The sequence below is a fragment of the Pinus tabuliformis genome, chromosome 4_2 (genome assembly GCF_031772625.1).
Source record: "Pinus tabuliformis cultivar Carrire ecotype Pingquan chromosome 4_2, CPIR1, whole genome shotgun sequence".
Classification (NCBI taxonomy): domain Eukaryota; kingdom Viridiplantae; phylum Streptophyta; class Pinopsida; order Pinales; family Pinaceae; genus Pinus; species Pinus tabuliformis.
Window position 1 is genome coordinate 626087851 of NC_142304.1, and position 576716 is coordinate 626664566.

At 37.7% G+C, this 576716-nt stretch overlaps 1 protein-coding gene across 1 annotated transcript; it reads right to left on the minus strand.

Annotated features, from left to right (window-relative positions):
- Positions 1-207959: 207959 nt before the first annotated feature.
- On the minus strand, positions 207960-211328 carry LOC149170902 (uncharacterized). The gene is made up of 2 exons (XM_089425769.1): positions 209991-211328; positions 207960-209282 (listed from the first exon to the last, which is right to left on the minus strand). The coding sequence occupies exons 1-2, from the start codon at positions 211326-211328 to the stop codon at positions 207960-207962; spliced, it is 2661 nt and encodes an 886-aa protein (XP_089281895.1).
- Between the last annotated feature and the right edge of the window lie 365388 nt (positions 211329-576716).

A 576716-nucleotide genomic window follows, 5' to 3' on the forward strand; every position in this document is an offset into this window, starting at 1 on the left:
GATGAGCCTTGACTGTGATCACACACTTGCAATACTTTGAAAACACGACAACATAGATCATCTAAACACATGAACAAATAATCTCCCTATGTGTGATAACTTTGCGACAAGGTATGGCAAGTGTGACACTTGTACAACAATGCTCAGGAGTTTGTGCATGAGTGTGAAAAATGTTTACATAGTTAGAACAACTCATATACAGAAAGACAAACCTTTGAAACTATCAGAATAGGATTGAAAACATTGCACAACATCCAAACATGTCGAAATACTATAGTTAACCCAACATGCAAAAGGGAATAAAAACTACATGAAAGCTCGCAAAATAATCTCTAATGTTAGTGACAAAAATGTACAATACCAAGGAAGGCTCCGAAATTTAGTGTAAACCAAAATTTTAGAGGGTGTTGTAGCAGCTAGACTAGAATGCCCTAAAAGAAAAGGATAATCTCATAGAATAAATAAATTAGGTTAAAATTTGTTTAGAAGAAGCTAAATTAGTAGAAGAAGCTCTAAAGAAACAAATCCTAGAAAAGGAGAGGCATAATGAAAAGTTAGAACTAGAGGATGTAAGTCTAAGGAAGGAACTTAACAAAGAAAAAAGTATAAACCTTATATTTTCTAAACGATTTGAGACCTTAGAAGAAATCATCGAAGTAAAAATCTCTCCTTTTATAAAAACAAGTCTCAGATACAATGGAGAATCATCAAAGACTGTAAAATCTTCTGAAATAGGTATAGGAAGCTATCCCATTGCAGTAAAAGGAAGCAGCCAACAAAATTCTAGCTCTCAGCAAAAGAATAAGAGATTAATTTTTCCTTAGGTGAATCACCCTTATCAAAATCAAAGGGAAATGTACACATGAAGGTACTACACTCCCCATAACTTTTACTTTAATGGTCATTGCTTCACTTGTCATAATTTTGGTCATAAGGCTGCTCAGTGTGTTTCTTATAAAACTATCGTGACTAGAGAAGAAATAAAACAAAAGAATGACACCAGGTTAAATAAATACTCTTACAATACCTTCTCACCTCTTCAAGATGAATCTGAATGTTCCTTTTGAAATAAATTTGGGCATAGAGAAACTAAATGCAGAAGCAAAATACGATCTACTCTTCAGAATGAACAAAAATAAACAGCATCTAAGGTAAGGAAAAATCAAACCATAGAATCTGAGAATTGTGCTTTAGCTTTATATGCAGGAGATCAAGAAAATATGTGGTACATTAACAATGGATGTTCAAAACATATGACAGGTGATAATGATAAGTTTATGTCCTTTAATGAAATAAAGAAAAAGAATAATGTAACATTTGGAAATAATTCACCTGCTGCTATCAAAGGAAAAGGAACTATTTTGTTGAAAGAAAAGGTTAAAGATGGAAATGTTTTGTTTGTTGATGGATTAAAACATAACTTATTGAGTGTTAGTCAAATGTGTGATCAAGGGCATGAGGTGGTTTTTAGATCAAATAATTGTGTGGTATGAAATCTCGCTATATGTGTAGGTTTTAACCCCATACATAAATTACCTGCATACAAATTCTAAAAAAATGAAAATAAACAATGGCGAGAGCATAAAACATAAAACAAATAGACACAGATATTTTCCCCTAAATCCCTAAACTGGGACTACCATATTGATTTTCATTATATTCCTTTCAATGTTACAATACATATATATACACGTCAAAGCATCCATAAACCCCAATTTGTTAATCCTGGATTAGAACATAACCATAGTTCCATTGACCAGATCTAGAAAATACCATGGACAAAAAACAATCATTCCCAAAACCATGTACGAAATCCATGCACAAAACCATAGGTAGGTCTACCCACCTAATATAGGGTCCAAAATCATTTTCTCGGGGCATTGCCCTAGACCCCATGCAGAGGGGCTACCGCCCACCCTGCTGCACCCAATGCAACATACAACAGGGGATTCCTCCCCCTGTGTGTGGGGTAGTGATGGAAAGAATATAAAACACACCCAACATTCTCCCACTTGTTGTTTTCTTTCCACAAGGGAACACAGGAGAGCTTGGTGATTGGTCTAGCCCAATAATGCCCATTATTTCTCTACACCAAGAGAACTTCTCAGTGCTCACATACTTTTCCATTGCATCTGCAATATTCTTCAAAGTGTCCACCTTTACTAGCAACAACTTTTGGTCCTCAACCATATCCCTCACAAAGTGAAACTGAGCATCAATCTGCTTTGTCTTTGAATGATAAGCAGGGTTCTTTGCTAAGAAAATTTAACTTTGGCTGTCACAGTCTATCCTTATAGTTCATTTTACTAACCCCATACTTGAACACACTCTCTAGGACCAAACTGCTTCCTTGCTTGCATGAGTGGCTGCCATGTATTATGCTTCTTTAGTTGAAAGGGCCACTACAAGCTATCTCTTACTCATCTAATTGACTGCACCTCCAAATAGGTTAAAAACATACCCACTTGTAGATATTCTCTCATCTAAATCTCCAATCTAGTCTGCATCAACAAAGCCATGAATGTCTAAAAATATGTCCAATCCTAGTCTTCCTTGGTAGCACAAACCATAATCACTAGTGCCACACAAATACCTAAAAACTTGCTTCACTACTGTCCAATGCTCCTTCCCTGGTTTTGACATAAACTTGCTCAATAATCCCATTGCATGTGAAATGTCTAGTCTATTACAGACCATTGTATACATCAGGCTACTGACTGCACTTGCATATGGAACACGAGACATGTCCTCTTCCTTTTCTTGTGTCTTGGGACACTGTTCAGCAGAAAAAATTTACACCTAGAGGACTAGGAACCTTCGACAGTTTACTATTTTTCATATTAAAACTCTGCAGTATTGTCTCGACATACTTCCTCTGGTTTAACTAGAGCTTCCTCTTTGTCTAATCTCATTTAATTTCCATGCCCAAAATATGGTTTGTAGCACCAAGATCTTTCATGTCAAATTTGGAGGAAAATTGGGTGTTCAATTCCTAGATAATTTTCTTTTCATTTCCAAACAGCAACATATCATCCACATACAAGACTAGATAAATAAAATGGCCACCAATTAATTTAAAATACACATAGTGATATGCTTTGTTTCTGGTGAAGCCAAGTCCCCTTATAAATGTATCAAATTTTTGATACCACATCCTTGGTGACTCTTTTAACCCATACAAAGACTTTTTTTTAACTTTCATAACAATTCTTTCTTACCATTCACCGCAAAGACTTTAGGTTGCTTCATGTAGATCTCTTCTTCCAGGTCCCTGGGAAGAAATGTTGTCTTCACATCCATCTGTCCTACCTCAAAATCAAAAGCAACAACAACAGACAAAAGTAATATAATAGAAGCTACCTTAGCAACATGAGAAAAAATATCACCGAAATCAATTCCCAACACCTGGGGATAACCTTTTTCTTCCAACCAAGATTTGTATCTATTCACCTTGCCTTCTACATTCATATTCTTCTTAAACACCCATTTTCTTCCAATGGGTTTCCTTCCAACCGACAATGCCACTAGATCCCAGGCCTCATTTTTGTGCAAAGATTCCATTTCATCCACCATGGCCTCTTTCCAGAGTTTTCCATCCTTTGAATCTACTTCCTCCCTCACAGTTCTGGGATCATCATCAGTAATAGACAAAGAAAAATTTGAACATAAAGTAGATGGACTATACCTTTTTGGTTTCCTTCTTTCTTGAACTAATCTTCTCACAACTGGAGTTTGTGAGCACTCATCTTCTAATTTCTCTTCTAATGTAGAGTCTGATTCTTCCTCCTTTAGCTCAAACTCTCTCTTCTTAGGTTCCTTTGGTAGGACTTCATGTATAATAACATCTTTCACCTCTCTAAACACCACATCATGGCTATACAAAACCTTCATTGTTTCTCAGTTCCAAAGCTTATAACCTTTTAAACCATCCTTATATCTAATAAAATGCACCTTTCAAATTTACTATCCAACTTGGTTATTTTCTCCTTTGGAACATGCACATATAAATGACATCCAAATAGCCTGATATGTGAAAGAGAGGGTTTCTTACCAGTCCATACCTGTTGTGAAGTCTTATCCTCCAACACTGATGAAGGTGATCCGTTGACCAGGTAATGTAGTCTCCACAACCTCTGCCCAGAATTCCCGTCTTAACTCGACACCACTGAGCATAGCTCTTGCCTTTTCCATCAACGTCCTCTTCATTCTTTCTACAACTCCATTTTATTGAGCAGTGTGTGGAGTAGTCTTCTATCGTTCTATACCAAACTTCTTATAGAACTCTTCAAGTTTTGTCTTGCAAAACTCTCCATCATTATCTACCCTCATCAAATTTATCTTCTTCTCTATTTGGTTTTCGACCAAAGCCTTAAATTCTTTAAACATGTCAAAGACTTCATATTTCTTCATGAGGAAATATATCCATGTTCTCCTTGAGATACAATCTATAAATGATATGTAGTACACATACTTACCTAGTCATGAAATAGACACAGGTCCAAACACATCACTGTGCACAAGCTCTAATATATGTTTTGCCCTCTTAGCACCATAGGGGAAACTCACCCCATTATGCTTCCCATATACACAATTTTCACAGAAATCAAAATCCAGAGAGAAATTAGACATACCTTCTACCATACCATTACCATGAAGTATTCAAAGGCCCTTCTCTCTAATATGTCCAAGACTTTTATGTCATAGCATGGTATTTTCTCCAGAGACCACTATATTTTCTGCTCCATTTTCAGGAACAACAGAACTATTGCACCCATCAATAATATTCCTACCATTAATATTGTATATGGTTCCAATTGAAACTCCCTGCATCAATACCAGTCCTCCCCAAATCATCTTGCATGTATCTTTCTCGAACACTATTTTTACACCTAGATCAACCAACATTCTTACATAAATCATATTTCTAGCCAATTCAATAATGCAGAACACCCAGAAGTGTTCTAATCCTTCCACCTTTCAACTTCAACTTGACTTTTCTATGATCAAAGATTCTAGCCTTCCTTTCATCCCCTAAGAAGACATCAACACCATCATATTTATCATACTCGCAAAACCACTTTCTATGGGGAGTCAAGTGAAAGGATGCACTTGAGTCAATCAACCATGCCTCATGATCTACATGTGTACTTGAAGAAGAATCCAAGTACACATGCCCACCTTCATCTAAGGTGGTTTTCACCTCTGTAGAATGAGCATCATCAGATCCCTTTCCTTTCTCAGGAGATTTAGATTTACAATCCCTTTTGAGGTGCCCTTCCTTTTAGTATTTCCAACACACCTTTACAGGTTTTCATGGAGATTTAGATCTCCCACTCGAGGAATTTTTTTTTTTTGTATTCTCAAGAATGTCCTTGTATAGAGTAGGCATCACCATTCTAGCCCTCCATATGTTTATGTCTCATCTCCTCCAAAAACAAGGATGAAACTATTTCATCAAAACACATGGTAGTTGCATTGCTACCTATTGCAATAATCAAACTACCCCATGAATCTCGTAGAGAACATAAGAAATTGATGCACTTATCTTCATCTGAAATTTTAATATCAACAGATAATAATTGGCTTACCATAATATTTGATCCAGCTAGCTCCAGAGACATACACAGGACAAAGAGGACTTAGGAAAGCTCAAAAATCAAAGTGTTTGGATTATCATCGAACTAGGACTAGAGCGTAAATCTCTTCGTCTTGATCGTGGTGGTGCAAACACTTTGTCAAACCAAGTCCGTATGCGGAAGTTAGAAGCAGTCAAAGTTGGGTTGACTTTTGTTGACTCGACAGGCTTAAGGAGGCCACAATTTGGATAGAACCCGACCACCGGATTTTGGGCGAAATTATGGCCTTGTTAGAATGACTCCTACAGTCAAAAATCCAAATTTAAAAAAAAATCTGGTTTGATTTTTTTTAGTAAAAGGGAATATAAAAAAATGGTGGTGGTGGGCCACCACCCCCACCACCCACGCCTATCCTTTCACATCATAACCACTATGTTAATGCGAGGCCAGTGGGGATCGAACCCACCCAACCCACGTGGGCTGGCCCCCACTAGGTGCCCCCATGAATGAACCAACCACTAAACATTAAAACCATTAATGCGCGACCCCCATTTAGTTTATGGTTATGGAGGGTATAGGTGGGCCGCCCAATGTGGACCTGACCCTAGCCAAATACCAAAATGCAGTTCTTTTTTTTAAAACATAATGTATAAAAAGATAGGGGCAAGGTTTGACCACTCGACCCCTCCTCAACAAACCGCTTAACTTTACGATTGTGCCCAAAGGCCTCCTTGTTTAATCTGCCCACAAAATTTTTATAAGAACCCAGTTTTTTTTTTCAGCGTGTGAGGGCAGATGGAGGAACCAAGAGCAGGCATGCATTTCAAGGCAGAGGAGGTAGTGCATGCAGTTCGAGGCAACATTTTGCAGGTGGGGCTGAATTTTCACTTTGTACGAATTTTATATGGTTTCAGCACTTCTCAATGCCACAAATGCATTGGCACTATCTGTTTCTCCATCAGAGTTCTACATTTTTCAGTCATTTTTCAATATGCAGGTGGAACCATCACTACTGCAAAAATAAGGAGCGAAACCATGATCCTTGATATTTTCCCAATGAGGTTATTTTTCTCCATGTCAGAATATAGTCAAGTTTACAGTCATTTTTCATGGTTTTCCACAGGGATCGCAATGGCGAGGTCAGATTCACCTTTCGTGTTGTAGATTTCTGGTCCACCCATGGAGTAGAATCTTTGAAGAATCTAGGGGGACTATAAAATATTCCTTGAGCCCCAGATTCTCAATTTCTCAGAATTCAGAAATTTGACAGTCTATTTTGCACTATTCGACACCACAAACCTAATGGTTCATTCAAATTTTTCATTCATTCATTTAATTTTTCAGCCACTTTTCTAAGTGCAATGTAGGTGTCAACATTCATGTACGAGCAGCCATTTCCATGTGATTGATGCCGTGATATTGATGGCACGAATAGCTTTAGAGGTTTGACATCCACTTCTTCAGATGGCCCTTGGTTGTGAGGTACATGCAGTGTGTTCATGTACTTCTTTTGCTATGCATTGTGTTGCACAGATCCCTGTTTGATGCTTGATGTGGGATCTTGTTTCTTATTCATTTTCCTAATTCCTGCTTGATGTGACGCAGAATCATCTATGTGATGTACTTGTTGTCATGATTCATCATGTTATGTTTTGAGATCCCTTTGTTGTATGTTGTTGGGATACTCATATTTTCATCATGTATGTTTGCATTGAGATCCCTTTTACGCCATGTTGGCAGGATGCTCATCATGGATGACTTTTTGTCATACTGATAGGAGTCTTTTGACTGGGAGTTCCTGTAGTGGAACATCTCTTGGCACCACTCCTGCATGAGGGCATTTTCCTTGTATGATAGTGACATCACCTCTATGTACATCATCACTATTTAAAACACTTAATGTAGCGGCCTACACCATCTTGACACCAGGGCCCGAAGACATAGTCCCTCCTGGATGAACTCCGTTATCAACATCTTATGTTTTCATGTGTTGATGATTGACATGTTCCTCTTCTTTACAACATGCAGATGTATTCATTGATGTTCTTTTAAAAATACAATTTAACACATAATGAAAGTAAAAGGTCTTGGAAGGGTCCTTTGTCACACCTGGACCTGGATCAAGTGGTATTAGAGCAGTCTTTGCATTGATGTGAATTGCAGCATGAACAATGGAATGTGCAGTGACAGAGGATGAAAAAGCGATGTATGAGACCATGCTCAAAATTTCCAAAAGAGTGGAAATAATGTATGAAACTCTACAGAAAGAGACAGGGGAAAAGGAGCGATTGCAGCTTTAGTTGCAAGCCACAGAAGAGGCCCTGGAAGAACTGAAGCACAATAACCAGAATCTTCAAATCAAGAACGTTGAATTGAAGACGCATCTACATGAAGAGAACGAGGAGAAACATAGTCTACTACGATAGCTGCAAGCTAAGGATGAGGCCTTGGAAAAGCTACAGCGTGACCCATGTGAGGTAAAAAGTAGTTCTCTAAATTCATGTATGTGTCCTAATGATGATTTTACTATTTTTGAAAATCATACCACAGGAATTGGCTCCAAACTATTGAAGAGAATGGGATATGAAGGAAAAGGCTTGGGTGTTAATGGCCAAGGCATTGTCAAGCCCATCAAAGTAGAAGAATTACTCCATCAGGCGGGACTTCAGCATGTCAGAATGGAAGTTGGGGAATATGCCTTGATAGCTAGCGAACCACCAACAATAGATGATGAGCAACCCTCATCAGATCTTTCCAAATTGACAGAGGAGGTAAAAGACGTTGATTTCCTTTCAGTTTTGTCGTCACATAGTATGATTTCTATTGGAGATTTGGAGATCCCAATTACAAGGACAAACATGATGCTCCCTACTAGGATGAGGCATGAGGAGGAAAAAGAACTTGGTGTTAATAACCAAGACATGACTCAACCATTGGAGGTTGTGCAGAGACCTCAATTTGCAAATTTGAGATACATCAAAGGAGAATTCTCGAAGGTGTTAGATTCTTCCGAGACATTGTTGAAATCATCAAAGAAAGAGAATGATGCAAACACATCCCCATCATCCCATGGAAGAACCCATTGCAAGGAAAGAGCTAAGGCAAGCTTTCATTGCCATACTTACACCGAAAACAACAAGGAAAGGTATAACTAGTTTCAACATTCGAATGTTCATTTCGATTATAATCATGTTGATAAATATGAACATAAATCAAGACATCGAAAAACATGTACCTTTTGTGGATTACATAACCATACATTTTCTAAGTGTTGGAAAAGAATGGCAGCACACAAAAGGATGAGGCATGAAAGACCCTCTCAACAACAGGTAAAGAAACATGTTAAGCAGATCTGGAGGAAGAAAACCTATAGAAGTCATTGAGACATAAGTGGTCATCAAAGAGCCACTTGTTGGAGGCTCCATCCTGAGCAGCGCCTTAAAGAAAAAGCATCGATGCATGAACTAGGTGAAACAATTGTTCGACAAGAAAAACCCCCACAAGGAGGCGACCCATTCAAATTGATAAGTGAAAAATGGTTTCTAGATATGTTAGCTTGTCACAATTATGCTTCTGTAAATCATTTGTTGCATTTTAAGATGTAAAAGTGATGATGTGGTTTCCATCACTTGTTCAACAACAATGATGTCTGGTCTTATTTTCTGTCACATGTTGAACTGTGAAAGTGTTGTCGTGTTTCCATCACTTGTCAAAGAGACAATAGTGTTTGGCCTTATAGTTGTAAATCATATGTTGCAGTGATGAAGTGTTTTGCATCACTTGTTGAAGCAACAATGATATGTTTGCCTTGTTTTCATAGTTGGGGTATTGCGTCCATCTCGATCTAAACTTGACCACCGAGTATGTGTTATGAACTCGTGGCAAGTATGGGACACTTGGGTCATTAGTTGGTCATGAAAGTCAAGCATGTAATTTGCAAAATAATGTATGACAGGTTGCAAAGGTTGTAGGTGTCATCTCATTGCTTAAGGCTTCGAACAAAGGTGAAGGAGATGGAGGTGAGGCCTTTCAGGACATTTGTGATGCAGACAAGGTACAGAGAAGTTGCAGATTAATTTTCATGCTTTTGGAGGACCAAAAGCTACTCAGTGGGAAGGATTGATCCAAGTGGCTCTAGAGACAAACACAAGACAAAGAGGACCCAGGAAATATCAAAAAGAAAAGTGTTTGGATTATGCTCAAATTAGGACCAGAGCATAGATCTTGTCGTCATGATCACAACAGTGCAAATGGTTCGTCAAACTGAGTCTGTATGCGGAAGTTAGAAGTAGTAAAAGTTGGGTTGACTTTTGTTGAGTGGGTAGGCTTAAGGAGGCCACAATTTGGATAGAACCCAGCCATCAGATTTTTGCCAACTCCAGGCCAGATTTCGAGTAAAATTGTGGCCTTGTTAGAATGACTCCTGTGGTCAAAAATCTAAATTTTCAAAAAGTTATGGCTTGATATTTTTTTAATAAAAAAAATATAAAAAAAGGGTGGTGGTGGGCCACCACCCCCACCACCCATACCTCTCCTTTAACATCATAACCACTATGTTAATGTGGCACTGGCAGGGATCGAACCCGCCCGGCCTGCGTTGGCCGGCCCCCATCGGGTGGCCCCATGAATGAACCAACCACCAAACATTAAAACCATTAATGCGCCACCACCCATATAGTGTATGGTTACGGAGGGTATGGATGGGTTTCCCAATGTAGACCCGACCCTAGCAAAATACCAAAACACAATTCCTTTTTTATAAACATAATGTATAAAAAGGGAGGTGCGGGGTTTGACCACCCGACCCGTCCTCAACAAACTGCTTAACTTTACCATTTTGCGCAATGGCCTCCTTGTTTAGTCTGCCCACGAAATTTTTATAACAACCCAGTTTTTTTAGTGCATGAGGGAAAATGGAGGAACCAGGAGTGGGCACACATTTCGAGGTAGAGGAGGCAGTGCATGCAATTCGAGGCAACATTTTGCAGGAGGGGCCGAATTTTCACTTTGTCAGATTTTGACAAATTTTATATTGTTTCAGCACTTCTCGACGAGACGAACACATTAGTGCTATCCATTTCTCCATCAGAGTTATGAATTTTTCGGCCATTTTTTAGTATGCAGGTGGAACCATCATTGTTGCAAAAATAGGGAGCGAAACCATGATCCTTGAAATTTTCTCGAGGTAATTTTTCTCCATGTCGGAATATAGTCAAGTTCACAGTCGTTTTTCATGGTTTTTTGCAGGGATTGCAATGGCGAGGTTAGATTCGCCATTCGAGTTACAAATTTCCAGTCAACCCATGGAATAGAATCTTTGAGGAATCTAGGAGGAATCTAAAAGATTCCTTGAGCCTAAGATTCTCAATTTCTCAAAATTCAGAAATTCGATAGTCGATTTTGTTGTATTCAACACCACAAATCTGATGGTGTGTTTAGTTTTTCATTCGCTCATTTCATTTTTTAGCCACTTTTCTAAGTGGAATGCAGGTGTTAGCATTCATGTACGAGTAATGATTTCCATGCGATTGATGTCGTGATATCGATGGCATGAACAACTTCAGCAGTTTGACGTCCAGTTCTTCAAATGGCCCTTGGTTGTGAGGTACATGTAGTGTGTTCCTATAATTCTTTTGTTATGCATTGTGCTGCACAGATCCCTGTTTGATGCTTGATGTGGGATCTTGTTTCTTATTCGTTTTCCTAATTCCTGGTTGATGTGATGCGGAATCGTCTATGTGATGTACTTGTTGTCATTATTCGTCATGTTATGTGTTGAGATCCCTTTTTTGTATGTTGCTGGGATACTCATATTTTCGTCATGTATGTTTGCATTGAGATCCCTTTTACGCCATGTTGGTGGGATGCTCATCATGCATGAGTTTGTGTCATACTGATAGGAGTCTTTTGGCTGAGAGTTCCTGTACTGGAACACCTCTTAGCGCCACTCTGGCGTGAGGTAATTTTCCTTGTATGATAGTGACATCACCTCTATGTACATTATCACTATTAACAACACTTAATGCAGCAGCCTACACCATCTTGACATTGGGGCCTGGAGACGTAGCCCCTCTTGGACGAACTTCGTTATCAATGTCTTATGTTTTCATGTGTTGAATATTGACATGTTCCTCTTCTTTACAACATGTAGATGTACTCATTGATGTTCTTTTAAAAATGAAATTTAACACATAATGAAAGTAAAAGGTCTTGGAAGGGTCCTTTGTCACACCCAGACCTAGATCAATATTAAAGGCATTCAGATGCTCTTCCACCAAGTCTCCATCTTTCATCCTTATGTTATACAACTTTTTCCATAGGAACGGTTTATTCACCAGAGACTTAGATTCATACAAAGTCCTTAACTTATCCCACAAACCCTTTGCCAAAGCTTCCCCTGATACATTCAACAATACCGAATCTTAGACACACAATCGTATTCTGCTCTTTACCTTCTGATCCAACTTTGCCCTATCTTCAACTAACATTTATGTTGGTTTTGTACTCGGATCTACCACGATACACTGATATTTATCCACTAGAAGATCCTCCATCTTGAGTTTCCACAACTCAAAACTCAGACCATTAATTTTCTCGATCTATATCTTTCCACTACTCGCCATCTTCTTTCACCACAAGAATCGATCTCGTAGATCTCCCACTGAACAGGGTCTACCATAGGCCCGAGAAAAACCCCTCAGTTGCAAAGGCGTCCCCTTGAAGCCAAAACAAATATAATACCAAATGTAGGTTTTAACCCCATACATAAATTACCTGCATATGAATTCTAAAAGACCGAAAATAAAAAATAGCAAGAGCATAAAACATAAAACATATATACACAGATATTTTCCCCTAGATCCCTAAACCGGGACTACCAAATTGATTTTTCATTATATTTCTTTCAATGTTACAATACATATATATACATGCTGAACAATCCATAACACCCATCCATAAACCTTGGATTAGTACATAATCGTAGTTCCCGTGACTGGATCTACAAAATACCATGGACGAAAAACCATCATGCCCAAAGCCATGTGTGAAATCCATGCACAAAACCATAGGTAGGTCCACCCACCTAATACAGGATCCAAAAGCATTTTTCTAAGGCATTGTCCCAGACCTCATGCAAGGGGGCTACTGACCCCTTGTATAGCCCCCGATGGGGGGCTAGTCACCCACCCTACTGCATCCAACACAATGTACAAGGGGGACTACCAACACCCCTATGAGCCCCCCATGCGTGGGGTAGCCTTGGAAAGAATATAACACACACACAACAACATATAAGATCATAATAAAGCGAACGATAACTCCAGGTAATATCTATGTCTTGAAAGGTGGTTTAGAACATCATTACTTAACAAAATCCGAAGAAAGATAACATTGACATAAAATATTATGACACCTAAGCTTTAGTCAACTACATATGTCAAGCAGAATTGGAGTAGTTCATGACTTTCCTAACATCTCTCCATCAGAAAGTACCATATGCAAATCATGTCAATTCGGTAAGAAAACCAGGGTGCAGTTTAATGCAAAAGAAGGTACTTCAAGTAAGCCACTTGAACTTATTCATATTGATTTGTGTGATCCTATGAGAAAGAAGTCTCCTCGGGGGGGACAATACTTCATATTATTCATTGATGATTTTACTCGTATGTGTTGGATTGGCTTATTAAAACATAAATATGAAGCATTTGATAAATTTAAAGTCTTCAAAGCTCTAGTAGAAAATGCGTTAGATTTGAAAATCAAATGTCTTAGATCTAATAAAGGAGGAGAATTTATAAAAGAATGAGTTTTCGACTTTTGTGAACAGCATGGTATCAAGAGGAAATTTTCTATAGCTAAAACTCGTCAACAAAACATAGTGCTAAAAATGATGAATAGAACAATCCAACATATGCCATGTGCCATGCTTGATGAGTCTAAAGCACCTCATACCTTCTGGGGGGACGAAACACATACAAGAGTAAAAATCCTCAAAAAAGCTTATATTCGAGTAAACAGTGACAAAACTCCTCATGATCTATGGTTTGGTAAACATCCAACTTTCAAGCATTTTAGAGTCTTTGGAAGAAAATGTTACATAAATAATGATGATGATAAACTTGGAAAGTTTGAAGATAAAGATGATGAAAAAATTCGCCTTGGATAATCCTCTAGAAGCAAAGGATATATATGCTACAATAAAAGACTTCAAAATATTTTTGAATGCATTTATTTTGTGATTGATGAAGCATCCAAGGGTACAAAAAAGGAAGCACAAGCATACGACAAAGATACTCCTACAACAAGCCAGAAGGATCTTGGAGAAGCATCTGAATAAGGAATTGACAATACAAAAGCATTAGAAAAATACTCCATGAAGGTATGTTCAGAAAAATCATCCAAAATTTCAAATTTTAGGTGATAAGGAAGTTGGAGTACAAACTAGAACAAATATTGTTGGAACTTCTAATTATCTAGCCTTATTATCCATAATTGAACCACAAAATGTAAATCAAGCTAGCAAAGATGAATGTTGGGTTAAGGCTACGAATGAAGAACTTGACCAAATAGAAAAAACCATACATGGGAATTAGTATCAAGACCTCATGATAAAATTGTTATTGGGACAAAATGGGTATTCAAAAACAAACTAAATGAAAATGGAGAGGTAATTAGAAACAAATCAAGACTTGTACACAAAGGATACGCCCAACGAGAAGGAATAGACTTTGAAGAAACATTTGCACCTGTAGCCAGACTTGAAGCCATAAGAATGTTCCTTTCTTTTTCAAGCTTTCATAACTTTAAAGAATATCAAATGGATGTTAAATATGCATTTCTGAGTGGGGACATAAAAGAAGAATTTTGTATTTAGCAACCTCCAGGGTTCATTCTAGAAAATGATAAAAAGCTCGTTTGCAAACTAACGAAAGCATTATATGGGATAAAACAAGCTCCTCGTGCATGGTATTATCACCTTGCCAAATATATTCAACAACAAGGATTCACTAAGGGATTTGTAGATAACAATGTATATATAAATATGGATTATGGTAAAATTTTAATAGTTATTGTTTAAATAGATGACATCGTATTTGGAAGCAATGAAGATTCTATGAGTCAGTTTTTCCTCAGTCATGCAACAAGAATTTTAAATGCCATTACTTGGTGAACTAACATACTTTCTTTGTATTCAAGTTCAAAAAGCAAAGAATGGAATATTTCTCTTATAGACTAAGTACCTCAAGAATATTTTAAAGAACTATGGAATGGAAGACTACAAACTTATATGCACAAAAATGGTAATAGGTTGTAAGCTCAGTTGACATGATGATTCTCCCTTTGTAAATCAACCAGAATACAAATATATCATTAGGAGCTTTATCTACCTTACAAGCCAAGACCAGACATCATGCATGCAGTTGGGATTGTTGGACGATTTCAAGAAAATCCTAAAGAAAATCATCTCCATGAAGTCAAGAGAATATTCAAATACCTACAAGGAACTCAAGATTATGGCCTATGGTATCCCAAAAATGCAATTTTTTTATCTTCATGCTTACACAAATGCAGATTGGGTAGGTAATGGTTAAGATTAGAAAAGTACTAATGGAGGAGCATTCTATTTGGGACCCCACTTGGTATCATCGTTCAACAAAAAATTAAACTTCATTGCTTTATCTACTGCTGAGGTAGAATATGTTGTTGTTGCATCTTGTTGTACTCAAATTCTATGGATGATGAAAATATTGCAAGATATTCAAATCACTTGTCCTCAACCTATACCTATTTTGTGTGATAATACTAGTGCCATAAGTATTTCTAAAAATCCTTTCATGCACTCAAAAACCAAGCATATTCCAATCAAATATCACTTTCTGAGAGAACAGGTACATGAACAAAAGGTCAAACTGGAGTATGTTCCCTCAAAGGAACAAGTTGTAGATATATTTACAAAGCCTCTTCCATATGATTCCTTTGAATATCTCAGATAAAAACTAGGAGTGGTCTCTGCTTCATCACTTCATTAATTATTCTGACAGATATTTCATATTCAGGGGGAGAAATACATATGTTGTTTTGATGATGACTCCCATGGTTGTTTTGATATTCATGTTTCTTATATTACTGACAATACATATGATGTAGTAATAGTGAATAGGTACAAACAGTACAGGCTTAGGGGGAGTTGTGGTTATGAAAAGTTCAACATTATTTTTCTTTATGCATGTGGATATTATGAAGGGCAGTCACATATATATGTGAGCTATGATCTAGAAAGTCGTGTATGTTTCTCTATGATGAAGAAACAGTGGAATAGACTCAAGGAAAGGCTTTGATATGATTCAGAAAGTTATTATTTGGCATTTTGGTCCTGATGTTGATTGGCTATAGTCTGTTATTGCTCAGATGCTACTTAGAAGTGGTATTTTCTTATGATTGTTTATGAGTTGATGCAATATGGCCTTGATGCTTTGATGAACTTACTGAATGATGAAGATACTTTGATGGCCTAACTAATGGATGAGTTAATGTGATCAGATCTGACAGTGAACAGTTGGCACTAGTTCAGGGGGAGAATTTTCTAAGCTTCTAATAGTGCATTATTGGCATTTTGATTTCTTTAGCATTCTAGTATGATGATGTTCATGATAGGTATATATCATGGATGATGCTGCTAAGGACACATATGTTGTTGAAATGTTTATTGTCACACTCAATGCTTATGGCATAGATCCTATATAGTGTATGATAGTTGCTGATGACTATCATGGTCTTATTGAGGTCTTTTGTTTTGGTTCTAAATGTCATATTTGTATCTTGAGTTAAAGGTCATATAAAGACCCATGATGTAAATTTTTATATTCAGTCATGATTGAACTATTGGAGTCAAGTTCGTCATGTATCTAATTCCATTATTTTGGGTATTTGATGTAATGTTGAGTCAAATATGTAACCCTACTATGTTGGGTAATTGATGTAAGCATGAGTCTTTGGTGATAGGAAAGGTCATATTTGGTTGAGTCATAACATCATGTACTTCTTTTCATATCTTCTATAAGTTTCAGCATACGCTTAGGGGGAGCATGGTTAGTTCTCATATTCATCAACAATAGACTACAAAAGAGGCCCTCGTTCAACATTCGTCAGCCCTTTTCCCTTGATGTCAAAGGGGGAGAGACGCTTGGTGTTTGGGAATGATTGGTGACTTAAGAGAGAAGCTTGGTATAACTACAGATGTGTTTACAGGTATATATTGGTGGTGGTGACCAAACACCAAAGTGGTTGCTATCAAGTCCCAAAGAGGAGATTGTTGGCATTATGTCTAATGTGTTGTCCTTGATGGAAACCTACTTGATAAAGATTTCAACATGATGGTAGAAGAATGAGTATATAAGCCAGTATAAATGTAATAGAGAGATTGGACAAAGGAATATCAGTTCATAGACAAAGGAAGGCTAAAGGTGATGTTTTAAGAAGTATATGCGAGTCATGTGAACAAAGGTCACATCCATACATAGTTATGTTGAAGCAAAGTCGAGTATAGTTTCCGCACCATAATATTCTCAATACCAGGGGTATTTACCATGGTATTGACCCATAATAATGAGCATGCCAATGAATATTTTATCCCATCAAATAATAGCATTGACATAGCTACGGAATCAACCTAAGGTATTGGCTAAGGCCTAAGCTATATAAGGAGATAGAGATCAAAGTGCTAAGGGCACATGTATTGCGTTATTAATGATTGGTTTGATATGAAATAAGTGTGCACCAACGAGTATGATAATGGATCAAATATATTAGATCTAAAATTGCTATATATTAAATAATCTGCTTATGGTTTGATAGATTTGTGATGATGAATTTATGATGTGTAGTTGTTATGGTGTATGCTGAGATTTGGGTTTGACAGGTGTTCTAAAGTGTAGTGAAGATTTGACTAAGTAATTATAGATCTGTATGTAGGTGTGGTTCAAAAAAATCACGTATACATTCTACAGAATAGACAGATATGTACGTAGGTTTCAAGTATAAAAGGCATGTACGTACGTGAAAGTTCTTTATAAGAGTCATGTACATCTTCTATATTTTTGTAGTATGAGCTGATGATAATGGTTGATCTATTCTATTATGTTTGCTATTGTCTATCGATAAAGTCTCTTATAATTATCTATGTTTAACAGTATTGTTTGGCCTGAATTGATTATCAAGTAAAGTATTGACTTGTGATGACGCTGCTATAATATGTATTTGGTTCAGTCATTTATGTCGTCTTCAATATCTGTTTAGGTGATTGATTTAGTGGTACAGGGATACAGATTCAACTATCAATATTTTGAGATTTGTATGTGAGTATGATTCTGTGGAAACACGTACATATGCAGATATGAGTAAGAGAAATAGTGTATATATTCTGACATGTGTTTAGATAGTTTTTGAAATGATAGAAATTGGTTTTAGTGGTGAACAATATTTTTTTTGGTATTCTGATGAAAGGGTATATAGAGATATAAGTTGGTCTGGTTGTTTGAACAGTTTTTCCTATGTTTGACTTGATGATACAGTTGGTTTAGTGATTAAATGACTTGGTAAAGTGTTGGTTTCAGTATTGTTGTTTGATATTGGGAATGTATCTAGTTTGAAACATTCTAAAAAGTGATCCACAAAGAACAAAGGATAAGGGGGTTGTAGCCCCCTTCTGGTAGAAGCTGGAAAATGAGAGAAAGTTGTAGCCTTCTCCAAGTGGGTGTCTGTGTATTAGTATGAGTCTGCACTAGTACAAGATTGTAAGAAATTTCTCTTTATGATAAAATAAGAAGACAAAGACGATAACAATGGTGGTTTTTTCCCACATTGGGTTTCCACCTAAAAATCCTAGTGTTCATGTGTTGCTTGTGTGTGATGGCTTATTATGTTCTTACTTCACATGGTTACTATTTAATTAATGTCTAATGAAGTACTCATATAATTGTTCATGTTAAATAGATGATGAATTAGCTGAAAAAGTCAATGAACTGGATATATGCTACTTGTCTCCGTCATAGTCGCATATATATGCAGGTTTAATTCATAATAGTTGCATACAAAAATTAGAATAAGAAAATAAAAGTTTAAGTAGTTTAAAATATTGATTCACCCCCACCCCCCTTAGTATTTTTCCTAAAAGAAAGCATTGGGATTGAGGGCTACAGGCTAAGCATTGGTAGGAGGCTACATGAAATATATGAAGAACAACGACATGTAGGTTTATAAAGGGATATAAGCCCATGAAGGCTTAAAAATAAGAGTATCTCCTGAAGGACTAATTAGTGGTCACAATACCTAGTCCTATGGCGGAAAAATAGAAAAAGCACTAATAAAAGGAGTTAAAGGAAAATATGGTGGAATTGGTAGCATTTGTAACAAATTTAAAAGAGTCAGAGGGTTTTTATTTGGCATGTTGGGTATCGAAAGCCTATTAAAAAGGATTTTCAGCTATGGTAATGAGCCTTGGGCACATATGTGGATGCGATGTGTCAGAAACTACTTTGGCATCATTTTATTAGAGACTTCAGCCTTTGGTGGAATGAGTGATATCTTTTATAGGTGACAATCTACTGGTTGTTTTGGTTGGTAAGCCAAAGTTAAAATCCTGCTAATTATAGAAAAGCCGAACTAAAGCTTGTTAAAATGCCAAAATAGCCCAAATAAGTAGAAAAACTCAATTTAACTTGCAGAAATAGGTGTTCAAGGTCTAATGACTTGGGGAGAAGATCCAGAAGACATAAATAAACAAGGAAAATGAAAAAGTTAAGGATTCATGCAAGAATACAAGAAAAGCAAAGAGGCCAAAAATATTAAGCCAAAATTCACTATAAGGATGCTTGAACAAGCAGGTTGTACAAGTAATTTTTTTGGATAATTTTGTGTGAGGTGAAGTGTCTAGTATTTTAATTACTGAAGGTATTGGTGATTAAGGAAGAAATTGTTTTATTTTGAAATAAAAGGAGGCATTCATGGTTCTAGTATGAAAATGGATGAAGGATGAATCAATGAGTGTCAAGCAAGTTGTGGCTTGAAGATCAGGGGTAGGTGCTCCTTCCGGTGCCTGCTAGTAAATATTTGGGGTTGTAGCTCCATTAAGTTATAGTTGATAAATCATGGAGTTGTCACTTCCTACTGGTTGTAGCTAGAGAATTGTAACAATAAGCTGTAGTTTGCCTTGCAAAGTAATTAGAGAACACTTTGAAGAATTTGTATGTTCAATTGTGATTGCTAATATTATTTATTACCATGCTTATTTGAAATAATTATTGAAATATTTTATGGTGTCCTAGTGTTCTTGCACAAGTGAAAGAAAAATTTTAAATTTGTAAAATTCTTAGAAGACATATTCACCCCCCCTTAGTATTGTCCTGGTTTCTAACAAAAACATCGTCTTGAAATAATGGGATTTACAAGTTGCGAGAAATATGCGATGTGCATTAGTTATTTTCTTCTTCTCTATGTGTGACATCACTACCTTGTACATGATCATTAGTTGACCTAACATATTGTGAATCAAGAGTATTTGAGAAAACTGTTGGCACAACGGACAGATTAGGAAGACTGAGGTATAAGGGGTCATGAGGTGTGAGTGAAAGAGGATGACATGAATCCCTTGAGGAGACATTACTGATAGTATAATCTGATTGGAGATTTATATTATGCTCATTGATGTCATCTAGAGGTATCAATGGATCATCTGCACATTATCCCCCATTAGATTATTCAAACATTCAGAGTCAATATTGATAAAACCTTCGGCACTGAAAGTAGGTTCATGAATGGGTTTATAGATATATTCAACATGATGATGTTCACTACCATCAACAAATAAAAGATGGTCACCAATTTGGATTTCAAATTTCCCAATTTCAACATCGTCACCAAAGAGAAATGTGACAGGTTGTATCGTAGGGTGAGCTTATTCTCTTTGATCTGAGATATCCTCATCTCGTAAATTATTAATAACAAGAATTTAAATGTCATAATGATGGATGACTTCATTTGGTAATGAAAAAGGAGGAGTGAAGGAGATATTAGGGGTAGTAGATTCTTCCTCCAAGGGTTGAGGTACCTCATGATTGAGAAAGGTAGGAAAAACAAAATTTGGGATCAGATTTGTTTGATTTGTGATTTGAATATTATCGTAAGCATCGGAAGGCTCATTATCAACTTGAAATTTAGATTCAAATTATTCAAAAGCGATTTGAACCAAATTCTTAAAATTTTCATCCAAGAAGTCCTAATTCACATCACCTTCAGAAAATTCTTAACAAAGATGAAGAAATCTATCAGCAAATTCTTCTAATTATTCATCTAGTTTCATCCTAATCTTATTAATCCTTTTATATACATATCGATAATCAAATTTGTCAAAAGTTTCATGAAGCTCCTTAATAAGTTTCTCAAATGAGTGGATAAAAGCATTTGGTAAGGTATTTCACCATTCATTAACATGACCTTCAAGTGTGAGGGTGAATTGTCTACAAAAAACATATTCACAATACACTTCATTAGACTGAAAAAATTTAAGAAAATAAAGCATACATTCTACTATAGATATTCCACCCTCGCGATCAAACTTAAATTGTGACAAGTGATGAATTATTTTCGCAAGGATCTAAATATCAAGTCTTTTGGAAAAACATATAACGATTAACACTTGGGGAGAAGAAATTACAAAAGAAAGATTTAAAAATAGACTTCACAGGCTCAGTTTGGCGTTTGGCCCTCCTTCCAGCACCAAAATTGTGATGAAGTTTCAACTAGACCTCACACTATCTAGGGTAGGATCCCCATCTAGGATACCATCACAACTTCCACTGTGCGTATGTTCTTCTCTTAGATATCGAATGTAAAGACCAAGTGTAATATGTTATAAGAATGAGGATGAGATTAACTATCCATTGTGATCCGGATTTAAATAGGAACGTAATAAAATACAGAGATAATCATAAATATAGATATGCAATGGAAATAATACTTCATTTCATTACTATAAAATACTGAAATATGCTTACAAACAGAAATGGAAATAAACCAGCTAGGGCGATGGTAGCTTATCTTTGAGAAGAGATGTGGTGGCTACATGCCTTTCAATTGTGTTACAATGAGGCTTGAAGGCCTATTTATTGTTGAGAAACAATGGAAAACCCTTCACATTCCAAAACCTAACCCTAGAAGATGAAACGCCAAATTGTGGGCCCCGTTTCAGGGTAAGTTGGTACATCAACTTCCCGGGGTCGCGAATTAGTCATATTATCTCCGTTTGACATGCATGATAGCCCATTGGAAAGATATCTCCAAGGAATACGACAAAAAAGACGATTTTTTGGCAGAAAAATCGTTGGCGGTAGATTTCCCAAAAAAACGTCGTTTAGGGCCTCAAAACGACTCCGGAAGTTTAGGACCCGAAAAACTACTAAAATAGTAAACTGTGCTACAATTTAGGAAACTGAAAATACTGAAAGAGAAAGTTGTGGTGGTCCAAATGGGATAGGTGGGTGGCCACCAACATCCGCCTGGATCATTCCTCCCCCGTTAGGAAGTAATGGTCCCCATTGCGTTGAGTTCCTCCCTGAGATGAGGAAGCTTCTTCTGAGCTGGATCTCTAGTGAGTTGTTCTGCAATCTCTGATGTGTCCAGAAATGGTGGGAAGCATGGTCGACGACAGTCCACATTGATCACTTGGTGCAAGCGAAGGGATGGAGGAATGCTGTGCTTCAAAGCATTGTTGCCCATAGCCTTAGTACTAGTGTAAGGACCATGTTGGAGTGGTCTGAGCTTCTGATGGGTCTTGGTGGGGCATTCTTTCTGTCGATGCAACCAAACTTTGTTGCCCACCTGAGACTTGTGTGGTACCCCTGTGGGTGAGGAGAAGTTGTTCCTATGTTTTGTCATGACCGTATCCCTTTGCTGCTGTTGCATGGAGGAACCCTTCGCAGGGGTCATGGATGTAGCAACGATCTTCCCCTTACTTTGGGAGTGAATCGGTCAGAAAATGAATTTCCTAGTCTGGGAGATGAGCTTGCTGCCTTTCTTGGCAGTGATCAAAGAGGTGGCGGTAGGTGGGGCTATCTTCGGTGTCCTGTATAATGAATTATCCAAAGAAATAATGACAGCGCGAGGCCTTGACTCATACACAGCATATCGCCTCCACAAGTATGGCTGGCCTAATAGTACATCGCAAACATCCAGGGGTGTAACATCACATAATACCTCATCTATGAAGGGATTGATGTTGTAGAGAAGGCGACACTGTTGGCGAACTTTGAGATCTCGTCCTTCGTGAAGTCACCCGATACTACACGGCTGCGAGTGTGGTGTAGTCGGTAGGCCCAACCGCTTCACGACCTCTACTGAAATGAGGTTCTTTTGGCTGCCACTATCGACAATGAACTGCAGCGGTGAACCCTTCACCCACATCTGTGAGTGGAACAGACGTTCCCCCTCCTCTGGATCTTCGGGCTCATTTTTCTGTATCTTGGCGATGGCAACAGTGGTGCTGGGCTCCGCATCATTGATCTGCTTCCCTTTGACATTCCCCCTTTCAGGTTCTGGCTCAGGGTCAGAACATGCATCTGATTCGAAAGCCTTCAACTTGGCCACCAGCGACTGCTTGGTCCGACACTCACTTGTGTTATGAGTGGGACTCTTGTGGAACTCACACCACTTTCCTGTGTCCTTCATCGGCTTCGTGGTGTTTTTCTTTTCTTGTGGCTTCGAGGGGTTGTATTGGGTCACCCCGCCTTGGCTTTGTCCTTTGGGCTTCAGATTTGCAGATCCAAAGTCTCGCTTCTTCTATTTGAACTTTTTCTCGATTTTGACAGCGTATCGGTATGCTGTGCCGAGTGAGGAGATGTTAAAGAACTCCATCTCTTATTGGATGTATCTGTGTAGGCAACCACGGTATTTGCGTACTAGATGCAACTCAGAATCTTTGATACCCAATTGTGTGCGAAGGGTATGAAAAATGTTTGTGAACTCCGGCACATCTTGGTCTCGTCCCTGCCGTAGTGTGGTCCATTTGATGTATTTGTCCTCATATCTTTTGACAGGGTAGTACTGCTCCTTGATGGCATCCCGGAAGTCATTCCAAGTGGGTGCAGCTGAAAAGAGTGAGCCTGTACTTTCATCGTTCTGCTCGCAGTAGGTTTCCCACCAGTCCTTGACATGGGGGGCTGCTTTGAGAAGAGTGAAAACAATCTTTTCCCGACTTGAAATTTCATGAACAGAAAAATACCCATCTAGCAGATTTAACCATTTATCTATGGCATCTGCGTCTATTTGACCCTCGAAGATGCGGATTTCAAAATTAACTTGTACCTTAAAGGGTGTGGAATTTCCAGAGTAGCTGTTGGAAGCCAATGCGTCACCTCTGGGTAGCCGCTGAAGGATCTGGGCAAAGCTGTCCATCATCGCGTTCCTTTGTCGCTCGAGGGCTTCTTCGAGCAAGATTTTGATAGGATCTCCTGCCCCCTCGTTTTTCTTCTCATCCGCCATGGGAGGTCGTCGAGATTTGCGAGGCTGGTCTTGCAAAGTTTCGACTAGTTCAAGCCCTAACTCCTTATATCCTGACCTCGTTGGGGACATGCAAAGAAAAAATAGAGAAAAATCAAACTGCTCTGATACCACTGATCTGGATTTAAACAAGAACCCAATAAAATATAGAGATAATCATAAAGACATATATGCAGCAGAAATAATACTTCATTTCATTACTGTAAAATACTGAAATATGCTTACAAACAGAAATGGAAATAAACCAGCTAGAGCGATGGTAGCTTATCTCTGAGAAGAGATGTGGTGGCTACATGCCTTTCAACTATGTTACAATGAGGCTTGAAGGTCTATTTATTGTTGAGAAACAATGGAAAACCCTTCACATTCCAAAACCTAACCCTAGAAAATGAAACGCCAAATTGTGGGCCCCGTTTCTGGGTAAGTTGGTACATCAACTTCCCAGAGTCGCGAATTGGTCATATTATCTTCGTTTGACGCGCATGATAGCCCGTTGGAAAGATGTCTCCGAGGACTACGATAAAAAACATGATGTTTTGGCAGACAAATCATTGGAGGTAGATTTCCCAAAAAACGTCGTTTAGGGCCTCAAAATGGCTCCGGAAGTTTAGGACCCGAAAAACTGCTAAAAATAGTAAACTGTGCTACAATTTAGGAAACTGAAAAGACTGAAAGAGACAGTTGTGGGGGTCCAAATGGGATAGGTGGGTGGCCACCAACATCCACCTGGATCACATTGACTTCTTGCATAACATGATATAAGAATACAACAACAAAATAATTGGAAAGAGCATCCCTTAAAGAAGAATCAAATATCTAAGACCAACTAAGACATGCACAATGGAAAATTTATAGAAGTCAACAACAAATTAATTCACAATCAATTTCTAACATTAACATTGAGTGAAGAGAAAAGATTCAAATCCAACACACAATATGCATGAAACAAATTAGTTCATAAACATGTAACCAATGTAAACCACATGCATACATTATTGGAATACCAGATAGCTAATATAACAATAGAGGAATGCACACGAATCAAAGCATGAACTGAAAAATTCTCATTAATATTATCGTTGATTCATATACATATACAACAAACTTGTCAAAACCCAATAGTGGGACAAGAGCAGTTTATATCATGTTCAAAACATAACACTAGCCTGACAATCCCTTCACCTACTAGATACCTAGGGCAAATGCCTTCAGCTCCTTAAGCACAAAATGAAAATCTAGTTACTAGCCTAGATTAAGTGCTAAAAGTTCTCTTGAATGAAGAATGAGGTTACATTTATAGAAATGAGGAGCGTGACGTTTCACCTTCTCCATGACTTTTGGACTCCCTGATGACCTTTCAACTTCCAATTGACTCTCTATCTCCCCTAAGTCTTTTAGACTTCCACATTGACTTTTGAGATTCTACAGTGACCTTGATATTCCCGGTTGGTCCTTTCCAAAGCTCTAGTATTTGTCAATAATGACAAAACACTATATTTACAATATTATAATTGAAATTCAACGACATACTATCTCATAGGAAGATATTGGACTTTAACAATCATGATGTTGTCTTCGTAAAATATTAAGGTCATTTTGGTGGTGAGTTGAATATTCGATGATTTCCATAGAGTCTCTAGACATAAATAACCAACAACGATTCTATCATCCGAATCCTACAAACACATAACCACTCATTAGAAAGAAAGATAAAAGAAAATTCGTTATAACAAGAAATAATTATTATAAAATTGATTTACACAACTAGTACTAAGAGGTAAGTAATAGCCCACAACCTTGCAGGGATTTTCTCATTTTGATGTGGGAGCTAACCCATCAACCGTATTCTTATGGCTCTAGTCTTAGACACAACTTTTATAATTCGGCCAATATCATTCCTTTCCAATATCTTTAGTTCAATGTGTGTTGTTCTCGCAACTTAATGTTTGTATCACCATTCAAACACATTTCATACATATATTGAAGCAGAATCATATTTATCGTATCTTCCAGTATATCCTCCTTGCAACGCGTGTCATCGCATTTATGCTCTCTTGTATTTTCTTTCACTGCGGACTTTGCAATGCTGAGTTATACTTTTTTCAACGCAACATGCTAATTAGTATCCCACCGCATAATTTGTGGCACATTGTATGTGATCATTCCTGACGATACGTTGGTTTCTCACGCCGCATTCAATGATTCTCTAACATTTCCTTTTATTTTTATCGCAATATCATATGCATGAATATAACCTTTTTTTAGCACATTTATCATGTGATTTTAATTGACCTTGTAACATGTAATCTTGATATGAGATACATGAACAATTTTTGGAGCATTTAGTGACCATTTCTGTGCAGGCATGTCATCGTGTGGCGAGGTTTTAAATTTATTTAATTCATGCTTCTTATAGAATGCGCATGGAGGGTTTTAATGTCCTGTCGCACCTTTTAAACCATTTTCTAGTGCATTAGTTAACCGCTTGTCATGGTCCTTTATTGGTGCACTGGCCTACCTTCATTACATTGTTTTTATATAGCCATGAGGTCGTCACACAAGATTTCTTACAAGTGTATTTTCACCCTAGTGTCGCAATTGTTTGTGCATTATCCATGCGTTGCTATGTATTACTAACGCATTCCTTTCATGTCAGGTCCAAAACATCCAATGTCTCAGTATTCCTTGCCCACTTTATATTATCCATTCAGAGTGCATTGTATTACTAAACGTACGGTTACGGTGTATACATCACTACATTTTTTTTTATGGTTATTCCCCTTGAAATTGATTTTATATATATATATGATATAAAACAAAAACAATACCTTTGTTTTATCAAACAAAACGAAGGTTTTATATCTATATATATATATATATATCCGACGTTTGCATTGTATGGTATGCTTTTGCCAACATTATACTGCATTACAACCTCCAAAGATTGTGTTATTATAAGGTTATCACATCCACTATTATGGTTTCATTATTGGAGTTTTTAATATAGTTTTACGCATTGTAGCATTTTTGCAATGACCCTTTCAACGTGCATTCATATAGCCTTTGACACTGTATGTATTATTCCTTCATGTTAGCGTGTAACAATCACATAATTCATGTCCATGTTATGCACATTTGTATACACCTTCCACAGTGTGTTGGCCTTAGCACAATGGTTCAATACTAGGATATGGAAATGTGTAATTTGCACTTACATATGAGCAGCTTTCAATGCATTCTTTTGCACATTTCTTTTACCCTTCGTTCTCAGCGCATGTATTATTGCCTCTCATCGTAGTATGTGTCATTGTAACTTTGTATATATAACCACTCCTTGCGTAGCATTGATATAACTGGGAATGCATTATTGGTGTATGGATTTTCAACGCAACAATTGTTGGATTTGTAATGCGATTGTCATATCCTTGGCATGATTTCTCACTCTTTTCTTGCATTTCCTTTAATACTTTCAACGTGATGCATGCCTTTTGAAATACCATTCTAGGTCATAGAATGGTCAACTTGCAGCATAATCGCCGCGTTATGGCATTCTCATATATCATTATTATCACTTGCGCGCCACGTTTTAATATATATATATACCTTCAGCTGTATATACCCTAAACCATTTACATTCAAGGTAAATCTTCTACATCATCCCTCAATTTATAGCACAGCCTTTATCGCAATGTTATCGCGCCATTTCTCATGACATATTTACATTACCTTATTTAGTGCACAACTTGTGATAATATATTATTCCCAAATAAACTCTCCAAAACACCATTAAAATATAAGCTTTATAACTCCCATTATTGTTGCCTTTGTGCATAAACTTTGGTACATTCAGGGACGATTTGACTTTTCAAAGAAAAAAATATCAGAAATTATATAATGATCTTTAATCATACTTGGTAAGTGTGTTTTTTTAATTCACACATCATTTTGACACAGCATTGCAGTTCTTTAAGTCTTGATTTATGTTGATGGTGCTGCATCTGCCAACATTTAGGGGATCTCCGTGATATGAAGTCTCAATTAGACCTCACAATGTTTGGTGTAGGAATCGAGACCTCTCATTGTTTGGTGTAAGAGTCTTATCCGGTATAAAGGCCTAGTATACCTTAAATATTTTCCTTGGCTCTAACTATGAGAACAAGAGAGTGATACAATGATATCTTCGAAATGAAGGGGAGTGTGTCTGGTGAATGTGGAGTGCAACTATATCGAGGTTCTTCTATTGCAAAGGGTAGGAGAAAAAAGAGCCTCTAAGTTAGAGGTAATAGTACCACCCAGGAAGAGACACACATGAACTAGAAGGACTTGTCTAACATCTAGTCGAATTGTCCATAGCGAATTCTACAGTCGCTAAAACCAACAAACAAAGGAAGATCCTCTAACATCCAGCGGAATATTCCACAATGAATGTGAAGATCACTACAACCAATAAACAAGGAAAGATCTGTCTAGTATCCTGCGGAATAGTCCACAAGGATGGGACAATGATAACAACCATTACAACACATTCTCAATAAGATAAGCACTAAAATAACTGAAATAGTTCAACTATCTTAGTACATGTAAAAGCAAACATGAAAAACAAATGTACATAGAATAGTCTTACAAACATACCTAGTTCATCCATGAAGAACGTGCTCACCTTAAAAGGCTTCTTTGATTAAGAAAAAGTTCCAAGAAAAATATTTACATTGTACATCACTAGCCCCAATAGTGGGACATTGGAGCCACTCCTTTCTCTTCAAAGAACTAGCTGATCTCTTTAATGCATTTCGAGATGAACCAAGTTACAAAGTATTTTGCTCATACAATGAGGGGGTGTATATAAACAAGGGGTGATGCTTCCCCCTTGTGACTCTTTGACTACCCTCATGACTTTTCAACCTACATAACTCTTCATATTCATGTGTCTCCTTTGGACTTCCACTTTACAATACATTTTTTTACAATATACATGGTCCACACTAGTGATGTGGCATATGACAACTCATGACATGACTTGACATGACACTGCTGACGTGGAATGGCTTGATGATGTGGTAATGTCAAGCCATTATTGCTTTTGAGTGCTAGATGTGTTCCTAGATAGGCTTTCTCTTCTCCTCCGCATAGCTTGATGATGCAGGCTCTTTAATGATCTTCAGTTTTGGAAGGTCGTTGCAAACTTGTGTCCCTTTTCTTGCTCTTCATAGGTCCACTCTTAAGTTTAGCTACACATGAGCCTTTAGGCATGCTTCCCTACTTCTTCTCCTTCTTCATCATCTCACGATGACTTGATAGTGTACCTGTTTCTACAATTCACTCATGACAAGATGACATCAATTTGAAAACTCCATAGCCTAAGATGATGCATTATTATACATGAACAAAGCCTAAGACAAGCCACAGATTGGGAGGAAGGGCTCAGTGACTGTGCACTGTGAAATTCCAACTAACAAGGAGAGAGCTTGATCATTGAGACTAGGCAGGGTGCAACTCAGGCTTGACTGAGGAACTTTTCTGTAGATTCCTCACTATGGAGAAAATTTATACAGTTCCCACTCAGGGAAAAAATTGTGTAGTTCAAGCAAGAAGTGGCTACTGTGGTATGAGGCCCTAGGAGGACAAAGTGCGTAGTTTCAAGAGAAAAGGGGAACTGGGTAACAGAGAGGCCTAAACGGAAAATCTGTGCAATTTCTAGAGGCATTGAGTTCCAGCTGAGGGAATGGCACTATAGAAAGCATCTATGCAGTTTTGGTGGCCAAGGGAGGGTAGTCCCTCTGTCCATTGCGTAGTTCCAGCAAGAAAGGGAAAATCTTGAAGGTTGAAGGTGAAAAGTACATAGTTCAAGGCAGACTGGGAGGCACAAATGTGAAATTATGGGGTCAAGGAAGGCTTCTAGACTCTGTAATTGCACATAACAACAACTATGGAGGATAATGACTCTGCACTGTGTACTTCCAAGCAACAAGGTCACATCAATGAGGTCTGAAACTGTGAAGTGCACAACTCAATAAAGGCCAGGTGAAGCTAAGTTGGCTGGTCGGTAACATTTCCCAAAAATGGCTAAGTGTTGGAAGAGAGATTGACTCGTGATGAAATTGACATTTGATCACACACTTAGCATACTTTGATGACGTGACAACATATACCATCGAAATAAACAAACAAAACATTCCCCTCTGTGTGATTTCCTTATAACAAGATATGACAAGTGCGGCACTTAAGATAAAATTTAGGACGACCATGATGACACTTGTGCGACAACACTCTAGACTTTGTGTATGAGTGTGACAAATGTTTGCATGGTTAGGAATACTCATATACACAACTATTGACCTTTGAAACCACTAGAAAAGGCTCACAAACATTACATAATAGTCAAACATGCCAAAAGTCGATAGTTAATCCAACTAGAAAAAGGGGCCAAAGAACATCAAGAAAGCTCGTGGAATGAGCTTGTGTGTGTGCAAAAATCAAGGAAAACACTAAGGAAGGGTTTGAAATTTGAGTGCAAGCCAAAATTTGGAGGGTGTTGCAATATCTACAACACTTGGCGACACATTGGTTGAATTCCAACTTCTCTGTCTTGGTCACCTTCTTCTGTGCATGGCCTTGGTTCCTCAAGGAGTATTGATTCATCATGTTGATCACTTTGGCCTTTCCACTTTCTCCATAGGTAAACATGGTTCCCTCTATACCTTCTGAGTAGAACACAACATAAAATTCAACATAATCACAATGTTTCGAGTCAGGAAAGGTAGTTTAGCATATGAGCTTAAGAGTTTTAGAGTATAACTTTTCATCTCTATTGTTCCTCGACTACCAGAAGGCCTGGCAGTACCTCAATAAAGTCACACAGGAACACAAACATTGCTATGCTTCCAGCGAGCATGGACAATACCCCGTTGGAGTTGCTTGTTTCTCCTCTCTATGAATGAATCCTTTCTCTTCTTCGCCTTTATTTATTTATTTATTTATTTAAAGAGAACTATGCATCGAAATTTAATTAGTTTTAGGCAGAAGAGAGATCCTTATTTATTGAGAGTAGAAGAGGTTGTTCCTTTAGAGAAGCATATAGAGACCTCTGATTTTGGTTTGCTCATTTAGATTTTCTCCTTCACCATTTCTACTAATTGGATAAGCTTGAGAACACCAGAAGAAAGACTGAGAATAGGCACGACGTTTCTAGACTAGCCATGGGTTCATGTGAAGACCAAAAAACTCTTAATGAACAGATCATATTTTCCATTGGAACTTCATGGGCCAAAAGATGTAACCAACACAAGGAAGACAGAAAGAGGGCTAGCCAAGTGCTACAGTGTCACAAGACTCTTTATATTTTAGCCACACACACACTTAGAATATGCAATCTAATCAAGAACAAAACTTATTCACATGAAAATACCAACATAAAATTGAAGCAAAGAATCAAAGAGAAAACAACAAAAAAATATGCACATACTGCGAGGCACAACCCCAGATATTCACTGAAAATATTGTTTTACATCTTGGCTATTAACAAGGAGAGAGTCAATCTTCCCATCAAGTGATTGAACATGATACATGTGCTAGCCAAGCTTTCCATGTACTATGTATGAGCCAATCCACAAGGACTGAAACTTAGTGTGTTTCCCTTTTTCCTCATGGGATTTATCCTACTTTAAGACTAAGTCACCCATACTAAAGTTATTTTTCCGCATAGACTTTCTATCAGACCACCTCTTTATACGAACCTTGTGAAGTATTTTTTTTTTTATTAACTTTTAACCTTTCTTCCTATAGCTTGTGAAAAGTGTCCATCCTATGTTGAAAAAAAATACATTGCTTGCCTTGGGACTCATGGGACAATTGGAGAGTGGGAAAGTAGATGTTCGGTGGGAGGATGTCTTCTTTTTCATACACCATGAAGTAAGGGGAGGTGTTCAGAGAAGGTTTAGGCATGAATTGGTCAACCCATAAGGCATTTACCAAAGCAGAGTGCTAGCTTCATTGTTTAGAAAGTATGGTATTTTTTATGATACATATAAGGTTCTTGTTTGTGGATTCAACAAGACCATTCCCCTGCAGATAATAATTAGCATAGTGATTCAATATAGTACCATTTTCCAATGCAAAATCATAAAGTCTCAACAATGAATAATATTTTGCATTGTAAAAAAAATTGACGTAGGAGCACCAAATCTCGAGATAATGTTCTGCTACATAAAGTTGATGACCTCATTATCGTTCACCTGTTTTAGTTGAACTGCCTCTATCCACCATGTGAAATAGCCTATAGTAGTTAGAATATAACAATGTTGCTTCTATGAGTGCAGGAAAATTTCACAATGATATACAAGCAGCACTATTGAAAAGGCTCTTCCACTACAATGGGCTGTAGTGGGGTCGCTGACATCTGATTTCTGTTGGCACACCTTTAACATACCAGGCACTTTTGGGCATAGGCATGAGCATCTTTGAATAATGTAGGCTAGTAAAAGCATGCCCGCATAACCTTATGTGTTGTAGTGTTTCTTGCAAAGTGTCCCTCGACTAGTCCATCGTGGAGATCATGTAATACCTTTTTTCAGTCGTGTGCCCCGAAACTACTCAGCAGTACTCCATTGTGGTACTTTTGGAACAACACCCCATGCACCAAATAATATGATAGTGCTTTCAGTCGGGGTGCCCTCTTTTTCCATATAGAGAAGTGAGAGAGAATTGTGCCACACTCGAGGTGTTGTTGCACATCCGTGTACCAAGAGTTTATGTCTGTAGTGGGGGAGGCTTGCTCAACATTGTACCTTTCAATCTCTTTCTCCCATCCCATGAGCTCTTCTTCTTCCACTTTTGTGTGTTCTGCCTCTACTGCTAATTGGAAAATACCATGACCCTTGATTGTGTGAACTGGCTTGATCTCTAGATCCAATTCACCCTCATTTCAGCCAGCCTTTGCTAAACAAGCAGTGATCTCAGTACTGGGTGTGGAACAAAGATAACACAATGGTTCTTCCTATTTTTTGTTTATTGCCTCTGTTGCTAATTGGAAAAGACTATGGCCCTTCATTTTGTGAACTAGCTTGATGTCTAGATCATATTCTTGTAATCGAGTCATCTAGTTTTCCCTCCTTTCACCTAACTCTTGTTGAACAAGTAATGATCTGATTGTTGGGTGTGGAACAAATATAAAAAAATGGTTCTTTAACAGATAGGGTCTCCGTGATTTACTGCCTTGTACACTGCATAATCGTGTATGTCTTTGTTGCAGTAATTAAGCTCTGGTCCTTGAATACTTGTGCTCATGAAGGAGATAGTTCATTCATTGTTCATCTCATCCTTTTGGGTAAGTACAACAACTAGAGAGGTGTCAGAAAGAATAATATAGAGCAAGAAATCTTTACCAAAGTTTTGGTTGTATAACACGAGTACTTCTATTATAGATTGTTTGATATAGGAAAACACATCCTTTTCCCATTTTATCCCATTTATAAACTGTGTCCTTATTGATCATCTCCTATATTGTTTTAACGATCTTGGCATAGTCAGAGATGAGCTTGCGGAGGAAGTTGATCTTCGCCAATAAGGACTACATGGATTTGTTGATCACTGGGTGGGGGATCTGTGTGATAGTCCTGAACCTATCAGGGTTTACCTTGATCCCACTTTGATCTGGGAATGTTCGGCTTGTATGTTGGGCTGTGTTTATGCTCATTCAGTGGAGCTATGTTGGCTATGTGGGATGCCCCCAAGATCTAAAAAATGTAAATGGATCTTGGGGCAGAGGCCCCCAAGATCTAAAAAATTGAAATAGTAATAGAAAATAGGAGAACACACATTAAATAGAGTCACCAAGAAACTTTTTATTAAAGGAGAGAATAATTGTAAAAGCTACATTATGGTGGAAAATTTGTCCTTCTACAAAATGCGACTTGTTACTTATAGTCTTTTTTGGTTACAATACCATGGGTGAATGTATACCATGGGTGGATGCCACTTACAATACCATTGGTTAATTCCATGGGTGGATAAATACCATGGGTTGATGAATACCATGGGTTGATGTCACTTACAATACCATGGGTGAATGAATACCATGGATGGATTCCACTTACAATACCATTGGTTAATTCCATGGGTAGATAAATACCATGGGTTGATGAATACCATGGGTGGATTCCACTTATAATACAATGGGTAAATTCCATGGGTGGATGAATACCATGGGTGAATTCCATTTTCTATTCAGATCATTCCTCCCTCCATAAGAAGCAATGGTCCCCATTGCATGAAGTTCCATCCTGAGAAGCTTTTGTTGAATATGAAGAGTCACTAAAAAGAAGGGTTTTGTGTGCTTAACACATAACCATGACGATTGAATATCCAAGGATAGAGATATCCTGTAATGCTTATGACCAACTGGGATAGTAATAGTGTGTGGCCTAACAAAGGGAGTTCGATAAAGTGTGGGTTTGTGGATGAGCCATAACCATGACAAATGAAGATATGAGGATAGAGATACCCTTTAATGTTTGTGACCAACTGTGATACTGACAGTGTGCGGCCTAGTAAATGGACTTCGACGACAAGGATTTTGTGTGGTTGACCCATAACTATGATGTTGATTGTTAATGAAGTAGAAAGTGCCTACATAGCCTTGAATGGGAGGGGACATCTCCAAATAACCCAAGTCAGATGATGCCATGCTGAAATTGATGAATGTGAAGTAAGTGTCTACTAAAGCAGGGTGAGAGGGCACGTCTCGAAAGGGAACCCACTTTGAATGTTGATCCAGATTTAAAATGGACATAAATCAGTTAATATAACTCATAATATTTATTATAATAGATTTTAGAAACCGAATGACCATTTTTCATCTTCCCATGTGTTTGAAATCCCTATCTGGACATTCTCGAAACTCATATTCATGCTGCAACTGTTCCGTCGTCACAAACATTCTGAAAAAGTAGCTGATTTTAAATCAACGATATCTTCCTCATTCAAACTCTGTTTCGACCAATTTTTTTTTTTAATTGGGTAATTTTTTGAGAGGAGATCAGATCTAGAATAGCTTTTTTGAAAGTGTAAACAAAAACTGCAAAAAATGATAGGAAAGTCTTTGTCCATGATTTACCATCAGAACAATTTATACGACATAGCTGATTTTAAATCAACGATATCTCCCTCATCTAGACTACAATTCAGTTGATCTTGTTTTTGAATTTGAGTGTTTTTTCACAAGGAATCCACATCTATTATTTAATTTTGTAAATTTTTCAATAAAATTTTCAGACTCGATCTGCAAACTCTCCGCCCAAAAAAAATTCCGCCAAAAAGACGAAAAAAGAAAAATTCTTCCGACTTAGCCCAAGAAAGTGCTCTGTGGAGGTCATAACACATTCCTGAAGTTTGTTGAATTGTTGCCAAAATTTGAAACTAAAATATTCATCAAACTCTCATTCCCATGGAATCGTAACCTAAATCTAATACCACTGATCCAGATCTTGTGGGGAGGCCCCCAAGATCTAAAAAATGTACATGGATCTTGGTGGGGAGGCCCCCAAGATCTAAAAAATTGAAATGCCAGTAGAAAATAGGAGAACACACATTAGATAAAGTCACCAAGAAATTTTTCATTAAAAGAGAGAATGACTGTAAAAACTGCATTGTGGTGGACAATCTGTCTTTTTACAAAATGCAACTTGTTACTTATAGCCTTTTTTGGTTATAATACCACAGGTAAATTCCATGCGTGGGTAAATATGATGGGTGAATGAATACTGTGGGTTGATGTCACTTACAATACCATGGGTGGATGCCACTTACAATACCATTGGTTAATTCCATGGGTGGATACATACCATGGGTTGATGAATACCATGGGTGGATTCCATTTAAAATAACATGGGTAAATTCCATGGGTGGATAAATACCATGGGTGAATGAATACCATGGGTGAATGCCATTCTCCATTCAGATCACACTTTTAGCAATGATGTGCCCCAGGAAGTTACCTTCGAATACTGTAAAGATACTCTTCTTGGGATTCAAGGATATCCTGTATTTACGATTGCTCTCAAGAATATTCTTCAAATGGTGTAGGTGGTATAACCTCTGTTTGGAGAATATTGTGACATCATCAAGATAGACCACTGCGCTTTGTCTAACATGCCTGCAAAAGGTAATCTCCATCATACGTTGGAATGTTGCACCAGCATTGACTAACCCAAATGACATTTGTCAAAATACGAATGTGCCCTACATCATTATGAAAGTAGTTTTTAGTACATCAAACTCTTCCACTAGAACCTGGTTCTATCCTGTGAATCTCTCAATCAAAGAAAACATTTAGGCCCCCGATATGATTTGTAATATTTTCTCCATGGATGGCACGGGTTAGTTATATTTGTCAAAGGCACAGTTGAGATTCTAGAAGTCTACACACACGTGAATCTCTCTAGAATTCTTTCTCATAGGAACCAAGTTTGATACCCACATTGAATTTCACACCAGGTATATTATCTGAGCATCTAATAGTTTTCTCAACTCCTTTTGTATGAGGGGCTCAAGCATTAGATGACTTTCCTCAGTTTTTGATGGATGATTGGTATTACATGCTAGATGATTCGCATGTCATATGTCTTGATTTCATCATACGTCCACTCAAAGACATCACAATATTGCTTGAATAAGTGGATAAAAACTTTTCTCTCTGTTGTGTGCAGCAAGTACTGAGATTAACATATTTCGAATCCTTCACAGTTCCCAACTTGACTTGTTCATGCGAGAGAGTGGAACTATGGGTCTTGGCATTAACAAGCCCCCAGAATAAGTTTTGCATATCATATATCTTCTCTAATGATACCACACCCTTGGAGATGAGGTTCCCTTTTACATGCATTAGCTGTATCTTGCACTATATTTTCGCGTTCGTCCTCGTCAATCATTGTGGCTTTGAACATGTTAGCGTTTGCCATAAAATACAATATATGTTGGTCGTCATAAAAAAATGCGTAATTTAGTGATATTATCTAGGATGGAAGGTTTATACAAAATTTCAATAGAAAAGTTGTCCCTCAAAGGTCACATATTAGCAGCAGTGTTTTCCAAGGAAGTCGTAGCTACATTACACATTCTTGGAACTAAAATAATATAAAAATCTTAGAAGTGTGAGATGAGTCGACATACCTCTTTTTGATACATTTTAAGATGAGACGACACAAAATGTATGGTGTTACATACCTGACACACCATTAGTTTTTAGTCACCTACCACTTTCAAAATGGCAATGTTGAGTTTGATGACATTTTGTACGCCCAAGATGAGTGCTTCGTACTCTACAATGTTATTTGTGCACTCAAATTACAAGTGACTAGAGATCAAATGTTCTCTCTATAGTGGGTCTATTAAAACTTAACCAGCTCTAGCGCCCTCCTGTGTCTTCAATCTGTCGAAATACATAGCCCACATATCATATGTACAGGGATTCCTAAGTACAATACTACTACTACTAATAATTGTACATAGTTCATTATCGCTAGTTGGACATGGAAGGAGATCTAACTGTGTGTCTAGTGGGACTAAGGATGACTCTACAGGATAACACCCCAATTCTGTCTCCACAAAATAATTGCCAAATAATAGTTCTATGAAATCAATTGGCTAGTTATGTCCATTCAATGGAGTTACAATATGCTTCATGTATCTCTCTGATTCTACCCATATCTAGTTGTTCCTACACCTTTAGGGAATCCATATGTTTGACTAGTATATGGAAAAGTATCCTTGAAGTTTTCTTGACCAATATCTACTCAGTAACACTGTATGCTTCCAGAATGTCCACAATCACTATGTTGATACATTGGTGAACTTGTCCGTTAGACGATAAGTGGATGATAACGTCTCTAAGTTCATCAATTTCATGGACATGAGTTCTATCTAGCTGAATAATTTGTGCATCTATCCTTTCCCATTTAGAATTGATATTCTTGGAAACAGATAGTGGCATGCCATTCACCGATGCACCTGAATCAACCAAGTAATTGTGTACATTGAAATTGAATATTTCGAATGTTAATAAGAATGACGAGAAAATTGTGTTTATATCCATCATGAGTGCATTAAGTACAGATATGGTAGTCTCAAGAGACCTAATAGATCCCTTGTCCGAAGAGGTGGCATTACCTGAAGAGGTTTACCCAAGTTCCCGTAAAAGAATGTCCTATTGGCTCGTGATATTTGTGAGTTCGAACATGGATATGTTTGAACGAACCTTCTTCATATCATCTACAATGTTATAATCCACATCATGAACACTGACTGAGGTGTTCAGGGATGGAAATTAGTTCATGGTTTCTAGAGGAATGGTTCTCTCCTTACGGTTGTTGGTAATATTTTTTGTGGATACATCTCTCTAGGACTTGTTCAGAGTGTTATGCTCTGAGTTAGCTAGAGGATTGAGTTTCTGTAATAGGTTTTCTTTGAACTTTTGTTTCACAACGTCAATCATAATGGTTGGTCCTTGGATTCTTAAGTTGTATCGGTTTCTCGTCTTCTAGGCTAGACCATCACTCAGAGGTTGCTTATCGAAAATACTCTTTTGGGCCGTGAGAATGCAATGATACATGTTCAATGCATGCCAAATGCTTGTAGCTTCATCATCTGCATCAACTTCTTCCTTCTCTTCATCGAGCTCAACCATGACTGAGTCAAAAAATTATGCAACCATTCTGCTCATGAGCTAGTTCCACTATGGGAACATGTTCTCTGAATGATGCTCATTATGAAATGTGCAATACAAATCCGTGACAATTTTTTCAATATCGAGGACAACATTGGAACCATGCGTAAACATTTTTGGCTATTTTCTGCCCCTGTGGGAAGCTGAATTCCTTCTGAACAGGAACTTGGGGGGCTTGCTTCTCATGGTAGTCTATCTTGTCCTTTGTTTGAGTTTAGCCATCTCAGTGTTCAAGGACTTAATGAGATGAGTTAGGCTTTCAAGATCATTCAATTCTTTCTCCTTGTCCTTGCTCCCAGAGACCTAAGACCTCTTACCCATGTCCTTGGAGTCTTTTGTTGATTCATCATCTGAGATGAATCCAATAGCACGCAAGTCCTTCTCAACGGAGATACCCTCTTCGTAGTTTTCTGTCAATGTCTATCTCATAGTTCGCTTTACAAAGTGTGCAATATTTGCTGGCAAGGAAGAAGTGTAGTAATATATCGTGATGGATTCATGAGGTTTTGTGTCATTTGAAAATTTGTTGAAGATGTGATTGAACCTCTGATTGAAATCTTTAAATTTTTCCTTTTGCTCCATATTAATATTACCTAGATCCTTCAATAACATGGCAGGGGTCTTATCTTCAACAAATTTTTCAAGAAACATTTTTTTTCAATCCCTTTCAATTCTAGATGGAGTTTGCAGGAAGTTTGTGATAACATATTGTTGCTCTACCATCCAAGGTACATGGAAAACATCTGCAAGAAACATCATCATAATGTACCTCAAGTGTTTGCATATGTAGGTAAAAGTTGTCCAACTGATATTCAACCTTCACTATCTTACCAGGGTCATACTTCATCGAGATCTTCTCTGCATGCCTTGGCATATTGTGTAGGACACCTGAATGTACTAGTGGCCTGTGGGTCATCCAATCTAGATTTCTCTCTACCATGTCTTCCTCTTCATTTTCCTCCTATTCCTTTTTTGAATATGATGGTTCCTCTTCCTCTTGTTGTTCTTCTTCTTCTCCAACTCTCCTGACAAATTTTAAACCCGAGAGTAGGGGGTTGCCTCTATTACCTCCGTGAAAGAGTGGAGGCTCTTCTTCCCTTTCCACAACGTACGCTAATTCTTCAAGAGTGGCAAGGAACACTTCTTCAATGGACGAGACTACTATCCCTATGGGGATGGTATTATTCTTCTTTTGAGAATATGGAAGATTGATTACTCCCAAAATAAATCCAACAACTTTTGCAAACTAATGGCTGATGAGGCAGATGACCCGAAGCTGATCATACAGGATTTCACATTCAAGGCTAGGATGGGAAGAGTCACCAACTTGTTGATGCCTCTAAAATTGTAGCACCAACATTGGGGGATAACCACCCAGTCCAGACCTTAGAATAGCCCCTTTTCCATTTGGTATTGTGGCTCCCACTGGATATTATGGGACCAATTTCATAATAATGTATGCTTAGATGAATGAGTGTTTTATATGTATAACAAAAATGATAGATGATTTAATCTATAACTTCTAAAATATACAAATATATCTATATAACCTGGGTAATCTCATAACAATGCAGTTTTTTATGATTCCTAGTAGACAAATAATCATATAGATGATTTATTTATCCATAGAAAAATGCATTTAAATAATGATTAGTTTGTTTAAGAAATTAAACAAATTAATTATGAAAACATATCACATATCATACTAATATTTATTGCTGACATATAACTCTTAATATAACAATTCTAAATCATTTACAAGTGACTCAATATAGAATTGTTTCAAGCATGTGAATACATCAACAATAGCAAATTAAATGGAACGCTTGATTACATAAAGAACAAGACAAAAAGAACAATGATAGAAATACCACATGCATTTGAGTCTCGTTATGTAAGTAACATTTTGGTTCCACCTTCTTATTCCATAAACTTCTAGGAGATACAAAAATGCACATCTTGAAAAAGTTCTTTCATAAAAATCTGAAACCTTGATCCACTACTTATAAAAATAAATTTAGAAGTGCAGAAGTGCAACTTCTCAAGTCTAGTTTTTGTACAAATTGAGGATCTCTGAAAGCTCGGGCATCATGCGATCAACAACATTGGCAAGGCATTTGATGGTCATCTGTTGGATGTGCGGCTTGACTAAAAAGGACCAATATGCATCCCAAGTAAGGCTTTGTACTCTGTTGAGTTTTTCATCTTTGGTGGCCAAATCCTGTTTCCATTGATTTTCTAACACTTTTGCCTTTGGAAGATTTCCTAGGGAACAATCAGAAATTAAATTGGCTCCATATAAATTATCATTTACTAGCTCAACCACATTATTCATTATAGTCTTGGCCCTGGAGGTAGCCCTTTTTTCCTTTATCAAATGTGTTTCCCGTTCTGAAAATAATATTTCTTTATGCGACTCTTGAATTTTCAATAGTTTAGTAGCTCTTCCTTCCTCTGTGCTTTGCCAGGAGAGGTAATTTGTGACCTTATCATCTGCATCCTCAAATTCTAATCTGGTATTAACTGCTTGATCAATCAATGATGTAGTTATGATGCATAATGGGTCGATAAGAAATATTTTATGGAAAAGTATATTCAGCTGTTGAGATAAGGCTTTATTCACTTCTAGGGATTCGTTCTTAAATTCCTCAACCTTGGGATAATCTCTAAACTATTCTATGTGGAGTTGTTGTTGTGTCAATTGCTCCTCTTTAGCCCTAATTTCTTGTAGATGTGTCAATTGAAGCTGTTCGAGCTCTTGAGTCAACTGTTGATGTTTTTGGATGGCATGCTGGTCAATCTTCTATTTCTCCAGGTTTAATTGTACTTCAAGCTACTTGTTCTTTTGTTTTTCTTCTGCCAACTGTTTCTCAACTCGATTAATCTTCTTTTGTTCTACTGCTCTTTTTTCTTCGAGCTTATTAATCCTTTGATCCTTTTCTTTGATCAATTGGCTAACTTCGGTTGCCTTATCAATTGTAGCAGTTGTGTATGCCCCTAAAAATTGAGATAACTTAGTCAAATCTTCAGAAGGATTGACCTCTGAATCCTTCCATATGACATTCATAAATTTAGATTAAGGAGTTGTGGATGATGTTTGGTCTATTTTCCTATTTTTCCTCTGTTTCTTGACTATAGCTCTATGTTTTGGGCTATAAAATACATCCAAGGGTGGTATTTCCTCAATATTCACTGTAATTTCTCCTGAAGTATTTTCATGGATTATTTCAATCTCTTTCTCAGCTATGTCTTTACTGGGTGTCCCTTCAATCACAATATCAGGAACGATGGGCCATTTTGTTGTGGGCGATGCTGATGTGACAATGTTTTGTGGGTCACTCTGGCTTTTGATCTACTGATCAAATTGCTCCCATTCTTTAATCAAGATGGGGTTAATATGAACATCTACGCTAAAGGGTTCACTGGTCTTTCCACTTGTTTCCCCTTCCCTAGAAATCTCTTCAATAGTTTGCTCGCTGTTGTCCTCTGCTTGCTGAACAATAAGGGTAGTATTTAATAAATCTAGAGGTATTATCAGTAACCTCCATGTCCTATATTCCATGAATTTGTCCATCTTCTCGACTCCCAATTTAAATATTTCCAGATGACTTACTTGTGAGAATAACTCTGTTGAAGCGAATAAGTCATCAAATTCATCATTCTCATGTATAAATTTACTAATTTTCACCTAACTGGTGAAATTTAAAGCAACCTTGTTTGGATCATATTGTCTTTTATGAATAACCGCTAGACTCAGATCCTATGTTTTCTCTGCTACTTTCTCAGTGTGTTTAAAATCATGCAATGTGTAAGTGCTATATCAAAGGGGAAATGGAGGCCACACTTGCTTCTTAGAATCTTTAAGGTTTCTAGACATCCCTTTTTCCACTATCTGGTAGGCTATTTCCCTAGCTAATAGGTTATCTGGAATGTAGAGTGGAAGGAAATGAGGATCTGTAATACTGCCAAAAACCCTAATATAGGTGAACTTCTCTTCCCTGAACCAACTACCAATTGAAGTTAAGTCAATGCTAGCCTTGTCAGATAGCTAAGGAGCAGGTTTATTAAAGATGGCTTGACGGACAGGTAAAATGAAACCATGGAGAATTCTATATAAATGACTCTTGTAGTCAGACTTCCATAAATACTTATGATAAATATGAATGGGGGCCAGATCTTGAACATTCCATTTCCAACCTAGGATGGGAAAGTCGGAATTAAAATAGATTATGTCCATTATTTAAGCACTCATATAGAATGGGGGCACAACTCGGGTGGTGACAAATCTGTTCCTTCTATAATCTAGTATTTGACTGGCCATTTTATCTGATAGAATGGTTTCCTAATCCATAATAAAGGAGTTGATTGCTGATTCTATCAATGGAACCATTTCTATAGAAAATATAGCAGAATCGGGGCTTCCAAAGAGCCTACATACCATAGCAACAACATAACAATATGGAGATGCTAAGGAGTCCACAGAGTACATACCAAAAGATTCATGTTTATGCTTGTTAGGAAAATGTCTCCACTGTTTGATAGGGTCTGACTCTATCTCATTCTCCTTAGCGAAAGCTTCCAGGAATGATTTGTTGTAGTGTCGTTGGGGATCCGACAAGTGATACATTCTCTTGACATCTTCAGGTTTGAATGTCCCAAACACTCTTCCATTGGTCGTGAAGAAAGATCTTTCTGTTATATTAATACTTTCAATTACCCATCTCACTAGATCATTATATGGTAAAACTTTTGCTCAGGGTGATATTCTTTGAAGGAAGGAGCTAGCCAAATCGCTAGGCATGCTTTCTATTTGATCAGCTCCATCAGTTATTGCTTCCTCTTCTATCTCTGTTGGATTTTCTGCTTCAAGTAAAGCATATATGCCTTCCCACGAGATTTTATCAAGGCCTTGACAGATAGTATTAGCAATTAATACCAATTTTGCTTGTCCTTATTCCACTATAATAGGGGCCTTTACCTTTTCAGATTTCTTGGACATCTTGATGAACTGTGTGATTCTAGATCAACACTGCAAAATGAGAAAGAGGAGCGTAATAGGTGAAAAACTTGAGAGGAGATAATACACAAATTACAGACTAAAAGCAGTTATGCACATTAGATGCAAAAGATATTATATTGTACATAGCTACCACAGATGAAATCCTTAAAGGACTTAACCATAACTGCTCCTTAATGTTTTACCATAACTTCCAACATGAAAACTCAATGCTAAAGCAATATATGTCGCATCACAGGTTTTGTAACAGCCCTTTTTTAAATAGGTGTCGTGACTCTGCGATTTGCGATTAGCGATTGTATTATTTTAATATTTGTGTAATAATCGCGTATTGCAAATCGGGAGTTACAAGCACCATGCTCAAAAGGTTTGTTTGCATTGTTGCGATTGCGATGAGTGCTGAGCTGGCATGGGGAGACGGCAGGTTCCAAACTTGGAAAATCACATTATTTCTTTACAATTGATTTATCCCTATACCGCATGTATTCATAGTATTTATTACTTGCTTTTATTGAGAGCGCGATATGTGATAATTAAATCACATCACAATTTTTCAATGGATTGTTTTGGATGCTTCCCTTTGAATTGGCGATATGCGATTGCGATAGCCTTATCACATTGCAAGGTTTCAACGAAACACTCTAAGTCATTCCTTGGGATTAATGATGTGTGAGACGCGATAGTTACATCACATGGAATTTTATAAATTTCTTATTTTGATTAAAACTTTGCGATGAGGGCTTTGATATGACTTTGATCGCATTGCAACTCTCCAACTAGATGTTCATGGGTTCTAAGGAATTGCGATTTGCGATGAGCGGTCCTAAATACTCATAAAGCAACTTTTATATGACTTTTATGGAAAATCTATTTTACTCAAAACTTTTATTGCTTTTATTTATATTCTAAAAGGGACACATTTCTTATTTAGCATTTTAAGACTAAAATTAAAAATTGAAATGGGGGACGTTGTTGTATAGTACAACAATTGGCGATTCACTGGCAGAACCAGTTATCTCTGAAAAATAATGAAATTTCTAAAACTTTCTTAAGTAGAATCAATTGAGGAAAAAGACAACTATCTAAGAATTAGTTAGATAAAAAAATTTACTCTGAATAAAGAAAATATCAATTTTGTAATTTCTTTTACAAACCCTTATGATAAAATAAAAACATTTTTTGGTTTCTTCAAGCTTTGATTGGTTGTTGAATATAAAGAAGGGGACTCTTCCAACTTAGCTTTTAAATTTACTCTTTTGTCACAGGTAGTGCCTCTGCTAACTGCAAACATCTATAGTCTCAACAAGGTTACCTTTTAACCATCAATCATTCATTGTCCCATCCATCTAAGAGTATAACTTTTGAAAGATAAATCTAGAAAGATATATCTACATGCATTTTTAGTTTTTACTTTTTTATTTTTTGGATAAAAAGCCATTGTCCTAGTTTGGAGCCAGATGGTGACAATGCCATTCATCGGTTGTAATTGAACTGAACAAGTTGGCTCATAATCAGACCCCTTGTCTTATGATTATAAGCCATTACCCTGTTTTGATATGCAGTGTTGGTAATGTCAGTTTAATTAGTTCCCTATGATCATGGTAAGAAAGCTTTTCATGATACCTCTTATCTTTTAAATGAGATATATTTTAGAATTGCACTCAGAAAAATCATAAACCTAGTGGATGGGGTAAATGACTTACTGCTTAAGAGTTTATGGATGACAATTCTAGAGTTGTGGATGCTTAGCTGGAGAAAGTCTTTACCTTTTTGTAAATAACCTTTATCAACTTGATAAAACTCAAAATGACTTACTGTATTTTCAAGGTTTGGAAGATTTCACAAATTTTAAGAGGATCTCAGAGTTTCATGTTTTATATAATTTCCAAAACTGTAATCATTTCCTTGAAAGTTTTTACTTTTTGAAAGCAAGTATTCACAATATTCTTTTAAAGAGCTTTTCAATAGTGAAAAGTCAATGGGAGACTATTTACAACATTATTTCCTAAAAGAAACTAGCTTGCATAAAGAATATGTACAGGTAAGAAGGGGTTACCTCCTTAGGAAAATAATTTCTTTAAGATAAGCCCATTCACAGGAAGAGAATCTCTCTTTCCTGATATGTCTGGCAGTAGAAACGTTGATGAGCCTATCTTTTCAACGATCTGAAATGGTTCAAGCCACATCTTCTGAAATTTGTTATGCTTACCTTTGTCTTCATATTCTTTGTCCCATTTCAAAACAAGATCACCAATCTATAATGTTTTTTAGCCGACAAAACTTGCATCAAAAGAAAATTTAATGACTTGCTGATGTTTAGCATGAGTAATTTTGGCCTTTTCTCTTTCCTCATCCAATTTAAGGATTTGATCAAACCTCAATTGAATAGAGGAAGAAGGAATTTCTTCAATGAATTGTACCAGGGCTAGAGATGGGAGTGCTAAATTTGGCGGTATTACAGCTTGTTTCCCATACACCAAGTTAAAAGGAGAAGTGCCTATTGAGGCTTTTTGAGTTATGTGATCTGCCCATAATGCAAATATTGAAGATTTATGCCAATTCTTTTGATTTTGATCAATAATTCTTTTAATAATCTTGATGAGATTCTTGTTAGTTGACACTACTAAGCCATTTCCTTGAAGATTGTAATTTGCAAAGTATTTTAAATGAAAACCTCTCTTAAGATAAAATTCAACTATACTATTCCCAGAAAAATAAGATGCATTATCAAAAATAAGCGCATTAGGTAAACCAAACCTTGTAATGATGAGCTGATCAATAAATTCAATAATTGCATCAGAATTGGCTACCTTTAGTGGAATTGCTTCTACCCACTTTGTGAAGTAGTCCATGGCCATGAGGATGTATCTGTGTTGCTTGGAAGAATGTGGAACAATCTCTCTTATAATGTCAATCGCCCACTGTTCAAATGTTTGCTCAATGTTTACTGGTTGTAGAGGAAAGGTTGGTTTCCTTTGTCTCCCACTAGCAATTTGGCATATCTTACATTTCCTAACATAGTCATTGGCGTCTTTAAACAAAGTTGGCCAACAATATCTAACACGTAGTATTTTGTGAGCTATAGTGTCTCCTCCAAAATGTCCACCTGCTGGGCCATCATGCAATTCCTGCAAAACCATTTGTGCTTTAGTTTTTTCAAGGCATATTAATAAAATTGAATCATAATTTCTCCTAAATAACACGTTATCAATGATTTCAAAGTTTTTGGCTTTTAATATTAAGGCATGTTTGTTTTTGTAACTAAAATCAGGGGGATCATATCCATTTTTCAAGTAAAAGATCAGATCAACATATTGAGATTCAAAATTTATGATACTTATCTCGTTTACTTGCACAGTATTATCTAAATCTTCAGGGTCTGGAATATTGGAAGCTTCTACCAATAACCTCCAAAAACCTCTCCCTTTAACAATTTTCACTGGTTTAATATCAATATCATACTCTTGTAAAGTTGTTACCCAGTTAGCTCTCTTCTCTCCTACTTCCCTTTGAACTAGCAATTGTCTCACTGTAGAGAATGGGACTATTACTTTAGTGTGTGTTTTTAGGAGAAATGGTCTAAAGTGTTTGATAGACTTAAATACAGCGAAAGCTTCATTTTCAACTTCAAAATAGTTGAGTTCAGCACCTTGCAAATTAGAACTAAAGAAAGATATGGGTGCTTCTACTTGCTGGTCATTGATCTGTGTTAAAACAACATGTAATATGTTTCAATGGCCAAAATATACAAAATAAAATGATTAGAAAAATTCGGAGTATTCAATGTAGGAGCACTAATGATTGCTTGTTTGATCGAGTCAAAAGCCTCTTTTTCTTTACGTCCCCATTTGAAAACTGAATTTTTCTTAATCATGGATTGCAAGGGCAAAACTATATGAGAAAAATTAGGAACAAATCTCTTCACGAAATTTATCTATCCCACAAATGATTGCAGAGATTTCTTATTATGTGGCAAAGGGATATCATAAATCTCTTTTATTCTGTTAGGATTGATGTATATGCCATCTTTGGATACAATAAACCCTAGGAGTTTACCTTCATTAAGAGCGGAGAATGATTTCTTGGATTTAAAGAAATCCCATATCTTTTGAAACATTCAAAGATCTATTTTAAATCATGCAGATGATTGCTCCTTTTCTTAGAATAGACAGTTATGTCATCTAAGTAAACAACGACTATCCTATTGATCAAACCTTTGAAGGCTATATCCATGGCTCGTTGGAAAGTAGCTCTAGCATTTATCAAACCAAAAGGCATTTTCTGATAAGCATATGTTCCCCATTTAGTTCTGAATGTAGTCTTTAATCTATCATCTAAATGTACCAGTATCTGATTGTATCCTAAAAAACCATCAAGAAAAGATATTAACTCTGAGCCAGCTATTGATTGAAGAATCTATTCCATCATTGGTAATGGGAAATTATCTTTCTAGCATGCCTTGTTGAGATTTCTAAAATCTATGCAAATCCTAATATCACCATTATTTTTCCTTATGGGTGCTAAGTTTGAGATCCATTTAGAATGTCTGACAAGAAATATTATTTTGCCTTTAAAGAGTTTATTCAACTCTACTTTGATATGACTTTCAAGATTTGGGTGGATTTTCCTTAGCTTCTGTTGTACAGGTTTCTCATAAAAAATCATTGGAATTGTGTGCTGTATGATAGAGGTATCATAAGTTTTTAGCTCTTTGTAATTCCAAGAGAAAACATTTTTGAATTTCTTTAGTAATCTGATAAAAGAAAATCTTTCATCTGATGAAATTCCAAGTCCTAGATTGAAATTTTGTGGTTTGGCCTCAGTGCCGAGATTTACTATTTCAAACCTTAAAGCAGAACTTTGAATTTTTGCATTAGTGATTTTTTTGAATCTATCCTTAATAGCATAAAGATGTTATAGCTTGACCACAGATTTAGGAATAGGATTTTCATTGAGTCTTTGTTTTAACTAAAGATCAAGATCGCTTTCATCAATAATCTAATCGTCATAAGATCCTTCAGAATTCAAGAAATTTAAAGTATCCTCATCATGATTAAACACACGCCAATTGGTGACATTATCTGGGACAGATGGCCGAAAAATTAATTCAATAGAAAATCTATCTGGACTATAATCCTTGGATGGAAGGAGTTTAGAAGCAACATTAGCCAAAAGATCAGTTGTTGCATTCTGTGATCTAGGAATAGGAGAAATGTCAAATGCCAGAAAATGAGTTATGAGATCTTGAACAAGTGATTGATAATTCTTGAGATGACCTGAGAGACAATGGATAGTATTTCTTACTTGTTTAATGAAAATTTCAGAATCACCAAATACTTTTAGATATTCGATATTCAGGCCTATTTCTTTATAGAGCCCTTGAATCAATGCCTCATATTCTTCACTGTTATTGGTACACTCAAATTCTAATATACATGATAACATCATTTTTTCTCTTTTTGGACTAACTAAAATGCATCCTGCTCCTGCACCATCATTAGATTTTAATCCATCAAAATACAAAGACCAAAACAAAGGCTTATTTACAAGTTCATCTACAACACTAACACACTTTGAGGTATCAGATGGGAGAAATTTTCGATTTGTGATATGAAACTATTAATAGGAAAGGGAGACTGTTGAACATTAAAATTCCCAAAAAATGACTCAGCCGAATAGTTTCCGAGAATGTTATTATTGAAGGCTACAGGTTGATTTTCTTGTTCAAACTCAGTTACTGTATGAGTCAAATGTTTTTCGCGATCTATTCTAATTTGATTTGGTTTCCCATTATAAGGAAGCCACATGTGAGACCAATCAATTGAAATATAACTGTGAAGTTTTTTGGACCAATCTCTGCTAAGGATCAAACCATAAAACTCAGGGTTGTCAACAATTAATATATCATTTCTTTGGACAACCCTAGGATCAACTGATAATCTGATAGTAACTGAATTTATCTCTCCTAAAACTTGTACCTTAGTTCGATCTAATTGAACAATATGGACTGCAGAGTTCTGGGGCTCAATATTTAACTTGGAGCAAATTGAGGCTGACATTATATTTGATGAAGCCTCCGAATCTATCAAGCAGTTATGGAAATTTTTATTGTAGATCTCATAAGTGAAGAAAAAAGGAGGAGTATGAGAATTCGACCTATCCCTAATTAAAACAGCATCAGTAGCATCTACCTTATCAAATGGTGGCTTACCTGATCCTCTAGCTGCTTTGGATAATACACTAGTTGGAAGAGGAGAAGAAGGTACTTCATTTAATTCTTTAAGCAACAACTTTTGTTGATGTTTGAGCTTTCTAAGTTCATGCAAAGAAATATTTGCTCAAGTATTCTTCATGTCTTCCACAATCTTATAATCCATGGGATCTGTAACTACTAGTGTTTTAGATGATGAGGGAGGATTGGAGGATGATGGTTGATTGTGGGGAGACACAATTGGAGTTTTCTTTCTTGGAGCTTTGTCTTTAGTAATAGGACTTGAGTTTTTTTCTTTTTAGAATTTACTTGATTAGACTCTGCTATACTTTTGATTTTGGTATTTACTAGGAGAGCTTCCTGTTCACTTTCATTATCCGAGTTGGGTAAGATAAAGTTCCACATTCCATGACATTCAACTGTTTCATCTTCTTCTGTGTCTTCAGCTAATGAAACTGTATCTTCATCTTCATCATCATCCAGATCAGATTCTGCATTAGGTATAGCATTATGTGGTTTAGGATCGGTTGGCTGATTCCTTTTAAATTTCCTAAATGGTCTTTTCATAGAAGTTTTAGCTACCTACTTTTTTATTTCAACCATTTCATTAGACATAGTTTTAAGAACTTTTTGTAAACCTTCTATGTCATATGGATCCTTGATTGCTTTCTTCTTTGAATCATCTCTAAAGGTAAATTTTTAGGATTTCCTTTCTTCTAGAACATTTTTCTTTTCCAAAGCACGGATACGTTTTTTAATAGCGATTGCTTCCTTCATATTTTCTTCTAATGTTGGTTTAGCAACCTTATCAAAAAATATGGCTATGTTTGAAGGAAAAGAAGAAATATACCATTCATTTCAGACTTCCTAACTAGGCTTGGATGTCAAATAAATTTATTCAACAGCTTATTAAAGCATGAGTTGAAGTCTTTGATGGGTTCCTCTGATTTGGATTTCAAAATGGAGAGATCATTAATCAAAGTGGCTGTAGACCTATCATCTCCAAACTTAGTTAGAAATTGCTCCTGAAAAGCATCCCAGCTATTGATAGACCCTAGTGGTAATGAAAAGTACCACGATCCTATTGCTCCTTGTAGAGTGTATGGAAATAGTCTAAAAACAACATCCTCTTCTGCTACTCCATTCAAGTTCATTAATAACATGAAATTGTTTATATGTTCTTTCGCTAACATGCCAGTGTCAAGATTAAATTTTGGTAACCATTTTTCAAGATGTGTTGGAAATTAGCTCAAAGGTGCAGGCATTGTGACTGCTCCTGGGTTGGTCCATGACCTTGGTTGAGGTTGATTATGTACCATGGTTGAGCTAACAGTAAAGGAGGGTGATGAAGTACTTGAAAGTGATTAGGTATAGGATGTTAAAGTTCTTGTACCTTTTTGGACTATGATCTGAAGTTGGGAAACAGATGGATGACCTTGCAATGGTATAGATGGAATGGATGATGAGGAGGAGAAAGTCTCACTGTTAGATTCTAATGGTGTCTTCCTAGCCCTCTTTCAACTTGGTATAGGGAATTCAACTGGTGGAATACCAAGTTTTTCACTCTGTGCCCTAGTAAGCGATTGCGATGGGATATATTGTGAAGTCACACTGCCTTGGGATAACTCAAACTCTTCTTGGGATATTGAAAACCCTTGGAGTTTATGAATCAAAGACTGTACTTCAGAGGGTTCAAGGGAAGAATTGTCTAGTGTGTTTAGGGTTTTAGCAATGGGTGTTGTATTTTTCTTTTCAACTTCTCGCTTAGGAATAGGAGATTTAGAATGCGAAGGAGAAGTTGGAGGAGATGGTGACAGAGATTTACTCTTAGAATGGCCTATGGATTTAGATTTACTCGCCATTCATAGTTAGGCCCTCCTTCTAGTGCCAAAAATGTTGATGCCTCTAAAATCGTAGCACCAACATTGGGGGATAACCACCTAGTCCGGACCTTAGTAGAGCTCCTTTCCCGTTTGGTATGGTGGCTCTCACTGGATATTATGGGACTAGTTTCCTAATAATGTATGGTTTAACGAATGAGTGTTTTATATGTATAACAAAGATGACAGACTATTTAACCTATAACTTCTAAAATATACAAATATATCTATATAACCTGGGCAATCTCATAACAATGTGAATTTTGATGATTCCTAGCAGAAAAATAATCATATAGATGGTTTACTTATCCATAGAAAAATGCATTTAAATAATGATTACTTTCTTTAAGAAATTAAACAAAGTAATTATGAAAACATATCGCATATCATATTAATATTTATTGCTAACATATAACTCTTAATATAACAATTCTAAATCATTCAGAAGTGACTCAATATAGAATTGTTTGAAGCATGTGAATACATCAACAATAACAAATTAAATGGAATGCTTGATTACATAAAGAACAAGACAAAAATAACAGTGATAGAAATATTGTGTGCATTTGAGTCTCTTTATGTAAATAACATTCTGGTTCCACCTTCTTATTCCAGAAATTTCCAGGAGATACAAAAATGCACGTCTCGAAAAATTTCTTTCACAAAAATCTGAAACCTTGATCCATTGCATATCAAAATAAATTTAGAAGTGCAGAAGTGAAACTTCTCAAGTCTAGTTTTTGTACAAATTGAGAACCTCTGAAAGCTGGGGATCATGCAATCAACAACATCGTCAAGGCATTTGATGGTCATCTGTTGGCTATGCGGCTTGACTAAAAAGGACCAATATGCATCCCAAGTAAGGCTTTGTACTATGTTCAGCTTCTCATCTTTGGTGGCCAAATCCTGCTTCCAGTGATTTTCTAACACTTTTGCCTTTGGAACATTTCCTGGGGAACAATCAGAAATTAAATTGGCTCCATATAAATTATCATTTACCAGCTCAATCACATTATTCATTATAGCCCTAGCCCTGGAGATAGCCCTTTCTGCCTTTATCAACTGTGTTTGCCATTCTGAAAATAATATTTCTTTATGCGACTCTTGAATTTTCAGTAGTTTAGTAGCTCTTCCTTCCTCTATGCTTTGCTAGGAGAGGTAATTTGTGACCTTATCATCTGCATCCTCAAATTCTAATCTGGTATTAAATGCTTGTTCGATTAGTGATGTAGTTATGATGCATAATGGGTCGACAAGAGATATTTTATGGCAAAGTATATTCAGCTGTTGAGATAAGGCTTTATTCGCTTCTAGGGATTCCTTCTTAAATTCCTCAACCTTGGGATAATCTCTGAACTATTCTATATGGAGTTGTTGTTGTGTGATTTGCTCCTCTTAAGCCTTAATTTCTTGTAGATGTGTGAATTCAAGTTGTTCGAGATCTTGAGTGAATTGTTGCTGGTTTTGGATGGCATGCTGGTCAATCTTCTGTTTCTCTGGGTCTAATTGTACTTCAAGCTACTTGTTCTTTTGTTTTTCTTCTGCCAACTGTTCCTCAAGCTGATTAATATTCTTATGTTCTACTGCTGTTTGTTCTTCAAGTTGACTAATCCTTTGGTCCCTTTCTTTGATCAATTGGTTAACTTCAGTTGCCTTATCAATTGTAGCAACTGTGTATGCCGCTAAAAATTGAGATAACTTAGTGAAATCCTCAGATGGATTGACCTCTAAATCCTTCTATATAACATTCATATATTTAGATTGAGGAGCCGTGGATGATGTCTGGTCTATTTTCCTCTTTTTTCCTCTACCTCTTGACTACAACTCTATGTTTTGGGCTTAAAATACATCCAAGGGTGGTATTTCCTCAATATTCAATGTAATTTCTCCTAAAGGATTTTCAGGGATTATTTCAATCTCTTTTTGAGCTATGTGTTTACTGGGTGTCCCTTCAATCACAATATCAAGAACGATGGGCTGTTGTGTTGGGGGTGATGTTGATGTGACAATGTTTTGGGGGTCGCCCTAGCTTTTGATATGTTGATCAAATTTCTCCCATTCTTTAATCAAGATGTGGTCAATATGAACATTTGTGCTAAGGGGTTCACGAATCTTTCCACTTTTTCCCCTTCCCCGGAAATATCTTCAATAGTTTGCTCCCCGTTGTGCTCTACTTGCTGAACAATAGGGGTAGTATTTAATAAATCTAGAGGTACTGTCAGTAACCTCTGTGTCCTGTATTCCATGAATTTGTCCATCTTCTCGGCTCCCAATTTGAATCTTTCCAGATGAATTACTTGTGAGAATAACTCTGTTGAAGCGAATAAGTCATCAAATTCATCATTCTCATGTATAAATTTACTAACTTTCACCTGACTGGTGAAATTGAAAGCGACCTTGTTTGGATCATATTGTCTTTTAGGAATAACTGCTAGACTCAGATCCTTTGTTTTCTCTGCTTCTTTCTCAGCATGTTTAAAATCATGCAATGTGTAAGTGCCACAGTGGAGGGAAAATGGAGGCCACACTTGTTTCTTAGAATCTTTAAGGTTTATGGACATCCGTTTTTCCACTATCTGGTAGGCTATTTCCCTTGCGAATAGCTTATTTGGAATGTAGATTGGAAGGACATGAGGATTTGTAATACTGCAAAAACCCTAATATAGATGAACTTCTCCTCCCCGAACCAACTATCAATTGAAGTTAAGTCAATGCTAGCCTCGTTAGATAGTCGAGGAGCGGGTTTATTAAATATGGCTTGATGGACAGGTGAAATGAAACCATGGAAAATTCTGTATAAATGATTCTTGTAGACCACTTATGATAAATATGAATGGGGGTCAGATCTTGAATAGTCCATTTCCAACCTAGGATGGGAAAGTCGGAATTAAAACAGATTGTGTCCATTATTTAAGCACTCATATAGAATGGGGGCACAACTCAGGTGGTGATAAATCTATTCCTTCTATAATCTAGTATTTGACTAGCCATTTTATCTGATAGAATGGTTTCCCAATCCTGAAGGAGTTGATTGCTACTTCTATCAATGGAACCATTTCTATAGAAAATCTAGCAGAATCGGGGCTTCCAAAGAACCTACATATCATGGCCACAACATAACAATATGGAGATGCTAAGGAGTCCACAGAGTACATACCAGAAGATTCATGTTTATGCTTGTTAGGAAAATGTCTCCACTATTTGATAGGGTCTAACTCTATCTCATTCTCCTTAACAAAAGCTTCCAGGAATGAGTTGTTGTAGTGTCACTCGAGATCCAGCAAGTGGTACATTCTCTTGACATCTTCAGGTTTGAATGTCCCAAACTCCTTTCCATCGGCCATGAAGAAAGTTTTTTCTGTTATATTAATACTTTAAATTACCCATCTCACTATATCATTATATGGTAAAAAAATTTCACGGGCTGCTATTCTATGAAGGAAGGAGTGTTGTGGGGAAAAATGCCTATGCAGGACGATCCTATCCACCTAAGGTGTGACAGTGCCTTAGCAACAAACAGAGACAGCTATTCTAGTATTCTTCCTTTATGAATTAAGAATGAAGAGAGATGGATGGACTAACCGGTGTCTTCCGTTTGTCCCTCGATCCAGTTTCTCTTCTCTTTGGGAGTTCACAGCTACTTGTCTTCTTGCTCGCCCAGCTTCAACAGGTCTCTGCAAGATCACAAGAGAAGAACACTACACAAAGACATAGATTCATAATCATAACTAGTTCAGGATTAGAAGTAAACTAAACATACTAATGCAATCATACATCAAAGATACATCAGTATATAGGAGAAACCAAGATAGCTTTATTGATGAATAACAAGGTTCAGGAAGAGATACAACCCAGAGGGCTCCAATCCAGCATCTCCTTCCCAGCAAAATGGAATTCCTATCTTCACCTCCCTTCAAAGCATTAAGCACCCAATGGTTCCAATCTCCAACCAACAGCAATTCTTTGCAATAACAAAATTCTAGCCCACAACCTCTTGGAGGAGAGATCCATATATAGATGTTTGGAGAGAGGATGAGTCAGCTTGAGATCTGACTAGTGTCCTCTCCCTCTGTCAGTTCTTGATTCGACTTGGAGGTTCTTGCTTCCACTTGGAGATTTGGAACCTCTTACTCATCACCAGTCGAATTCCCTGAGGCAAGTGTCATTGAGGAAGATTTTGGAAGCTTCCTGGGTTTTGACACCTTGTGAAATGAACTTGCCACATGTCAACTCAAGCTCAGCATAGGTAGCCAGTGTTAGCTTTGACATTCAGCGCAGGTAGCCAGTGTTGGCTTTGACATTCAACGCAGACAGCTAGTGGAGCCACTGAATTGATCCTGAATTGACTTGTTTTTGAGCAGTTTCTGGTGGAGAACTTCTGTGAATTGCTGTGGTTTGTTAGCCTTGTTCCTCTAGGGGTAGGAACAACATGTTTAGGGACTTTGGATCCCTTAGATTATGGACATTTCATGCTCAATGCTGCAAGGCACAAAAATTTCTATAACAAGGAGCTAGCCAAATCACTGAGCGTGCTTTCTGTTTGATCAGTTCCATCATTTATTGCTTCCTCTTCTATCTTCGTTGGATTTTCTACTTCAAGTAAAGCATATATGCCTTCACACGAGATTTTACCAAGGCCTTGACAGGTAGTATCAACAATTAACACCAATTTTGCTTGTCCTTCTTCCACTATAATGGGGGCCTTTGCCTTTCGAGATTTCTTGGACATCTTGACCAACTGTGTGATTCTGGATCAGCACTGCAAAATGAGAAAGAGGAGTGTAATAGGTGAAAAACTTGAGAAGAGATAATACACAAATTATAGACTAAAAGCAGTTATGTGCATTAGATGGAAAAGATCTTATATTGTACATAGCTACCACGGATGAAATCCTTAAAGGTATTAACCATAACTGCTCCTTAATGTTTTACCGTAACTTCCAATGTGAAACTTTAAAGCTGAGGCAATATATGTCACATTGTAGGTTTTGTAACAGTCCTTTTTTAAACAGGTGCCATGACTCTGCGATTTGAGATTAGCGATTGTATCATTTTAATATTTTTGTAATAATCATGTATCGCAAATCGAGAGTTACAAGCACCATGCTCAAAAGGTTTGTTAGCATTATTGCGATTGCGATGAGTGCTGAGCTGGCATGGGGAGACGGGGGGTTTCAAACTTGGAAAATCACGTTATTTCTTTATAATCGGTTTATCCCTATACCACATGTATTCGTAGTATTAATTACTTGCTTTTAACGAGAGCTCGATATGCAATAATTAAATCGCATCACAATTTTACAATGGAGTGTTTTGGATGATTCCCTTTGAATTGGCGATATGTGATTACGATAGTCTTATCGCATCGCAAGGTTTCAATGAAACACTATAAGTCATTCTTTGGGATTAATGATGTGCAAGACGCAATAGTTACATCACATCGTATTTTTATAAATGGCTTATTTTGATTAAAACTTTGCGATGAGGGATTTGATATGACTTTGATCACATCACAACTCTCCAACTGGATGTTCATGGGTTCTAAGGAATTGTGACTTGCGATGAGTAGTCCTAAATACTCATAAAGAAACTTTTATATGCCTTTTGTGGAAAATATATTTTACTCAAAAGTTTTATTGCTTTTATTTATATTCTAAAGGGGACCCATTTCTTATTTAGCATTTTAAGACTAACATTAAAAATTGAAATGGGGGATGTTGTTGTATAGTACAACACAACTATAGAAATATGAGTAGGGGAGATGGAGCTAACATTGCTTCCTTAACTAGAATATGGATTAGTGGGGTCAATGGGTCTATCAACCATAAAATATTCGTTACACTCCTTCTAGCGCCAGAAATGTTGACTGTGTTGGATCCGCGAACATTCAGGGGATCTCCTCGATATGAAGTCCTAATCAGACCTCACACTATTTGGTGTAGGAGTCCCTTCTAATATAAAGGCCTGGTTGCTAAATCCTTAAATAATTTTTCTAGCTCTAACTATCAACAAAAGAGAGTGATGCAATTGTATCTTCGAAAAGAAAGGGGAGTGTGCCTGGTCAATGTGGAGTGCAATTGTGTCGAGGTTGTTCTACTGCAAAGGGGGAGAGAAGAGTGAGCCTCTAAGTGAGACGTAATAGTACCACCCAAGAAGAGATGTAGATGAACCAAAAAGACCTATCTAACATCCATTGGAATAGTCCACAGCGAGTGTGATAGTCGTTACAACCAACGAACAAGGGAATATCTATCTAACATCCCATGGAATAGTCCAGAATGGATGTGATGATAGTTATAACCAATAAACAAGGAAATATTTGTCTAGTATCCTACGCAATATCCCAAAAGTATGGGACAATGTTAAAAACCATTACAACACATTTCCAATAAGATAAGCACAGAAATAACCGCAATAGTTCAACTATCTTAGTACATGTGAAAGAAAGCATGAAATGCAAATGTCTACAAAATAGTCTTACACACATTGATAGTTCATGCATGAAGAACATGCTACCATTAAAAGGCATCTATTATTAAGAAAAAGTTCCAAGAAACATATTTTCATTATACATCATTAGCCCCAGTAGTGGGACATTGGAGCCACTCCTTACTCCTCAAAAGAACTAGTTGATCTCTCTAATTCCCTGTGGGAGGAGCCAACATGAAAAGTCTTTTCTCATACAATGAGGGGGTATATGTAAACAAGGGATGATGCTTCCCCCTTGTAACTCTTTGACTACCCTCATGAATATTCAACTTCCTATGATTCCTAATATTCAAGTGTGTCCTCTGGACTTCCACTTTATAATACATTTGATTACAATATACATGGTACACACTAGTGATGTGGCATATGACAACTCATGACATGACCTGACACAAAACTGATGACATGGACTAGTTTGATGATGTGGAAATGTCAAGTCACTATTGTTGGTGAGTGCTAGATGTGTTCTTGGATATGTTTTCTCTTCTCCTCTGCATAGCTTGGTGATGCAGGGTCTTCAATGATCTTCGGTCTTAGAAGGTGGTTGCAAACTTTTGTTCCTTTGCTTGCTCTTGATAGGTGCACTCGCAAGTTCAGCTACAAGTGAGTCTTTAGGAATGCTTTCCTCCTTCTTCATCATCTCACCATGACTCGATAGTGTACTTGTTCCTACAGTTCACTCATGACGGGACGACATCGATCCAAAATATCCCTAGTCTAAGATGATGCATTATTATCCATGAACTGAGTCAAGGACAGGTCACATATTGGGAGGAAAGGCTCAATGACTATGCATTGTGTAGTTCCAACTGATAGGGAGATAGATAGATCACTGATACTGCGTAGAGTGTAGCCCAAGCTTGACTAAGGAACTTTCTTGTAGATTTCTCACAAAGGATAAAAATTGTGCAGTGCCTACTAAGGGAAAGAATTGTGCATTTTTAGCAATTACTGGGTGTTGCGAGATAAGGCCTTGGGATGACAGACTATGCAGTTTCAATAGTGAAGGGGGACTAGGCAACATAGAGGCCCGAAGGGAAAATCTACCTAGTTTCTGGAGGTAGTGAGCTCTGACTAAGAAAAGGGCACTAGAGGAAGCATCTGCATAGTTTTGGAGGTCAAGGGGGTTGGGATCTCTATGCATCACACAATTCTAGTAGGAAAGGGAAAATTTTGAGGGTTGAAGGTGCAAAGTGCAGAGTTCAAGGAAGAACGGGAGGCACAACTCTACAATTCTTGGGTCAAGGAAGGTTGTTGTACTCTGGAATTGCACAAAACAACTTTTCTGGAGGATAGTGATTGTGCACTACATAGTTCCAGGAAGCAAGGTCACATTAATGAGGATTGAGACTGTGAAGTGTGCAACTCAGTCAGGGCTCGGTGAAGCTAAGCCTCCTGGTCGATGAAAATGGCTAAGTGCAGGAAGAGAGATGGACTCGTCATGAACTTGAACTATGACCACACACTTAGCATAATTTGATGACAGAACAACATATATCATTGGAACAAACAAACAAAGAATTCCCCTTTGTGTGACTGCGTTATGACAAGTTGCGACAAGTGCGACACTTAAGATAGACTTTTGGATGACCATGATGACACTTGTACGACAATGATTTAGACCTCATGTATCATTGTGAAAAATGTTTACATGGTTAGGACTACTCATATACATAAAGATCGACCTTTGAAACCACTAGAAAAGGCTCGCAAATGTTACATAACAGTCAAACATGCCAAAATAAGACAGTTAATCCAAAAAGAAAAAGGGGTGAAAGAACTTGAAGAAAGCTCATGGAATGAGCTTGAGTGTTTGCAACAATCAAGGAAAATACCAAGGAATGCTCTAAAATCTGAGTGCCAGCCAAAATTGTGGAGGGTGTTGCAACAGCTACAACACTTGGTGACAAACTAGTTGAATTCTAGCTTCTATGTCTTGGTTAGTTTCTTCTATGAAGGGCCTTGGTTCCTCGAGAGTATTGATTCACTGTGCAGATCACTTTGGCACTCATCGAAAAGGTTCTTCAACTGTAACAAGCTACAACGGGGTTGTTGACTTCTGATTTCTACTGGAACACCTTTGACAGACTCGACACTTGGAAGCATAAGCATGATCATAATTGAATAATGTAGGCCAGTAAACGTGGATCCACATAATCTTACATGTTGTAGTGTTTCCTGCAAAGTGTCCCTCAACTGGTCTGTTGTGGAGATCATGTAATACCTTTTTTGAATCATTTCCCTCTAAACATTTGAGTAGTACTCCATTGGGGTTCTTTTTGAAGAGAACTGCATGCACCAACTGATATGATAATGCTTTAAGTTGGAGTGCCCTATTCTACTATGTAGATAAGTGAGAGGGAATTGTGTGATGCTCAAGGTGTTGCCGCAAATCCGTGTACCAAGATTTTATGTCTGTAGTGGGGGAGGATTACTCAAAGTTGTCATTTAAATCTCTTTCTTCCATCCTACAAGCTCTTCTTCCTCTTCTGCGTGTACTTCCTTTGTTTCTAATTGGAAAATACCATGACCCTAGATTGTGTGAACTAGCTTGATCCCTAGATCATATTCTTGTAACCCGGTCATCCATTTCACCCTCCTTTCACCCAACCCTTGCTAAACAAGCAATGATCTGACTGTTGGGTGTGGAAAAAAGATAACGCAAATGGTTCTTTAATAGATAGGGTCTAAAGTTATTTACCACCTTGTACACTGCATAATCCTATTTGTCCATGGTGGGGTAATTAAGATTTGGTCCTTTCATACTTGTGCTCATGAAGGAGATAGGCCTTTCATTATTAAATTCATCCTTTTGGGTAAGTAAAATAGCTAGAGATGTGTCAAAAGAAAAATTATAAAGCAAGTAATATTTACCAAAGTTTGGGAAGTATAATGCAACTTATTCTGCTATAGCTTGTTTTATATTGGAAAATGCATCCTTTTCCCTTTTATCCCATTTATAAACTTCCTTCTTCTTGATCACATCATGTATTTGTTTAATGATCTGGGCATAGTCGGAGATGAGCTTATGGACGAAGTTGATCCTCCCCAAGAAGGACCACATGGCTTTCTTGTTCACATGGTAGCGAATTCGTGTGATAGTCTTGACCTTGTCTGGGTATACCTTGATCCCAATTTTAGCAATGATGTGTCCCAAGAGGTTACCTTTGGACACTACCAAGATACTCTTCTTGGGATTCAAGGATATCCTATATTTATGGCATCGCTCAAGAATCTTCTTCAAATGGCACAAGTGGTATGACCTCTATTTGGAGAATACTATCACATCATCAAGATAAACCACTACACTTTTTCCAATAAGCACGTGAAAAGCGATGTCCATCGCGAATTGGAATATTGCACCAACATTGACCAGCCCAAACAAAATTCGTCGAAATGTGAACATGCCCCACTTCATTCTGAAAGTAGTTTTTAGTCTGTCATGCTCTCACACTAGAACCTGGTTGTATCCTGAGAATCCATTAAGCAAAGAAAACATTTCGTCACCCAATACTATTTGTAGTATTTTCTCCATCGATGGCACGAGGTAGTTATCCTTGTCTGAGGTGCGATTGAGATTCAGGAAGTCTACACATAGGCAGATCTCTCCGAATTATTGGTCACAGGAAGCAAGTTTAATACAAACGTTGAATGTCACACCTTGTATATGATCTAAGAATCTAGAAGTTTTCTTAACTCCTTTTTTGTGAGGGGCACAAGCGTTGCATGAACTTTCCTCAGTTTTCATTGAAATAGCTTGGGTCCTTCCTTGATTGGTATTATATATTAGATGATTCATGTGTCATATGTCTTCATTTCATCGTACGTCCATGTGAAGAAATCACAATACTACTTGAACAAATGAATGAAGGCTTTCTGCTCTTATGGTGTGCAACAAGTACTGAGATTAACATATTTCGAATCCTTCTCAGTTCCCAAAATGATTTGTTCATGTGAGAGAGAGGAACTATGGGCTTGGCATTAACATGCCCAAAAAATCAGTTTTGCAGATCATGCAACTTCTCTATTGAGACCACACCCTTGAGGATGAGGTTCCCTTTACTTGCATTGGTTGTATCCTACAGTTCCTTTTCATGCTCATCCTTGTGAATTGCTGCATCTTTGAACACATCAGCATTCACCATAAAATACAGTATCTATTGGTCATCATAAAAAATGCATAAGTTAGTGATATTATTTGGGACAGGAGGCTAATACAAAATTTCAATAGAAAAATCATCCCTTAAAGGTGACATCCTAGCAAAAATGTTTGCAAAGGCATTTGTAGCTACATTATGCATTCTTGGAACTAAAATAATATTAAAAGCTTAGAACTGTGAGATGCGTCGCCATACCTCTTGTTGATAACTTTTAAAATGACGTGACAAATAATGTATGGTGTTATGTACCTAATGCACCATGATTTTTGAGTCACTTGCCACTTTCAGAATGGAAACGTTGAGGTCGATGGCCTTATGTAAGCCCAGGACAATTGCTTCATATTCTGAAGTGTTATTTGTGCACTCAAATTCGAAGCAGATAGAGATCAAATGTTTTCTTTGCACCGAGTCTATTAAAACGCAACTAGATTCAGATCCCTACTACTTATTGGATCTGTCAAAATACATTTTCCACATATCATATGTATAGGGATTCATGACTACACTAGTAATACTACTACTACTACTAACTATAGAGAGTTCATTATGGCCAGTTGGACATGGAAGGAGATCCAACTATGTGCTTGGTGTGACTGAGGATGGATCTACAAGATAATATCCCAACTGTGTGTCAAGAAATTAACTAATAAATTATAGTTCTGTGAACTCCATTGTCTTGTTATGTCTGTTCTAGGAAGTCACCATATGCTTCATGTATCTCTCTGATTCTACTCGGATCTGGTTGTTCCTACTTCTGTATAGAATCCATAACTATGACCAGGCTGTGGCAAAGTATCCTTAAAGCTTTCTTAACCAAACTCTCCTCAGTAACACTCAGTATTCTTTTCAAATGTCCACAATCACTATGTTGATACATTGGTGAACTCGTTTGTCATATGATAAATGAATGATAATGTCTCTGAGTTTGGCAATTTCCTGGACATGAGTTATGTCCAGCTGAATAATTTGTGCATGCCCTTTCCCATTTAGCATTGATCTTCTTCGCAATATATTATGGCATGACATTCATCGATGCACCCAAATCAACCAAGCAATTGTGTACATTGAAATTGATGATTTCAAATGTTAAAAAGAATGGCGGGCATAGTGTGTTTCATCCATAGTGAGTGAATTAAGTACATAAGAAAGAGTGTCAAGAGACTTAGTAAATCCGTTGTCCGAAGAGGTGACATTACCTGAACATATTTTTCCAAGTTCCCATAGAAAGATGTTTTGCTGGCTCGTGATATTTGTGAGTTCGAACATGGAGATGTTTGCGCGGACCTTCTTCATATCATCTACAATGTTATAATCCATAATGGGAAGACTGACTAAGGTGTCTGGGGATGGAACTTGGTTCATGGTTTTCAGAATGATGGTTTTGTCCTTACTTTTGTCAGAAACATTTTTCATCGATACTTATTTCCCGAACTTGCTCTGAGTGTTCTTCCCTGAATTAGTCGGAGGATTGAGTTTCCTTAACAAATTTACCTTCAAATTTTTTTTTGACACCTCAATCACAGTGGTCAGTCCTTGGCTTCTTAAGTTATATCAGTTTCTTTGCCTTTGGTCCCAACCATCACACAAAGGCTTTTTATCGGTAGTACGCTTTTGAGCTCTAAGGATGTAATGATACATGCTTAATACATTCCCAATGCTTGGAGCTTCATAAGATGAAACAAATTCTTCCTTCTCTTCATCGAGCTTAGCCTGCTCCCCAACCATGACTAAGTCAATAAACTACACAACCATTCTAGTCATGAGTTGGTTCCACTATGGGCACGTATTCTCTGAATTATGCTCATTATGAAACGTGCAATATGAATTTGTGCCAAATTTTTCAATATTGAGGACAACATTAGAACTCTGTGTAGACTTTTCTAGATGATTGCTACTATTTCCAAAATATGAATTTCTTCTGATCATGAACTTGTGCGGCTTGCTTCTCATGGTAGTATTGCTTGTCCTTTGTTTGAGTTCAACAATCTCAGTGGTCAGGGACTTAACGAGATGAGTAAGGCTTTCAAGATAATTTGGTTCTTTCTCCTTAGTCTTTCTCCCAGAGGCCTCAGACCCCTTACCAATGCCCTTGGAGTGTTTGGTTGATTCACTGTCTAAGATGACTCCAATAGCATGTAATTCCTTATCAATGGCGACAAACTCTTCGTAATTTTTCGTCAACTTTTGTCTCAGAGATTGCTTTACAAACTGCACAATATTTGCTGGCAAGGTAGAAGTGTAGTAATCTATGGTGATGGAATCATGAGGTTTTGTGTTGCCTGAAAATTTGTTCAAGATGCAATTGAACCTCTAAATGAAATCTTTAAATTTTTCCTTTTGCTCCATCTTAAGGTTACCTAACTCCTTCAATAACATGGGAGGGGTCTTACCTTAAAAAAAATTTCAAGATAGATCTTTCTTAATCTTGTCCAATTCTGGATGGAGTTTGGAGGAAGGTTGTCTTACACAACATTTTGTCATTGTCTCTATACTCCCCATCTATGATCCTAGAGGAGCTCTACAATGTACCCGATATGATTTCCCATCATGAAGAAACTCCCAATATGTCCCTCTTCTTGAGTAGAATAATCCCCCTTTGCATCATTTCCCAAGAATCTTACTTTTATCCCAGTTTCCTCCTCATGACAATTTGTAGAGATTAAAACTAGCCCTCACACCATACGAAGCAACTAAGCCCTTTTCCATTCGTGCTGATCCTCTTTTGGAAGGTTTTTCAAATAAGGAGTCGAAGCTCCCATGTCTATGATCTTCATAACGAAAGTATAGTAGATGATTGGGCTGGATAGAGCCGAGGAAGTCAGTGCTCTTTTCCCCTATTAGAATTAAACAACCTCAAGAGATAAGACCTTCTCCCATGATGAGAGGAACCATATCCCCTCCATCCAAGCTATATAAACCTCTCTTTTTCCCAAGCAAAAGGTAGTTGAATTTTCTAAGTTTGAGTAATCATCAAGTCATCTATAGCTTGTAGATTTCTAGTGTATGTTTGAGGGAGAATAGTGTGGTTCTGGTTTGGTTTGAGACTAGAGGGAAAGAGGCCTCAAAACATTCATTGTTGAGGCTATCCATGAAGTGCTAGAAGAAGTGTGGGAACCCGGATATGTCAGAGGAGACCAACAACATCAAAGCACTGTTGTAATCTCTTTCTGATTTATATAAATGAAACTGTTGATTGATTTCCTACATGAAGTGTCATTTTATATATTTATGGCTTAATGATCCTTGACCTATTAAGTAAGCTGAATACAATATTGTATTCTAGCATGTTTGTTGTTGTTTTTGTTTTCTTGTTTCAGGTATTTGAAGAAAGGAAATGGAAGGTAGCTGGAGTGAGGAAGTAGGATCATCACCAAGCGGAATAGCGTTCTAAGAGGTAGGCCCTCTTAATTGATTCTAGATTAAGGAGATTTTCCATTGATTGTTTATTTGTGGCTCGACTCGCTCTCTTGGGCTAGAGGAATTGTTTTTGTCCACACTGATAATTTACCTGCTCCACAAATTGGTGACTCCGTTGGGGAGCCAATCCTTTTGTTTGATTGATTGTCATTTTATGGTTTTGTGTGAACTTTTCTGGTATCACCATTTCCCTTTAGTGTTCTCTGCTTTTCCTGGTTTACTGCTCTGAGCCTGAAATTTACAGTGGCAAGTCTGGTCTTAGCCTTTGAAATTTTTTATTCTTTTCCTTGAATCCTCGATCAGTGCGTTTATTTTTCTGACAGTCATGCTAATCAGTGCAAGTTTCTCAAAAACAGTCATGCGGACCCCCTTTTGGTGCATGTTTTTAGTTAGGCAATCACATTGATTTCTGTAGGTGAAGATCAAGGTTTACCCTAGATCATAGCCAGCATGTCTTTCCCTTTTGATTTCTCTCTCTTAGCTTGTTTTGACTAAGTTTTCCCTAACCAAAAATCTCTTTTAGCTTGGTTTGTACACTTGATTGATTTGCATCTTCTTCACTTTGTTTCTTGAGTTCTTGGATGGTGTATAACCCTAGGGCATCTAGATTGCCACACATTCACTTGTTTGCATGTTGAGAAAGTCAAGTTGATAGTCAAATTTGCTCCTTGCATTTCGTTTGATTAGTCCTTTTGCTGCTTTGATTTCCATTTAACAAGTTCGAAAAGTTTCGTTTGGTGTATAAGCGTCTCTTTTTTGGCATAGATCACATTGCCCATCTTGTTTTTAGTTCAGTCTTTGCTTCATTAGTTTGAAAGGAATGCTCTTCCATGCTTTGTGTTTGGTTGTGATTGATTGTATTGGAAATATTTCATTGAAGTGTTTGTGAAAGATTCATTTCATCATTTCATTGAAAAATACATAATTCTAGTTTGTTGAATCAATATGTTACATTAGTTAGCATCATTGAAGGCTAGATTTTCACCGTCACTTGTATTGGAAAAGAAATGAATTCTGTTTATTGGTGAAAGGGCTACCTGAAGTGAATTTGATAGGAAAGTTAGGAATTGGAAAGAGATTTTTCATCATTTTTCTTTCGAAAAGTGAAATAGTGAAAAAGTCATTTTTCTTTCAATTGCTTGTTTTGTTGCATTTGAGTGTGTTTTCTACTCTCATTAGTGCAAACAATTCATTGAGTTGAAAGGGTCTTGTCTCATTTAACTGCATATAGGTGTTTTTCGAGTCACGTCGATAAGGCCTGGAAATCGAGACATAATTTCAAGATAAAGTCTAAAATGTACTCAATTAACCTAAGGCGCATTTGAAATCTAACGATCAAATATTAGAAGGTCTAGGCTAGAGACATGTTCTGGCATCTTAAAATCTAGCAGTTGTTGTTCGCTTCAGCACTAGACAACACTAGTACAGACTTGTGCTCCTTGTACCATCGAGTATATAAATGGATACTCCACTAGGTTGAAATTGCTTATCCATAGGAAGCTCAATTTGCCACTGTGTAAACATGATACACTAAACATAGCATTCGAGTAGATTGCTTGCCCGTACTTCTCAGTTCACTGGGAGGTATTCTAGAGTTCACGATTACCTGGTAATCCTTTTTACCTAGATCATCTTGAGTAGTCATTTTGATATTTTTGACTCCCTAAATATAAATTATCACCCAAGTGCTTGTCCTTTCGAGCTTGTTTCAAACCAAAAGTGATAGAGTCACCTTTTCTTCTTTCTCAACTCTTAAAACATGAAAGAGCACCAGTTTGTTTTTGTGTCTTAAAAAATTGTTGCCCGTGATCTTATAACATCCCTGTTAGTATTTTAGACCACATCATGAGTATAAATTTAAATACATTTTAAAGCCCTTGAAATCAATCTATTTTCGTGATATTTGAGACAAAATGATCGTGGTTAAACTAGCTGGTTCACCTAGTTCCTCTTCCTCTCCTCCGTCTGAAAGATTTTCTAAGGAGCCTTTTCCTGAATTGCCACAGTCACTTGAGGACCAAGGTGTTGAGCTTGGAATTGTTTTGAGTATTCAACCTTTTTCATCTCATCCTCCCCCTTCAGATACTGGGTCACTTTTTTGACATTGGCCCAGAATCTCCAAATAATCCTATCTAGACTCTTGAGAGTCTGTCGACTTCTGAAGGTCAGTTTAGAATAGTTTTCTATCCTCTGAATCCTTTGTTTGATCCTATTATGATAGCACCGTAGCATCCATACAGTCCGTATGAACAGCCAGGTATTCCTTTGGAATTATCTCCTCGAACATCTTCGATACTCCGTCATCGTTTGTTTTCCCCCATGGAATCAGAAGGCGAAATCCTAGTCTCCTCTCTGGGTCACTCGGAGGTTTCCACTCCACGCATGGTCGAGGAGCAGGAAGATCCTTTCCCTCCTAAAGGTTTCCCTTACACAGGAAGGGTTCCAACCAGTGTTCATCCTGAGTTACCACGTAATTATGTGATTTTAGCTCAGTTGGTTTCAAGCACGCCTACTGGCATTATGCCTACCATAGGTCCCTTCATTCAGAACCTGACCTCCCAACAGATGGTGATTTCTACAGTTACTTCAGTCCTGGTGCAACCCTCCATTTCAAATTCTCTTGTTTCGTCAGTTCAAGTAATCGTTCCGGTTCAACCGATGATCTCGAGTCATGTCACTGTCAGTTCTTCAACCCCTCTAGTAAGTGGGTAGGCTATCCCACTACCTGGGGGACAGAGTCTGAATTTTTTTATGATTTCTAGCACAACCAATGTGAGTGGCTCACAACCTCACATGGTTGGGATGGACCAACCATCTTCGGGTGCCATTTAAAATCCTGTTGGTCTTGCTAGATCAAGTAATGTCGAGTACCAATAGCCCAATGTTGGTCTGTCTGGGTCAAGTCACGTCCAGTACCAGCAGCCCAATATGGCTCAAGGTCAGTACAAACCTCCTTATGTTCCATATGGTTTACAAGTGATGGCTAATCCACCATACATGCCTCAGCCTGGACCATATGTCTAGCATGGTCCATTCACCACGCCCAGTGGGTATGGCCAAATACAGTTTGGGAACTTTCAACCTGTCATTTTGGAAACTGTTCAAGTACCTTTGCAGTAGCAAGTACAACTCAGGTAGTAGCAAGGGCAACCTTCATTGCAGCAAGGTCCATCCATGCAGTAGCAAGGCCAGATTATGCTGCAGCAATGACCACTACAACAACTGCAGGGGAAAACCTCACAACAATCGCAGGAAACCATGCAGCCGCAAATGTAGTATGCTCTGTAATCCTCCCAGTCTATGCCTTCACAAGGTCAACCTTTGCAGCCACAGGGACAACCATTACAGCTGCAAGGTCAGCCCTTGCAGCAACAAGGTCAACCCTTGCAGCAACAAGGTCAACCCTTGCAGTAACAAGGTCAGCCCGGGTAGTAACAACCCTTATACTCATATCAAGAGGGTGAATCCTTGCAAGGGAAAGGCCAGGGTCAAGTCCTGCAGCAGCAAGGGAAGAATCCTTATGTCCAACGACAATAGGTTCATCCTCCTTTTGTCCAAAGACAACATGTCCAAAATCCTTATGTCCAAGGACAACAAGTGCAGAATCCTTACGTCCAAGGGTAGCAGGTTCAAAACCCTTGTCCAGGGGTAGTAGGTCCAAAACCATTATGCTCAGGGACATCAGGTGAAAAATTCATATGTCCAAAGGCAACAGCCTCAACAACCTTTTAACTTGTATGTTGCTTATCAATAGCCTCTCGCCGGACAGTTTCAAGACTTTCAAGGTCAGAATCCTCCCTATGGGCAAGGTGACCTATGGTGGGGGAAAAATAAAATTCCATATGGGCAAAATCCTCCACTTTGGGAACATCATCCTTATTAGCAGGGATGGGTCCCGCTAGTAGGGCCCCCTTATCGACCTCAAATTCCTTTCCATACCTAATTGCCATTCTTGGCTACACTGGAATTGCCAGATGTGTCTAGACTCATGAATGACTCAATTCTTCATTCGTCATACTGGCCTCTAGTTCCCTCCAATATTCCAATCGATTGTCCAAAGTTTGAAGGAAAAGTGAAAGAGGATCCTTAAGCCAACGTGATGACATATCACTTCCGGTGCTCCTCGAATTCCCATGTTGATGATTCCATTTGTCTTCGTCTTTTCCAATGAACTATTACAGGGGCTACAGCTAAATGGTATATCGAGCTCCCTCGAAATACCTATCATGACTTTATCACTCTCGCCATGGAATTTCTCACACATTTCTAGTTGTCAATTCTCTACAAAAATGGCACCCATCTGTTAATGTCACTCAATAAAGACACTGTGACTCGCATCTCCGATCACATCCATGAATGGATATGTAGGCACCATCTAATTAAGTTTGAAATTGTTGATTAGTTGTTGACCAAATGGTTCACCAAATCATTCGTCAATAAGATTTTTGAGGACATTTCTATGGGTGGATGTGTCACTGAGGAACAAGCCATCACACAAACCCAGTATCTAAACCTTGTTCATTCACAATCCGGAATGTTATATGATGTGTTACCCAATGCACCCAGACCATCATCTGATCTGATGACATCTAAGTCTCTAGGCTACCCCTCCTGTTGATGGAGAAATGGGTTCAGTGACTTAGACCCCTGCAAAATGTTCTTCCTAAATGGTCTAAAGTTAGTCACTTTCTCAAGGGGACCCCAGCTGTCCTGAAAGAGCCCTTTTTGTCCCAGTAGACTCAAATGGTAGACGAGCCTCAGTCATCCACTTCCTCAGGTTCACAAGTGTTCATGATGAGTACCCTGATCAACGTGGCTACTAGGTCAAAATATTATCAAACTCCTACCCCGTCAACAGGGAAAGAGAATGAAGGTACCACTTCTTCTTCCACCCCGTCCAGTTCTGGTCCTCTCCATATATAGTAACCTAGTCCTAATTCCACCATTTGACCACCTTCTTGAGGCATGCTTTGAAAGTCCTCGTACAATCCTAACGCTCGAGCGACTCAACATTATAACATTGTTTAAGATTTGGCTCAAGCGCCATCTGCTATGTATCCTCTCAAGGTCCTTGAGAGATGTCCTTCTCAGAGGAAATTGTTACTGTCAGCTATTGGGGGTATTCATCCAGCTGACTCTAATCTCATATATTTTGACCTGGAAAACCACGTTTTGCGTTTACCTCATCAATTGCATTTCTGATTCAGGTGATCATAAATGAGAAAACCATTCATAGGAGCATCATCGATGAAGGTGCTTCTACTTGCATCATGTATGTCGCTTGTTGGAAGGCAATTGGTTCTCCTACTTTGAACTAGTCCCTAACACTTTGGAAACTTTTGATTGGCGCGATTCATGACCATTGAGTGTCCTTCCCAACCTTCTCATTACTTTGGAGGGCAAGACAGTACACGTCGAAGTAGATATCGTTGATGCTAATCTTAACTACAATATTGTACTCAGATAAAGTTGGACCTATGCCATGCATGTTGTAGCCTCCTCCCTTTTTCATGTGATTCATTTTCCGCATTAAGGGAAGATAGTCATAGTCGACCAACTATCCTTCTTAGCCTCTTCCTCCTCGGATGGCAATGTTTCGTATGTCAAGAACACCTATGCTCCTTACGAGAGTGTGGGGGCATTACTCTTCAAATATCCTGACTTGATGGGCATCTTTTTGCTCCCACCTCCTCATGTTCCCTCTGTAAACATGATTTCGGTCAGATCTGATCTTTGGGTCATTCCTTCGCCAGATCTTGTTGATACATGGGGTGAGGTTATGTCATTAAGTTCCATCGAAATTGATTACATCGAAATTTTTTCAGCTTCGCCTTCAGTATCATCTGATCATCCTATTTTAAGAACATCTCTCGATGCATATTGTCAATCCCCGTGGCTTGGTTCTTCGGAATATACCGATCCCTTAGCCAAGATTGTTCTCATGGAAATAATGTCTCTGGAGGAATTACCTTGGAACGATAATCATCATCGTCCCTCATTCTTTCCTGGCTCGATGGTCATGTCTATGTGTCTTGAGAAGTTCTCTTCTCCGTTGTCTATTGACCTTTTAGTTTCTCCTGACATTGTCAATAACTTTCAACGCAGGGCACCTTTATCTCTTCATAGATTCATGTTTTTTCTCCCTCCCTGAGTTTTTCCCGATTGTTCATTCTTGCAATGGGGTTTCCATATTATGACTCATAACCCTCCCTCGCCCAGGGGGCATGGCTGTATAACCTTATATGAGCTCTACTCTATTATTTGGCTGAGTCGATGCTTACTCATCATGACAACGGTAAAACTTTGGTTTTCATCATGTTGATTGATTACCCAAGTCTGAGCATGGACTCTCTCAAAATGTACTATGCTTAGGTCATCTTGCATGGTTACTTCTGTACAATAGTGTGTTATTCAATTTTTTACAATATGGTTTGGTGTGTTGTTTTGTAAGCATATTTCCTGCTTATTATGTTTCTGCCTGCTTTGCAGATGTTGGTGTCTCCTCACATCAGTTTCGCTGGTGGTGCTTGCCATAGTACCCAGAATCTATCATTTGCGGCATGGGCCATTTATGACTGCCATGGTGGGTTGATTAATCTTCAAGGTATATGTCTAGGTCAAACAACGAATAACATTGCTAAGTATAGCACAGTTATCAAATTGTTGTCAGAAGCTATCGCTGTTCACATCCTAGAATTAGTTGCGAACCTTGATTCACAGCTTGTCATCCTTCAACTCAATGGGAAATATTCCATCAGAAACCCTCAGATATTGAGAATTTATCTACATATTCATCTACTAGAGAGAAATTTTGATTATATTTCATATCATCATATTCCTAGACACATGAATATATTGACAGATGCATTGGCCAATTATGTGTTGGATAGACATTTGCGAAACATGTAAAGCTCAAAAAACAAAAACATTTGTACCATAGTAAGCAAGGAATGACAACATATATATATGTGTGCTGGTAATGTTTGTCATACATCAAAACCTCAAAAAATAATATGTGTGTTCAAAATACATCGATAGCTCGCAAGCCTTATACATCTATGGCTCACAGGCCTAAAAAATGTGGAATGCTAGACCTATGCACTAAACAGCATGATGCTCATGGTAGCATGTAACTTCTTGGACTATGCAGGTTAGTAGTCGGCGGATCTAATCTGATACCCCCACCGTATGCCTCTGGTAATGGCGTGGGACATCACCCATCCGGGCATACTCTGGGATCCCATGGGTCAGCCGCTTGAGATTTTGCAATCTCCTACTCATTGTCACTTCCCTCCTGATAAGGATTGACCTCGAAATGCCAAGCAACATGCTTGGCGATCTGGGACATCACAGCAGGGCGTTTTGGTCCAACATCTACATTCATAAAATCAAAATGTCATGAACACATATATCTCAAAAAAAATAAAAAACATAAAAAAATTGAAATTTTTTGTTTTTTACCTCCATCATCATAATCCTCCCCCTCAGGGAGAGGCATATCTGGATCTTCGCGGAAGTCGATACCACTGTAACACCAATCCTTCACTATGATCAGTTGTCGTTGTAGCCATGAGAAAAAGGTGGACTTATAAGACATTTTCTGGCCCTCAGTAATGCTAGGCATCAACTCACTCCAACGGACCATTCATGGATCTTTTGGCATTAGGGGTTCCACCTCAGCGAGCTAGGAGTGGAATAGCGGAACCCACTCTAGGAAGAAGGTCACTAGCATAGACGCATAGAAAAACTGCTTCTAGTTTCCTGCCTTAGCTTTTGGTAGCTGGTGCTTCATGATTGACTTTCATAACTTCCGCCCAGTGGAAAATAGTGGGCGCCATATAGTCGATAGCATACTAAAACTTCAACTTATTGGTCTCACGCTATGCTTGGGCCCCAGCCACTCTGTTGATGGTCAACAATAACACTCTCAACACAAGATCTTGAATAGTCATAATCTCAATCTTGCCACTTTTTTATTTGAGTGCTTCTGGGCAAGGTTCGGGAAGTCACATGGTCACACATGCCCCAATCTGCCTTGATCCATATAGATTGACTGGCTCTCCTCTCTGGGACAGTCCTATGATGAAATAAATGTCTGAAGTTTCCAACTCCAGCTCTTGGTCACCAATGATGAAAATTTCTCGATTCACATCCCAGAGACTAATCAGATACCGTAGAAATTCGAGTTGAGCCCATAGACCTGGTGTAAGGAATAATTTGAGGAGCCCATAGTTCCTCAAAGCATCCAAGAAATTTTGGTTAGCCATTGCTTGGGTGTCAATATCCTCATGCTTGCGTTCCTTCCAATCCACCATTTTTTTCACGATTTTTCCTTGCAAAAACCATATAATCAAGTCAATAATCATCTTTGGTGAGAGAAATTTGGTTTCAAATAGACAAATTGGGCAAAAACAAAGAACAAATTTTTTCACAATGCCAATGTGCTTGTTTTAAAAATAGTAGCACTGACGGCACGGTTGATAGTTTTAGCAACCCCTAATCGGTGCGATTTTGTGCCCAGAAATCACGCCGACCGAGGGCGATTTTTTTTTTCCAAAACCTCCTCATGAAAACAAAATAATGGATAAATATGGGTGAAATAAGTATGAAAATGGAGCTTAAGATCGTGGCACTTACCTGCAACTAACGACTCGGCGAATGATCTCCCGGATCTCCTGCAATCTACTCTAGAAAAATTAGGGCAAAAGTCGGTAAAAATCTCTTCACGCAAAGGTAAAATGGTAAATGGTAAAAAATAATTACTTCTGCCTCCTTTTATTCATTTTTTCATGAAATATTAGGGTTTTTGAGTATTTTTGACCTATTTTGCATCATAACTGGATAATGCATTTACCTTTTTGTGCAGTGACAGGTGACAGATGGTCAATGATGGTACTAGAGTCACATTTCATCTCTTTTCTTGACTCATAAAAATCAAATGAAAAGATCGCTAATTATTTTTCCATTTTTTACTCGTAAAAGAGAATAAAAATTGGGGGTCTGCTTTCAAGCTATTTTCCAACTATTTAAACACAAAAATATTGCCTAGCTCTTGTCATTTTGAACTCGTTAAAGGCTACGAAACATTGTTCACCAAGTATACATTTACCCCTTATTCGGGCTGGGATGGACTATTTACGAAAAATGTACTCCAATGAAATGGTCAAGTGGTTCTCTCAAGTATCGTTTTCTACCTTTTCAAGCACAAGAAACACAAATGCACGAAAAGGGACCATGTGAAGTTTTCTTTTTCGTGTCTTTTTCAAACTCTCTAAACATGAAAAAGATACTGAGTTACCCCTTTGTCGGACTCGTGAAAACATTAAATGACAATGGATTCATAGCCATGACGAATGTGAGCTTCTCCTTCCTAGGGCTCATTAAACTTACTAGGTCAGATTCATCCTTTGGATGAACTTACAGTGCAAGCATATGCTATCCCCTTCAAACTTGCAATAAAAAATAATTGGGGTACCTTCCAGAAATGGTGGGGGAAAATTGGAAATTCTATCAATCGTGTCGGTAACTCACTCTTTATCATGACACTTTCCGCTTTGTGTCAGGTTGGGATATCCTTCTTTTCATCATTAACCTTCCTGGGTTGGGTTGTTCATTTTTTCCTTCCATTTGATCAATGCCACATCGTCATGACCACTGATCCTATGTATCCAGAACTTGCCAAACTTCAGAATCGTGTCGTCAATATGTTCAAGGGTTAGTCCCTCTGCAGTTACACTTATTCCTGATTCTCTATATCGTTTGAAATCATTTGCATCTCTTTGTCTCATTTCAATTATGTGGGATATATCATGGCCCTCCTTCGACACGATCACTTCCTATCAGCTTCAACTCATCATCCAAGAAGTTGACCGAGAGACTCCCTTCTAGTACCTTAGAGCTTGCATGCCCTAATGGCAATTTCTTCGCACTCGAAGACAAGCTCACATAACTGGCTTTCGATCGAGTGATTTCATGGGTGTTTGACATCAGTTCCTTTATTCACATTCCATGAACTGTATTGCGAGTACCTTGAGAGCCATTGTCATTATTGGTGGCTTCTCTTGTGCTTGTTAGCAGTTCACATCATTGTCCAATAATCAAGTGACTTCCTAGCATGTTCACCTTCAACACATCCATTAACATGTTATAATTTGTACTTTGATTGGGTCATTTGAAGTGCAAGAACCTGGGACAAGATTACACAAGTCTAGGTTGCGAGGCAATCTGACATGATCATGTTGATATACATGTATCTTTTAGATAGATGGTTGTGACCATACCATGAGTTATTATATTTGATCCCTATCATTATTGGATGGCTGCGACCATACCTTGGTTTTGTTATGATCCTTTCTATTACATGGGTGTGCCCATGCCTTGGATCCATTTACATGATCATTCTCTCGATGGCTACGTCCATAGCATGATTCATGTATCATTATTTAGAGTTTTCAATGATGTATATGTACCTATGCTTGCTTGCATGTTTTCTGATGATGGGATCTGGTTCCCCACTTCCACTTGTAAAGCGTTTCACCCCTCACTCTAGTTTGGCCTTCATGCTTTAGGGGGCATCTGTTACACAACATTTTTTCACTGTCTCTGTAATCCCCGTCTACGATCTCAAAAGACCTCTACAATGTACCTAATATGTTTTCCCATCATGAAGAAACTCCTAGTATTTCCCTCTCCATGAGAAAAATAATTCCCCTTTGCATCATTTCCCAACAATCTTCCTTTTATCGCAGTTTACAACACCGATGATATTGACCAATTTCCTCCTCACATCAATTTGCAGAGATTAAAACTAGCCCCTGTGTCATTCAGAGAGAATGAGCCCTTTTCCAGTCGTGCTAATCCAGGTGGATATTGGTGGCCACCCGCTAATTCCACTTGGATCCCCTCTAGTGCTTCTTTCAGTTTTTTCAGTTTCCCTAATTATAGCATAGTTTACTATTTTTAGCAGTTTTTAGGGTCCTAAACTTCCGGAGCCGTTTTGAGGCCCTAAACGACGTTTTTTAGGAAATCTACCGCCAGCGATTTTTCTATATAAAAAATGTCTCTTCTGTCATAGTCCTCGAAGAGATCTTTCCAACGGGCTATCATGCGCGTCAAACGGAGATAGTACGACCAATTCGCGACCCTGGGAAGTTGATGTACCAACTTACCCAAAAACTGGGCCCACAATTTGGCGTTTCATCTTCTAGGGTTAGGTTTTGGAATGTGAAGGGTTTTCCACTATTTCTCAATAATAAATAGGCTTTCGAGCCTCATTGTAACACAGTTTAGAGGCATGTAGCCACACATCTCTTCTCAGAGATAAGCTACCATCGCCCTAGCTGGTTTATTTCCATTTCTGGTTGTAAGCACATTTCAGTATTTTCCATTAATGAAATGAAGTATTATTTCCGCTGCATCTCTGTGTATATGGTTATCTCGGTAATTTGTTGCATTCCTATTTAAATCTAGATCACGTGCCGATCCTCTTTTGGAAGGTTTTTTAAATAAGCCAAAGCTTCCATGTCTATAAGCTTCATAACGAAAGTCTGGTAGATGATTGGGTCAGATAGAGTCGAGGAAGTCTATTTGGGATCTTTTCCCCTATTAGGATGAAACAACCTCAAGAGATAATACCTTCTCCCATGATGAGAGGAACCATCTCCCATCCATCCAAGCTATATAAACCTCTCTTTTTCCCAAGCAAAAGATAGTTGGAGTTTTTGAGTAAGTTTGAGTAATCAACAGGCCATCTATAGCTTGTAGCTTTCTAATGTATGTTTGAGGTAGAATAGTGTGGTTTTGGTTTGGTTTGAGACTAGAGGGAAAGAGGCCTTAAAAAATTCATTGTTGAGGCTATCCATGAAGTGCTAGCAGAAGTGTGGGAACCTGGATACGTTGGAGGAGACCAGCAACATCAAGGAACCGATTGTAATCTCTTTATGATTTATATAAATGAAACTATTGATTGATTTCCTACATGAAGTGTCATTTTATATCTTTATGGCTTAATGTTCCTTAACCTATTAAGTAGGCTGAATACAATATTTTATGCTATCACGTTTGTTGTTGTTGTGGTTTGCTTGTTTAAGGTATTCGAAAGAAGGAAATGGAAGATAGTTGGAGTGAGGAAGCAAGATCATCACCAAACGTAATAACATTCTAAGAGGGAGGCCCTCTTAATTGATTCTTGCTTAATGATATTTTCCATAGATTTTTTGTTTATGGCTACACCAGCTTTGTCGAGATATAGGAATTGTTTGTGTCCTCACTGAGAATATACATGCACCACAAGTTGTGATACCATAGAGTTGCTCTACTATCTAAGGTACATGGAAAAAGTTAGCATGAAACATCATTGTAACATACCTCAAGTATTTCCAAATGTAGGTAAAAGTTATCCAAGTGATCTTCAACCTTCACTACCTTTTCAGTATCAGACTTCATCAAGAGCTTCTCTACATGGCTCGGCATCTTGTGTAGGACAACTGGAAGTATCAGGGGGCCCTAGGTTATCCAGTCCATATTTTTCTCTGCCATGTCTTCCGCTTTGTTTCCCTCCTCTTCCTTTTCCAAATCTAACGGTTCCTATTCCTCTTGTTGTTCTTCTTCTTCTCAGTCTATCCCGCCAAAGGATAAACATGAGAGTAAGGGGTTGCCTCTATTACCTCCGTGAAAGAGTGGAGGATCTTCTTCCCTTTCCACAATGTCTGCTAATTCTTCCAGAGTGGTGAGGACCACTTCTTCAAAATATGAGACTACTATCCCTATGGCGATGGCATTCTTCTTCTTTTGAGAATATGTAAGACTGATTGCTCCCGGAATCAATGCAACAACTTTTGCAAACTAACAGGTGATGAGGCAGATGACCCAAAGCTGATCATACGGGATTTCACATTCAAGGCTAGGCTGGGAAGAGTCACCAACTTCAGAATATGAATAGGGTGAATGTATTTAATGTTGCTTCCTTAACCAGAAGATGGATTAGTGGGATTAGTGGGTTTATCAACCATAAAATATTGGCTTCCCTCCTTCTAGCTCCAAAAATGTTTATGGTACTAGACCCGCCAAAATTCAGGGGATCTCCCTGATATGAAGTCCCAATCAAACCTCACACCATTTGGTCTAGGAGTCCCATTCGGTGTAAAGCCCTAGTTTCCAAATCCTTAAATATTCTCCTTGGCTCTAATTTTCAGCACAAGAGAGTGATGCAATGGTATCTTCAAAAAGTAAGTAGAGTGTGCCTTGTGAATGTGCAGTGCAACTATGTCGAGGTTCTTCTACTGCAAAGTGGGAGAGAAAAGTGAGCCTCTAAGTGAGAGGTAATAATGCCACCCAAGAAGAGACACATATGAACTGAAAGGACCTATCTAACATCCATCGTAATAGTCCAAAGTGAATGCGAGAGTCATTACAACCAACAAACAAGCGAAGATCCATCTAACATCTAGTGAAATAGTCCACAATGGATGTGGCGATCGTTATAACCAGTAAAAAAGGAAATATGTTTCTAGTATCATGCGGAACAGTCCACAAGAATGGGACAATGATAACAATAATTACAACACATTCTCAATAATATAAGCAGTCAAAAAACTGAAATAGTTTAACTATCTTAGTACATATGAAAGCGAGCATGAAATACACACGTCCACATAATAGTCTTACAAACATTCATAGTTCATGCATGAAGAATGTGTTGGTCTTAAATGGCTTCTATTATTAAGAAAATGTTCCAAGACACATATTTACATTGTACATCACTATCCCCGGTAGTGGGACATTAGAGCCACTCCTTGCTCCCCAAAGAACTATTTGATCTCTCTAATGCCTTGCAGGAGGAGAAAAGGTGAAAATTCTTTTGCTCATTCAATGAGGGGGTATATATAACCAAGGGGTGATGCTTCCCCCTTGTGACTCTCTGACTACACTCATGATTGTTCAAGTTCCTATGACTTTTAAACTGACATGACTTTTCATATTAGTGTGTGTCCTTCGGACTTCCACTTTACAATACATTTGATTACAATATACATGGTCTACACTAGTGATGTGGCATATGACAACTCATGACATGAATTGACGTGACACTGCTAACATGGATTGCCTTGATGGTGTGGCAATGTCAAGTCACTATTGGTGCGGAGTGCTAAATGTTTTATTGGATATGCTTTCTCTTCTCCTTTGTATAGCTTAGTGATGTGGGGTCTTGAATGATCTTCGGTCTTAGAAGGTGGTTACAAACTTGTGTCACTTTGCTTGATATTCATAGGTCCACTGCTAAGTTTAGCTACAAATGAGTCTTTGGGCATGCTTACCTCCTACTTCTCCTTCTTCATCATCTCATCATGACTTGATAGCGTACCTATTCCTGTAATTCACTCATGACAGAACGAGATCAATCTAAAAACTCCCCAGTCTAAGATGCTTCATTATTATCCATGAACCAAGCCCGAGACAAGTAACAAATTGGGAGGAAGGGCTTAGTGACTACACATTGTACAGTTCTATTTGACAGGGAGAAAGCTTGAGCATTGAGACTACACAGAGCATAGCTTAGGCATGATTGAGGAACATTTCTACAAAGTCATCACTAAGGAGAAAAAATGCACAGTGCCCATTAAGGGAAATAATTGTGCAGTTCAAGAAAGCACTAGTTGTTGCAAGATGAGGCCATAGGAGGGAAAGCTACATAGTTTCAAGAGACAAGGGGGACTGGGCAGCAGGGAGGCCTGAAGGGAAAATCTACATAGTGTCTGGAGGCAGTGATTTCTAGTTAGAGAAGGGCATTGGAGGAAGGATTTGCATAAATTTGGAGGCCAAGGGAGGCTGGGATTTCTACGCATTACACATTTCCAACAGGAAACATAAAATCTTGAGGTTTGAAGGTACGAACTGTGCAGTTCACGACAGACTTGGAGGCACAATTGTGGAATTTTGCTGTTAAGGAAGGTGGTTGGACTCTGGAATTTTATAGAACAATAGCCTTGGAGGATAGTAAATGTGCACTGCATAGTTCCAAGCAGCAAGTTCACATCAATGAGGCCTAAGACTGTGCATTGTGCAACTTAGTTAGGGCCCGGTGAAGCTAAGTTTCCTAATTGGGAAGATTTTCCAAAAATTGCTAAGTGTGGGAAGAGAGATGGGCTCGTGATGAACTTGAACTGTGATCACACACTTAGCATACTTTGATGACATGACAACATAGATCATCATAAGAAACAAACAAATCATTCCCCTTTGTGTGACTTCCTTATGACAAGATGCGACAAGTGTGACACTTAAGATAGACTTTAGGACGACCGTGACGACACTTGTGAGACAATGCTCTAGACCTTGTGTATGAGTGTGACAAATGTTTACATGGTTAGGACAACTCATATACACAAAGACCGACCTTCAAAACCACCAGAAAAGGCTCACAAACATTACATAATAGTTAAACATGGCAAAAGATGACAGCTAATACAACAAGAAAAAGGGGCCGAATAACTTCAAGAAATATCATGGAATGAGCTTGAGTGTTTGCAACAGTCAAGGAAAAGACCAAGGAAGTTTCCAAATTTGAGTGCAAGCCAAAATTTTGGAGGGCGTTGCAGTAGCTACAACAACTTCGTAGAGTTCTCTATGCATTATACAAATTGAAGGGTATCAGATACATGACCCATGAACTTTGGCTTGAAGACCCGTAGATAGACGGGAAATTACTACAACTTTGACTATTCAAAATAATCATGTAGAAGAATCAACATAATCTAAACTAGTAAACCTACAATCCTTTCGACACTATTTATAGGAAACACAAGGATAGACATTTGTTAGCTCGAACATTGAAGCTTGGAGTGCTCAATTCTTAAAAGAGATAACTAAAATAATTTAGATGAGCTAGGAAATTACACTTGATGGAGTTTGGTAAGCTCAAGATGAAATTTAAAGTGATTGCGCAAATGCAACTTTATAAGAATGATTTAAAAAAACTTTCTTGAAAGATTAATGTGCATACATGAATAAAACCCTTTTCTTCAAGGAATTTAACACTGAAGGTGTGGGTGGACTCTTATAGTGTGATTTCCAATGTGATGATGTAGTAATGTAACTATGAGGACCATGAAGTGTTTGTGCAAATGCATCTTAAAGTATGAGAACTAATGTAGAATAAGAATGTTAAAAAAATGTCGCTAAACTCTATTGCATTTGTAAAAATAATGACCAAGATGAATCATGAGATGAACGCATGTAATATATATCATGAAAACATGAAAATTTATAGATTTGATAGCAACTTGATCATTGAATGACCTTGCTAATATAGGAAACAATCATAACCCTTCGAACCTCAGAAAAGCAGAGGTGGGACCCAAATTCGGTGTTAGGCTAAAATTTTGGGTGTTGTTATAGCAGCTACAACAACTCCTTAATTCTTGATCTTTCTGTATAATGCACAATTCTAAAGTTGCACACAAGGAACTATACCAACGATCTATCCATAATTGAATACATTTTTCATAGTCGAAGCTTGTTATAAGTTCAATAATTGAGTTTGTGAAATCAGCGGAAGCCTATTATAAGTTTTAAATTCTTTTCTATTTTCCAGACTGAAGGAAGGTGCATTTGCAACATCTAATTTTTTTTTTCGAAAAAAAATTGGAAGTTAATTAATTATTGTAGTCTGTTATTTGTTGGGGATATTTCCTTCCCAACTTCCTGTGTAATTTTGTTGAGGGGGGCACCTCCCAACCTTCTAGTGCAAACTAATTAGTTGGGACTAAACGCTGATCTTTCATCTCCAATTTATAAGTTGATCTGACCTATTGACCTTGAGTGGGACCCAATCAACCCTAGTTATGCCAAAATATAGTCAGTTAGTCACTAAAAAGAAAAGGGAAGTGATTGGTGTTGAAGCCTGACTCCCAACCTCGATATGGGACTCATGAGCTCTGCCTTATTTTAGTTGCCTCAAGTTTTGCACATGACGCTATATTAGGTTTTGATATTAATATTAGTCCAAAAAAAGAAAAAAGAATGTCTTTAATGACAATTCTATATATATATATATATATATATATATATATATATATATATATAGATATATCTGTGTGTGTATGGAAGTGTTGCATAGGTGGGAGCACTGAATGATCTGTGTTGGGATTAATTCCAGATTCTAGGTTCTAAAATATACATTTAATTGAAAGGTAATCGAAGACTTACACTAGATCTTCACAGTATGTGAACCACATAGAAAAAAATCGATATTGTTTAATAAAAAAAATTATGTATGTATTATATATAGAAAGTGAAAAGAATAAATTATGGTGGTTCAAATTTTTCAATAGTTGAAAAGAATAAATTATGATGGTTCAATTTTTTCAATAGTTGAAAATAATAAATTATGATGGTTAAAATTTTTCAGTAGTTTCACTATCTTACATTTTCGTGTTTTTTCAGTATGATTAATTTTGGTTGAAATTGAAAAAGGATTTGTTGGAATTTCAAGTTTAAGCTATACATTATCTAGATTCCCAATGAAATCTTCAAGGCATTGAATCCATTTAAGCATTAAAAAATACAATTTAAATAATGGAAATTATATACATAAGAAATAAAGTAATTAATTTATTATTTCTTAGAAATTATGCAAGATAAAATATAACCAATATAGATCTATCTTCATCATGGATTTAGCAAGCAATGAGGATCCTCTCGATGTTTGTTAAATCCATAATTAAGATGGATCTATTCTGGTTATATTTTATGTTTTAGAATGCCTAAGAAATAATAAATTAATTACTTTATTTCTTTGTTAATATATGCATTGCTTGATAAATAAATGAATCATTCCAATAAATTTATGTTAGATGTTTAATAAAATAAAATTTAATGTTTCTAGTTGATAGATTATCTGCCAAAATGTTATAGCCACTTTCAAGGGAATTCCATGTAAATTTTTTGTTTACTAGTGTATCCATATAAATTAAATAGTCGATAAATGATGGTATACATCAATCCATATTAAACATCACAACATGTCTCGAATTGCTAAGGCAAAGAAAAGAGAAAAACTAAAAACTAACTATATTATTATTATTAAAATAATTAATATATAAGTTAAATATATATACATTTAAAAATGCATGGAACAAGATACTTAAATATGCATTTTTACAATACTATGGTCCAATACCATGCCTTATCAAAACCATATGTCCAAAAGACCATAACTCACTTCATATGAAAATTTTCAATTAATCATTTTAATTACAAGGGAAAAAAAGATTTAACTACTATGGAGATAAATCCAAATCTTTGATTTGTGTATACTGCTATCAATATTCACGATGGAGGTTAAATTCCCACCATCCACGTAATAATTAATGGTAATTAAATTATATCTATTTGAGTAATTAAATCATATTTATATTTTTTTCTATGGGGAATTGGCAATTGGGTCTGTTTTGACTGTTGCCACTATAATTGTGACTATTGTCACTATAAAAATGGGAAGTCAATTTTGATTGTTTCCACTATAACCATGACTCATCAATTCCAATAGTTGCAACTATAACTCCCAGACCATTACATTCCCAATTGACTATTGTCACTATAATATTCAGACCACTATAATCCCAAACAAATCCTTGCTATGCCATCACGAGGTCACATTTGATATTTGAGGGATTTGGATGTGGGACCTTGTACTTACATTTACTTCACATTTTCAGGAGCTCATCAAAAACACTTAAATCATATTTAATGTTAAATGTATAATATCAATATTAAATTTTTAATAAAAATAAAATAGTTACATATTTAATAGTTAACCATGTCATTGAAATGATTAAGGCTCATGGACACATTTAGCCATGTAACAAATATGATCAAAACCAAATATAGAACATTGTACTCATGGGTGAATGCATGAAGATGGGTTACACTTTTGGGCCAAATGTGGTGTTGAAATTTCAAAATTTTACTCTTTTATCGAATTGAAGCCCTCAAAATTCATATAAGTGTTGTGAATTTTGATTTGGAGTAAAAAGAAAATTTGTGGAGAATTATGTTGGCCTATTCATATTTTTTGCAAAAATAAATAAATGTTGTATAACATGTCAATTTTCCATTAAATGAAATGCTTATCCTTACCAATTTTCACACATCTTAAGAGGTATGTGTGTGTTCACACAACATAACTTAGCCTAAAATGTGTAAGCTTTAATATATATATATGAGCATGATCTACATAGAAAGAACTAAGTTTTTCATATTAAATTTTTATTTTTTTATGAAAAAATTTTTTTTTTATTATTTTTCAAATTCGGTGAACTAATATTTCAATTGCATTTTGCAGAAATATGTGTTCATGTATTTTTTTTCAACTATTTAAATAAATTGAAAACCCAAGACTACCCTTTTGAAGAGGACTCGTAAACGAAGATAGTGATATTTTTTGAATTTTTTTTGTTGTGTATATTTTATGTTATTGATTTTTTATTTAGCCCCTTTGAAACTGTCCAGAAAAAATAAAAAAAATAAAAATAAAATAAAATAATGTCTAAATAAATTAAATGAAAAATATCATATGAATTCTAAAATGTCAAACTCATATGCTATTCGATAGAGGATTCCTTCATGAATCCATGATGATCAACTACCACTTAAGGACAAATTCTACCCTAAGTTTGCTAGTGTACAAAATGGTGTTGGAGAGAAATTTATAGAAGGAGTGCTAAAACTGTGGTTTTTAGGACCTCGAGAGCTTCATTGGGCACATAAAATGCTTGATTGAGCGTTTGAGCTATAAAACTAAAATAACTTGATCAAGGGTTCAAGAAACCCTTTATCGAGCACTTAATGTAGTTAAAAAAAGGCTCGATCTAGCTTTAAGGATCGTTGTATCTTTAAAGATTCATCTAGCTTTAAGGCTCTATCAAGCCCATAGCTGGATTGAACCACTTTTTAAAATTTCTAACGAAGGATGTATTGGAAGGAAATTTCAAAAACATAGCCCGATAGAGCTATTTTTGGGCCTTCAAACAACTTGATCTAGGGCTGAAATATTGGTTGATCAAGCACTTAGAATGGCTCGCTCGAACTAGTTTTTTTCACCCAAAACATACCCTTGCTTGCAAAAAAATGTAACTGAGCTTCATGCATAAACCCTCATATTTACTTTACATTTTTAAGAACCTTCCAAAAAAAAACTTCAACTATATTGAATATTAAACATACGATCTCAATATTAAATTTTAAATAAAAATATAATAATGATATAAGATAATTAACCATGTCATTGAAACTATTAAAACTAATTAACCATATAAGTAAAATTACTAAAACCATATATTGGACTTTATACTCACATTTACTAGCTTCACAAAAAAACTCTTAAATTATATTGAATACTAAATATATAATCTCAATATTAAATTTTGAGTAAAAATAAAACAATTATTACTTTATAATCTCAATTATTTTATACTCGCATTTACTAGCTTGACCAAAAAAAACCTTAAATCATATTGAATATTAAAGGTATAATCTCAATACTAAATTTTGAGTAAAAATAAAACAATTATATAAGACAATTATGTCATTACAACTATTCAAGCTCATGAAAATATATAGCCATGTAAGTAAAATGATTAAAAGCAGTGAACCAATTTCTGAAAAAAGACTTCATAAAAAATTATAGAAAAAATATCATAAAAATAAAAAGCGCCAATTTCAAAAAAAAAAACTGCATAAAAAATTATAGAGAAAATATCATAAAAATAAAATGGTTTTCTTTCTTAAGGAGTACACGATACTTGATTTTAATGGAGTTGTTTTTAAAGAGATTTTTTGGAAGCTTTTCCGATGTGTTTTTCGGTCAAAATCCGGCAGCAATTTATTCAAATCGCAAGTTTGATAACTAATTTCTGCACAATCAAAGCGTCCCATGGGTTTTTCAGGGTGCTGAATCCAAATATTTATTCAAATCGCAAGTTTGATAACTAATTTCTGCACAATCAAAGCATCCCAGGGGTTTTTCAGGGTGCTGAATCCAAATATGCAGTTAAAAAACCGTTTTAAATAATACAAATCAAAATTTAACCTCAATTTTTTCCGCCGGATTCCGTCACCGAAATCTCCAAAAAATCACACTAAAAACAACTCCGATTTTAATAACTACTTGCATTTGATTATTATCAATCTCATTAAAATATATACAAAAGTTATCTTTATATTAGGGTATTGTAAAAATTATTTTAAAAAGTATGAACTTAGAAAACTCTAATAAAATAGCATTGATTTAACAAGTGAAGATTTATGATGATTGTATATTAAATATATCAATATGTTGATTTGACATGATTTCATGAACATTGTATTTAGTGTATATATACTGTTCATTTGACTTGATGGCATATTCAATGTTTATTGTATATATAATATGTTTGTTCCATTACGCAACCGACAAAACATTAATGGCTAATGGGACAAATTCAATGAATCAATGCTATGTTAGATCACTTTCAAAGTAGTTGTTTCAAATACTGTTCCTAACATTTAGATGGTAAATTCAAACTATACTTGAAATAACAGAAAAGTAATAATGTAAATCTCGACCATAGAATTTAGATGGTATATCTGAACTTTTATTGATTTATAACCATTAAAAGAATTAATGGAAGTAAATGATTAATACATCATTTTTAAAATCATATATAATGAGAATACGGAATTTTTGATCTCACGACATAAATGGCCCAAATTCATCCTGTCACAACACCACCGTCATAAAATAGAAAAGAGAAAATGATGTTATTGTTAAACAACCCATCACAAAAACAATTAACGAATCAATAATAACACATGTGGGACTTGCAAATTTATTTTAAATACTAAAATTTTAACGAATCAATAATAACAAATGTGGGATTTGCAAATTTATTTTAAATACTAAAATTTTATAGGTTAAGTTGGTAATGGATTTTCTTTCCTATTATTTGTATTTTTTTAATTACTTATTAAAAAGTTTTTAAAGCTTAGTTACCAAATTCACTAGTATTGCAGAAAAAAATATCAAAATTTGACAATTTGATTAATATTTCGAATAATTCGGCCAAAAATCAATTAGGTGTACAAATAAGTAGTTTTTGGTCTTTCTGCTAGTTGACAGTTTATGGGATATCCACATGCTTAGAGCCGTGGATATCCAAAATAAATGGAGGCTATTTGGCTTTAGAAGCTTGAAAAAAGCAATAAAAAAAGAATTTGGGCGGTGAAGTAAGCAAATTAAGTAAATTGATATGTATTGAAATTTTAAATATGTTTATATTATAACAAATTTTATATATTTTTAATATTTAATTTTTAAATATATATTAATTAACGAATGAATTTAGATAAATTTTAAAATTAGGGAGTGATTTTAGATTAAAGTTTTGAAAATATGATAAGTTTTTAGGGAGGAGTGTTTTTTTATTGTAATTTTAAAATTGCTTATATTAATTTAAAATAATAAAAATTATTTAATTTTGAAAATTAATGAAAAGAAAATGAGCAAAAGCAATTGTTGCTACATAAAAAAAATCACATATTTCTGAATGTTTAAGATATATATTGCCAATTTGGATTCAAATTTTTATCATTTCCAAACCAAATCTAATTTTCAACTTGATAACTATGCTTTGAAAAAAAGCTCAGATTTAAAAAGAACCGGTTGTTTTAGAAAGAACTTTTCTGTGATCTATATTAAATTTACAAAAGATTTTTCTGCGTAAATCACATGATATTTCATTTGTCGACGCATTTCAAACCAACCAATATGGTTCATCATCAAAACAAATTTATATGAAAAAAAACATCATTAAAAAAAAACATCATGATCAAAAGATAAATTATCACGGAGGCCTCTAGTCCACCAGATGCGTGTAAAACTCAGAGTTCACGATAAGTAGCGTGTAAAACTCAGAGTTCACGATAAGTAGAGAATCACGGGGAAGCACTAATTCAAGCCGACCCTATTCCTAATGACACAGATTGCATGGAATACACATCGATGAAAATCTAGAAGCCATTGACAAAAAGTCTGACACAGAGTAACGGCTTCAAAATTACCTTGAAAGAAACAATCCACAGGATTCATACATACATGCACCAGCACTATGAGTATTTTCAAACAACCAATCCACAGGATTCATACATACATGCACCAGCACTATGAGTATTTTCAAAAAACGGCATAGACTTCGGAGGATAATACCAACTATTGCAACACCAAAGTCCCCATGGTGTGTGGCTATAATTTTTTTTTGTAGCCCATGGTGTGTGGCTATAATTTTATAATTTTTGGTTTTTGTAGCCCATGGTGTGTGGAAATAATTTTTTTTTTTTTGACCACGATGCGCGGTAATGATTACCTTTTTTTTTAAAGTAATACGTAAGATCAATTGTCAAAAAGAATATAACAGGGCGTTCTGTACCTGCCATCCCGTGCCGGTGTTAGTCGTACTAAACATCTGACTTGCACTAATAACGTCTACTGATTTCTTGATTAGCAAGGAGAACTGCTAGCTTAGAGATTCAATTTTTTAGTTAGAGGATTATTGATTTTCTTCAAAATCTGATATAAGTAATGGCTTAAGAATTAATTTAAAAGCAAATGGAGTCACAAAATTCATACCTGCACCATCACGACTGTCAATGTATTCAGACAATATTTATGCATTTTCAAAAATTAGCATATATTTCATAGCAAAATACAACTATTGCAATCTCAAACTCCAACCCATCTTAATCTTAAAAAAAAAACCAAACTGATTACTCAGTTCAATTAATTAATTATATATATAAAGTTATGTGAGAGTTAATTTTCCATGTTTTAATATTAAATTTTCTATGCTTTAAATATTAATATTAGTGAATGCATTAATATTGGATTATAATTATATTACAGATTTGGAAATATTCCATAAATCTAATAGACATGAGTGAACTGTAGTGATATCTATTTAGTAGAAGATTTTGGAATATTTTGGTGTATGAGTGAAATCAAGCAATAGGATCCATTCATGCTCATCATTAGATTTATGGAATATTATGAAATCCACAACCAAGAATGACCTTCATCACTAATCATCTTTTGATTAGCAAGGAGGACAACAACTAAGCTAAGGGTTTCTGACTTTCTTTTCTTTGATAAGTGTAGCCCCTCAGGCATGGATTCACAATTGAATTTTTAATTTAAAGAGATTGGCAATGTCATCTTTATCTCTATTGCAGATTCTAGGAATATTTTGGAATGTCACAGATAGGGGTGAGGCCAAACATTCAATCTACAATGTAACACTACCTACGACTATCTACCACCTCCCTTACAATCATATGAGTTGTGTAAAGTATTATTGACAATTTTAATTTCAATTTCTTAATATTTACCTTTTCTTTTCTATAAAAATGTCATTTTCTAAAAACTTGTGGAATTACAAATAATTGTAACCATCATGCTTGGCTCAGTGAGGGCTTTCCAATGATGCAAATTTTTGGAAGATCCATATCCAAATCGAAAAGGTCATCTAAAAGAAAAATTGTCTTGTTAGTTTTGGCCACATAGACACTAACATTCCACATGGCCCCTATGTGGTTTCTCTTTTTAATTGATCATTCTTGTGTTCAACTTTTCTGCCACACCAATTTAAGACTTACATAGTGTGGGTGAGTATACACACACACACACACACATTTCCTAGATAATACAAATCGTGAGTCATATGTCATGTATAATTGTTCGCATATAATAATGCAATGTGACATTGTGCACATGCCGCATAATTTATTTACATGATGAGTGTAGAATAAGCAAATTTTGCGGCTCTTGTAGGCCTTCTGCAACCTAATGCCCTCTTGATGGCCTAGTTAAATGACAAGGTACACAATAGAGAGGTCATAAGCCCTAGGTTTGGAGACTTGATGTTGGGCTATTTTAATGCCACAATAAAAAGCCTTAGCAAAGTCAATCATGGACGTAAAATGATGAGTTGTAAACACTATATGTGTCGGCAACTTGAGCAATATTTCCTTGTTTAAAATAACTAATTAATGAATTTCTATATTACTCCTAAAAACAATTTAAACTCACTTCTAATGCTAGAACAAACGCTCAAATTGAAACCAAATACGCATGAACTTTAGGCCTATTTATCTATAGACGTCCTGGCTTGGCTTAGGAATACTATCTTTCACTGCTCTTAGGCAAGTGTTCAAGTACTTAATGCAGGTTAGATCAAAATGATAAAATGTTATAGTTCTAGTCACAAGTTGTCAGAAATCAAACGCTGAAATGATAGATAGACCATATAAATGAAACACTGGAACAAAATATCATATAATATATCCTATGATAATTTGCTACTAATCATTAGTTGGTAGTTTGCTTGACTATTGATTTCTAGTTTCTTGAGCAAGACTTCTAGCATAATGTGAGGACCCAAAATTGTTGTATTTAATTGATATTTTTACCCATATGATGCCCTGCTTATTCCCTTTTTTTACTAGCTTATGAACTTCTATCTTTCACTTCTACATTCTTTAGATGCAATAGCAAAGATTTGTACTGGATTTGTATTTTATCTAAGAATACCTTTTTTATATATACATTTTTTAGGACTAATGTTTATTAAAATGTCGTTAATGTATATTATTTAGTCCCTGTACTATGCAGAAGAGATACTGCACCAAAAGAATGGACACGTAAGTTATTGTGATCATTGAAATGTACCACATGGGCCATCGATTACACTTGTCAAAAATGATTTTGAATATTTGGTCAAGGTCAAATGAACTTCCCTTCACCTGATGGTGATTTACTAAGTGTGGTTCAAGTCTTGCACCAGCAAGGCGGTTCGTGCACCGATTTGGGGATTTGACATCTCGAAACACTTTCGAGGAAAACCGAAGATGGCTTTTGTCCAAAATGATTTTTTAAAACACCTCCAAATGAGTTTGAATGCACCTAGGTCATACAGATCAATTTTTCAAAAATAATTAATAATTCAGCCCTAAATTTGCATAGTTTTTAAACTGACAACTTTGTCCTTGATTTGTGTGTAGATAAAGAATAATATCACTAAAACATGAGTCTTGTTGAAAATATGGAAAATTAGGCTCTCTTAAAACATTTTTTCAAAATTCATCATGGTTTGAGAGTTACAAGGTGTTCTTTGAGGCAAATTTATTAAAAATGCATAATTTTCTAGAATTGAAAAATGTAGAGCCAAAATTCGTCTTCTAACCTTCATAAAAAGCCTAACCATGGCTTCTGGAGCGGGGGTCATGTTATTATAAATTTCATAATGTTGGTTTAGATATTGAGCATATCGATGGTGATGTAAAAGATTGATTAATTTTTAATTCAAATATCCAAATGTTAGGTTTTTTCTCCTCACATCTTGTGCATTTTATGAATAGCTTGGCTCTGTAATTTTGATTTTAAAAGAGGGTGAAATCTAGTTTGGTGGGGCCTGCCAAAATTTCTTGACACCTCTCTAGTTTTGTATTTTTCATATGATTTGCAAATCTACCCTTTTTGTGTGTGTTTATCTTTGTAATGACAATGTGTTATACACAAGGTTACTTTGGTGGATCAATGGATCAATGATTGCCTTTTTCAACAACTTCTTTTTCTTTCAATAACTTCTTATGAGTGTTTTTATTAATAGATTTGAGTTTTTCATTTCTTCATACTCTGTTTTCTCTATATATATGTGACACTTTGACTTATGAACAATTGGTATTTGGATATGAGGATTGATGTTATAAGTGTAAGATCTCTTTAAAAACAATTTATTTATTTGATCGTGTGATCAGGAGGACCATTACATTTCATTGATTGTGTAATAAAAGAATCATATACTCCAACCATACATTGTTATGTATGTAGGAGAGGTCTATTTTACAATACTTTGATGTTGGTGATCTCAATGATTTGGTTTCATTGTGGATTGGTCCTATTGTAATAAGATATGGTCACAAAGATATCTTTGAGCATGATATGGATATGTAACTCTTGAGTCATTGTTGACAAAAGAGAAAGAGATTCGTTGAACTCTAAGATTCATTGTCACTGCGTAAACCTATTCAATTTATGTGTCTTTGAAATTTCATTGTCTAATTGCAATTTGGTGTTGTAAGGGATATAACAAGAATTTTAGAATTTTGGAAAAGATTGATTACCCTTCTAAATTTGACTTCTATCGAGACCTAATCCATATTGATTCAATCTAGTGCTTGTTAATAATAACAAGAACCATAGCTACCAAAGAGCTAGACAATATTTTGAACCATTTTTTAAGTATAAATGTGACCTCGTGATACATGTGGTTTATATTGGGTTGGTACATAACAGAGTATGGATATATGATCTTGTATGGTTATAAGTTTTATCATTACTGTTGATTTAATTTGCAATGATTTATCTTTGAGATAATCATGCACTTGTAACGTTGATGCATGTTGAGTATAGGAATAATCAATGGAAGAAAAAAACTTTAATCACTTGAGTTGGACACTTGTAACTTTGTTTAATAATTATTCTCTTGATTTCTATTTTCAGATACATGGTGTTCTACTTTTAGTATCTCATTTTCATGAATTTTGTTACCATAGTCTTTAAGTTCGATTGAAATGGATCATTTTTTGAAGTGTGTTTTGAGGTGTGAGAGAACATTAGAGTAAGGTCGTCTTCTTGATACATATGGGTTGCCTTGATAAACACTAGGAAAAATTCTAAACCATGCTTTTACTTTCATTATTACACACAAAGTTGAGTGCATTTTAAGTTTTTTGACTGCACATAAAATTGAGTAGAACCTAGTACAAAAAATTGAATAGAGGTTTTATTTTGAATTGAGAGTCTTGTTTGACATTAGTAAAGCTTGGATAAGGCTTCAAAAATCTTTACATTCACTTCGTCAATGCTCATGTTTTCCACACTAATTAATGGCTAGGGTTTCTCTTTGATTGTTAGTAATTAGGATTCAATTGTCAATAATTAGGCTTTCTTCTAAATGTTTTTAATTTGCAAGGTTAGTGTTTATGGTTTCATTTGTAAAGATTGAGCACATGATTACAGCATACGATTGATTGGTGTTTGTAGGAACTCAAGGTGTGAGAAGGTAGTCTAAGGTTTTGTTTTGTAGGTTCCCAAAGTCCTTCTATGGCATTTCTAGTGTCATGCCTCGAAGTCCATGAACCCAAGATTGACATTAAATTTTGATGCATTAATATAGCTTATATTGCAATGAACATTTTGGCGTCGTTGTGAGGGAGGTGGTTAGGGGATTTAACTTGGTGACTTGATACAATTTGGTTTGCTCTTTATCTAGTTTTTCTTGCAAATTTTATGTCATCGATTCTGTGAATTTGTTTCTTTCCTACATACCTTTCTTATACTTTTAAGGATTTTATTTTTAGGGTGTTGTGATAACCTCTCCTATATATATATATTCTTACCCATGTGATGACATAATATACCATCTTGCTTGTTGAACAAAAAAATGGTATTTTTAGGAATCATTCAATGAGGAGTTTTGATGATGCTGTATAGATATACAAATAATCCAATGAAAAACTCACAAGTGTAGAATTTAGTATTTTACTTGAACATAAAAATATTATTTTCAACTCTTTGATTTCAACATTAGATTATTTGTAGCAAGAACATAAGAAGGAGGAAGAACCACTACTAATTTTTTGTGCCAACAGTAGAAAGAAGCACTTCATAGAAGAATGCCCACTGAGTAACCTAAAAGTTTTCAAAACTTTACGAGGAAGGTCACTCAACAGAACATTTCCCATCACTACTAGGACTACTAGAGCTAGTAAGGAAATCAAGTAAGGAGTCAAACCAACCACCAGGTATAACTCACCCCATCATCATTTAATACTTAGACTAATAGTTATTATCCTTAGTAGGTTCCTCAATAGATTTATAATCCCACGATTGCATGGAAAACTCTTACTCGTCCTCTGAGTGAAAATTCTACCTTTTGGCCAAAATATCCCTCTTCTTGGCCCTCTTAGTCCAAACCATAACCCAAACCCTAATACAAATAAGGAGGTTGCACAATAATTTAAAATACCTATTCTTCTTGTTGATTTCCCTAATGAATGTAATGCACCATCTTCTGAATTAGCGAAAGGAGTAAACTTCGAAAATTTCCCTATCACTACAGAGAATTTACCCAAGCAAGAAGCCTTGATTCAAATACCATTGGAGGAGAAATCCTTGATTGGAACATCTCCTGAAGTTGTTGTTGAAGCTCAAAGCCCTATAATTTCCATTAACCATTCTTGAAAATTTGAGGAACAAACATTAGAGCCCAAGATTTTGGAGTTTCTTTCTTGTATTTCAACATGTCCCTTATGCCTTCAAGAGAGTGATTATAAAATTATGGAACACTTGCATGAGTTGGAGAATCGTGTATATGTGGACCCCATTGAAGCATGGTTTTAAGTAGTCATCAACACACCTTATTCGCTCATTATTCAACACCTCTTGCTACCATATTAATTAAAGCAATTGGTTTCTCAAACTATGGTATGTGTTGAAGTTTACATTTTGAACCAAAGTGTTAGTATGTTAATTATTCTGTTACAAACACGGTTGCACTGGAAGTACTTCTACACTTGAAGGAGACATTCCTCTCTCTAAGTTAGGGCAGGGTAATATAAGAGCAATAAATAAGATGCCATCTGAAATAAAACAAGTACAACAAAAATCCTAAAATTGTAAATCCCTAAGGCACAGCTATCGAAATTTATGTTATTATGCACTCTTGTGGTAAGTCTTGTCAGAAGTAATTCACTCTTAGTACCTCATATCTTGTAAAGTGATATTGATCACTGATTGGGTGTGTTTTCTTCATATTGTTTGATGGTTTATTTTAATACTCGATCGAGCTTTTTTTGGGCCCTCCGACATCTTGATCAAGGGATGAAATATTGCTTGATCAAACACTTAAAATAGCTCAATCCAGTTGTTGTTTGTCATGCAAAACACACCCTTACTTGCCAAAAAGTGTAACTAAGCTTCATGCATAGACACTCATATTAACTTCACATTTTGAGGAACTTACCAAAAAATTTAAATCATATAGAATATTAAATATATAATCTCAATATTAAATTTTGAGTAAAATTAAATAATAATATGAAATCATTAACCATATCATTGAAACAATTAAAGTTGATAGACATAATTAACCATGTAAGTAGAATGATTAAAATTAGATATAAAACTTAATATTCACATTTACTTTACTTTTTCATGAGCTTAAGAAAAAACATAAATTATATTAAATATCAAATATATAATCTCAATATTAATTTTTGAGTAAAAATAAAACAATTACATAAAATAATTGTGATTAAAACCATTAAACCTAGTGAAGATATATAGCCATCCAAATAAAATGATTAAAAGGAATGAACCAATTTCTGGAAAAAAACTTCAAATTTTTTTATAGAGAAAATATCATAAAAATAAAAAGGTTTTCTTTCTCTAACGAATACACGATACATGATCTCAATAAAATATATACGCCAATTATCTTTATATTAAAATATTGTAAACAATAATTTAAAAAGTGTGAACTTAAAAAACTCTAATAAAATAGCATTGATTTAACCAGTGAAGATTTGAAATGATTATATATTCAATATATAAATATGTTGATTTGACATGATTGAATGAACATTGTATTTAGTGTATATATATAATGTTGATTTGACTTATTGCATGTTTAATGATTAGTGTATATATAACATGTTTGTTTTATTGGAAATTTCTATTTTCAAACCTATAGAAAAGTAAATGCTCCCTGAGGCAAATAGTTTTTGCCCTCTGAGTGACAGCACGCGAATCGATATAGCATGTCTTCTCTCTCCAGGTGCTATATTGATTAGCGTGCTGTCACTCAGAGGGCAAAAGCTATTTGCCTCGCATATCAAGCAACATTTACTTTTCTATGAGATTGGAAATAGGAGTTTCCTGTTCCATTGCGCAACCCACAAAACATTAATCCCCAATGGCACAAATTTCAAATTTCAAGGATATAATTGTGTGAAAGCGGAATAAATCGCTATGTTATACTTGGAATAACAGAAAAGTAATAATGTAAATCTGGACCATAGAATTTAGATCGTATATCTTAACTTTTATTTTTTAACGGAAATAAATTATTAATACATCATTTTAAATAATGAGAATACGGAATTCTTGATCACAACGTAAACCGCCCAAATTCATCCTGTCACAACAGCACCGTCATAAAAATAGAAAAGAAAAAATGATGTTATTGTTAAACCACCCATCACAAAAACAATGAACGAATCACGGGGTAGAGCGTCCTTTGAGAAAAAAAACATGGGCAAGAGAGAAATTATCACGGCAGCATCTAGTCCATCAAATGCGTGTAAAACTCAGTTTGTGCAATAAGCATAGAAATAAATAGAGAAGTATAGGGAAGAAGTTGTGAGGATGTGGTTTAATGGTTAAGTGGGAAGATTGGTGTAATTTCAAATAAGATCATGAATGTCTGAAAATTGCTCCAAACACAATTTTTTCTATTAAAAGAAATAAAATAATGTAGACTAAGTCGTAAGGATATAGTCTAATGGTTAAGTGGAAAAATTTGATCCCACAAATATTGTAGTCCAATCCCAAACAAGACTGTAAATACCTGAAAATTACTCCAATTACAATTCCTTCCATTAAAAAAATAAAATAAAATAAAATCAAATAAAATCAAATCAAATCAAATCAAATCAAATCACTAATTCAAAATTACCCTATTTCCTTACATAAATTGTACATCAATAAAATCCAGAACCCATTGACAAAAAGTTTGACACGGAGTAACGACTTCAAAATTACGTTTTAATAAACAATCCACAGGATTCATGCATGCACAACACTATGAGCAATGCATTAAGAGAATATCTCAGCATTTTCAAAAATCAGCATATATTTCGGAGGATAATATCAACTCTTGCATTACCAAAGTCCAGCCCATGTTGTGTGGCTATAACAAAAGTTTGTAGCCCATGATGAGTGGTAATGATTTTCCTTTTTTAAAGTAGTACGTAAGATCAATTGTCAAAAAGAATATAGTGTGCCACTCTGTATCTGCCATCACGCCCCCGTGTTAGTCGTACTAAGTATCAGACTTGCACTGATAAGGAGGAGCGCTGTTGGCTTCAGAAAAAAAATTCTTCAAAATCTGATATGATTAACGACTTCAAAGACAATTACTTTGAGGATTATTGATTTGACTTCAGAATTACTTTAAAAGCAAATGAAGTAACAAAATTCATACACGCACCATCAAGACGGGCAGTGTATTCAGACAATATTTATGCATTTTCAAAAATCAGCATAGATTTCTTAGCAAAATACCAACTATTGCAACCTCAAACTCCAACCCATCTTAATCTTTTTAAAAAATCAAACTGATTACTCAGGTTTAATTTTATATATATATATATATATATATATATATATATATATATATTTATATTTCTGTGACAGTTAATTTTCCATGTTTTAATATTAAATTTTTTTATGTTTTAAATATTAAATATTAATATTAGTGAAGGCACATTATTGTGTATGAAAAATATTTTTAAGACAAGAAATTTTTTGTATTAAAAAGTTATTTTACATTAAAATTAATTAAATTGTCTTAAATATAAAATTTAAGACAAAAATACTTTGAGACAAAAATATTTTAGGACAAAATTTTATATTTAAGACAAAAATAGTTTGAGACAAAAATACTTTAAGACACAACTTTATATTTAAGACAATTTAAATAGTTTGAGACAAAGATATTTTAAGACAAAATTTATATTTAAGACAAAAACAATTTAAGACAAATATTTGACACAAATATTTTAAGACAAAACTTTATATTTAAGACAATGGCCACTTAATACAATGACAATTAAGAGGAAACTCATTTAAAATGGTTAACAATTAAGACAAAAACCATATAATTTAAGACAATATTATCTAACACCTCCAAAATTGATTATGACCATGTGCCCTAATTCCGTCAGCTTGTAGGCCTCACGCCTATATCGACGTTGCTATTTCACTTACCATTCAGGCTATCCTATATAAAGACAATGATTTGTTGGGCTCTTCGTTTTGTGGGCTACCCAACTCTGAAGAATGAGACAACTTTTCCTGCCAAGATTTCCCAGACATCAATTCCTCTTTTGTCCCTTCAATCTCTGCTGATATGATCGTAGACAACTTGTCTATCACTGCATTCAGGAAGTTTGCACAAAGATTCCATGAATGGATAAGGGATAATTATATTTTTAATTTTTGAAAATAGATATTCAAATCGCATGAAATTTAATCATATCAATTTCTTTCTTTTATATTTTTTTCTCATTAATCACTTTCAATTAAATATAAAATTAGAAGATGCCAATCATATTATTTTTTAATTAATTATAAAATTAATTTATAACATTTTGAAATTTAGAATATTTTTAACAAATTTTTAAATATATATATATATGAAAATTACATAAAGTAATAAATTAAACATTATTTAATTCTAAACAATTACAATACAAACACCGCATTTTAAAAATATAATAAATAAATAGATTAAAATTAGTATTTTTTGGTTGGCCTAATTCAATGTCATGTTTTTAAATAATATATCATAACAAGGTGACTATTAATTGAGTTACACTCTGATCTAATTTTATTTTATTTTTAAATATGTAAAAATCTTTATATTACTTCAACTAAGACTCTGATATAAATTTGCAAGAAATTAGATACAATATAACTATATATATATATATATCCAAAAAAAAAACAAATTCATCTATATATGCATTTTAATCCTTCATATATATATATATATATACACAAAATGTAGTTTAGTATTTTTTGATATTAATTTATAGTTAGGTATTAAGATTTTTTTTAAGTTTTTCATGTATTAATTAGAAAACTATGAATGCATTATTACAAAACCAAGTAATATTAGTAATTGCTATCATTTCAAACTAGGGGATAACAACAATGTGATTTATCTTCCTCACTTAATAGAGATATATAGAAATAAATTATGAAGGAGGTTGAAAGAGTACCTCTAGCATAAACTTTAATTTAACCTAAAAAGCCATTGCCATGCCCCTATAGTCACCCACATCAAAGGTTGACTTAGCGCACCCAAATGACCCATCATTATAGGTTTGTGGTGCATCATGACTCATTTCACTCATCAATTTTCTCAATCTGAAACTAAGTGATTCCATGCTACACCTCACTTTTTATATTTCATGATTATTAAAATTCATAAGTTTAACACTTATTGAAGTATGTAGATAGTCATTCCATACAATTATGCCTTAACATAACCAATATGCAAATGATATGAAGGAAAGTAGTCTTTTAGAATCAACAATCCAACTAGCCTAACAATTGCCAAATATTCAAATGTGTTACAACCAAGTGAAATCTAGTCTCATATAGAAATTCAAAAATTATAAGAGCACACAATTCATACAAACCTATCCCCATATTTCCTATTTGATTTATGTCATCGATCACAACTTTTTCATAGATAAAAAATGTTTCACTTGATAGAAATAGTAAGTACTATCATATGCATGCAATGTATGAAGAGTTAAATTAAGTGAAGAAAAGCAAGTTAAGCCTAATATTAGAAGTCAAGTGAGTCAGGGCTAAAAAATTAATTCCTTGTCAAGAAAAGTTAAAGAAAAGAAAAATTTTGATTTATGTTAAAGTGAAGTTAGAAAATCCTAGTTAAAGTATCAAGTCATAGTTTGCATGAGGAAAATAGAGTTAGAGTTTGCATGATTCCATATTTAGAGAGTTTGGTGCTTATATACTCATTGTTGGGTCATTATAATGTGAAGTAAGAACAGAGAATTACAGTAACTCGATGGATGTATATGAGAGAATAATTAATGAATAGAACTTCTTTATTCAAGCATAAGTTTGTGTACTTATTTGTCTTGTGTTTTCATGTTTATCTCTGCCTCTAAATAAGAAGTTGTATCAGATCAAGGCTCCAAAGAACCAAAAGAGTTAAGAAAGTCATGCGCTACTTCCACTAAGAGCCTTGGCTATTGTTAATAGCCTGCAAATCAAAGTTTTCATCCACTGGTCCATAAGTATAAACCAGAGCTTGTTGAGAGTCTGTAAACCCAACTGCTAAAAGATTAGTGTGAATAGCCTATAAAGCCACCACCATATCAAGAGGAAAGAACCACCACCACTGACCAAAGAAGAGTCTCCATTGTAAGTTGTAGCCATGAGCTTCCATAAGAATTTGCGCAGAAGAGATTAGAAAAGTTGATAGTAGGTGTTGGGAGCCACCATTAAAGTGAAGGTTAAAATGTTTAGTTTTAAAGACAATCAAGTGTATGTGACCTTCATTTCTAGAATGCTAACACAATAAGGAAAGAATACAAAATACAAAAGAAAGATGACAGTCATGGGTCACAAAGCAAGAATGGAGCAAAATGAGAAAAGAAATTGAAAGGAAGAGCCAAAGTTTTTCAAAGAGATCATAGAAGTTCTCGCAACAATTAGGGCATCTAAAAGACAAGTAGATGAAGTAGAAAAATTCGAGGATGAATGGATTAATATAGATCCGCTAACACTTCCAAAATTTACTAGTAAAAATATTAATTTTTGGGAATTGTCAAAATGGAAACTTTCCTTCGATGTAAAGAGTCGATTGAGTATCGGTCTAATAATCCATATGATGAAGTATGTGATACCTTAGTATTGGATCTTATAAATCATGCATTGGATGATAAGTCATTGTGCAAGATAGCAAAAGCTACATCTTCCTATGAAGCATGGAGGACCCTGGAAGTAAAATTTGATATAAAGGAAAGAGACATAAAGAAGAAAATTGTGTTACAATATGTTCCATGTGCAGAAAGAACTTTTAACCGTGGTGTTGGATGTTCCATTTGTTTTGATTATATTGCATATGAAATTACATTAAATATTCAACATGATTTTATCAATTGTTACATCCATGGTCTCATGTGTAGCTAATATGGCATTCTCTCTCCAAATTGTAGCTTGGTGGAGTCCTCATTTGAATGTAGATTTATACTTTCTTCTCTATAGGAAGAAATAGGTATAAGCCAAATGATACTATAAAGTCCTTTTCCTTTTTTCTAATCATCTAAATGTATCTTAGCAATGCCCCATTCCATCAAAGCTAACCAACAAAAAGCAATGAAAATTCTCTTGAAATATATTCTTTGAAGTATTAAGCCACCTTGAATCCATTTACTTCATTGTCCTCTTTTTTGCAACTAGACAAGACATCAATTAATTAATAATAGTGAAGATAAGATTTAACCATGAACCAATGACCTATGGTTAAGAGTCATTTATCCTAGAATATAAGATTTAAAGGCACTTCTAATTTTTCATTTGGACTATCATTGTTTTATCCAACTATGCCCAGTATCCTACACTCTCTAATTTTAGGTTTTGGGATATTCTTATGATACAATTTCATAGTATCATAAGAGGTCCATAAAGTAGGACAAAACCTTACTATGTAATCTGATGTCCATAATATAAATGGATTGAAGGCGATGGCCAAGGCCATTAAATTAAATCTATAATAAAATCTACCATTGTGAAGCATCTCAAAGATGAGAAGATCAGAGATTCAAGTGTAATGCCCCACTTAAATCTTATCTTGCAAATTTTATTAATGTTTACATTTTCTAAAAATATTGAGAAATATTGGTCTAATATAAAATTCATGATTTCTATTATTCAAATTCCCAACCCGCCTTCACAAATTGAATCTTACGTAGGATGTGGTCTCCTTCCATTATTTCAAAAAATATATATATTCATCTCACATTCCCCAATGTACCCTAACATTTACTTGGGAGAAGACATGGTCCTCTCCAACTATATATATATATATATATATATATATTCATCTGACATTCCCCAATGTACCCTCACATTTACTAGGGAGAAGACATGGTCCTCTCCATTTAATTACATCTCACATTCCCAAATGTACTCTCACATTTACTTGGGAGAAGACATAGTCCTTTCCATATATATATATATATATATATATATATATATATATATATATATATATATATATATATATATATATATATATATATATATCTCACATTCCCAATTGTACTTTTAGATTTACTTGAGAGAATACATGGTGCTCTCCCATTAATTTCCCAATTTTATATTCATATCACATTTCCAAATGTACTCCCAGCTTTACTTGGGAGAAGAGAAGTCAACTGTAAGGATGGATGAGAAGTTAATGACATTAATGAGAGGTGGTTGAGATGGAGAAGAGATGGAGGGTATAAAAAGGGAAGGGGAAAGGGAGAGAAGGGGATGTGGGGTCTTGCTTGATTTTGGTGATTGGCTGTGATTTTGGAGACCTTAGGAAGCTATGGAGGTTTCTTGGGTTGTTGAGAGGAGGGAATTATTGTTCATCTTGGTCTGGATTAGTCATCTTGGACATACACACTACATCTGGTTGGACTTGGGCTCGGAGGGCTAGGGAATTCGTGGAGGTTTCCTGGGCTAGGAATTATTTCCTAGTTGGCTAGGAGGTAGATCCAATTGGGTCAGTCAAGAGCAGCGTTCAACAGGAGTAGCAGCTCAAAGGCATCTCCACCAGCCACCGATATAGGTATTCCTCTATAGATTACTCATGTAAATTTATTAAAATGAAATGTTCACTATAAGTTATAAGGATTGGAATGTAAATGGTAAAATTTTCATTGTTTAAAAGTCTTGTAAGAAAGTAAGTTATTGCCTCTTATTTCATTTAAATTCTAGAGAAATAGATCTATTAGAAGATCCTAGGATAGGGCTCTTATACATGGTATCAGAGCCTTGGTTCAAAATCTGGACCTTGAAGCTTACCTACTAGAGATTTTTCAAATCTAGTTGAATCTTTGATGACCAAGACATTACTAACTTGTAAATTGCACTTCAAAATTTTCCTTGCAATCCTGTAGAAGCTTCCATCTAAGCTAAAATAACATTTAGTTTCTGTTGCAACAAGAAAAATTTCTATTCTCAGGCAAATGAAATTGTGTAGAAGACCATTTTGTGCTAAACCTTTTGGCAGTATTCTTTCATAAATGAACTTTGAAGGCGGTCCTTTGAGAAATTTGAAAGTCAATTTCATGTATAGAAAACTTGTTTCCATTTTGTAATAAGCTCCTCTTTCTTACGATGGTCCCAATAGCTTCCACATGTACCTCTTCCTTGTATTATCCATTTGCTCAGTAATTTTCTTGATTACCTCTACAATTTCTAAAAATGCATTAATGGTTTTGAGATTCTGTATTAATGTTAATAACCTTTACAAATTCCATCCTATGAATGCTTATGGATAGTGAACATTGTTTTAAAGTTGACGTCTCCAAACAAGTAAGTTATCTAAAATATGGAATTGTTAATTATGAGTAGGATTTAGCATTTCATTTTCCAGGAAACAAGAGTTTTCGATTTTAGTCGAACTGAATCTGTGGGGAGTAATAGATATATATGTTTCTTAGTGTATGATGGAATTTTTAGGTGCTTAAGTAGTTTTGGAGTTGGTGCACCTAACTCTTATAGTTACCGCACTTTCCATTTTTGAAATTAAAGTATTGCTAACAACTATAAGATTGCTTTCCATCTTGAATTTTTTTTAAATTTAGGATGTTGAAGAATATTATCTTGAAATATTTTAAATTCAGGATATTGAAGAATGTTTAAAAGGACATAAATTTATGCCAGAACACTTAATTTGAGATAACCATTCTTGAAAAATATGCATTTCTATCCTATTCATGAAAAATTAGCTATCCGGCAATGCAATTAATCAACAATATCAACAAGTATGTTCCCCACATTGGTTCATGAAAAAAATTGCAGTTTCGCATGACTATTCTTGAAAAATTGGTTTTCGGGCAGTGCATGCAATTTATCAACAACATTAACACGTATGTTTCCAACACTGTCAGTTGATAGAAGATGTTTTTTTCTTTTCTTTTTTTAGCAACAAAGTCATGTTTCATGACTATCTTTTTCCATGGATTTTCTCTCTCTTTGATATTTCAATGATGAAATCAATATACACATTGTCTAGGCCTTTTTGGCCTAGAAAGGAAAATTGAAGAGTTTCAGCCATGATCTAGGATTACTTATTTGTCATCCAAGGCTTTATTAAGACTTATGCTGTGCTTCACAGCATAAAAATATACAAACAGAAAATGCCATTTGAAGCCATAGTTTCAACCTTCCAAATCCTCAACACATTTAATCTGTCATAACCAGTGGCATTTAGTACTATTTCCAGAAATTAAATATGACAGTGGCATTCAGTACTATTTCCAGAAATCAATATTTAAGGCCAAACATACTCTAAAAAGAGTTTTCCTCCTAAATTCTTGTTTAGAAAGACCCCCTCTTCCAAAGATAAATCTTATTCAAAAGACGATAAACTCAAACACTAAATTCTCTATATATACAAGTGAAAATATATCTTACTATGCCCCAAGGGGTTAACTCTGTCAGTTGAAGTTGATCTATTTTCTTAAGGAATTTTACTAACAGAGAGGCTATAGGTCACCAGTTCAAATCTGGTTGAGTCCACCGTGGTTGCTAGTGGCTATTATGGTTGGTGGTAAAACTTCCCTCCATCCAGATATTCTAGGGAAGAGGGGGAATCTTGTAAGATTTTCCTTGGAATAAAACAAAAAAAACATATCTTACTATGATCTTACCAAGGAGAGAATAACCACCTCTTAATGCCTCAGCAAACTAGACTAAAATTAATAGGTGGTATTATCTTTTTCATCTACCTCCTTAACCATTTTTCAGTTTATCTTGTTGTGATTGAAAATGTAAGATTCTTTAGCTAACATCTTCTATCTCTAGAAAGTGCATTCTTGGCATGTTGTCTACAATCTTTGTTTGCAGTCTATGAAGTTTGGATCATGAAAATATGGAATCAGCTATAAATTTTATTTTTCTATTATCAGTGAAAAGGTTTCTAGCTTTCACTGGTCAATATTTCCCATTAAGAGATTGAGTTGCTATGTTTGTTCTTTTCCTAGTTGATCAACTAGGTAGGAGTCCATGGTTGGTTGATGTTCCAAGAATAAGTAGATGTAATACATTGTTGTAAAGAAGGAACTGACTCATCCCTTGATTGGTTGATGCTCTGTTACAAGTTCTGAAGCTGTAGCAGGAAGTTCCCTTATCATGGTTGTGCAGTCTCCCAATAAAATACATACACCCAAGGTAGAACTGATCCATGTGAATTTGGTTACCCAAAGATTCATCAATATTTAAAAAGGGAAAAACCTCATTAACTCCACTTATTTCTTTTTTTTCTAAATATCCTTAGTGCCCACCGTGAAACATGTTTCCACGATGATAGTCCTGCAAGTCCCATACCCAGCTAAATGAGGCTAAGGCCATCACATTGTAGTCAGTAATAATAATACCATACCCTAATCCTCCATTAAGAAATTGTTGTGATTGTAGTTGGCAGGCATTCCCTTTTGGTAATTACTCTCGAATCCTATGTTAGTTGGATATTATTAAATAGTCACCAAAAGTCCCCACAAGAGCACAGTCCATTTTGGAAATGATGGAAACAATTGGCATCCCTCACAATGATTTCTCGCCCAGCTATTTTAGAGATTAACTTGGTAGCAGTGTGGCAATCTCCACATACTCAGAGATTCTTCATAATTCTAAGAGGCATCTCAGGTATTGTGCTGATAAGACCAAAAGCAATTGCTAGCTTCTCATGGTGGTAACGTAGGGAATTTTCTCTCTGTTCCTTAGACACATCATGCAGCACAAAAATTGTGTCAGGCACATAACCTGAACTTCTCAGCTGCCTAGCCAGTTCCTCCAACTTTGCATAGATCTTATCAGTCTATGAATGAGATCTATCATCAGCGACAAATAAATGTACTTTATCCTTCACCTGAATCCAATTACACCCAGGATCTTTTATCATGCTTTTACCTTTCATCAATTTTCTCACATGTGATACATCCTACCACTTTGAAGAAGTTGCATATATGTTTGAGAGGAGTACATATGCTGAAGAATTTTCTGGTTCCAACTCAAGAAGATAGTCTGCTGACAATTTTCCTATATCTACGTTTGCATGAACTCTGCTAGCACCAAGCACTATATTCCACACCAATGCATTAGGTTCATATGGCATTTCATTGATGAATGGTATAGCTTCTTCAAGTTTTCTAGCACGACAAACAATGTCAACCATGCAGGTATAATGCTTTAATTTTTGCATGACACCATGATCTTGAAACATAACATCGAAGTAATGACGAACTTCATCCACTAGGCCTGCATGGCTACATGCACTAAGAACACCAATGAAAGTGGCATCGTTTGGCATAATTCCATATTGTTGCACTTGTTCAAAAAGGGTAAGAGCCTCCTTGCCGAGTCCAAGCTAAGCATACCCTAAAATCATTGCATTCCACGAGACTGTATTTCACTCTCAAACTTGATCAAACACTTTTCGTGCGTCCTCCAAGCACCCACATTTAGAATACATGTCTACCAGGGCACTCCCTATGTAGACATCTGCCTCGACCACAATTTTGATGATATGAACAAAACCTACTTGCCCTGTTCTAGAGTTGTTAAGCAAGCACATGCCCTAAGCACACTAGAAAATGTGATTTGAATTGGAATCATACCAAACCTTTGCAATTCATGAAGAAGAACCAAAGCCTCTTCTCTATGGTCATTCTGAGCATATCCCGCGATTATTTAATTCCAAGAGACCATATCTCTTTCAACAAGGCTGTCAAAACTCTCCTCGTATTCATTATGTTCCCACATTTGCAATACATGTCAACAAGGGAACTTGCAATAGAGGCATCAAACTGAAACCCTGATTTAATCATATAAGTATGCATCTACTTTCCATATTCTAGGGTTTCTAGACTGGCACATGCACCAAGCACACTGGCAAGAGTGATGTGATCGATTTTTAGTGTTGCCAGTACCATTTTAAAGAATAGTTTTTGTGCTAACTTAGCATATCCAGCTACTGCATATCCCGTAATCATTGCATTCCAGGGGATAACTTCCCGCTCAGGCATTTTTTCAAAGAATTTGTGTGCATTGTCATCATCTCCACATTTGGCATACATTGTCAGAAGAGCATTTCCAATAGAAACCTCTGCCTGAAATCCGACTTTTATGATGAACCCGTGGACTTGCTTACCCTGTTCTAAGGCTTCTAGCTTATCTAATGTAATGAGAACACTGGTAAGTGTATATTGGTTTAGGTTCCAAACTGCTCAATATACTTGGTTAAAAGGTGTTGACATACCCATTATGGGCATATCCCAAAATCATTGTAGTCGACGAGACAACATCTCGATTAGGCATTTTGTCAAATAGTTTACGTGCACTCTAGATGTGTCTGCACTTGCTGTACATGTCAACAAGTCCACTGCCAACAAACATATCAAATTTAAACCCAGTTTTGATAATGTGGGCATGAGCTTGCTCACCCTGTTCCAATGCCACAAGCCCAGCGCATGCCCGGAGAACACTGGAAAATGTGAATGGACTCATTCCTACGCTCTCCCTTTGCATTTGGAAAAAGAGTTTCCAAGCCTCCTCATCACTTCCATTCCTCACATATCTTGCAATTGATGTATTCCACAATACCATATCCTGATAAGGAATTCAATCAAACACTTTCCGTGATCTCCCAGTGCTTTTTCACTTGGCATACATGTCCACAAGCACACTACCGACAAAGACATCCAATTCAAAACTATATTCAATTATGAATGCATGAATCTGCTTCCCTAGTTCGATATCTGCTAGTTTAGAACATGCCCTAGCAACTCTAATAAACGTGAAGGAATTCAACATCATTTCTGTGGACATCATTCGAACAAAAAGCTCTAGTACCTCTTCCTCATACCCCTGCTGCTGCGCATACCTAGAAATTAAGGCATTCCATGAAACCACCTTTCGTTCAGACATTTTGTCAAACATTTGACATGCATCCTCAATATTTCTTAACTCTTCAAATCCTCACATTAAACTGCTCTCACTTTTTGTTTGAATAAGTCACAATCTATCAAGGCCTTTCAAAGTAGATTTTTGCACTATTATTGTAAACCTTCTTATATGCGCTAATCCCTTGATTCCTCCATTTGAAGAAAAATAAAAATAAAGCCATTCCTTTTATTACTTTTGAGAATTTTGAATGGTTTTTAAAATTAGTTGGATGTTCCCAAACGACAATATCTTCTAAAGCTTCAAAGGAGTGGGTGTAATTGATGTTATCATTGAAGTTGCTTCATGATTTGGATTTCTAATTTCCAAAATGGTTCAATATCATTAAGAAGTTCATGGATTGATGACAATGTGATTTATGCCATTGATCATATTCTCATTTTTGAAGGTTTTGTGGAATCATTGTTAACTCAACTAATGGTCAAATTCAAACAAACAATTTAGTTTCACATTGGGAAGGAGGGAGACTATTGAGAAAAGTGTTATCTATCTATCTATTTATATATTTAGAACCATTCCAAAGTTTTTAAAGCCACATCTGTTTTTCATAAGGGATCATCTATTCCCAGATTAGTCAAAAAAATTTTGGAGTGCAACCAATTGAGCCCCAATGCAAGGAGCTTCTTAGAAATATAGTTTGAAGGATAAATATTTCACTTCCCCTCCATCTTGATTTATAAGCATTTTGAACTCAACCTCAAACTTTGATAGTATTAGGACATGTACTTTTGATCTTAGGGTTCTAGGCATTTTGTTTAAGCCATCATCATTGGTAGAGTTAGAGATAATTAGGCCAAGCTTGTGCTTGCTTTTGAATTTGTACCTTTTTAGGTCTTATTTGTTCGAGAGTATCCTTCAAATATAAAGAACTACTATGGCACATTTGTTAATGTGCTCTAGGCCACTTAATTCCACCTCTTGTTCAATAGGGTTACACAACTTTGAATTCTATGTCTCACACAATGAATAACAATAAAAACCTCTTAATTATTTCGTTGAATAATAATACTAATACATTGTGTTTTTTTGAAATGCATGATTGGTAGGGTTGTCTCAATCATCCCAAATAAGGTGAAAATGAAAGAAACAACTTCAATTACTTAATCAAAAGTAAAGGAAGACACCGCCATTATATACTCTAGTACTTCCAACAAGATAACCTTCCCCATTTTTATGAATATGCGGATCTCTTCAAGATGTAAAAAGAAGAGGTTGAGAGACCAACATTTTCCAATCCAAGTGAATAAGACAATAATCAAGCTATTACAAATGACAATGTATGAATATCCCATCTTTATAATGTGGTAATGAGACCAACAATCTTCCATTGCTTGGAAATGCAACCCAAGTTTATTAATTGTATAGTTAAGTCTTCCACATCACAATGGCTAAATTTGGCTGAAGGATGTGTCACTTGAACGTTTTGAACAAACTCTGTAATGTTCTCGGAATTCTGATGGAAGAATGAGGTGAACTATATTTTACATTGAAAATTTCAGTTTTGTTCCCACTAATCTGTACCTGAGGTCTTTGTTTTGATGCCAACCTCAGTGTCTATTAAATATATGGATGGGGTGAACAATATTTGCATTGAAAATTACAATTTTTGAGCCAGTAATTTATACCCAAAATGTGTCCCAATCTAAAGAATGTAATCAGTTCTATTTGACATACGAGGGTGGCTTTTAATTTTGACGATAATAGATTATCATTATTCTTATTAAAAATAAAGTATATTTTCCATTCTGATAGTAGGATTATCTTTCAGATAGTATATTTGTCTTTCTTCATAGAGGAAGTCATAATAACAAATTTCGAGTTTAAGAAGTAAACAACTATGAAGCATGGAAATTTAGATTAGGATGTGTTGAAATACCCTATATATCACGTTAATGATTTTTCTATGGGTGGTGGAATCTTCTAGTGAAAACATAGATTGAATACCATGGACATGTGTAACGCTTATTGTGATAATTGATTTTAATTTAAACTAAATGAGAGGATCAATTCGTAGAGAAAATGGGATTTTAGAATGGGAGCTTATTTAGTCAATGAAAGACTAATGAAAATATTAGAATACACTTTTACCCTTATTCTAGTGTTGAATAAAAATGCCGTGAAAAATAATGTGTCTCTAGTTTTGGATAAAAGGACCCTCAACTTCGCAAATTTTGTGGTCATTGGCCACTTGTGAAAGTAGTAGGTATCTTTAAAAATGCGGTGCCATTTAGAAGGGAAATACTAATGGTAGCAGGGCAAAGGCAATTATTCCATTCGTCTATTTATTTCTCATTTCTCTTGTCATATTGTGAGCTGCAATATATATATCAGGAAATTGTTTTAGTACTAGTAAGAAATGATTAAATATATATTAAATTTGAACCTTTGACATTTAGAGAACATTTCTCTCAATAAGTATGAAAATCATGCTAGAAACAGTTTTTAAAGTTTGGGGTATTTTATTTTTAAGTTAACTAATTGGTTTGGAAGATAAAAAACTATCAACTTGGAAGAGTGGGACTTTTATATTCACTAAGGTATTAAAGAAATTATATGCTTGAAACTTATACTATCACCTTCTAGTGGAATTGATAGTGCACTAATCCGTTGCTTGCAAATATTTCGGTTTTGGTACCACCTTATAGCATATCCGGGTTCAATTGTTATTTTCCATGGTGGACAGTTGAATCTATTTCAACTCTAATTGTTATCAAGGGGTTTCACAAGGTTGTCACATGAGCATCTGTGAAGCCCATTTTGACTTAGATAGCTAACCATACTAAGGCTCTATTTTGCAGTTCAATGTTATTATTTATGAAGATTATGTAATATTATGGATTTGGTTGGACATGTGAAACTACTTAGGTTTGATTTTGATGATGAAAATGTTTGATGTATGACCTAATGTATGATGTACTTGATGATGATTTATCTATTGCATGACTTATCAGAGCTATAGTTGCTTCATGTATGGCTTAAGTGGATATTAAGTAACGTAATGAAATTATGATTTGTTTCCAATATGAACTAAAAAATTGACACATGGATACTAGACTTAATAATGTGATGATTATATGTCTTGTTGTTATATAAATGCATGAACAAGACCTAACCCACAGGGGAGGGAAGAACTATATGATAGCTGAGATCTACTCTTCCATTGAGGGAAGGTTGAGACATCCCAAGGGGAAGTTATAATGTACATTATTCTACTACATTTGGTATCTACTGATATGCACTCTTATGACACGAGTAAAATGCAAATGACAGGTGGCAAGATGACCTAACTGGATTATTCGATGACAAGTCCAACTATCTCTGTAGTGTGGTCCGTGTTAGGGCATTGACCCTAGCTGTAAGGAGGGGCGGAGGCATTTCCCACCATGTATCCTCTGAAACCTAGAATCATGGGAGGGCAGTGGTGGACACGCTCCCCTAGACTCGTGATGACGATTTCCAGTTGCCTGCTGGGGAAGTTAGGTTGATGTATTTGACGCTTCCACCATGTCGATTTTATCAGTGGTTAGTATGGTCGTTGCCACTGATAAAGTAGCAAAGGATGGATAGGGTGGGAAGTAATGTCAATTCGAGACTCTTGATGGGAAGTAATGTCATTGTTTGACTTATCAAATTTTACTACTATAACTCTCTCTGGTTTGCTATGCTTTTGAACTCCTTGTATCTTTTCATTCTAACTTCGAGACAAAGTTTTCCAAAGGAGGGGTGTATGTAATACCCCACTTAAATCTTATCCTGCAAATTTTATTAAAGTTTATATTATCTGAAAATATTGAGAAATATTGGTCTAATATAAAATTCATGATTTCTATTATTCAAATTCCCAACCTGCCTTCTCAAATTGAATCTTAGGTAGGATGTGGTCTCCTTCCATTATTTCAAATAATATATATATTCATCTCACATTCCCCAATGCACCCTCACATTACTTGGGAGAAGACATGGTCCTCTCCAGCTAATTATCAATATATATATTCATCTCACATTGCCCAATGTACCCTCACATTTACTAGGGAGAAGACATGGTCCTCTCCATTTAATTACATCTCACATTCCCAAATGTACTCTCACATTTACTTGGGAGAAGAAATGGTCCTCTCCATTTAATTACATCTCATTCCCAAATGTACTCTCACATTTACTTGGGAGAAGACATAGCCCTCTCCATATATATATATATATATATATATATATCACATTCCCAAATGTACTTTCAGATTTACTTGGGAGAATACATGGTCCTCTTCCATTAATTTCCCAATTTTATATTCATATCACATTTCCAAATGTACTCCCAACTTTACTTGGGAGAAGAGAAGTCAACTATAAGGATGGATGAGAAGTTAATGACATTAATGAGAGGTGGTTGAGATGGAGAAGAGAGAGAGGGTATAAAAAGGGAAGAGGGAAGGGAGAAAAGGGGATGTGGGGTCTTGCTTGATTTTGGGGATTGGTTGTGATTTTGGAGACCTTAGGAGCCTGTGGAGGTTTCCTGGGCTAGAAATTATTTCCTAGTTGGCTGGGAGGTAGATCCAGTTGGGTCAGTCAAGAGGAGCGTTCAGCAGGAGCAGCAGCTCAAATGCATCTCCATTGGGCAGTAATATAGGTATTCCTCTATAGATTACTCATGTAAGTTTATTAAAATGAAATGTTCACTATAAGTTGTAAGGACTGGAATGTAAATGGTAAATCTTCATTGTTTAAAAGTCTTGTGAGAAAATAAGTTATTGCTTCTTATTGCATTTAAATTCTAGAGAAATAACTCTATTAGAAGACCTTAGGATAGGGCTCTTACATCAAGTTTTTATCTTGTTTATTAGAATGTTATTGCAATTGACCAAAATTGACAATCCCATAAGCTTTTTCCATTCTATTGGAAAACCAAAATAAGTAAGAAAAATAGGGCAATGACTGTGATCTATAGCAAGATGTGGATGCAAAGATTGATAGAATATGAGTCCACATAAATGTTTTTATAAATCTTCTGAATTTGAAGTAAGCATTCAAAATAATGTTTCTGTGTCAAATTTCAAGCGAGTTGCCATCCATGTTGGATCCAATTATTTTTCAATGATCAGAATGAGGTCATGTTTTTCATGCATACGAAATATATCCTTGGTCATATTCCAACTTCTCAAAAATTCCATGTGATTTTCCTCATTAGCTCCAATCAACTTCATAGGATTTGGAAATGGGACACGTGTAAAATCTGGAATTTGCATGTGTTAAAATGTTCATTAGCCATGTTGCAACTTGGATAGTTGAAGTAATTTGATAAGGAGGATTATTAAGTAAAAAATATCTAAGTTACATTGCACAAAGACTGATAATGTCTGGTGGAAGCAATGCAAGTTTCAACAAGCTAAGAAGCAACACAGGTTTCAACAAGCTAGGAATTCCCTTAGTAGGAATGAAACCTATATGAGAAGTAGTTCTAAGGTAGAGTGGTCAAGGCTTCATTTAAAATGGGACAATTACATTTCAAAAAAAAAAATTATGGCTCAATTCCATACAATTATCTTAACTGGAATGAGCCTTAGAGTGGTCAAGGCTTCTTCTCAAATGGGACAATTACATTTCAAAAATAATTTATGGATCAAGTCCATACAATTCCCTTAACTAGAATGAGCCTTTTGAATTTGTTGGGTTGTCATATTAACCCATGTGAAGCAAGATAGAATAAAATTTCATTGAAAAAATAATGTTATGAACATAATTGGGTGTTTCAAACATGAAGAAATCCTTATTTGGTTCTTTTCATCCTTTCATAGACACCTCAGTTGAAATCTAGTGAAATTTGCATGAAAAATATGAAAAAGAGTGATGTCAAATTTCACTTTCAATAATGACGAGGTCAATAAATGAGTACATTTCTAGAATACTAGGTGAAGAGGTCCAGGGATCAATAAGTGATAATCTCAACATTGGTCATTTTTAGAGAATGCTAGTCAAATATGGTATCACTAAAGTTTGGAACTTCTACAATGCTAATGAGTCCAACTGGCTTGGGAAAGAGAACTTATACAAAGTAGAAGATTGTTCCATTTCCCTAGCCACATTCCAATGAAAATCTCTATACTTATAAAGATGTAAGACATCATACCCTTCCTAAGAGAATGATAAGCAATCTACATTTTATGGGTGTCAAAACAACATGTTGAAACATTTAATGGGATGTTGCATGAAAATCTATAACATGCAAGACACACATAACTTTCTTCTCTCTCATAATGTGAGATAGACAAGTGACCAACAAGTACCAAGCCAACCCTCCAAAAGTTGTCCACAAAATGTCTTTCAGTTATCCACAATGAACTCGATCGAAGTCTTGACATAGAATTGTACTAGGGCCAAATTTAGGCTTTCTTTAATATCCCAAAAAGCTTGGTCTTCACCACATAATTATGAGTTCAACTCTGAATCGGCTTAGATGTTATCATAGTCAAGGCTTGAAATTTACCGTCAGCATGGGCTCAAGCTTCATCACAAAACAAACTTGGACTTTATCATAAGCTCGGACTTCACAAATTCCATAGAGATGGTGTTCCACTGGAGGATTGTTCAAGTCTTGACCTAGTCACCATAGGGTTTCAAGGCAAGCTATAAAATGAGAAGATCTATCATTTTCTATGGGTGGAGAGAGTTAATAGATTACCTCTAATTCACACAAAAGCTATTCTTCTTGGTCAAACACCTTAGCCTCTATGATGGCACCATATACATGGATACCCATGATCCAGTCTACATCCTCTAGCGTAGGTATCATCTTTCCCAACGGGAACATAAATGTGTGTCTACTAAGATTCCAATATGACATTACCTATACTAACTACATATGAGATGCATAGATAGTTTGTACTTGGATGGCCCTCTCCTAGCCTATCTTTTGTCTCATCCATCATAGTGTGATCCTAATCAATTTTCTCCCTAAGCTCCATATACTCTCTATATCTAGCCACTAACCAAGATGGCATTACCTCTCTACCTAGTTTCTCCAAGGTTAGTGGAAAAAGAGGTAGTGTCTTTATGACCTCTCTTGTGCTCTCAATTGTATCCTTTACTAGCTTGCCCTCCTATCTACCAACATCATCATCACCTCTCAAACTATAAATTGTAGGTATATCCCTCTCCATTAGCATGTCCCATAACCAATCCAAAGAGACTAATATCAATAGAATTGCCAACTCACCCTTAGTAAACACTTCTATTGGACATGACTTTTGTTTTCCATACCAGTCACCCTACCTTCTTTACCTTCACCTCAACTGTAGGAATCAAAATTCAACCCGTAGATACACCTACCTTTGTTAGTGGTACATCTGTATCTATCTCTGGAAAATATGGTTCTTCAACTATCTTTGTGTTGAAATATGTAACTAGGTTCAGTCTTCATAATGACATATGTCATCATGTTTTTATGTATTCAATGTAAAAGGAAAAATAAATTTGTTATTTTTTTCTTGAGGCATGGATTTCATGCTCAAGAGGAATTTATTTTATAGGTCAAGCTCCCATTGAGAGCTTCTAGTGTTTATGAGTCATTGTCATGTATAAATGACCCATTTGCAGATGTTACATATTGTAAAAAAATTGTTTGAGTCTAAATATTGTCAAGGAAACCCCTCCAAGACCAAATACACAAGTTACAAGTCAAGTCGGCATATATGCATTATCAAGTTTGCATACCAGTGAAGTCAGCCTATTTTGAAGCTCAACAACACCTATATAAAGGAGGACTCAACCTCTCTCAAAGGCATTCACTCAGTCGTCATAGAATTTCGATCTAGAGACAAGGAGGAGCCTAATACAAATAAAAGGAGGAAGAAGTAAGAGCGAAGATTTTTTATGATCAGTTTTAGGGAAAATTTCCTTCACACTGCGAAGATTAGGGCATCTCTATATAATAAGAAGACCAAAAAAAATATAGTCACTCTAATAGGACTGAATTTGGGTGACAAAGAGTTCATATTGCAAGATGAATTGTTGAAGAGGAAGTATCTTACCAAGCGAAGAAGAAAAGAGGACAATTTCTCCATATTCTCACTCACATGTGTGGCCTAGGGTTTTTGTAGTAAGGCTGAGTTGTAGTCAAGAAGTTGTAGGGTGGATAAAGAGGTCGAAGGAGCAACTACTTCCATTAGAAAGTGAGTTTGACTAAAGTTGACTTTGTGAAAGGGAAGCACATCAAGGAGAAGGCTTTGACTTGGTCTTGGAGGGGATATTGGTCAAGGGTCTAGGTCTTGGAATTCATCAATTGAAGGTTCTATAAGAAGACAAATTATTATGGGTTTTCCTCTCAAGTTGGAGAGGTTTTGGCCCTGGATGATAGCCTACATACTATGTCTTATTGTCTCATTGTTCTATATGTTTTGGTAACTATTTTATGATAGAAAAACATAAATAATAATAAGTACAAGAATAAGCTAAAAAATTGAAATTAAAAACACATCACAGGCAGTTATCATGAAGAAAAAACACCACTCATTGCGCCTAGATTTGTCAACATGGTATTAGAGCTAAGGTGATAAGTTAAGGAAGAGAAGTTCAATAAATGACACTCAAGAACCAAATTTCTAGAAGAATATCAAGGGCTTAAAAACATCAAGAAGACCCTCTCATCTCCAACTCATTTTGAAGACAGGGATTTCATCATCATCTTGAAGGAAGTGTCAAAAAAGTACATTGATCAAAGAAGAAGACCACACTAGAAGCATTCTTTGGAACCTCACTCAAATCATAATCTCAAGGAAGAAGATCTCAAAATACCCTTATCTCTACTGAAATAGAAGATCAAAACATCTTGAAGTCTACTCATCCAAAAGAAGAAATAAAGGAGTTGTTAACATCATCAAGAAGTCAAGGTGATCTCCCTCTAAGACAAGGATCATTATTTGAAGGAATACATATTCTTCAAGAAGAAATATTCTATTATCATATCATCATCAAAAGCAAGAAGGAAGCAGATTGAAGATATTGTCATCAAGGAGTATCTTCACAAGAAATTATCTTTATGCACACATCTAAATCTATCAAAATGTATTTTTTCACAGGAAAGTAATAAATTGGCTGGGTCATCAAACTTTCTTGCATGGAAGAAGAGGAAAAATTTAATCCTCATAGGAAATGAAGTTGTGGAACATGTTAAGGGCTCGATCACAAAACCTCGAAAGGAAGAATCTCAAGCTCTTAAAAAGTACATGAAAGGGGAAGTAAGGGCTCAAAGGATTCTCATAGAATCCATCAAGGATACCCTCATTCCCTATGTATCAAAACTAGAAGAATCAAAATAAATATATGACAAACTTGTAGAATTGTTCTCTGTAAGCACTGCAGGAGAAGTGATCTCATTAAGGCAAGAACTCTACAAGATGAAGATATCCAAAGAAGAAGGGATGACCTCTACTTTATGAGGGTGTCAGAAATAAGAGACAATGCCATAGTTGGGAGAAATAATGTCTGACAAGGAAATGACTATCATAGTGCTCAATGCACTACAACAGGAATGGAGCAACTTCACATCAAGCATTGTTACACAACATTTTTTCATTGTTAATGTACTCCCCGTTTCACAATCCTGGAAGACCTCTACAGTGAACCCTACATGCTTCCCCATCATGAAGAAACTCCCATTATGTCCCTCTTCATGAGTAGAACAATTCTCTTTTGCATCATTTCCCAAGAATCTTCCTTTTACCCTAGTTTACAAGACCGATGCTAATGACCTATTTTCTCCTTGCACCGAATTTCAGAGATTAAAACTAGGACTAGCGTTGTATGACGCTAATGAGCCTTTTCTCAATCACGTCGATCCTCTTTTGGCAAGTTTTTTAAATATGGAGTCGAAGCTTCCAGGTCTAGAAGCTTCGTAATAGAAGTCTGATAAATGGTTGGGTTGGATGGAGCCGAGGAAGTTAGCTTGGGCTCCTTTCCCCTATTAGGATGAAACCAACCCAAGACATAATGCCTTCTCCCATGATAAGAGGAACCATCTCCCCTCCATCCAAGCTATATAAACCCCTCCTTTTACAATCTAAACTAGTTTCAGTCTGAGTATTTTTGGGGCTTGAATAATCAGCAAGACATCTATAACTTGTAGCTCTCTATTTTATGTTTCAGGGAGAATAGTGTTTTTGGGTCGGTTTGATACTAAAGGGAAGAAGCCCTAAAAATTCCATTGTTGGGGTTATCCATGAGATGCTAGCAGAAGTGTGGGAACCCAGATAAGTCGTAGGATACCAGCAATGTCAAGGCATTCGTTGTAACTCTTTCTTAACTTATATGAATACAACTATTGATTGATTTCCTAAATTGAAGTGTTATCTTACATTTGATGGCTTGATGTTCCTTGACCTATTAAGTAGGTTGAATGCAATTTGTATGCTATCACATTTGTCGTTGTTGTTTGTTTGCTTGTTTCAGGTATTTGAAGGAAGGAAATGAAAAGTAACTGGAGTAAGGAAGTAGGATCATCATCAAAAGAATAGTGTTCTAAGAGGTAGGCCTTCTTATTTGATTCTAGCTTAAGGAAGTTTTCCATAGACTGTTTGTTTGTGGCTAGACTCGCTCTCTTGGGCTAGAGGAATTGTTTGTGTCTGCAGTGAGAATTTACCTGCACCACAAGCATCTATGGGAAGAAGGAAGCTACTCCATTCAATGAGATATGGTCATTATGCAAAATCAAAGAAACCAAGTTGAAGGGAAAAATCTATGTAGGATCAAGTGAGCAAGCTCAAGAATTTGCTGCCATGGATAGAAGAAAAGGGAAACTTGGTCCTTAGAAAAAGAAGAAGAACATGTCGACAGTTCAATGCTATGGATTTCATGAATATGGGAACTACAAGAGATATTATCCAAAGCTCAAGAAGGATAAAAACAAAAGATGAAGGGAAGAAGCCTGTATCACTGAAGAAGTGGAAGAAGCTGAAAATAAGAAGTCCAAGAAGGAAGAAGTAAAGGATCTCTACTATGATTGAGATGATCTTCTTCACCTAGTTCTTTTCAAGTCTTTGTTCTTTAGTTCTTGTATAGCTATCATGGTAGGAAACATTAGAGGCATGATAGGATGCATCATGTTAGGATATGGCATCATAAGAAGCATACGATATAAATAAAGAGCTCGAGACATCATAAGAAGCTTGCAAAAGAGTTGAAGTAGAAGTCTATGGTAGTCACCTATAGTGGAAAAGAGCTCTTAGTAACCTCATTGGAAGCATAAGTAGTGCTTATGGATAGAAGAAATTCATCTAGTACATAGCTCATCATACATCATTCAAAAGAAGCATTTGCAGGATAAGGATAATCAAGATCCTCTATTGGAATCTTCATTGGAAGATTCACCCATTGGAAAAGGAAAATGTATCACTAGGAATTCCACCTTCTGATGGATTCATGGGATGATTGTATGATGATAAGAGAGTTAAGAAGGTCAAGATGATTGAAGAACTTTCAATCTAGGAAGCTACCAAAGGAAGTCTAGACGACCAAAAGGAATAAATGAGGTATGTATGCACGTGTTTGATAAAATTGAGTCATGTCATATTATTGCAAGGATAAACGCTCTACCTTATAAGCATGATCAAGAGAAAGGGATATCCTCATTTGGAAGGATGCATGAAGGTATGGTTGACATATTGATTAGGTGAAATCAACACAATATGTCCTCATATGGAATATTAGGTGGTTGATAATAAAGGAGGAACAAAGGATGAAAGTACCGAGGGGTTAATATGTGAAGAATGGAAGAAGAGATCGTGAAAAATGCAATTATGGCCACATGGAAAAGGAAATCAGCATTTGATGACTAGAAGAATTGGCCATGACATCTCCATGGAAAATATATGAAGAGTCTGATGAAGCATGGAAATAAGGAGACCCTTGACATTTAATATACTTTTGGAGACCTGTTAATATGTATGCCGGATGTTGATGCAAACAAGTAGATGTCATGATGAAAAGACCATTGGAAAGGTAATGTTAATTTGATTTTCATTTTTGAAAAATATCTGGATAGGCTAATACAGGGCTACCAAAGGAAGAGGTGTGGATGTTACCTACAACTAGTACTCATGTGATGGATGAAATATCTTGAAAGAAACATGATGTGAAGAAGGTAGCAAGGTATGAAGCAAGGCCATATGAACTAGTGGATCACTTTTCGATGAAAGAAAGGATGGCATGACTAACATGATTCATGAATAAAAGTGATGGATGGACTATTCCCTACAAATAAGTACCAACGATGAAGGCTCCATATAAAGGAAGATGAAATTCATGACATTGAAAGAGGGAGCGCTATAAGTAGCTAATTTTTCCATAATCTCTACCTAAATAGCTGTTGTAAGCCAGTCCCTAGTTGAGATGGAGCTTGGACAAGTCCCTGGTTAAGGGGGAGCTTGGGTACATTCCTTCATTGGAATGGATATATCCTCCATGGTTGAGAGGGAGAGATAGAAACATCATTCTTGTCTTCACTTGGGAAGAAAGAAAGGAGGATTGGGTAAGCATTTGACATCTAATACTCTTTTAGGATGTGGTGTGGAATCCAAGATAAGAGTAGGTGTAAATGACAACTATTCCTTAAGGACTAGGAATCCAAGATAAGAATAGTCTCAGTGGAACAAACTTTGAGAGAACCCGAGTGGGGTATGTTCTGAGAGAAACAATGATGATGGTGTATATTAATCATTGGTCTCACTAGTATTGTGCTCTGGTCTTGTGGAAAGACAAAGTTGTTAGTCAAGGCCTTCCCATGTGACAATGTTGGAGGATATGATGCTAAACAAATGGGTTACCAATCAGAATCTTCTTATGAGAATTCTTTAGATTAAGAATGTCTAAGTACATCGTATGGATTATGAATACCTCCCTAGTTAAGAAGTAGTGTTGAACTATGTAACTAGATTCGGTCTTCATGATGACATATGTAATAATATTTTTATGTATTCGATGTAAAAATAAAAATAAATTTCTTATTGTTTTCTTGAGGCATGGGTTCCATGCACAAGAGGAATTTATTTTATATGTCAACCTCCCATTAAGATATTCTAGGGTTTATGAGTCATTGTCATGTATAAATGACCCATTTGGGCATGCTACATATTGTAAGAAAATTATTTGAGTCTAAATATTGTCAAGGAAACCCCTCCAAGACCAAATATACAAGCGACAAGTCAAGTTGGCCTATATGGATTATCAAGTCATCCTGCTAGCAAATTTGACCTATTTTGGAACAAACAACACCTATATAAAGGAGGACTCAACCTCTCTCAAAAGGACTCACTCAAGCATCACAAAAGTTCGATCTAGAGACAAGGAGGAGCCTAATACCCAACAAAGGAGGAAGAAGGAAGAGTGAAGAGTTTTTTTATTAGTTTTAGGGAAAACAATTCCTTCACACGTGTGAAGATTAGGGAATCTCTCTACAACAAGAAGACCAAAAAATTACACACTCTAAGAGGACTGAATTTGGGTGACAAAGAGTTCATATTGTAGGCCAAATTGTTGAATAGGAAGTATCCTACCAAGCGAAGAATAAAAGAGGACAATTTCTCCATATTCTCACTCACACGTGTGGCCTAGGGTTTCTGTAGTAAGGTCGAGTTGTAGTCAAGAAGTTGCAGGGCCAAGAAAGAGGTTGAAGGAGCAACTACTTCCATTAGAAAGCGAGTTTGACTAAAGTTGACTTTGTGAAAGGGAAGCACATCAAGGAGAAGGCTTTGACTTTGTCTTGGAGGGGATATTGGTCAAGGGTCTAGGTCTTGGAATTCGTCAATTGAAGATTCTATAAGAAGAAGAATTCTTGTGGGTTTTCCTCTCAAGTTGGAGAGGTGTTGCAATTAGAGGCCTGAAATATGGAGTTGCAACTAGAGGCCCCTCACTACACAATTATTAGTATCAATGGCATATTAACAATTGTTATAATTACTTGTGAAAAAGGCATTTCATGTTGAGTTGAGGATTAGGTGAGTGAGCCACTCAATATTCTCATTGAGTTGGAGCCCTTCACTAATAGCATTATCGGTTTCTTATTGTTTACATTCATTGGGACAAAAATCATCCCTACAATGTGATACACTTGTGCTAAGCTTAAATCTTAAGACTACTCTATACCAATTGGTTTTACATTGTTCAAAAATAGAATTAGTTTGACATCATTAAAAAATAGTTTTTCTTTTCCTTTGTTAAATGTAAATTGTTTACTTTAACCATATTTATAAAGAAGATAGTTATTAAAGTTTTTTAATGAATTGAGAGCGATAAATACTTTGAGTAACAATCCATTTTTTTTTTGGCTGTGGTTCACGAACACCCTGGTCAACGGGTGGCACTACGTCCACGGAAAAATATAGGCTGATGGACCTCGAAGGGAATCTAGCCATGCAACCCACTAGTTAGGCCTAACCCCAAGGGATTCGGCGAGAATGGACCCTGTGAGCTCTCGATGGCAAGGTATTGATTTTTACCAACTAAGCTAACCCTTAGGGCTTTTGAGTAACAATATTGCTTTTAAGAACACACACACACACACACACACAGATATATATATATTGAAAATGACTACTAAAATATTATCAAAATATTTTATATTTCTTTTCTCCTTTAGTAAAAAAAACGAAACTAATGATCACATTTACAAAATTATGTAAATTTTGTATGAGAAATGTGTTTGAGTTATAATTTATTAAATGAATCCCGATGGGGTCTCAACTTCTCAGGAATTGCACATAGCGAGGGAAAAGAATAGAATGAATTTAGGGTATACAGAAAACCCTCCAGGCTAAGGTAAATGTTAGAGACAGTTTAGAAGAAAGAGGAGCGTGCATAGAGAGGGAAATAAACACAATGACCTGACGGTTAAGATAAAACCCTGCAGGCTAAGGTAAATGTTAGAGACAAGTCAGAAGAAATAGAAGCGAGAGGTAGATTAGTTGAGTCTCTAGCCAAAGCATGGTTGTATTGTTTTCACTCTTGAATTACATGGATAGGGTAAGCCTCACAACCATGGCTTATCTATAGTTGAATTACAATTGTAGCAAAAGTGAAGTTTTATAGGGAATTTCCACTGCTGATTTGCTTCTTGATTCTTATGGGAGTTGTTTTGATTTATGTGTAGTTTGATAATGCTTAACTGGAACAAATTTAGGAAGCATTGTTTTGCACCTATTATGCTTGCAATTTTATTGTTAAGGTGGTCTGATTTGTTTTAGTTGTTATCTAAACTTTGCATGTTGTGTTTATCTCACATGTTGAGTATGTTAAATTTTATGTAATATTGTATGATTAGCTATTAGATTAATCTGGTTAGCTTAGGTGAATATTAAATTCAAGTTCTTTCTTATCTACTCTTGAGAAAACATCTTTATTGCTCACAATTTTGGTTATTATAAGGGTCTACAAATGTTAATGTTGTATTGAAGCTGTTCCAATTGGCATTGTAATCAAGATTGTAATGACTTTCCATTTTCATTAGTGACTAGCTTAGAGAGACAGTTACAACTATATCACTTGAAGTCATGTAGATGTGTGTAAAATGGTTGGTATGTTTATAAATTTCCTGTTAAAATCAAAAGAAGCCTTCAAAGGTCTTATTTTAGGCACTGATTTTTATCTTCTTTTTTTTTCTAGCCTTCCCATAGTGATAGTCCATCTAGTCTGTTGGCTACTGCCAATCTGCTAGGATGGAAAGGAAGGAAGATAGTGAAACACATCTCTATATAGCTTCATAACATTCATTCCATCCTTGATCCTCCCTCTCTGACAACATCTATGAGTGGCTTGCTTCTAGCTCAAGCCTGAGAGAAGTGGGGAAGTATAGACCAACTTTGAATGAATATCTATTAAGGGCTTAGCATGCTACTTTGATTAGAGCCTCTATGGAATGATTGTTCCTCGCTTTCCATGTTATGAGGTTCTGGTTGATAATGTCAACTTCAACTTTGAAGTTTGGCTTCCACAAAATTGTACAGAGGTGAATGATCTGGGAGATGCTATTTAAGGTACAATGATTGTTCTTAGTATATTCTTCTTTATTGAAATTCTATAGGGATAGAAGTAGATGTGCTCATTGCATCTCCACATCGTGTCTATTAAATGGAATGAATTTATCTTAATATCTAAGACAATTAAATCCATACAGAACTTACCCTGGAAATATGAAGTTCTTGACTAAGTAGTGGTAGATAGATTTTTTATGGTATCACATATTGGAAATCATGAAATGTTGCATCTTGTTAGAGTTCATTCCAAGACAAATGGGATATATGATATGTTGGCATTATGTGATACTGTAAGTTTGTAACTTGTATATTCTTTGAAAAATCCCACAATTTCATTAATCATGGTCTTATAACTATTTATAGGATATGATTTTACTTCTGTTCTAGGACTTCTTTCATGTTATAAAATCATTGCATTTAAAAAGAAAAAAAATGTCTGTTAACTAACTAAAATCAATTTCGAGAGCTAAAATTTCAATGCCCTTTCATATGTGCACTTGCTTGTACATTTTTATTTGTTTCCCTATGTTGCATCTATGATCAGCATAAAGCTTGAGAAAATTTCATGCCAACTGAATCTTTGGCTCAGAGATGCCAAGTCCACGTTTTCCATGTGTTATCACTCAAAACTTTTCCTTAGAAGTTTTGGAAGAAGAGAAGGCTTCGAGGTAACCACCAACCAACTTTTAAGCATAGGCTCTAGCCAACCTATGGCTCAGAGAGGGATCTCTCTATATAATTTAGCTATGTTTGCTTAGATATTAGGCTAGTTCTAGAGTTCAAGGGGTTTTTTGATTTGTATGAAGATTTGGTGGTGGAATCCTTAAAACAAGAAGATAGGTTGATGCCTTTAGGCCATTGGGCAATGGAGTGAAAGAAGGGGCAGCAAAGCTGGAGTTAACTCATTGAAGGGAATGTTTAGGGGGCAAGATAGTAGAGTGAAGTACAAATCCTTGCACTAAATGGTGAAATGAGTCTTAATGGAGGTGAGATGGAAATCAAGAATCCTCAGACATAGGTTAAGATCGAGGAACAATAGTGAATCATGAGTAAAGGTAAATTAAGAATCCTTTACTATAGACCAGAGGAGAAACTACAAAAGCTAAGGAGCAGTTTAGAATTCCCTAGCTAAGATAGTTTAAGAGAAAACATTAAGAATGTATAACAGTAAGACAGAGTGTAGTTAAGAAAATTCTAAAATAATATTCAAGTTAAAACATTCAGACTTCTGAAACATTTAATATTATGAAACAACTTTAAGAGAGATAAAACAACACAAAAAAATTACTCATTTGTACTCCACTTTACACATGAATCCCTTGACATATCTGACCTGTATTCATCAATCCAGCATGCTGGCCCAGTCAGTGATACAAAAGATTTACATCCTTTGAACAAAATTCTATTGAAAGTATAAGAATCCACCCTACATAATTCAATTTATGAAGTATTTATACAAAATGATTTTAGAAAATATCCCAAACTAACTTGGGAATTAATCTAGGAAATTCAAAATATCTTCTCGTTGGAAGATAGAGACAGCTATTGAATTTTTTTCTTGATGTCCCTTTTATTGTGGTTTAGTTGGAAGTTTATGGTTTTTATGCTTTGTGCTGGCTAAAGGCTGTTGTCTTCTATATTGATACTCTTTGACACGCATACTCTTTGATGTTGTAACCTTTGACTCTGATGCCCTTTTACCTCATTGACTGTGTGTTTGACCTTTAACTGTGTTATGCTATAGTAAGTTAGTCAATTTATCCCATTCTTGATCTGTTGGTAATTGGATACTCAGCATTATTCGGTAAGTTTCATCTGCCTCAGTGTATTTGGAAAATGAAGGCTTATTTACAAACAGATGTTTTACCTCATGCTAGAGGTAAAATAGATTTTCAAAATCATTGTACAATACCTTTCCTGTTGGTACTCCTGAAACCTATGAAGTAGTCACTTGTGTCTTGCTACATCCTTGAGTTTGTCGTTGTAATCTCCTTGTTCCATAAGTTTATCATGAATGACTAAGGGATTAGGTAATCCCTTTTCCTTTAGCTTATCAAACTTATCCATGAACCTGTCAATGGCTACTTGCATTTCCTTGCTCTTTTCCTCTAACTTATGCATAAGGTCCCTCTTGGTGAGGACTTTCTTTACCTCCAGAATAGTAGCAGTCCTGTCTTCAATTTCCAGTTCCTGTAGTTGGTACTTGTTCTTTGAATTTAAGAACTAGATGAGCCTGGTAGCATCTCTAGGTTTGTTGCCTAATTCTATCTTCACTTTCTCAATAGCCTCTATTATTAATCTTATGAGATCAATCTACTCAAATATGACCTGTATGGATGGCCAAATATCATTGATAGAGTCAATGATATTGGCCCACAGTTTTTCCTTGGCTTCTCCAAGTGGCTCCTTTAGTGTCAAGTCTCTTTCCATTAACTTGAGCTTTTCCTTTATCCTTGCAGCCTTTTGTTCCTCCTCTTTCTGCATAATCTTGGCAATCTTATAGCCTATTTCTAAGCTTACCACCTGTTCCTTTAGCTTGTTTATCTCATTTGTCTAAATAGACATTTCTTCCATGGCATGAAAAAGCATGGCTGCTTCATCTGTTGATGTACCTAGTACTGTTGTAGAAGTTTCTAATGTAGATGTTGCAATGGTGATGGGCAAGGTAGTGACTATAGGAGTTTTTGGAGCCAATGTGGCTGCCAATGTAGATGGTATTGTAGTAGTCTGTTTATAAGCTTGCCACCTGTTCCTTTAGCTTTTTTATCTCATTTGTCTAAATAGACATTTCTTCCATGGCATGAAAAAGCTTGGCTGCTTCATCTGTTGCTGTACCTGCTACTGTTGTAGAAGCTGTTGATGTAGATGCTGCAGTGGTGATGGGCAAGGCAGTGACTATAGGAGTTTTTGGAGCCAATGTGGCTGCCAATGTAGATGGTACTGCAGTAGTCACTGTAGGGATTATAGTTGTTGGTGTGGTCCCTACTTCACCTTGCTTCAATTGGATTAAGGCATCCAATTCCTTCTCTGTGCTCCTATTTCTAGGAAAACTAGTGTCTTTTCGATCTTCTAGTCCCACTAGGATTGGTAGCTGTCCTAGAAAAAAAAAATCAAAGTAATTTGCAATTTCCTCTATGTATGATAGATAAGAGAGAAGAAAAGGGACCAACCTGGATCTTCCACTTGAATCCTTGATTGATTTCTCTCTCCCTTGATAGAGCTTGTGCCTCTTCTCCTACTTATCTCGCTCAGTGAATACCTATAGAGACAAAGTAACAAAACACCATCAAAGCATCTTGATCTATTATATCATAAACAATGCAGAATCAGAAATACATTGAACATACAATGGCATTCACAAATAACAACATTCACAAATACATGATTGTATGGAGGAAAACTCAAAGAACTTTATTAATAATAGAAGGGAGAATTACAACCCAGCTGTCTGATCCAGCATCATCCTCCCAGCATCAAAGCCCTCTTCACCTCATGAAAAGCAATATCACCCAATAATACAATGCCCTTTCTCAAAGACAAACTATCAGCACTTCCTTACAAATTACCAAATTCCAGCCCCTAGATCTCTCAGATGAGGGATCCATTTATAGATGTCTGCAAGGGTGTGAGTCATCTCTGGGTTTTTTATTAGTGTCATTCCACTTGTTGTTCTTGGTTCCACTTGGAGATTTTTTGGATCTCTTACTCATCCCTAGGCGAATTCAGAGAGGCAAGTGTCATAGGAGAAGTTTTTGGAAGATTCCATGAGCATCCACTTAGAAAACTATCTCGGACATTTGTCCATCTTCACTCATCACACCCCACAGAAGGCCTCTTCAGTATGCATCGCACTTGACTAGTGTAGAAGTCAGTATGCATCACAACCTGACAGTGGAGCAGTTAGTATGGTCCAATTTTGGCCAGTTCTGAGTGGTTTTTCAGGTGGAATTTTTGGGGAATGATGTAATCAGTTGACCATGATCCTTTAGGGTATGAAAAAAAACTTTTAGGGGTTAAGGAGCCCTTGGTTTATTGACATATAAGATTGGGGTTGCAGTTCCTAGATTTGTCTATAGCAGTTTCCCCCTAAAGCATGAAGTTGTAAATCTTTTGATGTCGGGTGAAATGCTTTATCATGAGGGTCTGAGGTATTTTAACTAGAAGGTGACCTATATAAGATACAATATAATACATCATTATCATATTATTTTCATGAGCTAGCTAAGGCGGGCATTCCCATGCTCAACTTTATAAATTCATTTTCATGTACATAGGACAGATAATCGTGTGCAGTTGCAAACTGGTGATTCTTCATATGAAGAGTCATCTTCCCTGACTTAGATGATTATATGTGTAGCTTATGTGTACATTTGATGTCTTTATATCCTTGAATATATCATAGCCCGAATGGATGAAAATAGATCGGGGGTCTTCAAACTCATTCAATCTTCGCCCGATGTACAAGTTGATCCATTTGAAGAGATGTCCTAAGGTCGAACATGGAAAGACATCGCCTGATTACTAGCCAATAATGTAAGCTGTTAACAAGCATGAGAGGAATCGCCAATAATGATAATGACCCTCAAGGTACTACAGTACAATTCACGTGGTGTGAATATATGATCCGATGTCGAACACCAAACAAAATCTTTCGGTCAGAGGTCATTGATGTAAACCTGTCGCCGGAAGTGAGAAACTTGCCATTGAGGCATGCAAGCTTCAAAGTACTGAAAGGGTTGTTTCTACGTAAAATTCTTGGATAATGAGCCGATGTCGACAAGAAGTGACCCGTTGTAGGGGGGCCTTAAAGTATCCCACATCTATGACACAAAATGAAGCAAATGATTTTCTGGAGGTGAAAAACAATCTGATGATATAAGGTTCAGGAATGGCGGTCATGAAAAATGGAGGGTGAAGGTATTGCAGTAGATGAGGCATTAACTAGATGGTGAATTCTCTGAATGACTTCTCTTGAACATATCAGCGACACTGAGATGGATTGGTAGCGTTAACCCTAAAAGATGGATGGTATGGAGGACCAATGGTGATATGACTGGTGAACAGAATAACCCAACCTAACTCAATCATGGTGATGGAGTGAAAGTGTCATGTTCCAGAGTGACCTGCTACCAATAAAATTCTTCAAGTTTTCTTCCCTTTTTCCCTAGTCATTGTTGACCAATACCTCTTTATTTTTGTCATGCTTGAGGAGGATAACATATGCTTGTTCTATAATTTTCCCTTCGGGCAGACCTGTCGCTATGTTTTAGCGAGTCTAGTGACAGTGAAACTCGTTCTTGCTTGGGTGGACAAGTTTGTCGCTATTGTTTTAACAAGTTTAATGAGAAAGACAACTTAGTCCTTTTCATGTTTAGAGAGTTTGAAAAGGGACGAAAAGAAAACTCCAGTAGTTCTTTTTCGTAGCATAATCCCTCAAGTCTGAAAAAGATTAAAATAATACAAAAGGGATGATTTTTCAATCACTTAGAGAGCTGAAAAAGACAAGTGCTCGAACTTTTTCATGAGATAATCCCTCAGGTTTGAAAAGTTTAAAATATGCAGGAGGGATGGCACTTCCAATCACTATAGCGAGCTGGAAAGGCCAATAGCTCGACAATCTTTTCATATTTAGCGAGTCTAAAAAGAGTTTAAAGGAGACTCTTTTTTTGAGGAACGAGTGGCATTTAAGGTAGCGATTGGTTCTAGGTAATCTTGGAACTTCTCAAAAAATGGTGATGTGAAGAGGGTGGCTAACAGGACCACTCATTGCAGTTTTTCCTCAAAAAGGTAAACAATCAAGTGGAAGCGTATGATCGGCCAAAAGAATGGAGGTGATGGCAGGAACACAACCAAGTCTCAAAAGGCTGATAGCATGGCAATCGCAAAGGTTATTCACCAAATATCGGTTCATTTTTTAATGAGCTTGAACTCTGGGGGAACATATGCTCAGTTGGCAGGTTCATTTTTTAACGAGCTTGAACCTTGCGGAAACATTGCTCATGAAGGCAGGTTCATTTTTTAGCAAGCTTGAACCTTGCAGAAACTATGCTTGGTGAAGGTGGGTTCATTCTTTAGTGAGCTTGAACCTTGCGGAAACTATGCTCGGTGGTAGGTTTATTTTTTAAAGAGCTTGAACCATACAATAAAATTGCTCATAAGCGGGTTTATCTTTTAACGAGCTTGAACCTTGCGGAAACATTTCTCATATTAGGGGTCAAAAATGTTCAATTCTCTGTATCGCACATTAGATTCTTTCATCGGTCATTCAACTTGCTCAATCACTCCATCAAATTGATTAGAAATACATATATATGCATGATAAACTGAATTAAAACTAACATTTTACTTGAAGTATGTGAATAGTAACATAAAAAGTAGTTTTACCTTTCATTTTCATCATTTCATTTCAAATTTGGGATTTTGGAGCTCTGGAGTGGTTTTCCCCCTCAAATTTCACCAGCTAATTTCGGGAGATCTAGTGGACTATTCTCCGTGTCGTCAGGACCAGGTAGGAGCTAACCTTGAGCTCTTCATTTTCATTCCATCCTTTCTTGATTTTGAGCAAGTTTTCCCATTCTTCTGGGCCCCTGGGGTTTGAAGAATTTGTTCTCCCATAATTGCTCATATTCTACATCGAAAGGAGAGATGCATATTGAGTTTTACACTGGCTAGTCAGTATGCATCTCAACTTCCTCAAAGGCAGGGTGCGATGGGCGCAAAAGGGAAACTTTGCATAGTGATTTTTCATGAAATTTTTGCCTGTTTTTGCTCAAATTTGGATCCTAACTTATCTTTTGTCTGTGTTTTAGATATTTGTTGGATCAAGATGGTCATCACATGGTGTGAATGAAAACATGAAGAAGAGGACCTGATTTCCTTATATGATCAGGGCACAGTTACTGCATTACGAAAATGTGGTTTGGCCAAATTCTTCTGCATATCCAGCATGAGGCAACAAATCAGTTTGTTGAAATATTTTCTCGATGCTTGGGATCCAATCGACCAGGTATTCTAGATCAAAGGAAAATATTTCCTTTGACAGTCGAGGATATTTGCTTTCTCACGGGGTTATCGAGGTGTGGTTCCCCTCTTTCACTATCAGGATCCGCCCGTGGAGGTGAATCTGTGAAAGATTATATCTGTCAATTGTGTAGAGATGGATCTCAGCCCAGCAGAGATGGCAAGATCAATATGCAAGATGTCACTAATCAGCCCTTGAGGACCATTTTATTTACCTTTTCTAGATTGGCTGGCAGTGCGGCTTTGCACTTGGAAAACAGATCTTACATGTAGTACGCCCTGGAATGCCTAGAACTGAAGGTGTTTAACTAGTGTGAGGTGGTACTTCTTGTCATAAAAGAACAGCTCTCCAAAGTAAATAATGGAAGATCCAAGAATTTTGGCTATAGTTCCACATTGACTGCTTTTGCCTTGGAGAGGATTCCACTGATGAAGCCTCAGTACATTTCATTAGGATTGCGAGCATCGGGGGAACCACGGATGCAGAGATGGGTTGATCTTATGGCCAGACATGCTGGTTAGTCTCATATTTCTTTCTTTGATTCCTTCTTTGAGTGTTTCAACTGTCAGGAGATGGTATTTCCAGAGTATCCATATGTCGGGATGGATTTCCGAGGTGACCCAAATTTGGCGCTACTAGCTGGTGAGCAGTGGAATGCTATAGGTAAAATGATTCGACCACATCTTTGTTTACCAGTTTTATATTGTTTTTCTATTTTTAAATGTTATAAAGACTAATATAACTCATATGTGTGTGTAGATATTGCACCAGTGTGACCAACAGCATGCACACGGGTTGCAGCTAATGCTCCAATAGGAGAGGTTGTAGGGAGGGCCGCCCTTCGAAATCTGGACATATCGAAGACCCTGGTAGTGTTGTAGGAGCAGGTCGGGGGCCTCACTCTCAGTATTCAGGATGTTAGGACCGATGAGTTACCATTGAGGTTACAGTGCCATACTACTAGCGTGCTGAGTTGATGGACCAGGCTTTTGTGCATGATCGCATAGGCAGTGACATGCTATCACCAACATCACTAGTTTAGGATGTTTCCCTGCATTCATTTTTGAGTTTCTTGGTCATGTGACCGATTTTGTCTTGGACACAAAACATTTTGTAAAAACTATAAACAGTTATATATTTTTGATTTTCAGAGTTTTATCTTGGTTAAGTTATGCAATCCTAATGAAAATGTTAATGTAAAATGCTTTCTTTACAATTGTTGCAAATGTCTATCTAACACATAGTTTTCTAATGAATCAATCAATGTGTTTAAGTTTCTGGAAATGTGTTGATATTGAATAGAATCAAATTGTCTTTCCAAAATCCTGACTCTTAGGAACATGCGATAAATAGTTGGGTTCCGAACCGAATAAATGCCAGTAAGCTATAGAATGATGAGTTGTGAGTCTAGCCTAACAATAAGTCGGCGTATACCACGTGAAATGGCAACGTAGAGAAGTTCAATCAATGCACTATATTCAGCGATGTTGTTTATCGACCAACCAATACATATCCCCCTGAAACTCACTAACTCACCGCTTGGAGTGAAAATGGCCCAGGCCGCAAAAGATAGATTCTGCGTACTACGACTAGCTCCATTGGCATACCCAACAAATGGTTCCACAATGTCTGACATCTGCAATCAAATGCAAAGCAGATTACCTAACCAAAATGACAACTCTAAAGGGGAACAAAAATGTAACAAAAGTATATATACAAAGAGTGTACTACACTTAATCAAGCATAGTAACACTTAAGATACAACCCATTTCAGGGCTACGACAGTGGAATCCCATCATAATCGACTAGCTCATAGGCTCCTTTTTTCAATACTTGTTTAACAATGTAGGGGCCCATCCATAATGGTACGAATTTTCCTGCTCCCAATTTGTCAGAGTCCTGATCGTAAAGCAAGACCAAGTCACCTTCTGAGAAGACACGAGGCTTGACATTTTTGTCAAATTGCGCCTTGACACATTTCTTATGTGTTTCGTTAGCCAGCACGTCATCACGACAGGTTTCAACCAAGTGGATTAGTTCTAAGAAATGAGTTTCTTCCTCCGAAGTTTTCGGAAGCAGATCAAATTCAAGCTTGAGAGATGAAATTTCACACTAAATTGGTAAGACAGCTTCCAGACCTACACCAACTGAAAAGGTGTAAATTCAATTGCATTTCTCACTGGAGTCCTATATGCCCACAGAGATGAGTACAAGATTAAATACCAATTTCATTTGTGGACTCCAATTATTCTCTGTAGCATGCGCTTAAGGACTTTGTTGATCGCCTCAACTTGTCCGTTAGCCTGCGGATAATATGGAGTAGAACTATCGTGGGAAAATCCCAATTTGGTAGTTAATTCAACCATTATGTGATTGTGAAAATGCGATCCATGATCTGTGACTATAGCCTGTGGAACATCGAATCTAGAGACTACATGATTGAAAAAAAAAGAGCAGTTGTTTTGTCACTCTTGTTTAATGTAGGCATTGCCTTGGCCCATTTTTTAAAATAGTCGACAGCGACTATAATATACCCATGCCCCCCAGCCGAGGTGGGGTTACATGTCATGGAATCAATGCCCCGTTTAGCGAATGGCCCAATAGCAACTACTGGATGCAGTGGTGTAGGTGGTAATTTGATTTTGCGATAAAAAAATTTGACAAGCATGGCAACTTCTGACTGTAATTGTGCAATATTTGAATATAGTGGGCCAGAAGTAACCAGCTTGTAAGAGCTTTTGTGCAGTAGCATAACCAGATATATACCCCCCACACGTACCTAAAAGACAGTCATTTAGAACTTTTTCGGCCTCCTCATGCATGAGGCACCTTCGCAGAACTGTATCGACACCACGGTGGTAAAGTGTATCACCGATGATCATGTAGTCTTTGGCTTGGTATCAAATGCATCATTGTTCTGAGCGAGAGGTGTTTGGCCTAAAAGTTTGGCTTTGGAGATATATCACTGTATCTCCATACCACGGATTGCTTGACAAAATCAAAAACAGAGTCTCATCCACGATTGATGCTTTAGATGTTAAATCGTTGGATGACGATGGAAGGTCACAAAGTAACTCCGCAAAGACAAGAGACTTCTTTTATTTGGATTTGGTGAATTCCAGATCAAACTCTTGCAAAATGGCTATCCATTTGGAATATTTGCCCCCAGTAATTGACGTGACAGAATGTAGGTCATAGGGTTGCAATCTAACACAATGGTAGTTTTGCGAAAGAGTATATAGTGTTGAAATCTCTGTACTTCTTGAACAACTGCTAAAGCCGGCTTTTCAACATAGGAGTATTTTCTTTCTCTATCATTTAAGTTTCGACTTAAATAATATATAGGATGTTCTATTACATCATTTTCTCGCACTAAAACCATAGTGATGGTTGTATCTGTGGCGGCGAGATACAGGTTAAAGTCTTTTTGATAGTTAGGAGCATACATTAATGATGCTTTTATTAGGGAATCTTTTAAAGCATCAAAGGAAGCTTGCGCAACTTGATCCCAATTGAAGGGTACTTCTTTTTTCAAAAGATGTGTATAACCTTTAGCAAGTTCAGCGTAATGTGGAATGAACCTCCTGAAAAAGTTTGCTTTCCCTTGGAATTTCTGAATCTAAAGCAAATTTGAAGGTGGAGGCATGTCAAGGATTGCCTGAACCTTACATGGGTCGAGTCAAATTCCGTCCTTAGAAACTACAAAACCATGTAATGGACCGGAACCAACACAAAACACACACTTGTGTGGATTGAGTCGTATCTTGTAGTGTCAGAAATGTAGAAATATGACTCTCAAATGGTGCGGATGATCAGTCCGCTTTCACGAATGAGTCAGTAAATCATCGAGATATGATTGAACGTGTGTTTGATGTCATGGAAGGTGTAGTTAATTGCCCTCTGAAAAGTTGCCCTTGTGTTTTTCAAATCTAAAGGTAATTTGAGATATGTGAATGTGCCCCACGGACATATAAATGCAATCTTTGATTGGTCCTATGGGTGGATATTGATTTGATTGTATTCAGAAAATCCATCCATAAATGAAAAGATTTCACATCTAGCACATTCATCAATTATCTGGTCGATGAAGGGTGTAAGATAGTTGTCCTTTGGACAAGCTTTATTTACATCCCTATAATCGACACACACTCTAATTGTTCCTTATTTTTTCATTACAGGAACAATGTTCGATACCCAATCAGTGAGTGGAATAGGGTAAATGAAACCAGCATGCAAAATTTTTTCAACTTCTGCCTTAATGGCAGCAGCTTTCTTCAGATGAACAGGTCGAAGCCGTTGTCGTATTGGTTTGACATCTAGATACATATTTATTTCATGTTCAACAATTCTCGAGTCAATGCCTGGCATTTCTTCATATGACCATGCAAAGACATCTCTGAATTTGCGAAAGAGAGCGCAGTAAATTTCCAATTCTGATGAAGAACATGATTTTCCAACATGAATGTTCTCTACAACATCAGGTTTGGTTGAGATATTAATGGCTATAGTTTCTTCAATATTGGATAGATTTCACTCGAAATCCACTGTATTTACAATATTTGATAGAAAATAAAAGATTGAAGGATGATTAAGGTCGCTTGAATAATCTTCATTGTTATCTTGAAGGTGGGAACGATGGTGGTAATCTTCCCACGGCGTCTCTCCTATCATCATAGACTAAATGATTCCTTCGTTTGTAGAATGTATACAAGACCAAGGATCGGAAGAGGTACCATACTCTAGAGACCTATCTATCCAAACACTCACTGAGTGTTGATTTGGGTTCGCCGCCCAGGCCCAGAAAATTGATTGCTACAAAGATTCTATGGGGCTTGGGGGCAACACCTCGCGATGATCCACACTATCAAAATGGTCAAAGTTCTTCTTAATATTTGATGAGGTAGAAGATATCATATGATAGGTTTCCACTGTGGCCACTTCCACCATATTACTTGGAGGCTGGAGGGAAAAAGTACCCATTATGGAAGGGTCTTTTAGGAGACCTACTCCGACATGTTGAAGCATTTGAGAATTTCCATGGATCAATGGAATGCTTCCACTAGCTTGTGAATTGTTGGGTAAAAAGGTTAGTTGGTCAAAGATTGTAATTCCACATTGCAAGGGAAATGCAATCTTTCTAAAATATGTTGACACAACAGTGGCCATAGCATAAATCTAGGGCCTTCCCAGCAAGATATTGTAGTCAAGGTTTTCATCAATGACCTCAACTTTAATTTCTATTGTCTTGCCCCCCATTTCAACTTGCAAGTTACTTAATATCCCATATGGCATGTATGTTCTTCCATTGAATTCTTTTAATGTCGTTGATGATCGTGACAAGGGTGGTGAGCCTAAAGTTTTCCAGCAACTCATAGACATAATACAAGTAGATGTCCCCTCATCAATGATTGTTCATTGAGAAGTTTTATTGAGGGCTTTTACCTGTAAAAGGAAATCGAGTTGGGTCGTAACTGAGGTTCATATCCTTTATGATTAAAGGCTACAAGATTGAAATCTGCTGGGTTAATCCCACTTATCGCTGATAATAAAGCCTATTTTTGGGATGGGCAATTTTTCAGTACTTCAAGTGTTGACATAGAGGATGGTGATTGTGCTAGATCCTCCACTATATTATAATTCTGTGCAGCATGAGCACAAGGATTAAATGTCGATTTATGTACTACTCCCTTTGGTGGCTTTATTTTTAATTCAGGAATGATGGTGGAACAACTTCAGGCAAAGTTGTTGTCGAGCTACTAGGTTGATCTGTAGCCTTGTTGTTCGACGACAGTGGATTCCCATAATCTTTATTCCTTGTTGATATCAATGCATCATTTTGTTGTTTCGAGATGGATAACATATGCACTTGGGATGGTGAGGCATGATCGATAACAACCAGATTGGTTTTGGGCTCAGAAATGAATCAGTCAACACCACTGAGGTATTTGAAGTCTTTAAAAATTTTCCAACCTCAGCTTGATGTGGACAATCTATCATCCAATGATCACCGTCGCATATGAAACATGGTTGACAAGGTTTCTTTTGCCCAGTATGGTTTTGAGAAGATTTTTTAGGAGGTGAATTTTCCTGTTTCTTCTTATTATTTTTCCCTTTCTTCTTGCCCCTTGGTTGCTTTGGATTCTTACCCTTGTCAGATGACATGGCATTAATCTCTGAGGCAAGAGGTTCTTCATTTTCTTTTTGACTAGAAACTACAAGGGATTTTTTAGATGGAGCCATTGTGGTTTTCGTGCCTGTGGTACTGATCACACCATCACTGGTGTGAGAGTCCCTGTTTGATTTAGGAGGGGGTGGAACGGAAAATTCTGGTCTAGGAGCATCAAGAATTTTGTCGTAGAGTGTGCCAGACTGAGTATAGATCAAGTCTAAATATTGGGCACGAGCAATGACTTGCTCTTCAGTGACAACTCCTCCTTTTGCCACGTCTTCTGTTATAGAAGGTAATAAGGACTTAATAAACCATTCAGCTAAAAGTTGATCAGGAACATACGTCTTTACCATTTGATGATGACGTCGCCATTCATGAATATGATCGAACATGTGAGTGGGCGTGGTCTATTTGAAATTGGTAAGGAGTTGAATTCCTATTTCGCACCTTATGGGTAACTGAAAATGGGTTAAAATGGTAGTGGCTAGGGTGCGGAAGTTATCAAACAAAGCTCTAGGAAATTCAATATACCATTTTGTTTCCGGACCAATGAGCATTCTCTGAAAAAGGTGAAGCCTAATCGAATCATCATTTAGGGTGTTTGATGAACACCACAAATGAAAAGTCATTACGTGATTTGATGGATCTTCACCTAGATTTCCATTGAATTTAGGAATATCGGAGGGAAGTTTATGAGGAATCGATGGCCACCAAGGGGTATAAGAAATTGGATCATTAGTCATCCAGTTCAAATCCGGTAATTCTAGAGATGCTACAAAAGGCAACTGTTGATTCAGGTTAGGCAAAGCATACCAAGGATAAGATGGAATTTCCTGAGCAGTAGGTCTTTGGATACCAACATAATGTACCTGATGCTGGTAACTTTGATAAGGTTGTTGGACATAACCATTATAGTATGGTTGTTGATAACCATTTTGAAAATGTGGTTGTCCATTACCTACAAAGCCTTGTTGTTCGGGTCCTCGATAGGTTTGTTGGAATTGCGGTTGTTGGTATTGTACTAGCCATGGTTGTTGGACCATTTGCTATTGCTGAACACTAGAAGATTGACCAAGATGCGAGGTGATAACACCCGTTTGAGCCTGAGTTGTTCCAGGTAAAGAAGCACTAACTTGAGGTTGTGATTAAGCTGTAGAGACAAGAGGCTGTTGCATTGCAAGCTGAGAGACTTGAGGTTGACACACAACAGGTAGTGCTTGTACTTGTGACACAGTTACAATAGCAGGTATAGTGGGAATATTCGACACTGGTTGGGTCAGTTGTATTGAATATACAACCTTTTGTTTTTGAGGTAGTATTGGTGCCCAACCACTGGAACCTGAATTTTTTTGTAAACCCTCATATGGTCTTTGAGAACTGGTCTGCCCAAATTAATACTGGCATGTTGGATCAACTCGCTGAATTTCAACATATGAAATACCAGATGGGACTACAGATGAACAAATAGGAACAGACCATGTTGTCGAAACAACCCTTGGATGGACTCCAGCTAGTGATTGGTAACTAGCCCGGATAGATGGTATATTAGCAAAAATTATAGGAATGGCAACAGGAAGTTCTGCTGTGGTTGTATCAGATGACACAGTCCTAGATGTTGATGGTTTCTCAGACATATTTAGCCTATCCAAAAGATTTCCTAGAAATTTGACAGGAACTTGTGATGAAGGATGATTAAAAGAACTAACTTCAGGAGTGGAAGGATATAAGTGGATCCCAGTTCCAAAATGTAATGGGGTACTGGATGGAAGATCCTCTACTATCTCCTCTATAGCAATCAGTCCAGGTGGAAGAGGTAGAACGTCAGTTTCATAAAATACTTTTGGAGCCAAAGAAGGTATTGCTTCTGCAGTGACAGATACCGGAGAGGTGACACCTTCTGAATTCTGGAACTCAACTTCCAAATGTTCAGGTAAGTGAACTTCAGTCTCTAGATGAGCTCTATCTAGAGCTATTTCAGGTATAGAAGTGTCTACTATTACACTAGGATCAGTTCTAATGTCCTCTTGCAAGTACGGAACTTCTTCTCTAAAGGCAGATGTACCAGAAATGATCGGAGTAACTGTAGTCTCTGATGATGTTGAAACACAAGTTTAAAATTAATCAGGTGAATTCGACTCAGTTAAATGAGACTATTTTTCTTGGAATGGTTTCATTTCTGGGGTCAAATATGGTTGACTCGCTAGTCTCCGCGAACAACAGGGTTTTGATTGACTTTCTTCCACGATTGTGGATTACTTGATCAACTCAAAATTAAGGGGAAAAATGTTATTTCGAAATTAATAAATTTTAATGATGCTTTGACACAACTTTTGCTTTTTCAATTTTTAATAGTTGAGAAAAAGCTAAAGATGACTCTAGTCCCCTTCAATTTTTAATGAGCCTGAAGTGACAAGTGCTCAGATGGACCTTTTCTTTTAAGGAGTTGAAAAGGAATGAAAGTGACTACTCTGGAGATCTAGACAGAGGGATTACCAAACCAATAGCAAAACTGCAAAATAAACCTTGGTGATAAATTAAAGAGAAATTACTAAGGACTTATCTACGGCAGTCAATCTTACCGAATGCTGTGTTCAGTGCATTGCGATCGATAGGGCGACAGACACGGCTTCTTATGGATAAAGGATATAAGCCTATTGTGGTCTCCCAATATATACTCGACGGTACGGAGGCCACAAGTCTGTGCTAGCACTTTTCATATCAAAGAGGAGGAATCAACCAACCTTCAATGAAAACAATAGTTACTAGATTTTACAACGCTATAACATATCTCTAGCCTAGACCTCTAGATGTGTTGAGTTAGGTTCCAAAGCATTGTTAAGTTCATTGATATTTATTTTAGTGTTGATCTTGTTTAGAATTTTGCCTTTCAAGGTTCACCGTGTGATGTTGATGTAAAAGTCCTAAATATGCAATCTAAAATGATAAACAATCATTGCTTATTTTTAGCAATGAAAATCCTAGCTACTAAGGAAAGAAGATTACGATTCTTTCAAACAAAGAGCAAAGAGCACACACTAAATGCACTTTTCCTAAATCATTTTTCACACACAGTCTAAATGCAAATGCAAATGCAAATGCATGTATTTGTTTTTTGTTCCCCTTAATGTGAAGAATGCCAAAAGGAAAACTAAGTATAGATCTGAAATATGTTCTTCAAAGCGACATTTCAACAATTTCTTTTCAAAATAGAATGGAAGATTTAGATGAAACTTTTCAATTTTTAATAGAAAATGCTTTTGACACTTCAAAATATCAACAAATCAAATCAAATACATGACAAAAATTCAATCAACTATCCAAGGAAGGAAGACTCAACAACACTTCTCTTCTTGATACAAAACGCCAGTTACAACACTTTTGCACCAAAACGATAGTTTGATTTAAGCAACCTTTTGACAAAGGATTGCAAATGATGGAAAATTACATAAAAACATTTACTAATCCTAATCAATGGAAGCTGAACTACATAAAGCAAGGAGGATTTAGCAATGAGATACTGTTCATAAGGAGCAAAACAATTGAAGAAAGCTGAAAACAAGGACAAAAAACCCAAATTTCAAGGAGAGAAATAGGATTACTCAGTCATCGCACCTGTGCTTCACAAAAATAGAGATGCATCTCACCTACTACACTTGGGAAGTGTGATGCATACTAGCTTGCAGTGACAAACAGTGCGATGGGCCAGGGAGCGCAACTGAGATGGGTTTTTGCTCAAATTTGCAGCTGATTTCAGTGAGTTAAGTTGAGCTATTATGGATAGTAAAGAGAAAAATACAGGGGTGTGATCTTGGGAGGTTACTAAGCTACCAAAAAGGCATCTAGAATGTTTGTAAGTCAGATGTTCAGTTCATAAACTAAATCGTAGATTGACTGAAGCAGCATTCATCTACTTTGCAATTGCAGAGAAATAGACGTTCGAAGGCTATCTGGCTAACTTCAGGCTCCATAAAACAAACAATCAACAACAAAAAAAAGAACTATTCACTCCCCAGTGGAGTCGACATTTTGTTTCCAGGAAAACTAGTGTCTTTTCAATCTGCTAGTCCCACTAGGATTGGTAGCTATCCTAGAAACAAACAATCAAAGCAATTTGTGATTTCCTCTATGTATGATAGATAAGAGAGAAGCAAAGGGACCAACCTAGATCTTCCGCTTGACTCCTTGCTTGATTTCTCTCTCCCTTGATAGAGCTTGTGCCTCTTCTCCTACTTATCCCGCTCAATGAATACCTCTAGAGACAAGGTAACAAAACACCATCAAAGAATCTTGATTTATTATATCATAAACAATGCAGAATCAGAAATACATTGAACATATAATGGCATTCACAAATAACAACTTTGACAAATACACAATTGTATGGAGGAAAACTCAAAGAACTTTATTAATAATAGAAGGGAGAATTACAACCCAGCTGTCTAATCCAGTGTCATCCTCCCAGCATCAAAGCCCTCTTCACCTCATGAAAAGTAAGATCACCCAACAAAACAATACCCTTTCTCAAAGACAAACTATCAGCACTTGTTTACAAATTACCAAATTCCAGCCCCTAGATCTCTCAGATGAGGGATCCATTTATAGATGTCTGCAAGGGTGTGAGTCATCTCTGGGTTTTTGATTAGTGTCATTCCACTTGTTGTTCTTGGTTCCACTTGGATATTTTTTGGATCTCTTACTCATCCCTGGGCGAATTCAGAGAGGCAAGTGTCATACGAGAAGTTTTTGGAGCATTCCATGAGCATCCACTTAGAAAACTATCTCAGACATCTGTCCATCCTCACTCATTTCACCCCACAGAAGGCCTCTTCAGTATGCATCACACCTGTCTAGTGTAGAAGTCAGTATGCATCGCACCCTGACAGTGGAGCAGTCATTATGGTCAAGTTTTGGCCAGTTCTGAGTGGTTTTTCAGGTGGAACGTTTGGGTAATGATGTAATCAGTTGACCATGACCCTTTAGGATATGAAGCAAAAATTTTAGGGGTTAAAGAGCCCTTGGTTTATCGACATATAAGATTGGGGTTGCAGTTCCCAAATACGTCTCTAACAACTCCTCAATTGATCATTCAGCTTGAGGACTAAATCGATTAAGTCCTCATGCTGAGTTTGAGACTGTAACACCTCCTGTGTTTGTGGATGATGCAAGGAGGGTATCTTTAGTTGCTTCTTTAGTGAAGAAATGTCCTTGTTCTTCTATTTTATTAACTCTTTGTTGCTTTGATATCTTTGGGATCATGTCCCATCTCTATGCTCAAGTCTTCCAAAGACTTGATTCTATTATCCTTGGCTTGTGATGAAGCCTGTTCAAGCTGATACTAAGCTGAGATGTTGTTCAGGGAACTTTGCAGTTGATGAACAGCTATGGACTTCCCTATCAGGGTGGAGTAGATCATTTCTCCAGCTTGCTTGTGAAACTCTATTTGGTCCATAGGGTGAATATCCCTGGCCAACACCTCAAAATCAACTTTCTTATAGTCAGTGGGTGCCCTTGGTTGTTGCACAGTTGGTTGAATGAAGGACACCTGCATCTTCCCCTCTTTGATGTCAAAGGTTGACATCAATCTACTTTGACCTGGAGTAGAAAGTTTGAAAAGTTGAGCATATGTCTCAGCTTTCAACCTTTCATTCCTCATTTTTATCTCTTTGAATCTATCTTTGATACTTTTATCCTAGTCTGCTGGCCTGCTGAAGGACGAGGCCTCTACACTCATCTATCTCTATATCATCTGGGTTCCTAAGGATGATGGGGGTTGTGTTTCCTCTGAAGGAATAGTACCTTTACTCCTTCCTGGCTCAAAATCAATTATTTCAACTGAGCCATCAATGTCTTCCTGCTCTGACACAGGACTGAGTCTAGGCATTTTGATTTGGCCTCTTTCATATTAAACATTGAAGGCTTGTGTCCCTAAACTTGATCCTTCCTCCCTACCCATTTTAGGATTTTTCTCCTCATTCAAAGGAGTTTGCATGATAGGGGGAGTGCTCATTGTCCCTTCCTAAGGTGGTACCTGCAGAAATTAATTTTCATCAGGTTGCTTTTCTGGATCTAATAATGTGTTTTCCACAACAACTTCTGTATTGTCCCTATCATCTAAAGTGTTTTCCAACAATTGCAATTAGTTGGCATACTTTTCAATCTCAGGGATGTGTTGATGGATATAGGGAGCCATCTTGTTTTTCTGCCTTCTTTTGTAGATGAAATCCAAGGGATCATATCTCCATATGAAGCTTTGTTTTAATTTTAATCTCTGAAGGATCAGGTCTGCCTCCTTTCCAGCTTCTCTTCTATTACAAATAAAAGGACCCAATTGGTCTTTGATCTTGAGCTGGGCTTTCTTTTTGGCTGAGACAAAGTTTACCTCATCTGAATTTATTATCTACCTGTAGTACTCTAGGGCAAATAACCTCATTGGGAGGTATTTAGGTAGTTTGTATGGGGCAAGCTAGCACCCATAAATCCTGATTTCAGTGTGGTTTTGGTACAAGTACCAATCTCCCACCTGATGATTGATGTTTAGATGAAGGACTCTCCTGATCTCAGAACTAATTCTTGGTGGAGGGGTTCCACTGAGCATGGTCATCACAAGATGGACAAAGGAATCTATGAATTCATTGTATGAATAGGGGGAGGAATATTGATGAGTCAATGGGGTCCAGAAGATGACTGATCTTGGTTGGCCCTTGGTGTCCAACTTTTGCAAGGTAAGTGGGAATTTATCTACTTGGAAGTAGAGGAACATGTGGTATAGTACTGAGGAGTACTTGAAGACTCTCTCAGTGGGTAATCTCATAAGTTGTTCATGCATCTTGTCTGCAATGAACTGGGCATTGTCATATATTACTGCTGGAGGCTTACCAGGGCTAAAGATAGAAATGAAAGAAAGGAATATTTCATCCACCTGTTCATCAGTGGTACAGCCCAGGATAGAAGAAATAATGGTGATGATATGTTTACCCCTTTCAGAAAATATGGCAGAGATGTATGGTGGGATATCAGTGGGCATATGTGCTTCTTCCAAAATGAAAGTTTGAAGAATTTCAGTGAGTCTGGTAAGGCCCAAGGTGGGGTATTTTTCCAGCAAGTCTCCAACAACTAGTGGGGTCAGGTTCTAGCCTAGTTGCAGCTGCAGCATCTGGTTGATGGACTCAGCATTGATTTTGAAAAGGATTCCCTCATGAGGAGACATAATAGCCCTAGTGCTGGGAATGTATTGAATTCTGCATTGGTGAATGATCTCAGGAAAACAATGGACTTGTGGGAAAACATACTTGGGTAAGTTAGATTCCCACAATCCAATTTCATCAGCATGGTTAAGGTGGGCGTCTCTCACAAGGCAATATATTTTAATCATTAGGCCGTTGGTGACTGTGTCTTTTATCTAGAAATCTCTATCAGCCAGGGGAAGGTAGTCTAGGTTCAGATGAGGTGTGAACACAGGCTTGATGTTCAATGCAGTAGGGGTAGCCATAATTTGGTTCTTGTGGATTTGAATTAGGCTTGCTCAAGGTTGAATTGGGGTTTTCAGAGGTAGTTTGGCATTTTCAAGGTTTGAGTATTCAACAAGGTGCAGTATGGAGTCTATTGGAGTAATTTCAATTAAGTTTTAAGTTTAACAAAATACTCAATGACTGGTCTAACTTGAAATTGATAGGGAACTTGGTGAATTCAGGTTTAAATACCTGAAACTGAGGCAAATTGACTCTGAGCAGGGTAACTGGTAGCTGCAATTGGTCAAAGGGTGCTTATGGAGGCCACACGGTTGACTAGGTGGTCTGTGGCATTCTTTGGAGCGAAATTTGCACGTGGGTTGATGGCTTCAATGTTTTACAGGTGTCGTGCATGCATACAGAATCTTGCAAGTGAAAATTCAGCGAAAAAGAGATTTTTGGGGCTTTTTGGCTTTTATATGGAAAAACTGTTTTTTGCCTGGTACGAGTCAATACTGTCTGATTTGTTGCATAGCTGGGAGGCGGTAAGAGGTTAATTTCGCACCACTTATGGGTATCGGGTGGTATTTTGGGAGGGGCCGACTAATTCCACTCAGTGACTGACACATCGCCAAGGCAGTCTCATGGAAAACAACTTTTTTTGGGCGTGTATTATCTAGTGGATGATCCTACTCGAAATGGTTTCTAGGTGTTGGATCTGGGCCTTCAGATTAGATAGTGGTCGGGGCGCGATTGCCGGCGGATCACTTTAAATATGGAGGTATCATGATTAATGGTGGATTAAGGAGGGATTAGGCCATCGGGGTTATTATCAGAGGGCTTAATCAGGATTTTGCCTAAGTTAATCACAAATTGATTGGTTAGTGGATTTTTATCGAGTTTGATGTATCATATAGTTTATATTTAACCTAGGGTATAAGGATAAGTTTATATAGGAAATTAATATATACGGGAAAAGGGTTATTAATGGGAATTAATATATAATAGTTAGAAGTTAAAATGAAAGACATCAGAAATAAATAGTGCTAAGAATAATGTATTTTCTGTGATTTGTTTGCTTTTCACATATATGCGTTATAACTTAGGCTAAAGTGTTTTTGTGGGTTTTTTATATGAAAGGGGAATTTACATGGAGGTGATTACTTTCCCTAGGCCAAAAATGTTTTAACCTTAGGAAAAGGGGTTTTATTAGGGAAATGAATGAAATGAAGGGGGAATGAAGTTTTATGAGGGGAATTTGGTACTTGGTATTCATAAGTCATTGAGCCGAGGGTCTGGTCCCTCCAGAAGTCAGAGAAATTCTTTGAGCCCCTTTGACTTAGTGTTTTCCAGTACTTAGAACTTTATTATGGGAAATTAGTTATGTAAATAGGTAAAATGAATGGGGCAAGTTAATCAATTGACCATCTTCATGCTTGATTGACCATTTACATTCAAAAACTATGATGAGAGATGATAAATATGTTTTTTTCCCTATCATCATATTTCTGCAACCTTTCTTCTACTTACCCATCTACTTGTCCTACCATTTTTTCTTCACTTTATTAGGTGCATTTAGACTAGCAAACTCTTATCAAAATATTTTATTTTCTTTTCACAAAGCAAACTATCAAATTCTATCACTATATCATCCAAGGGCTCAGATTAAACTATTGAGCTCCTTTTATTTTACTCTACCTAATCTAATGATCTGCCAAGATTAAAAAGTTTGGTGAGATTTTATTCTCTAATTATCAACATGAAATTTAGAGCATTGCATAATCAAGATTAAATAATTTGATTACCCTGGATTGTGGCATGAATCACAAGCTGCACACAATCATTATTTTGCATAAAGTAAATAGTAGTGGCATTTAGACTTGCACACTTTCATGGTCTCTTTTTGTTTTTTGGGGTTCATATTTTTCACTTTTTTGGACCTTTTTCTTTATTCTTTTTGTCCTTTAATTTTTCTTTTAGGACATACCATCTTTTCATTTTTTATTTTTCAATATGGAAAACATTTGCAGAAAGCAAAGGTATGTACATATTACAAGGCTTAACCTTAGCCATTCAAAATTATGACTCCTATTGGTATAGGAACCTAATAGTGGCTCCACTTGGGGATGGCATTTCCTTGTGAAATTTCAAGAACTTTGAGATCAGTAGCCTTGGAATTTTGACTTCAGTTACCTTGTGATTTGTCACCTTTCAACTTGCTTTATTCATACTTATGATAATAAATCCTTAAAATCTTAGGGCCTTCTCTCCAGGCTTCAACTCTAAAGGTTTACCATCCAATCCAAACTAGACCTTTTCAAAATAAAATATACACACATGGGAAATAACAATTAGTAACTAGGTTCTATGTAATGTTTGAGCATTCGACCATTCATTGGTACCCCTCCTTCTTCAGTACCATCTAGTCCTTTAAGGAAGAAAGCATTTTTCCCTCTGTAAGCATAAATGACATATGGGCCCTTCCATAGGAAATCAAATTTCCCATTCTTACCCTTATCTTCCCTTCTCATGTCCCACTAGAGTACTTTATCACCTAAGTGGAAATCATCTGCCTTGGTCCTTCTATCAAAAACATTTTTGATCTTTTCCTGCACAACTTGAGATCTGATGTAGACCTCTTCTCTGGTTTCTTGGAGATGAATAGTCTAGTTAATTCTTCTTTGGATATCATTTGGTTCAGATTGCAGTTCTTGGAGCATATTCATGACTGGTACTCCCAAAGAGGATGGAAAAACAACTTCCATGCCATAAACTAGCTGATAGGGAGATGTACCAATTGACTTCTTGGTAGTCAGTCTGTCAGCCCATAAGGCTTTGACTAACTTCTTGTTCCATTTTTTCTTATTATCTTCCAGTAACTCCTTAATAATGTTCAGCAGGATTTTTTCTGAAGATTCCACTAGTCCATTTCCTTGAGGGTAGTAGGCTGTAGAATGGCCTAGGGTGATGTGATACTTGTTGAAGAATTATATCATTCATTTGGATTTAAAAGCTGCTGCATTATCAGTAATGAGCTTAGTTGGGCATCCAAATCTAGACAGAATGTTGGCTTCAAGGAAGTTAATGGTAATAGTATCTATGGCTTTCCTTGAAGGTATGGCCTCTATCCATTTTGTGAAATAGTTTGTGGCTGTGAGGATCCACTTATGTTGGGCAGAGGAGGGCGGGTTAATTTCACCAATGAAGTCTAAACCCCATTGTTGAAAAGGTACTTCAGCAGTGATTGGTTTAAGGAGTAATGGTAGAATTTTTCTTTTCCCTTCAAAAGTTTGACACTTGTGGCAAGAGGTCACAAATCTCCTGACATCAGAGAATAAAGTTGGCCAGTAGAAACGTGCCCTTAAGATTTTACCTGCAGTGGTTCTCCAATAGAGGTGTCCACCACAGTCACCTGCATGAAAGTCTTGTAGAACTTTGTCAGCCTCATCTTTTATCAAACAGTTAAGGAGAATTCCTTCATGATCTTTCCAAAACAAAGCATTATCAAGTATACAAAATTTCAAGGATTTCATTTTTAAAAACCTACCTTTGGTTCTAGATAATCCAGGAGGAGCTTGTAAGTTTAGTAAAATGTAAATGATATCAGCATACCATGGTGATTCACCAAAGGCTTGACTAATCAGTGGAGTCACCATCTCCTATCCTTCATCTAGTGCAACAATAAAGTTTATGTTTAAGGCCTAACAGTTTGACTCAGCCATAAGTTTGGCTAAGCCTTGGCCCTTGATTAACTTTGTGGGTTTGACCTCTATATCATAATCTAAGATAATAGCAATCCGTTTTCCCCTTTTCCCATCAGGACCTTCTTGAGTCAGGATGTCTTTGACTATAGAATTGGGAACATAGGCTACTATATGAGAATACAAAATATATACCCTAAAATCTTTGATAGCTTTTACTAAAGCCAATGCTTGTTTCTCCATTATGTTGTATTTTAAGGGAGAATATCTTAAGTCTTTGCTAAAGAAAGCAATGGGCTGTTCATATCCTTGGTCATTTTTCCGTAGTAAAACTACAACTATTGTATGCTCAAAATCAAATGAAAACAAAATGAAATCCCTATCAAATTTGGGACTAACTAATACCGGGGTTTTTTTCAAGGCTAACTTGATGTCTTCAAATGATTTCTTAGCTTCGAGAGTCCAAATTAAGGTCAATTTTTTTTTTCAACATGTTATTTAGAGCTCTAATTAACTCTGCTATGTTAGAAATAAATCTTCTAAGGAAGTTAATCTTTCCTAAAAAGGCTTGTAGTTCTCTGATATTCCTAGGGTGTTGTATCAGTAAGATGGCTTCAATTCTTGCAAGATCTATTCTTATGCCATCTTTAGAAATGATATGCCCTAACAATTTCCCTTCTTCCAATCCAAATAAATATTTCTTGGGGTTCAAGGAGATGCCATACTTTCTGCATTTTATAAAGACATGCCTTAGATGATCTAGATGTTGATTGTCTGATTTTGAGAAAATAGTAATATCATCAAGATATATCACAAGGAAGTCATGGATTTCTTCGGCAAATGCTATATCCATAGCCCTATGGAAAGTGGCTCCTAAATTCATTAGCTTGAAAGGCATTTTGACATACATAAAGGTGCCCCAAGGAGTGGTAAAAGCAGTCTTGGGTTGGCCGTTAGGGTGAACCAAAATTTGATTGTAACCAAAAAACCCATCCAATAATGAGATTCTGGTTTACCCAACTACCCTTTGTAATATGTGGTCCATTTTGGGAAGAGGGTAATTGTCTTTAAGTGATGCTTTATTCAAGTTTCTGAGATCTACACAGAGTCTGATCTCACTAGTTTTCTTCCTAGTTGGGACCAAGTTTGAGACCCATTCAGAAAACCTTATTGGTGCAATTATCTTGGCATCATACATTCTCTTAATTTATTTTTCTATTGAAGGTAATAAGACAGGATTAATTCTCCTAAGCTTTTTTTTGAAAGGTTTTTGATTTTCTTTTAGAGGAATTATGTGTTGCATGATGCTGGTGTCATAGGATTTAAGGTCCTCATAGCTCCAAGCAAAGACATCCTAAAATTCTTTCAATAACTCAATGTATTTCACTTTTTCTGTTGAAGGGAGTGACTTTGATAGTTTGATTAGCTTGGGATTGTCTTCAGTGCCTATGTTATACTCTTTAATATCAGATGTTAATGGTTCCATTTTAGGCTTCCTAGGAACATAATTTGAATCAAATAATTCTTCCAGAGGGGTTAAACCTTTTGGTAAGAAATTATCCTTGAGATTAATTACTTCACTTTCTCCATTAATTGTTTCATCAATCTCAACCTGTTCTAGGTTGTCTATATCCGACCTTGTGAATTTAGTAGGATTAAAAATATCTACATAGTTACCTTCTAGCTCATTTATTGTTACTTCATCCCTAGAGTCAAGATCTATGGATGTATCAGTGTTTATGTTACTATGTGCAAATTCTTCTTCTAAGGTTAAGAAGTTGTTTATCTGTTTGTCATTTGAAAATACTTGCCAGTTCTGCACATTATGTGGGATTGAAGGTCTGTGCCTGACCTCAATAGTGTATTGATGGTTAGGTTGGAAGGGTAACCTGCAGGTATTGACAAACATTGCTAAACTATGGGCTTGCATATTGTGCTTCCTAAGAACTACTACAAGTTGTGTTTCTAGAAAAGTATTGAGTATTTCTACAATGGTTCCTCTATAATAACCTAATCTAGTGTCTTTAGTCATATATACACCCTTAATCTGATTTACAACTAGCTCTGAGTCTCCTATGACTAAAACTCTTTGAGCACCTAAATTCCTAACTACCTTGAGACCTAGAATCAAAGCCTCATACTCGGCCATATTATTGGTACATATGAAATTTAACCTATAGGCATGGCCCTCTAAGTGATTGTTTTCTAAATTATAAATCCATACTCCTACTTCTGCTCCTAAATTATTTACAGAGGCATCAAATTATAAATTCCATAAGATTTCATGTACATAGTTCTCATCATCAGTATCCCATTTATTTTTATTTCTAGCAACCTGATTACTTTCTTCATTGCACAATTTTGAAGTCTCTTTAGATTCATTAGTAGTGGAAACTACAATTTCTTTTGGTTCTACAACAACACTATTAGGAGTTTAGTTTGGTGTTTGATCAGTGTTGAACATAATAAAAGAGTCTACATCTGAATGCATGGAGTAGATGGGATAGTTTTCAGGTCTATCTTGGCTGCTTACCATGTATTTCATGAAAGTTTTTTTGTACAGTTTCTTGGGTTGTCCAAACACATAAATTGTGGCATATGACATATCCAGTTAGAGGGATCCTTGAAGCTTGGCTCCCTAAGATCTGGATAACAGCATGCCATATTTTGGTGGGATGTCAGCCACTACAATGTCGATAAGGATTCTCTTGGAAGGATATTGGACTAAAGTAACACACAAATCTTTGATTAACCCTAGACATTCTAATTAACTTGAATCAGAGGAGAACAAGTCTTTGTAAGGTCTAGTAATGTCTAGATTCAATTTTTCCATTACTGATTTCGGCATTAGGTTGTGAGAAGCCCCAGAATCTAACATGGCATTGTGTAGTATTTTGTCATGAATATTAAGGCTAATGTAAAAAGGTGGAACTCCTCCTTCTTGTGATTTTCCATTAACAACTAGTCCAAATATTATTTCTGGTTGATCATCAAACAAGTTAATTGAGTCTTCTTTTTCAGTAATGTTTAGGGTCTGATTTCCCTGTGATTTGTAAGTTTTGTTATTAACTAGTTCAGTCAAAGAGACTAAAATTTTCAGCTTGGATATCTCTGCTCCCAAATGGAATGATGAGGAAGGGTTGTACACCTTTGAAATAGGGTTTTGAGTGCAATTGTCTTCCTTTTGCTTACTTGGGATTTCCTTATGGAGAATTTCAGATTTGGCATTATAGGTGTTTTTCTCTGGTTCTTTAAGTGGAACTGATGTGGATGGCTGCTCAACAGAGGTTTGGTTGGCAGTTATTTCTTCAATGATGGGACTAGGGGTATTTTGGTTTGGTCTAGGGAGGATTTTAAGTACCTCCGAAATAGGAACTTTATTTGTTTTTTTGGGTTGATTTATCATTACTTTCTTAGTTTGATCGGGAGGAACAACATTTTTTTTACTTCTCAAGTTATATTGTTTGTGCACTTCAAATATGGTAGAGTCATATCCCTGTTTGTAGTCAAATGACTCCCCATACTAGGTTTCAAGCTGTTGTAACATATGCAATTCTCCCTCATCCTGGGAGAGAAATACAGGGTTTTGATCATCTAATCCCATTAGATTGATTTGGGTATCTTGTTTTGGATCATTAGGATCAAATGATTCTGCATATTTTTCTTGAAAAGGGGGCCTAATGTTTTGATCATGTTCATTCTTTCCTGTGTTTTGGTTTTGATTTTGGTTTTTTCTGAAGTTAGCATTCCTAACTGGGGGTGCTTGTTGATTATCCCATGTTTTTCTATCTAGGTTGTCAAGTCTATCCATGATTCTTTCTACAGTTTTGGCCAAAAGATCTACTTTACCATCAGAAGTTGAAGCTTCATCAACAAATCCTACTCTCCTTTCTAACTTTTCTCGGGCTTTTTTGGCTAAAAGATTAGCCTCTACTTTTACTGCATTGGTTTGGCTTTGCTCTAGGGTTGTAGGCTCTCTTTCCCTAAGTTGGTATGCCATATCTAGATCAAAACCATCAGGGAACTTCATCATTGCGAGATCAGGAGGAGGCTTAAGGTTGGCAGGGATGGCATTGTAAGTGCTATTAAACTTGGTGCAATAGTATTGAACTGATTCTTTAGGACCTCTCCTAATGTTCTCATACTCATAAAGTATCTGCAATGGGTTTTTCTTCCTCTCCCATCTCTCAATGAACATCCTATGAAAGTTTGTGATATCTGTAATATTACTAGCAACTAAGTCTCTAAACCATGTTCTAACTTCCCCAGCTAATGTTTGGGTAAAAAGCCTCATTCTTACATCTACATCATCTATCTCATGTAACTCAAAATAATCGTTCATTATGTTAACATGTTGTTGAACAGTGTATAGGCATGTAGCCTCAAATAGTTGAATTTTGCTTTCATAGTCCTGAGGTAAGTCATGTAACCGACCAGGTGACACCAAAGGGGCATATCTATTGGCCATGGATAAAGCCTTCGCTTGGCTCAGGGATAAGGGAGGATTAGTTTGGGTTGAGGTGGAGATGGATGAGCTAGGAGTGCTTACAGTTGAAAATGGAAGATTGCTAATTGAAACTGGAGTATTAATAGTGGATGAAGGGGTTTCTATAATGGTAACTAAGATAAAAGGGATAGTTGTGTGTATAGGGGAGATGGAAGTATCTATAAGTGAACTTGAAGGGTTGATGGGTGAGGTGGGAGTGTCTATAGGTGGAAACAGGATTCTAGGTTGTATAGGGAGCTGTGGAATGAACTGTAGTATAAATAATAGATAGTGTGGTAGTGATGGAAGGGGTATTAATAACGTTGGAGCATTGAGTGAAAAGTTCAGTAGTTAGAGTAGTATTAATGGATGATAGTGGAGTGTTCAGAATATATTCATCAATTGATCTATTAGCTCTTTGAACTTCAAGCTCTGCAATAAAATCAGGATCTTGAACAATTTCAGTAAGCACATTTTTAGATTTTGTTCTAAACAATGAGAGATCAAATTGCACATCAAAAGGTAAATCTTCTAAAAACAACCACTCATCAGGACATGAACTAGATTTAACTAATGGTGTTTTATCATATGAAATTTCTTCTTTTTTGGATTTTCTTATAATTCTATCTGGATCATCCACAATAACAACAGGGCTTGGATCTGGGTTGGCCTTGGTATAATGCGTTTTCTTGGTAGCCAGAGTTATAACTTTTTAAATTTTTTTTAGTGTAAATATTAAAAATTCTGTAAAAACTAACTATAAGGGGCTCAAGATCATGATTAAGATCTCCTTAAAGCTTTAGGAGACTGAGGTTTGCTCCCCAGTGTGGTCGCCACTATGTTATCACTCAAAAATTTTCCTTAGAATTTTTGGAAGAAGGGAAGGCTTCAACGTAACCACAAACCAACTTTTAAGCATAGGCTCTAGCCAACCTATGGCTTAGAGAGGGCTCTCTCTATATAATTTAGCTATGTTTGCTTAGATATTAGGCTAGTTCTAGAGTTCAAGGGGGTTTATCATTTGTATGAAGATTTGGTGGTGGAATCCTTAAAACAGGCAGATAGGTTGATGCCTTTAGGCCATTGGGAAATGGAGTCAAAGAAGGGGCAACAAAGCTGGAGTTAACTCACTAAAGGGAATGTTCAAGGGGCAAGATAGCGGAGTTAAGTACAATTCCTTGGACTAAATGGTGAAATGTGTCTTAACGGAGGTGAGAGGGCAATCAAGAATCCTCAGGCCAAGGCTAAGATGGGGGAAAAATAGTGAATCATGAGTTAAGGGAAATTAAGAATCCTTTACTATAGACCAGAGGAGAAACTATGGAAGCTAAGGAGCAGTTAATAATTCCTTAGCTAAGATAGTTTAAGAGAAAACATTAAGAATTTATAATAGTAAGACAGAGTGCGGTTAAGAAAATTCTAAAATAATATTCAAGTTAAATATTTAAGATTATGAAACAACTTTAAGAGAGATAAAACAACACAAGAAAATTACTCATTTGTACTCTGCTTTACACATGAATCCCTTGACATATCTGATCTTTCTTCAGCAATCTGTCATGCTGGCCTAGTCAGTGATACAAAAGCTTTCTAGTCTTTGAACAAAATTCTATTGAAAGTATAAGAATCCACCCTACATACTTTGATTTATGAAGTATTTATACAATTTTCTTTTACAAAATATCCCAAAATAACTTGGGATTAATCTAGGAAATTCAAAATATCCTCTCGCAAGAAGATAGAGACAATTATTGAACTATTTTCTTGATGTCCCTTTTAATGTGGTTTAGTTGGAGGTTTATGGTTTCTATGCTCTGTGCTAGCCAAAGGTTGTTGTCTTCTATACTGATACTCTTTGAAATGAATAATCTTTGACCCGGTAACCTTTGACTCTGATGCCCTTTTACCTCATTCACTGTGTGTTTGACCTTTAACTATGTTATGCTATAGTAAGTCAGTCAATTTTCGCATTCTTGATCTCTTGGTAAGCAAATACTCAACATTCTCCGGCAAGTTTCATCTACCTCAGTGTATTTGGCAAATGAAGGATTATTTACAAATAGATGTTTTACCTCATGCTGGAGGTAAAATAGATTTTCAAAAGCACTGTACGGTACCTTGCTGTTGGTACTCCTGAAACCTATGAAGTAACCACTTGCTGTCTTGCTACATCCCTGAGTTTGTCGTTCTAATCTCCTTGTTCCGTAAGTTTATCATGAATGACTAAGGGATTAGGTAATCCCTTTTCCTTTAGCTTATCAAACTTAGCCATGAACCTGTCAACGAATACTTGCATTTCCTTGCTCTTTTCCTCTAACTTATGCATAAGGTCCCTCTTGGTGAGGACTTTCTTTACCTCCATAATAGTAGCAATCCTATCTTTAATTTCCAGTTCCTGTAGTTGGTACTTGTTCTTTGAATTTAAGAACTGGATGAGCCTGGTAGCATGTTTAGGTCTGTTGCCTAATTCTATCTTCACTTTCTTAATAGCCTCTGTTATTTATCTTATGAGATCAATCTGCTTGAATATGACCTATATGGATGGCCAAATATCATTGACAGAGTCAATAATATTGGCCCACAGTTTTTCCTTGGCTTCTCCAAGTGGCTCCTTTAGTGTCAAGTCTCTTTCCATTAACTTGCGCTTTTCCTTTATCCTTGTAGCCTTCTGTTCCTCCTCTTTTTGCATAATCTTGGCAAGCTTATAGTCTATTTCTAAGCTTGCCACCTATTCCTTTAGCTTGTTTATCTCGTTTGTCTGAATAGAAATTTCTTCCATGGCATGAACAAGCTTGGCTGCTTCATCTGTTGCTGTACCTGATGCTGTTGTGGAGGTCGCTGATGTAGATGCTATAGTAGTGATGGGCAAGGCAGTGACTATAGGAGTTTTTGGAGCCAATGTGACTACTAATGTAGATGGTACTACAATAGTCACTGTAGGGATTACAGTTGTTGGTGTGGTCCCTACTTTACCTTGGTTCAATTGGATTAAGGCATCCAATTCTCCATGCTCCTCAACTGATCATTCAGCTTGAGGACTAAATCCATTAATTCTTCCTGTTGATTTTGAGACTGTAACACCTCCTGTGTTTATGGATGATGCAAGGAGGGTATTGTTGGGTGATAAAAGGTGTCTTTTAAAACTCCAAATTTCCTAAGATTAATTGTCAACCTAGGTAAGTCTTTTTATTCCAAGAGTGTACACAATATGTGCAAGCTATGAATCCAAAGAGTAATGCTTTAAACTAAGTTATTAAATTCAATACAATAGTAAACGGATGCAATCATAAATCTCAAGCTTGTAACTTTAAAGGAAATAATTCATCTAAGCATCATGACTCTATCTCAAACAACTTCATAATTCAATCTTAATCAACCAAATTCAAATGACAATCAACCGAAAGCATCATAGTATTAACTAAGCTCTTTCAGCTAGGCTTAAACTATTGGATAGAAGGAAAGCATTTAATCAATCATGCTCTATTTTGTAATTAACCCAGAATGATTCTCTAACTGATAATGAATTCAATCCAAGGCATGAATTTAAATAAAACCAACTATTACTGCACATTAATGAAATGAATACCAGAAATCTGATTCAACAAAAATAAATCAACTGAAAAGCTATAAAGCAAAATAACTTGCAGGAAATAGAAAATGCATAAAACAAGAAACAATAGTAAGTTCCACCAGGGACCGGGCCCTAGCCACCAACGAACACTACTTAATGATTTCAAAATATCCGAATGAACAACAATGCAAGTTGTATATTAATCATCAAAGTCACTTATCATTACAACACAATCTTGTTCCTTAGAATCACCCTTATGTAAATTACAATTACAATCAAGTAAAAAGACAAGAGATCCCTCTTCAGTCTTCTCTCTTATAGTCAAAAGGAAAAGATAAATGTGATCCCTCAGGGTCAGGAGATCCCGAGGGATTCACCACTAAATGCTATCTTCAAACAATTCTTCTATCTCGCGTTGATCTCCTTGACTTGTTCCTTGGTTCGACCACACCTGACGCATCTCATTTTCCTCGATTAGCTTTTGCTATTCTGACTTGGGAACAACAGTTGTTACTTCTGTTGTTTTTCTACATAAAAAGTAATGAGAGTTAGTTTGGTCAGTCAAATCGTATCAAGAGAAGTTTTATTCATTCCTTATCAAAATTCTATCAACTTGTTATTATATCATGGCATAAGATGGATAAGAAAGGAGGAAAAAGATAATAATCAAGAGTAAATAAATACCTATTGCAAGGCTCAACATACTCCCCTACTTACCTTTTTCATGTCCTCGTGACAAATAAATAGTTCCTATTTAATGTAGTTAAGGAGTAGGCTGGGAAAATTTTTTCTTTATCAGGCCTAAAACCATGATTTTGTGCCAAATTTGTAAAGGTTGTTTGTTCGTGTCCTTCAGGTAACTCATAGTCAAACCGATGCCCTTCAGGAGGACACCAAATAATGGGACATCTAAATTGACATCCGAACCAATAAGGCCATTCCCTCAAAATAAGATAGCTATATGTGATTAACCGGCTTGCAGCAGCTTTGAAGTTCCCATAATTAAATGGTTCTCTTTCCTTAACAATGTTAGTTGAGACCGTCCATCTCATTTTGGATGCAGTCAGGGATCTTTCCTAGATAGAAAGTAAATATGTTGTTCCTTTCTGTACAATTTCCTTATGTATGGGCCCTAAAATTTGAATCACACCTTATGTCATCAACCTTTTATGTCTAGCAAATAGTTCCAAAGGGTGAGTAGGCTCACTTCTTACCCAGAGATCCAACTCGTGTTCCTGTCTTTGGAATGAATTATACGCCTTAAACCACTTAAGTTGATTAACTACAAAAGAGATAAAAGCTTTGAATTGAATATCTCGAACAAAAGGGCTAGGGTTCTTATCAACTTCTCCTTCTAATATGAAATTATACAGATAAAATTCGCAAAGAAGCCTTTGGACTTTTTCCCCATGTTCCTTGCAACAACTTATAAAATCTTCAATTGTCTTTAACTTGATTGGTTTGCCGGCTCTTACAGCTTTAACCTTTAACAATAAGCTTCATTCTAATAAGAACAGGGCAGAATTTGTGGCCGGAGACCTACATGTCAATACATTTGAATATAGAGAGAAAATGGTGTCTACCTAATTCCTGGCTCTGTCCAACTTGGTCTTTACCTTCTTCAACTTTTCTTCTTGTTGTTTAAATATGTCCAAAGTCCCATTTTCAGTTATGGTTAATTCCCTAAACTGTTTCTACAACTCTTGATATTTTTGTAGAGGGACTGTCTCTTGTTCACATCGTTCCAGAGAAAGTTGGGCTTGCATCAGTTCTTCCTGTAGCTTTAGGAGAATAGGGCTATTGCTTGACAGGATATCATTGGCTTGTTCTTCTATTTGATTGCTTGTGCTATGAGAGGATATTTCCTCGATTTGTACTTCCTTATTGTGGGAGGACCAACCCTCCATCTAAACGGCTACATCCAATAAGTCTGCATGCAAATTTGCCTGGGTGGCTATTGTTCAAGTAGGAATGAGTTCAGTTTGGGTCGTTATTGACCTACCATTACATATTTTCGTTTGCGTAGCCACAGAGACTACCTTAGGAGTAGTGTTCTGGGCTTTGCTGTTTGCAATTCTTTTGAGCTTCCTATGTAGCATTTTAACAGTCTTTTGAAGCTTTTGATATTTGTGTTTCAGCTTCTTTATTTTTTCTCTGGATACTCACCTCTTCTAAGGAGCATCTTCTGCACTAATAGGCTTGTCAATAGCTTCTGCATCTAAACATTCCTACTGTTTATCATGGCTGTGTTCCAACAGAACTATGTCACCAGTCTGGTTTTCTGATTCATGGATAACTTCTGTGTCTGCTTCTTTTTTATGGTCAGAGGGCAAAATTTCTGTATGCCCGGAGTCTTATATGGATTAAGCTTCCATTAGGTTAGGATCAAGTGATCCTCTAGGTTGCATGTATGCATTTAGATTTGCTAGGACCTGAGCCATACTTGTCTCAAAATCTTGCAGAATATCATTTTGGGGACTCATGGTTGATGTTTGAGGAGGTTCTTCTTCATTTCCCAGTTCATCATCAAGGTGTTGTGCCCTTTCTTGTTCTGAGTCCGGTCTATCCTCTTCCTTAGGTTCTTGTCCTAAATTGGCCTCTTCCCCGGGTTCTAATTTTGGATGACATCCTTCCCCTTGTTCAAGTTCTTCCTCTGGTTCTGACTCAGAGTCCTGTATACTAATTGGTTTGGATGGTTCTATAGATTTTTCGATGCTATCTATAGACAGTCTCAGAACAAGATGTAACCTTGTAGGCTGCTTGCACTTGTTGGGTTCAATGTTTGAGCAGGTAGTCTTTTTCCTTTTCGGAACAGGGCCCTGTTGGCTTATCACCAAAATTTTAGGATTTTGGATTACATGGCTTTGACTAATCTCCAGGGGCACTATGAGACCATCCCAAGTTAAGTTATGCTGAACGAAGTTGTGGGTAACAATCAGTCTAATCAATCCATGTTGGCTAACTACGGTTTTTGGGTGCCTAGCCCGTCTTATTCTATCGGTGGTATCATGCAGCAATAAGTTCAAGAAAGATAGCAAATTAACAATGATCTTTAGTTTCAAAACAGCTAAAAATTTGATTTGTCATGGTCTTACCACATCTCATCATCCATCACAAGTAGTGTACCTCTGGACAACATTTTCCAACTCACGCCATGGTTCTCCCAGAGAAGATGGTTTTATGCCCTTGCCTTTCTTGGTTAATTCCTCGCCTGCATCTTTGAAAATGTCCACCACATCTTTAACATTATGTGTTTTTTTGGCCATGTAGTTCCTTCTGTCGGAAGCCCAGATACATCAGCTATTATAGTTTCTGATATTGTAATTCTTCTACCTCTCACAAGGGATTGCCCATTCTGCAGATGTTGTAGAATTTCAATAGCGATTTCCTCACTAGGGGGCTGAAATCTTGTGAAGTATGATATCCACCCTGTGCGGACTAGAATTTCCTTGGCTCTGTCGGTGATTTCCAGCACTAAAGGTTCTCAGTGCACTAACTTACCACCCATAATGCTTGAGTTCTTCCTACTATTGCAAAGGATTAGTGCAGTGGATAAAACACAACAACAGACATCAACAGAGAGATAGAACAACAAGTAAGTTGTAACAGCTAAGTTTTCCAATTTTAAACGATATTTCTATGAGAATTCATTAATTCGAGGACTATTATTTTGCCACATGCTGCGTGATCATAGAGTACCATATCAACCTATGAAATCCAATAAAACAGTTATACCGCATGCACGAGTGTAATGAGGGTCCCCTCCCTCCTTCAAGATGAGAGGTCACCTATGACCGAATGGATGGGGGAATGTTGTTCTAACGACAACATACAAGGGTGAAAGATACGACATTAATATGGGATAGAGTACGTATATTAATGAGAGGAATGTAAAAGGTATGGATATTATTAAAGCAAGTTGTGTAATGATGGTTATTTGCTTTGGTTGATGATAGGTTATGCATTAAGGAAAGAGGACGACAATATGCAAGAAAGATGCTTTGCTGATGATATTCCGGCTGCAAATGATATGATTGATTAAAAACATTAACTCATGCATAAAGGTTCAAGGTAGGTAGAAATTAAGGAAATAATTCTTCTGATAAAAAGAAAAGGAAGAAGAGGGTATTATAATAATTATTGATGTTGAAAATGGAACTTCAATAGCATAAGCAGAGCTTTTGTTGCTAGCAGGCGTCCGTAGCCTTGACAGAGTTGCTTTTTAACACATATGAGCTAGGATCCTTAATTTGTAGTTGGAGAATTCTATTGTTGTTTCTACAAAAGAGATTAGTGTGCTAGCATGGTAACCATATGAGCACACTGCCATTCACTAGGAAGTAGAAAAACTGATCAGGTCGGCTTGTGATGAGACCTCTTGTTCCAAGGATATTTTAGCCATCCTTTTGATCATAACCCTAGTGTGGTGGCCATAGTGGGAATGTCACATCGCTACATCCTTATCAACATGGTAGGTTGGCTCTTAATGAGACACCCTATCCTCTATATGTAGGCAAAATTTTGTTGTTATTACACATTTTTATAATAAATAGAGGGAGGCTCAGTACTCCTTAAGAGCAGGGATGGTGGAAGAAGTTGAACATATCAATAGAAAAAAAATATACCCATAATCTTACTTATAACAGACAGAGAGGACTATAACCAGGAGAGGTGGAACCAGCATGGTAAAGATGATAAATCAATATTATATACAGCAAAAATCAATACAGTAAAGTAATATATAAATAATCGTGTCCTGCCCCATTTTTTTTTAAAGAAATCTATCATGAAGAAGTTGTCTTGCTAAATATCATAACATTAAGGTTATTCACCTGCTCCAATAGAATACATAATTCTTGTCCTCATAAAAGTATTGTACTTCATGTCATGAAAGGGAATTAGAAAAATGGGGTTGAGATCAGCTAGGAATACTCCTGGAAGTGTTGTTCAACATCACAGTAATGCAAGGAAAAAAGGTGTTGTTTTTTTAAAAACACATGACTTCAAGAAGCAAAAATGTTGTTCCAAAGAAGGAAGAGCAACAAATTCTAAAAAAAAGGTAGTATTTGAACAACAAACAACAAAAAGTGTTGTTCCAAAGTTGGAACAACAACAAATTCTAAAAAAAATGATAGTATTGGAACAACAAACAAAAAAAAGTGTTGTTCCAAAGTTGGAACAACAAATACACAAAAAAGTGTTGTTCCAAAGTGGGAACAGCAAAACAAAAAGTGTTGTTCCGAATTGGGAACAACAAAATAAAAAAGTGTTGTTCCAAAGTGGGAACAACAAAAAATCAAAAGTATTGTTCTGAAGTGGGAATAGAAAAACCAAAAGTGTTGTTCCAAAGTGAGAACAACAAAAATTAAAAATGTTGTTCCGAAGTGGGAACAACAAAACCAAAAGTGTTGTTTCGAAGAGGGAACAACAAAAATCAAAAGTGTTGTTCCAAAGTGGGAACAAAAAAACCAAAAGTGTTGTTCTGAAGTGGGAACAACAAAAATCGAAAGTGTTGTTCCAAAGAGAGAACAACAAAAATCAAACTGTTGTTTCGAAGAGGGAACAACAAAAATCAAAAGTGTTGTTCCGAAGAGGGAACAAAAAAAACAAAACGTGTTGTTCCAAAGAAGGAACAACAAAAATCAAAAGTGTTGTTATGAAGTGGGAACAACAAAAACCAAAAGTGTTGTTCTGAAGAGGGAACAACAAAAATCAAAATTGTTGTTCCGAAGTAGGAACAACAAAAATCAAAAGTGTTGTTCCAAAGAGGGAACAAAAAAAATAAAACATGTTGTTCCGAAGAGGGAACAACAAAAATCAAAAGTGATGTTCCGAATAGGGAACAATAAAAATAAAATCAAATGTGTTGTTCCAAAGAGGGAACAACAAAAATCAAAAGTGATGTTCCAAAGAGGGAACAACAAAAATCAAACGTGTTGTTCTGAAGAAGGAACAAAAAAAATCAAAAGTGTTGTTCCGAAGAGGGAACAACAAAAATCAAAAGTGTTGTTCTGAAGTGGGAACAACAAAAATCAAAAGTGTTGTTCCAAAGAGGGAATAACAAAAATCAAACGTGTTGTCCTGAAGCGGGAACAACAAAAATCAAACGTGTTGTTCCGAAGTGGGAACAGTAAAACCAAAAGTATTGTTCTGAAGTGGGAACAACAAAAATCAAAAGTGTTGTTTCGAAGAGAGAACAAAAAAAATCAAACGTGTTGTTCTGAAGAGGGAACAACAAAAATCAAAAGTGTTGTTTCGAAGAGGGAACAACAAAAATCAAACGTGTTTTTCCAAAGAGGGAACAACAAAAATCAAAAGTGTTGTTCTGAAGAAGGAACAACAAAATCAAAAGTGATGTTCCGAAGAGGGAACAACAAAAAACAAAAGTGTTGTTTCAAAGAGGGAATAACAAAAATCAAACGTGTTGTTCTGAAGAGGGAAAAATGAAAATCAAAAGTGTTGTTCCGAAGCAGGAACACAAAAAATCAAAAGTGTTGTTCCGAAGAGGGAACAACAAAAATTGAACGTGTTGCTCCGAAGCGGGAACAACAAAAATCAAACATCTGTTCCAAAGTGGGAATAGCAAAACCAAAAGTGTTGTTGCGAAGTGGGAACAACAAAAATCAAAAGTTTTGTTCTAAAGAGGGAACAAGAAAAATCAAACATGCTATTACAAAGAGGGAACAACAAAAATCAAAAGTACTGTTCTGAAGAGGGAACAACAAAAATCAAATGTGTTTTTCTAAAGAGGGAATGACAAAAGTCAAAATTGTTGTTTCGAAGAGGGAACAACAAAAATAAAAAGTGTTGTTCCGAAGAGGGAACAACAAAAATCAAAAGTGTTGTTCCGAAGAGGGAATAGAAAAAATCAAAAGTGTTGTTCTGAAGTGGGAACAACAAAAATCAAAAGTGTTGTTCCAAAGAGGGAACAACAAAAGTCGAAAGTGTTGTTATGAAGAGGGAACAACAAAAATCAAACGTGTTGTTTCGAAGAGGGAACAACAAAAAGCAAAAAAAAAATAAAAATAGAAAATCAGATTAGCAATCATATTTACAATTTTTACGAAAAGGAATAACTTTTTACAATAATAAAGCTGCCAAAGGGTTTCCTTCTGCAGCTAGGATTTGCATGGTGGAGTCTTCACGTATCTATTGGTAAAAGGATTCTCTTGTAAGTGGTTTTTGGTAGAGGCATACCCGATGCCCATTTGCTTTGAAGGAAAAACCAGACCCATCAATGGTGGCCAATGTAAGAGTGCCATTGTCATGTACTTCCTTTATTTCATAGGGGCCTAACCATCTAGTCTGCAGTTTACCAGGGAAGTCTTGAAACCTGGAATCATAAAGAAGAGCCTAGTCGCCCTCATGAAATGTCTTCTTCTTAATCAGGGAATCATGCCACTTAGCTCTTTGTTGTTGAATGAGTGCAGTATGTTGTAGAGCCAATAGTCGAATTTCATCTAATTCATTTATTTGTTGTAGTCTGTTAATCTGGGCTTCAGTTAAATCCAGTCCCACTTCCTAAGCTATCCTTAGTGTCTATATCTCAAATTCTATGGGAAAATTGGGTTCCTTACAAAATACTAGCTGATATGGAGAGTATCCCATTGTGTTCCTCCAAGTCATGCGATATGCCCACAAGGCCTCTAGTAGTCGAGTCACCTAGTCCCATCTGTGCGATGAGACTGTCTTCATTAGAATAACTTCAATTACTTTGTTGGTATTCTCCACCTGCCCGTTCACCTGCGGGTGATGCAGAGAGGTAATTCTATGAATAATGTGATGATTCTTCAGTGTAGCAACAATCTTGTGGCCTACAAATTGTGGCTCCCCATCAGTGTTTACTTCTCTGGGTAAGCCATATCGCACAAAAGTTTAGAAAAGTAAATTAATCACTATTTCCTTTTCGCTTTTGGTAATGCTACTGCCTCTACCCATTTAGTCACATATTCTGTTGCAACCAATATGTATGATTTTTTTTGGATGGTGGGTTGATTAGCCCAACGAAATCTAATGCCCATCGCTCAAAGGGTTCTATCACCAGCTGAGGATGCAGGGGCATCTCAACAGATTGGATAGGGTGGCCCCTCCTTTGGCAACTATCGCATGTTTGGACAAATTTCTTAGCATTGTTAAAAATCGTGGGCTAGTAGTAGCCCATTTGAAAAATTTTATGTCCAATTCTGTGGTCTACAAAACGTCCACCGCAAGGTCCATCGTGGCACGCTTTTAAGATATCATAAATTTCATCTTCCCTGATACACCTGCAGATGGGCATATCGGCACCTGTGTGAAAAAGGTATCCTCCAGTACAAGAGAACTGAGTGCTGCGCTACACTCTTAATTTCCTTTCTCTGGGTGTCAAATGTTTGGGTTGTTTTCCTACTACTAAATAATTCACCACATCTGCGTACCATTGTGTTTTTACGGCCACAGTAAACATGTGTTCATTCGGAAACTAGTCTTCTACCGCCATTGAATCATCTATTCTTGGCACTCAGGAGAGGAAATCCGCCACAAGGTTTTCCCTCCCTGGTGGATCCTTTATAGTTATGTCAAATTCCTGCAAAAGTAGTAACCAACGTGTCACTCTTCCATTTGTGATGGGTTTATTAGCTAAATATTTGATAGCAGAGTGATCAGTGTATAGAACTACAAGGTATCTAGTTATATAATGTCTGAATTTGTTAATAGCATAAATAATAGCTAAAAACTCTTTCTATGTTACTGTATAGTTCAACTCAGTAGGAGTTAAGTTTTTGCTAATGTAATATATAGCTTAGGGTTTCTTATCATCTTCTTGGCCAAAACTGCTCCAACGGATGAATTTGACGTGTCTGATGAAATCTGGACTGGTATATCCCAATTTGACCATCGTAGTACTGGTGCTATTGATAGTAGCCGTTTCAACTCTGTAAAGGCAATGCTACATTTTTCAGTCCATATAAAATCAACATTTCTTGTTAAGGCATATAATGGTGCAGCAATCTATGAGAAGTTATTTATAAATCTATGATAATATCCTGCAAATCCCAGAAAACTATGTACCTCTATTTGAGTGCAGGGAGTACCTAATAAGAGGATTACCTGTGTCTTTGTTGGATCTACCTGAATTCCAGTTGCTGAAATGAAATGATCTAGGGTTAGTCCCTCTGTTATCATCATATGGCACTTCTCGTGGCTTAATCATAGCCTAGTAGCGATACACCTTTCCAGGACTTTCTCTAATGTTTGTAATGCTTATTCAAATTTATCTCCGTAACATGTGAAATTGTCCATGTATAACTCCAATCCTTCATTTATTAAGTCTACAAAAATACTAAGTATGGCTCTTTAGAATGTGGCAGATGCATTACACAATCTAAAAGGATACCCTGTAAGCAAACGTTCCCCACAAGTAGGTAAAAGTAGTTTTATCCTAGTCTTCAGGGGCAATCTGAATATGGTAGTAGCCACTAAAGCCATCCAGGAAAGAGAAGAATTTCTTCCCTGCCAACGTATCTAGGACCTGATCGATGAATCGAAGGGGAAAATGGTCTTTTTGCGTTTCTTTGTTGAGTTCTCTGTAGTCAACACATATTCGCCACTTCCCATTCTTTTTGGGGACCACTACTAATGGAGAAACCCATTTACTATTAGATATAGGATAGATAAAATTCACATCTAATGTCTGGGTAATCCCAAGCAAAAGCTCCTTTATATTTCCTAAGGACTTGAATAAGTTTCTATTGTTGGTCATCACTCAGATTAATGTTAATATTCAAGATCTTCCCCGACTCGATTTCAATAGGTTTGCTATTATAGACAGTGGTTGTTGGTATTGGTTGGTCATTGATATCTCTCAAGGAATCTTCTTCAATTTCATTGTCAAGGACTGCTTTAATCATGTGACATTTCAAACTAGATACTATAGCAGGATGATTGATAAAAGTATTAATGACATCGTCTTTTGTTTGGTTTTTAAATTCAAGGGCATCTGCCACAGTCAATGGTGACTGAATATTTTATGTTAAATATGTTACAGGTTGCTTCCTAGTTTTTACAATGGTTAGGCTTGGTTGAGCAGGAGGGTATAAGGCTAGATTCTTCACATCATTCCCTCTGGTTATGGTCATACTGCCTATCCGACAGCTGATATAAGCATCAACGGTTGCTAACCAAGGCCTTCCTAAAATTAAAGGATGTCCATCTAGCTGATTCCTAGGGCTAATAATCAAAAAATCTGTCGATTATTCCCACGTGTCTACAAAAATCATCACATCTGATAATGTTCCTTCTAGCATAATGACTAAGCGGTCAGCAAGTTCCAGCAAGGTAGTTGTTGGTTCCAAGGCTGTGATGCCAAGTATTTCGCAAGTTGTTGTTGTGAGAATGTTAATCGCTGCCCCTAAATCAACTAAAGCATTGGAGAAAGAGCATCCATTTATCTATACTATGACAATCGGGTTTCCTGGGTCTTCATATTTTACATGTGTCTCTTTGCCTAGTAATAAATTAGATAATGTCCCGACAACATGGACAGTTGGGGTTATTTTTGTTTGTCTCACAGACTTGTTTATACACAATTCTTTAATAGTTTTGGCATATATTGGAATGTCTTGAATAGCCTAGAGGAGGGGTATTTTTATACAAATATTCTTGAGTTCACCTAGAAGATCAAAGTCAGGATGTTCAATTAGGCGTGGTATCATCAGTCTTTCTGGGAATGGTGGGGAAGTAGTTATGATCTGTTCGAGAGTTTTTTGCCTGACTGTATCTTTGCCTTGTCGATCATTTACAGTCAACGGCTTATTTGGGTGTGGTTTTTCAAGTTGCAGATTTTTATCCTCGTCTGGAGCGATTATGCCTCCAAATCTTAACTTGAGTTCATTACACTCTCTCAACTCTACTTCAGGGTCCATACCTTCAATGATTTGTACAAATTGGATTGGTCTGTTGTTGGGATTTGGGTTGGGTTGGGTTGGGAGTTGTGGTTGTATATTAGATTGATGATTCTCCTGCAACATATAAGGTGTTGGTAAAGCAGGTTGAGATAGAGGAATTGTCACCATAGGCTGATGCATGGATCTTTGCCAGTTTGATTACTAGTTCTGATTTTTTGAGCTAAAAGGGGACCATTGGGATGGATAGTAATTGTTCTACTAGAATGGTGGAGGGTAAGAGGGATTTGACCAATTATTGTTTGGATTTGACTGGTTGGGCCATGGTGGCATAGAAAATGTTTGAAGTGGCCAAGTAGAAAAAGGTGGTTGGTTCTGCCATGCTGCCCTTGAATATTGCTGTGAATTATATTGCGAGGGAGGAAAGAACGGAGATGCATTGGTAGACATACTTGTGTAACGTGCTTTCCATTGAAGACGCTGGTTCAGTAGATATACTAGTTCCACTTCTTCTTCTGCTTCCTTGAAGACTGCTTTTAATCTTGGGAGTGATGGGAAACATTCCGTGGCATGCTCCTTGGTACATATGGCACATGCTTGTATCATATCTAGCGGAAATTATTTATGGCTATGTTTTCTTCTGCAATGGGGACAAAAAATAGCAAGGTTCTGTTCTGCTTCGGCTTGCTTTCATTTAGCTTGTGTGATATCCAATTGTGTCGTCAGGGTCCCCAGGATATCAGTCTTGAAATCCTCCAATAGATTTTCGATTTCGACTCTTGTAATGCTTCCTCCTGAGGCTTTGCTGTCTCTGGTGATCGCATTGCGTCTGGCTGGTTTCAACCTTGTACTACCCCTGGAGCACCTGATGCACAAGTCTATAATATTTTCATAATCTTCTTGATAAATATCACCCTTACCCATTATATTTAGTGTTTCTACCCATTGGTCTTTCATACCTTTAATCGTTGTGGTTTTTAGAACATTATTAGGTAGATTTGCATAAGGGGATCTTTGCAGATTATATTGGAAATGCTCCACATATTCTTCTAGAGTCTCATTAGGCTTAGCTACCATTTGAAAGATTTCATCTTTTAGTTCTCTAGTTCGGCAATAATCTTGGTATTTTTTAAGGAAGGATGTTTTCATCTGATCCCAACCATTCCACCAAGTCCCGTAAACCAACGCAGGGCTGCTCCCTTTAGAGTAGAGGGAAACGGTTTCAGCTTTTGGGGGTCATTGGTGTAATCATATCATCGAGGAGGATGTCGAGACACTAAGGGGATGGATAAGGCTCGAAATTCAAAATGGCAGAAAGAAAAATTTGTTGGCATTAGTTTAAAGAGCTTGTTTTCTGATCGTGGTGGCATGGACGGTTCATCAATCTGAGCTCATATGCGAAAGATAGAGCTCTTCAAAGATTGGTATGGAAGGGGGGAAAATAGGGCTCACGGTGTGCCACATGGCATCCTAATCAACACGTGGGACCCACATGGCAGTTTGACACTTGGCATTCCTCTAGTGGCCTCCTAAACCTACACAAACAACAAAAATCATTTTGGGATTAAAAATCATATAAACGAATTAAACAGAATCATAAACTATATATTAACTAAAATTAAAAGTTAATATAAACTATATATATATATATATATATATATATATATATATATATATATAATATAAAACAAAACCCAAAAAAAATCGGCCCATATATCTCAACCCTGGCACGAATTCATAAATCCAAAAGTTAATATATATATGGTTATAAATTTGGAAAACCATATATGGTATGGTTAAAACGAATCAACACATTAATGGTGGGCTTGGGTAGGCGGCCACGTATGTGGTTCCGCCACCCAACGCTCCACCATACCCACCGTCATTATTTCAAATCTAGCGCTTGTGGTTATATCAAAGTTCATATATAGAAAACGTTTGAGTTATAATATAAAACCATGTGTATATATATCCCAAGTTTGGTTATAGAATTTTAAATAGTTATTATTTACCAAACAAGTTCGAGAAAAATGTGCCAATATTAAATGACAGTTGGGTTATGAAACTAAAACAAGACAAGATTTGAACTCAGGCCCTCCCTCAACGAAATCCTAGGTTTTACCACTACACCAAATCAACTTCTTGATAACTACACCAGGAATATTATTTAAGAACTCGGTTTTACCAAAGTTTGGAGGAGAAGGGTTGCATGCATTTCGAGACAGGAGCAGGCATGGAAATTGAGGCAGTTTAATAAATTTTAATGCAGGAACCATGAATTTTGCAGGAGAGCAAAATTTTCAACTTCTCATAAATTGAAAAATTTTATATGGTTTTTACACCTCTCGTCGCCATGAGCGCAATGGTGTTGTCTGTTTCTTATTCGGAGGTCTGCATTTTTTAGTGATTTTCAGATTGCACGTGGAACCATGATTTCAACAAAAACAGGGAGCGGAACCATGAGCTATGAAATTTTCCTGGGGAGGTAAAATTTCACTTTGTCACAATATGGTCAAGTTTATACTTGTTTTTCATGGTTTTTCACAGGGATCCTAATGGTGAAGTCAAATTTGACATCTGAGCAGTGGATTTTTAGCTCATCCTTGAAAAAGAATTTTTGAGGAATCTCGAGGGAATCTAGAAGATTCCTTGAGCTCTGAATTTTCAACTTCTCAGAATTCGGATTTTGGACAGTCGATTCAGCACTGCTCAACACCACAAATCTGATGGTGGCTTCAGATTTCTTATGCTCTCATTTCTTCTTTCAGTCACTTTTCTAAGTGACAGTGCAGATGTCCATCTTCATGTGCGAACCATGTTCTTCTTGCAATCGACACTGTGAGATCGATGTTTCAGCAAGCTTAAACAATTTGATAGCCTTTTCTTCAGATGGACCTTGGTGGTGAGGTATATGATGTGTTCATGTACTTCTTCTTTCTGCATTATGTTGTATAGATCCATGATTGATGTTGATGCAGGATCTTGTTTATTACATGTTGTCATGATTCCTTGCTTGATTTGATGCAGGATCTTTTTATGTGATGTACTTTCTGTCATAAATCTTTATGTCATGCTTTGAGATCCCTTGTTGTATGTTGTTGGGATACTCTTGTTATTGTCATGCATGTGTTTTTCTTTGACATCCCTTTTGTGCCATGTTGGTAGGATGCACACCATGCTTGTTTTTCTGTCATACTGATAGAAGTCTTTTGATTGAGAGTTCTAGCTGTGGAACATCTCTTAGAGCTACTCCTACGTGAGGGAATTCTTCCTTGTATGATCGATAAATCACCTCTGTGTACATCATCTTTATTGACAACACATAATGCAGTGACCTACACCATCTTGACACCAGGGCTCGGAGACGTAGTCCCTCCTAGACGAACTCCGTTATCAATGGCTTTGTTTTCATGTGCTAATGATTGTTATGTTCCTCTTCTTTATAGTTTGCAGTTATATTCGTTAATGTTTTTAAAAAGAAATTTTAACACATCACGAAAGTAGAAGGTCTTGGAAAGGTCCTTCCTCACACCTGGACCTGGATCATCATAACCCCTACATAGGACAACGAATTGGAAAAGGAATGCATGAGGGTCTTCTGAAGTTAACCGATGAAAGGTAGGAATATTCTGTAATGGAATAGCTTTCATGGGGGCATTGGCCGCTGTGTCTACAATAGGGTATTGTAACGTAGATGTCTGGAGTTGTTGTTGAATATTGGCCATTTGGTCAAAAATATGGAAATATTCTTCAGGGATATATGGAGCTAGAGAGTTGTTCCTAGGATGTCCAGAAGAGTCTGGAATGATTTTAACAGTGCTACCTCAATCCAGAACACTAGGATTCCTCTGCTCAATTACTACTTCAGGAGATCTAGGTTCTGATGATTTAATTTCAGGATTACATGTTTCTCCTTCTCCTTCACAGAGGTTTCAAGAATTCCCTTCTTGTGAAGGGCATGGTTGTGAATTTTCAATATCTTGAAAACTCTGTTCAGACCCTTCAGTCTTACTATGAATCTCAGCGTTAGCTACAGATGGTGATCCTGTGGCCTGAAGGGAAACAGTAAGGTGCCTAGTAGCAATAGTTCAGGGTCCTACTAATGACTGAGACTCAACTTTTCTTATTATTTCATCAATGAAGGTTGATCGTCCAAGGGTCACCATTCCCTTGGATTTTTCAGGTTTGCGGGGAGGAATTATATCTTTTTCTATCTTTTCTTCTTGGTCATTCATACAAAAATGTAAACATTCATTTCTATCTTAAATTCCTACACAATTCTGCTAGAAAGCCGACAGAGTAGTGAGCATTTTACTCGCTCAGTACGCAGGTTCTTACCTCTCGTTTTTAATACCCAATTCTCTCTCAGCAGACAGACATCACTCTTTGTAAAATGGCAACACTCTCCCTGGCAACGGCGCCAAAATGTTGGGTGCTAAAAGGTGTCTTTTAAAACTCCTAATTGCCTCACATTAATTATCAACCTAGGTAAGTCTTTTTATTCCAAGAGTGTACACAATATGTGCAAGCTATGAATCTAGAGAGTAATGCTTTAAACTAAGTTATTAAATTCAATACAAGAGTAAATGGATGCAATCATAAATCTCAAGCTTGTAACTTTAAAGGAAATAATTCATTTAAGCATCATGACTCTATCTCAAACAACTCCATAATTCAATCCTAATCAACCAAATTCAAATGAAAATCAATCGAGAGAACAATAGTATTAACTGAGATCTTTTAGTTGGGCTTAAACTATTGGATAGAAGGAAAGCATTTAATCAATCACACTCTATTTTGTAATTAACCCGAAATTATTCTTTAATGATAATGAATTCAATCCAAGACATAAATTTAAATAAAACCAACTATGATTGCGCATTAATGAAATGAATACCAGAAATCTGATTCAACGAAAATACATCAACTAAAAAGCTATAAAGCATAATAACTTGTAGCAAATGGAAAATGCATAAAACAAGGAACAACAGTAAGTTCCACCAGAGACTGGGCCCTAGCCACCAGCCAACACTACTTAACAATTTCAGACTATCCGAACGAACAACAATGCAAGTTGTATACTAATCATCAAAGTCACTTATCATTACAACACGATCTTTTTCCTCAAAATCACCCTTCTGTAAATTACAATTACAATCAAGTAAAAAGACGAGAGATCCCTCTTTAGTCTTCTCTTTAATAGTTAAAAGGAAAAGATAAATGTGATCCCTCAGGATCAAGAGATCCTGAGGGATTCACAACTAAATTCTATCTTCAGATAATTCTTCTATCTCGCACTGATCTCCTTGACTTTTTCCTTGGTTCGACCGAACTCGACGCGTCCCATTTTCCTTGATTAGCTTTCACTATTCCGACCTAGGAACAACAGTTGTTCCTTCTACTGTTTTTCTACATAAAAAGTAATGAGAGTTAGTTTGGTCGGTTAAATCGTATCAAGAGAAGTTTTATTCATTCCATATCAAAATCCTATCAATTTGTTATTATATCATGGCACAAGATGGATAATAAAGGAGGAAAAAGATAATAATCAAGAGTAAACACATACCTATTGCAAGTCTCAACAGGTATCTTTAGTTGCTTCTTCAGTGAAGCAATGTCCTTGCTCTTATGTTTTATTAACTCCTCTGTTGCTTTGATATCTTTTGGATCATGTCCCATCTCTATGATCAAGTCTTGAAAAGACTTAACTCTGTTATCCTTGGCTTGTGATGAACCCTATTCAAGCTGATAATGAGATGAGATGTTGTTCAAGGAAATTTGTAGTTGATGAACAATTATGGACTTCCTTGTCAGGGTGGAGTAGATCATTTCTCTAGCCTACTTGTGAAACTCTATTTGGTCCACAAGGTGAATATCCCTAGCCAACACCTCAAAATCAACTTTCTTATAGTCAATTGGTGCCCTTGGTTGCTACATAGTTGGTTGAATGAAGGACACCTGCATCTTCCCCTCTTTGATGTCAAAGGCTGACATCAATCTATCTGACCTACAGTAGAAAGTTTGAAAAGATGATCATATGTCTCATCTTTTAACCTTTCATTCCTCATGTTTATCTCTTTGAATCTGTCTTTGATACTTTTATCTTGGTGTACTAGCCTGCTGAAGAATGAGGCCCCTACACTCATCTATCTCTGTATCATCTGGGTTCCTGAGGATGATGGGGGTTGTGTTTCCTCTGAAGGAACATTACCTTTACTATTTTTTGGCTTAGAATCAATTATTTCAATTGAGCCATCGATGTCTTCCTACTCTGACACAAGATTGAGTCTAGGCCTTTTACTTTGGCCTCTTTCATATTAGACATTGAAGGCTTGTGTCCCTAAACTTGATCCTTCCTCCTTTCCCCTTTTGGGATTTTTCTCCTCATTCAAAGGAGTCTACATGATAGGGGGAGTGCTCATTGTCCCTTCCTGAGGTGATACCTGCAGAAATGAATTTTCATCAAGTTTCTTTTCTAGGTCTAATAATGTGTTTTCCACAACAACTTCAATTTTGTCCCTATCCTCTAAAGTGTTTTCCAACCATTGCAATTAGTTGGCATACTTTTCTATCTCAAGGATGCAGTGATGGATATAGGGAGACGTCTTGTTTTTTTGCCTTCTTTTGCAGATTAAAACCAACGGATCATATCTCCATATGAAGCTTTTGTTGGCATTATGACACAGGTTTGGCTCTATGACATAGGTGTTGTCCTTGATGGCAACTCACTCAGATGGCAGATCACAGTTCAAGCTCTCAGAATGGAAGAAAAATACATATACACAGGTTCCTCTTAACCAGATCGTGTATACACACGGTATTGATGATCAAAAGTCACGTATGCATATACATTCACTTTCATGCACGGAAAGGCACGTACATGTGGGAAAGCTTATTTTTGGGTCCATGGTATTTGGACCTATGGTTTTGGACCTTGGTATTGCGTCCGAAGTACTGAACCTAGGTATTGGGTCCCTAGTATTGGTTCTCTATGGTTTTGGACCATGGTTTGAGTAAGGCCTAAGACTATAAAAAGGAGGAGATCATTTGGCAAAGTGATTGAATCAAGTATTGAATATCTTAGGAAGAAAAAAATTTGGAATACTGGTGATTGTTTTATGGTGGATAGCTGAATCTAAAAGGAACCTAAGCACAAGAAGATGGATAAGCTCTATTGATGGGTCAAAACTCGAGACTTGAATAGTAGTATCTTTGTGTGATTTTGATCTGTTATATTTAGCACATGACTTGATCTATAAATCTGATAATCTAGGTATAACTGATGTCTGAATATTTGAAAGAATGAATTATCTTTTATAGATCTGTATGCAGGTTCAGTGAAGCAAAGGTGCGTATACACACTGGTTCTGTAATTCAAAATTGCGTATGCACAGGCTAGACTTAATTCAGAAGCGTATGCACGCAGGTTGTATAAATTGAAGTAGCGTACGTCTCTTGAAATATGTTTTAGCTACTTCTGTTTATTGTTGCAGTGTTCTGGGTTAAGAATTGGTGTCTGGTTACTGTTACTGTTTTCTGAGTACAACATTCAAAGAAGTGAGTATTTGATTCAGTTTTGTTTGGTGTAAAGGAGATCTATTGATGAAGATATACTTGATGTTTGATTGATGTTATTCATGGATCTAGTCTGAAAATTTATGAAATGTGGTCCCTGAAAGAAAAGAGAAGATTGTAGCCTTCTGTAGGGCAGCACCTATGTACTAGTACCTCAGCTAGTACAAGAGCTAAGGGGGTTGTAGCTCCCTTCCAGGAGAAGTTGGAGAATGAGAGAAGGTTGTAACCTTTTGTAGGTAGTAGCCTGTGTACTAGTATAAGACTGCTCCAGTACAAAATCATTGTAGAAAGAAGTTTCTAATTAAAAGAAGATAGAGACGAATTGCAGCAGGTGGTTTTCACCCACCTTGGGTTTCCACCTTACATCTTGGTGTTCATGTGTGATGCTTATGTGTGTTTATTTGTTCTACTTTACTGCTCATGTTTACTCTTCATGTGATTAATAATGTTCTAATGCACTCATTAAGAAGCAACTAACTGAATTATAAGTTTACTAGATATACGCTTGTTGCATTATACACAGTTGCGTATACACGCGGTTTTCCTTAACTGAAGGAGTGTATATGAATCTAAATTTCGAAATGAAAAAGTTATATTGATTTGATAATACTAATTCACCCCCCCACCTCTCTTAGTATTATTTCCAACATTTGGTATCAGAGCAGGTCCTTCAGAAGAAGCTTGATCGCTTGAAGGAAGATCTATCATCATGAGAAACTACGAGAAAGGGGCATCGATCATGCCACCAATTTTTTATGGGAGCAACTTCGTCTATTGGAAGGTAAGAATCACAACCCATCTTCAATCTCATGGTATAGAAGTTTGGGATATCATGGAAATAGAATACACATTTTCATCAGCAACTCCTATAGATACGGCTGGTAAAAAGCAGTATGAAACAAATGGAAAGGCTGTCAATACTCTATTAGGGAGTCTATCTCAATCAGAATTTGTCAAGGTTATGCAGCTCAAAACCGCAAAATAAATATGGGACAAGATCGTTCTGAGCTATGAAGGAGATGATCAGGTAAAACGAGAAAAACTACAAACCCTCAGAATTCAATATGAAAATATGAGAATGCATAATGATGAAAGTGTGGCTAACTATTTCTCACGTATAGATGAGATTGTTAATTGTATGAAAAACTTGGGTGAAGAAATAAAAGAAGTTGTTTTGTTTGAAAAGGTTCTAAGATCTTTGTCTTCTAAGTTTGAATCAAAAGTTTCTGCCATAGAAGAAAAAAAGAATCTACAGAGCATTACCATGTCACAGCTACATGGAATCCTAACCGCTTATGAAATGAGAAAAGGGGGACCATCAGACAAGAGAGAAGCTGCATTCAAAGCCTCAGGAAAAGGAGATTACAATGACTTAGGACATATGTTAGAAGAAGAGGAAGAATCAAATTTTGTCAAGAACCTTCAACGGGGTTCTGGAAGATTCAAAGGTAATCTACCTTTCAAATGTTTTGCTTGTGGAAGAGTTGGTCACTATGCTACCAAGTGTCCTCATAAAGATAAGCTTGACAAAGGTAAGGAACCAATTAGATGGAACAGAAAACAGAATGTAGGTAAGAAGAGATATTATACACATGAAGACAGTGATGGATTTTCAAATAGTGATGAATTATAGACTTTTGATGGCTTTTGAAAATGATGATTTCTTGGATGCTATAGATAAAGAAGGTCTTTATGAAGAAATTTCTAAACTCAAAATTTGCTTAGAAGAAAAGAATATGATTATAGATACTCTGACATTCCAACTTGCTGAAAGGGAAAAGCACAATGAAAAGTTAGAATGTGAAATTGTGGGACTTAGAAAAGACATTCAGAAAACAAAAGCTCTTAATCTTAGATTTGCTAAAGGATCTAAAACTTTAGATGAGATTATCAAAGTGCAGCGTTCTCCTCTAGTCAAGACTGGTCTTAGGTATACTGAAGAAACATCTCAAGCAGAGAAGCCATCTACCTCAAAAGGTTATCTTGAAGCAGCAAGGAGAAGTGAACAGGTTGACAATCGACAACAAAAGCACGATGAAGATCATCAGGTAAATCAGAGACAATTTACTTCAAGAATGAATAGAGATCACCAAGTAAATCGAGGGAAATCTACTTCAATGATGAACAAAAGCTACAACTAACTGCAGGTAAATCATTCTCAATTTGCCTCAAGAACGAATGGCTATTACAATCACCTAGACAGAAGGTTTGATGATCGCAGGAATTTCTTCAATGGCCAATGTTTCTCTTGTCATAACTTTGGACATAAAGCAGCTCAATGTGTTGCCTACAAGACCATCATGACCAGAGAAGCACGAAATCAAAGGAGTGTGACTGGAATATGGAAAGAACCTATAATAACTTTTCTGCTCTTGAAAATGAAATATAATGTTCTATTTGTAACAACTTTCGTCAGAAAGATTCTGAATGCAGGAGTAGGTTTCATAAAACAACTCAGAAGGAGCAAGCTTCGTTGAGCCCCAAAACATGGAAGAAGAAAGAACCGCAACTAGAAAGATGTGGTATAGCCTTATATGTGGAAGGGCAGGAAAACCAGTGGTACATCGACAGTGGATGCTCGAAACATATGACAGGTGATAAAGGAAAACTTCAATCATATAGTGCCTTAGACAAGGAAAAGAAGGTCTCATTTGGAAATGACACCCCTGCATTCATAAAAGGTAAAGGTTCTGTTCTTTTGAAAGAAAAGGTCAAAGCTAGGAATGTTATGTATGTTGATGGTTTAAAGCATAATCTATTAAGTGTCAGTCAAATGTGTGATCAAGGGAATGAGGTAATATTTCGATCAAATGGATGTATTGTTCGTGAGCTTGATACAGGAGAAACAATGATCGAAGGCATAAGAACACCAAATAATTTATACATACTCAAGGGAGGACAACAACAATGCTATCTAATCAAGAATGATGAACACTGGCTATGGCATAGAAGATTGGGGCATCTAAGCTTCTCTTAGATAAAGAAAGCATGCAAGTATCAGGTGGTTCGTGATCTCCATAACATCAGAATTCTAGACAATACAATATGCAAATCATGTCAGTTTGGGAAGCAAACCCGAACTAATTTCCTTGAGAAGGAAGGATCAGCTAGTAGGCCACTTGAACTTGTCCATACTGATGTTTGTGGTCCATCTACGAAAGGATCACCTCGAGGAGAAGAATACTTTATATTTTTCATTGACGACTTTTCCAAGATGTGTTGGATAGGACTTATGAAGCATAAAGATGAAGCTTTCGAAAAGTTCAAAGAATTAAAAGCCTTGGTTGAAAATGAATCAAATCACAGAATCAAATGCCTCAGGTCTGATAGAGGTGGGGAATTTACCTCGAACGAATTTTTCAATTTTTGTGAAGAACATGGAATAAGAAGGGAATTCTCTACTACTAGGACTCCTTAGCAGAATGGAGTAGTAGAAAGGATGAACAAAACAATTCAACAAATGGCTCAAGCTATGCTTGATGAGTCTAGAACTCCTGCAACCTTATGGGGTGAAGCTGCATTTACTTCCATCACTATTCTCAACAAGACAAACTTCTGGGTGAACAACACTCAAACTCCTCATGAACTTTGGTATGGTAAGACTCCTACGGTAAGATACTTCAAAATTGCTGGAAGAAAATGTTACATCAAAAGGACTGATGAAAACCCTGGCAAGTTTGAACCAAGAGCAGATGAACACATTCTCCTTGGTTACTCTCCTCATAGCAAAGCATATAAGTGCTACAATAAAAGACTTGGAAAAATTGTTGAAAGTATTGATGTAGTGATTGATGAAGAAGGAAACATTCTAAGGCAGGTAAAAACCGAAGATTTTGAAGATGATGAGGACTATCCTTCAACATCAAATCAGACTTATGATGAAGAAGAAGAAACCTATGAGGCACCAGAAGAACAGATAAGGGTGGAAGAAGAGACCCCATCCAAATACGTCTAGAAGAATCATCCAGGGACTCAAATTTTGGGGCAGAAAGAGACAGGTGTACAAACAAGAAGAAGTATGTCTGAAGCTTCAAGCTATCCAGCATTGCTCTCCTCCACTGAACCACAAAATGTAAGAGAAGCATGCAAAGATGAATGTTGGGTCAAGGCCATGGATGAAGAACTTGAGTAGATTGAAAAGAACAACACTTGGGAGTTGGTTCCTAGACCAAAAGATAAGAATGTCATAGGGACAAAATGGATATTCAAAAACAAGCTGAATGAAAACGGCGAAGTTATTATAAACAAGGCCAAACTTGTTTGGAAAGGGTATGCTCAACAAGAAGGGATAGACTTTGAAGAAACTTTTGCACCAGCTGCTAGACTTGAGGCCATAAGAATGTTCCTTGGTCTTTCTAGCTTTCAAAAGTTCAAAATTTTTCAAACGGATGTGAAATCTGCCTTTTTAAATGGAGACTTGGAAGAAGAAGTGTATATTGAGCAACCATATGGATTCATCCTTGGAAATGATCCAAAACTTGTATGCAGACTTAACAAGGCACTCTATGGTCTTAAACAGGCTCCAAGGGCTTGGTATTATTGTCTGGACAAATATCTCCATCAACAAGGTTTTTCCAAAGGATCAGCAAATAGCAATCTATATGTAAAAATTAATAATGATAAATTGCTAATACTTGTTATGTATGTTGATGATATCATCTTTGGTAGTAATGAAGAATCCATGAGCCAAATTTTTTCTTTGATAATGCAGAAAGAGTTTGAAATGTCCTTGCTTGGTGAGCTAACATATTTTCTTGGTTTACAAGTTCAACAAAATAAAGACGGTATCCTTTTGTCACAAACCAAGTACCTCAAGGAGATCTTGAAGAAATATGGCATGGAAGATTCAAAACCAGTATGTACCCCTGTGGTAACCGGATGCAGCCTCAGCACTAATGTTGATTCAGCAGTAGTACATCAACCAACCTATAGATCCATGATTGGTAGTCTGTTCTATCTGACAGGTACCCGACCAGACATCATGCATGCAATGGGAATATTTGGAAGATTCCAGGCAAATCCGAAAGAAGCACACCTTCAGGCAGTTAAAATAATCTTCAAATATTTTCAAGGGACACAAAACTATGGCTTATGGTATCCTAGAGATACAGATCTCACACTTCATGCATATACAGATGCAGATTGGGCAGGAAGCGTGGATGATAGAAAAAGCACTAGTGGTGGTGCATTCTTTATGGGTTCCAGATTAGTCTCTTGGTTCAGCAAGAAGTAAAGTTCAATTGCTTTATCTACAGTTGAAGCGGAATATGTGGCTGCTACATCTTGCGACACACAACTCCTTTGGATGATGCAAATGTTGCAAGATTTTCAAATCACTTGTACTCCACCGATCTCTATTTTATGTGATAATACAAGTGCAATCAACATTTCAAAAAATCTAGTCATGCATTCAAAGACCAAGCACATACCTATCAAATATCATTTTCTCTGAGAACAAGTGCTTGAACAAAAGGTCAAATTGGAATATGTTCCCTCCAAGGAACAGGTTGCTGATATACTCACCAAACCACTGCCCAGGGAGACATTTGAATACCTCAAACAGAAGCTAGGAGTAGTTGATGCATCATCTTGTTGTTGAAACTTATCTGTTTCAGAGAAAAGTGGGTGTACGCGAGTTTAATGAAGAGGATCCACGTATATATACCGGTTTATGTGGGTACAGTCGCGTATATGTTGGTTTGAAGACAAACAGTGGGCCAGGCTTAGGATGAAAAGAGTCTGATATGGGTCTGACAGAGACCATCTGGCACAGGTTCAGGGGGAGCATATATTCTTTTAATAATGCATTGTTGGCACTGTCTTAGAAGATCCTAGTTCAATTTCACAGTTGTTTTGATTTCAGGTGGAACAGGTGCAGAGGGAGAACATGGTTGCTGGTCTGAATGATGATTGATAGATGACCTTACCTACAATCGGGGGGAGCTTGGACAGCACAGAAGAGCAGAGAATTCAGCATGTACTCAGGGGGAGCATAACCCTTTGCCCTTGATGTCAAAGGGGGAGAATGACTTTGAGTGACTTGAGGTTGCCATCAAGTCCAAAGGGGGAGATTGTTGGAATTATGACACAGGTTTGGCTCTATGAAATAGGTGTTGTCCTTGATGGTAACTCAATCAAATGGTATATCACAGTTCAAGCTCTCAGAATGGAAGAAAAATACATATATGTAGGTTCCTCTTAACTAGATCGAGTATACATGCGGTATTGATGATCAAAAGTCGCGTATGCATATAGACGCACTTTCATGCATGGAAAGGCACGTACATGTGGGAAAGCTTATTTTTGGGTCCATGGTATTTGGACCTATGGTTTTGGACCTTGGTATTGTGTCTAATGTATTGAGCCTAGGTATTGGGTCCCTAGTAGTGGTTCTCTATGGTTTTGGACCATGGTTTGAGTAAGGCCTAAGACTATGAAAAAGGAGGAGATCATTTGGCAAAGTGATTGACTCAAGTATTGAATATCTTAGGAAGAATAAGATCTGGAATATTGGTGATTGGTTTATGGTGGATAGCTGAATCTAGGAGGAACCTGAGCACAAGAAGATGGATAAGTTCTATTGATGGGTAAAAACTTGAGACTTGAATAGTAGTATCTTTGTGTGATTTTGATCTGTTATATTTGGTGCATGACTTGATCTATACATCTTATAATCTGGGTATAAATGATGTCTGAATATTTGAAAGAATGAATTATCTTTTATAGATCTGTACGTAGGTGTTATCGGGAAATCTAGTGTCTATGCAGAGCTGCTAGTCCCACTAAGACTGGTAGCTATCTTAGAAACAAACAAACTAAAACTACTTTCATTTTCTTTTATGAGAAGTAGATAAGAGGGGAACTAAGGAGACCAACCTCTGTCTTGCACTTGTTTCATTGCTCGATTCCTCTCCCTTTCGATAAATCTTTGCCACTCACTTCCTCGTCTACCCAGCTTCAAAGAGGACCTATGGAATCAAAGTAGCATAACACTATCCAAGAACAGAGATCTACTATCATAAAAAATATAGGACCAGATATATATTGACCACACAAATGCATATATCGTCAATCATACAAGAACGTGGAGGAAAACTTGAATAGCTTTATTAATATCAAGAATAGCAAAGACGATTACAACCAATTGTTCTGACCCAGTGTCATCCCCTTAGCAAGAAATCCCTTCTTCACCTCATAAAAAGCTTATATCACCCAACACTATGATGTTACACCAAGAAACCAGTAGCACTTCCTTACAAGATACAAAATTCCAGCCTCTCGATCTCTCGGATGAGGGATCCATATATAGATGATTGCAGGGAGGTGAGTTAGCTTATGAGATTTGATTAGTGTCCTCTCTCTAATAGTTCTTCATTCCACTTGGAGATTAATGATCTCTTAATCATCCCTGGGCAAATGAAGAGAGGCAAGTGTCACAGGAGAAGTTTCTGGAAGATTCCATGATCCTCCACCTCGCAAATTGACTCTGCCATTTGTCCACTCTCACCCATTGCACCCCATAGAAGGGATTTTTAGTATGCATCACACATCCCGTGTGCATTTAGGTGGGATGCAGTGCACTTTGACCATGGAGCAGGTGAGATGGTCCAGGTTTGACCAGTTCTGAGTAGTTTTTCATGGAGAACTTCTGGGAGATGATGTAATCAACTGACCTTGTTCTTTTAGTGGATGGAACAACACTTTTAGGGACTTAGGAGTCCTTGGTTTATGGACATGTTTGATTGGGGTTGCAGTGAACAAAAATGTCTATAACAGTTTCCCCCTAAAGCATGAGGATGTTTAATCTTTTTAATGTCGGGTGAAATGCTTTATCATGAGGATCCAAAGTTTTTCGAGCTGGAAGGCGACCTATAATAAGATACAATACAATACATTATCTTCATAATATTTTCATGATCTAGCTGAGGTGGGCATTCCCCATGCTCAACTTTATAAATTCATTTTCATGTACATAAGACAGACAATCATCTGTGTGCAGACTGATGATTCTGGTAGAGCCATCATCCCTTAGATTGGATGATTATCTGTGTAGAAATGATGTACATTTGATGTCTTTATTTTCCTAAATATATATCGTAGCCCGGATGGATGAAACTAGATCCAGGGTCTTCAATCTCGTTCGACCTTCACTCAAAGTACAAGTCGATCCATGTGAGAGATGTTCTGGAGTCGAACATGGAAAGACATCGCCTCGTTACCAGCCAGTGATGTAAGCTGTTAACAGGCGCGAGAGGAATCACCGATAATGATGATGACCCTGAAGGTACTACAGTACAATTGACGTGGTGTGAATAAGGGACTTGGTGTCGAACACCACGCAAAATATTTCGGTCGAAGGCCATTGATGTAAACCTGTCGCTGGAAGTGAGAAACTTGCCATTGAGGCAAGCAAGCTTCAAAGTACTAAAAGGGTTGTTCGTAGATCGACTTCCTGGATAATGAGCTGATGTCGACAAGAAGCGATCCGTCATAGGAGGGCTTTAATGAATCCCACACCTACGACATGGAACAAAGCAAATGATTTTAATGGAGGTGAAAACGATATGATGATATAAGGTTCATGGTGGCGGTCATGAAAGAATGGAGCGTAAATGTATTGCTGTCGATGAGACATAGGTGAATTCTCTAAGCGACTTCTCTTGAACATATCGGTGACAATGACATGATGGATTGGTAGTGTTATCCCCAAATTTGGATGGTGTGATGGACCAATGGTGATATGACCAGTGAACGGAACAACCCAACCCGACTCAGATGTGGAGTGAAAGTGTCATGTTCAAGAGCGACTTGCTACCAATAAAGTTTCTTCATGTTTTCTTCCCAATATTCCCTAGTCATTGCTGACCAGTACCTATTAAAATTGGAAACTAGGGCAAAAATTCATGTCGGTCATCTTATTCATGGCTGATAATATTTTTATTAGATTCCTCCCGTCAAGAGGTGTAGGATTGATATAAATATCATCTGATTCCGATAAGTATTCATGGAGATACGAATTTATTTTGATTATGGAATTATTATCAAGCCGACCTACAACTCATGTAGGCTCAGAATCCCAACAGTCGCATCTATTCACCCACCAACGTTGTGTATAAATATAAGAGGACTTTTCCTCATTCTGGCTCACTCATCTCATCACATCTCTCTCTCTCTCTACTACGCAGAAATGAGTCTCTTCTCTACTGCGCTGAAATGGGTCTCTCTCTCACACATGTGAAGCCGGAAGCTATTGAATTTGAAGATGTAACTGCAGAAGTAAAGATTGACTTGCGTGGCCTAGAAGATCTCCTCTTTGGAACTACACTATAGGTTCATCTAAACCTCCTCTAAAATCCGCAACTTTTGGTGGTGGAATGAAGTCAATCCGATGAACGGTTTGCAAGATATCGACTGCCCTAGTTTGAAGCCGGAAACTGCTGAAACTGAAGCTACAACTGCAGAAGTAAATATTTACCTGCGTGGCCTAGAAGATCTCCTCTTTGGAACTACATTATAGGTTCATCTAAACCTCCTCTGAAAGCCGCAACTTTTGGTGGTGGAATGAAGTCAATCCGACGAACGGTTTGCAAGATATCGACTGCCCTAGTTTGAAGCTGGAAACTGTTGAAACTGAAGCTGTAATGGCAGAAGTAAAGATTGACCTGCATGGCCTAGAAGATCTCCTCTTTGGAACTACACTATAGGTTCATCTGAACCTTCTCTGAAAGCCACAACTTTTGGTGGTGGAATGAAGTCAATCCGACGAACGTTTTGCAAGATATCGTCTGCCCTAGTTTGATAATGAAGCCGCTAATGCTGATGCTATTGATCTAGGGTTTGCTACTGCTGATATGAATCAGATTTGTTGTACTATTTATCTCTGCTGAATTATTGAAGATAAAAGAAGATTTGATCAAAGGGTTTCCCCACACATTGTGGGGTTTGTCCCTGGCTAGCCGCCACATCTTGTGTCTCTTGTCTTGGCTTGTTTTCTGTCGATCGTTTAATGTTCTATCTGCACTTTACTTTCTGTATATGTGATTGCTAATCTATGGAATATAATAAGAAAAATAAGTAAAATGTTATAAGCATAGAACATGCCATAACTTAACATGGTATCGGAGCTGAGGTGAAGACAAAGCCCGAGCAAGAGCAAGAGCAATCATCGAAGAGAATATTGGCAGGGCTATCCTAAAAGAACTATGGGGTCCTCAACACTCTTTCTGCTGAAGACAAGCTCCGTGAGAAACCTGACTATCACAGATGGAAGATGTTTATCGATCTAACCCTTGAGAATCAAGGAGTGTTGGACCATATGAGAGGCAATATTGTTGAGCCTCCATCAAATGCATCTGTTGCTGCCTGGAACAAATGAAAAAATGGAGAAGTCAAAACAATAGAAGATCATCCGGGACTCTATCGACAAGCACTTGGTGGCCTACATCTCTGAACTAGACACCTCCAAGGAAATCTACAATAGACTGGTGAGTTTATTTAAAGTTAATGATGCAAATCAAGTTTTGTTTCTTAGAAATAAGTTGAGGGAAATCAAGAAGGGTAAAGATGAAAGTATGCAAGCATACTTCTTAAGAATCACCGAGATCAAGAACGATCTCCTATCTATTGGGGAAACTATTACTGACAGAGAAATGGCACTTACAACTCTTGGAGGATTGCCATTTGAATGGTATGTGTTCAGGACTACTCTTTTGAACTATAATGTAATTCCTGGTTTCGAGGAATTAATGGCTAGATGCATTCAAGAAGAAACAAGGGAAGAAGTGCAAGAAATGCCCATGCCTAAAGGTCCTCCTACTGCCTTTTCTTATCATGCAAAGAAAAGAAATAATTCCGGGACTAAATCAAAAGGAAAGGCCGGACCTAAGGCTAGAAGAAAATGACGTTGTTACATTTGCGATAAAGCAAGTCACTATGTATGAGATCATGAGCATCATGATGAATGAGATCATGAACATAAAGGGCAAAATGAGATCATGGACATATAGGATAGCATGATGATGATGCACACTAGTTTGACCAGCATTATGATGGATAAAATCATGGACATGGGCAGCATGATGATAATCATGATTAGAGAAGCATGGTACAGTATGCAGTGGTGCAACTCAAAATCCATCTGATGGCAATCAAAGGAATGACAAATTCAATAGCAAAGGTAAGAGGAGAGTTGGGAATCAAGGAAGAGAACAAGCATTCAAGAAGGCTAGAAATTATAGGATGTATTAAATGCACCTGACCTCAAAAGGAACCTAGTGTCCATCTTGGCAATGGAAGACAGAGGCTACAAGGTAACCTTCAGCAACGGAAAGGTATGTATATGGAATAATAATGTTAAAGATGCCTTTACTCTTGGGTTTAGTGTTGATTCATTATATCAGGTTGATGGAAGTCCGCTAGGTGTCATGTCTTGTGACACAACTCTTTAGTCTGAACTTTGGCATCGGAGGTTTGCCCACCTTCATTACAAAGCTCTACCCGATGTAAGACAGATGGTAACAGGGATGCCCGAATTCCAGGTAGAGAAAGAAGGTGTATGTATGGGATGTGCCAAAGGAAAGCTCAAAAGGGGACCATTCCCCTCAAGCCAAAGCAAGACCTTCGATATATTGCAATTGGTTTACTCAGGCATACTTGAGGTTGGCATTAAGAGGGAGACTACTACACCACATACTCCTCAGCAGAATGGTGTGGTGGGAAGGAAGAACCACACAATGATGGAAGCTATCTGGGCCATGCTACATGATCAAAGACTTCCAAAGTTTCTATGGGCTGAATCTACAATCACCGCCGTATATGTACAAAATCGATGCCCTCATCAAGCATTGGGTTCCTAAACTCCTGAAGAAATGCTCACCACCGGTCAAAGGGAAGTCGTGATTAGTCATGATGTCACCTTTGACAAAGATATGGCTCTCAGCAAGGTGGAAAATCTGCTGACTTTGAGTAGCTCTCAAGAAGCTGAGACCAGGGAACCGAAAGAAAAGGATGATGAATCAATGCCTAATGTAGAAGAACCCATGGATCCGATTGATCCTCATCCACATGAGCCTTCCTCTTCTAGGAAGAGGCCTTCATGCCTTAGGGGGATACTTGATGATGCTGAAGGACATGCTGCACCCTGAGGAACCTTCCATCAAAGTAAGAAACTTAACAGGTATCAGGGATACCTGACCATCATGAGCACGATCATACAAAATGAACCTTCATCATTCTCAGATTTCATCAAGCATTAACTATGGAAGGATGATATGACCATAGAATATGAGTCTATTATCGAGAATGATGTCTGGGAAGTAGTTCCTAGACCCTGGACAAGACAACTGTTACTTCAAAATGGCTTTACAAGATAAAGCATGCAGCAAATGGAAGTATGGAAAAGTATAAGGTTCATTTTGTTGCTCGTGGTTTATCCCAGAAGGGAGGTATAGACTATGATATTTGCATCTGTTGCCAAATATACGACCATCCGCTTGATCATAGCCCTTGTGGCTTCATAAGGATGGAACCTACATCAGATGGATGTTAAGACCATGTTCTTGCATGGTTCTATCAAAGAAGAGGTCTATGTGGAGCAACCTGAAGGATTTGAGATTTATGATTGAAAATCTCATGTATGCAAGTTGAAGAAGGCTCTCTATGGGCTGAAGCAAGCACCCTGAGCATGGTATGAGAGGATTGATAACTACTTGATGAAGCTGGGATTCACTAGGAGTGAAGTTGATCCTAACCTGTACTTTAAGGTTGAAGATGACAAGCCTCTCATACTGGCGTTGTATGTGGATGACCTCTTTCTAATAGGTGCAAACCCTCTCATTCACAAATGTAAGAGGGAGATGGCTTCTGAATTTGAAATGAAGGACCAAGGACTTGAAGTGTGGCAGAAGCCAAGGGAAATTTTCCTATCTCAAGGAAAATATGTGGTAAATATATTGGAAAGATTTGGTATGATGGATTGCAAGCCTGTGACTACCTCGAGGATCTTAACTTTTAGAAGTTATATGGTAGTGATGTCACACCAGACTTGGGAAATGCGTCTGAGTTTCAAAAACTCATTCGCATTGATGTTCTTGGTGAACCTGCATCCGAACATATGTTTTGCAGTTAGCATTGTGAGCTCATATTTGGTTGAGCCTCAATGGATTGATGCCAGGAATCTTCTGAGATGTCTTCAAGACACAATCTCTCATGGATTAAGATACACTGCCGGAGATGTGAGACTACTTGGATATACTGATGTTGATTGGGCAGGCAGTGTGGTGGACCGTAAGAGCACTTCCAGGTACTGTTTCACCTTGGCATCTGCTTCGATATCTTGGATGAGTAGGAAGCAGAAGACGGTGGCTTTGAGCACTGCCAAAGCAGGATATATTATTGCTAGCATAACCTTGTGTGAGGCAGTCTGGTTGCAAAAGCTCTTCAATGAGCTATTTGGATTTACATTGGATACCACTGTGATTCTCTATAACAACCAGAGGTGGGATTCAATTATTGAGGAATCCCATATTCGTCAATTGCTCCAGTAGATAGACATCATCTGGGATATGGTAAGTCGATGAGCAAGGATGCTCCATCACATTAATATGATGTACAGGTTGATACACCTTGTCAAAGCCCTGAGGAAAGATCTAATCTGTGATTTTCCCAAACGACTTGGAGTCGGCAAGAAACCTTTGTACAAGGGTCCTGCATGTTTCATACATTGAGCTCTGGGAGCTCTGAGGGCTTGCAGTTCCTACTGGAGCAACATATGACCACAAGGTGACTCACCCTCCCCTGGTGGTGCACACTAGAACAAGATGATTCGCTCTCTTGTGGGACAAGATGATTCGCTCTCTTGTGGAACAGGATGATTGCCTCTCCTATGTAGCAGGATGATTAGTTCTCATATGAGGCCTGGATTGATGAGTTCTCCATGGCAGCCTGGATTGATGTGTTCTCCACAGCGATTGTAGCAGGATTGATGTGTTCTCCTGTGAGGATAGGATTGATTAGTTCTCCTGTCGAGGCATCCTACCCATGCAGTCTGGGACTCATGGGAAGTACCTCTCATCTGATCAATGAGCAGGGAAATGAAGCTAGGGACCATAGTAGTACCGATGGATGCATCATTGTATCTACCGTACTCCCTACGCTAGGATGACCTCCATTGATCTGGGATTAATGATACTGGTCTGGGACTAGTGGTAGGAGTTGTACCATACTATGACGCTGACTTTTGGTCGGTTGAGACTGGTCTGGGACCAGTGGTACATACTCCGAGATTGACTTCATGTCAGTGTAGTACTGGTCTAGGACCAGTGAGAGTGGTACATACTATGACGCTGACTTCGGGTCGGTTGAGACTGGTCTAGGACTAGTGGTACACTCTCTGAGACTGCGATACTGGTCTGGGACTAGTGGTGGGTGTTGTACCATACTATGACGCTGACTTCGGTTCGATTGAGACTGGTCTAGGACCAGTGGTACATACTCCGAGACTAACTTCGTGTCAGTGCAGTACTGGTTTGGGACCAGTGAGAGTGGTACACATTATGACGTTGACTTCGGGTCGGTTGAGACTGGTCTGGGACCGGTGGTACACTCTCTAAGACTGCGATACTGGTCTGGGATCAGTGGTAGGAGTGGTAATTACTATGAAGCTGACTTCGGGTTGGCTGAAACTGGTCTGGGACCAGTGGTACGCACTCTGAGACTGACTTTGAGTCAGTGGAGGATGATACTGGTCTAGGACCAGTGGAGTTGTACTCACTATGACGCTGACTTCGGGTTGGTTGAGACTAGTCTGGGACCAGTGGTACATACTTTGAGACTGACTTTGAGTCAGTATGATACATCCTCGATCATTTCTTCTTCTTCATAATTCGGACAAAAGAAGAGAAGAACATAACAATGTAAGAGTAGAGAAGAACAGAGAAAAACAGTAGAGATCAGTGCAGGGTAGAAGAAGACAAAGCAGTTTAGGCAGAATAGAGCAGAGCAGGACAAGGGTCAGGCTGTACAGGGTAGTGCATTTGATGGATGAATAGTAACAACCGATAGACAGATTGCAGATGAAGTTCTCCATGGTTGAGAGGGACTGTTAAAATTGGCAACCAGGGAAAAAATTCATGTGGGTCATCTTATTCATGGTTGATAATATTTTTATTAGATTCCTCTCATCGAGAGGTGTAGGATTGATATAAAGATCATCCGATTCCGATAAGTATTCATGGAGATATGAATTTATTTTGATTATGGAATTATTATCAAGCCGACCTACAACTCATGTAGGCTCAGAAGCCCAATAGTTGTATCTATTCACCCACCAACGTTGTGTATAAATATAAGAGGAATTTTCCTCATTTGGACTCACTCATCTCATCACATCTCTCTCTCTCTCTACTACGCAGAAATGAGTCTCTTCTCTATTGCGCTGAAATGGGTCTCTCTCTCACACATGTGAAGCCGGAAGCTATTGAATTTGAAGCTGCAACTACAGAAGTAAATACTGACTTGCATGGCCTAGAAGATCACCTCTTTGGAACTACACTGTCGGTTCATATGAACCTCCTCTGAAAGCCGCAACTTTTGGTGGTGGAATGAAGTCAATCCGATGAACAGTTTGCAAGATATCGATTGCCCTAGTTTGAAGCTGGAAACTGCTGAAACTGAAGCTGCAACTACAGAAGTAAAGATTGACCTACGTGGCCTAGAAGATATCCTCTTTGGAACTGAACTATAGGTTCATCTGAACCTCCTCTGAAAGCCACAACTTTTGGTGGTGGAATGAATTCAATCTGACAAACGGTTTGCAAGATATCGACTGCCCTAGTTTGAAGCCGGAAACTGCTGAAACTGAAGCTGCAACTGCAGAAGTAAAGATTGACCTACGTGGCCTAGAAGATCTCCTCTTTGGAACTGCACTGTAGGTTCATCTGAACCTCCTCTGAAAGCTGCAACTTTTGGTGGTGGAATGAAGTCAATCCGACGAACGGTTTGCAAGATATCGTCTGCCCTAGTTTGATAATGAAGCCGCTAATGCTGATGCTATTGATCTAGGGTTTGCTACTGGTGATATGAATCAAATTTATTGTACTATTTCTCTCTGCTAAATTATTGAAGATAAACGAAGATTTGATCAAAGGGTTTCTCCACACATTGTGGGGTTTGTCCCTGGCTAGCCGCCACATCTTGTGTCTCTTATCTTGGCTTGTTTTCTGTCAATTGTTTAATGTTCTATCTGCACTTTACTTTATGTATATGTGATTGCTAATCTGTGGAATATAATAAGAAAAAGAAGTAAACTGTTATAAGCATAGAACATACCATAACTTAACAGTACCTCTTTATTTTTGTCAAGCTTGAGGAGGATAACATATGCTTGTTCTATAATTTTCCCTTCGGGCAAACCCATCGCTATCTTTTAACGAGCCTAGCGATAGTGAAACTCGTTCTTGTCCGCATGGACAAGTTTGTCGCTATTCGATTTTAACAAGTTTAACGGCAAAGATAACTAGGTCCTTTTCAATTTTAGAGAGTTTGAAAGCGACGTAAAGAAAACTCCAACAATCCTTTTTCATCATATAATCCCTTAAGTCCGAAAAAGTATAAAATAATACAAAAGGGATGAATTTTCGGTAATTTTAACGAGCCGAACAAAGCAAGTGCTCAATCTTTTTGTGTAATAATCCCTCAGGTCCAAAAAGATTAAAATCTAAAGGAGGGATAACACTTCCAGTCACTTTAACGAGCTGGAGAGGCCAATTACTCAGCAATATTTTCATATTTTACGAGTCAGATGAAAAGATCTTAAAGGAGACTCATTTTTCGAGGAACGAGTGATAAATTCGGGTAGCAGCTAATTCTAGGTAAAGTTTGGAATTTTCTAATCACGGCAGTGTCACAAGGATGGCTAACAGGAACACTCTTCACAGTTGTTCCTCAAAAAGGGTAAACAATCAAGTGGATTTGAATGATCGGCCAATACAGAGTGGAGGTGATGATAAGAACACGACCAAGGTTTCAAAGGCTGATGATAATGCATTCACAATGGTTATTTACCGGAAATTGGTTCATTTTTTAATGAATGAGCTTAAACTCTGGGGAAAACATTTGCTCATTGCTTATGTTTAATTTTTAATGAGCTTGAACTCCACATAAAAACTGCTAGATATAATGGTCATTGATTACCTTGATTTTACCATTGACAACTTTGTTCCTTCAAAGGTTGTACTGCCTACTCAATTGCTTCATCAAACTAGTTAGAAACGAATAATATATGCTTGAAAAATGAGTCAAAACACTAATATTTTACTTGAATTACGTGAAAAGTAATTTAAAAGTGCTTTGTACCTCTCATTTTACCATTTCATTTGAACTTTGGTTTGTTGGAGCTTTGGAGGTGTTTTCCCCCTTGATTTTCACTAGCTGATTCCAGGAGATTCTGTGGACGATTCTTGGCGCTGTCTAGACTAGGTAAGAGCTAAACCTGAGGTCTTTAATTTCATTCTTTCCTTTTTGAATTCTGAGCATGTTTCCTAGTTTTTCTGAGCCCCTAGGGTTTGAAGAATTCGCCCTAGCTCCATCACACCTTTCATATATCGAAAAGTGCGATGCATGCTGGCTTGGCCATTGGCCAATCAACATGCATCCCACCCAGTACACTGCTGGGGGTGCGATGGGCGCAAGGAGGGAAACTTGTGCACAATTTTTCATGGAATTTTTTTCCTGTTTTTCACCAAATTAGGATCCTAACTCTTCTCTTGTTTGTTTTCAGAGATTCATTGGAGCAAAATTCCTGTTACATGGGAAGAACGTGAGCATGAAGAAGAGGACATGCTTGCTTTACATGATCGGATTATGGTAAATGCACTGGGGAACTGTGGCATGTTCAAGTTTTTCCGCATCTCTAGCATGAGGCAACAAATCAACTTGTTGCAATATTTTCTCGATGCATGGGATCCTACCGACCAGGTGTTCTAGATTAGGGGCAAATACATCCCCTTGACTGTCGTGGACATCTATTTTTTGACCGGTTTATCGAGGCGTGGTGCCACTATCTCATTATCAGGTTCGGCCCATGGGGGTGAATCCATGAGAGATTACATTTGCCGGTATTGCAGAGAGGGATCTCAGCCCAGTAAGGATGGTAAGATCAATATCCGAGATGTCACTGACAGGCCCTTAAGGACCATTCTGTTCACTTTTGCTAGACTCGCTAGTAGTGTGGCTCTTCATGTGGCCAATAGGTCTTATATGCAGTATGCCTTGGAATGCCTTAAACCAAAGGTGTTCAACTGGTGTGATGCAGTACTCTCTGTGATGAAAGAACAACTAACCAAGGTAAAAAATGGAATATTGAAGAACTTTTATTATGGTTCCATTTTGACTGCTTTTGCCTTGGAAAAGATCCCACTGATTCAGCCACAGTATATTCCACTTGGTTTATCTCCATCGACCGAGCCACAGATGCAGAGATGGGTTGACTTCATGGCCCAACATGCGGGTCAGTCCCAGATTTCTTTCTCTGATACCTTCTTTGAGTGGTTCAACCATCAACAGATGGTTTTTGCCGAGTGTCCATATGTTGGTATGGATTTCCGGGGTGATTTGGATTTGGTACTGCCATCTGGTGAGCAATGGGGTGTCATAGGTAAATTCTCTGACGATATTCCTGTTTATTGATTTTCATAATGTTCTTATATTTTCTTTACTCAAGACTAATCAAAACTCATGCGCTCATGCAGACATTGGACCAGTCCAACCAGCAGTACGTCCGAGAGCGCCAGCTGCCGCTCTGGCAGGAGAGGTTGTGGGGAGGGCTATCCTTCATGGCCTTGATGTGGCCGAGACTCTTTCAGCATTGTAGGATCAGGTCGAGGGTCTCACTCTTGGTATTATGGATGTGAGGAAGGATGAGTTGCCTCTTAGGCTATAGCGACATACTATTGGCATGCCAAGTCGATGGACTCGGCTTTTACACATGATTGCACAGGTGGTGACTTGTTATCATCAGCACCATTAGACTAGGGTGCCCCCTAGCATTTTGAGTTTTGGGTCATCTGACCAATTTTTTCTTGGTTACAGAACATTATGTGTAAACCACAAATAGTTATATATATATATATTTTTGATTTTCGGAGCTTTATTTTGGTTATGATCCTGATGCAAATATTGATGAAATGCTTCTTTTATAAATGTTGCAAATGTCTATCTAACACATAATTTTCCAATGAGTTTGTTAATGTGTTTAAGTTTCTGGAAATATGCTGATATTGAATAAAATCAAACTGTCAATCCAAAATCTTGACCCTTAGGAACATGTGATAGATAGCTGGATTTCGAATGAAGTAGATACCAGTGAGTTGTAGGATGACGAGTTGCGAGTCTAGCCTAACGACAAGTCGTCGTACGCCATGTGTGATGGAATCAGAGAGGAATTATATCAACGTGCTATATTCAGCTATGTTATTTGTAGACCGACCAATACATACCCCTCTGAAACTTATTAACTCGCCGCTTGGATAAAAAATGGCCCAGGTCGCAGAAGATAGGTTCCGCGAACTACGACTTGCCCCATCGGCATATCCAACAAATGATTCCAATAGGTTTGACATCTGCAACAAATGTAAAAAATGGATTACCTGACCAAAACAATTACCCTTAGCGAAAACAAAAATTTAACAGAAGCATGGGCGTTACTACACTACATCATGCGTAGTAACGCTTAAGATACAACCCATTACGAGGTTGTGCCAGTGGAATTCCATCATAGTCCACTAACTCGTAGGCTCCTTTTGCTAATACAAATTTAACAATATAGGGGCCCATCCATAAGGATTTGAATTTACCTGCTCCCAATTTATCAGATTCCTGGTTGTAAAGTAAGACCAAGTCACCTTCTGAGAAGACACGGGGTTTGACATTCTTGTCGAACTACGCCTTGACTCGTTTCTTATGGGCTTCATTAGCCAAAGCGGCATCACAACGGGTTTCATCCAATTGGATTAGTTCCAAGAAACGAGCCTCCTCTTCTGAAGTTCCGGGGAGAAGGTCGATTGCGAGTTTGAGGGACGAGATTTCACACTGAACAGGTAAGATTGCTCCTAGGCCATACACTAGTTGAAAGGGTGTAAACCCAGTTGCATTCCTTACCGATGTTCGATATGCCCACAAGGCTCAGTACAGGATCAGGTGCCAACTCCTTTTGTGGACTCCAATCATCCTTTGTAGCATCCGCTTCAAGACCTTGTTGATTGCTTCAACTTGTCTGTTGACCTACGGGTAATATGGAGTAGAGTTGTCATGGAACAACCCCAATTTGGCAGCCAATTCAACCATCATGTGATTGCGAAAATGCGATCCATGATTTGTGACTATGGCCTGTGGAATGCCGAATCTGGCGACTACATGATTTAAAAAGAAAAGGGCAGCCGTTTTGCCGATGTTGTTTAATGTAGGCATCGCCTCGGCCCATTTGGTAAAATAGTCTACCGCGACTATGATATACCCATGCCCCCCGGTTGAGGTGGGGTTACATATCATGAAATCTATGCCCCATTTGGCAAATGGCCCAACAAAAACTACTGGTTGCAGGGGTGTGGGTGGTCTTCTGGTTTTGCTGTCAAAAATTTGACATGCATGGCAACATTTGACTACGGTTATGCAATCTTTGAACATTGTTGGCCAGAAGTATCCTGCTAGTAAAAATTTTTGCACCGTAGCGTAACAAGATTGATGCTGCCCACACGCACCTGAATGGCAATCATTCAGGACTTTTTCGGCCTCCTCATGGGTGAGGCACCTCCTCAGAACTGTATCGACACCACGACGGTAAAGCGTATCACCGACGATCATGTAGTCTTTTGATTGGTATCGAATACATCTTTGTTCCGAGCGAGAGGTATTAGACCTATATTTTTGGGTTTGGAGATAGATAATTATATCCCCATACCACGGATTGCTTGAAGATATCAGAAACAAAGATTCATCCATGATGGTTTCTTCGGATGTTTCATTGTTGGACGAAGATGGGAGATCGCATAGTAATTCCGTGAAAACCAGGGATTTCTTCGATTTGGATTTTACAAATTCCAGATAAAACTCTTGAAGAATTGCTATCCATTCTGAATATTTGCCCCCCAACAACTATCGCAACAAGATATAAGTCATGGGGTTGCAATCTGACAAAATGGTAGTTTTTCGAAAGAGGACATAGCGTCGAAATCTCTGTATCGCTTGAACAGCTGCAAGAGCTAGCTTTTCAACGTAGGAATACTTGCTTTCTGTATCATTTAAGTTTCTACTCAAATAATATATAGGATGTTCACTTCCATTGTCTTCTTGAACTAAAACCATTACGATGGTTGTATCCGCTGCAGCCAGATACAGGTTAAAGTCTTTTTGATAATCAAGAGCGTACATTAATGATGCTTTTATTAGGGATTCCTTTAAAGCATCAAAGGAAGCTTGCGTGACGTAATCCTAGAAGAAGGGTACTTCTTTTTTCAATAGACATGTATAACCTTTAGCAAGTTCGGTGTAATTTGGAATGAACCTCCTTAGAAAGTTTGCTTTCCCTTGGAGTTTCTGAATCTGAAGCAAATTTGAAGGTGGAGGAAAATTTATGATTGCCTGAACCTAACATGGGTCGAGATGAATCCCGTCCTTTGAGACTACAAAGCCAAGAAAACGACCAGAACTGACACAGAACATACATTTGTGTGGATTGAGTCGTATCTTGTAGTGTCGGCAACGTAGAAATATCACTCTCAAATGCTGCGGATGATCGGTCTGCTTTCACGAATGAGCTGGAAGATCGTCGAGATATGGTTGAACGATGTTTTTAATGTCATGGAAAGTATAATTCATTGCCCTCTGAAATGTTGCCCCTGCGTTCTTTAAACCAAAGCGTAACTTGCGATATGAAAATGTGCCCCATGGACAAATAAATGCAGTCTTTGAATGGTCCTATGGGTGGATATTTATTTGATTATACCTGGAGAATCCATCCATAAATGAAAATATTTCACATCTGGTGCATTCATCAATTATCTGGTCAAGGGTGTAGGGTAGTTGTCTTTTGGACAAGCTTGATTTACATCCCTATAATCGACGCACACTCTAATCGTTCCTTGTTTTTTCATTACAAGAACAATGTTCGATACCCAATCGGTTAGAGGAACTGGGTAAATAAAACCAGCATGGGAAGTTTTTCAACTTCTGCCTTTATGGCAGCGGCTTTCTTGGGGTGCACCTGCCATAGCTATTGTCGTACTGGTTTGACATCTGGATACATCTTGATTTCGTGTTCAACTATACTTGAGTCAATGCCTGGCATTTCATCATATGACCAAGTGAAGACATCTCTGAATTCGCGAAAAAGAGCTTCGTATATTTCCAATCCTGAAGGAGAATAACATTTGCCAACACAAATATTCTCTACAACATCTGTTTTGGTTGAGATATTTATGGCGATAGTCTCTTCGATATTGGACAAGTTTCACTCGGAATCCACCGTGTTTATAGTATGTGATAGGAAATCAAAAACTGAAGGATGATGAAGGTCATCGGGAGTATCTTCTTGACAATCTGGAAGATGGGAACGATGGTGGTAATCTTCCCATGGCACCCCATCAATTATCATTGACTGAACAATTCCTTTGTCTGTGTAATGTACTTGCCACCAAGGATCTGAAGGGGTGCCATATTCCTTAGACCTATCTATCCAAACGCTTGATGAGCATTGATTTGGGTTTGCCTCCCATGCCAAAAACATTGATTGCTACAATATTTCTATTGGGCTTGGAGGCAATACTTGTAGATGATCCATGCTAATATCATTTTCTGAGATCTTTTGAATAGAATATATCATATTGCAGGTTCCTACCGTCGCCACTTCCACCAGATTGATTGGAGGTAGGAGGGCAAATGTCCCCATTAATATATGGTCTTTTGCTAGGCCTACTCCGATATTTTGAAGTGAATGGGGGCTTCCATGGATCATCGAAATGCTTCTCGTAACTTGGAAAAAATTGGGGAGAAATGTTTGTTGGTGGACGATTGTAATTCCCCCTTGAAAGGGAAATGTAATCTTCATGAAGTAGGTCGACACAACCGCAGCCATAGCATATATCCAGGGCCTTCCCAGTAGGATTTTGTAATCGAGGTTTCCATCGATTACTTCAACATCTATTTCTACCGTTTTTCCCCCCAGTTCAACTTGCAAGTTACTTAAAATCCCATATGGGGTATATGTTCATCCATCAAATGCTTTTAATGTCGTCGAAGATCGCGATAAGGTTGGAGATCCTAAAGTTATCCAACAACTCATCAACATAATACATGTAGATGCCCCCTCATCAATAATTGTTCGATGAACAGTTTTGTTGAGGGTTTTCACTTGAATGAGGAAAGCTAGTTGAGATGGTAACTGAGGATCATATCCTTTGTGATTAAAGGACACAATATTAGAATCCTTTGGGTCAAGCCCACCTATTGCTGATAATAAAGCTTGCTTTTAGGAGGGGCAATTTTGCAGTACCTTGAGTTTCGACATAGCGGACGGCGATTGGGCTAGATCTTCCACTATATTATAATGTTGTGCTGCTCTGGCACGAGGATTAAATGTTGACTTGTGTACTACTCCCTTTGGCAGTTTTATTGTTAGCTCTAGAATGATACGCGGCACAACTTCTGTCGAAGTTGTTGTTGAACTACTAGGTTGATCTTTATCGTTGTTGTTCGACAGCTGTGGATTCCCATAATCTTTATTTCTTGTCGTTATAAAAGCATCATTTTGTTGCTTCGAAACTGACAACATCAGTACTTGGGATGAGGAAGCATTATCACCAGCAACTGGATTTGTTCCTGGATTTGGAAACGGATCAGTTAATACTGCCAAGGTTTTCGAATTCTTGAAGAATTTTTTAAGCTCAGCTTTATATGGAAATCTTTTACCCAATGATCCTCATCACATATAAGACATGGACGATTTGGTTTCTTATCTCCAAAAGGGTTTGCAGAATATTTTTCAGGTGATGATTCCTCATTTTTCTTCTTCTTCCATTTGCTTTTCTTCTTGCCTCCTGGTTGCTTGGTTTCTTTGCCTTTGTCTGTTGAGACGACATTTACTTCCAAGGTGAGATGTTCTTATTTTGCATTTTGACTAGAAATATTACGGACCTTTTTAGATGTAGCCTTTGTTGATTTCCTGTGTATTGTACCAATCACGCCATCGCTGGCATGAGAGTCATTGTTCGATTTAGGAGGAGGAGGAATGGAAAAATTCTGGTCTCGGAGCATCAGGGATTTTATCGTAGAGCATGCCAGACTGAGTATAAATCAAGTCTAAATATTGTGCACGAGCAATAACTTGCTCTTCAGTGACGACTCCTCCCTTTGCCACATGTTCTGTAATGGAAGGTAATAATGACTTAATAAGCCATTCAGCTAAAAGCTGACCAGGAACGTATGTTTTTACCATTCTACGACGACGTCGCCACTCATGAATATGATCAGATATGTGAGTGGCCGTCGTTTGTTTGAAATTGGTAAGAAGTTCTGTTCCCATTTCGTACCTTATGGGTAGCTGAAAATGGGTTAAAAAGGTTGTGGCTAGGGTACTGAAGTTATCAAACGAAGCTCTAGGTAATTTGATATACCATTTTGCTGCCGGACCAGTTAACGTTCTCTGAAAAGGGCGAAGCCTAATCGAATCATCGTTTAGGGTGTTTGATGAACACCACAAATGAAAGGTCATCACATGATTCGACAGGTCTTCACCCAGATTTCCATTAAATTTAGGAATATCTGACGGAAGTTTATGCAGAATCACTGGCCACCAAGGGGCGTAAGCAATTGGATCGTTCGTTAGCCGATTTAGATCTGGTAACTATAATGTCACCACGAAGGGTAACTGCTGATTCAGGTTTGGCGAAGCATACCCAAGATAAGATGGAATTGCCTGAGCAGTTGGTCTTTGCATACCAGCATAATGTATTTGATGCTAGTAACTTTGGTAAGGTTGATGGGTATAACCATGATAGAATGGTTTATTTTGACCGTTTTGAATATACGGCTACCCATTATTTGCAAATATTTGTTGCTCAGACCCTTGGTAAACTTGTTGGAATTGCTGTTGTTGATATTGCACTAGCCATGGTTGTGAAGCCATGTGCTGTTGTCCAATACTGGCTGTTTGACCAAGATGAGGGGTAATTATACCTGTTTGGGCCTATTTCATTCCACTAGTTGGCGATTGTGGTTGAGTCGCAGGGATAAGAGGTTGTTGCATTACGACCTGAGAAACCTGAGGTTGACATACAACAGGCAATGCTTGTACTTGCGACACCATCACAATACCCAGTGTAGTTGGTATATTTGACATAGGTAAACATTGTTGCATTGAGTATACAAGTCTTGGTTGTTGAGGCAGTATTGGCACCCAACCGCTAGATGTAATTCCAGCATAACCTGAATTTTGTTGTGAACTCTCGTATGGTTGTTCTCTCGAAGGAGACAATGAAAGGGTATATTGCCCCCCATATCGTGGTAATCCAGTACTCAAAGGAATGATTTGCCCTTGAGGACCAGACTGCCCAAATTGACACCGTGAAGTATCAATTTGCGGAGACTCAACATAAGAGCTCCCGGATATTACTCCGGATGAACAAACGGGAATGGACCATACTGTCGAGATAGCCCCTGAGTGGGCCCCATCTAGCGATTGAGAACTAGTTGGGACAGATGGTATGCCGGCAAACATTGTTGGAGTGACAGCAGGAAGCTCTGCCATCGCTGTGTCAGATGACACAGTCCTAGATGTCGAAGGTTGTTCAGACATTTCTAGTCTATCCAAAAGATTTCCTAGTGATTCTACAGGAGCTTCCGATAACGGTAGACTAATTTTTTATGAAGATGGATATAGGGTGATCCCGACTCCAAATTACGATGGAGTACTAGATGGAGGAACCTCCACAATCTCTTCTATAGCAATCAGACCAGGTGGAAGAGGTAGACTGTCAGGTCCGTAAAATATTTCCGGTGTCAAAGAAGGTATAGATTCCGTAGCGACAGACGTTTGGGGGATAACACCTTCCGAATCAACTGTAGGCGGAGCTGGTTCAGTAATACAAGTGTTTACCTTCACACTAGGATTAGCTCTACTATCCTTTGGTGGCTACGGAACTTCTTCTATAGAGGTAGGGATACTAGAAATTTTTGGAGTAACCGGAGTCTCCGATGGTGTCGGAACACTTGTTCCAACTTTACCAGGGGATTTCGAACCAATTAAATGAGTTTGCTTCATCCATAACAATTTTGATTCTGGAGACAAAGATGGTTGACTCGTAAGCCTCTGCGAATGACAGGGTTTCAATTGACTTTCTTCCACGATTGCGGATTACTCAATCAACTAAAAATCAAGGGGAAATATGTTTCCGAATTAAATGAATTTTAGACGCTTTGAGACAACTTGTTTTTTCAATTTTTCAAAAGATGACTCTAGTCGCCTTCGATTTTTAATGAGCCTAAAGTGACAAGTGCTCAGATGGACCTTTTCATTTAAGGAGTCTAAAACGGAAGGAAAGAGACTACTCTGGAAATCTAGATAGAGGGATTACCAAACCAATCGTAAAACTACATAATACTTTCTACGGTATGGCAGTCAATCTTCCCGAATGCTGTGTTCAGTGCATTGCGATCGATAGGGCAGCAGACACCTCTTCCTATGGATAAAGGATATAGCCTATTGTGGTCTCCCAATATATACTCGATGGTACGTGTGAGCACAAGTCCGTACTGGCACTTGTCATCTCAAAGTGGAGGAATCACCCAACTAGAAATGAAAACAACAGTTACCAGGCTTTACGACGACGGAATACGTCTCTAACCTAGACTTCTAAATGTTGTGTGTTAGGTTCCAAAGCGTTTTTAGATTCATTAAATTTATTTTACAATTGATCTTGCTTAAGAAATTTTCCTTTCAGGTTCACCGCGTGATGTAGATGTACATTTCCTAAAATGCAATCTAAGATGATAAACAATCGTTTAATCTTCTTTTTGCAATGAAAATCCTAGCTACTAAAGAAAGAGAGATGATATTCTTTCAACATAGACCAGAGAGCACACACTATATGCACTATCCTAAATCAAACCAACAAGCAGTCTAAATGAAAATGCACATGCATGTATTTGTTTTCAGCCTTCTTAATGTGTGAATGATAAAAAAAAAGCTAAGCACAAATGTGAATTATTCTTCGAAGCGACATTACTAACAAGCTTCTTTTCAAGAGAAAATGAAGACAATAAGGACACTTTGTGATTTGGAATGGAAATCTTGCTTTTGACACTTGAAAAACTACTAATTCAAATGAAATACAAGAGTAATAGTGTAATCGACTATCAAGAACAATCAGATTCTCTTCTATGACTGAAAACGACACTTGCGACACTTCCAAATCAAGAAACGACAGCTCAATTACGCTACTTCTTTATAAGAGAGAACTGAAAATGGCTCACAATACATAAAATCATTTACAGTTCTTCACTCAATGGAGGCAAAATAATGGCAAGGAGGGGGTTTCCAACAGAGGTATGCTGACTACAGACAACAAAACTCTTGAATAGAGCTGAAAAGAGTGAAGAAAAACCAAAGTCTGGAGGCAAAATTAGCCTTCTCTGATCAGCGCACCTGTTACACAAGGATTCTAGCATGCATCCCACCTACAGCACATGGGAAGTGTGATGCATACTGATATCCTTGAAGAGAGGGTGCGATGGTATAGTGCGAGACTTCTGATCCAGTTCTTGATCACAGTTTGCAGCACAGTTCAGGGATTTAGGCCCATCAACTGATAATCAGTAAATAAATCACAGGGGTAGATCTAAGGAGGTTACTAGAGCCACCACAAGGGCAATTAGAGAGTTTGTAAATCGATTGTTCAGTTCATAAACAAAACCCAGAGATAGATTGAAGCACCATTGATCTACTTTGCACTTGTATAGCAAATGCAGTTCGAAGGCTAGTTGGCTTGACTTCAGGCTCCGTCTGTAAGTTTATAAAGCAAACAAATATAGACAAACAAACAATCTATTCGCTCCCCAGTATGGTCGCCATTTTGTTATCGGGAAATATAGTGTCTATGCAGAGCTGCTAGTCCCACTAAGACTGGTAGCTATCTTAGAAACAAACAAACTGGATTCTGAGGACATTCTCGTCAGCTTTGATGTGGTCTCCCTTTATACTTGCATCCCTATAAAGGAGGCCTTAGAAGTGATCTATCATCTAATAGATCATGATACTGCGTATCTTGTTGAGATCTGTCTCACTTCCACTTTCTTCTGTTTCGAGGGTGAGTTCTTTGAGCAGACCTGTGGTGTTGCCATGGGCTCCCCCCTTTCCCCTATTGTTGCGAATCTTTTTATGGAAGATTTCGAAGCCAAAGCTTTAGCCTCGGCTCATCTCCTTCCCAAGCTATGGAAAAGGTATGTAGATGACACTAATGTCATCTGGTCCCATGGCCAAAAGGAACTGGATCTCTTCTTCAATCACCTCAACTGTCAGTCCTCTGCCATTAAGTTCACCATGGAAAAAGAGGTGAATGGTTGCCTCCCTTTCCTGGATATTCTTTTATCTAAGAATAAGGATGGCTCTCTCTCCCACTCGGTGTTCCGGAAGAAAACCCATACTGAGCAGTATCTTCATGCCGATTCCCATCATTTCCCTGCTCAAAAGTTGGGTGTTCTTAACACCCTCGCTACTCGGGCCCTTAGGATTTCTGATCATGAGAGCTTTGATAAAGAGAAATCCCATCTCCTTAATGTCTTTGTTGAGAATGGCTATAGTAGGTGCCTTGGTCAGAAGGCTTTCCTTAAAGCCTCTAAAAATGTGTCTATTAAAAAAGATCTGAAGGAGCGCCATCTAGGGGTCCATCTTCCCTATGTCTAGGGAACCACGGACAAGATTGCTCAGATCCTTAGGAGGTATGATATTCCCTCAACCTTTAGGCCCCTCAACACCATTCGTAAATCCCTCCGATCGGTGAAAGATCCCGTTGACCCTAAGGACATGAAGGGTGTCTACTTGATCCCTTGTTCGTGCGGGAACCCTTATATCGGGGAAATAGGGCACTCCATCCATAAGAGGATTAGCAAACATGTAGCAGACCTAAGACATGGGAGAACCATGTCTTCCGCGTTAGCAGAGCATGCATAAAAGACCAAGCATCAGGTGTGTATAGAGGAGGCCAAGGTTATTGCCAAAGTTGCTCATTTTCATCATCGTAAATTCAGGGAAGCTATTGAGATTGAAAGAAGGCCTAACAATCTCAATAGAGATGATGGCTGGAAGATCAGTAGTTGTTGGATCCCTACCCTTTCTTCCTAGTCTTTATTTTCCTCCCCCCTCCCCCCCCTTTCATTCCTTTTGACCTTTCATTATTTTTATCCTTTTTTGCTCTCTAGTCTTCTAATGGTCTTTTTCCTGTCCTTCTCCGTCTTTTCAATTTGTGTTGGTTTTTTTTTTTTTTGTACTGTTATCATTATTCTTTTTATTTTTATTTTTATCTTATTTTATTTTATTTTTTATTTTTATTTTTATTTATTTATTTATTTTTATTATTTATTTATTATTATTATTATTATTATTATTATTATTAGATATATTTATTTATATATTGTTTTTATCTATTCATTTATTCATTTTATTTTATATTATTTTTGTTTTATTTTTATTTGTTTATTTATTCTTTTTTTTTTTTACAAGTTCGGTTGCTATGTATTAGTCTGAAAAAAGGAGGGAGGCATCTTGCCATACATGGAGTGCTTCTTGAGCATTACGGATCCAAGGAATTACAAAATAGTTCCTTTCCTTGATCCTGATCCTATTGCTTCTAGCTATGAGACATCTTTTACTACTATAGATTCTTACAAACTGAAAACACCAAAACTTACAACTGCAACACATAACTAATCAATTTCTATGTGACTAATCTTTCGCGCTGTAGAATCTTCCGGATTTGTATCAGCCTCGTTCGGTTTTGCGCTGGAGGAGGATGAAGCTTCTTTAAGTTTTTTATCCATCATATACCTGAGGACTGTGATTGATTCTTCGGCATGAGCGCATCTGTTACTAAGATTGCTGAACTGCTCGTGCAATGAGTGAACTCTATGAAGGAATAAGTTCATCTCGGCTCGATATTTGTCATGAAGGATTCTGCACTGCTCATCAAGCTTTGCTTCCAGATTCCGGATTTGGTCTGCATGCCTAGCCTCCATGCTGCGAACTTGATCTTCCAGAGTCCTTTGCTGCGCGCGCACTTCCTCAAATTCTGCCTGCAGATCGCGGCAGTGGAAACACTGTTCAGGGCGTTCCATAGGTATCACCTCTCTGATATAATGGCTCTGGTGGATTAGCTCTCTGTTCTTCGCTGTTATCACCTCTCTGATGCAATATCTCTGGGACTGTTTCTTGTCACCAGTGGTTTCCGCTGTATCCCCAGAAATCTGAAGACCAGCGCCTCTGGCAGAAAGGATTGAAGCTGCTTGAACTGAAACGACTCTAAGGGGGAGAATACTATCACAAAATGCCTCTCCAGAATGGAGGATACTGGGACGCTGTCTAGATATAAATAGCGCTTCTGTGCGGTTGGGGCGGGAGCCATCCTGTATGCTATTTCCAAAATTGGTCCACACAGCCCAAAGCAAGTCTGGGTTGGCACAAGTGCTCTGTCTGGCGGGACGATTTCTTCCTGCAATTCGACTGATTCTCACACTTTGGGCAGATTTCTCAATCCAATTTCTGAGCAATTTCCCATCGACCATGCTTGCTCTGTACAGTGAGGTTTGACTGTATTCGTGTGAATCATGGGAGCGGTTGAAAAGAGGGTGCTGAACTGATTGCCCGATCTGGCTCCTAATGTAGTTCCTTTCTTCCTTATCTGCGTTGTCCTCTGCTCTGCTGATTTGCCTGCAGTTGCGGATTCTATTGGTTACGGTGCCCCTTACTTGGACTGGATGCGTGATCATGGCAATGGGTGGGTAGACAGGATGTTGTTGCAGCTGAGGTGGCCTTTGGGGCGATCACACGCCTTGTTGGCATAGCTGTCAGCGTCTTTATTGAGGCCACGTAGGATATGGTAATAACTGGCCTCCTCCATCATGTCGTGAAGTATCTGATTCCTACTATTGATTTGCTGCAATAAGGTGTTTGGCGAGGTCTGCCTATGCACCATGAGTCGAATTATGATTGCAGAATCGCCAAAGACAGTCGCCTTCTTGATTCCTAGCTTGATCAATTGGGTAAGTCCTTGGAACAGAGCCAATCCCTCGGCCCTGTTGTTTGATAATTCACCCAGCCCCCATTCAAAATGAAGAATTGACTCACCATTAGCGTTACATATGAGACCTCCTGCCCCTGCTTTGCCAGGATTTGACTTTGAGGCTCCATCGAAAAACATATAGAACCTGTTGCAATTGCTCAGCCAGAGAGCAAATTCTTCTTCTTTGAGCCTCAATTTCCAGACATTACTTGTCTCCTTCGGCTGCATATTCTCTTTTCTTGTTGCCTGGGCGCTGATGAGGCTTCCGTGTCCATAATTGATCAGATTTCTTTCTTCTACACTGTAGTGGGTAGCCTCAATCTTGCCTTGTGTGCGGGTGGTGATTGCTTCCACCGCTAAACTCTTGGCTTTGTGGCATATAACTCTTATGTTGTATCCTTTGTCTTGAAAAATCTTTTTATTTCTGGCCAACCATATGCTCCAGACAAGAGTTAAAGGGATTGTGTTCCATATCCTTTGAGTTAATTTGCCCTTCTTACCTTTCCAAGGGCAATTTTTCTTCCAACTGTATACAGTTTCAACTATAGATGCCTTTGGTTCCCATGCAACCTCCCCTATTGAGGCCATATCTTTCCAGCACTTTTTTGCTACTTGGCAATCAAGGAACAAATGTTGCATTGTTTCTTCAGCTTGACAACAATTTGGGCACCTGGAGGGTCCCAATATGCCCCTTTTTTTAAGTTTTCTGCTGTTAGAATCTTTCCTTTCAGGAGGAGCCAGAAGAAAAATTTAACTTTAGGAGGGGCTTCCGCCTTCCAAGCCAATTTCCAATGAGTCCAGATGACCTGTGGAGAGGCGCTTTCACACAATTGTTGATACCCTGCTTTGGTTGTGTAAAGAGTTCCCGTAGGGTCCCAGCGATAGCTGTCTTTTATCCCTTTTTGGACCGGAGCTTTACTGTGCAATAGACTCTTTAGAGCTAGGAAGCTTGTTTCGAGATCTCTGGGGTAGTCCGGAAAAGACCAGCCTATCCAAGCTTGAGATTGATTTCCCCACTGCGTTATTTGAGCTAAACTCCAAATTCCTCTGTTGTTAAGCCAACTGGTAGCTGGGATTGCCTCTATATTGGATCCTATAGAGCACTGGCCTAATATTCTGTCATTGGAGATACTAATGCTGCCCCCTCCCCCGGGTATTTTTGAAGTATGTTGGGCCATAAAGGGGATGATTTTCTTACACAATTTCCAGATGTTGGTGCTGTCCCTGCTGGGGATATTGGTGTCCAACAAATGATGCCGAGTGCTGTTCAGATATTTGGCCTCAAGGACTGTTTTCCACCATGCTGAGTCCCCTGTAATTAGCCTCCAAACAATTTTAGCCCCGAGGGCTAAATTTAGCAGATTTGGGGATCTTATTCCAAGTCCTCCTTTCTCAAGGGGCTGGATGACATTCTTCCAATTAACCAGGTTAAACTTTTTTTTCTCCGTCTTTCCTCCTTGCCAGAGGAAGTGTCTGAGAGCTTTCTCCATTTTGTGATGGAAGGCCATTGGAGCTTGGATCAGAGAGAAGCGGTAGATGGGCAGAGAGATCAGACCTGATTTTAGGAGTACTAGGCGACCTGCTGGGTTCAGCCACATAGATCCCCATTGTTGAATCTTCCTTTTTATTTTATCAAGAATTCCATTCCAAGTGTCAATCTTCAGAGGTCCCATACTCACTGGCATCCCTAGATATGTGAAGTGACTCCAGTCAAGCTTGTGTGAGACTCCAAGAGTGTTTGCAATGCTGTATATGGTGTGATTCGTTGCATTCCATCCGTAGATGCAACTTTTAACTTGATTAACTTTCCCTCCTGAATAATCCATAAATTGATCTAGTATCTTTTTGAAACGCCTTGCAATGGTGATCGATGCTCCTCCCATCAAGAGGGTGTCGTCTGCAAATTGGGAATGGTTGATGTTCTTTGTGCCCTGCTCAAATTGGATGCCAGTAATTAGGCCAATTCTTCGGTTGTAATCCAAGGCTTTGCTAAAGGACTCAGCCATGAGAATAAATAAGTAAGGGGACAGGGGGCAGCCTTGTCTGAGACCTCGGGAGGATTGGAAAGCAGCACAAGGTCGTCCATTTACCAAAGGGGAGATCCAAGGGTTTGAGATGCAAGCTTTGATCATGTTAATGAAGGAGGTATTGAATCCCATTTTGTGTAATACTGCAAACAGAAAGGAGTGTCTGACCCTATCAAAGGCATTGGCAAGGTCAAGTTTTAGGACAAAGCCTTTCTCCTTTCGACTTATGCTAGAATGTATAGCCTCTTGCACAAGAAGAATGGAATCAGAGATGTGTCTATTGGGCAAAAAGCCTCCTTGATTTTCTGAGATTAATAAGGGGAGGTGAGGCTTGAGCCTGGAGGACAGAATTTTTGTAATAATTTTGTATGCAGAGTTGCATAGGGATATGGGCCGAAATCTTGAGAAGGTAGAGGGCCTGTTCTCTTTTGGGATTAGTGCTAGATAGGTTGAGTTGGTGTAGCCCCCCAATTTGCCTTTCCGAAGGGTCCAGCGAATCATCTTTAGGAGGTCTTTTTTGATCAGGTGCCAGTATTCTCTGTAGAAGCTTATTGGAAACCCATCGGGACCTGGAGCTTTGTCCGGGTGGAGACTCCAGATTGCTTTTTGTACCTCTTCCTCTTCTATTTCTTGCGTGAGCTTGCTGTTCATTCCTTGGGTAACATCTCTAGTCATGTGTTGAAGTAGACTTGAGTAATCCTCCTCGCTCTTGTCCTCAGTTAGTAGATTTTTAAAGTGAGCTGTTGCTGCTTCTTTAATGGAGTCTTGAGTCTCGTAGCTTTTCCCTTCACTGTCTTTAATTATACTCACAGTGTTCCTTGCCTTCCTGACTGTAGCTTGCTTATGGAAATATGAGGTATTTTTATCTCCTTCGCGCAGCCATAACTGTCTTGACTTTAGCCTCCATTTGATCTCCTCATCTCTAGCTGTTTGCCTCAGCTGGGTATACAATCGTATCTCTTCTTCTTTTGCTTGCTGGGAGAGACCAGACGCTTCAATATTTTGCTGGACTAACTCAAGGTTTTTTTTGATGTCCTTTTTTATTAGCTCAGGTTCCTGGTAGTTGGTCTTTGCCCATGATTTGAGGGCCTGCCTAGTTTGCTTCAGCTTGGATTCCCAGATATATGCCGGGGAGCCCTCCACATGCTGGGTCCACGCTTGCCACACCGCATCTCTAGCTGCAGGGATTCGGTTCCATAGGGGAGAATATTTAAAAGGGAGGGGTCCAATCTGGCTATGACTGTGCAAGGTGAGCGTGATTGGGTAGTGGTCCGAGGCGGAGATGTTGAGGATATCTGACTGACCGGTAGAGAAGGTGGATAGAAAGGCGATGTTGATGAGGAAGCGGTCAAGCCTTTCCATAATATTTCCAGCTCCTAGACGCCTGTTGCTCCATGTGTATCTTCTATTCTTAGGTTTTATGTCTACTAGATCTTTCTCCTGCATAATATGCTCAAGCCTGTTTCTGAAAGGATCTGAGCTAAAGTTTCCTCCTCTTTTCTCATTGGTATGCATGACCAGGTTTAGATCCCCTGCAAGAATAATATTGCTGTCATGGTCTTCTTCTATATTTGTGTTCAGAGTGTTCCAGCATACTTCTTTTTCCCTGTAGTGGTTCGGTGAATAAACATTATATATTTTTACCTCTGCTCCATTTTCCTTACTTTCCAGTTTAACACTAATCCAGTTCTGATGGATTTTGGTGAAGCTGCAAGTCCATCTACTATTGTCCCACATTGTTAGAATGCCACCCGAGGCTCCTCTGGCTTCACTGGCGCAGCCACTGTATTGCTTTTGTTGGTTGATGAGTCTGTTGATTTCAGACTGATCTAGCTTCGTCTCTTGAATGAGTATGATTTCGGGCTTTTCACTTTGAATTAGTTCCCTGAGGGCTGCTTTCTTGGAGGGGTGCCCTAGTCCCCTGCTATTCCAGGATAGCAGCTTCATCATGATTTACCAGTGGTATGGAGAGGTGCCCGCCTCTCTTTGCCTTTATTGTTGTTTTCCTTGTCCGAGTGTCCAAGGATGTAGGATTCTATAGGTGTCTGGGATCCCATTGCTATATCTTTCTGTGCACTTTCTTCTCTATGCTGCTTAGCCGATTTCCTGCCAGGCCCATGCTTTTTAGGGATGTCACTGGACGCACCATGGTCCTTTGATGAACTTCTGGTGATCCTTATGGAGTTGGTTTCAGGAGAGGGCTGAGAAGAATGAGGGGGAGAGGAATGGAGATGCTGATCAGATGAAAGGGGATCCTGCTCGGGATCTTCCTCAGAAAGGGTTGCAAAGGGATTGGAAGAAGGAGGAATGGAGGGGTCCGAGAATCGAGGGGGTGAGGAGGGGATATGAGGAGGGTGCTGCTGAGAGGATGAGGGGGGTTGCTGATGGGATGATTGAGGATGAGAGGGATGATGCTGGGAAGGCCCCGGGGTTTCAGATTCTGCTTGCTTCAGGGATGGGTTCGATTTTTTTCTTTTTACCGTTTCCCATTGTCCTTCTTGCTCTATTGATTCTACAGTTATAAGTTTAGGGCATCTATTAGCAAAATGTCCATATTCGTGACATACCTTGCACTTGAAGGGTATTTGCTCGTAGTCCAGCTGTTGAATATGGCACCAGTCGTCTACTTTCAGTTTGATTGCTTCCGGTAGTCCGCGTCCTAGATCAACTTCAACACATATTCGCGCACAGGCTTGCATGTTATCCTTGGGTTCACTTCGATCTATGTATTTTCCGACCGCGTTCCCTATTGCTTTGACCGAGTCATCTCCCCAGCAGTGTAGAGGGAGATGAGGGAGCCTGACCCAAACAGGAACAGCACTTGGAATGTCCAGCTCGGGATCGAAATCCGGGGTCCATTTGTTGAGGTAGAGACCTCTGGAATCCATGAAGTAAGGCCCATTTCTAAAGATTAGATCCTTGTCCTCCTTAGTTTCAAAGTGAAAGGTAAAGTATCCTCTGCCACAGAACCTAATGGATATTTTCCCTTGGACCTTGTCTGCCCAGTTACGCTCAACCCACCTTTGCACAGTTTTGGGTGAGGGCCATAGCCCTGTAAATTGCCCGATTAATCCTTTCTCTGCTAGTGAGATGGCTGCCATGCGAGGAATGGTCGGAGGCAAATGGACTTCCTGTAACACATCTAGTTTCTTTACGAACTTGGTTGCTGTTGGTCTTGGTCTTTGCTGAGGAAGCGATTTCACCAGATTGGAAAAAGCTTGTTGCAGGTCCGGATCCCCACCAGGCGGATCCGGAGGATCCATGAGGCTGAACGAAGAGCAGGGTCACAGTCGCAGTCACAGGCCGAGGGCCGAGGGCAGGCTCAGGCGCGCGCGCGCGCAGAGCAGCAGCAGCGGGAAAAATACGTTGGTTTTTTTAATAATTATTTGTTTATTTATTCTTATTCTTATTATTATTTATTTATTTATTTAATTTTTAGTTATTTATTTATCTATCTATTTATTTATTTATTATTATTATTATTATTATTATTTATTTATTTATTATTATTATTATTATTTTATTATTTTATCTATTTATTTATTTAATTTACGTGTATTTTATTTATTTAATTTAATCTTTATTATTTTTCTCGTTCCACTATTTATTTAGTCTAACTAACTATTATATTAAATTTCTTCCATATAACTAAATCCCATTTAAGTTACAATTAACTTATAATTTTTAATTTTTAATGATACCTTTTAACTAACTTATACACCGATTAAATTATTTATATATATATTTTTGGTATATCTTAAAGGTATGGTCACCGAATTAACTAACTTCCTTTAAATTATTAAAATGGTGTGTTGACTTTGATCCCTAAGTCAAAATTAGCCATTGGTCAAGTTAGCCGTTGGAGGCTCTGCGCAGACTATTTAACATGCAAAGCTGGATCTGTTTTCTTCAACTCGTCCTGACGATGAACCACACTGGTTGGTTCGAAACACGTCGACAATGATTTTCTGATTGTGATTTATGCCAAAATTTCTTCTGATAAACTAAAACTACTTTCGTTTTCCTTTATGAGAAGTAGATAAGAGGGGAACTAAGGAGACCAACCTCTGTCTTGTGCTTGGTTCCTTGCTCGATTCCTCTCCCTTCCGATAGATCTTTGCCACTCACTTCCTCGTCTACCTAGCTTCAAAGAGCACCTGTGGAATCAAAGCAGCATAACACTATCCAAGAACAGAGATCTACTATCATAAACAATATAGGACCAGATATATATTGACCACACAAATGCATATATCATCAATCATACAAGAACGTGGAGGAAAACTTGAATAGCTTTATTAATATCAAGAATAGCAAAGAGGATTACAACCAATTGTTCTGACTCGGCATCATCCCCTCTGCAAGAAAGCCCTTCTTCACCTCATGAAAAGTTTAGATCACCCAACACTATGATGTTACACCAAAAACCAGTAGCACTTCCTTACAAGATACAAAATTCCAGCCTCTGGATCTCTGAGATGAGGGATCCATATATAGATGATTGCAGGGAGGTGAGTCAGCATCTGAGATTTGATTAGTGTCCTCTCTCTGATAGTTCTTGATTCCACTTGGAGATTGATGATCTCTTACTCATCCTTGGGTGAATGCAGAGAGGCAAGCGTCACAGGAGAAGTTTTTGGAAGAGTCCATGATCCTCCACCTCGCAAATTGACTCTGCCATTTGTCCACTCTCACCCATCGCACCCCATAGAAGGGCTTTTTAGTATGCATCGCACCTCCCGTGTGCATTTAGGTGGGATGCAGCGCACTTTGACCATGGAGTAGGTGAGATGGTCCAATTTTGACCAGTTCTGAGTAGCTTTTCATGGAGAACTTATGGGAGATGATGTAATCAGCTGACCTTGTTCTTTTAGGGGATGGAACAACACTTTTAGGGACTTAGGAGTCCTTGGTTTATGGACATGTTTGATTAGGGTTCCAGTGCCCAAAAATGTCTATAACAGTAGGTTCAGCGAAGCAAAGGTGCATATACACACTAGATCTGTAATTCAAACTTGCGTATATGCAGGTTGGCCTTAATTCAGAAGCGTATGCATGTAGGTTGTATAAATTGAAGTAGCGTATGTCTCTCGAAATATGTTTTAGCTACTTCTATTTATTGCTGTAATGTTCTGGGTTCAGAATTGGTGTCTGGTTACTGTTACTATTTTCTGGGTACAACATTCAAAGAAGTGACTATTTTATTTAGTTTTGTTTGGTGCAAAAGAGATCAGTTGATGTAGATATACTTGATGTTTGATTGATGTTATTCATGGATCTAGTCTGAAAATTTATGAAACGTGGTCCCCGAAAGAAAAGAGAAGGTTGTAGCCTTCTGTAGGTTAGCACCTACGTACTAGTAGCTCAGCTAGTAGAAGAGCTAAGGGGGTTGTAGCTCCCTTCCAGGAGAAGCTAGAGAACGAGAGAAGGTTTTAACCTTCTGCAAGTAGCAGCCTATGTACTGGTATAAGATTGCTCCAATACAGAATCATTGTAAAAAGAAGTTTCTAATTAAAAGAAGATAGAGACGAATTGCAGAGGTGGTTTTCACCCACATTGGGTTTCCACCTTACATCTTGGTGTTCATGTGTGATGCTTATGTGTGTTGATTTGTTCTGCTTTACTGCTCCTATTTACTACTCATGTGATTAATAATGTTCTGATGCACTCATTAAGAAGCAACTAACTGAATTATAAGTTTACTAGATATACGGTTGTTGCATTACACACAGTTGTGTATACATCCGGTTTTCCTTAATTGAAGGAGCGTATATGAATCTGAATTTGGAAATGAAAAAGTTATATTGATTTGATAATACTGATTCACCCCCCACCCACTCAGTATTATTTCCAACAGCTTTGTTTTAATCGTAATCTCTGAAGGATTAGGTCGGCCTCCTTTCCAGCTTCTCTGCTATTACAAATAAAAGGACACAATTGGTCATTGATCTTGAGCTGGGCTTTCTTTTTGGATGATACAAAGTTTACATCATCTCAATTTATTATCTACCTGTAGTGCTCCAGGGAAAGTAACCTCATTGGAAGGTATTTAGGTAGTTTGTATGGGGCAAGCTGGCACCCATAAATCCTGATTTCAGTGTGGTTTTGGTACAAGTACCAATCTCCCACCTAATGATTGATGTTTATATGAAGGACTCTCCTGATCTCAAAACTGATTCTTGGTGGAGGGGTTCCACTGAGCATGGTCATCATAGGATGGACAAAGGAATCTATGAATTCATTGTATGAATAGGGGGAGGAATATTGATGAGTCAATGGGGTCCAGAAGATGACTGATCTTGGTTGGCCCTTGGTGTCCAACTTTTGCAAGGTAAGTGGGAATTTATTTGCTTGGAAGTAGAGGAACATGTGGTATAGTACTGAGGAGTACTTGAAGACTCTCTCAGTGGGTAATCTCATAAGTTGTTCATGCATCTTGTCTGCAATGAACTGGGCATAGTCATAGATTATTGTTGGAGGCTTACCAGGGCTAAAGATAGACATGAAAGCAAGGACTGTTTCATCCACCTGTTCATCAGTGGTACAACCTAGGATAGAAGAAATCATGGTGATGATATGTTTACCCCTTTCAAAAAAGATGGTAGAGATGTATGGTGGGATATCAGTGGGCATATGTGCTTCTTCCAAAATGAAAGTTTGAAGAATTTCAGTGAGTCTAGTAAGGCCCAAGGTGGGGTATTTTTCCAGCGAGTCTCCAACAACTAGTGGGGTCAGGTTCTGGCCTGGTTGCAGCTGCAGCATCTAGTTGATGGACTTGGAATTGATTTTGAAAAAAGGATTCCCTCATGAGGAGACATAATAGCCTAGTGCTGAGAATGTATTGAATTCTGCATTGGTGAGTGATCTCAGGAAAACAATGGACTTGTGGGAAAACATACTTGGGTAAATTAGATTCCCACAATCCAATTTCATCAGCATGGTTAAGATGGGCGCCTCTCACAAGGAAATATATTTTAATCATTAGGCCATTGGTGACCACGTCTTTTACCTGGAAATCTCTGTCATCTTGGGGAAGGTAGTCTAGGTCCAGATGAGGTGTGAACACAACCTTGATGTTCAATGTAGTAGGGGTAGTCATAATTTGGTTCTTGTGGATTCAAATTAGGCTTGCTCAAGGTTGAATTGGGGTTTTTAGAGGTAGTTTGGCAGTTTTGAGGTTTGAGTATTCAGCAAGGTGCAGTATGGAGTCTATTGGAGTAATTTCAATTAAGTTTTAAGTTTAACAAAATACTCAATGACTAGTCTAACTTGAAATTGACAGGGCACTTGGTGAATTCAGGTTTAAATACCTGAAACTGAGGCAAATGGACTATGCGTAGGGTAACTAGTAGCTGTAATTGGTTGAAGGGTGCTTATGGAGGTTGCATGGTTGACTGGGTGGTCTGTGGCATTCTCTAGAGTGAAATTTGCACGTGGGTTGACGGATTTGATGTTTTGCAGGTGTCGTGCATGCATATAGAAGCTTGCAGGTGAAAATTCAGTGAAAAAGACATTTTTGGGCTTTTTGGCTTTTATATGGAAAAAATGTTTTTTGGCAGGTACGGGTCAATAGTGACTGATTTGTCATGTAGCGGGGAGGTAGTAAGTGATTAATTTCACACTGCTTATGGGTGTTGGGTGGTATTTAGGAGGGGCCGCCCGATTCCATTCAACAACTGACACGTCACCAGGGTGGTCTTGTGGAAAACAACTTTTTCGGGCGTGTATCGTCCGGTGGATGATCCCGCCCGAAATGATTTCTGGGGCATTAGATATGGGCCTTCAAATCAGATGGTGGTTGGGGTGTGATTCCACACAGCGGTTAATGGGGGGCCTGGCAGGCACTTTAAATATGGCGATATCGGGATTAATGGTGGATTAAGGTGGGATTAGGCCATCAGGGTTGTTAGCAGAGGGCTTAATCAGGGTTTTGCCTAACTTAATCACAGATCGATTAGTTAGTGGGTTTTTGTCGGGTTTGATGTATCTTATAGTTTATATTTAAACTAGGGTATAAGGATAAGTTTATATAGGAAATTAATATATACGGAAAAAGGGTTATTAATGGGAATTAATATATAATAGTTAGAAGTTAATATGAAAAACATCGGAAATGAATAGAGCTAAGCATAATATATTTTCTGTGATTTTTTTGTCTTTCGCATCTATGCATTATAACTTAGGCTAATGCGTTTTTGTGGGTTTTTTATATGAAAGGGGAATTTACACGGGGGTGATTACTTTCACTAGGAAAATAATGTTTTAACCTTAGGAAAATGGGTTTTATTAGGGAAATGAATGAAATGAAGGGGGGATGAAGTTTTATGAGGGGAATTTGATACTTGGTATCCATAAGTCATTGAGCTGAGGGTCTGCTCCCTCTAGAAGTTAGAGAAATTCTTTGAGCCCCTTTGACTTAGAGTTTTTTAGAACTTAGAACTTTATTATGGGAAATTAGTTAAGTAAATAGGTAAAATGAATATGGGAAGTTAATCAATTGACCTTGAAATCTATCTTCATGCTTGATTGGCCATTTACATCTGAAACCTATGATGAGAGATGATAAATATTCTTTTTTCCCTATCATGATATTTCTACAACCTTTCTTCTACTTATCCATCTACTTGTCCTACCATTTTTTCTTCACTTTATTAGGGTGCATTTGGACTAGAAAACACTTATTAAAACATTTTCTCTTCTTTTCACATAGAAAACTATCTAATTCTATCACTACATCATCAAAGGGCTCAGATTAAACTGATGATCACCTTTTATTTTACTCTACCTAATCTAATGATCTGCCAATATTAAACAGTTTGGTTAGATTTTATTCTCTAACTATCAACATAAAATTTAAAGCATGGCATAATCAAGATTAAATAGTTTGATTACCCTGGATTGTAGCATGAATCACAAGCTACACACAATCATTATTTTGCATAAAGTAAATAGTAGTGGCATTTAGACTTGCACACTTTCATGGTCCCTTTTTATTTTTTAGGGTTCATATTTTTCACTTTTTTGGAACTTTTTCTTTATTCTTTTTGTCCTTTAATTTTTCTTTTAGGACATACCCTCCTTTCATTTTTTATTTTTCAATATGGAAAACATTTGCAGAAAGAAAAGATATGTACATATTACAAGGCTTAACCTTAGCCATTCAAAATTATGACTCCTATTGGTACATGAACCTAACACCATGCTGATTTTGATCCATTGATATTTCACATCCTATTCATTCTGCTTACTGGTATATGTACTACCTATCATGCAGCTGAAAATTATGTTAAGAAGAAACAACCTCGAACTAGCACTCGTATAATCAAGAAATATAGCCTTATATGAAAATCCTAATGGTTAAATAGAGGATGTTATTTATTATGTTGTTAGTCCAGTTCATAGTTTGTAAGAGGCTCAATGCATAGAAATTTTGTTTTTGAGCATTTGAATTGTGATGTACAATAATTGATATCTTCAATAGCATGTACTGAGGATTTCCTTCCTATTTTACTCTGCTGCAGAGGTTATTTGAGCCTGACTTTGCTACCTTCTTCTGATCTACACCTTTCATTTGTTGGAGATGATGGTGTTGTGGAGAGGTTGGTTGTTTTGAGTCCTGGTAATGAGAACTCAAGTGTCGTTATTGAAGGGATTTCATCAGATACTTCTGGAATATCTTTTTTGTTAAGGTTACCTGGTGGAAAGCTCTCATATTTCTAGCAGTCAGAGAAGTCTAAGTTGGTTGGAGATGAGTTCCTCTCAAAGGTAGACTACTAACTGTAGTATACAAATATAATTAAACAGTATTAGTAATTGAAATAAACTGCCATATAGGTAATTGAAATATGCTTAGAGTGTGATATTGATGATTTCAATGATATGTAGGTATTTGATGTAGCATGTTTTTGTTGGGCCTTGGGTCTTAGCACTTGCTCAATTATTTATGAATCTTTATCTGTATTCTAAATACTTTCAAAGTTATAGTTTTATATATCTATATCTATATATATATATATATATATATATATATATATATATATATATATATATCCATATATATATATATATATATATATTCCCCTGTTTCCTGATTTTTTGAGGGTTGATGTTTCTAGCACGTTCTTGCTTTGGATATATGCATTCTTGTTCCACTATACCATGAAACTTAGACAACAACACTTGTCCCAAAGTAAGCTAGTGTTTTTCCTAACTCCATTGGCCATCAATGCTTCACTGGCATCTAATGGTAAGTATTTGCTACTCCCAGGTATGGACATACTATCATTCTTATGCTATGAGGAAGGAGAATTAACTACTGAGAAAACAAGGTAAAAATGTGTAACACTACCTCTTTGTGAGAAGGTGTTCTCCACTAAGCCTAGTCTCTCCCTCAACATCTCAATCTTCCCCTTTGATAGGGGCTTAGTCAAAATGTGTAAAACTTGCAAATTCAAGGGAACATACTCAAGAACCACTGCTCCCTTCTTGAACTTATCTTCTAGGAAATGGTACCAAATGTCAATATTCTCAGAGTGATCGTGAAGTACTGGATTTGTAGAGAGTTGAGCAACTTTGATTGTCATAATACTTAAAACCATCGGCTCCAACACATGAATTCCATTGTTGCTTGCTTCCAACTGATCTAGGATATCATACTTGGGACCCCAAGTTGAAACAAAACCTTGAAGTGCTCTTCCTAGAACTAGCCTCACCTTGTTATTTTGAATCCACAAAGCTATGCAACATCAATTTTCCATCCTCAACATACCTTAACCGATAATGAAATGTGCCCTACAAATATTCGAGCAAATGTTTTGCAGTAGTTTGTAGTTTTGAGAGGTTAATTTAAACAAGAAAGAAATGAAATTGAATACAATCACACAAGTAAAAACACAAGATTTATACATGGTAAAACCTTGACAGGGTATCAAGGAAACATCCACGGATCAAGGGATTGGATTCTTTATTAAATCAACAATGATTATCCTTCATACAATAATTCAGGCATTCATCATTTTATAAGAGCTTCCTCTATTACATAATCGTTGTTTCAGGTATAAAACTAACTGAATAGTAACTAATACAATTTTACAAAATTTTACAAAATTCATTGTCAAATTTCGACAAACTCCACCTTAACAACAATTTTCCTAATCCCTTGCCCATGTCCATTCATCATCTCTTCTGCAAGCCAAGAGAAGCTAAACACCATTGCAGTTTCTCTATTGTAACTGGCTTCGTGAATATGTCTGCACAATTCTCACGTGTATGGACCTTCTTGAGAGCTACTTTTCCACCATCGATCACATGTCTTAGAAAATGATACCTTACATCAATGTCCTTGGTCTTGCTGTGATAAGATGGATTTGTAGCCAAGTGAATAGCACTCTGACTAGATTGCTTCTTTACTAGCATTTGAAGCAGCTATATATTCTGCTTTGGTAGTGGACAACGCAATTGTTTCTTGAAGATTTGACATTCAACTAATTGCTCCGCCTGCAAGAGTAAAGACATAACCTTTAGTACATATCATTTCGTCCAAATCACCTGAATAATCATAATCCACATATCTACAGACTATTCCTTTACTTCCATTAAATATGATGCAATGATCACTTGTACCTCTTAAATACTGAAGCACCCATTTCACTGCTCGCCAATGTTCTTCACCTGGATTTTCCATGAATTTGCTGACAACTCCAACTGCATGTGAGATGTGAGGTCTTGTAGATGCCATCACATACATTAAGTTGCCTACAACATTTTCATATGGTACATGAGACATATACTACTTTTGTTCATTAGTTCTAGGACTCAAAACCAAAGAAAGCTTAAAATGGTAAGCTAATGGAACATTAACAGGTTTCACATTGTTCATACTGAACTTTTCAAGTACTCTTTCCACATACTTCTGTTGTGATAACCAAAGCTTACCATTTTTACTGTCTCTATGTATCTCCATACCCAAGACATGTTTTGCTGCTCCAAGATCCTTCATATCAAATGTCCTAGAGAGCTGAGCCTTTAACCTGTTGATCTCATCCATGGTTTTGCTTGCAATACGTATATCATCATCATACAAAACTATGATAATGAATATTCCACTGAAACTCTTGAAGTATACACACTGATCATACTCACTTCTAATAAAGTTTTGTCTCACCATGAAGGAGTCAAAATTCTTGTACCATTGCCTGGGAGATTGCCTCAGGCCATACAATGATTTCCTGAGCTTGTAAACTAATCTTCTGCTATGACCTTGTACAAAACCTTCTAGTTGTTCCATATATATCTCTTCATCCAAATCACCATGTAGAAAAGTTTTTTTAACATATAACTGTTCTAACTCAAGGTTAAGTAATGCAGTTAGTGCCAACACAGTACGAATAGAAACAAGTTTTACAACTATTGAAAAAATCTCATGAAAGTCAATACCTTCAACTTGAGAATACCCGTTTGCTACCAGTCTCACCTTATACCATTCGATACTTCCATCAACTTTCCAGTTCAATTTCAAGACCCATTTGCATCCAACAATACTTCTCCCTTCAGGAAGTTCTACAAGATCACAAGTATTGTTTTTGGCTAAGGAATCAATTTCTTCTTCCATAGTCGTTTTCCATTTTTCGCTATCCGTATCATCTACTACTTCCTGATAACAAGAAGGTTCCCCATCTTCAGTAATCAAAGCAAAAGATAAAGCAGAATCTTCATACCTTTGGGGAGTTTTTATTTCCCTTGTAGACCTTCTTAAAGTGTCTAGTTGCTGAACTAGTTCAGAAACTTCGACAACATCCTTTGCATCTTCATCACCTTTTCCTCTAGAAGTCTCTCCTTCTTTTTGAGTTTCAAAAAAGGCCTAGCCTCCAACTGAATTTGTTGATTTGGCGATACCTGTTCCTGTTCAATTCTTTCAACATTTGATTTAAAAGAGAAGATTCATCAAATGTTACATCTCTACTAATGACTATCTTCCGCAATGTAGGATCCCACAACCTGTATCCTTTCGCCACATTGTCATACCCAACAAAGACATAACATTTCGATTTTCGATCTAATTTTGAACGCTGATTTTTAGGAATAAGAGCATAGGCATCACAACCAAATATCCTTAAATGTGAATAATCACAAGACTTACCTGACCAAAGTTCTTCAGGAATTTTACGATTAATTTCTACTGAAGGTGATCTATTAACTAAATAACAAGTAGTGGATACTACTTCTGCCAGCAACACCTTTTGCAGGTTAGCATTGTTGATCATGCTTCTAGCTCTTTCCATAAGATTATGATTCATACGTTTAGCAACATCATTTTGCCGAGGAGTATAAAAAATAGTTTTGTGTCTAAAAATTCCTTCATACCTACAGTATTGTTCAAATTATAGAGAAGTAAATTCACCACCATTGTCAGTTCTTAAACATTTATTTGATTTGCCTGTTCTTTTTTCTACCATTTCTTTAAATTGTTTAAAGACATTGAATACATCAGCTTTATTTTTCGGCATAAAGACCCGAACTTTATGGGAGAAATCATCAATAAACGTTAAAAAATATAAAGCAGCTCCATATGATACAACAAGAGATGGTCCCCCGAGATCAGAATGAATATAGTCCAAAATTTCTTTACTATTGTGACTTCCAGTTTTAAACCTATGTTTACACTGTTTTCCATACACGCAATGTTTACAATAATCCAACTTCAAGGATTTCAAATTAGGAATTAATTTACGGTTCATCAGTACTTGAAGACATTTCTCGCTCATGTGACCCAATCATTGATGCCATAGGAAATTACCTTCTTCTTCTTTTTTGGACACAATTGCTACTTCAATGACCTGAGTACTTCCTTTAAGTCTGTAAGGATTTCCGACCTTTTCTACTTTCATAACAACTATGGCACCTTTTGAGACTTTCAGCACTCCATTTTGACCTGTAAACTTATAACCATCCGAATCCAACACTCCCAAAGAAATCAAATTTTTCTTCAATTTAGGTGCATGTCTAACACTAGTTAATGTTCTAACTGTGTTATCATACATTTTAATCCTGATATTTCCCATCCCAACAGTCTGACATGATACATTATTACCCATAAAGAAAAAACTACCATTTGTAGCTTCATATGAAATAAACTAATTTTTGTGTGGACACATGTGATGAGAAGCACCAGAGTCTAACAACCAACTTTCAAAATCCTGAGAGACATTACATACATGTAAAGTTTCATCTATCATACATAATTCTTCAACATATAAAACTTCATCTATCATACCTAAATCAATGTGATTTGCTTCCTTCTTCGGATTATCAGACTCTTTTCATTTCAAACAGTCTTTCTTGATGTGTCCAATTTTATTGCAGTGCCAACATTTTGCCTTACACTTTTTTCCCTTTGATTTTGATCTTGCAGACCCCCTTGTTTTTTCTCCTCTCTCCTTTGACCATCCTTTGGATATCATGGCTTCTAGTGGAGTTGTTTCAGTATTGGATTTCCTCTGTACTTCTTCAGATAAGAGAGCTCCCACAATTGACACAAATTTTAAAGAATCAGCAGTTCTCAAACTGCTTGAAGTTACGTTGTGGTCCCACGACTCGGGCAGTGAACACAACAAGGTTATAGCTTTGTCTTCTTCCTAAATTTTAACTTCCATGTCTAATAACTGGCATATAAGTGTATTAAAAACATTTAAATGTTTTGCAACTTTTGTAATCTCCTTCATCCAAAGACCGTACAATTGCCTTTTCAAATAAATTATATTGGTTAACAATTTTGTCATATATAGTTTTTCCAGTTTTTCCCATATACCTGTCGTTGTACTCTCTTCAACAATGTTGAAGAAAAATTCATCCACCAGGCATAACCTAATGGTACTGAGAGCTTGGGCATCCAAGTCCTCCCAGTTCGAATCTGTCATGCTAGTAGGTTTCTTATTTACCCCGTCCAATGCTTTGTGCAACCCTTGTTGCACCAGCAAATCCCTAACTTTCAGTTTCCATAGAGAAAAGTTGTTCTTGCCGGTGAATTTCTCCACCTCGAACTTTGCATTTGTCATTTTAGCCATTTCTTTCCTACAAATCCTTCTTTCAACTAGGGTTTCTTTAAACAATTATGATTTATGATTTCCCTTGCTAATTTCCCTTCTTCCAACTAAGGTTTCTAAAAAAAAGGCTTTAGGGTTTCTTTATTTTCTAGTTTCCTCTTTAGAAGTCTGAGCTTTTTTAATAAAGAAACTCTTTTCTACAATTTTGAGTCTTTATAAAAACAAATTGAGCCCATTTATAAACATAAAATCTAAATCTGTTCTCCTCAAAAAAAAAAATCCTTATTCAGATTTATGTTACTCTTCCAGAAAGAAAATTTGCCTTTTATTTTTTATTTTTTATAAACCAGAAACCCTTCAACAGATTTGCTGGAAAAAAAAAAAATACCCGTTGTTCTGGTTTGTTCAATTAGCAGTTTTCTTTCAGCTTCAACGAACTTCCCCAACTCAGCACAAGCTTGGATCTCTGCAGTTCATCAACGGTGTGCAACTATCTTAGTGGCTCTCCTTTCTCAATGACAAAGATGTTTTATGATTTCCATAACATGTACCTTCTCAACAATGTTCCTGTGGATGTAGTAGCAGGGTCTTTGCTGAGCAATTTTTCAAAAAAAATGACAACTCCTTTTCTTCCATAGCAAAATAGCAAAAAAAAATACGAAAAACAATAGATGGTTCCTTTTTTTCGCAGCAGAACAACAAAAAGATGGGCATCAACAGTCTCTCTTCTTGTGCTCCTTCTCTTCTGCAGCAGAATGGGCAGCAACACACAATGAAACTCTCCAACCCGTAGGCTTCTCTCTCACGTGGACAACTTATCCAATGACGTGTAGGGTTTTCAAAATAAAATAGTGGTTTTCAGCGGCGGCTCCTTGTTGGCCTGGCGGCTTTAAATAAAATGAGGACTTCTGTGTGGGCACATTCAAATGAACCCTATCTCCTTCAATCATACTTCCTCAACAACCCAAAGCTCTGATACCAATTGTAGTTTTGAGAGGTTAATCTAAACAAGAGAGAAATGAAACTAAATACAATCACACAAGTAAAAACACAAGATTTTACGTGGTAAATCCTTAAGAGGGTGTCAATGAAACATTGTTGGGTAGCGAAGGCCCCGCGTAATGGTTTTTGGGCTCAAAGCCCACAATTTTGGGTAAATGGATGGTAACGTTTCAGTGAGATGCACGGAGCGCGAAGTGTAATGAGTCAAGTCAAAGGGTTTTCCACCCAAAGATAATGTAAAATGAGTCGGCCTGTCCATGGTCCGTGGACCATGGAAATGTATAAATAAAGCAAGGCTCTATGGTTAGAAAGTAGGTTTTGGTATGTATTTTTTGGATCTGGAATGCAATGTGGTTATGAGGAAAGAAGTCTTGATGCGTCTGTAAGTCTGAGTCAAGGGTGTTGGTGAGTAGATAGAGGCTCTGCAGCTGTGTGTGCAAAGGCCTGGTAGAGTCTGCAGCTAAGTGTGCAGACCCCTGCAGCTGAGTTCACAGGGTAGATTTAGTTGTATTGGCGAAAGAATTGAATAAAGATAAGTTGGTTCTAAAATACTGTGTTGATTATAGAATATTGTGGATCTGGTTAATTTCAAGTTTATATATTTGTTTATGGTCTGAGTTTATGCAAATCTATAACATTTTTGGGTGCGCGCACTGGTTATCTTTATTAAATGTTTGCTTAAAGACTGTAAGAAGTAGATCGGATCTGTAACAAACTCAGTAATAATAAATATTAAGGATTTGTCTTGTTCTAGATCTATGCGAAAGCATAGTAGCGTGAAGCTACAGAATGATTCGCAACCCTCCAGACCACATCAAGACATCCCAAGGGTACGGAAACCTGGTTCCAGCACCCTCCCTTGCTACCTCGGGTGAGACCTCAGTCTGCACTCCACAGGCTATTGCCGAAAGGGATGGTAGTTGCGGGATTTTTTTGGCTAATCACTCTTCCAAACCTGGGTCAAGGCCCAATAAGCCAACAAATGGTTCCGTTGCTGGGACCAGGATCTGCCTAAGGGATATCTAATGTCGGAACACTAGAACCCTACAAAGAAAGAGCTTGAATATTGTTTGGACCAGAAGTTTCACGAGTTCATAGTTCAGGAAAATAGAAATCCATAGATATTAGAAGAAAGGTGGTTGGATCATTACATATACATAAAGATCCATGACATCTTCTTTACGTCATTCTCGATAGAGTTGTATGAGTGGATCGCGAGGCTAGCTGATAGTGTGGGAAGGTGCAAACTAGATCAACTCATTGTGTGGACTACATAATTGGTGTGCATGCTAGAAGCATCTGAAGACAAAATCGCACGTGCAATAGATCACTCGTTGGATCGGATAATAGGGGGTTCATCACTGAGTTCGCGATAGACACAACTGTGAGCTATAATGAAGTAGAAAGGCATTTTCTCCAAGGATCGCGAGGTGAGTATATCAAATCATTGAATACCTGGATTAAAATGCTGTTATGTGAAAAATGGATTATGCGTATTCATTAATGTCTGCCGTAACGCAGAGCGGAAGAGGCTACCAGGGAACAAAAGGATTAGAGAACAACCCTCTAGTTTCTGTTTCATGAGAAAGCAAGGAAGAACTCGCGGGGTTCTCTTGGTGAAGCACAATTTGGTTGATTGGGCAGCGCATCCCATTGATACCACCACTGTCCATGCCATCACCTACTTCTCCTACATCAAAGCCATCTTTGCCAACCCCACCTCCGCCACCACTGAAGGTCACGATGGCAAGTACAGTCAAGTTATTGGTATTTAGAGGTGTAGGAAATGATGAACCAAGTTAGTTCTAGTTTGTGGTAAGGGTTGTGTGGGAAGCCCAAGGTATAACAGATGATAACATCAAAAAGGCTACTCTGGTTAGCGCATTGCAGGACCACGCATTGATGTGGTATATGTTAGAGTCGGTCCTTACAACCCTCCATCAGAGATCTTTTCACTTTTGCATATCATTTTTAGGTGTCTCGCTCGTTCCACTTTGTTGCATTTCGCTAGGGGCATGCCATTGACTAATGAGGGGGTCTGGTTGTCTCGTGTTTCCTCATGTTTGTCCCTGCAGGGTTAGTCAAAAAATTTCTCAAAAATCACTGAAGTACATGATCATGCATTCATCGTCATAAAAGATTAGTTTCGTTAAAAAATATTTAGTCCTAGAGTCTAGGGTTGTCAGTCCTTTGCATATACATAATACAAGCCTACAGGCCATGAGGTTGATTTCAAAAGATTCTTATTTAATAGTTTTTTCAGAAAGCATTTTAAAACATTTTTAGTCCAAAACTCTGTTTTGGAACTAAAAATTGTTATTGTAAATAACTGTATTTGTTTCATTTCAAAAGTTTCAGAGCAAGCCTCTGATCTTCTCCAAAGCCAAAATGCCAGATCCCTGCAAAAAATCAACAAAATATTATCAGTCCAAACCTCAGAAAAAGCAAGAGAAAATCAAAAAGCAGTATTGTATTAAAAGACCAAAGGTGAAAAAGTGCCAAACATTATAAAGTGGGTTATTGAACCAATTTAAATCAAATCTGATTTGGTGAGATATTTTGTTTACATATAAAAGGGAAAACAAGTCCATTTGTTCACAAATTCCCAAGGTAAAATCATGTTTAAGTTTTTGAAGGCCGAAACCATGATTTCATACTCGTGGACAGCGTTGGAGGTGTGCGCTACGTGTTGGAGGTGTGCGCTACGCACTCAGGTGGGCGCTACGCACTGGACCTCACTGGCCAGTGTAAAAATACACAGGTGCTACGCACTCAGGTGTGCGCTACGCGTTGGGTTCGAGCGCTACGCACTCAGTCACAGCACCAAAAAAATTTTGTTCATGCGACCATATCTTACCAAATCGCCTCCAAAACTTGCAAGTAGGTGTTTCATGGCTGCTCAGTCAATTTGAAATTGTTTGTAGTGTGTTTGAGGGGGGAAATGTGATGTATTGGGTGTAAAAAAAAATGAAACCCTAGGCTCATACCAAAATCATTCTTTAGGGTTTTTAAAGGACATGTGGGTGGCTGGTGAATATTTTTCCATTCTCCATTGATGAAACACAGCTCCATACTCATCTGTAAGATTTTAGCCAACAATACACTGAAACAGAGTATTACCATTATGGCATAATTCTTATGATGCTTTGGTTCGCTTTTGAGTATGCATTGAAATTGTGATTTCACCACACCTACAACATACATATTGCAGACATCCTACATATTACAAACATTGTGTTTTCAAAGCCATGTCAGACACAGATTCAGTTTATGAGCAGGAGAATGACAGTGATTCCACAACAGAGGGTAATGTGCCATGGAGGCCTCGCAGAGGTGGCAAAGGTGGAAAGCATCTCAGAGAAGAGCCCACTTCTTTGGTTCAATTGCAGGCTTGCCTGCTTGCAATGGATTGTTTTCGCCATCAATTATGCTATCACTATTGTGAGCTAATTTCACAAATTCAACATCATCGTGAACTAGCTCGCTTGTTTGTTCTACATTTACATGATGGCTAGGTAAACCTCGTCGGAGTTGATTTCATTTTGTCACCAGAGACTATTGCAGAGGCCACTGGAATACCAAATATTGGAGAGCAATGGAATAAGCGTCAGCAGCTAGAGAAATCCTATTATGAGCCATACATCAAACCTGGGTATATGAGGCACTTGAGCAGGGTTTTCCATTTCCAATACCTGAATGATCAGTTTGCACCTTTGATGAAACTCATCATTCGGTATTTCAGTTGTGAGGGCAGATTCTCACGTCTTTATGCGTACCATGTTCGTTTGTTGATGCATTTTACAAGGGTACGTCTGATGAACATTCCATACTTCATGTTTCACAACATAGAGAGGATGGTTATTTTAGTACAAAGGAAGACCCTAGCACAGCAGCATAGAAGTATTTATCATTACGCACTGATCAAGATCGTAGTGGTTCATCAGTTGCCACCGCAGGGCATTACTTGGGAGGATTTTATTTCTCGTGACTTTTTCACAGCGCCACAGCCACCTCCCGAGATAGTTCATGATGAGGGATAGCCTTCACATCAGTTTGACATTCCTGAGACCGAGCATGTTAATGCTCCAGCATATGTGACATATCAGCGAGGCCACAGGGCCTTATTTGCAGCTACACGATGAGTACTATCTCCACATGATGTGGAAGGGGTCTCGCCTTCTTTTTCAGTACAAGTACAGGTTCAGGACAGAGGCAAGAGGTCAATTTATGAGGAGGGTCATTCAGGTGGTCATGATGTTGATATTGCATTGAGTGATGTGGATAGGAGCTCTCCTAGCTCGAAGCTGAAAAAGATAATCCAAGAGCAAAAGACTGAGATTGATAGCTTGAATGAGAAGTTACTGAAGGCAGAATGTCTAATCAAATACTTGGAGCAGCGCAATAAATAGCTAGAGGATGAGCACACACTTATAGAGCTGCGACAAATCCGTGAGGACCGAAGGCTAGCCCGAAAAAGACCTGGTGATTTGACACCTGTTGAGCGGCAATTTTTCCTTGAGAAAGTCAATCGACATCTGGAGGAGTTGTTGGCGAAGGCCAATAGAGACAAAGACATGCTTTGTCACATGAAAAATCATTATTGGGCTCGCATGCATGTTGGCAAAGCAAAAATGAAGATTTTGCAAAGGAGGTTGAGCAAAGCACTAAAATGGTGAAAGAGGCTAGATCCACTTCGAGTTTTGGCTGAGGCTTCTCTGGCTGAGCATGACACATGATGGAGGGTCTTCACTCCGAATTTGAGCAAATTCGGAGAAATTTTTGTCATTTTGAAATTTTTGGTCTCAAAAAACAGTTTTTTCCGCTCTATGGGTAGCGCGTCGGTACGGTCGCTTTTGATTGGGACACTTGCTGGAGAAAAACCTTATATTTTTGGGTTTTTCATGGTAAGTTATACATTCTCAGTTATTTCCGAGGCATTTCATCAAGTTCTGGATGATCAAAAGGCCTAAAAACACCATGAAAACCACCTTGCTGCCACCTTTTGGAACAGCAGGAAGTACTTCTGGGAGAATGCAATTTTGAGGGGAAAAATGAGCTCCAAATTGGGAAATTCTACTTGGGCTGGATAGTAGGCATCCAGAGCTTTCCAACCAGCTATTGTGAGCTTGATTCTGATGTTGGGAAGTGCCCCAAAAATAGGCTGAAAGGTGCGCTACGCATTGAGGTTTTTGGTCCAGTTTTCATCCTCCAGCTCAGGAATTTGGCCAGTTTTCACCAGTTTCACTCCTTGATGTGATTTTTGACCCAACATGATGTAATTTGATGTGTGTAAGGTAACATGGCACTTATCTACGCTCGTCTAGATGATTCATTCGCAAATTAGCAAGAAATTAATGTAATGAATCAGTTTCCTTCCTTTTAGAGGCAGGTTGTTTTGGTCACCTAGATTCTTGCTCCATGTTTAGAATTTGTTCAAACTACTCCTAGAAGGAGGAGCTCGACCCCTAGAGGTTAGGGAATGAGGTTAGCTTGATCTATATATGTAAATTTTCAGTCAGTAGCACAGGTTGGACTCTTGGGAAGATTTTGGCACACTATTATACATATTTTTCATATTTTGGCTAAGGAAAGATCAGAGATTTTGCAACACCTGTTGGGATTCTTGTGGCTTTCAGTTCTTGATGATGTTTTCTCTCAATTATTGTAAGTTTATTCATGTTTACATATATTCCATTCCTTCTTATGCTTCTGAAACTAAATGAATTAGTAAATGAGGTTGAATTCATTGTTCACAGTGCTCTTCCCTTAAATTTGTTTAGTTTTACATGTTTTCGTCAGTTTGGAGAGGATCCATGTTGTCTTTTTCCCTCTTCAGCTCCTTTTCGTTCTGATCCATCCATACTCCTGATCAAAGGCATCAAGACTATTGCCTACCTCACCCCAACTCAAATTCTGCAAAGATCTGACCTTAATCCCCACACCCAAAAATTGGTTTTCCCGTTTCTCCAACAAAAACTCAAAAATTTAAATCAAACTTTCCTATCTCTTTACTAGCCTAAAATCAGTATTAATTTTGAGTCATGTTAGCCCCTTTGAAGACCTTTTGTCGAGATAGACCTGGAGAGAGCCCTCTCCTATCCTCGTAGGGCTAGCTACGAGGCTGAGCTTGGTTTGATGTGGCCTTGAGTTTTGCCTTCCTCAGCCTGAGGCAGATTTGAGCACTAACAGTATATAAAGTACTCAAGTGATCATCCAAATGCAGGAATAGTAGTGATCTATGATGCATTGACCAGAGAATTTAGTCGGCTAAAATCAGAGACGCAGTCGGTCATTGGGTTCAAGGAGATCGCGATGTTACTTGGTGAAACCCCGTGGGATTTGGATCAGAGATTGAAAAGCACAATCCGCGAGGCTAACATGACATTGATGGATGCACAACATTGCGTGTGGTTTGTGATGTCTTTGGAACCACACCTGAGGACAGCGATATCACAACAAAAGATCTCAACCCAAGAAAAAGCATTAGAGATAGCATGAGGTTGCACGAAACTCCAATATAGGATCCAGGGTTGGGAGTTCAGCAAATCCACACGCAACTACAAACCTGTGCTTAGAAATGCAAAGCTTGAAGCAAGAAAGGGCACCCCGACTGGAGGTGCATACAGAGGGAGGGTGCATTAAGTACAAGAGTCAAGGACATGACAAGGACCACTGCCCCGTCTTCGCAAACTATTTGGCGAGAGGGGGCCCAATGCCATTAAATTTGGAGGTACAAGTAGGGCCAGGTGTGGCACCCATGCTCTGGTGCACCATTTTTTAAGTGGGGGTGAAACACGCAATAGACAACTGCCACCTGTTGCAGAAATATACCCAGACCCCGTAGCAGCTATATTTCAACTTTTGTAGATCAGTGGGTCATGATGAGCGAACGTGTCGAAGTTATGATTTAATGATGGAAAGAACCCTAGCCTATCGTGTGTAGAGTGAAGCGCGAGCTTTTGACCCAGCCATTGCACTACACGGGGGATTTCAAGGACGCGGATGAGGAAAGGGAATGGGGCCCGGCCAAGGACGCGGATAGTTGATCTGTTATAATTATAGAGGACCAGGGCACTATGCTCACGACTGTATGAATCCAACGAGGATATCTTGTCCATACTATGAACAATTTGACCATGAAATGATAGGCTGTCCAATGCTTATTTCCCAGATGCACAAAAAGGGGGTATTGCAGCCCACTCCGACTCAAAATGTCCAAATGATGAGGTCATCGGACTATAAATAAATCCCTAGAGTGCATGTATTCCCACAAATTGTACATTACTGCCACATGAACTATGATCCTATCCAAAGGGTAGTAAGAACTCGTAACCAATCTGTTCTATTTACTAACACTACTAAATCCATTAACTAGATGCTTCAATTGCAACAAAGCCAAAACCTAACCCCTCTTTCCATTAGGGACATGCTAAATAGATACCCTACACTCACTTCAGTCAGACTAGCCCAGTTGTTCCAGATTTTTATTAGAGAAGAACAGTATATACCAAAGGACCATCCTCCTTATAAATGGACTATATTCTCCAACCTTGGTCAAGATATTATAGATATGATATCCAGTATACTAGGCTGCACCACTAGTGAATTCGTCAATGAGATCATAATATCAATCATGTCAATCTATTCTCTTGGCCAACCACTAGCCATCATATTCGACTATGCAAAGTTTATTATTGACAGAATGCATGATCAATTTATGAGGTTGGAAAATGAAAGGGTGTTCAAATATTCCTCAGTTATGTATCATTTATTCTTGTACTATCAAGCTGATAGGTTTCCAATTGCCCTCGAAAAGCTCGATACTAAAGGAAACCCCAGGCCAATGATCTTCTAGACTTCTCTAATTCATCAGTTTGATTCTCAATACTCCTACATAGACTTCATAGACCTCTTTGTTTATCCTGTGACAACCATGCTGCTAGGAAACCCTCCACCTAGAATCAGTGCAGACATCAGAAGGGTCCTGCAGTTGTCAAAGCAATACAAAGTAGGGGATTGGTACTTGTACCAAAACCATACAGAAATCAGAATCTATGGATGTGAGTTACCACCTTACAAAATGCCAAAGTACCTCCCCATGAGATTATTTGCTCTGGAGTACTACAAACAAATAATCAATTCAGATGAGGTGCATTTTGTTAGAACCAAGAAAAAGGCCCAACTAAGAATAAAAGATCATCTTGGCTATTTTATTTGTAACAGTAGAGAAGCAAGAAAGGAGGCAGATGAAATCCTCCAAAGGTTGAAACTAAAACAAAGTTTCATGTGGACCTATGATCCCCACAACTTTATTTGTAATAGGAGACAGAAAAATAAGCCATCTCCTTACATCCACCATAGGATCCCAGAAATTGAACAATATGCCAATAAATTTGAATGGGTGGAAAACACATTAGTAGATCAAGATAGTACAGAGGTTGCTGTTGACAATTTATTGATGGATTTATATAGGAGGCTTGATGAGGATTTATTTATACAGGTGCCTGGAGAAACTCCATCTCAAAGGCAATCACAAGAACAAAGTGGACAAACCTCAGAGCAAGCAGGGCCATCAAGCCAACCAGGATCATCAGAGCAGGAAAAATATTCAAAGCCACTTGAGATTTGAAAGGAACGTAATCAAACAGAACAAAATATGAGCAATCTCCCCATTTTGCAGACTCCTCTAAATGAGGAGAAAAATCCAAAAAGAGACAAAGAGGAGGCAACTCCTTTCACCATACCTATTAATGAAACCTATGCTAAGAGGCAAAGGTTAAACCCATTTTCTGAACAGGAATACATCGAGGAAACAACAAGAAACACAATGGTAGAAAGAACTGATAGTGTGCATACTATCCCTTCAGGAGGTACACCATCTACCTCACAATTCCAGGTATTAGAAAGGCAATAGAGCACAGAGGTATCTTCCTTTAGGGCTCCTTCTGGTCAGAGCCAGGATATCAAATAAAAGTACAAAGAAATCAAAGCAAGGAATGAAAAACTAAAGGCTCAAACCTATGCTCATTATCTCAGACTGGCTCCAACGAACCAAACAAGGCTGATGTTAGCCTTTGACATAAAGGAAGGTAAGATGTAGATGAGCTTTCTTAAGCCAACTGTGTAACAACCAAGATAAATGGCTGACTATTTGAAAATTGATTATGAATTTTTGGCAAAGGATATTCACCCAATTGATCAAATAGAGCTACATAAGCAAACAGGTGAAATGATCTACTCCACGTTGACCAACAAAGCAATCACAACTCATCAACTGTAGAACTCACTGAATAAAACATCAGCACAACTTCAATTGGAAAGAGCCTCTTCCCAAGCCAAAGACACCAGAATAAAGTCCTTAGAGGACTTGGTCATAAAGATGGTACATGATCTCAAGGATGTGAAAGTAGTAGAGTAGTTGATAAAGAAGAAAAATGATGACATAGCTGCACTAAAGAAGTAGCTAAAGATTCCTCCTCTTCACCATCCTCAAACTACTAAAGTTTTAGAAAAGCAGAAGGAGGAAGAACTTATGGACTTAGTCCTTAAGTTGAATAATCAATTGAAGGAAGCTAAGAAAGAATTGGAAAATTTGATACAGTCCAAACAGAGTGAGCTGAACACCGCTCCTTAGACTGTAATACCTACAGTTTCCACAACAGTACCCTCCACCCTGGCAGCTTCCTTGGCACCAACGATTCCAACATTAATAGCATTGCCAGTAGCACGTACTACTTTAGCCACAAGTAAATTGACTAGTACAGGGATAACAACAGAAAAGATAGATGAATTGATTAAGGCTATGGAAGAAATGAGCATCCAAGACACAGAACTCAAGAAAATCAGAGAGCAAGTCACAAGCTTAGAAACTAGTTTTTCACTTGCACAAATACAACACAAAGAAGAGACTCGGAAAAACCAAAGGATGGTAGAAAGAATAAGAATCTTTGAAAATTATTTGACTCTAGAAAATCCATTGGGAGACATCAAGGATATACTGTGGACCAATATCATCAATTCCATCAATGATATTTGGCCTTCCATTCAGGTTATTTTTTAGCAAACTGAATTAGTCAAAATAGCCATGGAAGCCATACAAATGACAAAGGATGAACTGGGAGACAAGCCTAAGGAACCAAATTAGTTGATATATTTTTTGAACAGTAGAAATAGGTACCAGCTGGATGAATTAGAGATTCAGGACAAAACAACAACTATTATTGAGATAAAGAAGGTTCTTACTAAAAGGAACCTGATGCTTAATTTCGAGAAAAGGTGTCAAAGAATTCAAGCATACATCGACAATTTTATGTTAAAATATGGAATTTTGAGAGAAAAATGACTTCCTAGTCCACTAGTTATACATGACAAGTTAATGACATAGGAAGATTACATTGAGATATAGAATAAACAGGCTAGGAGCCAAGCTAGTTCTTCTGGGGTAAAAGAATTGCCTACAAGAAAAGTACTTTATGATGGCCTGGAGAATCTATTCTATATAGAACATGAAGTGAAGAACTTTTTCACCAGCAAACAAAATTTTGCCAAATATACAGAAGCTGATGAAGTCTACAAGAAGATGATCAGAATAAAATTACCTGATAGCGAGAGGTGCGCTAGTTTGATAGATTTACTATAAAGTTACTATCGTAAATTTGTGGGGTAAAGTATGTCTGTCAGGTAAAAACAGGTAATACAGGATTAACCAGCACAGGTAAAGAGTATCAGTAGGTTAAATATAAGAGTGAATCTAGCACATAACTACCAAGGCAACTGCAAGAGCTAAATCTGAATTCCAGTAGCCATCACATTCACAAATAAAGGGACAGCAAGCAAACAGTTTTCCATTTGTCTCTATCTTCGTGTTAAAGATATTTTTTGTTTCCTAGAATAATTCTCATATGGTTATGAGATATTTTGTATTAAATTTTGTATAAATACTTCACAAGTTGAAGTAATGAGGGTGGATTAAAATACATTTCTGTAGACATTTTATTTTTGAGACAAGAAGCTATTGTACTCAATACTGGACTGGTTTTGCTGGAAATGAAATAAAGTTGATGACATTTCATTGGATTCTTGTGCACAACTGGAACAAATGAGTATCATTTTCTAATGTTTAAATCTTGTTTTCTCTTTATGTCATGAATTATTCATATGTGTTTCTTATAAAATCTTAAAAGCAAACAAGGAATGATATCTTCAGTGTTGGAAATAATACTGGGGGGGTGGGTGAATCAATATTATTACGTCAATAATATTTCATTTCACAATCTGATTCATATACGTTACTTCAGTTAGTGAAACTTGCATATATATGTAATTGTATTTAAGGCAGCTAGCGTATACCTTGCAAACTTATAATTTAGTTAATTCATCATATTTTGATCTTTAATCTGTGCATCTAAACCATAAAATAGTAACTGGGAGTAGTAAAAATAGAGCAGACAATCACACACAAGAACACAAGATATAAGGTGGAAACCCAATGTGGGTGAAAACCACCTACTACAATCGTCTCTATCTTCTTTTAATAAGAAACTTGTTTTTACAATTTTTTTGTACTGGTGCAGTCTTATACCAATATGCAGGCTTCAACTTACAGAAGGCTACAACCTTCTCTCGTTCTCCAGATTCTCCTGGAAGGGAGCTACAACCCCCTAGCTCTTGTACTAGCTGATGTGTTTACTAGTACGTAGGTGTTGACCTACAGAAGGCTACAACCTTCTCTTTTCTTCTAGGGACCATGTTTCAGAAATTTTCAGATTGGATCCATCAACATCATCAATCAAACATCAAATATATCTACATCCATCAATCTCCTTTGTACCAACCAAAACTGAATCACTTCTCTTAATGTTGTAACCAGAGTATAGTAACAGTAACCAAAACCCAAGCTAGAACCCAGAACACTGAAACAACAAATAGAAGTAGCTAAAGCATATTTTATTAGGTATACACTACTTCAATATGTCAAAGTTGCATACATACGCTGTTTTCCCAAGGCGATCCTGCATATACGCTATTTGGATATACAAAACCAGTGTGTATATGCGTCTTTGCTAAAGTGAACCTACGTACAGATCTGTAAATGATGATTTAAACTTTACAACAATTTCAGACATCAGTTATACACAGATCATCATATTTATAGATTACAACATGTGCCAGTTATTCAGATAAAAGATCAAAACCACACAAAGATACTTCTCTTCAAGCCTTATGATCTTGACCCATCAATAGAACTTATTCTTCATCAAGCACTCAGGTTCATCCTTGATTCAGATCTAGCTGTGCACCATAACCCAATAACCTGTATTCTAGATCTTGCTCTTCATTAGATATTCAATTCATGAGTGCCTTTGCCTAATGATCTTCTCCTCATTTTATAGTCTTAGGCCTTACTCAATACCATGGTCCAAAACCACTTAGAAGCAATACTTTGGACCAAACACCTGTGGTCAACATTTCGAACAGGATACCTTGGACCAATACCATGGATGAAAATATGATGGACCAAATACCACGGACCAAAACTAAGTTTTCCAACATGTACGTGCCTTTCTTTGTGTGAAAGTGCGTGTGTACATTGTACGTGCCTTTTGTTTTATGAACCTACATGTACACGCGACTTGGACAATGGGGAACCTGCATATATATCTCTTTATTCATTCTGTGAGCCTGAACTGTGATTTGTTATCTGTGTGAGTTGCCATAAAGGAAAACATCTGTGTCATAGTGCTAAATCTATATGATAATGCCAACAATCTCCCCCTTTGGACTTGATGGCAACCCCAAATCACTCTCCCACTTTGTCATGAAGGGCAAAGGGTTATTCTCCCCCTGAGTACATGTTGAATTCTCTGATATGCTGAAGTGCACTATCCATGCTCCCCTTGAATATAAGCAAGGTCTATAAAAATATGACTCCATACATACATCATAAATGACCTTCCTATCACTAATGACTCATACATACATCCATCTCCCAACCAAGTGGGGATATACCAAGTTTGACTCATCCACCCAGCCAAGTGGGTATATACCAAATGTTTATACATGTCAGAACAAGAACATTACATCATCCATCCCATGCATAATGGGGAAACAAAATAGGTCATTTCATGACCTTGACAATAAAATATATACATGACATAGAGACCAAATATCTAAAACAAGACTATGATAGTTATCAGCAACTATCATTAGCAGCATCTGTCAATCACCATCCAGACCAGCAACCATGATCTCCCCCTGAACCTGTTCCACCTGAATCAAAAACAACTATGAATTTGTACCAAGATCTTCTAAGATAATGCCAAAAATGCATTACTATAAGTATATGCTCCCCCTGAACTTGTCCCAGATGATCTTTGTTAGACCCATATCAGACTCCTTTCATACACTATTTTTCTTCAAACCAACATATAGGTGACTGTATCCACAACAACCTACGTATGTACGTGGATATGCTTCATGAAACTCATGTACAACCACTTTTGTTTGAAATAGATAAATTTTAACAACAAGATGATGCATCAACTACTCCCAGCTTTCGTCTGAGATATTCAAATTTCTCTCTTGGTTATGGTTTGGTGAATATATCAGCAACCTGTTCTTTGTAGGGAACATACTCCAATTTGACCTTTTGTTCAAGCACTTGTTCAAGTAGAAAGTGATATTTGATGTGTATGTGCTTAGTCTTGGAATGCATGACTCGATTCTTTGAAATACCGATTGCACTTATATTATCACATAGAATGGAGATGGGTGGAGTACATGTGATCTGAATGCCTTGCAATGTTTGCATCATCCAAAGGAGTTGTGTGCAGCAAGATGCAACAGCCACATATTCTGCTTCAGTTGTAGATAATGCAATTGAACTTTGTTTCTTGCTGAACCAAGACACTAATCTGGAACCCATATAGAATGCACCACCACTAGTACTCTTTCTATCATCCACGCTACTTGCCTAATTTGCATCTGTATATGCATGAAGTGTAAGATCCGTATCCCTAGGATATCATAAACCAAAATTTTGAGTTCCTTGAAGATATTTGAAGATCCTTTTAACTGCCTGAAGGTGTGATTCCTTTGGATTTGCTTGGAATCTTCCAACTATTCCCACTACATGCATGATGTCTAGTTGAGTACCTATTATATAAAGAAAACTGCCAATCATGGATCTGTAGGTTGGTTGATGTACTGCTACTAATTCATCATTTGAGCTGAGACTGCATCCTGTTACCATGGGGGTACATACTGGTTTGGATTCTTCCGTGCCATATTTTTTCAAGATCTGCTTGAGATACTTGGTTTGTGATAGAAAAATACCATCTTTATTTTGTTGAACTTATAGGTCAAGAAAATATGTGATCTCACCAAGTAGGGACATTTCAGATTCTTGCTGCATCACCAAACAAAGTTTTGATTCATGGCTTCTTCATTGCTACAAAAAATGATATCATCAACATATACTACAAGTATTAGCAATTTATCATTATCAATCTTTGTATGTATATTGCTATCAGCTGATCCTTTTGAGAACCCTTTTTGATGGAGGTATTTGCAAAGATGGTAATACCAAGCTCTTGGAGCTTGTTTTAGACAATAGAGAGAATTTTTTGAGTCTGCATACAAGTTTTGGATTATTTCCAAGGATGAATCCGTCTGGTTGCTCAATATATACTTCTTCTTCTAAGTCTCCATTAAGAAAGGTAGATTTTACATCCATTTGGTATACTTTGAATTTATGAAAGCTAGAAAGAGCAAGGGACATTCTTATGGCTTCAAGTCTAGCAACAGGTGCAAAAGTTTCGTCAAAATCTATACCTTCTTCTTGAGCATATCCTTTTCAAACATGTCTGGCCTTGTTTCTGATAACTTCACCATTTTCATTCAGCTTATTTTTGAATATCTATTTGGTTCCTATGATATTCTTATCATGAGGTCTAGGAACTAATTCCCAAGTATTATTCTTTTCAATTTGCTCAAGTTATTCATTCATGACCTTGACCCAACATTCATCTTTGCATGCTTCATTTACATTTTGAGGTCCAATGGGGGAAAGCAATGCTAGATAGCTTGAAGCTTCTGTAATAGTTCATCTTATCTACCGACCTGCCTCTTTCTATCCCAAAATTTGAGTCTTTGGATGATTTTTCTGAACATATCTGGACGGAGTCTTTTCTTCTGCCACCACTTGTTCTTCTGGTGCTTCATTGGTTTCTTCTTCTTCAGAATTAGTCTGATTGGGTGTGGAAGGATAATCCTCATCTTCTCCACAATCTTCGGTTTTTACCTGCTTTGGACTTTTACCTGCTTCGTCAACCACAACATCAATACTTTCAATAATTTTCCCAAGTCTTTTATTATAACACTTATATCCTTTACTTCGGGAAGAGTAACCAAGGAGAATGCCTTCATCTGCTCTAGGTTCAAACTTGCCAAGTTTTTCATCCATCCTTTTGATGTAACATTTGCTTCCAAAAACTTTGAAGTATTTTATAGTAGGAGTCTTACCATACCAAAGTTCATGTGGAGTTTGAGTGTTGTTTACTCGAACGTTTGCTTTGTTGAGGATAGTGATGGCAGCAAATTTAGCTTCACCCCAGAAGGTTGCAGGAGTTCCAGACACATCTAGCATGGCATGAGCCATTTGTTGAACAGTTCTATTCATTATTTCTACCACTTCATTTTGCTGAGGAGTACTTGAGGTGGAGAATTCTCTTTTTATTCCATGGTCTTCGTAAAGGTCGAAGAATTCATCAGAGGTAAATTCCCCTCCTCGATCAGATTTGAGGAATTTGATTTTCTGATCTGATTCATTTTCAACCAAGGCTTTGAAGGCTTTGAAATTTTCAAATGCTTCATCTTTATGCTTTAGAAGTCCTATCTAACACATTATGGAAAAATTGTCAATGAATAATATAAAATATTCCTCTCCACGAGGTGACTTTTTCCTTGATGGACCACATAAATCAGAATGAATAAGTTCAAGAGGCTTACTAGCTGATCCTTCCTTCTAAGGGAAATGTGCTCTGGTTTTCTTACCAAATTGACATGATTTGCATATTGTACTTTCTGGAATGCTGATATCAGGAAGATCACGAACAGCTTGGTATTTGCATGTTTTCGTTATTTTAGGGAAGCTTAAATGCCCCAATCTTCGGTGCCATAACCAATGTTCATCATTTTTGCTTAGATAACACTATTGTTGTCCTCCCTTGAATATGTATAAGTTGTTTGGAGTTCTTATGCCTTTGATCATGGTTTCTCCTGTATCAATCTCATGAACAACACATCCATTTGATCAAAATACTAATTCATTTACTTGATCACACATCTGACTAACACTCAATAGGTTATGCTTTAGACCATCAACATACATAACATTCCCAGCTTTAACTTTTTCTTTTAAGAGAACAAACCCTTTACCTTTTATGACAGTAGGAGTGTCATTTCCAAATGAGACCTTCTTTTCCTTTTCTAAGGCATTGTATGTCTGAAGTTTTTCTTTATCACCAGTCATGTGTTTCGAGCATCCACTATCGATGTACCACTAATTTTCTTGTCCTTCTGCATACAAGGCTATACCACATCTTTCTATTTGTAGTTCTTTCTTTCTCCATATTTTGGGACTCAATGAAGTTTTCTCCTTCTGAGATGTTTGCCGAAATTTACTCCTACATTCAGAATATTCATGACCTTAGTTGTTGCAGATAGAGCATTCTATTTCATTCTCAAGAAGAGAAATGTTATTGTAGGTCATTTTCATGATCATTGTCACATTCCTTTGATTCATGCCTCTCTAGTCATGATGGTCTTGTAAGCAGCACATTGAGTAGCTTTATGTCCAAAGTTATGACATGAAAAACATTGGTCATTAAAGAAGTTCCTACGATTATCGAATCTACTACCCTGATGATTGTAGTTTGCATTGACATTCATTCTTGAAGTAGATTGAGTATGATTTACCTAAGGTAGGTTGTAGCTTCTATTCATCCTTGAAGTAGATTGAACCTGATTTTCTTGTTGATTTGCTTTATGCCTTTACTGATGATTTCCAAAATGTTCACTGCTCTTTGCTCCATCAAGATAGCTTTTGGTGGAGGTTGATGGCTTCTGAGCTTCAGTATATCCAAGACCTGTCTTTATCAAGGGAGAACGCTGAACTTTGATAATTTCATCTAACCTTTCTGATCCTTTAGCAAATCTAAGATTGAGAGCTTTTGTTTTCTCAATATCTTTCCTTAGACCCATAATTTCACATTCTAGTTTTTCGTTGTGTTTTTCTCTTTCGGCAAGTTGGAATGTCAGAGTATCTATAATCATATTCTTTTCTTATAAATAGATTTTGAGTTTAGAGCTTTCTTCATAAATATCATCTTAATCTAAAGCATCCAAGAAATCGTCATCTTCAAAAGCCATCAAAAGTATATAGTCATTATTATCTTCATCACTATTTGATAAACCATCGCTTATCTTCATGCGTATAGTAGCTCTTCTTACTTACACTTTGTTTCGTATTCCATTTTGCTGATTCCTTACCTTTATCAAGCTTATCTTTATGAGGACATTTGGCAGCAAAACATTTGAAAGGTAGTTTACCTCTAAATCTTCTAGAACCCTGTTGAAGATTCTTGAGAAAGCTTGCTTCTTCCTCTTCTTCTGAAACATGTCTCGATTCATTGAGTTCTTTTCTTCCTGAAGCTTTTAATGCGGCTTCTCTCATGTCTGATGGACCTCCTTTTCTCATTTTGAAAGTAGTTAAGATTCTGTGCAGCTGTGTCATAGTGATACTATGAAGATTCTACTTCTCTTTTATGGAAGAAACTTTTGATTCAAACTTAGTAGACAAGGATCTTAAAACCTTTTCAACTAAAGTAAATTCTTTTATCTCTTCACCCAATTTCTTCATGTAATTAACAATCTCATCTATACATAAGAAGTAATTAGCTTTACTTTCATCATTGTGCATTTTGAGAGTTTTGTATTGAATTCCGAGAGATTGCAGTTTTGCACGTTTTACCTAGTTGTCTCCTTCAAATCTTAGAGAGATCTTGTCCCATGTTTCTTTGGTAGTCTTGAGCTGCATAACTTTAACAAATTTTGATTGTGATAGACTCCCCAATAATGTATTGATAGCCTTGGAATTGGTTTCATATTTCTTTTTACCTGCTGTATCTGTAGGAATTGCTGATGGAAATGTATATCCTCCTTCTACGATTTCCCAGACATCTGTTCCAAGAGATTGAAGATAAGTTGTGGTTCTTACCTTCCCATAGATGAAGTTGCTCCCATCAAACATTGGTGGTCTAATGGATCCCTCTCTTTCGTAGTTACTCATGATGATAGATCTTCCTGCAAGCAATCAAGCTTCTTTTGAAAGACCTGCTCTGATACCAATTGTTGGAAATAACACTGAGAGGGGAGGGGGGTGAATCAGTATTATTATGTCAATAATATTTCATTTCACAATCTGATTCATATACACTACTTCAGTTAATGAAACTTGCCTATATACGCAACTGTATTTAAGGTAACTAGCGTATACCCTACAAACATATAATTTAGTTAATTCATCATAAGTTGATCTTTAATTTGTGAATCTAAACCATAAAACAGTAACTGGGAGCAGTAGAAATAGAGCAGACAATCACACAAAAGAACACAAGATATAAGGTGGAAACCCAATCTGGGTGAAAACCACCTCCTACAATCGTCTCTATCTTCTTTTAATAAAAAACTTCTTTTTACAATTTTTTTGTACGGGTGCAGTCTTATACCAATACGCAGGCTTCAACCTATAGAAGGCTACAACCTTCTCTCATTCTCCAGCTTCTCCTGGAAGGGAGATACAACACCCTAGCTCTTGTACTAGTTGATGTGTTTACTAGTATGTAGGTGCTGACCTACAGAAGGCTACAACCTTCTCTTTTCTTCCAAGGACCATGTTTCATAAATTTTCAGACTGGATCCATCAACATCATCAATCAAACATCAAATATATCTGCATCAATCAATCTCCTTTGCACCAACCAAAACTGGATCACTTCTGAGAATGTTGTAACCAGAGTACAGTAACAGTAACCAGAACACAAGCTAGAACCTAGAACACTGAAACAACAAATAGAAGTAGCTAAAGCATATTTTATTAGGTATATGCTACTTCAATATGTCGAACCTGCGTACATACGCTGTTTTCCCAAGGAGATCCTACATATACGCTGTTTGGATATACAAAACCAGCGTGTATATGCACCTTTGCTAAAGTGAACCTGCGTACAGATATGTAAATGATGATTTAAACTTTACAACAATTTCAGACATCAGTTATACCCAGATCATCATATTTACAGATTACAACATGCGCCAGTTATTCAGATAAAAGATCAAAACCACACAAAGATACTTCTCTTCAAGCCTTAAGATCTTGACCCATCAATAGAACTTATCCTTCATCAAGCACTCAGGTGCACCCTTGATTCAAATCCAACTATGCACCATAACCCAATAACCTGTATTCTAGATCTTGCTCTTCATTAGATATTCAATTCATGAGTGCCTTTGCCTAATGATCTTCTCCTCCTTTTATAGTCTTAGGCCTTACTCAATACCATGGTCCAAAACCACTTAGAAGCAATACCTTAGACCAAATACCTGGGGTCAACACTTCGAACAGGATACCTTGGACCAATACCATGGATGAAAATACCATGGACCAAATACCAAGCGACCAAAACTAAGTTTTCCAACATGTACGCGCCTTTCTTTGCGTGAAAGTGCGTGTGTACACTGTACACACCTTTTGTTCTGCAAACCTGTGTGTACATGTGGCTTGGACAATGGGGAACCTGCGTATACATCTCTTTCTTCATTCTATGAGCCTGAACTGTGATATGTCATCTGTGTGAGTTTCCATCAAGGACAACAGCTGTGTCATAGTGTCGAATCTATATCATAATGCCAACAATTAGAATTAGCTAAAGTGCTCTCTCTTTTAACTATTTTCTTTATTTATGTTTTCTACTAAACTGCCCTGGTCTGGGAATTCTTGATTTCCCCCTTACTTCCATAGTTTATCCCCCTATTGGTCCATAGTACATGATTCTTCATTGCCCTTTGCTACTAGCCATCCTTCCTTTCTTCATCCCAATCCAAGTTAAGGATTCTTCATTGCCCTTGGCCCTGGTTAGGACTTTCCATTCATTGAAAACTTTAGATTTGCTCTTGCTGTGTTAGCCTGCCCTGTGAACTCTTACCTTAGTGATAAATCAAATCTAGTTAAGCCTTTCTTGATTGACTCCATAGCCCAATGGCCTAAATATTTTCTCTGCCCATCTGTCTTCTTAATTCCACCACCCAATCAAAACAAACAACCCTGAACATTAAGAACTAGCCTGAAATCTTACTTAAACAAAGTTAAATCTTAAAGAGAGAGCCCTCTCTAGAATTATGATGGCTAGAACCTGAGTCTAAAAGATTGGTTTGTGGTTACCTCAAGCCATTCCTTCTTTAATAACTTCTAAGGAAAAACCTGAGTGATAACATAGTCGAGGCCATACTGGGGATTCAAAACCCTTAGTTTTCATAAACCTTTGAGGAATTCAAATTTTTATTCATAAGAATCTTAAAGGGTTATTAGAAGTTATTTTCAAAAGTTCATAAAAAGTGAAATATAATCATAAAAAGCTCGAAATATAGCTTCAAGGAGAACTCACTATACCAAGGCCAACCCTGATCCAAATCCTCCCCCTGTATTTGAAAATCCCAACCTTATTCCAAGAATAATCAGAAGACAAGAAAGTTTGGTAAGCCCTAGACCTATTTTTAGATCCAATTCATGCCCTGCTGAGTGGTTATTCATTGAAGACATCCCTTTTGATGAGTATTTTGGTCTCTCTCTATTCAAAACCACGTCTGATAGTGAACCGCTAGACCTAGTCCCAGATCCAGAATTCGTCAGAGAAATTGAAATCCAAGAAGCCAACTTGTCAATTGACCAAAACCTACTGAACTCCCCTGAGTCATCCCTTACCACTAATAAACACCCTGAACTTTCTGAAACAGCCTCAACATCATTTAGCTCACCATCATTTCCCCACACTCTTGAAGACCATCCCTCAACCTCATCTCCATTCATACCTTCAATCCCTCATTATCCCATCACTACCCCTCAGACACCCATTACCCCTGTTATACCAACTCCCCTTATTGTCCTGAATCCTCTAGTTACCCCAACTCCTACTCTCAATCCTATGAAGCTCAAAGCCATGGCACTCAGATATGCCCCCCTATAATGCTTGCTCCTCAAGGTGCCTTACCAACAGATTATCAATGTAAAATCACCTCATTCGATGGCACTGAAACATACACAACATAGCAGCACACTAAGAAAATGACAGATTATTTTGAACTGCACGAGATTGACATAGGAGATGTCCAAATGAGAATATTTGTCCAAAGTCTAACTGGAGAAGTGAGAACATGTTTTAGATCTTTGCCCCCTCAGAGCATAGATAGTTTAGAATTCCTTTACCAACAATTCCTTAATAGGTGGGAGAAGAAGAAGAACCCATTTCAAATTCTATCTAAATATGAAACCTTAAAAGGGGACCAAATGAACCTGTTCAAGACTATTGTACTAGGTTTAACAACGTGTACAATGCAATCCCTCTTGGCCTTAGGCCTCCACCTGGTTTAGCCCTGATTAAGATTCCAGACGGATTTGACACAGATATGGCTTTTCAACTTATAGAAAGGAACCCCCCTACACTTGAAGATATGCAAAGTTTAGTTGTTAGCGTAGAAGTTAATCTACTATCCAAAAGGGCTAGAGTTAGAAATGAGAGAAGAACACCTTTGAAAGATGAATCTTCACCCTTTGATCAGAAAATGGATGCTTTAGCTAAAGGAATGGAAAGGCTGATGGATAGAATAGAAGTCATTGAAAGGAAACCTCACTAGGATAACCAACAGGCTAATCCAGTAAGGAATCCAAACTTTAGGAAAAACCAGAACCAAAACACTGGTAAAAATGGACCTAATCAGAACATTAGGCCACCTTTCCAAGAAAATTATGCTGAGACTTCCCACCAAGAAGACCCTGAGATAGACACTCAGATCAACCTTATGGGTTTAGATAATGAAGAAACTATTTTTCTAACTCAGGATGATCAAGAATTATACATGCTTCAACAGTTACAAACTCAAACAAGAGAATCTTTCGACTATAAGCAAGGGTATGACTCTGCTATTTTCAAAGTTCATAAATAGTACAACTTAAGAAGCAAGAAGAACACTGATGTTAATGATCAGAATAAAAAATACCTAACCAGCCTAAGAAAGTAAAAGCTATGAATCAGAATCGTCAAGTTACAAAAACCTTACAAATCCTTTCTAGACCACATCAAAATCCTCCTAGTCCCACCATCAAAGATGTAACAGATAACCAACCTTCTAATGAGAAGCCTTCCACTTCAGTCCCCCTTAAAGGAACAGTGGAACAACCCCGAGAAATCATATTAGAAAATCAGGATAAAAACACTCCTAACGATGAAAAAGAAAAACATACTACTCAGAACTTTGGCTCTAAAATTCCAAATATTCAAACAGATAAATCCCCTCTGCCTTTCAATTTGGGAGTAGAGGTGGCCAAACTCAAAATTTTAGTGCCTTTGACAGAATTGGTTAAACATGAAACTTACAGATCTCAAATTAGTAAATCTTTGAACATCGTTGAAAAGGAAGACTCTATGAATCTATTTGATAACCAGCTTGAGTTAATTTTCAGACCAGACGTTAATGGAAAGCCAGTTGTTCTACATCAGCCTTAACATCCATGATAAAATCCTACATAATGCCATGCTTGACTCTGGGGCCTCACATAATCTTATGCCTAAGTCTGTAATGGAAAAGCTTAACTTGGATATCACCAGGCCTTATAAGGATCTCTTTTCCTTTGATTCAAGCCAAGTTAAATTCTTAGGTCTCATAAAAGATTTGTGTGTCTCCCTAGTTCAATACCCTGCCAAGACCATACTTATGGACATAGTTGTTGCTAACATACCACCCAAGTATGGTATGCTGCTGTCTAGATCTTGGGGCGCCAAACTCCAGGGATCTCTGCAACTGGACATGTCCTATGCTACCATATCAGTCTTTGGACACGCCAAGAAATTGTATAGAGAGACTCTAATGAATTATGTAGTGATTTCCTAGGAGAGACGTCAGAATTTTCCCATATATTCAAAACATTCTGATATTGATTCCTTCATAATTTACAATGATGAAAATAATCAAGAAGACACTTTAAGTAGTATAATAGCAAAACAAAAAGAAATTGCAACATTATAGGAAAATCAAAATTTCCAAATTAATGAAACATCAGATAAAAAAGATTATCTAGATACCTCAGTCAAGAAGGATTCCACTACCCCAGATGAAAATTATGAACATGAAATCCTGTGGCATCTTGAATTTGATGGGTTAGTCAACAAACTAGGTGCAGGAGCAGGTGTATGGATTTATAACTTAGAAAACGATTATTCAGAAGGTCATGCCTACAGGTTGAAATTTAAATGTACAAACAATATGGCCAAATATGAAGCACTTTTGTTAGGTCTAAAACTTGTTAAAAGGTTAGGAGCCATCAAAGTCTCTATCATGGGAGATTCTGAGTTAGTGATTAAAAAAATTAATGCTATTTATATGACTAGAGATCCTAGACTAGGGTTTTATAGAGGAACAATCATAGAGATACTAAATACTTTCTTAGAGCCAAACTTGTTGTTATCCCTAGAAAACACAACATGCAGGCTCACAACTTAGCCATGTTTGCCAATAGTTGTAAGTTGTCTTTCTAGCCCAATCATCAATACACTACTGAGGTTAGGCACAGACCTTCCATTCCTGACAATTTAAAGAACTGGCAAGTATTTGAAAATGATCAGCAAATTAACAATTCTTTAACTTTAGATAATGAATTTGTAAATACCAACATAGAAACAAACATAGCAGTAAATTTTGATTGCTCTGATGAAGTAGAAATTAACAAACTAGAATATGGCCAGATAGATAGACTTCATCCTACAAAGTTTACTAAAGTAGATATTCGAAACCTAAAACAAATGGAAATTGATGAAGTCATTGATGAAGAAACTGAAGTCATAAACCATAAAGACAATTTTCTACCCAAAGGATTAACTCCTTTGGAGGACTTATTCGATTCAAATGATATTCCCAAAAAGCCTAAAATGGAACCTTTGAAATTAGACATCGAGGAATGTAACATAGGATCTGAGGAGAATCCCAAACTAATAAAGCTGTCAAAATCATTACCTCCCAATGAAAAACTGATATATATGGAACTACTGAAGAGTTTCAGGATGTTTTTACTTGGAGTTATGAGGACCTGAAATCTTATGATACTAGCATAATACAACACACTATTCCATTAAAAGAAGATCAAGAACCTTTTAGACAAAAGCTTAGAACAATCAACCCTGTTCTACTACCCTCTATTGAAAAGAATATTAAGAGAATGTATGAAGCAGGAATCATAGCACCTATTAGGTTCACTGACTGGGTTTCCAATCTGGTACCCACTAGAAAGAAAACGGGTGAAATTAGGTTGTGTGTTGATCTTAGAAATCTGAATAAAATTTCCCTTAAGGATAACTATCCTCTTCCTAAAATGGATCACATATTACAGAGGGTAGTGGGTTCCTCCAAAATCTCACTACCTGATGGTTTCTTTGGTTATAACCAAATCCTAGTCCACCCAAATGATTAGGCAAAGACTACATTCAGAACTCCATGGGGCACTTTCATGTACGTGAAAATGCCATTTGGGTTAAGAAATGCAGGGGCCACCTTTCAAAAAGCAATGGACATAGCTTTTGCCAAATAAATCCATGACTTCCTAGTAATTTACCTTGATGACCTCACAGTATTCTCTAAGTTAGATCAACAACACCTAGATCATCTTAGGTAGGTCTTTACTAAATGCAAGAAATATGGAATCTCTCTGAATTCTCAAAAAAAATTATTTGGGTTGGAAGAAGGGAAATTGTTAGGCCATATTATCTCTAAAGATGGTATCAAGATTGACCCAGCAAGAATTGAAGCTATTTTGCAGATACCACATCCCAGGAATATCAAAGAACTTCAAGCATTTCTAGGGAAGATCAACTTTTTGAGGAGATTTATCTCTAATTTAGTTGGGTTAATTAGATTACTAAACAACATGTTAAAGAAATATTTGACTGTTAAATGGACTCTAGAGGCTAAAAAGTGATTTGAAGATATAAAGTTATCCTTAACTCAAACACCAGTCCTCATCAATCCAAAGTTTGATAGGGAATTTATCATATTTTCTTTTGCTTCAGAACACACCATTGCTACAGTCCTCCTATAGAAAAATGATTAGGGTTTTGAACAACCAATAGCCTTCTTCAGTAAAGCCTTGAGAGATGCACCTTTAAAGTATAACATAATGGAGAAACAAGCTTTTGCTCTGGTTAAAGCCATAAAAGATTTCAGAGTTTATATTTTGTACTCCCATATAGTAGCTTATGTTCCCAATGTTGTGGTTAAAGACATTTTAACTCAGAATGGACCTGATGGAAAAAGAGGAAAGTGGATAGCTACAATATTAGAGTATGATTTAGAAATTAAACCTACCAAATTGATCAAAGGCCAAGGTTTGGCTAAGCTAATGGCTGAATCAAACTATCAGGCCCTAGATATAAACTTCATTGTAGAACTGGATAACGAAGAGGAGATGGTGACTCCACAAATCAGCCAAGCCTTTACAGATTCACCATGGTATGCTGACATAATATATGTTCTACAAAACCTTCAAGCTCCTCTAGAGCTATCTAGAACTAAAAGTAGGTTTTTAAAGATGAAATCTTTAAAGTTTTGCATAATTGATAATGCCTTATTTTGGAAAAATCATGAAGGCATATTGTTGAATTTTTTATTAAAGGATGAATCTGATAAAACTTTGTAAGAATTTCATGTAGGTGATTGTGGGGGCCATCTCTATTGGAAGAAAACAACTGATAAGATCTTAAGGGCTAGTTTTACTGGCCCACTCTGTTTGCTGATGTGAAAAGATTTGTAACCTCATGCCACAAATGTCAAATTTTTGAAGGAAAAAGAAAATTACTTCCATTACCTTTGAAACCTATATCAACTGAAACACCATTTTAGCAGTGCAGTCTTGACTTCATTGGTGAAATTCATCCCCTTTCCTCTTCCCAACATAGATTGATCTTAATTGTCACAGGTTATTTCACAAAGTGGATAGAAGCCATACCCTCAAGACAAGCCACTGATACTATCATAATAGGTTTTCTTGAGGCCAACATTCTATCCAGATTCGGTTGTCCCACCAAAATAATCACAAACAATGCTGCAACCTTCAAATAGAAAAGGATGATTGATTTTTGCAATAAGTATCACATAACCCTTGGCCATTCCACAACCTACTATCCCCAGGGAAATGGACTTGCAAAATCATCGAATAAAAGCCTAATGAATATTATCAAAAAAATATTGGAAGACAATAAGAAGACCTGGAATAAGAAACTAGTAAATGCTTTATGGGAAGATAGGCTAACCACAAAGAAATCTATTGGCACTAGTCCCTGTCATCTAGTCTATGGAATGGAGGTTGTCTTCCCATCTTCTTTGGGAACTCCAGTGATGAAATTACTCCAAGAAGCACAGGTCGAGCCCAATGACATTCAAATAAGGATCAACCAGACTATTCATTTGCAGCAAACCAGAGAACAAGTCTACATTAGATCCCAAGTGGTGCAGGAGAAAATTAATAAAGCATTTGACAAAAGAACCAAGGCAGAAGATTTCTATCTAGGAGACAAAGTATTGAAATGGGACTCAAGAAGGGAAGATAAAGGGAAACATGGGAAGTTTGACTTCCTATGGAAAGGTCCTTACATTATTTATGCTTTCAGAGGTAATAATGCATATTTCCTTAAAGAACTGGATGGAGCAGAAGTAGAAGGAGGACTAGTAAATGGTCAAATGCTTAAGCACTATATAGATCCCAGTTACTGATTCCACTAATTACTTGTACATACTATAACCTTCATAAAGTTCAGTGTGCATTGGATGGTAAACTTTGGAGTTGAAGCCCGAAGAGAAGGCCCTCAGCTTTAAAGTTTTACTGTCAATAAATATCGATAAAGTAGTGAAGTAAAAAGGAAAGTTGCAGAGTAAAACCACATAAATTTAGAAGGACATTGATCTACTAGTTCTTGACATTTCACCAGGAAACGCCATCCCCAAGTGGAGCCATTTTTATGTTCCTGTACCAATAGGTGTCATAATTTTTGAATGGATGAGGTCAAAACTATAATATGTACATACCTTTTCTTTCTACAAATGTTTTCCATATTTGTCAAAAAAAAAAAAAATTAAAAAATGTAAAGAGGGTATGTCCTAAAAGAAAAATAAAAGGACAAAAAGAATGAAAAAAGGTCAAAAAGAAAAGATGAAAAATGAACTCCAAAGAAAAAGAAAAAGACCATGAAAGTGTGCAAGTCCAAATACCACTAATAATTTTTTTTTTTTACAATAATGATTGTGTGAAACTTGTTATTTGTGCCAAAATCCATGGTAGCCAAACAATTTAATCTTGGTTATTCCATGTTTTCAATTTCATGCTTAGAGATAGAGAATAAAATTTGACCAAACTGTTTAATCTTGGCAGATAAGTAGATAGGTAGAGTAAATAAAAAAGGAGCTCAACAGTTTAATCTGAGCCCTTGGATGTAATAAGGATAGACTTAGATAGTTTTTATTGTAAAAGGAAAAGAAAATGTTTTGATAAGGGTTTGCCAGCTTAAGTGCACCCTAATAAAGAGTAGAAAAATTGGTAGGCTAAGTAGATGGGTAAGTAGTTGGATGGTTACAAAATTATGGTGATTTATTGGATGAAATCATGTCATTTACTTTCATCATCAAATTGCTTAAAGTATGGATGACAATGGGATAGTTACAAAGTCAAGTGATTAATTTCCCCATTCATTTTACCTTTTAACTAATTTCCCCCAAGCAAAAATTGTTGGAAAATTATATATTACAGAGGAATGGAACACATAAAATATTGCAGAAATATAAACACAGAAAACACATGAAACAAGAGAGACACAGATATACGTGGTTCACCCAGTTTGGGCTACGTCCGCGGAGAAACAACTAGTCCTTCTTTTATTATGTTATACAGCAAACTGAAGAGATACAACCTACAACGGATCCGTTGTAACACCCTCTTCACTCTCAATCTCCTCTCTTCCTCACTCAAGATACAGATCTACATGGACACAATACAATTCCCTCATATATATTGAGGGGTTGCCTTCTAGGGAAAAAATCCATAAACTAAACATAACTTCTACCGTTAGATCATCTGCCTAATGACCGGCCCAGATTGACTAGAAATTACTAGACTTTTACAAGGCAATTTTACATCCATTTTTAGCTTCAGGGGCGCTGCCCCTGGACCCCCATGGGGAAAATAAGTTCCCCCTGTGTGGAGGGGTGTACTGTATTCCTGGGGTATACATCCAGCTGAAACCTTTGAATACAGAAGATAATCAGGCTCCACACCCAACAAAAATCAATGTACCTAAAACCTTGAGTTAAAGGGGCTCAAAGAATTTCTATGACTTTTGGAGGCACCCAATCCTTAGCCCAATAAATAAAGTTTAAGTACTACAACCCCCTTACAAACATTCACTCCCTCCATAAACATTCATCTCACCTAAAAATCCCTTTTCCTAACGTGAAATCATCATTTACCTAGGGAAAGTAGTAAACCTTACCTGAAACCCCCTTTGTTTACAAAAAAAACCACAAAAAGCATTAAGTGTAAGTTATGATGTGTAAATATGGATGTATAAATAAATATCAATACATTATACTTAGCGCAATTTGCTTTTCTACTTCCATTTTCATATTAACTTTAACTTTTATTATATTTAACTCCCGAAAAATAAACCCATTTCTCGTATATTTAATTAAAATCCAAATGTTAAAGATCCCGCCCCATGGTTTGAAATATAAACCATATTAAGTAAATAAATTAGATGGATTAATTAGTCGATCCATGACTAATTAAGAACCATAACGCCCCGCCAAACCATAAGGGATTAATTAATCAAACAGTGATTAATTAGTAAACCTCCTCCAATCATATCGCCCCCAACATCATTAAGCCGCCCTAACCTACAATTAAAATCCCATCGGGCCCCTCCATTAACTCCCCAACCAAATCACACTCTTGATCACTGTACGATTTGACCCCTTCAAATCTAACAGTTGTCATTCATATCGAGCGGCCTCCAATGCTGACATTTACCTGCCCGATGTGAGAAATTTTACTATTCACCCCTCCGCTACATGTCACCCGTTGAATGGCATTCGGAAGACCTCTCCCAATACCGCCAAATCCCCAAAACGTCAGCTCCATCAGTTGGCACCAACTGTCACTTTTCCATCATACCTGCCAAAATCATTGAATTTATAGATAAAACCGAAAAAACTCATTGTTTTTATTTTTTACCAAGAAAAGAACCTTTTGTTCTCCATGCAAGCACAGAGTATGCTCGAGTTGTCAACTTGCTACCAACTGTCAACCTTCCACAACCACTGAACTATAGACCATTGTGCAGACCTATGTTCCTCTTGCAAACAGTGCACCAACACGATTGCTCCTTTCAAACAACCAATACCAAGTATTTATCCCATTCTGTCTAAAGAACCCTCATTTTTGGCCAAACCTGAGCTAAATTTCTTTAAATACTAAGTAATTTGGTTAATTAAGCCACCTAGTAGTCCTGAAACACTCTGAAATAGACCAATTATTTGCAATTCTTCTAAAACCCTTTGCCCCATCCTTGAATCGACAAGAACCAAAGATGGAAGCCCTAATTGCACTAAATGTTATGCCCATTACTACTCCTCATTGGAATTTAGACCACGTTCCCCTCGCAGACAAAGATTTCCAAATAAAGGACACCTCAGTCTCAAAATCCCCCCTAAAACTCTTCTGCAAGTATAGAGACCAGTACCTGAACCATGCTAACTCGATTGGGCTTTGGGAATTAGGTTTGCCTAAGAACCAGTTCCCCAGAGTGCATGTATTCCTAGAAATTGTACATCACTGCCACATGAACTATGATCCTATCTAAAGGGAAGTAAGAACCCCTGACCAATCTATTCTGTTTACTATCACTGCTGAATCCATCAACCAGATGCTTCAATTGTAGCCAAGCCAAAACCTAACCCCTCCTTCCTTTGGATACATGGTGAACAGATACCCTACACTCACTTTAGTCAAACTACCACAATTGTTTCAGATTTTTATCAGAGAAGAACAATATATCCCAAAGGACCCTCCTCCTTATATATGGACTACATTCCCCAACCTTGGTCGAGATATTATAGATATGATATTCAGTATACTAGGCTATACCACTAGTGAATTCGTCGATGAGATCATAATATCAATCATGTCAATCTATTCTCTAGGGCAACCACCAGCCATCATATTCGACTATGGAAATTTTATTGCTAACAGAATGCATGATCAATTTAAGAGGTTGGAAAATGAAAGGGTATTCAAATATTCCTCAGTTCTGTATCATTTATTCTCATACTATCAAGCTGATAGGTTTCCAATTGCCCTCCAAAAACTCGATACTAAAGGAAACCCCAGGCCAGTGATCTTCTGGACTTCTCTAATTCATCAGTTTGATTCTCAATACTCCTACATAGACTTCATAGACCTCTTTGTTTATCCTGTGACAACCATGATGTTAGGGAACCCTCCACCTAGAATCAGTGCAGACATTAGAAGGGTCCACAGTTGTCAAAGCAATACAAAGTAGGGGATTGGTACTTGTACCAAAACCATACAGAAATCAGAATCTATGGATGTGATTTACCACCTTACAAAATGCCAAAGTACCTCCCATGAGATTATTTGATCTGGAGTACTACAGACAAATAATCAATTTAGATGAGGTGCATTTTGTTAGAACCAAGAAAAAGGCCCAACTAAGAATAAAATATCATCTTGGCACTTTCATTTGTAATAATAGAGAAGCAGGAAAGGAGGCAAATGAAATCCTCCAAAGGTTGAAATTAAAAGAGACTTTCATGTGGACCTATGATCCCCACAACTTTATTTGTAATAGGAGATAGAAAAATAAGCTATCTCCTTACATCCACCATAGGATCCCAGAAATTGAACAATATGCCAATAAATCTAAAAGGGTGGAAAACACATTAGTAGATCAAGATAGTACAAAGGTTGCCATTGACAATGTATTGATGGATTTATATAGGAGGCTTGATGAGTATTTATTTGTACAAGTGTTTGGAGAAACTCCATCTCAAAGGCAGTCACAGGAACACAATGGACAGAATTTGGAGCAAACAGGGCCATCAGGCCAACCAGGATCATCAGAGAAGGCAGAAGATTTAGAGCTACCTGAGATTTTAGAGGAGCACAATCAAACAGAACAAAATATGAGCAATCTCCCCAGTTTGTAGACTCCTCTAAATCAAGAGAAAAATACAAAAAGAGATAGAGAGGAGGCCACTACTTTCACCATACCTGTTAATCAAACCTATGCGAAGAGGCAAAGGTTAAACCCATTTTCTGAACAAGAATACACCGAAGAAACCACAGGCAACACAGTGGCAGAAGGAATTGATAGTGTGCATACTATTCCCTTAAGGAGGTACACCATCTACCTCATAGTTCCAGGTATTAGAATGGCAACAGAGCATAGATGTATCTTCCTTTAGGTCTCCTTCTGGTCAGAGCCAAGATATCAAAGAAAAGTACAAAGAAATCAAGGCAAGGAACAAAAAACTAAAGGCTCAAACCTATGCTCATTATCTCAGACTGGCTCCAATGAACCAAACAAGGCTGATGTCATCCTTTGGCATAAAACAAGGCAAGATGCAGATGAGCTTTCTTAAGCCAACTGTGCAATAACCAAGATCAATGGCTGGCTATTTGAAAACTAATTTTGAAGTTTCGACAAAGGATATTCACCCAATTGATCAAATAGAGCTACATAAGCAAATAGGTGAAATGGTCTACTCCATGTTGACCAACAAAGAAATCATATCTCATCAACTGCGGAAATCATTGAATAACACATCAACACAAATTCAATTGGAAAAAGCCTCTTCCCAAGCCAAAGACACCAGAATAAAGTCCTTAGAGAACTTGGTCATAGAGCTAGGACATGATCCCAAGGATGTGAAAGCAATAGAGCAGTTGATAAAGAAGAAAAATGATGACATAGTTGCACTAAAGAAGCAGCTCAAGATTCCTCCTCTTCACCATCCTCAAACTGCTAAAGTTTTAGAAAAACAGAAGGACAAAGAACTTATGGACCTAGTCCTTAAGTTGAATGATCAATTGAAGGAAACTAAGAAAGAATTGGAGAATTTGATACAGTCCAAACAGAGTGAGCTGGCCACCGCTCCTCAGACTGTAATACCTACAGTTTCCACAGCAGTACCCTCCACCCTGGCAGCTTCCTTGGCACCAATGATTCCAACAGTAACAACATTTCCAGTAGCAAGTACTACTTCAGCCACAGGTACATTGACCAGTACAGGGATAACAACAGAAAAGATAGATGAATTGGTTAAGGCTATGGAACAAATGAGCATCCAGGCCACAGAACTCAAGAAACTCAAAGAGCAAGTCACAAGCCTAGAAACTAGTTGTTCACTTGCACAAATACAACACAAAGAAGAGACTCGGAAAAACCAAAGGATGGTAGAAAGAATAAGAATCCTTGAAAATGATTTGACTCTAGAAAAGCCATTGGGAGACATCAAGGATATACTATGGACCAATATCATTGATTCCATCAATGATATTTGGCCTTCCATTCAGGTTATTTTTGAGCAAACTGAATTAGTCAAAATAGCCATGGAAGCCATACAAAAGACAAAGGAAGAACTGGGAGACAAGCCTGAGGAAGCAAATCAGTTGATAGATTTTTTGAACAGTAGAAACAGGTACCAGCTGGATGAATTAGAGATTCAGGACAGAACAACAACTATTATTGAGATAAAGAAGGTTCTTACTAAAAGGAACATGATGCTTAATTTGGAGAAAAGATGTCAAAGCATTCAAGCAGACATTGACAACTTTATGTTAAAATATGGCATTTTGAGAGAAAAAGGACTTCCTAGTCCACTGGTTATACACGACAAGTTAATGACATAGGAAGATTACATTGAGAGATTGAATAAATAGGCCAGGAGCCAAGCCAGTTCTTCAGGGGTAAAATCATTACATACAGGAAAAGTACTTTATGATGGCCTGGACAATTTATTCTATATAGAACATGAAGTGAAGCACTTGTTCACTAGCAAACCAAATTTTTCCAAATATACAGAAGCTGATGAAGTCTACAGGAAGATGATCAGAATAAAATTACCTGATAACGAGTGGTGGACTAGTTTGACATATTTACTATAAAGTTACTATAGTAAATCTGTGGGGTAAAATATGTCTGTCAGGTAAAAACACGTAATACATGATTAACCAAAACAGGTAAATAGTATAAGTAGGTTAAGGATAAGAGTGAATCCAGCACATAAATACCAAGGCAACTGCAAGAGCCAAATCTGAATTCCAGCAACCAGAACATTCACAAATAAAGGGACAACAAGCAAACAATTTTCCATCTGTCTCTATCTTCGTGTTGAAGATATTTTTTGTTTCCTAGAATAATTCTCATATGGTTGTGAGATATTTTGTATTAAATTTTGTATAAATACTTCACAAGTTGAAGTAATGAGTGTGGATTCAAATACATTTCTATAGACATTTTATTTTTGAGCCAAGGAGCTATTGTACTCAAGACTAGACTCGTTTGGCTGGAAATGAAATAAAGTTGAGAACATTTCACTGGATTCGTGTGCACAATTGGAACAAATAAGTATCATTTTCTCATGTTTAAATCTTGTTTTCTCTTTATGTCATGAATTATTCATATGTGTTTCTTATAAAATCTTAAAAGGAAACAAGGAATGATATCATCAGAATTAGCCAAAGTGCTCTTTGTTTTAACTATTTGCTTTATTTATGTTTTCTACTAAACTGCCTTGGTCTGGGGATTCTTGATTGCCCCCTTACTTCCATAGTTTATTCCCCCTTTGGCCCATAGTACAGGATTCTTCATTACCCTTTGCTACTGGCCATTGTTCCTTTCTTCATCCCAATCCTGGTTAAGGATTCTTCATTGCCCTTGCCCCTGGTTAGGACTTTCCATTCATTGAAACCTTCAGATTTTCTCTTGTTGTGTTAACCTGCCTTGTGAACTCTTACCTCAGTCATAAATCAAATCCAGTTAAACATTTCTTGATTGACTCCATAGCCCAATGGCCTAAATATTTGCTCTGCCTATCTATCTTCTTAATTCCACCACCTAATCAAAACAAACAACCCTGAACATTAAGAACTAGCCTGAAATCTTATTTAAACAAAGTTAAATCTTAAAGAGAGAGCCCTCTCTAGACTTAGGTTGGCTAGAACCTGAGTCTAAAAGATTAGTTTGTGGTTACCTCGGGCCATTCCTTCTTTAATAACTTATAAGGAAAAAACCTGAGTGATAACAAAAACCTCATGAGTATTGTTTTCTTAGGAGAAAACCTCGTGGAAAACCATTCAAGTACTTTTCCATGATCCATGGATGGTAAATTCGGTAAATCAATGACCCTAGTTAGGGTACTTAACTGTTAGGGGATCAAGATAGTTGAATCTATAGCCTCTCTATCTTTGGGTGAGAGGTCTCACCTTTGGCTCATGACAACTCTTTATATGTTGCTTATATATCAATGAGCTAATTAAAAAAAGAAAAATTTGTTTCTTGAATTAAAAGGACATATATTAGACCTTCCAAAAGTAGGCTCTGAAAGATGCTGACTATCACAGAACCTGTGAGCTATATCAACAATAGAAAACAGACTTTTCATGGCTTTAAAAAACAAAAATACATCATTGTAGAAGTCAAAGTATCTGTCTGTAGAGTATTTTATAGCTAAGGTTCATGAATGAAATCATTTGTATGCCCATTTTGAGAAACTGAAATGGTCCAAACACCTCACTCCAGTCCCAATGCCTCTTTGAAAGGCCATCAACTACCTTGTTCATGTCCCTGTATATGTGAGACAAAGAAGTGTGTGGGAAGGTTGTCATTTAGTGTTGTATATCATCATGGAGTGGCTATAAAGTGAAATTTTTGAGTGTTGATTCCTTAGATCTCTCTCTCTCTCTCTCTCTCTCTCTCTCTCTCTCTCTCTCTATATATATATATATATATATATATATATATATATATAGATATGTATATATATATTCCTATTTTACAAGGAAGAATTCATGAGGAAACCCACAGGATGCTTCACAACACTTACGAATGACATCCATAGTAAACCTGTTGACAGACTAGTGCAACTTACCTAGGGGGAGTCGAATTAGGGACTTTCTTGCATAGCCAAATAATCAATAACATTGGAAGCAATTGGTTGAGCTAACCCCTCGTGTGTGTATTTAATACAAAAAATAGTGCACCACAAATGTGGTGACCTACGAGTAAACTCATGGGGTGGGGCGGGTGGGGGGAGGGTGGGGGGGGATTTGGCAGCAATGAGTAGAGGACAACATTGTATGGTGGATCATCATGGTTTCTATAAGTTGGCCTTAGTTAGTAACATCAAGCTTTGGGTTAATAATGATTGACTCCTAGCCATCAATGTTGGACCCAAATGGTTGCTTGTTAGGGAGCCAATGGTTTCCCACCCCTTTTCTTTTATAGCTTTTCTAGCCTAGAGATGAGGTTAGCCTCCCAAAGCCTGAGATTGTTGAGAGTACTATGGACATGTCAGAAAAGATGTATATTGCTCCTTACTCATGGTACATGCAGTCCCTTCGTAGCTTAAGTCACTTTGTTTGATATATTTCAAGGATCAAGTTTGAAAATTGACGTGTTTAATTAGTATCCACACCAATTCAATAAGGTTTGGCCAGTTAATTTGTTGTTCAATGCAATTGTAATTTATTAATTACTTTCAACTTTGGTTCTAAGAATTGTTGCATATGGTGATGCATATATATTTACCTATGCAATAGTTCATATGTATCCTTATAGGTTCTTTGTATTGAATATTGACATTACTAGAATGGTTGCCATTGCCACAATGCCTTGCTCATTAGTGCATGGATGGAATCTCTTGGAATGATTGGAAACATGCCTTGGCTCTCTTCCCACTAGCCAAGGGACACATTACCCAATGGACTGAGGTAATGAGGTTGCTGGTATATGCAAAATGTTATGATGTGATTAACTCATGAATTGATTTGCTAGTTTTAATTTGATATCACAATTATCAAATTATATAAAATAAAAAAAATGTATGCTCATTAGTGCATGAATGGAATGCCTTGGAATGATTGGAAAGATGCCCTTGGCTCTCTTCCCACTCTCCAAGGGACACATTACCCAATGGACTAAGGTAATGAGGTTGCTGGTATATGTAAAATGTTATGATGTGATTAACACATGGATTGATTTGCTAGTTTTAATTTGATATCATAGTACAAAATTATCTAAAATAAAAACATTTTATGTATAATACAATATGAAGACCTTATCTTGCAGCAACATCATCTTGTGCAGACAAGATGGTCACATGAAATAATCCACTAGTGGTCCATAAGGGGATAGATTCCCACATTTTCCAAAGAGTTTTGGGTTGTTAATTTGTCCAGTTCATAGTTTGTATGAGGCTCAATTCATTGAACTTATGTTTTTGTGAATCTGAATTGTGATGTACAATAACTGATATCTTCAATAGCATGTATAGAGGTTATCAAATTATGTAAAATCAAAAAAATGTATGCTCATTAGTGCATGAATGGAATGCCTTGGAATGATTGGAAAGATGCCCTTGGCTCTCTTCCCACTCTCCAAGGGACACATTACCCAATGGACTGAGGTAATGAGGTTGTTGGTATATGTAAAATGTTATGATGTGATTAACACATGGATTGATTTGCTAGTTTTAATTTGATATCATAGTTACAAAATTATCTAAAATAAAAACATTTTATGTATGATACAATCTGAAGACCTTATCGTGTAGCAACATCATCTTGTGCAGACAAGTTGGTCACATGAAATAATCCACTAGTGGTCCATAAGGGGACAAATTCCCACATTTTCCAAATGCCTTTGAGTTTTGGGTTGTTAATTTGTTTCCTTACATTTGAAAAAGATAAGCTCTTAGCCAATCAGAGAAAGTTTTAGTTCATACTCCAAGACCAAAAGGTGGTTTCAACCAAGTTAATATTTGCAAGAAAGCTATTATATTCTACTATCATTATTGAGGCTACAACAATGGGGTCATGAGCTTTCAAGTAGCATCTAGCCTTAGCCCCATACATGAGACTAGTTACTACCCTTGGTTACAGTTTAGCCTCATGTCTGGTAGGATTTTAGTATTTGTTATTATTATAGAGTTAAGTTCATTAGAGCTAAAATTTCAATGCCCTTTCATATGTGCACTTTCTTGTACATTTTTATTTGTTTTCCTATGTCTCATCTAAGATCACCATAGAGGTTGAGAACATTTCATGCCAACTGAATCTTTGGTTAAGAGATGCCAAGTCCACATTTTCCATGTTGATTATGTTGCATTGAGCTATTCACATTCTATTCATTCTCCTTATTGGTATATCTACTACCTGTCATGCAGCTGAAAAGTATGTTAATACGAAACAACCTAGAACAAGCACTCGTATATTCAAGAAATCTAGACTTACATGAAAATTCTTATGGTTAAAGAGAGCATGATATTTATTAGGTTGTTAGTCCAGTTCATAGTTTGTAAGAGGCTCAATGCATTGAACTTATGTTTTTGAGCATTTGAATTGTGATGTACAATAACTGATATCTTCAATAGCTGTGGTATTCCTTCCTATTTTACTCTGCTGTAGAGGTTATTTGAGCTTGACTTTTCTACCTTCTTCTGATCTACGCATTTCATTTGTTGGAGATGATGGTGTTGTGGAGAGGTTGGTTGTTTTGAGTCTTGGTAATGAGAACTCAAGTGTCATTATTGAAGGGATTTCATCAGATACTTCTAGAAGATCTTTTTTGTTAAGGTTACCTAGTGGCAAGCTCTCATATTTCTGGCAATTAGAGAAGTCTAAGTTGGTTGGAGATGAGTTTCTCTCAAAGGTAGACTACTAACTATAGTATGTGAATATAATTAAACAATATTAGTAATTGAAATAAATTATCATGTAGGTAATTGAAATATGCTTAGAGTGTGATATTGATGATTTCGATGATATGTAGGTATTTGTTGTAGCATGTTTTTGTTGGGCCTTGGGTCTTAGCACTTGCTCAATTATTTATGAATTTGTATTTGTATTCTAAATACTTTCAAAGTTATATATATATATATATATATATATATATATATATATATATATATATATATATATATATATATATATATATATATATATATATATATTCCCCTGTTTCCTGATTTTTGGGGGGTCATGTTTCCAACACATTCTTGTTTCAGATGTATGCATTTTTGTTTCACTATACCATGAAACTTATACAACAACACTTGTGCGAAAGTAAATTAGTGTTGTGCGTAAATCCATTAGACATCAATGCTACATGTAGATCTAATGGCATCGATTTTCTCCTCCCAAGTATGGACATATTATCATTCTTCTGCTATGAGGAAGGAGAATTAACTACTAAGAAAACAAGGTAAAAATGTGTAACACTACCTCTTTGTGAGAAGGTGTTCTCCACTAAGCCTAGTCTCTCCCTCAACATCTCAATCTTCCCCTTTGACAGGGGCTTAGTCAAAATGTGTACAACTTGAAAATTCAAGGGAACATACTCAAGAACCACTACCCCCTTCTTGAACTTATCTTCTAGGAAATGGTACAAAATGTCGATATGCTCATAGTGATCATGAGGTACTGTATTTGTAGAGAGTTGAGAAACTTTAATTGTCATAATACTTAAAACCATTTACTCCATCACATGAATTACATTGTTGATTGCTTCCAATTGATTTAGGATATCATACATGGGACCCAAAGTTGAAACAAAACCTTGAATTTCTCTCCATAGCACTACCATCACTTTGCAATTTTGAATCCACAAAGCTATGCAACATCAATTTTCCATCCTCAACATACCTTAACCGATAATGAAATGTTCCCTTCAAATAGTGAAGCAAATGCTTTGCAGTAGTTGAGTGAATTTTCCTTGAACTGGCTCAATGTATTTATACAAAGAAAAAAGAAAATATGAGGTTGGTTATTCACCAAATACTGGAGGTAACCTCTCTTTCTGAGAATCTTCAACCAATGAATTTGGCATTGTACTTCTATCTGCTCTTGTTAGCCACATGCTTCATCTTATACAACCACCTGGGTTCAACCATTGTTTCCAAAGAAACCTCATGAGTATTTTTTTCTTAGGAGAACACCTCGTGGAAAACCATTCAATTACTTTTCCATGATCCATGGATGGTAAATTTGGTAAAGAAATGGCCCTAATTAGGGTACTTAACTACTAGGGGATCAATATAGTTGAATCTATAACCTCCCTAACTTTGGGTGAGAGGTCTCACATTTGTCTCATGACAACTTTGCATACATGGCTTACATATTAGTGAGATAATTAAAAAACAGAAAAAGTTGTTTCTTGAATTAAAAGGACATATATTAGAGCTTTCAATATCAATCTCTTAAAGCTATTGACTATAAGAAGTCCTGTGAACTATATCAACAACAGAAAATAGACTTTTCATGCCTTTAAAAAATAGAAATACATCAGTGTAGTAGTCAGAGTATCTGTCTTAAGAAAATTTTATAGCTAAGGTTCATTAATGAAATCATTTGTATGCCCATGCTGAGAAACTAAAATGGTCCATGTTGGGCATGGAATCCCCCCACAACATGTTTTGGGGCTCAAAGCCCAAGTTTTGGTCAAATAATATTGTAAGACTTCGTGAATTGTGGGCACAGAACATGAAATGTATGTTGAGTCATAGGGTTGTCCGCCCTAAGTTTTGTAATGTACTGTCAGCCTACCCATGGTTCGTGGACCATGGGATTGTATAAATAAATCAAGGCTCTAAGTTGTAAAGAGAATTAAAAGAGATATGAAAAAGGAATGGAGTCTAGAAGATAGCGAGCATAGAGAAAAGGTCTAAGTGTCTTGGGTCGCAGTAGTAGGAAGAGGCTCTACAGCTGAGTGCGGATAGGCCTAGTAGAGTCTGCAGCTAAGTGCATGGACTCCTGCCGCTCAGTGCGCAGGGTGAAGTTGAGTCTGTGATCAAGGTAGAAGAATAATAAAGAGAAGTTTGATTCCAAATCTTGTGTATATGTTCTTTTGCTACTTCTTGTTTCAAAACATTATTTTCTTTATCGCGCACACTTATATGAATATTGAACAATGTTAAATATAACTAGGAACATACTGATAAGCTAAGGTATCAACAATTATTGGGTTAGTAGTAAGGAATTGGGTCATAACATGGGTCGTACCTTGAGCGTGCCTTGAGTAGGGCTACGCAAAGGCAGCATTGTAGGCTACGAGGTACTGATAGATGCGCGCAGTAACATGCGCAGGGCAAATCTGCGGACCACTGAAAATCATCAGATGTCTCTAGGGTGCGGAAAACTAGTTCTAACACCCTCCCATACTACTTCGGGTGAGACCTCAATCTGCACTCCACAGATTGTTGCCGAAGGGCTAGTAGTACTAGGATTTGTTTGGCTAATCACCTCTGAACCTGGACCAGGCCCCTATAATCCAATAAATGGTTCCGTTGCCAGGACCGAGATCTGCATAAGGGATGTCTGGTGTCATGTTACTGGAATCCAACAAAGAAAGGAATTAAAGGGTGGTTGGACAAGAAGATTCATGAGTTCACGGCCCAAGAAAATAGGAATCTACGAGTATCTAAGGAATAGTGGTTGGAGCGCTACTTATATACGGAAATACATGAGATTTTCTTTACATCCTTTTCTTCTAAGTTGTATGAGTGGATTGCGAAGCTAAGAAACAGTCATGGAAGGTGTAGGCTCGAAAAACCAATCGTGTGGATTTCGGAATTAGTGTGCATACTAGAAGCGTTAGGAGATAATATCGTGCGAGCTATGGACCATTGGCTCGATTGAATTATACAGGGATTTATCACTGAGTTCATGGTAGATACGACTGTCAGCTACAGTGAGGCGGAACGACGCTTGATCAAAGGACTAAAAGGTGAGTATATTAAAAATTTGAACACTTGGATTAAGATGCTATTGTGTGAAAAGTGGGTTATGCAAACAAGTTAATGTTTGGGACTACGTAAAGTGGGAAGATCTACAAAAGCGGAGGTAGTGAAGAATTAAAAACTAGTCCCTTAATTTCACCCTCGCGGGAAAGCAAGGAAGAGATCGCGAGAGTTTCTCTGAGAACTGCACTTAGTTTGATAAGGCAACCAATTCTGCGCCTACCACATCCACCTACACCGCCACCCATCTTACCCTCCTCACCTCCATCTCCACCCACCCCACCTCCGCCACCACCGCAGTTTAGTATGGCAAGTGCAATCAAACTACTGATATTCAGACGAGTAGGGAATGAAGATCCGAACCAATTCTGGTTCGTGGTAAGGGTGGTATGGGAAGCACAAGGAGTCATGGATGACAATATCAAGAAGACTACATTGGTAAGCACATTGCAGGATCACACATTAACATGGCACATCAAGCATTCTAATGACAATCCAAACAGAGGAATCGAAGAAATCCATACCGCAGTGAATAGAGAATTTAGCAGGCCAAAGTTGGAGACACAATCAATTATCGGGTATAAGGAGATTGTGATGCTCGCAGGCGAGACCCCCTAGGATCTAGACCAAAGAATAAAGAGTATGATTCGCGAAGCCAACATGACTTTGATGGATGGACAACACCGCACATGGTTTGTATCATCACTAACACCGCATTTAAGGACAGCACTATCACAACAAAAAATTTCCACCCAGACCAAAGCTTTGGAGATGGCAATGAGACTGCATGAGGCCCTTATACAAGACCCTAGTCTGGGAGTCCAACAAATCCACGCGCAACTGCAAAATTTGTGTCTGGATATGTAGAGTTTGAAACAGGATAGGACGCCTCGGCTAGAGGCACACAAGGAGGTATGGTGCATAAAATGCAAAGGCCAGGGGCATGAAAAGGATCATTGTCTAGTGTTTGTGAATTACATGGCAGCAGGAGGGTTGATACCGTTAAGACCTGAGGCACAAGCAGGACCAAGCATGACACCTACACTATGGTGCACGATCTGTCAAATAGGAGGAAAACACACTACGGATAATTGTCATCTATTGCAAAAGTATAAGCAAACATCCTAGCAATTGTTCTGTAATTTCTGCAGGTCGGTAGGCCATGATGAATGCACTTGTAGAAGCTACAAACTAATGATGGATCAGACTCCTGCCAATAGGGTGCAGACCAAAATGTGAGCCCTCGACCCAAATGTAGGAATGGTGCATGCTGGATTTCAGGGGTGTAGATGAGGTCGAGGTGGAATGGGACAAGGAAAGGGTCGCAGACAACTAATTTGTTACAATTGTGGAGGGCTAGGGCACTATGCCTGTGATTGTACAAACCTGACAAGGACATCATGTTTGTAATGTACATAGTTTGATCATGAGGTAGAAGACTGCCCTACATTGATAGCGAGGTTGTGCGAAAAAGGGGTACCCCAGCCTCCTTTGACTCAAAATTTGCAGATGATGAGGTCTGAGCTGCGCGAAGAAGACTCGAATGTAAACATAGTACTCAGGAGCAGTATGACCACTACCGATGATAAAGGTAAGTAGTTAGAAGAAAGTGTGTGGGTTCGCAAGGCTCCTATAAAGGAACTTGAATTTGATTTAGAACACATGAAGGAGACATTCATGGAAGCTAAGAAGAGCTTCACGAAGGCCTCCACTTTAGGTAGTAAGGATCAACTAGATCCAGGGATGGATCCTTCAATGCTCACTACCTTTCTGGAGACATGCATGAAACTTCTACGTGATAGCAAGGTAGTAAAAGGACTACAGGAACTTATCACTAGGTGCGCCGTGTTAGGAGAAATGCGTGTGGTCCGGAAAATTAGAAAGCATGCATTGCACATAGGAAGGGAAATGAGGTTGACTACGCAAATCAGTGAGTATGAAATGGATCACGTAATCCTAGATCTTGTATCGGATGTGAATGTATTGCCGAAACAAACATGGGAATGCATGGGCAGACTCACGCTACAATGGTATCCTATTCAGTTGCGAATGGCGAACCAACAGAAGATCTTGCTCATGGAGAGATTGCAAGGGGTAATGGTGGATATTGAAGGTATGAGCGCGCAGAAAGATTTTAAAGTGATAGAGATTGTCGATGATAAAAATCCCTATCCCACACTACTGGGAATAGACTGGGCCACCGATATGAATGGAGTCATAAATCTGAAGAAGCTCAAAATGATTTCTTAGAAAAGGTCACTACGCATAGTAGTATCGCTAGATCTAGCTGAAGTAGTGTGATACACTAAATCGATGCGAGATGTTGACAGTGATGATGATCTCAATTGTATCTACAAGATAACCACGCAAGAACAGGATTGGGTGAACCTGACTATAGATGGTAGGATTTCGTGGGACCGCGAAAGCTCCTGCACTTTGGATTTAGACGAAGAAATAGAGCGATGGCAGAATCGGCTGCATGAAGTAACAACGCTTAATTGCAACATGATGGTTAGATCACTACGCTGCATGAAAACAGAGGTAATTGATCTGCCTACATATGATGGGTTGACAACAGTGGATGAATTCCTGAACAAATTTCAAAGCGCAGTACCAGAACAACAGCAGTTCAATGCTCTGAGATGGGCACTACGCATGACACCCGTAAGGTGGTGGGTTACATATCAGAGAAGTTTTAAGGACTGGCGCGGATGCAAGAGGATGATGTGCCTATGATTTGGAAAACCCCAGCTAAGGATGAGAGCTGATTACCAGGGGCAGAAAAATTTGCGCACCCACCTTTCTCGATGGGTACAGACATATGACATGTAGCCTGCACAAATGCACACCACTCCCAGAATAGAGAATTGGACAAAGCGCAATAGTAGGAAAGGAAAAGCGCGCTAAGGGCTATCCCCAGAGAAGCATTCGACAGGGTGTACAAAGTGTTGAACAGGGTTCACTAGGTGAGACGCACTGACTGGGACCTACGCGTACCAGCGATTCGATGGGTCTATAGGACCATGCGAAAAACCCTGACCGCGAAAACAATTCTAAGGTTTACGAACATGGTAGGGACCATAATTTCTTAGGGGCATGCAATGATGAATCTACACACAATAGCACCTACAGGTGCAACAGTGCACGAATCCCAGGACGAAGAAATCACACAGTTGTGTGAGGTAGAACACATAAGTCTTCAAGAAGCCATTCGGCAAGGGGACCTTAGACTTCGCGAAATCAAAAAGGACTGGGTACGACTAAGGAAGAAAAACATTTTGATGGACGTAGAGGTCAAGAGGCTAGAAAATGAGATCAAGCAAGCATGTCTCATCGATAAACCAAGGATGGCAAGGCAAGGTGTGGATGATCATACTAATGAATTAGAAGACTATTGTCAAGAATTGATTAGTCTATTGCCATGGCTAGGACCACATATCACCAAATGCAGTAACCAGGGGAACGCACTGCATACAGTAGAGTGCGTGGCGCCGACTATCACGAGGGCAATTGAGGATTTGCTGCGGGCTATACTGGAAGGTGAGATGGAGCCTCACACAGGAGGTGTGACCACCTGAATAGCTGTAGGAAGAACAACCTTATCACTCTAGGTAGCTGGAAGAGAGTGTGGGACTATAAATGATTCTACCTAGCAGCTGCGCGCTCTGACAGATGCGTGCAGGAATAGCCGATCACAAGGTTCGCGCCCACGTGGAGGGGGGGTGTGCTGCCATGTGGGTAGGCTGCGAAGTGACCGTTGGTGTCACTGTTCATGACGGGATGTCCAATTTAAGGCCAAATGGAGTGGGTGGCAGGCATTTGAGACGAGAGTTATGGGAAAATATTTCGGAAAGTCTACCACCAAGAAAGCATTGATGACCTGAAATTGGGGGGATCGATCGAATTCGAATTCAGAAGGCATTGTAAAACTCTAAGGGCTAGCCAGCAAACAACACTCATGAAATTTAGATTTGAGCAGTTCAATAAAGTGTAGAGTGTTGAGAGCCAAGCGATAATAGAGCCCTTAAGTTCGCGAAAAACCCCATACAGTGCAGAAAGGATGATGACCACTAACGATGGGGTGGGCATTGAAGAAAGAACTGTTGGCGAGACCGTACAGATCTGTAATGTTCCCACAAGCACTGGGGCTGTGCCAAAAATCCCTAAATCACCCCGGGTGTCGAGACCAAAGAAAGATAAGCAGGCAATGGGACTAGTACATTTGTCATTGTGGAATCCAAAACACAAGTTATCAATGGAAGAAAAAGGAAAGGCAGTCACCATTGAAACAGATGAAGAGCAAGAGGACTACAGGATCTTATTGCCGCAGTATAGGAAGGAGGACTCGGAGGAAGACATCCAACCAATGCACTCCGCAGCAAAATTACCTGAGTATGTCCCTCCGCGGAAAGGGAAATCCAATGTCCCGAAGGATCTAGATGCAACAAAGAGTGCACTCCAAACCCGGCTCCTCCCCGATGGAATTACCTTTGAGGGTCCACTCTTAGGCCACATGCCCACCCTAAAGTTTGAAGACTGGGACCTTGTGGACAGCGAGAAGTTCCTGCACTTAGAGACAGCGAGCCTAATGAAACAAAATATGTAGGGGCCGATGATAACATTGGAGTTACGAAAATGGTTGCGCAGTGTGGAAAAGGCTAGGTTGCTTCATCTGCTATGGATATCACATTTTCACCACATGTCGATCACCATTTTTGTCATCAGGCAACTGCTTTTCCTGGTGCATGATGGGTACTTATGGCTGGAGGAGCCTATTCCCATCACGGCAGATCTCATCCACCAAATTTCTCGACTTCCTTGTAAGGCAAAGGACCCCGCGATGATAGCGGGAAAAAGCAGTGACTTGGCTCTCGCATAAGCCATGAAGAAAAAATATAAGCTCGAGAAGAAAAAGAGGGGTTATGCTATCACCAATATCAAGAATAAAGCGGTGCACCTAGCCACCCAACTCCTAGCCGGTAAAGTAATCAGAAAATGCTACGGAAATGAAGTATCAGTGATGGTAGTTGTGTTGGCCAAACAATGTTCAGAAGGGGTCTAGTTCAATTGGGCTGAGTTCCTATGCAAAGAATTTTTGATCAACTCCCACGAGGCCAAAGAACAGGTAAGACCTTCCACTACGCGTGGTTTCTCTTATCCATCTTGCTGGTAGCGGGGGAACTGCTGGAGGATAGCCAGTTTCCAACCATCGACGAAGACTTACCAAAGGCTGCGAAGTATGCTTCACTCTGGGAGACCAAGGATGTGAAGCGGATTCGTGATAAAAATATTTTCTGGGTGCTCATGGAGACGAGCATCTAGAATGTGGATTAATAGGAGGCCGCGCCTGTCCCCCATGGTGCACAACACTTTGCAAAGTTTTGCAGACTTCAAGGTGGACATGCAAAACATCTACATCTAGGCGCGAAAATATCCGACCCAGCAGTGGATAGAGCTCCCATTCATAGCCACTGATAATGTGATCTTTACAGTGTTAGAGACATGGCCTCTCTAGTGGCACACCCCAGATTTGGCGGAGTTGGATAAGGTAGCATCATAGAAAAGGAAGGATGATGCGAAGCAGCACGTCACCCAACTGGCCGAGAGAAGGAGGAATGAAAAAGTGACAGCTAGGGTCAGGGCAGTCTGTGAACCAGCATAGGCAACTGTGGAGTAGAAGAAGGCTGCCAAAGTAATGACAATAGTGCAGATAGCAGAGGCCACCACAGTGCAGGCAGAGGAAGGCCAAGCAATGTCTGCAGGGTAGGAGGCAGAGGACATAGAGCTTGTAGAAGAGACCGTAGACCTAGGGACAACCTCTACACAACTCAAGTGGCCGCGCATTGTAGAAATATCGAGCCCAAGAAAGAAGGTCAAGGCCTCAAAGCTAGCTATCGACCCGATCACCTTAACTGAAGGTGATCTCCATGACATCGGCGAGATAGTTCGTGATGTCACTAGTGAAGCACTCCAAGACTTTATGATGGAGCAGCAGACTATGTTGGGGTCCCTGAGGGCACAACTGTAGGAGTTATAGGTGCGGCCCCCATAGGAGGGTACCTTGTCTACCCACGTCGCAGTAGGCATGTTGGCAGTGGAACAGATGCTACGTGTGAAAATCACCAATACAATAACATTTCCAGATGGAGTGTTAGTCTCAAAAAATGCAATGGAGTGGGTGATGCTTAATACAATGAAAGGCATTGGCCTTAACTTGGTTGCCCTTCCCCGTGACAAACTTTATCAGCTGCAGGATGGGATAATAGCAGAACTCCATGCCAGAGAGAGCTGCACAATCCAGGTTCTGAGCGAGGAGAGGATTAATATAGAATAGTTCAAATTGCAGCGTGAAGAGTTGGTATCGTAGAATAAACACTTGGTACAGATAGTTGACGATGCTTGTCGGTGCATCCTAGAGTTGTCTACTGCAGTGAACCTACCAGAAGAAGTGTGGATCCACTATTTGGCAAGTTGAGTCTGTGAAGCGCGTGAGGAAATAACAAGAGTGCAACTGGAGCTGAATCTCCATATTGTTGAGTTGCGGCTAAAGGCGCAGCCTTCCACTCCCCCAGAGGTCAGAGAATAGCACACCAGTGCTATTGTAGTAGGGATGGAAGAGATTGGAGGTGCAGTTCAAGACTATACCAACAAGTTGGATAAGGTGCTAGAGGTCGTCACTACGTTGCAAGGGGGCACCAACATTAAGCAGCAGGAGACTGAGCCATAGGAACTCCAACAATAATATGACAACATTAGAGGGATTGTGCAGATAATAGTCCTTACTCAGTGGCTTGCAAGGATGTAGTAGGCCAAGGCATTAAAAGAGCAGGTGGACGTGGCACACCAAAAAGAAGCAGTTCTAAATGCGCACATCTAGCCATGGATTGATGAAGCCTTCACAATCACTGTGGATATTGAAGGAAAGCTTGCACAGATTCAAGGAATGCATGCACAGATGTAGCACAACACGTCGAAAAAAGAGGGTTCAGACGCAAGAACACAACAAGTTCAGTAGGCAGCAGCGCAGTGCGCTATAGACATTTAGGTCGTTTGGGACCAGTTGGTGGGACTCCTCGCCAAGATCATCGCACCGACAGAGTGACTCGAGGGCGAATCATGATGTTTGTGTTGGGGGCTTGTTGGGCATGGAATACCCCCACAACATGTTTTGGGTCTCAAAGCCCGAGTTTTGGTAAAATAATATTGTAAGACTCCACGAATTGCAAGCACAGAACGCGAAATGTATGTTCAGTCATAGGGTTGTCTGCCCTAAGTTTTGTAATGTACTCTTAGCCTACCCATGGTCGACGGATCATGGGATTGTGTAAATAGAGCGAGGCTCTAAGTTGTAAAGAGAATTAAGAGAGATATGAAAAGGGAATGGAGTCTAGGATTGTATAAATAGAGCGAGGATCTAAGTTGTAAAGAGAATTAAAAGAGATATGAAAAGGGAATGGAGTCTAGAAGATAATGAGCATAGAGAAAAGGTCTAAGTGTCGTGGGTAGTAGTAGTAGGAAGAGGCTCTATAGCTGAATGCGTAGAGGTCTAGTAGAGCTCGTAGCTGAGTGCATGGACCCCTGTAGCTGAGTGCACAGGGCGAAGAAGAATAATAAAGAGAAGTTTGATTCCAAATCTTGTGTATTTGTTCTTGTGCTACTTCCTGTTTAAAAATATTGTTTTCTTTATTGCGCGCACTTATATGAATACTAAAAACTGTTAAATATAACTAGACACATACTGATAAGCTAAGGGATCAATAGTTATAAGGTTAGTAGTAAGGAATTGCATCATAACACAGAGTGTTCCTTGAGCAGGGCTGCATGAAGGTAGCATTGCAGGCTGCGAGGTACTGATAGATGCGCGTAGCAACATGCGCATGGAAAATCTGCGGACCACTGAAAATCGTCAGACATCTCTAGGGTGTGGAAACATGGTTCTAGCATCCTCCCATACTACTTCGGGTGAGACCTCAGTCCACTGTCCACGGACTGTTGCCGAAAGGGCTAGTAGTATCGGGATTTGTTTGGCTAATCATCTCTGAACCTGGGTCAGGCCCCTATAAGCCAACAGTCCAAAGACCGCACTCCAACCCCAATGCCTCTTTGAAAGGCCATCAACTACCCTGTTTCTATCCCTATATATTTGAGACAAAGAAGTACATGGGAAGGCTATCATTTAATGTTGTATATCATCATGGAATGGCTATAAAGTGAAATTTTCGAGCGTTAAAAACTTCACTTGGAAACCCACAAGAAGCCTCGCAACACTTACAGGTGACATCCATAGTAAACGTATTGACAGACTAGTGCAACTTACCTAGGGGGAGTTGAATTAGGGACTTTCTTGGATAACTAAATACTCAATAGCATTGGCAAAAATCTGTTTAGCTAACCCGTCGTGTGTGTATTTAATACAAAAAATAGTGCACCACAAATGTAGTGGCCTAGGAATAAACACATGGTGGGAAACATTTGGCAGCAATGAGTAGAGGACAACATTGTATGGTGGATCATCATGGTTTCTATAAGTTTTCCCTAGCTAGTAACATCAAGATTTGGGTTAATAATGATTGACTCCTAGCCATCAATGTTGGACCAAAATGGTTGTTTTTTAGGGAGCCAGTGGTTTCCCGCCCCTTTCTTTCATAGGTTTTCTAGCCTAGAGATGAGGTTAGCCTACCAAACCCTAATATTGTTGAAAATAGTGTGGACATGTTGGAGAGGATGTAGGTTTCTCATTACTCATTTTTATACAGCAAATTGACCTCCTCATCAACTCAGAGTGGAAAGACATGGTAGCTGAAGCAAAGAACAAAATCACATGCCCTGATTCCACACTAAAGCTAGCCATGCATTGACAACCTAGTTTATAAAGCTTCTCTGCAAGCCTAAGGGTGCGTTAGTGACCCAACTAGCTCAAGCTACTAGTTCGGGAACAGTGTTAGTGGATCCTAGTGAAGTTCTAAGGGTCAAAGGAATGAATTGACTCATAAATATCTAGATATTTGTTCCTAGATTTACTCAAGAAAAGCAGGGAAACATCCAAATTCGACCTATTTGGAGGATTTCTAAACCTAATGAAGGAGGCAAATGGGAAAGAGTTGAAAAGCATGGAAACTTCATTGCTTTTTCCCTAGGGAACTCAAAGAGGAACTTGGCAACCCTAACTCAATTGCTACATATGCAAAGCTAGGGCTATGGTGATAGAGGTCAGAGCATTTGAAAGGATAGCATACTTGATTGTTGAGAATTGTCTCAAATCTTAAGAAGTTGGTAAGAAGGGAGAGAGAGAGAGAAGCTAAAGGGGTAAGGGAAGGCTGGTACAACAAATGGTTGTAATCACTCTTCCAAAATTAATATAGAACTATAGTAGTACTGTCTACTCCATGGTGTTGCTACTATCATTCATTCATTTATCTGTCCAATACCTTGTAGCATGAGTAGCTTAGTTATATGTAACTAGATGTTCTTTGATATATTCATGTATTAGTTATCAGAGTTGTATGTTGTGATTATGCTTGTCTCTTCTATGTGCATGACTTGATCTAGAGCCGGCTTGGAGGACTTCCACCTAGCTACATTATGCTCTCTAGAAAATCTACACAGAGACTTGAGGTAATCCTCCTATTTTGCTTTGATAGTCAGTTAATGTTTATGAAAATTCATGTAACTTTGTGACGATTGGAGATAATCTTACATTCTGCGGAAGGTCCCAGGAAGACCTTTGAGGGTATCTTCATTCTCCATACACCGTGCATTTTATCCTATAGGAAAAATGGTGACTTTGCTGGGGACTATACATCTAGTTCCTGGTTTACCCAGACAGATCTCAGTTCTCTCCCCCTTCTAAGAGCTCCCTATACTTCTGCATTTCCTTTCTGACCCACCAAAAACCTTGCTGCATCTTGCCTGCATGTATTCATCACTAAATTGATCTAAGAAGCCTTATTTTTTATTCTTTTCCCACACTAACGCAGGTTAGCAGACTACACAGTGCTTTTTAGAGCACTGTGTCTACTCATAGGGAGCGTTAGTAGACCTATTAACTCTCTCTGGCCACTGCTATAGAGCGTTAGTCTCCCAAAACCTTTATTTCCAGTTGTGTCTACAAACAAAAAGGGATAGGAAGCCTACTCATGGACTGAAAGAAGATCTGTTACTGCATTTTGTTAGAAAAATAGGTGTCCTAATATTTTTTTTTATGAAAGAAGTTTTTTTTTTCTCTCTTAAAATCATTTTTTATAAAAGAAAGATCCACATTTTTTATTCATTCTTCTATTTAGCTGGTTAAAAGCTGCTTTATTTTTGGTTTCAAGTAGTTGCTAAGAAAACATTGGAAAGATATTCGTTGGTTATGCATGTGTTAAATGACTAAGATGCATGGAAAGAATATGAATATGTGAAAGACTCTCACCTGTAGAATACAACTTGTTTTCATCGAATTGAATTTTTTTTAAAGCATTGTCTTGTGCATGATTTATTGAGTCAGAGTCTCATCACAATTCATACGTCAACTCCCCTACCAAAGACAATAAAAAATTACACATAAAATTTATCTTAAATCAATTAGTAACTCTTTATTGAGCAAACAAACATTAGTTCAGGCTAGGATCTTGGGATAGGCAGTGTGAGTAAATTGCCCAAGATCGAAAACCCAAACTAGTGTCATTAAAAGAGAGAAAATTCCTGCTACACTCATACTACCGGGACGACTCCAATAAAAGCGGACCAAAATACGAGACAACATTAGACTATAAGTGAGGGTAGTCCACCTTCACTTGCAACTCCTTTGGGTATTATGTGTATTGGGGATCCCTTCGGGGATTTCGGAGCTGAGTCGGGGACATAGGTATCCTTCCCACATAGCATATTATCTACGGCTATGTCCCCCCCGATAGTGTTTGTGATTTGAGGTATCCTTAGTGGCCAAGCTTTTAGGGACTTACACAAGGTGACTGGGGCGGGTTGCTTTGGTACCTAACACAGACAGACCTACAATGTCTTCAGTTTTTGGGAGGGTGCTCATCTTCATGAGAGTACTTGGCCCATCAATCTGAGGTTCAGGCAAAGCTCAAGAGTAATAGTAACTATACATTTGGCTAGCCCTCTCTATTATTCATTGTGATACAGGGTTTCATCTCCAGTGATCGGTGCTTATTAGACAGGGTCATTTCCATCTGTTTGTTGATTGATTAACTTAGATTATTTTTATATTTTTTTAGGTACCCGAGCATTATCATTTGAGACTTTAACAAATATAATGATAAAATTTATTGATAAAAATTAACGGTCACCATGGCTACATCCTGCCCTCATCGTTAATCTAGACAATTGCTAGGACTTCCTCCACTCATTGTGGAAGATCCGCCAAGTTCTAGTGAACTAGATTCCCCATATTTGGGGAATCAGTCTCCCAAATCTCACACGGAATCAGTTTGGACAACTGACAATTCAAGTTTTCCGAAGGATTTCTTCATCGAAGGATTTCTTCCTCACTTTAACCCTCTGCTCATGAATCCATTGGAACTAGTCTTAGCTCCCGTGGTACCTGTACTTCTTGCTTCGGTAGTTGGAACATTTCCATCTATCCTGTCGATGACTAATGGGTCGTGGGACTTTAGGGACACTTTTGGTCCTCCACCACTTCCCCAGTCAATAGTCACCACAACAGCGTCGATGGCAAACCCTGCTATCCCATTTGTCCCAGGTACAACCACTCACATGACACCCTCTACGAGTGGAACCCAGTCGATGCCAGGTTCCACCCCTTTAGTGTCAAACTGCATACCTTCGACAAGTGCCACATACAACACTCCCTATAATGCTCAATATGGCACTATGGGCATGGTTCCCATCCACCAACAATATGGTCAGCCACCATTGTACAGTTCAATCCCCTAGATTCAAGTATCTGGGGGCATTCCCAATATGCACATGCCAGTAGGGAACGTAACAGTTCCCCCTCCATTCTCAGGCATGCATGGTCAGTCGCTAATTGACATGAGCGTTCCTTATGTCAATCAAGGACAAAGGGGTAGTTCTGCGATGGGAGGGAATCCTCAAGGAGGTCCCAACTAATCCATGGGGGCACCCTACTGACTAATTCAAATGAGTCAAGGGGGCACCGCTTATCCTGGAGGTAATTTTATACCCCAGTATCAAAATCCCCATGGAAATCCACACTACAGCGCCATAACTCAAGGCAACTACTATACCACGCAGCCCATGTATAATATTGGGACTCAAACGATGGGAGGAGTACAAGGCTCCTCAAGTCATATGTCATCGCCTTGGTCTGAGTCGAGGGCACCACACTCTCTGCCTTTCTTGGCAATGTTGGATATACCTGACTTGTACAAACTCACAAATGACCCCATATATCACAACCTACTTTGGCCACCGATCCTGCATAAGATACCAATGGACATCCACAAGTTCAAAGGAAATCAAGGGGAGGACCCGGGCACCCATATCTCCACCTACCATCTTTGGTGTGTTTCAAACTCTATGGTGGAAAATAGTGTCCGGTTATGTCTTTTTCCCCGCACCCTCACTGGAAACATAGTTAAATGGTACAATGAGTTACCACGTGCATCAGTAAACACCTTCGACACCTTAGTGATGGAATTCCTAAAGCACTTCCAACTACCTATCTGCTATGAGACTAGGACAGAGCTCCTCACTTCATTACGTCAAGATACCACCACCCACATCTCCGATCATATACATGAATGGAGACGTAGGCAGAGGTTAGTCAAAGCTCCCATCCCAGACTATCTCTTAGCGGACTAGTCTGCAAGTCCTTACTCTCGCAAATCGCTAAAAATGTCACTTTAGGTGGTGCGGTCACAGAAGACCAATCTATACGTCATGCCCAACACTTATATCTGACATATTCCCAATCTGGCACTCTTTACGACATAATCCCCAATTCCCCTCGTAGCTCCAATGTTTTAGCTACTCAACACCTTGGAGTACATGCTGATGGGATTGTCGGCACAACCTCTAGGGTTACTGTAAAATAATGTAGTGGTCACATTGCCCAGATGTCAGTGGACCCCTCTACCAAATCGACTGCTCTTCCTACCACTATGATAAACTCTGTACAGTCTACACAAAATACCAGTGGTAAGAACAAGAAGAATAAGAAAAAGACCACTCCTTCTGAAGAGCAGTCAACAACTAAATACAACCCAAAGCAGAAGGCTGCTGAGCCCTTTGATGATGGAAAGGATAAACCCGCCCAATTCCCTTGCAAAATCTGTGCTGAATACCACATGACATATCTATGTCTGCGTCTTCAGGAATGCATAGATTTCATTGCTAACAAGGATACTGGTAGGACCCCCACTGTCATGAATAATCCTTTCCCCACTCAGCAACAACAAAACCTTAAGGGGAAATGGTGGTTCGCAACATCCTTCAGCTGGTGAAGGATCTTCTACCATTTACACCTTTGAAACGGTAGATCTACAAACCAGAGCCAAATGTTATGGAGCTCCTATTGCTCATGCAGAGGAACCTTCCTCAAGTCAGAACCCACTGCCACCCAATGATTTGCATATCAAAAGGCTAGTTGCTGACCTTGTGATTCGTCGCCCCTAAAGGGGCACTTCGACGCATAATGCACAATACATCTGCACGTGCCACCCAAAACTACAACATTGCAGAATACTTGGTGCAAGTGCTGTCAGCTATGTCTGTGCTCAAAGTATTACAAACGTGTCTAGCACAAAGTAAAGATTTGCTTTCGACTATTGGTGGTATCGACCCACAGGATTCCATGCTTGCAATTTTCGACATGGAAAAATGTAAACCTCCCCTTTCTCACCAGCTTGCATTTCAGGTGCAAATCTTTTTGAAAGGTAAAGGTATACATAAAACTATCATCGAAGAAGTTTCTTCTACTTGCATTATGTCAGCTTCATGTTGGCTCGCTCTGGGTTCTCCAACCCTATCCCCATCGTCGAATTCCCTTAAAGCTTTCAACGGACACACTTTCATCCCAATAGGTTACCTAGCTAGCTATCCCATCACCTTGAGTAGGAAAATGGTAATGGTAGATATTGAAGTCATGGATCATAAACTCGACTATAATCTGCTTTTCTGCTACACTTGGACTTATGCCATGAAGGCCATTGTGTCTTCAGTCTTCCGTATCATCCTCTTTCCTTTGGATGGAAAGATAGTCACAGTGGACCAGCTATCCTTTTTTACCCCAGATTACTCTCTGTTACCTAGCAGCTCTGTACCTTTAGTGGGTGGCATACCCGACTCTTATGTCAATATCGGTACCGGTCTACTGAAGGCTTCTTCCCTCATGGGTTGTTTCCCTCTTCAGCCACCCAAGGTTTCACAGACAGTCAATATGATTTCATCTATTCCTCATGAATAGACTAATCCATGGATCCTAATGACTCCTTCAGACATTGACACTTACAGAGAGACAATGTCACTGTCACCAGCTGAATTGGCCTACCAAGCCATTCAATCTTCATTCGAATCTCTGGTCACTATGGTTACAGCCAACGGTACCACTGCCCCTCCCATAATTGCTCCTTCTTTCGATCCCCTCAATTAAGTCCTACCTAAGGACGAAGCTATTAGAGAGATCATGATTTTAGAGGAGCGACCTTGTGAGGACTCGCACCATCATGTTTTTATATCTTATTCGAACATGATGCCTCTTCAAATCCTATCCCCTAACATACCAGAATTCGTTTCCTCACCCTATACAACCATCCAAACTTTGGATGCAGAAGGAAACATGGGCAATATTTCAAAGACATTGCTCATCGATATTTCTGTCAAGGCAGGCATCGTAGAAAACATCCAGATTGGAGTTGATTGCAATCATGAGGAAATTGCAAGCTTTACCTACCTATTTAAGGAATTCTGCGATGTATTCGCCTAGTCTTATGAGGAAATGACTGACATAGATCCGTCTATTGTCGAGCATGAGATAAAGCTTTGCAACAATGCAAAACTTTTCTATCAAAGACTTCGATCGGTCCATCCCCGCCAAACGGCAGCCATAAAAAATGAAGTAGAAAAATTGTTACATGCTGGTTTCATCTATCCTGTTCCTTTAATGGAATGGGTTTCCAATCAAGTTCCTATCAATAAAAAACAAGGAACCATCTGTGTATGTGTTGACTATTGAGACTTGAATGCTGTGTGTCCTAAGGATAATTATCTGACACCGTTCATTGACCAAATTGTCGATGACTACACCAGTTATGAATCATTTTCATTCCTGGATGGATTCTCATGTTATAACTAGATTGCTATAAAACCCAAAAACCAGCATAAAACCACCTTCATCTGCCCATGCGGCATCTTTACCTATCTACAACTCCCATTCAGTTTAAAGAATGCTAGAGAAACTTTTCAAAGAGCCATGGACCACACATTTCATGATATCAGGCATATCGTTCAAGCTTACTTGGATGACCTTCTAGCCCATTCCAAGCATCGAACACAACACCTAAACCATTTAAGAGAAGTCTTTCTAAGGTTCTGGTTTTACAACATCTGCCTGAATCCGTATAAATTTGGTTTCTTCATCGAGTCTGGATGCTTACTTGTATTCATTGTCTCTAGGTATGGGATTAAGGTTAATCCCTATAAGGTAAAGGCAATTACTCATTCGCCCAAACCACAATCAAAACTGGGAAGGAGCCCACTTGCAGAGCCCAGCAATGGGCTCTATCTGAAATATTATTATGGCTAGTATCGCACTAGGAATGTGCTTTGTAATTTTATGTATTCATACTTTTTTCTTCCCTTTTCTGGTGTGATTGGATTGTTTTGATATTTCTTGGAGTACTTGTCTCATACATTCTTCTCACAATGCAGATGTCTTCATTACCCTTAGCATATGTAGGATACACAGATGGTGCCAGTCGTCACACATGACACGTTGCATCAGCTGCTTGGGTCATCTACACATCCAAGTCAGAACTATTTTTCTCTAAGGGAATCTTTCTTGGTACCACCACCAACAATATTGCTAAGTCCATGTTCATAATTTCACTTCTCACAGAAGCGTCATCAAGGGACATCTCCAATCTGGTGGTCAAGTTAGACTCCCAGCTAGTCGTTATGCAATTGACAAATCGTTATCGCATTCGTAATCCAACCTTGTTACGCCATTATCTAAGGGTACAACTCCTAGAAAGTCAATTTGAAATAATCACATATGAACACATTCCTCGAGAATTTAATGCGGTTGCTAATTCATTAGCTAACTATTTATTAGATTGGCATCTGTCTCATTCTTTATAGAAGCATGTATGAAAAGTAAAAATTTATTGAGTTAAAAATTTTACAAAAACATTTAAAAAACATTTACGCCATCAAAATACCAAAATATCTGTATATATATCTATATATATATATATATATATATATATATATATATATATATATAGATAGATAGATAGAGAGAGAGAGAGAGAGAGAGAGAGAGAGAGAGAGAGAGAGAGAGAGAGATCAAAATGTAGCCTTTTACATCGAAATACTCCAAAACTTGGATGTTTTATGTACAAAATGGCTAAAAAGCCCAGCTACAAACACTCATTGGCTACGCTAGAACACCTGCTAAAAATAGCTTATTGCTCTTGAAATGCTAAAACTGCTCTAGCTATCCTTCGAAGAGGAACCAGAAACTACTCAGGTACACCGACTGTGTGCCGTTGCATATGAGCGGGAATCTCCCTCATAGGAAAGGGGGGGACACCCATGGTCAAGCCCTCAAGGTTCTTCAAAACCTCACGAAGACTATTGGCATCGCCCCCTCTAGCTGGTAGTTGGACACCTCATGTGCGTTAAGCATAAAACTTCATGTCAGTACTTATTTCACCTATCAAAACATTACATAAATGTTCAAAAGCCAAAAAATACTTAAAGTACTATCAAAATTCATTCTCACCTTGAGGAACCCAAGTGGTCCTGGGTGGTAGCATCAAGTCCAGGTTGCCGGTAAAGTCCATGCCCTCATACGCATAGTCATCTATCATCACAATTTGGCCACAAAGCCACTAGAAGAAATCTTCCTTGAAGAAATGCTGAATCGGTCCTCCTCCTGTGTGAGGATCGAGTGATGACTAGTGACCCTACCTTGGATCCCTCGGATCAAGGGGACCTAAGCTCATCCTTGGGTGCATAACAGGCACCCTCTCAAGAAATAATGAAACTATGATAGTGCCATACCCAAAACTGTGTTGGGTACGAGTCTTGCATGTCGTTAACTCTGCCTTCAACTAGCGAAGCAATGCTTCACACCAGTTGAACATCTGTGGCTGGACACAGTCAACTGCAAGCAACAGTTTGACCTTTGTTGCAATGTGGGCACTCTTTGACCCTGCCAACTGCACAATCAACCATAAAATTGCCCTCATAGACCTGGACCTTATCCTCTCTATGGGGACTCTGATGCTGACTAGTCCGCTCTCAGGGATGCAGTAGGATTGCACTATCTCTAGGGTAGATTGTGGATCTGGCCTACCACTGGTGAGGTTTTCCTGTGCCCCATGGCATGAAAAACCAGTTAAAAAGTATATGTCATCAAGGTCAATAACCAGTTCCTAATCTCCAATCCTGAACACTTGCTTGTGTTCATACCAACGCTGTATAATCCATCTCAATAAATCCTCCTGCGCTTTCATCAGCTCCAACATTGCATACTTCAGTAAACCATAGCGGTGCAATGCAAGTATGCATACTGGATCATTTCACATCAACAATTCCTAGCTATCATGGGCCCGTTCTCTCCATAGGCTAGTCATTGTGGCCTAAAACCTACACAAAATAACCCTAAAAATAGTCAAAATGGGGCAAAATAGCTTCAGGAATCCTTGCATGAGGTTTCTAATTGTGCCATTTAGCTCTAATGCTACCTCCAGTGATACACATGGAGGATTAATGCCCTCCAGTAGCTTGTACAGAGCGTTTAACGCTCCCTACAGACCATTTGGAGGGCGTTAGTGCGCAAACAGGGCTTTAGGGCACCTCAGATCTGCAAAATTCCACCCCTGAAACTATTAAGAAAGATTAAGAAATTCATAGAGCAAGGTTTTAGCCACTACCTAGGATTGACAACACGTTGAATGGTCCGTGGAAAATCTGCTCCTCTTTAGCTCCAAATTGCCTTCACAAATCTCAAATAGTAAAAATGGTGAATGTGAAAGCTCAAAACATTTCCTTATATTTAGTTTTGGAGACATGATTTTTTGAAATCGTTAAAGAGGAAGTAGTCCATTCTCCATGATTTTTTATCATGCATGAACCCATATGATAGGAATTGCTGCCTTTTATACTTTTTTTCCGCTTTTTTGATGAAAGTACATTCAAGAATGAAAAGCAGTAAAAGCTGCATTAAATTCTCAAAAGAGCGTTGTTCTTTTATGGGATATTTTATTACTCTAAAAAATCAAAAAATCCTCGAGTTTTTCATCATTGTGCTCGTAAAATATATATGACGATGGTTTGAGCAACTCTTTTTCGCTCTTTTTCTAGCTCATTAAATTGAAAAGGACCATTAGATCATTCTTTTTAGGCACTTTTTTCTCGCTCAATAAACTGAAAAAATGCTGAGTTTTGTATTTAGGCTCGTTAAATATTTATAACGATGACCTGAGCTTTCTTTTAGGTACTTTTCTCGCTCATTAAACTGAAAAATCCCGAGTTTTTGTCATCGGGTTCGTTAAAAATTTATGGTAGCAACAAGAGCACTTTCCTTTTTGGGACCATTTGTTGCTCTTAAATCGAAAAATCCCCAAGCTTTTCCCCTCCTTTGGGCTCGTTAAATCTACGAAGGAGGACTGAGTAGTTCTTTTACCTCTTTTTCCTAGCTCACTAAAATGAAAAAGATGCCTTGACTTTTCTTCATTTGACTTGTTAAAATTTGATGAAGGTATTGAGTTTGTCGTCGTGTGACTCATTAAAAATTCACGATGAAAAATGAGTTTAGTCTGTCTCCTCGTACTTGTAACAAAATGACGTCGATATCTATTGAACATAGGTTTCTCCTTATCTGGATTCAATGGATTAACTCATGGAAAAGTAACCAATCTGGGTATACTATTAATCTTTTGTCGCACCCGGTTAACAACTATGACAAAGGAACCACCATGGAGTTGCTCTTTACGATCTTTTTAGACTCTCTAAATATGAAAATACCACCGAGTTGTGTAGTCTGGACTCATTAAACTACACAGATAAGATATAGAGTCACTCTTTTTACGATCCTTTTCAGACTCTCAAAACATGAAAAGATTGACGAGTTTGCCTATCTGGACTCATTAAACTAATCAGATAGCGTATAGAGTCATTCTTTTTTCAATCCTTTTCAGACTCTTAAAACATGAAAATATTAACGAGTTTACCCGTATGGAGTCACTAAACTAGTCAGACAGGGAAGTAGACAATACAACTGCATTCAGTATTAGAATGCGTGGTTTAGTAGCAATCGTTCCCTTGAACATGGCACTTCCTCAGATAAACCTTCCTTGTGATGGCCTGTCAATATGAATCCTACCATCCTATGAGTTTTAGCCTATATACCCTAATGTTCTTGCATCTCTGTATCCTAACACTCTTTAGTGTTCATGAGTCTAGTGTTGCATGGTTAAAACCATTGTCATGCCCTCTATTGTTCAAGGGTTAACCTTTGTTTCCTCCATCAATCCATCAAGCATATCCTTTCATCATGCCCTCTGTTGTTTAGACCCAATGCTCAAAAGATTCCTCAAAAAACAAAATCATTCTTGTCTTGTTTTGTGTCGATTGATGTAAGACACAATATTGCCTACCTTTCGATAGATATCTTCCTATCCACTTCAACACTCTATCTAGGAAGACAACACAGAAAAACATTCAGTGCCTTGGTACTTGCAAACATTAGTGGCAGGTTGCCTTGTGTTTAATCAGGGGTTCTCATTATTAGCTCCTGGTTAAATGATTCTACGAGTGTTTAATGACAAAAGCATCTTTCACACTCGTTAGATTGTACTGTGCATCTTGGAGACCATCACCATTATTGGTGGCCTTCCTCACGTCTGTTAATAGTCTCCATTATTGACTGGTAATCAGATGATTTCGTGCATGTTTGACATCAACACATATATTCACATGTATCGATCTATGATGTTCGGTGAAGCAGAGATCAAGAACTTGGGAAGATGCTTGCATCACTCAGCCTTGTTTCCTCTCCCAAGTTGCGTATATTGTTTTTTGGAGATAGCTTATCAAGATGATTCTATTATGACACCGGATCTACATTGTGCTTATCAGCGGCTAGCATCGCCATATCTCTTTGGAGAAAATCACTCTGACATAGCTACTGAGCATGGAAATGCCCAACTTAGGACATGATTTTAGTAGTTTTATATATGTGTGTTGTATTAGGTTTCCCGTACCACCCAAAGCTCCAATCCTCTCTCTCTTTTTGAAGGAAAATTACAGTTAAGTAAAGTATTTCGGCCATCGTCATAGCCTCTGATCTCATACTTTAGGGGGAATCTGTTATACAACAAATTGACCTCCTCATCAACTCAGAGGGGAAAGACATGATAGCTAAACTAAAGACCAAAATCACATGCCTTGATTCCACACTAATGTTGGCTATGCACTGACAACCTGCTTTCTAAAGCTTCTCTACAAGCCTAAGGGTGCGTTAGTGACCCAACTAACTCAAGTTACTAGTTTGGGAATAGCGTTAGTGGATCCTAGTGAAGTTCTAAGGGTCAAAGGAATGAATTGACTCATAAATATCTAGATATTTGTTCCTAGATTTACTCAAGATTAGCATGGAAACATCCATATTCGACCTATTTGGAGGATTTCTAATCCTAATGAAGGAGGCAAATGGGAAAGAGCTGAAAAGCATGACAGCTTCATTGCTTTTGCCCTAGGGAACTCAAGGAGGAACTTGGAAACCCTAACTCAATTGCTACATATGCAAAGCTAGGGCTATGGTGATAGAGGTCAGAGCATTTGAAAGAATAGCATACTTGATTGTTGAGCATTGTCTCAAATCTTAAGAAGTTGGTAAGAAGATAGAGAAAGAGAGAAGTTGGAGGGGTTAGGGAAGGTTGATACAATAGATGGCTGTAATCACTCTTCCAACATTAATATAGAACTGTAGTTGTACTGTCTACTCCATGGTGTTGGTACTATCATTCATTCATTTGTTTTTCTAATACCTTGTAGCATGGGTAGCTTAGTTATATGTAACTAGATGCTCTTTGATATATTCATCTATTAATTATTAGAGTTGTATGTTGTGGTTACGCTTGTCTCTTCTATGTGCAGGACTTGATCTTGAGCCGGCTAGGAAGACTTCCACCTAGCTGCATTGTGCTCTCGAACAAATCTACACGGAGGCTTGAGGTAATCCTCCTATTTTTCTTTGATAGCTAGTTAATATTTATGAACATGCATGTAACTTTCTCCATACATATTGCATTTTATCCTATAGCACTCATGGTACATGGGGCCCCTTCGTAGCTTAAGTCATTGTGTTTGTTGTATTTCAAGGATCAAGTTGGAAAATTGACATGATTAATTAGTAGCGACACAAATTCGATAAGGTCTGGCGAATTAGTTTGTCGTTCAATGCAATTATAATTTATTAATTACTTTCAACTTTGGTTCTAATAATTGTTGCATATGGTGATGCATATCTATCTACCTACGCAATAGTTCATATGTATCCTCACAGATTCTTTGTATTGAGTATTGGCATTACTAGAATGGTTGCCATTGCCACAATGCCTTACTAATTAGTGCATGGATGGAATGTCTTGGAATGATTTTAAATATGCCTTAGATCTCTTTTGACTAGCCAAGGGACACATTACCCAATGGAATGAGGTAATGAGGTTGTTGGTATATGTAAAATGTTATGATGTGATTAACTCATGAATTGATTTGCTAGTTTTAATTTGATATCACAGTTATAAAATTATATAAAATAAAAACATTTTATGCTCATTAGTGCATGAATGGAATGTCTTGGAATGATTGGAAAGATTTCCTTGGCTCTCTTCCCACTCGCTAAGGGACACATTACCTAATGGATTGAGGTAAGAGGTTGTTCATATATTTAAAATACTAAAATGTTATGATGTGATTAACACATGGATTAATTTGATATCGTAGTTACAAAATTATCTAAAATAAAAACATTTCATGTATGATACAATATGAATATCTTATTATGCAGTAACATCATCTTGTGCAGACAACCTGGTCACATGAAATAATCCACTATTGGTCCATATGGGGATAGATTCCCACATTTTCCAAATTCCTATGAGTTTTGGTTTGTTAATTTGTTTCCTTACATTTGAAAAAAGTATGCTCTTAGCCAACGAGAGAAAGTTTGAGTTCATACTCCAAGACCAAAAGCCAGTTTCAACCAAGTTAATATTTGTAAGAAAGATAGTATATTCTACTATAATTATTGAGGCTACAACAATGGCGTCATGAGCTTTCAAGTAGAATCTAGCCTTAGCCCCATACATGAGACTAGTTACTACCCTTGGTTACACTTTAGCCTCATGTCTGACAAGATTTTAGTATTTGTTATTATTATAGAGTTAAGTTTTTAGTAGAGTATATATATATCTCTCTCTATCTCTCTCTCTCTCTCTCTCTCCATATATATATATATATATATATATATATATATATATATATATATATCTTATGAGAAAAGAAAAACATAGTTTCTAATGACAAGGCTAGGTAGTTGACAGTTAGTCAAGCATAAGAAGCTAGAAAAACATGATAAGATAAATTAGGACTGAGCTTAGTACGTTAGTGGTCATTAAATTATTGGAAATTTCAATGACGTAATGGATTGATGCAATTAAATATGATACTTTGTTTGATTCTAAATCTTTAGATTTATTTGGGTTTATAGGTGAGTATGGTAGTGGGCGTTCAATTATGGGTACTTCCAATGAAATATTTTATCACTGCAGCTCTAGCTCATACTCTATCTAGACCTAACCCTTAGATTTATTTTTCTTTATATCATTAATGATATTTCCCCCCTCTCATATAGGGAAGAAAATATACCCAAACCTAAGCTTGTATCATATAACTGCCTAATCTTTATCCATGAAGATGTCCCTTGTCCCATCTATATATGACCAGACTCTGACTAGCTCAAAGTGTATACAAGGATCAATTTGACAGATTTCTTATCACGGTATCCATCAGATCTAACAATAATAATTCATCAATGCAAGCCATCCTTTCATGATTCTAGGAAGACACTTTCTCTGATATTGGGAAATGAATCTTGAAATTGCTTGGGTGAACCAGTCTTGTCATCAAAGAACTGTTAGCTCATAGAGTCAATTAGCAAAGACATATCTTTATCAACATTACATGTTCATCAATTCATATCCAGAAGACTTGCTTCATTTTGCACTAGGGTTGGGATAAATGGGTTCCCCCTCTGAACATGAAGCCTCTTCATTGATCATCAATAATGACATCTACCACCAAAACTTCTGAATTTGGGACAACTCTTCTTGCATGCTTTCAATATGTTGTGAAACAGCCATAGGATTCTTGTCACTATCTTGGGATTTGATGCAGGAGCATCCTGCTCAAGAAAAACGTTATATATTTGGTTGACTTAAGGGATCTGATTCTTTTTATTATTTCTTAATAGGAAATTTTGTTTATTTTTAATAATTTGAGTGAGAAATATGTGTGTTAGGTTTTAAATGTAAATATTCTCAATTATGTGAGAATATGAGAGATGTTAGACTTGTGAAGATCTCATAGAAATCTTGGAGATTATGAGATCCTAGAATAGGAAATTAGTTGAGATTAGCAGTAGATTGAGAGATTCAGTATAATCTACTCATAAAGGCATAATTTATATATAGAACTGTTGTTGCGATCCTCAAGGGATCATTAAGAGATTTTAGGAACTAATTGAGAGATTTAAGTTGAGAGATCTATGGAGAAGAACTAGGAATCTGAATGATCCATAACTATGTAATTATCCCTGTAATTGTAAGAGAAAAGGGGGCATGTAGAGAAGAGGTGAGTATGGAATGTGGAGAGAAAGGCCACAGTTGCATGCCCATGTTGGAAATCAGGCCAAGTATTGTATATATTTGAAACTGGTTAATGAAATGCATTTTTATGTGTGTTGGAACATTGAATATCTCTATCAATGCGAAGTAAATATTTATGTTCCTATATAGAGGATGAATGGTGTTGTTATGGCTAGAAATTTCTGTGTGGATCTAAGAGTTACAGAGCCGCAGTTAAAGTGAAGGAAGTGTTATTTGTTTATAGAATCGAAGCTTGTGAGCCATCCTTTCATTGAACCTACATAGGAAACATTATAAAAGTTCCCTGTTTGGATGAATTTTATATTCAGATCAGTTTAGGGGCAAACCACTGGATCGTTGTAGTTCTGGTGCTGTTGTAGAGTTTGACAATAAAAGATTTTGAATGCATGAAAGTGAAAGCATTGACCGCTAAAGGTATATGGTGGAGGAACTTAAAAAAAAGAAAAACTCGACTAATCTATGTGTTGTTGTTATCTGCGAAAGACCAATAGCATTAAGCTCCTATTTAGAAGATCATTGAATAGCTTGGAGGTTGGCCAGCTATAGCCACAGAGTTTATTGATTCACTAGATATGTTGAGGAGATACTTTTCATGACTATTGTGTTGAAAATCTCTCCATTAAGTTTCTGTAACAAGAAAAACATTGTCACAAAAAGGTTGCGCTAGAAAACAGAAAGGTCACGCCAAAAAATAGATGGGTCATGCTTGAGACAGAAGGGTTGCACTGAGACAGAAGGGTCATGTTGTGGGTCACACTAGGTGACAGAAGGGTCACATTAGCCTACAAAAGCACCGTGCTTGGTAAACTCTGAAAACCAATCCTTCCTTGTTTATGTATAACTAATGTGAGCACAATTTTAATCAGAGAATGAGGGATAGGAAGGGTTGAAGTCTCTTTGAGGGATAGGAAGGGTTGAAGTCTCTTTGTTAAGACTTGTAGTGTAGTCTTAGTGATTTAAGGATACCGATTATGAAGTATAGGACTGGTAGGTCGTCATTTTTGGTACCAGAGGAAGTTAAAGCTCTTTGGGTAAAACTAGAACAAAGTTATGCTCTTGAAGTTGTATATGCAGATACAATTGTGATTATAGAAAGAGGAGATCAGTAAAGACTGACAGAACAAAGCAAGAAAACAAAGCTAGTGTGCTTTGTATGCATTTGTTAAAGATATTACACACGAAGAAAGGATCAGATTTTAAATATGACAAGAAGTAGACACATAAAGATAAAGTGTGGCAAAATATTGGGAAGTAATTGATACCCTTAAGGAGAATTTACATAGGAAAATTAACAAGGAATAGTCCATTCAAAGTACATATGAATGGTGGAACAAGATCATGCAGAGATCTTGAAGGTGATATGATATGCTTTTATTTAACTTTGGTTTTGAGGATTGTGTTTGGAGATTTCAAGTTGTAGACAAAAAGGGTGTTAGCAACAAAGACAGTTGAGAGGAGCTATAACAAAGAAATAGTTGTGTTCTCAAGTGGAAGAGCACACAAGCTCTTATATAGTGGCAGAACATTGAATAATTCAAACAGAGGTTAGATAGCGAGGAAAAGTGAATATTCTCAAAAGAAGTGGAAGCTTTAGAGCTTAAAAGAGCAAAATAATTTACTCAAAGAATTGTTCCAGAGGGAGAGAACCATAGATCAAGCTCAAGGAGATAGCTTGATAAGGTAAGGTATCAATAGGCTAAGCTTAAAGAGAAAATATTGTTGAGATATCAAAGGCATGTATGGAGAGTTGCTAAAAAGGAAGGCTTAGGTGTAGTCCACAAGTGAATGAGATGGAGTTCACAGAGGAGGAGAAGGTGATTATTGATAGTCATTGCAGAGGTTCGAGGAGAAGCCATAGAAAGGAGAAGGAAAATGCCAAGGAAAACGACATGAGGAAGAGACAAGAAGAGATTGACAGAGATAAAAATGAGATACAATTCCATCTTCAGTTATTGATGTAGATGTTACAGAGGAATAAGGAATACCATATGTATGGTTGGATTATGAAAAGAAAAGTCAAATGGCATAGATTGCAAGTGAAGTGGGAGCATAGATTGAATGCTCAGCTGAAGGAAGAATTACTCAGAGTAAATGAGTATGAGGAGGAAGTTTTGGTATGTGAACCAGAACATGGCCCATTTCTTTTTGAAAGTAATGAAGATACAAAGGAGAAATCTACAGAGGATCTTCTGAATCATATGAAGGATTCAAAGTAGCAAGAAGACCTGGTGGCTGAAGCATCGAGTGAGACTGCAAGGTATTATGTTTTTAAAACTAATAATTTGTGTATGATTGCAGGTATTGCAGGAGATAGGAAGCCTTTTGGAGATGTCTTCAGGACGAGTGAAGAGCTTGAAGTAAAATATGATGAAGAAAACCTCTTATATGAGGAAGGCTTTGAATGGTTGCAACAGAAGGAGTTCATTGATGAGTTACTTAATGGGAGAAGACAATCATCTGAAGCTTTCATGGAGATGGAAGATCAGAATCTTATTCTAATGAAGAATGAAAGAACATTGTCTCAGATAGGTAAGCCAATGAATTTGACTAATTTTATTGATGAAGAAAAATTGCGGGAGAATGCTAAGGCATAAGACAGGGCAAGGATAGCTCTTGAAGAGGGCTTACAAAAAGACAATAACTAAAATGTGGTGAGGCAGATTTGACTTGGGAGAAAAAGAAGACAGTCATAGGATTGAATGAAGAGGAAGAACAACTACTGAAATATGTTAAGAAAGAAGAAGAACCTATTGAAGACTATAAATAACATAATCATGAAGTACTTGTCAGGTGTTAAAGAGAAATTGAGTTGCTGGAGTATTTACTTAAAGAAAATGAGTATAAGAGTGTAACTGTAGTCATAAATGAGGGAGTGTCTCAAGCTTTTGTTGGGATAGAGATATGTTCTAGCTGCCAAGTTTCTGATGTACTGGCTAACATAGAAGAAGAGGTGGATGAGTATGTCGTCAAAAAGATGAAAGACAATTTACTTCTTGAAAGTAAATTTGAATATAAGATGCAGAAAATGGAAATTGAAAAGGAATATGTTTTCAAAGACATTAAGGATGTATGGATGGCAGAAAAATTTCAAAATAGAAGCCAACAGGTTAAAAATGAATGTGTAAAATTGTAGTAGAGAAAGGATTTGAGGCAAGTTCCCAAGACAAAAGGATTCCATGAGAAAGCAAAAATTTATTATGTTATTGAAGAACTATGAAAAGTGATGATGAGACAGTCTAGATGGATACAACTAATAGCAGAAGGGATGATCAATTTGAATTTGAAAATGATTGAAGAAATGAAAATGAACCAGAAGACAACAGACATGCAGCAACAACAAAGGTGCATAGAATTTGGACAATTACAAATTAAGGTTTGGGATCTCGAAGGTAGCAAGTCATTAAGACTTGTAGTTGTCACATTACTATAGAAATGTGACAAACCTCATATACAGGGGTCTATGAATTTATTTTTTATCGTGGGAGTCTGATGCAGGAGCATCCTGCTCAAGAAAAACATTGTATATTTGGTTGACTTAGGGGATCTGATGTTTTTTATTTCTTAATAGGAAATTTTGTATATTTTTAATAATTCGAGTGAGACATATGTGTGTGAGGTTTTAAATGTAATAATTATCAATTATGTGAGAATACGAGAGATGTTAGACTTGTGAAGATCTCATAAAAATCTTAGAGATTAGGAGATCCCAGAGTAGGAAATGAGTTGAGATTAAAAGTAGATTTAGAGATTTGGTATAATGTAATCATAAATGGATAATTTAGATATAGAATTGTTGTTGAGATCCCCAAGGGATCATTAAGATATTTTAGGAACTAATTGAGAGATTTAAGTTGAGATATCTATGGAGAAGAACTAGGAACCAGAATGATCCATAACTATGTAATTATTCCCGTAATTGAAAGAGAAAAGGGGGCATGTGGAGAAGAGGTGAGTATGGAATGTGGAGAGAAAGGCTAGGGTTGCATGCTGATGTTGGAAATCAGGCCAAGTATTGTATATATTTGAAATTGGTTAATGAAATTCATTTCTATGTGCGTTGGAACTTTGAATATATCTATCAGTGCGAAGTAATATTTTTGTTCCTGTACAGAGGATGAATGGTGTTGTTATAGCTATATATTTCTATGTGAATCTCAGAGTTACAAAGCCACAGTTAAAGTGAAGAAAGTGTTATTTGTTTATAGAATCGAAGCCTGTGAGCCATCCTTTCATTCAGCCTACATATGAAACATTATAATAGTTCCATGTTTGGATGCATTTTATATTTAGATTAGTTTAGGCACAAAGCACTAGGTCATTGTAGTTCTGGTGCTGCTATCGAGTTTGACAATAACAAATTTTGAATGCATGAATGTGGAAAGCATTGTCTGTTGAAGGTATATGGTGGAGGAACTTTCAAAAAAAAGACTCGACCAATCTATGAGTCGTTTTTATGTGGGGAATACCAGTAACATTAAGCTCCTATTTAGAAGATCGTTGAATAGCTTGGAGGTCGGCCATCTATAGCCACAACGTTGATTGATTCACTAGCTGTGTTGAGGACCTACTTTGCAAGACTATTGGGTTGAAAATATCTCCATTAAGTTTTTGTAACAAGAAAACCATTAGTTAGAGAAATATCACGTCGAAAAACGGAAAGTTTGTGGTAGAAAATAGATGGGTCGTGCATGAGACAAAAGGGTCATGCTGAGACATAAGGGTTGCACCATGGATTGCACCAAGTGACAGAGGAGTTGCATCATCCTACAGAAGAGCCGCGCTTGGTAAATTTTGAAAACCAATCCTTCCTTGTTTATGTATAACTGATGTGAGCGTAGTTTTAATCAGAGAATGAGGGATAGGAGTGGTTAAAGTCTCTTTGTTAAGACTTCTATTGTAGTCTTAGTGCTTTAAGGCTACATATTGTGATGTATAGACCTGGTAGGTCATCAGGATTTCTTGCTCTTTATCTTGTTATCCTTTTGTTATTGAGCTTCTTCCCGTGTTCTATGATTTGTTACGGTGATCTGTTTCCTTAATATCAATATTTCTCTTTCTGCAAATGAAAGTTCTTCCACAATCTTTATAAATTTCTTAACATAAGTTTCCTTTTCCTAACAAAGATTTATAAGGATTTTGTTTGCATGCCCCGCACTCTCTTGAATATCTTTTCAGAGATTCATATAGTGAAACATTTTTCTTTCTCAAGGCAACTTGTCTTCGATTTTGCAATTTCTAACTCTTTCCAGCAAAGACACTAAGCAAATTCTCATATCCTCCATAATTTATTTTCCTTCCTCAGAATATTTATGAAGTGCCCTTCTACCTTCTCTTTCTTCTAATAAACTTTTCTTGAATGCCTAACTCTCGGCTTCGAGCAGCAATAACTTTATTTTCTTCAAAAGATGCACCCGTTGTTAGTGTTGTCTTACAAGCCTCAGGTGGTTGTTTTATATTTTTAGAAGTGGTTATGTTGTCTTCTAGTTTCTTATTCGGAATCAACGAGTCATTCCTAGTTGCATCCCCTGCTTTATTTGATGAAGTTAGTTCACTGGACAATTTTCTTGAGGTTTTTTCTTCTTCACATAACTTTTCCTTAAGAGAATCATGCATTGCATCCCTATCCTTTTCCAACCTGGTAATTTGAAATTTCTGACCTAGACTATGCTTGTACTCATAATGATGTAGTCAATTCACTTGATAAAGTGACAACCTTGCTTTGTAAAGCTTATGAGATTTCAATTTACCTTGCAGCTCATTACTCAGGTGCTTCACACTTGACTTTTCTTCTTCTAGTAAGGATTTCAAGCTAGAAATTTCTTAGTCTAAGCCAGCAAGGATCCCATGGCTTCTTCATATGCAATATTTTTTTTTCTTTCAACTGGTTTGACTTCCTCTTTCTTGGCAAAAAGATAACTTGCTTAGAAAATACCAAATCTTTATGTTTCGTTTCATTAAGTTTTTGATGTAGCTTGACCAACTTCTCCTTTTTATCCTCTCTCTCTACAACATCTAATGCAAGTCTCTCGATGGATGACTCTTTCAGACATTGTCCCTTTTGAGAACTTTCAATCTCATGCTAAAACTCTTTGATTTGATCCTTTACCTATAAGAGTGAATTTCTCATTTGCTTAGTCTTGGAAGAGAGATCTGTAGACTCCTTTTCTCTTCCTCTAAGATAAAATATTAGGCTCTCAAAATCCTTTTATTTCTCCTGTTCTTTGAACTCTTCCTCCATTTTACTCTATCACTTAAGTTTCTTCTACATGTCCTCTTGCTCCATCACTTATAGACTGATATTCTGTGTCCATGATAGTAGCTAGAAGTCGAATACTAGGATATGTCTGTGTTGTAGCTTCGAAAACTTCACCTTGTGCGATCATGAACTCATCTATCAGGCAGTCAAGGTGGTGATAGGAAAAATCACTTATTCCTTGAATTAGTTGCATAATATATCTTCCTTTCTCCTCTCTGTGACAATTGTTCTTTCTCAGCGTATCTTGTTCTGAGGAATATTTCAACTCTTGACTTTCATATGTTTTCTTTTTATGATCTTTTAGATTAGGATATTGAACTTGTGCAAATATGGATCCGATGTTGACTTACCAACATAAACTTTCCCATCTCTAGCTAACACAAATGATTTGTAACTGCTATCAGTAAACCATAGTTCATATGTTTCTTCTGACTCATCCAGATCTAGTTCTGTCCAACCCTTATCTAAGCCAGCTTATTCTTCCTAAGCCTTTTGTGCCTGTCTCAAATTTATTTTCTTTGCTCTAGATTCTCTCGAAGAGAATACAAAGTAACTTCATCATCAGTTTCTTCGACGAGTGATCTCATTGACTCTTCCTCAACGCAACTTTGATACCATGCTAGTTTTCCACATGGATATATTATTCTTTACTTTTGGCAATTGTATTACATCTTTTACACATAAAAGTCACCCAACATCATTATAACATTACATCTTTTATAGTTGCATTGTTTGAAAATTTAAATAATTGCAATATATTACAACAAATGTTTGTAAAGAATTCAAAAAAAGGGATACAATATTTGTAAAAAGATTGAAATTATAAATGCATATAGAAATCCTTTTGATATTCATCTTCAACTTTTACCTTTCTAATTACTTCTTTTTTTCTGATTCCATTAGCATTTCTAGGACATGGCTTGAGGGATATAGCATTACGCCTTTTAGGTAGGCATCCTAAACGTTCATGCTTTTAGTATTGAGTAACAACTTCATGAGTTATTATGCACACATCACTTGGAACTCCATTCATTAGGTTAGATTGGGTTGGAAGCTTCATAATATTTGAGTAGCATACCTTAACATCAATTTTATTGAGGTTTAGATTAATAAGGCTTTAACTACTTTTAAGATTTGAAAATGGAAGCATCACATTGCAACTATCATTAAATAGATGAAACAAAAAGTATATATGATTGGGGTGTTTCTAGAATATCCTAAATACAATTGTTTTGCAAGTAGAATATTTTGAATGGCTTCACATTTTTTCAAGTTTGCTTGAATGACCAGAAACTACCTAAATCAAGACATAGTTTCCTCTTCATGTCAAAATCATATGACAATAACAAAATTATAGTAGCACCTACACCCACAGTAGACTGGGATTGGTTTCATTATTTCAGTGGTTGCAAATGTTGCAAAATTTCACACAATCAATATTTACAAAAATCACAATAGAGGGAAGTTCCCTCTTTCTCACCTCTATGGAGGAATATCTTTTTCTTCCCACACCTATTTGTTCCACCATATATTAAGAAGTTGTTAAATTGTCACAAAATGGCCCAAACAGAAGGAAGGCCCCACAAAGAAGTTGTTGATGCCTTTTAGGATAACAATGTTTTGCCAACATTGGTATACATTGTTAAAGACTTAAAGAGAAAATGGCGAAGTAATTGGATAAAATGGTGAAGCAATTACTGATAGAGAAATTGAGTATGAAGCCATCATTCCACTAGAAATTTAGTTGTCTCGACTCTCAACTCTCCCTACTTTTGCCTCTTTGCTTCAAGGTAGCAAGCTAATAAAAATACCATGTTTTTCCGTCATGCAGAATTTGGAGTTTTTTTGGGTGACTCTTGCATGGTTATGATGGTGCTCTCTCCATGTAAGAAACAATGCTACCTCACCTATTGGAAATAAAATATTTTAACATGACCCCACAGAGTGTTAAATACTATTCACCAAGGTATTAAAACTCTTGTGAATCTTGGGAATACCTCTCATGAAGACCCATGGCCTTGGATGCCAAGAAGAATCCTTCTAATAGGGGCTAGATGCTTGGTTTAACATTGTGTGGTGTCTCTTTGGCTCTCCCTTGGATGGAATATCTTGATTTTTAACCTAATTGTCTTTTTTGTTTGGAGTTTACATATTTTTTATTTGTAAAATTTATGTTTAAAGGTTTTCCAATTTGATGTCCATGTTATGGTTAATATGTTTGGAATGTGAAGTGTACAACACTACCTTAGACAGTTGTTGGTCTACAACATGCCTTATTCCACCATAATTTTCCTAGACTCACATGAACCCACCAAGGCCTGCCTTTCCTGAGTTCATTAGTTCTTTTTGTTGACTATAAATATTTATAATTTATTAATCTACGCTTTTTAGAACTAATTCATTTGACAAAATGAAATGGTTGCAAATGCGAGGAAACAATTAGGAAATAAACTAATATTTAATTTCACCGAGATCTTGCCTCAGAACCTGGAAAGCATTCAAATCAAACAGACTGGAAAATAACACCTACATAGTGTAATGTAATTTTGCTTCAATAGAGTGTTTTTTTGGTTGGTTTTGCTTATTTTGTTTTAGTAGCCTAAATTTCAATTCTATCTATTCAATTAAGAATGAATTTGTCAACCAGGGAAAATTTTACAGATTCATACTTATCTTGAAGTGTAACAACCTTGGTGAGTCTTACTGATACTTAAAATTCCAACTATAATATTTTTTAAAATCTTATGCCAAAATATTCAAGTTTCTAAGGATTTTATATATAGTTTCTATAACATTTTGGCAATTATTTAAGTAATAGAAATTTATCCTAGAGAGTCTGGGTGAACCATTTTTGTTAAAAAATTGACACTTGCAAATCTTTTTTTGGGAAGATAATAAAATTAGCAAGAACCCTAAAATGTTCCATCTGTTCTAGGAATGTGAATCTGTATTTTTTACTGTTGTTTAGATTGATCAAAAATGTTATTGGGAAAGTTGTATATGTAATGATTTCTATGCAATATTTTTGTTTTTGTTGAAACTGGAAAAATTTACATTATATTTTTAAAGGTTTCCTCTCTTCTAGGCATGTGGTGATGAGGGCGACACAACAAGACCATTGTTACTAGTGACATCATCAGTTGACAAGATGGTGTTGAAAAGGCCAATCCATGTAGATACTAACCTGAAAGTTGTTGGTGTTGTTACTTGGGTTGGCCATTCATCACTTGGGATTAAAAATAATGATAAGTCAGACACTTGAAGGTATTTATATTAGAAAATCTTACTCTTCTGTGTTCTTGTTGACACTAAATCTAAGTCAAATCTATACCAAATCCATTTTGTAAAATCAAGTAGCATTCTTTATCCATCATGGTGTCTAGGTTGCCTTCCTGACCTAGATATTCACTTTTCTAGGTGTAATGATAGTCACACATAAGTCAAAGCTAATATGATGAGGATGTCTCTAAAAGTTGTTATAGATATAACCCAAATGAGATATAAGAACACTTTTTAGACCACTAAAAAAAAAATAGAAAGTGGAACAGATTGACAACTTTCAAAGCTAAACAATATCTATGAAGAGGAGGCGCTTCTCAAAGATCTCATAAATATTAGTAATTTCAAAATTTGTTTACCTCCCTAGGGATTATTAATAAATAATGGGGGACAATGAAAAGCTGACAACCATGAAAATGGAGCGATAAATTGGATCTAATTGAGTTCCTATTCCAACTCAAATAGTGAAATCTAGTGAATGAACCATTCACAAAGAACTAGAGTTAGATTTGTTCTATAATTGAGTTCATAATTTGTTCTCTGGTTGGACGATGCAAGTTCGGGCAAGGCAAAGTCAAACAACAACTATTGCGGGATCAATCTTGTAGTGTCAAAGTTTTGCATCTAAGAAAGTTGCACCTACACACAAAGTTAGTGAAATTTGTGGAACAAATGAATTGCAAAACCATTAAATCATTGTAGGCAAAAAGAAAAGAATATAGGAGAATGAACAAAAATCAAACTTCATCCAAAAAATAGGGCTGAATCTACCTATTACATCTTGGTCTAGAGGTCTTAGTCTCTCTCACACATGTACAATGCAACCCATGATTTATTTGGCTAGAATTTGGTCTTGAACTCCTTGATGTCAAACTAGACACAGATCACACAATCTATCTTTCTTCAAGTCTTAGGAGTTGAAGTCTCTTTTTGACAAGATTAGCCTATCATAATATTCTTTCATGTCCTTTGCACTCCATCTTGAAGATCAATCACCCTTCCTCAACAATTCCCCTTTCATAGCACATGGGTAGTTTTCGTCTTAGATGTTTATTATTTTCTCACTTCCGGTTCCATAGACTCATCTTGGAATTCCATAGCCAAGAAAATAAATGATTCCACCCAATCCTTAGCACAAGGTTGCAACAGCCACATCTTTCTTCCACAACAAGAATTCTTGGTTCCATGGATTTGAGTAGGATTCCACAATAAATTAACATGTTTTAATATGCAAACTTTGGTAGCTATGAAATTTAGTCTTATGCAGGAACATAACCACTGACCTCCTCATTTCGACCTACCAAACAAGGTAACTCATGCATTTAAACCAACAGGAATACAAATCTTCTTAGGTGATCCATTTTCTCAAATCCAATTATGCTCATGCATCAATGGAGTATGCTTTTGGTGGATTAGTATTATTGTTGGATGCTTATATTTTCTAGACCTGTTCTTAGATTGAGATATTATCTGATAATTTTGGAAATCATTTTGGTATGCATTGAAATTTGATTTTTTTGTTGGAATATTTTCTAATATAAAACACATTTTTTTTACATTTTAGGTTCTAGTTTCAGGAGATATGCTTGATGTTTGTGGGTTGTTTTATGTGTTTCCAACTTCCATATCAACGAATTTGTAGAATGAGAGAGAGAACCTTATCTAGATGAATTTGCATGAAGAGATACATGCACATGAATCTGGTTGCAAGATTCATTGGACTGTATATGTTTATGAATACATATTTAATTTATGTTTAATCAAGAGGGTGACGATAATGACATGGTTGTCTAATTAATGGTGGAGATTGAGAGTCAGGATCTCATATTTGATGGTGATCTGTATTAAAAGTTTAAGGAAAATCACTAAGGACAAGATTTGTTGAAGATCTTCGCCTTCATTGAAAGGAATGCGATTTTTCATTGATTTATACAAAACCAATTCTAAATTATTCAATTGAGGAGTGTACAACATATACTGAATGATCAGAAGGTAGAGAATCATTTGTGCATGTGGAATAGCCATGTAAATATTTTATAAAGGTTTATAGTTAAAATTGAGTTCAGCCTGTATGAGCAAAGCTGAAATCCACAAAGGTTCCTAGGGTCCAAGAAATTGTATGGAGTCTATGTTTTTGGTGAAATTCCTGGTATTTAGTGTGTTGGGTGATGTAAGAGGTTGATGAAAATGAGGTGGTAGGATTTAATTAGACTAATGGTTAACTTTATAACCAATTAGCTGTGCGCAAACAGGTTTTGAACGTGTGTTTTCCTTCTAAGGGTCCTGCTTCTCCTGACCGATCACCGCTAGTCCCACCTTGACTTTTCCACAAATCAAATGCTTTAATTGGCACCATTGATCTCACTTCCCCAGATCCAATGAATATTGCATCATCCACTCGAAAACTAGCCGGACGATCTCCACCATCGAAGTGACCCATCCAATTGAATGATGATCACGCAATCTCGCATGGATTCTTGCATGGTCAATATCAAATCGAGAGTGCATGATAAAAGTGGTTTTCCTCAGCTACGTGTCACCTACTAAGGTTAATCACGCGGACTTGGAACAATAGCATTTACGACCTTTTGGGTGTGCGAGAAATTGCATCCCACTTAGCAATACAACCCACATGCTTAATGCTTAATTTTAATAAAGGAGCTTTAAGGAAAGGTTTAGTGCTTAACCACCATATTAACCTTTAACTCTAATTTACGATTATTTATGAATAAAGTGTTTAAATAGAGGAAAATACCCGATTAAGTCTAGAACTCCGATACACAAATACAAATGAACTTCTGCACTAGGATTAACATGCAACACCACACTTAATCATTTATTCAACAAAATGTAAATTATAGAGTCTTGGCCCTCTTGGCTTGATCACAATAGTTTGTCTGACCTTTGTTCAATCACAAACCCTATCTCTGTCACTAAAACACTCTCTTACTCACTCTATTCTCAATCATCTAATCTCTATAATTACATTCTTTTTCTCTTTTATGAATCGAATCCTATCCTAACTACATTAACAACTTGATCCCTAGTTTTATCAGTGTAATAATCAAATGCCTATTTCCAAGCTTTGAGACACACCTATACTAACAACTTATCTCTTAGTCCAAAAATAATACAATATTCTATTTATTACAATAATTGAGATAAATATTAATTCGAGAGATCCAACCCTCTCTACAAAAACTGATTTTGACCACTCAAGTCAATGAAATTCATCTCTTGTTAGCCACAACATGTGAACATACAATAACATTGCTTGCTAAGTCTGTATGCTCTTGCATCAGACTCCCGGGGAAGAAAAGAATTCTTCATCAAACTTTCAGGATTTGCTCCATACTTCTACAACCCCGCTGCTGTTAACCAACTGGCATCCTCCACTAGTTGTCCCTTCCATTTGACTAGATACTGCAAATAAACCTGTCCTCTAGTTCTTTTGGATAATATTTTCTCCAAAATAGCTTCCACCTCTTTCTTAACTGTCTTTGGCATTTGTTCTTCACATTTTAAAGTTTGAACTTCATCTCCTCCAGGTTCCTTCTATAGCTCTGACTCTGTCTGCTTGTATGGATACAAATCTGCAACATTGAAGATAGGTGATATTCCAATTCCTTCTGGAAATTCAATTTTACATGGTCCTATCTTTTTCATATTTAGTTTATTGTAAGTCCCAACAGGAAATATTTCCTTTCTCAAGTATACCATCACTAGATATCCTACTTGGAATTATTTTTCTCTCCTTTTCATATCACCTCTCTATTTGTATTTGCCACTGCTTTCCTGCAATCTATCTTTGACATATTCTTATAGTCTCTGCATCTGCTCTATAAACTCTTTAGCTTTTGCACTTCTTGTCTCCTGTTTACCGAAACTTCTAAGCTCATACACACCTCTTAGATTCATTCCAAAATCAATCTGAAATGGACTCATCCCAGTACTTCGGTTTGGAGTGTCATTATAAGCAAACTCAGCTTGAGCAAGTGCTAAATCCCACTGCTTAGGATTGTTATACACTAAACTTCTCAATATGTTTCCCAACATTCTATTTACCACTTTGGTTTATCCATCTGTTTGAGGGTGATATGATGAATTGAAACTAAGGTTGGTACCTAGTTTCTTCCAAAGAGTTCTCCAAAAATTCCCAACAAAATTTGTATCCCTATCAGACACAATACTTATAGGCAATCCGTGTAACCTTACAACTTGTGAAAAAAACATATTAGCAATATGTGTTACATCACTAGTCATTTTACATTCAATGAAATGTGCCATTTTGGAAAATCTATCTACCACAACTTAAATGGAATCATTCCCTCTTTGAGTTCTAGGTAACCCTAAAACAAAATCCATACTAACTGCATCCCATGGTCGGTCTGGTATTGGCAATGGCTGGTACAATCCTGTATTTTGGCTTCCCCCTTTAGCATGCTGACATATCCTGCACTTCTCAACAAATATCTTAACATTAGTTTGCATCCTTGGCCAATAGTAAAAAGCATTTACCTGAGCAAAGGTTTTGTCTTGTCCAAAGTGACCAGATAATCCTCCGCTATGTTTCTCCTTGATTATGTTTTCCCTCATAGAACATTTGGGAATGCACAATTTGTTACCTTTAAATAGTAAACCTCCTTGGATAAGATAATATAACCACTGGCTTCTATTATGAATTATTGGATTTTGTACAACTGCATAAAAAACTTTGAATCTTGTATAATCTTTATACATATCAACCATTTCTTCAAATCCTACAACACCAACTCTTAATTCTTGCACAATGAAATTTACTCTACTTAAAGCATCAGCAACTTTGTTCAACTTACCACTTGTGTGTTTTATCACAAAAGTGAAACTCTGTAAAAACTCTACCCACTTGGCATGTTTCTAGTTCAGTTTTGGTTGATTGTTTATGAACTGTAATGCATGATTGTCAGAATATAATAAAAACTCCTTTGGTAGAAAATAATGTCTCATTTTTTTAAAGCTTGCACAATAGCATAAAATTCTTTATCATAAGAAGAATATTTCTTATTAGTTTCATTTAGTTTCTCACTAATGTAGGCTATTGGTCTTTGTTCCTGACTCAAAATTCCTCCAATTGCAACTCCACTAGCATCAGTTTCAACTTGAAATACATTTTTAAAATCACGTAAAGCTAAAACGGGTTTCTCTGTGATTTTCTTCTTCAGCAATTTAAAATTTTGGTCTGCTGCTTCTATCCACTTGAATGAATGATTAGTCTCTTTGATTGTTTCAATAATTGGTGCACAAATCTGACTCAAACTTCTGATAAATTTTCTATAGAAACTTGCAAGACCATGAAATCTTCTTACCTCAAATATGTTTCTTGGAGTAGGCCAGTTCCAAATTGCTTGGCCTTTCTCTAGATCCATTTTCAAACCTTCTTTAGAAACTAGAAATCCCAATTAGATTAACTCTTCTTTCATGAAACTACATTTCTTCAAATTTATCAGCGGTTTCTCTTTCTACATAGTTCTTAAAACCAGCTTAAGATGCTCCAGCTAGTTTTCTTTGCTTCTACTGAAAACTAGAATATCATCAAGATAAACAATGACAAACTTGCCTGCATATTCCTTCAATACTTCATTCATTAATCTCATGAATGTGCTAGGTGCATTAGTGAGTCCAAAAGGCATCACTAACCACTCATATTCTCTAATTCTTATTTGATGATATTCACTCCTCAGATCTATCTTAGTAAAATACCTTGACCCACTCAAACAATCCATCAAATCATCCATGTGTGGTAAAGGAAATCTATACCAGATAGTAATCTTTCTTATGGCTCTAGAATCTATACACATATGCCACTCACCACCTTTCTTTGGACTAAGTACTGTTGGTAGAACACAAGGACTAAGACTCTCTCTGATTAATCCCTTATCCATCAGTTCTTGTACTTGACTTCCAACTTCGGCATTCTCTTCAGGAGTAAATGTATATGCTGCTTTTTTTGGAAAACTTGATCTAGGTATTAGATCAATGTGATGAGTAATACTCCTAATTGGTGGTAATTCATTTGGTAGCTCATCCACAATAATATAAGCACAATTAATCAACATAGTTTTGATTTCTTCAAGTAAATCATCTAAGTTTGTGGAAGTTAAAATTACCTTAGGTCTCCCTATGACAACAAAATGCATTTGCTCATCCTTCTTGACTTCTTGCAGCAATTATTTTCCACTCATCAGCATAACACTATTTCCAGGTGCTTCTTTGCCTGCTTCATCCTTCAATGTCAGCAATGTGTGTTTATTTCCATCCTTCTCCAGAGTGTAAGTATTTCTTCTCCCATCATGAATAGCTTTCCGATCAAATTGTCAAGGTCTTCCCAACAATATGTGGCATACATCCATTGGCATTACATCACACAATACCGCATCCTTATAAGTACCAATATGTATCTCTACCTTGCATTTCTCTATCACAATACCCTGATGTCCTTTTTGCAATGATGATACTTTGTAAGGAGTAGGGTGTATTGTTTTCACTAGTCCTAACTTGTCCACCATTTCTGTAGAAACAAGGTTATCAGTGCTTCCACTTTCAATTATCACCTTGCAGCATTTTCCTTTGTACTTGCATGTAGTTATGAATAAACTCTTTATCTGAGCTGGTTCGCCTGTCTCTTTCTCTGCTTTAAGAAATATGCTTTTCAACAACAAGGATTCTCCTTCTTCAGGTGATTCTTCCTTGTTTCAATTTGAGATTTTTCTTCCCTTGCCTCAGCCACATTAACATTATTTTGATTTGTTGCTTTATTATGAGGATAGTCCCATGATCCATGTCCCCATTCTCCACATGTCTAACACCGAATTTCTCTTCCTCGGCCTCTTCCTCTTGGTGAAAATCTTCCTCTACTAAATTATCCTCTCCGTGGTGGTCTACTACTTGAACTCCCTGCTTCACTCTGATGGTGTTGAAATATTGGTCTAGTAGTTCCTCTACCTCTTGCTGAACTCGTCCCTTCATTCCTTTGATTTTGCTTCCTCAACATCTTCTCTTCTGCCTTCAAAACAACTTGATAGGAATCTTCAATTGTCTTCGGACTTAGTAAGATGATTTCATCCCATATTTCATATCTCAAGCCATTGATATACCTGGCTACCTTCTCTTCATCATCCTCTGCATGTCCTGCTCTAATGTTCAGCTTATAAAACTCTTTTGTACAATCTATGGCAGTCATCCCTTTTTGTCTCAAGTTTTGTAATTGTCTAAAAATATTTAACTGATAATAGTTTGGCATAAATTTGGTTTTCAATTTACTTACCATTTTATCCCATTGTTTGATCTTGGACTTCCCTTTTCTTGCTCTGGATGTTTGTAATTCATCCCACCAGATAGCTGCATGACCCTTCAATCTGGTACCTACAAATTTCACCTTCTTTTTGTCATGAACCTCCTCCTCTTAGTCAAAATACTTATCCAATGAACTAATCCAATCCATCAACTCTTCTACATTGAGATTCCCATCATACAAAGGTATTTCCATATTTGGTCTTCCACTTGCTTTAGCCAACACCTTTAGAACTTTGGCAACTTCACTTTCAACCTCTTATTCTTCCTTAGAAGATTCTTCTATCACACTGGCATCTCCTTCATCAGTTGCTCTACTATGAGCAGTCTCCATTATCTCCATCCTTGTACGTAGACTCTAGATCTCATCCAGCAGAACTGCATTCACTACAATCCTCCCCCGACCTATGCCAGCTCCTCTCCTCGATGGCATGTTTATGGTAGAAAACTTAATCTTTGTGGTCTGATACCAAAAATGACGCAGGAGATTGATGAAAATGAGGTGGTAGTCTTTAATTAAACTAATGATTAACTTTATAACTAATTATTTATGTGCAAATAGATTCTGGATGTGTGTTTTCCTCCTAAGGGTCCCACTTATCCTAACCAATCACCGCCGGTCCCACCTTGACTTTTTCATAGATCGAGTGCTTCAATCTGCACCATTGATCTCACTTCCCTAGATCCAACAGATATCGCATCATCCACTTACAAACTAGCCAGGCAATCTCCATCTTGAACTGACCCATCCAATAGAACAGTAGTTGTGCAATCTCACACGAATTCTTGCACGATCGATATCAAATCAAGAGCACACGAAAAAAGTGGTTTTCCTCGGCTACGTGTTGCTCGCTAAGGTTAATCGTGCAGACTTGGAACAATACCATTTACGGCCTTTTGGGCGTGTGAGAAACTGCTTCCCACTTAGCAGATACAACCCACATGCTTAATGTTTAATTTTAATAAAGGTGCTTTAAGGAAAGTTTTAGTGCTTAACCACCATATTAAAATTTAACACTAATTTACGGTGATTTATGAATAAAGTGTTTAAACAGAGGAAAATACCCGATTAAGTCCAGAATGTCGATACACAAATACGAATGAACTTCTACACTAGGATTAACATGCAACACCACACTTAATCATTTATTCAACAAAATGTAAATTACAGAGTCTTGGCCCTCTCGGCTCGATTACAACAGTTTTTCTGACCTCTGTTCAATCTCAAACCCTATCTCTGTCACTCAAACTTTTGTTTACTCACTCTATTCTCAATCATCTAATCTCTATCATTACATTCTTTTTCTATTTTAAAAACTCGATCCCTATGTTTATCAGTCTAACAATCAAATCCCTATTTCCAAGCTCTGAGACACACCTATACTAACAACTTATCTCTTAGTCCAAAAATAATACAATATTCTAATTATTACAATAATTGAGATAAAGATTAATTTGAGAGATCCAACCCTCTCTACAAAAACTGATTTTGACCACTCAGGTCAATGAAATTCATCTCTTTTTAGCCACAACATGTGAAAATGTAATCACATTGCTGGCTAAGTCCGGATGCTCCTGCGTCGGTATGGCATCCTTTATTTATTAAAAATCAAATTATCGAGTGGTTGAGAGTGTGAGAAATGACTGGTGCATGGTCATTCCCAATTTTTGTGGATTTCAAATGTGATATTTCGGTGGATCTTTTTGAAATGTGAGACATTCGTTGGTTATATGTGGTAAAGTGTGAAACTTATGAAGTGTATGCCCTTAAAAGAAACTTATGGTTGAACAACTTAAATTAATGTAAGTTGAGAGATAATGAGTGCTTAGTTATGAGAGAGAATAAGTGCTTAAATATTATATTATTTATATTTGGTGAGCTTGTTAAACCTTTGGGTGCTCAAAGCTTCAAACATAAGTCTTATGTTTGTTAAATTTTGAATCTTCACTAGAACTTGTGTTGAGATCCCTACTTAAAGAATTGTTGTAGAGGAGTATGAACTCATAATGAATCCACCTATAACCAAGTTCATGATAAGAATGAGTAATTTCTACATTTAGGTCTCTGGATAGGGGTGAATGGATGCCTTTAGTTGTACATGAAAGGATTATTGGTGACAGGTTCATAATGGTGTCATATATATATATATATATATATATATATATCCCAATGTAATTCTCTTTTGGGGTGCATCATTCTAAAAGAAGAAAATAGATTCATGCATACTTCATACACAAGTAGTTCATCAATCCTCTGTTTTGGATGGTTAGTCCAAACGAACAATTGTTTGGTAGAACTTGGTGTTATCGGGAAATCTAGTGTCTGCTCAGAGCTACTAATCCCACTAAGACTGGTAGATATCTTAGAAACAAATAAACTAAAACTACTTTCGTTTTCCTTTATGAGAAGTAGATAAGAGTGGAATGAAGGACACCAACCTCAGTCTTGTGCTTGGTTCCTTTCTCGGTTCCTCTCCCTTCTGACAGATCCTTGCCGCTTCTCCTTTGTCTACCCAGCTTCAAAGAGCACCTGTGGAATCAAATCAGCATAATACTATCAAAGAATAAAGATCTACAATCATAAACAATATAGGACCAGATATATATTGACCACACAAATGCATATATCATCAAACATACAGGAATGCGGAGGAAAACTTGAATAGATTTATTAATATCAAGAATAAGCAAAGAGGATTACAACCAATTGTTCTGACCCAGCATGAAAGCCCTTCTTTCACCTCATGAAAATCTTAGATCACCCAACACTATGATATTCCAACAAGAAACCAACAACACTTCCTTACAAGATACAAAATTCCAGCCTCTGGATCTCTGGGATGAGGGATCCATATATAGATGATTGTAGGGGAGTGAATCAGCTTCTGGGATTCTAATTAGTGTCCTCTCTCTGATAGTTCTTGATTCCACTTGGAGATTGATGATCTCTTACTCATCCCTGGGTGAATTCAGAGAGGCAAGTGTCACAGGAGAAGTTTCTAGAAGATTCCATGATCATCCACCTCGCAAACTGTCTCTGCCATTTGTCCACTCTCACCCATCGCACCCCATAGAAGGGATTTTTAGTATGCATCGCAGATCCCGTGTGCATTAGGTGGGATGCATTGCACTTTGACCATGGAGCAGGTGAGATGGTCCAGTTTTGAACAGTTCTGAGCAGTTTTTCATGGAGAACTTTTGGGAGATGATGTAATCAACTGACCTTGTTCTTTTAGGGTGTGGAACAACACTTTTAGGGACTTAGGAGCCCTTAGTTTATGGAAATGTTTGATTGGGGTTGCAGAGCCCAAAAATGTCTATAACAGTTGCCCCCTAAAGCATGAGGTCGTTAATCTTTTGATGTCGGGTGAAATGCTTTATCATGAGGATATGAAGTTTTTTTGAGTTGGAAGGCGACCTGTAATAAGATACAATACAATACATTATCTTCATAATATTTTTCATGATCTAGCTGAGGCGGGCATTCCCATGCTCAGCTTTATAAATTCATTTTCATGTACATAAGACAGACAACCGTTTGTGCGGGAGACTGATGATTCTGATGGAATCATCATCCTTTGATTCGAATGATCATCTGTGCAGCAACAATGTACATTTGATGTTTTTATTTTCCTGAATATATCACAGCCTGGATGGATGAAACTAGATCCGGGGGCTTCAAACTCGTTCAATATTCACTCGGAGTACAAGTCGATCCATGTGAGAGATGTTCTAGAGTCGAACATCGAAAGACATCGCCTGATTACCAGCCAATGATGTAAGTTGTTAACAGGCACGAGAGGAATCACCGATAATGATGATGACCCTCAAGGCACTACAGTACAATTTGCATGGTGTGAATAAGGGACTTGGCATCGAACACTGCACAAAATCTTTCAGTCGAAGGTGGTTGATGTAAACCTGTCCCCGAAAGTGAGAAACTTTCCATTGAGGCATGCAAGCTTCAAAGTACTGAAAGGATTGTTCCTAAGTCGACTTCTTGGATAATGAGCTGGTGTCAACAAGAAGTGACCCACCGTAGTAGGGCCTTAATGAATCCCACATCTACGACACAGAACAGAGTAAATGATTTTGGAGGTGAAAATGATCTGAAGATACAAGGTTCATGGTGGCGGTCATGAAAGAATGGAGCGTGAATGTATTGCAGTAGATGAGACATAGGTGAATTCTCTGAGTAACTTCTCTTGAACATACCGGCGACACTGACATGATGGATTGGTAGCGTTAACCCTAAATGTAGATGGTGTGATGGACCAATGGTGATATGACCAGTGAACGGAACAACCCAACCCAACTCGGATGCGGAGTGAAAGTGTCATATTCAAGAGCGACTTGCTACCAATAAAGTTTCTTCAAGTTTTCTTCCCAATTTTTCCCCAGTCATTGCTGACCAATACCTCTTTATTTTTCTCAAGCTTGAGGAGGATAACATATGCTTGTTCTATAATTTTCCCTCCAAGAAAACCCGTCGCTATATTTTAACGAGCCTAGCAACAATGAAACTCGTTCTTTTCTGTATGGACAAGTTTGTCGCTATTCGGTTTTAATGAGTATAATGTCAAAGATAACTCGGTCCTTTTTAATTTTAGAGAGTCTAAAAGGGACGTAAAGGAAACTCCAATAATCCTTTTTCGTCATGTAATCCCTTAAGTCTAAAAAAGTATAAAATAATACGAAAGGGATGAATTTTCGGTAATTTTAACGAGCCGAACAAGACAAGCGCTCGATCTTTTTGTATAATAATCCCTCAGGTCCAAAAAGATTAAAATCTAGAGGAGGGATAGCACTTCCGGTCACTTTAACGAGATGGAAAGGCCAATTGCTTGGCAATCTTTTCATGTTTTACGAGTCAGATGAAAATAACTTAAAGGAGACTCGTTTTTTAGGAACGAGTGATAATTTCGGGTAGCAGCTAATTCCAGGTAAGGTTTGGAATTTTCCAGTCGTGGCACTATCACAAGGATGGATAACAGGATCACTCTTCGTAGTTGTTCCTCAAAAGGAGTAAACAATCAAATGGAGGTGAATAATCGGCTAAAACAGAGTGGAGGTGATGATGAGAACACAACCAGGGCTCAAAAGCTGATGATAATGCATTCACAATGGTTATTTACCGAAAATTGGTTCATTTTTTAATGAGCTTAAACTCTGGGGGAACTTTTGCTCATTGCTTATGTTTAATTTTTAACGAGCTTGAACTCCACATAAAAACTGCTCGTGATAATGGTCATTGATTTAATTCCACCTTTAATCACTTTGTTCCTTCAAAGGTTGTACTGCCTGTTCAATTGCTTCATCAAACCTATTAGAAATGGACAATATATGTTTCAAAATGAGTTAAAACACTAATAATTTACTTGAATTATGTGAAAAGTAATTTAAAAATGGATTTTTACCTCTCGTTTTACCATTTCATTTGAACTTTGGCTTGTTGGAGCTCTGGAGGTGCTTTTCCCCCTTGATTTTCACCCGCTGATTTTAGGAGATTCTGTGGATGATTCTCAGTGTCGTTTGGACCAGGTAAGAGCTAAACCTGAGCTCTTCAGTTGCATTCCTTCCTTTTTGAATTCTGTGCATGTTTACCTATTTTTCTGAGCCTTTAGGGTTTGAAAAATTCACCCTGGCCCCATCGCACCCTTTCTATATCGAAAGGTGTGATGCATCCTAGCTTGGCCATTGGCGAGTCAGGATGCATCCCACCCAGTACACTGCTGGGGGTGCGATGTTGGCATTTTCGGACAGGTGTGGCCCTATGGTACAGGTGTTGTCCTTGATGGCAACTCACTTTGGTGTCAGACCTCAGTTCAGGCACTCAGAATGAAGGAAATCTTATATACGCAGGTTCACCTTGCCGAAGACGCGTATACACGCGGGTTATACGTTCAGAAGTCGCGTATGCGTATACACGCACTTTTATGCACAGAAAAGCGCGTACATGGTGGGAAACTTATTTTTGGTCCATGGTTGTTAGTCCTTGGAATTTGAACCTATGGTTTTGGACCAAGGTATCTCGTCAGAAGTGTTGACCCCAGGTTTTGGGCCCTTGGTATTGGTTTATTATGGTTTTGGACCATGGTATTGTGGAAGGCCTAAAACTATAAAAGAGGAAGGAGATCATGTGACAAGGAATCATCTGAATTATTATTGAATATCTGATAATGTACGAGATCTAAAATATTGGTGATTAGCATTATGGAGCAGATCTGGATCTGAATGAAGGAGGAACCTTAGCGAAAAGAAGGATAAGTTCTATTGATGGGTCATAATCTCTTGCCTTGAATGATAATATCTTTGCATTATTTTGATCTGTTATATCTGGCACATGCGTGATCTATAAATCTGATAATCTGGGTTAATCAATGCTTGAAAACTTGAAAGAGTGAATTATGTTTGTAGATCTGTACGCAGGTTCAGTTCAGCTAAGGCGCATATATACGCAGGTTCAGTGAAGGAAAACAGCGTATACGCAAGTTGTTCCATACGCAGAAGCGTATGCACGCAGGTTTCAGGCCATTAAAGTAGCGTATACATTTTGAGTTGTGTTTTTGCTACTTCTGTTTATTGCTGTAGTGTTCTGGGTTCAGTTTTGGTGTGTGGTACTGTTACTGTTATTTGGGTACAGTCGTCAGAGAGGTGTTTATGTTGATTGGTTGATGCAGAAATTCTTGATGGATTGATTGATGTTAATCCAGTCTGAAAATTTATGAAACGTGGTCCTTGAAAGAAAGAGAAGGTTGTAGCCTTTTGTAGGCCAGCACCTACGTAGTAGTATCTTGGCTAGTGCAAGAGCTAAGGGGGTTGTAGCTCCCTTCTAGGAGAAGCTGGAAAATGAGAGAGAGTTGTAGCGCTCTGTAGGTTGCAGCCTGCGTACTAGTAAAAGGACTGCACCAGTACATTTGTAAAAAGAAGTTTCTAATTAAAGAAAAGATAGAGACGAATTGCAGCAGGTGGTTTTCACCCACATTCGGTTTCAACCTTATATCTTGTGTTCTTGTGTGCAATTGTCTTTCTGCTCTGCTTTACTGTTTCTGGTCACTGGTTATTTGCTTCTGAATCACAGATTAATAACTGACATCTGAAAGATAAATCAAATTATAAGTCTGCTTTGTATACGCGGGTTTCTTTATCTATAGTTGCGTATATACGCGTTTTTTATTAAGAGAAGTAGTGTATATCATCTGGAAGTGGAAAAGGAAATATTTGACTTGATAATACTGATTCACCCCCCCCTCTCAGTATTATTTCCAAAAATTGGTATCAGAGCAGGTCCTTCTGAAGAAGCTTGATCGCTCGAAGGAAGATCCTTCATCATGAGCAACTACGAGAGGGAAGCATCAATCAGGCCACCAGTTTTTGATGGGACAAACTTTGTATATTGGAAGGTAAGAGTTACTACCTATCTTCAATCATTGGGTACAGAAGTCTGGGATATCATAGATACAGGATATACTTTTCCAGCAGCAACTCCTACAGATCCGGCTGAGAAGAAGAAATATGAAACAAATGCAAAGGCGGTCAATACTCTATTGGGATGTCTATCTCAATCAGAATTCGTGAAAGTTGTGCAGTTAAAATCAGCAAAAGAAATATGGGACAAGATTGTCCTAAGCTATGAAGGAGATGATCAGGTAAAACGAGAAAAACTTCAAACCCTCAGGATTCAGTATGAAAATCTCAAGATGTATAATGATGAAAGTGTGGCTAACTATTTTCTTCGTGTAGATGAGATTGTTAATTGTATGAAAGTTTTGGGTGAAGAAATAAAAGAGGCTGTTGTGGTTGAAAAAGTTTTAAGATATTTGTCCCCTAGGTTTGAATCTAAAGTTTCTGCAATAGAAGAAAAGGAGAATCTACAAAGCCTTAAAATGTCATAGCTGCACGGTATTCTAACTGCTTATGAAATGAGGAAAGGAGGACCATCAGACAGGAGAGAAGCTGCCCTCAAGGCTTCAGGCAAAGGCGAGTACTATGAGTCAGGACGCGTGTCAGAAGAAGAAGAAAAATCAAATTTTGTCAGAAATCTTCAACGAGGTACTGGACGGTTCCGAGGTAAGTTACCTTTCAAATGCTTTGCTTGTGGAAGAGTCGGTCACTATGCTGCCAAATGTCCTCACAAGGATAAGATTGACAAAGGGAAGGAACCTGTTAGATGGAACAAGAAACAAAATGCAAATAAGAAAAGCTATTACACTCATGAAGATAGTGATGGACTTTCAAATAGTGACGAAGATGAACGAGGAAATAAATATAAACTTTTAATGGCGTTTGAAGATGATGACTACATGGATGCTATAGATGTAGAATGTTTTTCTGAAGAGATGACTAATCTCAAATTCTGCTTAGAAGAGAAAAGTGCAATTATTGAGTCTCTACAATATCAACTGGCTGAAAGGGAAAAACATCTTGAAAAATTGGAACGTGAAATTGTTTGTATTAGAAAGGAGATTGAGAAAACAAAAGCTATTAATCTTAAATTTGTTAAAGGATCTGAAACTCTGGATGAGATTATCAATGTGCAGCGTTCACCACTAATCAAGATAGGTCTGGGATATAATGGAGAAACATCTCAAGCTTCTACCTCCAAAAGTTATCTTGATGCAGCAAAGAAGAGCGAGCAAAGGCCTAATAGAAATCATCAGGTAAATCAGGGACAGTTTACCTCAAGAACGAATAAAGACTATCAAGAAAATCAGGGACAAGCTACCTTAAGGACAAACAGAAGCTACAATCAGCCACAGGTAAAATCTTCCCAATTTGCCTCAAGAATGGATGTCAGTAGAAACTACAATCGATTGGATGATAGATTTGATAATAGCAGGAGTTTCTTCAACGGCAAATGTTTCTCTTGCCATAATTTTGGTCACAAAGCAGCTCAATGTGTTTCCTATAAGACAATCATGACTAGAGAAGCTCAAAAACAAAGGAATATGAATGGAATCATGAAAAGGACTTATAACAACTTTTCGGCCCTTGAAAATGAAGTTGAATGTTCTATTTGTAACAACTTTGGTCATGAAGATTCTGAATGCAGGAGCAGGTTTTGGAAGACAACTCAAAAGGAACATACCTCAAGTGCCAGAACATGGAGAATAAAGGAACCACAACCAGAAAGATGTGGGATAGCCTTCTATGCAGAAGGACAGGAAAATATATGGTATATCGACAGCGGATGTTCAAAGCATATGACACGGGATAAAGAAAAACTTGAATCATATACTGCAGTAGAAAAGGGGAAGAAAGTGTCTTTTGGAAATGATACCCCTGCAGCCATAAAAGGAAAAGGAACTGCTCAGTTGAAAGAACAGGTCAAAGCTGGAAATGTTTTGTATGTAGATGGCTTGAAGCATAATCTACTAAGTGTTAGTCAGATGTGCGATCAAGGAACCGTGGTAATATTTCGATCAAATGGATGTAGTGTTCGTGATCTTGATACAGGAGAAACAATGATCAAAGGCAGAAGAACTCCAAATAATCTATACATATTTGAAGAAGGACAACAACAATGCTATTTAAGCAAGGATGATGAACACTGGTTATGGCACCGAAGGTTGGGGCATCTGAGCTTTTCACAAATAAGGAAAGCATGCAAATACCAGGCAGTTTGTGGTCTTCCAGATATCAAAATTCCAGACAACACCATATGAAAATCATGTCAGTTTGGTAAGCAAACCAGAACTAACTTTCCTGAGAAGGAAGGATCAGCTAGTAGGCCTCTTGAGCTAGTCCATACAGATGTATGTGGTCCATTTAGGACAAGGTCACCTCGAGGAGAAGAATACCTTATATTATTCATTGACGACTTCTCCAGGTTTGTTTGGTTAGGACTTATGAAGCACAAAGACGAAGCATTCGAAAAATTCAAATCCTTCAAAGCCTTGGCTGAAAATGAATCAGATTACAAAATTAAGTGCCTCAGGTCCAACAGAGGTGGGGAATTTACCTTAAATGGATTTTTTGATTTCTGTGAAGAACATGGAATAAGAAGGGAATTCTCTACAGCTAGGACTCCTCAGCAAAATGGAGTGGCGGAAAGGATGAACAGAACAGTCCAACAAATGGCTCGTGCTATGCTTGATGAGTGTGGAACTCCCGCAACCTTCTGGGGTGAAGCTGCATATGCAGCGGTTGTTAATCTCAACAAAAAACATGTCCGAATGAACAGCAATCAAACTCCTCATGAGCTCTAGTTTGGTGAAACTCCTTCAGTAAAGCATTTCAAAATTTTTTGGAGCAAATGCTATATTAAGAATACTGATGAGCAGCTTGGAAAACTTGAACCTAGAGCAGGTGAAGGCATTCTCCTTGGTTATTCTCCCTACAACAAAGCATATAAGTGTTACAATAAAAGGCTTGGAAGAATTGTTGACAGCATTGATGTAGCGGTTGATGAAAAAGGATACATCCCTAGGGAAGTGAATCATGAAAATATCAATGAGGATGAAGACTACTCTCTAAATCAAACAGATGATGAAGAAGAACCCCAAGAGGCACCAGAGGAACAGATAAGGATAGAAGAAAAGACTCCATCCAGGTACGTTCAGAAGAATCATCCAGAATCTCAAATTTTTGGGCAGAAAGAAGCAGGTATACAAACAAGAAGAACAATAACAGAAGCTTCAAGCTATTTGGCATTGCTCTCTTCCACTGAACTGGAAAATGTAAAAGAAGCATGCAAAGATGAGTGTTGGGTTAAGGCAATGGATGAAGAGCTTGAATGGATCGAAAAGAATAACACTTGGGAGTTGGTTCCTAGACCAAAAGACAAAAATGTCATAGGAACAAAATGGATCTTCAAAAATAAGTTGAATGAAAATGGGGAAGTGATTAGAAACAAGGCCAGACTTGTTTGCAAAGGGTATGCTCAACAGGAAGGAATAGACTTTGAAGAAAGTTTTGCTCCCGTTGCTAGACTTGAGGCCATCAGAATGTTCCTTGCTCTCTCTAGCTTCCAAAAGTTCAAAGTATTTCAAATGGACGTAAAATCAGCCTTTCTGAATGGAGACTTAGAAGAAGAAGTGTACATATAGCAACCAGATGGCTCTATCCTTGGGAATGATCCAAATCTTGTATGCAGACTTAAAAAGGCTCTCTATGGGCTTAAACAAGCTCCAAGGGCTTGGTACTATCGTTTGGATAAATATCTTCATCAACAAGGTTTTTCAAAAGGATCAGCAGATAGCAATATCTATATAAAAATTGAAAATAACAAAATGCTAATACTTGTTGTGTATGTAGATGATATTATCCTTGGAAGCAATGAAGAAGCTATGATTCAAAGCTTTTCCTTGGTGATGCAGAAAGAATTCGAAATGTCCTTGCTTGGAGAACTGACATACTTTCTTGGATTGGAAATTCAACAAAATAAAGGCGGTATCTTCTTGTCTTAAACCAAGTACCTCAAGCAGATTCTGAAGAAGTATGGCATGGAAGATTAAAAACCAGTATGTACCCCCATGGTTATAGGATGCAGCCTCAATGCAAATGATGAATCGGCAGCAGTGCATCAACCAACCTATAGATCTATGATTGGAAGTATTCTTTATTTGACAGGTACCCGACCAGACATCATGCATGCAGTGGGAATAGTTGGAAGATTTCAGGCAAATCCAAAGGAAACTCATCTTCAGGTAGTCAAGAGAATCTTCAAGTACCTTCAAGGAACTCAAAACTATGGCTTATGGTACCCTAGAGATACATATCTCACACTTCATGCTTACACAGATGCAGATTGGGCCGGAAGCGTGGATGATAGGAAGAGCACAAGTGGTGGTGCATTCTTTATGGGTTCCAGATTAGTATCTTGGTTCAACAAGAAATAGAGTTTGATTGCTTTATCTACAGCTGAAGCGGAATATGTGGCTGCTGCATCTTGTTGCACTCAACTTCTTTGGATGATGCAAACCTTGCAGGATTTTCAAATCACATGTACTCCACCTGTCTCTATCTTATGTGATAATACAAGTGCAATAAGCATTTCAAAGAATCTTGTCATGCATTCAAAGACCAAGCACATACCTATCAAATATCACTTTCTTCGGGAACAAGTGCTTGAGCAAAAGGTCAAGTTGGAGTATGTTCCTTCTAAGGAACAAATTGCCGATATCCTCACCAAACCACTGCCCAGGGAAACTTTTGAATATCTCAGACAGAAGCTGGGAGTAGTTGATGCTTCATCCTGCTGTTGAAGCTTGTCTATATCAAAGAAAAGTTGGTGTACGCGAGTTGGATGAGGGGAATCCGCGTACATACGCCAATTTACGCAGGTGCAGTCATGTATCTGGAGAAAATCAGCAAGGACAGACTCTGGTTGAAGAGAGTCTGATATGGGTCTGTCAGAGACCTTCAGGCACGGGTTCAGGGGGAGAAGATAATCTTCTAATAATGCATTGTTGGCATTGCCTTAGAAGCTCTTGGTTCTAGTATTCAAGTTGTTTTTGGTTCAGGTGGATCAGCTGTAGAAAGGAGAACATGGTTGCTGATATATACAGTGATTGTCAGAAGCTGCTGATAGTAGTTATTGGTCATTTGCATAAGTCTTGATATTTCGTCTCTATGTCATGTATATTATTTTATCAAGGTCATGTAACGACCTATTTTAGTTTCCCCACTATTCCTGGGACGATTGATGTGATTGGTTGTCATATCTAAAATTCTGATGTATCCCCACTTGGTTGGGTGATGGTTGTATGTATTGAGTCTTTTGGTGATAGGAAGGTCTTTTATGACGTATATGGTTCTTCTTGAAGAACATCTTTTTGCAGATCTTGCCTATAGTCAGAGGGAGCATGTTCAGCACAGCAGAGCAGAGATATCAGCATGTACTCAGGGGGAGCACAGCCCTTTGCCCTTGATGACAAAGGGGGAGAATGACTTTGAGGATCGTGGGGTTGCCATCAAGTCCAAAGGGGGAGATTGTTGGCATTTTTGCATAGGTGTGGCCCTATGGTACAGGTGTTGTCCTTGATGGCAACTCACTTTGGTGTCAGACCTCATTTCAGGCACTCAGAATGAAGGAAATCTTGTATACGCAGGTTCACCTTGCCGAAGATGCGTATACACGCGGGTTATACGTTCAGAAGTCGCGTATGCGTATACACGCACTTTTATGCACAAAAAATCGCGTACATGGTGGGAAACGTATTTTTGGTCCATGGTTGTTAGTCCTTGGAATTTAAACCTATGGTTTTGGACCAAGGTATCTCGTCAGAAGTGTTGACCCCAGGTTTTGGGCCCTTGGTATTGGTTTATTATGGTTTTGGACCGTGGTATTGTGGAAGGCCTAAAACTATAAAAGAGGAAGGAGATCATGTGACAAGGAATCATCTGAATTATTATTGAATATCTGATAATGTACGAGATCTAAAATATTGGTGATTAGCATTATGGAGCAGATCTGGATCTGAATGAAGGAGGAACCTTAGCGAAAAGAAGGATAAGTTCTATTGATGGGTCATAATCTCTTGGCTTGAATGATAATATCTTTGCATTATTTTGATCTGTTATATCTAGCACATGCGTGATCTATAAATCTGATAATATGGGTTAATCAGTGCCTGAATACTTGAAAGAGTGAATTGTGTTTGTAGATCTGTACGCAGTTTTAGTTTAGCTAAGGCGCGTATATACGCAGGTTCAGTGAAGGAAAACAACATATACGCAGGTTGTTCCATACGCAGAAGCGTATGCACGCAGGTTTCAGGCCATTAAAGTAGCGTATACATTTTGAGTTGTGTTTTTGCTACTTCTGTTTATTGCTGCAGTGTTTTGGGTTCAGTTTTGGTGTGTGGTACTGTTACTGTGATCTGGGTACAGTCGTCAGAGAGGTGTTTATGTTGATTGGTTGATGCAGAAATTCTTGATGGATTGATTGATGTTAATCCAGTCTGAAAATTTTATGAAACGTGGTCCTTGAAATAAAGAGAAGGTTGTAGCCTTCTGTAGGCCAGCACCTACGTACTAGTATCTTGGCTAGTGCAAGAGCTAAGGGGGTTGTAGATCCCTTCCAGGAGAAGCTGGAAAATGAGAGAGAGTTGTAGCTCTCTGCAGGTTGCAGCCTGCGTAGTGGTAAAAGGACTGCACCAGTACATTTGTAAAAAGAAGTTTCTAATTAAAGAAAAGATAGAGACGAATTGCAGCAGGTGGTTTTCACCCACATTGGGTTTCCACCTTATATCTTGTGTTCTTTTGTGTGATTGTCTTTCTGCTCTGCTTTACTATTTCTGGTCACTGGTTATTTGCTTCTGAATCACAGATTAATAACTGACATCTGAAAGATAAATCAAATTATAAGTCTGCTTTGTATACGTGGGTTTCTTTATCTATAGTTGCGTATATACGCGTTTTTTTATTAAGAGAAGTAGCATATATCATCTGGAATTGGAAAAGGAAATATTTGACTTGATAATACTGATTCACCCCCCCCTCTCAGTATTATTTCCAACATGCGATGGGCGCGAGAAGGGAAGTTTTTACACTGTTTTGTCATGGAATTTTTGCCTGTTTTTCGCCAAATCAGGATCCGAACTCTTCCCTTGCTTGTTTTGCAGAGATTTATCAGAGCAAAATGGTTGTTACATGGCGAGAACACGAGCATGAAGAAGAGGACATGCTTGCTCTACATGATCCAGTTATGGTAACTGCACTGCGGAACTGTGGCCTGTTCAAGTTCTTCCGCATTTCTAGCATGAGGCAACAAATCAACTTGTTGCAATATTTTCTCGATGCATGGGATCCTTCCAACTAGGTGTTTCATATCAGAGGCAAATCTATCCCCTTGACTGTTGTGGACATCTATTTTTTGACCGGTCTATCGAGGCGTGGTGCCCCTCTTTCACTATCAGGTTCTGCCCATGGTGACGAATCCGTGAGAGATTATATTAACCGGTTTTGCAAAGAGGGATCTCAGCCAAGTAGGGACGGCAAGATCAACATCCGAGATGTCGATGACCATTCCTTGAGGACCATTCGGTTCACTTTTACTACACTGGCTGGTAGTGTGGCTCCTCACATGGCTAACAGGTCCTATATGCAGTACACCTTGGAATGCCTTGAACCAAAGGTGTTCAACTGGTGTGACGCAGTACTCCCTGTGATGAAAGAACAACTGACCAAGTTAAAAAATGGAAAATTGGAGAACTTCGTCTATGGTTCTATTTTGACCGCTTTCGCCTTGGAAAAGATCCCACTGATGCAGCCGCAATACATCTCACTTGGCTTACCTCTCCTGACTGAGCCACGGATGCAGAGATGGGTCGACCTTATGGCTTGACATGTTGGTCAGTCCTAGGATTCCTTTTCTAATACCTTTTTTGAGTGGTTCAAACATCAGGAAATGGTTTTTTCCGAGTATCCATATGCTGGCATGGATTTCCGGGGTGACCCGGATTTGGTGTTGCCGGCTGGTGAGCAGTGGGGTGTTATCGGTAAATTCTTTGACCATATCTCTATTCATCGTTTCTTTTTATAATGTTCTTGTGCTTTCTTCTATCAGGACTAATCAAAACTCATGTGCTCATGCAAATGTTGGACTAGTTCGGCTAGTTGTACGTCTGAGAGTACCAGCTACCGTTCCAGCAGGAGAGGCTGTGGGGAGACCTATCCTTCGCGACCTTGATGTGGCCGAGACTCTTTCAGCATTGTAGGATCAGGTTGAGGGCCTTACTCTTGGTATTCTGGACGTGAGGACCGACGAGCTACCCTTGAGGTTACAGCGACATACTACTGGCATGCCGAGTCAATGGAATAGGCTTTTATGCATGATTGCACAGGTGGTGACTTGTTATCACCAACATCAATAGACTAGGGTGCCCCCTAGCATTTTGAGTTTTGGGTCATTTGACCGATTTTTTCCTAGTTACAAAACATTATTTATGAACCATAAACAGTTATATATATTTTTTATTTTCGGAGCTTTATTTTGGTTGAGTTACGTGATCTTGATGCAAATATTTGATGAAATGCTTCTTTTATAAATGATGCAAATGTCTATCTAACACATAATTTTCAAATGAGTCTATTAATGTGTTTAAGTTTCTGGAAATATGCTGATATTGAATAGAATCAAACTGCCTTTCCAAAATCTTGACCCTTAGGAACATGCGATAGATAGCTAGATTCCGTACGAAGTAGATACCAGTGAGCTGTAGGATGACGAGTTGTGAGTCTAGCCTAATGACTAGTCAGCATATGCCACGCGTAATGGCATCATAGAGGAGCTCTATCAATGCGCTGTATTCAGCAATATTGTTCATTGACCGACCAATACATACCCCTCTGAAACTCACTAGCTCCCCGCTTGGATCGAAGATGGTCCAGGCCGTAGAAGATAGGTTCCACGAACTACGACTCGCTCTGTAGGCATATCCAACAAATGATTCCAATAGGTCCAAAATCTGCAATAAATGTAAAAGTGGATCACTTAACCAAGACAATTATCCTTAGCGAAAACAAAAATGTAACAAAAGCATAGGGGTTACTATCTTGAGTCAAGCATAGTAACACTTAAGGTACAACCTGTTACGAGGTTGCGCCAGTGGAATCCCATCATAATCTACTAACTCGTAGGCTCCTTTTGCTAATACACGTTTAACAATATAGGGCCCATCCATAAGGATTTGAATTTACCTGCTCCCAATTTGTCAGATTCCTGGTCGTAAAGTAAGACCAGGTCACCTTCTGAGAAGACACGGGGTTTGACATTCTTGTTGAACTGTGCCTTGACTCATTTCTTATGGGATTTGTTAGCCAAAGCAGCATCACGATGAGTTTCATCCAATTGGATTAGTTCCAAGAAACGAGCCTCTTCTTCAGAAGTTCCGGGGAGAAGGTCGATTGAGAGTTTTAGGGACGAGATTTCACACTGAACCGGTAAGATTGCTTCTAGGACATACACCAATTGAAAGGGTGTAAACCCAGTTGCAATCCTCACCGATGTCCAATATGCCCACAAGACTGAGTACAGGATCAGGTGCCAACTCCTTTTGTCGACTCCAATCATCCTTTGCAACATCTGCTTTAGGACCTTGTTGATTGCCTCAACTTGTCTGTTAGCTTGCAGATAATATGGAGTAGAGCTGTCATGGGACAGTCCTAACTTGGCAGCCAACTCAACCATCATGTGATTGTGAAAATGCGATCCATGATCTGTGACTATGGCCTGTGGAATGCCGAATGTGGAGACTACATGATTGAAAAAAAAGAGGGCAGCCATTTCGCCGTTGTTGTTTAATGTAGGCATCGCCTCAGCCCATTTGGTAAAATAGTCTACTGTGACTATGATATACCCATGCCCCCCCGATGAGGTGGGGTTACATGTCATGAAATCTATGCCCCATTTGACATATGGCCCAACAACAACTACTGGTTGCAGAGGTGCGAGTGGTATTCTGGTTTTTCGATCAAAGATTTGACATGCATGGCAACTTCTTACTACGGTTATGCAATCTTTAAACATTGTTGGCCAGAAGTATCCTGCTCGTAAAATCTTTTGCACCATAGCGTAACTAGATTGATGCCCCCCACATGCGCCTGAATGGAAATCATTCAGGACTTTTTCGGCCTCCTCGTGGGTGAGGCACCTCCTCATAACTGTATCGACACCACGACAGTAAAGTGTATCACTGACGATCATGTAGTCTTTTGCTTGCTATCGAATGTGTCGTTGTTTCGAGCGGGAGGTATTAGACCTATATGTTTGGGTTTGGAGATAGATTATTATGTCTCCATACCATGGATCGCTTGAAGATATCAAAAACAAAGATTCGTCCATGATTGCTTCTTTTGATGTTACATCGTTGGACGATGATGGGAGGTCGCGTAGTAACTCTGCGAAATCCAGGGATTTCTTTGATTTGGATTTTACAAATTCCAGATCAAACTCTTGTAGAATTGCTATCCTTTTTGAATATTTACCCCCCAGCAACTGTCGCGACAATATATATGTCATGGGGTTGCAATCTGACAGAATGGTGGTTTTTCGAAAGAGGATATAGTGTCGAAATCTTTGTATCGCTTGAACAGCTCTGAGAGCTAGCTTTTCAACGTAGGAGTACTTGCTTTCTGTATCATTTAAGTTTCTACTTAAATAATATATAGGATGTTCAATTCCATTGTCTTCTTGAACTAAAACCATTGCGATGGTTGTATCCGCTACAACTACATACAGGTTAAAGTCTTTTTGATAATCAGGAGCATACATTAACGATGCTTTTATCAAGGATTCTTTTAAAGCATCAAAGGAAGCTTGCGCGACCTGATCCCAAATGAAGGGTACTTATTTTTTCAATAGATGAGTATAAACTTTAGCAAGTTTGGCGTAATTTGGAATGAACCTCCTCAGAAAGTTTGCTTTCCATTGGAGTTTTTGAATCTAAAGAAAGCTTGAAGGTGCAGGCAAATTAATGATTGCTTGAACCTTACATGGGTCGAGACGAATCCCGTCCTTTGAGACCACAAAGCCAACTAAACGACCAAAACTAACACAGAATACACATTTGTGTGGATTGAGTCGTATCTTGTAATGTCGACAACATAGAAATATCGCTCTTAAATGTTGTAGATGATCGGTCCGCTTTCGCGAATGAGCCGAAAGATCGTCGAGATATGGTTGATCGATGTTTTTGATGTCATGGAAGGCATAATTCATTGCCCTTTGAAATGTTGCCCCTACGTTATTTAAACCAAAGGGTAGTTTGCGATATGAAAATGTGCCCCACGGACAAATAAATGCAGTCTTTGACTGGTCCTGTGGGCGGATATTTATTTGATTATACCCGGAAAAACCAACCATAAATGAGAAGATTTCACATCCGGTGCATTCATCAATTATCTGGTCAAAGGGTGTAGGGTAGTTGTCTTTCGGACAAGCTTGATTTACATCGCTATAATCCATGCACACTCTAATCGTTCCTTGTTTTTTCATTACAGGAACAACATTCGATACCCAATCAGTTAGAGGAACCGAGTAAATAAAACTAGCATGGAGAAGTTTTTCAACTTCTGTCTTGATGGCAACGGCTTTCTTGGGGTGCACTTGCCGTAGCCATTGTCGTACCGGTTTGACATCTGGATACATCTTAATTTCACGTGCAACTATGCTCGAGTCAATGCCTAGCATTTCGTCATATGACCAAGCAAAGACATCTCTGAATTCGCGAAAAAGAGCGTTATATATTTCTAGTTCTGAAGGAGAACAAGATTTGCCGACATGAATATTCTCTACAACAACTGTTTTGGTCGAGATATTTATGGTGACAGTCTCTTCAATATTGGACAAGTTTTACTCGGAATCCACCGTGTTTACAGTATTTGATAAAAGATCAAAAACTGAGGGATGATGAAGGTCACCAGGAGTATCTTCTTTGTAATCTGGAAGATGGTAACGATGGTGGTAATCTTCCCATGGTGCCCCGTCAATCATCATTGACTGAACAATTCCTTTGTCTGTATAATGTAATTGCGACCAAGGACCTGAAGGGGTACCATATTCCTTAGACCTATCTATCTAAACGCTTGATGAGCGTTGATTTGGGTTTGCCTCCCATGCTGAAAACATTGATTGCTACAAGATTTCTATTGGGTTTGGAGGCAATACCGGTAGATGATCCATTTTAATATCGTTTTCAGAGATCTTTTGAATAGAAGAAATCATATTGCAGGTTCCCACTGTTGCCACTTTCGCCATATTTATTGGAGGCGGTAGGGCAAAAGCCCCCGTTAATATAGGGTCTTTTAGTAGGCCTTCTTCGATATTTTGAAGCGAGTGAGGGCTTCTGTGGATCTTCAGAATGCTTCCCGTAACTTGTGAACTATTGGGGAGAAATGTTTGTTGGTTGATGATTGTAATTCCTCCTTGAAAGGGAAATGCAATCTTTGTGAAGTAGGTCGACACATCGGCTTCCATAGCATATATCCAGGGTCTTCCTAGTAGGATGTTGTAATCGAGGTTTCTGTCAATTACTTCAACATCTATTTCTACTGTTTTGCGCCCCCAGTTCGACTTGCAAGTTACTTAAAATCCCATATGGGGTGTATGTTCATCAATCAAATGCTTTTAATGTTGTCGAAGATCGCGACAAGGGTGGAGATCCTAAATTTTTCGAGCAACTCATCGACATAATACATGTAGATGACCCCTCATCAATAATTGTTCAATGAACAGTTTTGTTGAGGGATTTCGCTTTAATGAGGAAAGCTAGTTGATCTGGTAACTGAGGGTCATATCCTTTGTGATTAAAGGAGACAAGATTGGAATCCGTTGGGTCAATCCCACCTATTACTGATAATAAAGCCTGCTTTTGGGAGGGGCAATTTTGTAGTAGCTCAGGTGTTGACATAGCGGATGGCGATTGGGCCAAATCTTCCACTATATTATAATGTTGTGCTGCTCTGGCATGAGGATTAAATGTTGATTTGTGTACTACTCCCTTTGGCGGGTTTATCGTTAGTTCAGGAATGATGGGTGGCACAACTTCGGTCAAAGTTGTTGTCGAACTACTGGGTTGATCATTGGCCTTGTTGTCCGACAACTGTGGATTCCCGTAATCTTTATTCCTTGTCGATATCAAAGCATCATTTTTTTGCTTTGAAACTGACAACATTAGCACTTGGGACGGGGAAGCATTGTCACTAGTAACCAGATTTGTTCCTGGATTTGTAAACGGATCAGTCAATACTACCAAGGTTTTTGAATTCTTGAAGAATTTTCTAAGCTCAACTTTATATGTACATTCTCTTGTCCAATGATCCTCATCACATATTAGGCATGGACGATTTGGTTTCCTTTCTCTAGAGGGGTTTGCAGAAGATTCTTCAGGGGATGACTCTTCCTGTTTTTTCTTCTTCGCTTTCTTTTTCTTCTTGCCTCCTGGTTGCTTAGTTTCTTTGCCTTTGTCAGTCGATACGGCATTTACTTCCTAGGCGAGATGTTCTTCATTTGTATTTTGACCTGAAACCATACGGGATTTCTTCAACTTAGCCTTTACGGTTTTCGTGCTGGTCGTTCCTATCATGCTGTCCCCGGCATGGGAGTCTTTGTTTGATTTAGGAGATGGAGGAACATAAATTTCCGGTCTAGGAGCATTAGGTATTTTATCGTAGAGCATGCCAGACTGAGTATAGATCAAGTCTAGATATTGGGCACAAGCAATTACTTGCTCTTCAGTGACAACTCCTCGAGTCCTCCCTTTGCCACATCTTCCGTAATAGAAGGTAACAATGACTTAATAATTCATTCAGCCAACAACTAATTAGGAACATATGTTTTTACCATTCTACTGATCCAGATTTAAGCAGGAACGCAATAAATTACAGAGATAACCATAAATACAGAGATGCGATAACCATAAAAACAGAGATGCAGTGGAAATAATACTTCATTTCATTAAAGGAGAATACTAAAATATGCTTACAAATAGAAATAACCCAGCTAGGGCGATGGTAGCTTATCTCTGAGAAGAGATGTGTCGGCTACATGCCTCTAAACTGTTTCGAACTATGTTTACAATGAGGCTCGAAGGCCTATTTATTATTGAGAAACAATGGAAAACCCTTAACATTCCAAAACCTAACCCTAGAGGATGAAATGCCAAACTATGGGCCCCGTTTGGGTAAATTGGTACATCAACTTCCCGGGGTCATAACTTTGGCATACGATCTCCGTTTGATGCGGATGATAGCCCGTTGGAAAGATCTCTCCGAGGACTACAAAGAAAAAGATGATTTTTACCTAAAAAATCATGGAGGTATATTTCCCAAAAAAACGTTGTTTAGGGCCTCAAAACGGCTCTGGAAGTTTAGGACCCAAAAAACTGCTAAAAATAGTAAATTGCGCTATAATTAAGGAAACTGAAAAATTGAAAGGGACAGTTGTGGGGGTCCAAATGGGATAGGTGGGTGGCCACCAAAATCCACCTGGATCATTCCTCCCCCCTTAGGAAGCAATGGTCCCCATTGCGTTGAGTTCCTCCTTGAGATGAGGAAGTTTCTACTGAGCTGGGTCTCCAGTGAGCTGTTCTGCAATCTCTGATGTGTCCAGAAATGGTGGGAAGCATGGTCGGCGATGGTCTAGAAACGGTGGGAAGCATGGTCGGCGATGGTCCACATTGAACAATCGGTGCAAGCGAAGGAATAGAGGAATGCTGTGCTTCAAAGTATTGTTGCCCACAGCCTTGTTACTGGTGTAAGGACCATGTCAAAGCGGTCTACGTTTCTGATGGGTTCTGGTAAGGCATTCTCTCTGCAGATGTAACCAAACTTTTTCACCCACCTGAAACTTGTGTGGTACTCCTCTAGGTAAGGAGAAGTTTTTCTTGTGTTCTATCATGACTATATCCCTATGTCGTTGCTGCTGTGTGGAGGAACCCTTTGCGGGGGTCATGGATGTAGCAACGATCTTCCCCTTACTTTGGGAGCGAACCAGACAGAAAATAAATTTCCTAGTCTGTGAGATGAGCTTGCTGCCTTTCTTAGTAGTGATCAAAGAGGTGGTGGTAGGTGGAGCTACCTCTGGTATCCTGTATAATGAATTATCCGAATAAATAATGACAACGCGAGGCCTTGACTCATACACAGCATGTCGCCTCCACAAGTATGGCTGGCCTAATAGTACATCACAAACATCTAGAGGTGCAACATCACACAATACCTCATCTGTGAAGGGCTTGATGCTGTAGGGAAGGCGGCACTGCTGGTGAACTTTGAGATCTCGTCCTTCGTGAAGCCACCCGATACTGTACGGTTGTGGGTGTGGCGTAGTTGGTAGGCCCAACCGCTTCACGACCTCTGCTGAAACGAGGTTCTTTTGGCTGCCACTATCGACAATGAATTGCAGCAGAGAACCCTTCACCCACATCTGTGAGTGGAAAAGACGTTCCCCCTCCTCTGGCTCTTCGGGCTCATTCTTCTGGATCTTGGCAGTGGCAACAGTGGCACTAGTATCCGCATCAATGATTTGCTCCTTTGCCATCCCCCTTGTTGGGTTTTGGCTCAGAGTCAGAACATGCATCTGATTTGGAAGCCTTCAACTCGACCACCAGCGACTGCTTGGTCCGACACTCACTTGTGTTATGAGTGGGATTCTTGTGGAACTCACACCACTTTCCTGTGTCCTTCTTCGGCTTTGTGGTGTTTTTCTTTTCTTGCAGCTTAGAGGGGTTGTCTTAGGTCACCCCACCTTGGCCTTGTCCTTTGGGCTTTGGATTTGCAGATCCAAAGTCTCATTTCTTCTGTTTGAACTTTTGCTCGATTTTCACAGCGTATTGGTATGCTGTGCCAAGTGAGGAGATGTTCAAGAACTCCATCTCTTCCTGGATGTATCTGTGTAGGCAGCCATGGTATTTGAGTACCAGATGTAGCTTAGAATCTTTGATACCCAACTGTGTGCGAAGGGTATGAAAAATATTTGTGAACTCTGGTACATCTTGGTCTCGTCCCTGCCCCAGTGTGGTCCATTTGATGTATTTGTCCTCATAGCTGTTGACAGGGTAGTACTGCTCCTTGATGGCATCCCGGAAGTCATTCCAAGTGGGGGCAGCTGAAAATAGTGAGCTTGTACATTCATCCTTCTGCTCGCAGTATGTTTCCCACCAGTCCTTGACGTGGGGGGCTGCTTTGAGAAGAGCGAAAACAATATTTTCCTGACTTGAAAATTCATGAACAGAAAAATACCCATCTAGCAGATTTAACCATTTATCTATGAAATCTGCATCTATTTGACCCTCGAAGATGGGGATTTCAAAATTAACTTGTACCTTAAACGGTGTGGCATTTCCAGAGTAGCTGTTGGAAGCCGATGCGTAGCCTCTAGGTAGTCGCTGAAGGATCTGCGCAAAGCTATCCATCATCGCATTCCTTTGCCGCTCGAGGGCTTCTTCGAGCAAGATTCTGATAGGATCTCCTACCCCCTCGTCTTTCTTCTCATCCGCCATGGGAGGTCGTCGAGATTTGCAAGGCTGGTCTTGCAAAGGTTCGACCAATTCAAGCCCTAACTCCTTATATCCTGACCTCGTTGGGGACATGCAAAGAAAAACAGAGAAAAAGCAGACCACTCTGATACCACTGATCCGGATTTAAGCAGGAACGCAATAGATTACAGAGATAACCATAAATATAGAAATGCGATAACCATAAAAACAAAGATGCAGTGGAAATAATAATTCATTTCATTAATGGAGAATACTGAAATATGCTTACAAATAGAAATAACCCAGCTAGGGCAATGGTAGCTTATCTTTGAGAAGAGATGTGTCGGCTACATGCCTCTGAACTATTTCGAACTGTGTTTACAATGAGGCTCGAAGGCCTATTTATTATTGAGAAACAATGGAAAACCCTTAACATTCCAAAACCTAACCCTAGAAGATGAAACGCCAAACTATGGGCCCCATTTGGGTAAATTGGTACATCAACTTCCCGGGGTCGTAACTTTGGCATACGATCTCCATTTGACATGCATGATAGCCCGTTGGAAAGATCTCTCCGAGGACTACGACAAAAAAGATGATTTTTTATCTAAAAAATCACAGAGGTAGATTTAACAAAAAAAAGTCGTTTAGGGCCTCAAAACGACTCTGGATGTTTAGGACCCGAAAAACTGCTAAAAATACTAAACTGTGCTATAATTAAGGAAACTGAAAAACTGAAAGGGACAGTTGTGGGGGTCCAAATGGGATAGGTGGGTGGCCACCAACATCCACCTGGATCATCTACGATGACATTGCCACTCATGAATATGATCGGATATGTGAGTGGCCGTCATTTGCTTGAAATTGGTAAGAAGCTCTGTTCCCGTTTTGTACCTTATAGGTAACTGAAAATGGGTTAGAAAGGTTATGGCTAGGATGCTGAAGTTATCGAACGAACCTCTAGGAAATTTGATATACCATTTTGCTTCCGGACCAGTTAACGTTCACTAAAAAAGGTGAAGCCTGATCAAATCATCATTTAGGGTGTTAGATGAACACCACAGGTGAAAGGTTATCACATGATTCGACGGGTCTTCACCCAGATTTCCATTAAATTTAGGAATATCTGACAGAAGTTTGTGAGGAATCCTTGGCCACCAAGGGGCGTAAGCGATTGGATCTTTTGTTAGCCGATTTAGATCTGGTAACTCTAAAGTCACCATGAAGGGTAATTGTTGATTCAGGTTCGGCGAAGCATACCCAGGATAAGATGGGATTGCCTGAGCAGTGGGTCTTTTCATACCAGCATAGTGCATTTGATGCCGATAACTTTGATAAGGTTGATGGGCATAACCATTATGAAATGGTTGATGTTGTCCGTTTTGAATATACGACTGCCCATTACATGCAAAGACTTGGTGCACAAATCCTTTGTAAACTTGTTGGAATTGTGGTTGTTGATATTGCACCAGCCACGGTTGTGAGACCATGTGTTGTTGCCCAATACTAGCCATTTCACCGAGATGAGGGGTAATGGTACCCGCTTGAGCATGGGTCTCTCTAGTTAAGGAGCCACTAACCGATGATTGTGGTGGCATCGTAGGGACAAGGGGTTGTTGGATTGTGACCTGAGAGACTTGAGGTTGGAATACAACAGGTAACCCTTGCACCTATGACACCGTCACAATAGCTGGTGTAGTGGGGATATTTGACATACGAAAACTTTGTTGCATTGAGTATACAACTCTTGCTTGTTGAGGCAGTATTGGCATCCAACCACTGGATGTGATTCCAGCATAACCTAAAACCTGTTGGGAACTCTTGTATGTTTGACCTCCTGGAGGAGACAATGAAAGGGCATATTGCCCCCCATATGGCAGTAATCCGGTGCTTAAGGGAATTATTTGCCTTTGAGGACCGGACTGCCTAAATTGACGTTGCGAAGGATCAATCTGTTGAGACTCAACATAAGAGATTCCAGATATTATTCTGGACGAACAAACGGGAACAGACCATACCATCGAAACAGCCCCTGGATGGATCCCATCGAGTGATTGAGAGCTAGTTGTGACAGACGGTATGCCGGCAAACATTGTTGGAGTAGTAGTAGGAAGTTCTACCCCTGATGTGTCAAATGACACAGTCCTAGATGTCGATGGTTGTTCAAACATATCTAGTCTATCCAAAAGGTTTCCTAGCGATTCTACAGGAACATTCGATAACGGTAGACTAATTTCTGACGAAAAAGGATATAGAGTGACTCCTACTCCAAATTGCGATGGAGTACTAGATGGTCGATCCTCCACAATCTCTTCTATAGCAATCAAACCGGGTGGAAGAGGTAGACCGTCAGGTCTGTAAAATATTTTCTGTGTTGAAGAAGGTATAGATTCTGCAACGTCTGATGTTTGGGGAACAACACCTTCTGAATCAGCTATGGATATAGCCGGTTCCGGTATAGAAGTGTTTACCTTCACACTAGGATCAGTTCTACTGTCCTCTTCTGGCTGCGGAACTTCTTCTGTAAAGGTAGGGGTACTAGAAATGTTTGGAGTAACCGGAGTCTCATAGGGTGTCAGAACACTTGTTCCAACCCGACTAGGGGAATTTGAGCCAGTTAAATGAGTTCACTTTGTCCGGAATAGTTTTGATTCTGGGGACAAAGATGGTTGACTCGTAAGCCTTTGTGAACGATGGGGTTTCAATTGAATTTCTTCCACGATTGCGGATTACTCCATCAACTAAAAATAAAGGGGAAAATGTTTCCAAACTAAAATGAATTTCAGACGCTTTGACAAATCTTTTTTTCAATTTTTAAGATTCGAGAAAAAACAAAAGATGAGTCTAGTCGCCTTCGATTTTTAATGAGCCTGAAGTGACAAGTGCTGAGATGGACCTTTTCCTTTAAGGAGTCTGAAAAGGAACGAAAGAGACTACTCTGGAAATCTAGGCAGAGGGATTACCAAACCAATTGCAAAACTGCAGAATACTTTTACGATACGGCAGTCAATCTTCCCGAATGTTGTGTTCAATGCATTACGATCGATAGGGTGGCAGACACGGCTTCCTATGGATAAAGGATTTAGCCTATTGTGGTCTCCCAATATATACTCGACGGTACGTGGGAGCACAAGTCCGTACTAGCACTTGTCGTCTCAAAGAGGAGGAATCACCTAACCAACAATGAAAGCGACAGTTACCAGGCTTTACGACGCCAGAATACGTCTCTAGCCTAGACTTCTAGATGTTGTGCGTTAGGTTCCAAAGCATTTTTAGGTTCATTAAATTTATTTTGCAGTTGATCTCTCTTAAGAAATTTTCCTTTCAGGTTCACCGTCTGATGTAGATGTACAATTCCTAAAATGCAATCTACTATGATAAACAATCATTTAATCTTCTTTTTGCAATGAAAATCCTAGCTACTAAAGAAAGAGAGAGGATATTCTTTCAACATAGAGCAGAGAGCACACACTAGATGCACTGTCCTAAATCAAACCAACAAGCAGTCTAAATGCAAATGCACATGCATGTATTTGTTTTCAGCTTTCTTAATGTGTGAATGACAAGAATAATTCTAAGTACAAATCTAAATTATCTTTTCAAAGCGACAATACTAATAGATTTCTCTTCAAAACAGAAGGAAGATAATGACAACACTTTACTATTTTGAATTGAAAACTACTTTCGACACTTGAAAAACTACTAATTCAAATCAAATACAAGAGTAACTGTATAATCCACCATCAAAATCAATGGAATTCTTTTCTTTGACTGAAAACGACACTTGCGACACTTTCAAATTAAAAGACGACAGTACGACTATGCTACTACTTTACAAAAGAGAACTGAAAATGCAGGAAAATACATAAAAACATTCACAGCTCTTTTCACAATGGAGGCGGAATTATGGAAAGCAAGGGGGTTTCCACAGTGGTATATTGATCACAGACAGCAAAACTCCAGAATAGAGCTGAAAGAAGTGAAGAAAAAACCAAAACCTAGAGGCAAAATTAGCCTTTTCTGATCATCACACATGTAACACAGGGAAACAGGGATGCATCCCACCTACTACACACGGGAAGTGCGATGCATCCAGATTTGCTTGAAGAGAGGGTGCAATGGTACCAGGACAAGACTTTACTTGGCTCTTGGTCACAGTTTGTAGCTCAGTTCAGGGATTTAGGCTGAGCAAATGATGTACAGTAAATAGAAATCACAGGGGCTGATCTAAAGATGTTACTAGAGCCACCACTAGGGCAATTAGAAGGTTTGAAAATCAATTGTTTAGTTTATAAACAAAACCTGGAGATAGACTGAAGCAGCATTGATCTACTTTTCACTTGCATAGAAAATGCAGTTTGAAGGCTAGCTGGCTTGACTTCAGGCTCCGTCTATAAGTTTATAAAACAAACAAATAAAGACAAACAAACAATCTATTCGCTCCCCAGCGGAGTCGCCATTTTGTTATCGGGAAATCTAGTTTCCACTCGGAGCTGCTAGTCCCACTAAGACTGGTAGCTATCTTAGAAACAAACAAACTAAAACTACTTTCGTTTTCCTTTATGAGAAGTAGATAAGAGTGGAATGAAGGACACCAACCTCAGTCTTGCGCTTGGTTCCTTGCTCGGTTCCTCTCCCTTCTGATAGATCCTTGCTGCTTCTCCTTCGTCTACCCAGCTTCAAAGAGCACCTGTGGAATCAAAGCGGCATAATTCTATTGAAGAACAAAGATCTACAATCATAAACAATATAGGACTAGATATATATTGACCACACAAATGCATATATCATCAAACATACAAGAATGTGGAGGAAAACTTGAATAGCTTTATTAATATCAAGAATAAGAAAAGAGGATTACAACCAATTGTTCTGACCCAGCATCACCCTCCAGCATGAAAGCCCTTCTTTCACCTCATGAAAAGCTTATATCACCCAACACTATGATATTCCAACAAGAAACCAATAACACTTCCTTACAAGATACAAAATTCCAGCCTCTCGATCTGTGGGATGAGGGATCCATATATAGATGATTGCAGGGGGGTGAGTCAGCTTCTGGGATTCTAATTAGTGTCCTCTCTCTGATAGTTCTTGATTCCACTTGAAGATTGATGATCTCTTACTCATCCCTGGGCGAATTCAGAGAGGCAAGTGTCACAGGAGAAGTTTCTAGAAAATTCCATGATCATCCACCTCGCAAACTGTCACTACCATTTGTCCACTCTCGCCCATCGCACCCCATAGAAGGGCTTTTCAGTATGCATTGCACCTCCCCAGTGGAGTCACCATTTTGTTATTGAGAAATCTAGCGTCCACTCGGAGCTGCTAGTCCCACTAAGACTGGTAGCTATCTTAGAAACAAACAAACTAAAACTACTTTTGTTTTCCTTTATGAGAAGTAGATAAGAGTGGAATGAAGGACACCAACCTCAGTCTTGCGCCGGGTTCCTTGCTCAGTTCCTCTCCCTTCTGACAGATCCTTACTTCTTCTCTTTCGTCTACCCAGCTTCAAGGAGCACCTGTGGAATCAAAGCAGCATAATACTATTGAAGAACAGAGATCTACGATCATAAACAATATAGGACTAGATATATATTGAACATACAAATGCATATATCATCAAACATACAAGAATGTGGAGGAAAAATTGAATAACTTTATTAATATCAAGGATAAGCAAAGAGGATTACAACCAATTGTTCTAACCCAACGTCACCCTCCATCATGAAATCCCTTCTTTCACCTCATGAAGAGCTTAGATCACCCAACACTATGATATTCCAACAAGAAACCAACAACACTTCCTTACAAGATACAAAATTCCGGCCTCTCAATCTCTGGGATGAGGGATCCATATATAGATGATTGCAGGGGGGTGAGTCAGCTTCTAGGATTTTGATTAGTGTCCTCTCTCTGATAGTTCTTGATTCCACCTGGAGATTGATGATCTCTTACTCATCCCTGGGCGAATTCAGAGAGGCAAGTGTCACAGGAGAAGTTTCTAGAAGATTCCATGATCATCCACCTCACAAATTGTCTCTGCCATTTGTCCACTCTCACCCATCGCACCCCATAGAATGGATTTTCAGTATGCATCACACCTCCCATGTGCATTAGGTGGGATGCATCGCACTTTGACCATGGAGCAGGTGAGATGGTCCAGTTTTGACCAGTTCTGAGCAGTTTTTCATGGAGAACTTCTGGGAGATGATGTAATCAGTTGACCTTGTTCTTTTATGGTGTGGAACAACACCTTTAGGGACTTAGGAGCCCTTGGTTTATGGACATGTTTGATTGGGGTCGTAGTGCCCAAAAATGTCTATAACACTTAGCTACCTGAAGTGGAGTGAAAATAGATAAATGGCAGCCACAATTATGATTGTAATTGTTAATGCACAACACTACCTATTTGTGTGTGGATATAAGGGTTTATTATTATAACAAAAAATGGTCATGCCTTGAGTAGACTTATCTCATGTGAAAATATATGTTTCCTGTCAAGATCCTCTTTGGGAAGCAACCCTTAAGTTGGTTGTTGATTCCTGTTTTATAATCTTTGTTTTTAGTTGAAACAATGCTTAGAGATTAGAATAAAGTAATTACATAAAACTAAATTGTGTGGAAGGACAAAGAGGTAAAATTTCTAAAATATTTATAGGTATTGAAACATGCATTTCAAAACTTTAGAACAAAGTATAATAGTGACAACTGGATGGTCAAGCTTAGATATTGCAAATCCATGTTAGTGCATATAGTTTGGATAAGATTTGAAGTTGTTGAAACACTATCCTCCAAAAATCAAGTCATTGATTTGAGCTGAATTTGAGACCTGGTACCTATCTACCATCCATATGACTATCAAATATGAGCAACCATAGACCATTAATTTTTGAAGGCAGTGATCTTGATCACTTACAAGAAGAGTAATCACCTTTGATGGAATTTTCATTTCATACTTTTCCCCTAGATTTGTTAATGTTTAATTCTAAAAAAGCTATGGGATGTAGTTTTATTCTTGTTACATTTGAAGATGGATTTATTCAACTCAAATGGTCTTCTTTGAGTTGAATTCATTCAACACATTTCTTTAAACGGTGCTAGCTCAATGGAAGAGCAACTTCTTTGCACGCAGGAGGTTGGTGGTACGATTTCATCGTGTTCTAACATGAATTAATCACTAAAAAAACAAAATGATTGATATTCTATATTTTGTTCTAAAAAGAATTTTTTATTGTCTCTAGAGAGACAATAACTAGGATTAAAGACATATTGTCTCTATAAAGACAATATAGAAAATTAGTATTATTGTCTCTTGAGAGACAAAAATGAATTGTCTCTTAAGAGACAATAATACTCGTGATCTATATTGTATTTATAGAGACAATGTTTTAAGACAATAATTTGAGACACCCGCTTAAAGACAATATTTAAGACATTTTCCAATTTCTTTTTTATCTCAAGTTAAGACAATTTACTTATAAATTGTCTTAAAACCATATTGTATGTAGTAGTGGCATTAATACTGGATTATAATTATATTACAGATTCAGAAATATTCCATAAATCTAATAGACATGAGTGAGCTGTAGTGATATCTACTTACTATAAGATTTTGGATTATTTTGGTGTATGAGTGAAGTCAAGAAATTGGATTCATTCATGCTCATAATAACATTTATGGAATATCATGAAATCCACAATCAAGAATGTTCTCCACTACTAATCAAATTTTGATTAGCAAGGAGGACAACAACTAAGCTAAGGGTTACTGATGTTCTTTTCTATGATAGGTGTAACCCCTCAGGCATGGATTCATAATTGACTTTTTAATTTAAAGAGACTGATAATGTCATATTTATCTCTATTTCAAATTCCAGGAATATTTTGGAATGTCACAGATAGGAGTGAGGCCAAACATTCAATCTACAGTTTAACACTACTTACGACTATCTACCACCTCCCTTGCAATCATATGAGTTGTGAAAAGTGTTATTGACACTTTTAATTTCAATTTCTTAATATTTACCAATGTTCTAGGTTATAAAAATGTCATTATCTAAAAACTTGAGTAATTAGAGCTTAATGTAACCACCATGCTCGGCTCGGTGAGAGATTTCCAATGATGTAAATTTTTTGAAGATCCATATCCCAAATCAAAAAGGTCATCTAAAAGAAAAATTGTCTTGTTAGTTTGGCCACATAGACACTAGCATTCCACATGGATCCTATGTGGTTTCTCTTTTTAATTGATCATTCTTGTGTTCAACTTTTCTGCCACACAAATTTAAGACTTACTTAGTGCAAGTGAATGTATATATATATATATATATATATATATATATATATATATGGATAATACAAATCATGAGTCATATGTCATGTATATTTCTTCGCATATAATAAGCCAATGATACATTATGCACATGCCACATAAGTTATTTACATGATGAGTGTATAAAATAAACAAATATTGTGTCTCTTGTATGCCTTCTACAGCCTTATTCCCTCTCACTAGCCTAGCTAAATGACAAGGTACACAATAGAGATGTCATAAGCTCTTGGTTTGGAGACTTGACGTTGGGCTATTTTAATTCCACAATAAAAAGCCCTAGCAAAATCAATCCTAGATGTAAAATGATGAGTTGTAAACACTATATGTGTAGGCAACTTGAGCACTATTTCCTTTTTTTAAATAACTAAATAATGAATGTCTATTTTACTCCTACAAACAATTTAAATTCACTTCTAATGCTGGAAAAAACACTCAAATTGAAATAAAGTGCACATGAACTTTAGGCCTATTTATCTAGCCTTTATCTTTAGACATCTTGGCTTGGCTTAGGAATACTATCTTTCACTGCTCTTAGGCAAGTGTTCAAGTACTTAATGTAGGTTAGATCTAAATGATAAATTGTTATAGTTCTACTCCCAAGTTCTCAGAAATCAAATGCTGAAATGATAGACAGAGCATATAAATGAAATACTAGAACAAAATATCATATAAGCTATCATATGATAATATGCTATGAATCATTAGTTGGTATTTTTCTTGACTATTGATTTCTAGTTTCTTTAGCAAGAGTTCTAGCCTAATGTGAGGCCCCAAAATTGTTGTATTTAATTCATCTTTTTACCCATATGATGCCTTCATTAGTCCCTTGTTTTACTAGATTATGAACTTCTATCTTGCACTTCTACATTCTTTAGATACAATAACGAATATTTGTGCTTGGTTTGTATCTTATCTAAGAATACCTTTGTTATACGCATTTTTTAGGACTAATGTTAATTAAAATGTTGTTAATACATATTGTTCAGTTCCTGCACTATGCATAAGAGATATTCCACCAAAGGAATGGACACATATGTTATTGTGATCATTGAAACATACGACATGAGCCATCAATTACACTTGTCAAAAATAATGTTGAAGATCTGGTCAATGTCAAATGCACTTCCCTTCACTGATGGTGATTTTCTAAGTGTGGCTCAGGTTCTGCAGAGCAAGGGAGTTCGTGCACTGACTTGGTGATTCGACATCTCGACACAACTTTGAAGAAAACAGAAGATGGTTTTTGTCAAAAATGAAATTTTAACAACTCCAAATGAATTTGAATGCACCCGGGTCATACAAATCAATTTTCCAAAAATAGTTAATAATTCAATCCTAATTTTGCACGATATTTAATTTGATAACTTTGTCCTTGATTTGTGTGCAAATAAATAATAATAATAGAATTCTAAAACACGAGTTTTGTTGAAAATATGGGAAATTAGGCTCTCTTCAAACATTCTTTCAAACTTCATCATGGTTGAGAGTTACAATGGGTTCTTTGAGGCGAATTTATTAGAAATGCATAATTATCCAAAATTGAAAAATTTAGAGCAAAATTCGTCTTGTAACCTTCATAAAAAGCCTAACAATGGCTTGTGGAAGGGGGGCTTGTTATCCTAAATTTCATAATGCTGGTCTGGACATTGAGCATATGGATGGTAAAAGACTGATTAATTTTTAATTCAAAGCTCCAAATATTAGGTGTTTTCTCCTCAAGTCTAGTGCATTTTATGAATATGTTGGCTTTGTAATTTAAGGTTTTAAAAGAGGGTGAAAGTTGGTTTCATAGGGCCTACCAAACCTGCTTGATGCCCCTCTAGTTTTTCAGTTTTCATATGATTTGCAATTCTTCCATTTTTGTGTGTGTTTACAATCTTTGTAATGACAATGTGTTATACACAAGGTTACATTGGTGGATCAATGGATCAGTGGTTTCCTTTTTCAATAACTTGTTTTTCTTTCAATAACTTCTTACAATTTTTTTTATTATTAGATTTTATTTTGTCATTTCTTCATACTCTGTTTTCTCTATATATATGCAACACTTTGAATTATGAACAATTGGTATTTGGATATGAGGATTGATGTTATAAATGTAAGATCTCTTTAAAAACAACGTATCTATTTGATTGTGTGATCAGGAGGACCATTACATTTCATTGATTATGTAATAAAAGAATCATATACTACCACCATACTTTGCTATGTATGTAGGAGAGGTCTATTTTATAATACTTTGATGCTGGAGATCTCAAGGATTTGGTTTCATTGTGTATTGGTCCTATTGTAATAAGATATGGCCACAAAGATATCTCTAAGCATGATATGGATCTATAACTCTTGAGTCATTGATGAAAAAAGAGAAAGAGATTCGTTGAACTCTAAGATTCCTTGTCACCATGTAAACCTATTAAATTTGTGTCTTTGAAATTTCATTGTCTAATTGCAATTTGGTGTTGTGAGTGATATAACAAGAATTTTATAATTTTGGAACGAATTGATTACCATGTTAAATTTGACTCCTATAGAAACCTGATCCATATTTATTCAATATAGAGCTTGTTAATAATAACATGAACCATAGTTACCAAAGAGCTAGAAGATATTTTGAACCATTGTTTAAGTATAAATGTGACCTCATAGTATCATGTGGTTTATATTGTGTTGGTACATAACAGAGTATGGATATATGGTCTTGTATGGTTATATGTTTTATCATTACTGTTGATTTAATTTGTAGTGATTTATCTTTCAGAGAATCATGCACTTGCAACATTTATCCATGTTGATTATAGGAATAATCAATGGAAGAAGAAGACTTTAATCACTTGAGTTCGATTCCTGTAACTTTATTTAATAATTATTCTCTTGATTTCTATTTTCAAATAGAGGATGTTCTACTTTCAGTATCTCATTTGCATGACTTTTGTTATTATAGTATTTAAGTTTGATTGAAATGGATCATTTGTTGAAGTGTGTTTTGAGGTGTGAGAGAAAATTATAGTAAGGTTGTCTTTATGATACACATGGGTTGCCTTGATAAACACTAGTAAATATTCTAAACCATGCTTTTAGTTCCATGATTTCACACAGAGTTGAGTGAGTTTCAACTTTTTTGACTACACATAAAATTGAGTAGAACCTAGTACAAAAAATTGAATAGAGGTTTTATTTTGAATTGAGAGTCCTGTTTGACATTAGTAGAGCTTGTATAAGGCTTCAACAATATTTTCATTCACTTGATCAATGCTCATGTTTTCCACACTAATTAATAGCTATGGTTTTGTCTTTGATTGTTACTAATTAGGATTCAATTGTCAATAATTTGGTTTGCTTCTAAATGTTTTTAATTTGGAAGATTAGTGTTTATGGTTTCATTTCTAAAGATTGATCGAATGATTACAATAGAATATTGATTAGTGTTTGTAGGAACTCAAGGTGTGAGAAGGTAGTCTAGGGTTTTGTTTTGTAGGTTCTCAAAATCCTTCTATGGCATTTCTAGTGTCACGCCTCGTAGTCCATGAAACCAAGTTTGAAATTAAATTTTGGTGCATTAATATACCCTATATTGCAACCAACATTTTCGTGTTGTTTCCAGGGAGGTGGTTAGGGGATTGACCTTAGTGACCTGCTACAGTTTGGTTTGCTCTTTACCTATTTTTTCTTGCGAATTTTATTTCATCAATTCTTTGAATTTGTTTCTTTCCTAAATATCTTGCTTATACTTTTAAGGATTTTAGTTTTAGGGTGTTGTGATAACCACTCCTATATATATACATAAATAAATACCAACCCATGTGATGACATAATATACAAGCTTCCTCATTGAACAAAAAAATGGTATTTTGAGGAATCACTCAATGGGCAATTTTATTGTTGTTGCAGAGATATACAAATAATCCAATGACCAACTCACAAGTGCAGAATTTAGTATTTTTCTTGAACATAAAAATATTATTTTCAACTCTTTGATTTCAACATTAGATGATTTGCAGCAAGAACATAAGAAGGATGAAGAACCACTGCTAATTTTTTGTGCCAGCTATAGAAACAAGGACTTCATAGGAGAATACCCACTTAGTAACCTAAAAGTTTGCGAATCTTTTTAGGAAGGTCACTCAAGAGAACATTTCCCATCACTACTAGGACTACTAGAGCTAGTAAGGAAATCAAGTAAGGAATCAAATCAACCGCCTAGTATAACTCAGCCCATCATCATTTAATACCTGGACTAATAGTTATTATCCTTAGTAGGTTCCTCAATAGATTTATAATCCTATGGTTCCATGGAAAACTTTTACTCCTCCTCCAAGTGAACATCATACCTTTTGGCCACATTAGCCCTCTTCTTGGCCCTCTTCCTTGGGTCAAATATCCCCATGGGCTCAGAATGGTTTGGAGCCTCCTCAATGCACCATCAATTCATCCTCCTCCATGATCCAAACTACCTGTGCAGCCTTATCCTAATCCATATCCTATTCCTTATCCTAATTTGTACTCTAACCCTAATCCAAACCCTATTCCATACCTTAATCCAAACCTTAGGCCTAACCCTAGTCCATACCCTAATCCAAACCTTAGACCTGGCCCTAATCCAAACCCTAGTCCAAACCATAACCCAAACGCTAATAAAAATAAGGAGGTTGCACAGTAATTTAAAATACCCATTCTTCTTGCTAATTTCCCTAGTGAATGAAATGTGCCATCTTCTAAATCAAGGAAAGGAGTAAATTCAGAAAATTTCCCTATCACTACAGAGAATTTACATGAGGAAGAAGCCTTGATTCAATAGCATTAGAGGAGAAATCCTTGATTGGGACATGTCGTGAAATTTTTGTTGAAGCTCAAAACCCTATAATTTCCATTAACCATTCTTGACAATTTGAGGAACAAACATTAGAGCCCAAGATTGAGGAGTTTCTTTCTTATATTTCAGCAAATCCCTGATGCCTCCAAGAGAGTGATTATAAAATTGTGGAACACTTGCATGAGTTGGAGAATCGTGAATATGTGGACCCCATTGAAGCATCGCTTCAAGTAGTCATCAACACACCTTATTCCATCATTATTCAACAACTCTTGGTATTATATCAATTAAAGCAACTAGTTTCTCAAACTATGCTATGTGTTGAAGTTTACATTTTGAACCAAAGTATGAGTATGTTAAGTATTCTGTTACAAACACGGTTGCACTCAAAGTACATATACACTTGAAGGAGACCTTCCTCTCTCTAAATTATGCTAGGGTAGTATAAGAGCAATAAATAAGATGTCATGTGAAATAAAACAATTACAGCAACAATCCTAAAATTGCAATTCCATAAGGTACAACTATCGAATTTATGTTATTATGCACTTTTGTGGTAAGTCTTGTCAGAAGTAATTCACTCCTAATACCTCATATCTTGCGAAGTGACATTGATCATTGATTGGGTGGTTTTTCTTCATATTGTTTGAGGGTTTATTTTAATACTGAATCGAGCTATTTTTGGGCCCTAAAACAACTTGATCGAGGGCTAAAATATTGCTTGATCAAACACTTAAAATGGCTCGATCGAGTTGTTGTTTTTCACCCAAAACACACCCTTGCTTGCTAAAAAGTGTAATTGAGCTTCATGCATAGACCCTCATATATACTTTACATTTTCATAGACTTTTGAGAAAGACTAAATCATATTGAATATTAGATATATAATCTCAATATTAAATTTTGAGTAAAAATTAAATAATGATATAAAATAATTAACCATTTCATTGAAATAATTAAAGTTAATGAGCCAGGTAAATAAAATGATCAAAACTAGATATGAAATTTTATACTCATATTTACTTGACTTTTTCATGAACTTGATTAAAAAAAACTTCAATCATATTAAATATATAATTTCGATATTAAATTTTGAGTAAAATAAAACAATTATATAAAATAATTATGTGATGAAAGCAATTAAAGCTCATGAAAATATATAGTCATATAAGTAAAATGATTAAAAAGCAATGAACCAATTTCTAGAAAAGGATTTAAAAAAAAATTAGAGATAAAATATCAGAAAAATAAAAAAAGTTTTTTTTTCAAAGAGTACACGATACTTGATTTTAATAGTTGCTCTCTGGCATTTGATTATTATTAATCTCATTAAAATATATACAACAATTATCTTTATATTAAAATATTGTAAAATTTATTTTATAAATTGTGAACTTAAAAACCTCTAATAAAATAGCATTGGTTTAACAAGTGAAGATTTGACATGATTGTATATTCAATATATAAATATGTTGATTTGAGATGATTGAATGAACATTGTATTTAGTGTATATATAATGTTGATTTGACTTGATTGCATAGGTTTGTTCCATTATGCAACCCGCAAAACACTGATCCCCAATTGTTCAAAGTAGTTGTTGCAAAGACTGATCTTAACATTTAGATGGTAAATTCAAACTATACTTCAAATAACATAAAAGTAATAATGTAAATCTGGACAATAGGATTCAGATGGTATATCTGAACTTTTATTTTTTAATGGAAATAAATTGTTAATACATCATTTCAAAAATCAAATATAGGGAGAATACGCAATTCTTGATCTAACAACAAAACGGCCCAAATTCATCCTGTCACAACAGCACCGTCATAAAAATAGAAAAGAAAAAATGATGTCATTGTTAAACCACCAATCAGAAAAACAAGCGCGAGAACGTCCTTTGAGAAGAGCTCAGATGTGAGAGGTTTAAGTTGCGTAAGAGTTGTTTTAGAAAGAACCCTTATTTCCGTTTGATTTATATAGAAAGAAAAATTATCACGGCAGCGTCTAGTCCATCAAATGCGTGTAAAACTCAGTTCTCACAATAAGTAGAGAAGTATGTTGAGGAAGTCGTGAGGATGTGGTGGGAAGATTTGATTCCATAGATTTTGTAGTTTAATCTCAAGCAAAACTATGTATAATTAAAAATTTCTCCAAAAACAATTTTTTCGGTTAATAAAAAATAAAATTAAAAACACTAATTCAAACTTAGTGTATTCCCCTATGCAAAGCCTAGGAAGCATTGACAAAGTGTCTGACACGGAGTAACGACTTCAAAATTACCTTCTAAGAAACTATCCACAGGATTCATGCATGCACAACACTATGAGCAATGCATTCAGAGAATATCTCTGCATTTTAAAAAATCGGCATGTATTTCGGATGATAATACCAACTATTGCAATACCAAAGTCCAGCCCATGGTGTGTGGCTATAACTTCTTTTGTTTTGTAGCCCATGGTGTGTGGAAATGATTATGTTTTTGGCCATGATGAGTGGTAATGATAATTTTTTTAAAGTAGTACGTAAGATCAATTGTCAAAAGGAATATAATATGCCGCTCGGTATCTGCCATCACGTGCCGCTGTTAGTCGTACTAAACATCTCACTTGCACTGATGACGTCGACTGATATTTTGACTAGTAAGGAGGAGAGGTGCTAGCTTAAGGATTAAAAATTTTCTTCAAAATCAAAATACCAAATCTCAATCTCCAACCCATTTTAACTTGGAAAAAAAATAAAAATTACTCAGGTTCATATATATATATAACCAATAATAGCTTTCGGATGATTTAAATTTTTTGAAGATCCATATCTCAAATCGAAAATGTCATCTAAAAGAAAATCTGTCTTATTAGTTTTGGCCACATAGACACTAGCATTCCACATGGCTCATATGTGGTTCCTCTTTTTAATCGATCATTCGTGTGTTCAACTTTTATCCACACTAATTTAAGACGTACTTAGTGCGGGTATCTATATCTATCTATATATATATAAACACATTTCCGGGATAATATAAATCACGAGTCATATGTCATGTATAATTGTTTACATATAATAAGCCAATGCTACATTATGCACATTCCACATAAGTTATTTACATGGCAAGTTTATAGAATAAACAAATCTTGCGAGACGTACTTAGTGCGGGTATCTATATCTATCTATCGATATATATATATAAACACATTTCCCAGATAACATAAATCACGAGTCATATGTCATGTATAATTGTTTACATATAATAAGCCAATGCTACATTATGCAGATTCCACATAAGTTATTTACATGGCGAGTTTATAAAATAAACAAATCTTGCGGCTCTTGTAGGCCATTTTGCAATTTGACGCCCTCTCAGTATTCTAGCTAAATGACAAGGTAGGCAATAGAGAGGTCAAAAGCCCTAGGTTTGGAGACTTGGTGTTGGGAAATTTTAATGCCACAATAAAAAGCCTTAGCAAAGTCAATCCTCCACGTAAAATGATGAGTTGTAAACTCTATATGTGTAGGAAACTTGAGTACTATATCCTTGTTTAAAATAACTAATTAATAAATGTCTATTTTACTCCTAAAAACAATTTAAAGTCACTTCTAAAGCTGGAACAAACACTCAAATTGAAATGAAATGCACATGAACTTTAGGCCTATGTATTTAGCCTTTATCTTTAGACATCTTGGCTTGGCTTAGGAATACTATCTTTCACTGCTCTTAGGCAAGTGTTCAAGTACTTAATGCGGGTTAGATCTAAATGATGAAAGGTTATAGTTCTAGTCCCAAGTTGTCAGAAATCAAATGCTAAAATGATAGATAGAACATATAAATCAAACATTAGAACAAAATATCATATAAGTTATCCTATGATAATCTGCTACTAATCACTAGTTGGTAGTTTGCTTGACTATTAATTTCTAGTTTCTTGAGCAAGAGTTCTAGCGTAATTTGAGGCTCCAAAATTGTTGTATTTATTTCATCTTTTTACCCACATGATGCCCTGTTTATTCCCTTGTTTTACTAGCTTATGAACTTCTATCTTGCACTTCTACATTATTTAGATGGAATAACGAAGGTTTGTTCTTGGTTTGTATTTTATCTAAGAATACCTTTGTTATATGCATTTTTTAGGGCTAATGTTTATTAAAATGTTCTTAATGCATATTATTTAGTTCCTCCACTATGCAAAAGAGATATTGCACCAAAGGAATGGAGCGTAGGTTATTGTGATCATTGAAACATACCACATGGGCCATCAATTACACTTGTCAAAAATAATTTTGAAGATTTCGTCAAGGTCAAATGCACTTCCCTTCACTCATGGTGATTTACTAAGTGTGGTTCAGGTCCTGCACCAGCAAGGCAGTTCGTGCACTGAGTTGGGGGTTTGACATTTTGACACACTTTCGAGGAAAATCAAAGATGGCTTTTGTCCAAAATGAATATTTAACACCCCCAAATGCGTTTGAACGCACCCAGGTCATACGGATCAATTTTCCAAAAATAATTAATAATTCAGCATTGAATTTGCATAGTTTTTAAACTGACAAGTTTGTCTTTGACTTGCATGCAGATAAAGAATAATATCATAATTCTAAAACATGATTTTTGTTGAAAATAAGTAAAATTAGGCTCTCTTCAAACATTCGTTCAAAATTCATTGTAGCTTGAGAGTTATAAGGGGTTCTTTGAGGCAAATTTATTAAAAATGTATAATTTTCAAGAATTGAAAAATTTACAACCAAAATTCATCCTGTAACATTCATAAAAAGCCTAACCATGGGTTGTAGAGTGGGGGCTTGTTATTCTAAATTTCATAATGTTGGTTTGGACATTGAGCATATGGATGGTGATGTAAAAGACTAATTAATTTTTAATTCAAAGCTCCAAATGTTAGGTTTTTTCTCCTCACGCCTTGTGCATTTTATGAATAGATTGGCTCTGTAATTTAAGATTTTAAAAGAGGGTAAAAGTTGGTTTGGTATAGCCTACTAGACCTACTTGACACCCCTTGTTGGGCATGGAATCCACCCACATCATGTTTTGGGGCTCAAAGCCCATGTTTTGGTCGAAGGTTTTATAAGACTCCGGAAATTGCAGGCGCGAAGCACGAAATAGAGGTTAAGTCATAGGGTTCTCTGCCCTAAAGTAATGTAATGTAATGTAAAGTCATGTCGGCCTACCCATGGTCTGCGGACCATGGGATTGTATAAATAGAGCGAGGCTCTAAGTTGGGAAGATAGTAGATGATAGAGTGAGTAGTGAACGAATGGTTCGAGCTTAGAGTAGGATTCTAAGTGTCTTGGGTCGTAGTAGTAGGAAGAGGCTCTGTAGCTAAGTGCGTAGAGGCCTAGTAGAGTCCGCAGCTAAGTGTGCAGAGCGGTGTCAAGTCTATAATCGAGATTGAAGGCTAATAAAGAGAAGTTGATTCTTATTTATGTGTATTTGTTGTGCATTAACTTCTTTATGTTTGTATTAGTTTATGTATCGCGCGCACTGATATGATTGTTGAAGATGTTGTAATAACCATAAATCTTACACACACAAGTTAAGAAATTGGTTAATTAGCAAGGAACTTGGGCATTATATGGGTCGTGCCCTGAGTAGGGTTGCGCAGAAACAACAGCATGGGTTGCAACGGACTAACAAGTGTGCATAGCAATGGGTTGGATTGCGAACCTCTAGAAGCCCATTAGACATCCCCAGGGTGTGGAAACTTGCTTCTAGCACCCTGCCATAGTGCTTCAGGTGATACCTCAGTCTGCGCTCCATGGACTGTTGCTGAAAGGGCCAGCAGTACCAGGATTTGCTTGGCTAAATCACCTCTAAACCTAGGTCAGGCCCATACAACGCAACAAATGTTTCCCTTGCCGGGACCAGGATCTACATAAAGGAAGTCTGATGTTGTACCACTGGAATCGAATGAATAAAGAAATTGAAGAGTGGTTGGACAAGAAGATTCATGAGTTCACGGCACAGGAGAACAGAAATCTGCGAGTATCTAAGGAACAGTGGTTGGAGTGCTACTTGTACATGGAAATCCATGAAATTTTCTTTGCATCTTTTCCATCTGAGCTCTATGAGTGGATCGCGAATTTAGTAGACAGTCAGGGAAGGTGTAGGCTCGACAAACCAATAGTGTGGATTCCGTAACTAGTGCATAGACTAGAGGCATCAGAAGGTAAGATAGTGCGAGCTGTGGACCACTGGCTTGACATAATAATAGGAGGATTTATCATTGAGTTCGTGGTAGACACGATCGTTAGCTGCAGTGAGGCAGAGTGACATTTTCTCAAGGGACCGCAAGGTAAGTATATTAAATCTTTGAAGACTTGGATTAAGATACTATTGTTTGAAAAGCGGGTTATGCAAATAAATTGATGTTTGGGACTACGTGAAGTGGGAAAATATACAAAAGCAGGAGTAGTGAGTACTTGGAAAATAGTCCCTTAATTTCACCCTCGCGAGAAAGCGAGGAGGAGCTTGCGAAAGTTTCTTCGAGAAGAGCGATCAGTTTGATAAGAAATAGAATTCCACGTTTACCACCCCAACCACACCACCACCCGTTTCACCCCGTCACCTCCATCTCCACTCGCTCCACCTCCACCACCACCGCAGTTCATTATGGTGAGTGTGATCAAACTACCGATGTTCAGAGGAGTAGGAAATGAAGATCCGGGCCAATTCTAGTTTGCGGTAAGAGTAGTATAGGAAGCACAGAGCATTGTGGATGATAATATTAAAAAGGATACGCTAGTGAGCGTGCTGCAAGATCATGCGTTAACGTGGTATATCAAGCATTCTAATGACCACCAGAACGTAGGAATTGTAGAGATCAGACCACACTGAACAAGGAATTTAGTAGGCCAAAATCAGAGACACAATAAATCATTGGGTTTAAGGAGATATCAATGCTCTTGCACAAGATCCGCTAGGATCTGGATGAAAGGATAAAGAGTACGATCTGTGAAGCCAATATGACATTAACAGATGCATAGCATCATGCATGGTTTGTGGCCTCACTTATGCCACACTTAAGGACAACGCTGTCATAGGAAAAACTTTCTACCTAGGCCGAAGCATTGGAGATGGCAATGAGATTGCATGAGACCCCTATACAAGACCCTGGGTTGGGACTCCAACAAATCCACGTGCAACTACAGAATCTATGTCTGATGATGCAAAGTTTGAAACAAGACAGGATAACTCGCCGGAAGTGCATGAGGAGTATGGTGCATAAAATTCAAACGCCAAGGGCACGGCAAGGACCACTGTCAAGTGTTCACAATCTGCTTAGTAGGGGGAGGGCCAATGTCGTTAAGACCGAAGGCACAGGTATGGCTAAGCGTGGCGTTTGCATTATGGTGCACGAACTACCAGATAGGAGGAAAACACACCATGGATAATTGTCATCTGTTGCAGAAGTATACGTAGACGTCCCAGCAATTGTTTTGTAATTTCTACAAGTCGGTAGGCCATGACAAACACACCTACCAAAGCTATGAACTAATGATGGATCAGACTCCTTCCTACAGGGTGCAGGCCGAAATGTGAGCCCTCGACCCAAATGCAGGGATGGCACGCACTTGGTTTCAGGGGCACGGTCAGGGTCGAGGTGGAATGGAACTAGGAATGGGTCGCAGCTAGATAATTTGTTACAATTGTGGAGGGCCAGGGCATTATGCCCACGATTGTACGAACCAAACTAGGATATCATGTTGGCACTATAATAATTTTGATCATGAGGCAGAAGATTTCCCTTCGCTGATAGTGAAGATGCATGAAAAGGGGGTAATCCAACCCCTTTGACCCAGAATTCACAAATGATGAGGTATAAACCATGCGAAGAAGACCCAAACGTAGACATCATGCTTAGGAGTGGTATGGCCACGGGAGATGATAAAGGGGAAAAACTAGAAGATAGCGTGTGGGTTCGCAAGGCTCCTATAAAGGAACCCGAGTTTGACTTAGAATGCGTGAAGGAGACATTCATGGAAGCTAAGAAGAGCTTCATGGAGGCCTCCACTTCAGGTAGTATGATTAACTAGAACCAGGGATGGATCCTTCAATGCTCACTACCTTCCTGGAGACATGCATAAAACTGTTGTGCGACGGCAAGGCAATTAAAGGGTTACAAGAACTTATCACTAGGTGTGCAGGGTCAGGAGAACTGTGCGTGGTCTGAAAACTTGGAAAGCATCCATTGTGCTCAGGAAGGAAGATGAGGTTAACTGCGCAAATAGGAGAGTACAAAATGGATTAGGTAATCTTAGATCTGGGTTCGAACGCGAATGTACTACCAAAGCAAACATGAGAACGCATGGATAGACCCACGTTACAATGGTCCCCTATTTAGTTATGAATGGTGAACCAATAGAAGATTTTTCCCCAGGGAAGATTGGAAGGGGTGACAGTCGATATTGAAGGTGCGAGCACACAGGTGGATTTTGAAGTGATAAAGATTGTCGATGACAACAATCCCTATCTCACACTACTAGGAATATACTAGGTTACTGATATGAAGGGAGTCATAAATATGAAGAAGCACAAAATGACCTTTGAGAAAAACTCACTACGCGTAGTAGTACCACTGGATCTAGTCGAAGGAGGGCGATACATAGAACTGGTGCACGATGACGATAGTGATGACGATCTCAACTGTATCTACAAGATAACTGCACAAGGAGAGGATTGTGTGAAGCCGACTACAGATGGAAGGATTTCATGGGAGCGTGAAAGCTCCTGCACTTTGGATTCAGATGAAGAGATAGAGTGATGGTAGAACTGGCTGCGCGAAGTAACAACACTGAACTGCAACATGATGATCAGGTCATTATGTTGCCTAACAACAGAGGCATGTGAGCTACCGACATATGATGGATTGTCAGCGGTGGATGAATTTATGAGAAAATTCAAAATTGTAGTACCAGAACAGTAGTGGTTTGATGCATTGAAGTGGGCACTGCATGCAACACCCACACGATGGTGGGGTACCCATCAAGGAAATTTCGAGGACTGGCACGGATGTAGAAGGATGATGTGCCTATGGTTTGGAAAACCCCAGCTTCAAAAGCAAGTCAGTCAACAGGGGCAGAAACCCTTGCGCACCCACCTTTCTTGATGGGTACAAACATATGCTGTAAAACCCGCACAAGTGCACACCAGCCCCAGAATAACAAATTGGAACAAAGCGCAGTAGCAGGAAAGGTGACACGTGCTACCAGTTCTTTGCGACAAAGCCTTTGATAGGGTGTGCAGAGTACTGAACAAGGTTCACTAGGTGAGACGAAATGATTAGGACTTACGCATGCCAGTGGTTCGATGGGCCTACGGACCATGTGTAAAACCCTGAACATGGAGACGATTCCAAAGGAGTGGAACAGAATGGAGACAGTACTTACTGAAGAAAATACAAAAAGGAATCAACACGTGCTAGACCCTGTAGTAGTGATAGTGCATGATGACTAGAAGGAATAAATCACACATCTGGGCGAGGTAGAACATATAAGGATTCATGAAGCCCCTCGATGAGGGAACCTTAGACTTCGCGCACTCGAAAAGGACTGGGTACAATTAAGGAAGAAAAGCATTTTGATGGACACTGAGATCAAGAGGCTGGAAAATGAGATCACACAGGCATGCCTTTTGGATAAACCAAGGATGACAAGGCAAGGTACAGGTGATCGTACCACTGTGTTAGAAAGAATGTCGCTATGAATTTATGAGTATGTTTCCCTGGCTATGAATGCACCTCACCAAACACAGTAACCAGGGGAGTGCGCTACATATGGTAGAACACACAATGGCGGGGGTCGCGTAGACAATTGAGGAGTTTTCACAGGCTATACTGGAAGGTGAGTTGAAGTCTCGCACAACTGGTGCGACCACCTGACTAGTCGTAGGCAGCACAGTCTCAGCGCTCCAGATAGTTGAAAGAGAGTGCGTGACTCTAAAATATTCTATGTAGGAGTTGCGCGATAAGGGAGATGCGCACAAAACCAACATGTCACACGGATCATGACTATGTATAGGGAGCTATGCTACCACGCGGGTAGGCTGGGAAGTGACTGTTGGTGTCACTGTTCATGATGGGATGTCTGATTTAAGGCAAAAAGGAGCGGGAAGTGGGCATTTAAGACACGAATTAAGGACAAGATTTGGGATGATCTACCGCCAAGAAAGCATTAATGACTCAGAAGTGGGGGGAAAGGTCGAATTGAAATTCAAAAGACACTATAAAACTACAAGGGCTAGCCATGAGACAACACTTGTTCATTTTGAGATTTGAGCTATTACGAGGAGCACAGAGTGTTAAGCGCTAAGTGATATTTGAGCCCGTAGGTTCACAAACAACCATAGACAATTCGAACAAGATGACAACTACTAGGAGAGGTGTGGGTTTTACCGCTGAGGAAGCCACGCAGGTTGGGGATGTACCAGAAATTTCGAAATCACCTCGAACACCGAGGCCCAAGAAGGATAAACAAGTAGAAGGTCCAGCAAATAGTAGAACAGTGCATCGCGGACCTCTCGGTAGTACAGGAATAGTTGGAGGGGCTCCATGCCAAGATCGCTGCACTAGCAGAGTGACTTGGGACGAGTCACGACGATTATGTTGGGGGCCTATTGAGCATGGAATACACCCACAACATGTTTTGGGGCTCAAAGCCCAAGTTTTGGTCAATGGTTTTGTAAGACTCCACGAATTGCAGGCATAGAGCACGAAGTAGAGGTTAAGTCATAAGGTTATCTACCCTAAAGTAATGTAATGTAATGTAAAGTCATGTCGGCCTACCCATGGTCCACGAACCATGGGATTGTATAAATAGAGTGAGACTCTAATTTTAAAAGATAGTAGATGATAGAGTGAGTAGCGAAGGAGCTTGGAGTAGGATTCTAAGTGTATTGGGTTGTAGTATTAGGAAGAGGCTCTATAGCTGAGTGCGCAGAGGCCTAGTAGAGTCCACAGCTGAGTGCACAGAATCCTACAGTTGAGTACGTAGGGCTGTGTCGAGTCTGTAATCAGGATTGAAGACTAATAAAGAGAAGCTGATTCTTATTTCTGTGTATTTGTTATGCATTATCTTCTTTATGTTTGTATTAGTTTATGTATCACGCGCACTGATATGATTACTGAGTATGTTGTAATAACCATAAATCTTACACACACAAGTTAAGTAATTAGTTAATTATCAAGGAACTTGGGTATTATATGGGTCACGCCCTGAGTAGGAATGCGTAGAAACAACAACATGGGTTGCGAAGGACTAATAAGTGTGCGTAGAAATGGGTCACACTGCAAACCTCCTAAAGCCCATTAGACATCCCCAGGGTGCAAAAACCTGGTTCTAGCACCCTCCCATACTACTTCGGGTGAGACCTCAGTCCACACTCCATAGATTGTTGCCAAAAGGGCCAGTAGTGCTAGGATTTGCTTGGCTAAATCACCTCTGAAGTTGGGTCAGGCCCATACAAGCCAACACCCCTCTAGTTTTGTATTTTTCATATGATTTGTAAATCTTCCTTTCTTTGTGTGTATTTATCTTTGTAATGGCATTGTGTTATACAAAAGGTTACTTTAGTGGACTAATGTATCAATGATTTCCTTTTTCAACAACTTGTTTTTCTTTCAATAACTTCTTATGAGTGTTTTTATTAATAGATTTGATTTTGTCATTTCTTCATACTCTGTTTTCTCTATATATATGCAACACTTTGACTTATGAACAATTGGTATTTGGATATGAGGATTGATGTTATAAGTGTAAGATCTCTTTAAAAACAACATATCTATTTGATCATGTGATCAAGAGGACCATTACATTTCATTGATTATGTAATAAAAGAATCATATACTTCCACCATACTTTGTTATGTACGTAGGAGAGGTCTATTTTACAATACGTTGGTGTTGGTGATCTCAAGGATTTGGTATCATTGTGTATTGGTCATATTATAATAATATATGGTCACAAAGATATCTCTGAGCATGGTATGGTTCTATAACTCTTAATTCATTGATGAAAAAAGAGAAAGAGATTCACTAAACTCTAAGATTCCTTATCACCACATAAACCTATTTAATTTAGGTTTCTTTGAAATTTCATTGTCTAATTTCAATTTGGTGTTGCAAGGGATATAACAAGAATTTTAGAATTTTGGAACGAACTGATTACCCTGTTAAATTTGACTTCTGTAGAGACTTCATCCATATTTATTCAATCTAGATCTTGTTAATAAGAACAAGAATCATAGTTACTAAAGAGCTAGAAGATATTTGGAACCATTGTTTAAGTATAAAAATGACCTCATAATATCATGTGCTTTATATTGGTTTGGTACATAATAGTGTATGGATATATGATCTTGTATGGTTATATGTTTTATCATTACTGTTGATTTAATTTGCAGTGGTTTATCTTTGAAAGAATCATGCACTTGTATCATTGATGGATGTTGAGTATAGGAATAATCAATGCATGAAGAACACTTTAATCACTTTAGTTGGACGCTTGTAACTTTCTTTGATAATTATTCTCTTGATTTCTATTTTCAGATATAGGGTGTTCTACTTTCAGTATCTCATTTGCATGAATTTTGTTATTATAGTCTTTAAGTTTGATTTAAATGGATCATTTGTTGAAGTGTGTTTTGAGGTGTGAGAGAACATTAGAGTAAGGTTGTATTCCTAATATACATGGGTTGCCTTGATAAACACTACGAAAAAATCTAAACCATGCTTTTAGTTTCATGATTACACATAGAGTTGAGTGAGTTTCAATTTTTTTTACTGCACATAAAATTGAGTAGAACCTAGTACAAAAATTTTAATAGAGGTTTTATTTTGAATTGAGAGTCTTGTTTGACATTAGTAGAGCTTGGATAAGGCTTAGACAATCTTTACATTCACTTGGTCAATGCTCATGTTTTCCACACTAATTAGTAGCTAGGGTTTTCTCTTTGATTGTTACTAATTAGGATTCAATTGTCAATAATTAGGTTTGCTTCCAAATGTTTCTAATTTGCAAGATTAGTGTTTATGGTTTCATTTATAAATATGGAGTGCATGATTACAACAGAATATTGATTAGTGTTTGTATGCACTGTTGTAGCATCCATTGTAATTTTAATTTTATTTTCAGTTTTATCGCAAAAATGAAAAAAATCAAATATTATGTTCTAACTGAATTAAAATAAAATGTGGAAATCTAAAAGAAATGGTTTATTTTATATTATTGATGGCTTTTGAACACAAGAAACCCAGGAGAAGATCTAAGTCGTCCAATTGACATGCAACAGATCTAACAGTAATCACATGGTTAACAAGGATGAGGTTTAATTCAAAATCGGACGTGAGAAATTATAAAAATGAGTTAAAACTTCAGTTAATCGGGGTCGTCTGCTTGAAGGATTTAGATCCGACGGTAATCGTGTGGTTAACAAGGACAAGGTTTAATTCAGAAAATTGACGTGATGGTTTATGAAATGTGATTTAATCCATTGAAGTCTGAAACAATCACAATCACTCATAAAAAAGGGACGAGATCTGACAGATATTGAGCCAAAAAGTGCACAAGTTTTATTATAAATTTCGGACCCGAGGTCTTTGAACTGCAGTTTTGTTTCTTTTCTATTCCGTGGGGAAGGCAAAGGTTTGTGGAAAACACAAACACGATAAGATTATGAACCAGAGTCTTGTTTCCTTTTGGTTCCATGGTAACTGAAGGTTTTCCATATTCCACGTAAATCAACCAATTCCACTGTTTTAAGCAGAATAACTAAATTTAGAGGCAGATGACCGAAACTCCAAAGGAACAGTGATTTATTGGGTTTCTTTGTGTTTCCGCCAACTAGAACATTTCTGCTATATACGTTGGCCATAAGGGTTTCTTTGTGTTTCCTCCAATCAGAACATTTCCGATATATATGTGGGCCCATAACCGACAGGTCCATGCACAGAATTTCGTAAAGATGTAACTTTACTGTGTTAAAGCAATTTAGCCATCATCAAGATATCTACAGGATTACAGCTTGCAGATACTCAAGCCACAAATTCGAGCAACGAGCAACCATCACCATTTATATTCTAATTTATGTTACTTCTTTTTATTTTGTTTCCTTAAGAATGAGGTTTCTTTTACCCTCCAATGTAATATTGAAACGTACCACATGACCCATTGATTACACTTGTCAAAAATAATGTTGAAGATCCGATCAATGTCAAATGCACTTCCCTTCACTGATGGTGATTTACTAAGTGTGGTTCAGGTCCTGCATGAGTAAGGGAGTTCGTGCACTGATTTGGAGGTTTGACATCTCAACACACCTTTGAAGAAAACCAAAGATGGTTTTTGTCCAAAATGAAATTTAACAACTCCAAATGACTTTGAATGCACTCGGGTCATACAGATCAATTTTTCAAAATAATTAATAATTCAATCCTAATTTTGCACAGTTTTTATTTTGATAACTTTGTCCTTGATTTGTGTGCAAATAAAGAATAATATCAGAATTCTAAAACACGTGTTTTGTTGAACATATGGGAAATTAGACTTTCTTCAAACATTCTTTCAAAATTCATCATGGTTTGAGAGTTACAATGGGTTCTTTGAGGTGAATTTCTTAGAAATACATAATTATCCAGAATTGAAAAATTTAGAGCAAAAATCATCTTGTAACGTTCATAAAAATCCTAGCAATGGCTTGTGGAGGGGGGGCTTGTTATTCTAAATTTCATAATGTTGGTCTGGACATTGAGCATATGGATGGTAAAAGACTGATTAATTTTTTATTCAAAGCTCCAAATGTTAGGTGTTTTCTCCTCATGTCTAGTGCATTTTATGAATATCTTGGCTTTGTGATTTAAGGTTTCAAAAGAGGGTGAAAGTTGGTTTCATAGGGCCTACCAAACCTGCTTGACACCCCTCTAGCTTTTTATTTTTCATATGATTTGCAATTCTTCCTTTTTTGTGTGTGTTTATCTTTGTAATGACAATGTGTTATACACAAGGTTACTTTGGTGGATCAATGGATCAATGGTTGCCTTTTTCAACAACTTGTTTTTCTTTCAATAACTTCTTATGATTTATTTTTATTAATAGATTTTATTTCGTCGTTTCTTCATACTCTGTTTTCTCTATATATATGGAACACTTTGACTTATGAAAAATTGGTATTTGGATGTCAGGATTGATGTTATAAGTGTAAGATCTCTTTAAAAATAATGTATCTATTTGATCGTGTGATCAGGAGGACCATTACATTTCATTGATTATGTAATAAAAGAATCATACACTGCCACCATACTTTGTTATGTATGTAGGAGAGGTCTATTTTACAATACCTTGATGTTGGGGATCTCTAGGATTTGGTTTCATTGTGTATTGGTCCTATTGTAATAAGATATGGCCACAACGATATTTCTGAGCATGATATGGATCTGTAACTCTTGAGTCATTGATGAAAAAATAGAAAGAGACTCGTTGAACTATAAGATTCCTTGTCACGATGTAAACCTATTAAATTTGTGTCTTTGAAATTTCATTCTCTAATTGCAATTTGGTGTTGTGAGTGATATAACAAGAAATTTAGAATTTTGGAATGAATTGATAACCCTGTTAAATTTGACTCCTATCGAAACCTGATCCATATTTATTCAATATAGAGCTTGTTAATAATAACATGAACCATAGTTATCAAAGAGCTAGAAGATATTTTGAACCATTGTTTAAGTATAAATGTGACCTTCTAGTATCATGTGGTTTATATTGTGTTGGTACATAATAGAGTATGGATATACGGTCTTGTATGGTTATATGTTTTATCATTACTGTTGATTTAATTTGTAGTGGTTTATCTTTCGGAGAATCATGCACTTGTAACATTTATGCATGTTGAGTACAGGAATAAACAATGGAAGAAGAAGACTTTAATCACTTGAGTTTGATTCTTGTAACTTTACTTAATAATTATTCTCTTGATTTCTATTTTCAGATACAGGATGTTCTACTTTCAGTGTCTCATTTGCATGAATTTTGTTATTATAGTCTTTAAGTTTGATTTAAATGGATCATTTGTTGAAGTGTGTTTTGAGGTGTGAGAGAAAATTAGAGTAAGGTTGTCTTTATGATACACATGGGTTGCCTTGATAAACACTAGTAAATATTCTAAACCATGCTTTTAGTTACATGATTGCACATAGAGTTGAGTGAGTTTCAACTTCTTTGACTACACATAAAATTGAGTAGAACCTAGTACAAAGAATTGAATAAAGGTTTTATTTTGAATTGAGAGTCCTGTTTGACATTAGTAGAGCTTGTATAAGGCTTCAACAATCTTTACATTCACCTGATCAATGCTCATGATTTCCACACTAATTAATAGCTAGGGTTTTTTCCTTGATTGTTACTAATTAGGTTCCAATTGTCAATAATTTGTTTTGCTTCTAAATATTTTTAATTTGCAAGATTATGTTTATGGTTTCATTTCTAAAGATTGAGTGCATGATTACAATAGAAGACTGATTAGTGTTTGTAGGAACTCAAGGTGTGAGAAGGTAGTCTATTTGTTTTGTAGGTTCTCAAAGTTCTTCTATGGCATTTCTAGTGTCAAGCCTCGTAGTCCATGAAACCAAGATTGAAATTTAATTTTGGTGCATTAATATACCCTATATCGCAACCAACATTTTGGTGTCATTACTAGGGATGTGGTTAGGGGATTGACCTTGGTGACCTACTACAGTTTGGTTTGCTCTTTACCTAGTTTTTCTTGCAAATTTTATTTCATCGATTCTTTGAATTTGTTTCTTTCTTAAATATCTTGTTTATACTTTTAAGGATTTTAGTTTTATGGTGTTATGATAATCACTCCTATATATATACATAAATATATACTAACCCATCTGATGACATAATATACAAGCTTCCACATTGAACAAAAAAATGGTATTTTGAGGAATCATTCAATGAGGAGTTTTGATGATGTTGTAGAGATATACAAATAATCCAATGACCAACTCACAAGTGTAGAATTTAGTATTTAGCTTGAACATAAAAATATTATTTTCAACTCTTTGATTTCAACATTAGATGATTTGCAGCAAGAACATAAGAAGGATGAAGAACCACTGCTAATTTTTTGTGCCAACTATAGAAACAAGGACTTCATAGGAGAATTGCCACCTAGTAACCTAAAAGTTCGCAAATTTTTTAGGAAGGTCACTCAAGAGAACATTTCCCATCATTACTAGGACTACTAGAGCTAGTGAGGAAATCAAGTAAGGAATCAAATCAACTACCTAGTATAACTCAACCCATCATCACTTAATACCTGGACTAATAGCTATTATCCTTAGTAGGTTCCTCAATAGATTTACAATCCTACGGTTCCATGGAAAACTTTTACTCCTCCTCCAAGTGAACATCGTACCTTTTGGCCACAATAGCCCTCTTCTTGGCCCTCTTCCTTGGGTCAAATATCCCCATGGGCTCAGAATGGTTTGGAACCTCCTCACTAGGGTGGTGTTTTATGAAAAATCAATTACTTGAGAAACAACAATAACCACAATTTCCACTCAATGCACCATCAAGTCATCCTCCTCCATGATCCCAACTACCTATGTAGCCTTATCCTAATCCATATCCTATTCCTTATCCTAATTTGTACTCTAGCCCTAATCCAAACCCTATTCCATACCTTAATCCAAACCCTAGGCCTAACCCTATTCCATACCCTACTCCAAACCCTATTCCAAACCATAACCCAAACCCTAATAAAAATAAGGAGGTTACACAATAATTTAAAATACCCATTCTTCTTATTGATTTCCCTAGTGAATGGAATGCGCCATCTTCTGAATCAGGGAAAGGAGTAAATTTAGAAAAGTTCCCTATCACTACAGAGAATTTACATGAGAAAGAAGCCTTGATTCAATACCATTAGAGGAGAAATCCTTGATGGAACATGTCGTGAAATTTTTGTTGAAGCTCAAAACCCTATAATTTCCATTAACCGTTCTTGACAATTTTAGGAACAAACATTAGAGCCCAAGATTGACGAGTTTCTTTGTTGTATTTCAGCAAATTCCTTATGCGTCCAAGAGAGTGATTATAAAATTGTGGAACACTTGCATGAGTTGGAGAATCGTGAATATGTGAACCCCATTGAAGCATGGCTTGAAGTAGTCATCAACACACCTTATTCCGTCATTATTCAACAACTCTTGGTATTATATCAATTAAAGCAACTGGTTTCTCAAACTATGTTATGTGTTGAAGTTTACATTTTGAACCAAAGTGTGAGTATGTTAAGTATTCTGTTACAAACACAGTTGCACTTAAAGTACATATACACTTGAAGGAGACCTCCCTCTCTCTAAATTAGGCTAGGGTAGTATAAGAGCAATAAATAAGATGTCATGTTAAATAAAACAATTACAGCAACAATCCTAAAATTGCAATTCCCTAAGGTACAACTATCGAATTTATGTTATTATGCACTCTTGTGGTAAGTCTTGTCAGAAGTAATTCACTCTTAATACCTCATATATTGTGAAGTGACATTGATCATTGATTGGGTGGTTTTTCTTCATATTGTTTGAGGGTTTATTTTAATACTCAGTCGAGCTATTTTTGGGCCCTCAAACAACTCGATCGAGGGCTAAAATATTGCTTGATCAAACACTTAAAATGGCTCGATCGAATTGTTGTTTTTCTCCCAAAACACACCCTTGCTTGATAAAAAGTGTAATCGAGCTACATGCACAGACCCCATATATACTTTACATTTTCATGAACTTTCTAGAAAGACTAAATTATATTGAATATTAAATATATAATCTCAATATTACATTTTGAGTAAAAATTAAATAATGATATAAAATAATTAACCATATCATTGAACCAATTAAAGTTAATGAGCCAGGTAAATAAAATGATCAAAACTAGATATGAAATTTTATACTCATATTTACTTAACTTTTTCATGAACTTGATAAAAAAAACCTTAAATCATATTAAATATTAAATGTATAATTTCGATATTAAATTTTGAGTAAAATAAAACAATTATATAAAATAATTATATGATGAAAGCAATTAAAGCTCATGAAAATATATAATCATATAAGTAAAATGATTAAAAGCAATGAACCAATTTCTAGAAAAGGAATTCAAAACAATTTATAGAGAAAATATCACAAAATTAAAAAGGTTTTTTTTTCCAAGAGTACACGATACTTGATTTCAGTAGTTGCTCTCTGGCATTTGATTATTATCAATCTCATTAAAATATATACAACAATTATCTTTATATTTAAATATTGTAAAAATTATTTAAATTGTGAACTTAAAAAATTCTAATAAAATAGCATTGATTTAACGAGTGAAGATTTGACATGATTGTATATTCAATATATAAATATGTTGATTTGAGATGATTGAATGAACATTGTATTTAGTGTATATATAATGTTGATTTGACTTGATTGCATATGTTTGTTCCAATACGCAACCCGCAAAACACTGATCCCCAATGGGACAAATTTCAAGGATATAATTGTGTGAAAGCGCAATAAATTGCTTGTTAGATCACTTTCAAAGTAGTTGTTGCAAAGACTGATCTTAACATTTAGATGGTAAATTCAAACTATACTTTAAATAACATAAAAGTAATAATGTAAATCTGGACCATAGGATTTAGATGGTATATCTGAACTTTTATTTTTTAATAGAAATAAATTATTAATACATCATTTTAAGAATTAAATACAGGGAGAATACGCAATTCTTGATCTAACAACAAAATGACCCAAATTCATCCTGTCACAACAGCACCGTCATAAAAATAGAAAAGAAAAAATGATGTTATTGTTAAACTACCAATCGCAAAAACATTGAAAGAATCAATAGCGCGAGAGCATCGTTTGAGAAAAACTCAGATTTGAAAGGAACTGGTTGTTTAAGTTGCGCATGAGTTGTTTTTTGAAAGAACCCTTATAGAAAGAAAAATTATCACGGGAGCGTCTAGTCCATCAAATGCGTGTAAAACTCAGTTCTCACAATAAGTAGAGAAGTATGTTGAAGAATTCGTGAGGATGTGGTGGGAAGATTTGATTCCATAGATTTTGTAGTTTAATCTCAAGCAAAACTATGTATAACTAAAAATTTCTCCAAACACAATTTTTTCAATTAAAAAAAATAAAAATAAAAACACTAATTCAAACTTAGTGTATTCCCCTCTGCAAATTGTATGGAAGATACGTCGATATAATCTAGGAAGCATTGACAAAAAGTATGACACGGAGTAACGACTTCAAAATTACAGGATTCATGCATGCACAACACTATGAGCAATGCATTCAGAGAATATCTCTGCCTTTTAATACCAACTATTGCAATACCAAAGTCCAGCCCATGGTGTGTGGCTATAACTTTTTTTGTTTTGTAGCCCATGGTGTGTGGAAATGATTATGTTTTTGGCCATGATGAGTGGTAATGATTATTTTTTTTAAGTAGTACGTAAGATCAATTGTCAAAAAGAATATAATAGGCCGCTCCGTATCTGCCATCACGTGCCGGTGGTAGTCGTACTAAACATCTGACTTAACGTCTACTGATATCTTGACAATTAAGGAGGAAAGGTGATAGCTTAAGGATTAAATTTTTCTTCAAAATCTGATATGAGTTATGACTTCAGAATTACTACTTCACAATTACTTTGAGGATTATTGATTTTCTTGAAAACCAAAATACCAACTATTGCGATCTCAAACTCCAACCCATCTTAATCTTTAAAAAAAAAAATTAATTAATCACTCAGGTTCATATATATATGTATAACCAATAATAGCTTTCCGATGATCTAAATTTTTTGAAGGTCCATATCTCAAATCGAAAGGGTCATCTAAAATAAAATCTGTCTTATTAGTTTTGGCCACATAGACACTAGCATTCCACGTGGCTTTATGTGGTTTTTCATTTTAATTGATCATTCTTGTGTTCAACTTTTCTCCCACACCAATTTAAGACTTATTTAGTGCGGGTGAATATATATATATAAACAAACACATTTTTCGGATAATATAAATCGTGAGTCATATGTCATGTATAATTGTTTACATATAATACGCCAATGCTACATTATGCACATGCCACATAAGTTATTTACATGGCGAGTTTATAGAATAAACAAATCTTGCGTCTCTTGTAGGCCATCTGCAATTTGATGCCCTCTGAGTATTCTAGCTAAATGACAAGGTAGGCAACAGAGAGGTCAGAAGCCCTAGGTTTGGAGACTTGGTGTTGGGAAATTTTAATGCCACAATAAAAAGCTTTATCAATGTCAATCCTCCACGTAAAATGATGAGTTGTAAACTCTATATGTGTAGGAAACTTGAGCACTATATCCTTGTTTAAAATAACTAATTAATGAATGTCTATTTTACTCCTAAAAACAATTTAAAGTCACTTCTAAAGCCAGAACAAACACTCAAATTGAAATGAAATGCACATGAACGTTAGGCCTATTTATCTAGCCTTTATCTTTAGACATCCTGGCTTGGCTTAGGAATACTATCTTTCACTACTCTTAGTCAAGTGTTCAAGTACTTAATGCGGGTTAGATCTAAATGATGAAAGGTTATAGTTCTAGCCCCAAGTTGTCAGAAATCAAATGTTGAAATGATAGATAGAACATATAAATCAAACACTAGAACAAAATATCATATAAGCTATCCTATGATAATCTGCTACTAATCACTAGTTGGTAGTTTTCTTGACTATTGATTTTTGGTTTCTTGAGCAAGGGTTCTAGCCTAATGTGAGGCCCCAAAATTGTTGTATTTAATTCATGTTTTTACCCATATGATGCCCTGCTTATTACCTTGTTTTACTAGCTTATGAACTTCTATCTTGCATTTCTACATTATTTAGATGGAATAACGAAGATTTGTTCTTCGTTTGTATTTTATCTAAGAATACCTTTGCTATATGCATTTTTTAGGACTAATGTTTATTAAAATGTTTTTAATGCATATTATTTAGTTCCTCCACTATGCATAAGAGATATTGCACCAAAGGAATCGACACGTAGGTTATTGTGATCATTGAAACATACCACATGGGCCATCGATTACACTTGTCAAAAATAATTTTGAAGATTTTGTCAAGGTCAAATGCACTTCCCTTCACTCATGGTGATTTACTAAGTGTGGGTCAGGTCCTGCACCAGCAAGGCAATTTGTGCACTAATTTGGGGGTTCGGCATTTTGAAACACTTTCGAGGAAAACCAAAGATGGATTTTGTCCAAAATGAATATTTAACACCCCCAAATGCGTTTGAATTCACCCAGGTCATACGAATCAATTTTTCAAAAAATAATTAATAATTCGACATTGAATTTGCATAGTTTTTAAACTCACAACTTTGTCTTTAACTTGCATGCAGATAAAGAATAATATCATAATTCTAAAACACGATTTTTGTTGAAAATAAGTAAAATTAGGCTCTCTTCAAACATTCTTTCAAAATTCATCATAGCTTGAGAGTTATAAGGGGTTCTTTGAGTCGAATTTATTAAAAATGCATAATTTTCCAGGATTGAAAAATTTAGAGCCAAAATTCATCTTATAACCTTCATAAAAAGCCTAACCATGGGTTGTAGAGCGGGGGCTTGTTATTCTAAATTTCATAATGTTGGTTTGGACATTAAGCATCAGGATGGTGATGTAAAAGATTGATTAATTTTTAATTCAAAGCTCCAAATGTTAGGTTTTTTCTCCTCATGTCTTGTGCATTTTATGAACAGATTGGCTCTGTAATTTAAGATTTTAAAAGAGGGTAAAATTTGGTTTGGTAGGGCCTACCAAACCTGCTTGACACCCCTTGTTGGGCATGGAATCCCCCCAAAGCAAGTTTTTGTTGGCATTATGATACAGGTGTTGTCCTTGATGGCAACTTACTAAGATGGCAGATCACAGCTCAGGCTCACAGAATGAAGAAAAAGAGATATATGTAGGTTACCCTTGATAAAGCCGCGTATACACATGGGTTAGCCTACCAAAAGGTGTGTATACGTATACACACACTCTCATGCAAGGAAAGGCATGTACATTTGGTTTCGGTCTGTGGTATTTGGACCATGGTATTGGTCCAAGGTATCTTGTCCGACGTGATGATCCCAGGTATTTGGTCCAAGGTATTGTTTCTAAGTGGTTTTGGACCATGGTTTTGAGTAAAGGCTTAAGACTATAAAAGGAGGAGAAAATCATTAGGCAAAGGCACCAAGTAAGTCTCAAATATCTGATGAAGTATGACATCCAGTATGCAGGTTATGGGTTCATGATGCCTTGCTTGATCTAAGATAAGGAGGAATCTCAGCGGTTGATGGAGAACAAGATCTAAGGATAGATCGGGATCTAATGGCTTGGAATGAATCATATCTATATGGTTTGATCATTTTTATTCTAGATCTGTATACTAACACATGTAATGTTCTGTAAATATTATGATCTGGGTATAACTCAAGTTTGGAATAGCTGCAAATCATGAATGAATATTTACAGATGTATACGTTGGTTGACTATGATAAAAGTGTGTACATACGCAGGTTAGATACATCTAAGTATCATATACCATATGAGCTATGATGTTTGAAGTTACAGGTGGTTCTGGTTATTGATGAGTTCTGATGACTGTTTATTTGTGTCAGTATTCTCCATATTCAGTTTGGTTGATTGTGTTTAGCTTCAGTGTTGATTGATGAGATCTAATAATGGATCAGGATCATAATGACTTATCTTTATGTGATCTGATGGACTAGATCTGGTTGCTAACACACATATTATCCTTGTATATGTAATGATCTGGGTATGTCTGAAGTCAGGAAGTGCAATGAAGTTATAAGTAAGTAATTAATGACATATATGCTAGTTCGCTTTGTTGAAGTTGTGTATACACGCTAGTTCGGCTCTTCTAAGTAACGTATGCACTCTGATGCATGATTTTTTATGATACAATTAAATCTGAACATTGTTGCAGAGTTTTGTGTTCTGCTCTATGTTCTGGGTACTGTAGTTTTTTGACAGGGTTTCAATGATTCAATATTGGGTCATTCAGAGATTGATGATGCGTGTTGATTGATTGTGTGCTTCAATGATATTGATGGGTCCAGTATGAAAATTGGATGAAACGTGGCCTTCAGATTATGGTGTTGTGCTTCAGGAGTATCCAGTCTGAAAATTTATGAAACGTGGTACCAGGAGGAAAAAAGATAAGGTTGTAGCCTTCTATAGGTCGGCACCTACGTACTAGTACATCAACTAGTACAAGATCATAAGGGGTTGTAGCTCCCTTCCAGTAGTAGCTAGAAAATGAGTGAAGGTTGGAGCATTCAATAGGACAGCGCCTACGTACTAATAAAAGGATCGGCTAGTACAAGAGAAAAGGGGGTTGTAGCTCCCTTCCAAGAGAAGCTGGAGAAGGAGAGGAGGTTGTAACCTTCTGCGGGTAGAAGCCTGCGTACTGGTATAAGGCTGCACCAGTATAGAAATATTGTAAAAAGAAGTTTCTTATTAAAAGAAGATAGAGACGAATTGCAATAGGTGGTTTTCACCCACATTGGGTTTCCACCTTACATCATGGTGTTCATCTATGCTTCTTGTGTGTGATGATTTTTTCTGTTTCACTACACTTGTTTACTGTTCATATGGTTAATAAAGTTTTGATGCACTAACTAAAGATCAACATTTAATGGATTAACTGAATCATAAGTTTACTGGATATAACACATATTTCATTAAATTTGAAATTAAATGATGGATCTAGATTTTCAAATTATCCAAAAAACTCAATTCTAGCCATTGTCCTTGTAATAAAATATTTCCAAATTTAATGAAATATGTGTTATATACGCTAGTTTCATTAGACACAGTTGCGTGTACATGCAGGTTCCCTTAACTAATGTAGCATATATGAATCTAAGTATGGAAATGAAAAAGTGTTTGATTTGATAACACTGATTCACCCACTGCTCTCATTGTTATTTCCAACAATTTTGGGCCTCAAAGCCCAAGTTTTGGTCAAATATTTTGTAAGACTCCACGAATTGCGGGCGCAGAGCGCAAAGTAGAGGTTAAGTCATAGGGTTGTCTGCCCTAAAGTAATGTAATGTAATGTATAGTCATGTTGGCCTACCCATGGTCTGTGGACCATGGAATTGTATAAATAGAGTGAGGCTCTAAGTTGAAAAGATAGTAGATGATAGAGTCAGTAGCGAAGGAATGGTTCGAGCTTAGAGTAGGATTCTAAGTGTCTTGGGTCGTAGTAGTAGGAATAGGCTCTGCAGCTGAGTGAGCAGAGGCCTACTAGAGTCCGCAGCTGAGTGCGTAGGTCAGTGTCAAGTCTGTAATCGGGATTGAAGACTAATAAAGAAAAGTTTATTCTTATTTCTGTGTATTTGTTGTGCACTATCTTGTTTATGTTTGTATTATTTTATGTATCGCGCACACTGATATGATTGTTGAATATGTTGTAATAACAATAAATCTTACACACACAAGTTAAGTGATTGGTTAGCTAGCAAGGAACTTGGGTATTATACAGGTCGTGCCCCAAGTAGGGCTATGCAGAAACAACAGCACGGGTTGCAAAGGACTAACAAGTGCGCATAGCAATGGGTCAGACTGCGAACCTCCAGAAGCCCATTAGACATCCCCGGGGTGCGGAAACTTGGTTCTAGCACCCTCCCATAGTACTTCTGGTGAAACCTCAGTTCGCGCTCCACGGACTATTGCCGAAAGGGCCAATAGTACCAAGATTTGCTTGGCTAAATCACCTCTGAACTTGGGTCAGGCCCATACAAGCCAACAAATGTTTCCGTTGCTGGGACCGCGATCTACATAAAGGATGTTTGATGTCGTGCCACTGGAATCCAATGAAGAAAGAAATTGAAGAGTGGTTGGACAAGAGGATTCATGAGTTCACGGCACAAGAGAACAAAAATCTATGAGTATCTAAGGAACAATAGTTAGAGCGCTACTTGTGCATGGAAATCCATGAAATTTTCTTCGCATCTTTTCCATCTGAGCTCTATGAGCGGATCGCGAAGTTATCAGATAATCAGGGAAGGTGTAGGCTCAACTAACCAATAGTGTGGACTCCGTAACTAGTGCATAGACTAGAATCATTAGAAGATAAGATAACGTGAGCTGTGGACCACTGGCTTGACCGAATAATAGCAGGATTTATCACTGAGTTCGTGGTAGACACGACCATCAGCTACAGTGAGGCAGAGTGACGTTTTCTCAAGGGACCGCGAGGTAAGTATATTAAATCCTTGAACACTTAGATTAAGATACTATTGTGTGAAAGGTGGGTTATGCAAATAAATTAATGTTTGTGACTACACAAAGTGGGAAGATCTACAAAAGCGGAAGTAGTGAGGAGTTGGAAAACAATCCCTTAATTTCACCCTCGCGGGAATGCGAGGAGGAGCTCGCAAAAGTTTCTCTGAGAAGCATGGTCAGTTTGATAAGACAGAGAATTCCACGTTTACCACCCCCACCCACACCGCCACGCGTTTCACCTCGTCACCTCCATCTCCACCCTCTTCGCCTCCACCATCACTGCAGTTCATTATGACGAGTGTAATCAAACTGTCGGTGTTTAGAGGAGTAGGAAATGAAGATCTGGACAAATTTTGGTTCATGGTAAGAGTAGTATGGGAAGCACAGGGCATTGTGGATGATAATATTAAAAAGGCTACACTAGTGAGCGTGCTGCAAGATCGCGCATTGAACTGGTATATCAAGCATTCTAATGACCGCCAAAATGCAAGAATTGTAGAGATCTAGACCACGCTAAACAGGGAATTTAGTAGGCCAAAATCAGAGACATAATCAATCATCGGGTTTAAGGAGATCTCGATGCTCCTGGGCAAGACCCCTTGGGATCTGGACCAAAGGCTAAAAAGTATGATCTGTGAAGCCAATATGATGTTAACATATGCACAACACCACGCATGGTTTGTGGCCACACTTATGCCACACTTAAGGACGGCACTGTCACAGAAAAAACTTTCCACCCAAGCCAAAGCGTTGGAGATGTCAATGAGATTGCATGAGACCCCTATACAAGACCCTGGGTTTGGAGTCCAACAAATCCATCCGCAACTGTAGAATCTGTGTCTGGTGATGTAATGTTTGAAATAGGACAGGACAACTGGCCAGGAAGTGCGCGAGGAAGTATGGTGCATAAAATTCAAAGGCCAAGGGCATGACAAGGACCACTATCAAGTGTTCACAATCTACTTAGCAGGGGGAGGGCCAATGTCACTAAGATCGAAGGCACAGGCAGGGCAAAGCACGACGTCTACATTATGGTGCACGAGCTACTAGATAGGAGGAAAACACACCATGGATAATTTTCATCTGTTGAAGAAGTATTCACAGATGTCCCAACAATTGTTGTGTAATTTCTACAGGTCGATAGGCCATGACGAACACACCTGCCAAAAATATGAACTAATGATGGATTGAACTCCTTCCTACAGGGTGCAGGCTGAAACATGAGCCCTCAACATAAATGCAGAGATGGCACGCACTTGGTTTCAGGGGTGTGGTCAGGGTTAAGGTGGAATGGGACCAGGAAGGGGTCGCAGCCAAATAACTTGTTACAATTGTGGAGGGCCAGGGAATTATGCCCATGATTGTATGAACCCGACTAGGATATCATGTTGGTACTATAATCAGTTTGCTCATGAGGCAGAACATTGCCCTTCGCTGATAGTGAAGATGTGCGAAAAGGGGGTACTCCAGCCCCCTTCGACCCAGAATTTACAAATGATGAGGTCTAAACCATGCAAAGAAGACCCAAATGTAAACATGATGCTCAAGAGTGGTATAGCCACAGGAGATGATAAAGGGAAACAACTAGAAGACAACGCATGGGTTTGCAAGGCTCCTATAAAGGAACCTGAGTTTGACATAGAATGCACGAAGGAGAAATTCATGGAAGCTAAGAAGAGCTTCATGGAGGCCTCCACTTCAGGTAGTATCATCAACTAGAACCAGGGATGGATCTTTCAATGCTCACTACCTTTCTGGGGACATGCATGAAACTGCTGCATGACAACAAGGTAGTCAAAGGGCTACAAGAACTTATCACTAGGTGCACAGGGTCAAGAGAACCACGCATGGTCCGAAAACCTAGAAAGCATCCATTGCACACAGAAAGGCAGATGAGGTTGACTACGCAAATAGGTGAGTATGAAATGGATCAGGTAATCTTGGATCTGGGTTCGGACGCGAATGTACTACCAAAGCAAACATGGGAATGCATGGGTAGACCCATGTTACAATGGTCCCCTATTCAGTTATGAATGGTGAACCAATAGAATATTTTTCCCATGGGAAGATTGCAAGGGGTGACAGTCGATATTGAAGGCGTGAGCACGCAGGTAGATTTTGAAGTGATAGAGATTATCAATGACAACAATCCCTATTCCATGCTACTAGGAATATACTAGGCTACCAATATGAACGGAGTCATAAATATGAAGAAGCACAAAATGACCTTTGAGAAAAAGTCACTACGCATAGTAGTACCGCTGGATCCAGCCAAAGGAGTGCGATACACTGAACTAGTGCGCAACAATGATAATGATGACGATCTCGACTGTATCTACAAGATAACTGCACAAGGAGAGGATTGGGTGAAACCGACTGCAGATGGAAAGATTTCATCGGAGCATGAAAGCTCCTACACTTTGGATTCAGACGAAGAGATAGAGCTATGGTAGAATCGGCTACGCGAAGTAACAACACTGAACTACAACATGATGATCAGGTCATTATGTTGCCTAAAAACAGAGGTAAGCAAGCTACTGACATATGATGGATTGTCAGTGGTGGATGAATTTATGAGAAAATTCCAAATTGTAGTACCAAAATAGCAGTGGTTTGATGTGCTGAAGTGGGCACTACACACAACACCCACACGATGGTGGGGTACCCATCAAGGAAATTTTGAGGACTGGCGTGGATGTAGAAGGATGATGTGCCTATAGTTTGGAAAACCCTAGCTTCAAAAGCAAGTTAGTCAATAGGGGTAGAACAACTTGCGCGCCCACCTTTCTCGATGGGTACAAACATATGCTGTAAAACCCGCACAAGTGCACACCAGCCCCAGAATAACGAATTGAAACAAAGCACAATAGCAGGAAAGCTGACAAGTACTACCAGTTCTCCGCAACGAATCCTTAGATAGGGTGTGTAGAGTACTGAACAAGTTTCACCAGGTGAGACGAAATGATTGGGACTTACACATGCCAGCGGTTCGATGGGCCTACCAGACCATGTGTAAAACCTTGAATGCGGAGATGATTCCAAAGGAGCGGAACAAAATGGAGATAGTACTTACTAAAGAAAATACAAAAAGGAATCCACACGTACTGGACCCTGTAGTAGTGACAGTGCGTAATGACTAGAAGGAATAGATCACATATCTATGCGAGGTAGAACATATAAGGATTCACGAAGCCATCTGATGAGGGAACCTTAGACTTTGCACACTCGAAAAGGACCGGGTACAATTGAGGAAGAAAAGAATTTTGATGGACATTGAGATCAAGAGGCTGGAAAACAAGATCACGCAGGCATGTCTTGTCGATAAATCAAGGATGACAAGGCAAGATACAGGTGAACGTACCACTCTGTTAGAAGAATGTCACCACAAATTTATGAGTATGTTGCCATAGCTATGAATGCACCTCACCAAACACAGTAACCAGGGGAGTGTGCTACATACGGTAGAACGCATAATGTCGGGGGTCACACAGACAATTGACGAGTTTTCGTGGGCTATGCTGGAAGGCAAGTTGAAGTCTCGCACAACTGGTGCGACCACCTGATTAGTCGTAGGGAGCATAGTCTCAACGTTCCAGACAGTTGAAAGAGAGCGCGTGACTTTAAAAGATTCTGTGTGGGAGCTACGCGATAAGGGAGATCCGCGCAGAACCAACATGTCACAAGGATCACGACTTCGCATAGGGGGCTATGCTGCCACACGAGTAGGCTGGGAAGTGATCGTTGGTGTCATTGTTCATGATGGGATGTCCAATTTAAGGCAAAAAGGAGCGGGCAATAAGCATTTAAGACACGAATTAAGGACAAGATTTAGGACGATCTGCCACCAAGAAATCATTAATGACTTAGAAGTGGGGGGAAATGTCAAATTGAAATTCAAAAGACGCTATAAAACTACAAGGGCTAGCCACGAGACAACACTTGGTTCATTTTGAGATTTGAGCTACTACAAAGAGCACAGAGTGTTGAGCTCCAAGCGATATTTGAGCCCCCAAGTTCACGAACAACCACAGACAGTTTGAACGAGATGACAACTACTAGGAGAGGTGTGGGTTTTACCGCTGAGGAAGCTGTGCAGAACCCTATGGTGCAGGTTGGGGATGTGCCGATAATTCCAAAATCACCTCATACACCGAGGTCGAAGAAGGATAAATAGGCAGCAGGTCCAGCAAACAATAGAATAGTGCATTGCGGACCTCCAGGCAGTACGGGAAAAGTTGGAGGGGCTCTGTGCCAAGATCGCTGCACTAGCAGAGTGACTCAGGATGAGTCACGACAATTGTGTTGGGGGCCTATTGGGTATGGAATCCCCCCACAACATGTTTTGGGGCTCAAAGCCCAAGTTTTGGTTAAAGGTTTTGTAAGACTCTGCGAATTGCAGGCGCAGAGCGCGAAGCAGAGGTTAAGTCATACAGTTGTCTGCCCTAAAGTAATGTAATGTAATGTAAAGTCATGTCGGCCTACCCATGGTCCGTGAACCATGGGATTGTATAAATAGAGTGAGGCTCTAATCTGAAAAGATAGTAGATGATAGAGTGATTAGCGAAGGAATGGTTCGAGCTTAGTGTAGGATTCTAAGTGTATTGGGTTGTAGTATTAGGAAGAGGCTCTGCAGCTGAGTGTGCAGAGGCCTAGTAGAGTCCGCAACTGAGTGCGTAGAACCCTACAGTTGATTGCATAGGGTGGTGTCAAGTCTTTAATCAGGATTGAAGACTAATAAAGAGAAGTTGATTCTTATTTCCGTGTATTTGTTGTACATTATATTATTTATGTTTGTATTAGTTTGTGTATCGCGCGCACTAATATGATTGCTGAATATGTTGTAATAACCATAAATCTTACACACACAAGTTAAGTAATCAGTTAATTATTAAGTAACTTGGGTATTATACGGGTCGTGCCCTGAGTAGGGTTGTGCGGAAACAATAACATGGGTTGCGAAGGGCTAATAAGTGCACGTAGCAATGGGTCAGACCGCGAACCTCTTGAAGCCCATTAGACATCCCCAGGGTGTGGAAACATGGTTCTAGCACCCTCCCATACTACTTCGGGTGAGAAATCAGTCTGTGCTCTGCGAATTGTTGCCAAAAGGGCTAGCAGTATTGGGATTTTCTTGGATAAATCACCTTTGAACCTAGGTTAGGCCCATACAAGCCAACACCCCTCTAGTTTTGTATTTTTCATATGATTTGCAAATCTGCCTTTTTTTGTGTGTATTTATCTTTGTAATGACATTGTGTTATACACAAGGTTACTTTGCTGGATCAATGGATCAATGATTTCCTTTTTCAACAACTTGTTTTCTTTCAATAACTTCTTATGAGTGTTTTTATTAATAGATTTGATTTTGTCATTTCTGTTAGTGTCATTCTTTGTAGCCTTCCTCCAGTGATCAAACATGCACTTACAAAGTAATTTTAAGGTGTCAAGGTCAAATTTTGTCATTTCAGTGAGTCTTCAAGTAAAAATTTGGTCACTAGGTATTAGGTCTAGGGTTTGCTTTTACTCCTTTCAAAGTTGACCAAAGGTCAGTTCATGTCACCATTCAGCTGAGTGTACCATCATTCAGAGAGTTTTCATAATCATGTCAAGTTCCACTGGGTCATTTTACACCCTTTTCATGCTCCAATTGTGCCTAGGTAAGGTTCATTTCCCTCTCCTAGGGTTTTGAAGGCAATTTCTCTTGGAGGGTCAAATCATTAGCAAAACTTGTATCGTGATGTTTATAAACCTTCCCCTATCCTTAATGTACCTTATTAAACACTTCCCATCACTGATATCCCTCAAATTCCTCATTTTCACACAAACCCTAGTTTCTTGCTACAACTTGGCAATTTTCTAGGCTAGACCTGTGTTTTTCCCTTTTGGACCCCTTCCCCTCACTCAATCTTTGAAATTATACTTTCCTCTACTTCTTAACATCTCTCCCTACTTTCCAAAATTTTCTCAAGAATTTAGAAGCCCCTTATCCCCTTCATTTCGCTTCATTTCAACAAATCCCCTGTTCCACACATCGGGGTAGGTTTTACTAAAATGATGTCTCTGAGCAAGAAAAAATGAATTTTGGAAAATTGAGAGATTTTTTTGTCCACAATAGGCCAAGGAATAAAAACCTCCTTCACTTTTTACACAGGTGTCATGCTTTTAGATAAATGTCAAAAACACAGTTGCCTCTGGAGAATTGATGCACCTCTGAAGTGACCTTGGTAAAATCAATTTTTCTCCTAGCTTGGCTGGCCAAATGACTTGCTTGATGAGTCAAATGATAATTAGACACACGTTTATTTCCAATGAGATATCATGAGCTCAATTTTGAGTTGAGGAAGACCTTAAAAAGTTGACTGCAACAGCACTCTGCCTTTAGGCAGCCTCATTTTTCACATTTTGACCAGTCTTGGGAGATTTGATTTTTTATTAGGAAAATGAATTCCAAATTGAAAAATTATAGTCAGTTTGGAAATTAGACTCAAATACCTTTCCAACGAGCTATCCTGCACCCAATTTGGACACCATGAAGGCCTCCAAAAGTCTCCTTCAAAAAGTGTTATGCATTGGGCAACTGGCGCAGTGCATTAGGCTGCAATTTCCAATGCAAATTTACACTGGTGCGGTGCATAGAGAAGGCACGGCGCATTGGTTTTGTGGCATGGCACATAGGGCTGGAAGCCTAATTTCACTCTCAAACTCTCCAAAATTGCAAAGTTTTCTCAATCTTCTTGTGTTCAAGTAAGTTAACATTTCTCCCATGACCAATGAATGAGTTACCTTGGTGTCTATGGCGATTTAGTGAGAAATTTTTCAAACCCTACCTCCTTGCAATTTTTCCTCAAAGGTAATTGCTACCTAGGGTTTATATTGACTATTTAGCCATCAAGTCCACCTTTCTACTCCCTTGCTCCATTTTCCCTCATTTCCCTATTCCTTAAACTCACGTATCCCTAAATTCACTAATCCCATATCCCAATTCCCATTTCCCAAAGTCCCAAATACAAATTCCCAAACCCTAGTCCTATACTAAAAGTTCCAAAATTGTTCTCTAATTCCCTGTTCCCTTAACTAAACCCTACCCCAACAGTCCCTAAATCCCTCATTGTTTCCACCCTCCACAGTCCCACATATCACTCTTTCCCTTGGTGGCAAAAGTCAAAACACATCACAACTCACCTACTTCTCATCAAGAAACCATCCAAGAGCAGCAGGCGAACATCAAGGCCTTATCCATCAACTTACAGAGGGCTAAGTGGATTATAAAATACCTAGAGTAGAGAAATAAGCAGCTTGAAGATCAGCAAGTAATCATGGAGTTACAAAACATTCGGGAGAATCGCCAAGCTGCCCAAAGGAGGAGGGTGGAGCTCACTTCACTTGAGCAAGAGATCAATGCCAATTGGGAGTCTTGGCTTGAGAGAGCCAACATCCACTTAGAGAGATTGTTGGAGAAGGCCAACAAGGAGAAAAACATATTGAGGAACATGGCATATCATTACTTGGCGAGAAACAAAGTGTCCAAGGCAAGAATCAGGAGTTTGAAAGAAAAGTTGAAGAAGAGATCGAGGAGGCAAAAAGCAGAAGATAAACTTCAGATATTGGATGATGCTTCCTTGGCCGAACACAGCACTTGATGGAGATCACTCAGCCCAAATTTCAAAAAATTTGGGACACTTTTTGCATTTTTGAAATTTTTGGGCTAAAACACAGAAATTTCTGCTCTATGCACCGCGCCACATGGCGCTCACTTTTTCTAGGAGCCTCCAAATCATAAAAACTTAGCATTTTTGGATTTGGCATGAAAAATTATGCTTTCCTACCTATGGCCAAGAAATTTGGATAGGTTTTGAGCCCTCAAAGAGGTCAAAAACACTCAAAAAATGACCTCATTGCCCCTATTTTGACACACAGGAAGTAGTGTTGGGAGATTGGACTGTTGGAGGGGCCAATGGAGGCCAAATTGAAACATTTCACTTGGGTTAAAAATTAGATAGGCAGACCTTTCCAACAAGCACACCTAGAGATCATTTGGACACTAGTAAGGCCTCCAAAAGTGGGTCCAAACAGGCGCGACGCATAGAGAATCAGGCGCGACACATAGAGGAAAAATTGCCAGTTTGACCAAGTTTTGCTCTGTTTTTCGCCCAGCTTTGGCTAGTTTGACTTTTTCACTTTCCTAATAGAAAATTTATGATGTAATTTGATGAAAATTGATGGATCATGATGTAAATATGTTAGATTTTCAATTGTACAGGTAGATTCATCAGTTTAAAGGTTGTTTGAAACTGAATGAATCAGTTCCCTTGTTTCTAGAGGCATGCTGTTATGTTGCCTAGTTTCTAGTTCTCAGTTTAGAATCAGTTGGATCAGCTCCTAAACATGTGAGCTCGACCCCTAGAGGCAAGGATGAGCTATTTTTGTCTATATTATGTTGTTTTTCAGTCATTACCATGGTTGGACTCTTGAGAAAGAAAAGAACTTCATTGTACACTCATATTTTCATTTTGGCTAAGGAATTGAGACCAGGATTTGCAGCACTCTTTGGGATCCATGTGGAAATTTGTCTTGGTACAGTGCTTTTCTTTGTAATTGTGAATTTTCTTTATGTGTTATGTATGCCATTCTCTATCTTGTTTCTTCTTAACTAAACAAATGAGAGTGTAAGTAGAATCCATTGAAAGTGTAGTGCTCTACTTGAAGTTTGCTTTAGTTATTTGACGTTTTTAGCTATTTGGAGAGGATCCATGACTTTCCTTGCCCTCTTCAGCTCCTCACCTGTCTAATCCTTCCATCTCACTCAAATTGAAGTGCTAAAAACAGTTGCCTACCTTGCCCCATTGAGATCTCCGCAAGACTAAGCCTCAATCCCCACACCCAAAATCTATCTTTCCATCTGGGCCAACAAAACACTATTTTATTCAATCAAATTCTCTTGCACATATACCTAGCCTAACATCAGAAGATATTTCAGTCATCTCAAGCCCTCATTGATCATAATTTGCTGAGATTGACCCGGAGAGAGCCCTCTCCTGACCTGATAGGGCTAGCTACCAGGCTTAGCATGGTTTGATGTTGGCCCTGGATCCTACCCTTTTAGCTTGAGGTAGATTTAGGCACTAACAATTTCTTCATACTCTGTTTTCTCTATATATATGCAACACTTTGACTTATGAACAATTAGTATTTGGATATGAGGATTGATGTTATAAGTGTAAGATCTCTTTAAAAACAACATATCTATTTGATTGTGTGATCAAGAGGACCGTTACATTTCATTAATTATGTAATAAAATAATCAAATACTGCCACCGTACTTTGTTATGTACGTAGGAGAGGTCTATTTTACAATATGTTGGTGTTGGTGATCTCAAGGATTTGGTATCATTGTGGATTGGTGATATTGTAATAAGATATGGTCACAGAGACATCTCTGAGCATGGTATTGTTTTGTAACTCTTAAGTCATTGATGAAAAAAGAGAAAGAGATTCACTGAACTCTAAGATTCCTTGTCACCACATAAACCTATTAAATTTATGTGTCTTTGAAATTTCATTTTCTAATTACAATTTGGTGTTGCAAGGGATATAACAAGAATTTTAGAATTTTGGAATGAACTGATTACCCTGTTAAATTTGACTTCTGTCGAGACCATCCATATTTATTCAATCTAGATATTGTTAATAATAACAAGAATCATAATTACCAAAGAGCTAGAAGATATTTGGAACCATTATTTAAGTATAAATGTGACCTCCTGATATCATGTGGTTTATATTGGTTTGGTACATAATAGTGTATGGATATATGATCTTGTATGGTTATATGTTTTATCATTACTATTGATTTAATTTGCAATGGTTTATCTTTGAAAGAATCATGCACTTGTAACATTGATGCATGTTGAGTATAGGAATAATCAATGCAAGAAGAAGACTTTAATCACTTGAGTTGGATGCTTGTAACTTTGTTTAATAATTATTCTCTTGATTTCTATTTTTAGATACAGGGTGTTCTACTTTCGGTATCTCATTTGCATGAATTTTGTTATTATAGTCTTTAAGTTTGATTGAAATGGATCATTTGTTGAAGTGTGTTTTGAGGTGTGAGAGTACATTAGAGTAAGCTTGTCTTCCTAATACACATGGGTTGCCTTGATAAACACTACAAAAAAGTCTAAACCATGCTTTTAGTTTCATGATTACACACAGAGGTGAGTGAGTTTCAATTTTTTTTACTACACATAAAATTGAGTAGAACGTAGTACAAAAAATTGAATAGAGGTTTTATTTTGAATTGAGAGTACTTTTTGACATTAGTAGAGCTTGGATAAGGCTTTGACAATCTTTACATTCACTTGGTCAACGCTCATGTTTTCCACACTAAGTAGTAGCTAGGGTTTTCTCTTTGATTATTACTAATTAGGATTCAATTGTCAATAATTAGGTTTGCTTCCAAATGTTTCTAATTTGCAAGATTAGTGTTTATGGTTTCATTTATAAATATTGAATGCATGATTACAACAGAAGATTGATTAGTGTTTGTAGGAACTGTTGTAGCATCCATTTTCATTTTAATTTTATTTTCAAATTTATCACAAAAATGAAAAAAATCAAATATTATGTTCTAACTGAATTAAAAGAAAATGCGGAAATCTGAAAGAAATGGTTTATTTTATATTATTGATGGCTTTTGAACGCGATAAACCTAGGAGAAGATCTAAGTCATCCGATAGACATGCAACAGATCTAACAGTAATCGTGTGGTTAATAAGGACGAGGTTTAATTCAAAATCGGACATGAGAAATTATAAAACTGAGTTAAAACTTCAGTTAATCAGGGTCACGCACTTGAAGGATTTAGATCCAACGGTAATCGCATGGTTAACAAGGATGAGGTTTAATTCAGAAAAATGACGCAATGGTTTATGAAATTTGATTTAATGCATTGAAGTCTGGACCAATCATAGCCACTCATCAAAAAGGGATGAGATCCGACAAATATCGAGTCAAGAAGTGCACAAGTTTTATTATAAATTTCGGACCCGAGAAGTCTTTGAACTGCAGTTTTGTTTCTTTTCAGTTCCATGGGGAAGGCAAAGGTTTGTGGAAAATGTGGACATGATAAGATTATGAACCAGAGTCTTGTTTCCTTTTGGTTCTGTGGTAACTGAAGGTTTTCCATATTCCGCGTAAATCAACCAATTCCACTATTTTAAGAAGAATAACTAAAATTAGAGGCAGATGACCGAAACTCCAAAGGAATGGTGATTGATTAAGTTTCTTTGTGTTTCCACCAATCAGAACATTTCCACTATATACGTGGGCCATAAGGGTTTCTTTGTGTTTCCGCCAATTAGAACATTCCTGATATATACGTGGGCCCATAACCCGCAGGTCCATGCACAAAATTTTGTAAATATGTAGCTTTACTATGTCAAATTAATTTAGCTGTCATCAAGAGATCCACAGGATTACAGCTTGCAAATACTAAAGCCACAGATTTGAACAATGAGCAACCATCACCAGTTATATTCTAATTTATATTACTTCTTGTTATTTTGTTTCTTAAGAATGAGGTGGCTTTTACCCTCCAATGTAATATTATGCAATGACTTTTACTTTAGATAGTTAGGAGATATTTAAGAAGTTTGACAATTTTGGTGATTACCAACTGTCACATGATGTATAAAAAGAGGCAAAATTATAGGAAAAGGGTTCAAATTTTGAAGAACCTAGAGACTAGGCTATTGGGTTCTTGATAAATGTGATGATTAATGAAAGAATCAGGAATTTTCCACACATTCTTGGGTATGATTTGTGATTTCTCTATTATGTGTCATCATGTAGCTTCCTTTCTAAGTATGGTAATGAAGTTGCAGGTCTTTGTTTACTTATGTGAATGAAGCTAAAATTCCTTAAAAGAGCGCTCTTATACTTAAAGTTCCTACTTCTACATTTCTTCTAAGTTACAGATAATAGTTTCTGTGTAAAACAACATATTGTCTTTAACTTCCCAAAGTGTTACAGATAATAGTTTCTGTGAAAAACATCAAATTGTCTCTAACTTCTCAAAGCATTCTTCACTCAACATTTTTATTCAGCAATCAAATGGAATTCTGAGACTTTCATATCACCTAAGTATTAAGGGTTAAAAGTCAGGCCCTTCAGGTCCTTCACTTGAGGATGCATAATACAAATAAGTGACAATAATAATAAACATTAATGTATTAAACACAATTTCTACACAGCCAAGAAATTGGTTTCGTAAGGGACAATAGGAACTCAAGGTCTAAGAATGTAGTCTAGGGTTTTGTTTTGCAAGTTCCCAAAGTCCTTCTATGGAATTTCTAGTGTCACGCCTCAAAGTCCACGGACCCAAGATTGAGATTAAATTTTAGTGCATTAATATACCCTATATTTCAACCAACATTTTGGCATCGTTGGTAGGGAAGTGGTTAGGGGATTGACCTTCGTCACCTGCTATAGTTTGGTTTGCTCTTTACCTAGTTTTTCTTGCAAATTTTATTTCATCGATTCTTTGAATTTTTTTCTTTCCTACATATATTGCTTATAATTTTAAGGATTTTATTTTTAGGGTGTTGTGACAACCACTCCTATATATATATTCTTACCCATGTGATACATAATATACCAATTTGCTTATTGAACAAAAAAATGGTATTTTGAGGAATCATTCAATGAGGAGTTTTGACGATACTGCAAAGATATACAAATAATCCAATGACGAACTCACAAGTGCAGAATTTAGTATTTTTCTTGAACATAAAAATATTATTGTCAAATCTTTGATTTCAACATTAGATGATTTGAAGCAAGAACATAAGAAGGATGAAGAACCATTGCTAATTTTTTGTTGCAATTGTAGAAACAAGCACTTCATAGGAGAATACCCAATGAGTAACCTAAAATTTTTCAAAATTTGTGAGGAATGTCATTCAAGAGAACATTTCCCATCACTACTAGGACTACTAGAGCTAGTAAGGAAATAAATCAACTGCCAGGGATAACTCACCCCATCATCATCTAATAATTGGACTAATAGCTATTATCCTCACCAAGTTCCTCAATAGATTTATAATCCTACAGTTACATGGAAAACTTTTACTCCTCCTCTGAGTGAACATCCTACCCTTTGGCCACAATAGCCCTCTTCTTAGCCCTCTTCCTTAGGTCAGATATCCCCATGGGCTTAGAATGGTTTGGAGCCTCTTCCTTAGGGTAGTGTTTTATGGAAATAAATTACTTGAATAATGACAACAACCACAATTTTCACCCAATGCACCATCAAGTCATCCTCCTCCATGGTCCCAACTACCTGTGCATTTTTATCCTAATCCATATCCTAGTCCTTATCCTAATTTTTACCCTAGCTGTAATCCAAACCCTAGTCCATACCTTACTCCAAACCCTGGACCTAACCCTCCTCCATACCCTAATCCAAACCTTAGACCTGACACTAATCAAAACCCTAGTCCAAACCATAACCCAAACCCTAATACAAATAAGGAGGTTGCACGATAATTTAAAATGCCTATTCTTCTAGTTAATTTCCCTTATCAATGTAATGTGCCATATTCAGATTCAGGGAAAGGAGTAAAGTCAGAAAATTTCCCTATCACTATAAAGTATTTACCCGAGGAAGAAGCCTTGATTCAAATAACATTAGAGGAGAAATCCTTGATTGGAACCTGTCCTAAAGTTATTGTTAAAGCTCAAAACTCTATAATTTCCATTAACCATTCTTGACAATTTTAGGAACAAACATTAGAGCCCAAGATTGAGGAGTTTCTTTCCTGTATTTCAGCAAATCCCTTATGCCTCTAAGAGAGTGATTATAAATTGTGGAACATTTGCATGAGTTGGAGAATCGTGAATATGTGGACCCCATTCAAGCATGGTTTGATGTATTCATCAACACACCTTATTCCCTCATCATTCAACAACCCTTGGTACCATATCAATTAAAGAAATTGGCTTCTCAAACTATGGTATGTGTTGAAGTTTACATTTTGAACCAAAGTGTGAGTATGTTAAGTATTCTATTACGAACATGTTTGCAGTCAAAGTACTTCTACAATTGAAGGACACCTTCGTCTCTCTAAATCAAGCCAGGGTAGTATAAGAGCAATAAATAAGATGTCATCTGAAATAAAACAATTACTACAACAATCCTAAAATTGTAATTCCCTAAGGCACAACTATCGAACTTATGTTATTATACACTCTTGTGATAAGTATTATTAGAAGTAATTTGCTCTTAATACCTCATATCTTCTAAAGTGACATTTATCATTGATTGGGTGGTTTCTCTTCATATTGTTTGAGGGTTTATTTTAATTCTTGATCGAGCTATTTTTGGGTAGGCCATCAAACAACTTGATCGAGGGATGAAATATTGCTTGATAAAACACTTAAAATGGCTCGATCTAGTTGTTGTTTTTCACCAAAAACACACCCTTGCTTGCTAGAAAGTGTAACTGAGTTTCATGCATAAACTGTCTTATTTACTTCACAATTTCAAGAATGTGCCAAAAAGACTTAAATCATATGGAATATTACATGTATAATCTTAATATTAAATTTTGTTTAAAATTAAATAATGATATAATATAATTAACCATGTCATTGGAACAACTGAAGTTGATAGACATAATTAGCCATATAAGTAAAATGATTAAAACTATATATAAGACTTAATATTCACATTTATTTTACTTTTTCATGAGCTTGAAAAAAAAAATTATGTCATATTAAATATATAATCTCACTATTAATTTTTGAGTAAAAATAAAACAACTATATAAAGTAATTATGTGATTACTGTTGACACCTAATCATAGGGGTTGGGTGAACAACTATAATTAGTGTAAATAAATAATAGAGAAGATGGAGAGTCATCAGGAGATGAACTGAGCAGTCACTCCCTGTTCTAAATAATAATGAACAACCTGAATGAATAATATGATTTGATTTGAGGAGTTACCTCCTGGCCTGACATGGTATCAGAGCCAGCTCTATTTTTAGCACTCTTGCCCTTGTAACTCCCTTCTACCTAATTTTTGCCTATTTTCTACATATTTTCCAGAACTGACAGCTTTGTCATGTTTTTGTGGCCTGACATGTCATATGTGTTTTCTATTCTCGCCTGAACGACTGATCTCCCCACTTTCCCCATAGAATATCATCGACAGAGAGAAACGAAACACTCCTTTCTTGTGACCTACCCTCATTGTGACATTAAGTCATCATTTGAACCAATTCAGGGCGTCAAGCCCCCAGCTACAGGAAACTTTTCATAAGCTTTATGGCACTCATACCACTCCTTGGACTATGTTTCTCTTCTCAGGACGTTCAAAACTGAACTGTTGCGTTCCAATTACACACTATCCCATTGGCATCACTATTGCTTTCCCATTACACACTATCCCCTTGACATCACTGATTGCGTTTCCATTATGCACTATCCCCTCAGCATCACTGATTGTGTTCCCATTACGCACTATCCCCTCGGCATCGTGTCAAGAATGGGATCGAACTATGGACCTTCAGAACCAGTAGAACTAGAATCATTGTCACTGTCTAAGCTGTCGCCTGTAACAGCATCCCTCTTGACGTTGCTGATTCCATCAATTTGAGGAGTGGAGGTGTCGTCAATGGTATTGAGCTCGTGCATAGAGTTGCCAATAAAAGAATTCGTAGAGTTGATATTGTAATGTGGCAAGGAACCCATGAGGGTTGTTAGGTCCCTATAATACTAGTGATTACCCCATTACTATTGTAGTTGTATCCCTTATTAATATTGTTGTGCCCCTATTGTCACGATATTGTTATTATTGTGCCCCATAGAATCCCTCTATTGTTATTTTTGTGGCTTTATATTATTATTGTTAGGTCGGTTGGGTTATATTGTGACTCCTTAGACTCCTATATATAGAAAGGAGGTTTTTTCATTTGTATCATCCAAGAATTGTTCACTTATGTAATGTAAAGGAGGTTTCCCCCTCGAAGAGGCTGAATTATAAGGCGTTGATCTATCTTTTCTATCTTTTTGTGAGTTGGTTTCATAACATTTGGTATCAGAGCTTTCGATTCTAGGGTTTCACTGCTCCAAATATGTCATCGTGGAATTTTTGCTATAACTATTTTTCTGCGATGTTTCAGAAGCTAAAAAAAAACCCATTTGAGATGAAATCGTACTGAACCTTGGGTCCAAATTTCAGAGCTTTTCGCACTATATTTGTGGAGATATGATCTGAGGAAGTTGGTCTTTGTGCAAACTCCTGAATTACATTCCAAACAGGTGACCTGGGGAAAAGCATCATAACTTTCTCTCTGACCATCGGATTGAAATTTCGTAAAAAGGTACAGAAAGAGGATGGATTGTAGTTTCTTTTATATATCTTCAGAGCTAAAGATCGAAACAGTGACTTGTGGCACGTTGTACAAGTTCGCTCTACTGAACTACTCTATAATCAGGTGACTGTGGGAGATTTGGCATAACTCTTCCCTGGAGAATCCAATTTGGATCAAACTAGTGGCATTAGAAAGAGGACACAGAGGGCTATCGTAGGTCCCAATTTCAAAACTAGATGATCCTAAATTATAGAGATACATTAGATTCAATATCAAGCTCCTACAAAGTGAAAAAAGATGTGTCGTTTTCTTTAAATTTTTGCATAAGCTTGGTTTGAAAGATTAGTTTGAAGGAATTCAAAGGGCATAGTAAAGCATTATTATTGGTAATTGATGCCTTGAGGAAAGAAAATGAAAACACCTAGTAGGCAACCTGAAAGCTCTAGCATGACTCATGAAGAAGAGGAAGAAATGCAACATGATATATCAAATTTACGAGACCAAGTGCAACAAGTGTCACTTGCACAAAAAGCAACAGAATCTAAGATGGATGGTTTAAAGAAAGATGTAGAAGCTAAGATGGATGGTTTAAAGAAAAGCGTATAAGCTAAGATGGATTGTTTAAAGACAAGCATGGAAGATTTGAAGATAGGCATGGAAGATTTGAAGACAGATTTGAAGACAGATTTAACAAAGTTTCTAAAAGAAATGCTTACTAATGGTGAAAGGGTAGTAAAGGAAACTCATGAAGAGAACAAAAGAAATGTTAGTCATGATTTCATAGACTCTAATGTTGGATCGAAGACCCACCATATTCGAAAAATCGATATGAGGAAGTTTGATGGCAAGGATCCTACAACATGCATATTGCAGATGGAGCAATTTTTCGATCTCAATAATGTGAAAAACACACAAAAGGTACATATTGCAACTTTATATTTGGAACCAAATTAGTTTGTATGGTTTCAATGGCTTTTCTCTCGTAAACAAATTATCACTTGGGTAATTTTTACGGAAGAATTGACAGCACATTATGAGGATACAAAAAGCAAGACTTTTTTTAGCCAATTGATAAGTCTCAAACAAAAGGGTTCAATAATGGAGCACATTGAGGAGTTCCAAAAATTGAACATAAGGGTAAAAAATATTCCAAAGGAGCATAGGATTGATGTGTTCATAGATACTTTAAAGGATAATATCCAACATGATGTTCGCCTTTGGGAACCTAATTCATTAGAGAAGGCATTCAGGTTAGCAAGAAAAATGGAAAGAAAAATTATGGCAACCAGGAAGCATACCACTCACAACTATAAAGATGGAAGTGTTGTTGCCCCTAGTCTTCCACAACCTATAAGGTTGACACCACAACAATTGGAAGAAAAAATAGCAAAAGGGCTTTGTTACAGTTGTGATAGCAAATACACTAAAGGTCATAAGTGTGCTAAGAAGCAATTATTCTACATAGATTGTGAAGAGGAAGAGGAAAAGGAGTAAGAAAGGTCAAAAGAAGAGGATATACTCCAGGAACAAAGCCTAGATAAAGAAGAAATGCATCTGACCATATCTTGTAATGCATTGGCTGGAATTACCACTCCTCAAACCATCAAGATAGAAGGACAAATCAAGAAGAAAAAGTTAATAGTGTTGATTGATTCATGAATTACCCACAATTTTATTCATTGAAAGGTAGCAAAAGAATTGAATTGCTTCCTATATCTAGCACCAGAGTGTCAAGTGATGATTGCAAATGGAGGAATGATAAATTGCTCTAGAAAGTGCCATAATCTCAAGCTATCCATGGGAGAATATGTATTGACTAGCCCAATGCTTTCAATTCCAATGGGAGGTGCTGATGTTGTACTAGGAGTCCAATGGTTACAATCCTTGGGTAAAATATCTTTTAATTTTCAAGAACTTTTCATGAAATCTTATTTAGAAGGAAACGAAGTTGAATTAAGGGGTATTGCAGGGAAACATGGAAAGATAATTAGCTCTAGCAGTATGACAAAGCTTCTAAAAAAGGAACAAAGAGGTGTAATTGCACAATTATGTTTGCTAGATGTTTCCACATCGGAATCATATATTTATCCAGATCTCCAAAAGTCTTGAATAATCACTCCAAGGTATTTGAGACTCCCAAAGGTCTCCCACCTATTCGTGATCATGATCATGCTATTCATCTGATTCCAGGAAGTGTTCCTCCAAACATCAGGCCATACAGATATCCCTATGCCCAAAAGATTGAAATTGAACATATGGTTGCAGAAATGCTAGAGGCTGGTATAATTCAACCTAGTCAAAGTTCTTTCTCTGCTCCAATAGTATTGGTGCACAAGAAGGATGGATCATGGCACATGTTTCCGAATTATAGGGAGCTCAGCAAGCTCACTATTAAAGATAAGTTTCCCATTCCTATCATTGATGAATTACTGGATGAATTGCATGGATCAATTTACTTCATCAAGTTGGATCTTCGTTCAGGATATCATCAAATCAGAATGAAGACTGAAGACATTCTAAAAACAACATTTAGAACTCATGATGGTCATTATGAATTTTTGGTCATGCCTTTTGGCCTTACCAATGCACCTTCTACATTTCAAGGTTTGATGAATTCCATTTTCAAACTCTTCCTTAGAAAATTTGTGTTAGTATTTTTTGATGATATACTAATCTATAGCAAGTCTTTGAAGGATCATGTTGAACATGTTGACAGGATGCTACAACTATTGGAGCAGAAACAATTATATGCAAAAAGATCCAAATGTTTCTTTGGTGTATAAGAGGTGGAATATCTGGGTCATATTGTATCTCATGAAGGAGTTAAGGTAAACCCTAGCAAAATTAAAGCTATTAAGGAATGGAAAATCCCCACATCCATAAAGCATCTGCGAGGATTTCTCCATCTGACAGGGTATTATTGCAAGTTTGTTAAGAATTATGGGAGAATAGCAGCACCTCTAACAACATTATTGAAGAAAGATGCATTTTCATGGACTCCAGAAGCAGCAAAGGCCTTCGAACATCTTAAAGAGGCAATATGCCAAGCACCAGTCGTAGCTACACCGGACTTCACAAAAACCTTTATTGTGGAATGCGATGCTTCAGGAAATGGAATTGGTGTTGTTTTAATGCAAGATGAAAGACCCATTGCTTTTGAAAGTCATCCAATCAAGGGAAAGTTTTTACACAAAGCTATTTATGAGAAGGAAATGTTGGCAATACTACATGCACTTAAGAAATGGTGACCCTACCTAATGGGAAGACACTTCAAGGTAAAAACGGATCATGATAGCCTTAAATACTTTTTAGAACAAAGATTATCCTCTAAAGAGCAACAAAAGTGGGTCACAAAGATGTTGGGTTATAACTTTGAAATCATCTACAAAGAAGGGAAGAAAAATGTGGTGGCAGATGCACTCTCAAGAAAGGATGAGGATGTGGAAGCATTGTTGTGCGCCATTTCTATTATCCAGCCAGATTGGTAAATGAAGCAAGGGAGGAATTGAAGAATGATGAAGAAGTGTGGGCACTTATTCAAAAGTTACAACAAGATTCCAGTACATCTGATACATTTAGCTGGCAAAATGATTTGTTATGGTACAAAGATCACTTATACCTCTGTAAGAATTCCCAACTCAAACAAAAGATTCTTATGGAATTGCACACTTCTCCCTTAGGAGGGCACTTAGGATTTTTAAAAACTTACCACAGGGTTAAGAAGGAATTTTTTTGGGATGGCCTTAAATCGGATATTCAAAAGTTTGTGGTGGAATGTTTAGTTTGCCAACAAAATAAAGTTGAGACAATTAAGATCCCAGGTCTATTACAACCTTTATCCATTCCAAGCCAACATTGGGGGGAGGTTTCAATGGATTTTATCACAAGTTTACCCAATTCTGAGGGAAAGAATGTCATCATGGTGGTAGTTGACAGACTTACCAAGTATGCACACTTTCGTGCATTATCACATCCATTTAAAGCCAATACAGTTTCTACTGCATTTATGGAAACAATTCAAAACCTACATGGAAATCAAAGATTATTGTAAGTGACAGAGATCCCATCTTCACTGGAAATTTTTGGATAGAATTATTTTCTTTTCTTGGTACTCAGTTAGCTCATAGCTCATCTTATCATCCTCAATCTGATAGGCAAACTGAGATAGTAACAAATTTTTGGAAGGATATCTTCATTTCTTTGTCTCTGATAAACAGACACAATGGGTCAAATGGTTGCCTATGGCTGAATGGTGGTATAACACATCCTTCCATACAGCAACAAAAATGACCCCATTTATGGAACTTTATGGATATCATCCGCCATCCATCACATCATATTTAAGAGAAAATTCTAAGGTTCAAGCAGTGGAACATCACATCGAACATCAACAACAAGTCCTCCAACTCTTAAAGGATAACCTCGTGTTGGCATAGAATAGAATGAAACAATAGGTAGATCAACATCGCAGCGAAAGAAGTTTTGATGTAGGTGATTGGGCATTCCTACGACTACAACCATATAAATGAATGTCCCTGAAGCAAGCTAAGAAGGATAATAAATTATCACCAAAGTATTATGGTCTATACAAGGTGTTGCAAAAGATTGGTACTAGGGCATACAAACTGGAGCTTCCTGCAACTTCTCGAGTGCACCAAGTTTTCCATGTTTCATGTTTAAAGAAGGTTACAGGCAACAAGCTCCCAGTTCAAACAATATTGCCAGAACTTAACGAGGAAGGAAAACTTATATTAGAACCGAAAGTAGTCACAGAGATAAGAACTTGACAGCTACGAAATTGATCAATTTCGGAGTTTCTCATCAAGTGGAAGAACTTATCCGCTGAGGATTCCACATGGGAGGATGAGAATTTTATACAGAAGTATCCAGAGCTACTCAAGCATTGAGGACAACACTTTTCTGAAGGAGAGGGGCATGTTAGGTCCCTATAATACTAGTGATTACCCCATTACTATTGTAGTTGTATCCCTTATTAATATTTTTGTGCCCCTATTGTCCCCATATTATTATTACTATGCCCCATAGAATCCCTCTATTGTTATTTTTGTGGCTTTATGTTATTATTGTTAGGCCGGCTAGGTTATATTGTGACTCCTTAGACTCCTATATATAGAAAGGAGGTTTTTTCATTTGTATCATCCAAGAATTGTTCATTTATGTAATGTAAAGGAGTTTTCCCCCTCGAAGAGGCTGAATTCTAAGGCGTTGATCTATCTTTTCTATCTTTTTGTGAGTTGGTTTCATAACAAGGGTTCTCATCTCCAAGCCACTGAGGGAGCAAGTATTCTATCGGAAAATGGTTGATTCTACTCGAATTGCGAAGATACCGTAGAGTAAAAAAAAAAATGTGTTCTCGAACATAAAGTTCTGAAGAATTGTGAGGTTTGATAATTCCAAGTGCTTCAACAGTTAGAGCGACAAAACTTGTTAAATGTGGTTTGCCATTTTCTTGTCCTTGGACTAAAGATTACTACATTTTTGGCTTTTGGAACTAGGGATTTTGTTCCCCTGTTTTGTAAGAAACTGTAGCTAGCTTTTTGGTTGTCATAAGAATTCAGAATATTGCTACTACACTCCATTTTTTTTTTTACATCAAAAGCACATTGTTTTTTGCCAGCAGAAGTTTTATTTTTAGAATACACAGTTTTAAAATGCATTCATTGATATCTATTGTGGGAGTGGTTCTAACAGGAAAGGAGAACTATCCAGAATGGTCATGCAAAATCAAACACACTCTCATTTTTAATGAGTTGTGGAAAGGAGTGTGTGTTGGAGACAGAGACAAAGAGCTAGAAAAACCTACCTCAAAAAGGAATTCATCATTTGGGAAAATAAGAACAGCAAGCCTTATGCATTGATTGCAGCATCAGTAAATGAGGAAGTGAGTCGCCATATTCCACCATTTTCAAATGGTTTCGAAGCCTTACAAAAACTGAAGGAACTCTATGACTCATACTCTGCACTTGAAGTTATTCAACTCATGATTAAACTCTTCTCCCTTGAATTACAAAATAATGAACCTCTTTCTCTTGCATAAGAAGTAAAATCTATAATGCATGATATCAAAGTCACTAATGTTGAACTGGATATTCCTTTGATAGCTTTTCTCAAGGCACTTTATCCCACTTACTCAAATTATCTCGAGTCATTGCAAGCAAATGGAAGCCTCAAAGATATTACCTTTGACTCCCTTGTGAAAAAATTTGCTGAAAGAGAGAAAGCTTTTGGAAAGAAGATAGCTCTTGAGTCTTCTGAAGAGGTTGTGTGCCTTGCACATAAAGAAAAGAATCTTGCTCAAGATTCTTCCAGAGGACGAGGTGGTCAAAGAGGAAGGGGAAGAAATTTTAGAGGCAGGGGGGGAAGACACTCTCAAGGAGAAAAGGCATATTTACACTACATACACTGCAAAATAAATGGATCACATGATGCATCCACATGCAAGTTGCCTTGGGACATAATTAAGCAGGAAAGAAACCAACCCAAAGGTAAAACTAATGACAAAGAGAAAGGTAAAGCACATGAATCCGGTCACTATGTTGTGGCACACTATAATATTGGAGTAAATGAAGGTGTATTTAATGCTTCACTTGCTTCTTGGAAAAATGATTGGTTGCTTCATTCAGGAGCAACTTACCACATGAATTTTAGAAGATATTTTTTTGAAGAATTTACTGACAATGTTGATGGAGCAGTATATTTTTCAGAAAAATCAAAACTCAAGCCATCAGGGCTTGGCATAATCAAGCTTAAATTTCCTGGTCTTCCAAACTTTCTTCTGCATCATGTTCTGTATCTCCCACAACTGAGGAGAGACTTGCTATGCTTGGTCCACATCCACCAACAAGGATAGTCCATTCATATGTTTGATGGCAAGCTTGAGGTGAGAAAGCATCAGACCACTCACTTGCCATGACGAGGATAGAAGAAGAAAGGCTTCTCAACCTGCAGGGCACCTCTACTCGTGCACAAAATTTCTCACACAATTCTCATTATGAAGAAGGTACATTTCCATCAAGTTTATTATGGAATGTTAGATTTGGACACTTGAACTATGACAACCTCCGCTTGTTGAAGAAAAATGGTGTTACTTGTTTGCCTACAATTCCTAGGAAACTTAAGCAATGTGATGTTTGCATTCTAGGAAAGCATAGCAAATAGTGTTTTCATTATTCACATTTCAGAGCACATAGAAAACTTGAACTCATTCATTCAGATTTATGTGGTCCAATGCCTGTTCCTTCTGCAAATGGAAATAAATATATGATGACATTTATTGATGACTACACCAGAATGTGTTGGTTTTATTTATTGAAGAACAAATTTGGTGCATTTCAAACATTCAACAACTTTCATACATGGATTGAAAATTATGCACAATCTCATATTGGCTCTATTCACACTGATAATGGAAAAGAATACACTTCAAATGAATTTGAAAACTATATTCACCAACATGGGATCAAACATCAAACAAATGTGCCTTATAATCCCCAACAGAATGGAGTAGTTGAAAGAATGAATAGGACAATCTTAAATATGGTATGCTCCATGATGTTTTTCAAAAATGTAAAATTGATGTTTTGGGCTGATGCAGTTCTATGTGTTGTATATATAAAGAATAAATGTCCATCTAATGCTATTAAAAACAAGACTCCTTATGAAATGTGGTATGGGCACATTCCTTCGGTAAAGCATCTCAAGGTCTTTGGTTCCACATGTTATGCCTTGATACCAAAGGTACATAGAAATAAAATTGGTGCAAGAAGTCGTAAGTGTATCTTCCTGGGGTATTCAAACACCTCCAAAGCATACCGTCTCTATAATGAAATCAATAAAAAGTTTGTTGTATCTAGAGATGTAATCTTTCTTGAATCATCCAAAACAAACAATGTTGTTGAGCGACAACTTAATTGCTTGGATAGATTCGCAAATGCAAAATCATTTCAAGAATTTGATAATCAGATTCCACATCTTGAAGGGGGGATTCCTATACTAGATCAATCTATGGAATCTTCTTTTGAAGCACTCTCTCCCCCGCTTGAAACTCCAACAACAGACGATACTTTGAGTGATGTGATTGACATGATTGGGAGACTCAATCTTGATTCAGTCCCAACTCAATCAACGCAGCAGCGTAGACCATCTGAGCAAGGTCCCCCAAAGTGGCTGACAAAGACACCTGAAAGTGTTCATGCTGATGAGGTTGGAAAGACAGGAACTTGAAATTCAAACCGGCAAAATGAAGGTGATGTAGATGACTCTCATTCACCTATTGATATGCATGTTTCTTATGATTGTGAATTGAATTTGTCTACAAATTTTGAACCAACTTCCTTCAAAGAGGCTGATTCTCATGATGAATGGAAAGAAGCAATGCAAAAGGAGTATGATGCCTTAATAAACAATAGCACTTGGAACCTGGTTGATTCTCCATTGGGAACCAAACTAATTGGCTGCAAATGGGTCTACAAGAACAAGTATAATACTGATGGCTCACTTGACAAGCATAAAGCCAAGCTTGTGGCAAAAGGTTTTGCACAGAAGGAAGGGGTTGATTATGAGGAGACTTTTGCCCCCACAGCAAAATGGGCTACCATTCAGACACTCTTTTCCCTAGTAGCTCAGAACGGTTGGAAAGTCCATCAAATGCATGTAAAAACTACTTTCTTGAATGGATATCTAAAAGAGAATGTTTTTATGTCCCAGCCTAAATGATTTTCTGTGAAAGGACATGAACATAAAGTATCCAAACTTGTGAAATCCTTGTATGAGCTTGATATGAAAAACTAACTCAGCATCTTCTGAAACTCAATTTCAAACGTTATGATCTTGATGATGCAACTTTGTTTGTCAAGAAGGATGGAAAAACAGTTGTATATCTTGTTGTATATGTAGATGATCTTTTGATGACAGGGAACAATGAGAGCTACATTGCATCCATAAAGAAGGAATCGAGGAAAGCTTTTGAAATGACTGATTTGGGCTATGTTCATTACTATCTTGGTAATGAAGTAACCCAACATCCGAAGTCTATATTCCTTTTTCAAAAGAAGTACATTGGAGATTTGTTGAACAGGTTTGGCATGACTGAATGCAATCCTTTGACTACTCCAATGGAACAAAACTTAAAGCTCACATCCATTGAAGGAAAAGAGTTTGAGGATGCAACAAAGTATAGACAAATTGTAGGAAGTCTCATCTACTTAACTACTACCAGACCATACATTTTGTTTGTTGTTGGAATTCTCTCTAGGTTTATGCAAAAGCCTCGTGAGGGACATTGGTCTACAGCAAAAAGAGATCTAAAGTACTTGAAGGGAACTCAAGTCTTTGGAATCAAGTATACACAGGTGGGTGACTTCAACTTGAATAGATACTATGATTCAAACTTTGATGGAGACAAAGAAACTAGGGTATCTACTTCAGGTTATGCTATGAGTCTAGGAGCTGTCTCCTGGAGATCACACAAATAATCAGTTCCGACAGATTCCACAATAGAGACAGAATATGTGGTAGAAGTTGAGGCAACAAAAGAAATTGTGTGGCTCAAGAAAATTCATGAAGATTTGTAGATAAAACAAGTACAATCGACTCCACTCATGATTGACAATACCTCTGCAATAAAGTTGGCCAAGAACCCAAAGTTCCATGATCGAACTAAACACATCAATACTAAATATCATCTAATTCGACATGATGTTGAGGCCAAAACAATCCATCTCTGCCATTGTTCCACTAATGAGCAAATTGCAAACATCTTCACCAAAGTGCTTGGAAGAGAAAAGCTTGAAAGATTCAGAACGATGCTTAGACTCACCAACATCCTTTCAAATTAAGGGGAGAATGTTGACACCTAACCATAGGGATTGGGTGAACCACTGTAATTAGTGTAAATAAATAATAGAGAAAATGGAGAGTCATTGGGAGATGCACTGAGTAGTCACTCCCTCTTGTATATAATAATGAACAAAGTGAATTAATAATGTGATTTGATTTGAGGAGTTACCTCCTAGCCGATTAAAACTCATGAAAATATATAGCCATCTAAGTAAAATGATTAAAAGCAATGAACCAATTTCTAGAAAAAGACTTCAAAAAAGATTTATTGAGCAAATATCATAAAAATAAAAAAGGTTTTCTTTCTTTAACTAGTACATGATATTTGATTTGATGTGGAATCTTGATTTGTGTTATTTAAATTGGTTTTTTGACTATATATATGGATTCAACACCTTGAAAAATCCCTAGGGCACTTCGATTTTGCAGGGTTTAGCCATCAAACTTTCGATTTCAATAAATTCCTACAAGATTTTAGAGAAATTAGACTGGAAAAACTCATGAGAAAAACTTTTAAAAAATCGCACTAAAAACAACTCAAAATTTAACAACTACTAGCTAGCATCGGATTATTATCAATCTCATTAAATATATACAACAATTATCTTTATATTAAAATATTGTAAAATTTATTTTAAAAATTGTGAACTTAAAAACCTCTAATAAAATAGCATTGATTTAACAAGTGAAGATTTGACATGATTGTATATTCAATATATAAATATGTTGATTTGACATTATTGAATGAACATTGTATTTAGTGTATATATATAATGTTGATTTAACTTCATTGCATATTCAATGATTATATTTTATTGATTTAACAAGCGAAGATTTGACATGATTGAATGAACATTGTATTCATTGTATATATATAATGTTGAATTAACTTCATTGCATATTCAATGATTATTGTATATATAATATGTTTGTTCCGTTACGCAACCCACAAAACATTGATATCTAATAGGCCAAATTTCAAGGATATAATTGTGTGAAAGCGGAATAAATTGCTACGTTAGATCACTTTCAAAGTAGTTAAAAATACTGAACTTAACATTTAGATGGTAAATTCAAACTATACTTGAAATAACAGAAAAGTAATAATGCAAATCTCGACCATCGAATTTAGATGGTATATCTGAATCTCTATTTTTTATTGGAAATAATTATTAATACATCATTTTAAAAATTAAATATAATGAGAGTACAGAATTCTTGATCTCACAACATAAACGTTCCAAATTCATCCTGTCACAACAGCACCGTCATAAAAATAGAAAAGAAAAAATGATGTTATTGTTAAACTACCAATCGCAAAAACATAGAAAGAATCAATAGCGCGAGAGCATCGTTTGAGAAAAACTCAGATTTGAAAGGAACTGGTTGTTTAAGTCGCGTAAGAGTAGTTTTTTTAAGAAAATGTGGGTGAAAATTTGGTCCAATAATTTTCAGTAAAAATATTTGATCTCACAGATTTTGTTATCCAATCCCAAACAAAATTATAAATACCTGCAAATTACTCCAAACACAATTTCTTTAATTAAAAAAATAAAATGAAAACACTAATTCATCGACCCTATTCCCGACACAAATTGTACATCGATAGAATCTAGAACCCATTGACAAAAAGTCTGACACGGAGTAACGACTTCAAAATTACCTTTTAAGAAACAATCCACAGGATTCATGCGTGCACAACACTATGAGCAATAAATTCAGAGAATATCTCTGCATTTTCAAAAGTCAAGCATATATTTCGGAGGATAATACCAGCTATTGCATTACCAAAGTCCAGCCCATGGTGTGTGGCTATAACAAAAATTTGTAGCCCATGAGTAGTAATGATTATTTTTTTAAAGTAGTACGTAAGATCAATTGTCAAAAAAAATATAACATGCCACTCTGTATCTGCCATCAGGCGCCGGTGTTAGTCGTACTAAGCATCTGACTTGCACTGATAACGTGTACTGATATCTTGACTAGCAAGGAGGAGAGTTGCTAACTTAAGGATTAAATTTTTTCTTCAAAATCTGATACGATTAACGACTTCAGAATTACTTTGAAGCATAGCTTACCAAATTCGGCCGTACTGGCCCGAAAAATTCTAAAATACGACCGTACGATTCGGTTCAGCTGCAAATTCGGAAATTGCAATTCGGTACGGTATTTTTTTAATAATTTTTTTATATTAAATAAATTATAATGAGTTGTGAATGGTACGATGAAAATATTACAATTATGATAGAATTAGGTAATAATATTTTTTATATTAAAAAAAATTATAAAGTGTAAACTGTAGGTTAAGAATAATATTATAATTATTATGGAATTTGGTAAAGTGTTTTTATTAATATAAAATTTAATATTTAAAAATAGAAATTTCTATATTATTCAAAATATTAAAAATATAAATTTCCAATTTAATTTTTTTTTTATCTAAAAGTTAATAAAAAATTAATATTTAAATAGAAATTTATATAATACTCAAAACATTAAAAACATAGTATTCAATATTTAAAAAGTTACAGTTACAATCTAATTTTGTAAAGATTTCTATGAATAAAAAATTAAATAGTTAAAGATTAAGAATAGAAATTTCTATATTAAAAAAGTATAGTAAATAGTAAATTGCATATTAAGAAAATTACAGTTGTAAAAAACAATAAATTTTATATTAAAATATTGTAGAAAATAGTAAGTTTATACTTTTTAAAAATAATAATTTTCATAGCAAAGAATAATAAACTTTTATTTATAAATATTTATAAGATATATAATCTCCATTTTTTTCGATTTGAATTTCATACTTCTCTTCTTTCCCATAGTAAAGAAATAGAAACCATGAATTAAAGTTTGGGTGTGCTTCTATCTACACTCTAAACAACTCTTTGAAAAATCTACAAAGAGACATTTAGATTGCTTTAGTTATTAATTAATAATGTTATTTTTCATTTTTAAGCCTTATATTAAAATTTAGGATTTGACTAAGTGATATTTTTTAAATATATTGTAAATATAGATTTATTTTTTTTAATTTTAAAAATAATTTAATTTTGGAAGATCTATATTTCCAAATTTTTTAGGTATTAATTTTTTTCCGTATCGAATCAAATTCATATTCGAATTCAAATTTGGTAACTATGCTTTGAGGATTAGTGATTTTCTTCGAAATCTAATATGAAGTAATGACTGAAAAATTACTTTAAAAGCAAATAGGGTCACAAAATTCATATATGCACCATCACGATGAGCAATGTATTCGAACAATATTTATGCTTGTTAAAAAATAAGCATAGATTTCATAGCAAAATACGAACTATTGCATTCTCAAACTCCAACTCATCTTAATCTTAAAAAATAAAAGAAAAAACCGATGACTTAACCTATATATATTAAAAAGCTCGGTAAGAGTTAATTTTTCATGTTTTTAATATTAATATGAGTGAATGTATTAATATTGGATTATGATTACATTGTAGATTTCGAAATATTCTATAAATCTAATAAATAGGAATGAATGGTAATGATATTTAAGTAGTCATATATTTTGGAATAATTTGGTGTATGAGTGAAATAAAGCAATTGGCTTTATTCATGTTCATCATATTTATGGCATATTACGAAATCTACAATCTACAATCAAGAATGATGTGCATTACTAATCATATCTTGACTAGTAAGGAGGATAACCCCTCATGCATGGATTCACACTTAACATTTGAATTTAAAGAGACTCACAAGGTCATCTTTATCTCTATTGTAGATTACAAGAATATTTTGGAATCTCACAAATAGGAGTGAGGCCAAGCAATCGATCCACAATGTAACACTACCTACCACTACCTACCACCTCCCTTGTAATCATATCGGCTCTGAAAAGTGTTATTGACACTTTTAATTTCTATTTCTCAATGTTTACCAATGTACTAGGTTATACAAATGTTATCTTCTAAGAACTTCTAGAATTAGAGATTAATGTAACCATAATGCTCAGCTCGGTGACAGCTTTTTGATGATGTAAACTTTTTGAAGAACCATATCCCATATCAAAGGTCATCGAAGAGAAATTATGCCTTGTTAGTTTTGGCCAAGTAGACACTAGCATTCCACATGGCTCTTATATGGTTTCTCTATTTTAATTGATCAATCTTGTGGCCAACTTTTCCACCGCACCATTTTATGACTTATTTAGTGTGGGTTAGTATATATATATATATATATATATATATATATATATATATATATATATATATATATATATATATTAACACATTTCCTAGATAATACAAATCATGAGTCATATGTCATGTATAATTTTCTTGCATATAATAAGCCAATGCTACCTTATACACACACCACAAATTATTTTACATGACGAGTGTATAGAATAGACAAATCTTGTGGCTCTTGTAGGCCATTTGCCACCTGATGCCCCCTCGCTAGCCAAGCTAAATGACAAGGTAAATAGTAGAGAGGTCATAAGCCCTAGGTTTGGAGACTTGATGTTGTGCTCTTTTAATGCCACAATAAAAATCCTTAGCAAAGTCAATCTTGGACGTAAAATGATGAGTTGTAAACACTATATGTGTGGGAAACTTGAGCACTATTTCCTTCTTAAAAATAACTAATTAATGAATGTATATTTTACTCCTAAAAACAATTTAAACTCACTTCTAATCCTGGAATAAACACTGAAATTGAAAGGAAATACACATGAACTTTAGGCCTATTTATCTAGCTTCTATCTTTAGGCCTCCTAGCTTGGCTTAGGAATACTATCTTTCACTGCTCTTAGGCAAGTGTTCAAGTACTTAATTTGAATTTGACCTAAATGATAAAAGGTTCTAGTTCTAGTCCCAAGTTGTCAGAAATCAAATGTTGTAATGATAGACAAAGCATCTAAATGAAACGCTAGAACAAAATCTCATATAAAGTTATCCTATGATAATCTGCTACTAATCACTAGTTGGTAGTTTGCTTGACTATTGATTACAAGTTTCTTGAGAAAGAGTTCTACCCTAATATGATGCCTTGAAATTGTTGTATTTAATTCAACTTTTCACAATTGCATGCTTATCCATTGTTTTACTAGCTTATGAACTTGTATTTTGCACTTCTACATTCATTTGATGCAATAGTGAAGATTTTTACTTGGTTTGTATTTGATATAATAATACCTTTTTTATATGCATTTTTAAGGACTAGTGTTTATTAAAATGTTGTTAATACATATTGTTTAGTTCTTGCACTATGCATAAAAGACCCTGCACCAGAGGAATGTACACATAGGTTACTTTGATTATTGAAATGTACCACATGGGCCGTCGATTACAATTGTCAAAAATAATTTTTAAGATTTGGTCCAAGTCAAATGCACTTCCCTTCACTGATGGCGATTTAGTATGTGTGGTTCAGGTCCTGCACCAACAAGGCACTTCTTGCACTAATTTGGGGGTTCGACATATCGACACACTTTCGGGGAAAACCGAAGATGGTTTTTGTCCAAAATGATATTTTGAAACCTCCAAATGAGTTTGAATCCACCTAGGTCATAGTGATCAATTTTTCAAAAATAATTTATAGTTCAGCCCTAAATTCGCATAGTTTCGAAATTGAAAATGTTGTCCTTGATTTGTGTGCAGATAAAGAATAATCTCATAATTCTAAAACACGTGTTTTGTTGACAATATGGAAAATTAGGCTCTATTCAAATAAATTTTCAAAATTTGTCATGGTTTGAGAGTTACAAGGAGTTCTTTAAGGCGAATTTATTAAAAATGCAGAATTTTCCAGAATTGAAAAATTGGGTTATTAGAGCCAAAATTCATCATCTAACCTTCATAAAATCCCAACCATGGCAGGTGGAGGGGGGAAATGTTATTACAAATTTAATAATGTTGGTTTGGACATATAGCATATGAATGATGATGTAAAACACTGATTAATTTTTAATTCAAAGCTCCAAATGTTGGGTTTTTTTCCCCTCACTTCTTTTACATTTTATGAATATCTAGGCTTTGACATTTAAGATTTTAAACGAGGGCGAAATCTAGTCTGGTAGGGCCCACCAAACCTGCTTGATACCCCTATAGTTGTGTATTTTTCATATGATTTGTAGATTTGCCTTTCTTTGTGTGTTTATCTTTGTAATGACAATGTGTTAAACACAAGATTACTTTGGTGGATCAATGGAGCAGTGATTGCCTTTTTTAACAACTTGTTTTTATTTCAATATCTTCTTATGAGCGAGTTGAAAAATATATCTGAGTTTGTCATTTCTTCATACTATGTTTTCTCTATATATATGCAACGCTTTGACTTTTGAATAATTGTTATTTGGATCCGAGGATTGAGGTTATAAGTGTAAGATCTCTTCAAAAACAATGAATCGATTTGATTGTGTGATGAGGAGAACCGTTAAATTTCTTTGATTATGTAATAAATGAATCATATTCTGCCACCATACTTTGTTATGTACATAGGAGAGATATATTTTACAGTACTTTGATGTTGGTGATCTCAAGGATTTGGTTTCATTGTGGATTGGTCCTATTGTAATAAAATATGGTCACAAAGATATCTTTGAACATGATCTGGATCCGTAACTCTTGAGTCAGCAATGAAAAAAGAGAAAGAGATCCTTTGAACTCTAAGAATCCCTGTCACCACATAAACCTATTAAATTTATGTAACTTTGAAATTTCATTGTTGAATTGCAAGTTGGGTTTATATGGGATATAATATGAATTTCAGAATTCTGGAACGAATTGATTACCTGGTTAAATTTGACTTGTATAGAGACCTGATCCTTGTTTATTCAATCTAGAGCTTGTTAATAATCACAAGAGCCATAGTTACCAAAGAGCTAGAAGATATATGGAACCATTGTTTAAGTATAAATGTGGCCTCGTGATATCATGTGTCTTATATTCGGTTAGTACATAACTAAGTATGGATATATGATCTTGTATGGTTATATGTTTTATCATTATTGTTGAATTAATTTGTAGTGGTTTATCTTTGAGAGAATAATGTACTTGTAACATTGATGCATGTTGAGTACATGAACAATCATTGGAAGAAGAAGACTTTAATCACTTGAGTTGGACACCTGTAACTTTATTTAATAATTATTTTCTTGATTTATAGTTTTAGATGTAAAGTGATCTGAATTGGATCACTATATTTTTTTTTCATACATATCGATGCATTGGGAGTGGAAAAAGTGGAGGAATTAACTCATGTGACCTTTTTTACCAGCGGGACCTAGTTTGGTTAAACGATGTTTGAAACCTTCCGGGAGCATTTTGAGGCATGAAATAACATTTTTTAGGGGTGAAACTTTTCCTCTATGGTGTGGCACACTATAATGATATTTTAAATATATAGACCTTTCCAACGGTGCAAGACGTGCGTCAATTGGACTCCATATGCAAAAGTTATGCCACTCAAAAGTTGACCTTCTTGTTTTAACACCTATAGTTTGGCATGATGCCATGTCAGACCCATTATTTATGGAAAAGACGATATCCATGTGTCTGTGATGTAAAAGACTATATAAGATTCTATTTTGTAGCTCTAGTTAAGAGTTGATGTAGTCAAACTTAACAACTAGTAGGCTATCGGGCTGTGCTATAATCGGGCCACTAGGACGAAGAGGCATTCCATCCTTTCGAGAGAATTTTGTTCCATATTTGAGAAAAAATAGCTTGGAGAGATAGGAGGTAAAGCACACAGAGAGGATTTGTGCACTATAGCATTCCACGAGCCATAAACATTACTTCTTTGCACCTGCAGCCATATTTCTAAACAAAAAAAGAGAGCGAAGTGAACTCACCTTCCTGTTGGGTTTTCTCTCGGAAGGGTTTCCCAAAGAGCATAGCTTGTGTCTTATATGTGTGTGAGATTATTTTGTCATTCTCTACTTTTCTGCATAATTTATATTCACATGTATGCACTAGTTACAGTTAAATCCACAAATCTTAAAGTTTAATAAAACTATAATAGTGTAAGATTTCAGTATTTTAATATATTATTATCAAATCTGTTGTGACAAACTTTCCAGTGGAATATCCATGGCATTTTATGGATCATATGGTATCAGAGCAGGTTTATTTATGTATTTTATGGAGATTGCATGGATTTAGATCGGCGGGGCCAAAAATCATAAAACGCTAATCATGGTCGATGAATCTATAAACGAACCTCGTGATCTTGTAGAAGTGAGGCTTTCGCGGCTTGAACAATAAGTCATGGATATAAATCGCAATGTAAACCTCTTCATGATAGCCCTAAGAAATATTTTGGCAATATTTGGAGAAGATGGGGGTTCAAATATAGAGGAAAAATCAGAAGGGGGATCAAGAGACCGGGAAGACACGAAGAACCATCCAAAGAAAGAACCCAGAAAAAATCAAATGAATTTTCATTTGTCGATGGGTTTCGAACCAACAAGTGTGGTTCATCGTCAGGACAAGTTGAATGAGCAGATCAGGCTTTGTATGATTAAATAGATAGAGCAGAAACTCCAACGGCTGTATTCCAAGACCAGGTAACGGCTATATTGACAACGGCTAGATTTGACTGGATTAGGGGAATAACCAATATTTAATTCAAAAATTGACTTTGGTTAGTTAAATTCTTAAAAGTGAACGGACCCTATTTAACCACTTATATCTATTAAAAATAAATTATAACCTAAATTAATTTACATTAATAGTTAGTTATCAAAGATGTTGTATCTAAAAAGTTAGAGTAATTAATAGTTAATTATAAAAATTATTAAATATATAAAAATACATAAATATCTGGATATATAAGTCAAAGGGGTTGTTCCATATACTAATAAATAATAAATTAATTATAAATTAAATTAATTTTAAATAATAGTTATAAATAGAAGTTTAACAAATATGTAAATAATCCAGTAATAGAGTAATTTAATTATGATATTATTAAAAAAAGTAAAAAAATAAAAATAAATAAATAAATAGTAAGTCAACCAAATTATTAAATCTAAATATTGGAGTATTTAGTTATAAAAATTATAAAAATTGGGGTAATACATAAATAGTAAGTTGTAATATTATTTACATTTATAATATTAAAAATAAAAATAAATTAATTTTAATTCAATGGTTATGAATAAAGGTTAGTTCAATATATAAATATTAGAGTAATTTAAGGGTTAGAAAGAAAAAAAAAAATTAATATTTAAAATTAAAGGTTAAAATAATCAAAGATTAATTTCAAGCTTATTTTCTCTAAGTTATTAGTAAAAAAAAAAAAGCTACTACAATCCCTCAGACTATAAGAACCTCAAGGAAGGAAGGCCCCAAGAAACAAGAACCCAAGGGAAAAAATCTTAAAAGACAACAGGAAAAACAAAACAAAGGGAAGGGAAGGCAGGAAGACCACGACTAGGAGGAGAGGGCTGGGACCCAGTAGCTACTAATCTTCCAACCATCCTCCCTATTGAGATTGTTTGGCCTTTTTTCAATCTCATGCGCTTCCCTAAATTTCCGATGATGGAAATGGGACACTCTGGCAATTACAGTAGCCTTCTCAATACAGACATGATGATTGGTTTTCTCCACATGCTCTGGTAAAGCAGAAGACTTGGCTCTTCTATGCTTAAGGTCAGCTGCGTGCTCACTAATCCTTTGATTAATGGAGCGACCAGTCTCACCAATACAGGGAATCCCACATGAACAAGGAATAATATAAACCCCTTTCATGTCCTTAGGGTCGATAAGATCCTTCACAAACCTGAGGGACTTACGAATAGTATTGAGAGGTCTAAAGATTGAGGGTACATTATACCTCTTAAGAATCCTCACAATCTTGTCTGTAGTCCCCTGAAAAAATGGAAGATGGACACCGGGAATCCTCTCCTTCTTATCTCTTTTAGCTAACGAATTCTTAGCTGCTTTGAGGAAAGCCTTCTGACCCAAGTGCCTACTATAACCATTCTCAACAAAGACATTAAGGAGATGGGATTTCTCCTCCTCGAAGCTCTTATCATCAGAGATCCTTAAGGCACGAGTAGCAAGGGTGTTGAGAACCCCCAACTTCTGAGCCGGGAAATGGTGGGAACTAGCATGAAGATATTGCTCTGTATGAGTTTTCTTATGAAACACTTGGTTGACTTAATATTTATTTATTATTTATTATTATTATTATTATTATTATTATTATTTTAATAATATCATAATTAAATTAATCTATTACTCGATTATTTACATACTTGTTAAACTTCTATTTATAACTATTATTTAAAATTAAATTAATTTGTAATTTATTTTATTATTTATTAGTATATGGAACAACCCCTTTGACTTATATATCCAGATATTTATGTATTTTTATATATTTAATAATTTTTATAATTAACTATTAATTACTCTAACTTTTTAGATACAACATCTTTGATAACTAACTATTAATGTAATTTAATTTAGGTTATAATTTATTTTTAGTAGATATAAGTGGTTAAGTAGGGTTCATTCACTTTTAAGAATTTAACTAACCAAAGTCAATTTTTGAATTAAATATTGGTTATTCCCCTAATCCAGTCAAATCTAGCCATTTTCAATATAGACGTTACTTGGTCTTGGAATACAACTGTTGGAGTTTCTGCTCTATCTATTCAATTATACAAAGCTTGATATGCTCATTCAACTTGTCCTGATGATGAACCAAACTTGTTGGTTTGAAATGCGTCGACAAATGAAATTTCTTGTGATTTATGCCAAAGAAACTCTCTTATAGATATGGATCACAGAAGCCTCAATTCAAAAATCAAACGAGTTCGAGTGTCGTGAATCAGTCCATGTTTAAAATGGAAGCAAAAGTTGACATCAAGTCATACCATGACGAGATCGACACTTTAAAGTTGGACCACTTGTTGTAGCAACTGGAAGTTTATTTTAGCATCCATCAGATTGAGGAAGAGAAAAATATCTCATTCGCATAGTTGAAATTAGAGGGCCATGAATTGAAGTGGTGGGAGATCCACTCAGAAACCTTGAGGCTGGAGGGAGAACCTCTAGTGACTAAGTGGGAGGATTTGAAAAACTTTATTAAGTCATCTTTTATCCCATTGGGTATGTGGAGGACCAGTGGATTTGGTGGCATTACTTTATGCAAAATTTGGGCCAATGTGTGTAGGAGTACACCACATCATTAAGAAAGATGGCTAATAATGTTGGGTATCTCTCCAAAGAACCCATATGTACTCCTGAAGTATTTGGGGGGTCTTCACTGCCATCTACGTGAGAAAGTTATGTTGTTCAAGTCCAAATCAATGGATGAGGCTTCTGTATAGGCACAAAACATAGAGAACATAGGCCTTAAAAGAGTGCAATAGTATGGATCGAAGCAGGAGGAGCAACAAGAAGATTCTAAGGAGGGGAAGAAGATTAAAAAATGGGGGAAAGATAAAATGATGGTAGCCACAACACACCAGTGCAAAGATCCTAGTAACAACTGCAACATTGATGGCCATATAGAGCAGAAGTGATGGAAGTTGCATCCAAAGCTAAACATGAAGAAAAATAAGAAATATAATAAGAAGAAGAATCTCATACCCACTTACTTGAGCAACCAAGTCGAAAGAAGCTCAGATGTGGATGTGAAGATCATTTTTACATTAGTGTAGAAGGAGGTGAATCTGAGTAGCCTTTAGTAACATGAAGAGAAAGAAATGACTAAACTCTTCCATATAAAGATATAGGTCAAGAATACAAATATTGATGCTCTATTTGACTTAGGATCATAGGAAAATCTCATTGCAACAAAGCTGGTCACGAAGTTGGGGTTGGAATTTCGTGATCATCCAAACCCCTATCCATTGGGATGGTGTTATCGGGAAATCTAGTGTCTATGCAGAGCTGCTAGTCCCACTAAGGCTGGTAGCTACATTATAAACAAACAAACTAAAACCACTTTTGTTTTCCTTTATGATAAATAGATAAGAGGGGAATAAAGGAGACCAACCTCTGTCTTGCGCTTGGTTCCTTGCTTGATTCCTGTCGCTTCTGATAGATCTTTTGCTACTCGCTTCCTCGTCTACCCAGCTTGAAAGAGCACCTGTAGAATCAAAGCAGCATAACACTATCCAAGAACATAGATATATTATCATAAAAAATATAGGACCAGATATACATTGACCACACAAATGCATATATCATCAATCATACAAGAATGTGGAGGAAAACTTGAATAGCTTTATTAATAATCAAGAATAGCAAAGAGGATTTCAACCAATTGTTCTGACCCAGCATCATCCTCTCAGCAAGAAAGCCCTTCTTCACCTCATGAAAAACTTAGATCACCCAACACTATGATGTTGCACCAAGAAACCAGTAGCACTTCCTTACAAGATACAAAATTCCAGCCACTAGATCTCTGGGATGAGGGATCCATATATAGATGTTTGAAAGGGGGGTGAGTCAGCTTTTGAGATTTTATTAGTGTCCTCTCTTTGATGGTTCTTGATTCCACTTGGAGATTGATGATCTCTTACTCATCCCTGGGCGAATGCAGAGAGGCAAGTGTCACAAGAGAAGTTTCTGTAAGATTCCATGATCCTCCACCTTGCAGATTGACCCGGCCATTTTCCACTCTCGTCCATCACACCCCATAGAAGGGCTTTTCAAGATGCATCGCACCTCCCATGTGTATTTAGGTGGGATGCAATGCACTTTGACCATGGAGTAGGTGAGATGGTCCAGTTTTGACCAGTTCTGAGTAGTTTTTCATGGAGAACTTCTGGGAGAAGATGTAATCAGTTGACCTTGTTCTTTTAGAGGTTAGAATGACACTTTTAGGGATTTAAGAGCCCTTGTTTTATGGACATTTATGATTGGGGTTGCAGTGCCCAAAAATGTCTATAACAGTTGCCCCCTAAAGCATGAGGTCGTTAATATGTTGATGTCGGGTGAAATGCTTTATCATGAGGATCTGAAGTTTTTTCAAGCCAGAAGGCAACCTATAATAAGATACAATACAATACATTATCTTCATAATATTTTCATGATCTAGATGATGTGGGCATTCCCATGCTCAGCTTTATAAATTCATTTTCATGTACATAAGAAAGACAATCGTCTGAGTGTAGACTGGTGATTCTGGTAGAGCCATCATCCCTTGGATTGGATGATTATCTGTGCAGTAATGATTTACATTTTATGTCTTTACTTTCCTGAATATATATCGCAACCCGGATAGATGAAACTAGATCCGGGGTCTTCAATCTCATTTGATCTTCACTCAAAGTACAAGTCGATCCATGTGAGAGATGTTCTAGAGTCAAACATGGAAAGACATTGCCTGATTACCAGCCAATGATGTAAGCTGTTAACAGGTGCGAGAGGAATCACCGGTAATGATGATGACCCTCAAGGTATTGCAGTACAATTCACGTGGTGTGAATAAGGGACTTGGCGTCGAACACCACGCAAAATCTTTCGGTCGAAGGCCATTGACGTAAACCTATCGCTGGAAGTGAGAAACTTGCCATTGAGGCATGCAAGCTTCAAACTGAAAGGGTTGTTCCTAGATCGACCTCTTGGATAATGAGCTGATGTCGACAAGAAGTGATCCGTCATAGGAGGGCATTAGTGAATCCCACATCAATGACATAGAACAGAGCAAATTATTTTAATGGAGGTGAAAACGATCCGGTGATATAAGGTTCAGGGTGGCGGTTATGAACGAATGGAGTGTAAATGTATTGCAGTGGGTGAGACACAGGTGAATTCTCTGAGCGACTTCTCTTGAACATATCAGCGACATTGACATGATGGATTGGTAGAGTTAACCCCAAATATGGATGGTGTGATGGACCCATGGTGATATGACCAGTGAACGGAACAACCCAACCCGGCTCGGATGCAGAGTGAAAGTGTCATGTTCAAGAGCGACTTGCTACTTATAAAGTTTCTTCAAGTTTTCTTCCCATTTTTTCCACAGTCATTGCTGACCAATACCTCTTTATTTTTGTCAAGCTTGAGGAGGATAACATATGCTTGTTCTATAATTTTCCCTTCGGGAAAACCCATCACTATGTTTTAACGAGCCTAGCGATAGTGAAACTCGTTCTTGTTTGTATGGACAAGTTTGTCGCTATTCAGTTTTAACGAGTTTAACGACAAGGATAAATCGATCCTTTTCAATTTTAGAGAGTCTGAAAAAGGGATGTAAAGAAAACTCCAATAATCATTTTTCGTCATATAATCCCTTGAGTTCGAAAAAGTATAAAACAATAAAAAAGGGATGAATTTTCAGTACTTTTAACGAGCCGAACAAAACAAGCGCTCAATCTTTTTGTGTAATAATCCCTCAAGTCCAAAAAGATTAAAATCTAAAGGAGGGATAGCACTTCCAGTCCCTTTAACAAGCTGGAGAGGCCAATTGCTCAGCAATCTTTTCATATTTTACGAGTCAGTTGAAAAGAGCTTAAATGAGACTCGTTTTTTGAGGAAAGAGTGATAAATTCGGGTAGCAGTTGATTCCAGGTAAGGTTTGGAATTTTCCAATCATGGTAGTGTCACAAGGATGGCTAACAGGATCACTCTTCGCAGTTGTTCCTCAAAAAGGGTAAACAATCAAATGGAGGTGAATGATCGGCCAATACAGAGTGGAGGTGATGATGAGAACATGACCAAGGCTTCAAAGGCTGATGATAATACACTCACGATGGTTATTTACCAGAAATTGGTTCATTTTTTAATGAGCTTAAACTCTGGGGGAACATTTGCTCATTTCTTATGTTTATTTTTTAACGAGCTTGAATTCTGCGTTAAAACTTCTCGATCCAGTCATATAATAAGGATATCTCATTTAAAAAACGAGATTTTTTCAAAGCTTTGCCCCACATCCTTTCTTTATGCAAGTTAGGAAACGACCAATCCTATGAGTTTAAAGGGTTAGAGGACCTATAAATTTAAAAAATAAATGGTTGCTCTTCGCTTGCATGCCAAAAGGTTTGCATGCCCCCAAGTATAGTGAAGCAGAGTTTCCAGGTTACCCCTCAATTTGCAGACAAAACATTTGTTTTATCGGGAAAGTCCTACCTTTTCCAGGTTACCGTTCAATTTGCAGACAAAACATTTGTTCTATCAGGAAAGGCCTACCTTCTAACGGAGGTATCTTATTCCGGTTTGACCCCATTTTCCTAAACGGACGGGTGTGTCAACCAGTCATATATCCTTTGCGGAAACCTACCCTATACCCAAGGTTTTCCTGTCGAAACAGGCCAGGGTGCATGCCCCCTGGGTTTCAGTCATATCCTCCAAATAGCTCGCGCTCATCAGGAGGTCCGACTGGGGATTGATGAGACATTCCTTGCGTGAAAAGACCATTCAGGGTTGGTGTATGACTATTTGCTATGAACCGGTGAATGAAAGCTGGTCTACGAGCTTGACCACTCTTCCTTCATGCGGAAAACACATTACTCTAAAGAGTGAGGAGACAATGGCTCCCATGCAATAAATATAGTCACGTCCAAGGAGTAGATTATAATCCAGGGGTCCTTGGACTACCATTATGTTCTGTGGACGGTTTTCCTTCTCAATATTATTGGCACATTGGGAAGGATCCCTAATGGTCGACTGGTTCCTGTGTCAAAGCCTGTTAGATTTCTCATCTCAAGAAAAAGCGATGGCAAACCAAGCGCTTTCCAAGCAGTTGAGGAAAGGATACTCACAGAAGCCCCTTCATCTATGATGGTACCAGCCATGACCATTCTACATATTTGAGCAATGATTCGAAATGGTACACTAGCCAGTAAACGGGGTCTTCCTAGTAGATTCCAATCGAAGGAAACAACCAGGTTGCTTGGAGGTGGGACCGAATAGACAGCCGGATATGACTCTGACGAACTTCCTTCCTACGGTAAAGGAACGGGTAGACTGTCTCCATGTTCATCGGAGTCTATGCTTATGAAGAGAATTTGAACGGTGTCGTTCTTGTTCTCTTCGGTGATTGTATCATCTAAAGATGGATCCTCTGAAGGCAAGATCGAGTCGATTGCCGCCTCGAACTTTTGAATTTCGTTTGGTGTGGATTTAGATGGTTTATCTTCAATGATAGACGCTTCGACCGACCACAAAGGCGTGTCAGCCGGATTTTCAACTAGTGACGGACTTGGCAAGAGCTTCTTATATCTAGGAGGAAGTCGTAACAGTGAAACCGGACGGTCGTCCAAAACCCTTTTAGCCTCATCTAAGAAGGGACAATGGTGGATGGCGTGATCGCCTTCACATAGTTTCCAAGGAAATTTACATCTTCCTTTTTGTCCAGGGGCTTCACTTTCACTAGTTGACAGTGTACTTTCAACATGATCATCAGAGGTTGATGACATCGGATTGTGAAAACGAGGAGACCAGTCCCTTAAGATCTGAGGGATGCAAGGACAATCTCGATGATAGTGGTCTCCTTTACAAATGACAGATGGCGATTTAGGCTTGGATGGTGCAGTGTGTGGATTTTCGCTAGACGATGCCTAGTCACCCCTTTTCACCTTTGGCTCCTTCTTCTTATTCTCTTTCTTCTTCTTCTCCTTCTTCTTCTCAGTTACTTGATTTTTGGCTTTACCAGCTTCATCAAGCAAAGAGGAAGGAGGAGAGGAAGAATTGGACGAAGTAGAGGGTTGGGGGGTAACTCTGGTATCGTTTAGTTGCTGACTTGATTGTTTAGGAATCACGATGTTTTGAATGACAGAAGTTGAGAAGAGCCATACGAGCAAGCCGATTGTCAATCCTGGAAGCGATAATGTGGCCATATGGGGTGCACCAACATCTCCCCAAGAGGAGAAAGGACTAGGATTTCCCCCAAGGGGAACTCCTTGGTTGGTGGACTCCATTTTCCTCAACCTAAGACCAACATAGGAAAGGTGATATTTATTCCAATTAAAATAAATTTTAGACGCTTTGACACAACTTGTTTTTTCAATTTTTAAGAGTCGAGAAAAAACAAAAGATGACTCTAGTCTCCTTCGATTTTTAATGAGCCTGAAGTGACAAGTGCTCAAATGGACCCTTTCCTTTAAGGAGTCTGAAAGGGAATGAAAGAGACTGCTCTAGAAATCTAGACAGAGGGATTACCAAACCAATCGCAGAACTACAGAATACTTTTTACGGTACGACAATCACTCTTCCCGAATGCTGTGTTCAGTGCATTTCGATCGATAGGGTAGCAGACATGGCTTCCTATGGATAAAGGATAAAGCCTATTGTGGTCTCCAATATATACTCGACGGTACGTGGGAGCATAAGTCCGTACTGGCACTTATCGTCTCAAAGTGGAGGAATCACCCAACCATCAATGAAAGCAATAGTTACCAGGCTTTACAACGCCGGAATACATCTCTAGCCTAGACTTCTAAATGTTGTGCGTTAGGTTCCAAAGCGTTTTTAGATTCATTAAATTTATTTTACAGTTGATCTTGCTTAAGAAATTTTCCTTTCAGGTTCACCACGTGATGTAGATGTACAATTCCTAAAATGCAATCTAAGATGATAAACAATTGTTTAATCTTCGTTTTGCAATGAAAATCCTAGCTACTAAGGAAAGAGAGATGATATTCTTTCAACATAGAGCAGAGAGCGCACACTATATGCATTGTCCTAAATCAAACCAACAAATAGTCTAAATGCAAATGCACATGCATGTATTCTTTTTAAGCCTTCTTAATGTGTGAATGATAAAAAGAAAGCCAGGCGCAAATCTGTATTATTTTTCAAAGAGACATTACTAACAAGTTTCTTTTCAAGGAAAAATGAAGATAATGATGACACTTGGTGATTTGGAATTGAAAACTTGCATTCGACACTTGAAAAACTACTAATTCAAATCAAATACAAGATTAACAGTGTAATCGACTATCAAGAACAATCAGATTCTCTTCTATGACAGAAAACGACACTTGCGACACTTTCAAATCAAGAAACGACAGTTCAATTACGCTACTTCTTTGTAAAAGAGAACTGAAAATGGCTTAAAATACATAAAAACATTTACAGTTCTTTGCGCAATGGAGGTAGAATAATGGAAAGGAAGGGGGTTTCAACAGAGGTGTACTGACAACAGACAACGAAACTCCTAATTAGAGCTGAAAAGAGTGAACACATAAACCAAAATATAAGAGAAGAAGAGGCCTTGTCTGATCAGCGCACCTGTAACACAGGGAAAAAGAGATGCAATGCACCTACTACACTCGGGAAGTGCGATGCATCCAGAATCCAAAGAAGAGACAGTGCGATGGTCCAGGGACGAGACTTCAACTGGGTTCCGGGTCACAGTTTGCAGCTCAGTTCAGGGATTTAGGCCGAGTAAGTGGTAATCAGTAAAAAAAATCACAGGGGTAGATCTAAAGAGGTTACTAGAGCCACCACAAGGGAAATTAGAGAGCTTGTAAATTGATTGTTCAATTCATAAACAAAACTCAGAGATAGACTGAAGCAGCATTGGTCTACTTTGCACTTGCATAGCAAATGCAGTTCGAAGGCTAGCTGGCTTGACTTCAGGCTCTGTCTGTAAGTTTATAAAGTGAACAAATATAGACAAGCAAACAATCTATTCGCTCCCCAGAGGAGTCGCCATTTTGTTATCGGGAAATCTAATGTCTCTTCAGAGCTGCTAGTCCAACTAAGGCTGGTAACTACCTTAGAAAAAACAAACTAAAACCACTTTAGTTTTCCTTTATGAGAAATAGATAAGAGGGGAATAAAGGAGACCAACCTTTGTCTTTTGCTTGGTTCCTTGCTTGATTCCTCTCCCTTCTGATAGGTCTTTTGCCACTCGCTTCCTCATCTACCGAGCTTCAAAGAGCACCTGTAGAATCAAAGTAGCATAACACTATCCAAGAACATAGATCTATTATCATAAACAATATAGGACAAGATATACATTGACCACACCAATGCATATATCATCAATCATACAAAAATGTGGAGGAAAACTTGAATAGCTTTATTAATAATCAAGAATAGCAAAGAGGATTACAACTAATTGTTCTGACCCAACATCATCCTCTCAGCAAGAAAGCCCTTCTTCACCTCATGAAAAGCTTAGATCACCCAACACTATGATGTTGCACCAAGAAACCAGCAACACTTCCTTACAAGATACAAAATTCCAGCCTCTGGATCTCTGGGATGAGGGATCCATATATAGATGTTTGAAAGGGGGGTGAGTCAGCTTTTGAGATTTGATTAGTGTCCTCTCTCTGATAGTTCTTGATTCCACTTGGAGATTGATGATCTCTTACTCATCCCTGGGCGAATGCAGAGAGGCAAGTGTCACAGGAGAAGTTTCTGGAAGATTCCATGATCCTCCACCTTGCAGATTGACCCGACCATTTGTCCACTCTCGCCCATCGCACCCCATAGAAGGGCTTTTCAAGATGCATCACACCTCTCGTGTGTATTTAGGTGGGATGCAGCACACTTTGACCATGGAGCATGTGAGATGGTCTAGTTTTGACCAGTTCTGAGTAGTTTTTCATGGAGAACTTATGGGAGAAGATGTAATCAGTTGACCTTGTTCTTTTAGAGGTTGGAATAACACTTTTAGGGATTTAAGAGCCCTTGTTTTATGGACATTTATGATTGGGGTTGTAGTGCCCAAAATGTCTATAACAGATGGGTAAATAAGGATGCACAGCTGAAGGTAACAAAATAATGAAAAGATAGATTTGCTATATTCATGTACATGTGAGATGTAATATTCATGAGGAGAGCCAACCAGTATCATCTCATCAAGGATGGAAAATCGTTCAATGTCAACGCGCACAAAGGCAAGTCAAAACTTTGCTGGTAAGTTCCAACCAAGCCAAGAAATTGATTAGTTCCAGCAAGAAGTATGTTTTGTTGTTTCTCAGAGAAAGTTAGTCTGAAGAGGAGTCAATTAGAGGAAACACATCCTTAGAGGGGTGTAATAAGAAATAGAAAAATCAATTGGAGGAGTTGTTATAGGCATACAAGGATGTGTTCTGAGAACCTAAAGGGTCACCACCTAAGAGAGAAGTGGAGCACACAATCCAGCTATTGCAAGACAACCCATTGCCAATTATTTTTTTCTACAGACAGTCTATTACAAAAGCAAGTGAGGTGAAGAAAAGTTTATAGCAACTACTTGAACATGGTGTCATTTCACCGAGTACATCACCATGTGGGTCACCCATCATCATTGTGCCAAATAAGGATGGGACTTGGTGGATGTGTATAGATTAGAGGTCTTTGAATAAAATCACACTCAAGAAAAAATAACCCTAGACCAGGATAGACGATCTGTTGCAACAGGCAAAGTATTTCACCAAGTTGGACTTGAAGTATCGATATGACTAGATTCGAGTGAAAGAAGAAGATACATGGAAGACTGCCTTCAAAACAAAGAAGGGTTTGTATGAGTGGTTAGTTATGCCATTTTGCCTATGTAATGAACCAGCTATTATTAGATTAATGAATGATATACTGCACTCGTCTATAGATTCATTTTTTATTTTCTATATAGCTGATATACTAGTATATAGTGCTACCCGGGAGGAGCATATTTCACATTTGATGTAGGTGCTGGAAACATTGAACAAGCACCATCTGCTAGAAAATCTTAAGAAGTGAGAGTTTTCATAACAGTCTTCGATGTATCTAGGGTATGTGATTGATGGTGGAAAATTGAAGGTAGATTCTTCCAAGATAGAGGCCATCATGAAATTATTGGTACCTACTAATGTTTCTAAGGTCAAGAGTTTCATCGTTGTAGCATAGTACTTGAGGAAATTCATAGCCTCATTTTCAGCAAGAGAAACACTGCTCCATCTCATAACATCCAGCGATAAGAGTTTCGAGTGGAGATAACATCAGAAGAAGGCTTTCGAGGAGCTAAAGAAAAAGATCAGTTAAGCACCAGTTCTAGAATTACCAAACTTGCAACGACCCTTTGAAATGGAGATAGATGTGAGTGGGTATGTTATCATAGTTGTCTCGATTCATGGAGGAATGCCCGTTTGCTACCATTCTGAAGTATTTCATGGTGAAGTTCCTAACTACCCTACCTATAATAAGGATCTCTTTCCCATGGTGCAAGATATGAAAAAGTGGAAGCACTATCTGATGGGAAAGGAGACAGTAATCCACATGGATACCGAGTCGTTACAATACTTGCATGCCCAAAGTAAGCTAAAATAGACCAGGAATTACAAGTGGATGGGGTTTTTACAATAGTTTCAGTTGGTGATCAAGTATAAGAATGGAAGCACAAATAGGCCAGCTGATATGCTTTCAAGGCCACCCACATCAAATATTATAGCTTTGGGGACTCTTATGGACATGGATCCTTTCACTCATGAAGCATATAGAGAGGCATATTCACATGATGAGGACTTCAGGGATGTGTATCAACATTCGTAGAGTTAGAGTCATGCACATGATGGCGACAACACAATTGACTACCATCTCTAGGATGGGTTACCCTATAGTCTGGATAAGCTATGTTTTCCTAAACGTGGATGCTTTCAACTGATTAGAGAGGATCACACCTCCAAGGTTGGAGGGCACTTTGGTGTAGGGAAGACCGTGGCTAACTTGTAGAGGTATGTGTATTGGCCTGATGAGCCCCATAAATGGGTAATTATATAGGCTCATTTTTGCCTCCTAACATAGTTTAATCAACCATTATCTTAGCTTATTGCATGTTTTTTGATTATATTTATGCTTATGGAGTGAGTTGGGTTGGTCATTATGCCATGGAGTCTAATATGTGTTTAATGCAGATTTTTGTTTAATTTTGAAGATAAAGTCAAAGATTTAATGGATAACTGGCAGCAATAATTTGAAGTAGATAAGGGAGAGGATTTATAGGAGGGTATCCCCCTCATTTATGACTCCCCACTTTGAATTCTCCATCATGTAGCTCGGAGCACAAACAGCCACATCAACACAGTAGGAGGTAGCTAAGCAAGTGGAGGATAACTTATGTTTATCTCAAGTTTAGGGAGCCAAGCCTCCCTGATTTTAAGGAAGTTGTTGGGAGCTTTAGCTGTATAAGTAGAAAGGACTAGGGCCTCATTAGGAAGTTAGTCAAATTTTCGAATTTTTGTTGCAGCTTTGCTCTGCTCAACTTCGAGCTTACTTTTGTTGATAGTTTCTTGTAATCCTATTATTATTTTGATAATAAAGATGAGATCCTTTTTGAGCTAGCACTGAGTTACCTCAGAGGACTGAAGCTCTTGGGTTAGGGCCCAATCCAAGCAACCAAGCTCCTCTCTTTTGTATTTATATGCTTTGTTTCAGTTTATGAATTAGTAGTTGTTAGATAAATCTCTTTCTTGGTTAAGAATAGGTTGCTTTTGGTGATTTAGAAGGTTGTTTCCATTTAATTTTTCTATAGAAGGTGAAACAGTGATAGAAAGAAGATAAAAAAAGGCCATCATTAGAGCCTTGGCCTCCTTTCCTCCCTTTGGGACCATGAACTGAGGCCAAGACCCTCTTGCTGCCACAAAAACACAGATTTGCCTTCTCCATAGGATTTCTAGTGTTGCAGTTTGTTAGAATGTTAATGATTTGCTTTAGATCTATTTCACCATGCTCATTTCTATATTTCAATAAGTTTCATTCCATGCTTTCTCTCATTATAGCATTGTTCAAATTTCTTTCCATAGCTCATAATCTAGATTAGCTTGATACAAAATTCTAGTTTTTTGATGTATTTAGTTTCCTTGTTTGCTTGATTTCCTTGTTTGATTTTTAGGTATTTTCGCAGCCAATCTCTTCTCACAGCAAGTTAGCCAATCAGCCATCACAATCTCTCTTTGATCTATGCCCCACAGGTTGCCCATATTTCATTTCAAATATGCCCTAATTTTCTGCACTTTTCCATAGACTTTACTCTCTTTCCTTGAACAAATCTGACCATCTTTCTCTCTCCTAATAATTCTTTATGGACCCTAGACACCTTAACACATCATCATAGCCTTCATCTACCCTTTCCACCTGTTTTCCTACCTTCAAAACCTCCAAAACTGCTCTTGACATCCTCCTGTAGACCTCCTGTAGACCTCCTGTGGATCCCCTGCAGCCTCCTTTAGATTTTCCTGTAGGCTTCTTTTTGAAGTCTGATTATAGGAAAGGCCTCCAGAAGGCCATCTGAGCCCTCCTAGGTCCCATCCACACCAACCTACACCTTTGCAAACCCAAATTTTTCCTCCACTGCCACCTAATCGCTACCACATTCACCATCAAATAAATTACATTCATGACAATTTCACATAAAAATACATAAAAATCCAAAAAGATGTTTTTTTGTTCATTTACTTCTAGAAATATCTTGAGTAGATGCTGTTTACTTCCTGAATAGGTAATGGAATTCATTTCATGGTTTTTCATCTCTCTTTCTGCAAAAGTAGGATTAGTTGGTTAAGTAGGGTTTGCTAGGTTTACTTGACATTTCAGTCTTCTTTTCCTTTCTGCAAGTAGAGTAGCCTATATAGAGTAAGCTTTCTTTTCTTTCATCACATATAGAGCTTCTTCTAGAATCCATAGAAGTTGGCTTGAGCTCCTAGTGATCTTGCGCCAGCTGACCAAGTGATAGCTTGCAGTAAGAATTAATACTTGTGCATACAACATCGTCGCTTCCAAGTTTGTTACGAACTATCGGGTTGATAAAAGTAAAGTAGGAAGCCCAGGAGTTGCAACATTATTGCTGCAATATTGGTGCTCACCACATTTTTGGCACCGTTGTCAGGGAAGCGTCAGAGTATTTTGTGATTACTGCTTTCTTCTATTTTCTATCACAACCTTCTGCTAAGTAGTTTATTTCAGCAAAAGTAGAGTAGTTGTTTCTTTCAGTTTCCGTATTTCCTTGCTCTCATTTTCAATTCAGCAACTTCATTTCAGCAAAAGTAGATTAGTCATTTCCTTGCTTTCAGTTCTGCATTTCATTTGCTTTCCTTTTTAGTTTTGCAATTTCATTTCAACCAGTTCATTTCAATTAGTTGCAATTTGTTTGTTCAATAAATTTCAGTTTTACAGGTACAAGCAGTGAAAAAAACAAAAACCAACCAAAAATATTTCCTTTCATCCCTTGTAGGAACAGAGATAATTCAAGAAAATTCTTGCCGAACACCCCCACTGCATCACATAGCCACCCTTCTCTCTTCTTCAGTGGCAGTGATCAAGAAGAACCTTTAGGTGAACAACCAGTGATATTTGAAGAACCTATAGGGGAAGAAGAAGAAGACATCCCTCCTGAGACAATGGATGAAAATAGAAATGCTAGGTGGAATGGAGAAAGAGTAGAGGGTAACTTTCCCATTCTAGAAACCAATGGGGACACTAAAATGAAGAATATAAGTCCCTTAGCCCTACCTCACTTCCATGGTTTGACTACAGAAGATCCTGACACCTTGTTGTTTGAGTTTGTTGTTAACTGTCAAACCTATGACTATGCAGAAGATGAGCAAAAGCTGAAACTATTTCCTTCTACTCTCAAGGATGCAGCATTGTGCTGGTCCATGGGGTTACCAGGCAATACTATCACAACTTGGGCTCAGATGCAGTACGCCTTTAATAACAAATACCGAGACTACTATAGGTCAAAAGATACCAAGGAAGAAATCTTCCAGATGACCATGGGAAGTGATGAATCCTTGGAAGATTATGAAGAGAGGTTCCAGCTCAATTACAAAAGGGCCAGGTGTACACTTGATCCTGAATCTCTGAAGTTGGTCCTACTCATGGGAATTCCGGAAGACCTTCTAGACACCCTCCATTTACTGGCTGGGGGAGACATTTACCAACTACCTTATGAGGACATAAAGACTATCTTTAGAAATCATTCTAGAGCAGCAAGAAAGAGAAGTAGGGGGAGTGAAGCCATAGCCAGTACCTCTCATCCAATTCATCCATCAAAGGTGAACTTGGAAACATGCTAGAAGACTTTAAGAGTGAGATGTTGCAGAATCTTGCCATGCAAATGGATACCTTGCATATCAAAAGGAAACAAGAGGAAGCAGAGAGGGCTTTGGCCAATTTTTGTCCTAGGTGCACTAGGAGGCATGCTAGGAACGAATTCCCATTGAACTCTATAGAGGTTTGTTCAGTCTGTGAAGAAGATCACTCTACAAATAAGTGCCCCTACTTGCCCAGACTTAAAGTTGTATACTAGGGGGTTGAAGGAGCCACTGAACCTCTCTATTTCATGACCGAGAGGAGACTTCATGGACATAGACCATACCAACAAGGGATGCAAGGGACATCCCAGGCATACTACAACCCCAACCAAGTCACTCCCATACCTTCTTAGGGCCCACCTGCTCATCCTTCCTGGTCTACGCCTCCTCCTTGTTCCTATCCATCCCAATAGCATGCCCAACCAACTACTCATTCATTTCAATCCTATGCTCAACCACAACCTCAGTGGAATGCAACTCATTAGGGGTGGAGGCCCCAGTACAAATCTCCTCCAGATCTTTTGCCTCCACCACCTGCTCAACCACAACCATTGCCTCCTCCCATACCTTCTTCGGGCCCACCTACTCATCCTTCTAGGTCTACGCATCCTCCTTGTTCCTATCCATCTCAATAGCATGCCCAACCAATTGCTCATTCATTTCAATCCTATGCTCAGCCACAACCTCAGTGGAATGCAACTCATCAGGGGTGGAGGCCCCAATACAACTCTCCTCCAGATATTTTGCCTCCACCAACTGCTCAACCACAACCATTGCCTCCTGCTCCACCAAGGCAACCCCAAATTCCTACCCATCTGAACCTGAACCCGAGCAACAGACAAGCTCAACAAGTATATAGTGGGGAACCATCATGCCCAACCTATGCTGCGGAGATTCAGGAGATTAACCTGCGATCTGGGAAGATTCTCCCAGATAGCCAACCTCCCCCTAAGGAGGTTGAGGAAGATAAAGAGGAAAGTGAACCTAAAGTAACTCCACCCTTTCCTGAGAGACTATCCGGGACAACATAGCCCACCCCAGAAGAAACTGAACTTCTAGGAGAATTGAAACAGTTATGTGTAAAGATACCTCTTCTCCAAGCCATAAAAGATGTGCCTATATACAATCGGTTGATCAAACAGAAGTGCTTTAGGCATCCAGGCAGGCGCAAGAGAGATGCCCCAACCATCAATGTCATAGGACAACTGTCCGACCTGATGTTGGGGTAGGTAATCTGTTCGAAATATCTGGACCCCGGAAGCCTAGTAGTTGATGTCCACATCAATGGCACCATGATTCGACACACCTTGATTGATCTGGGAGCTGCCATTAATGCGATGACAAAGGACACCATGCTCAAACTTAACCTCCATGGCTCCTTAAGGAAGACCACGACAGTACTGCAGCTAGCAGACTGCTCCACCGTGACCCCTGAAGGGATTGTGGAAGATGTGATGGTCTCCATTGATTTTTGGGAGTACCCTACTGATTTCCTAGTTCTCCAACCGAAGGCAAAGCTCACTAGGTATCCTCTCATCCTGGGAATACCCTGGTTGGCTATTGTCGATGCCTATATTAGTTGTTGGGCTGGGAACATGACCACCAAGAATGGGCATATGTCTAAATAGTTAGTCCTATACCCTCCTGCCCAACCCTTGTTAGAACATGATCTACCTCTCTGGTTGGAGGAGGAGTACGAGGATGAAGTCTATTCTACACCACATTGCGCATTACAAACTTCCATGGGGAGAAACCTCAAGATGAGGTTGATATCATTGAAAATTGAATTCAGAATCCACCCCCCAGTACCTTGCCATTAGAGGACATAGTGAAAGAAACCCAAAAAAATCCCTCAACTGATCTCTGTGTGGCCGACTTGACCTCTCTCTGTATTAAGAATATAGAGTTTGGCCTAGAAAGAACCTTGAAAATCAATTCATCCCTATCCACTTCCTAGGAGAAGGAGTTATACAGCTTATTGACAAAACATTTAGATGCCTTCACCTGGAGATATAAGGAGATGAAGGGAGTGCACCCTTCAGTATGTACTCATCATATATACATTAAGGAAGATTCCAAACTAGTCAGGCAGCCTCAAAGGAGGATGAATCCAACCCTTAAAGACATTGTTAAGGAAGAATTGCAAAAATTACTTGATGCAAGATTCATCTACCCCATCTCTGACAGTGAATGGGTCTCTCCTTTGGTGCGAGTGCCAAAGAAAAATGGTAAGTGCAGAATCTGTGTCAATTATCGGAAATTGATCAAAGCCACTAAAAAGGACCATTTTCCTTTACCTTTCATAGATCAAGTGTTAGATGGTTTGGCGGGGAAAAAGTTTTTCTCCTTCCTAGATGGGTTTAGCGGGTACAATCAAATTCAAATCAGCCTGGAGGACCAGATAAGACCACTTTTACTTGTCTTTGGGGTACCTTTGCATATCGGGTACTTCCTTTTGGTTTGTGGAATGCTCTAGCCACTTTCCAGAGAGAAGTATTGAGTATATTTTTTGAACTGGTTCATGATGTAGTGGAAATATATATGGATGACTTCACTCCTTATGGTTCTAACTTTTAGGAAGCTTTATCTGACCTAGGAAAAGTCTTGGATAAGTGTATTGAAATGAACTTGTCCCTCAGTCCGAAAGAATGTGAATTTTTTATGACTGAAGGGACTGTGCTAGGTCATGCAATATCTCAACAAGGATTGTAGGTGGACCCCAACAAAGTTGCCATCATCCAAGGGGTCCCACCTCCTCAAAAGGTGAGAGATGTCAAAAGTTTCCTAGGCTTAGTTGGATATTACAAAAGATTAATTAAATATTTCAGCAAGTTAGCCTCTTCGTTGTTTGGTCTTTTAGGAAAATATGTCGAATTTATATGGACTGAAAGCTGTCAAGAAGCCCTAGATACCTTGAAAAGCAAACTTGTGACTGCCCTGATTCTGAGAGGCCCAAATTGGGCCCTACCTTTCCACATTCACACAGATTCCTTGAACAAAGCAATAGGAGCAGCCTTAGGACAAATTTATGAAAATTTACCTTATGCCATATACTTTATAAGTAAAAATTTTTCAAAGGCAGAGTTGAACTACACAGTAACCGAGAAGGAACTCCTAGCTGTGGTGCATTCCTTAAACAAATTAAGAGAATATATCACAGGCTATCAAACCTTTGTGCACACTGATCATGTTGCAATCAGATATTTAATGAACAGATCGGATGTAAATGCTCGCATTATTAGATGGTTGCTTTTATTGCAGTAGTTTCATTTTAACCATTATTGATAAGCCTGGTAAAGAAAATGTTGTTGCTGACTTTTTGTCTAGAGTAAATTTTCCTGCAGGTGAAGAAGGAATGGTGGATGATCAAATTCCAGATGAACACCTATTTTCTATCTCAGTACTCTCTCTATGATTTGTTGATATAGAGAACTACTTGGTTTCAACATAGTTTCCACCACACATGTCCTCAAAGGAGAAGAGAAAGATCGTAAGGAAAAGCGCCCCTTTCACCTGGATTGGGGGAAATATTTTCAAACTTGGCCCAGATCAGATCTTGAGAAGATGTGTCAAGGGGGAGGAAGTCTTTGACATTCTCTTGACCTGTCATGACGGGCCTTGTCGAGGCCATTTTTTAGCAAAGAGGATTGCATTTAAAATATTGCAGGTAAGCTACTATTGGCCCACTCTTCATTAAGATGTGAGGAGGTATACTAGCCAATGTGATCAGTGTCAAACGATGGGGAAACCTACTCCAAAGGATGAGATGCCCATGCAACCTCAAGTGACCTTTGAGCCATTTGAGAAGTGGGGCATGGACTTTGTGGGTCCTATCAACCCCCCTCCAAAACAGAAGTAATACATCATTGTGTGCACCGACTATCTGAAAAAATGGGCGGAAACAAAAGCAATCAAAGCAGCAACAGAGGAAAAAATAACTCAGTTTGTGAGAGAAAATATATTATATAAGTTTGGGTATCCAAGATAAATTGTCACAGACCAAGGTAGTCAGTTCACTTCCAAGTTGATTGAAGACCTTCTCACACATCATAAAATCAAGCACGAGACTTCCACCTCTTACCATCCACAAGCCAATGGGCAGGTGGAAGTCACTAATAGAGCTTTGGAAGGAATTCTGACCAAGGTAGTGAGCAGCAGCAGAAAATATTGGGCAGATAGACTAGTTGAGGTCACCTGGGCCTACAACACAACATGGAAGACCACCACAGGGTTCACACCCTATGAACTGGTCTATGGGAAGAAGACTTTGTTGTTAATAGAATTTGAATACAATACACTAAGAATGACAGCTCAACTAGACCTAGACCTTACCCATGCACAAAGGGAAAGACTACTCTAGCTCAATGGATTGGATGAACAAAGATTGCATGCCCTTCTCCACACAGAGGTAGTTTAGCTTCATAGGAAAATATGACATGACAAAAATATCAAGGAGAAGCAATTCCAAGAGAGAGATTGGGCACTGCTCTATGACTCAAGTTTTAAAGACTTCAAAGGAAAACTGAGGACAAGATGGATGGGACCCTACACTATGGAAAAATGCAATGACAATGGTTCAGTTCTGATCAGAACCATTGATGAGGAAGTCATCCCCATGCTTGTCAATGGACATAGGTTGAAAATTTACAAGAAGCCCCTCTCCAAGCAAGAGTTCATTGAAGATCTGAATAAGATAGTGATGGTAGTGGAGTAGGTCTTAGCCTCCACTTCACCCACTCACTGAAGAAGAAAAAAAATAATAAAAAAAAATAATAAGGACTCAAGTGAAAACCTCCATGAGGCACTTGAGTCCCATCATTGGGTTGAAAACCTCTTTTGAGGCGGCCCAATGATGACAAAAACAAAAGAAAGAGAGAGAATAAGATCCCTGGGTGAAAACCTCCCTTGGAGGCGCCCAGGGTAGGAAATTAGGGTGAAAACCTCCTTGAGGCACCCTAGTTGTCTTTCAAAAAAGAAAAAAGAAAGAAGAAAAAACAGAGAAAAGAAGGAAAAGAAAATTGACTTTTAATGTGCATTGCAGGTTACAGGTGGACCACAGGAAGCAAGAGAAGATGCCACAGAGCCTATTTCATCTACCCCACACTCTTCTCCATCATTTCTAACCTTTCTCCCACCCCACTGTGTTTTTTCCTAAAAACTGTGTGTTCTACAGGAGGCCTCGTGTGTTCTACAGGAGGCTCCTGTAGAAATCACAGAGAGCCATAAATGGTTCCAAAAAGAAGTTTGAGTGGCTGTGAGGTTTCATAAAGAGCATATAGACCCTCCTACAGCTATCCACCCTGCTTTCCATCCATCCAACACCTACACCACCTCATCATCATCATTTTTTCCCTTCCTGCCGAAAAACATAGAAACCAGTTTTTAGAAAAAAACAAAAAAAAAACAAAAAAATAAAGGAAGCAGCTCCTCAAATCTCACCTGCAGCTTACCAAGTACCTCTCCATGTTCATGAACATCTCTGGCATCATCCTCAAAGCTTCCATCACAAAAATCAGCTAAAAATTTTAAAGGGAGAAGCAGCTACAGGAGCTCCTGTAGGAATTCTTGTAGCAGCTGATCCCATTAAAATCAAGCCACAACAACAAAAGAAGTGCAACCATGGGATTGAAGGGGACATCTGAAGCTAGATCTAGCTAGATGATACCTACACAAAGCAAACTAGCCACAAATTAGGAAGCAGAGAGCATGCAACAGAGGAGATAAAGGCATGCAACAACTGAAATACAAGCATGCAACAACAAAAGGAACCAAAAGGCTTCATAGCACGTACATTCGACTCGTAGGTAAGTGACTAACCCTCTCCTCTGTTACATCTGTGTAAATGGAAAATATGCATAAGCAAATGAGATGGTTAGGGTTGAACGAGAAAAGGTGGCCAGTTAACTGGCCACCCTTATCCAGTTGACTGCGCTCATCTGGAGATGCCACCACACGTGTGCCTAATAAACTTAGAGAAAAATCTAAAGGACAGGTATTAGAGGATATGAAAACTACGATGAAATGATGGGAAGTGATTGTGGGAAAGAACCATGATGAAAAGGCAGTGGGGACCAATGGTCTGAATATGGCAACGTACATTTTTGCCAGCTCACCCCATCACCAGAAATATCCCAAAGAAGAAATAGGTACTCCTCCTTGAAACTCCTTCACCACCTTTTCTTCCATTTCATCCTCATCCACTTAGCTACAGCAAGCTCTTTGTCACCACCATAGCCTCGAAACCATAATTCTCCATCACTTTCATCCATCCTCCTACTATCGGTGTTCTACAAGAGCACTTACAGGTTCTACAGGAGCACCTACAGGCAGTTCTACAGGAGGGGCAGTAAGTTGTTTTTAAGGAGAAAACACGGGGTTTTTGCTCGATTTCTAGCTTGAGGAGGTAGGTTCTATGCATACCCACCTTTATTATCAATATGTGCAAGGAATGATATAATTTTAAGGAGAAATTGAGTCCATAGAAGAAGAGGAATTACATAAAATTTTCTGCCTGTTTTCTTAAAAAAAAACACAGTTTTCCTCTGTTTTCCTGTTTCTTCAAAATTCTTGTCTCCATCTCTACCTTGGGTGTTCAAAAGGGGTATAAGCACAATGATAGGGGGATTCATGAGGAAGGAGCCCACAAATTCAGCCAGGCTCCATGAACATCCCAAAGTAGTAGCCATTTTCACCAGAGCAAATTGGATGCCATTTTTTGAGAAATTTTGAGGGTTTGATAAAGAAGTGCCTTAGGATTTTACCCTTTCTTTAGTCCCTCACTCAAGGACCCATGCCACTGTTACTTTTAGAGGTCTCTCCATGGAAATCACCCCAGAATTTATCAGTAGGGTTACCACCCTTCCTCTTGGATTACCTTGGAGCAAAGATGAAAAGCCAATTGGACAGTCTGCCAAGAAAAATTTCTTCCAAAATAATGAACATCCTGTAGAAGACAAGAATGGCATTAGAAGGACAAGAATACCTTACCCTTGGGATCAGGTCAGTTACCAAATTATCAAATATATTTCCTGTGAAGGGAGGTATAGCATAGTTTATGGCTACCATTTTAGATTTCTCCATGAGCTAAGATATGGAATGGACACTCCAACACCCCAGAAACTCAGCATCCCCTATTTTCTCCTACAGTCCCTCATAGACTCCAGCATTAAGTTGAAGGTAGGAGGTCCAGATAACTTGGCTCACCATGGGTTAATTAAACTGTTAGTGGAAGAATCCCTCCATACCTTCACAATCCCCATAGCATGGAAAATCTTCTGAAACATGACAGCAGAAGATGATATAAAGCCCCTGACATATGATCTCAGTCCTTCTGATAGTGAGGAGGAAAAGCAGCAAGGGGGAGAAGGGGAGGAAATTGAGGAACAAATAGAGAAGTAGGAAACCAAGACAGAGGAGGAAGACACCAAAACAGAGAAGGAGGAAACCAAAACAGAGGAGGAAGAAATCAAAACAGAACAAAAGAAAACAAAACTAACAGAGACAGAGAAAAAGATAGAAGGTGAGGAAAAAGGGTCAGAAAAGACAAAAGTGTCTCCTGAGACCCTAGAAAGGGAGGCATCAGCTATTCTTGCTACCCTCAGCACCCTAATTAAACCCAAACGAAAGAAGAAGAGGTAGACCTCAATGTATTTTAGGGCTCGGAAGAGCACTGGGATCAAACAAGGAAAGCCCCAGCCTTCTTCTAAAGTGCCCATTATAATTGAAGATTCAACCACTGTCAAAGGGGAAGAATCTCCCTCTAAAACCCCTATCACATATGAAAGAGGGACTCCTAGATCTTCCACCTAGAAGAAAAGACTGCAACTACAGGACTCAAAAACAGTTCTACAGGAGGCACAGATTGTTCTACAGGAGACATTGTCAAGACTACAAGAGACTGAAAAACTTGAAAAAAGACTAGAAGGATAGTCACAGGGGAAGGAGGAAGCAACAAAGACTCAAGAACCTGATCCCCAGCCTCGTTTGGGCTCTTACTATAATCTTCTTAAGGGGGGAAGAATCATTCCACAAAAATTTTCAATCCCAGTTTTCTTTGAGTTGGAGAAAGAAAGACTAAGGAGCCATAGGTGGATGCGAATCGCCAAATCCCAGGGAGTAGAGAATATTAGCCACATGGAGAACAAGCTTAGAGAAATGGGTAAGGAGTTAAGTGCTCTAAGACATAGAGAGGCAATCACAAGATCACACTTGGAAACAAAAAATGCATTACTTAGAAGATAGCTGCAAGAGAGGGAGACACAACTAGCATGTATGGCCAGCTAGTCTATGGAGGCACCGCAGTGCAGAACACCAACAAAATCATATGGATTATACCTCAAGGACCAATGGCTGCAGTTTCAGATAAAGTGTAATATACCTAGGGGGGATAATATGGGGTACAAAGGGAGGTACCCAAGGGAATAATGTAATAATGGGATGGGCCATAGTAATAAATGAGGTGGTTAACCCGTATCATGTAAGGGACCACAAGTAGTTAGTAATAATGTAATGGGCCCATGCTATTAGATAGATGGTATTGAGGGAACCATGGTAATGACCCATGGTATTGTATGTATGAGGCCTATATAGAGGCTAGAGACTCCCCATTGAGAGATGTCAAGGAATATTGTATGAACAGGCATATGGCTTATGGAGTGTTCTCCTTCCTTAAGGAGTGAATGTATGGTGTTGCCCTATGTTAAGGGTTTGACTAATAAATAATCATTTCTATCTATTTCTATCTTATTATTTCTTGGGTTTATTTGCATTGTCTTATATTTACATATCATATTTATAACAAGTGGTATCAAAGCACTTTCTTGGGAAAAAGTGCATAATTTTTTTTATTTTTATTTTTGTAGGAATTTTTTGGGTCGGTGAGTTTGCAGATCAGATTTGTATGTTTTGGTGCAAAATATTCAAAATCTAATTGCAGATCTAGATTGTTTGTGAAAAAATACCCGATTTCAAAAAAAAATCGGCCAAATAGAAGTCTGGATGAGGGAGATATTGCTAATCTAAAAATCAGTGGTGTTGCAAACAATTTTTCAGGGCAACGAGTTTGCAGCATAGATCTGGACATCCTGGTGCAAAATCTGTAGAATATAATTGCAGATCTGGAGTTTGTGAAAAAATACCCAAGTTAAAAAAAATCAGTCGAATTAGAGTCTGGATGAGGGAAATATCACTGATTTAAAATCGGCTATTTTCTAACGAATTTTTTTGATGGCGGGACAGTTGCAGTGCGATCTGCAATTCTAGTCCCTAGATCGGGATTTCTACCACATGGGAATATGAAAAATCATTGTTCCATTTCTGAAAACAGGTTATAATAGCGATTCTAAGCAATACTGACAGAATTGTGGCCATTGTAAGTGAGTTTGCCCAAACCCTCATCATGGAGAGGCTATATTTTACAGGAAAAGATGATAGCCCTACTATTGAAGAATTCATACAGAGACAAAAGTTCACATATGGGACACTTTGGAAGATTTCTGTGGGGCTTAATATGAAAGATGAGGTTGACAAATGGTGGTTATCACTTGACTACAAGCAGTTGCCAAAACCTTTAGATGGAGAATTTGAAAGAGTCCTTTTAGACAAATGGTCTCGTGATAGAAAGAAAGAGAATGAGACACGTAAGGGGTTATTTTCTACAGGTGTCTCCTTATTGCATGTTCATGGATTGATTCAGAAGGAGAGGATGATTGTGTCTATAAATCCTAACTACAAGCATAATTTTATTAATGTTAATTTGGTAAAAAAATTGCAAGTTCTAGCAAAACACATTGAAAACACACAGGTTGATGATGAGGATGTTCAAGTGTATAAGGATTTGAAGCTCTCTATGGATAAGTATGTATTGCATGGTGACTTTTATACTTCAGATATGGATAACAAGGATGTTGTTTTGGGATATCCTTGGATGGAATCTGTGGATACTATCAATATTAATGTGCAGAAGAAATTCTTGAAGCTCTGGTACAAAAAGAAAAAAGTTACATTACAAGATATTTCCATCAATAAATAGGTAAATTCCAAGGAGGCAGAAGCAGAAGAGGTTCCAGGGACTGACATATCAGCTGATGAGCCTTTGATGATCGACAATCAAATACAAACAGAGGTTGTAGTAGAAAAGGTTACAGGTACTGATACATCGGATGAGGACTTAGTGGTCAAAGTAATATTGGAAGATAAGGCACCACAACATGCACCAAATAATAGTCAGGATCTAGTAAGGGGTGAATTAAAGAAAAAGACACCATGGGTTAAAACTTCAACATATCATCACCCACATCGCCCCGCAAGAAAAAAACCAACAAGATGGCAACCAATTAGTCACAAGGACAATAAACCCTACATGATAGCTAGAGAGGAGTGATGATCCATCTACTACACATCAACACAGAAGAGCCACCAGGGTCAACTTCCATCTCAAGCGAGTGAGGCACCAGCTAGATCGAGGGTTCACCTATCTCTTGGATGGCTAGATGCACGTGCATGGTACCAGTGGACTACTCTTTTGAGTAGATCTTATTATTTGTGTTCTTCCCCTATTTTGGGGATGAAACATGTTAAGGTGGGTGGAATGTAATATATCGAGAGGGGATAATATGGGGTACAAAGGGAGGTACCCAAGGGAACAATGTAATAATGGGATGGGCCATAGTAATAAATAAGGTGGTTAACCCGTATCATGTAAGGGACCACAAGTAGTTAGTAATAATGTAATGGGCCCATGGTATTAGATAGATGGTATTGAGGGAACCATGGTAATGACCCATGATATTGTATGTATGAGGCCTATATAGAGGCTAGAGACTCCCCATTGAGAGATGTCAATGAATATTGTATGAACAAGCATATGGCTTGTGGAGTGTTCTCCTTCCTTAAGGAGTGAATGTATGGTGTTGCCCTACCTTAAGGGTTTGATTAATAAAGAATCATTTCTATCTATTTAGATCTTATTATTTCGTGGGTTTATTTGCATTGTCTTATATTTTCATATCAGATTTATAACATAAAGACTTTGGCATAGAGAGACACAATTCCTTTCCAAGATTATAGACATTTTATGGACCTATGTGACCAAATTTCATCAGAAGACAAGGTAGAAATAGCAGAGTTCTATTTGCATAACATGGCCCTCACCGACATGAATGTGTGAGACCCCAATGATAGGCTAGGGGACCTGCAACTAATGGCCATGGCATCATGGATGAATCATGAGGATTTAATTGCAGTAGAGATAAGAAAGTTGATGATAAACGAGCAGAATGAGCCCTTAATGATTAGAGTTGAGCCATCAGACCCCATGGCTCTCATCAGCACACACCAGCTGCTAGCAAATAATCGCCAAATTGCCCCTAAGTATATCAATGATCAGGCTCAGGCCATTAGACATTTTGAGGACATGGAAAGGTTACTTAGGGATGACTGTATTCATGCTTGTATGAGGAGGTGGAACACCCTACCACACAGTCTGCAGATCAAGGATTATCACTCCCCAACAAGGATGAAAGAAGAATTAAGGAGAGTGCAACTGTACAAGCGCTCTATACAGAATTTGAAGGTCAATTGGATTGGCCTTAAATTGAGTCCCCCACTGTTACTAGGCATGTTAGAAGGCAGAAAAGAGGAAGAAGAACAACAACAGTGGGAAGAGGTGAAAAGAAAGGCAGGATTCCATGACAAAGAAGAGGACCTCACATAAGAAGCATGGGATGTCAGGGAGGCCATCACGACCATCAAAGATGAGGAGATGGATTAAGTTGCTCAGAGGATGAGCAACACCTTCAGTAGGGGGTGATGATGAGCCCCATAAATGGGTAATAATATGGGCTCATTTTTCCTCCTAACATAGTTTAATCAACCATTTTCTTGGCTTATTGGATTTTTTTTTATTATATTTATGCTTATGGAGTGAGTTGGGTTGGTCATTATGCCATGGAGTCTAATATGTGTTTAATGCAGATTTTTGTTCAATTTTAGAGATAAAGTTAAAGATTTAATGTACAATTGGCAGAAATAATTCGAAGTAGACAAGGGAGAGGATTTATAGGAGGGTATCCCCCTCATTTATGACTCCCCACTTCAAATTCTCCATCATGCAGCTCAGAGCACAAACAACCACATCAATGCACTAGGAGGCAGCTGAGCAAGTGGAGGATAACTTTTGTTTATCTCAAGTTTAGGAAGCCAAGCCTCCCTGATTTTAAGGAAACTGTTGGGAGCTTCAACTGTATAGGTAGAGAGGCCTAGGGCCTCATTAAGAAGTTACTCAAATTTTCGAATTTTTGTTGCAGCTTTGCTCTGCTCAACTTTGAGCTTACTTTTGTTGATAGTTTCATGTAATCTTATTATTATTTTGATAACAAAGATGAGATCTTTTTTGAGCTAGCACTGAGTTACCTCGGAGTGCTGAAGCTCTAGGGTTAGGGCCCAATCCAAGTATCCAAGCTCCCCTTGTTTGTATTTATATGCATTGTTTCAGTTTATGAATTAGTTGTTGTTAGATAAATCTCTTTCTTGGTTAAGAATAGGTTGTTTTTGGTGATTTACAAGGTTGTTTCCATTTAAGTTTTTTGTAGCAAGTCAAATAGTGATAGAAAGAAGATACAAAAAGGCAATCAATAGAGCCTTGGCCTCCTTTTGTAATATACCTAGGGGGGATAATATGGGGTACAAAGGGAGGTACCCAAGGGATTAATGTAATAATGGGATGGGCCATAGTAATAAATAAGGTGGTTAGCCCGTATCATGTAAGGGACCACAAGTAGTTAGCAATAATGTAATAATCCCATGGTATTAGATATATGGTATTGAGGGAACCATGGTAATGACCCATGGTATTGTATGTATGAGGTCTATATAGAGGCTAGAGACTCCCCATTGTGAGATGTCAATGAATTATTGTATGAACAGGAATATGGCTTGTGGAGTGCTCTCTTTCCTTAAGGAGTGAATGTATAGCATTGCCCTACCTTAAGGGTTTGATCAATAAAGAAGCATTTCTATCTATTTCAATTTTATTGTTTCTTGGTTTATTTCTATTATAATATATTTTCATATCGGATCCATAACAAGTGTAGTTAGAGCACTTTCTTGGGCAAAGTGGAGAATATTTTTTATTTTTATTTTTGTAGGAATTTTTTGGGCCGGTGAGTTTGTAGATCAGATCTGTACATTTTGGTGATAAATATGCAAAATATAATTGCAGATCTAGATTTCTTGTAGAAAATTACCCAAATTCAAAATAAAAAATCAACTGAATCGGAGTCCGAATGAGGGAGATATTGCTGATTTAAAAATCAAACATTTTTTCAGGGCGACGATTTTGCGACATAGATCTGTAAGTTTTGGTGTAAAATATATAGAATATAATTGTAGATCTGTATTTTTTGTGAAAAAATACCCAAGTTAAAAAAAAATAAAAAAAATCGGCCGAATCGGAGTCCGGATGAGGGAGATATTGCTGATTTAAAAATCAGACATTTTTTCGGGGTGGCGAGTTTGCAATGCAGATCTGTACGTTCTGGTACAAAATATGTAGAATCTAATTGTAGATCTGGATTTTTTTGTGAAAAAATACCCAAGTTCAAAAAAAATCAATCGAATCGGAGTCTGGATGAGGGAGATATCGCTGATTTAAAATCAGCTCCTTTTTTTGAAATTTTTTGTGATGGCGGGGCAGTTGCAGTGAGAATCAGAAATTCTAGTGCCTAGATCAGGATTTCTACCACATGAGAAGATGCAAAATGATTGTTCTATTTCCAAAAATAGGTCATAATAGGGATTCTGAGCAATATTGATGGAATTGTGGCCATTTCAAATTTTCGCCAAGTAAGTGAATTTTTGCCCAAACCCTCTTCATGGTGATTCTATATTTTACAGAAAAAGATAATGGTCCTACTATTGAAGAATACATAAAAGCAAAAAAGCCAGTATTGTCAAAACATTGGAGACTTGCGGTAGTGGCTCATTTTTCAGATGAGGCGACTATATGGTGGGAATTACAGAACAAAAAGAAGTTGTACATCCTTTCAGATGAAGAATTTGAAAAATTACTTTTAGACAAATGGTCTCAATGTGCCATAAAACAAGATTATGAGAAACATGTGGGGTTATTTCCTACTGGTATCTCTTTATTGTAGGTTCATGGATTGCTTTAGAAGGAGAAGATCATTATGTCTATAAATCCTAGTTGCAAGATGAATCTTATAAATATCAATTTGGCAAAAAAAATTGCAAGTCCCAGCAAAACAAATGGAGCACACACATGTATTGCATTCTAATTTTTGTGCTTCAGATATAGCTAATGTGGATGTTGTTTTGGGATACCCTTGGATAGAAGTAGTTGGTACTATCAATATTAATGTGCAGAAGAAATTCCTAAAGCTCTGGTATAAAATGGAGAAAATTACAATGCAGGATATTTCCATTAAGCCACAAATAGAGACTAGTAGGACAAAGCTCTAATGACACTTACACATCAGATGATGAGCCTTTGCTGGTTAACAATCAGAGGCTGAAGCAGAAAAGGTTACAGGTACTGATACATCAGATGAGGACTCAGTGGTTGAAGTAATATTGGAATATAGGAAACAACAGTAGACACCACAACATGTACCAGATACAAATCATGCTCCATTAGGTGGTGAATTAAGGAAAGATACATTGTTCATTCAAACTTCAGCGTATCACCACCCACATCACCCCGCAAGAAAACAATGAACAAGATGGCAATGAATTAGCCACATGGACAACAACCCCTGCATGATAGATAGAGAGGAGTGACGATCCACCTCCTACACAAAGAAGAGACGCTAGGGTAAACTTCCATCTCAAGCGAGTGAGGCACCAGTTGGATCGAGGGTTCACCTTTCTCTTAGATGGCTAGATGCATGTGCATGGTACTAGTGGACTACTCTTTTGAGTAGATCTTATTATTTATGTTCTTCCCATGTTTCAGGGACGAAACATTTTAAGAGGGGTGGAATGTAGTATACCTAGGGGGGATAATATGGGGTACAAAGGGAGGTACCCAAGAGATTAATGTAATAATGGAATGGGACATAGTAATAAATAAGGTGGTTAACCCGTATCATGTAAGGGACCACAAGTAGTTAGCAATAATGTAATAAGCCCATGGTATTAGATAGATGGTATTGAGGGAACCATGGTAATGACCCATGGTATTGTATGTATGAGGCCTATATAGATACTAGAGACTCCCCATTGTTAGATGTCAAGGAACTATTGTATGAACATGCATATGGCTTGTGGAGTGCTCTACTTCCTTAATGAATGAATGTATGGTGTTGCTCTAGCTTAAGGGTCTGATCAATAAAAAAGCATTTCTATCTATTTCAATCTTATTGTTTCTAGGTTTATTTCTATTATAACATATTTTCATATTAGATCCATAACACCTTTCCTCCCTTTGGGACCATGAACTGAGGCCAAGACCCTCTTGTTGCCACAAAAACACAGATTTGCCATCTTCATAGGATTTCTAGTGTTGCAGTTTGTTAGAAGGTTAATGCTTTGATTTAGATTTATTTCACCATGCTCATTTTTGTCTTGCAATAAGTTTCCTTCCATGATTTCTGTCATTATAGCATTGTTCAACATTTCTTTCCATAGCTCATAATCTAGATTAGCTTGATGCAAAATTCTGGTTTTTTGATGTACTTAGTTTCCTTGCTTGCTTGATCTCCTTGTTTGATTTTCAGGTCCTTTTGCAGCCAATCTCTTCTCACAGCAAGTTAGCCAATCAGCCATCACAATCTCTCTTTGATCTATGCCCCACAGGTCGCCTAGAGTTCATTTCAAATCTACCTTAGTTTTTTGCACTTTTCCATAGACTTTCCTCTCTTTCCTTAAACAAATTTGACCATATTTCTCTCTCCTAATCATTCTTGATGGACCCTAGACACCTTAACACATCATCCTAGCCTTTAGCTACCCTTTCTACCCTCTTTCCTACCTTCAAAACCTCCAAAACGTCTCTCGACATCCTCTTGTAGACCTCCTGTAGACCTCTTGTAGATCCCCTGCAGCCTCCTGTAGATTTTCTTGTAGGCTTCCTTTTGAAGTTTGATTACGGGAAAAGCCTCCAGAAGGCCACCTAAGCCCTCCTAGGACCCATCCACACCAGCCTACACCTCTGCAAATCCTAAAGTCGCCCTCCACCACCACCTAATCGTTGCCACATTCACAATCAGATAAATTACATGTATGACAATTTCACGTAAAAATACATAAAAATCAAAAAAGATTTTTTTTTGCTCATTTACTTCTAGAAATAGCTTGAGTAGATGTTTTTTACTTCCTAAGTAAGTAATGGCATTCATTTCATGGTTTTTCATCTCTCTTACTACAAAAGTAGGATTAGTTGGTTAAGTAGGGTTTACTAGGTTTACTTTACATTTTAGTCTTCTTTTCCTTTCTGCAAGTAGAGTAGCCTCTGAGAGTAAGTTTTCCTTTCTTTCATCACATATAGAGCTTCTTCTGGAATCCATAGAAGTTAGCTTGAGATCCTAGTGATCTTGCACCAGTTGACCAAGTGACAGCCTATAGTAAGAACTAGTACTTGTGCATACAACACCATTGCTTCCAAGTTTGTTACGAACTACCGAGTTGATAAAAGTAAAGTAGGAAGCCCAAGAGTTGCAGCATTATTGCTACAATACTGGTGCTGACCATGGCCTAATATGCAAGAGAAGGTAGCTAGGTTCATAATAGGATGCATGTTTTGTTGTAACAACAAGCCTAGAAACATGAAATAGGGTCTATATCATGCCTTACCTGTACTTGTTCTTGCAAAAGCATTTCCATGGAATTTGTGGGAGGTTTAACGATAACCAATAAGGGACATGACTACCTGTTCATGGTAGTTGGCATGTTCAGCAATATGTGTGTTTTGATGCCCTGTAACAAGACCATCAATGGATAAGAAGCAACAAACTTGTTCTTTGGATAGGTCTGGGTGCACTTTGGGATACCAAGGAGCATAATTTTAGACAAGGACACAATATTTCTCAGTACATTCTAGATTACATCATGGGAGAAGATGGATAGAAAGTTGAAGAGATATATAACTTTCAATCCATAGATAGATGTGAAAATAGAAGTAGTCAAAAGGACTTTGGTGCACCTTCTAAGGATATACAACTAGAAGCATCCAAAGAACTAGGATGAAAATATGGTATATATACATCTTTCTTATAACAGAGAAGTCCACACTTGTATAGTAAAGTCCCCATTTGAGACTTGTTTTGGATATTTTCCACCTTCATCTTTGGATATTGCATATGGGAAATAATGAGGAGTGAGGGAATATCTTATAGGAGATGCTTTCAGGGTGATCTGAATTTGAAACTACTTGAAATGCTTAGCAAGGTATTCAATTCAGTAAATATACATGTCTAACTGATGTACATGTCTTGCAGTTAAAAACAAATGAGTTTTGATGTTGTTTATAACCCTTTTATGTGTAGTAGAATTATTTTTTTTCTCTATTTAACATGCTAAAACAGATTTGTTATAAAATAAAGCTCAACCACAGATGCAAAATCATATGATGAAGTAGTTCACCCCTCTTGGGCTACATCTTCTGGGTCCAAGGCTCCCAAATGGGCATGTCCTTGATTTGATTAAAAGCTCAAAATTATTGTATAGCTGAATACAAGCCTTAACAGATGAAATGGACTGTAAAAATGGATTTAGAATGCTCAAATCAGTTAGGAATGACTATTGGTTATCATTCAATGGGTACCTGCAACCCTATACAACTCTCACAATGCTGGGCCCTAATGGCTCCTAGAACTTCCACGGAGCAAAAACATCTATAAATGACCTCTGATTTCTCTCTAACCTATGCCAATGGCTTCAGAATCATCTAATTAGTCAAAAAAAAAAAAAAAAATCGTCTCAAAAGGCCTTTCCTAGCCAAAGTTATGGCTCATTTACTCCACTACCTCTTTGTCCCTGAATTGACTCTAGTTGACTAAAGTTAGTGGCCGAGTTAGGCCCGCCAAAGTTGGCGGGCTGCCAGAATCTCTACCAACTTAAACGTGACTTCCAGTTAACTACTTGTTAACTCCATGCTTGTGACTAAGTTTTTCGGACTATGGTTATCCTCAGTTTTCGTGCCAACAGTTAGTGGAACAGCCAGTTTGACCAGGATATCCACCTAAACATGTGACTGTTTCCTTGCATGGCGATGACCATTAGTAGTGAGCCACGCAGTTGAGGAATTAGGCCGTGTTTTTGGGGCTGCAGTCCTATGGAGCGGGGGTTGGCCCCCTTCAGGCCCCGCCCAAAACCAATTTAAAATTCAAAGATTAATTTGCTGGCAGGTCTATCAAGTCCGTCCATTTAGTCCATTGGTAAGCCTGAGCACTTGTGTGGGGGAGTTCGGGTGTTCGACCCACCGAACCTCCACCATATATTTTATGCCAAAACTCGTTCAACTTGGGGCCACATGGCGGCCTCCAGGCTTGCCATGTGGCACTCGTCCATTGGTTGCCCACATGGCATATTCTAGGAATATTTTGAGAATATTCCTTGGAACATTATGTGGAATATTCTAAGGAATATTCTATTTTAAATTTTTAGAAAAAAAATTCAAAAATTAAGGGTTATTGGGCGATTTTCTTTTTGACATAACTTCTGCATACGGAGACCTTTTTTTGAACCGTTCACGACACCAGAATCAGGAGGACGAGATCTATCTGGTCATTCAGGTTTGAATTAATTCTGAGCACTTTCATTTTTGAGCATTTTTCGACACTTGGGACATGAGCCCCTGATCACGCCTCCCCATTGGGAAGCTTTTGGACCCCAAAAGCCTTCAATTACTTGTTAAAAAGGTGACCGTACAGCTCCCTCATTCTGTCCACCTCCATCCACTTTGCCTTGTTGGGTTTGCTGCCTTTGAGACCAACCCAAACATAATCAACATTTCCCCTCTTGAAGTGCATGTTCTTCTATCAAGGATTGCATCTTCTTTCAGCTCATCCAAAAATTCTGGGAGAAAACATCTATATATGGCAGTTGAATATCACTTTCATGATCAACAATCAAAGGAGGTTCATACAAACATAAATTCTCCACATTGACAACAGAATACATTTGCATATGTGAAGGCAAATCTAGTTGAAAAGCATTATTTCCAACTTGTTTGAGGATTTTGAATGGACCATAATGAATAGGATTAAGATTTTTACCTTCTGTTTGCATTCTTTCCTTACTAATGTACAACCATACCTCATCCCCTTCTTGAAACTTGTGATCGACTCTATCCTTGTCATGTCTCTCCTTATACTTGCCTTGACTCTTTTCAAGCTGTTCTTGAATTTGCTGATGTATTTTCTGAATTCTTTCAATGAATGAACAAGCTTTGTCAATGTCCCTATGTCCCTCAATGGCGACATCCTTCTCAAGAATGAAATCAAGAGGTGACTTTGGCAAGTAACCAAAACAAGCTTAAAACGGTGAGGTGTTTGTGGAAGAGTGCTTGGCATGGTTGTAAGCATGTTGTATGTAGCAAATATTCATCCCAAAACTTGGGATGCTTGCCACAATAACCTCTCAAGAGGTGCACAATGGTTCTGTTCACAACTTCTGTTTGGCCATCTGTTTGTGGATGGAAAGTAGTACTCTTCTTCAACTTGGTGTCCATCATCTTCCATAGATTGGACCAAAAGTTTCCAACCAATCTGGAATCCCTGTCACTAACAATGGAAGTAGGCAAGCCATAATGAACCCATACACGTTGAAAAAATAATTTAGCAGTTATAGTTTTCTTACATGGCATAAGTATACACATTTTGCTGAAATGATCAACTACGACAAAACGATAATGATGCTGCTTTCTAGACTTTAGTAGACCTCCTACAAAATCCATAGAAATACTCTCCCATGGTCTAGAAGATACCAGAAATGGTGTATATAATCCAAGATTCCTATTACGAGGCTTGCTTGTAGCACATAATGAACATCCTCTAATGAATCGTGAAACAAAATCTACCATGCGAGGCCAAGAACAATACCTCTATAGATATGCAATTGTTTTTCTTACACTGAAATTTCCAGCAATAAGAGAAGAATGAGCTTCTCTTATGACACTTATTCTCTCCCCCTGTGGTATACACAACTTGCCCAAATGAAATAGAAAATTGTTATGCGAGTGATAATCATTCTCCTCAACATGATTCCCTTTTCTCAAGTTAGCATACACATCTTTAAAATCATCATCATATGCATACTGTTCTATGTAACTCTCATGTACAATGGAATCATTCTTAAGTAGAGTAACAATACCAAAAATAGGCCTAGAAAGCATATCAACAACTTTATTTAAAACACCTTTCTTGTACTTTATTACCAAGTGGAATTGTTGCAAGAAGCCCATCGATCTGAAGTGTCATGATTGTTGTAACTTGCTTTGTGATTGCAAGCACTGCAAGGGCTGATGGTCGATATGTATCACAGTTTCTTTGACCATCAAATAGTGTTTCCACTTCTTGATGCTTTGTACCAACGCATAAAACTCCTTATCATATGTAGGATAATTTACAACAGCACCATTAAATGTCTCGAAATGAAATGCAATAGGCTTACCATGCTGTACAAGAACTGCACCCATGGCATAATCACTAGCATCGGTTTGAATCTCAAATGGCTATCTCAAATCTGGTAATGCAAGGACCGGAGCTGAACTAATCTTCTCTTTCAAAGATTTGAAAGCTTTCTGTTGCTTTCCTCCCCATTGGAAAGCATGCTTCACACTTGTCATTGCATGCATAGGAGTTGCTATAGAAGAGAAGTTAGAAATGAACTTCCTCCAATATTGAGCTGCACCCAAAAAAATTCTTACCTTTGTAATGGATTTGGGAGTAGGCCAATTCACAATAGCCTCAATCATGGCAGGATCAATTCTCAAAGCGCCTCCTCCTACTATTTGTCCCAAATAAGCCAAATAAGTCTTTCGAAATTCACACTTTGAAATTTTAAGAAATAACTGATTCTTCTTCAAAACATCAAGTACTTTCCTAACATGCATGACATGATCTTCTCTAGACTTGCTAAAAATTAAGACGTCATCTAAGTAGACAATAATGAAATCATCAAGAAAAGGATTCAAGACGTCATCCATTACCCACATGAAAGTTGCAGGTGCATTGCACAAACCAAACAACATCACAAGCCACTCAAAGAGTCCTTGTTTGGTTTTAAAGGTTGTCTTCCAAATGTCTCTTTCTTTAATTCTTACTTGATGATATTCACTATGCAAGTCTAACTTAGTGAAATATCGAGCATCTTTCAGCTAGTCTAGCAAATCATCTATCCTTGGAAGTGGGTAATGGTTCTTTACCGTTATCTTGTTCAAGGCCGTGAAATCAACACACATATGCCAAGTGCCATCTTTCTTTGGAATCAATACAATCAGTGACCGACATGGAAAAGTACTTGGCTTTATGAAACCCTTGTCCAAAAAGTCCTTGATTTGCTTCTTGATTTCATCATTCTCCATGATAGACATGCGGTACATGCCTATGTTTGGAATAGGACAATCTGGATGAAAATGGATTTCATGTTGAATCTCCCTCTTAGGAGGCAAACCTGTTGGTTCCTCAAACATCTCATGATGTGCATCAACTACATCATATAAATCTAATTTAAGTTTGGGATCACAATTGTCAAATGACTAATGATTCACATCAACCTTAGGCTTGATCATAAGAAGAACAAAATTCTTACTTGAATTGACTAGCCTTTTTACCTGTCATGCATTCACCATCGCTATATTTGTCTTCTTGCAATAAGCTCTAACAATGTACTCCTTGTCATCTTTGAAAAGATGATATTTGTTTTCATGGCGATAGAATATAGCTTTCCTGTCTAATAAGTAAGGACTTCCCAAAAGAATTCATGATATATCAAAAGGTACTACATCAAGGTCAACTGTGTCAATAAAATGTGCAGTAATTGTAAAGCGCAATATGCACTTTCTTGCGACTTGTAAATTAGCATCCTTGCGTATCCATCCAAGTGGATAAGGATTTGGATGAGGAATGGTCTCAAGTTTGAGCTGCTTGACCAAGTCTTTTGATATAAGGTTTGCTTGTGCCCACTATCAAAAAGTGTGTCAATTTTAGTATGTTTTGAAATTACCCTCACATGAAACAGTTCAATTCTTTCTTCCTCATTATGAGCTTGTACATGACAGTTTAAGGTACTGGTGCTGGCTTGAGTTTCAATTTCTTTTCCCTTCAAGTTTTTCACACCCATGGCTGCAATTTTGGTTTCATCACCTGAATCATCTGCTAAATCTTTTGGTGTAGATGTAGTAGTTGCAGTTTTATGTTTCCCTTTGGATTTGTTAAATTGGTTTCTCTTTTCAGGACGTAGTTTCCAACAGTTTTTCTCTTCATGGCCTACTTTAGAACAATGTTTACAGATCATTTTCTCACTCTCCTATTTGACAGATGCATTATTTTTCCCTTTTCCCTTGGAGGTTTTCCCTTTGTTTTTCCCCTTGGGGGGCTTGTTTCTACCCTCTTCAAATGTGTTTTTCCCCCTAGCCTCTAAATGGGTAGCTTGAACACAAACCTCATCCAGGCTAGTAGGATTAAACATCAAGATGGTATGTCTAAGGTAGCTATGTAGGCCACCTATGTATTTCAGCAAGGTTTCTTGGGTCTGTAAATCTACCCCTAACAAGAGAGCTCTTCTCCTGAATTCTTGGGTGTAGTCTTGGACATTCTGACCCTTAAGCTGTCTGAAATTTTTCCAATTCATGATGCCTTTCTGCATGTGAGGAAGAGGATAAAATTTCTTTTTAATGGATAAAAGAAATTTAGTCCATGTTAAGGTAACCTTACCAAATTTCTTGATTTCCTCTTTGGTCTTGGCCTCCCACCAAACCAATTCTGCTCCATCCATTCTCAAAGAAGCCAACTAAATCTTTGTGGCATCATCATTCATATTCTGGATCCTCAAGTAAACTTCCAACTGCCTAATCCAGTTGTCAAGCTTTTTTGTATTCACTTCACCATTAAACATAGGTAATTTGAATTTTACATCAAGCTTCAAAAAAGGACTTTTTCCAGAGGATCTATGCTTATGAACTAAAGAAGAAGAAGATGAGGATGTAGAGGAAGAAGGTGACGATGGGGGTGGTGGATCACCATTTCTTCCATGGCCTTTCTTTGAATGATCATCATCCTTCTTGCCTCCTAAAGAGCCTTCTCCTTCATTCGGATGTTTAGACCCTTCTTCCGCCAATTTCTCATTTCTTTCCTAGTACAATGTTCTCACCATTTCTGTCAAGTCTAAGAAAGCTTTTCTGAAGACTCTTTCTTCTTCTTTTGGATCCATGTCTCTGGGAATTTCTCCTTCCTTTTCAGACATTCTTGAAGCTTTTGTTGAGGCTCTTGAGGGTGAATCTGAAGGTGGAGATAATGGCACCCTGGCGCTCCTTGATAGAGGATTCTCTCGTTCTCTACTCAAATGTCCTTCCGCTCTCTGAAGTTTCAGCCTGGTAAGCATCAACACTTGCAAGACAGTCAAAATATCCTTGCACAAAAACAATCAAAAGAAAACTACACCAGAGATTGACTTAAAGAGCATTTAACTACTTTGCAATTGTATAACAAGAGCATTTCGAAGGCCACCTGGCTCATTTCAGGCTTTGTCTATAGTTTATTTGACTGTTTTGAATACAAAGAAACAACAAATCAGCTCTGATACCAACTTGATCTGAATTTGAAACTACTTGAAATGCTTAGCAAGGTATTCAATTTAGTAAATATAGAAGTCTAAATGATGTACATGTATTTCAGTTAAAAACAAATGAGTTTTGATGCTGTTTATAACCGTTTTATGTGTAGTAGAATTATTTATTTTCTCTGTTTAAGATGCTAAAACAGATTTGTTCTAAAATAAAACTCAACCACAGATGAAAAAGCATATAATGAAGTAGTTAACCCCTCCTGGGCTACATCTGCTGGGTCTAAGGCTCCCAAATTGGCATGTCCTTGATTTGAATAAAAGCTCAAAATGATTGTACAGCTGAATACAAGACTTAACAGGTGAAATAGACTGTAAAAATAGATTTAGAATGCTCAAGTCAATCAGGAATGACTACTGTTTCTCATCCAATGGGTACTTGCAACCCTATACAGCTCTCACAATGCAGGGCCCTAATGGCTTCTAGAACTTCAACAGAGCTAAAACACCTGCAAACGACCTCTAATTTCTTTGTAACTTGTGCCAATGGCTTCAAAATCATATTATTAAAAAAAAATCATCTCAAAAGGCCTTTCCTAGCCAAAGTTATGGCTCATTTACTCCATCGCCTCTCTGTCCTTGAATTGACTACAGTTAACTAAATTTAGTGGCCCAGTTAGGCCTGCCAAAGTTGGCAGGCCGCCAAAATTGGCACCACCGCCAGAATCTCTACCAACTTAACCATGACTGCCGATTAACTGCCCGTTAACTCTGCGCTTGTGACCAGGTTTTTTGGACTGTGGTTATCCTCGGATTTCATGCCAACAGTTAGCGGAACGACCAGTTTGACCAGGATATCCACCTAAACATTTGACCGTTGCCTTGCATGGTGGTGACCGTTAGTAGTGAGCCACACAGTTGAGGAATTAGGCCATGTTTTGGGGCCACAGTCCTCTAGAGCGGGGGTTGGCCCCCTTCTGGCCCCACCCAAAACCAATTTAGAATTCAAAGATTAATTTGCCGGTAAGTCTATCAAGTCTCGCCCATGTAGACCATTGGTAAGCCTGAGTGCTTGTGTGGGGAGGTTGGGGGTTCGACCCACCGAACCTCCACCATATATCTTATGCCAAAACTCGTTCAACTTAGGGCCACGTGGCAGCCTCCGGGCTTGCCACATGGCACCCGTCCATTGGTTTTTCACATGGAATATTTTGGGAATATTCCCTGGAATATTCTAAGAACATTCTCTAGAATATTTTCAGGAATATTCTATTTTATGTCAAAACTTGTTCAACTTGGGGCCACGTGATGGCCTCTGGGCTTGCCACATGGCACCCATCCATTGGTCTTTCACATGGAATATTTTGGGAATATTCCCTGGAATATTCTAAGGAACATTCTCTGGAATATTTTAAGGAATATTTTCAAGAATATTCTAAAATTAAGGGTTATTGGGCAATTTTCTTTTTAACATAACTTCTGCATACGGAAACCATTTTTCAAACCGTTCATGGCACCAGAATCAAGAGGACAAGATCTATCTGGTTATTTAAGTTCAAACTAGTTCTAAGCACTTTCATTTTTGAGAATTTTTCGACACTTGGGACATGAGCCCTTGATCAGAGTGTTGGACAAATTATAGAGAAGGTCAGACTTATCCATCTACAGGTACATGAATCATTGCAGAAGTTGTAGGGGAAGTGTAAGGCCAGGCATGATCAATACATAATCAAGAAATCAATCAAGGTGGGAGACAGAGTATGGCTACAGTTGAATAAGGAGAGGTTGCAGGGGTCTGGTAATAAAATCAAGGCTCTAAGATATGGTTCCTTTAAGATATTGGAAAACGTGGGTGATAATTCCTATCAACTCAGTTTACCACCATATATGCACATTTACACAGTTGTGAATGTAGAAAATTTGTAACTCTATGAGCCTTCCATGCTAGTCAGGAAGAGGAACAGGTCCTACTTTCTGTAGAGGATTTGGCACCAGACGCTCAGGCAAAGTTGATAGAAGATACAATTGTTCAGAAGAGGTCCAAAACTACAAGACAGGGGCAGGATGACCTTTGGAAGATTGGGTTGAAGGGATAGGTTCCAGGCAAAGCAAAATGGAACACCAGAGAGAAGGTGGAGGAAATATTTCTTCACCTCATTCAGTAAAAGGTTTTGGGGACCAAAAGCCTCCAAAAATGGGGAGGTGTGACCCGAATTGGATCATTATATTGTTTTTCATCCATCTCAATGCATTTGGAGTGGAAAAAGTGGAGGAAACATCTCGTGATACTGTTTTTACGGTGGGAACTATTTTGGAGAAATGAGGTATAAAACCTTCTTGGAGCATTTTGAGGCATCAAACGACGTCTTTTAGGGGTAAAATTTTGTCGCTTTAGCATGAAACCCTTTCATGCTATTATACACATAGAGACATTTCCAACGACATAAGAAGCGTGTCAATTAGAGTCAGTATGAAAAAGTTATGCAACTCAGAAGTTGACCTTTCTATTTTGACACCTATAGTTTGGAAGGATGCCGCGTCAACCCCCATTATTTATGGAAAAAGGGCTAGCAACATTTTTTTGAAGTAAAAGACTCTAGAAGATTCTATTTTTATCCTCTACTTAGGAGTTTATGTAGTCAAACTTAACCATTAGTGGGCTATCATGATGTGTTATAACCGAGCCAATAGGAGGAATAGGCATTCCATTTTTTCAAGAGAATTTTGTTTGATAGCTGAGCAAAGATAACTAGGAGAGATATGAGGTAGCGCACACACAGAGGTTCTGTGCACTATAGCATCCCAAGGGCCACATGCATTACTTCTTTGTACCTACATCCATATTTCTAGACAGAGAAAGAGAGTGAAGCGGCCTCACCTTCCAGTTGGGTTTTCTCCTTAAAGGGTTTCCCAAAGAGCATATCTTGTGTATCATGCGCGTGTGAGCTTATTTTGTCATTCTCTACTTTTCTGCATAATTTACATTCGCATGCATGCAATAATTACAGTTAAATCAACAGTCTTAAAGTTTAATAAAACTGTAATAGTCTAAAATTTCAATATTTTAATGTATTATTATTGGATTTTTTGTGATGAACTGTCTAGTGGAATATTCATGATAGTTTACAGATCACAGGTTTTTCTACTTTTAGTATATCATTTTCATGAATTTTAATATTATAGTCTTTAGTTTGATTGGATTGGATCATTTTTTGAAGTGTGTTTTGAGGTGTGAAAGAATATTAGACTAAGCTTGTCTTTCTCATACACATGGACTACATTTATAAACACTAGGAACAAGTCTAAACTATGTTTTTAGTTTCATGATTATACACAGTGATCAGGAGCTCAAATCTAAGTGTCGAAAATGCTCAAGTTAGAAAGTGCTCAGACTGGGTTGGAACCTAAACGAACGGATAGGTCTCGTCTTCCTAATTTAGACACCATGAATGGTTCGAAAAATGGTCTCTGTATGCAGAAGTTATGCCAATTTGAAAATTGCCCAATAACCTTTAATTTTGATTTAAAAAAAAAAATTGAAATAGAATATTCCTTTTAGAATATTCCATTCAATGCGGCCAATAGAAGGGTGCCATGTGGCCCCAAGGTGAACGAGTTTGTGCATATGATAAAATATTTTGGCGGATTCGTGGTTTGAACACACGACCTCATACATAACAGCACAACGTCTTTACCATTACACCACAGGAGCGGGACGTGTTATTGTTGAGGAAAAAACTTTATTTAAAGTTCAAGTCACATTGGGCGGGGCTTGAAGGGTGCCAGTCCCCTATCCACAGAACCATGGCCCAAAACTGTGGCCTAAACCATCAAAACTGGTGGTCAATTAACGGTTAAACATTATGTTTGGTCACATATGCCGGCGGAAATCACGGTTTATCTAACCGTTCAACTGATAGTGCTGACACGCAATCCGAGGATAACCCCCAGCCCGTAATTTATGGTCACATGGACATTTAATTACACTGACAGTTAGTCCAACAGTCACGGTTAAGTTGGCAGATTTTTGACAGAGGCGCCATTTTTGGTGGTCCCGCCATATTTGGCAGGCTTATCTGGCTCTTAACTAAAGTTAACTTGAGCTTTTTAGGGGCAAACAGGCAGTTCATAAATTGGCCATAACTTTGGCTAGGAAAAGCCTTTGGAGATGACTTTTTTTTTTTTTATTTTGGGTCTGTTCGACCTTCTGGAGCCATTGGAATAGGTTTCAAAGTGAACAGAGATCATCTTTAGGTGTTTTTGCTTCAGGAAATTTCCAGGAGCCACTAGGCCGTGTTCAGTGTTGGAGCTGCATTGGGTTGTGTGCAGTCACTGGAGGTGAAACAAAAGCTTATTTTTGCTGTAATGAACCTTCTGAATCCAGTGAAGGTGTTTTCAGAACCATTTGGAGACTTCTAAAGGCCAAGATATTGAAAGGAAGTTTCAGGCAACCCCGAGCCATCCATGAAGGAAGGCCTAGATCAGGGATGCAGTGCTCGTTTTGAGAAAATTAACAGTCATTTTTTGATTTCAGATATGTGCTGGAGACATTAGCAAAGATTTCAAAGACATTTGAAACATTCTTCAGGATTTTGTGCCATTAAGAAGCTCAGGGAAGCTTAGTGAACCTATTGAAGGAATTAAGTCCAAGGGAGCCTAGATCTGCTTGCACAAAGAGGACAACCATGATAGGGATGTAGATGGCTTTTCTAAACCCATAGGTTCATTCAGTAACCTATTGGAGTTGAGTGTGGAACTTGTAAAAGAATTCAAGCCATAATCCCAAAGAGCCAAGTCTAGTTGACTATAGCTCACAGGAGAAGTAGCCCACGAGATTGGGGTGAACTCCTTATTAAATTTCCTACTATGTGTGATTTTTATTTGCTGCCTTATATGTCTGATGTATATGTCTAATATCAGGTAAAACAAATCAAGTTAAAACACATAAACAAAAGAAAAGACATACACCTCTTTCAAGCTAAAATTCCGCATAACGTCAAGTTCAAGCAAGGTCTTTTATAATTAAATCTGAGTGTTTACTTATATTATTTCTTTAGGAAGAGTCTGTAGAGGGCCAGGTAGCTTCTGGATCTCATCCTTTCTTTATAAGTGACATATCCAGTAAATGCCCCTACAGTCTATCTCTGTATTAGAAATAAGAAGTTCTCACATCTTCAAATTTGAACTTGGAGTATTTTTGTACTCATTTACATAAATGAAAATGGATACCTTGCACCCTTTTTCAATTACATTCCATTTTCAGATCAGGTTGGTATCAAAGCACTTGGTTTGCTTGATTGACATCACAATAGCTTGATTGTATAGCTTGAAAGCTGTTTAAAGCAATGTAGAAGATTGGCATGTTGTTTAAGTTTGTTGAAGTTTGGGGATAGCTACTGATTAGCTAAGTCTTGGAGAAGATAAAAAGGAATAGAAGATATTTCCCTTACTCCAAAGTACCTCAAAACCACTCCAAGATTTTCACTTGAGTTGGTTTGCTGTTGGCTGCTTGAACAAGATTTTCACTTGAATTGTGTGTTGTTGGCTGCTTGAATGTGTGATGGCTGTAAAGACAATTGGGTGAAAAATCTTTTTCATTTGTTTTGAAAAGCTTTAAGAACATTGTTGAAGTTAATTTGTTCATTGACATCATAATGAAAACTTCTACAAGTGAAGGTTCTTCGATGAGGATATGAAGCATGAATTCCTTATATTGAAGGATATGGTGCAGATCTTGTTTGAGGATAGAAGAGAAAGCACGGAGTTCCGTGAGAGATTTTTGGCCATGAAGCAGGAGAAGCAAGAAATTCTTCAAAGATTGCATGATATGGAGTTTCAGTTCCATCTAGCCTAAGAGGCTTTGACCAAGAACATGCGTGAGAAAGAGGTAATCCATTCTGATTTGTATTCAGTTTCCTCTTTAGAAAGATGTGTTGGATCTTTTGAAAAGAATACAAGGGGAGTAGGATCCAAGTTAATGATTAAGATGGGTTATGAAGGCAAAGGATTAGGAAAGAATGCACAAAGCATGATTGAATCCCTTACTGTTGAGGAACAACCCAAGAATGTTGGTCTTGGTTATGTGCAATCTAATGACGAAGACTCAAAAGCCATGAAGGCATGTGAGGCTAATTCAAAGAGAACTTTTGTTCCAAGTTCCATTAGGCGAATATGTCAAATTTGTTTCAAAGATGATTGCCATTTCTTTAAGCCTTTTTTGCAGTAAGAAGATGGTAGATATGCAGCTTATGGTAAGCATGCAATTTTAGGCAGTTTTCAAGACAAGAACGATGATATTAGTCTACAATTGAAAGTTGGAGCCTCTACTAGTTCATCTCCTCATGGAGGCAAAAAGGATGAACATGCAAAGTAGCACAAGAGGTATACATCTTCTCATGATCAATTCGATTGTGTTTCTACAAAGCATGAAAATTTTACATGTTTAATGGAAGAAAGGTTTCTTGTATATATTGTGGTCAATTTAACCATCATGTTTCGAGATGTTGGATGAGGAAGAAAGCACACAAGAAATAGATGAAGCAAAGACTACCTTCAAAGAAGGTACATAAGATTTGCACTTTTTGCAAAAAGAAGGGACATGTTGTCTCTCAGTGTTGGACATTACATCTAACTCGTCGTCCCACACACATGCAGTAAGAGGACAAGAATATTGGCAAATATGGAACCACAGATTCCATTATTGATGTGGAACGAGAAGTTTCACATGAGGAAAAGTTGCAACAGCAAAAGTTTCCATGGAAGTGGCTTGGTGAGAAGTGGATGGACTTCTTGACACAGTAAGACGTACTCCTTTTGTACATATCTAAATTTCAGATGTATGCATGTATTCTATGTTGTAATATCTGGTTTGTTTTGAGCCACCTTAAATCATTGTTCAAGGCAGCGTTGTTCAGTTTCATTCTGTAGTTTTCTTGCTAGAAAATTTCTGTGTGAGTGCAAAAAAGACTATTGTGGACAGGAGGACAAGCACATTTAGCGAGGGAAATGCTAATTTATTTCCATTTGTGGTTCAAAGTCATTTGCCATGCAAAGGAAATGTTGGAAGGGCTAAAGAGAAGAGGATGTTCATTCACTCATTGTCTGTACTATAGTTCAATTCAACATTTCAGTAAGCTTTTTGGGACCAAAAGCCTCTCATTTGGGAGGTGTGATCAGGAGCTCAAGTCCAAGTGTCGAAAATGCTCATATTTGAAAGTGCTCAGATTGAGTTGGAACTTGAACGACTAGATAGGTCTCGTATTCCTGATTCTGGTGCCATGAACGGTTCAAAAAATGATCTCCGTATGTAGAAGTTATGCCAATTTGAAATTCCCCCAATAACCTTTAATGTTGAATTAAAAAAATAAATTGAAATACAATATTCTAGAGAATATTCCTTTCAAAATATTCTTGGAATATTCCATTTAGGGCAGCCAATAGAAGGGTGCCATGTGGCAAGCCAGGAGGCTACCACGTGGCCTTAATGTGAACAAATTTATGCATATGATAAAAGTTTTAGGCAGTTCGTGGTTTGAACACATGATGTCATACATAATAGTGCAACATCTTTACCATCACACTATAGGAGTGGGACGTGTTAAGGTTGTGGGAAAAACTTTATTTAGTTAAGTTCACTTGGGCGGGGCGCGAAGGGAGTTAGCACCCTATCCACAGAACCATGGCCCAAAACTGTGGCCTAAACCATCAAAACCAGGGGTTAGTTAACGGTTAAACATTACGTTTGGTCACATATGCTGGCGGAAATCACGGTTTATCTAATCGTTCAACTAACAGTGCTGGCACACAATCCGAGGATAACCTGCAGCCCATAATTTATGGTCACATGCACATTCAATTGCACTGACAGTTAGTCCAACAGTCACAGTTAAGTTGTCGGATTTTTGGCGGAGGCACCATTTTTGGTGGTCCCACCATATTTGGCGCACTTATCTGGCCCTTAACTAAAGTTAACTTGAGTTTTTTAAGGGGCAAACAAGCAGTTCATAAATTGGCCATAACTTTGGCTAGGAAAAGCCTTTGGAGACGATTTTTTTTTTTTTGGTTCTCTTCAACCTTCTGGAGCCATTGGCATAGGTTTCACAGTGAACAGAGGTCATATTTAGGTGTTTTTGCTTCGGGAAAGTTCTAGGAGCCACTAGGGCTTGTTCAGTGTTGGAGCTGCATTGGGTTGTGTGCAGCCATTGGAGGTGAAACAAAATCCTATTTCTGCTATAATGAATCTTTTGAATCTAATGAACGTGTTTTCAGAACCATTTGGAGACTTCTAAAGGCCGAGATGCTGAAGGGAAGTTTCAGGCAGCCTAGAGCCATCTATGAAGGAAGGCCTAGATCAGGGATGCAGTGCTCATTTTGAGGGAATGAACAATCATTTATTGATGTCAGATATGTACTAAAGACATTAGCAAAGGTTTCAGAGACATTTGAAGCATTTTGAAGGAGTTTGTGCCATTAAGAAGCTTAGGGAAGCTTAGTGCACCTAGTGAAGGAATCAAGTCCAAGGGAGCCTAGATCTGCCTGCACAAAGAGGACAACCATGACAGGGATGTATATGGTTTTTCTAAGCCCATAGGTTCAATCAGTATTCTATTGGAGTTGAGTGTGGAACTTGTAAAATAATTCAAGCCATAATCCCGAAGAGCCAAGTCTGGTTGACTAGAGCTCATAGGAGACGTAGTCCACAAGATTTGGGTGAACTCCTTATTAAATTTGATGTTATGTGTGATGTTTATTTGCTACCTTATATGTCTAATATATATGTTTAATATCAGCTAAAACAAATCAAGTTAAAACACATAACAAAAGAAAAGACATACACCTCTTTCAAGCTAAAATTCCGCATAACGTCAAGTTCAAGCAAGGTCCTTTTTAATTAAATCTAAGTGTTTACTTCTATTATTTCTTTAGGCAAAGTCTGTAGAGGGCTAGGTAGCTTCTTGATCTCATCCTATCTTTAGAGGTGACATATCCAGTAAATGCCTCTACAGTCTATCCCTGTATTAGAAATAAGAAGTTCTCACATCTTCAGATTTGAACTTGGAGTATTTTTGTACTCATTTACATAAATGAAAATGGATACCTTGCACCCTTTTTCAAGTACATTCCATTTTCAGATCACACAGGGCTAAGTGGGTTTAATTTTTTTTTACTACACAGAGAATTGAGTAGAACCTAGTACATGAACTTGAATAGAGGTTTTATTTATAATTTATAGTCTTCTTTGGAATTAGTAGAGCTTGGATAATGTTTAGACAATATTTACATTTTCTTGGTCAATGATCATGTTTTCCAGATGTATTTATAGTTAGGGTTTTCTCTTTGATTGTTACTAGTTATGATTCAATTTCCAATAATTAGGTTTGCTTCTAAATGTTTGTGATTTATAGGATTAGTGTTTATGGTTTCATTTTTAAGGATTTAGTGCATGATTATAACAGATGATTGATTAGTGTTTGCAGGAACTCAAGGTGTGAGTAGGTAGTCTAGGTTTTGTTTTGTAGTTTCCCAAAGGTCTTCTCTGGCATGTCCAATGTTGCACCTCGTAGTCCACAGACACCAAATGGACATTAAATTTTGGTCAATTAATATTAATTGACCTTATATTGAAACCAACAATTTTGTATCGTTCCCAGGTGTTAACACCAAAATCGTACACCTTCTAGTACAATCTAGAAGACATTAAAGGTGTCCAACAAAATACACATGTGGACATTTTTCTAGCCGAACACATTATAAAGATTAAAAAATCAAAGGTTCTCCTAAGGTCCAATGTTTATAAAGGAAATCAATTGAGGTCATGTGTATATTTCTTCGATAAATGTTTGCATGCAACATATCCTCAAAAAGCCATGCGGTTGTAGAAAAGGAGAATCAACAGTCTGGGACCACTCTACACACTTGGAGTTGATTTCTTGATATGAGATCGGCCTAGGACAGCCAAATTCATGTCACCTTGGAGAAGTCGAGTCCTTAATGGAATTCTCTTGGCCTACTCATGTGTCTTTCTCATACATGTACCAAGAGAGGGAGGAGGGATTCAAAAAAATCTATATAAAGAGACCATGGGAGAGCCAAAAGAGGAGACATTTTTATGCTGGCAAAATTGCTTGCAATCAAACAACCATTTCATTTTTGAAACAAAGGAAGTGAAGATCACTAGCATGTTGGCCAAATTTCTTCTAAGAAACCCAACGTCTTAGTGAGTGAAAAGTAATCCACCCTTTGAAGAGTCTTCACAATTTTTTGAGAGAGAGGAGAAACTTGCACAAAGATTCAGAAAAGGAAACATCCTTGCTGAGAATTTTTGAGCTCCCTTTCTCAAGGAATCCTCTTCAAGTGTTTTAGTATTATGACTGTATTCAACCTCTACCACCATAAATCAATAAAGGGAGATTTTTCCATATATTATTGATGTTTTTGCTCCATTTGAGCATTGTTATTATCATGCCCATCTTTGTTTAATTTTATTTTTATGTATGCATTGTATCCATTGTTTATAATGTTGTGTTTATTTAAGTCTGTCCACTAACACCACCACTTTTGATTGTGATCCTTTGGAGGTAACAATCCACTACTAAGGGGGTGTTGTTTGGTACACTTGTGCTTCAAAAAAACTACAACAAGAATAGCGACCATACTGATCTCTTTTCATTAATCTAGAGATTTTTTTACAAGACCTCCTCTATGCAAAAACATCCTTCAAGGTGCTCCACACCTTCCTGGATTTTTTACAGTCCCCCTGGATCTGTTTTGTGCCCGTGGAAATGAAGAATTTTCAGAATTTTCTCACATGTGCACTTTTTTCTCTAATAGATGTGAAGCACGCATCTGTTTCTGCAAAAACCGTGAAGCATGCATCTATTTATACAAAACACGTGTGGAAGATAGAAAAACAACAAAAAGACTTGTATTTTTCAGTTTTCTCAGGTGATTGGCAACCTCTAGTGAATTGTCTTCACCTCTACATTCTGTGTTTTTTGTTCAGTACCCCTGGTTGCTTGAATGAACCCTAATTCATCAAGAAATTAGATTTTTTTTATTTTTTTTTATTTTTTATCTTTTATTTATTTGCAACAAATACCCACATAGCTTAATTAGGGAGGAAAGTAAGTGGCCATAATACACATATGTTTTCAAACTATTTCTCTTATTTTTTAGCAAATCATATTAACTTAATTAGTAAAGCAAGTAAGTGGCCCATTATCCATGAATCTTACTACTAACCAAAGCAATTTTTTGTGACTAGGAGAAAATGTTAGTTGAGAAAGTGAGTAATCCTTGCTTCCCTTGCATCTCCTAGACCAACCTGGAATTACATATGAAAACTTTCTTAGAAATACTTGAATTTCCATCTCCCTTATTAAACTCCACATAGTTTAATAGGAAAAATTAAGTGGCCCATAATCCACAAACAAATTTCTTTTTCCATGCAAGGCACAACCAACACTTAATGTAATTAGAAGGATATTGAAAAGGATCATCACAGATCCAAATCTTATCACACTTGTATGTCCACTTGCATCACACACTAAGCCTTCATACACTTTGTACTCAAAGATCATCAATCTTATGGATCTTTGGTTACTTAGTCTATTTTGGCTTACCAATTCACCCCATAAGTGAAATAAGCCTCTTAAAGAACAACCATAACTTGAACAAATTAAGTTTCCCCATAGGGGCCACCAAAAAATTTATAGTTCAGGTTAGGACCATTGGGGGTAGGCATCCCATAAGCCACCATGGTCATGCTTCAACATTGAAACATAGTTGTTGAATTTCTGGGGAGCTTAAAAATCCATCAACAATCCCATGAAAAAGAAAAACCGAGCATGGCAGAGACCAGACTCAGAGGGGGTCCGGCTTAGGTCCATTGCATGCAGTACTCTTTTGGGATACCTCAGCCTCAGTGCTGGTAATCGATTACCAAGAATCTAAAGACTCAAATGATCCCGTGGGAAGAAGGTACTTAGTGACCAAATCTAGGGCATCCTTCCCTATAGGTGACAGTGCATGCAACACTTGACCCTCATTACAATTACCTTGGTTGATTCCTCAGCTGCTAGAAGGTGTCACTAGTTCTTTCGGGACATTGCCTCAGGACCCATTAGAGGTTATATCTAGAAGGCCCAGTTACTTTGAGAGTGGACTGGATGATTAGGTCTTCATAGGACAATTGATCATACACAACAAACAAAAACCATTTTCTTGTTTGCTTGGTCGCATAGATAAATTAAAGGAAAATAAACCATTGATATTTTCACTTTGCTTTATGTACGTGATCCAATTGTATTGATATATATCTTTGTCCATCACTAAAAAAAAAGTAACAGACAATATAGATCGACACCATAGGGGATCCCATGACTCCCTACCAATCTAGGCATTTTATAAATCTCCCCCATGGCCGGGAGGTGTACCAGGACTCCCACATTTACGTGGAGAGGATGTCACTTAACCACCATTATTGTTTCTTCCTTTATTGGTGCAACTTTTCTTCAAACTCCTCCTCGACAAGGTACACCCTTCACCACTCCTGAAGGATCCCCATATGCTAACCCCTTTGGGAGTGCACACATTTCTCCTCTAGACAGTCCTTGAGCTACCCATCAGGGTAATCCTCTCAAGACATCCCCATAAAGGACTCTACTGCATATAGCTGCACATAATCACTTTGTGATGGAAGGTAGTGCAGAAATCCCTGTTTTAGCTTCATTAAATCACCCAGATTTAAGAAAGCTTAAAAATGACCCGATCGAACATGACCAAAATTTCCCAGCTATGCCCACAAAGCTCCCATAAGATATTCCAAAATTTGAGGGAAAGCAGGGTGAAGACCTAGGGAACCACGTCATGACATTTCGCATGTGGTGTTTTTTTTAACAGTATCATAGAAGATACTATAAGATTAAGGTTATTTCAGCGCACCCTAATAGGGCCTGTTGCAAAGTGGTATATAGAATATCCCTCTACATCTCACTAAACATTTAGCTCATTATCTAATGCATTCCTTACTTTCTTCCAACTCCCATACTGCCATGATTCATGGTTGTAATTTCTAACCGACTTCAAACAAACACAAGCTTTGCACATTTGAAACGATATCCATGAATGGCAGAAATACCACTACTTGTGAAAAACTGATTTTGAAGGTAAAGTCCTCCTGGACATTTTCTTGAGATCACTCACCTTCAAAATCTCAAAATACATTGATAAAAAATTCCAGCAAAGCAAGGAAGAAGCGATCAGTAAAAATAAAAAACTGGAGTTGATCTACAACCAGTCGGCGCACATATACCATGTACTTCTAGATCCCCTGCAGCTACAATCTTATCGAGAAATAGCAGGCACATTCAATACTGCTCACAGATTAATTGGGGCCATATCCAGAAGACATTACAACAATAGTTGTGAATAGCCTGCATATCCAATCAATGGCCCATCTTATGATGCTTCACCACCATTACAAAATACGAGGTATTATAATGGTCAGCTCGCACCTATGCAGAATATAGGCAATAGGATTAACCAACACCAATGCCCACAAGGAGGCTCGTATCATCCCCCATAGGGAAATCAATACTCCTCCTGGAGTATGGATAAAATTTCTTCTCCCCTACACTAGTATGTTAACCAGGGATAGGAGAACCAATATTCTCCTTTCCCAACACCGCAACAAGATATCTTGCCAAAGAAAAACAATGCATGGGTAAATCTAGTGCAACCATCTCTCGCTTCACCACATGAATTAGAATAACAACCCAATTCGGTTAATCCTTGTAACGGTGGTAGGAAAAAACTAAAAAATAAGCCAAAGGGAGAGCCCAAGAGGGGAGGAAACCATCAGCAGTGACCCCCAAGGGCACCGGGAAGGGACAACACCAACTGAAACTAAAACCAAGGTATGATAAAAAGCAACTCGCAGAAATAGGCAAGAACACTAGTCTCTGCACTAATCATGCATGCACTATCTGCAAGGAGTACAACCATTATACACATCATTGTCCTGAAATTATTTATTTAAAAAGGACAAGATAACAGGGGGAAAAGTGGCCATCTAACTGCAGTCATCCATGAGCCCTTCTCCGATCAAGTAATTGTCAACACACAACAACAAAATTTCCAAACTCACCCATCTGTAGGGAACCTCAACAATACTCCTAACCATGATATCTTCATGACAAGAGAGGACATCCTCTTACAAATGAGAAATCAAACTTATGAGGCTCCCCCAGAGCCCAATCCATCCACCTCAGCTACGACCATACCTACTAGACCATTGACCATTACGTGACCTCCCATAGATGTCATGCCTAAAATGGTTAAAGGGCCTTTACGACACACAGGGCCCAATTCAAAAGTTGCCCATAGTTATAGCATATTCGATGACTTAGCCCAGTCAACATCAACTATGTCAGTGCTTGAAGTCTTGCAAATGTGCCCAACCTAGTGGAAAGCCCTACTTTCCTTTAGGTGCAATCGACCCATGTGATTCCCGGCTCATGGTCTTTCACTTAGACAAAGATACTCCACTGCTGACCTTAGCCATCACTTTCCAAATCCCTGTCTCAGTCAAGAATATCAATATGCATTATTGCATCATCTAAGAAGGGGCTTCCACATGCATCGTGTACAAATCTGTTTCCTAAAAATCAGGATCCCTTGAACTTAAGCTGTTTAACATAACACTCAAATCATACGATAGATGCCCTACTTCTCCCATCGGTATATACCCTATCGTGCCAGTTAAGTTGGCTGGAAAAACTATGTTAATGGACATTGAAGTACTCGATGCCCAATTGGATTACAACATCCTCCTTGGCCAAAGCTATATGTATGAAATGCTCGCAGTCACCTCATCGGTGTTCAAAATTATGATGTTCCCCCATGATGGGAAGGTCATTACCATGATCAACTAACGTACTATGAAAAGACAACTTCACCCACACCATACTGTGTGTTTCCCTTAGCATCCCAAGAGGTGGTCACTACTTACACTAAGCTCAAATTAGTCTAATTTAAGCCATCAAACCTCCTAGGAACATTCCCAAGAGATCCTCCAGTAATACAAGGGCTTGTACCAAATACCAGAGCAGCAGTTTGCATGATGACTTCATCAAACACCACCCAAACAATGGAATCAGTTCCAAGCAGCTCGACACCTGCAACTGAAGAACTCATATCTTTACCTCTCACAGTTATGCAAACCCCTTTCTTATGCCACCCACCCGGGTTCGTGTCACACTAAGCCATGGTAATCCTCACATTACCAAATATGACTCTCGCAATACCAGTTTGGTACCTAATCACCATGACTATGTCAGCTGAGACATGAAACATGCAGGAAGGGAGATTCCCTATACCTCCATTTAAGAGGAACACCCCTGCTCAAAACCGTTCGGCACCTACCACACTTGGAGTTGCTAGAAAAACGAAACAAAATGGTAAAAAAGGAGAAACATCGAACTCCTCCAAACCTGTGCAACCCTGCGCGTTACGTGAGAAATTCGGGCACCCAACTCATATATTCCCTGAAATAGACGAGTTAAAAATAATCATGGATGCCTCCAATGCATCGGTAACCCCAACTCCACGAAAAGGAGAGAAGGTCGTACCCTTATGTAACAAGGAAGCATTAGGGGAATTTTGATATCTAAAATGGGCCTCCTAAGAAAAATGTACAACCAAAATAAAGTTTATAAGAACCAATAGGATTCAAGATGTTGATGTTAGCCATGGGGGATGATTTACTATCATTGGAGAAAAAAACTAAAAGGATTAAAAAATAATAAAATAATAAAACTACTTTTTCAACTCGTACTTTCAACTTATCTCCTTAAGGTTTCACTCAAATTTCTAGCAGGATTACTCGTTGGATGCAAAATTTAATTCCTCATACAAGGAGTACCCATGTTGCATACTTTCGATGGACCCTGCTACACGAAAAATGAGAAATACATGAAAAAACGTGATTGCAATCACATATTTTCATGTATTTCTCATTTTGCGTGTAGGAGGGTCCATCGAAAGTATGAAACATGGGTACTCCTTGGATGAGGAATTAAATTTTACATCTAACGAGTGTTGCCACTCAAAATTTGATTAAACAGATAGGGCTATAAGTTGAAAATACGAGTTGAAAAAATAAATTTCTCTTTTTTCCCTCTAACTTTGATGATGTAATCTAATCTTATTTTATTATTTCCACTATTATTTTATAATTTCCTCAGGAGGCCCATTTTAGACCTCAAAATTCCCCTAGTGTATGCACCGACCATGCGTGTGCCATATGCGATAAATATGGACACTACAATCATCATTATCTGAATATCCCTGAACTCCAAAAGACACTAAAAGGTCTCATGCAAACCAACAAAAATGAGCTCATAGTGCTAACCCTGCCTCCACAAAATAATAAATGCCAAAACTTATTCTACATACAGGAAGAGGCATCATCTAGCTCCACTCCTGCCTACAACATACGGAGGCAGAATAAGACATATTTTCACCCCTCTACTTTACCATGTGCTATATGTGATGACCCTACCCATCCTATAGACTAGTGCCCAGAATTATGGACACGCTATCAAGTCCGCCCCAACACCCTGGAGGACCAAACAAATAGGTCTAGGCCTCAATACCATGTATGCACTATATGCAAGGAGAACCATCACAAAAGGAGGTGCCCTCACGTTCCTCAATTCTGCAAAACAATGAATTTCATATGTAAGTTTGTAAAGTAAAATCCCTATCTACTGGACTCAGATACATAATCCACAGAATCCATCCCCCCACCCGACGAAGAAGGACACCTAAATTTCCTATGTGTGTTCGAGGATAAAAGACGGCTAGGGCCTCGCCATTTCACCTCCCATAACCATCACTAGGCTAGACAAGGGAAAAAGCAATCAAAGACAACCTGGCAAAGAAATTTTCCCATTACATGCAGATTATGCGACAAACCCAATCATTTGGTCAATAAATGCTGCGAACTGAGTAGATTCAATGATATCTTCCACTTAGTTTCCCAGATCCCCTATAATAACCTCTCAAACAATTAAAAAATTATGTGGTGTTATTGTTGCATATGCTCTCATTTCCACCACAGAAGGAACTGTCAGTACCTTACACGATTCCATGTAGCAAGAGCAACACTAAAACCAACACACACAAACAGGCCACACCATAACAAAACCCCGCCCCAAAGATGGATACCTCCATAAGATATCCTATCTCACAATAACTAGACCTCGCTCCAGAGATGGATACCTCCACAAGATATCTTGTCACACAATGAAAAAGAGGCATCAACATCCCATGCCATGAGTAGCACCGCCTCTCATACAATCTATGTGGTTAGCGTTGAACTAGTTTAGAGAAACCATGTGCATGGCACAACGGAAGTTTGAAACCCTTTGGAAGGGCCCATACATCATCAAACATTGCCTCCGCAAGGGGGCATACATACTATCAGAGCCCAACAGGACTTTCCTAAAAAATACTGTTAATGGTCTCTACCTCAAAAAATTTCACCCATAAAATGTTAGAGTAAGCATGTATGTACAATGACTTATTTTTTATGATGATCACCTCATCATATATGTATTCTAAAAATTTCTATCTCATCTGCCATCTTATCACCACGAGTTTTCTGATGGCGCATCTCTATGGTTGCAAAATCTCGTTGCTACAGCATGGGCCATCTACTATCCTGAATGACCACCTCGTCTCTTTAATGGGCTGTGTATCAGGTCAGCCACCAACAATCAAGAAGAATATGATGTTGTCATAGGCCTCTTGGCCAATGGCCATCACCTAGGTATCTATCACTTGCATGTATTCCTTAATTCCCAGCTCGTAGTATCCCAGTTTCCAAGTCTGTGATCCATGCCTTTTTCACAAGTATCTGCATGCGCAAAGGTTAGCTACACATTTTGATAAAATAAAATTTACACATATAGAGATCAAAATCATATAGTTAATCACATCACTAATTAAATCCTAGACTAGCATTCATCACACATATATAACCATCTAGATACATCTAGAAACACAAATGTAGAAATACACCAAGAAATATGGACGCATATATCACATCATCAGAGCTGCCAAAAATAGCCTCATATATACATATTAAAATAAATATGAGTACAAAAATCACTGCCCCACGACCAGGAAGGATAAGTCACCAAAACATACAGGGGGCCATCCTCATTAATGGGTGCTTGCCTTGTTACATACATAATTTCAAACCAAAACAAAGGTACATAACCAGTCTCCCTAGGGCCCTCGTGGTGCCATTTGTGCATCAGGAGCCAAGATGGGACCAATTATAGCCACTACCATAGTAATAAGTCACAAAATCATCTGATGCTCCTGCTCCTGGGACATTGTCATCTCAACCACAACCTTTGGAAGGTTGGCCCATCCCTCAAACGGAACACCTTTGATCAAGGTCTACACTCATCTCCAAGAGTCATGGTACCACTATAACTCTACCTTTACAACATCTCGTCATGGTTCAGCCTCCTAAGCTCGCACGACCAGTCTCTCTGTATCCATAGTCCCCTCTATGGAGGGCCCACCAATCTCCAGCCAAGGTCACTGTGTTGGTCGCTCTAATCCATCCCAAGGAGCCGCTAGTGGCCTTGGTACCTGGGGTCTCTGAGGAACAAGCATGTCCCCTACAACTCCCATATGTCTCGGATCATGGCCAACCAGAAATGCCAGTGGACATCATCGCAGCCTCACATCTGTAAGTAAACAAAGCACACTGTCAATATCATCATAAATCAAAAATACATGAAAAAAACATATGTATACAAATTTATAATTAGCAAGCACATACTTGATTACCCCCAGGAAACACCTGGACGTAGCCCCATCCTCGTATCTCCCCAGAAGTTAACCCCATGGTACAGTAGTGCAATATCAGTTGAGGGTTGGACTCAAACCAATGTTGTACCATCTCGATCTAGTACCGACCCACCTCTCCTCTGCCCTCCCGCATCATCGTCTATCCCCAATGACGAATACGAGGCTCCCAAGGAGGCCCCATTTGTACTGCAAGAACAGGGGGAAGAATCACCACTCTCTCGTAGAGTATGCTAAAATGCGCACTCCCATAACCAAAACTCCTTAGCAACAATCTTTGAACCTGGGTAAGATACGACACCATACCCTAGCGCACTAGTCGGGCTAAGTCAAAGAATATTCCTTCCTGAAGTTGCTACAAAACTAAAATATGTGACCCCGAGCACCGGTTGGGGGATGTCAAATCCACAAGTCTAATGATAATAGCCAGCACTTCTCGCTCGGCTAGATCTTCCACCACTGTGATCCTCATGCACCCATCTGAAATAGGGTCTGGACTACAGTGCCGATCACGAAAACATTTATGCCAACATCCGCTCCTAGAAGGGGATAAGGAAGCACCTCCCCTCACAACATCAACCCGTAACAAAGTAAATGTCAACCTATGCCAAGATCAGGAGGTCTGTATAGCACATAACCATCTCCTGACGATCTACATCCCAATAAATAACAAGATATCACAAGAACCTATGATGCAACCTCATCAACTGGTTCTAAAGAGACTTTAGCAAACCCCCACTACACTAGCTCTTGGCTCACACCAGCATCATGCATCACAACATTCCATAGAGGAGTCTAGTCTCGCTCTCTCCAGATCATCCTACCACAAAGGATGCCACAAGTCAGAAAGAAGAAACCCTCAGGTCCTCAAAAAATCAAAATGGGGGCAAAAAATCAATTTTCCCCAACCGTGTGCTTATTTCCTAAATAGGTGCACGGTGCGTGTGCCTATTTTTCAAGACAACGAATGATGTTTGCGCCTGTATCCCATGCCGTTTCGTGCTCAATGTGTGAAATCTTGGGAAAGTTGCGATGAACCCTGATAGAGATCGTCGCGCAAACCCATAACTTAGACATGCATTTCACACGTCTGAGTATCCTTTTCACACAGGGTCTTTGCGCATAACTCCAGTTATGTGCAAAGATCCCACGGCTCAAGCCGATTCACCCACACAGTCTTCAAAATTGACCCTGAAAATTCGTACAAGGGATGCCTATACATCCTACCTAACCTAACAGACTTAAAATCATTGAGGTTAGGGCTCAAGCTCTTACCTGTCTCCGACGGCACGAATTCTAGGTGCACAGGTTGACCACAACGACAAGAAACGTTGCAGGAAATCTCTGTGACCTCCAAAGATCAACAATGGAAATGATTGATATTTGGGCCCCACAGCCTTATTTATCGCCTTGTTTTCCATCTCTTCAGGAACATTATAGAAGATTGGGATCTCCATTGAAAAAACTAAAAGAGACATGAAGATCAGTCCCACAACATATTATCATGGAACCCTGTGTTCCCATAAACACGAAAAGTCATTTTTTAGGCCTACATACATGTCAGATACTTCTCCAACTCTCTAAGTATATTGCATATATATGTCTTGAACAATTCTTTCACTTCGGGTTTTGGTTGTATCCATTGCAGGAATATCACACATGGTCAACTTCAACCAACACCTCGATAAGCGAAACAAAGGTAGGTAACATTCTCCACTTAGCATGATAGGCTCCCCCCTACAAATCTTTGCATATTCTGACATGATTTCTCTAAAATGCACCATAAGGTCCAACATATTGACCATGTTTATCATCATATCACACTTGTACATTATAAACATTCATGTTGTTCAATGGAAAACTCCCCCCCACATGGCTCCCATCATGATTGTAGATCCTTCTTCACGCAAAGGAGCCATGACCACTCACTCCGGCCCAAGAACCATCTCACATACATATGTGAAATTTTAGCCTCATTATGCTACATTCATTTATGCATTAACCCCATTCTCCTGGCCCCCTCTTAAATAATAACGAATGCATCTCCGTGTCTTAAATTTGGCCTATCAGTCATCTACATCACATAGCACATTTGTACCACTTCACCCACCCACCTAATATCATTTCTTTGAAATGCACCATAAGTTCCAACATATTGACCATGTTTATCACTTTCTCACACTTGTACATTATAAACATTCATCCGATCGATAGAAAACTCCCCCCTCCCCTATGGCTCCCATCATCATTGTAGATCCTTCTTCACACAAAGGAGCCATGACAACTCACTTCGGCCTGAGAACCATCTCACATACATATTTGAATGTTTAGCCTCATTATGCTACATTCATTTTCGTGTTCACCCTATTCTCCTGGCCCCCCTCACAAATACTAATGGATGCACCCCCGCATCTTACATTTGGCCTATCATTCATCTGCATCACATAACCCATTTGTACCACTCCACCGACCCACCTGACATAGAAACCAACCAATGGGGCCCCCACCATTAGTAGACACATTACACCTTCACACAGGTTACTATCCTTATGGGTCACCTGTTTCCATGGTTGTACATCCAAACCAACCCCTATTATTTTGGAAAGTGTACAAACTTTTTTTTCAAAAAAATAATAAAAAAAAATCTCCCATCCACATTTGATTTTTACAATCCATAGTGGTTGCCCACCTGCAGTTTCTGATCACCTTTGGTCACAATTCATCAGCAAATCACCCCATTATTCATGTCCGTAAAAAATCCCTTACACCCATCCTGGAAATCCTACTAACTCCACAATCATTAGAAAGCATGTTTTGACTGTCGGCATTTGCATCTCGAGCTCTAACCTTAGAATATCTATTTGTGTACTCCAATATTGATAACCGTTTCTATCATGACTATCTGATCCAAGTTATTACAATTTTTTCATATCTGACATTGCTTTCTCGACTCAACATGCCAAGCAGATGACACCCCTTTCCTATCAACTTCAACAAATTTATTTTTGGAAAGGGGTAGTACCTTGGATACCCTCTCCCTTAATAGGGATATCCTCAGGTGGCACATTGGGAACCATTATTTCCCAGTGATTTCGTCGGTCCCCTTGACATTCAACATCAACTCAAGTCATTCATGTCAGGGTGGTGACATACTTAGTTACTGTTGTAGCTCATTTACATATTTGAAGACCCTCGCTTCACTAAGAACCTCATTTAGCAGTGCTTATATTATGATGTGGGGGAGGTACTTACTGCCAAGTATCTGTGCCCATCAACAAATTTTTTCACCAATATATGCATAGGAAAATAATATTTCACCTATTTGACCAGAAAGTACCCTTAAGGGTGTCAACAATGTTCATCATTAGATATCAACATGTCAACAACCAAAAAGTTGATTGGACACAAATCAGTTGTTGTCCAATTGTAATTAGTTCCGGTTAGCCATCACAACGAGAATGGGACATGCCTGCCTCATATAGACACCCCATTATTGTATATTTTCCAGCAAAGCATGGGTATCATTCATACTCAGTCAAGGGGTTTTTCTCTAGCCATCTTTGAAACAAGTTATCCTGTCTCTCGAAAAGTTAATCAGACTCTACAAAAGAAATGAAAACATGTTGCATTTCAGTTATACATTTTCTCCTAACCTCATACATCAGGGGGAAACTGTTAACACTGGAAAATCGTACACCTGTTAGTACAATCTAGAAGACATTAAAAGTGTCCAACAGAATGAACAGGTGGACATTTTTCCAGCCAAATACATTATAAATATTAAAAAAAAAAAGGTTCTCCTAAGGTCCAAATAAAGGAAATCAATTAAGTTCACACATAGATTTCTTCTACAAATGCATGTGTGTGGTATATTTTCAAAAAGGCACGCAGTTGCAAAAAAGGCCACTCAACAGTCCAAGACCACTTTACACACTTGGAGCCAATTTCTTGATACGTGATTGACCTAGTACAATCGAATTCGGGTCATCTTGGAGAAGTGAAGCCCTCAATGGAATCCTCTTTTCCTCCTCATGTATTTATCATACATGTACCATGAGAGGGAAGAGGGAGCCAAAAGAGGAGACATTGTTATGTTGGCCAAATTGCTTGTAAGAAAACCACAATTTCATTGTTGAAACCAAGTAAGTGAAGAGCACTAGGATGTTGGCCAAATTGCTTCTAAGAAACCAAACATATTAGTGAGTGAATAGTAATCCACCATTTGAAAAGTCTTCACACTTCTTTGAGAGAGAGGAGAAACTTGCAAAGAGATTGAGGAAAATAAACATTTTTGCTGAGTGTTGGGTAGCGGAGGTCCCGCGTAACAGTTTTCGGTATGATAGCCTAGAAGTTAGGGTAAAAATATTGTAAACCTTCGAAATATGTGGAGCGCAAAATGTAAAAGGTTGAGTCAAAGAGTTGTCTGCCTAAGAAATAATATAAAATAATACGACGTAAGTCGGTCCACGGACCATAGAAAGGTATAAATAGAGCAAGGTTGTATGGGTAGAAGGCAGTTTTTTTGGTATGATCTTGGATTTGAAATGTAATGGGTTTTTGACAAGAAAAATCCGGAAGCATCTGTAAGTCTGAGTTGAGGGATTGGGTAGTAGATAGAGGCTTTGCAGCTGTGTGTGCAGAGGCATAGAAGAGTCCACAACTGTGTGCACATACACCTGCAGTTGAGTGCGCGGGGCAGATCTGGATGTATTGGTGAAGAAATTGAATAAAGATAAGTTGCTTCTGAAATTCTGTGTGAAATCTGAATTATCATGGATCTGGCTTTTGTATGGTTAATATAACTATTTGATCTATCTGCATATTCTTATGTTATGATTATATGTGAATCTGTGTTTATTCTGAGTGCATGAACTGGTTAACTCTGATAAATGTTTTCTTAAAGACAATGAAAAGTATATTGAATCTATCAAACAATGCATTAATAAGTAGTAAGGATTATTCTGGGTTCGAATCTGCACGAAGCTGCACAAAGCTACGAAACGGTGCGTGAAACCTCTAGACATCTAGACATCCCAAGGGTGCGGAAACCTGGTTCCAGCACCCTCCCCTGCTACCTCGGGTGAGATTCGTTTGGCTAAATAACTCTTCCAAACCTGGGTCAAGCCCCTATAAGCCAACAAATGGTTCCGTTGCTGGGACTGGGATCTGCCTAAGCGGTGTCTGATGTGGAATGTAGAGACTCTATAGAAAAAGAATTGAAGGATCGAAGGGACTAGGAGTAGTAGTAGTTCAGAGTACAGCGGCAGAGTTGACGATGACGAGCACAATCCAGCTACCAATATCCAAAGGAGCAGGAAGCGAAGACCCAAAATAATTTTGGTTCATGTTAACCTCGGTAGATGATAATATCAGAAACGCTACCTTAGTTAGTGCGTTATAGGACTGGGCGCTGACATGGTACATAAAGTACTCAAGCGATCAGCCAACTGCGGGGACGACAAAAATCTAGATTGAACTAAAGAAAGAGTTTAGCCTGCCGAAGTCAGAAACACAGTCAATCATAGGGTTCAAGGAGATCACGATGATGGTTGGTGAAACCTCGTGGGATCCACGAAGCAAACATGACACTAATGGATGCGCAGCACTGCGCTTGGTTTATGGCATCATTAACACCACATCTGAGGATGGATTCGTAACAACAAAAGATCTCAACCTAAGCTGAAGCATTGGCGATTGCGATGAGGTTGCACAAAACTCCATTACAAGACCCGGGGTTGGGAGTTTAGCAAATCCAAGGATAGATCCAAAACTTGTGTTTGGAAATGAAGAAGTTAAAACAGGAACAAGCACCTTGCCCAGAAGTTCGGGAGGAGGTATGGTGTATAAAGTGCAGGAGCCAGGGCCACAATAAGGATCACTGCCCGGTCATGACGAATTATGTGGCAACAGGGGGACCAACACCATTGCAACCAGAGGCACAGCTAGGGAAAAGCGCGACAACCCTGCTCTGGTGCGCAATCCGTCAGATGGGGGGAAATCATAATATAGATAATTGTCATTTACTGCCAAAATTCAACCAAACCCCCCAGCAGCTATTTTTCAACTTTTGCAGGTCAGTGGGTCACGAGGAAAGAGACTATCGTAGCTATCAATTATTAATGGACCAGTCACCTGCTTACAGAATGCAGATTGGGGCACGAGGTCCAGATCCAACCGCAGTGGTAGCGTGCTATGGGTTGCAGGGACGAGGATGAGGACGGGGCAGAATGGGGCTAGGAAGGGGTTGTGGGCAGCTAATCTGTTACAACTGCAGAGGACCGCGACATTACGTGTTTGATTGTACCAACCCAACTAGAATTTCATGCACTTACTATGAGAAATTTGATCATGAGCTAATAGATTTCCCTACACTGATAGCATAGATTTTTGAAAAAAGCGCAGTGCAACCAACAACGACCCAGAACGTGTAGATGATGAGGTCTGAACCCCGTGACGAAGACCCCAAAGTAAACATGGTAGTAAGAAGTGGCACGGCCACAGGAGGGGATAGAAGGAACTTTAGTAAGCAATATGCAAGGGTTGGCAAGGAGACATATCTAGAAGCTAGGGAGAGCTTCGTGGAGGACTCTACCCCAGGTAATATGGATTAGCCTAAGTTGGACAGGGATCCCTCGATGATAACTACCTTTTTAGAGACATGCATAAAATTGCTTCGTGACAACAAGGCAGTTAAAGGATTACAAGAATTGATAAATAGATGTGCAGGGTGGAGTGGACCTCATGTAGTTCGAAAATTGGGAGGACATGAATCGCGGACCAGGCAAGAAATGAGATTAATGGCACCGATTGGCGAGTATGATATGGATTAGGTCATTCTGGACTTGGGCTCAGATGCCAACATATTGCCTAAACAGGCTTGGGAGCGTATGGGTAAGCCCACACTACAATGATCCCCTATCCAATTGCGAATGGCAAACCAGTAGAAGATCCTGCCCATGGGAAGGCTGCAAGGAATTACGATAGATATTGACAGCGTGAGTACTCGGACGGACTTTGAAGTTATTGAAATCATGGATGAAAGTAAGCCTTATCTTGTGTTATTAGGAATAGACTGGGCCACCAACATGAACAAGGTTATTAATTTAAAGAAGCGGAAAATGATATTTGAAATGAAGTTGCTCCATGTAGTTGTATCGCTAGATCCAGCTAAAGGACCACGCTACATTGAACCCATGCACAACAAAGAAAGTGACGATGAATTAGACTATATCTACAAAATTTCTGCACAAAAGCAAGAATGGGTCAAGTTAATGGAGTATAGAAGAATATCACAGGGCTATGTAGAGTCCTGCACCATCGATTCAGATGAGGAAGATGAGTGGTGGTGTAACAGGTTAAACAAAGTGACCACGCTACACTACAATATGGTGACTAAATCTCTGTACTACGTGAGGGCCTAGGATCACGAATTGCCGATGTATGATGGGCTAACAATAATAGATGAATTCCTAACCGAGTTTGAAATCACAGTATCAGAACACCAATGGTTTGATGCATTGATATGGGCATTGAGTGCGACACCTGCATGATGGTGGGCCACCCATGAAGGGATTTTCAAAGATTGGCATGGCTGTAGGCGCATGATGCAGATAAGATTTGGGAAGTTGGAACTAGGCATAACAGAGAAATACGATGGACATGATGACCCATGCATGCACCTTACTAGATGGATCAAAGCCTATGGAGAGGAACCTCAACTAGAATGGGTGCACTTATTTTATCACACCCTGGACGTCATTCCTAGAAGCTGGTATACTGAAGCGGAGCTCCGGCATGGTAGAGGGAAGTGGGATATCTTGCGCAAAGGGTTTTTGTCGACATTCCTCTTTGAAGATCAATGGATGGATCCTATGGACGATGTGTTACAGCTGGAGAAGGCCGCTATTTTCAAAATTCCATTGGAACCATAAGAAACTGTACATCCCGACTAGTCACAATAGCTAAGCCAGGCCCTCGAATGTTACAACGTCCAGGTAGAAGATGATGAGGACGACCCACTAAACATCAATATTCCAGAATCAAAGGGGATTTATGAGGTGTGCGGACCCGAAATCGAAGATCTAGATATCATGGCACCATTGAAAAAAAAACCAGTACTTATAGAAACAGAAGAAGAGCCGAAGTATGCATCGCTTGGGGACTATTGGGACAATGCCATGGTGGAAAAGGTCGACGTGTTACTTTGGGAATATTGAGACTTTTCCCAAAAAAGATTATGGAGCTAAAAGGGATCCTAGGAGACCTGGGAGTGATGAAGATAACGTTGAAGCCGAATGGGAAGCCAGTTAAGCAGCGACCCTACCGATTGAATCCAAAATACAAAGCAAAGGTCTGCGAAGAACTGGACAAGATGCTGGCAGTAGGAATCGTTGAACCAGTCGAGGAGTCTGACTGGGTAAGTTTGATGATTGTGTTGGAGAAGAAATAGAAGGGTGAGATTCGCATCTACGTGGATCTCAAGAAGCTCAATGATGCCTGTGTTAACGATCCATTCCCAACACCCTTTACAGATGAGGTACTAGAAAATGTGTGTGGGCAGGAAGCCTACTCCTTCATGGATGGGTTCTCAGGATACCATCAGATCAATATTTAACCAGATGACACGAGCAAAACAACGTTCACCACTGAATGGGGTTGTTTTCAGTATAGGGTGATGCCCTTTGGATTGAAGAATGCGCCGACAATATTTTCATGAATTGTGGTAGCGACATTCAAGGAATTTATACACAAACTCTTAGTGTTCTATCTTGATGACTAGACTGTATTCAGACTTGTTAAAAAACACATAGCGAGCTTACGGTTAATGTTGGATACTTGCCAACGACACCAGATTGCGCTAAACCTAAAGAAGTGTACTTTCCTCATCCCCTTCGGGAACCTGCTGGGCCATGTGGTTTGTAAGCAAGGCCTAATGGTGGATTCGACAAAGATCGCTGTCATACTCAATCTGCAAGCACTGCGAAGTGTCAAACAACTACGTGCCACACTGGGACACATGGGATACTATCGAAAGTTCATCAAAAGCTACGCCCAGATCACGGATCCAATGGAACAGTTGCTGAAGAAGGATGCTACATATTGCTGGAATGAGGAATGCAACAAAAGTCTAGAAACACTTAAGGAAAAGATGGCATCCACCCCTATATTGGTCTTTCCAAAATGGGATGTCGAATTTCATATGCATGTTGACGCATCGTGTATCATGTTGGGGGCAGTACTTACTCAACCAGGAGTGGAGGGAATTGATAATCTGATTGCATTAGCAAGTCACCGGTTGTCAAAAGCTAAGAAGAATTGCTCCATTGCCAAGCCTGAGGGATTAGCGATGGTATACGTGCTTCAAAAATACCGTCACTATCTACTCAGAGGCCACTTTAAGATGTATACTGATCACTCTGTGCTAAAACACCTAGTGAATAAGCCTATGTTGTGGGGGCACATTTGTAGGTGGTTGTTGTTATTCCAAAAATATGACTTTGAGGTTGTCATAAAGCCAAGACATCTAAAAGCAGGCCCAGATCAACTGTCCTAAATCGAGACCATCGAAGAGCCCACAAATTTAGAGGACAGACTTCCAGATGCACAGTTGTATGCAGTGCATGTAGCGGATGGCCACTTTGAGGATATAATCCATTTCTTAACTACAGGAACCACACCGGAGGGATATTCTATTTAGCAGAAGAAGAAATTGGTGATACACACAACAAACTTTAGCGTGATTGCAGGGCACCTCTACAAAATGGGCAACAATGAAATATTACACAGGTATGTTCCAGAGTTCGAGCGAGGATAGATCCTGGCCAAAGCACATGGGGGGGTTGCTGGCAGACATTATGCAGGTCGTGCCACAACCCAGAAGATTCTTCACGCAAGATTATGGTGGCCCACTTTACATCAAGATTCGAAAGCATACTTCCTAGCCTGCGACGTATGTCAACGGACAAGGAAACCATCGCGGAGAGATGAAATGCCACTCAAACCACATATGACGCTACAACCATTGGAGAAGTGGGCAATCAACTTCGTAGGACCTATCACACCGCGAAGGAAGAAGGGAACGTGCTATGTCATCACCGTGACAAAATATTTGACTCGATGGGCAGAGGCACAACTGATTAAGGACTACACGGCTGCGATAGCTGCAAAGTTTTTGTTTGAGAATGTACTCACAAGGTTTGGATGTCCCAAAATTCAAATGAGAAATCAGGGAACGCATTTTCTGAATGAAACGATCAGCGCACCCACTGAGGAATTCTAGGTATATCACCAACAGAGTACACCATACCACCCACAAGCGAATGGGACCGTTGAAGCATTCAAGGAAATCTTGGAGACTGCGTTGACCAAGGCATGTAATGCGCAATGAAATGATTGGGACTTGTGCATCCCTGCTATGCTATGGGCATACCGAACCACGTGCAAGAAGTTGATGGGCCAGATGCTGTTTCGGTTAGTCTATGGCAAGGAGGCCATTATGCCTATGGAATATATTATGCCTAGTTTGCAGATAGTGGCAACAATAGGTATGGTAGACAGCAGGGCTTTGGAGGAATGGCTCATGCAGCTAGAGGAACTGGAGGAGGAAAGGTTTTTGGCTGGATTCCATCAGCAAGTACAGAAACGGAGAGAGAAAGCATGGCATGATCGCCATATCAAGGTGCGCACCTTCAAGGAGAATGATCTAGTATTACTATACGACGGTAAGTTAGAGAAATTCCCTAGCAAACTCTGAATGCATTGGTTGGCACCCTGTGTTGTCAAAGAAGTTACCGATGGGGCGCAGTTCAGCTTGCCAAACTTATTGGAGACCCTGTCCCAGGAAGAGTGAATCGCAGTCACCTGAAGCTCTACACAGGTGGGTTGACCTCCTAACTAACCGATCAAGGGATAGTCTCACCACTCCAGCCAATTGAAAGAGAGCACAAGATGATAAATAAGTCTGGGGGAAAGAGGAACGATTGCCAAGATACGCGTAGATTTTTCCAACCACAAAGGCTGCGGTTGCGCGACAAGGAGTGCACTGATGTGTTACTAAGAGGAGACATGACCATTGATGTCACTATTCATGACAAGATGTCTGCATTATGGCAAAATGGTGTGGGCGATGAGCAAATAAGAGAAGAAGTATGGGCCAGATATGGAACGAGCTGCCACAGTTTTAACACAAGGACATCAGAACAGGCGAGAGCCAGTGAATTTTAAATCTGAAATGGTTATAAATCATAGAGGGGCATCCACTAGGTGACCTACACTTCTGAAAAAGACAAGCTGGTTATTGATATGGAACTTTTCATTATCTCTTCACAAGGAGTAAGCCCGAGGGTGGTGATATGGCCAATGGATAGGCAGGACTCTTTGAGGAACATGGTGTTGACAACTACCAGCGTCATGCAGAGTTCAACATCAACAGTAGGGGATGTACCGGAAAATGGGAGACACAAAGAAGAATTGGTTTGGATGCTACCACCCCGCCCAGGGGCAGGCCGACGCACTACAATAGAAAAGAGAAAGGATGGAAACATGGAGACCACTGGTAGAAATGAAGTTAATACATCATCTCTGAGGTACCTTGAGGATTGGGATCTCACTGACAGCAACAAAGGTCTTGCAAAAGTGCAACACAAGCTACAACAGACAGTGCGAAGCACAGATAGGAAGGTAGGAAGTGGCTGTGGTGATACAAGGAGGTCCCATATGCGGGTCCCCTGCTCGAGCTAAAATCCTATGAGGGGGTGTTCTGTGTTAACCAAGCAGAGTAGAATGAGCATTATCGGTCACGAGAATTCGTAGCAACAACGAAGCAGGAGCCTAACGAAGTGTTATAGGAGACAACAAAGAAGTAAAAGGACAATGAGAATCACTCAAAGGGAGATGAACCACGAAGCCAAGGCAATGCGTTTTGCCACACTGACGAGTGACTCGGGACGAGTCACGATGATTGTGTTCGGGGACTGTTGGGTAGCGGAGGTCTTGCGTAACAGTTTTGGCTCTGATAGCCTAGAAGTTAGGATAAAAATATTATAAACCTCTGAAATATACGGAGTGTGAAATGTAAAAGGTTGAGTCAAAGGGTTGTCCACCCAAGAAATAATATAAAATAATAGGAAGTAAGTCGGTCTGCAAACCATAGAAAGGTATAAATGGAGCGAGGCTCTACGGGTAGAAGGAAATTTTTTTGGTATGATCTTGGATCTTAAATGTAATGGGTATTTGAGGAGAAAAGTCCTGAGGCGTCTGTAAGTCTGAGTTGAGGGATTGGGTAATAGATAGAGGCTCTATAGTTGTGTGCGCAGAGGCCTGGAAGCGTCTGAGGCTGTGTGCGTGGACCCCTGCAGTTGAGTGCGCATGGTGGAGCTGGATGTATTGGTGAAGAAATTGAATAAATATAAGTTACTTCTAAAATTCTGCGTGAAATCTAAATTATCGTGGATCCGGCTTTTGTATGGTTAATATAACTATTTGATCTATGTGCATATGCTTATGTTATGATTATATGTGAATCTGTGTTTATTCTGAGTGCACGAACTGGTTAACTCTGATAAATGTTTGCTTAAAGACCATAAAAAGTAGATTGAATCTATCAAACAATGCATTAATAATTAGTAAGAATTATTTTGTGTCCGGAACTGCACAAAGCCGCCCGAAGCTGTGAAACAGTGCGCAAAACCTCCAGACCTCATCTAGACATCCCAAGGGTGTAGAAACCTGGTTCCAGCACCCTCCCCTACTACATCAGGTGAGACTTTAGTCCGCGCTCCGCGGGGTGTTGCTGAAAGGGCCGATAGATGCAGGATTTGTTTGGCTAAATAAATCTTCCAAACCTGGGTCAAGCCCCTAAAAGCCAATGTTGAGGATTTTTGAGCTCCCTAGGTCAAGGAATTCTCTTCAAGTGTTTTAGTATTCTAATTATATTCAACCTCTACCACCAAAAATGAATAAAGGGAGTTTTTTCCATATAATATGGATGTGTTTTCTCCATTTGAGCATTGTTGTATTGATTCACCTCTTTGTTTAGGTTTATGTTTATGTATGCATTGTATCCATTATTTACAATGTTTTATTTATTCAAGTCTGCCCACTAGCAACACTGATTTTCACTGTGATCCTTTGGAGGTAACAATCCACTACTACGAGGGTGTTGTTTGGTACACATGTGCTCCAAAAACACTACAACACTGGAGAGGCATTTTGGGTATTGACATTGGCGATCTGTTGCAGTTTGGTTTGCTATTTACCCAGTTTTTCTTACAAATTTTATTTCATCGATCCTTTGAATTTGTTTTGTTCCTACATATCTTGCTTATATTTTTAAGGATTTTATATTTAGGGTGTTTTTATAACCTCTCCTATATATATACTTACCCCTGTGGTGATAGAATATACCAACTTTCTTATTGAACGTAAACATGATATTTTTAGGAATCCAATGAGTTTTGATGTTGTTGTAAAGATATACAAATAATCCAATGACGAAATCACAAGTGTATAATTTAGTATTTTTATTGAACATAAATATATTATGATCAACTCTTTGATTTTGACATTAGATTATTTGCAGCAAGAACAAAAGAAGGATGAGGAACCACTGCTATTCTTTTTGCCCACTGCAGAAAGAAGCACTTCATAGGAGAATGCCCACTGAGTAACCTAACATTTTGAAAAAATTGTGAAGGTCACTCAACATAAAATTTCCCATCACTGTGAGGACTATTGGAGGTACTCAGGAAATCAAGTAAGGAATCAAATCAACCGCCAGGTATAAATCACCCCATCATCATTTAATACTTGGACTAATACTTATTATCCTCAATAGGTTCCTTAATAGATTTAAAATCCTATAGGTCCTTAGAAACCTTTGATTCCTCCTTTGAGTGAACATCCTGCTTGGCCATAGTGGCCCTCTCCTTGGTCCTCTTCCTTGATTCAGATATCCCCATGGACTCAAAATGACTTGGAGTCTCTTCCTTAGGGCAGTCTTCTATGCAACATTAATTACTTGAATAATAATAACAACCACAATTTTGACCCAATGCACCATAAAATCATCCTCCTCCATGGTGCAAACTACCTGTGTAGCCTTATCCTAAGCCATATCCTATCCCTTATCCTAATTTTCACCCTAGCTCTAATCCAAAATCTAGTCCATACCTTAATCCAAATCCTATACCTAATCCAATTCCATTCCCTAATCCAAAACTTAGACCTAGCCCTAATCCAAAGTCTAATCCAAACCCTAGTCCAAACGATATCCCAAACCCTAAGCCAAACAAGGAGGTTGCAAAAAAATTTAAAATACATGTTCTTCTTGTTGATTTCCCTAATGAATGTAATGCACCATCATCTGAATTAGGGAAAGGAGTGACTTCATAATTTTTCCCTATGACTACAGAGCATTTACCCCAAGAAAAATCCTTGAATCAAAGACCATTATTGGAGTAATCCTTTATTGGAACTTGTCCTAAAGCTATTTTTGAAGGTAAAACCCCTATAATTTCCATTAACCATTCTTATTAATTTTAGGATCAAACATTAGAACCCAACATTGAGGAGTTTATTTCTTGTCTTTCAATAGATCCCTTATGTCTTGAAGGGAGTGATTATCAAACTCTGGAATACTTGCATGAGTTGGAGAATCGTGAATATGCCAATCCCATTGAAGCATGGTTTCAAGTATTAATCATCACACCTTATTCCCATCATTCAACATATCTTCATACCATATCAATTAAAACAATTGGGTTCTCAAACTATGGTATGCATTGAAGTTTACATTTTGAACACAAGTGTGACTATGTTAAGTATTATGTTAAAAACATGGTTACACTGGAAGTACTCCTACACTTGAAGGAGATGTTCATCTCTTTAAATTATGGCCGGTAGTATAAGAGCAATAAATTAGATGCCATTTGAAATAAAGTAATTACATGAACACTCCTGAAATTATAATTCCCTAAGGCACAACTATCAAATTTTTTGTTATTATACACTCTTGTGGTACATCTTGTCAGAAGTAATTCACTATTAATACCTCATATCTTGTAAAGTGATGTTGATCATTGAATGGGTGGTTTTTCTTAATATTGTTTAGTCATACATGGTGTTGGTCAAGGGGATTTCCCATTACACATTCCATTCATAAGCCCAAAAACCTAACCCTGGCCTAGTCACTTGAACAAGTTGTTATCCAAGAAACCTTTTCAAGTTTCTCTTTGAAGGTATTAATGAAAAGCCTCCTATGGTGGACCACTCCTATAAAAACCGAATGAAATCTCATGAGAACCATAGCATGATTAACTCAAGGAATATTTCAACCATTATTAGAGATACTTTCTTTAAAATGAATCTTTAGGGTATTAGGACCAACCAATAAATATTAGTCATTAAAAACTTTTCACGCCATCCTGTGCTCTTAAGGAGTAGATTTTCCTCCCCACCTATTAAGTAACCTATTTAAGGTTAATAATAATAATATTTTATTTTAACATAAAATGATTAATTGAGGGATAGGAGGTCTCATTATGAGCTGACCTACCATGATCATGGGACTTAATGAGAATTACATTACTACTACTAGTCACCAAAGCAGGGTAATGACTTTTAGTTGAGAAGTTGGAAGACAAGAAGTCTCATCGATAGCCAGATTGTTCATTCTTGTTAATTGTTATGACTGGAATTGTCGTTAGATGGTTACCAAGCCAAGATAATGACCTTCAGTTAATATATAAACCAATGCAATTTTTTTTTTAATTACTCTAAATCTATATCTAATAGATGAGACATATGCATTTCATTGGGTTAAAATGAATCCATGTTAAGGCTATTGATGCACACTAGAAGTGGGGTTATGCCTCTTGTATTAAATTTAATTTACACTATGATTTACTTTGTCATTTTTGTCTTTCCCTGAACTCGTTGTCATATGTCTCTAAGAATGGCTTTAAGATCCTTTCACTAATATGATTTGGAGTTTTATATTTTACAAATGTGAAGGTTTTCATGGATGTTGGAACCTTATTGTAGGTGATTCACTTTTCCTGAACAAGAGGAGCCTCAACTATACGCCCGGGTAATGGTAAGATGGTCATCATGGGAAGGTATCATTTTGTCAAATTTCTTTTTCTCTATTTCCATCCATTTTTAACACCATGGCTTTAAAATTATGTCACTTTTATTTTTAGTGAGGATATTGAGGTGAAGAACTATTGATTATTGTTACTCCTAAGATGCTTATGGAAATTTTGATGGTTGGTTATTTCAATTAATGATAATACTATTCTTGTAAAAAACAAGATTGTTAGCATTCCTATGGCAGCCCTGGCATCCCATTTTATTTTGAATCAGTCTTAATGAATAAAGAATATAACACAAGAACAAGCCAACATGCATTCTTTTGTTGGAATAACTATATCTAGCAAAGGAATTTTTGGTTACACAAAGTTGCAGGAACATTAATTCAAGTGCAAGGTCACATGTAGATGTTTCAATTGTGGTTTTTTGGAAGGGAGCGACAATATAATAGTTGATTCTCTTGCATGGGAACATGAAAGATGATTGGCATGGGGGGATGTTAGGCCCCAAAATTATTTTATTTAATGCATATTTTTACCCATATGATGTCGTCCTTATTCCCTTGTTTTACCATCTTGTGAACTTCTATCTTGGACTTCTACATTATTTTGATGCAATAGAGAATATTTTCACTTGTTTTGTATTTCATCTAAGAATACCTTCATTATATACATTTTTTAGGACTATTGTTCATTAAAATGTTATTAATGCAGATTGTTCAGTTCCTGCACTATGCACAAGAGATCCTGTACTAGAGGAATGGACATGTAGGTTACTTTGATCGTTAAAACATGCCATGTGGGCTATCAAGTACACTTTTCAAAGATAGTTTTGAGGATTTGGTCAAGTTCAAATCCAGTTCCCTTCACTGATGGTGATTTACTAAGCGTGGTTCAATTCTTGAACCAACGAGGCAGTTCCTGAACTGATTTGGTGGTTCGACATCTTGGCAGATTTTCGGGGAAAACCAAAAATGGTTTTCATCAAAAATGATATTTTAGCACTCATAAATGAGTGAGAATGCACCCAAGTCATACAGATTGATTTTTTAGAAAATAATTAATTCAACACTAAATTCACATATTTTTCAAACTGGCAACTTTGTTCTCGATTTGCGTGTAGATGAAGAAGAATACCGGAATTATAAAACATGGTTTTTTTTTTTAACTATGGAAAATCAGTTCCCTCCAAATAATTTTCAAAAATTTGTCACGATTTGAGAGTTATGTGGGGTTCTTTGAGGCCAATTTGTTAAAAATACAGAATTTTCCATAATTGAAAAATTGGGTTGTTAGAACCAAAATTCGTCTTGTAACCTTCATAAAAAACACAAACATGGCCTTTGGAGGGGGGGAATGTTATTATAAATTTAATAATGTTGGTTTAGACATTGAGTATATGGTTGGTGATGTAAAATACTGATTAATTTTTAATGAAAAGCTCCAAATGTTACATTTTTTCTCCTCACTTCTTGTGCATTTTATGAACACCATGACTCTATAATTAAACTTTTATAAAAGGATGAAATATTATCTGATAGATCCAACTAGACGTACTTGACACCCCTCTAGTTGTGTATTTTTCATATGATTTGTAGTTCTTCCTTTTTTGTGTGTTTATCTTTGTAATGATAATGTGTTAAATGCAAGGTTCGTTTGGTGGATAAATGGATCAGTGCTTGTTTTTTTCAACAACTTGTTTTCCTTTATATATCTACTTATGAGGGAGTTGATTAATATATTTGAGTTTGTGATTTATTCATACTCTATTTTCTCTATATATATATGCAACACTTTGACTTATGAACAATTGGTATTTGGATCTGAGAATTGAGGTTATAAGTGCAAGATCTCTTTAAAAATAACGTATCTATTTAACTTTGTGATCAAGAGGACCATTACATTTCTTTGACTATGTAATAGAAGAATAATATACTGCCACCATACTCTTTTATATACGTATGAGTGGTGTATTTTATGATACTTTGATGTTGGTGATCTCAAGGAATTTGTTTTCATTGTGGATTGGTCCCATTGTAATAAGATGTGGTAACAAAGAAATCTTTGAGAATGATCTATATTTGTAACTCTTGAGTCATTGATGACACAAGAGGAAGAGATCCTTTGAACTCTAATATACCCTCTCACCACATAAACCTACTAAATTTACGTATCTTTGAAATTTCATTGTTGAATTGCAATTTCAGATTGTAAGGTATATAATTGGAATTTCAGATTTCTGGAACGTATTGATTACCCTATTAAATTTGACTTGTAATGAAACTTGATCCATATTTATTCAATTTAAAGCTTGCTAATAATAACAACAATGATAGTTACCAAATAGTTGGAAGATATTTGGAACAACTGTTTAAGTATAAATGTGACCTTCTTATATCATGTGGTTTATATTGGGTTGGTACATAACATAGTATATATATATGATCTTGTATGGTTATATGTTTTTATCATTACTGTTGATTTAATTGTAGTGGTTTATCTTTGAGAGACTCATGCACTTGTAACATTGATGTGTGTTGAGTACATGAATAATCATTGGAAGAAGAAGACTTTAATCACTTGAGTCGGACATCTGTAACTTTGTTTAATAATTATTCTCTTGATTTATATTTTTAGATACATGGTGTTCTACTTTTAGTACCTCATTTGCATGGATTTTGTTATTACAGTCCTTAAGTTTGATTGAAATGGATCATTTGTTGAAGTGTGTTTTGAGGTGTGAGAGAACATTAGAGTAAGGTTTTCTTCCTGATACACATTGGCTGAATTGATAAAGACTATGAAAAAGTCTAAACCATGCTTTTAGTTTCATGATTACACACATTTGAGAGGGTTTAATTTTTTTTTTACTACACATAGAATTGAGTAGAACCTAGAACAAAAACTTGGATAGAGGTTTTATTTTGAATTGAGAGTCGTGTTTTGGATTAGTAGAGGTTGGATTTCTTAAGGTTTAGATAGTCTTTGCATTTTCATGGTCAATGTTCATGTTTTCCTGACTTATTAATAGTTAAGGTTTTCTCTTTGACTATTACTAGTACGGATTTAATTTCCAATAATTAGGCTTGCTTCTAAATGTCTATGATTTCCAAGATTATTGTTTATGATTTCATTTCTATATATTTGGTGCAAGAATAAAACAAATGATTGATTAGTGTTTGCAGGAACTCAAGATGTGATCAGGTAGTCTAGGCTTTTGTTCTACAGGTTCCTAAAGTCTGCCAACCCCAGATTGACATTAAATGTCCATCCACTAATATACCCTATTTTATAACCAACACCTAAGTCTCAAAACTATTCTCAATTCATTATGCATATATATCTGAAAGCAAATTAAACAAATCAATAATTCAAAACACTTTCAAAAAATTCTTTGTATATTCATCAAACTCAGCACAAATTTTAACTAATTTGCATGAATATAAAAACTACCCTAGTTATCATACTAAAATCTATATGAAAGACATAAAGCTTCTACTCAATAACAAATACACTTGTGAGCAAGATTCAAGCACGCAACATACTGATCCGTAAACTACCATGGATATTGGTGAGCTCCAGTATTGCAGCAATAATGCTGCAACTCCTCGGACTCCCTTCTTTACTTTTATCAACCTGGTAGTTCGTAACAAACTTGGAAGCGACGGTGCTATATGCACAAGTACTAGCTCTTGCCGCAGCTGTCAGTTGGTCAACTGGCACAAGTCCACTAGGGGCTTAAGCCAACTTTTATGAGCTCTGAGAAGAAGTTTTTTAAATGATGGATGAAAGCTAACTCAAAGAAGGTTGATCTACTTGAAGAAAGAAAATGGAAAGCTGAAAGGAAACGTAAACCCTAGCAAACCCTAATTTTACCAGCTATCCCTACCGATGCAAGAAAGAGGATGCAAGCTACTGAAAGAAGTGCCATTGACTTATAGGAAGGTAAATACATGTATCTAAGCTACTTCTACAATAACATCTGAAAAAAACATCTTTTTGTATTTTTGAATAAGTTACAAGAATTATCATACATGCAATTTGACTGTTTTGACTGTGCAGAGGTGGATTGGCGAGAGGAAATGCTTGGATGAGGTAAGAAAGGTTCAGAGAGGGCCTAAGGGGTCCCTAACACCCTTCCAGAGAGTTTCACAGAGTTTGGCTATCAAGAAACCTCATTCATGAGCTTCTACAGGAAGTCTGCAGGGGTTCTACAGGATGTCTGTGATTTTCTACAGGATGTTCTGTAACTTTCTACAGGATGTTCAGAAATGGGATTTTGGAGGATGGATGGATGGAGAAAGATGAAGGAGTGGGTATGGAGGTAGGATAAGGGTTGGAGGTGGACCAGGACTTGGTGGATGGAGTTGAGGACAGATGTAGATGGCTGGATTTGTTCAAAGAGGACTGAAGCAATGATGCACAAAAAACTAGGGTTATGTGAGCAAATGGCAAACGTAAGGCTAGAAGCTGAGCTGAGGGATGGAGCAGATGGGTTTGATGGAGTATGGGCAGGTAGAGAAGTGGTACAGGTGCTCTGCAAGTCATTTTTCCAACTGAACCAATGAAAACTTGAAAAAATCAAAGACCTAGTTATGTTGACCTAATCTGATCTAGCTGTCAGTAAAGAGAATGAACAGAAGTTGAACTGCAATGAAACCATGTATACTAACTCATGCAACTAAGCAAGCAAAATTTTGAACTTGTAACCAACTTCTACACATGAAAATCAAACACTAGTGATTGCATGGCAAAGAAAAATCAGTGTTTTTGTGGGCAACAAGGTCACCCTGATCCCAGCTCCTGATCCCACTGAGGGAGAGGTGAAACTAGTGATGTTTGATGGCCCTTTTTTGAATCTTTTCCCTGTTAAAAACCTATCAACTAAATCTAAGCATCAAAAGTCTTTCTAACCATTAACAGTGACCTAATTAATCAGCAAGATTTAATCTACTTAACAGAAATAATTTTGCAAATGCATGAAGAACAAATAACAATATAAGCCCCCACCCAATAAGCAAAACAACGGAGCAAAGCAAAGCCGCCAACAAAGGATGCATAAAGGAGGCCTTAGCACTCGGGTTCGGCCCAACCCCAAGAGATGCAGGCTCCTATAAAGAACTCAGATCTGATGCCAAGTAAAGCTGCTTCTCATTACTCAAAAATAATCATCACAAGAAAGTTTGTACAACAATAGTTAAGAAAAACGAGTTGCAAAAGGACAGCACTATAGTGAAAATACCAATAGTTCCAAATGTAAACTACGAAGGCTGAGGCATTCTTATTTATACAATACGAGGGGGCTAGCAGCCCTCCTAGATTCAAGGGACTCGGCTGTTCCAACTAATAGTAGAGAGTTACTCTTCCCAAAGATGCTTGGCTGCCTTTAGAACTCGTTTTGGTGGCCTGTTGAGCTCAAAGTTGAGGGTGGAGATTTCAAGGAAGGGCCATTTAATGCCATAGGCAACCTCCCTAAGAATCCTCACCTCAAGCTTGGCTATCACCTGGGCCATAATTTCTTGGTTTTGCTCCAAAATTTTTCCAAAAAACCTGAAATGACCACGTATTAGCCTCCTTGGTAGAGTGACCACCCTTATTCGTTCAAATAACATAAACATACTAGAAAGACATGCATAATATATGAAAAATGGAGGATTGAACAAGGACAATTAGGCAAAATGAGCCCAATAAGTTACCCAATTTGGGGCTCATTAGATATTCCACTAAACAGTTCATCACAATAGATATAATAATATTATATTAAAACCATGAAAATTCTACACTATTATCATTTATTAAACTTTAAGGTTTGTGGATTTAACTATAATTAGTGTTGGCACGAAACGAAATTCTGCATAAAGGTAGAGAATGATAACGTAAGCACACATGCACATAAGACACAAGATATGCTCTATGGGAAACCCTTTCAAGAAAAAACCTAGCTGGAAGGTGAGGTCGCTTCGCTCTGTTTCTCTGTCTAGAAATATGGATGTAGGTGCAAATAAGTAATGTCTATGGCCCGTGGTCTTCTATAGTGCATAAATCCTCTTTGTGTACTCTACCTCCTATCTCTCTTGGCTATCTTTGCTTAGCTATGGAACAAAATTCTCTCGAAAGAATGGAATGCCTCTTCCTCCTAGTGGCCCGATTATAGCATAGCCTGATAAGCTACTAGTGGTTAAGTTTGAATACTTCCACTCTTAACTAGAGTTACAAACCAGAATCTTCTAGAGTATTTTACATCACAAACACATGGCTAACTGATTTTCCATGAATAATGGGGGTTGACATGACATCCTCCCGAACTATAGGTGTGAAATAGGAAGGTCAACTTCTAAGTGGCATAACTTTTGCATACAGACTCTGATTGACACACTTCTTGTGCCAATCGAAAGGTCTCTATATGTAGAATACCATGAAAAGGCGTGGTGCTATAGCAACAAACTTTGAACCCCCAAAAATGTCATTTGATGCCTCGAAACAATTCCGGAATGTTTCAGACCCTGTTTTGCCAAACTGAGTTCTACTAGTAAAAAAATCCCATTTGTTGATTCCTCCACATTTTCCACTCCAAATGCATTGCGATGGATGACAAAAAATATAATGATCCAATTTGGATCACACCTAACCATTTTGGGAGGCTTTTGTTCCGAAAAGCTTTTACTAAATGGGGCGAGGAAATTTTTCCTCCAGCTTCGCTTTGGTGTACCATTCACCTTTGCATGGAAGTTGTCCCTTCAACCCAATCTGCCAAAGGTCATGTTGCCCTTGTCTTATATTTCTAAACCTCTTCTACAAAACTCTATATTTTCTCAACTCTACCTGAGTGTCTGGTGACAAATCCTCCATAGAAGGTAGGACATGTTCCTCTTCTTGATCTAGTGTGGAAGGCTCATAGAGTTTCAAATTCTCTACATTCACAACTAAATAAATGTGAATATATGGTGGTAGACTGAGTTGATAAGCACTATCACCCACCTTTTTTAGCATCTCAAAGTGACCATACCTTAGAGCCCTGATTTTCTTACGAGCCCCCCACAACCTCTCCTTGTTCAACTCTAGCCATAATTTGTCTCCCACCTTGAATGGTTTCTCTATTTTGTGTTCATCATGCCTAGCCTTATACTTCTCCTATGACTTCTACAGTGTTCCATGTACTTGTAGATGGATCTGTCTGATTTTATCTATAATTTTTTCATCCCTCAAAGCATCTCCTGTAAGCTATTCCCTCACTCCTCCTTGTTTCCCATATGGAATATCCAAAGGGGAAGGCAGCAAATATCCAAAACAAGTCTCAAATAGGGACTTTCCTATAGAAGTGTGGACTACTGTATTATAAGAATGTTGTATATATACTATATTTTCATCCCAGATATTCAGATGCTTCTAGTTGTATCCCCTCAGAGGTTTCATCGAAGTCTTGTTGAGTACTTTTGCTTTCCCATCTGTCTTTGGATGGAATGTTGTAGATCTCTTCAACTTTTTGTCCATCTTCTCCCACAATGTAGTCCAGAATGCACCTAGAAATATTGTGCCCCTGTCTAAAATGATGCTCCTTGGTATCCCAAAGTGCACCCATATCTATCCAAAGAACAAGTTTGTTGCTTCTTGTCCATTTTTGCTCTTTCTACATGGCATTAGAGAACACATCCTGCTGAAACTATCAACTACCACGAATAGGTAGTCATGTCCCTTCTTGGTTTTTGGTAAACCTCCCACAAAGTCCATGGAAATGCTTTCCCAAATATGAGTAGGTACAGGTATGGGATGATATACACCATATTTCTTATTTCTAGGCTTGCTAGTAAAGCAAAGCATGCATCCTCTTACAAACCTAGCTACCTACTCTTGCATCTTGGGCCAATATGCATACCTCTCCAAGTTAGCCGCAGTCTTCCCTACACCAAAGCTCCCTCCAACCTTGGAGGTGTGATCTTCTCTATTTAGCTACAAATTTCCATGGTTAGGAATACATAGCTTATCCAGCCTATAAAGTAACCCATCTTGGATGTGGTATTCAACTGTGTTGTTGCCATTGTGCAATGACTCAGACTCTATGACTGCTGATACACATCCTTGAAGTCCTCATCATGTGAATATGCCTCTTTGTATGCATCATGAGTGAATGTATCCAAGTCCATAAGAGTCCCTAAAGTTGTAATCTTTGATGTGGGTGGCCTTAAAAGCATACCAACCAAATTGTTTGTGCTTCCATTCTTATGCTTCATCACTAAATGAAATTGCTATAAAAAACCCATCTAATTGTAGCACATGTTCTGTTGTAGCTTACTCCTGCAAGTACTGGAAAGGATAGTGATTTTTTTGGATTACTGTCTCTTTTATCCTCATATAGTTCTTCCACTTGTTTATAGCTTGCACCATGGAATAGAGCTCCTTATCGTAGGTAGGGTAGTTAATAACTTCTCCATGAAATACTTCATAGTGGTAATAGATGAACCTTCCTACTTGCATCAAGACAACTCCCATAGCATACCCACTCACATCTATCTCCACTTAAAAGGGCTATTCCAAGTTTGTTAATGCTAGAACTAGTGCTTGACTAAACTTTTTCTTTAGCTCCTCAAAAGCCTTCTCCTGATCTTTTCCCCACTGGAAACTCTTTCCACTTATTATGGCATGGAGTAGTGTTGCTACCACTAAAAATGAGGCTATGAACTTCCTCATGTACTGTGCTACCCCAATGAAACACCTGACCTCAGAAACATTAGTAGGAGTTGGTCATTTCATGATGGCCTCTATCTTGGAAGGATTTATCTTTAGTTCTCCTCCACCTATCACATACCCTAGATACACCAAAGACTAAACTACGAACTCACACTTCTTGAGATTTTATAACAGCTAGTGCTCCTTCAATGTTTCCAGCACTTGCATCAAATGTGGCATATGCTCCTCCCTAGCAGCACTATCTACTAGTATATCATCCAAATATACAATAAAAAATGAATCTATAAAAGTGTGAAATACATCATTCATTAATTTCATAAACCTAGCTGGTGCATTACATAGGCCAAATTGCATAACTAACCTCTCATACAAACCTTACTTGGTTTTTATGGTGGTCTTCCATGTATCTTCTTCTTTCACTCGAACCTGGTGATATACAAACTTCAAGTCTAGCTTGGTTAAGTAGTTTTCTTGCTACAACTGATCTAGGAGATCGTTTATCCTAGGGAGTGGGTATTTGTTCTTGAGCACGATTTTATTCAACGCCTTGTAATCTATACACATCTGCCAAGTCCCATCCTTCTTTAGCACACTGATGATGGGTGATCCAAATGGTCATGTACTCAGTAAAATGACACCTTGTTCTAGTAGTTTCTGTAATTGTTTCTTCACCACACTTACTTCTATAATAGATTGCATATACAACCCAATATTTGGCCATGGGGAGTCGGAAAATAGCTGGATCTCATGCTCCACTTCTCTCTTAGGTGGTAACCCTTTAGGATCTCGGAACACATCCTTGTATGCCTGTAACAACTCCTATAATTGTTGTTTTTGTTTCTTAGTACACCCCTCGAGGGATGCCTTTCCTCTTATTGACTCCTCATGAAACTAATTGTTTTAGGGAAAACTAGTGTTGATTCGAACTGCCAGTCCCACTAAGATGGGTAGTTATCTTAGAAACAAACAATGAAAGCTTTTTAAGAGTTCCTTTAAGTGTGATAGATTAGAGGGAAGAAAAGAGGACCAACCTGGATCTTCCGCTTTGATCCTAGCTTGATTTCTCCTTTCCATGATAGAATTTGCCACTCCTCTCCTACTTGTCCCACTTCAAAGAGTACCTGTAGAGTCAAAGTAACAACAAACCATCAAAGCATCTCCATCTAAAACATCATAAACAATGCGGAATCAGAAACACATTGACCATACAATTGCATTCATAAACATTAAGATTCAAAAACACATGATTATATGGAGGAAGACTCAAAGAACTTTATCAATAGTAATGAAAGAGAGGATTACAACCCAGATGTCTGATCCACCATCATCCTCCTAGTGTAGAAGCCCTCTTCACCTCATGAATAAGAAAATCAACCAAAAATGCACTGTCTCTTCTCACCAACAAACCAACAACACTTCCTTACAAATTACAAAATTATGGCCTCTAGATCTCTCAGATGAGGGATCCATTTATAGATGTCTTGCAAGGTGTGAGTCAGCTCTGGATTTTTGATTAGTGTCATTCCACTGAAAGTTCTTGGTTCCACTTGTAGATTTCATTGATCTCTTACTCATCCCTAGGCGAATTCAGAGAGGCAAGTGTCATAGGAGAAGTAGATTCCATGATCATCCACTTAGGAAACTGTATCTGCCATTTGTCCATTCTCTCTCATCGCACCCCACAGAAGGCCATTTTAGTATGCATCGCACCTGGCTAGTTTGGCAGCTAGTATGAATCATACCTTGACCATGGAGCAATCAGTATGGTCCAGTGCTGGCTAGTTCTGAGTAGTTTTTTAGGTGGAACTTCTGGGAAATGATGTAATTAGTTGACCATGATCCTTTAGGGTATGAAACAACACTTTTTAGGGACTTAAGAGCCCTTAGTTTATGGAAATATGAGTTTGGGGTTGCAGTGCCCAAATTGCCTATAGTAGCTGCCCCCTAAAGCATGAGGTCGTAAATCTTCTGATGTCGGGTGAAATGCTCTATCATGAGGATCCGAGGTATTTGTACTGGAAGGTGACCTATATAAGATACAATACAATACATGATAATCATATTATTTTCATGATCTAGCTGAGGCGGGCATTCCCATGCTCAGCTTTATAAATTCAATTTCATGTACATAGGACAGACAATCGTCCGCTATTGCAGACTGGTGATTCTTCGCATGAAGAGTCATCTTCCCTAGCTTAGATGACTATCTATGCAACTTCTGTGTACAATTGATGTCTTTACCTTCCTAAATATATCACAGCCTAGATGAATGAAACTAGATCTGGGGTCCTCAAAACTTGTTCAATATTTGCCCAATGCACAAGTCGATCCATGTGAAAGGATGTTCTAAAGTTGAACATGGAAATACATTGCCTGATTACCAGCCAATAATGTAAGCTGCTAACAGACGCGAGAGGAGTCACCGGTAATGATGATGACCCTCAAGGTACTACAATACAGTTCATGTGGTGTGAATATATGAGCCGATGTCAAACACCACGCAAAATCTTTCGGTTGAAGGTCATTGCTGTAAACCTGTTGTCGGAAGTGAGAAACTTGCCATTGAGGCATGTAAGCTTCAAAGTATTGAAGGGGTTGTTTCTAAGTTAATCTTCTTGGATAATGAGCTGATGTTGACAAGAAGTGACCTATCGTAGGAGGGCCTTCATCTATCCCACATCTACGATGCGAAACAGAGCAAATGTTTTTTGTGGAGGTGAAAATGATCTGATGATATAAGGTTCAGGAATGGGAGCCATGAAAAATGAAGGGTGGATGTATTGTAGTGGATGAGGCGTTTGCTGGATGGTGAATTCTCTGAATGACTTCTCTCGAACATGTCAGCGACACTTATATGGACTGGTAGCATTAACCCCATGGATGGTATGGAGGACCAATGGTGATGGTGAACGGAAAAACCCAACCCAACTCAATCATGGTGATGGAATGAAAGTGTCATGTTCAAGAGTGACCCGCTACCAATAAAAGTTCTTCAAGTTTTCTTCCCATTTTTACCCAGTCATTGTTAACCGGTACCTCTTTATTTTTGTCAAGATTTAGGAGGATAACATATGCTTGGTCTATAATTTTCCCTCTGGGAAAACCTATCACTTTGTGTTTAGCAAGCCTAGTGTTAGTGAGACTCATTCTTGTCTGGGTGGACAAGTTTGTCGTTATTATTTTAACGAGCTGAACGACAAAGATAACTCAGTCATTTTCATGTTTAGAGAGTTTGAAAAGGGATGAAAAGGAGACTCCAACAGTCCTTTTTCGTGGTGTAATCCCTTAAGTCCAAAAAAGTATAAAATAATACGAAAGGGATGACTTTTCGATAGCTTTAACGAGTCGACAAAGACAAGCATTCGATATTTTTGTTTAATAATCCCTCAGGTCCAAAAAGATTAAAATATATGAGAGGGATGGCACTCCCTTTACTTTAACGAGCTGGGAAGGCCAATAGCTCAATAATCTTTTTATATTTAACGAGTCTAAAAAGAGTTTAAAAGGGACTTGTTTTTGAGGAACGAGTGGTATTTTTGGGTAGCAACTTGTTCCAAGTAAGTTTGGAACTTCTCAAAACATGGAAATGTGAAGAGGGTGGCAATCAGAATCACTTGTTGTAGCTATTCCTCAAAAGGGTAAACTATTAAGTGGAAGTGTATGGTTGGACAAATGAATGGAGGTGATGGTAGGAACACAACCAAGGTTCAAAATAGCTAATAGCAAAGCGATCACAAAGGTTATTTACCAAAGGTGGTTTCATTTTTTAATGAGCTTGAATCAGAAGAAAACTATTCTCAGTGCAGGTTTATTTTTTAACGAGCTTGAACCTTGCAGGAACATTACTCTTACCAATATTTTTATTTTCGGAGTTTATTTTGGTTAAGTTATGTGATCCAGTTCTAAATGTTGATATGAAATGCTTTTCTTTACAAATGTTGCAAGTGTCTATCTAACACAATTCTCTAATGAATTAGTTAAAGTGTTTAAGTTTCTAGAAATGTGTTGATATTGAATGGAATCAAAATGCCTTTCCAAAATCTTGACCCTTAGGAACATACGATAGATAGCTGGGTTCCGAACTGAATAGATGCCAGTAATCTGTAGAACGACGAGTTGCAAATCTACTTATCAACAAGCCGGTGTATGCCAAGTGAGATGGCCTCAGAGAGAAGCTCCATCAATGCATTGTACTTAGCAATGTTGTTCGTTGATTGACCAATACATATCCCTCTGAAGCTCACTAACTCATCACTTGGATCAAAGATGGCCCAGGCTGCAGAGGATAGGTTCTGTGTTCTATGACTAGCTCCATCGGTGTACCCAACAAATGTTTCCAAAAAGTCCAACATCTGCAATAAATGCAAAGTGGATTACTTAACCAAAATGACAACTCTTGACGAAAACAAGAATGAAACAAAAGCATATCTATAAAGAGATTACTATACTTGCTCAAGCATAGTATCACTTAAGATACAACCCATTTCGGGGTTGCGACAGTGGAATTCCATCATAATCTACCAGCTCATAGGCTCCTTTTGCTGATACCCATTTAACAATGTAGGGGCCCATCCATAATGATTGGAACTTACCTACTCCCAATTTGTCAGAGTCCTGATCGTAGAGTAAGACCAGGTCACCTTCTAAGAAGAACAAGGCTTGAAATTTTTATCAAATTGTGCCTTGACACATTTCTTATGTGCTTCATTAGCCAGTGCGGCGTCACGATGGGTTTCATGCAAGTGGATTAGTTCCAAGAAAGGAGCTTCTTCCTCTAAAGTTTCAGGAAGTAGATCGATTGCAAGCTTTATAGATGAAATTATTGAATCGGTAAGACAACTTCCAGGCTATAAACCAACTAAAAAGGCATAAATCTAGTTCAATTTCTCACCGAGGTCCTATATGCCCACAGGGCTGAGTACAACATTAAATTCCAATCCCATTTGTGGACTCCAATCATTTTTTGTAGCATGCGCTTAAGGAATTTTTTGATCGCTTCAACCTATCCATTAGCCTGCAGATAATATGGAGTAGAGCTATCGTGGGACGGTCCTAATTTGGCAGTAAATTCAACCATCATGTGATTGTGAAAATGTGATCCATGATCTGTGACTATAGCCTATGGAACACCGAACCTAGAGACTACATGATTGAAAAATAAAAGAGAAGCCGTTTTGCCATTGTTGTTTAATGTAGGCATCGCCTCGGCCCATTTTGTAAAATAATCGACAGCGACTATGATATACCCATGCCCCCTGGCCGAGGTGGGGTTACATGTCATGAAATCTATGCCCCATTTGGCGGATGGCCCAATGACAACTACTGGATGCAGTGGTGCAAGTGGTAATCTGGTTTTGCGATAAAAAATTTGACAGCATGGAAACTTTTGGCTACTGTTATGTAATCTTTGAGGATAGTAGGCCAGAAGTAACCAACTCGTAAGAATTTCTGTGCAGTAGCATGACCAGATAGATGCACCCACATGTGCCTGAATGACAGTCATTCAAGACTTTTTCAGCTTCCTCAGGCACCTTCGTAGAACTGTATCGAAACCATGAAGGTAAAGTGTATCATCGACGATCATGTAGTCTTTTGCATGGTATCGAGTACATTGCTGTTCGGAGCAAGAGGTGCCAGACTGAGTATAGATCAAGTCTAAATATTGTGCATGAGCAATGACTTGCTCTTCAGTGACAACTCCTCCCTTAGCCACATCCTCTATAATAGAGGGAAATAATGACTTTATAAACCATTCAGCTAAAAGCTGATCAGGAACATACGTTTTTACCATTCTTCGATGACGCCACCACTCATGAATATGATCAGATATGTGAGTGGCTATCGTCTGTTTAAAGTTGGTAAGGAGTTCTGTCCCTATTTTGTACCTTATGGGTAACTGAAAATGGGTTAAAAAGGTAGTGGCAAGGGTGATGAAGTTATCAAACGAAGCTCTAGGCAATTCAATATACCATTTTGCTGCTGGACCAATTAGCATTCGTTGAAAAAGGAAAAGCCTAATCAAATCATCATTTAGGGTGTTGGATGAACACCACAAATGGAATGTCATTACATGATTCGATGGATCTTCACCTAGATTTCCATTGAATTTAGGAATATCTGAGGGAAGTTTATGAGGAATCGCTGGCCACCAAGGGGCCTACACAATTGGATCATTCATCAAATGGTTTAGATCTGGTAATTCCAGAGTTGCTACAAAAGGCAACTGTTGATTCAAGTTAGGCAAAGCATACCTAGGATAAGATGGAATCGCCTGAGCAGTAGGTCTTTGCATACCAGCATAATGTATCTAATGTTGGTAACTTTGATAAGGTTGATGGGCATAACCATTATAGTATGCTTGTTGATAACCATTTTGGAAATGCAGTTTCCCATTACTTACAAAGACTTGTTGCTCAGGTCCTTGGTATGATTGCTGGAATTGTGGTTGTTGATATTGCACCAGCCATGGTTTTTGGACCATTTGTTGTTGTCCAATACTGGATGATTGACCAAGATGCGGAGTGATAGTACCTATTTGAGCCTGATTCATTCCGGGTAAGGAAGCACTAACCTGAGGTTGTGATTGAATCGTAGAGATGAGAGGCTGTTGAATTGCAACCTAAGAGACTTGAGGTTGACATACAACAGGTAGCGCTTGTACTTGCGATACAGTCACAATAGCAGGTGTAGTGGGAATATTTGACATAGGTTGGACTGGTTGCATTGAATATACAACCATTGGTTGTTGAGGCAGTATTGGTACCCAACCACTAGATGTAATTCCAGTTTGACTTGAATTTTGTTGTAAACTCCCATATGGTTGTTCTACAGGAGGGAACAATGAAAAAGAATACTGCCCCCCATATGGTGGCAATCCATTACTTAAAGGGTGGATTGGCCTTTGAAGACACATTGGATCAACTTGTTGAGTTTCAACATAAGAAATACCAGATGAGATCCTAGATGAAGGAATAGGAACAGACCATGTCGTTGAAACAGTCCCTGAGTGGACTCTGACTTGTTGTTGATAACTAGTCGGGATAGATGGTATATCAGCAAACATTGTAGGAATAGTAGCAGGAAGCTCCACCATAGCTGTGTTAGTTGACACAGTCCTAGATGTTGATGGTTGCTAAGACATATTTAGTCTATCCAAAAGATTTCCTAATGATTCGATAGGAACTTGCGATAAGAAAGAACTAACTTCTGTAGTAGAAGGATATAAGTGGATCCCAGTTCCAAAATGTACTAGAGTATTGGGTGGAAGATCCTCTACAATCTCTTCTATGGCAATCAATCCAAGTGGAAGAGGCAAACCACTAGGTCCGTAAAATATTTTTGGGGCCGAAGAAAGTGTAGCTTCTGTGGTAACAGATACTAGAGGGGTGACACCTTCTGAATTCTCGAACTCAACTTCCAGATGTTCAGGAAAGTGAACTTCAGTTTCCGGATCAGTCCTAGGTGGAGCTATTTCAGGAATAGAGGTGTCTACCATTACACTAGAATCAGTTCTAATGTCCTCTTGTAACTACGGAACTTTTTCTGTAAAGGCAGTTGTACCATAAATTATTGGAGTAACTATAGTCTCTGACGAAGTTGAAACTTGTGGTGAATTGGACTCAGTTAAACGAGATCATTTTGCTCAGGTTGGTTTTGTTTCTATGGTCAAAGATGGTTGACTTGCTAGTCTCTGTGAATGATGAGGTTTTGATTGAATTTCTTCCACGATTATGGATTACTTGATTAACTCAAAAATTAAAGGGGAAAAAATTATTCCAATTTAAATGAATTTTAAGACACTTTAATGCAACTTGCTTTTTCAATTTTTAAGAGTCGAGAAAAAGCTAAAGGTGACTCTAGTCGCCTTATATTTTTAATGAGCCTAAAGTGACAAGTGCTCAGATGAAACTTTTCTTTTAAGGAGTCGAAAAGGAACGAAAGTGACTACTCTGGAAATCTAGATAGAGGGATTACCAAACCGATCGCAAAACTGCAAAATACACCTTGGTGATAAGTGATAGAGAAATTATCAAGGAATTATGTACAACAGTCAATCTTCCTGAATGTTGTGTTCAATGCATTGTGATCGATAGGGCGACAAACACGACTTCCTAAGGATAAAGGCTATCAGCCTATAGTGGTCTCCCAATATATAGTCGAAGGTATGGGGAGCACAAGTCTGTACTGGCACTTGTCGTATCAAAGATGAGGAATCACCCAAACTTCAATGAAAATGATAATTACTAGGTTTTACAATGCCAGAACACGTCTCTAGCCTAGACTTCTAGATGTGTTGCATTAGGTTCCAAAGCATTTTTATGTTCATTGAGATTTATTTTAGAGTTGATCTTGCTTAGAAGTTTGTCTTTCAAGGTTCACCGCGTGATGTAGGTGTGAAATTCCTAAATATGCAATCTAAAATGATAAATAGTCATTTATGTTCTTTTAGCAATGCAAAGGAAAGAAGATTATGATTTTTTCTTTCATCAAAGAGCATAGAGCACACACTAAATGCACTTTCCTAAATTAAATTTTGCATGCGGTCACAATGCAAATGCATATGCATTTATTTGTTTTTCTACTTCCTTAATGTGTGAATGCCGAAAAGGAAAGCTAAGTACAGATCTGAACTATTCTCTGTCAAAGCGACATTTTTAACAATTTCTTTTCAAAACGAAAGGAAGACTAAGATGACACTTTTAGATTTCGAATTGAAAACTGTTTTTTGAAACTTCAAATACTAATAACTAAAATCAAGTACAATGACAAAAGTAAAATCAACCATCTAGAAGAGGAAGAATTTACGACACTCTTCTTTTGATTCAAAATGACAATTACGACACTTGCATCAAAATGATAGTTCGATTAGGCTACTTTCGACAAAGGAAGGCTGTAAATGATTCACAAATACACAAAAACATTTACAATTCCTAACTGATGGAGGCTAAAATATGTGAAGGAAGAAGGTTCCAGCAAGAAGATACTGATCATGAACAACAAAACTACTGAATATAGCTGAAAACAAAGAGGAAGAAACCAATTTTTAGAGAATAAAACAGTATCACTCAATCATCACAGCTGCAACACAGGGAAATAGGGATGCATCTCACCTGAAACACACGGGAGGTGCGATGCATCCAAGTTGCACAGTTACAGATACTGCGATGGGCTAGTGAGTGAAACTGAGCTTGGTTTTTGCTCAAAATTTGCAGCTAAGTTCAGTGATTTAGGCTGAGTAATTATGGACAGTAAAAACAAATCATATTGGTAAGATCTTATGAGGTTTTGAGCTACCGCAAGGGCACTTAGAATGCTTTGTAAGTCAAATGTTTAGTTCATAAACCAACCCGGAGATTGATTGAAGCAACATTCATCTACTTTGCAATTGCATAGCAAAGGCGTTTTGAAGGCTAGATAGCTAACTTCGGGCTTTGTCTGTAGTTTATAAAGCAAACAATAAACAAGCAAAACAAACTATTCAATCCCCAGCAGAGTCACCATTTTTTTTTAGGGAAAAGTAGTGTTGATTCGAACTGTTAGTCCCACTAAGATGGGTAACTATTAAAGAGTTCAGGCTTCTGTGATCCATATCAAGTTTGTGAGAGATTTTTCGGTGAAAATCACATGGAATACCATTTGTCGACGCGTTTCGAACCAACTAGTGTGGTTAATGGGTAACTATATTAGAAAAAACAATGAAAGCTTTTCAAGAGTTCCTTTAAGTGTGATAGATTAGAGGTAAGAAAAGAGGACCAACATGGATCTTCCGCTTTGATCCTAGCTTGATTTCTCCTTTCCTTGATAGAATTTGCCACTCCTCTCCTACTTGTCCCACTTCAAAGAGTACCTGTAGAGTCAAAGTAACAAAAAACCATCAAAGCATCTCCATCTAAAACATCATAAACAATGCGGAATCAAAAACACATTGACCATACAATTGCATTCATAAACAATAAGATTCATAAACACACGATTATATGGAGGAAAACTCAAAGAACTTTATTAATAGTAATGAAAGAGAGGATTACAACCCAGCTATCTGATCCAGCATCATCCTCCTAGTGTAGAAGCCCTCTTCACCTCATGAACAAGAAAATCACCCAATAATGAAATGTCTCTTCTCACCAACAAGCCAACAACACTTCCTTACAAATTACAAAATTCCAGCCTCTAGATCTCTCAGATGAAGAATTGTTCATTTATGTAATGTAAAGGAGGTTGTCCCCTCGAAGAGGCTGAATTCTAAGGCGTTGATCTATCTTTTCTATCTTTTTCTTGAGTTGGTTTCATAACAGAGATCCATTTATAGATGTCCTGCAAGGTTGTGAGTCAGCTCTGGGTTTCTGATTAGTGTCATTCCACGGATAGTTCTTTGTTCCACTTGGAGATTTCCTTAATCTCTTACTCATCCCTGGGCGAATTCAGAGAGGCAAGTGTCACAGGAGAAGTAGATTCCATGATCATCCACTTAGGAAACTGTCTCTCCCATTTGTCCATTCTCACTCACCGCACCCCATAGAAGGCCATTTCAATATGCATCATACCTAGCTAGTTTGGCAACTAGTATGTATCACATCTTGACCATGGAGCAGTCAGTATGGTCCAATTTTGGCCAGTTCTGAGTAGTTTTTCAGGTGGAACTTCTGGGAAATGATGTAATTAGTTGACCATGATCCTTTAGGGTATGAAACAACACTTTTAGGGACTTAATAGCCCTTAGTTTATGGACATATGAGTTTGGGGTTGCAGTGCCCAAATATGTCTAGAACACTAACTTTCTCTTAAAAATACTAAAACACATTTCTTGCTTTAACTAATCAATTGCTGAGCTTTGTTGACACTTACAAGTGAAATTTTCGACTTGCCTTTGTGCACATTGATTAAGAATGATTTTCCATCCTTGATGTGTTGGGGCTGGTTAGCTATCCTAAAGAATATTGCATCATGCTTGTACATGTATGGACTCTCGAACATGACTCCACATACATCAAGGGGTACCACATCTATATCTACTTCATCAATAAAATTAGCACTAATAGCAAATCTAACTTTGCACTGTTTTGTTATGTTAAACTCTGTATCCTTATTTACCCATCATAGTGGATATGGGTTTCGATGATTGTGAACTTCCAGCCCCAACTTCTTGACCAAATATGCTGCAATGAGATTCGCCTATGATCCTGAGTCAAACAAAGCATGAATATTTGTCTTCTTGACCTATATCATTATATGGAATAGTTTGGTCATTTCTTTGTTTTCCTATTGTTGAAGGCTACTCAGATTCACCTACTTATGTATTGATGTACATAAGATATTCTCATCTACGTGCAAGTTTCTTTCAACTTGGTTGCTTGAATTAGTGGCGATGAGATTCTTCTTCTTATTATATTTCTTCCTGTTCTTTGAGTTTATCTCTGGATGAAAATTCAAACACTTCCTTTGTATGGTCATCAATGTTGCAGTGGTTTTAGTGGTTGCTAGGATGTTTGCACTGGTGTTTTGTCGCTATCGTACTTTTATCTTTCACCTCTTTTTGCTTCTTCTTTCACTCTTTAGAAGCTTCTTGTTGCTCATTCTACTTTGATCAATGTTAGGATATGGTCGTTGGGGTCATTTTGGTCAAGTTTTGGTAAATTTTGTAATATATTTTTGTAACGAATGTAAAGTCTCCGTGAAATGTGGAAGTAGAGCGCAAAGCTAGTATGAGAAAAAGGGGCTTTAGTCCTTTAGGTGGGTAAGTGATAGAGTGGTTTTGAGACCCTCCCATGGCCCGCAGACCATGGTATTATAAAGAAAATTCTATATATAGATGAGTCATACCAAGTATAGGAAGGCAACTTTTTGTGAAGAATTGTTGTAAGGGCAAGGTGCTAAGGTAGGAAATCTCTATTTCCTATACTTAGGCGAAAGGGGAAGGCTCCTACAACTGAGTGCATGAAGACCTTGGTAAGTCCACAGGTTGAGTGCGCGGGCCCCTGCAGCTAAGTGTGTAGGTAAAATAAGTATGTAGTGAATTGAATATACTTAATAATGACAACTTTGAGCTAATTTTGATGCACATGTGCCTTATTTATTACTTCTGCAAGTTTATGTATCTTCACTCTGTACTATCATTTACATGAAGTAATGCATATTTGCTACACGAAACTAGTAGAGCTATAGTATTAATGCATGTTAAGTATAATTAGGAACCTTTTGGAAGATATGGAAATTGTATAAATGGTTTTATAGTAATTATATGTTCATAAGGGTCAAAGGTGCACGAAGGTAGATTTGAGCCATAAGGACTGCAGGAACCCATCACATAGGCCTCTGGATGCAGAAACCTGGTTTTGTCATCCCTCAGTATTGCTTTGGGTGAGACTGCAACCTACGCTACACTGGTTGTTGTCGAAAGGGTCAGTAGTTAGGGTTTTGCTAGTTGGCGCAAATAATGCTGAACCTCGGTCAGGCCCCATCAAACCAACAAATGGTTCCATTGCCAGAACCGAGATCTGTCCAAGCAATGTGTGATGTCAAATAAGTGGTTCCCTACTAAGAAGGAAATCAAAAAGTGGATCGATTAGAAGTTACACGGATTTGTAGCTCAGGAGAACAAAAACCCACGATTATCCAAGGAATAGTGGTTGAATAGATACTTGTACATAGACGAGATTGAAGCTTTCTTCGGTTTCTTCCCTTGCGAACTGTATGAGTGGCTATCCATATTAATGGATAGTGAGGGTACATAGAGACCTAACGGCCCTATTGGGTGGACCCCAAAACTGGTGAAGCACTTAGAAGCTTCAGAAAATAACATTGCATGCGTCATTGATCACTAGATTGATTGTATCTTAGGAGGATTCATCACTGAGCTTGCGATTGATATGAGCATCAACTATAGTGAAGAAGAGTGTAGTTTCTTTAAGGGACCAAGAGGTAAGTACTTAAAATATTTGAATAAATGGATTAAGATGTTGTTTTGTGAGAAATTGGTTATGCCATTACCTTGATGTTTGGGACTATGTGAAGTGGAAAACCCTTCAGAAGGAATGAAGAATTAGGTTCTAAATACTTTCCGATATTAGGATTATCTCATAGCAACGACGAATGAAATATTCTAAGAATACCACGAAGCATGCTGCAGATAGTCATCGAGGGTATCCCGACGACACCCCATCCATCCACCCCACTGCCGCTTCCACCTCTGCCAAATACACCTACACCTACACCTCTAACTCTACCTCCGTATCAACCATTCAACATGCCGAACGCGACGAAGATTCTGATCTTCAAAGGGGTGTGAAGCAAAGACCCCGAAAAATTTTGGTATATCGCAGATGTTGTATGGGGAGTGCAATAGATTATAGATGATAATATGAAGAAAAAGAAACTGATCAAAGTGTTGCAGGACAGAGCATTGACTTGGTACATCAAGTTTTGTATAAATAGACCTAGAGTGAAGATGGTAGAGACTTAGTAGACATTGAACATTGAGTTTAAGAATTCTAAGTCTCAGGCACAGTTTGTAATCGAATTTAAGGAAATACAACAAAGGGTAAATGAGTCCTCATGGGATTTTGATCAGAGGCTAAAATTCTTGATCCGGTAGGATAATATGAATATCACAGATGATCAACACAGTGTCTGGTACATGGCTTCATTGTTGCCTCATCTGAGATTACCATTATCATAGTAGAAGATAGGAACGCAAGTAGGGGTTGTGGAGATCGCGATGAGGTTGGAAGCCTCGTCGGTGTAGGATACAAACATTGGAGTACAACAAATTCAGTCATATCTGGAAAGCATGCACATGGGGTTGCAGAGCTTGAAGTTAGGAAAGGAAGCTTAGCTAGAGGTGTGCGCTGAAGTCTAGTGTATAAAATGCAAAGACAAGGGACATGATAAGAATCATTTCCCTGTTTATCATAATTACTGTTGTAGCATTATTTGGTTTTGATAAGTTAGTATATTAGTCAAAAAAAATTTAAAATGTTAAGTTAGGATATGGATGCAAAAGAAAGAAAAGTTAAAATGTTAGGCCATTTAATGTTTTATAGGCATCCATATCAATAAAATTTTAGGTGTTAGCTTCCCTAAATAAAGAAGGAAAAAGGAAAATAAAATGCTAGGGAAGAAAAAAGAAGAGAATGGCTTCATTTCATGTTTTTATAAATGCAGAGGATGCTAGTCAAAATGCGCCACAAGTCAATTATCAAATATTGTTTTCATGTGCAGATTAAAAAGGCATAGCAGTAAAGGTTTGCTCTAAGGTTTATATATCAATTATTTTGGTATTAATCCTATCCCTAAGTTTTAAATCCCAATATTACCCCTCTACTCACATTTCCCTCCACCCACTTATCCCTAAGTTTTAACACCCCTCGTATCTCCCATATATTCCTTACGCAATATGTACTTAACTCCTGCCAGCCCCACTGGGTGTCCTATCAGGTCACAAGTTAACCCTCTGACACCTCTCATTTTATCTCCACCCATCTCCCAAGATCTGACAGCACATATGAATTTTCGCCCCCCCGTCACTATCTGAGCTTTACCATTTGGGGGGTCCAAAATGGGTGGTATACGAAACTATGCTCTCCCCTACGTGTCATCACGACATTTTTTCAGACCCCCCTCGGGTGAAACTACTAACCACTCTCGCCCCCCCCTCGAAATGTTGTTTCCCTCACTTCCGATACCTCTCTCCTACACATTGCACTCCTGCCACTTACCTTCTACCACCTCATTCACCCGTTATCTCCATCCAACTATAACTGTTCCCTATAGAATTAACCAATTAAGAAATTAATTATTTAGCCGTTAATTCAATGGTCTCGCACCACCTTCAACAAAAAAACCAAATTCATTATAAAAAACTCCCTTTGGCAGGTTATTAGGTTAGTGAATTCATGCACTATCATTGTTATTGATTTGATTATAGGTTGGTGGATTAAAAATTTGACTATTTCTACCTGCTAGCGACACTATTCCCTCATTCTTTTTAGTGTATTGCCTCTGTTTTTTCCTCCAAAACCTCACTCCTTTATGCGTATTCAAACTCCCAATCCATTTTTCATTCCTGTTCTTTGCCTTAGCCAAGATGCCTCCGAAGGACAAAGGACCAGAGGAACTTATCAATCCTCTGATCTACCCTCCCATAGAGCTTCATCACTTTCCTATGTCTGACAGAGACTATAAAATCCATGAGACTTCCTATGCATTTGACCTTTTTGAGATGTATTACTGGCTTGAGGACAAGTATATAGACATGTCAGATGATATCTAGCTGTGGGAGTCTAATTTACCCCACTACATTTTTTCTCGTAACCAAAGTACCCCAGATTTTGTTAAAAAGTTTCATGCATCATATTTTCCAAGCCAAAGGGCCATCGTTACCCCTACAGGACAAATCTTGTTTACCATTACTACTCAAGCCATAAACTAGATGATGCAAGCCCCCACAGTAGAGAATTCTACCCCATTTTCCTATGAAGCATTGATTCAACTGTACGAGAAATTATAATTTGTGAAGAGGGCCAAAACACAAGAAATTTTCTTAACAGAAGATGCCTCCTTGCCAAAGAAAATTCCTCACTATCCCTCCTCTATTTTCCCAAAATGATCCAAGTAGATTATAACAATTGTCTCCTAACTCCTTGGCTACTACTCTGATCAGTGGGTAGATGAGGCCATCATAGGATTTGTGTCCATTTTCTCTGTTGATTCCAAACCCTCTATTGTGTTTAAATTCAACCAATTTCTTGGAGATTCAATTCATCAAAAACTTATTAAATTTCCCATTGAGGAGGTATTCAAGTGTGCGTCTGTGTTAGTTTACATGTTCTTACACTTCCAAGGGGAAAACATCAACCTTTCCTTGCAAAAGCTGGATGTAGAAGGGAACCAATAGTTATTCATCTATTGGACTACTCTGGTAGTGAAGGAACAAAAGGAGTACACATATAAATAGTTTATAGAGATGTTTCTTCATCCAACAATAGGTCTACTAAGTAGAAGAATAAAACCGAGGATCAGTGAGGAAATAAGAAAGGTGCTACAGCTGTCAAATCAAGTTTAGACATGGGATTGGTACCTCTACGAGAACCATAGAGAATTGATAATATTTGGATGTGAGATTGCACCTTACAAGCTACAAAAATTCCTCCCAATGAGGATTTTTTCTCTAGAATACATAAGACAGGTGATCAATATGGATGAAATCGACATTGTTGCTACCAAGAAGAAGTCCCAGTTTAAAATCAAAACACAGATTGGCCCTTTCATTTGCGGCAGCAATGAAGTAGGGGAAGAAGCAGATAAGCTCTTAAAGGAAATGCAGTTCAAACTTAGCTTTACTTGGCCATATGATAAATTAGGGATCATTTCTAAATTAAGAGTAGAAACCAAGTCTACTCAATTTCACACATCGAGGCCAGAGATAGAGAAATACAAAAGTTAGCTAGAATGGGTTGAGAATACCCAACAAGAAGCAGAAGAACAACAAGTATCATCATCTACAGTGTAGACTACTACCATGCGGGAGAAAATAGTCAAGAGAAGCAGAGAGGAAGAGTCCCCTTTAGGGACTGACATTTTCAGTGAAGGATTTAAGATAATGTATAGAAAGAAGACCAAACTTAGTTCCAAACTAAGCCTCAACAAAGACTCAGAGAAGTAGAACATTCTCACATCTAATGAGCCACTTGTTTCCTCATTAGTAAGTGATCAGACCACATTGTCTCATACCACATCCACGACTTCACAAGAGCAACAAATTATGTAGACAGTCACATCTTCAAGGAGATAAAAGTCATGAATGAGGCCTTAAAGGTTAACAAAGACAACCAATTCTGGAAGCAGACTTCTGGTGCTCAAAGCAGGTTGCTTTCAGTGTTTGATTTAGAAAAAGGAAAAATTCAAATGACATTCCTTCAAGCACAAGTTACCTAGCAAAAGGAAACATCAGACTAAAAGAAGACAACCTTTGAGTTTGATGTGAATGATATACATCCCATTGACCAAATGTAGATGCATAAGAAAACTAGGGAAATGATATTTTCAATTGTTACTAACATTACTATGAGTTTATCAAAATTGTAGGTTACCTTAGCAAATTTCCAATCATAGCTAAAGATGGAGAAGGTCTCTATGCTTGCCAAAGACACCAAGACTAAAACCCTGGAGGACTTCATAATCAAACTGAGTTATGACACTTCAAACATGAATGTTGTAGAGGATCTTGTGAAGAAAAAGAATTCAGACATAGTAGCATTAAGGAAGCAGTTAAAACTGTCAGCTACAGAAGATCCTCTAGCCAAGGATATTGAAGAGACAGGGACACAAAAGGGAGATATGATGAAGCTCATCATGGAGCATAGTGCACAACTAAAGCAAATGGAAATAGAGATGGAGAAGTTGATTAAAGAAAAGGAGAAAGCTTCTAAAAGGACTGTTGCTCCCTTGGAAGCACTTCCTATCACATCCATTCCTATAGCCATATCTACTACGACAAGTACATGAGATGTTGCATATCAGTTGGCCCATGCAGTATAAAACATGTCTCTCTAGACTGAAGAGATAAAAAAGTTTCAGGATCAAGTGAAACATATAGAGGATCATCAAAAGAAAACTGAGATTTTTCATGCAGCAAAGATTCATAGAGCTAAAAATCAGATAGAGGCATGGAAGAAGTCAGCAGCTAAGTCTTCTATTGGTTGTAAACTAGGTCATGTTAAAGAAATCATCTGGAATAATATCATGGAAGAAATAGATGAAATATGGCCATGCATCTAGATTATTTTTTAGCATAAGGAACTAATGGAGAAAGCAAAGAAGACCATTGCCACTATCAATGCTCAACTGGGAGAAATGCCTACAACAACTGACATCATCATAAAGTTCCTTAATTCCAAAAACAGATATGAGCTAGATAATCTAGGAGTGGATGAAAAAACAGAAACCATCCTGGAGGTGAAGAAAGTTATAACAAAGAAGAACTTGGTTGTACAACTGATAGAGAAGTGTCACACTCTACAGGTAGCAATCAATAGGGTTTTCACAAGGATTGATGCATTGAACAAGAAGGGCTTGCCTTCACTATTTGTAATCAATGAAAAATTAATGACCAGGGAAAACTACATGAAGAAGCTTCAGGACATTTCCAAGGATGCAACTAAGTCCTCCAACGTCAAAGGTTCTATGACAGGAAGACTGTTTTACAAAGCCATCAACAACATATATTTTATTCAACATGAGATATAACATATTTTTACTATAAAACCCACTTTTTCTTGGTATAATGAGGTAGATGAAATCTACTGCAAGGTAACCAAGATAGCTATTCTAGATGAAGAAAGGTGGGATAAGTTGTGTGAATTTCAGTACTAAAGGACATATCAGCTTCACCAGTGCGACACTTTAACAGTGGCCACTCAACAATGACTCTCCTTCAAAATAGGGCCAGATGCTTAGATTCATTCCTTTTGATCCAATTTCTTCTTTATCTGTTAGTTCTAAGTAATAATAGAATGTTGTGTCACTTAGGAATTTATTGTAATATTTTTTAATTTTGTTTAAATACTTCATTCTGTCAAAGTATTCAGGGTTGAACCCTTGAACCAATTATCACAGAAATTTGTACTAAGCTGGAGAATTTTAGAAATAATAAAATATTTTGGATTTGCCTCATATGGTCTTTCTCTTAGTGACTTATTTTCATCTTAGTTTTTCATTATGTCTTCTTCATATAAATTAATTCTATTATAGTAATCCGATTTAAAATTTAATTGAATATCAGTTTCATTTTGAATCCGTTGTGAAGTTGTAATTTAAATAAGAGATTAATTTGCAGAACTATCTATTACTGTAAATTCCTCTTTGAAGTTAAATTACACTAGATTTCTATAATAGTTATTTATATTTTGTTGATCAAGGAAACAATTTTTTCTTGATTTCTTCTTATAAAGATTAAATACTTAGTTTGAATATTAAATCTATTATACCTCTACACATTCTTCTTATCCATCCCACTAAAATCAAAATAACCAAGTTCATGTAAAGAAAAACCTTTTATTTTATTAAGAATCTTTCTAGTTTAAAGCACCTATTTATAAACAGTTCACTGGTCATCCAATCATTACAATCAACAAAACATTATAGATTCTTTGGCATAATCAATTGACCTTAGTTTTTCTCAAAGGACAACATCAGATTGGCGCAATTGCTTGGGAGAGAAGAATTGAAAGCTAAATTTTCCCTGGGGCAATCATTCTCCCTTTCCTTTAAGATCAATAAAGGATAAGGATATAGGTCAAAATATTTCACCTGGCGATTCCACTTGTCCAAGCTAGCTCCTTTTAAGCACACTAGATTGAGTTTTTCTTCTGAGATTTTTAAACCTCTACTAGACACAGAAAGACTAACACAATAGTGCTGCCAAATGGCACACTCGTTATAGAAAATGAGGTCAACATGCCTATGGTCAGTGGGTTTAAGGTAATCAGATTAAACATGGTTGTGATCCCTCGAGAGACACTCTATATTTTGTAGGATGGAGTCGCTACAGAACCCGCGCTCTAGGTAATGAATGAGCAGTGCATCAACATTGAATAGTTGAGCCTACAGCACGATGAGGTAGTGGTGCATAATGGAAAAATAGTGTAGGTGGTGGAGGAAGCCTGCCAGATGGTCCCAGAGTTGGCCATCCAAGTAGAAGAACCATTTTAGGCACGCGGCGGGAAGTTAGCAGCAGGGGTGCCCGATGCTAGAGAGGAAATGGCCAGGGTTCAGTTGGAGTTGAACCTTTAGATAGCAGAACTACAGTTGAAGGCACAAAATTCAAATCTGCTAGAGGTTAAGGAACAACATGCCACCACAATCATGAAAAGAGTGGTGGCGGTCGACACTACAGTGACAGACTACACAAAGTTGTTCGAGTAGTCGTTCGAGGTCCTCACCACCCTACGGGAGGACCCAAACATAAAGTGCTTAGAGACAGAGGCACACAAGCTACAACAGAGATACGATGAAGTAAAAGGGACTACGCAGATGGTTCCCCTCACATAGAGGCTCGCCAGGATGCAGCAGGCTAAAGCGCTTAAGGAGTAAGTTGATGCTGCTTGGCATAAGGAAGCAGTTTTGAAGGTGCATTTATAGTTGTGGATTGATGAGGCGTATACCATTATAGCTTCCATTGAAGCAAAACTCACATAGCTGCAAGAAACACAGGAAAGGATTCAGAGCAGCAGTTCAGCCACAACAGTCACTGAATAGTGCGTCGAGGAAGTACATCATGTAACCGCTCAGTGCGCTACCGAACTTACAGCAATCCTTTCAAAGTTGGGAGATCTTCACATAAAGATCTCCACACTGACAGAGTGACTCGAGGGTGAGTCACGATGTTTATGTTGGGGGCCTGTTGGGCACAAGATCCCCCAAGGGAATTTTTGGGGCTTAGAGCCTAGAATCTGGTTAAAGATTGTAATTCCTATGTAAAGACTCTGCATTTTGTGGTAACAGAGTGTGTAGTTTGTAAAAGATTCACGGGGTTGTCTGCCCTTAATTTCGTTATTGTAATGTTGGTTGTAGAGATCTACGCATGGCCTGCGGACCATGGGATTATATAAATAGAGTGGGGCTCTAATTAGTTAAGACATCTAACATAAGGAATGGAAGTATCAATGATGTATGCGAGATTGATCTAAGGAGAAAAGTCTAGTTTTGGGTCGTAGAGTAGGAGAAGGCTTTGCAACTAAGTGTGCAAAGGCCTAATAGTCTACACGTAAGTGCGCCAGCCCTTGCAGCTGAGTGCACAAGGTGAGTCTAGTTTGTAACAGTTGGAAGTATTAGTAAAGAGAAGTTTCCTATCATTTCTACATATTTATTACCTGTTTTATGCATCTGTGACATTGGATATAAATTACACTTTTAATGCTTATATGATGCACGAATGTGTACAACTGTGTTGATTAAGTGAATGCAAGATAGAATAATTGTTTACGTGAAGGTAAGTGAGGTATGTTAAGAAGATAAGTAAGATTCATAGTGTAGTTTGGGGAAATAATGCAGTTCACTGCCATAGTAATGCGAAAGCATCTCAACCTTGGTTAGGGCAGTGCAAAAGGTGATTGTAATAGATCGCGAAGGTACTGAAGGTTGGAACAATGCGTGAAGCAACCTGCGCAAAGACATGCATAGTTGGATTAACTGGACATCACAGACATCTCAAGGGTGCGGAAACTTGGTTCCAGCATCCCCCCATACTGCTTCAGGTCAGACTTCAGTTTGCGCTCTACGGGCCGATGCCGAAAGGGCTAGTGGTGTAGGGGTTTATTTGGCTAAATAACTCTGAACCTGGGTCAGGCCCCCATAAGCCAACATATCTTTAAAAACCAATGGGGGGTAAAGAAAGATCCTGTTTATGTTCTCATTGAATTTGAGGAATTAGAGAGAAACCCTAGTGAACCAGTTCCTGAATTCATCAAAGATTTAACAAACTCAATCATAAAATGCATGTTGATTGCAAACCACCAGTAGCAGCTGGAAAGGTTAGATTTTCCGAAGCATTTGATGATGACTTTGCAATCATGCTAAGGGAAATGGTTTCTAATACATTAGAAGACATGCAGTCAAATTCTACAGAGGTAGAAGCCAATAGATCAGCTTATGGACAACTCAAAGCTAAAGCAGAAAAAGGAAGAAAGAAAACTAAAAGCTAATATTGATGATTCATCCTCTTCCAAATCTAAACTTGAAGATCAGAAAATTGATGAAATTACATATTTACTCAGAAATGTTTCTAATATGATTTCAAAAATTGAAAAACAACCTAGGACTATTCAGCAAACTACTGTCAGACCTCAAGCACAAACTCAATTTTGAAGAACTCCCCAAATGCAGAGTCTTCAGAGACCAGGTTCTGATCAAAACATTCAACCACCTTTATTCGTTGATGATCAACAACCACATGATACAGGCCCTTTAATCACTGATGATATCAATAATATTGATTCTCTAACAGTACAAATGGCAATAGTTCCTTCACCTCAGTCTTCTGAACAAGAACCCGGAGATGCTCAACTTCAAAATACTTATCATTCTATGAATTTCTAATTTTAGAATTGAATAAAAGGTATGATCTAAGACCTAGATCATGTCCTCGTAGACCTCCAAAATTTACCACCATAATTGAACCTGCAATGAAACCCATTCAAACACAAACTCCAACTCCTTAGACTACAGAGTTGTCCACTGAAACCTCTTCATCTGAGAAGACTATTTTGACAACTCTTAATATTGAAAATGAATTTGAAAGGGTCAAGATTCCTATACCTTTAGCTGAACTTTCCAAAAACCCTGGTTACAAAAATAAAGTGTCGAATTGGATACAATCCTCTAATGTAGATGCTGAGGGAGATGTTATTAGTTTGTAGGATGAAAAGCCCTTGGTTGTATTTGGCCCTAGTTTTGATATGATCGATGAAATTGTTCCACCATTTTATGTAACTTTAAAGGCTCATGACTTTCTTTTGTATAATTTCATGCTGGGTTTTGGAGCTTCCCATAACATTATGCCAAAGGTAATTATGGATCAGCTTTAGTTACAAGTTACCCATTCTTATCATGACCTTTACACCTTTCATTCAAGGAAAGTACCATGCCTGGATTGATCAAAGACCTAGTTGTGACCTTAGCTCAAATACCTATCAAGAGTATAGTTTTAGACAGTTGTAACTAATATTCCTACCATGTTTGGCATGCTTATATCTAGATCATGTTGTGCTAAACCTGGAGGATCACTTCAGATGGACATGTATTTTGCTACTATTCCAGTCTACGGAGGTGAACATTTAATGTTATATAGGGAAGTCAAATTCCTTCATACTATTTGTAGGTATGACCAAGAAAAAAAACACCCTATCTATGCAGTAGATCAGGATTTTGGTTTCATTCATTTATCTTCACAAAATGCATCAAACACTCAACTTTCCATTGAAGATATAGTTTCCAAGCTTAAAGTTGTAGAATCAGATATCTAGAAACTTTATTTTGATGGCTCTTACTCAAAGGAAGGAGCAGGAGTAGGAATTGTTTTAAGTTCACCAAATAAAGAAAACATAACTCAGTCATGTAAACTTGACTTCAAGGAAACCAATAATGTGGTTGAGTATGAGGCTTTTCTTCTTGGTCTTGAGCTAGCTAGGAGTTTAAAGGTTCAAAACTTGAGTGTCTTTTCTGATTCTGAGCTTATAGTGAACCAGGTTAGAAATCTTTGTCAAACGAAACACCCAAGGCTTAGGTCCTATAGAAATGAATCTTGGGACACAATTGAAAATTTCTTTCAAGGATTTAACATAACTGCTATTCCCAGAGATGAAAATATGCATGCTGACTCACTAGTTGTATCAACAAGCTCTTTCAAAATCCCTGAGCCAGTATTGTTAGAATACCAAATTCAAGTCAAGTATAGACCATCAATTCCTGATAACCTTAAACATTGGCAGATTTTTGAAGATGATGAACAATTAAAATCTTTTCTTCAAGTCATTGATGAATTCTCAAATATGCAAATTGAAGGAGATCAAAACGATATTCAATAATTAAATCAACAAAATCCAGAAACTTCATTCAGTCCTAAAATTCTTGATGATGATATCATCCAATTATCTAATAATTTTACTCCTAAAGGATTGTTTACATTGGAAAAACTCTTTGATAATAATGATGTCTCTAAAAATCCCTTGTTTAACCCACTTGAAGAAGGAATCGAAGAATGCAATATTGGGACTTTGGATGATGTGAGAAATATTAAATTGTCATCAACCTTACCTTTAGATGTAAAAATCAAATACTTGAATCTTCTTAAAAATTACAAAGATGTTTTTGCCTGGTCTTATAATGAGTTAAAAACTTATGATACATCTTTGATTGAGCATAATATTCCTTTGAAACCAAAATCAAAACCTTTTAGCAGAAACTAAGAAGAATCAATCCCATACTATCTCCAACCATTGAGAAAGAACTTAAAAAGTTGCTTGATGCTCATATCATTGTGCCTTTAAGGTATTCTAATTGGGTAGCCAACCTAGTTCCTGTCAGAAAGAAAAATGGTGAGATTAGGCTATGTGTAGACTTTCAAAATATGAACAAATCATCTTTAAAGGATAATTATCCATTTCCAAAAATGGATCATCTACTTCAGAAAGTTTCAGGGGCAAATAGGATTTCTATGCTAGATAGATTTTCTGGTTATAACCAGATCATGGTAAGTCAAGTTGACCAATAAAAAATTGCTTTCACCACACCTTGGGGTACATTTACGTATGCTAGAATTCCATTTGGGTTGACCAATGTTGGAGCCACTTTCCAAAGAGCCATGGATTTAGCATTTGTAGGTAAAACATCTAAATTTACTATCATTTATTTAGATGATTTAATTGCTTTCTCTGATTTTGATGGAAATCATTTAGAACACTTGAGCAAGGTTTTGATAGGTGCATGAAATTTGGCATATCCATCAATCTAAAGAAATCCTTATTTATTGTAAAGGAGGGGAAATTACTAGGGAATATAATTTAAAAGGAGGGATTTATAATTGACCCAAAGAGAGATTCAACTATTCAAACCCTATCTCTACCAAGGAATAAGAAAGAGATACAAACCTTCCTTGGAAAGATCAATTTTCTCAAAAGGGTCATCCCAAATTATGGTGAGATAGTTAAAAATATAACAGATATGCTGAAGAAAAACAATGAAGTAAAATGGGCAATTCCTGCTAGACATGCTTTTGAATTAGATCAAAAAGGCTATATTTGAGGCCCCTACATTAGCTATCCTTGATTATTCTTCACGTTTTAGCATATTTTCTTTTGTATCTGAGACAACCTTAGCTTCTATACTTTTACAGAAGAACACAAATGGTGATGACCAACTTATAGCATTATTTTCCAAAGTTATGAGGGATGTTGAACTTAGGTATGATATTATTGAAAAAAAATCTTATGCCTTAATTCAAGCCCTCAAATCCTTTAGAACCTATGTTGTGCATTCACAAATTACAACTTATTTCCCTAATCTTGTTGTTAAAATTTTTTTGACCCAGCCTAATACTGATGGAAGAAGAGGGAGGTGGATTGCTAAAATCCTTGAATTTGACCTTGAAATTAAGACCACAAAGCTAGTAAAATGCCAAGGCTTGGCCAAATTGTTGGCTGAATCCAACTGCAAAGTATTGGTAATAAATTTGGTTTTTGAAATAACATTAGGGGAGAATCCACTAGAACATTCGTTAAGATTATGAGAGAATCCACACAAACCTTCCTTGATATATGAAGAGAATCCACAAGAACCTCCTCCTCTTAGAGAAGGGGAGAATCCACGAGAACCTCTTTCCTCAGATCAAGCAATTCTTGTTCACATAGATCATAAATACCTACTCTCTGATTGGTACTCTAATATTGTGCAGTTTCTTAGGGATTTTCAATGTCCATCTGATCTTAACATGAAGCAGTGCAAAGCCCTGAAGCTTAATGTAGTAAAATATTGCATTAACAATGCTAATATATATTGGAAAGACCATCTTAATATCCTTTTTCTTTGTTTAACTGAAAATGAAACAAAGGGAATTATAGATCAGCTCCATGCAGGTTTTTGTAGTGGACACTTATGACTGGAGAGCAACAACCTATAAAATCTTAAAAGCAGGTTTCTATTAGCCCACACTTCTCAAAGAAGTTGGAGAAAGAGTAATAAGTTGTAAACCATGCCAACTATTTGTAGGAAAACATAAACTGTCAACACTTCCTTTGGTCCCAGTATCCATCCATGCTCCTTTTCTATAATGGGGTTTGGAGTTTATAGGGGAAATTTATCCACAATCAAGCAATCAACATAGATGGATTTTAACTACTATAGAATATTCACCAAGTGGGTAGAAGCCATAACTGTTAAAAATGAAACTGATACTGTTGTAATTAAATTTATTAAAGAAAACATCCTATCAATATTTGGATGTCCTCAACAGATTGTTACAGATAATGCAGCAACCTTCAATAGTGTTAAAATGATTGAGTTCTATCAAAAGTATTCAATCCTTTTACACCATTCTACACCATACTATACATAGGGAAATTGACTAGCAAAGTCTTCCAACAAGAGCTTAGCTAAGGTAATTAAGAAGACTGTTGAATACCATAAAAAGAGTTGGGACAACCATCTAATCCATGAAATTTGGGAAAAAAAAGTTTCTCCTAAGAGATCAACAGGCAAGTCTCCTTTCTAGTTAGTTTATGGCAAGGTAGCAATTTTTCCTACTCATTTAGCTTTACCTGTTATAAGATTCCCTTAGGAATCCTATGAAGAAAATGACGAGTTCTCAAGAAGAATTAATCAAATTATTGAGTTGAATGAAGACAGGGATGAAATTCAGTACAAGCTAAGGAAATACCAAAATAAGATGAAAGAACTGTTCGACAGAAAGGCTAGAGAAAGAATTTTCAAGAAAGGTGACCTAGTGCTTAGATGGGATACAAGGAGAGAAGATAAAGGAAAACATGCAAAATTTGACAACCTTTGGTCTGGTCCATTCAACATTTTAGAAGTCAAATGGAACAATACATTCATCCTACAAAATTTGGAAGGAGAGTATTCCTCATTGTCAGTCAATGGGAAATACTCGAAACATAACATTAAGTACTGATTTTCCATTCATTAATCATCTCTAAAATATCCAGAGAGTTTATTTTATTTTTGAAAATATTTGCAAGTGAATATATGTTTCAGCAAAGAATCCATATCCTGAGGAGAAGGCACTTAGATCTTCTTGTTCTCTGCATCCCACAGCGGGAAGCAGTCCCCAGCTGGAGCCGACGTTGTAACATTATTTGGTTTTGATAAGTTTAGTATATTAGTCAAAATAATTCTAAAATGTTAAGTTAGGATATGGATGCAAAAGAAAGAAAAGTTAAAATTTTAGGCCATTTAATGTTTATAGGCATCCTTATCAATAAAATGTTAGGTGTTCGCTGCCCTAAATAAAGAAAGAAAAAGGAAAAAATAAAATGCTAGGGAAGCAAGAAGAAGAGAATGGCTTTATTTCATGTTTTTATAAATGCATAGGCTGCTAGTTAAAATAAGTCAATTATCAAATATTGTTTTCATGTGCAGAAGAAAAAGGCGGAGGAGTAAAGGTTTTCTCCAAGGTTTATAGATCAATTATTTTGGTATTAATCCTATCCCTAAGTTTTAAATACAAATATTACCCCTCCACTCACATTTGCCTCCACCCACTTGTCCCTAAGTTTTAACACCCCTCATATATGCAATATATTCCTTACACATTAAGTATTTAACTCCCGCTGGTCCCCTTGGGTGTCCCGTCACGTCATAAGTTAACTCTCCGACACCTCTCACTTCATCTCCACTCATCTCCCAATATTCTACGACGCATATGACTTTTCGCCCCGCCTCACCATCCGATCTTTACCGTTGGGGGGAGGGGGGGTCCTAAATGGATGGTATACGAAAATGCGCCCTCCCCTATGTGTCATCACCACCGTTTTTTGGACCCCCCTCAGGTGAAACCGCTAACCACTCTTCCCCCCCTCTGAAAAGTTATTTCCCTCACTTCCGACACCGCTCTCCTACTCATTGGGCTCCCGCCACTTACCTTCCACCACCTAATTCGCCCGTTAACTCCATCCAATTATAACCATTGCCTCTAGAATTAACCCTTTAAGGAATTAATTGTTTATCCATTAATTCAATGGACCCTTGCCACCTTCAACGAAAATACAAAATTCATTATAAAAACCTCCCTTCCACAGGTTATCAGGTTACTGAATTCATGCACTATCACTGTTATTGATTTGATTACAGGTTGCTGGATTAAAAATTCGACTGTTTCTACCTACCAGCGACACTGTTCCATCATTATTTTCTGTCTATTGCCGCTGTTTTTCCCTCCAAAATGTGACTCATCTCTGCATATTCAAACTCCCAATGTAGTTTTCATTCCTGTTCCTAGCCTTAGCCAAGATGCCTCCAAAGGAAAAAGGACCAGAGGAACCTATCAATCCTCTGATATACCCTCCCATAGATCTTCATCACGTTCCTATGTCTGAGAGAGACTATCAAATCCATGAGACTCTTTGTGAATTCTACCTTTTTTAGATGTATTGTTGGCTCGAGGACAAGTATATATACAAGTCATATCATATCAAGTTGTGGGAGTTTAATTTACCCCACCACATTTTTCCTCATACCCACAGTACCCCACATTTTTTTAGAAAGTTTCATGCATCATATTTTCCAAGCCAAAGGGCCATCATTACCCCTACTGGATAAATTATGTTTACCATTACTCCTCAAGCCATAGACCAGATGATGCAGGCCCCCACAATAGAGAATGCTACCTCATTTTCCTATGAAGCACTGATTGAACTGTACTAGAAATTAGACTTTGCCAAGAGGGCCAAAACCCTGGAACTTTTCTTAACAAAAGATGCCTCCTTGCCAAAGAAAAATCCTCCCTATCCCTCCTCTATTTTCCTAGAAAGAGACAAGCATATTACCATAGTTGTCTCCTACCTCCTTAGCTACTAATGTGATCAGTGGGTAGATGAGGGCATGATAGGATTTTTCTCCATTTTCTTTGCTAATTCCAAACCCTCTATTGTGTTTAACTTGAGCGAATTTCTTACAGAGTCAATTCATCGGCAACTTATTAAATTTCTCATTGAGGAGGTATTCAAGTATGCCTCTGTGTTGATTTACATGTTCTTATACATTCAAGGGGACAACATCAACCTTTCCTTGCAAAAGTTGGATGCAGAAGGGAACCAATAGTCAGTCATATTTTGGACTACTCTGGTAATGAAGGAACAAAAGGAGACACATATAAACGATTTACAAAATTTTTTGCCCATCCATCAATAGGTATCCTAAGCTGCATAATCGAATCGAGGATCAGTGAGGAAATAAGAAAGGTGTTGCAGATATCATATCAAGTATAGATAGGGGATTGGTACCTCTACGAGAACTATACAAAATTGAGAATATTTGGATGTGATCTTGTAGCTACCAAAATTCCTCCCAATGAGGATTTTTTCTTTGGAGTACATAAGATAGATGATCAATATGGATGAAATCCACTTTGTTGCTGCCAAGAAGAAGTCCCAATTAAAATCAAAACATGAATTGGCCCATTCATTTACAACAGTAGGGAAATGAGGAAAGAAGCAGATAAGCTCTTAAAGGAAATGCAGTTCAACCTTAGGTTTACTTGGTCATATGATCAATTAGGGATCATTTTTAAATTAAGAGTAGAAACCAAGTCTACTCCTTACGTTGAAACATCCAGTCCAGAGATAGAGAAATACAAAAATAAGCTAGAATGGGTTGAGAATACCCTACAAGAAGCAGAAGAAAAATAGGTATCATCATCTATAGTGCAGACTCCTACCATGCAAGAGAAAATAGCCAAGAGAAGAAGAGAGGAAGAGTCCCTTTTAAGGACTAACATTTTCACTGAAGGATTAAATATAATGTATAGAAAGAAGACCAAGCTTACTTCCAAACTAAGCCTCAGCAAAGACTCAGAGTAGCAGAACATTCTCACAACTAATGAGCCACTTGTTTCCTCATTAGTAGGTGATCAGATCACATTGTCTCCTACTACCTCCACAACTTCACAAGAGCAGCAAATTATGCAGACAGACACATCTAGGTTAGGGGAAACAAAGAAGAGTATAATGGACATCTTCAAGGAGATAAAAGTTAGGAATGAGGTATTGAAGATTAAAACCTACAACCAGTTCTGGAAGTAAAATTTTGGTGCTCAAAGTAGGTTGTTGTCAACCTTTGATTCAAAAAAATGAAAAATGAAAATGGAATTCCTCCAAGTACAAGTTCCCTAGCGCAAGGCAGCATCAAACTACAAGAATACAACCTTTGAGTTTGATGTGAATGATTTACATCCCATTTACCAAATAGAGATGCATAAGCAGACTAGGGAAATGATATTTTAAATTGTTACCAACACTATTACGAGTTTATCAAAATTGCAGGTTACCTTAGCAAATGTCCAATCATAGCTGAAGACGGAGAAGGTCTATGTGCTTTCCAACTCTGTTCTTTCCAACTTTGTGTCTTCCAAAGACACCAGATTAAAACCCTTGAGGACTTGGCAATCAAACTGGGTTATGACCCTTCAAACATCAATGCTACAGAGGAACTTGTGAAGAAAAAGAATTTAGACATAGCAGTTAAAACTGCCAGCTACAGAAGATCCTCTAGACAAGGATATTGAAGAGAGAGAGATACAGAAAGCAGATATGATAAAGCTCATTATGGAGTAGAGTGCACAGCTAAAGCAAATGGAAACACAGATGGATAAGTTGATTAAAGAAAAGGAGAAAGCTGCTAAAAGAACTATTGCTCCTTTGGAAGCACTTCCTATCACAGCCATCCCTACAACCATAGCTGCTACAATAAGTATAGGAGATGCTGCATATCAGTCGGCCCATGTAGTACAAAACATGTCTCTCCATACTAAAGAGATCAAAAATTTGCAAGATCAATTGAAACTTCTAAAGGATCATCTGTGTTTTTTCATGCAGCAGAGCTTCAAAGAGCACAAAATCAGAAAGAGGCATGGAAGAAGTCAGCAGTTGATTCTTCTATTGGTTGTACACTGGGTCATGTTAAAGAAATCATCTGGAATAATATCATTGGAGAAATAGATGAAATCTGGCCATGTATCCAGATTACTTTTTAGCATAAGGAACTCATGGAGAAAGCAACGTAGACCATTGCCACTATCAATGCTCCACTGGGAGAAATTCCTGCAACAACCAACAACATCATAAAGTTCCTTAATTCAAAAATAAGATATGAGCTGGATGATCTAGGAGTCGATGATAGAATAGAAACCATCTTGGAGGTGAAGAAATTTCTAACTAAGAAGAACTTGGTTGTACAACTAACAGAGAAGTGTCACAATTTAGAGGTAGTAGTCAACAAGTTTTTCACAAGGATTGATGTATTGAGGAAGAAGGGTTTGCCTTCACTGTTTGTAATCAATGATAAATTAATGACCAAGGAAGACTACATGAAGAAGCTTCAGGACATTACCAAGGATACATCTAAGTCCTCTAACATCAAAGGTTCTATGACATGCAGATCATTTTACGAAGCCATCAACAACATATGTTTTATTCAACATGAGATAAAACATATTTTTATTGTAAAACCCACCTTTGTTAGGTATATTGAGGTAGATGAAATATATTGCAAGGTAACCAAGATAACTATTCCAGATGAATAAAGGTGGGATAGGTTGTGTGAATTTCAGGACTAAAGGACAGATCAGCTTCACCAGCACAACACTTCAATAGTGGCCAATCAACAACTTCTCTCCTTCAAAACAGGGCCAGATGTGCAGATTCATTCCTTTTGATCGAATTGCTTCTTTTTTTGTTAGTTCTAAGTAATAATAGAATTCCATGTCACTCAGGAATTTAATGTAATATTTTTGTAATTTTGTTTAAATACTTCATTCTGTCGAAGTATTCTGGGTTGAACCCTTGAACCAGTTATCACACAGATTTGTACTAAGCTGGAGGATTTTTGAAACAATAAAAGATTATGGACTTGCCTCATATGGTCTGTGTCTCAGCGAGTTGTTTTCATCTTAGCTTCTCATTATGTATTCTTCATATAAATTAATTCTTTTACCGTAATCCTTAAAATTTAATTCAATATCAGTTTCATTTTGAATCCACTGTCAAGTTATAATTTAAATAAGAGACTAATTTGCAGAACTATCTGTTATTGTAAATTCCTCTCTGAACATAAATTACACTAGATTTCTGTAATAGTTTACATTTTCTTCTTGATTTCTACTTATAAATGATTAAATACTATAGGTTTTAACATGGTATAGAAATTACCTGCATATGAATTGTAAAACACAGAAAATAAACAATGCGAGAGCATAACACATAAAACACATATACACAGAGATTTTCCCCTGGATCCCAAAATCGGGACTACCAACTTGATTTTTCAATATATTCCTTTCAATGTTACAATACATATTTATACATGCCGAAGCATCCAATACCATGGATCGAAAACCATCGTGTCCAAAACCATGGACCAAAAACCATCGCATCCAAAACCATGTGTGAAAAATCATGCACAAAACCATAGGTAGGTCTGCCCAACCTAATATAGGGTCCAAAAACAAAATTTCTGGGGCGTTTCCCCAGACCCAATAGAGTGGGGTTACCTGCACCCCTCAAACCTCCTGTGACTCCCCCCGCTACGCAATGAAGGGGGGCCTCTGCCCCCTTCGAACCCCCTGGTTAACTACGTGGGCTAGTCGTGGAAAGAATACAACACAACCCAACATTCTCCCACTTGTTGTTTTCTTTCCACAGTGGGCCAGAAGAGAGCTTAGTGATTTATCCAGCCTTGTGATGCCCATTATTTCTATACACCAAGAGAACTTCTCAAAGCTCATAGATTTTGTCAATGCATCTACAATATTCTTCAAAGTGTCCACCTTTAACAGCAACACCTTTTTGTCTTCAATCATATCCCTCACAAAGTGATATTGAACATCAATTTGCTTTGTCTTTGAATGATATGTAGGGTTATTTGCCAAGAAAATTGCACTTTGGCTATCACAGTCTATCCTTATAGCTCCTTGTACTAACCCCATACTTGAACACAATCTTCGCAACCAAACTCCTTCCTTGCTTGCATGAGTTGTTGCCATGTATTCTTCCTATGTAGTTGATAGTGCCACTATAGATTGTTTCTTACTCATCCAACTGACTCTAGCTCCAAATAGGTTAGACACATACCCACTTGTAGATCTTCTCTGATCTAGATCTCCAGCCCAGTTTGCATCAAAAAAGCCATGCATATCCAACACTCTATCCAATCCCGGTCTTCCTTGGTAACACAAAACATAATCACTAGTGCCATGCAAATACTTGAAAACCCACTTCACTGTTGTCTAATGCTCCTTCCCTAGTTTTGACATAAACCTGCTCAATAATCCCACTACATGTGCAATGTCCGGTCTAGTACAGACCATCACATACATCATGCTACCGAATTCACTTGCATACAGAACATGGAACATGTCCTCTTCCTCTCCTTGTGCCTCGGGACACTATTCAACAGATAACTTTACACCTACATGAACATGAACCTTCACTGGTTTACTATACTACATATTAAACCTCTTCAATATTGTCTTGACATACCTCCTTTGGTTTAACCAGAGCTTCCTCTTTATCCGATCTCTTTTAATTTCCATACCCAAAATATAGTTTGCAGCACCAAGATCTTTCATGTTGAATTTGGAGGACAAATGGGTCTTCAAATCCTAGATAATTTCTTTATCATTTCCAACCAGCAACATATCATTCACATATAAGACCAGATAAATAACATGGTCACCAATTAATTTAAAATACACACAATGATCTAATTCGCTTCTAGTGAAGCCAAGTCACTGTATAAATGTATCAAATTTCTGATACCACATCCTTGGTGACTGTTTTAACCCATGCAGAGACTTCTTTAACTTGCATACCAGTTCTTTATTACCCTTCACTGCAAAGCCTTCAGGTTGCTTCATGTAGATCTCCTCTTCCAAATCCCTGTGAAGAAATGTTCTCTTCACATCCATCTGTTCTACCTCAAAATCAAAAGCAGCAACAATAGATAAAATTAATCTAATAGAAGTTACCTTGGCAACAAGAGAAAAAATATCACCAAAATCAATTCCTGGCACCTGGGAATAATCTTTTTCTACCAGCTGAGCTTTGTATTTCTCCACCTTTACTTCTAGATTTGTCTTCTTCTTGAACACCCATTTGCTGCCAATGGGTTTCCTTCTAGCCAGCAACACCACTAGATCCCAAGCCTCATTTTTGTGCAAAGATGCCATTTCATCAACCATGGCCTCTTTCCAAAGTTTTCCATCCTATAAATCTACTGCTTCCTTCAGAGTTCTGGGATCATCATCAGTAATAGATAAAGCAAAATTTGAATACAAAGCAAATGGACTATACCTTTCTGGCTGACTTCTGTCTCGAACTGATCTTCTCACACTCGGAGTTTGTCGCTCTTCGTCTTCTGATTCCTCTTCTACCGTAGAGTCTGATTCTTCCTCCTTTAGCTCAAAATCTATCTTCTCAGGATCCTTTGGTTGGACTTCATGTTTAATAACATCTTTCACCTCTCTGAACACCACATCTCAGTTATACACAACCTTCCTTGTTACTAGGTTCCAAAGCTTATAACCCTTTAAACCATCCTTATACCGAATAAAGATGCACTTTTCATATTTACTATCCAACTTGGCTCATTTCTCCTTTGGAACATGTACATATGCATCACATCCAAATACCCTTAGATGTGAAAGAGAGGGTTTCTTACCAGTCCATACCTCTTGTGGAGTCTTATCCTCCAATGCTGATGAAGGTGATCTGTTGACCAGGTAACATGTTGTCTCCACCGCTTCTTTCCAGAATTCCTGTCCTAACCCGACACCATTGAGCATGCTTCTTGCCCTTTCCATCAATGTCTTGTTCATTCTTTCTGCAACTCCATTTTTCTGAGGTGTATATGGAGTAGTCTTCTTCCATGCTATACCACACTTCTTATAGAATTCTTCAAATTCCTTACTGCAAAACTCTCCACTGTTATCTATCCTCAGTGTTGAAAATGGCAACAATAAATGCTAGAAATAGAAGTGCTAAAAATAGCACTACTATAAATAGCATTTCAGGTACCTGTGTTGGACATATCAACAAGGAATGAAAAATGGAAGTGCTAAAAATAGCATTTCGGGATAGATTCCAATTTTAGTTAGTCCCTTAACTATAATTGAGAAGTAAAATTCGAATTTGATCTTAGCACGTATTTGTAAAATAATTAATTAATTCATCCTGAGTTAATTAGTTAAGGAAAATCAAACATGAAGTCTATGTGGGGACATGCAACAATTTCTCCATTAATTGAGGAATTTATCCATCAGTTAAAGAGATAAGGATGAGTTGTAATTAGTTAGCTTAGTTAACTGAGTTAAGTACAGTTAAATTAGTTCCTAATAGTTGGAGGAATTAATTGTGAGTTCGGTTAGTTAATGCTTGCATTCATGTAACTGCCGCAGTTTAGATAACTGAATATTCTCTCATAAATAACTCATGCATGTCAGTTCAGTCAGAGACCTAGTTGAGATCAGAGGAGGGACAGTGTACTATCATCTTGATGAACTTTTCCTATAAAAGAAACTCATCCATGTAGAAGGATTTATCTCCTTTAGGATTGCATAGTTACTACTTGGCCAAGTGAGTAGTGTGAGGTGGGAATTCACATGTGTGGAGGCACTGGACCCCAAGAAAAAGTGTGCAAGGAAATAGGAGCCTTGGAGGACAAAAGATAAGGTTTGTGAGAGGCCTTTGACTGTCTATGAGTAGCAGAGGGATTATACTGATAGCTGGATAGCTTCCAAGCTAAGGCTTTGTGTAATTCTGTGACTATTTTCCACTTGTATGACAATACAGAGAGTGGGGTTTTAGGCTAAGGCTTTCCCCGAATTATATTTCTGTGTTATGTGTGATAGATTTGTCACTCTCAGTTATATGTGTTCTCTTGATCTTTCTCAATTTGATTAAGCTTCCGCAAAGTGTTGTAGAAGTAGATCTTGTATTGTATTTTAATATAGTGCATAATCTATTGATCTACAGTGGGAATTTCTACACTCAACACCTTTATCTTCTTCTCTGTCTAGTTTTCCACCAGAGCCTTAAATTCTTTAAACCTATCAAAGAATTCAAATTTATTCTTAAGGAAATATATCCATGTATTCCTTGAGAAGTCATCTATAAATGAACATAATACACAGACTTACCCAACGATGGAACCTTCAGAGGTACAAACACATCACTATGCACAAGCTCTAATATCTATTTTGCCCTCTCACCACCAGAGGGGAAACTCACCTGATTCTGCTTCCCATATACACAATTTTCCTAGAAATCAAAATCCAGAGAGCTATTACTCATACCTTATACCATACCTTTACCATGAAGTATTCGAAGGCCCTTCTCCCCAATATGTCCAAGCCTTTGATGCCATAGCATGGTCTTCTCTCTAGAGACCACTAGATTTTCTGCTCCACTTTCAGGAACCATGGAATTGTTGCACCCATCAACAACAGTGCTATCTTGCAACTTGTACAGAGTTCCAATTCTAACTCCCCACATCAATACCAGTGCCTCTCAAACCATCTTGTACGTATCCTTCTCGAACACTATTTTTCACCTGCATCATCCAACTTTTTTACATAAATCAAATTTCTGTCTAATGCAGGAATATGCAGAACACTCGGAAGTGTTCTAACCCTTCCACCTTGCAACTTCAACTTTACTTTTCCATGACCAACAATTCTAGCATTCCTATCATCCCCTAAGAAGACATCACCACCATCGTATTTCTCATACTCTCAGAACCACTCTATGGGGAGTGAAGTGAAAGGATGAACCTGAGTCAATCAACCATGCCTCATGATCTACATGTCTACTTGAAGAAGCCAAGTACACATCCCCACCTTCATCTGAGGTGGTTTTCGCCTCTACAGAAGGAGCACCATCAGATCCCTTTCCTTTATCAAGAGCTTTAGATTTATAGTCCCTTTTTTAGTGCCCTTCCTTTCTGCATTTCTAGCACACCACCTTTACAGGTTTTCCTAGAGATTTATATCTCCCTCTAGATTAAGATCTCCCACTCAATGACTTATTTTTTTTTTGTTCTGGGGCTATCGTCATACAAACAAGGCATCACCATTCTGGCTCTCCATATTTTTCCATCTCATCTTCTCCATCAGCAAGGATGAGACTATTTCATCAAACTACAAATGAGTTGTATTGCTGCCTATTGTAATAAACATATTATCCCATGAATCTGGTAGAGAACACAACAAATTGAAGCACTTATCTTCATCTAAAATTTTAGTGTCAAGAGATAGTAATTGACTTACCACAGTATTAAATGTGTTTAGATGCTCTATCGCTGAGTCTCCATCTTTCATCCTTAGGTTATACAACTTTTTCCATAGGAACAGTTTATTCACCAGAGACTTAGATTGGTACAAAGTCCCTAACTTGTCCCACAAAGCCTTCATCATAGCTTCCCCTGATATATTCAACAATATTGAATCTGAGACAGACAATTGTATTGTGCTCTTTGCCTTTCAATCCAACTTCTTCCATTCTTTATTGGACACTCCCGTTGGTTTAGTACGTGGACCTACAACGATCCACTGACCTTTATCCACCAACAGATCCTCCATCTTGAGTTTCCACAACTCAAAACTCTAACCATTAAATTTCTTAATCTCTATCTTTCCACTTATTGCCATATTCTTTCACCACCAGAATCGATCTCACAGATCTCCCATTGAACAGGGTCTACCACAGGCTCGAGCGAAACCCCTCAGCAACAAAGGTGTCCCCTTGAAGCCAAAACAACTCTGATACCAAATGTAGGTTTTAACCCTGTACAGAAATTACTTGCATATGAATTCTAAAACATAGAAAATAAACAATGTGAGAGCATAACACATAAAACACATATACACAAAGATTTTTTCCTAGATCCCAAAACCAGGAATACCAGCTTGATTTTTCATTATATTCCTTTCAATGTTATAATACATATTTATACATGTCGAAGCATCTAATACCATGGACCAAAAACCATCACGTCCAAAACCATGTGCGAAAAATCATGCACAAAACCATAGGTAGGTCTGCCCAACCTAATATAGGATCCAAAAACAAAATTTTCTTGGAAGCTACCGCAAACCCCATAGAGTGGGGTTACTTGCACCCCTCAAACCCCCTGTGAATCCCCCTGCTACACAACGACGGGGGTCTCTGCCCCCCTTCTAACCCCCTGGTTAACTACGTGGGCTAGTCATGGAATGAATATAACACAACCCAACAAATATTTAGTTTGAATATTAAATTAATTATACCTCTACACTTTCTTCTTATCCATCCCACTAAAATAAAAATAATCAGGTGCATGTAAAGAACAACCTGTTATTTTATTAAGAATCTTTCTAAGTTTAAAGTACCTGTTTATAAACAGTTCATTGGTCATCCAATCAGTGCAATCAACAAAACATTATAGATGCTTTGGTGTAGACAATTGACCTTAGGTTATCTCAAAGGACAAAAATTACTTGATTGGAGGAGGTCTTGTTCCTTTGAAACCAGAGAATATTGCAGGACCAAGTGCAAAAGTATTGTTATGGTGTCTTATCTACCAGATAGCTGGGAAGCACGCAACTGACCATTGTCACCTCTTGCAAAAGTTTGTGCAAACTTCACAACAACTGTTTTGTATGTTCTGTAAGCTAGTTGGACATGATGAGTGAAATTTTCGAAGCTACAAATTAATGATGGAGCAAACCCCTATGTATCAAATGCAGACATAAAGTTGGCCTCAGGATCACAGCATAGGTGCATTACATGGAGGATTCTAGGGCCATGGAAGAGGAAGAGGAGAAGGGGCTGGAAGAGGTCACGGATAAGTTATTTGCTACAATTGTGGAGAAGTTAGACATTTTTTGTGCAACTGTTAGTATAGACAATTTGACCATGTGATTGAAAATTTCTCGATGTTGATAGCTAAGATGCAGGAGAAAAAACGCAAACTCCCACAAAAAAATATACATATTATGATGACAGAGCCTTGCGAAGAGTACCATAGCATTAATATCATGAGATGAAGTGGTATTTACATAGAAGAAGATAAAGGAAAGCAGCTAGATACCGAAGATTGGGTGTGCAAAGCTGCCAAAAAAGAAGTTGGATTTGATCTAGGCAGGGCTAAAAAAAAATCACGGAAGACAAGAAGAGCTTTGTTGAGGCTTCTATTTTAGGGAGTCAAGAAAGACCAGTTGGAAACAATGAAGTGCAGGACATGGATCCCTCGCTATTGGATAATTTTCTGAAAACCTGTATAAAGTTGTTGCTGGATAGGAAGGCAGTAGAAGGGCTCCAAGAGCTAATTGATAACTGTACAGGTAAAATCAAGACTCCTCCCGAACAACGCACTGTGAGGAAATTGGGTAAACATAAGAATCAGATAGGGCATGAAATGAGGTTGACCACGAAGATTGGAGAATATGAAATCGATCAAGTCATCTTGGATCTCGGATCCGATGTGAGCGTACTACCTAACCAAACATGGGAAAGGATCAAGAGACCTGTACTACAGTGGTATTCTATAGAGTGACATATGGCCAATCGAAAGAAGATCATTCTTATGGGGTGCCTATACATGGTAACAATAGACATTGAGGGAGCGAGTGCTTTGGCCGAATTTGAAGTAATTGAAATAGTTTATGACAAAAATCCTTACCCTATGCTATTAGGAATTAATTGGGCCTTTGACATGGTTGTCGTAATCAACTTGAAGAAGCAAAGGATGAAATTTGAAAGGAAGGTGTTGTGAGTTATTGTACCACTAGATCCTGCTAAGGGGGTGCTTTGCATTGAACTAGTCTGGGACTATGAAGAGGATGATGATTTGTATCAAATATACAAGATTAATACATGTGATGAAGATTGGATTAATCCCACTATATATGGGTGAATTACATGGGATAAAGATAGCTCTTGTACCTTAGATTCGGATGAAGAGCTTGAGCATTGGTAGAATAGGTTGCACGATGTTTCAATTCTACGCTGCAATATGTTGAAAAAATCACTTCGGTGTGTATCCATGGTGGTAAGAAATCTTCTTCATTATGATGGATTGGATGATGTCAGTTTGTTTCTAGATAATTTTCAAAGGGAGGTGCCAGAATAGCATCGATTCCAGGCTCTTGATCTAGAACTACACGCCATTCCTGCCCATTGGTGGGGTACGCATAAGGATATATTTTGTGACCGTGAAGAGTACATCTGAATGATGAAGCTAAGGTTCGGGTATGTGAATACCCACTTGAAAGAGAAATATTTAGGCAAGGATGATCTGTACGAGGATTTAGCGTGATGGACTAAAGCTCGTGGGGAGGAACCTCAACCAGAATGGGTACATATGTTTTGTCACACCCTAAATACTATTCCGATGAACTGGTACTTGGAAACAAAGCTACGCCATGGGACAAATGAATGGGATATCCTTAGCGAATGTTTCTTGTTAACTTTCAACTTTGAGGATAGATTTGAGTGTATTTATGAAGTGCTCTAGGAAATGAAGGCCGTAACCTTCAGGATGCCTAAGGAGCTGATAGAATGGGTTAAACCGGACTGGAACACACAGTTGTGCCATGCGTTGGAATGCTACATCGTGACTTCAGAAGCATCATAAGATGACCCACATAATATCAACATTCCGAAGACCGAAGGACAACATGAGGTTGAGGGACCTAAAGTAGCAAGCCCTGATAAAACAGAACCTCTAAAGACTAGGAAATTAAACATTAGATCCGATGCACAACCTAAGTTTGAAAAGATAGGTGATTATTGGGATGAATATACAGTTGATAAAATTAAGGAATTGTTGTGCAAATACTAGGACTAGTTTCCTACCAAGTTCTCAGACCTGAAAGGAATAGTAGGGGATCTAGCTGTAATGAACATCACCTTAATGCTTGATGCAAAGCCTGTGAAAGAGAGAGCCTAGCATCTAAATCCCATGTATAAGGATAAGGTGCACAAAGAGATAGACAAAATGATGGAGGGTGGAATTATTAAACTAGTGGAAGAATATGACTCAGTAAACCCTATGGTTGTTCGTGAAAAGAAGCAAGAAGATAAAATCAGGATATGCATAGATCTGAGAAAGCTCAATGATGCATGCGTTCATGACCCATTTCCAATGCCATTTATAGATGAGGTTTTAGAGAATTTTGGAGGGCAGGAAGCCTATTCGTTCACTAATGGTTTCTCAGGGTACCATCAGATTAAGATCGCACCGGAGGATCGCAGCAAGCCTACGTTCCCGATGGAGTGGCGATGCTTCCAGTACACAATGATGCCATTTTTATATGAAATTTGTACCTACGGATAGGTACATTTTCCCTAAGTGGGTAGTTACACTTAGAACAATAGAAAGAAAGTTGTTTAACCATTTCCTACAGTAGATAGATGAGATGAAGGAACTTACTTGAGATATTTCACTTCCTTTGATCCCCTTTAAATTGCTCCCGCGCTCCCACTTGAACTGAATGCGCTCAATCGGTACCTGCTAATTAGAAATATAAGATGACAATGATAAAAGCATATGATCTATCTACTATAAACAAATGGAATCGACAACATTGAAACATGTATGCATCATAGATATGAACAAGAATATGGGAAAAGGAACAAACAACTTTATTGATGTAGAAGGAGGAGTTACACCCAATGCAGTTGGATCCCATGTCACTCATCGAGCTTCAGTACAAACCATCATCACACCAAAATCACATCAAACCAGTAGCATAACATTACTTTACATGAACTCAAATATCAACCCAAGAATATTCCTCTACAATCTTCAAGTTCCAGCCCCCTGATCACTATGATGAGTGGTCAATTTATAGGGAAATTCAAGTGGTTATGTCATAAATTGGGCATTGAATGGTTTTCCAAAATTGGAGTTAGTTTCCATGGAGAAAGGGATGAGAGGATAGAGGGGTAATTGATCCATAGCATATCCAAAGTCGACCTCATAGGATGAGATAAGAGCTAGGCATCCTTCTAGAATGCTCTAGAATCTAGGAATATTCCTAGAATCCTATGCCAATTTTGCTCATTCTTGCCCAACACAGGTCAAAGTGGGCCTAAGTGCACTATAGTGTAGGTCTGAATGGACCTATCTGCTCTGCAGTGTCGTTACCCCTAACCAAGGCTATGCTGGTGTCCCAAGGAGGCATTTCGGCAGGGTTTCAAACTAGGAAACTTTCATGGATGGAAGCATTCAATTTGATGACTTTTCTAGGGCATGTAACCACTGAATTAGGGTTTGATGAGACCTAATTATACTGATCTGATTGCCAGGGGTGATGTGCCCAAATAGACTTGTAACAGTTGCCGCCTAAAGAATGAAGTCAAAAATGATAATGTCGAGTGATATGCTTTATGATGTGATGAGGGGGATTTGAATTGGACGGTGTCTTGCATCAATTAAAATACGTAATATCATGATATCTTTGAATTTTTCATGAATTGCTAAGGGAATGAATACCCATACTTAGCATATGAAATTTTCATTACATCTACATAAATTAGATAGTCATCTACAGATATAGACCCATAATAGGATGACCATCTGTGTAAAGCCATCATATAGATGATTTAGTACTCTCCTGAAATCACAGCCTAGATGGATGAAATTAGATCTGGGGTCTTCTATCTTGTCCAATCGTTTGCTCAAGTATGAGTCTAACCAGGTGAAAATGTGATCTGAAGTCGAACATGGGAAGACACAGTCTGATTACCATCCAATGATGTAAGCTGTTAGCAAACACGAGAGAAATCACTGATAATGATAATGATTGTCAAGGTACTAGAGTACATTTTATATGGTGTGAATAGATGTTTTGATGTCAAACAACATACAAAGTTTTTCAGTCAAAGGCCTATGATGTCAACTTGTCGCCGAAAGCAAGAAAATTGCCATTGATGTATGCAAGCCTCAAGGTACTAGAAGTGTGTTTCTAAGTTAACTTCCTGGATAATGTGTTGATGTTGACAAGAAGTGACTCATCATAGAAGGGCCTTGATGTATTCCCCATCGAAGACACGAAATGAGTGTAATGATTTTGAATATAGAATGTGACTGACGACACAATGTTCAGGAATGGCGGTCATGAAAATGAAGGTTTATGAGTATTGCAAAGGATGAAGTTTACTGAGTGATTTCCCTTGGACATGTCGACGACACTGAATGAATTGGAAACATTGACCCAAAACCAAAGTGATGCATGGTGTGATAGACCATAGGTATGATAACCATGAAGCAGATAGCCCAACCCAAATAGTCACAGAGATTATGTGAAAGTGTCATGTTCAAGAGTGACTTGCTACCATTAAGTGATTTATCCCTTTTCCCATTTTCCCCAGTCATTAATGACCAGTACCTCTTTATTTTTTTAAACAAGCATGAGGAGGATAACATATGCCTGTAGTATAATTCCACCCTTGTGGTGAATCCATTGCTATGTGATGTTTTAACGAGTCTAGCGAAGATGAAACTCACTCTTTTCATGATGGACAAGTTTGTCACTATTTGATGTTTTAATGAGTTTAAAGACAATGAGAAATCAGTCCTTTTCATGTTTAAAGAGTTTGAAAAGGTACAAAAAGAAAACTCCACAAGTTCTTTTTCATAAATTTATCTCTCAAGTTTGAAAAAGGCGTAAAATAATACATGAGAGAACCTATTGACCATGTTCGATTAACATATTCCTTTTTCATAAGTAATCTATCTTAGTCTATAAAAGGGTTAAACTTATACTAAGTAGATGTCATTTCCAATCCATTTACGAGCTGACAAGGACAAGTGCTCAACAATCTTTTCATATTTTGAGAGTCTAAAAAGAGATTAAAGAGGACTCTAGGGGGGTTCCTTTTTCGATGTTTAACATAGCTTGACAAAGAGATAAAAGTATGCCCTGTGGTCAAAAGTACAATTCACGATCATGCACATCAAATTCACTATGTCAGCTGTAAACCTACTCGAAGAACCACCAAACGGATTAAACATACATGTTTCATTGGTAAAAATAGGTAAAAACTATAGTTTATTCATTTAATGAGCATGAAATAACCATAAAACAAGAATTTACCAAGTCATTTTTACCATTTGATATTTACCATTCAGTTTTTGTGTTCCAAACCAGTTTTTACCTCGAACTTCAGCAGTTGATTGCAGGAGATTCTATGGATCATTCTTCATGCCATCAGGACCAGGTAGGAGATCTACCTTTTCTCTTTCATTTAAGGTCATTCTTTTTCAGTTTCAGGAATTTTTTTTAGGGTTTTGGGGTCCCTAGGGAAAATATACCTCGCCCTGGGATCAGCGCAGCCCAATGCATCAAAAACTACATTGTAGTGTAGTCAAGTAGAAGGGTACCTACTCTGCAGTGCACTGTCTCAAGACCAGGGCTACGCTGGGTGTAGTTTAGAAATTTGTTTCATTAGTTTTACCCAAAATCTCTTCAGTTTTTTGCATGAAATGGATCCTAACTAAGCCTATGGTTTGATTTCATACTTTTATTGGATCAGAATGGCTATTACTTGGCATGAAAGAGAACATGAAGAATAGGATATGGTTTCCCTAAATGATCTTGGTACTATTGAGGCCCTCAGAGATTATGGGTTGCTCAAATATTTCACGTTATCCGGGATGAGGCAACAGTTAGAACTATTGCAGTTCTTGGTTCATTCATGGGATCCAATGGAACAAGATTTTCACATAGGGGGCAAAGTGCTCCGTATATTGATCATTGATATTTACTTCCTTATAGGATTGTTGAGACATGGTGCCCCCATTTCTCTTTTAGGTTCTTCCCGTGGGGGTGAATCAGTGAGGCACTACATTCAAAAAAAATTTCGGCTAGGTACACAAACTAATGAAGATGGGAAGATAAAAATTAGGGATGTTCATGATTTTCCCTTGTGAACAATCCTCTTCACTATCACAAAGTTGGTGGGTAGTGCGACACTTCATCTAGTGGATAGATCATACATGCAGTATTCACTCAAGTGTCTTGAGCCAACTATATTCCACTGGTGTGAGGCAGTTCTCTCTTCAATGAACGAGTAGCTAACCAAAGTAAGAGCAGTAAGGTGAATTTTTTTAGCTATGGTTCCATCTTTATTGCCTTTACTTTGGATAGAATTCCATTGATGCAACCTCAACATGTGTCACTAAGTTTAATTGGTCCCAGAGATCCACAGATGAAGAGATGGGTTGCGTTGATGGCTAGACATGCTGGCCAGTCATCAATCTCATTTCCTCCTGCATTCTTCAGTTGGCTCTGTCAACAACACATTGTCATCAAGGAGCATCCATATGCAGGGATGGATTTTCGTGGAGATCCAGATTTGAGATTACCAATGGGTGCTCAATGGGGTGCTATAGGTAAACTGTTTTGACCATGTGTTTTGATTTTTTAAGTTTTTACATGTTTTTGTGTTTTTGGATGTTTCCAAGACTAAACTAAAAATGTTCTCATGCATATAAATGTTGGCACTATTCAACTAATGGGTCATCAACAGGAGGCAGGTGAACCAGTGTGGAGAAATGTTGGAAGAGCAGTTCTCTAGGATTTGGATCTAACCGAGAGACTAGCAAAGTTGTAGGATCATATAGAGGGGTTAACCATCGGTATATTGGTTGTTACGATCGAGGAATTACTGATGAGGCTAAAATTCCATACTATTGGTGTACCCATCCATTGGATGAGGCTATTGCACATGATAGCTCAGGCAGTGATCTATTATCATGAGCATCATTAGATCTACTTAGGATGATTTTCTGTGTGCATTTTGAGTTCTGAGGTCAGATGACCAACATATCTTGGACACAAATTTTATAAAAAATTTAAGCATCTATATATTTTAATTTCAATTTTTTTATATGGTTATGTGTAATCCTATTCAATTGTTGATGTGAATTGAAAATTTACTTTTTACATATATCATAAATGTCTATTTAAGACATAGTTTTCTGAAGAATCAGTCAATGTGTTAAAGTTCCTGGAAATGTATTGATATTGAATGTAATCAAAATGTCTTTCCAAGAGATGAACTCTAAGGAACATACGATAAAGAGTTGGATTTCTGACAGTATAAACATTTGTAAGTTACAGTACGACAAGTTGTGAGTCCAGCCTAATGATGATTTGGCGAATGCCAAGCGAAAAGGCATCAGAGACGAGTTCAATCAATGCACTATACTCAGCAATATTATTCATACAATGATCGATACAAATCCCTTGAAAACTCACTAACTTGCCACTTGGAACGAATATGGCCCATGCTGTAGAAGATAGGTTCTGCATATGTTGGAAATAATACTGAGCGGGGGGGTGAATCAGTATTAGCAAATCACTAAATTTTTCACTTCCATACTTAGATTCATATATGCTACATCAGTTAAGGGAACCTGTGTGTACACGCAACTATGTTTAATGCAACTAGCGTATATCCAGTAAACTTATGATTTAGTTAATCCATTATATGTTGATCTTTAATCAGTGCATCAGAACTTCATTAACCATATGAACAGTAAACAGGTGCAGTAAAATAGAACAGATCATCACACATAAGAAGCACACATGAACACCATGATATAAGGTGGAAACCCAATGCGGGACAAAAACCACCTGCTGCTGTTTTCTTTAAGATAAGAAAACCCTGTTTACAATATTGTACTAGTGCATATTCAAACTAGTATGCAGGCACCCACTTGCAGACGACTACAACCTTCTCTCATTCTCCAGCTACTACTGGAAGGGAGCTACAACCCCCTAGCTCTTGTACTACCTGATCCATTTACTAGTACATAGGCGCCGACCTACTGAAGGCTACAACCTTTTTGATTCATTACAACACCATAATATGAAGGCCATGTTTCATCCAATTTTTATACTGGATCCATCAAAAACATTGAAGAACAAAATGAATCACCATTGCAATACAACCATCCACTACACTTGCATCATTCATTTCTGAATCATCGAACACTAAATCACTGATATCCTGTCAACAAAACACAGTCACCATAACATAGAGCAGAACACAAAACTTTGCAACAACAGCCAGATCCAATTGAAACCTCAAATATCATATATCACAATGTATACACTACTATGATGAACCAAACCAGCATGTATACGTGCTTTTACCAAAGCCAACCCACATACAGATCTATAAATATTTACTCATAACTTTGCAGCTATTCCAATCATCAGTGATACCCAAATCATAACATTTATATAATAAAACATGCTTCAATAATTCAGATCTAGTCTATCCATGATTAAACCACATAATGATAATGCATTCCAATCCTTATGATCCCGATCCATCATCTATCATCAACCACATAGGTGCATCCTTGGTTCAGATCAAGCAAAGCAACACAAACCCATAACCAGCATACTAGATCTCACACTTCATTAGATATTCAATCCTTCCACCCTTGCACCTTTTGGCCTAATGATCTTCTCCTTATATAGGTTTAGGCCTCTCTCAATACCATGGTCCAAAACCACGTAGAGCCAATACCTTGGACCCAATACTTGGGGTCAATACCTTGGACCAAATATGATGGACCAAATACCAAAATACCCTAGACCAAATACCACAGACCAAACTTAGTTTTCTTACATGTACGCACCTTTCCTTCTGTAAATGTGCATGTGTAAGTATACACGACTTGGTATATGGTGAACCCGCATGTATACACTCCTTTGTCACAACACACCTACTTATACCTCTCTGATCATTAATTCTTGGCTATTTACTAGTTGTACTATGATCTGTCATCTGAGTGAGTTACCATCAAGGAAAACACCTGTATCACATCTGTATCATCATGCTAACAATCTCTCCCTTTGGACTTGATGGCAACCACCACACCAAGTCACTCTCCCCCTTTGACATCAAGGGAAAAGGGCGGAACAAGATATTCTCTCCCTTGGTATACATTCTATTGTCCATACTCCCCATGAGTACATGCTGAAATTTTTGATTGAGCTCTCCCTTTGTACATGCCAAGATGTACCAATCCATCCATGCTCCCTCTCAGCACATGTAGACTCTGCAAAGATAATTTTCAAAAGAATAACATGACTCTACAACTCAACTAAGTGAGAATGACCTTCCTATCACCAATTACTCATACATACATCAATCTCCCAACCAAGTGAGGATACTCCATTTTGACTCATCCACCCAACCAAGTGGGGATATACCAAATGTTTATATGTGACTAAGATAGACATTATTACATCATCCTTCCCATGCAAAGTGGGGTTACAAATTACATCATATGACTCATGGGTCTTTGAAAAAAATACATGACATTTTTAACAAAGACCAATGACCTAAACAAGACCATGATAGTCATCAGCAACTATCATACACCATATGATCTGCGCCATCAACATCGACAACCTGTAACCTGCATTACCATTCTCTTTACCAATCAAAAATAAGTAGCAAGATGTATTATTTAGCCACATAAGCATTATCACCAAATACTTCTAACCATAATTCCAACAATGCATTATTCTAAGCATATGCTCCCCCTGAACCTATGTCATCTATTCACTGTCAGATCTGATCATGCATATATCAGCAAGAAGTATCAAGGCATCATCATCATCAAGTTAGGATGAAAAGCACTTCTAAACAACATCTTATGAGTACCAACACATTTCCACACATCATCAGCAGATTGTAACCATCATCAAACAGAGCAAATAATTGATTGAATCATATCAGACCCTTTTTCCTGAGTTTGTCCCACTACCTTTCCTCAAATGAACATATACGTGACTATGCAGCTTCGAACTCGTGTATACACGTGACTTGTCTTTATGAAACTTGTGTATGAGGTTTATAACACTGAGGTTCCACACCTTTAGCTCCCTCTAATTTTGTCATGTCTGTATGTTTTTTTATGCCACATCTTTCTGACTGTACTTCCTTTTTCTTCCATATCTTCGACTGTGATGATGTTCTCTCCTTTTGGTATGGTGCCCAAAATCTTCTCCTGCATTCCTTTGCTATATGTCCAAGCTTGTTACATGCATAACATCTTACATGTTTCATATTCCTTCTGTAGCAATAAATAGCTTTATGACCAAACATATTGCAAGAAAAATAGTATCCCTTAAAGTACATGGAACGTGATGATCTTTCTGTGTGATGGTCTTGAACCATTCTACTTCTACATCTCGCTACAACATGTCCAAGATTATGAAATTCAACATTACTCATCAGAGGAAATAACCATCTATCACTTCCACAGTTAGGAGAAAAAGATTTTCTTTGAAGAATTTCTTTCCTTGGTTGTTGATGGGTTTGACCTCTCATCTTCTTGTTGAGCATTTTAGATTTTGCATTAGAGTTCCGTGTCTCACCTTGTGAGCTAGATTTACCTTTCAAGATATTTACCTCAACCTGATGTTGTTCTTCCTTTTCCAGATATTTCTTCTTCAATATTTCTTCCGACTTTCTTCCTTCTTCCACTTGTTGCCTTAGTTTGAGAATCTCATTTTCTTGTTCTTCATTCTGCTCCTGCAGCATTTGACGTACCCTAAAGGCACACTCCAACTGAGCTTTTAATCTGATAACTTCTTCTTTGAGGGCACTCTCCCTTTTGTTAAATAGATATTGTTGATCTATGAGTTTATCTGATGCTTCTTTCGCTTGCTCATATTCAATATGAGGTGATTCAGAAACTGAATACTTGCTTCCACTCAACGGCAGGCTGTCATTGTTCCTTTGAGCTATCTTCTTCTTCTGATGCGCTTTCTTTCCCATTATTCTACAGATATCCTTCAAGTGATCAAGCTTCTAACAAAAGACCTGCTCTGATCCCAATTGTTGGAAATAATACTGGGGGGAGTGAATTAGTATTAGAAAATCACTAGTTTTTTCATTTCCATTGTTAGATTCATATATGCTACTTCAGTTAAGGGAACTCGCATGTACACGCAACTGTGTTTAATGCAACTAGCATATATCCAGTAAACTTATGATTCAGTTAATCCATTATATGTTGATCTTTAATCAGTGCATTATAACTTCATTAACCATATGAATAGTAAACAGGTGTAGTAAAATAGAATAGATCATCACACATAAGAAGAAAACATGAACACCATGATATAAGGTGGAAACCCAATGTGGGAGAAAAATCACCTGCTGTTGTTTTCTTTAAGATAAGAAAAACCTGTTTACAATCTTGTACTAGTGCAGACTCATACTAGTACATAGGCACCGACCTGCAGAAGGCTACCGTCTTCTCTCATTCTCTAACTACTACTGGAATGGAGCTACAACCCCCTAGCTCTTGTACTAACTGATCCATTTACTAGTACGTAGGTGCCGGCCTACTGAAGGCTACAACCTTTTTGATTCATTACAACACCATAATATGAAGGCCACGTTTCATCCAATTTTCATACTGGACTCATCAACAACATTGAAGCACAAAATCAATCACCACTACAATACAACCATCAACTACACTTGCATCATTCATTTCTAAATCACTGAAATCCTATCAACAAAACACAATCACCAGAACACAGAGTAGAACACAAAACTCTGTAACAACAACCAGATCCGAGTGCAACTCCAAATATCATATCTCACAATGTATACGCTACTATGATGAACCAAACCAGTGTGCATATGTGCTTTTACCAAAGCCAACTCACGTACAGATCTGAAAATATTTACTCATAACTTTGCAGCTATTCCAAACATTAGTCATACCCAGATCATAACATTTATACAATAAAACATGCATCATTAGTCAGATCTAGTCTATCCATGATCAAACCACATAATGACAATTCATTCCAAGCCTTATGATCCCGATCCATCATCCATCATCGACCGCATAGGTGCATCCTTGGTTCAGATCAAGCAAAGCATCACAAACCCATAACCAACATACTAGATCTCACACTTCATTAGATATTCAATCCTTGCACCCTTGCACCTTTTGGCCTATTGATATTCTCCTTATATAGGTTTATGGCTCTCTCAATACCATGGTCCAAAACCACGTAGAACCAATACCTTCGACCCAATACCTGGGGTCAATAACTTGGACCAAATACCATGGACCAAATACCACAGATCAAAACTTAGTTTTTCGACATGTACGTGCCTTTCCTTCTCTAAACTTCTGTGTGTATGTATACATGACTTGTTATATGGTGAACCTGCGTGTATACGCTCCTTTGTCACAACACACCTGCATATATCTCTCCGGTCATTAATTCTTTTCTATTTACTAGATGTACTATGATCTGTCATCTTAGTGAGTTGCCATCATTGACAACACCTATATCACATCGGTATCATCATGCCAAAAACATACTACGACTAGTACCATTGGCATAACCAACAAATGGTTCCAAAGATTCCAACTTCTGCAAAAAATGCAAATAAAATTACCTAAACACATAAAAACTTTAAAAGTCACACCATGACACACGCATGAAATCAAAGCATATATACAGTGTTTTTACTACGCATAATCAAGCATAGTAACATTTAAGATACAACCCATTCTGGGGCTGCGACAATGGAATTCCATCATAATCAACCAACTCATAAGAACTTTTTGCCAAAACACACTTGAAAATATAGGGGCCCATCCATAAAGGTTCAAATTTTCCTGCTCCTAATTTATCGGCTTCCTAATCATAAATAAAAAGCAGGTCTCCTTCTAAGAATATGCTAGGCTTGAAATTATGGTCATATTGTGCCTTAATCTGTTTCTTATGTGCTTCGTTGGCCAATGCAGCTTCATGACATGTTTCATCTAGATGGATGAGTTCTAAGAAACATGCTTTCTCATCAGAAGTGTCAGGTAACAAGTCAATTGCGAGTTTTAATGATGAAATTTCACATTGTATTGGTAAGACTGCCTCCAGACCATACACCAATTGGAAAGGTGTGAATCTAGTTGCGTTTCTTACCAAGGTTTGGTATGCCCACAATGTTTAGTACAGGATCAAATGCCAGTTTCATTTGTGAACACCTATCACTCATTGAAGCATTTGCTTAAGGATTTTGTTGATGGCTTCAACTTGTCCATTAGCCTGTGGATAATGAGTAGAACTATCATGTGAAAGTCCTAACTTGGCAGTTAATTCAGTCATCACGTGGTTGTGAAAATGCAAACCATGGTCTGTAACTATAGCTTTTGGTACACCAAACCGACAACCACATGGTTGAAGAAAAAAAGTGCAGCTATCTCACCATTGTTGTTTAATGTAGACATCGCCTCGGCCCATTTCGTAAAATAGTCCACGAGGACAATAATATAACCATGCTCCCTGGCCGAGTGAGGGTTACATGTCATGAAATCAATGCCCCATTTTCCAAATGGTCCAACAACGATGAAAGGATGCAGTGGTGCAGGTGGTAATCGAGTTTTATGGTAAAAAATCTGGCATGCATGACAAATTTTGACAACAATAATGCAATCGTGAAATATGGTAGGCCAGAAGTAACCAACATGGAGAATCTTCTATGCAGTAGCATACCTAGATAAATGTCCACCACAAGCACTAGAATGGAAATCATTCATAACTTTCTCGGCTTCCTGATGTGTGAGGCACCTCCGTAAAATCGTGTCGATACCACGATGATAAATGGTGTCGCCAATGATCAGATAATCTTTGGCTTGATATCGAATACGTCATTGTTACGAGCGAGTGGTATCGGGCCAGAAAGTTTGGGTTTGGAGATAGATCTGTATATCTCCATACCAAGGGTCAGATGACGAAATCAGAAATAGAGACTCATATGGAAGTGATGGTTTCGTTGTTGAGTTGATGGCGGTAGAGTGAAGGTCACAAAGAAGTTTGGCATAAACTAGAGATTTCTTTGACGTGGATTTGATGAATTCCAAGTGAAATTCCTGCAAAATGACGATGTATTTTGAATTTTTGCCCCCCAACAACTGACATGACAAGATGTATGTCACAGGATTGTAATCCAATTTGAGAGTGGTCATTCGGAGTAGGATATAGTGGTGAAATCTCTGTACATCTTGAATAGTATCCAAAGCTAACTTTCCAACATAAGAATACTTGACTTCCATAACATTGAGATTGTAACTCAAATAATAGATAAGATGTTCAATCCCATATTATTCTTGTAATAAAACCATAACAATGGTTGTATCTTCAGTGGAAAGATTCAGGAAATAGCCATTTTTATAATTAGGGGCATACATTAATTATGCTCGAATTAGGGTATCTTTGAGAGCATCAAAGGAAGCTTGTGCAACCTAGTCCCAATGGAAGGGAATTCCCTTTTTCAAAATATGAGTAAATCCTTTAGCCATTTCGACATACTTGGAAATGAATCTCCTTAGAGATTTAGCCTTCCCTTGGAGTCTCTATAACTGAAGTAAATTGGAAGGTCGAGGAAAATCAAGAATTGCCTTAACCTTCAAGGGGTTGAGTCGAATTCCTTCTTTATACACCACAAAACCAAGAAAACAACCAGAACCAACACAAAACACACATTTATGTGGATTGATTCGAATTTTGTAGTGTCAGAACCATAAAAAGATGGCTCTCAAATGTTGTGGGTTATCAATCTGTTTTTGTGAATGAGCAGGTTAATCATCTAGATAGGGTTGAACAATGTGTTTGATGTCATGGAAGGCATAATGTATTTCCCTCTGAAAAGTTTCCCCAGCATTCTTCAAACCAAAAGGGAGTTTTCTATATGAGAATGTGCCCGAGGGAAAAATAAATGCTATTTTCTATTGGTCTTCTGGGCCGATATTGATCTGATTATAGCTGGAAAATCCATCCATAAATGAAAATATTTCACATCTGGCACATTCATCAATTATCTTATCGATAAAGGGAGTGGGAGGGTTGTCTTTTGGACAAGCATGATTAACATCCCTATAATCAACACACACTTGTATTGTTCCTTATTTCTTCATGACAGGAACAAGATTGGAAACCCAATCAATAAGAGGAATAGGGTATAAGAAACTAGCATGCAAATTTTTTTCAATTTCTGCTTTTATGGTAGCAACCTTCTTCAGATGAACACTATCGAGGTGTTGTCATATCGGTTTGACATCATGATACAATTTTAATCTTGTTTTCAACTATACTAGAATCAATACCTGGAATTTCCTCATATGACCAAGCAAATATATCTCGGAATTCAAGAAAAAGAGCACGGTAAATTTCATGTTCCAAAGGAGAACAATATTCACCAACATGGATGTTTTCTACAATTCCAGACTTGGTCAAAATATCGATAGAAATGGTTTCTTTGATATTTGATAAGTTTCGTTTGGAATCTATTATGTCTATAAATACATAATTCGAAAGGAAATCAATGATTGAAGGGTGATTTAGTTCATTTGGAATATCTTCTATGTGATCTGGAAGATGGGATCGATGATGATAATCTGCACACGGTTCTTCTTCTGTCATCATTGATTGGATGATTCATTCACTAGTAGAAAATGTACGTGAAAACGTATCAGAGGAAGTACCATATTCTAACAAACGATCAACCCATAAAATTGGTGATGATGGATTTGGATTTTCCACACAAGCCAAAAGGATTGATTGCTATGCAAGCTCAATGGGGCTTAGAGACACAGTTTCATTATGCATATCAACTTTATAATCATTGGAAATCTTCCATGAATCAGAAGAAGTGGAAGATATCATGTTACAGGTCTCAACTTTTGCAACTTCTTCCATTTGTGATGGTGATGGAAGCGAAAAGGTACCCATTAGGGAAGAATCTTTGAAGAGACCTACTCCAATGATCTGAAGAGATAGCGTGGGTCCGTGAACTAAAAAAATGCTTCTAGTTTCCTGTGAACTAGAGGCGAAGAAGACAAGTTGATCAATTACTGTGATTCTGCCTTTATGAGGGAAAGCGATCATATGAAAGTATGTCAAAGCCACAGCAGCCATAGCATAAACCCATGGTCTTCCTAGTAAAATGTTGTAGTCAAGGGGTCCATCAACAACCTCAACTTCAATAGTTACAATTTCCCCCCCTAGTTCTATCTGTGGGTTACTTAAAATTCCACAAGGTGTATAAGTGTGACCATCAAAAGCTTTTAACGTTGTAGGTGATCGTGAAAAAGGTGGCGAGCCAAGTGTTTTCCAGCAATTCATTGACATGATACAAGTAGATGCACCCTCATCAACAATGGTTCGATGAACGAGTTTATTCAATGCATTTACGTGGATCAAGAATGCTAACTGTGTTGGTAATTGCGGCGTAGAACTTGCATGGTTAAAACCACAAGACTGGAATTTGTTGGATCAATTCCACCAATTTCTGACAATAAAGCCTGCTTTTGGGAAGGAAAATTTTGAAGCACCTTAAGTGTCAACATAGCGGAAGGTGACTGAGCCAAATATTCTACTATGTTATAATTTCACACTACTCAAGCTCAAGGGTTGAATGTGGATTTATGCACAACTCCCTTAGGCGGTTTTATTTTTAACTCTGATGCAATGGGTGGTGGAATGGAATCAGACGAAGTCGAAGTTGAAGCATTGGGCTGACATGTACCCTGTTTATTCGATAATGATGGTGGATTACCATAATATTTACTTCGTGTAGTCACCAAAACATCAGTCTTAGGCTTAGTGGTGGATAGCATAAGCACTTGTGAAGTGGAAGCATGATCTGTAGAAACCAAATGAGTATCTGGGTTTGGAAAAGGGTCCGTCAACACAACAGATGTATTAGAAGTCTTAATAAGTTTTGAGAGTTCAGAGTGGTGAGGAGATTCTTGCGTAAAGTGCTCCCCATTACAAATTAAACATGGGTAATGAGGTTTCCTAGCCGAGGAAGAGGAATTTGATGGTTTCTCTTGAGGGGAAGGATTTTGTTTCTTTTTGGTTTTCCCCTTTTTCTTACTTCCAGGATTCTTTTCATTTTTACCTTTGTCATATGACACGGTATTTATTTCGAAAGCAACTATATTATCAGGTGCATTTGGAAGTTTGATTTGGAATAGCAAGTGTTTGACTAGATGGTCTACTTGTTGTTTGTGTAATAGAAGAACCTATCAAAATGTCACCGACATGAGATGGAGGTGGTGGAATAGTAAAAGCTGGTCTAGGTGCATTTGAAATCTTATCATAGAGCATGCCAAACTGGGTGTAAATCAAGTTTAAGTATTGCGCATGAGCAATTACTTGCTCTTCAGTAACAAATCCTCCTTTAGCCACATGCTTGGTGATAGAGGGAAACAAGGATTTGGTAAACCACTCAGCTAAAAGTTGATCAAGAACAAAAGTTTTGACCATTTGACGATGACGACGCCACTCATGAATATGATAAGAAATGTGAGTAGCAATGGCCTGTTTAAAGTTGGTCAATAGTTTCGTTCCAGTTTCATATCTGATGGGTAACTGGAAGTGGGTTAGAAATGTAGTGGCTAAGGATGTGAAGTTGTCAAATGATGCTCGTGGTAATTCAATATGCCACTTTGCAGCTGGACCAGTGAATGTTCGCTAGAAAAGACGTAGTCTAACTGAATCATCATTTAGGGAGTGGGATGAACATCATAAATGAAATGTCATAACGTGGTTGGACGGATCTTCTCCAACGTTTCCATTCAACTTAGGAATATCAAAAGGAAATTTGTGTGGAATCACTGGCCACCAAGGTGCATAAAGAATGGGATCATTGGTAAGCTGATTTAAATCCAGTAATTCAAGTGTTGCGACAAAAGGCAACTATCGGTTTAGGTCAGGTTGAGCGTAACCAGGGTAAGATGGAATTTCCTAGGCAATAGACCTTTTCATACCAACATAACAAATCTATGGTTGGTAACCTTGATAGGGGTAGGTTTGTTGAGAAAATTTGGTATAAGGTGGTTGTTGGGCACCAAAATAAATTTTCTATTGTCCAAACCCAAGATAGGCTTGTTGACTAGGACCTAGGTAAACTTGTGGTTGACCAAACCCAGCATAGGCTTGTTGACCAAGTCCAGGATAAGTTTGGAACTGTTGGAATTATTGTTGCTAATATTGTGGTTGCCACAGTGGTTGATATGACAATTGTTTCCCACCAATTTAATTTTGACCAGGTTGTGAATAAATTAGACTAGTACAAGTCTAAGTCATCCCAGTTAATGATAAACTAGCCTGAGGTTGTTGGATTCCAAACACAAATGGTTGTTGTAAAACGGCCTGAGAAGTCTGAGTCTGTAGACCGGAAACTTGAGGGTTAGAGGTTGAAGTACCAGCTTGGAAAGGATGAGATACAATTAACTAAGCTTGTGACTATTGTAAAGTCATAACGACGAGCGTAGTAGGTATGGATGAAATAGATTGCATTGGTCGTGATGGATATACAAGCCTTGGTTGAATGGGCATTGTAGGCTTCCACTGACAAACAATCATTAAAAAATAAGTTTGACCTAAAGATGACGTTATACTGTCATATAATTTCCCCCAAGAGACTGGAGGATAAGCAGATTGGGCATATTGTTCTCCATATGGAGGTAATCTAGTGTAAAATGGATACATTGGATGGTAACCAGATGGACCAACTTGATATTGACTTGATGGATCAAACTGTTTAGTATCCATAAGTGAAGAACTAGGTAAAATTCCTATGGACGACATAGGTGAAGACCATGGAATAGAAGAAACACCGGAGTGAGTTCCAGATAATGATTGGTAACTCAGTGGGACAGACGGAACACCATACATATGTGACTCAGGTGTTATGGTAAACATCGAAGAAGTAGTGATAGTAGATGCTGTTGCAACTGTAAAAGATGATACAATATGGGATGTTGTTTCAACCATAGTCAAATGACCCAATAAATGTCCTAATGAATCTATGAGAGTTTGAAAGTAAATAAGATCAAAAGGAGTAGTTAACTAAGGATAAGAAGAATAAAAATAAAGCTTGGGTCCAAAACGAGTTGGAGTTCTGGGTGAAGTTTCTTCTTTAGATTCCTCTTTAATAGAAATCAAACCGGGTGGAAAGATTTCAACGTCAGGTCAGTAATAAATTTCTAGTGTTTGAATCTGCGATAAGGGGAAAGTCTCAATAGTTAAAAGTTTCTGAGGATAAACCAGTCGATTGTCTTCCAGTATGGTAACAACTTCTGGTTGTTCAACTTCAAGATCCAAGTGCTCTGGTAAAAGAACAATGCGTTCAAGATGATTTTCTTGAATAACTTCTAGTTGAACTATGATAGGTTTAGGATCAAGTTCCAGTTGAACAAATTTAGGTCCAGAAGTAATTTCCTATTGAACAAATTTGGGTTGAGGATCAACTTTTTTTTGGAAAACTTCAGTTACCATTTCACTAGGTTCACTTTTAGTGTCCTCAGGTAATTGTAAAGCTTCCACTTCAGTAGAATATAAATCGGTAATTGTAGGAGTAACTGGGATCGCAGTACTTACCAGTATAGGTGACTCTAGTAATTCAGATGAAGAACTAGAATTTTATGATGTACTGGACTCAGTTAAACGAGACCACTTTTTTCGACTAGGTGTAGCTTCACGGGGTAAAGGTGGTTTACTCACTGTCCTGCACGAATGACGGGGTAACGTTTGATTTTCCTCCACGATTGTTGATTGATTTTATTACAAAAAGAAATAAACAAAAAGAGGGTAATCTAGGCAAAAGAATTACCAAGCAACTTTGAATTGCAATATATTGGTTCAGTAAACCAAGGACTTAACATACGTGTAGGAAATCTCCTTGAATGTTGTGTTTGGTGTATCATAGTGTACAAGGCTTCTGACTTGGTTAACTATGGATCGATAGCAACCTACTGTAGTCCTCCCATATATACCCAAAAGTACGTGGAGGCCCAATCCGTGTTAGCACTGTGTAATTCGAAAACGTACAGTGAGAGCATTCCTTTATAATTTTCATATTGTAACACTGCCATATATACCTGAAAGTACGTGGATGAGCTATGATATAATTATGTACGTGGAATGACGTATCACACTTAGACTGTATTGTAGACAATTAGCGACTGCTGCTATGTTTAACGACGCTGGAACATGTCTCTAGCCTATACCTTTAAATGTTATGCATTAAGTTACAATGCTCCATTAGGTTAATTGAGATAAATTTAGTTGATCTTGTTTAAAAGTTTTCCTTTCAAGTTCACCGTGTGATGTTTCTGAAACTCCTAGAATGCAATTAAAATGAGAAACAATATTTTCATTTGATTTGAACGATGAAAACCATAACTAAAAGGGATAGAGTAATCAAAATCTTTAAACAAAGAGCATAGAGCATATCTAAAGCAACTTTCCCTATACTATTCCTACTAGCACACACAAACTTCTAAATGCATAATGCATGTTTTTGTTTTCATTCCTTTAATGTTTAGATGAACAAAAGGAAACTAAATGCACACACGATCAATTAATACTTTTCACAAAAAACAAAGACTTTATGATAGTTTCTTTTTCAAGGAAATGAAGACTTTATGGCACTTATTTTTAGAAAAGACTAATCGATGTAAGATAATTTTGACAATGAATTGATAATGATAAATAAATCACTTAAGAAACACTAAACAATTAAGGCCAAAGTAGGGCTAGGAGAAGAAATGAAAATTGATTTTAGAACCATAGAAAGCATTGATCTTTCAACAAACAACATCTGAAGAAAATTTCGAAAAAAAACAAGACAAAGATGGGTTTTTTTTTGCTTGACAGGGATCAACGCAGCTCTGAGTGGGAGCTAGTGTGCTGAAGTGCATCGTCTATAAGCTAAGGCTTCTCTACAGAGCATTGTGTCAAGACCAACACTACGTTGGTGCCAGAGAGTCCAATCAGGAGACATTCAAGCACACTTTTTGACCAAAAACCACTTCAAAATTACTGAAAAGAGGTCAACAAAGTCAAGTTAAGTATACCAGGAATGACAGTCGTTCCCCAGTATGGTTGCCAATTTTTTATATGGAATTTGTACCTATAGATAAGTACATTTTTCCTAAGTGGGTGTTACACTTAGAACAACGGAAAGAAAGTGGTTTAACCTTTTCCTACAATAGATAGATGAGATGAAGGAACTTACTTGAGATCTTTCACTTCATTCAATCCCCTTTGAATTGATCCCATCACTCCCACTCGAACTGAATGCACTCAATCAGTACCTGCCAATCAGAAATAGAAGACGACAATGATCAAAGCATATTATCTATCTACTATAAACAAATGGAATTGACAACATTGAAACATTTATGGATCATAAATATGAACAAGAATATGGGAAAAAGAACAAAAACCTTTAATGATTGTTGAATTGAGGCTTCCGTTATCCATATCAAATTTAAGAGAAATTTTTTTTTGGCATAAATCACATGATAATACATTTGTCGACACGTTTTGAACCAACAAGTGTGGTTCATCGTCAGGAAGGAGGCGTTACACCTAATGTGGTTGGATTCCGTGTCACTCATCCAGCTTCAGTCCAAACCCTCGTCACACCAAAATCACATCAATCTAGCAGCATAAAATTACTTTACATGAACTCAAATCTCAAACCAACAATATTTCTCTACAATCTTTAAATTCCAACCCACTAATCACTATGATGAGTGGTCAATTTATAGGTAAATGCAAGTGGTTATGTCATAAATTGGGCATTGAATGGTTTTCCAAAACTGGAGTTAGTTTCCATGGAGAAAGGGATGAGAGGATAGAGGGGTAATTGATCCATAGCCTATCCAAAGTTGACCTCATAGGATGAGATAAGATCTAGGCATCCTTCTATATTTCTCTAGAATCGAGGAATATCCCTAGAATCCTATGACAATTTCGCTCATTCTTGCCCAACACAGGTCAAAGTGGGCCTAAGTGCACTGTAGTGCAGGCCTAAATGGGCCTACCTGCTCTACAGCGTAGTTACCCCTGAGCAAGGCTGCACTAGTTTCCCAAGGAGGCATTTCAGTAGGGTTTCAAACTAGGAAACTTCCATGGATGGAAGCATTCAATTTGATGACTTGTCTAGGGCATGTAACAACTGAATTAGGGTTTGATGAGCCCTAATTGTAATGATCTTATCACTGGGGGTGATGTGCCCAAATAGGCCTGTAACAACCATTCGGACTGAAGAATTCTCCCACGATCTTCTCAAGGGTTGTAATTACCACATTTAAGTAGTTTATCTATAAATTATTAGAAGTGTATTATGATGACTAGACTCTATTTGGATTAGTAAAGTGCCACGTTCCCAGTCTATGCCTTATGTTGAATACTTATAGTAGATACTAGATTGCCCTAAACTTGAACAAATGTATCGTTTGTGTGCCTTATGGAATCCTGCAAGGTGATGTGGTGTGTAAACAAGGATTAATGGTAGACCCAACGAAGATAGCTGTTATTGTCAATTTCGAAGCTCCAAAGAATGTAAAGTAGTTGCACGAAACGTTGGGCCACACTGGCTACTATAGAAAGTTTATCAAAGCTTATGCGTAGATAACTGTGTCGATGGAGAAATTACTAAAGAAGGACGCGACTTTTTTCTTGAATGAGGAGTCTCAACATAGTTTGGATATGTTAAAGGAAAAGATGGTGATTGCATCGATTTTGGTGTTCCTAGACTGGAAGAAGGAATTTCATGTTCATGTGGATGCCTCCTGTATTACATTGGGTATAGTATTAACCTAGCCAAGAAAAGGTGAACTTGGTCATAAGGTTGAGAAAAAGTACTCAACTACAGAGCATGAAGGGTCGGAAATGGTGTACGCGCTACAGAAGTTTTGACATTACCTGTTGGGAATGCACTTTAAGATATATAAAAATCACTCCACTCTCAAATACCTGGTCAAAAAGCCTGTGTTGGGGGGGAAGACATGTAGGTGGTTATTGTGAAGCTCAATTGATTGAATGCGGAACCAGTTCATCTATCCAGAATTGACACAAGTGTAGAACTAACTACTTTGGAAGAAGGATTGATGGATGTGCAACTGTTTGTTGTATGTGTCACAGATGATCATTTTGTATATATAATTCAGTTCTTAACCACTGGTACAAACCTAGAAGGATATTCTACACAACAGAAAAATGAATTGGTGGTCAGCGCTGCTAATTTTTCTGTAATAGCTAGACACTTGTATAAAATGGGCATTGATGAAATATTGCATTGATATGTTCCAGAGTTTGAACGATATAAAATCCTCATCGAAGCACATGGAGGAATGGTGGGAGGACACTATACAGGCAAACCAACCATGCTGAAGATTCTACACACAAGATTGTGGTGGCCAATAGTGCATATAGATTCTAAGGCGTATTATAGAGCATGCGATACTTGTTAGAAGATGAGGAAGTCATCGTGGAGGGATGAACTGCCCTTGAACTTGCATATCTCATTGCAAGTATTTGACAAATGGGCGATTGATTTCATTGGTCCGATACAGCCACCAGGGAAGAAGACAAGAGTGCGGTGCATTATTTCTACGACGGAGTATTTGATGAAATGGGAAGAAGCATAACTAGTCAAATACTGTAGCGTTGCTACAGCTACAAAGTTCCTATTTGAGTATTTCTTCACTCAGTTTGGATGTCCAAAGATATTGATGAGCGATAGGAGTACACATTTCTTAAAAGAAACAATTGCTGTGATACTTGAAGAATTCTAGGTTTATCATGAAAAGAGTACACCGTATCATCCTCAAGCTAATGGTACGGTGGAAGAATTTAATAAAATATTGGAGAACGTGTTGACAAAGGTCTACAATGCGAAAAGGAATGATTGGGATGTATGCATATCAGCAGTCCTATGGGCATATAGGACGAATTGTAAAAGGTTGGTAGGCCAAACTCTGTTCAGGTTGGTCTATGGGATAGAGGCTGTGATGCCCATGGAATATATTGTGTTGAGTCTATAGATTTCAACATTGAATGATATGGTTGATTGTGAGAGTATGGAGGAGTGCCTCATGCAGTTTCTAGAACTTGAATAAGACTAGTTTTTAGTAATATTTCACCAATAGGTGTAAAGGAGTGCGAGAAGGCTTGGCATGATCGACATATTAAGCTATGCACCTTTCAGGTGAACAATTTGGTCATACTTTATGATATCAAATTCAAGAACTTCCTTGGTACGTTTCAAATGCATTGGCTAGGACCCTATGTAGTCAAGGAAATTACAGATGGTGGTGCAGTTCAACTCACAAAGCTAAATGGGGAATTATTTCCGGGTAAAGTTAACAGAACTTGATTGAAGTTGTACAAAGGGGATCCCGCCCTTGCTCAATGACTACATGATGGTACGATAATCTTAGTACTCCTGACATTTGCAAGGATGTACGGGACTATAAACTACTCTTCCCAAGAAGTGGAAAAAAAAAGTAAGGGGGCTGCGCAATAGAAGAAAGAAGCACGCGAGGAGGAGCTGCACCAAGAGGGTTATGCCATGGAGGTTGGGACCATGCAACAGGGTCACAAAATAGTTGTTGTATGCACTGTAGATGATTGGATGATGAAATTCCCGTTAGAAGGAGCAAGTAGGCTACATTTATGGTGCAAATATTTGGAAATCTACCGCCAAGGATGCATTTTTGATAGAAATTTGGAAGGAGCAGTTTGATTTGAATTTAAAATCACCCATAAATCTAGCATTCTTCACTACATTAGAACACTTTCCTCTCTCAAAATTGCTTGTTAACTTTTCTGCCTTAAGTTTATGAACCAATCCGATTGGGAAGTTCTTTTGTTACATCCAGAGTTATATAACATGGCTGAAGCATTTTTTGAGGCTTTCTCGGAGAGAATAACAACCACTAACCCCGCAGAAGCTGCCAGTTCTGAAGCCACTAGCTCTAAAGTTGCACAAGCAATGGAAGCAACACCCTTTGTACCTATGCTACCAAGGTTTCCTAGGACTAATTCATCTGTTGCTAAGAAGAAACAAAATAAAATGCAACAAGTTCCAGTGCGTCAATCACCGAGGAAAAACCCCCAAGAGATCCACCAAAAAGGGAAAATTGATAAGTCTAAGCAACCACATGAACCCCTGGATCTTGATGAAGAAGAGCTTCGTGGAGGAATTGAGGAGACGGAAGCTAAAGAGGGTGAGCCTATGACTTGGCTCTCTAATTATATACCACCATGATAAGGGAAAGTGAAGGTCTTGAAGATCCAGATACCGGAAAGTTTATGGTTTCTACACCACTGCTACCAGAGAATGTAGTGTTTGAAGGCGCACTCTTAGGAAGCATTCCTATAATTAAAATGGAAGATTGGGATCTGGCAGATCATGGGAAATTCCCCCAGCTGGTGCCAAAAAAGTATTTGGCAAAGATATACTATGAGGATACTGGAGTAATGCGCCTCGAGCCAATGAAATAGGTCGTTCGAGTTGAAAAAGAAGGATTGCTGAATATGTTGTACATGCCACATTTTAGCAGGAAAACCATCAACATTGTCTGCGTGTGACAATTTCTCATGTTAGTTCATGATGGGTGTCTTTGGTTGGGAGAACACATCACAATGTTGTCATACCAAGGGGTGGATCTAACCGAGGAGCTTGGAGGAAAGACCAAGGAAAATAAACTCACGGACAAAATGAAGAGTGAGTTTGGCTTAGTAAATAAGTCACAAAGATATTCCATATGCTCTATCATAGTTAAGGTAGTGTAGTTTGCCATGTAGATCTTGTCTTGTAAGGTCATGAAGAAGTGTTGCACGGATGAGGTTCCAGCGCTACTAATTTCGCTTGCAGCCCAATGTCCTAAGGGAGTATAGTACAATTGGGCACAATACCTTTGTAAAGAATTTTTGCTTAATTTTCGTGAAGCGAAGGATGATGGCAAGGAATTCGATTATGCTTGGCTACTATTGTTGATTTCCCTAGTTGCATGGAGGTTGCCTGAAGATAGTCAATTCCCTCCATAAGATGTTGACTTACTAGAAGTTGCAAAGTTCACTTTAGTATGGGTGACAAAGGACCACGCGAGGGTCATGGAGATGAAGATGTTCTGGATATTAGTCAAAATGGATCTCTACATGGTAATCAACCAGAGGCCGAAGTTGTCACTGACCCTCTTTGTGTAGTTGGAAGCTTATACAGAATTCAAGGTGAATTTTCACAATGTGTCCATCCGCTCAAGGAAGAATCTGAGGAAGACATGGTACAAGTTGCTGTACCTGCTGACTGAGGCATATGCACAAGAGATTGTGGGGAAATGGCTAGGAGAGTGGCTACAAACATTAGATCTCAGTGCGGGTAAGAGCAAGGCTGAAGAAATTTCCTCTATGTAGGCCACAAAAGCGCAGAAGTAGAAGGAGGTTGAGTAGACTGTAGCTCAAGAGAAAGTTGCATGACAGAAGAAGGAAGTTGTTGCTGAGGGAGCTGCTGAGAAAGACTAGGTGGCTAAGGAGATCACTATCAATGTTGAGGAGTCTACTTCTCAACACTCTGAGGACAAAGGGGAGACTGATGTTAAAGGACATGGGGGCGAGGAGTAGAGGACTCCCTTTAAACTATAGAAGTAGATCAAGGAGACAAATTTTGGGACTAGAAAGAAGCAGAAATCCTATAAACACTCACACATTGATCCAATGGTCCTCACTGTTGGGCATGGAAGCCCCCCACAGCATGTTTTGGGCTCAAAGCCCAGGTTTTGAGTAATATTATTATAAAGCCCTACAAATTTTGGGCGCGGAATGTATGTTAGAGTCATAGGGTTGTCCACTCTAAGCTTGAATCTAATGTCGGCCTACCCATGGTCCGCAGACCATGGGATTTTTAAAATAAGAGCGAAGCTCTAAGTTTTAAGGACAATGAGATCATAATAGAATAGAATGGAAAGAATGAGATAAAAGTATAGAGTAAGTTTCTAAGTGTATCTTGGGTCATAGTAGTAGGAAGAGGCTCTATAGTTGAGTGCGTAGAGGCCTAGTAGAGTCCGTGGCTGAGTGCGTGGACCCCTGCAGCTGAGTGCACAGGGTGGAGTCGAGTCTGTAACCAAGGAGGAAGAATAATAAAGAGAAGTTTTATCTAAATTCTGTGTATCTGTTCTTGTGTTAATACATTGTTGATATAAGTTGCAATTATACTATTTATTTAATGCATGCATTTGTATAAATGGTGAATATTGTTAAGTATAACTGAAAGCATACAGATAAACTAAGTTAATCAAATAATATTGGGTTACTAATAATTATTTGGGTAATAACACTGTTCGGCCCCTGAGGAGGGCTGCGCGAAGACAACATCACAGACTGCCAGACACTGTTAAGTGCGCGTAGTGACGTGTGCGCAGGATCAAAACCGTGGACCACTTGAAACCATCAGACATCCCCAAGGTGCAGAAACCTGGTTCTAGCACCCTCCCATACTACTTTGGGTGAGACCTCAGTCCACGCTCTACAGAATGTTGCCGAAAGTGCCAGTAGTACCCAGATTTGTTTGGCTAAATCACCTCAAAACCTGGGTCAGGCCCCAACAAGCCAACAAATAGTGCTATTGCCAGGACTAGCGTCTGCATAAGGGATGTCTGATGTCGCGTCACCGAAATCCGACAAAGAAAGAAATTGAAGGGTGGTTGGACAGAAAGACTCACGAGTTCGCAGTGCAGGAAAATAGGAATCCACAAGTATCAAAGGAATAGTGGTTAGAACACTACTTATATACGTAGATCCATGAAATTTTCTTTGCATCCTTCCCCTCTGAGTTGTATGAGTGGATCGCGAAGCTAGCAGACGGTTAGGGAAGGTGTAGGCTCGACCAACTGATTGTGTGGACTCTAGAGTTAGTGCACAGACTAGAAGCATCGGAAGATAAGATTACGCGCATTGTGGACCATTGGCTCAATCGAATTATAGGAGGATTTATCACTGAGTTCGTGGGAGACACAAGAGTCAGCTACAGCGAGGCAGAACTACGCTTCCTCAAAGGACCACTAGGTCAGTACATTAAATCTTTGAACACTTGTATTAAGGTGCAATTATGTGAAAAATGGGTTTTGCGAATAAATTGATGTTTAGGGCTACGCGAAGTGGGAGGATCTATAAAAATGAAGGTATCACAGAGATAGAAAGTAGCTCCTTGATTTCACCTCAGTGGGAAAGCGAGGAAGAGATCATGAAAGTTTCTCTGAGGAGCACGATCAGTTTTATAAGGCAACGAATTCCGTGTCTGCCACCCCCACCTACACCACCACCAATTTCACCATCGTCACCTCCATCTCTGCCCACATCACCTGCGCCACCACCACAGTTCAGTATAGCAAGCACGATAAAATTGCTGGTATTTACAGGAGTAGGGAATGAAGATCCGGACCAATTTTGGTTCATGGTAAGGGCCGTATGGGAAGAACAAGGAGTTGTGGATGACAATATAAAGAAGGTAACGCTGGTAAGCACATTGCCAATCACGCACTAACATGGTACATTAAGCATTCTAATGACCATCCAAATGTAGGGATTGCAGATATCCAGGCTGTAGTGAACATGAAATTTAGCAGGCCAAATTTGGAGACATAGTTGATTATTGGGTTTAAGGAGATCCTGATGCTTCCACGTGAAACTCCATGGGATCTGGATCAGATACTGAAGAGTATGATTCATGAAGCCAACATGACCTTGCCAGATGGGCACCGCACATGGTTTGTAGCATCATTGACACCGCATCTAAGGACGACATTGTCGCAGCAGAAGTTATCCACCCAGATCGAAGCTTTGGAGATTGCAATGATACTACAGGAGACCCCAATACAAGATCCTGGCTTGAGAGTCCAACAAATCCAAGCACAACTACAAAATTTGTGTCTGGAAATGTTGAGTTTGAAATAGGACACGATAAATTCGCCAGAGGCGCGCGAGGAGGTATGGTGCATAAAATGCAAATTCCAGGGGCATGACAAGGACCATTTTCCAGTCTTCACGAATTACTTCATGGGAGGAGGGCCGATGCCATTAAGACCAGAGGCACAAATAGGACCGAGTGTGATGCCTGCATTATGTTGCACGATTTCTCAAATAGGAGGAAAACATGCTATGGATAATTTCCATCTATTACAGAAGTACATGCAGATGTCCCAACAATTATTCTGTAATTACTGTTGATGATGGATCAGACTCCTATGCATAGAGTGTAGACCAAAGTTATGAACTGATGATGGATCAGACCCCTGCCTATAGAGTGTAGACCGAAACGCGAGCCCTCGATCCAAATGCAGGGATGGCGCATGCTGGATTTCAGGAGTGCGGATGAGGTAAAGGCGGAATGGGGCTAGGAAGGGGTCGTGGACAGTTGATTTGTTACAATTTCGAAGGGCCAGGGCATTATGCCCACGACTGTAAAAATATGACGAGAGCATCATGTCTATCTTGTACTCAGTTTGATCATGAGACAGAGGACTACCCTACACTAATAGCAAGGCTACATGATAAAGGGATACTCTAGCCTCCCCCGACTTAGAATTTGTAAATGATGAGGTCTGAGCCGTGCAAAGAGGACCCAAATGTAAACATTGTGCTCGGAAGTGGTATCACAATAAGAGATGACAAAGGTAAGTAGCCTGAAGAAAGTGTGTGGGTTCGTAAGGCTCCTATAAAGGAACCTGACTTTGATTTAGAGTGCGCGACGGAGACATTCATGGAAGCTAAGAAGAGCTTCATGGAAGCCTCCACTTTAGGTAGTAAGGATCAACTAGAGCTAGAGATGGATCCTTCAATGATCACTACCTTTCTGAAGACATGTATGAAATTGTTGCGCGATAGCAAGGCTGTGAAAGGATTGTAGGAACTTATCACTAGGTGCGCTCAGTCAGGAGAACCTCACGTAGTCTGGAAGCTCAGGAAACATACATTACGAATAGGAAGGGAAATGCGATTGAATGTGCAAATTAGGGAGTATGAAATGGATCAAGTAATTCTGGATCTAGGATCAGACGTGAATGTGACACCAAAGTAGACATGGGAGGGCATGCGTAGGCCCGCATTGCAATGGTCCCCTATTCAATTACAGATGGTGAACCAATAGAAGATCCTACCAATGGGAAGATTGTAGGGGATAACAGTAGATATCGAAGGTGCGAGCGTGCTTGCATATTTCGAGGTGACAGAGATTGTTGATGACAACAATCCCTATCCTACGCTATTGGGAATAGATTGGGCCACTAATATGAATGGAGTAATAAATCTAAAGAAGCGAAAAATTATTTTTGAGAAAATGTCACTATGCGTAGTGTTGCCTTTAGACCCTACAGAAGGAGCGTGCTACACAGAGCCAGTGCATGATGACGAGAGCGACGATGAGCTAGATTGTATCTATAAGATAACTGCTCAAGAATAGGCTTGGGTGAATCCGAAAATAGATGGCTAGATTTCGTGTGAGCATGAAAGCTCCTGCACATCAGATTTAGATGAGGAAATAGAACAATGATAGAACCGGTTACAAGAGGTAACCACACTCAGTTGTAACATGATGGTAAGATCATTGCAGTGCATGACAATAGAGGTAAGGGATCTGCCTATGTATGATGGGTTGACAGTGGTAAATTAATTACTGAATGAATTTTAAAGTGCAGTACCATAACAACATCAGTTCGATGCTATGAAATGGGCACTGTGTGCTACTCCCATAAGGTGGTGGGGTACACACCAGTAGAGTTTTGGGGACTGGTGCGAATGCAGAAAGATGATGTGCTTATGATTTGGGAAGCCCTTGATGCGGATGGAAGCTGGGCATAATGAAAGAAACAGCCTGCGCACCCATATTTCCAGATGGGTACAGGCGTAGGGTACGTAGCCCGCATGAACGCACACCGCTATCATGATAGGAAATAGGAACAACAAGCAAAAGTAGGCAAGGAAAGTGCACGAACGACAAACTATGATAAGATGTAGAGCACCAAAAATCATACACTGGGAAGCCTTCGGCAAGGTGTGAGAAGTGTTGAACAAGTTCCACCATGTGAGATGCACCGACTGGGACCTACGCGTACCAACGACTTTGTCAACTTATAGGATGATGTGAAAAACTCTGACCGCGCAGGGGCTGAAATCCCTATGGAGAATGTGAAGCTGAGTCCGTGAATAACAACACCCATAGATACGATGGTTCACATAGACCAGAATGAAGAAATTACACAGCTACACGAAACAGAACATATAAGACTTGAGGAAGAAATCCGACGGTGGAACTTTAGACTTCGCGAACTTGAAAGGACCGGGTACAGCTAAGGGAGAAACGTGCTTTAATGGACATAGAGGTCAAGAAGCTCGAAAAAAAATGAAGGAAGCACTTCTCATCGAACAATCAAGGATGGTAGGGCAAGGTGCATACAGTCATACTGAAAAATTGGAAACTATCGCTGTGAACTAGTTAGTCTGCTACCATGGCTGAGACCACATATCACCAAACATACTGACGAGGGTAGCGCTGTGAAAATAGTAGAGTGCGTGATGTCGATCACCACAATGGAATATGGGGATTCTCCGTGAACCATGGTGGAGGACAAGATGAAGCCCCGCACCAGTGATGCACTCACTTAACTAGCCATAGGAAGGATAGTCTTAGTGCTACAGGTAGTTCGAACGGAGCGCGGGACTATAAAATATTCTGCATGGGGGCTGCGCGATATGGGATAATTAGAAAGTCATAAGGTTTGTGACTATGCATGGAGGTCTGTGCTACCACGCGGGTTGGATGGGAAGTGACTGTTGCTGTCACTATTCATGATGGGATGTCCAGTTTGAGGCCAAATGGAGCGGGCGGTGGGAATTTAAGATGTGAGTTATGGGAAAGATTTGGGAAAATTTGCCACCAAGAAAGCATTAGTGGCCTGAAATTGGGGGGAACGATCGAATTCAAATTTGAAAGGTGCTATAAAACTCATACGGCTGGCCCGTGAACAACACTTGGTCATTTAAGAATTGAGTGTCTGAGCAAAGCATATTGTTAAGAGTCGAGCGATAATTGAGCTCCTAAGTTCGTTAGAGACAAAAGATAGTCTAGGGATGATGACAACCATTAAAGATGGGTTAGGAATTGAAGAGGTACCCACCGGTAAGGCCGCACAATCCCAAATGGTGGGGGATGTCCCAGAAGGTGCCGGGGTGGTAACAGAAATCCCCAAATCACCACAAACACTTTGGCCCAAGAAAGATAAATAGGTAATGGGTCTAGTACACATGTCCCCGAGGAATCTATGGCACAACAAACTCTCCATGGAAGAGAAGGGGAAAGCAGTCACCATAGAAACAAATGAGGAAGAAGAAGACTTATAGGCCCTGATCTCCATAGCGGTAGAAGAAGAAGTAGTGGAGGAGGATGTCCAATCGTTGCGCTCTGCAAAAAAACTACTAGCATATGTCCCTCCACGGAAAGGGAAAACCAAAGTACCAAAGAACCTGGATTGTGCAAATAGAAGTTGCAGCTTGTGAGGATGCAGTAAGCCAAGGCATTAAACGAGCAAGTGGACGTAGCGCACCATAAGGAAGTAGTTTTTAAAGCACGCATTCAGCCATGGATTGATGAAGCCTTCACAATCACGGCCGATATTGAAGGGAAGCTCATGTAGATTTAGGGGATGAATGCACAAATGCAAGGCAGAACACCGGAAATAGAGGTCTCTGAGGAATGAATGTAGCAGGTTTAGCAAGTAGTAGCTCAGTGCACTGTGGACATCAAGACCATTCAAGACCATCTAGAGGGACTCTGCACCAAGATCACAGCGCTAATAGAGTGACTCGAGGGTGAGTCACGGTGTTTGTGTTGGGGGCCTGTTAGGCATGGAATCCCCCCACATAATGTTTTTGGGCTCAAAGTCCAAGTTTTGAGTAATATTATTGTAAAGCCCTGTGAATTGCGGGCGTGGAATGTATGTTAGAGTCATAGGGTTGTCTGCCCTAAGTTTGAATGTAATGTCGGCCTACCCATGGTCCATGGACGATGGAATTGTATAAATAAGTGTGAGGCTCTAAGTGGTAAGGACAATGAGATAATAATAGAATAGAATGGATAGAATGAGATAGAAGTACAGAGAAAGTGTCTAAGTGTATCTTGGGTTGTAGTAGTAAGAAGAGGCTCTGCAGTTGAGTGCACAAAGGCCTAGTAGAGTCTGCAACTGAGTGCGCAGACCCCTGCAGCTGAGTGCGCAGGGCGGAATCGAGTCTGTAACCGAGGAGGAAGAATAATAAAGAGAAGTTTTATCTGAATTTCATGTATCTATTCTTGTGTTATTACATGGTTGATATCATTTACAATTATACTGTTTATTTACTGTGCACATTCATATGAATGGTGATGGTGAATGTTGTTAAGTATAATTGAAAGCATACAGATAAGCTAAGTCAATCAACTAATATCGGGTTGCTAATAAGTATTTGGGTAATAACACTATTCGGCCCCTGAGTAGGGCTACGTAAAGACAACATGATAGGCTGCAATGTGCTGATAAGTGCGCGTAGCGACATGCACATAGCGTCAAAACCTCGGACCACTTAAACCCATTAGACATCCCCAAGGTGCGGAAACCTGGTTCTAGCACCCTCCCATACTACTCTGGGTGAGACCTCAGTCTGTGCTCCGAAAACTATTGCCGAAAGGACCAGTGGTATCGGGATTTGTTTTGCTAAATCACCTCTGAACCTAGGTTAGGCCCCAATAAGCCAACACTCATTAAGGGGGACTTGGATGAAATCGGTGACAAGGACCCCAGCACCATGATGGAACAACAGATGTAGTTTGAAAAATAGTACCTGTAGGCAGTGGGGAATGGGTAAAAGTATCTGCGTGACCTGCAGATTCAGACAGGATGGCTACAAGCGAGTGTTGGTCAGGCGAGCGAGATTCAAGCAAGCCTACAACAAGCGATTGCGACTGTGTTGGATACCAATCACACTGTGGACCTCAAAGTCATTCCACTGCCAGAAGGATCCCTATGGGTGTAGTCAGAGGAAGGAAACATTCATTTGGCGTAGATAGGGGATGTGGGTGTCAACCTCACGGTGCTACTTATCCAGACCCTCTATGAATTACATCAGGAAGTATCCGATGAGCTCAAGGTTAGGGAGTAACGCGCACTACTAATAATCAGCGAAGTGAAGACCAATAATGAACAAATATTCACAGAAAAGGTACAGGAATTGAAAGAAAAAGAATATGTGGCCACATGTAGCAAGACCTTGGAGGAAACCATTACACATGCATGTAATGCGCTACCAGAATTCAAGATTCTCAAAAATGCAGCCTTAGCAGCAAAGACTCAGATGTTGGCTGCAGAAGTTAGGGAATCAAAGGAGGAAATCGATCGAGTCTGATTTGAGTTATAGATGTTGCTCTTCGAATTATAGTGAAAGTTGTAGCCAACCACTCCGCTAGATGTCCAGGAGTAGCGTGGAGTAGCCATGAAAAATGGAATGGCCACTTTAGATGAAGAAGTCAAGGACCGCACAGATATATTTGAGCAGGCAATGGAACTGTGGACGTATCTGCAGGAGGACCTAAATCTATAGAAAATTGTTAAAGATATCAGGGAGAAGCAACAACAATTTGAAGAACTCAGGGTGACTGCACGGACTTTGGCACTAGTACAACACTTCTCTTGATTGACAGAAGAAAAACAGTTGTAAACATAGATTGAGGAGCTGCAAAGAAAAGAGTCCATTTTAAAGGCCATGACACAATTATGGATAGAGGAAGCTAGCCAACTCACTTTGCTAGTTCAAGAAAAATTGAAGACCATCCAATGGACACAAATGATGATGGGTCTCATGGTGGAAGGCCCTACTACAGAGAATCTGGTCAAAGAATTACAACAGGATGTGGTATAGGGTACTTTAGATTTGTAGCTACTGAAGGTGGATTTTCGCGACTCTAGGTAAAGATTTTTTCACCAGTTGAATGACTCGAGTGCGATTCACCCAATTTGTGTTGGGGGCCTGTTGAGATAGGGTCACGGGGGTCATTTTGGTCAAGTTTTGGTAAATTTTGTAATATCTTTTCATAAGGAATGTCAAGTCTCCACGAAAAGTACTGGTCAATAATAGCCTTATAAGAGTACTTTGTAAGAAGTTATCTTATTGGAAAAGTTACCTCCACAAGGTCCATTAGGGTAAGCTCATAGAATATTGAACATTTTCATCTTCTCGGGCACTTCATCGAACAATCGAGTCTAATCTAGTTCAATAAAATATCTCCTCCTACTAATGAGTAACTGGCACTACTCTTCATAATATGTTGTATCTATCATGGGGAAAGGTGTTGTAGTATATTTCCCATAGAAAAATAGTTGGCTATGTGTGTGAACCATGGCATGTTAGTAGCAACAACAAATATGTGTTCACCAAGAAAATTATCATCCATAGCACTAGCTTCATCATCATTATGTAATCAAGAAAGGAAATATGTTACCAAATCTTCCTTCTTAAGCCTATCTATGATGGTAATATTAAATTCCTATAGCAATATAAACTATCTAGTGAATCTACCATTAGTGATAGGTTTATTCATAATAATTTAATGGTAGAACAATTAGTATGTATAAAAAGTTCATGACTCGTTAAATAGTGTATAAATTTATTTATAATGTGTAAAATGTCCAACAAATAAAAACTATTTTTTGGAGTCTATATAACTGAGTTACATTGGTTTTTTCTTTCATATAAAATAAATATCATAATATTACTTGTCTTATTTTTGGCCCAAAACAACTCCCAGGTCTATTTCTTAAGCATATTTAAGAATATGAAATGGGACGGACCAACCTAGCCTTCTAAGTAGATATGTCATGGACAATGTCTCCTTAAAAGTTTCAAAATAAATTTGGAATTATGAGTCCCAAGAAAATTCAACATCCTTTTTATGTAATTTAGGCATAGACATAGCAATTTTTGTAAAATTTTGAATAAATCTCCTATAGTAACCAAAATTTAAAAAAAACTTCTTACCTATTATGACGTTCATGGTGTAGGGAATTCTGTTATAACTTCAATTTTTGTTGGGTCCACCTTGATACCTGCATGAGAAATGTGGTGCCTAAGAACAATCCCTTCTGTCAATAACATTCTACATTTTATATTACTCAAGGTGATGTTGGCTTCTCTGCAACGAATTAATACCTTGTTAAGGTTATCAACCACTTTTTGAAAAGTGTTATCTATACACATTCATGAATTAAGTAAAAAACTATACCTAGTACTACATGTTGAAGCATTTTCGGGGAATTATAGAAATTTAATGGTAAAACTCTATATGCAAATGTCCCCCATGGACATGTAAAAGTGGTATTTTCTTTGTCCTCTAATGCAATTTGAATTTGATTGTATCCACTAAAGCCATCTAAGAAATAAAAATTTTATTTTCTTGTAAATTTTTCTAGTACTTGGTCAATAGATGGTAATGGAAAATAATTTTTTAATGTAGCACTATTCAATTCTTGGTAGTTGAAAAAAATTCTCCATTTACCATTTTTATTAGGTACAAGTACAGGTGGAGAAACCCACTTGTTATAGAATATATGGTATATGAAGTTGGCATTCCACAACTTTTGTAGTTCTTCCTTTACAATGACTTTTAGGGTGGGATTCACATGATGTTGAGGTTGCCTAGCTGGCCTAGCATTTTCTTGAATATGGATATGGTGTAGGTAAATGCTAGGAGGAATTCCTTGCATTTCATGATATTCCCATGCAAATTCCCGAGACTGTTCTTGCAGTACATGAATCAAGTGTTCTTATTGTTCTTGACTAAGGCTATAATTAATGTACAATGTTTTTCCTAGAGTGATCTCAATAGGCATAGTGTCAAAATATGAATCTTCCTTAACAACTGATGCAAGAAGAGATAAATATTGTTTCAAATCATAAGATTCTAGGAAATATCTAAAGATATGGTTATGTATATGAGACAACTCAGGATTTTGAGTACAGTTCGAAATGGAAAGGAATTGGCTTAATAGACTATCTTCAGTTGGTTATTTCAATTCTCATGATTGTTCGATTGTCAAAATTCGTTGTACATGTTCTTAATTCTTGTAAGGATCTTTTATCCACATGGAAACATCTATCGTGGGTTTTGCAGGTGGATATAAGGTGAGCTTCTTCATGAAGTATCCACTAGAAATGTTCACTTCTCTAAATCTACATCCGATGAAATCATTAGTCGTAGTGAGCCAAGGCCTTCTATGAATTAAAGTATGGTCATTCATGGTGGTTTTGTGTTGAATCAGTAAGAAACTCATGGCGTATTCCCGTGAATCCACACTCACGATCACATCGTCTAAAAGACTAGTGGGCTTCACTGTAGATCTATTAGCAAGTTCAAGCACTGTAGGTGTAGGTCAAGGATATACTCAATGTAGAATATCTAAGGTATGAATAGTCATGATGTTTACTATAGACCCTAGGTCAATTATGTGTTTTATATAGTAATGTATTTGATAAAAATGGTAATTACCAGGTTTTCATAATCAATGTATTTTTCCACTAATGTTCTTCCTTTCGTTAACTCATCCAACTAACCCACTACTTGCATCATAAGGGGATCCTTTAATTTCATTCCTCATTTTATAATGCATAATTAATTAGGTGAAAGCATGAAGATTGGTTACACTTTTGGGGCTAAATGTGGTCATGAAATTTCAAGTTTTTCCTCTTTTATTGAATTGTTGCCCTCAAAATTCATATAATAATTGTGAATTTTGATTCAAAGTAAAAGGAAGATGTGTGGAGAGTTATGTTTTTGTCCTAATGATATTTTTTACAAAAACAAATAGTGTCGTATAATCTCTCATTTTTCAATTAAATGCATTATATGTCCTTGTCAATTTTCACAAAACTTAACAGTTATGCATGCATTCACGAAGGATAAATTAGTGTCAAATGTGTAGATATATATATATATATATATATATATATATATATATATATATATATATATATATATAGATAGATATGAGCATGATATACACAGGAAAAACTAATTTTTTCATATTGAAAATTTCTTTTTTATGCAAGATTATATTTTTTATTATTTTTCAAAGTTGATGATGTAATACTTCAATTGCATTTTGGAGACATGTGTGCTCATGTAAGCTTCTTTTCAACTCTTTAAATAAATTAAAAAACCAATATTACCCTTTTGAAGAGGACTCGTAAACAAATATAGTGGTATTTTTTGAAATTTTTTCGTTGTGTATATTTTATGTTATTGGTTTTATATTCAGTCCCTTTGAAATTGTTCAAAAAAGTTCCAAGAACTACGTTTAAAACAAATTACAGAAAAAAATATCATATGAATTTCAAAATGTCATACTCATATGCCATTTCCAAATATAGGTTTCCTTCCTGAAACCAACATGATCAACTCCACAACTTAGGGAAAAACTTGACCTGGAGTCTGCTACAATACAAAATGGTGTTGCAAAGAAATTTGCAGAAGAGGAGTTGAAACTTTGTTTTTTAGGATCTCGATAGCTTGATCGAGCGCTTAAAACACTCGATCAAGTATTTGAAATTCAAATTTCAAACAACTTGATCAAGGGTTTAGGAAACCCTCAGTCAAGCCCTTAACGTGGTTAAAGAGAGGCTCGATCGAGCTATCATAATTATCTAAAAGAATGAGGCCTCTCAATAATTGTCTTTAACAGAAGTTTCGATTTTAAATATAGCTTATTTTTATACTTAATCATTTTATAATTTTTTTTTTATGTATAAATTTTCAATAAAAATAAATCAAATTATAATAAATAAATAAATAAAAACAACAAACTAAAATGAACTAAATTTTATAATTTTATTATTTTAAAAATAATTTCATAGGCATATTTAAATCTATATTACTTAGATTCAAATTAGTCAAATAATATTTAAAATTTATGAATTCCTTATGTTTTTATTATTTTAAAAATATATATTGCAAACCTAAGTCAGGAGTAAATTTTTTTATATATACTTCACACTTGTGTAGACTAAGAACATAATTGATTGCAATAACATTTTATAGGTTGAGAGATATTTATAACCACATATACCATTGCATTCATTATGACTATTTCAATTATAACTTTCAATTATTACAACTACCTCATTTTTTCCTTAACAAGTGGATACTACTACACACACACACACATATATATAATTTTTTTTTTTTAATAGATATGATTATGATCAAGGGAATCATGTTTATTAACTCTTCAATGATTTTATAAAATATACATTTCCAGTAGCATCAAATTCATATTTTGGAGTTACACTTATTCATATCAAAATTATAATATTTATTAAAATCAAATTGATAAATTTTCTTATATTATTATTTAAATTATATTTGTAATAAATTTATTATTTAAATTATAACATCGAAAATTTAAATCATAGTAACTATTTTTAAGTTACTAAATTATAAATATAAGAATATTAGAATTTTAATTGCAATTGGGATAGAATCCTTTTTGAAATCTATACACCAAAACACTAGAAATGTAATGACAAATTAATGCACACCATTATTAATTACCTATTAAAATGCAATTAGTAATTAAATTTGCTTTTTTTTTTAAATATCAAATACTTACAACTTTAAAGTTTGCATATAATTATTGATATTTACATAAATTTTAAAATTTCTAGCTTCAAGGCCCAATTAAGCTTTAGGCTCAATCAATCCTTAAAGCTCCATCAAGCTCCTAACCTAGGTTTATACAGAAGCTTGATTGAGGGTTTGTTTAAATGCTCAATCTAGTGCTTGAAAATTTCTCGATCTGGCACTTAAAATTGCTCGATTTAGCATCCTTTTTTCACTAAAACGCGCCTTCATTTCACCAAAATGTGTAACCCAGCTCCATGTTTTCACCCACCTTATATTTTTTGCATATATTGGTACATATTTTATGGCGTAAAGAAAGCGAATTTTTACACAAACATTTTTCAACTTTGTTTCAAGATCAAACTCAGGTCAATCAATATATTTCTCCATTTCCAACCTTTCTATAAAGGGTGGGGCTTGTAGTGCTTGTGGTTGATCTAGTTGTAAGGTAAAAGATGGTTGACTTATAGGAACACTTACTATCTCAGGGTGGTAGTCATGAGTCATTTGATTGGGAGATTCCTCCCCTTCAGATTCCTCTTCAATGATGACAAGAGACTTTTTTTGTTCAAGAACCTTCCCTGATATCAATTGTACTCTCTATAATGGTATAGGGGTAATTACATATGAGGGGAAGGAATGTAACTTGGCATTCAAAAGATACTAAGTTGGCTTATTATAAGGGTTAGCAAGTGACTATATAGGAAATTGTGGTCTAGGGGTTTTTTGGCTTGTTGTTAATTGTGGTAGTGGAGGTATTGTAGGCTAAGGTGGGTTATTCAGTTGTTGTTGTGTAGTAGGATATGTTTGTGGAATTTATGGGGGGTATCATGGGTATTGAGGATAAGCCATAGGAATAGGTTGTGGAGATATACTACCCCTCAAGTTTTGTTGTTTCCATTGTGCTTGATTTGGTTACTGGCACAAGGTATGTTTCCACAGTTGATTTGTTTGTTGGGGCTAGGTATGTTTCCATGGTTAATTTGGTTGTTGAGGTCAGTTAGTTTCTAAGGCTAGGTATTTTTCCAAGGCATTTGAACATCTGATTGCGAATTAAAATGGAGAAAATTTAGCAGAAAAATATTATTTTATACCTTTCATATGTGGCTTCGATTGCCTCTTTGGTGTAAATGATTTTGATGTGTTGTCACTTCCTTTATAAATGACCTTCAATCTTGAAAGTGTGGGTAATATTTCTATACACGAATTACACAAACTTGGATGTTATTTGGTGGACATTCTTTCAAGGGATTTTTGTTTCTACATTGAGAAAAAAATTAGGGTGAAGGAATATTTTCCTCTTACTTATTTTTAAGTTTCTAACTATGAAACTATTAAATAATAAATTTTAGTCTTGAGATAGTCTTAAGATACATTTCAGTCTTAAAATTATATAGTAAATCTCTCTCTCTCTCTCTCTCTCTCTCTCTCTCTCTCTCTGAAACATTTAAATAATAAATTTTAGTCTTGAGATAGTCTTAAGATACATTTCAGTCTTAAAATGATATAGTAAATATCTCTCTCTCTCTCTCTCTGAAACTATTAAATAATAAATTTTAGTCTTGAGATAGTCTTAAGATACATTTCAGTCTTAAAATTATATAGTAAATCTCTCTCTCTCTCTCTCTCTCTCTCTCTCTCTCTCCATCATCATCTCTCTCTCTCTCCATCATCTCTCTCTCTCTCTCTCTACATCATCTCTCTCTCTCTCTCTCTCTCTCTCTCTCTCTCTCTCTCTCTCTCTCTCTCTCTCTCTCTCTCTCTCTCTCTCTCTATATATATATATATATATATATATATATATATATATTCATCTCATATTCCTCTCAAAAAGTTTCTTAATTGCATCATCACTAAGAGCTGATAGCAGCATGCCTAATATTCTAGAGGTTATACAGGAATTTTTCAAGATAATCCTCTAAGCTCTCATATTTTTAATGTTGCATCTTGAATATATACTTTTTTTCTTTGGATCTACAATAGTCTTGGGACTTTTTAAGAAAGGTGTCTTTCATATCATCCAAAAATTTGATGTTATATTTTCTTAATCCCATGCTCCATCTTAATGAAAAATATTTCAAGGTTGCATGAAATAAATTTGGTTTATGAGCATCATCCACATAATTCTAACTATGACAGAAAATCTAAAATTTAAGAAAAAAATCGTCAAGGTCTTTTGTGGTCATACCTCGAAAATTGGGTAGGATAGAAAGACAGATGATTTTCATGTCGACATGTGGTTCTTCATCAAGGATAGAAAATACAAAAGTGGTTTCACTCCTAAACTCCTCCTTTTTTTGTTTTTTTGTCATGTTACCAAATAAACTATACTCAATATGTGTTAGCAATGGTAGTGATTGCACAATTGGATTCTAGTGAATGGGGATGTTTTCTTCAACTCATGCATTTGTTATTTATGCTGCAACTTTAGCCTCTATTTTTGATGCAAAACCACTTGCTGGAGACTCAAGGAACTTGGTAATGTGTTCTTGAGATACCTCTTCATATAATACAAAGCCAAGAATTGTTTCAACAACCTGTTGATCTTTAGCTTACTTACACTTTTGGTATTTCTACATTTTGTCTTTTATCGATTCACACCAAAGTAGAACAAGGTCAATATTCGATTGACATGTGGATGCTTCTCCCTTTTGAGTTTTACCTTCAAATGTGTCATCTAGATTAGTAGGGTGATTTTCTATCCACCAAATAAATTAGCTGGAGTTTTAGAAGTTAATTTAAGAAACCTACCTTTTATATCTCTTAGTTTAACCATTTAAACACATACCAAAAATGGTTTGGGAATATACACTAAAGTGGTTGTGGCAAGCTAGAACCTTCATTTCATATTTTTAAAAATAGGCATATTTGTGTCTTACTAGCTCTCCTCTGCAAATTCGTAGTTATTTGATCAAATTTAAAGAAAACAATTAAAAAAAATAAAAACTAGTTACATATCATTACCTTTTACAAATCCCCTAAAAGAGCGCCAAAAATGTTGGGCTATTTTCATGTCACACTAAAAACCATTCACAAAGTCAATAAGTGATGTAAATTAATGAGTTGTAAACACTATATTTGTAGTTAACATGAGCATTAATTCCTTCTTGAAAATAGCTAATTAATTAACTTTTATTCTACTATTAAAAAGGAATTTAAACTCGCTTCTAATGTTGGAACAAATGCTCAAACTGAAATAAAATACACATGAACTTTAGGTCTATCTATCTGGCCATTTTATTTAGACTTCCTTGCTTGGATCATGAATACTATATTACACTTTTATCACAGAAGTGTTCAAGTACTCAATATTGATTAGATCTAAATGATGAAATTTTCTGCTTCTAGTTCCAAATTCTCAAAAACCAAATTTTGAAATGAATGACAAAGCGTATTAATGAAATGTTGGAAAAAAATATCACATAAAGCTATCATATGATAATATACCACTAATCACTATTTGTTAGTTTTCTTAAATATTTATTACTAGTTGCTAGAGGAAGATTTCTAGCATAAGTCTAAGGACCATTCTCAATCCCAAAGCTTTACATAGATATGAAACCAAATTAAACCAATCAATAATTCACAATGCTTTCAAAAAAATCAATGTATATTCATTAAAATCATTACAAAATAATCTCTTTAGAAGATAAGTTATGCCCTAGCTATCATACTGAAAACCAAATGAAAGATATTTATTTTATGCCCAGGAAAAAAGAAACTTGCGAGTGGGATTCAAGCACACATCATATAGTACAATAAATGAGACATAATTTACACAACATATGTTATCCGTATTCAAATGAAAGAGGTAAAGTTTAGATCACAATCCATGATCAACAAAGAGAGATAACTATTGTTTTATGGACTTAGAAAAGACCATATCAAACCTATAAGTATGCTACAGAGTATGGAAGAGTACTATGTCCCAAACCATATCTCTGTACCAAATCTAAGATACAAATGTTCTGAGTGATCACAAATCAAATAGGTGATATTCCTAATATCGATATCATTTATTAGAAAGAATCCAAATCGAATCAATCTATGAAACACAATCTAAGTCTCACACTATTTCATATGAATGGGAACAAGTCTATGGATATTAATACCCCTTTCAAAATACCATGGAACCCTCTTTTCAAAATGATACTGTAAAGAACATTGATTCAACATCATTTGAAAAATGATAACAATCAAGAAATGAGGTTGTGATTGTATAAAAATGATCCTCCATGTATAATTACTCTACCTACAATCCACACACAATAGAAATGACAACAACCATACTATTGTTAACTATATAAACATTGTTTATCATAATTCATATAAAATACAATAGATCTTAAGAAATATAGTAATGATTGGAAAATAAAATACTTTACAACAAAAAAAAAAATTTGAGGGGCCTTCCCATAGTAGCACGTAGCTATGTTATAGTCTCAGGAATCAAAAGTCACCATAAAATGATAGATAAAAAACCATGTTTCATATTAATCAGAGTCAAGTTACATAAGTTCTATTTCCATATATCTTATACACAAAGTTAGAATACTATGAGAGTGAAACCAACACCAATTACATTCAGTAACAAGCTTGTCATCGAGATGCATGAGGGTATTTATAAATATTGCAATCTCATACTATGGTGAATACATTTAGTCATGCCTTTGGAAAGGCCCTAGCTTGAAGATCATATTTGATCCTTGGATCTAAGGGTGGAGCTTCTCAGAATAGAGAAAATGTTAACCAAAATATTTTTCTTATCTCTATAATCTTCACCAGAACCCCTACAACCATGGTGTGGCGAACCGAATCCCACATAAGTTGTAACTATAGTTGAGAATAGAGTTTGGTCAAGGTTTTCATGCCATCAAACCTTCAAATCCTTGTTTGACATTGAAACCACCAAAAACGAAATGGATGGATGCTAAGAGGGTAGTTTCCATTCTGTAAACTGTTTTTTAGACTTAGAGAGTGATCTCTTTACATTGATATCCATGAGTGTGTTCACATTGACTTGAGATTCCATTACTACCAAAATCCTCCAACTAGCACTGAAAGTGAGTTAACATTCCATCATTAGTAGAAATAACCTCTAAAAGCACTTAAATTTATTTAAAAACATATAATTTTGAGGGATTAGGCATAGAGTACCCGTTCATACTATTTATAGGCACCGAGGGTTAGTATTATAGGTTTAGGTGGGGGAAAGAGTGTGATAGGTAGGAAAATGGTGTCCAAAAAAGGTATTTAGGAATGAAAATTTTGGATTTAAACACTTAATACCAGGGAAGGACCAACCACCACCCCATCAAGGGTGGGGGGTCCATTCCCTAATACAAATGGATTTAATTTGTACTATTTGATAACCAAACATGTGTGGGGCCTACTTTGATATTGTATGTGGTGGCGAACTATGATAGTGAAACCTTAATGGATAGCTTAAATCTTACACAACATTGTTGATCAGATGCCACACACTAACCAAATACATGACTACAACACCAATGTAAAGTATATAACATAATTTTCAAAAGCCATAAGTGTAGGGAAAATCCACCCATCGCCCCATCAGGGGTGAACGGTACAAACCTGAAGAAAAGTCTTACATAATATGTAATTTGCTGAATTAAAATATGAACATTTAACACAATCTTTGAGATCTATTTTTTTGTTAAGAGGGTCCCACCCATCACCCCATTGGGGGTTGAGGGTCCCAAGAGATAAATTGTATGGACATATGATTCAGGTCCATTGGATTAAATGTTTGTGATGAGGGTCCCACCTGTCACCACGTCTAGGGTTTGGGGTCCCAAGCGATAGCAAGTATGGAAATACAAATCAAATCCATCATATCTAACTCCCAACACTTATGTTTTCCTTAGTGATGACCTATGACGCAATTAAACTTGCAACCCTAGCTAAAATGTTTAAGTCTCTATGTTGGTGAATCCCAAACCATACATGCCTCATAGTTTACAATAAAAAAATGATTATATATTTATGTTACATGAAACCTGGCCAAGTGTATTTACACTATAATTTTATTCAACTTATAAGTGGCCTACAACCAAACTAACCATGTTGAAATTAAACATGGGCCATATTATTTAACGATGATTTCAATATTAATTGGAATTGCATAGTTTCAGTAGGTGACTTCATTTTTCATATTAAATATGAGTGACAAATAAAAGTTACAACATAAATCCAATTTCCTCACCTCCATATTATATGTATATGGGCATTAAATGTAAAAATAAATGACACACAAATTTGGTGAAGTTATGTGCTATTTCAACAATTGCATGAATTTATGTGGTTTGATATTCATACATTCACCAAATCATAGCGTTGAGGCCCACAAAGGAACATAGAGTACAACCCACAAAAATTCAACATACTTATTAAGTTTCTCAGGTGTCTTTAAACCAATTTGATGAGTACAATTAAGTAAAACATTTAAAATCATTTTGATGATAACTTGAAACTTATATGGGAACTATTCCAATAACACGAAAATCATATGTGCATACCTTATCATATGTATCTATACATACAATCCACACACAAATTATGCAAAATTTGACTTTGTTCCCATACAACAAGTAATATAAATGATTATGGAAACATAATTTGAGCATTATTAAATTACATTATCCCATCATGAATTTCAATAGTGAGATCATACTAGTTCATACACTAGTGGCACCTCCATTAATTATCCAAAATACAAATAGAAATAAGAAATTAGATATCCAACACATTTCACACAAAGGTATTGAAATTCATAGGCAATGTCTAGATATTGTTACTTATCTGGTTGATTCGATTTGAGTTGGTGACCGAAGAGGGAATTCACATTATCCTCCCAAACATAGGAAGTTACACAATTTGGTTCCTATAACTCACCACGCCATTGCTAGCCCAAAGTATGGGAGTTGGAATTTTCTTCGCAATTCTGTAGTTGAGTTGAGGAAGTGAAATATCTAGCAGGTGGTTTATCAACAACTTGGCAAGGACTAGTGGTTTCTCAAGTGTAGCAAGCACCAGTCATTTATCAACTAATTACAAGCACCTAAGACTCATTGTACATGTGGTTTATCATCCAAGGAAAAACATTAATGTTTTATTAGTCATAGCAAGTACTAATAGTTTATCAGCCCTAGGAAGCACCCAATAATCTCCTTCAATTTCACTCCACACTCATCATTGTCATTATAATGTACAAATAGAAAATTTAGAGGGAACAATAGCGTGTAGAGTAATGCTCTTTGTGAGTTGTTACCAACACTAGTTTCTCCTTAATAATTCTCCAAAAATCTAAATCAAACCCCCTATTCTAATTTTCTTGTGTATTTATGGTTGTTCAAAATGCATCTAGAGTGTTGTCAAGAGGGACCACTTTGCCCCTAGGCTACCTTCCTGAACACGTTACCCTTTTAATTGATGATAAGGGAACAAATTTGGAACAACATCTCCTTTGCGTTAATGCCTCGATCATAATAGAGTGGTTTTTAGGTTCTTGGGGGTTCGAAATTAAACTAAATGAGATGGGTATGTTGGTTCATGCTAGACCCCATCCCCTCAGATCTCTAGCCTATCATCCCTCCTCCTCGAATTAAATAATTATTAATTATTATAATTATTAATTAATAATTAATTAAAACATTAACCACAATTAATTAATTCCAAGCATTAATCAATTATTAATATTATAATTACTAATTAATTAATAATGAAAATATTAATCCATAATTATTTCATTCCAGGCTTTGATTAATTATTAACATTATAATTACTTAATTAACAATTACTAAAAACATTAACCAATAATTAGTTCATTCGAAGCATTAATATATGCTTATTCTAATTTGGAATTAATTACAGTGTTAATGCATGATTAATATCAAATAGAGTATTCATACACTTCCACACCATGATGGGAATATGTATAAATTTCATCAGTAATAATCTCATTGTATTAAAACAAAGTTTTTGCTAGTAATAAGATATTATGATGTGATGCTCAATTTTACAAAAATGTTTATAAAATTCATAATCAACAAAGGGGTGTTACAAACCCCATTCCCTTAAAGGAACACCATCCCTATTTTTCTTATAAAAATGGAAAAGAAAACAAAATTTGACTTTTATAGAAACAAACATTTTACATCCATTGCATATTAAACAAAAAGGGGTACAAAAATTTCATCTTATCTACATCCTCATCAGGTCAAAAGTGCTTCTAATGCACCTTTACCTACTTTATTACCTGGTTATGAAGCTCATTCTGCCTCTGGTCTATGGCACACAAAGGTTTAGGTTGGAACTCTCTCTCATGCTCCACCTCTATCATAGACAAATCAATTATATAATTGGAATCACATACAAACCTTTTGAGTAAGCATATGTGGAATGCATCATGCCTTTATCGAAGGGAGAACATGATATTCTATAAGCCACTGACCCTGCTCTATCCAAAATCTAAAATGGTTTGCAAAACTTGGATTCCAACTTAGCATAGGACCCCACTTTTAGTGAGATCATCCTTGGTTAAATTTGGAGATACATGTGATCTCCCACTTGAAACTCTTTATTCATTCT

Coding starts and splice junctions, on each gene's coding strand:
- LOC149170902 (XM_089425769.1), bottom strand. CDS start 211,328: ATGATGAAGCTGCTATCCTGGAATAGCAGGGGACTAGGGCACCCCTCC. Junction 209,283..209,990: donor AAGAAATAGAAGAGGAAGAG/GTACAAAAAGCA, acceptor CAATTTGAGCAG/GGCACAAAGAACATCAACCA.